This window comes from Aotus nancymaae, unplaced genomic scaffold (genome assembly GCF_030222135.1).
Source record: "Aotus nancymaae isolate 86718 unplaced genomic scaffold, 86718_ANA_hifiasm-v0.15.2.pri h1tg000014l, whole genome shotgun sequence".
In the NCBI taxonomy this organism is placed as follows: Eukaryota; Metazoa; Chordata; class Mammalia; order Primates; family Aotidae; genus Aotus; species Aotus nancymaae.
The window spans coordinates 112338022-112914737 of NW_026988425.1; the positions used below are offsets into that span (position 1 = coordinate 112338022).

Here is a 576716-nt window from a genome sequence, read left to right on the forward strand (position 1 = left end):
TAAAACAAACATATTTCCATCAAAAACAGCACCATTCTTCCACTTCCTTCTTATTGATGTTAAGAGTGTGCATGTGTGTATGTGTGTGTGTGCGGGCGCGTGATTCTAGGAACACATGGAGGAGGAGGAGGAGAGGGTCTTTCGGGCCAGAGATCCTTCCTCGCTCAGCCAAAGGAGTTTTTTTAGGACAGGACCACGTGAGTTTCGACCCTGTATGGCCATGACACAGCCTAATCCAACGTTGCTCCTATAGGTCAATGTTGCTCAATGATCCTATAGATCATTGTTGATAAAAATAACCAAACAAAACAAAAATACTAAAATAATTAGAAAGGAATATAATAAATTCAAATGATGGACTAGACAACAGTAAATAAATCAATCCATATAAGTGAAGTATATGTGTCCTTTAAGAGCATTTATCCGAAACCATTTGCTGTTAAAATGTGCTCTAAGTCTCTTATTATTAAGATGCCATTCACGTTTTCATCTTTAGAGCTTCCACAACATCCGCATACAGTGTCTCTATGTATTTTTTAACCCCTAACTTTCAAAAGGGCACACAAAGCCCTTTCTTATATTTTCAGAAGAATTGTTTGAATGCAAGCCCTTTAGTTCTCTCTAGACTTTGCACTTTGACCTGATGTCTTAATATCAGAAAAGTTGCAAATCTGACAAAGAGTGGTCACATTCTTGGAAAATCAGCTTGGGCTGTCATGGAGAGCTCTCGGGACATGGGGACAGAAGTCTTTGGCGTGAGTTTCTGCTTTGTCCAGTTTTCCCAGACCTCAGAGTCCTCACATATAAAATGGGGTAATAGGTCCGGCGCGGTGGCTCACGCCTCGAGTCGCAGCACTTTGGCCAACATGGCAAAATCCTGTCTCTACTAAAAATGCAAAAAAAAATTAGCCGAGTGCAGTGCCGCACTGATAATCCCAGCTACTCAGGAAGCTGAGACACGAGAATCTCTTGAACCCAGGAGGCAGAGGTTACAGTGAGCCGAGATGACGCCGCTGCAGCTGCACGCCAGCCTGGGCGAGAGAGCAAGATCCTGTCTTAAAAAATAATAAATAAATAAATAAATAAATAAATAGGGGTAATAATCATGACAGTTTCACATTACACATTAGTTCTAAGACTCAAAAAAAGTTTTAACTAGATAACATACATAAATGTTAAGGCGCTGTACAAACACGTTATTCTTTCACAATACCTGAAGACTACATTTCTTATATTTGAAAATCTAAGCGCTCTTCAAGAATTGCGCACTCAGTATAAAAGGTACTGTGCTCCAGGCAGTGGGGATGTCTGTCCATCTCACCCTGGCTCCCTGTCCCCACTCCCAAGCCTGGCTCACCTACTCATATGAGGTACAAAATTTCAGTCTGGTGCATCAGCCGCGGTCCTCGCCCCCTCCCCCATTCACTCCCAGCTTGCCTCCTCCCAGGTCCCAGCAACCTCACCCCTGCCTCCCGCTTGTTTCAAAGGATTCGGTGCCTTTGGCAATCCCCAGGCTCTCCTCAAAACCTATTTTAGAAGGAGCTCACCACTTCTGCCCATTTGTGGGTTGAATTTGCACCTATGATGTTTCTTCTCCCCCATAGCCCCAAACTGCTGACCTCTGGCCCACAGCATTTAATTAGATGGATGTGGAGGATTGAATGGGTTTGTACTTGAGGAAGTGCAAAAGTATTTCATGGCAAAGAGAATGACAGTAGCCAAAACTAGGAGGTGGGAAAGAGCTGCGCATGCTTCTGCATGAGACTTGGGGAAGGCTTGGATGGCTAAGGATGGCAAATGTAACTCCCTGGGCAAGGTAAACCCTAAGGGCATCTCGGTACAGATAATAGTGTTAGAGAATGGCTCATAATTCGAATGGGACAAATTGCTATTGATTTCTTCCATTCACTTTTAATCTATGAAAGTTCATCTTTTCTCCTTTCTATACCAATATTATCATTGGTTCAATGTCATATTTCTATGGAATTTATTCTGATTAATTTCAGAGACTTTTATAAGATGTAATACTCAGTGTTAATGAGGATGCAACAAAATCTCATATTTGGCTGCTGAAATGTAAATAACAAAACTTCCTGTAGTGCAAATTAATAGTATATATTAAGGGATTTTTTAAAAACATATACATTAAGGGATTTTTAAAAATTCATATTCTTTGATTCAGCAATTTTACTTTAATTTGTCCTAAGGAAATTATCGAATGCTCATAAAATGTTTTTACAAGGATGGTCACTACAAAATTATTTAAAATTGAGAAAAAATGGAAAACATTTTACATATCCAACAATAGTTGATAGGTTTAAATAAATTAAGGCTCATGGATAAGATTGAATTCTACTGATCGATTGTTACAACATACAGAGAAAAGCAGGCTCGGCATAATGCTGTGTGTGTGTGTGTGTGTCTGCATATATCTATACTATTGGTCAGAAGAGCAAATTATACAACACATTAATCACATGTTATCACTACTTGGTGGAAGAACAGGTGGCTTTAATTTCATTTTACTTTTTAAAGTTTTCCTAGCTTTCTTCAAGGAGTATTTGTTACTTTATTGGAGGAGGAGTTTGAAGAAACCTCGTTTAAAATTGTTTATTGTAGCAAAAGACACATAGTATAAATTTTGCCGTTGAAGCTATTTTTAAGTGTACAATTTGGTGGTATTAATTATATTCGTAATGTTGTTCAACCATCACCACTATTTATTTCTAAACTTTTTCATTTTCCCCAAACAGAAACTGTGGACCCATGAAACAATAACTCCTGACTTCCCCCAGCCCCTCTACGGTCCTTGATTACCTCTAACCTACCTTCTGTCTCTATGAGTTTGCTTATTCTAGATATTTTATATAAGGGTAATCATGCCACATTTTTTCTTTTGTGTCTGGTTTATTACACCTATAATGTTTTCTAGGTTCGTCCATGTTATAGCATGTGTCAAAATTTTATTTTTAAAGGATGAATCATATTCCATGGTATGAATATATCATATTTTATTTATCTGTTCACCTGTGGATGGGCATGTGGGTTTTTCCGCCTTTCAGCTATTGAATAATGCTATAATGAGCACTGATGTATAGGTATCTGCGTCCCTACTTTTAATTCTTTTAGGTATATACCTAGGAGTGGAGTTTTTGCATCATATGATAATTCTACAATTAACTTTTTGAGAAACTTCTGCTTTTTATGAGAAAAAAATCCATTTTTAAAATTTCATTGTGATTCAACTTTCAAGAATATAGTGTAGACAGGGGCAGGTTGATGTCAGCATCTATCAGTTGTAAAAATGAATGCCTCAAAATGTTCTCTGTTTTACACATACCCACACAAGCTAGAAACTTAGGCCAACTTTTAGAAAATGTCAATATAAATTTAATTTATCCAAATATCCGTAAGAGCTTTATGTATGCCAAGCATTTCAGGGCTAGAAGCTAAAAGAAACTTTGTGATCAGTAACTCTTTTTGGAATGTTTCAAGTTGCAAAATCACCCCTGAGAAAACCACATCATTTACTTTATTGCAATCTTTTGCCAACACTTAGATCTTTTTCTCACATTTCCACAAGCTAAATTCTCAGCAGGCAAACTCCAAGTATTTTCATTTAGGAATTCCTTTTTTCTTTATAATCAGAATGTCACTTTAAAAATTTAGTCTGACATTCAATACTGTTCAGTTTAAAGAAAAATTTCTTAGGTAACTTGTCAGAAAAGGATGATTGGTTGCGTATGGGTTGAATATTTTAAAAATGAGAATCATCGAACTTCATAAAGCATATTGTTTTCTCTTGGGCTTAAGACATCTACAAAGGATCCAATTCAAATATGAAGTTTAACTTTCCCTAATTTTTTCCAAAACAATCTTTTTCTTATTAATCTGACAAAAGACGTCTGGCCAACAGTTGTCAGGACAGGGGATATTCCTTTTTGTCTGCTTTAAAAAATCTTGTGTACAAAGAGAAGTCTCTATAAATAGAAGAATGGGTCAAGTATGGGTAGAGAAACAAGAATCTCTATAAACATCTGAGTTTCAAACTTTTCTAGTTATACTGCCTATTTACATAATCTAAAACCGCAAGTACCTAGAATATATTCAAAAAAAAAAAAAAAAAACCCACTGTGTTTTATAGCAGAGTAGATGTATTTTTCTAAAGGGCTTATATGGCAAGTGGGACATTGTGAGGAGAACATAAAAGTAGAAATTTAATATGCAAAGGATTCATATCTAGAGTGCATAAATAATTCCAAATCAATAAGAAAAAGACAAACAATTCAGCTTAAAAAATGACAAAGGGTTGAACTAATAATACCCAGAAGAGAAAACTGGAATGGCCAATAAGCATATAAAAATACACTCAGCTTCACTAGCAACTGGGGGAATGCAGATTAAAACCACCGTGAGAAGGCATTTTATATCCAAGACATCAGTCAAAATAAAAAGATCTGATGACATCAGGTATTAATGTGAAAGCAGGGAAATAAAGGCTCTCATTTCTTGGTGTGAGCGTAAATGGTAAAACCGCTTAGAAGAATAATTTGAAAAAAAAGAACAAACCTAGAACAGTTGAAAACATGCATCCCCTGTGACCTGGCAATTCCACTGCTTGGCATACACTAGAGAAACTTACACCTGTGCTTAAGGAAGCAAGTCCAATATCCTTTGCTAAAATTTGCAAGTGTATGGGAGAAATACAGTTGGGGCACGCTGCTCAAAACCTATAGAACTTTGTCACCCAAGCACTAACAAAAACTACAATGTTTTAAAAATTATGACACAAACAGAGTTTGTCCCATGCTGGCACTCTCCCCAGCATCCCAGGTGCCTGTGCTTTGCAGGCTTGAACCCAAGGTGCCTCCTTCCAGAGCAGGTAGGTAGAGAATGTTTTCATCAAAATTAAAAATATGGCCCCAGGACTGTATTGTTTAAGGTCCGTTGTTTTAATACAAGGAGATACAAGGAGAAATGCTTCCAATTTCTGTTTTTTGTTTGTTTTTGAGACAGGGTCTTGCTCTGTTGCCCAGGCTGGAGTGCAGTGGTGCGATCTCAACTCCCTGCAACCTCCATCTCCCAGGTTCAAGCAATTCTCCAGCCTCAGCCTCCTGAGTAGCTGGGATTACAGGTGCCCACCGCCACAGGCAGCTAATTTTTGTATTTTTAGTAGAGACGGGGTTTCACCATGTTGGCCAGGCTGGTCTTGAATGCCTAACCTGAAGCGATTCACCCACCTCAGTCTCCCAACGTGCTGGGATTATGGGTGTGAGCCACCACACCTGGCTGAAATGCTCCCAATTTCTTAATGTTTTTCTTCTACACCCACAGCATCACCATATAGCTTAATAGCGCTGCGGAAAACAGTGCTCCTCGAAGCCACTAATGCTGTAACTATTTGCTCTGAAGGAAGACATTTTAGTAGATTTTCAGCTCCAGGTCTTCATTCCTTGCTAAAACTTTCTCTTTTAATTGCTTTAAAACAGTAACATGTTGTGGAAAATCATGTGTAAGCGACCATGACTTCCATGTTCTAATATACTTTCCCTATTTACCAATTGTGTGTTAGATAATTTATACAAAAAGTAACCTGAGTGATAATAAGGATATACATTTCAACATTGTTTGTTATAGCAAAGAGCTGGGTAGGGAAACTCTGAAAGTCCCTCACTTGGCAGTGGGTAAGGAAAATCTGATATATTCACATCACGGGATAGTATATAATAACTAAGGCAGATAAACTAGATCTTTGTCGACATGGATAGATCTTGAAAACATAATATTAAGTTTAAATAGCAAGGTTCAGAACGTGCAAAGTAAAAAAAAAATCATATGAAACAATACTAAGGATTATATGCCGCAAAAATATAAAATGCAAATCAGAAAAATACATAGCAAAAAAATGATCATAGTTTTCTCTGTAGTGGGCAGGAGGAGGAAAAAACCATGGGAAAGGAACTTCTATTTTATCTCTAAATTTTATTTCTTTTTTCAGATGGAGTCTTACAGTGTTGCCAGGCTGGAGTGCAGTGATCTCAGCTTACTGCAACCTCTGGCTCTCGGGTTCAAGAGATTTTCCTGCCTCAGCCTCCTGACTAGCTGGAATTACAGGCATGTGCCACCATGCCCGGCTAATTTTTGTATTTTTAGTACAGATGGGGTTTCACCATGTTGACCAGGCTGGTCTCGAACTCCTGATTTCAGATGATCTGCCCATCTCAACCTCCCAGAGTGCTGGGATTACAGGTGTGAGCCACCGTGTGCAGCCTCTAAATTTTATTTCTTTTAAACCAACAATATGTAAAGCAAAAATGAGAAAAATGTATTCATTTGCTAAATCTGGCTCATGGGTAAGGTGTCTCTTCAATACTTTTCTCCTTAATTTTCTGTGTCAAAATTTTTTCTCAATTAAAAAGTAGGAATTTAACTCAGTTTAATAGACATTTACTGAAAGCCTAGTGTGTGCAATCACACCCCTGAGTAACACTGGTGAAAGAAATGACACAAACTCTGCCTACATGTCATTTGCAAGGAGTGGAGATGATAAGAAGGGGTGTGAGGATAGGGAGAAGGAAAAGCTCACTCCACCTCTGGGGAACCAGAACTGCTCCTCCCTGAAAGACGCGAGGCTTTGTAGAGTGAATGAGTGAACCGCGTTCAGGAGGGTGTTTTTTTCTTTGAGGGATGGCATGGAAAAATAGAAAGTTTTCTGTTTCTTTCTAATGAAAACCCCAAGAAAACGAGACAAGTGAACCCAATGATTTCATCATAAATGGCACAAGAAACCTGAATTCCATTGATTTTTTTTCTTTTTTTTTTTTTTTTAGAGATGGAGCTTTGCTCTTGTCACCCAGGATGGAGTGCAGGGGCGAGATCTCAGCTCACTGCAACTTCCACCTCCTAGGCTCAAGTGATTCTCCCACTTCAGCCTCCCGAGTAGCTGCAACCACAGGCAGGCACCACCATGCCCAATTTTTGTATTTTTTGTAGAAATGGGGTTTCATCATGTTGCCCAGGCTGGTCTTGAACTCCTGAGCTCAGGAGATCCACCCACCTCAGCCTCTCAAAGTGCTGGGATGACAGCTGTAAGCCACCACACCTGGCCTTACATGTCATTTAAATAAGACAGAATTTGAATTCACCACCCATGGGAAGAAGTTAACCCCACTTTGCTCAATCCATTTTGTAAAATGTATTTTTAAAATGGTCACTATGTCTGTGTCTAAGGCAGACTTTTAACACTGTAATACTGTAAGGTGCATAGCCTTGGGAACTTACGCTCTCTTTGGAGTTCAGTTTCCCCATCTATAAAAATGGGCATGAGCCGGGCATGGTTGCTCACACCTGTAATCCCAGCACTTGGGAGGCTGAGGCAGGTGGATCACAAGGTCAGGAGCTTGAGACCAGCCTGGCCAACATGGTGAAACCCCATCTCTACTAAAAATACAAAATTAGCCAGGGGTGGTGGTGGGTGCCTGTAATCCCAGCTACTCAGGAGGCTGAGGCAGGAGAATCACTTGGATCCAGGAGGCAGAGGTTGCAGTGAGCCGAGATTGCACCACTGCACTCCAGCCTGGGTGATAGAGTGAGACTCCATGTCAAAAAAAAAAAAAAAAAGACATGAAAATAACGACTACTTTTGGTTAAAGAAATGGAGGTGGTGCATTGCATGCAATGTCTGTTCAAGAGCTTGTACTCAACAAAGTACTTTCCTCTTCTATAAGAACCTGTTTATATGAGCAATGTCTACACTGCACCAGTTACAAATATTTCTTACCCATTCATTAATGTAAATTTTCTTTTATCACAATTTTTAATAATTATTATTTTATAATCTTGAAAATAATAAAAGCTATAATCTGTTTAAAGGATTCTGCAGTATAAATGCTTCCCTATTTCTCAGAGTTTTCTTGTAACACAGGCAGTAAACTTGGTGTTCAAAGCACATCTGTGAAACGCCTTAGAGGTCTCTGAACCCTAGAAAGTGTTTGCAAAATTGCATGTATGAATAGAGATAGATTTTTCCAGGGAGCGGACCTGTAACTTTTATTAGATCATCCCTGCCTTACTCCAACTGCTGCTATAACCCTATGTTGTGTGTCTTTTACAATAACCCAGCTTTGCATCTATACAGGAAATTGAAAACTACTTGGCCACCTTTATGTTAATAAAAAAATTCAGGAGGGGAATGATAAGCAAGGCTGAGAGAACCAGGCTTAAAAAAAAACAGGAAAGGACCATGGGGGCCTAGATCAGCTGAGCTCCTTCTGAGAAGGGAGGGTACATATAGCCGTGCAGTTTATGTACTGTGCAGTTCCAGAGCATCAGCCACTATACTTGTGCAGTGCACAACCTGCACAGCCACCCATGGAAGTCGTGAGCAGGGCTCTTGGGATCCCCTTCAGAGGGAAGTGGTGTTCGGATGCTGGGCAGCCCAGAAAAACAGTGTCCTTCCTGCTCCTTTGTGCCAGCTGCTTTATTTATTTCAGCTTCTTTCATCCTCTCCAGAGCCCATCCTAAAATCACCGGGGGACCTTGTTAAAATGCGTTTCTAGGCTCTCTCCCACACTACCACCCACCTCCCCGCCCCCGGGATCCTGTCTGATAAAGAAGTTCTGGGTGGCAGCCTGGGAAGTTCCATTTAACGAGCACCTCAGCTGATTCTGATGTGGGTGGCACAGGAAACACATCGAGAGGCACTGCCCTGCATGCTAAGTTGTATGATTGCTATTTTATAAACGGGTAAAGTTTCACTCACCCAGGATCACATAGCTGGCAATTAGCAAAGAGGGAATTTGAATTCAGACCCTTCTGACTCCAAAGCCTATGCGCTTTTCACCATAGTCAAGACATCTCTCTTCATACCAGTTTCTGAAACATCAGTTTTTTTCCTGTTCCAAATGTCACTTCATATGTTTTTTGTTTGTTTTGAGACGGAGTGCAGTGGCGTGATCTCAACTCACTGCAACCTCCACCTCCCGGGTTCAAGCAATTCTCCTGCCTCAGCCTCCCAAGTAGCTGAGACTACAGGAGCCTGCCACCATACCTGGCTAATTTTTTTGTATTTTTAATAGAGATGGGGTTTCACCGTGTTATCAGTGAATGGTGTTGGTCTCCCGACCTCACGATCTGCCTCCCAAAGTGCTGAGATTACAGGCATGAGCCACCGCGCCTGGCCCATATGTTTCTTTAAATTGGTTTTATTAAAAATAAAACTGGCCAGGCATGGTGGTTCATGCCTGTAATCTCAGCATCTTGTGAGGCTGAGGTGGGTGGATCACTTGAGCCCAGGAGTTCAAGACCAACCTGGGCAACATAGCAAGGCCCTGTCTCTTAAAAAAAAAAAAAAAATCAGCTGGGCATCATGATGCATGCCTGTGATCCTAGCTACTCAAGAGGCTGAAGTAGGAGGATCGCCTGAGGCTGGAGTTTGAGGCTGCAGTGGGCTATGATTCTGCCACTGCACTCCAGCTTGAGCAACAGAGCAAGACACCATCTCACATAAAAAGTAAATAAAAATAAAACCTAGATTTGTTTTAAAGGAAAAAACAGTTTATTATTTTCATGCATAGAAAACTATTATTCCTTGCTATTTGCTATAAAAAGGAGGTAACCACAAAAGTAAACTGACAAAGTGGGTACAGTGGGCAGCGACCTTGTTTCCAAACAAACAAACAAACAGACAGAACTGTGAGTGACAGATCCTGACCATTCTGAAAATAACAGGCTGAAGTAGTGCAGCCTCCACACTTGGTTACTCTCCTAGTCCTTCTCCAAACGAACAAACAAACGAACAAACAAACACTCTGGACATTCATGCAGTATACATGAAGTTTTCTTAACCCGAGGCCCAAATATGCACTCAGAGGAGGGAACACTTTGTCTGCTGCTTGATCTATCAGAATGTTTTCCTGAGCTGAGTGTCCATTGCCCACATTCGAGTCTCGAAGGGACTCACTATTGAAAAATGGTGAAAAATTGCTGTTTGAAGTGAATGTTTCCAAAGAGAGAAAAATAGAGAGTAACTTTACAGTAGAAAACTTGACGAACACCACCTCAGGCAGGTGATCAGTGTTGACATCATGTTGATAGCATGTACCCTTATGAGAATAGCACAGTACCTCTGGAGTCTTTCTCCTAGAAACACATTATCCAAGTCTAATCATGAGAAAAGCACCTGAAAAATTCCAACTGAGGGATATTCTACAAAATACATGGCCAGGGCTCCTCAAAATTGTCAAGGTCATCAAAAATCAAGAAAGGTCTGAGGAACTGTCAGTCAAGAGGAGTCCAAGGGATGTGGCATCCAATGTGACGTGTGATCCTGGCTGAGATCCCAGAACAGAAAAGGGGCATTAGGAAAAAATGGAGAAAATCTCAATAAAGTAGTGATTGAGTTAATAACAACAATTGGCCAGGTGTGGTGGCTCATGCCTCTAATCCCAGCACTTTGGGAGGCCAAGGTGGACTTGAGACCAGGAGTTCGAGACCAGCCTGGCCAACATAGTAAACCCCTAGGCATGGTGGTGCACACCTGTAGTCCCAGCTACTTGGGAGGCTGAGGGAGGGAATCGCTTGAACCAGGGAGGCAGAGTGAGCTGAGATTGCACCACTGCACTCCAGCCTGGGCAACAGAGTGAGACTCTGTCTCCAAAAACAAACAAAAATCATCATAATAATAATGATGCCTTAATATTGGTTCATTAGTTGTGACAAATGTAGCATAGCCATATAAGATGTTAATATGAGGAACTGAGTGTGGTTATTTGAGACTCTCTGTACTATGTTTACAACAGTTCTGTAAATCCAAAACTATCCTATACTAAAAAGTTTATTTAAAAAAAAGACAAAGAAAAAATCTATAAAACAGTTCAAGCCTACAAGAAAAACACAAAATAACTTACAGACATGCATGTACCCACCATGTAGGTTTAACAGATACTAACATTTTGGATCATTTGCTTCAGATATCTTTGTCTTTTACATGAATAAAAGGTTGTCAATATAGTTAAAACTATTCTCTACTTTTTTCTCTCCTCCTTCATCCTGAGAGATAATATCTGACATTGTTATCACCTCCATGAATGTTTTATACTTTTGATACATATGTATGTATCCACAAACAATGCTGCTCTTGTTTTTGTATTGATATTTACATAAACAGTAGCATATCATTATTTAACCTTTGCAAATTGCTCTTTCACACAATATTGGCTGTTAAATCTATCTATGTTGATTCACGTAGATCTCGTTCATTCATTTTAACCTCCGTATAGTATTCTACCCTACAAGTAAAGCACTATTATTCATCTTTCCACTGAGGGACCCTTAGATTGTTTCTAGTATTTTACTATTGAAAACCGTGTTCCAATTAACATTCTTGTTTGTGTCTCCTGGTGTATATATCAAGAGCTTTTGGGGTAACCTCCTTCCTAATGGAGTTGCTGGGTTGTGGAGTAGGTGTGTCTTTAACCTTAAGGAGATTGCCAAGTTGCTCTCCAAAGTGTGTGTACTAATTTATCTTCCCTGGAGCAGTGAATGAGAATACGATTCTCCCCATTCATCCTTGTGAACAGTCAGTACTGTCCAATTCTTAATTTTGCCAACCAGGTTGCTGAGTATATTTTCATGCTTATTGGACGTTTTGCCTTCTTCTGTGAATTGCCTGTTTATAGCTATTGCTATTTTTGCACTGGTTTGCTTATAATGTTCTTATGAATACATATTTAATTTGTTACAAAAACAACACAATGTTTTCAGCTATCTTAGCCCAGTGACATATTGGAGCAGGCTCACACTGTCTTTCAAGAGACAACTGTGCACATCTCTTCAGACTTCCGTATCCAGTGACCTTACATTGGTAGCTGAAATTGGCCATGGTGGGAATATTTCTACAAGGGAAATTGGGAAATGCTACAGATCTTCGCTTTCCTCACCCCATAGTCCATACTAAACATTTACCAGCATGCCACTATCTTAACCTCCACCTTGGCCCAAGCCTCTCCCACAATATGACTGATTTGAAAATAAACCTTGATCTCCTAACTTGGCTTTTGAGTCTGCTGGAACTTGGCCTTGGACCTCTTTCAGAAGCAATTTCATCAGGGTTTCTGTAATAGATGATAAATTCAATATCCCTTTGAACTAATGCATCTTCTACTTTAAAGTGGATCACTACTTATTTAAAGCAAAGCAAGGCTCCTTCAGCAGCTCATCAGTCACAGTAATCCAAGCACAGAAGTAGAATCCAAGTATCCAGTGACCCTGGAATTGGAAAGGATGGCAAACGTTAGCCACGATCCCCGTTGCCACGCCCCCATCCCCGTTGCCACGCCCCATCCCCGTTGCCACGCCCCCATCCCAGTTGCCACGCCCCCACCATCTTCTCAATCTTGTTTCTTTGGACAATTTCCCCAGCAGGTATCAGTTCAGTCTCTGTATGGACATTCTGATGACAGAGGAATTTCTCCCACACAACGCAATTCTCCAGAGACTGCAGAATAATACTTTTTCTTTCAATTGGAAAAGAAGAAAAATTCTTTAAAAGAAATGAAATCTGTTTTCCTTTCCATTAGTCTAGTTCTGCCTATCGGTGTTACCTGGATCAAGTCTAATGACAACAGGCAGAGCTAGAATAATGGGAAGAAAAACAGATTTGAAAAGTCTAATGACTTTTTCAGGTATTTGAAACCAGAAATGATATACAACCTCTCTTCATGTCTATATGTCTTAATAATTCCTCATGGATGTAGGAACCAGCCTTTTCCTCGTTCAGCTTCCTGTATGTAAACAAATTGATTCTGCAGCTGATTCTCCACATTGCAGGGCTACAGATATCTGCATGACTTTAAGATCGCTTTATTTTGTAGCCTGTCCATGAGACCAGAAATAGAGTTTGCTGCTAGTAAGGAGCCTGACACAATGACGCTGTGTTTAAAAATTTACTGAAGAAATGTGCAGAATATGTTTTACAGAATAAGGTTCCACCAGAACATAATATCCCAAAAGAGAATGTTTTGCAGGAACATTCTCAATAATCAATTGAAGGATCCCTTTTGTGGGTTACCAGTGACCACTTCCCCCTTCCTTAGTGAGGTTTCTGCTTGTCTTTTCATACTCATATTCTTAGGAGAAAATATATTGAAATTCAAAACTGCTAAAAAATATTTTATGCTATTTAAGAAACCCTGGCAGCACATGGTGGCTCATATCTGTAATCTCAGCACTTTGGGATGCCAAGGTGGGAGGACTGCCTGAGTCCAGGAATTTCAGACCCACCTGGACTACATAGTGAGATCTCGTCTCTATTATAAAAAAATTAGCTGAGTGTGATGGCACACTCCTGTAGTTCCAGCTACTCAGGAGGCTGAGGTGGGAGCCAAGATTGTGTGACGGCACTCCAGCACTCTAGCCTAAGTGACAGAGTGATGGTCTGTCTCAAAAAAAAAAAAAAAGGACTTTAATGTGTGAAAAATCTGTATTAATAAATTAGGAAGTGTTTATTCCCTGAGCCTGGCTGTTGTTGCCTGTGTGTTAATTTAGAGATTTATTAATTACTTGACAGTGAAGGTGAAAGTACAAAATGTACAACTAAAGTATGAGATGTCAAGGTACCACTGTCAATTAAAAATCAAACGAAGAGGTCGTGACATTTTAGAGCGGAAAGGTCCACTTCAACATGATCATTTCACAGAGGAGAAAACAGAGAGGTGAAGCCACTTGCACAGAGTCACACAGCTTTGCAGAGTAGGGCGGGGCAGGACAGAGGAGTAGCTTGTCTCCTTTTCCTGGCTTGCTGCTGATACAACATCTCAGAGCTGGTGGCATTAATCAGAGGGAACAGAAATTTTGATTTAACCCCACTTTTCATGTACATCCAGGATGCATTTCAACAACGAAGAAGCATCTTTTGTACTGTCTGCCAGACAGGGATCCTTACTATTGATATGTTTGAAAGTTAATTACATGGAGGAGTGAAGACGGCACACCCATCTCAGAGACTAACCACCGCAAATGACAAGTGAAAAAGACAGAGCTGTTACAGCGATCCTGGTCGGGTTTATTTTCCCAGACTACCGTGTGGGGAGTCGAACATACCCACCCTCAGGTTGGAGACAGGCTCATGACGATGCTTAGGCTAGTGGTGCAGCTACAGAAGCCTCTGCTTTCCACTTTGGACCCATGGAGATGTCCAGGGTGCCTGGCACTCTTGGCCCAGGCCTGGGTTTTCCAGGAACTTCCCTGATTGATGTTTTACTGAACACGGTGCCGAAAGTAGTCACAGGAAGACATTATCTCAGCTGTCTCTGTACAAATGCTCTCTGAAACCTCCACATTGCTTTTAAAGTATCATGGAGAAATGTAGCATTTATGCCTTGGGAGCTAGCAATCCATGCAGAGCTAAAATAGAAAATCTTCTCAAGTTGAGTGTAAACAGATCCTCATCAAGACTGGGACTCTTGTTGCTTGTGGCTGTGTGGGGATTGGAATCAGCTACAGTATCACTTGTATTTTTCCTGCCCCTGGGTTGCTCTGTGGAGACCATTTGATGTCCTCCACAGCTAATGCCCCTTGCAAAGACCTTAGGCAGATATACACTGAAAGTATACTCAACTGTAGACAGCTCTGGGCAGGGATGATGGAGTTTAGCATCTCTACTAACTCGCATAGTAGTAAAAATGGGAAGCATTGTGCTCATCTTTTTTATTTTTTTAGAACAGCTGCAACTATCTAAATTATAATACAATCTTAAACATTTAAAATTCAGATACAATTACCCAGAATGAAGTGCACGTCTTAAGTGTACACTTTGATGTGTTTTTAGTAAATGCATATACTAGCATAGCCAACACCCCATCAAGATATAGAGCATCACCATCACCCAAGAAAGTTCTTCATGCCTCTCCCTAGTCATTTGAAACTTTCCCTTCTCTACCTACACAGGGCAACCCTGCTTGTTATTTCTAGCTCTAGATCAATCTTGCCTGTTTTTGAGCTTTACATAAATGACCTAATATAGTATGTACTCTTTTGGCTTATACATTCTGCTTTGGAGACTCATTCATGTTTTTGCATGGATTAGTAGTTCATTCCTTTTTTCTGCTAAGCAGTATTGCATTGCATGAATACATCATGATTTGTTTATCTAGTCTCCCTTTGATTTACATTTGGGTTGTTTCAGTTTTTGCTATTATGAACAAAGCAGTTATCCACATTCCCATAGAGGTATTTTTGTGAACATATTTTTAATTCTTTTGGGTAAATAGCTAGGGGTAGAATTGCTGGATTGTAAGTTAGTTGTATGTTTAACCTAAGAAACTGTCAGTTTAAATCATACACTCTTAATGAACTTTATTGCCTATTAAGTGAGGTCTTCTAAATTTTTTGTCTTTGGATTTTTGTCTTAAATTCCATCGATATTATATGGGTGGAATTCCTCTGAAATATCTTAAGGATCAGACCTTGATTAACTGTGTCATTTTAGTAGATCTTTAATGCTTCTGAGTTGTTTACACAAACAGCGCGAAATCTGAATGACTCCCACCGGAAAACCAGAATGATTTATTTCATGGATCTCTCTCATATTTTTATTTATTTCCTTTAGTGTTTTATACATACAAAAATATGTAGAACATATGTGTTAGTTATAATGCATAATTATAAAATGGAAATTTGCAAATCCATCACTCAATCCAAGAGTGAACACATTCCAAATTACAATGGAAACCCATGTGCCCATGGGCTTTCCATCCTCTCCAAAGGAATTCACATCCTTCATTAATCCTTTTGCCAAAACAAAAGGAAAACAAACCAAAAATATTTTATTATGTATTTAAGGCAAGGGATTGCTATAAAAAATTTGTTGTAACTTTTAAAGTTTTTCTTGCCTTTAAGAGCTTTATCAAAATGGTATCATGCTGTGTGTGTCTTTGATACCTGTGTATTTTTACTCAGTGTGTTTCAAAGATCTGCCCATGTTGTGTGGGGTTGTAGATTGTTCACTTTTGCTGCTGAGTAACATTCCTTTCTGCGACTATATCACAACATAATGTATCACTTGTAACACTTGTCAATTGTTAGTTGTGCTGTTTCTCATATTTGCATTTGATGTATATAATATACACTACATTTTTGGGGAGTCTGGTACATTTAGCAGAAGAATTTGAGATAAAACTGTTATGAAGTAAACAGCGTTTTTAAGAAATGAAAACAAGCAACCAGTTTCTGCTCCAGAAGAGGGAGAATCTATAAGATACCTGGGTAAAATGGTGTAAAACAAAAAGTGTGGTGCATCGTCAGTGTGGGTGTAAAGGAAAGACTCCAATTAATGTTTGTCTACATGATTTTATTTCAAGGTTGAAAAAATAAGTTTGACTTGTGTATGTAGAATACAATCATTGAATAAAATACAAATCTCCTTCTTTGTCCATGTGGTCAAGTTAGAGCCTAAAGACAACCTAAATTTTTATTTTTTCCTAAATATTAAGCTATATAATGATACACATCTCACTTCACTGTTTAAAATAACTTAATATTATTAATTTCCTACTTCAGGAAAACATAAACATTAAAAAAATTCAGAAATGAAAATCATTTTAGTAAAAAAAAAACACACACAAAAATAAATAAATCCCACAACCCCTACAAAAACCTGTATGCATTTAAAAATTCTATATACCTCTTTATGTTGCTGGGGACAAATAAACAGGCATATTTATTACTAATACTAAAAATATATTGGGTAGTATTTGAAGATTTTATATAAGCACTAGCCTTTTAAAAATCAGTTCTAAATGTGTCTTACAAGTATGTATTAAAAATTCTGAAATCAAGTATAATGAAATTATACATCAATATTCCTTTGCATTTAACTCCAGAGTGGATCTGCAGGAATCAAGACCAACCTCATGCAGATAACTTTCTGTAGAAATATTTACAAATTAGTAGACTGGACTTAATTCTTCATGGGTAGCGCCTAATTTTTAAACAGTACATTCTAAGTTTAAGATTCTAATAAATTTCTTCCTCTGTTAAATCCAGGAACATCTAAAACTAAAACACTTTATTTAAAAATCAAGCTGAATTTCAGTTAAACAAAACCATCCCACCATATCAATAAACTTCTTAGGTAAAACAAGGTTTATTTTCCTTCTATACAACTGACTCACTGAATCCAGCCAGAACTTTCCGAGGAGGAAAATGATCTAGGAAACAACTTTAGAAAAAAAAAAAATGGCTAAGTTTCCGTTATGATAGCTTTTGTTTTCAGCTCTTAATTTAAAAAATTATTTACGAACGATGGATACACGTTCTAATGCAGAAATCTTTTAGAATTAGAGAGTAGTAAAAGAAACCTACTACCTTCCTTTACGTCAGGTCACCTCTTACCATCCTGCCCGATGGTTTAGGAGACAACCACTTCTTATCTAGACAAGTCACAACTCTTTTATTAGCCATCTTAAAAAAATTTATTATTGACATCAACTAGCCTGAGTCATGAAACCCGACCACATTAAGGACACGTGGTCCAATCACTATTTGTAAAAGTCCACGTATCCCAAACTCCTCTCTCCTGCCACTGCTGGGCTGTCTCCCCCTTTGAGAACCTGGTTTCCGCAGCATGTATTCATTAGATGACAGTCCTAGGGAAGTCTCGCTTTGGGGAAACCTCTCCTCCTGCACATTCAAGAAAACCACCGCGGAGACTTAGGGTCGGTGTTGGTTTCTAGTCACTCACGTAGCAAAAGAAGCGAGAGGAACGTGCCCGGGAGGACCCGAGACAGGTGTGGGTGGGTTCCGCAGTGGCCGCCGATCTCGAGTGCAGGAGGGGTGTTCCCTCGTCCGGCCCCAGCCTCCACCCCCACTCGGGTCCCCGAGACCGGGACATGCTCCCTCGAGCTTCGGGGCCCAGCGGCCCCGCAGCGTGCACGCGCCGCGGCCTTTCCCCGCCGCCGCCCACGTGGTGGAGCCCTGAGCAGCGCGAGGCCGTGGGGAGGCTCGGGGAGGGCCGCGGGTCCGGGAGGCACACCCGGCGCGACCCAGCCGAGTCGGCCCCCAGCCCGGGCCCCCATATTTCCTCCCCCGGAGGGAGGGAGGTGACTCTCCGCGGGCTGCCCTCCCCGGCGGCCGCCGCGCCCTCTGGCGGCCGCCGCGGGAACACGCCCTGGGCACGCGGGCGCCAGTCTGGGCCCCCCTTCCGGGGCGCGGGGCCCGCGAGGGGCGACGGGGTCCTCTCTCCTCGCGCCGCCACTCCGGGCCAAGCCACACGGGCCGCGCCCTTTCTTCTCCGCTCCCCGCGAGCCCCGAAACTCCAAGCTCCTCGGTCGCGACGCCGCGGGCGTCCCAGCCTGGCGTGAAAGTGCCCGGCGTAGTAGCCTGGGGGTCCCCTTTCTCCCAGGTGCGCCCCTCCCGCCACGTTCGGGCTTTCCAGCACGCAGCCAAAAAAAAAAAGCCGCAAGCTGGCACTTATTTATTTATTTTGCAACAGCTGCAAGAAACAATGAAGCTTTTCAAGAACCAGGGAATCGCGCTTTCCAACCGCGCTGTTGTTGTTTTCAATGAACCTCTCCCAGCCCCGCACTCCCCGCCCACGTCCCCTCCCCTGCCCAGCCCCAGCCCCAGCCCCAGCCCCAGCCCAGCCTTCCCCCGCCCATCCGCCCCTGCCCCGCCAAGCCCGGGCCGGCGCCTGGGGCTTTGTTTTTGGAGTCGGGCGGGAGGGGAGGGCGCGTGCGGGGTGGCCGGCGCAGTGCGGTGGGGGCGGGAGCGGGTGGGCGCGCGCGCGTGTCTGTGTGTGCGCGCGGGAGCCGGCTGGGCGGGAGGTGGGGGCGGCGCCTCGCAGTCTCGCGCCCCACGCCCGGGCTCCGCTCCGCACGTCTCGGGGATCCCGGGTTCCGGCTCTTGGCGCGCGCCGGCCTGGGCCGGGCTCTCGGCGCGCCGCGGCTGCGGCGGTGGCCGCTCGAGTGTGCGAGCGGGCGCGTGTGCGCGACCCCGGGCGCGCGCGCGAGCCCCCAGTGTGTGGCAGCAGCGGCGGCGGCGGCGCGGCGAGGCTGGGGCTCTTGTTTACCAGCCTTAACTCCGCTGAGCGGAAAAAAACGGGGAAAAAACCCGACGAGGAGCGAGCGCACCGGGCGAACTCGAGACAGGCGGGCGAGCGAGAGGGACGCCGCCAGCGAGCCTGCCCGCGGCCGGCGCTCGCAGACCCCCAGCCCCGCTCCCCGGACGCCCCCGCGCCCTCCACGCCCCTCCCGCGCGGGGGCAGCTCCACGGCGCGCCTCGCCTCGGCCGTGACCTTCAGCGAGCCGGAGCCCCCGCGCAGAGCGGGCGGCGGCGGGCGGCGGCGGGCGGGGGCCGGGCGGGGGCCCGCGCGGGGCGGACGGCGGCGCGGAGCGGGGCGGCGCGGCGGGAGTGCTGAGCGCGGCGCGGCCGGCCCGCCGCTTTGTGTGTGTCCTGGATTTGGGAAGGAGCTCGCGGCGGCGGCGCTGAGGGAGGAGGCGGCGGCGAGCGGAGCCCGAAGGAGGAGCAGGAGGAGGAGGGGGAGCCGCTCATTCATTTTGACTCCGCGTTTCTGCCCCTCCGTGGCCTCGCCTGCGACCCGGACTTCGGGGCGATCCAGCGAACTGCGTCGCGCCCTCCCGCCGCGGAGGCTCGGGGTCCAGCCGCCTCCCGCGCGGCCAGGGCAGGGCTTGTTTTCCTCAGCGAGGCGGATTTGGGCTTTTCCCCCTTTCTTTGCATTTTCCCCGCTTCCTGCCTCTCCGGGTTTGAAAATGAACGCCGACGACGCCAGCTGCCCGCCCCGGCGCGCCTCGAATTCTCGGCTTCGCCAAGCCCTGGGCCGCTGCTGCCGGCGCTGAGGGGCCGCGCCGCACCGCACCGCACCGCACCTCCCGCCCCGTCCGCGCACCCGGAGGGCCCCGGCGCCGCCGCCTTCGGACTATTGTTTCCTTCGCCCTTGTTTTTGGAGGGGGGGCGAAGACTGACTTTGAGACTTGTTTCCTTCTCGTTCTTTTCCTATTTCCCCTTTCCTTTTTTTTTTTTTTTTTTTGAGAAAGGGGAATTTCGTTCCAAATAAAAGGAATGAAGTCTAGTTCCGGAGGAGGGTCCCCGACCTCGCTGTGGGGACTGCTGTTTCTCTCCACCGTGCTCGTGCTCTGGCCGACGAGTGGAGAAAGTGAGTATGTGCCCGCCGCCCTCGGCCACTGCGGGAACTTTTCCTCCGAGGGGCTGCGCCTTGTTTGCGAAACCCGAGTTGCCGCTGTCGCAGCTGTCGGGCCCCCGGACTCTGGAGCGGCGGGGCGGGGCGCGGAGCAGCTCTGCCGGGAGGGAGGCTGCGGCGGACCCGGGACCCGGGCTCCTTCGTCTGGAGCCCCGCGGGCCCTGGCTCCGCGCATCCCCGCGCAGGAAGGGCCGCGGGGGCTTTCTCTCTTCAACGTCCCGGCAGCCCTGTCCTCCCGCCAGGCGCCAGGAGTCGGTAGGGAAGTTGGTGTCGGGGCGGGCTGCCCGAGTCCCCGGGCCCCGCCATCCGCACCTCGCCTTTCCCGGGCGCGCGAGCCGCTCTGCACACAGCGCTGACCGGGTGCGGCGCGCAGGCAGCGGGGACAGCACCCTGGGCCGAACCGCGTCCTCGTTGCTGGGGCTGACCCGGGGGTGGGGCCCGGGGAGCCGCTCGGCCCGCGGGGTGCGAGTTGCCCTCGGAGGGGGAGGTGCCCTGTGGAGAGGCCCCGAAGCACCAGGACACTTTTCCAAGCACCCTGCGCTGCGTCTCATCGCGTAACGTGCTTTGCTTCTCGGGCTCCTCGGGTTCCTGGCCTTGCCGGTTACTTTGCCTCGCTCCTCGGCGAGTTACCTGCTCCTGGCGTCCCGGGGCTGGGCGGTGGGGTGAGGGGAAGCGCTCTCTGGGCAGCCGCCTGGGAAATGCGAGGCCACTGGGCCCCCAGTTTAGAGAGCTCTGGTACGGTCTCTCAGTTTCTCCCGGGCCGGGGGATGGAGGGGTGTTGGGGCCGCATCCGAGTGTGCGTTGGTGGGTGTGTAGTCGGAGCCGACGTGCATTCCGACACACGTGCTCGCAACGCGGGGTGTTGCGGCCGCCGCACGGGGACACCTAGATGCCCGGACCTGGCGAGAGGTGTGCGCTGTGGTTTCAGGAGCGCCAGGGTCTGCTGCGGCGGGGGGAGGGTGTTTTGTTTTGCGAGCGCGAAGCCTTGGCCTTGGTTTGTTGTGGCCGGCGTCGTGTCGCCCACCTTCCTGCCCCCGCACTTCCTTTGTACGTAGTTAATAAGCAATGTCGCCCCACACTCGCTGTCTTTTGCAATCTGGTTGCTTTTGTTTTGGTGGTGTCGGGTGGGGGTAGGTAGGAAAGCGCGGGGATTCAGGGAGTGAGAACTCCCCGCAGGATGTGCAGCGGGAGGAGGTGGGGGTTTTATTCTTCTCAAAAAAACGGAAAATGTGGCTTCCTGGTACATTCAAGATGGTAGGGTAATTGAACACGATTAAAAGTTTAAATGTCGCAGAACGGGGACTGGGAACGGTGAGGGCGTGTTGGTGAGTAACGGTTGCAGAAGGTATGCAGGTGGTGCCAATTAACTTTGAAAAAATCACGACTGAGCCTTCAAGAGTGAGGGGGAGAAGTAGGAGGCAGCGGGGGTTGTCTGGCCCCATCACTGGGGCAATTCAGAAAGGCTGTTTCTATAAACAAATCCTTAAACGTCTCGAAAGAAATGAATCCGCGATGGAACCAGAGCAGATCATGGTTCGCGTGTTTACTGTAGAGTGGGACGCGGACCGGGGCCGGACCTTACACAGATCTGGGCTCTCCTGGTCTTTGTTTTCTAAACTTTCAGCAGACTCCATTGGGCGAAAGCCTTCCGGCTCCCTTAACTAAGGCGTTTAGTTTTGGTGGTGTTTGGAGGGACAAAGGAGGGCTTTTATCTTTAAAAGATAAGTATGGGTTAGAAGACACTGGAGAAATAATCCATTTTATTATGGTATGCAGTTGAACTGTATAGTTTCTCTGGTTTTGTGTTTTTAATGTTTTGAAATTCAAAATAGCAGGGGTGGCCTTCTCCGACGCAGGAGTCGGGCATTTTAAAATAGGCTGTCTTTGTTTTGGAGCGTTCTTGAAGGATATTCTTTGTAAAAGGCGGCGAATTTTGAGAACACAGGAGGGGAGGGGGTGTTTTAACGTATATTTTTTACTCCATGATGCCAAAGCTTCCCCCAGGGATCCCTTTACAGTGGTTCGTTTCTTGAAACCTGATGGGTGGGCAGAAGGCACCCCAAATCTCAATGATGGTTTGCTGAAGTCTTGACTCAGTATCTGCCTCTCCCTCCATCTCTGAGATGTGGAGGATTAAAAGCTATGCCTGTGAACGTGCGTTCAGGTTTTAGCTGGGAAGGTGCTAGACCACTTAATTCTGATAGAAACAAGCTGCCTAACCCTATCAGGAGGGCATTCTTTCAGCTGTTGTCGGGTATTGAAATAAAGACGTGGTGGTGGTTGTTCAGTTTGCAGGTATTTTGCTGGCGTATTGAGAGACTAGAGATTGCAGTAGAAAGAGTGTGTTGTTTAGCTTAGAAAACTTAGTTTCTGCAGCAGAGGCAGTCGTATGGATGGATGTGTTTGTTTTGTGTCACCATAATGCGAACAGAGCATCTAAATAAAGGAGGTTTGGACGTTCTGGGTGCTAGCCAGATAATATGATGACTATTTTCTTTTTAAAAAGTCAGCATGCACTTTATGTTTATTGTCGGCCATCTCCTTAAAAGGATTCAGTCATCTTTCTACCCCAGGCATCGTATTGTCAGAGAAATGTAGGTATGTGACATGTTGGTGTTTAAAGAAGTTAGTGTTTTAGTACCAGAAGGAGAACCCAGAAAAATAACTTCTGAAAGAACCCAAAAAATAAATTATAGTTTAGATTCTCTAGAGAGACGTGACAAGTAAATGGTATTTTGTGGAAGGGTGGGTGGGGTTTGGGTCAGGATTTGAAATTTAAAAGGTGATATGTTTGATTTGTCGAAAAGATTAGAAAACTCCAACTCTAAGAAATATGCCAAGGTTGAGTAGATGAACCTTAAAAATATCACAAAGAGCGAAAGAAGTCAGTCGCGAAAGACCACATATGGTATGATCCCGTTTATGTGAGATGTCCAGAATAAGCAAATCCATAGAGGCAGAAAGTAGAGGAGCGGTTGCCAGGGGCTGGGGGGCGATGGAATGGGTAGTGAGTGGTACTGGGCATAGGATTTCTTTTTGGGGTGATGGAAATTTGTTCTAAAATTAGTTTGTGGTGATGGTTGCACAGCTCTGAAGATACTTAAAACCATTGAATTATATACTTTAAATCGGGGACTTTAATGGTATGTGAATTATATCTCAAACTTTTTTTTTTTTTTTAAAAGAAATGTGCTAAGGTTGAAAATAACTTGTTATGCTACCTTAAATGACATTACAATTGTGTAGTATATTTGGCAGGCTGGTCTTTCTCTTTTCATTTATAAGTTTTTCAGATCCGTGAGTTGCAGCAATACAAGAAACTGATAATTGAAGCTTAGCAGCAGGGATTCAATGCTGTGGTAGAAATGGGCAATCAGGAAAAAAGGAATCTTGGTTCTGTGTAGCTTCAGTTAGGGATTGAGGAGCTGGATTTAAAAAACACATGCTAGTGGAAGGCAGATTTTTGACAATAGAAACCTCAACTGAATTTGAAATAATGGTTTTTTTCAAGACAGAGTTTAGGAGCTGGGAGTCTGAATGGCTGTATTTCCAGTTTTATTATGTATGTTTTCCAACAAAGAAATAAATGGCTGTTTCAAGATGTTTTAAACACTCTTTTTTGATATGCCACATTGACCACGAGTGGTAGTAAGGACTGAGGATGAACAGTTCATTTTAATGCCCTGTTGCTGTTTCTTTTCTTTGTTGTTTATTTGTTACATAGTTCCAGGGTCTGAGCAGGAGAAAGTCTTTTTAGGATACACTGTTTCAACTATAGAGTGATTTTTATATAATTAAAATTCCTTACAGAACAAAAGATTTTAAAATATGGCAAAGATGTTTTTGTTTTGAAAGTGTGTGCATTTATTGAAATTTACCCTGGCCTTTCAATAGGAAAAGACCTAGAGAATAATTGTTTACATTTGCTTTTGGTTTTTGTCTAAGGTCTAGTTTACTAATAAAAATATTTCCTGCCCTTCCTATTGTTGTAAGATCAGGGCAGTAATGAAAATCAACTGTATCATTTTCACTTGTTGCCTTAGAGTTTTCGCCAAGAGGAGCCCTCAGGGGATGGTGGTTTCCTTTTAAACCTGGTTTCATTTGTTTTGTAAGAATGTGCTGTAAGAAGCAACTGAATTCAGCCAGCACTTAATTATGCACCTACTGTATGAAAGCTGACCTTGAGCTAGTCAGTGCATGAGCCTGCAAAGTCTTGCGTGAAATCAAGTTTCTTGAAAATCTAGGTTTTTTTTTCCTCCAGACTCAGTATGGGATGTTTTCAAGTAAACGGTGGGCAGCATTTTAAAGGTTCTTCAAAAAATATTTCTATAGATTTAAGACTTAAAGTAAACGAGTGTTGTTCATCCAGAAGCCTTTGGCGTACCATTTTTTGCCTCGTTGGTGCTTTCCCTTACATTGGCGTGTGGTGGTAGACCTCGACACATAGGTGATGTTAACCCATCTTGACTGGCAGCACTGCCTTCTTTATAACATTGGATTTGGCAGCTGATATTTTAGAAGCACAGTGTTGTGGTTCCCTTTTTCCAAAAATGAGGAGTCACAGGTGTACACATGAACGTTGCATGGCATGTTTCAAGTTGTAAGAAAGATGGGTCTTATTTCAGAAGTTTTCTGGATTACATACTGCTTTAGTTAGCTTTCTAGAAATCAGGAAGCTAATCATAATTTCAGGGCATTTTATAATTTATAAATAACTTGGTGTTTTTAAAAGCGTGAGGGAGTAAGAATGAGGAGACAAATCCTGAAAGTTTTTGTTTTTTTAATTGTAAAGCATACAAGATGTATTTCTTTCTAGGTTGTGATTTTCTCCAATTTGTTTCTAAAACTCGTTTAAAAATCAAACCTGGTTCATGGAAGAGATATTTGTGCCTGTGGGCGAACTTGCTTTGAACTGCTTTTCTTAGCCAACTTATGAAAGGTGCTATCTGAGTCCAGGAGATGAGCTTTTCTCAATTGTGCTAAATATATAATAGTTGCATACATGCTACGGATATAGTTTCTTGATTTCACTGTCTGAGAGGTTCGGAAGGAAAATTCTGAACACTTTAAAGACAGCAAAGTGCCTCATAAGTGATGCACTCGGAGTCCTCCTAGAAAATGGTGTTTGGCATCCCTTAGCAAGAGGAAGTTTTCCATTTATTTGTAAAGATGTGATGTGGCTTTAACGGGGCGGTGGGGTGGGGGTGGGGGTGGGGGTGGGGGCGGGTGGGAGAGGGCAACAGTCCCAGTGTTTGTGGACATTGTGACCTGTTGACATTTGGGAAGTGTAACCGACTTACACTGTTTGAAAAGATTAAAACTCTGAAATATGTACACATCCCCTCATGCCTGCACCTCCACCCCCAGGGATCTGGAAAATATTGATTTGTTCTGAGGAGGGAACATAGATTTGGTGTATAAAATGGTTAATAAACAAAAACAAAGGATCTTTTAAACAAGTTAGATTGTTATCTCAAGAGACTCATACTTCCTTGGCATGATGTTTTCTTTTGTTAAATTGCTTTGGTTTTATTTAAGTGTCAATACCTTTGATTTTGAGACTTTTGGACTTTCGAAAACCTAAGTTTTTTGAAAGTCCCAGATAACGTTTTTAAAGGTTTCTCTCCCTTTTTTCTCTGATTCGGCTTTACTTACGTTTTATTAAATTAATTTTGAAATCTTAAGGAAAAATTGATATTTCCTTACTTGAACTGAGAAATAGTTGTTTTCCCTCCCTCTTTTCTTCCTCAGTAAATACATGTTGAGTACTTACTGGATTCAGTTCTTTAGGTTTAGAAATTATTTGATACTATAAAATACCTTACCATAAGTTTTTAATGATACCAGTCAAACCGTAGATGTTACTGCCATGTTTTTTTAAAAAAGGAACTAGTGAGCAAGTTTAAATTTTTTCTTTCTCCTTCCCTGGACTACAAGATTTTCTTTTCTTTTTTGAGACAGGATCTTACTCTGTTCACCCAGGCTGGAATGCAGTGGTGTGATCACTGTTGGCTGCAGCCTTGACCTCCCAGACACAAGTGATCCTCCCAAGTAGCTGGGACTACAGGCACGCACCACCATACCTGGCTAAGTTTTTGTATTTTTAGTAGAGATGAGGTTTTGTTATGTTGCTCAGGCTGGACTCAAGCGACCCACCCACCGCAGCCTCCCAGAGGGCTGGAATCACCCGTGTGAGCCACTGCGCCCAGCCTACGAGAATTTTTAAACTTATAGGTTGCTCTTCTGATTTCGCTGGAACACAACAGAAAGTAGTTTCTTTTATGGTGAGAGATGAACACCTACAATTGAAGTAGCCTTTTATAGTGTGTTTTTGCTATCGTTTAGGACTGGGAAAAGTAAGTAGGAATGCAGGGATTGCCTTTTTCTCCTGTTTACATTCAACTTGGTTAATGCTGCTGAAGGCTTAGTTCTTAAGTTGTTGGGCCATGCATCTGTGGAGCTCGTTGACTTTGTGCTGCCCTGATGGCTGATGGTCTTGAAGCCCTCACATTCTTTGGAGTAGTGGGGTGGCTGGCTAGCTACATGGGGAAGATGGGTACACCTGTGGATGGGACCATCACACACTACAGGGATAGCTGGACCTACCTTACTGCTCACTTGGCTGGGTGCAGCAGCTCACACCCGTAACCCCAGCACTTTGGGAGTCTGAGGTGGGCAGATCACTTGAGGTCAGGAGTTCAAGACCAGCCTGATCCACATGGTGAAAGCCTGTCTGTACTAAAAATAAAAAAATTAGCTGGGCATGGTGGCCTGTGACTGTAATCCCAGCCACTTGGGAGGCTGAGGCAGGAGAATTGCTGAAACCCAGGAGGTAGAGGTTGCGGTGAGCCGAGATCGTGCGCCACTGCACTCCAGCCCGGGTGACAGAGTGAGACTCCATCACACACACACAGAAATATATATAAAAGGAAATAAATTGCTCACCTGGTAATAGTTTGGAAAACATCTTTTTTTTTTTTTTAAGCATATTTTAAAGACTTTAGAAAGTACTTACTAATCCAGAAAGTTCTTGGTGGGAAGAGTTTGAAACTTTGTTTTGTCTCCTCACTGTTAGGCCTCTTAATACCACAGGTCTCTACTTAAGTAAGAGTTACATAATAAATGCCATTTGTTCAAGATTGTGTATCTCTATCCATTCATCTATTGTCTATTTCTGAGAGTTCAAAGGACAGTGTTGTTGTTTTGTATACTTTTGTTCAGCCATTTTCTTTTGAACATGGCACTAGCTTTCTTTAAACTGGCTTTGGAATTCTCAGTTTAAAAATCAATACCACTTTAAAAATTACTCTTGACATGGGAGAATAAATATGTTTTGATAGTTTTAGAGCATAAATATTTTATAGAGCCGAACTTTAAAAATAAAAATTTCCTGATATATTTTGAATGTTTACTTTCAGCTTGTCCTCTGCTGTAAAAAATAGTCGTGGTTAGTCTCTATAAAGTTGGTTATTGGGAATATATGCTTGATTATGTAAATGAGACATCACCAATTTCAGTCAGCCAAAGTTAGTCAATAGAACCTTAAAGAGCAGCAGTCTAATGGTAATTAGGGAGAGATGAATTTATGTATAACAGTGTTTCAGTTTTTCCCCAATTCAAAGTATCTTAGTGACCTTTGATAACTTCCTGGAAAAAGTAGGAAGCATGGAGAGAAACTCCAGGTAGGAGCCCATGATCCAGTTGACCACATCAGCTTACAAAGTGTTTTCTAAGTCATTAGATATTAATTCTGTCAAGATTGTAAAATCCCCCTCAGTTGTGTCCACATTTGTCTGTATGGTCTTGTATTCTCTCTACCTAATTTCCCTGAGTCTCATTGTTGTGGGATAATACACAAGCTTACAGACTTTAAAGAGAAGCACAGATTGCAACGAAAACAAATGAACACAGAGACCAGCAGCAGCAGAGGGAGATCTGCTGTTAGGCTTTCCTGAGTTCTGTCGTCTGATTTCTGTGGATAATGAGTTCACTGCATATGTTAGGTCACATCATGATATGTAGTCATAGGAACTTTTGTTATGGTAGCTTTCTTGGTCAGGTGATACAGTTGGGATTTTCTGTCTCACATGCGCCTCTGTAAAGTTTTCAGCAACAGAGATTGGCTCAGGATGGAATTTGTGGTTCAATTTCGGTTCTGCAGCCTGTCCTTTTCTGGGGAGACTGGTTAATTGAATGTTTCCTTTTTATCTCACTGAGTCACTTGAAATTGCTCAGATTCACCCCATTCCTGGCTCCAGCCTGGCCCATTCCAGACCTGCACTGATTCTGACTACATGCTGAGTTGGCCTCTGAACCAGTTCCTGTACCATCCACTTGGTTTGATGGACTTGCCAGCTCCAAATTCTCAGAATGTGCCTCTTTTGGTCCTAGAATCAAGTCCAAGGTCCTTAGAATCAAGTAATGAAACAGGTCCTTAGTAATCCTTTGCTGTAGGGATCCAGTGTTAGTTCCTGATACTCCCCAGCATCTGGGCTTTAGCTTGTCGGAAAGTAAGCCATGCTATTCCTGTCTCCAAGTTTTTGCTTCTGCTATTTCCATTCCATAGCTGGGAATGTTTTCCCTATTCACTACTCTGGTCCTTCTCCTTCCACCCTCAATAGTGAATAGCAGAAAGTGCCACTTAAGAGCAAAGAAAGGTCAACATAGCTTTAGTTTCTTTAACTTTTGTGAGTCTCAATAGAATTGTGGAGACTTAAAAATTTTGGGGGAGACGTTTTTCCTTTTCTCACCAAAATGGAAACATTTTCTAATATGTTTAGGAAACCAAAGTCAGAAAAATTGTGAGGAAATAGGTTTTTGAAAAATTAATCTCCAAGTTTCAGGTGGATCTGTAAAATAGAGACAAGATTATAGCTTTCTAAAGGCAGCACACTAAGGTGATTCCCCATATACCTTTTCTGTGGTTTTAATAGGTCTGAGATGCCATCCTTACGTTTCTAACTCAGATTCCTTCTCCTTCCTGAAGGTTTTTGGGATTTTCCTAACTTGTGTAGATCTACTTACCCATGGCTCCTTTTGAGTTCATAACCATGGCTTTGCTGGTTGACAGTGATTTGTTTTGTCTTATTCCTTACCTGTAATTTTATGAGGACTGTGGAGCCAAAGTGGCTGGTTTGAATCTCAGCTCTTTGGTAGCTAAGCTCTACGGCAAATTATTTAATCCTCTTTTGCCTCAGTTTCCTCATCTGTGAAATCATAATTTTAGTAGAACCTACTTTAAATATTCACAAAAATCAAACGAATTCATATACATGTCAAGTGCTTAGAACAGATACCCGGCACCTGTTATTAAGCCCTCAGACTTCAACTGCTACTGCTCTTATGGATGTGACATCCTTAAACAGAGATGTTCTTTGGATAGAAATATAAGGCTGACTTGATGTTTGATTGCCTTTGTCATGTAAATATGGTATAGAGCCTGGCACATAGGTGCTCAATAAATGTATAATAAAACCTTATTTTGCTAAGGTGCTTATTTACAAGATGGCATGTTGCTTATTAAACAGTTGTGATTTTTTTTCAGTAAACAGTAGCTCCTGCAGTTTGCCTTCCATTTCAGAGATCTGTTTATTACACTTTCTCCCTTAATCTTGTCATTTGTCAATTTCTGCTTGCACCTGAGAGGTGCCCACTGTGCACTTTGCCCATCTCACCAATGCATAGGCTCCATCTAGTGGCCAGAAAGGAAATTCAGCCCATTTGGTGACTGAATTAACAGTGCCCCGAGGAGGTAACAGTGCCCGGAGGAGGAAGATTGCGATCCCAACCCACTCTCTGGCTTGGTTCCTAGGGACTGATTGCAAGAAAATGTGGATACTGCAAGCTTATGTAGAAGACACTGGGCTAGAGTTTTGGGTTAAGGTTACTCTACTGTGTTAGTGCAAGCTGTCCTGAGAGAATTAGAGTCTCCCTAAACGATGCAGATAGGCGTACTGCAACTCCATGGCAGAGCTGTTACACCTGGTGTGTCTTTTCCAGTTAGAGTTTTAAGATAATTTTACAGGACTTTCATAAATTAAAACCTCTAAAATATTTCTTTTGAGATTAGAGATAAAAAAACACGACTGATTCATTTGGAAAAATACAAGATTTACCTTCCATCGCTCTATTTAAATAGGTAGTAACACTTTAATTATCATGCTCATACCTGTTCCCTTGGGCTATTCTATGTGGTTAAGATGCACTCACCAGCCAGAAATACTTATAGAGAATAAGAATAAATACATCCATAATTGGTGTTAGGTTCCACACTGTATTTTGTTAGATAATTTTATGTATTACGTTTCATGTTTTATTGATATTTTCAGAATCAATCTTGCTGAGATTACACAAAATATATAGCTGGTTATTCAGTTTTACATGTCAGTTTCCCTATGATTGCCTTTTACTGTTTTTAATTTGGAAATCATTTGTTTGGCTGTCTGAGAGAGAACTTCAGCCTCCCTTCCTCCCAGACGTTCTGAACAACTTCTCAGACTATACTCATTTTTGTCTCTTTGTCTTGGCAGGTGGAAGCCCCTCTGCTTGGAATAGCAAACAATACTACCAGCTTGCCCTCTGGCAAGCTCCTTTAAGAGTTAGCTGCAATTTCACCCTCTCTCTGGCCTTGATTCTGCATGCAGGTTGGTTGCGCTGACTTGAGCGCCTGTGGTCTCTTGCTATACCTGTATATGGGCATCTCCCCAATATTGTTTTCCCCTGACGTTGGGGAGGGGAATTGTACCTTGGTCATCTTTGAATTCCCAGGACGTGGTCCAGTGCCTGGCATATAGGAGGAGCCGAAGAAATGGAAGACGTCTTAAAGGGATACCATGCATTCACTTTGAAACACTTTTTTTGTACAACAAATTTATTTTCATCTAATCATTGCACCTCTGCCAGCCAAAACATTTTACCACACAAATTACTGCTGCATGGAACTTGAAAACAATAAAATTATCTTTAAACTCATTGTTAGACTTTTTGCACATTGAGGTAAATAAAAAAAAATTCAGCTCCTGGAAGGGTCATTTGTGAGTCTGGCCTTGTGTCAAGATCACTTCATCCCTGTGGATGGAGACTTTGTTCAGTAAGTTCCTTATAGATATGATGTAATGATTAATTCATTGGCACCGATTTATGTCTGTAGTGTGCTTTTTTTTTTTTTTTTTTCTGAGACGGAGTTTCGCTGTTGTTACCCAGGCTGGAGTGCAATGGCGCGATCTCCGCTCACCGCAACCTCCGCCTTCTGAGTAGCTGGGATTACAGGCATGCGCCACCATGCCCAGATAATTTTTTGTATTACTAGAGACGGGGTTTCACCATGTTGACCAGGATGGTCTCGATCTCTTGACCTCGTGATCCACCCGCCTCGGCCTCCCAAAGTGTTGGGATTACAGGCTTGAGCCACCACGCCCGGCCCTGTAGTGTGCTTTTAAACCTTTGTGGAGCTGGGCACCTAAGGAGGAGGCATCTGTAGGCTGGACTCAGCTGCCTGGTGGTCTTGGGAGTGGCCTGATGCAGAGGGCCAGGGTGGCACCTCAGAAAGCTGGGTGGGTGCTTGCACACCTGCTGTGAGTAACAGGGTGGTCCTAGGTTATTTCACAGGCCCTTCCAGCCTTCAGATCTCAAGACACTAGACAGAGAGAGAGAGAGAGAGATGGAGTTTTTAGGAAGCCGTGATTGGAACCAGCAGAATCACCACATATGGAAGTTGGCTTCTATTTCTTGCATTGTTTTCTTGGTGAGGGCTGTAAACTTCTGCCTTACCTCTTGTCAGGGACAGTCGCAAGGTCTTAAAGGTCTCATACCACTTAAGCACCCTCCCCAACCCTGCTGGCTTTGGTTGCTGGTGAAGGCCTTTTACAGTCTCCTGGTGGGGCCCTTGGAGATGGTGAGGCCAGCTCCCTACCTCTGGACAGAAGACAGTTTACTTGTCTAGGTTAGTGTAAAGGGGACTCCTGAACTTACTGTAACACCTTAGAAATTATTGTTAAAGTCTCCTCTCCTGAGGAGTGGGGTGGGATATTTCTTGAAGAAAATGTAAACATCACCATTTGAAGCTGGAATGTTAATTTCAAGAGCAGCTTGTAAAAAAGCATCTTGTGAAATTCCCATGTGAATGCTGAACCAGGTGGATGTGAACCTACCTGGACAGTGTGGCCTGCCTTTGTTCTGCTTTTCTCCGTGGGGTTTGCACATGTGCAGGGCATCCTTTGAAGCCTCGTCCCCTCAAACAGTTCACCGTGTCCCTCTCCCATGCATGGAGGCATGTTGGAAAGGGAACTCCAGGTCTCGGTGTGTCTGCCTGTGATTGGAATAACCCTGCTCTAGCAGGGATGCTGTCAGAATTAGCAATTGATAATGCATCCAAGCTGCCCAGTAGAACTGGCAAATAGAAAGCACCCAATAAATGGATGCTTTTCTCATTTTTCCTCCTCCCCATGGTGGGTAGCCCTAGTGGGCACTCTTTGGGGCCTCCAGTCCTTCCTCCCCACAACACTGAGGCATTGCTGCCTGTTGAAGAGGGTGTTTTGTTTTTTTTTTTCTTTTTTTGAGACAGAGTCTCACTCTGTTGCCAGGCTGGAGTGCAGTGGCGCAATCTTGGCTCACTGCAACCTCTGCCTCCCGGGTTCAAGCTATTCAAGGCTCCTGCCTCAGCCTCCTGAGTAGCTGGGACTACAGGCGTGCACCACCACACCTGTGTAGTTTTTGTAGTTTTAGTAGAGACGGGGTTTCACCATGTTGGCCAGGATGATCTTGATCTCTTGACCTCATGATCCACTCACCTCAGCCTCCCAAAGTGCTGGGATTACAGGCGTGAGCCACTGCGCCCGGCCTTTGTCTTTATTTTTTTGAGACAGAGTCTTGCTCTGTTGCCCAGGCTGGAGTACAGTCATGCAATATCAGCTCACTGTAACCTCTGCCTCCCAGGTTCAAACAATTCTTGGGCATATAATATATAAACAATAGCTTCTTCTTAAGAAACTGGGATCATGGGTGTGTGTCACCACACCTGGCTAATTTTATTTTTTAGTAGAGATGCGATTTTGGCATGTTGGCCAGGCTGGTCTGAAACTCCTGGCCTCAAGCAATCCGCCTACCTCAGCCTCTCATAGTGCTGGGATTACAGGTGTGAGCCACTGTGCGTGGTTGAGGAAGTTTTTTTTTTTTTTTTTGCGCACATCTACAGTGAAAGTTTGAACCCAGAAGTCTGAGTCTCAGGTCAGCTGTTGAAACCACGAAGTAACCACCTACCTTCTCTGTGAAGAGAGGTGTTTTTTAGATTAACTAGGCTGACTGGTTCAAGGTCTTGTCCATATCTGCAGAGGGCAAGTTGGACGGGGAGGTGACAAAAGAGTGTGGAACCCTGTTTCTGACATCTAGCTCTGAGGGCCTCCAATGGTGTCTGCTTCATGGAGACCATAAGAATATGATTATTATTATTTTTTCTCCTCAAGGAGCTTACTGTCTGGTTGGGAAAAGTCAACTACTGGTGGAGAGTAACAGCCGCTATGTGTTCAGTGCTAAGTTATGGGATGCTGACCAGAGAAGTGTGTGGGCTGTAGGCAGTCGGGTCACGGAGCTGCAGAATGGCTTGAGAAGGTTTAAGGAGGATGTCTGATTTAGGGTGCCCTGAATATTTGACTCTCAAGATCCAAAGGGGCAGCTCCCCGGGAGAGGAAGGGACCATGTGTGGTGTGGGTGGCAGTGGGCCCTGATGGAGTGGAGAGGGCATCAGAATCTGTGGGAAGGAACTGACTGCTGCCTAGAGAATGGGGAGCTCTGAAACCTTCGCTGCATTGCAGTGGACCTGCTGAGAAGGATGTTCTGGGGAGGCTTCTCTGGGCTCTCGATGGAGTCAGGATTGAGGGACAGAGATAGATGCTCAGGGAGGGATGTGTTGTCTCTAGGCCTGAGACCAGGGGAGCTGGAATGGACTGGACGTGTTGGCCCAGCCGAGGGAGGTGACTGGTGAGACGGGTCCTCAGTGTGAGGGGCTGGGTTGCCAGAGGAGCTGTGGGCCCGGGGTGGTTTGTCAAGAGGGCGGACCTAGTGGATGGAGAGGCAGGACTCGGGGCAGTAGCACAGAGGAGATACCCGGCACACTGAAGGCATGGAATGGAGCGAGCTAGGGGAGCAAACCTGCAGTGAGGCAACTCACATAGCAAAGTTCTCTGGAAACTGCAGTGTTCAGCTTTTTTTTTTTTCTTTTCTTTTTAAATAGCTGGATGTTAGAAAAGTGGAGGAAGCCTCACCTTTATTAGGGGCATCATGGGTGTCTGGTAGCGCTGAAACCCATGGAGTAATACGCCCTCCGATTGTGTTCCTCTCCTCTGAAAGGTGAAACCTTTTCAGGTGAGCGCTCTTGCTGTTCACTTTTGGGGCACTGCTTTCTGACTTTTAGAGGCGTCCAGGCTGGAGACTGACCCCTGCTTTTTTCTGAGTTGGGCCGACTGAGCCCGAGGCTGGTTCTGGGTGGGCCAGGCTGGTGCCGTGGCCTTGGGCTTCCTGAGGCTGGGAGAGGGAGGAGGCCCCTGCTATCCTGCAGAGCTGGCCATCCTGGCAGGGCTCTTTCTAGTCCTTAACCGTGCAAGTGGAGAGGAATGATTTGTTTAAAAAGAGATGCCAACTTTGCATCCAAGTCTGGGCTTTGCTACTGGTGCTTTTGAGCTTGTATTGATTTATGTTTGTAAATTGACTGGACACATTGTGGTTCTTGATGAGAAGCAATTGCCTGTCCTTAGCCCACGATGAGTGCCACTCATTGGGTGCTGCCTGTTCTGCCACTGTAACTGTTTGTTTTCACTGGACAGATAACGTTAAAAAACACAGTAATGGAAGAGACTTCCTGGGAGGGGGATATCATTTAGCCTGTGGGCTTTTGTAATACTTTACTGCTATTAGGAGAGTGAATTCTGAATTTTCAGTTATGTTCACCTGTTGGAGCACGCAAGCAGGGTTCAAGGGTTTTAGACAGTCTTCTGTTTTTTCCAACTAGAAAGCAGACCTTCTGCGTTTTCCCCCAATCTTGTCTGATGGCTCCATTCCCTTCTGAGATTACTAGGGTTAGAGCCTAGAGAATTAGAAGTCTATTGTTGGGTTGTACCAGAGGCATATTATTTACCTTCTCTGCCCTCCTTTCCTCATCTGTAAGATGGAAGATAACGCCACCCATCTCAGAGGATCGTTAACCAGTGTTCGTGAGCAAGTATGTACACATTTCTTAGAACCTAGCACTTATCATGAGCACTAGGAGTTCGCTGATAACTGTTGTTGATAAAGATAGAGGAAATACACGTTAGAAGTTACTTTCTTTAAAAAAAAAAAGGGGGACCCTTTGGATGTGCATTGATTCAGATGTTTTGCTCCTAGCTACATTTGCCAGTTTTTGACTGCAGAGTTAGGAACCAGCTTCGTTTTATGTAGAGAGAGTTTCATAAGCACTCCGTTGGGGATAGCAACACAGCTCCCTCCTGACTCTGCATCTGCCTGGATTCCAAAGCCCTTTTGAGAAGGCCTTGGTCATGGATCATTCACATATCAGTGTGAACTGTGTGTGTCCCTTGGTCCTTCAGTCTCTTCCTTCTCCAAGGAGAGGTAGGTAATTGGGAGTCACCTGGCCTTCTGGGAAAGTCTGGTCACGAGCATGAGGAGTGTGAGTGGGACTATGCTTCCAGCCAAAATGTAGGGCACAGGATCTGAAAAACAGGAATCTAAGTGTCCACAAAACAAATTAGGGTATTTTAAATTGAGGGTGGGGAAACCTAAGAACCTGTGCCCTTTGTAGGTTGATGGCTGCTTGCAGGGATGAGCGTCCCCAGCTGGGGCAGGCCCTCCGGCTGCCAGAGCAGGAGAAGACTTTGGTCAGGTCAGAAGCCAGCTGCAGTATGTCGCTTGATGCAGGATGGCAAGAAGGAGCTACTCTCTTGCTCTGCTCCCTGGATTGCACAGGGCCTTCCTAAGATGAGAATTCAAGGTTAGACCTGTTTAGGCAACTTGGTAGATGGGCTTCAGTGGTCTTGCTAAGGGAATACTGCCTATGGTGGTATTTGAAAAAAAAAAAAAAAGTGTTTTGAGCCCAGACTAACCAATTTAACAATGCTACTGTGATGAGAGGTCTCTTAGGAGGAGGAGTTAATTCTTTTGAATGTAAAACTTACTCTTTGAGGCAAATAAGCACATGAACAGATGCTGAAAGTCACTAATCATTGGTGAAATGGAAGTCAAACCCACAATTGGTACTTCATAGTCATTGGTATGGCTGTTACCAAAAACACCAGATGATAACTAGTATAGGAAAGGATGTGGGGACATTGGAACCCTTGTGCCTCACTAGCGAGACTCAAAAATGGCACAGCCATTGTGGAAGATGGTACGGCGCTTCCTCAGTAAACTCATCATAGAATTGCCATATGATCCAGCGATTCCACTTTGGGGTGTATGCCCAGAAGAAGTGAAAGCGGGGACTTGAACAGATATTTGTACACTTTATCATGGCAGCAAATAATTCAAAATAGCCAAAAAGTGAAAGCAACTCAAGGGCCCATCCATAGATGGGTAGATAAACAAAATATGGTCTATCTGTACAATGGAATATGATTCAGCCTTAAAAAGGAAGGAAATTCTATCATCTGCTACAGTGTCTATGAACCTTGAAGACATGCGAAGTGAAAGGACCAGTCACAAAAGGACAAATATTACATGATTCCTTTTACATGAGGTATGTAGATTAGTCACAGCCATAGAGACAGAAAGTAGAATGGTGAGGGGGGTGAATAGAGGGTGGGGGAGGGAGCAATGAGGAATTGATGTTAACGGGTACAGAGTTTCAGTTTGGGAACATGTACTAGAGATGGATGGTGATGATGGCTGAGCAACATTGTGAATTGTCCAAGAATGGTACACTTAACAAGGATTAAAATGTTAAATTCTTTGTTTTGCATATTTTACCACAATTTTAAAAAGCTTATTTCTGGATTGTTTCAACTATGCGAGTATGCATGTAGAATAGTGGGGGAGACAAATTCTAGAAGTCCAGTCCTTGCCGAGGGCGGTCCTAGGTACCTTGGGATCACTGCGGGAGAAGTGTGAGGTCAGGAGAGGTTTGAGCTGAGTCACATGGAATAGGTCGGTTTTCCATAACGAGAGACAATGTTGCACATAATGTTCTTCTTTCAAGGAAAGCAAGGCAGGAGTCAAACTCTCATGCCACTGTAGTTACAAATGAAATTTATTGCTAATCAGCCATGTGACGTGTAATTGCTTTTTCATTTTCTTATTTTTCCAGAAGACAGATTTGTTTAGATGTTTCGTTCCCTCACTGATTATGATTATACTGGAAGTTTTTCATTTGTTTTGACAGCTCAATTTTTTATTGCAAATGGACTCTTTCATTACAGAGCGGGGAACCCTTGAAAGAAAGGGATTGACCTCTGCAGGCAAGTGTCTGAGCTTCCTAAAAGTAGAAAAGGGCTAGAAGCTTTGCCTTACAGGTGAGGAAGCTTGGAGGGATGCGCTGCTTGAGATCAAGGCTGCATGCCACATGTCAAAGGCCAGGCCCAGCCGCCTGCCTTTCCAGCACATACTCTCTGGGGCAGGTTTCCTTTGCTTAGTTGTCATCCTCTGGTTTAACTAGGTGCCAGGGCTCAGGCCTGGACCTGCTGCTGGATTCCAAACAAGACTTTGAGGTGGCCGAGCCTGTCTGGCTTCTAGAGGCACTTTCTCTGTCCCGCCCAGAGAGTAGCTCACCTTGGTTTGGGTCCTGTGGGAAGGAGCCTTCTGCTGGCAGCTGGTCTGTGCCTGGAAGTTGGACTTGCATTTTCTCTGTACCTCCAAAGCAAACACGAATGATCACTCTCATCCTCCCCTTTTGCCTTTTTTGTGTGTGTGCTTGTTTTGCCTGGTTGTCAGGCAGGAGGTGGTGTCACATGATGAGAGGTGTGGCTCTTCCCTGTGTTGGTGCGCTTATAGGGCTGTATGGATGTCTTAGCTCAGACTGCTGTGACAAATTACTGTAGACTGAGGGCCAAAACAACAGACTTATGTTTCCCACAGTTTTCTGGAGGCTGGAAGTCTGAGATCAAGGTGCTGACCAAATTTGGTTTCTGGTGAGGGTTCATTTCTTGGCTTGCAGATAGCAAATGTGTCGTCGTGTGTCCTCACAGGATGGAGAGAGCAAGGGGCTCTGGTCTCTTCCTCTTTATGTAAGGGCACTGATGCCAACATGGGGGCTCTACCCTCAGGACCTCATCGCAACCTAATTACCTCCCCAAGGCCCTACCTTCAGATACCACTGAAGGTATTTGGGGTTTGAGGCTTCAGTATATGAATTTGGGGGACACAGTCATGCAGTCATAACAGTGGAGCAGCATGCCATAGTGAAGGGATCTCAAGACCAGCACTCTCTATGGAAGTTCTTGGCTAGGTCTGAGAGTTGGTTACAGATTAATTATTAAAACTTACTTGGAATCCAGTACTTAAAAGTACATGTCTTCAGGATGGCACTGAGCACATTCGCCTCTTTAACCAAATGCCTGAAATGTGCAGTGCGCCTTCTGAGCACCCTATTGCTTTCCTTGAAGTGAATGCAGTTTGAGAGGAACTCAGTTATTGAGAAATTTTATATGACCCCATTTCTCCCATTTTAGGACAAATAAGTTGCTTATTTTAAACTCTGCAGGAGCTACATAGAGGGAAGTTACACTCCAGGAGATCTTAAATTTCACTCTTTGAAAACTCTGTTCTGTGGAAGTACATTCCTCCTCTCTCCCCTCCTCAGTGAGCATGTACTCATCAGATGTGTGCAATTCAGTTAAAAGCAGCTCCTCTTGACCCTCCCCAGGGTCTGTTTTGTAAAGCTGACACCAGCATCAGTGAGTTGGAAGGGGTTGCCACGGAAGACAGACTTACTGCTGCAGCCCCCTTCAGAGCCCTTAGTGGTACTTTTTCGTCTCCCAGCAAATCCAGAAGGCTGGGAAGGTGATTGTTAATTGTTTATAAGCATTAACTGTTTACCAGTCATACTTGCTATTTTAAATCTGACCCTGCTATTATGTTGTTTTGTTTCTGTTCACAGCTGAGCTTTAAGCTGGGTAGAATTTCGTGATGAGTCACTCCCATGACTGTAAAATCGGTATCGATCAAGCTTTCCTGTTAATCCTGTGAGCAGTTTGGAGACAGATGAGGCAGGCTTAAGGTTTCCACCGGCTTGGCTCCCTGCGTGTGTGAGCTGGGCTTCCTGAGGGCCTGGTTAGCCCCTTTTATCTGCTGCTCTGAAACCTGCGCAGGGGTGTTTAACATGCACCTTGGAACCTGTGCTGCCTGAAGACAGTGTGCTTAAATGAAGAGGATACAAACCCGTGTGAGGCTTTCCCTTTCCTTTTGTTCCGTGAACTCCACCCCAATTACCTGTTTGAATTTTGCATGCCAATTATTTTCAGGGAACTAGTGACCCTTTTCTTGCCACCCTGGGCTTTGAATTGAAGGCCATGTGCCACCTTTTCTTTGGCTTTGTTAGATGGTTGCCCTGAGGGGCATAATGTGCTGGCTGTTATGAATTCTTAGTGCTTGATGGACAGAGAAAGGAGAGGGTTAGATATCTGGACAGAGCGTGACAGGGCAGGACACTGAGTGGGAACATTGGAATCTTTTGCTTCTAGGCTTTGGGCAGTGGGTGAAACACTAACTTCCCATTAGGGCAGTGGGTGAAACACTCACTTCCCTCAGTCTTCTGGGCAGCCTTCTCAGGTGGGTGTGGAAACTGAGGTGTGTCTGCCCCAGGCTGTGCAGTCAGCTCTGTGTTCCAGCTTCCTGTGCTGAGCCTGGCCCCGGAGGCCATCTGCCTGGCAAGGAGGCTGCACAAAGCTCGGAGGGGCATTCTGGTTATTGGTAGATGCCAGGCCTGCCCCCAGTGCACTGATAAGAGCATGGGCTGAGAGTGCCATTTGGATTTGGCCACAGTGGGCAGCAGAGTGGGGGTGATTGGTGTTTCTTTTACTGCAGAACAGAGGAGGCAGATGAGGGAGATCGGAGCCCAGGGATGCTGAGCTGAGCTGGGTAGAGAGAATTTAGCTTTGTAGGATTTGGAGACAGAGACAAATTGGAGTGTTTGGATGTCCGGGGACCTGCAGGAGGTATTAAGGTGTGTAAAATGCAGCCCCTGATTTAAACACAGCTTACATTGTCTTTGAGAAGATAAGGCGTGCACAGCTGTGGAATGGGACCAGATGCTTTTATGAGTGAGGATAGAGTGAGCACCCTGGGAAAGAGCCCTGGAATTGGAGGAAGAGATCATTTTGCTAGAAGGATCTTGGAGGTCTCCTGGAGGAGGTGCTTAGATGATCAGAAGGATTATATCTGCTGCTGGATGAGGGGGTGGTCTTGGCGGCAGAACTTTAAAAATGTATGTTGGGGCTAGAGGCAATGCTGGAGAGGAAGGTTTGTTTAGGTAGTAGTGGGGATGAGGCTGACGGCAAACAGGGGATGGTTTTCCTGTCCGTAGAGGCCGGGCTAAGAGGTATGGTTAGTTCTTAAGAGCAAAAAAAAGTTGGTTACATATTGGTTCTCTTATTTGTGCTAAGTTAAAGAAACACACAGGAGGTTATTGGTGTTTATGAAATAACCCTGAGCCTTTTTGGGGAGGTGGTAGTGGATGTCTGGTGGAAGAGATAGAAGGTCCCAGGGGTTCCGGGTGGCATCTCCCTTGCAGGTCATCCCTATGCTTTTGCACATTGCAATTATATTTGACTACATTTGATTATGGCAGATTCACTTAGAAGGACACTGGAAAAAAGGCCTCCCAAATTACAACAGCTGACACAAGAAATGACTTTATTTTCTTCTATTTTTTCTTTACTTTCCTCCCCCAATCAACATAACTTTTTTTTTTTTTTTTTTCTGGGACGAAGTCTTGCTCTGTCACCCAGGCTGGAGTGCAGTGGTGTGATCTTGGCTCACCACAGCCTCTGCCTCCTGGGTTCAAGGGATTCTCCTGTCTCAGCCTCCTGAGTAGCTGGGACTACAGGTGTGTGCCACCACCCCTGGCTAATGTTTTATATTTTTAGTAGAGACAGGGTTTTACTGTGTTGACCAGGATGGTCTTGATCTCCTGACCTCGTGATCCACCCACCTTGGCCTCCCAAAGTGCTGGGATTACAGGCTTGAGCCACCTCGCTTGGCCAAGATGCATTTTGAAACCTGTTATCTCACATGACCTGCAGATAGAATTGGTATTTTTAATTTCTGTAGAAAATAATTGGAAATATTTCACACGTTCCAGTAGCATCCTGTCGTAGGGACCCTTGGGAGTTTGGAATGAGAGGTTTTCGATTGAGTTGTTCTATTTGGAAGGATAAAGGTGCCATCTTTTCCCTCGATCTGCATAGTAGACTCCTGTGTGCAGGCATTTGTTTGGTGTCTCACGTTGATGCAAATGCAGCCTTTGCAGAGTGAACTCTGCTCTGTTACTAAATCTCCATTTACTCAAAAGAGAGCAGTGTCCCCCTCCAAATCTGCATGCCTGAAAGCATTCCTGTAGGTTCGTTGTGTGGGTCTTCGCATTTTACTTAGACTTGGCAAAAATCAGGTGTAGTCTTTCCTGAAAACAAAAGTGACCATTGTTTTTAATCAACTGTAGGGTGTTTGGAGATGTGAAATATTTAGGGTCTCGAGTCCATTCCAGATTCAACATTGGGAAAGAATGAGAAAGCTGAAGCCTGGGGCAGGCTCTGTCTGCAGAAACCTTGGGCTCTCACCCCCCTCTCCATAGCAGCATTGTAAACAAAACCCCATTTGTAAGGAGCACATCCCAGCTGAGCTTGTAGTTATGGGGGCAAGGTTTGTGTGGTGGTGGGGCATGGAGCTAGAGATTGGGGGCTTCCTTATTGGTTCATGTATCCTGGCCCTTCTCTTTTCTCTCAAGTCTCAGCTCTTTTAAGATTCAGAAAATAATGCAAAATGCCTGAGATTTCTGAAATTCCTGGCCTCGGAGACTTGACTACATAAAAGAGCCAGGATTTTCAGGCTGGCCATTTCAGGATCAGCCACTTCCCACTTCCTGATTCATAGCTTCCAAGATTTGTAATGCCTGTAGACTTTTTTCTCTCTTGCTTAAAAGCGGCCATTGAAAAAAAAAAATAAATAGCAAAATCCCTATCCCAGAAGTTCTACTTCCTGTTGTTGCACTATTGAGATCTAAAAAATAGCTTTGCAAGTTTAGTCTCTTGTTTGGGTTATTTCAATGGAATTATTGAGATCCTTTTGTTTGGACAGGCGGTTTGAAGGCGATAAGTGGAAAGACCTGCAGTTTAATCAGCACAGAAATGCAGAGGCTAAAATTTAAGTTCTTTCTTAGCTTTATGGTGTGTATATTAATGTAATCCAAGCAATAGTGAGTAGCCAGCGTGCACAGACATTTTCCACAATGCCAATTGTTGCCCTCATAATGCTTAATGTTTATTTTTAAAGGACATATTTGGGCACAAATTTCATTTTTGCCTGTAAAAGAAATGGGAATATGTATGATTCTTGCAACAAAGGGGAAAGATCCAAAGTAACCAAGAGAACGGTGGACTGGCAGTCTTCATGTTTTCCTGCAACTCTTTTCATAAATAAAAGTGTAGGTCAGGCTGGGTGCCGTGGCTCACGCCTGTTATTCCAATACTTTGGGAGACCGAGGAAGGCGAATCACCTGTGGTCAGGAGTGATTTGCCTGTCTCGAATCAGCCTGGCCAACATGGTGAAACACCGCCTCTACTAAAAATACAAAAATTAGCCAGCGTGGTGGTGTGTGCCTATAGTCCCAACTACTCAGGAGGCTGAGGCAGGAGAATCACTTGAACCTGGGAGGTGGAGGTTGCATTGAGACGGCACTGCGCTCTAGTCTGAGCGATAGAGCAAGACTCCATCTCAAAAAAAAAAAAAAAATGTGGGCCATCGCAGTGGCTTATGCCTGTAATCCCAGCACTTTGGGAGGCTGAGGCAGGCGGATCACCTGAGGTCAGGAGTTCGAGACCAGCCTGGCCAACATGGTGAAACCACGTCTCTACTAAAAATACAAAAATCAGCCAGATGCAGTGGTGTAAGCCTGTAATCTCAGCTACTTGGGAGGCTGAGGCAGGAGATTCACTTGAACCTGGGAGGCAGAAGTTGCCGTGAGCCGAGATTGCGCTGTTGCATTCCAGCCTGGGCAACAAGAGTGAAACTCTGTTTCCAAAAAAGAAAAAAAGATGTAGGTTAGCAAAAGTGCCTAAAGTTCAAATACTTCCATGCTAAACATCGTATTTCTTCTCTTCGAAAATTCTGGTCTCATTTGCGATGAGAGTCACAAAATTTTCACACAAAAACCCTTCCAGCTTTATAGGATGATCATGTCTTGGCCACTCAAATAGTTCTGACTTGGGTTAATTCATTTTGGTCCAAGAATCATTTTATTTGTGGTGAATGGATTTTTTTTTTCCTCCTAAATACTGGTTCCCAGAAAGTTGAAGTAGCATATCTGGTGATACTTGATCAGTGATTTCGTAAGGATTAACAGAAATGTTTCTGGGTGAGATTTCTAATGTCCAGCCTTTGCTGCCTAGCTCAGTAAGTTTTCTATGGAGACAGTAGCCTGGACTGTCACATGGGAACATCTTTTTATTTTATTTTACTTTTTTAAAGAAATGAGGTATATTGCCTTGTTACCCTGGCTGGAGTGCAGTGGTATGATCATGGCTCACTGCAGCCTTGAACTCCTGGGCTCAAGTGATCCTTTTTGCTCAGCCTTCCAAGCAGCTGGACTGATAGAGATAAGATGCTACGCCACCTAGCATTCTCGGAGATTATTTTAGAACTCTTTTGGAGCACACATGGTTTTATACTCTATAGCTGATGGATATACTGGCATGTCAGTGACACTGTGTGTATCATTACACTATTTGGTTAATTGATGTACTGGTGCCATAGTCATCTTCTGGAGGCTCTTGTTTGCATACTTCTCCTCTTAATGGCGGACTAGCGGTTGTACAGTAAATAGATGATCATTCTCTGTTTTACCTTTCCTCAGCTGCTCTTCTAGTAGGAAAATAACAGCTCTCTTAGCTGTAGTCTTCTAGAGGCACTCTCAGTAATAGAAATGGAAAGAAAAGGATCAAATCCCTGGGCAGTGGCTTTTTAGTTGTTTTGTTTGTTTTTAAAAGCACAGAGACTTAACTCTTAGCAGCATTACAGATCATCTTTGAAAACACCTGCACTTGCATTGAATGGGGCGGTGACCGATGGATTCCCCTATGCTGGGTACGTATTCTACAGTCACAGACACTCCTAGCTTCACCTTTGGCAGTGAAGGAATCTTCCCAATTTCTGCTGATGGTGTAGGGCTCTTGGGAGCTGAGTGCTCTGAATGAGCAGATGGGCAACTGCTTTTTTAAGCCTGCTGTTCATTCTGCGAAATAGTTATCGTGCAAATACCTGATAAGCACCAGGTCTGCGCCAGGCTCTGTATTTTGCATGTCTGAAGCCAGCATCTTTTTCCCTCTGGAAATCTAGCAAGTTCCTTTTTCTCCTCCGCCAGCAAACTTTCCACAAAAAGATTGGAAAAAAATGTACAGCCATGTTTCTCTTGTCTAGTGAAATTGTCTTAAGGATTTAGACAAGATTCATTGGCAGAGTGAATGAGAGGTAGCCTCTGAATAGTTGAAATGTTAATGCTATCTATAAGTTCTGGAAAATTTGTGTCTTTAAAAATCATAGCGATAAAGTCTCAGCTTTTTGGGAGAGTGGGACATATTTTAAAATAATTACCAGAAATCTGATTGTTGCACTGAAACAGGATTTCTTATCAAATCGTGATTAGACCTACTCAAAAGGCAAAACTACGGTGGTCATGATTGCTTTACATAAGATTTTGGAGGAGAAACAAGCCTTGAGGACTCTGTGCTGAGTGAAAGGAGCCAGTCACCAAAGGACAAATTCTGTAAGAATCCCCTCCTGTGTGGTCCCTAGAATAGGCAAATCCATGGAGACAGTGGTAGAATGAGGCTGCCAGGGGCTGGGTGGGGAAGGGCAGGTGGAGTCGGTGTTTCATGGGCACAGAGCTTCGGTGTGGGAAGATGAGAAAGTTCTGGAGATAGATGATGGTGAAGGTTACCCAACAACATGAAAGAACTTAATGCCACCACAGAAGTGAACACCGCATTGTGACCCAAATGATAACTTTGATGTTCTGTGTTTATTTGATTTTATTAGTACCCTGGAACTTAATACAATAAAATATCAACTAATCACCTAAGGAAAAAAAAGTTTGTTAGCTCCGTGAAAGCAAGAGAACTGTGTTCACTCTTGAATGCCTGATACCTGCATATGGTGGGTGTTCTACAAATGTACATTAAAGAAATGGAGGCCTCTAGAGTTCCAAGATCAGTATCAACCCTAGGCTTCCTCGTCCTTCCAGTTACTTCCCTTCCAGAGAGCCCATTGCTTCCTGTATGTGAGGTCTATAGAATGCATTCAGATGGCTCTTATTGATTCAACAATCACGTGGACACACAGCACTAGAATGACTTCACATATTTGACCTTTTTAAAAATAATGTGCAGCTATGACAAACACTGAACCTTTGCTGAGGAACACATTTGCCTGCTGCCTGACACTACAAGTATCTTATTGTGTGTATTGCTTTTTCAAATTATAATGGTAACGATTATTGGGGAAAATTAGAAAATAGTTTTCTGTCTCTGTCTATAAAAGAAAAAGAAAAATTGTCCTTAATCTCAAAGTAACCATTAGTATTTTGTTGTTTTTGTGAGATTTTTTCCACCTAAACTTGTATGTGTATCTATATATTTTTTAAAAATAAAATAATTAGTAAATTACATCCACAAGTTTTTAAACCTCATTTTCCCATTTAGCATCATATTGTGAATTTCTACCCAGACATTATATCTTTATCACTTGGAATATGATCTTTAATGAAATTATTAAAATTATTCTAAAAATACTCAGTTTAGGAATTTCACAATTTTTTTTTTTTTTTTTTTTGGAGACATAGTCTCCCTTTGTCACCCAGGCTGGAGTACAGTGGTGTGATCTCAGCTCACTTCAATCTCTGCCTCCCAGGTTAAAGCAGTTCTCCTACCTCAGCCTCCCAAGTAGTTGGGACTACAGGTGCATGCCACCATGCCTGACAAATTTTTGTATTTTTAGTAGAGAGGGGGTTTTGCCATGTTGGCCAGACTGATCTCAAACTCCTGACTCCCAGTGATCTGCCAACCTCAGCCTCCAAAAGTGCTAGGATTACAAGTGTGAGCCACTGTGCCCAGCCCATTTTACAATTTTGACCATTAAAAATAGTGTGATAAAATCGTTGTATATTGTTGTTAATATGCTACTCTGATTAATTCTTTGGGCTAGATTCCTAAAAGTGGAAAGTAAGGAGTAAGAATTGTGTAAGTGTGCATGATCCTAGATAAATATTGCAAAAATATTTTGCAGTAAACTCTTAGTTTCAGCTTCCAGAAGCAGTGCCTGTCACCCATTCTCCACCAGAATTGAACACAAATTGAGCCTTGCAATTTTAGCATTAAAAAGTTACCGTTTTAATATAGAATAACAGTCACTTCATTATGATCTTTAATTCTCTTAGTAAGTTTATACACAAGTCAAAATCAGTTAATCATGCATATTGATTTCTTGTTTTTCTTTTAATTGTTTAATACTTCTAAAATTTATTTGTACTTAAGTAAGATACCTTCTCCTGTTGACCATACAGTTTCCCCACATTGTGCTATTGTTTTCTTGACTGGATTATCTTACAATATCTTTTATATTAGCGGCTTTTTTTTGTTTTTTTTGTTTTTTTTTTTTTTTTGAGACAGAGTCTCACTCTGTTGCCCAGGTTGGAGTACAGTGACATGATCTCTGCTCATTGCAGCCTCTGCCTCCCCTGTTCAAGCGATTCTACTGCCTCAGCCTCCCAAGTAACTGGGATTACAGGCATGCACCACCATACCCAGCTAGTTTTTTTTTTTTTTTTTTTTTTTTTTTAATATTTTTAGTAGAGACGGGTTTTCCCCATGTTGGCCAGGCTGGTCTTGAACTCCTGGCCTCAGGTGATCCGCCCACTTCGGCCTCCCCATGTGTTGGGATTACAGACGTGAGCCACCGTGCCCAGCGTAGAGGCTCTATTTTAAAGCTGCCTTTTTTCACTGATCTTCCTTCTGTTTGTGGTAAATTCATTTTGTCTTAAACATTGTAGCTTCATTATACATGTTAATATCTTCTAGGAAGAATCTCCACTCAGGTTAAAAAAAAAATTGAAGCAGCGTCACTTCAGGTGAACTTTGTGTGTTCGTGTGTTGTTTTGTTTTTGCAATTCTCCGATACCCTTTCAAAAAAGAAAACAAAAATCCATTAGATTTTGATTGTGATTGTTTAATCGGTTTGAGGGAAAACGTTTCCAAATATTTGAATTACTCATTCAAGGTCATTTTGTGTTTCTCCATGTACTCAACTTTTATCTGTCTATGAAGAAGTCACAGAAGTCGTGGAGGTTGTATGCTTTTCCTTTTGGGTTATTCCTGGTTAATGAACACTTTTTGTTGCTAACGTAGAAGGAGTTTTTATTTCCTATTGTTTCTTTTATATTTTTAATTTATTTTTTAAATTAAAAAAATTTTTTTTAAATTTCTGAGACGGGATTTTGCCCTGTTACCCAGGCTGGAGAGCAGTGGTGCAATCGTAACTCACTTCAGCCTTGACCTCCCAGGCTCAAGTGATCCTCCACGTCAGCCTCCCGAGTAGCTGGGATGAATGGTATGTGCCACCATGCCTGGCTAAATTTGTTCTTTTTCTTTTTTTTTCTGACAGTGCCTCGCTTTGTTGCCAGGCTGGAGTGCAGTGGTGCCATCTCGGCTCACTGCAACCTCTGCCTCCCTGGTTCAAGCAATTCTCCTGCCTCAGCCTCCCGAGTAGCTGGGACTACAGGTGTGCGCCACCACACCTGGCTACTTTTTGTATTTTTAGTAGAGATGGGGTTTCACCATGTTGACCAGGATGGTCTTGATCTCTTGACCCCATGATCTGCCCACCTTGGCCTCCAAAAGTGCTGAGATTACAGGCATGAGCAACAAGAGCAAAACTCCCTCTCAAAATAATAATAATAGTTTTTCAGTTGATTCTCCTGACTTTTCTGTGCTGAGAATCATGACAAATAACGATAATTTGGTCTCCATTTTTCTGGTACAAAATATGTCTTTATTCACCATCAGGTGCGTGTGATTTAGGAATATAAATGGCTGAAAATAACGGAAAGCCTGCCTAATAAGGGCATAAGCCAACAGGGGCTGACTTTTCTAAAGTTCAGGTGGTCTTGAGGGAAGGAGTCTGTGACTGCTGTGAGGTGCTCAAAGGGTGTGAAGACCAGGCTCCTGGCTTCTGTTTCTTCATCCTTAGCCTTTGGCTTTTGTCCTCATGATAACAAGACGACTTCCAGGAATTACATCTGTGTTTCAGGCAGAAGAAGTGGGAAGGGATGTAGACAAAAGGCAAAAAGGCAGAATAACAGGTCAGCAAGTGCTGCTTAGCCAGCAGCCCCTACTTTTTCTTGGCCAGAACTGAGTTGCAGGCAGCTGGCTAGAAGGTGGGAGGTGGAAGTGGGTGTGGCTAGTGGGTTGGGCATGAGGGTTGGGCTAACGAAGCAGGGTTGGTCATAGGGTCTTGCTGCCTTGGCCTGTGCATCCAGATTGTCACATGTTGATTACGGGCATATTTGCCCTTCTTTGTATTAATGATAATGCCTCTATATTTCTCAATACGTAAAACATCTTTTGGTTTAAGAGAGGTTTTCATCATGTTGAAGAATTATTGGTCTTGTTTTCACGGATGATTTATTAGGGATGGGTGTTGAATGTTAACAGTTGTCATTTTGGCATTCACTTAGATTCAGATGTTGTTATACCTATTAATGTGGTGTAGGAATAGATTACCTAGTAGTAATCCCTCCTCAAATTCCTGGGTTAAACTATTTTTGGTTTCGGTGGGTGGCTGTTTAAATTCCTAATTAAACTTGGTTTTCTAACATATTCAGATTTTTTAATCTCTGATTTTAAATGAGATAGCTTTACAGTTCTCTTTATATGCATTCTTTTCCAGATTTCGTTGTCAGGCCTAGGCTAGTTTTGTAAAATGAATTAATGACTTTCCTTTTTACCTTCTTCTCTGTGACAGTTTTTATAGTGTGGCAATAAACTGTCCTTTGAAGGTTTGGAACAACTCACTTGTTAAATGCTTGGAGGCTGACACTTTAAAGAAAAATGAATAGTTTTCTGGCTGGGTGTGGTGGCTCATGACTGTAATCCCAGCACTCTGGGAGGCTGAGGTGGGTGGGTCATCTGAGGTCAGGAGTTGGAGACCAGCCTGGCCAATGTGGTGAAACCCTGTCTCTACTAAAAATACAAAAATTAGCCAGGCATGGTGGCACACACATGTAACCCCAGCTACTTGGGAGACTGAGGCAGGAGAATTGCTCCAACCCAGGAGGCAGAGGTTGCAGTGAGCCAAGATCACACCACCACTGCACTCCAGCCTGGGCGACAGAGTGCGACTCCTAAAAAAAAAAACAACAACAAAAAAAAACAAACAACTTTTTTTTTTTTGGCTTCAGTGCAGTGGCACAATCTTGGCCCACATCAGCCTTGACTTTCCAGGCTCAAGCAGTCCTTCTACTTCAGCCTCCCTAGTAGCTAGGACCACAGGCACTTGCCACCACACCTGACTTTTTTTTAAATTATTATTATTTTGTAGAGATGGGGTTTTGCCATCTTGTCCAGGCTGGTGTAGAACTACTGGGCTCAAGTGATCCACCTGCCTTGGCCTCCCAAAGAGCTGGGGTTATAGGCGTGAGCCACCACGCCTGGCCTATAAAAATGGATAGATTTTGAATAGCTTTAAAAAAGTCTTCCGTGGATATTGGTCTGTTCTAGGCTTCCGGTTCTTCCTCTGATGCTTGTCTGATTGCTTGTTTTTTGTTTTTTGTTTTTTTGGATACAGTATCTTGCTGTGTGGCCCAGGCTGGAGTACAGTGGCATTATCATGACTTACTGTAGCCCCAACCCACTGGGCTCAAGTGATCCTCCAACCTCAGCCTCTGGGGGAGTCTAGGACCCATACCTTGCTGATTTTTAAATTTTTTGTAGAGATGGAGTCTCACTATGTTGCCCATGCTGGTTTTGAACTCCTGGGATCAGGCGGTCCTCCTGCTTTGGCCTCCCAAAGTGTTGGGATTACAGTCATGAGCCACCTATGCTGGCCTTCTGGTTCTTTTAAAAATCAATTTTAGTAATTTAATAATTTCCAGCAAGTCAATTAAAAATTATAGCTCAATTGTGTGTTGTATTTTCTGTGTGTGTTATTCCCTCTGTATCTGTTTTCTCAGATTTTTTTAGTTGCTTTTCTCTTTTCATGTTTATTAGACCTGCCAGAGCTGTGCTTATTCTGTGTCCCCATCCAAATCCAGAATTAATTGTAGTCATGCTCCGCATAATGTTTTGGTCAACGGTGGACCCCATCTATAACAGTAGTCCCGTAAGATCAGAATGGAGCTGAAGCATTGCTGTCCCCTATGGATATCATAGTGGTTGTGGTGCAAGGCATTACTTACATGTTTGTGGTGATGCTGGTGTAAACCTACTGTGCTTCCAGTCAGATAAAAATGTAGCACATACAATCGTGTACGGTACCTAATACGTGATAATAAACAACCATGTTACTAGTATATGTATTTACTATACTGTATTTGTGTTATTTCAGGGTGTACTCCTTATACTTACTAAATACAGAATTAATTGTAAAATAGCCTCAGGCAGGTCCTTCAGGAGGTATCCAGAAGAAGGCATTGTTATCATAGGAGATGATGGCTCCATGTGGGTTACTGCCCCTGAAGACCTTCCACTGGGACCGGATGTGGAGGTGGAAGACAGTGACGTGGATGATCCCGACCCTGCGTAGGTCTAGGCTAACGTGTGTGTTTGTGTCTTAGTTTTTAACAAAAAAGTTTAAAAAGTATAAACAAAAATAGAAAAAAGATTATAGCATAAGAATATACAGAAAATTTTGTACAAGAACCAAAATTTTAGAAAAACACTCCAGCCTGGGTAACAAGAGCGAAACTCCGTCTCAAAAAAAATAAATAAATAAATAAAAAAATAAAGTTTGAAAAATAAAAGTTATAATTAAGCTAAGGTTAATTTACTATTGAAGAAAAGTTTTTTTTTTTTTTTTTGAGACGGAGTCTTGCTCTGTTACCAGGCTGGAGTGCAGTGGCGCGATCTCGGCTCACTGCAACCTCCGCCTCCCGGGTTCAAGCAATTCTTCTGCCTCAGCCTCCCAAGTAGCTGGGACTACAGGCGCACGCCACCATGCCCAGCTTATTTTTGTATTTTTAGTAGAGACAGGGTTTCACCATGTTGACCAGGATGGGCTCGATCTCTTAACCTCGTGATCTGCCCACCTCGGCCTCCCAAAGTGCTGGGATTACAGGCATGAGCCACAGCGCCCAGCCAGAAATTTTAAAATAAATTAGTGAGGCTGAGGTATACAGTATTTATAAGGTCTACAGTAGTGTACAGTAACATCCTCAGCCTTCACGTTCACTCTCCACTCACTGACACCCAGAGGAACAACTTCCAGTCCTGCAAGCTTTATTCATAGTAGTACTCCCATACACAAATACTTTTTTTTTTTTTCTTTTAAAGACAGGGTCTAGCTCTGACACTCAAGCTGGAGTACAGTGGCACGATGATAGCTCATTGCAGCCTCTAGCTCCTGGGCTCAAGCAGTTCTGCCTCAGCCTCCTCAAATAGCTGGAACTACAGACTTGTGCCACCACTCCCGGCTAATTTTTGTTTTTCAATTTTTTTAGAGATGGGATCTGACTGTATTGCCCAGGCTGGTCTTGGACTCTTGGCCTCAAGTAGTTCTCCCTCCTTGGCCTCTAAAGTGCTGGGATTACAGGTGTGAGTCTGGCCATATGCACTAGTTGTTTTTTTTTTTTAACCCTTCATACTATCTATTTATTGTACCTTTTCTATGTTTAGGTATGTTTAAATACACACATACTTACTTACATTGTGTCACAACTGCCTGCAGTATTCAGTGCAGTAACACACTGCAGGTCTGCAGGTTGGTAGCCTAGGAGCGTAGGAGGCTATGCCATGTAAGTGTAAGTAGACTCTGTGATCACACAATGATGAAATCACCTCTCTGTGCATTTCTTAGAATGCATCCCCATCATTAAGTGATATATAACTGTGCTTCTTTAAGCCTCCATGGCACTTCGGTTATGTTAGGATTCTGTCTCTTTATGATTCTGCTTTGCTGATTAATTGTGACATCTTGAGGGTAGCTGCTGTATCTTCTTTCTGCTTGTACCTTGTTTCACATGTCTACCTGGCACATGACACACACCTCGTTGTTCTTGCTTCTCTGCTGAGTCTTTGCATTCACCACCAACTACTCCGATAGTTATCAGGAGGTTTTCATTGATTGCAGTCTTGTGCAGTGGATGTTAGTAATGGGCAGCCTTATGGAGAGGAAAATGCTTGCCTATTTGGGTTCATTCCAATGGTTAGTTCAAGGATAAACCTCTAAATTGAGGGAGTACTTTAATTTGCTGGATATGTGAGCCATAGAAGATGCCTTGGATGGCATCTGATGTTTCCTGGCTGCAGGGATGGAGGCAGCAGACACTCCTGCCTGGGGTGATTGGATGCCATCCCTGTCGGGGGCTTATGCTCCAATCTTAGGACTGTTCTTGGGGGAGCTATGATATGGCTTTCATAAAAACTCTGTGGACTTTTACCGTGTGTATTCATAAGTTAGTGGGTTTGATTCAAAAATTCTGTTCCTATCTAAACTTGAATTTAGGGTCTGTCTCTGGTGTCGTCTGAATTATGGTTTGCTATGTGTGGTTGAGGAGATGGTCACTCTTCAGGATGGGTGGGTGGAGGGGAGAAATGCTTTGATTTCTATTGGGTCATGTGAAATCAATGTGGCATGTGGATGGGGTCCTTGTATTTTTTCTTTTGAGCTTAGTGATTTTCTATGTAAGGTGGAGAGTGATTAGGAAGGAATTCACCACCCTTAGGCCCCCAGGCGTAGGGTCTTCCTAGGGGCAGGACTCATGAATGAACAGCAGGGTGGGTGGAGCAGAACCGTTGAAACCTCCAGGGTCTGCCACCATTATTTGGTCACAGGAAGCGTTCAGTGGTGAACTTGTTTGAGATGATTTTGAGTAATTTCCATCTCATAAATCATATCGGGACTTTTTGGTCTCCTAGGTTATCTGAGTTGTTTTCCAGGAGGAGCTAGGAAGGTACCAGGAGAAAGATGACTGCCCCTCTCATGTTGGCTGAGTGTGTTCCTGTAAAGTGAGTTAGTGTCCCTTTTAGGGCCCATGGAGACCAACCTTTACACTGAAGAAGCATATCCATGCTCTGAGATGTTTTCATGGGGAAAAGTGTCAGACGTAATTATAAAAGGAGTCTTTCTCTTTAAATAATGTAGCTGATTTAAAAATATTGGAGGTTTAATTGAAGAGCTTGTCTACGTTTTTACATTTTCCCTACGCACACAAAAACTAATATGTTTCTCTGTCACCTAGGCTGGAGTGCAATGGCTTGATCTCAGCTCATTGCAGCCTCTGCCTCCCGGGTTCCAGCAATTCTCCTGCGTCAGCCTCCTGGGTAGCTGGGATTATAGGCAGGTGCCACCACACCCAGCTAATTCTTGTATTTTTAGTAGAGACTGGGTTTCACCATGTTGGCCAGGATGGTCTTGATCTCTTGACCTTGTGATCCGCCTGCCACAGCCTCCCAGAGTGCTGGGATTACAGGTGTGAGTCACCGCGCCCGACCTTGCTTTTTACTGCCTTATTTGGGTCTCAAGTGTGATAAGCGGTTATACTTTCCTTGCTATGCATTTCAGTTGGAGCAGGCTCCCGGGCACCACTTCTCTCCCCAGAGTTGATTAACCCCTCATATCAGTGACCTCCCTACCTCACAGTGTATCTCGCATGCACTGCTAAATATTCTGATCACACAGTGCTGAGATTATTGGTTTCTCTCCCTTTCTCCTTCTGTTGTTATAGGGATTCTTTAAGGGCAGGAAACATATTTTTTGTTTCCATAGGATCTGGCAAAGTGCATGGCATAAGTAGGTGTTCATCAAAAGAGGTGAAATGGGGTTGATATCAAAGGTTTTAGGACAGATCTGACTAGTTTGGGTGTGTGACTTAGCACATATAGTGCTTTTCCATGGATACACCTCTGGGATTCCTCAAGTGGTCTGGCTGTGTTTATTTTAGGATTCTAAAAGTAAAGTGTTCTGTTCCGAGTCTTTCACAATCTGATGTTCTCCAATTCTGTTAATTCTCCTTTACTTCCATAATTGGGGACTGTTCCTGCTCAGAAGGCCAGGAAGTTGCTGGGAAGTCTCCTGGGCTTTGCAAGGGGACTTTTGCTTGTGTGGGCATTGCCCAGTTGTGTTACAACTTGTTTATAGCCATTGGTTTTTAAGGGATGAGGTAATCTTAGCTCAGCTTATTGTAATACACGACAGTTTTGTTTATTGAGAAAATCATTGTTGAAGTTCTTCAGATGTTAGGGATGTTATGAATTGCAATCAAGTGGGTATCCTTTTATATAAGTGCATCTGAAAAGCCCATTTCGCAACCACATCTCATCAGTCACAGTTGGATGGCAAGGTTTATTGTTTAAAGTTTTCCTTTTTTCTTTTTTAAGTTGGGAAAGGAAGACAGATGGTTTCAGAAGCCAAGAAAGGGCACGAAGACATGGATATTTGGAAATCTGGACATAATTCACCATTCTTCTTAATTTCTTCTGATCTCTGAGACACTGAGGCAGCTGTTAATTGAATCACTTGTTCACAATATTTGAGATGTAATGAAATGTGAGTGTCCTAACTACCTGGCGGCGTAGATTTTGGGATCCTCCTGGAGGCTTAGTAGGGCTACCCTGAGTGATAATTGTCTTCTCCAGCTGGTCCTCTGAGCTGGACCATGTGCCTGTGCTGTCTCAGTCCAACCCTCAGCCAGATGTTAAATCCCCTTGGATGTGTCACAGCCTCAACATGTGACAACTTTAAAAGTTCAAATTTTAAAAAGGTAAGGAAATGATCTCCTCGTGAGACAACTTCTGCCTAAAAGATAAAAGCTTCTAAGACATAAACTCGTGTGTTATGAGCCACTTGCAATTTTCATAGTTTTCAGTTTTAGCTCTGGCAGCCTCTCTGATAGATCTTGAATATGTTTATCACAGCTGGAAAAATGTTGTATTGTCATCTTTGTTTATCATAATATGCCACCTACTCTGGTTGTGTCTTACAGCTGTAGTTCTGTGATTTTTTTTGGTTTGTTTTATGCTTGCTAATGGGAGAGTTGGGGTGTGGGGGCTGATGAATATAAATTGATACCTAGAAATTGAAATAGGAAGAAAAGATGTATTCAACCAGTACTCTTTCCAGGTTATAGCTAAACGTCAGTTGGCAACCTCCACGCTGTGGTTTATTGAATAACACTTAATACTTAGCATAGCCCTCAGTGAAGATCTTTTATGGCCTTTTCTGAATGTTATACAAACATGGCTAAAGCTTACCCAGATGAGGACGGGACCTTTCTTTCCTTCCTTTTTAAATGGAGCAAAATTTGGCCCCTGGGATGCTGCAGATGAGAGAGTAGAAGGAGAAAGGCAGTCAGTGGGAGACCCTGTATGTGCTGAGAGAGCACGTGTGGGATTTGGCTTCAGGAAGTCTGGGCTTGCATTCTATCCAGCAGTGATAACTTAGTGAGTGTGATTTGGGGCTTTGGCTTCAGGAAGTCTGGGCTTGCATTCTATTTAGCACTGATAACTTAGTGAGTGTGATTTGGGGCAAATTAGTCTCACTGAGCTTCAGGATGTTTGTAACTTTGTGAGGAGTCTGACCCCACAGTGTAGACTCCCTCTATATATACATTTCTTCTTCCTTTTCCTTTTTTTTTTTTTTTTTGTTTCTTTTTTGAAACTGTCTTGCTCTGTAACCACAGCAGGAATGCAGTGGCAATGGTCATGGCTTAGTGCAGCCTCAACCTCCCAAACTCAAGGAATCCTCCTGCCTCAGCCTCCCGAGTAGCTTGAATCACAGGTGTGTGCCATCACGCCTGGCTAATTTTTAACATTTTTTGTAGAGATGGGCTCTCACTATGTTGCCCAGGCTGCACTCAAACTCCTGGACACAAGCAGTCCTCTCACCTCAGCCTCCCAAAGTTCTGGGATTACAGGAATGAGCCACCATGCCTAGCTGGAACTGTTGGCTTTTAAGAAGAATGATGCTGTTTGCATTTTTAGTCATATCACCATAATTCCTGGAAAGTGGATGGACACTTTCCATCCACTTTGGATGGTAGATTTTGAGTTCTTTAGATGCCTAGGATTGGCTTCATGTGGGTTCTTACTGGGGCTGTAACTTACTAGAGAACAGACCCCAACTTCTGCTTAGTTACTTAGTCTGGGGAGGTTAATAATGATCCAGGGCACCAGCTTCCCACAGGGTTTTCATCTTCAGTCTCCTCCAGCCCACTCTGCTCCCTGTTACCCAGCTGGACACCTCTTCCTCCGTGTCCCTCTTTGTTCTGCCCTTTGGTATCTTCCCAGTGGCTCTTTCCACAATTAGCTCAGACCATGTGTATATCTGCCCATTGTCCAGGGTCCCTCCAAAGATGCCTCTGTGGGCTGGGTCCCTGGTGGTGTTTCCTCCAGATAACTGTTGAAGATGGAACAAGAGTGTGCAAGAACACTGGCATGCTTCTGGTGTTCAGGTCTAGCAGCAGGCCCCAGGCATCAGCAGCTCACCATTCCTGTACCCCAGGTAGCCTGATGACCCAGGCTTGGAACCGCAGTATCCTTGGATGGTGTGGCAGCTGTCAGTGTCTGAAACAATTTTGAACTTTACCTTAGGGTGGTGTCAGACAGCAGCTATTGAGGTTACTTAAAAGAATTTTCTTAAAAGTACACATTCTGTGGCATTGAGTACATTCACATTGTTGTGCAACTGTCACCACCATCCATCTCTAGGACCCATTCATCTTCCCAAACTGAAACTCCATATCCACTAAACAACTTCCCATTGCCTTTTTCTCTAGCCCCTGGCAACCACCATTCCGCTTCCTGTCTGTAAATTTCACTGTCTAGATACCCATGTAAATGTAATCATACATTATGTGTCCTTTTGTTACTGGCTTATTGTATGAGCATAATGTCCTTGAGGAGAAATGAGTGCAGTCGGGGTCCTGTGGCAGTGAAGGGGTGAGTCTGCATCCAGGCGAGTGTTAAAGGCCTGGCCTAGAAAACATGGGTGTTTTCATGGAAGGTGCTGCTGGGAAGCATGTGTACCCAGTGTCTTGGAGTCTAGGAACCTCACTTGGCTCCATGTCTTGTCCTTGGTGGAGGAATATCTGTAGCTGAGACTGCATGTATTGACACATGTCAAATCACAGAGGTTAGGCCATTTCAAGGAAATTGGATTTTCCCTGGAAGGCACAGGGAGCCTTTGAAGGACTTAAAGCAGAAGAATGGGCACTGTCAGGTTTGTGGTTTGGAAAGTCTGTTTTGGTAGTAGGGTGGAGGGTGCATTGTAGAGGGTTAGACCAGGGTCCAGCCCCCAGCCAGATGCTGTGTGGTAACCAGCGGGGGAGAGAGGTGGTAGTGTTAGAAACCAGGACTTGGCATAGAAGCCATTGCATCCCCAGGTTGTCATTGTGTAATTAATGGTTTAGTTTGGGTAAGAAATAAAGCTCTTAAAAGTTTCCAGCTGTATAGCTCTTGTCTCTTTTTATCTTCAGAGTTTTGTCTTTGCCATCTCTGGCAAAAGTTACTTACCTCTTTACTGGAAGTGGAGCTCTTCATGATTGCCAGCCCCTGTTTGGTAGTGGTCCTGGAGTGCCTGTGGAAATGGGATACCTGGTGCCATTGACCTGGAGGCTTCGCTCTTGAACTGCCATGGTGTCTTGTGCTCTGTGGTTTGTAGCATGGAACAGAGGCTGCTGGGCGGGGAGTTTGAGTCCCAGTGATTGAGGCCCGGTGCCTGTCTGCACATTATTGAAGGAAGGACATGGTGGCTTCTCAGTGTGCTCTCTGGTGATCTGAACCTAGATTCTTGTTTCATGGGTAGGGGGCAGGGTTTTGGATTAAGCCCTGGCTAGCCCTGACCCAAGTTCATAGTGTCAGTAGTATAGTTCTCCCTCTTCTCTTCTCCCATCACCCTCCCGTCTCCCCCTCCCCTTCTGTCCTACTCTTCCACTCTCCCTCCTCTCTCTGCCTCTCTCTTTCACTCCCACCCACAGACTCTCTCTCTCCCCCCCGCCACTGTCTCTCTTCGACTCACCACACAACATACACCTGTGTGTGTGTGTGTTATGGCACTGTTATTACATGTATGTACCTTTGCGCAGCGTTGGCACATATGGGAACGCGCTTAAAATGCTTTCGTTGGGGGTCAGCACTAACCACTGCTGAGTGTGTTGCATGTTTTCTAGAAACATCCTGCTTGGCAGCATGAGATGAGAGCTCTCTACCCTACCATTAGCTGGTGGGAGAATTTTGAGAAAGTCACCCAGTCGCTCTAGTCCTCATTTTTTTTTAAATCTGTAAAATGATATCAGAGATGCTTACAGCTCAGGACCAGTTGATTAGGGTCTGTGACTCAAAAGACCCTGTAGATGGGTTCAAAGGACCATTGGAAATGGCGTACAAACTCTTTGTATTTTTTTGGAGAAAGGGCCCAGCTTTTTATCAGACTTCCTGAGAAATTCAGGACCTAAAAAATAAACTATGATTAATCTTGGAGGTGGAGGCCTCTTTTTACGCAGTATGCTTCGATTCATCAGTATCTGCATGTGGACAGCCTTTCAGATGGCCTGATGTTTCTCCTCCTCCTCCTGTGTGGCGGGTGATGACTTTGGCTGCCCAGATGTTAACATCAAGTAAGCAGAAGCTCAGTGTTAGCAAAATTAAATCACTCTGCAAAAATCAATGTTAGTGAAATTAAGTCACTTGATCTTAAAAGCAGCATGAAGTAGCAGTTTTTCATTTTCATTGTGCTGTTTTCCCTCTCTAGATATCTTGCAGATTTTTTTTTTTTTTTTTGGTTGCTTGCTTGGTTTTTGGCATCCTTTTCAAGGACAAGCAGCTTTGGACAATTGCACTACATTTTTTTTTTTTTTTTTTTTTTTTTTTTTTTTTGAGACAGAGTCTTGCTCTGTCACCCAGGCTGGAGTGCAATGGCATGATCTTGGTTCACTGCAGCCTCCGCCTCCCAGGTTCAAACGATTCTCCTGATTCCCAAGCAGTTGGGATTACAGGTGCCTGCCACCACACTCGACTAATTTTAATATTTTTAGTAGAGACAAAGTTTCCCCATGTTGGTCAGGCTGATCTCAAACTCCTGACCTCAAGTGATCTGCCTCATGGCCTCCCAAAGTGTTGGGGTTACAGGCGTGAGCCACTGCGCCTGGCCAGTTGCACTACATTATTTTTAGATGCCGTAGTTGAGGATACAGCGGTTTGTCATAGATTGATTAATCAGAAAGTATTAATCTAAAGTATTAGAATATATTTATTGCAGGCAGAGACCTTGCATAGTTTAAAGATGACTCTGAAGACACCGTCTTTCAGGATGCCCCAGTGAAGAGCAGTGTTGATGCTGAACAGACATTGACCGATGGAGAGATACCAGCGTTTCAGCCAATGGTGTGAGTGACAGCAGGGGCTACCTCTGAGGGTGCTTGCTCCCTCACACTGTCCTCACGCTGCCCCAAGCTGTGGGTGAAGGAGGGGGACCCTGTGCCATCACAGCCCTAGAAGCAGAGTTCCAAAATGTGAGCTCCTTTGGGTGTCATTTGGCGTCAAGGAGATGCAGCAAGTGAAGAGTGAACTTTGAGGATTTATGATCATTTTCATGATGATAATGATTTTAAAAATACATGTGGCTGGCACAGTGGATCATGCCTGTAATCCCAACACTTTGGGAGGTCGAGGCAGGTGGATCACGAGGTCAGGAGTTCAAGACCAGCCTAACCAATATGGTGAAACCCCGTCTGTACTAAAAATATAAGAAGATTAGCCAGGCATAGTGGCAGCCGCCTATAATCCCAGCTACTTGGGAGGCTGAGGCAGAGAACTGCTTGAACCTGGGAGGCAGAGGTTGCAGTGAGCTGAGATCATGTCACTGCACTTCATCCTGGGCGACGTAGCGAGACTCAAAAAAAAAAAGTTCTTGGCCGGGCTTGGTGGCTCATGCGTGTAAATCCAGCACTTTGGAAGACTAAGGCAGGAGGATTTCTTGAGTCCCGGAGTTCAAGACTAGCCTGGGCAACATAGTGACACCCCATCTCTACAAAAAAAATTTAAAAATTAACCAGGCATGGTGGTGTGCACTTGTAATCCCAGCTACTCAGGAGGCTGAGGCAGGAGGATCACTTGAGCCTAAGAGGTCAAGGCTGCAGTGAGCCATGTCCGTGTCACTGCACTCCAACTTGGGTGACAGAGCAAGACCCTATCTCAAAACAAAAACAAACAAAACAAAAACACATGCTATGGTAGGAAATTTAAACAGAAGGTAAGGAGTAAAAATGCCAGGTCCCTCCGTCCTCTTCTCCTCTGACGCTTCCTCCTTCCACTCTGCTTCCCAAGGGTAAGCTTTGCAGATACACCCTATGCAAGCAAACGTGCTATTCTTAGCTGTTGTTTAAACACAGATTTGCAGTTTATGGTTTTTCAATTTAATAAATCTTGGCTATCTTCCTGTAGCAGAATGATCTTTGTTTTTAAGATGATTTTAAGTATACAAGTGATACGTGAATGTATGTTTTTTATGGAAATTAGAACAAAACACAGTCACAGAGTAGAAGGTGATAGGCGATAGCTCATCCTCTCCTTTTCCTGCTACTCTGAGACTGCTTAACTCTCCAGAAGGAACTACTGGCCCATCAGCATGTCTCCTTCCAGGCATTTTTTTCCATGTGTTTATGTCCACCTGCATAAGAAATGGGGATAGGGGATGGGGAAAGGGAGCAGGAGGGTGGGGCAGTGTTGTCAGGTCGGGCAGAAGCAAGCCACAGAGGAGTAAGGGTACTTTTTTCAAAAAACATTTAGATAGATCCCCATTGTCCTGAGGCTTACATACTCCTGCATACTCACTCTTTCTTTAAATAAACTTTTTCTTTTTGAATAGTTTTAGGTTTACAGAAAAGTTGCCGTGATAGTCCAGAGAGTTCCCATGTACCTCTTAACAGGTACCCCTCGTTAACTTTCTATGTTAACATAGTAGTTTGCCACAACTAAGGAACCAGCATTAGTCTGTGATTGTCGATGAACTAAACTCAAGACTTTCTTTGGATTTTCACCAGTTTTGCCCAGTGTTCCTTTCCTGGTCCAGGATCCTGTGCAGAATAGGACATCATAACACATTACATTTAGTTGTCTGTCTCCTTCACATCTTCTGGTCTGTTACAGTGTCTCAGATTTTCCTTGTCCTTGGTGACCTTGACAGTTTTGAGGGGCACTGGCCAGGTTTTGTGCATACCGTCCCTTAAGTTGGAGTTGTCTCATGGTTTTGTTTTTTTGAGACGGAGTCTTGCTCTTGTCACTCAGGCTGGAGTGCAGTGGCACGATCTCGGCTCACTGCAACCTCTGCCTCCTGGGTTCAAGCAGTTCTCCCAGCCTCCTGAGCAGCTGCGATTAGAGGCGCTCGCCACCATGCCCAGCTAATTTTTCTATTTTTAGTAGAAATGGGGTTTCACCATGTTGGCCAGGCTGGTCTCGAACTCCTGACCTCAGGTGATCCACCCGCCTCTGTCTCCCAAAGTGCTGGGATTATAGGCATGAGCCACCACGCCCAGCCCATAGTTTTCTTATGGTTAGACTGGGACCATGGGTTTTTGGGAACAAGACGGCAGAGCTGAAATGCCTCCCTTCAGTCATTGGTCAGCATTACTTATCATCATTGTTGTTAACCTTGACAACCTGGATGAGCCAGTGTATGTGTTGGGCTTCGCTGTAAAAATCAATTACATATTGATACTCTTTGTTCTTTTTAATTGCAAAGAAACCTTGCAGTTTCTTTGAAAGAGGGACATTTATCCTGGTTTTTAATTTTATAAATCAGATTCATGAGGATACTTTCACATCTATCTGTTTGCCCCACTGACATGAGGATTGGATCCCTAGAAGAGGAGTCACTGGTTAGAGGTTATAGGCATTTGAATTTTTTGGTAGATATCGCCCTCCAAAAGGGCTGTATACATATGCTCCTCCTAAAAGGAGAGTGCCTGTTGCCCCATGTCCTCACTCAAATTTGGTGTTATTGGATTGGTCATTTTATTTTTCAATCTGATAAGTTGAAAATATTTCTTCGGGCCGGGCGCGGTGGCTCATGCCTGTAATCCCAGCACTTTCGGAGGCCGAGGCGGGTGGATCACGAGGTCAAGAGATCGAGACCATCCCGGTCAACATGGTGAAACCCCGTCTCTACTAAAAATACAAAAAATTAGCTGGGCATGGTGGCGCGTGCCTGTAATCCCAGCTACTCAGGAGGCTGAGGCAGGAGAATTGCCTGAACCCAGGAGGCGGAGGTTGCGGTGAGCCGAGATCGCGCCATTGTACTCCAGCCTGGGTAACAGGAGCGAAACTCCGTCTCAAAAAAAAAAAAAAAAAAAAAATTTCTTCGATTACCTGGGCACAGTGGCTCATGCCTGTAATCCCAGCACTTTGGGAAGCCGAAGCAGGCAGATTGCTTGAGCTTAGGAGTTCAAGACCAGCCTGGGCAACCTCGTGTAACCCCATCTCTACCAAAAATACAAAAAATTAACTACCAAAAATACAAAAAATTAACTGGGCATGGTGGCACTTGCCTTTGGACCCAGCTACTTGGGAGGATCACTTGAGCCCAGGAAGTTGAGGCTGCAGTGAGCCGAGATCTTGCCACTGCACTCCAGCCTGGGTGACAGGGTGAGACCCTGCCTCCAAAGAAAAAAAGAAAATTGATTGATTGACATAGGGTCTTACTCTGTTGCTCAGGCTGGAATGCAGCGGTATCATCATCATAGTTTACTGCAGCCTTAAACTCTTGGGCTCCAGCAGTCCTGCTGCTTCGGTCTTCCAAAGCGCTGGGATTATAGGCATGAGCCACTATGCCCAGCCAAGTTAGAAGTATTTTAGTTTGCATTTCTCTGATTTTCAGAAGTGCATTTACCATACCTGGAAACCTTAATGTAAGATGATGGTGAGATTGGACTTTCCAGTAATATTTGGGAACTCCGTTTAGTACCAAGCTCTGGTTAATAATATATACAACATAGGGATCTACCCTCAAGGAATCAAAGCCATTATCTAAAAGTTCTTTCCTGTAACATCTACTTGAGATATTGGCGTTGGTCATATGCCCCAGCATTTAAAAATGGAATTAGTGAGAGTCTGTTGTTTACCACCTAATACACGGTTAAAGCTGCTTGATGGTATGGGGACATCCGTGGGGAGGATACAGACATAGCCACCCCTGCTCTAGATACTAGGGGCCTCAGGGTGGGGTAGGCCTGGGTGGGAGGTATGAATGGTGGAGTAGTGGGAGACCCTTGGGTCCTTAGTCTCCAGGGTGATAGCATTTTGCCAAGGCTTTGTCCCATGTCCCTCTGGCCTGTATTCCCTTTGCCCATGGTGTTGCCTAGCATGGAGGGGCTCGTGGAGCATGCTCTGTGGTTCCCTAACCAGGGCTGTGTGGGAGAGCAGGCAGCAACCCCCTGACCCCACATGAACGTCCTTTACTTGCTGTCTCCTGCCGTGCCATCCAGCAGCTATGGGCTGCTATGCTGTGGCTAGGAGACCCATTAAGCCTCAGAAGCTGGATTCTGGATGAGCGGAATGGAGCGGGCATAGAGGTGGTGTTGGCCACGGGGAGGGGAACACTGACTTTGCCTCAGAGTCATGCCACTTCCATATAGGGGGGCAGGATTTACCACCCTGTTGTGGGGATTTGAGACTGGATTTTTTTTTCACCTTTACACTTCAGCTTTGTTCTCCAGCAAGTCTCTGGGAAGACTGGTCCACAAAGCTGTTGAATGGGGCTGTTGTCCAGCAGCGCTGCCTCCAGCTGCAGAATGCAGAGGATGCTGTAGACTCGCTCGGTGGGTGCCTGGGGCTTGCTGACTCCCTGGTGCACTGGGCACACCGGCTTGCCTGCCTTTTGGGTTGTCTCCACCTCCCAGGGATGTTTTTTGCTCCCTAATAGAAAGACGTACTGTTTTTTTTGTTTGTTTGTTTGTTTGAGATGGAGTCTCGCTCTGTCACCTAGGCTGGAGTGCAATGGCGTGATCTTGGTTCACTGCAACCTGTGCCTCCCGGGTTTGAGCAATTCTCATGCTTCAGCCTTCTAAGTAGCTGGGACTTCAGGTGTGCGCCACCACACCCGGCTCATATTTGTATTTTTAGTGGAGACGGGTTTCCCCATGTTGATCAGGCTGGTCTCGAACTCCTGGTCTCAAGTGATGTGGCTGCCTTGGCCTCCCAAAGTGCTGGGATTATAGGTGTGAACCACCTTGCCCAGCCTGACCTCCTGTCTTCTGTTTTTGCTCACTGTCAAGGGTAGACTTCTCCAAGGCTGCACTTGTGCTCTCCTAAAGAGGAGTAATGTTAGACATTTCTGACTTTGTCAGCATACTGCTTGGCAGCACCTGCCTCATTTCTGGTGACTATTTGGAAATGTGTCCTTTATCTGGTACCAAAGAACATTTACATTGATCCCTTTGCACTTAATTGGCATACTTTTATGCCTCTGGATTTTTTTTTTAGCATAATTGTTCTTGTCTACATGATGTAACATGCTGCTGACTTTTAAGCAAATTAACACAGTTCGTGCTGGAGTGCAGGGGTGCAGGGAAGCAAAATTGTAGGGTTACTAAAGGGGTGAGGTGGCTTCTCAAAGATGCCACCGCACCGTTCATTCATGTGTTCCTGGCCCATGTCAGGCTCATTAATCCTCCACGACAATCCATTAGCATGCCTGTCAGCCCTTCAGTGGGGATGAGCCATGGGGAGGCTTAGGGACCCCCACTTGTACTGCTGTGTGGCTTTGTGAACATCCCCTCCTTCCTGGAGTCATGTGATTGTGGCAGCCTGACCTCCTCTCACCCTTTTTTTTTTTTTTTTTTTTTTTTGAGATAGAGTCTTGCTCTGTCACCTAGGCTGGAGTGCAGTGGCATGATCTCGGCTCACTGCAACCTCCACCTCCCTGGTTCAACAGTTCCCCTGCCTCAGCCTCCCAAGTAGCTGGGATTACAGGCACATACCACCACAGTCAGCTGATTCTTTTTGCATTTTTAGTAGATGGGGTTTCACCATGTTGGTCAGGCTGGTCTTGAACTCCTGATCTCGTGATCCGCCTGCCTTGGCCTCCCAAAGTGCTGGGATTACAGGCGTGAGCCACCGCACCCAGCCAACTTTCCCCACTTGTTTTTGGACCTTAGCCTGCACTGCTCCAGGTCCAGCTCCCCGAGCCTGCTTGACTGGAAGACTCGGGCCAGACTCAGGGTGGCAGGGGGAATGCAGGTGCCAGTGGCTGTCACTTGGCCCCTCACAGTTTGCTGCCTGGTATGCTTTAAAGGCAAGCGTTGCTCATGCTTGTCAGAGCTCTCCATCTGCTTGAGAATTATATTGTTCTCAACTGGAACTTGTAAAAGTGGGAATAAAAAATGTACTTCTCAATTTCCATGGAAGAATGTATAGATTTTCTGGTGGGGTGGAAACTTTCTTAGCATTAAGGGATCTTTGTGTGATCTGAGCATCAGCGCTGAATAAAGAATGGGTGCGCCGAGGTCAGGGAGGCCAACTTCCCCGTGGCTTGCAGGGGAAAGATGGAACTGTGTGTAAGCAGTGCGTGGAAGGAAAGCTCTCTAAGTGTGGAGATAACGAAGGGAATGGGATTTAATAGAAACAGGGTGTGATGAGTGGCAGTTGCCTGATGAAGTGGAAATCTTGTGTTCCAAATTTGTGAGATCCATTTCTGTCCTCTCAGGAAAATGCTGTATGTGCAGGAAGAGTTCATGTAGTTGGGTTAGATTGTGTTTTCTGTCTTTATTTTTTCTCCCTCTATGTGTTGTGAATAAAAACAAGAATTTGACATTCTGCAGTGTAATTAACTTGTGCGAACAGTGTATGCTTTTCAGTGGAATATAAGGTCTGAAATAATAGCCTTTTCCCCATTAAGTCTGTTTTATTCCTTTACATGTGGGTTATGAGCTACAAAGTGAAGCTCTATAAAGCTTTTTACAAGCTCCCTATGTTGCCTCCCTTTGACAGGTTGGAGTTGACAGAGGTGTCTACTCTCATAGGCTTTAAAGAGGTGCCCGCTCTGGTCATTTGGTCGTTGTTAACCCTCAGTTTCCTTAGCTGCAAAACAGAGCAAATAACACCCCAAAAGAGTTATCATAGTAAATCACATCAGGCTTATACAATCTCAGAAGTGTGCAGCTCCACAGAAATCTTCATTATCTCTTTAGGCAGTCCAGTCTGCTTTCAAATGAATCTTACTGTCTGTTCTTATATGAAACCAAAATCCTTCACCCCATGTTGATCCAAGTTCTCTGTTTCTCTCCCCCAGCAGGATCATGAAGGGCCTGACCAGCCCTCTGTGGCCAAACCTGGAGACCCTTGTGTGCTGGGTTTCTGCAGCTATTCTCCATGAGAAGGGAATTCTGGTTCCGGCTCTCACTTGAATGTTCTTCCACTGACTTATCTCTCTTAGTGTGTAGAGGCAGAATCCCAGTTTTCAGGGTCTCTCCCCTGGCCCCTTACTAAGTCTCCCTTAGGTACAGTCTAAGACTGCCTGACTTTTCTTTTTTTTTTTGGCAGCCACAACATCACATCGTCACATACAGAAATTATATCCAATTAAATCTCCTAAGTCTCTTTCACACCTCCTACATTTGTGCATTTCTTTTTTTGCACCCAAGTGTCCAAATAGCATTTATTTCCTCTCTATTGCAATTCCAATCTGTTGATCTTTTTAGCTCTTGACTCTGTCATCCAGTGTATTTGCCATCGCTCCTGGAAACTTGTCATCTTTGAATTAGATAAACATTTTATCTGTGCCATCGTTCAAGTAATTGATAAAAATGTTGAAACATACAGTACTCAGAAAGAGCCCTGTGGCCTTCTAGTAGAGAGCTTCCTTGGTCTATTCATTAATCAGTACTTTGGAGGGTAAATCGAACATTTACTAAGCTATTCAGATGTAGTTCATATTTCTTCACCTTGTCAACAAAGATATGAGATTTTAGCAAGGCATCATAGACAAAGTATGTATTCCTGGAATATACCTATTAAGAAAAAATCCTTAATGCCAAGAAAATGAACACACCCCCAAATCTAAGGTTATTGTGGTTTATGATGGGTTATGGCTTCTGACCCAGGGCTTCACTTTATAGCAGTGTGTTCCTTTTGTTTTTGCCTTTGGTTGATACAACTTCTAGAGTGCAGATGAAGGAATGTTACTACCAGGGGACCTGAGTGTCGGGCTGTGATTGGCTGTCATCTGGAGTAGAACAGGATTGAGCTGCTCAGGAGAAAGGTCTTCAGATGATCCTTTTTAGGAAGCCAGGAGTACTGGTTTTAGACCTCCTCTCCTGGCTGATGAAGGGATTGGCCTCCATGGGGCTGCTCTCTGGCTGGACTGGTGGGCAGAGGTTCCTGTGGGTGTGGATGGAGAAGTCCTAAACACCGAGGGTACCTGGTCTTAGTAGAAATTTGTAACATGCCTCAGTGAAGAAGTCAGGGATGCAGATTGTCCTCTGGATGCTCAGATGAGTACACAGTAGAAAAAGTACTCCTTTGAGGGAAGAGGTGAATCTGAGGTGTTAGAGCAGAAGAGTAAATGCAGAAGTTGTAGCAGATATAAAGGCTTTGGTAAGAGTGGGAGTGATGACTGAAGGGAAGACAGGGACAGGCTGGAGCCGTGATTGACCCTCATAGTAACCCTTGCTTGCATTTTACCAAGCAGGACCTGTGTTGAGGTACGGATGTGCCAAACACTCAAAAAGTTAGAAAATCAATGCAATGAGTTGCAACTTCTGCACTCGAATCATATCAGATAGCAAGAACCTGCCACAGTTCAGTTGGCAGAGATGGTTGGTTGCATACAGTGTTTTAGCTCCGGCCCACTCCATATAGAGGTACAGGCCAGGGGCCACCTGCTCTGCCACCTCTGCCTGCTTGTGGCTGTATGCCCAGAGCCCATTTCCCTGGGGAGTCAGTGCAGCACTTCTGCTGGACCCCTCTACTTGTGTCCTGACGAATCTGACTGTGCTGGATGCAGGCCCACAGCCACACCTGGTATGGGTGGCATCTTTAAATGCCTGGCCCGTGTGTGCTGTGTCTGCAGCAGAGCTGTGGCCAAACCTGCTTTCCTTCCATCTGAATTTCCCTTGGTTCTCGGTGGCGGATGGGCCATGTGGTCTGCCATCAGCTGTCTATTTGCACTTGTGCTAAAATGCAGCAGAACTTTCCCCCTATATTTAAATTGTAGTGAAAGACGTATAATATTTACCATCTTAATTTTTTTTTTTTTGAGACAGGGTCTCACTCTGTCACCCAGGCTGGAGCGCAGTGGTGCAATCTTGGCTCACTGCAACCTCCACCTCCCAGGTTCAGGTGATTCTCATGCCTCAGTCTCCCAGGTAGCTGGGATGACATGTATGTGCCACCACGCCCAGCTAATTTTTGTATTGTTAGTAGAGACAGGGTTTCTCCATGTTGACCAGGCTGGTCTCCAACTCCTGGCCTCCCAAAGTGCCGAGATTACAAGTGTGAGCCACTGTGCCCGGCCTCCCTTTTTTTTTTTTTTTTTGAGACAGAGTCTCTCTCTGTTGCCAGGTGCCAGGCTGGAGTGCAGAGGCGCAATCTCGGCTCACTGCAACTTCCACCTCCCGGCTTCAAGCAATTCTCCTGCCTCAGCCTCCTGAGTAGCTGGGACTACAGGCTCGCGCCACCATGCCCAGCTAATTTTTGTATTTTTTTAGTAAAGACAGGGTTTCATCATGTTGACCAGGATGGTCTCGATCTCTTGACCTCATGATCTGCCCGCCTTGGCCTCCCAAAGTGCTGGGATTACAGGCATGAGCCACCGCGCCCAGCCACTTTTTTTTTAAGAAATGGAGTCTTGCTCTGTCACCCAGGTTGAAATGCCATGGTGCGATCTTCATTCACTGCAACCTCTGCCTCCCAGGTTGAAATGATTCTCCTTCTGCCTTAGCCTCCCGAGTAGCTGGGATTACAGGTGCCCAACACCACGCCTGGCTAATTTTTGTATTTTTTAGTAGAGATGGGGTTTCACCATGTTGGCCAGGCTGGTCTTGAACTCCTGACCTTGTGATTCACCCGCCTGGGCCTCCCAAAGTGCTGGGATTACAGGCATGAGCCACCATGCCCGCTGGCCTCCCATCTTAACATTTTAAAGTGTACAGTTTAAGTACATTTATACTGTTGTTCACTCAATCTCTAGAGCACTTTTCAGCTTGAAAAACGGAAACTTTGTACCCATTAATAACTCCCATTCTCTCCTATCCCAGCCACTGGCAACCACTTTCTACTGTCTCCATAAGTCTGACTACTTTGAGAACCTGTGAGTGGAATCAGCAGGATTTCTCCTTTTGTGACTGTCTTATTTCACTTAACATCATGTCCTCAAGCTTCATCCGAGTTGTTACATGTGATAGGATTTCTTTCCTGCACATGAACTAGAGAGATGCAATGACTGACCTCTGGCCGTGTGGTGGGTAGTAGAGACAGAGAAACTATCTCTACTAACAATACAACCAAGAGGTAGCTGGTGTCTGAACACTAGCCCAGTCCTTTTCCTCTCTAGGAAAGCCCTCAGATCAGATAGAAAGCCTCAGTATTTCAAGAAGCTTCTGTTTTGACACCCCATCCCTGAAGAATCACACCACAGGGTAGGGGAACAGATGAGTGGGATTTCTATACTGTTATCAGCTAGGCTTAGATAACTGGCTAATTGAAAAGAGTACAGGTCACTTAAGGAAACTGGAGCACTGTAGGGCCAAGTAACATGCTTTTGAAATGAGGATGTGAACTGTAACTGGAATGATGTAATGTGTTCTACAAAACAAAGCCAGTGAGAGGACAGGGGACACAGGGCCGACTTTCATTTAGGACGTTTGCCTGGTTCTGAGCAGAAAGTCGAAAGTCCTGAGAAGGGGAAAAGAAGGCAGATGGAGCCTGGTTTTTGCAGGGTGCCTGCTCAGCGTGGGCCTTGCTCCTTCTTGGCTGCACCTCACAGCACCATCCTCTGGCTGTACAGTCTGCCCTTCGGAGGTTTAGGGTGCTGTCTCATGCACCGTGGGTGCTAGGTGGTGGTGAGGACAGAGTGTGGGACTAGGCAGGGGGTGCACCTCAGAAGACCTCATGGTGAGGCAGAGAGCTTTGGCTCCGAGGGACTCTACCTTCTGATGTCCTGCTTCATCGAGAAGCCAACCACCTATGGGAACCGTGGACAATTAGAAAGGGTTAGAAGCTCTTGTAAGGGTGTTTTTTGAAATATAGAGACTTGGAATATTGGGCTTTGGGGTATTTTAAGATCAGAAAGGCATTTGGAGTAACCGTCAGAGCAGATACAGTTGTTTTTATGAAGATCTAGGAAAACAGTTGTTGCAAATACAGCTCTGCACCAAATCTGCGCCAATCTGTTTTGCTACAGATGCTTTAAGTGGAGGGGACACTGGGGCTTGTGTTCCCTTTAGTCTTTGAATTAATTCCCATTAAGGTTTCAGTGTCTTAATTGGTATGGCAGGATAGAAATATCTTACCTATCTCTTTAAGTTCTTTGCTGTATGTAGCATTCTGTTTTAATGTTCTGAGCCTTCAAGACTGCCCTTTTTGTGTGCATTTATTTTGTTTATATGCATGATGTAGGTGGCTCTAGTGACAGTAAAAAACAATGTTTATGTTCAAATTACTCTTAGTTTTTAATTTGTGTTCTCAGAGTTAAATGAAAATCTCTTACATTCTTAACTTTGCTTTCAGTTATTGAATGTGTTAGGTGGCCAGGATTGCTGTCTGTGTGAAATGGAAATGTACGTATACAATGTAAACACGTTCTGATTGACACATGAAGATAAAGAGCTTAACACGAATTGTGTCTGTTTACACTTAACACAGAAAATTGTACTGTAACAAACTGAAGTATCAGTAGTGTTTGTTATCATAACATGGCCTTTTTCCCCCTTTTCTGATCTCTGATTTTTTGATTAGGAATGAAGCCTACAGAAACCCATGCTCTCTCTCTTCCCTGAGCACAAGGAGGGGCTGTGCTTAGACCTTGAAGGGCATGGCATGGGAGGATCATGTGCTAGGGAGTCTGTCTCCACCCTGTTTTTCTTCTGCTTGGCTTTGTTTCATGCATAGTTTCTATGGGCTTCTTGGGGGTTCTCTGAGAGTGAATGTCAACTTGAGAAGTACAGGTAGACAGATAGGCTTTACCTGCACCACACTGCAGATAAGGTGGGTGGGGAGGGTAGTGACAGGTGGTGGGGTGGGTTTACAATTATTTCCTAGGGCAGTGGGTCTCACAGGGTGGTGCTTAGGCCAGCAGCATCAGCATCACCTGGGTGCATATTAGAAACATACATTTTGGGGCCTTACCTCTTGTTTTTTAACAAGTCCTTCAAGTGGTTCTGATGCATGTTGAGGACTTTGAACTCTGTCTCGCTACATGCAAAGTGAAGTTGACCCCCACACACTTGCCTCAGTCTGTTTTCTAGCATCTATCCTATTGCTCTTATTCTCCTTGCCACATGGGCTGCACGGGTGGGGTTCCCCCTAAATGCGACTAGGCATCAGCTCCAGCTGCCTCTGCCTGGAGCATCCTGACCCCCAACCCTTCCTGGCAAGACTTTGCTCATCTTTTCAGGGTCCTCTCTGCTGAGAAGTCTTCCTGACCTCAGAGATAGGGAGTCACTGTGGGGCCTCGTCTTTGTGTTCCTAGGGTTCTATCCATTGCTCCATTAAAACTTTTCTTTCATTTGCCACTTGCTGGAGAGATGGTTGCTCTGTCTTCCTTGTACAAAATTCAGTGACACACGGATCCTCTCCTAACCTCTTAAATAATTTTGGCTTTCACAGAGTGATAGTGTCTAGAGAGGGTTTTTGTTGTACTGAGTTATTGGTTCCAAAGAATTCATTTTAAGAGAAGTAAAGAACTATTACAGCATGCCAGTTACTGAGACAAAATCGGCTTCTCATATAAGCCCAAAGGTTTTGTTGTGTTGCATTTTACCATCAGAATTAAAGATGATGTTTGGTTCACCATTGTGTTTTGCTTTCATAATGTGCCTGTAGACCTGTAGTAAAAGAAGGCTGATGTTCCCTGATGTCTTTTATTTCCTACTATAAGCTAAGCCTATCCCATATTTTTAAAGAGGAGTTGATCAAGTAGTTATCCATTTTAGCTAAATGGATAACTAGAACATTTTTTAATGGAATTATTGACAGAAGGATAATCAGTGATTTTGCAAATTCATGCCACCCTCCTTTGTTGTATGTTAGTAATACTTAATTTGGGGCAACAAATTAGATCAGTATTTCCATTTAATGTTTACTTAATAACAGCCACTAAAATTTGTTTGCAGTATGGCAGAAGCACTTACCTGATTCTTACGCCAGCTTCTATAGGGTAGGTAGGGACAGCACATTTTGCAGGTGAGAAAGATGATGTTTAGAGGTGAGGCATGTCTGCCTGAGGGCAGGATCTGGTAAATGGCACTCCAGGCTCATGAGAGCCACGCTGTTTTTCTAGGACCACAAGGTTGTATCTGAGACGTAAGAAAATGTAGTTAGAATTCTCGTATAGCTCTTCCACATACTTAGATACACAGCTTTAGGGGGTTTTCTCAGCTAAATGCTTTTCATTAGCCCTTCTCATATTAACATTTCGTTCTTAGGGATTTATTTTCCACATACATTTAGCTTATATATGCTATTCACTTGCATTCTTAGAGCGGACGTTCTGCCTCTTGATCTTTAGAAAATACCTAGGAGTAGCCGGGCGCGGTGGCTCACGCCTGTAATCCCAGCACTTTGGGAGGCCGAGGCGGGTGGATCACGAGGTCAAGAGATCGAGACCATCCTGGTCAACATGGTGAAACCCCGTCTCTACTAAACATACAAAAATTAGCTGGGCATGGTGGCGCGTGCCTGTAATCCCAGCTACTCAGGAGGCTGAGGCAGGAGAATTGCCTGAACCCAGGAGGCAGAGGTTGCGGTGAGCCGAGATCGCGCCATTGCACTCCAGCCTGGGTAACAAGAGCGAAACTCCGTCTCAAAAAATACCTAGGAGTATTTTGGTAACAGTGCTCATTTCAACTGAAAAGCTTTATTTTTAAATTTATTAAATTTTGTTATTATTTTTTGAGACAGAACCTTGCCCTGTATCCCCCAGGCTGGAGTGCAATGATGTGACCTTGGCTCGTTGGGTTCAAGTGATTCTCATGCCTCAGCCATCCAAGTAGCTGGGATTACAGGTGTGCACCACCACGCCTGGCTAATTTTTGTATTTTTAGTAGAGATGGGATTTTGCCATGTTGACCAGGCTGGTTTCAAACTATTGGCCTCAAGCAATCTACCTGCCTTGGCCTCCCGAAGTTCTGGGACTACAGGTGTGAGGCACTGTGCATGACTTTAAAGGTGTTCTTTAAAATGGCATCTTTTGGCCAGGTGTGGTGGTAATTCTAGTGCTGCTGGAGGATTGCTTGAGGCCAGGAGTTGGAGACCAGCCTGGGCAACAGAGGGAGACCCTGTTTCTGCCAAAAATTAAAAAAAAAAAAAAAAAAAATAGAGCTAGGTGTTACAGCGTACAACTGTGGTCCCAGCTACTTTCAAAAAAGTTTCAGATTTTGGATTTTGGATTTTTGGATTAGAGATGCTCAACCTGTATAAAGTGTTAGGCATCGATTTAGTTGTTATTTCCAACAGATCACAAAATTCAGTAGCTAGTGAAAGAAGAAAGAACATGAAGACACAGACTGAAGCAAGCTGAACTTCATACTGCAATCTGAATGCGGACAGAAGGAAAGAATCTGCTTCACTTTGCCATCTGGCTCCCTCCACAGCCAGTGTTGACCACTAGTTAACAGAGGCCACGCTCCAGAGCTGGAACTGTCAGTTTCCTCCAAATGAAAGAGTAGATTCCATACTTGACACTCTTCTTCCCATTTATTAAAGAAAAGAGAAAAAAGGTAGGAAGAAGATACCCACTTACTCCGTAAGGAAAGACAAGCCCAAGCCACAGAGCATGAGGCAGGGCCTAGGACCAGCTGTTGTGGATCTCATGACTGACACCATTGGTCTTTAGGATGTTTTGTGATAGAAACAGTAAAAAAGAAAACCAAGCTGGACCATGAATGATAGCAGTGTTCAGGAGGTGCAAGCCACTAACAGGAAAGAGAATAAAACATGCTCCATTGGTGCCATGAAATAATTCATGCACTGAGGGAGTAAATAGTAAACACAGTGCAGGAGGGAGAGACAAACCCTTTGTGGCTACTCAATGATGATTACAAGGGAAAATGCAAAATACCCTTTCTCCTTTCTCAAAGCAGCAGATACTGGCATGATCCAAAACAAACCCAAAAATCTTTTGGAATGTGGGATCCCAGGCAGGCCTGTAAGGAATAAGACAAAGCCGGGAAGCAGAGAGAAAGGGTACAGCTGGAAGATGGAGACAGTGGGCCTCAACAAAGTCCCCGAAGCCAGAGAACTTTTGGAGTTCTGACATGACACCACAAGTGGAAAATTCCACATCTGACCTCATGTGATGGGTCACAGTCAAAACTCAGGTACACAGTACACAGTACACAGTTAATTCAGTGTCCCCAAGGGAAAAAAGACCTTCCCAGCCCCCTTGAGCTGCGATGTGTCTTTTCTACACATACTCAGATTCCCCCAAACACACACCTCCACAAAGGGTAATAAAATGGTTCATTGTACCCAAACTTTGTTTCATGCACAAGATTATTAAAATCCTTTATATTATATGAAATGACTAGAGAAGCGAGAAGAGAAATGAGAGATCGGGGAGGGAGGGAGGAGTTGGGGGAACAGTTGAAGCCAAGGTTTAGGCAAAGCTGTGAGGAGGCGACATCTGAGTGGAGACCCCATGGTGAGAGAATGGGGCAACCTCCCGAAGGAGCAGAAGCACTGCGGGAAGCAAGGTACGAGTAGAGGAGGAGCTTGGTGTGTTGGAGGTCGGGGACTCCTGTGGAGTCTTGTCGGACGGTGTTGGGACAGGGATGGACTATGGGGAGGCTGGGTCATGGGGAAGGTGTTGCTTTAGGCCAAGCTGGAGATGCTAGTGGCTCAGATCAGAGCTAGAGTAGTGGAGACACACAGACACTGAACGAATGATGAAATTCACTCATTCTGCATGTGCGCCACATGATGTGTCTACTGTTTTAGGCACTGGGGATGTAATGGTGAACTAAATAGAAGACAATATAAATAGAGAACAGTTTCTATATCCTGTCCTCCTGGAGCTGCCATTGTGTTGGGAGTGATAAGAGAGACCGTGAAAAGAAAGGCCAGAACCTTCTAGAATTACTATCTCCTTAAAATGATGATGTAGATGGACATATATTGACTTAGTGAAATTATTAAGTGAATGAATTGTGCTTACAAATGTCATATTTTTGTGTGATTTCACTTATCTTCATTTATAGAGAGTGGATAATTGGCATAGATAGTGTTAAGATTATGTTGGGATGATGAGATCATTGATGATTTTTACTATTTTTTTTGCTGTTCCCTCTAAGCTCTATAGAAGCATGCTTTTGATCAATAAAACTTGTAAAGTTGGAATTTATGCTGCTTTTATTCATTGAAAAAAAATCACATTTTGAATCTTTGTTAGGTTAGGCTTTATATCTACATTAATGCAGATATGAGGAAAACACAGTCTCCCTGGCCTATGTCAAACACCGACCAAATGATGAAATTCACTCAGTCTGCGTGTGTGCAGTGTAATATGTCTGCTGTGCACCAAGTACTGTTTTAGGCACTGGGAATGTGATTGTGAACCAAGTAGAAAATAGTAGAAATAAACAGAGAACAATTTCTGTTTCCTGTCCTCCTGGAGCTGCCATTGTGTTGGATGGGCATGATGAGAGAGACCATGAGAAGAAAGGCCAGAGCTGTGTCCTGCAGAGGGTGGTGTGCCTGGGGAGGGACATGTGTGGGGCTGTCCAGGAACAGCGTGCTGTGGAGGGAGGAAGGAGGTGGATGGTGTTGTGGGAAGAGCAGCCAAGATTCTCATAGGCTTGAGATCTGGAACCCTGAGGTCGTCTACTGGACTAGATATGTGAGGTGCGAGAGGAGAGAAGAATGGGGAATGACTCTTTGATTTTTGACATGAGTAACTCAGAGAATGAGAGTGCTATAGTTTAGAAGCTTGGGAGGTGGATTTTGCAGGGGAACGAATGAGGTATTAGGCACCTCAGTGGTTATACTCACATGGATATACTACATTAGAGCTCAGAAGAATCTGGGCCAGTGACATGAATCTGATCATCTAGAGTATGAATCGCACAGGAAGCCACTTGTCTAGATGAGGTGACAGAGGAAAAGGTTGAGGATAGCAGCCAACATTTAGGAGTAATGGTAGAAGGCAGGATAGTATGGAATCAGGGAAGCGAAGAGGAAGAGGCAATGCCAGGTGACTGGAAGGTACAGTGACGTTGTCAAAGTGTCACTGGGGGCTCTGCTAGGAGCTATTCAGTGTCATAATGGGAACAGAAGCTCAGTCAGAGTGAGTAAAGGTAACCAGGAGATGCGGATGCTGAGAGGTAGGACTATGGACAAGACTGTGTCAAGTTTTGCTATGCAGGGGCTGGAATCTTATGTATGTGACTGTGTATGAGTGACTTGACTTCCCCAAATCTGTTTCCTCACCTTCAAAATGGATGTTTGCCAAGTGCTGTTTTTTTGCCTTCTCTTCTCTGTCTTAGGGATGTCATTTTCTCATTGGTAAAACAAAAGAATCAGACCAAATGAAGTTTCACATTCTAAGTTCTCAGGCTTTGCCTGCTCCTCAGCCCTTGGGTCCCTCCACTTCCTCCTCCCTTCACTGTCTCTGCTCAGTTTCCATCTGTGGTTGTCATGTAATGCCCAGTGGGACTTTTCTTCTCTCTCTCTCTCTCGTCTGTACTACTTACTCTGTTCTGCACCAGGCCACCAGATTAATCCTCCACAAAGCCTCTCAGGCTTCTCTCACATGGGCTTCTCTCCCACTCAGGAAACTTGTAGGGGCTTTATTCCTCTGAGGTGAAAGTTCTCATGCTCACATGTGACCCTTTATGACTTGGGTGCTGCCAAATTCATTTCCTCGCCTGCTACCCTCTTCACCGGCTCCCCTCTTCACCCTGACCATCAGATCTGTTGGCACATGAGTGTACCTTGTTCTGCACTGTCTCTGGCCTGTGGGATGTTTACTGAGTTTTAAATCCCAGGCACCCTTTGGGAGCCAGCCTGTGTGCAGAGCTTCCCCCAGCACAGTGGCACGAAGTGTGGACACCACCTCTTGCCTGTCCTGCTTCATTCCATTCACATCTGGAGTGGACTTGCTGTGTGCACACCACTGACTGCCTGCCTTGTGTGACAGTTGTTCATCACGGGTCTTAGCTCCTTGCCTTCACCATGAGTCTCCAAAGAGGGCAGCGCACTGCCTGTCGGCATTTCTCATGGTATCATACACGTTGGGTGCTTTCCAAATTAGTTACATCAATCAGAAAACTTCATTCTATCTGAGAAGGCTTAATAGTGGACTTGGGGATTATTAAATCCTAAAACAAAGTATTTTTTTGGTGTGTGTGTGTGTGTGTGTGCCTAAAATTTAGAATATAAGTCTTGCAGTATTGAAGCCGTTTTATCGAAAGCCTTTAAAATCTGCAAGTGCATCGGCCCAGCAATTCCACTTCTAGGGATTTATCCTAAGACAATAGTCTCGGGTATCTGCTGAGAATGTTCACTGGAGTGTTGCTTTTAATGTGCAAAACCGGAGATAACCTAACTGTCCAACAGTAAGGGATTGGTTAAAAACAAAAAAGCTTCATGGTGTATATTCATACTCTGGAATCACTACCTCCTAAAATGATGATGTAGAAGGACATGTATTGACTTAGTAAAATATTAAATGAAGGAAGTGTGTTTGCAGATGTCATATTTTTGTCTGATTTCACTTACCTTCATTTATAGAAAATGGATAATTGGCATAGATAGTGTTAACATTAACACTATCAACATCTTAGGATGTTGAGATCGTTGATAATTTTTACTGTTTTTTTTTTTTTTTTTTTTCTGTTACCTCTAAGCTCTCTTTAGGAAGCATACCTTCTTAATGAAACTGTTAAAGTTGGAACTTATGCTACTTTTATTCTTAAAAAAATCACGTTTTCTATCTTCTATTAGGTTATCCTTTATATCTACATTAATGCCAATATGGGGAGAACACAGTCTACCTGGCTCATGTCAAATGGTAGTGGGAAGCATGGAAGCATGTGTTTTTAAGTCCCCACTTTCCGGGTCACAGTGACTGTTCTCTAGTGTAGACCGATTGCCCTGTGTCTTTCAGGTAGGGTGCAGTACTAAGTTACTGCTTTTTGGCTACTGAGCTGTTTGTTGTTCAGGCCTTGGCAGCTGACGCTCTGCAGAAGGGACTGGGAGTGTGTAGTGGTGGAATCCGGCTGGCCTGGGTTGCAGGTTTAACTTTCGCATCTGCCTCTGTGTGCCCCTGGGCTGTAAACTTTAGTTTGCACACTTAACGGGGATGACCTCTCCCTTAGTTGGTTGGTGAGGGTGCTGCACAGCGTCTGGCCCAGTGTTGGCACTGCGCAAATGCCGGCTAACTGGTTAGTCACCTAGACTGTCAGTCTGCAACACACACCTCTGCAGTGAGCAACTGAACCTTACTTCTTTAATAATAATACAGGGTTCCTGAAAACCAACTGTATTATTGATTGGAACATAGTTTAAAAAACTATTTCCTTTTAACTGAGATGTATCCCGCCTTTCCCCTCTTGTTTCCCTTCAGTCTGTGGGCCGGGCATCGACATCCGCAATGACTTCCATCAGCTGAAGCGCCTGGAGAACTGCACGGTGATCGAGGGTTACCTGCACATCCTGCTCATCTCCAAGGCCGAGGACTACCGCAGCTACCGCTTCCCCAAGCTCACAGTCATCACCGAGTACTTGCTGCTGTTCCGAGTGGTTGGCCTCGAGAGCCTCGGAGACCTCTTCCCCAACCTCACGGTCATCCGCGGCTGGAAACTCTTCTACAACTACGCCCTGGTCATCTTCGAGATGACCAGTCTCAAGGATATTGGGCTTTACAACCTGAGGAACATTACTCGGGGGGCCATCAGGATTGAGAAAAATGCTGACCTCTGTTACCTCTCCACTGTGGACTGGTCCCTGATCCTGGATGCAGTGTCAAATAACTACATTGTGGGGAATAAGCCCCCAAAGGAATGTGGGGACCTGTGTCCAGGGGCCATGGAGGAGAACCCAATGTGCGAGAAGACCGCCATCAACAACGAGTACAACTTCCGTTGCTGGACCACAAACCGCTGCCAGAAAAGTAAGAATGGTGCTGACTGCTGCTTTCTCTCTGCTGCTTTCTCTTCTCTCCTTCTCCTCCTTGACCTCCCTTCTCTTCCGAATGCACGAGTTCCACTGGGCAGGGTGCAGTCGTGTTGCATGTAGGATGTGGCACACCTGGTCTGCGGAAGTTGTTCCTAGCAGGGGTCTTGGTTGGCTTTCCTTTGCATCTGGGACTCTTGGATTGTGGGACTGTGGCATGGCTGGAGGCCATCATGGCTGCTGTCAAGACTGTTCAAATCACATATTGGAAATAATCCACCACACTCCTGGGCTAGAAACTTGCTGACCTTCAGCTTTGAATTCCTGATGAGAAAGGTGACCTGGTGTGCTTGGAAGTCCCTGAGCCTTGGTAGCTCGGGGCTTCTTATGTGTCAGCTCTTTCATCCTTTGTGCGAAGTGGTATTTTTTGTTCTGCAGGACTTCCTTAGCTTGAATGGACTTGGAATATGGTTAAATAAAGGGAAAGTAAAGCACTCCCTCACATTCTGTGAAAGTGGTCCTTGGGTCCTAGTGATGATATTTTTATGCTCAGGTGTCCTGGTTATGACAGAGCACCTGGCCAAGGTGGGAGACCTCTGGACCCATTTCCACCAGTCCCACATTCAGGCTGTACTTGCAGGTAGCTGTATAGCAGGGTGCATTTTTAAACCTCTGGGATTCTGTTTTCTTTCTTTTATACCTGTTTACTGAACAGTTGTGAAAATCTTAGGAAATCATGAGTGAAGGAACTTTGGAAAGTGCTTACTGCTCTGGGGGTCAGATGGTGGTATTTCGAAGCTTCTTATATATTTGTCTGCAGTATGCTTATTTTCCCTTGAGAATAACTGAGCTCTCGCCTTCATGTGATCAATTCCTTGAGAGCCAGGCTGTTTGGTACTAAAATGTGACTCTGAGCCTTCACCTTATTTCATTCAGCAGTGTTTAGGTATATTGGCTAGGAAGGTTTTCCTCACTGGTTGAAAGTCAGTGTGTTAGCTGTAAAGAGCTATTATTTAAGTGTTGGCCCAGTTAAAGGTGCAAGGATCCCATGTTCTTAGGTCATGAAGAGCCAAGAAACCCCAAATTGTTAGACTTGCCTAAAATAAACAAATAAAAGATGAGACCCGACGGGTGAAGTGTGTAAAAGAAATAAACAAAAGGCCAGACCTCACAGGTAGCTCTTACTTCAGTTCCCCTTCAGCCAGGCCTGAGGCAGGAAAAGGATCTGTGTACCTGATCTGCCACAGACTTTTATACTTTTATCTGCAGAATTTGATCAGTGTGTATGTGAACATTGATTAGTAAGGGCAGGGGTCCCACTGGCTGCAGCCAGCCGGTACCTCGTAGAGCTCTGAGAATGCAGTCAGATCACTTTAAAGTTGGCGAGAGTTGGAGGAAGATCTTAAGCTGAAGTCACTTGTGTGGTTGATTAAAACTGTGCCCTATCATGAGGTTACCCACTGGTTTGAGATAACAACAAAATATATATTTTAAATAACCTTGACATTTAAAAAATTTATCTGAAAAGTAAAAGGTGTCATCAAAGGAGGCAGCGTGTAGTAGAAGAGAGATGTTGAATGTGGTGACAAGGGCCAGGAATGACCTTGGATGGGCCAGCCCCTCTGGGCTGTAGTTGGGCTTTTTTAGGATACTTCTAGGGCAGTCCTGTACATCTTGTAGTGGTGATTAGATATGGGCAGACAATGTTTTGAAAACTCATCATTAAGTGGGGAGTTGTTCAGGAACTTGGTAATAGTTACTTTGGTCTTGCTGTGGGTTTTTTGCTGTTTCTGATCAGCTCCTTCTTGAAGACCCCTAGGGTAGGAGTGAAGCCTGCATTCTGGGTCCAAGTCTGAGAGTGGCGACTAGAAATGAGCAAGTTATTTAAATTGCCTGGGCCTCGGTTTCTTCATACGTGGAATGGGGTAGAGCCTGCCTTCCTGGTAGGGTTGTTGGAAGATGAAAAGGAGAAAGGAGAAGCACCGTGAAAATGTAACTGTGGTTAGGAGTTGGGCTCTGCTGGTGACAGACCTGTTGGTTGGTCACCTGCTTCCCCAAGGCCACGCCCTGCAGCCTTCTCCTTGACCATCTCAGCCCTGCTGATGTTCGTTGTGATTTCACAATGGAGCACTTATGTAAAATTGATAACTGCTTTCAGGGAAATTGTGTTCCCTTCCCCTTGTCCTGAAAACTCAGGCATGGGCATGTTTCTTGGAGATTTTCTAATTGAGTCAGAACTTTCCCTTGGTTTGCATAGATTCCATTTAGACCTGCATTGTCCAGTGTGGTAGCTGCTTGTTGAATAAGCGGACACTTACTGAGTAAGCCACATGGCTTATTGAGTACTTGAACTGTGGCTTGTCCACAGTTGCAAACACTAGGTTTCTAAGACATGCTATAGGAAAAACCCTGTACATCATTTCGTTAATAATTTCTATGTTTATTACATGTTTAAATATACATTTTGGATACGTTAAAATATGTTCCTAAAATTTCATCTGTTTCTTTTTTTGTTTGTTTTTGAGCTGAATTTTCTCTCTTGTTGCTCAGGCTGGAGTGCAGTGGTGCAGTCTCGGCTCACTGCAATCTTTGCCTCCTGGGTTTAAGTGATTCTCCTGCCTCAGCCTCCCGAGTAGCTGGAATTACAGGCACATGCCAACACGCCTGGCTAATTTTTGTATTTTTAGTAGAGATGGGGTTTCACCATGTTGGCCAGGCTGGTTTCCAACTCCTGACCTCAGATGATCCACCTGTCTCGGCCTCCCAAAGTGCTGGATTACAGGTGTGAGCCACCACGGCTGACTCTTTTTAATTCCTAATGTGGCTGCTTGAAAATTTGAAATTACAGATGTGGCTTGCATTCTGTGTTGGTAAGAGAGCTTCTTTAGAGCATTTGTTTTAACACCTGGAGTTCTTCCCCTCATCATCTTTTTGGCTGAGTGGTCACTGCAGTGCTCGTAACCCTGCATGCACCTCTCCAGCCAGAACCCTTAGGAATCATTTGGGGAGCTCGGTGAAGGGCACTGAGTCTAGGCAGAATGGCTATGTGGAGTTTAATGTAAGCATTCAGATGACCATTTGAAAAGATGAAGCACAGAAGAATCCCATTCAGTTAATCTTCCGTTGGCTGGCTGTAGAACTAAGGAGAACATCTGGAGAAACGCGTCAGGCGTGTGTGCGAAATCGTTGAGCCTACTCGATTTTGTAGTGCTGATGCACAGTTTTTACTTGGCGCCGTCCTTGAAACTCCTTCTATGCCATGACTTTGCAGTGCCTGGCGGTGTAGTGGAGTCTAGCCCCACTATGGGCGTGACCCCTCTGTGGGTACTCTGTATAGTTATACATTTCTCAGTTCTTTTAGGATTTGGGAGTGGATTTTATACATTTTTGAGTCATTCCTAAAGAGCGATTGACCCTTAAAGAACTGTGTACAGTGCTTTACTTTCAGTAAGATCATAGCTGTGTGCTGCCCCTCTGTGACGTGTGGCCTGGTTGATTCCTCTTCCCTTGTCTTCTGATGCCACCCTCTTCTGAGTCTCTTCCTGCCCCCACAGCTGCAGCTGCTCCTCTGTCTCCCTCTCCTCAGTCTGGCCTTTAATAGTTGGTGGTCTCCTGACTGACTTAGTCCATTCAGGCTGCTGTAATAAAATCCCATAGCCTGGGTGGCTTACACACAACAGAAATACTGCTCACAGTTCTGGAGGCTGGAAATCCAAGATCAAGGTGCTTACCAAGTGAACTGTCTGGGGAGGGCCCACGCTCTGGTTCACAGACAGCACCTTTTCACTATCTTCACATGTTGGAAGGGGTGAGGCGTTTTTTCCTGGCCTCTTTTTTATAAGGGCACAAATCCCATTTGTGAGGGCTCCACCCTCATGACCCAGTCACCTCCCAAACTCATCACATTGGAGATTAGGTTTCAACATAAGAATTTTGAGGGGACGTAAACATTCAGATAAGAGCATGGCCAGATTTCTATCCTGGGCTCTTTTCACTTTCCTTGTTGTTGTCTCATCTACTGGTAACTTAATTGCCTCCTGTCTCCATCTAAGTTTCCAAATATCTCCAGCCCTGACCCCTTTTGAGCCCAGGACCTGTCATTCATATCAGACCACCATGAGCATTTCACTGCAGCTTCTGATGGTCTTCCCTGTTTCCTCACTTCTGGCCTTCTATTTCCTCTTAAGTGGGCTACACTCTTGTTCCCCTGGTTCTTATGTCAGGAACGTGGGTGCCCTTTGGAGACTTCCGTCTCCAGTTGGACACCAGGCCCTTTCTATCCCAAATGGAATGGGAATGCTGCTTCAGCTGCCCTCCTCTGTACCTTCCACTTCCAGCAGTGACATAGCCTCTCTCCTGCTTTGTGCCCTGTAGCTCCGCTAAGCACTGGTGAACTTTCCAGTATGCACTTTTCGTTTTATTTTTGAGAGAGAACCTCGCTCTGTCGACCAGGCTGGAGTGCAGTGGCGCGATCTTGATTCATTGCGACCTCCATCTCCCGGGTTCAAGCGATTCTGAGTAGCTGGGATTACAGGACCGCACCACTACACCCAGCTGAATTTTGTATTTTTAGCAGAGACGGGGTTTCACTGTGTTGGCCAGGCTGGTCTCGAACTCCTGACCTCAGGTGATCCACCTGCCTCGGCCTCCCAATGTGCTGGTATTATAGGTGTGAGCCACTGCACCCAGCCATCCATTGTGCATTTTGGATGATGTGCTCCCCTATCTGAAATCCTGTATTAGGTCCCTATAGGATAGGCATGTAGCACAGCGTGAAGCTCCTGCATGGTCAACAGCTGCCCCATGACACCATGCCACACTTCATGTGCCACTCCCTCCCACCTGCCTGTTGCGTCCTTGGACCCCGTGGTGCTCTCCCATGCTGACCAGCCGGCACGGCTCACCCAGTGGAACTCCAGCCTTGCCTTTTCCTCTAAAGGATGTAAGGGCTCTGCAGATTTCAGGAGGCCTGTCTCCGAGCACCTGGCGGGACACTTTTTGCCCCACTGTAAATTCTGGGTGTATCTTCCAGTGTGTGCTGTCACCCCAAGGGCAAGCACTACACCTGCTTAGTGAAGGATATATTGTTAGGAAGATACATTTTCCCCTTGAGAAGAGAGTAGGATATTGTGGCGGTCCTCAGTGAGCCAGTCGTGTCAGGATTATGAAATGCAGATGTTGACTGTGTCATTGTCACTGTCATTGCTGCTGAGGAGTACTGACAAAAATCGTCTCCAACTGTTAGTTGGCAGAGAGGATCCACTATGGTGGGTAGCTCTTTTCTTTCCTGCCATTGTCAGAATGATTCCCGGCCAAAGATGATGGAGAAATATGGATATCATCTGAAAGGTTGAAGCTTGGCATGTAAGGCCATTCATGACTTTGTAAGGCAGTTTTGCTGAAGGCCAGCTCTATGCTGGGAGGGACGGGGGTGAATCGTCCCAAATCCCTGTGGTTTTCTTACTTCCTGGTGAATTTGCTTAAGTGCCTGTTGTTTGCATGCCGTGGAGGCTTTCTGGTATTTGATTTAAGGTGCAGATGCCCCCACCTTCCCACAAAAAAACCCCAACAAAACCTAAGACCTTACTGCAACTAAGTCTCCAAGTACTTTTTAACTCATTGGGATGAACAGCCTGTGGTTTACTCAAATCACCCTGAGTGCGTGTGAGAAGGTCTGGGCTTTGCCAGGAAATCCAGAAAGGCAGGGCCGGTACCTGGCTTAGCTGGGGGGGCGGGCAGCCTTATTTCAATTAAAAGGGCATTGACTGGGAGCAGCAGTCCTGGAGTTTGTTGCATTTCCTGCTGCCCACAAAATGAGAAACCAGAAAAATAGTAGATTGGAGCCTTTGAGTGAGAAGGCAGTAAATGTCTGTTTTTATTGACAAAAGAAAAAGTTTTACTGTTACCTCACTGATGGCATCTCACTGACTTAAAATGAAGGTAGGTGGTATTAAGAAAAGTCTACATTTTTTCCCTCTACAGGTTCTTATATTCTTATTTATCAGCCACTCCTTACAAGGGCATTGTTGGCTCATGGAGTAGAGATGTTCTCCTTCCCTCATTTTCCTATGTAGGTTGGTATGGCTGACCTGCTAGGTCAAGGCGAGGACATGTTTGAGAATGTGTAAATTTGGCTGGAGCACTTTGGGAGGCCCAAGTGGGAGGATCACGAGGTCAGGAGATCGAGATCTTCCTGGCTGACATGGTGAAACCCCATCTCTACTAAAATAGCCGGGCGTGGTGGCATGCACCTGTAATCCTGGCTACTCTGGAGGCTGAGGCAGGAGAATCACTTGAACCTGGGAGGCGGAGGTTGCAGTGAGCCAAGATCGCACCACTGCACTCCAGCCTGGGCGACAGAGCCAGACTCTGTCTCAACAAAAAAAGAATGTGTAAATTTAAGGCCAGTCATAGTGGTTCACACCTGTAATCCTAGCACTTTGGGAGGCTGAGGCGGAAGGATTGCTTGAGCCCAGGAGTTCAAGACAGGCCTGGGCAACACAGTGAGACCCTGTTCATATAAAAAAATTTTAAAAATTAGCTGGTTGATGTGCCCGTAGTCCCAGTACCTTGGGAGGCTGAGCTGGGAGGATCGTCTGAGCCTGGGGGAGATGGAGGTTGCAGTGAACTGTGATAGAGCCACTGTACTTCAGCCTGGGTGACCGAATGAAATTTTGTCTGAAAAAAATTAAAAAAAAAAAAAAAAGAATTTATAACTTTAAGTTTTATAGCTGGCTTTTAGAAAGGAAAATAATAAAGAATGTGTAAGTCACCTGCTGGATGGGGAGAAGAGGGGCACATTTTCTTTGTAGTGAGACTCCACTCATGTGAGTTGCCGTATTTCATCTTAACTTTTTTTTTTTTTTTTTTTTTTTAAATACAGACAGTGTTTCTCCATGTTGGTCAGGCTGGTCTTGAACTCCTGACCTCAGGTGATCCACCTGCCTCGGCCTCCCAAAGTGTTGGGGTTACAGGCATGAACCACTGTGTCCGGACTAACTTTTTTTTTCAAACTTAAGCTACCTGTGAAGACCTGAGATGCTTCTGTTAAGTGCTGTGTGGTCTGCTGCCAGGCTCTGCAGGCCATTGCTCCCCAGACTGCTGAGATGATCATGACACAGGCCTGCATTTTCAGGTGGACTCTTGGGAGGGGCCTGTGGACCCTGGAGGAGAAGGCAGCCAGGAGAGGGGATCTGGCTTTGTGCTGTTGGTAGGAACTTGTCTCTGTTGCCCTGGAAGGCCTCTGCTCTGGTCAGCTGCTCCCAGTGTGGGGGTGATCTTTATTTAGAAGGGGGTCACATGCCCCCAGGCCTCGTTGCTATGCCTTTTATAGTCAGGCATGGAGCTCACATTCTGTTGTGCCTGATTGCCGACCCTTGCTGCTGAGATGATGATGCAGTTTGTATGCAGGTTTCCAGGGACCTGGCTTAGCCCACCTCATTTCTTGGGGCATGTGCCTCAAAGACTTTGCTCTTGGCTAATTGTCATGTAATGATGGTGTCACCATCCTGGGCCCCTGTCAGAAGTTTTTAATAGGGGTCTCATCTGAGAGACCAAAAAGCTTTCAGAATGACTCTATGGTGATTTTTGCAACGCCAGGTATTTGGAACATATCTGGAGCCCCTTCAGATCTCACCAGTTAAACCTATTTGTACAATCGTTCTGGCTTCTTCCTGTGCTTGAAAAGCCTCTCTTTGTTACGTTAATACCTCTGTCTTGCTTTCCTCATGTGTATGCCAGTGTGACATTCTCGGCAGAGTGGGGATGACGTGGAGCGTGTGGGCCCGTGGTTAATCTTGTCCTGAATTGCCTTGCTCAACTTGCGTGTATAGGGTGGTTCAAAAGTTAAGTTTGGCTGGTGATAGAGTTGGAAGTATCACTTAGAAACACGCCTCCTTTGGGCATATGGTGTGAATCAGGGACTCTGGCTATGAAAGGTGGGGTCTCTGAGCACCATCCTAGTTGGACTGTTCCCCTGACTTGGAGGTAGCGAGAGACAGCCAAGGTGTTTGTTCCAGGGAGGCTGGTGGGTGGAAGATGGGATTTTTCTGTCAGTGGCAAAGGCAGTATTAAGTAGAGCAGACTGTTTAAATCATATTTTAAGTAAAAAACAAAGTACACAGACAATCGGCAGAACTTCTGGGGGATAAGAACCTGCCTTCCTCAAAGAAGTTCACCTCCAAACCAGCGCCCATGGCTCAGCAGCCAGCGTGACAGCCCCAGGGGTTCCTGGGACTTGGGCATGCAAGGCTGGTGGGGGCAGGGACAGCTGGGTCCAGCAGTGCTTTTCCTAGGGACATTGCTACGTCACCTGTCTGCCCTGGCCTTCCATTTCCTTCCTTTGAACTCGGGGGGCTTGCATCGGACTACCTCTGCTATTTCCTCAAATTCTGAAATTGAGCAAGTTACCGCGAGGGGTTTCCGTGGTCTGCGCTGAGAAGGCTTCTTTCTCCTCTGCCTGTGTGTTCATGTGGCTTGGTCTCTCTGTCTCTCCTCGTTGATCCTAGTATGTACAGGCAAGGTATGCAGCATTTAAAATGTTCGTAACTCATCAAGTGGCACACTGATCTCCGTGTATAACTTGGGAATCAGTGATCTTTTATGTGGAAGAAGGAGCCCCAAGTAGAAACCCAAAATCTAGACCATTCTGGGTTCTAGTCTGTACCAGTCATGGACTAACTTACGGCTTTGAGCTGGATGTTATAATGAGAGCTGGAATTTCGTCTGATTGCACATAGCCTTGCTTTTCTGTCTTTGGAAAAGTAGCTCACTGCAGAGCCCTGGTAAGCATTTGAACTGCATTGCAGGAGTCGGCAGAAGAAAGAAGAGTCCTTGGAGCTTGGTAGGAGGTGTGAGGGCTTATGGGGGACAGTTGTCTTTTCAGGTCAAGGAACAATAAGGACTTCTGGGGCTGGTGGAAAGGGTGAGTCTTAGGCAGGGAAGAGTGACCATCCAGGTTAGATCGTTTCTCCTGCAGGGTCAGCTTGGCCACTGTTAGGTTTTCAGGGTGTCATGGGGCTGGCCAGGCCCTCACCCCTGATATCCCTGAGGATCTGTTCCTCACGACATTATGGAGTTCGTGGGGGCAGAAGCTGCCATCCTGTGCCTGCCTTCACCCTCAGTGTGACTGGTCCTCAGGATGCTTGGGTGGCCCCACACCTGGATGTGCGGCTTTCCCCTATTGGCTTTCCCCGTGGCATATTAACAGTGAGATCTGCAAGAATACATCATTTTGTACAGAATGGGATGCATTTCTTTTAAACCACATTCCTGTGTGGACAAGTGGTATCACATGCAAAGGTTTGAGAACCGTCGATGAATTAAGATAGTGCCATCTGTTTGCCTCAGGTATCCAGTGCTAGGACAGCTGTCATCTTCCTTCAGTGAGACAGAGAGGAATAGGACAGTACTTGGAAAGCATCTAATGGGCTTCCAAGCACATAGTAGGATTTTGGTAAATGGTGGCAGCTGCTGCTATGTTTTTTTTTTTTAATTAAACTAAAGTTGCATTCTGAGACCATCTAAAATTCTGAGGCTTAAGCTCGACTGACTGTGTATGTTCACTACTATATCTTTTTCTTTTTTTTTTGAGACGGAGTTTCGCTCTTGTTACCCAGGCTGGAGTGCAATGGCGCGATCTCGGCTCACCGCAACCTCCTCCTCCTGGGTTCAGGCAATTCTCTTGCCCCAGCCTCCTGAGTAGCTGGGATTACAGGCACGCGCCACCGTGCCCAGCTAATTTTTTGTAATTTTTAGTAGAGACGGGGTTTCACCATGTTGACCAGGATGGTCTCGATCTCTTGACCTCGTGATCCACCCTCCTCGGCCTCCCAAAGTGCTGGGATTACAGGCGTGAGCCACCGCACCTGGCCCCACTACTGTATCTTAAATGGTCCTTCTGTATTGCTTTTCTAAATTGCAGAATTTCAATTATCATAAATAGCAGGCCGTAGTGTAGGTGTGGTTCTTGCCAATTTGATCCGTATTATTCAAATTCTTGTGTCTGTTCAGATAAACCCTATCTTTAAAGAACTTTCAAGTACATATGTGTGTATCTGGGTGCCAGTGGAGTCCCTATAGTTATGTATAAACTCTATTTATTTGGTTCTCAAACAGTTTATTCTGTTTGCAAGTTTGGTATTTGGGCGAATTTAAGAAATATCCACAGATTCTTGTGTGACACAGACATTAAATACTATCTTTTTGAAATGCCTCCGCGTGTGTGCGTGGAGAACATGAAAGTGGTTAGAGTGGGTGCAGTTATTGGTAAACATAACAAAGATGTACATTTTTGTGACAACTGCAGGTCTCACATTGGTAGCCAACCATCTGCTCCAGGACGAAGCACGTGCCTGCTTATTCTTTTCTTTGGTAACTCTGGCAGTATGTGTGTGTGTGCATGCACGTGTGTGTGTTTGTGTATGTGCATACCACTTTATTCTCCCACCCAGCCTCCTCCTGTTTTGTTTCATTTTCCTCCTCCCACCCCCATTACAGGAAACAAACACTGGCTCTCTGTCCTCCCTTAGATCTTCCTTCTGCTCAAGGGGATCAGGTGGGTGGGAAAATGTTGTGCAGGAATGCCAGGCCTCTCCCCGAAGCCGGACTTCTGTTTCATCTCATTATTGAACAGAAGTTGCTTTTTGTTTCTTTGCCTTGGTCACAAACAAGCACCCTGTCCTCTCTTCTTTCTTCCTGCCATTTTTCATAGAATCCACGTGGAATAGGAACAGAGGCAGCGTATTTAGGGACCGTCAGGTGCTTGATACTCATGCCCTTGTTTAGAGAAGCTGTGCCCACTGATCCAACGTGTAACTGTGTCTAATTTGTTTTTCCAAATCCTAATGAAGGCGTCTGGATGATGTTAGTGAGATTGCCATTCCTGGGGCTTATGCAGGGTGGCCTTATGGAACTTAGCCACCTTCATGCAGAAACTGGTGCTGAGGGCAGCCAGTGTGACTGAGGCTGGCCAGCCGGCCCTGAGCTGCTTGTGCCCATGGGACCCCTGGGGAGGAGGGCCCAGCTGCAGTGCACATACATCTGCCCCTTGCCAGCAGATCTGTGAACCCAGGCTGCCATTCTGGATTTCCGGATAGATGCAAAGTGCTTGGATGGGTTTTAGCAGCTGCTGAGACCAGGAATTGGGCTTAGTAGTAAAAAGGGGGAACAAAATTAAAGAAGATCAGGAGGCAGAGCCTACAGTACAAAAAAGGAAAGACGAAGGTTGATATTATTAGAAATACTTCCTGGGCAGACTTAGTGTTTGAATTAGGATTTTTTTTTCTTCCCCCAGAGGTATTAGTTGTAATACAGAGACAAATGGAAACTAGTCAGATCCTTAGGTCCTAGAAAAGACCAGCTTTGTTCCTGGGGGTGGTAACCTAGTACAACGTTTCCGCTCCTGTTTCTTGACCTGTGAATGGCCCCTTCTGCTTTGCTAAGTAGATGATATTATTAAGTGCTTAGACTACTCTTCAGATAGGATGTAGGGATGTGTTTTTGTTCTCTTCCTCAGTGAATTTGAAATGATTGGATTATTTTGTAATACGTTGATACTACTTTTAGAAGCTTTTGAATAACTGTGTCAAAGAAGCTTTAGAACAGGTTTTAAGCAAGGTTGCAGAGAATGTATTGAGTGTCTTCTTCCACTCACAAGGAAAGACAGCAGCTAAATGCAGAAGTGTGCATTTGGTTCTAACTCTCTTCAGGCACTGTCCAGGCAGCACTATCCATTGGTGCTGCCCCTCCCCGTCGACGCTTCCCCCATCCCTAGCCATTCTTTTGTGACTAGCCATTGCTTATGAATGGAATTCTGAGAATGTATAATTTTCTAAGAAGAATACTGCTTTAGCTCAACAAATATTTCTTGTTTGCTGAGGGGGAAAGAAAAATTCCTCCTTGGAAAAGTCACTGGATGCCAGAGGTGGGTGATTAGGAGGGATGAACTTCTGGGTGTGCCTAGCAAAGCCATTTCTATTGATAGGCAATTAATGAAACAGCCAAACTTGACCTAACAGACTGCCATTTTGAGAGACATTTGTTTTGCAGGATGAATTTGCTTTGAGGTTTATTGGTGGCCGTGCAGTGCTGACGGCTGTCCTGCCTCCTGTGTCTTCTGCCCATTGCGATGCAGGGCAAGTTGCTTAGGCCTCAGACACAGGCTCCCTGAAGTTCATGTCCAGTGCTTTGGGGTGGGGGGATTTCAGACCCTTGACTTGACTTGGTCCCACTGGAAGGTTTCTGTTGCTTATTTGGGTAACCCCAACTCTGTCTTGCTGGGCAGGAGAGCTATCCTAATTCTTGGAAGTACTCAGAGTATAGAATAAAAGAGCTGATGAAAATGTGTAAGAAGGGAGTATGTGGTCATTAGAGAGAAATGATAATTGAGATGATGCTCTGACCCCTTCAGCAAAAAATAAAAGGTGAATGGTTTATTATGAGCTAGTTCAGATTCTGTTTTTGGAAGCGCGCTTGGTTATACATAGTGCAGTTGAAAAGCGTGAGGCGTGGACTTTCATATGCCAGCTCTTCAGCCTCCTGTAACTCCAGTTGCAAAATTACTCCAGTGTATCTAAATAAATGCAAACTCATCAGTGCCTTACCATTATGAAGCTGGACTGGAGAGGCAGGTGGCCTGGATAATCAAATGGCAAGAAGTATAGGGAGCAGCCTGGCTTCATGATCGGGGGAGTTTGCATGAAGATTGTATACACTTAAGCACCATTGCTTATTGCAGAAATCACGATCTGGCCTCTTCTACTGAATTTCCTTCCAGCTCTGAGATTCGGTGTTTAAGATGAGGTTGTTGGGGAACCTGGGGTAGATCTGTGTGCCCTGGCTTTCAGTAAATGCTACTAGGGACTGAAGACATGTTCTAGAGTTGAAATGGTATGAAGTAGTCAGCCTCTTCAGGATGGGCCTACCCATAGGGTACAAGACTGGACCTAGAAGAGGAGGCTGTGGACATTAGGAGGTGGCTGCAATTTGCAAGTCCCAGAGAGCTTGCTGAGGGGTAGCAGGTGTAGGACAGCAGGCGGGCGAAGCATCTCAGTGATAGGGCAGAAAGAAAGAAAGTGGCTAGGGAAGGAGTTGAGAGCAGAAAATTCAGGCAGGATTGATGTTAAGTCTTATATCTTTGAAGTGACTTTCTCTGGTCTGGCTTTCGCTTTACCAAAGTGAATTATTCATAAGTGCTTATGAGAAACACTGATGTAACTCGATTATGTGGAATGAATTTAAATTCATTTAAGTCATTCTTTTCAACTAAAGTAAGCTTTCCCTCCAGAATCTGAGCAGACCAGTAGCCCAGCAAGAGTTGCCTCCTGCCATGGCCAGTGATTGATGTCTTCTTCTATGATGCTGATGAAATGCTGGGCACTCTGAAGCGCTGTTGGAATGATCAAAGCAAAATTAAAATACTTTCTCAGTGGTTTGGGAGTTGGGTGCTTTCTGGTGTGTATTTCGGTTTTCAGCATCTGGGTTTGGTGTGCATCCATGGTGAGCTCCAGCTGGAGCAGACGTTACCTGCTGAGGCCATGCTCTTCATTGTTTCTCCTTAACTGGCAGCCACTTGATCTTCCGTGGAGCTTCCCAAATCTCCCTTACTGAGGTCTCTTGCTTCCAAGTTGCTTTTGTGCCCATCCATTGCTGGGTTATTTGGTCAGTGATGATATTTCTCTGTACTTTTTATCAGTAGGTTCAGAGGACCCCGTTTACTCCTCATTCATCTCTCTCCCCAAATAACTGAGAAACCACTTGTGGGTTAGGGCTCATGCTTTGTTTATAATTTTTGATTCTCCAGCCTCACAGCTATAATTTTGATTCTCCAGCCTCATGGAGAAGATAGTCCTAAAAATCCATCTCCCATGTGGGCTTGACCCCAGTTAGCATCTGAGTGGTTTGGTCCTCATAGTTCTCTTGGGGGAAGAGGGGGAAGGAGGAGAAGGTGGTAGTGGTGGTGGCAGTAGCAGTGGCAGCAGTGGTGGCATCTGGGACCAGAGTGAGGGATACAGAGACAAAAGAGGTTTTCTCTCAGGATAGCACCTGTGAGAGGGAGCACCTGTTTATATTTTGTACCCTGGACACCAGTCTTGCCTCACTCTAGTGCTGGCCCTGGGGGGTGCAGGAATTTTATAAAGAGATTTATAAAATAGTTTTGGATGACCAAATTGGTCCCTGGTTCTAGCTGGAATGAATAAACCAACTAAATAACAATAAAGTTTGAGAGTAAGTGTGTGTGTGAGAGAATGTGTGCACATGTGTGAGTGAGTTCTTCACTTTGCTGACTTGTAAATTATTTGGGGTCCTGTGCTCCTCCCTACCATTCTTATTCATGCCAGTCCACCACCATTAAGGAAGTGAAAGCGCATACATTGTGTACGTGCCACTCTCATGAAGAGGGAGACTGGGGAAGAGGTTTGAGTCATAAGTCACACCTAGGTTAGGTCTGGATGTGTCTTTGCAGATTTCCTCGCTCGCTCCTTGGCCAGAGTTTCCATCGTGTCCCTCAGCTACACAATTAAGGTGCCCCTGATTTGTACAAGTCTCACACTAGGCAATATGAGATGACACAAACTAGGATTTTGTTGTGGGATCAGATGAAAGCACTTGACATTAAAAAACGAGAGCGACAGCTTACGCTGTGTGGCGAGACACTCCACGGCTTTTGCCAAAAGATGAAGAGAGGCAACAAGTGCTAGGAGCTCAGAGAAGGGCGTTCCACATTTGGAGCTTTGCATGGAAGGAATATTTGGGTCTGGCGAAATCGATGCTTTTCGTGAGGGATGTCCACACTTGCTCAGTACTGTTTGCCGAGCACTGTATACAAGGCCCTCCACTTGTTAATGAGTTGTACTGCAGAATTTTGCCAGGCATTTGGAATGTGGAGTATATTATTTTGCAAAGACGAGGTCTCAATGGTGGTTTAGGTCCCAGGCCAGTGTCCCTCTGCCCCCTACCCCCATGTGTGCCCTCAAGCCAGTTTGGCTTAGACATTATTTATCTCTGACTACTGTGTACAGCTTTAGTTCCATGGGGGGAAAAGGCTTGATGAACTAACTGTCCTGGAAGGTGGTAGCTCTGTTTTCTGATGGATGAGGTAGGGGTGGTGGGAAGCTGGTAGTTTCTACTTTATACCTGTTTAAAAAGTCCCCTCTGAGACCTTAGCACTTGCCAGATGCTCAGGATTGGGGGAACAAAGGAGCTGCCTTTGCAGGGGTCTGTGGGTGTGCAGTGGGCAAGAGAGCAGGCACTGAGTGCCCTGAGCTTCCTGCCTGTGTGGGCGGGAGGATTCTAAGTGGAATCAGGAGCATCTCCGCCTGGTGCTGGAGGAGGTGTGGAGTTGAAGGTAGGATCTTTCTCTTGAAGGGCTTGAATGAGCTTCTGTGTGGCTGAACAGAAACTAGTTCATCACTCATGTCATGATTTTTGTGAAGCATGGGCTTGGGGTCCAAGTTTATGTTTTAGGTACCCTGTTGTAACCCACAGCCACCGAGAGAGAGTTTTATGATAAAAGGTCAGCAAAGTATCTGACAACATCTCACACTAGAATGGGCTTTGTACATATTTAGTTCCCTCTCTTTCTATTCCCCCTATCACCAACTTTAAATCAGAAATGTGAGGGTACTGATTGAAGCTTTTTGTAACTTTTCTTATTGAGAGTTGTTCTCTGGAGTTGTCTCCCAGAACAAAGGAATTCCAGATGTCCTCCTCCTTCTCTCCTTGTCTCTTCTGTCCTCCAGTCAAAGAAGAACTCTGCCTGTGATCTTTGGCCTGGAGAAATATGAAATCTATGTTAAGTATGCAGACATGAATGGGCAAATGAAGGACATGTGGCAAAGAGGATCTGCCGAAACAAATAAGTAATGTAAATGGGCAGAGGGAAGTATTAAATTCATTGCATCTTTCAGCTCCTGGTACTTAAGGCAAAGATAAAATAGGGAAAAGGTTGTCATTTGAAGTAATGGACAGATGAGGGAGTTTTGAAGCTAGCTGGGATTTTTCTGCCTGTTAATAGAGTGACTTGGATTACAGACTATAAAATAAAGAGTAGGGCAGTTCCATTTAGTATGGATCATGATCCTGATTGCTCTCTGAGCAACCTCTGTAGTAAGGGAGGAGAAGGTAACATCCCTGGGCCTGGAAGATATTGGATAACAGCTCATTAAACTCTTGTCAGAAGCCTTCATTAGCATCATGGGAAGAGCTGCTATATCTATGTTATAAAGCCATTTAGATTTTTTTTTAAAAATGTATGTTCTTAACATTTTTTGTTTATTAAGTGGGCCAGTAGATGAGGACTGAATGGATTTGATTCTGTCATCATGCATAGTATGCCCAGAAGCCAGAAGGTTTCCCTGAATTTGTATTATGGTAGTGAGGGCAAGTTTAATTAGGAAAAGCTTTGGAGCAGTTTAGGCCAATCCACTTAATTGTATCAGCAATTAATATTTTAAGAAAATGGAAAGAATTAAACAAATTTACATTTCTTCTAGAACTTTATTTTGTTATCCTTTAAGGTTATTGTAAATGAGACTTTTGAACTCACAGACTAAAACAAACTGTAGCAAATAATCATTAACTTTTTCTATTGTGTGTCACCCTCCCCAACCAGATTATTCCATTAGTGTCACTTAGGAACCAAGAACCTGTGAGTTTACAAGATGCATTTTTGAGGAGACTCAACTTTTTTGATTTCTGTGTTAAAGAAAGTTTAGGTATGGGTCCCAGAAATGAGTTTCATGGAGAAGAGATGTTGCCTCTCTGGGTGGATACTTCAGGGGCCACTGTGGGCTCACTGTGGCTTTCTGGCACTGACAGTTATGAAGCAGGGTTACTGAAGTGGGAGAAAGCAGCCAGTTCTCCAGCAGCCTCAGCGAGAGCTCTCATACATCTACCCATTTTCACTGGGTAGGAGCCATCACCATCAGCCTTTCTATGGCCCACAGTGCTGTTTTCTGATTAAGCTGAGACCTCTGTAATAGACAGGTTGTCATTTTTTCTTGTATCTAAAAGTAGGCTTGACTGCGGTGGGTCTCCAGCTCAGAGCAGGTCTGGCTAGAGAAAATGGGAGGTGATGACTGAAGCGCTTTGCCCTTATAGAACACGTGCTGGTGTAGAAAGCAAGAGGGTTTTCCTTGTAGTCACTGAAGGTACCTTGTGTACACAGAAAGAAGACAGAGGGAGTCCCAGATGCCTTCTTTCCCCTGACAGCAGGATCCTTCATATCTGTGCAGTATCTGTGGATTTGGTTATTCAAGGATGTGCTGCCATTATAAAACAAAGGCATCGGCGGTGGAACAGAGAAGTTCAGTGAGAACCTCTGTGCTCCATGAGCATTTTCTAGGAAGTAACTTCACCTGCCCTGTGTAATCCTCTGGAAGAATCACAGTGAGTTGGAAGGAAATTGAGACTTGGAAAAGTACAGGAGAGGTTAGCCCAGACCACACCAGGACTCTGAAGGCCAAGCTGGGTTAGAACCTGGGACATCCTTCAGCCCACTGTCTCCTGTTCCCCAAGCATTTACTGCCCCACTCCCCTTTCTACTCTCAGGGGCTCTGGATCTAATGAGGGGATTAGTGCAGTTTGCTGTACTAATACATTGCAAATGGTGCCAACTTAAAGGTATTCTGGTGGTGGAATCAGAACTTCAGCATCTTATTAGGTCAGATTATGTATCTCCTCTTCAAAGATTTTTACATGATTTAGTGTTTTCTGAATTGGATAAAAAATAAATCAACCATGTCTAAATCCTAGGCATTTCATCCTAAGTTGATGAAAGGGTACTTTTTGCTAATCTGTGGTTAGATTTCTTCAGAACCTTTTAGAAGATCCCTCCTATGTTTTGGGGTTTTGTAGATTTGAGCCCCAGTTCCTCCCACAGTGCTTCTCCAGCTCCTGCAATGAGGTAAACTTCCAGGCAGCCTGTTCACCCAACCCATGCATGCCAGTCTTCTTTGGGACTTTTAGGTGTGGACCCTGGGGTGTATAGGGATCAGGTGGGAGATGAGTTCTTTTGATCGAGATCTTTGTTCTGGTGAACTGACTCCAGTCCCCATCTGGATTCCTGTGGTGATTACTCTCCGTATTAGTCTGTTTTCATGCTGCTTATAAAGACATACCTGAGATTGGGAAGAAAAAGAGGTTTTAATTGGACTTGCAGTTCCACATGGCTGGGGTGGCCTCAGAATCATGGCGGGAGGCGAAAGGTACTTTTTACATGGCGGCGGCAAGAGAAAATGTGGAAGCAAAAGTGGAAACCCCTGATAAACCCATCAGATCTCATAAGACTTATTCACTATCACGAGAATAGCACGGGAAAGACTGGCCCCCATGATTCAATTACCTTCCCCTGGGTCCTTCCCATAGCACATGGGAATTCTGGGAGATACAATTGAAGTTGAGATTTGGGTAGGGATGCAGCCAAACCATGTCACCCTCTTAGCAAGGACTGTGTTCATGATCATGACTGGCATTCATTGAACAATGACGAGGTGCCAGGCACCTTGCCAGTATTCTTTAATCTTTGTCACAATCTGTAGGGTGGATATGGATAGTACTGTCCTTTTTTGTGGAAGAGGAAATGGAGGCACAGAGACCTGGTATAACTTGTGCAAGGTGCCATGCAGCTAAGCAGCCAACCAAATCCAGACCTGCTTTCCTGTGATTTTGCTGCCCCTTACTCTCCTGTCATAGCCCGCCTGATACTTCCCAGTGGGCTCCTGCTGAACACACACCCAGGGATGACTTAGTGGCTTGTCTTGCTCTGAGGAAGGCTAGACACCATGTTGGATGAGTTCTTGAAGATGTCTGGCTCTACTCAAGAGACTTTTAGATCTTTGGAGGTTTTGTCACACCTACCTAGTGCTTGGTAAATGTGATGTGGGTTCTGCCAGCATGATGCCCTCCCTTTCTACCACCTTTATATGAGTGGAGAACATCTATGACTCATAATAAAGGAAAGATGAAAATGAAAGAGTGATGTAGCATAGTTAAATTGCAGATGCTTTGTTACAAAACAGCTTGTTTCTGCATTTTAATACCTTGCTTTTCTCTGAATTTTTAAATTCCTCTCCTCCCCTCTTTAGGCAGAATTCATTTGTACATTAATGAATTTTTTTTTTTTTTTTGAGATGGAATCTTGCTCTTGTCCAGGCTGGAGTGCAGTGGCGCGATCTCAGCTCACTGTAACCTCCACATCCTGGGTTCAAGTGATTCTCCAGCTTCAGTCTCCCTAGTAGCTGGGATTACAGGCACCGTCCACCACACTCGGCTAATTTTTTGTATTTTTAGTAGAGACAGGGTTTCACCATGTTGTCCAGGCTGGTCTTGAACCCCTGACCTCAGGTGATCCACCTGCCTCGGCCTCGCAAGGTGTTGAGATTACAGCGTGAGTCACCGCGCCTGGCCTGATGAATTATTTTCATTTGGGGAGCAAAACTTTGATGCTCATCAGTGATTAGCTACCTTTGTTTTGTTCATTTTTAACTAGGGAGATTTCTTTCTTTTTAAAACCATTCTTTAATCTTGTAAAAATATCTTCAAATGGGTGGATGTTTTAGCTCTGATGAATGACAAGTTGTCGTAAAGGAAGAAAGGGATGTGATTTCCAGTAAACTTTTAATTCTTTGCAAAATAAAAATAACAGTCATACAGAGAGTAAAATATATGAAGAGTCAGGAAGTGATTTATCAAAATCAGATCTTGGACTGCTGATTTTACCATGAATTAGGCTCCCGGAAAGTGATTGGGCCAATGTAGCTTTACTTTTTTTTTTCTCGTTTTATTTATTAGCAAAAGCAAACTTATGGTTGCCTGCCCGAAGTTTAATTCAGCCTCTTTTGGGCAAACAACCGACCTTTACTGGGAGTCTTTCTCAAGGAGATAAAGGTGCACCCTGAAACTGTGCTCTCTGATTCCTCAGCAAAGTAAGACTTGAGTATGGAGCCTGGGTGTTTCTGCAGAGGACTTATGAATGAGATGGGCTGTCACCTGAGCTCAGGTGGGGCTGTTCCTGCCTGTGATGGTCTCCCCAACTCCTCCTGCAGTATACCCAGGGGCTAGAGGGCAGAGCACAGGTTTTCTTTGCTGGTTGGGGCAGCCACAGGCCTTCCTCCCTGCCTGCCTGTCCTCCGGGTGGGTCCAGCACCCGCTGGGATTCCTGTGGGCTTAGTCACCATGTGGTGGCGGCAGAAGGACTGGGGAAACCGCTGGCCGGCCCTGATGCTCTGTCACCCTGAAGGAATGTGGGCCAGGCCAGGGCTGCTGGGCCTGGAAAGTTCTCCAGGCCCTGTTTCAGATCCTGCCTGCAGACTCAAAGTAAATCTCCCTCCCCACTTTTTTTCCCCATCAAATAAAAAAGGGACACCAGGTAGCCGCCGCTGTACTCACTGAAGATGCATTTTTTAACTTGCTTTTAAACTATGGTTTTTTGTTCTGAGCGTTCCTGGATCTTTAAACACACCCCCAGCTATTCAAGATGGGCTTTTCAGTGAAAAGTGCTGTGTCCCAGGAGAAATCCCACCTGTTGTTGCCGCTGGCCATCACAGATCCCCACGTCTGTCTGTGAAAGGCTGGCTGGGCTGGGCGGGGATGAGAATGGTCAGGTTGTTTAGACTCAGCCTGGACTGTCTTTGACTGGAGAGGCCTGAGCTTCTCCTCCGCTGCTCAAGACCCCGGTTAAGGGGACAGCAGAGCAGGGATGAGAGGTGGCCCTTTTCATACCACCTCCCAGTGAAAGGGCATGACTTAATGCTCCCACCATTGCCAGCCCCAGTTTCAGGGTCCCACTCAGTTGCATTTGAATGGGTTTCATGACAGGTGCTTGAAGAGCAGCTATCAGCAGCAGACCTTCAGGAGGCTGAGCCCAGGCACGTGAGCATGTTCTGAGCCATTGTAAACTCAGGGAGGTGCCTATGCTGACTCCCGGGGCCACCTGGGGAGAGTCAGGCCCCATCGCTTCCTCTTCCTACCCCCAGGAGCGCATTCTGCACTCTCTCCCAAGGCCAGCTGGTGGCTGTTGGTGACCACTCTCTCTGTAACCTTTTTAAGTGGCTGCCTTTTCTCTGGTGGGGAAGCCAGCACCTTTATCCTATGACAAGAAAACTCTTTGCAGTAGGTGGTGGTAGAATCAGACAGATTGGCTTAAAATCTTGGCAGTGCTACCTCTTGGCTCTGACACGTTGGTCAAGAGAGTTTACCTTCCTAATTCTTCTCAGCTACAGGACTCTGGATGCTCAGCTTCCTTCTAAGGTCATTGTGAGAGGTAAAGAAAAGGGGTTAGCCCAGGGCCAGGCACGGCACAATGCCTGAATGAAATATTAGCTTGATACTATCATAATTTTTAAATTCCTGTAGGACTCATTGTTCAAGGATTACAAGGCACACACAAAAAATACTGCATTTTGAATTTGTGTCTGATTTATACATTTCCAAAGTGGAATTCTCACTACAACAGCTGTTCTTTGAAAGGTTAGATCTTTGTCCTGAGACAAATTAAGTGGAAAAAGGTGCAGAGCATTGTATGTACTGTGATTCTTCAGGGCTTAATGTAAAAAGAGCATGTATGCTGGTGAATGCTGGTTCAGTCATTAAGAAGTTGTCTAGAAGGAATCCCAAGAAGTAATAAGCACTTACTTTTCATGGAAAAGAATTGGAAGTTCTGGGTGACTTCCACCAGTAATCTTGTATTATTTTTGCACTGTTTGGATTTTTTTTTAAACATGTACTTTTATTTCTTTTATTCTTTTCAAAGGTCAGTAGGTGTTATCTGGACAATAAGGTTCTGGTCTGTTTTCTGTTTTCTTCGTTGTACTGTACATTAAGAAAAACAAACTCTAATGTGCTTTTTTTTTTTTTTTTTTAAGTGGCCCTTTCCATATCTGATTGTCCTTCAGTGAGAGCAGGCTGTGTGGTCTTGGTGAACTCTCCCATTCCCTAGAGACAGTATCTGGGGGCCTCTCTGCCCTTCCCAGGAGTAGAAGCCAAGGATTCACCTTCATCCTCTTAAAGAGCCCAAACAATAGGTCCTGGCTGGGGTCTTGTGTAGAATGCCCTTGAGACCACATGTGCGAGCATGTCTTTCCTTGGTAAATGGCCTTGAAAATGGCATGTGTGTCTGGCAGGCCTGGATAAGGCTGGGCCTGCGTAACCCTTGGAAAGCACAGTTCTCACTTGTAACACCCTGTCTGCAGGTCTGTGATATTGTAATTAAAAATTTATGGGATCACATGGGCCTCTTTAAAGGGCATCTGGTCAAAAGGCACAGTTAAAAGCAGAATTTGTGTCAGTGGCTCCTTTAATTTCTCAAATACGATTCTATTTGTAAATTCATCCCACTGGGCTGGGTGCGGTGGCTCACTCCTATAATCCCAGCACTTTGGTAGGCCGAGGCAGGCGGATCAGTTGAAGTTGGGAGTTTGAGACCAGGCTGACCAACATGAAGAAACGTGGTCTCTACTAAATATACAAAATTAGCCAGGCGTGGTGGAGCATGCTGTAATCCCAGCTAATCGGGAGGCTGAGGCAGTAGAATTGCTTGAACTGGGAGGCAGAGGTTGCAGTGAGCTGAGATTATGCCACTGCACTCTAGCCTCAGCAACAAGAGTGAAACTCTGTCTCAAAAAAAAAAAAAAAAAAAAAAATCCCACTGGATGCCTGTGTTGAATTTTCTGTTGATGAAAGCAAAGAATGTTTAAAACTGAGGTGGACCCAAATTCTAACGTCTGAGTGTGCCACTGCTTAATTACTTTGGGCAGGTCAGCTCACCTCTCTTAGAAAGAAAGGTGTTATACTACATCTGTTTTTCAGTTTTTTTTTTTGTTGTTGTTCTTTTAACTAGACCCACAGTAAAACACAGATTTACACCATGATCCAAGGACAAAATAAGTATATAACTAAAGTAAGTGTTTCCAAATCACTTTGTATCTGACACAGCACTCACCCTTTCTACCTATGTAGTACCGCAATATTTTCTTCTATTCTGATGCTGGTAAGAGATGCCTTAGACTGATTTTGAGAACTACCAATGGGTAGCAACTAGCAGCTTAAAAAGCACATGATTAAGGTCCTTTTCGCCTCTGATTTTGAGTCTGTTGCCTCTCAGTTGAGTACCCTTTACTTAGTGCACATGAAGTTGGCCTTTGAGGTCAGCCTCCTGTCTTCCTGTGAAAATGAGGAGGGAAGGGAGTCACTTGTTTCACTTCTGCATGGCTACACCCTGAGGACTGGGAGGAATTTAAAAATTTGAGTATATGTTCCCAATAGTATGATGTAGTTGACTGTTTATCTGTAAGCATTTTTAAATATTTGAGATCTGCTGTATCTTGGGTAATTTTAATCAGTTTTTAATTTGTAAAATAATGTCAAGTCAGTTATTAAAGTAACAAAACTAATGGCAAACTTGATACCTTCCCCTTTTTTAAAAACTATATTTTTCCTTGAATACTTACAAAAATATTAAAGAATATCACATCAGTGTAATCACCGATGAATTATTTTCTGATGGTTTATTGGAAAAGCTTGATTTGGAGCGATGACAGATAACATTGAGTGTTCTTTCTGTTAACTCATGCTTGTAAATAGCCCCATTAGCTAACTTCTAGCAAGGCTTTGTTAGAAATGTGGAATCAATTAGATGAATTTTGAAAATAACTTGGTCTGTTCTAAAAGGCCCTATGAGATCCAAACTGTTGTGGCCTGGTGCCTAGTAACATTGATGGCCATTTTGAAATGTTACCATAGTGATAATTCTTCTGGAATCTCAAGTCATTAAAAGTGATATGGCTAACTCTGGGCCTTGTGCTATAAAAATAGATGTCATGGGATGTGTGAATCCTTTCTTCAATGTTGTAGTTAATACCAGCTGAAGGAACATTTTGGTTGAATCCCAAATACATGTTAGGGGCTCGTCGCTTGGCTGCATTTTTCTCCTCTGCGTACATCATCTATCCATGTAATTAATTATTAACCCCTGAGAAGGAATAGCATTTTTAAAAGGGTTCAGTTTTTCCCTCATTTGACTTTGGTTGATTCTGTTCCTTGTTTCTGTCTCTCGGTGAACTTTTCAAAAGATGGGTTATGACAAAAGATTAATCATCATTGATGCTGCCCTTGCAGATCTGTGTATTGAAACTCCATCCAGCACTCTTCAGCCCTGTGGCTGGATTTAGCACCTCTTCTCAGGAGGGGTGGGTGTTGGCACAAAGCATGTCCAGTTTCCCTAAATGTCGTGTGGACACGTGAGAGGACAGTGCACCCTTTTGCCTTGGCGCTGCCCCCTCTCACTACTGAACTCCAGGGTAATAATTAAAAGCTGTGTTAGCTCTTCTCTGGTTAGAGGCATACAGGTTGGAGGCTTGTAAATAGCCATGAGCCAGTTGGTTTAGGCCAGGATGCAAACCATTGGAAAATGCGGTTAGCAGCGACAGTTGACAGCATGTTTGCTCACGGTGGTGGTGGTTGGTTCTGCTTGTTGACTGCAGTTGCTTGCATTGGGAGAGCCTGACTTTCCTTGGCCAAGTATGTAGCTTGAGACCAGTTGCATTCCTTTCACAGAGACAGTCTTAACCTCCAAGATCTGGGTGTTGCGCGTGCAGCATTCGTATTCAGCAAATGTTTGCTGATTTCTGCCTCCAACTACTGAACTCAGCTTTGGGGATCTGAAGATGAATAGATGCAGCCACACTCCTGGGGAAATCTCCCCGTGGGGAGACTGACATGGAAAGCAACCAAATGGGAGTGTGGTGCATATCTTCTTAGGGCTTTGTGCAAAGTGCCACAGGAGGCAGGAGAATAGTTAGATTGGTGTGGAGGGGTCAGGGTAAGACTCGCCTAGGAGCAGGGTCTCAGAGGATGCAGAGGACTTTGCCAAGTACCAGAGATTGTGGGGCAGGTGAATAAAGGCTGAGTATAAGGATAAGTCAGTTCAGGCAGACGTCCTCTAAGAATGAGGGTGAGAATGCTGACAGAAACCAGTTGTGGCCCTGTCTGCCTGCCCTAGAAGACTGGAGCTGACTTTGCAGGCTGTGGCGGTGAAGCAGGGCAGTGCCATGAGCAGATGTGTTTCCTGTAGGGTCTCTGGCAGTCGTCTGGGGAAGGAGGGAAGCTGGCAGAGCCCATGGGTGGAGGCAGGTGCCATTGCCATGGAGTGAGCATGGGAAAGGGGGTTGGAGGCCTTTTGGAGATAGAGTTAGCAAGACTTGGTGAGGGATAAAGTTGGTGGGGCAGGTGGAGGAAAAGGAATGAGCTGACGGATGACTGGAGATCGAGTGGCGAAAACGACCACCCTTGCCATTAACTAGGATAGGAAGAAACAAAGGGGAGGGAGGGAGAATGTGCCATTGAGATGTTGAGTTTAGGTGCTTGTGGCATGAGCAAGGAGAATGAACTGGTCTAAGAGGTTTTTGGAAACACTGACCTGGCTGCAGAAAGGAAGAGCCTGGGATACCTGTTATGGGAGTCATCCCAGTGGGGATGGATCACTGGGAAGGTGGCCACCCCTTTGGGAGGGGTCACTGGGATGACTTCCAAGGGAAGAGGTTGGTTGTAGGGAGCTCAAAGAAAGGAGCACCCCTCACTCCAGCCCGTCTTCAAGGATACTTGTTTGTCTTTTAGATTCTGTAAGGGGTAGCTGCTGCATAGAAAGATAGCTATGTGTGGGTGAACACCTGGCATATCCCGTGTAGGGAAGCTTCAGCAGACCTTGGTGGTGTTGGAAACACCACAATGATCTGAGGATTGGGTCTGGAAGCTCCTCTGAGCCTCCAAGAAAAGGGGCTGTTTTGAAGAGCTCAGGTTCTTTCTGGGCTTTTTTGAGACAGTCTTGCCTTGTTGCCTAGGCTGGAGTGCAGTAGAGGCAATAATGGCTCACTGCAGAATCAACCTCCTGCCTCTGGGCTCAAGTGATCCTCCTGCCTCAGCCTCCTGCGTAGTTGGGACTGTAGGTGCATACTACCATACCTGGCTAATTTGTAATCAGTTTTTGTAGAGATAGGGTTTTGGGCTCAAGTTATTTTCCCACCTCAGTCTCCCAAAGCACTAGGATTACACACGTGAGCCACTTGCTCCTGGCCAAGAAGGGTTTTTTGTTTTTGTTTTTGTTTTCTTCTTTTTTTTCCCAACCCCTGTGTGGTCCAGAGGAGGCTAGAGGATCTCAGGGGAATTCCCTCTCTGAGGAGCCTCCACTGCTACTGCATGGCCCCCAGCATAGTCATTTGAGCGAAGAGCCCTCCAAAATTATTAAGTTGATTTGTAGAATCAATTTGCAGCCTGACTACCTGATAAGGATGAGAAGTGGTGGACCTCCCCCCACAGTAAGGTCTTAACAAGATCTGGATGGAATGTGGGACTGTTTGAAAGCTACTTCTGTTTCCCAAATCACATGCTTGGGATCCCAAGTAATCTACTGAAAGGTGTCTTTGGGAGACAAAGCCTAGGGATTTGTCTTGTTTGCCCCAAGTCATCTCTTCCATCTCCTTTCTCAAAAGTCTTATGTCTAGATAATTTAGTACATTTGATCTACTAACAGCCAGGGCCATAACAGGAGGTGATACTACATACCCTGGAAGGCCTTTGCAAACACATTGTAGTGGCGACTGATTAGTAGTCTGAGCCATAGGTAACATTAGCCTGCCTTGTGGCACCCTCAGATGCTGACCGTATCCATTGCAATTCTTAGATGTAAAAGAGCATGCATCATATAAATAAAAACTATGCAATTATTTCCATTTGAAGTTTTTGTTGTACTGTAATTTCTCAGGATTTTGTATTTTCCCACAATAGTATCACTTAATGGGAAGCTCAGGCTTTGTGACTGGGCATAATACCAGATATTCTCGTTTTGTCATTCTGCTTGGTAGTATTAACCTGAAGTCATAGGACATGCCAATTTTTTATTCCTTTTTTTTTTTTTTTAATTAAAATGGTCTGCTACAAATGCATTCTTCTTTACTTCAGAGGAGGTCAGCCTTGGTTAAATCTTTATTTCTCATGCCTTTTTTTTTCTTCAAATGAAAACATATGGAGAAAAAGTAGCATGTTTATGCCTTTTGGTTGTACCCAGCACTGCCCAGAATGGTTTACAGAGTTTACACCCATGGAGGCTTCGTAAAGGTGACACTAACTTTGCAGTAAAGTCACTGACCCCAGACCTGTGTTACTTCAGGCTTAGCCAAATGCTAACAGAGCAACTTAAAACTTAAGCAGAGGTATGTGCTTGCTAAATAAGTGTGTGTTTTGGACTAATTGGTGAGGACTATTCTGAACATTAACTGCCCTTTGTGCTTTAATGTTGCCAGGAGGCCGATTGTGTAACCTTTGAAGGCTTCCCTGAGTTTGCAGAACTGAATTTATATGATGACTTCCTATTTTAATGTCTTTGGGGGAGCTATTTCATAGCTTCAAGTTTCTATGCAGCCTGTATGTAAAAATTGGCCCTAAAGAAGGACTGTATCGGGCCAGGCGCAGTGGCTCACAGCTGTAATCCCAGCACTTTGGGAGGCCGAGGTGGGCACATCACAAGGTCAGGAGTTCGACACCAGCCTGGCCAACATAGTGAAACCCTGTCTCTACTAAAACTACAAAAATTAGCCAGGCATGGTGGCATGCGCCTGTAGTCCCAGCTACTTAGGAGGTTGAGGCAGGAGAATCGTTTGAACCTGGGAGGCAGAGGTTGTGATGAGCCAAGATCAGGCCACTGCATTCCAGCCTGGGCAACAGAGTGAGAATCCACCTCAATAAAAAAAAAAAAAAAAAAAAAAAAATGAAGGGGGACTATATCACTTTACTTTCAATTTCTTGCATTAAAACAAGTATGAGTAGTGCTATCCTTTCTTCTTATTTCTGCTTCCTGGTGATGTGTGAGGCCCTGAAGGGTCCTAATGGCAATGCTGATTAAATTGTGGCTGGGGTTCACCCACAAGTTCTGAAGTTGGGGAACGTGGAAGTGCTGTTGACTGACTTATCCTGTGCCGAGGGTTTTGCAGCCTGAGGAGAGGTGACCACCCTGGTAGTTCAGAGAGGTCCAGATAGGGCTTTGTGTCCCTGTCAGAAATGTGTTGTGTTGAGTATCTTGACTTTAATTTTCCAGGGAAGAAAGCCCATTTCTGGCTTATGCAGAAAAGAGCACTGTGGGTCCACTTAATGGAAGAGCCTGAGAGTGGCTTCAGGAAGTCCACTGGGTGCTCTCTGTGACTCTGCCCGCCTGCATATTGGCTTCATTCTTGTTGTTGTTGTTGAGATGCAGTTTTGCTCTTGTTGCCCAACCTGGGGTGTAATAGTGTGATCTCGGCTCAATGCAACCTCTGCCTCCTGGGTTCAAGTGATTTTCCTGTCTCAGCCTCCTGAGTAGCTAGGATTACAGGTACATGCCATCACGTCCAGCTAAGTTTCAGCTAAGTTTTTGTATTTTTAGTAGAAATGGGGTTTCACCATGTTGGCCAGGCTGGTCTTGAACTTCTGACCTCAGGTAATCCACCTGCCTCGGCCTCCCAAAGTGCTGGAATTACAGGCATGAGCCACCACACCTAGTCTATTGGCTTCTTTCTTAGGATCCATATGGTAGCAAAAGGGTTGTTACAACTTCAGCCCTGCATCCCCACCTTCAGGTTCAATACCCAAGAGCGAGCAATCTGTTCCAGTGGCACAGACCTGTTTCAAGAGGTCTCAAGCTGTGATAGGGCTAGGCCACCGCCTTCCACCAGTGCGTTCCAGAGAAAGGTGCTCTGATGCACCAGCCCAGGTCATGTGGTTCCCAGCCTCAGTAAGGAAGGAGGAGGGCAACGTGGTCCCTTATGAGAAAATGTGGATATTCTGATCAGAAGAAAAGAGGGTTGCAAAATAGTAAAACCCCACTATGGCTGGGCAGTGCAGGGTTGCAGAAATACATTTTGATGTGTGAGTGCATTGGAGCTGCTTCCAAGGGCCAACACACCACTTTAGTTTATTTCTCTTAGTGATACGGTATTTAGAGAGGGAGATATTTTTTATCTTCATGGGATACTTACAGTGGTGCTCCAGAAGCCATGTACTGCTTCTGGCTTCTCCTTCCTTCCCTCCGAGGCTTCTCCTGCCTCCTTCCAAAGCTCTGTGCCCTGAAAGAGCCTGTACTATTGCTCTGTTGTCAAAAGTGTATTAAGCAGACACATCAAATTAAAACTTTTGGGATCACTCAGCAATATGGTTTCCTGTACAGTACTGCCCTGAGGGGGGATTACAAGTAGTTACGTATCCATTTCATTGATATATTGTTTTTATTAAAAAGAAAAAATCCAACCAAGAGAGGAAGTGTAGCCAGCTGCAAAAAGAGTGGCGATGATGGGAGATGATATTTTGATTACATTAATCCATATTCTGTTAGTTCACTTTGCTTCTTTTGCTGCTGCTGGTGAAGTTACTAATGTGAACTAATTACATTTGCTCTGAAAAGCCAGAATTTTTAATGCATCTCAGCAAGAAAGGTTAATATTATCAATTTAACAGCATGAATGAAACATTGTGTGTATTGAACTTGAACTGTCCTAAAAGCTTGGATAATAAAAATGCAGTGGCTTTTATAACTCACTAGATAAACAGTTATTGGTGAGACATAGGTAATACTTTCTTCTCCTCTTTCAGTTTCATGGGGGGTGGCAGGCAGTCAGCATTAGATGCTATTTACAGGATGATATCATAACTTTGTGAAATCAGAGGCCACGTTAAAAAAGGTACTCCTTCCTTTAAAAAGCTTTGCAAAGGGGCTGCATATAGTTTCCTAATGAGTGGGAATATTTTCTTTCTTTATTATTATTATTTTTTTGAGACACAGTTTCACTTTGTTGCCCAGGCTGGAGCGGAGTGGCATTATCTCAGCTCACTGCAACCTCCACCACGCCGTTCAAGCAATTCTTGTGCCTCAGCCTCCTGAGTAGCTGGGATTACAGACACCTGCCACCTCACCTGGCTGATTTTTTGTGTTTTAGTTAGAGACAGGGTTTCATCATGTTGCCCAGGCTGGTCTTGAACTCTTGAACTCAGGCAATCCACCCATCTTAGCCCTCCAAAGTGCTAGGATTACAGGCATGAGCCACAGAGCCTGGCTGGTGGGAGTATTTTCAAAGAGAAAAACAATTCACCTCCTCGCAACATGTAACTTCACCAACAGCAGTGACAGAAGCAAGTGAACTAACAGGATATGGATTAATGTAATTAAAATATCATCTCCAATCATTGCCACTCTTTAGGCAGCTGGATACACTTCCTCTCTTGGTTGGATTTTTTTTCTTTTTAATAAAAATGATGTATCAATGAAATGGATGCTTAGCTGTTTGTAATTCCCCCTCAGGGCAGTACTGTACAGGAAAAACATATTGGTGAGTGATCCCAAAAGTTTTAATTGTTACCCCAACTGGTAACAGTCTTCTTGTTTTAGAAGCATCTATGAATTGCCAAGACTTACAGAAGTAAGATGTATTAGAAGTCAGTCAATTTTCTGGAACCGACCCAACCCCTGAAGATAGTCTTTTGGGTAGTGGAGTATTTTGTGAGGCATACCCCCTCTACAGGGACTTAAATTGAATGGTTTTTTGTGTGTGCACATGGTAGCTGCAGTGGTATCTTGTGTTGAATTACTTCCTGCACTCCTCTGACTTACGCAGTGGTAAACAATGAGGATGGGACAGGCGGCAGCTGCTCTGTGCCATCCACCGTCTTGGGAACCCTAGCGTGGCATTCACTCTGGGGCAGCATGTTGAAGTGTTTGGTGACATTTTGGTGACCAGTTGGCTCCTCGGTGTCTTTCAATGTGGAGATTAGGAACCGAGCAAGGATTTGGAACCCTTGTGTTTGTTCTTCCGAGAACATGACTTGCCTCCTGGCTGAGAGCAGTGGAGTAAGCTGATAGGAGCTAGAAATACTCTTTTGGGTAGGACTTACCTAAAAGAGTGGGCTGAGTCACAGAACTCCCAAGTTTGAGACCTGTCAAATAAATTCCGAATTGTTCTCAGGTATGTTTCTCAATTGGAATTTCTTTTTAAAAATGTAATTTATAAAAGACTTTGAAAAGTTATCTTGTTCCCATTTTTCTTCTCCATTTTTGCCCACTCCCCGCAGTATCTTAGGGTGAAGAAAAGCAGGTTTGAGAAAAGCTTTTTTTTTTTAAATCATGTATTTGTAATAACTGGAGCCGTTTGAGATCCATGAGATAGAGTGGAGGGAGGAAGAGACTGGAAGAGACCTTGAGGAGGTGTGGAGGGGAAGGAGTGGAAGGTTCTGTAGCTTTCTGTGCCATTCTCTCTCAATCAGGGTCTCGAGTCAGCCCTCTGGGTTTGTGCCCTTCAGGCTGCACTGACAGGTCAAAGCCGACTCAGGCCTTTGATGTCAGCTGTGGGAGCAAAAGTGATTCCTGGTCCTGCAGCCATTCCTGCAGCCTTGTGTTATGAAGGTCTGCTGCTCTGATGTGGATGGTGGCTCTAGGCAGGCTGTTTCTGCTGGCTGTGGTTGTTTCTGCAGGTTTTTCATGGAGCTTGGTCATACTCCTGTATCTAGATTAAAATCCTATGGCAGTGGCCCTATTTACATCTAAATTTATTATTATCATTTTTTGAGATGGAGTCTTGCTCTGTTGCCCAGGCTAAAGTGCAAGGTGCTATCTCGGCTCACTGCAACCTCTGCCTCCCAGGTTCAAGCAATTCTCTGCCTCAGCCTCCCAAGCAGCTGGGACTACAGGCACATGCCATCCCTGTATTTTTAGTAGAGATAGAGTTTCACCATCTTGGCCAGGCTGGTTTCAAACTCCTGACCTCATGATCTACCCACCTCGGCCTCCCAAAGTGCTGGGGATTACAGGCGTGAGCCATTGCACCCAGCCTATATCTAAATTTATTCAGAGAGCTTATGATAGGCAACAGGTTACCCTTTATTTGGGTAAAACATGGTTTATTCTAGTTTGGTCCTATTGTAAGGCCAGAAGATAGGGTCTCACTAGTTTGCCCAAGCTGAACTCAAACACTTGGGCTTAAGGGATCCTTCCACCTCAGCCTTCCAATTAGCTGGGACTGTAGCTGTCAGGCACACACCACCTAGACTAGCTTGAAGATCTTTCTTCTAAATGAGTGGGCTTTAAAGTGAGCAGTAGGACCTGGGCAGGGTTGGTCATGCCTATAATCCAAGTGCTTTGAGAGACCAAGACAGGAAGATCACCTGAGCCCAGGAGTTTGAGGCTGCAATGAGCTGTGAGCACACCAGTGCACCCCAGCCTGGGCAACAGAGTGAGACTCTGCCCCAAAACAAAATAAAATTATCCCACAGAATTTTAGTCCTGACTTGTGTATTATTAGGCAGTTGTGTCTGAGGCTCAGATTCCCCCCATATTTAGGATTTTTGTGGCTGAATCTCAGATCTCATTTTCAGGTGAATTTCTCTATTAGGTTTATAAAAGACCAAAATAACTGGAAATTCAACTCTGTATTTGAATACTCGGTAATGCCCAGCATTCTCTTGACTATTCCATTTTATGTTTGGAGGTAATTTCCCCAGTGTACTCACTGAATTCTTTCCACAGCCGTGATAGGTAGGTATAATTAACTCCAGTTTACATTCAGAATGACAGAGTGTTCGTCAAATGCCTTTGCAGATGTTTTCTCACCCTGAGTGGCTACACTTGTACTATCACACCCTCCAGACTCTAGGATGTATATACTCTTACATACCGAAACACAAAGAAACAACAGAAAGTCAGAACAAAACTCAGGATGTCTTGGTGACATCTTGCCTTGCTTCGCAACTTTAGAGTTTGCATTGCTTTAAAAACATGGGTTATCACTGTGAGTGTAGGAACTATGTGTTCGCTGTTTTTATGCCATGGCTGTGCTGTGCAGGAGCTGGGCTTTTTGTGCATTTTTAGACAGAATTGACCTTGGTTAATGCTTGACTCAGGAACTATGCAGAAACATCCAGGAAATGGTGGTGGCTGGTCCTGACTGTCTCAGTTTTGTGAAATCACAGCCCACGTGCCTCTTTCTCTGCATGCCCTGTTGACAGTCTCGTCTGAGAGAAAACCTACTGCTGTCCCACGTGTCACAGCCTTCCTAGCAACTTTTAGACCTGGATGCTGTGTTTTCATGATTTCCCCCAAAGCAGCACTTTTGCTGTTTTTCCAGAGTCAAAGTGTCACTGTGGATATTTCTCCCAAACAAAATTGCAAATTGATCAAATGTTATGTCTTTTGATACCAAATCAAAAACAATTCTTGGTGACTGAGCAGGTTGTCTCCTAAAAATTTGCATTTTGAACCTATACTGCCTTCATGAGATTATTATGAGAGTAGAAAATAGCTTGTTAAAAATGGTACCTTTGCTAAAAGAAATTTTTTTTTTTTTTTTGAGACAGAGTCTCACTCTGTCACCCAGGCTTGAGTGCAGTGGCACGATCTTGGCTCACTGCAAACTCTGTCTCCTAGGTTCAAGTGATTCTGCTGCCTCAGCTTCCCGAGTAGCTGGGACTGCAGGTGTGTGGCACCTCACCTGGCTAATTTTTGTATTTTTAGTAGAGACAGGGTTTCACCATGTTGCCCAGGCTGGTCTCGAACTCCTGAGCTCAAGCAATCTGCCCACTTTGGCCTCCCAAAGGGCTGGGATTACAGGCATGAGCCCCCGCCTGGCCTGCAAAAAGAAAATATTAACCGTAGGACAGGAAATGTGATTGGAACAGGATTCCTGTAAATGTGTCCAGCGTAGGTCTTAGTCTTAGTCTCCTCTCCAGTCTATGTTTATGAGGGTCAAGATTTCACCATTCTGTGAAGAACTCGGTGTTGAAGATTGCTCATGCCTAGGGAATAAATGTAATGGCATGTGTAGATAGTGACATTTTCTACTTAAAATATTATGATCCATTATTTGCTTCAGAAAATAAAAGCATTAAGGCTGAAAGTTTTGGGTTACTAATCTTGATGTTTTAAAATGCCTTAGCATTCCTTTATTTGTTTTGCTGTAATTTACACACCTCTGTGCATGATTAATTCACTCTGCCACTCTTGTGGCTTTACTGACTCTTCTCTTCCAGTTTTTCCCTTAAAGAGTATCATGGGCATGATTAATAAGATGACAAATGGGACTGGGCGCAGTGGCTCACACCTGTAATCCCAGCACTTTGGGAGACTGAGGTGGGTGGATCACAAGGTCAGGAGATCGAGACCATCCTGGCCAACATGGTGAAACCCCGTCTCTACTAAAAAATACAAAAATTAGCTGGGCATGGTGGCATGTGCCTGTAGTTCCAGCTACTTGGGAGGCTGGGGCAGGAGAATCACTCGAACTCGAGAGGCGGAGGTTGCAGTGAGCTGAGATAGCGTCACTGCACTCCAGCCTGGCGACAGAGTGAGACTCTTAAAAAAAAAAATGATAATTCGGACTAAAAGTAAATGCAGGCTGAAAAAGCATTTAACAGGTCAAGGATCTGAAGCTTTTAAGAAGGAAAAACAATAAACAAGAAACCCAGAGTCTTGAAGCACACCCATTGAAACCCAAGTTTCAGAACTTGCTGAGTAGCCTTGCTGCCAAATCACAGTAAAAGCTGAAAAGGCTTTTGTGGTTAGTTACATGTGACAAAAATTGAGACGTCTGAGAGAAGTAGGATTTCTCTTTTTGAGAGGGAAAACATACAACAAGGGGAAATGTTTTATTTACAATAAATATGCGGCTTGCCATATCTGTAGGGCCAGATTTGGTTAGTAGTATTTTGAAGGCAGGATAAAGGAAGGTCCTAAAATCTCCCTGCTGCGTAGCTTCCATTCAAGCTCCGCATGTGAAAAATATTCTAGAATTCACACAGTTTAAACAAGGTGGCTGGTTTAGGAAATACTTCTCCCCATTCCTTGGCGTTCCCCACAGCCCTCTTCCCCCACTTTCTGTTATGTATCTGGACTGGCTTTTTAAAGAGATTTAGTGAAATTTAATTATCTAGGGAACTCTGCTTTGTCAAAATGTAGTATTCCTCAAGGACAGCCTTGCTGGTTGGCAAATCTCAGCTGAGTATATTTGTGGTTAAAAAAAATTCTTTCTGAATAGAAATACAAAGAGTGATAATGCTTAACATTTTATTTTTTAAAAGTTTTCTGCTGTGTCATTTGGGTTGACTTCATGTTTCTAACTTCCTATTTTAGAATGACTCTCTTGGGTCAATTATTAGCGATACTCTTGTGTTGACCTGTCCATTTTCCTTTCCATTAAGCTGTCTCCATTGCTGGTCTGTTCTTAGGGCTTTATATAGTTTTCCTGAGCATTTTCTTGGTAACAAGATATCTGTGCAAGCTGGAAAACTCTTGGATTTTCAGTTTATATCAGTTCTGGAAACTTTTAAATGCTGCATATAGAAGTGACTTTCTTCCAGGGTTAGGTAAGATACTTCCTTTTTTGGAGGTAGTTTTGCCTTTTGGTCTCACTGCCTGATTTGTGCTTTTTCTTTTTCAGCAGGTAGTGGGAAGCTGTATATTGTATTGCCTTTTACCAGACAGCCAGAGGGCCATGTTGGAAAATACCATCCTCTTAGCAAAATAAATTGCCAAGTCCTTCTAGCTCATTGATGGGCTCTCAGGTGGTGCATTTCTGCGTGTTGGGGAACAAGGGTGAAGAACAGTGCTAGTCCAGCACTGCTCCCTCATCCCGCGTTTCTGTAGAGTCCTTCTTTGTACACTGGAGAGTCTTGCAGAGTTTTGGGTTTCCCAGGAGATTCAGTGAAGAAAGGTTGTCATGAAGACCTATAAAATCAAGTCTTGGTGTAAAACTATTTTAGTAAATTTAAAAGCATGTCTCTGTTTTTCTCCTCCTACATGCGATTTTCATGTGTTTAGTAATAAAACTGTAGGCATTTGTATGTCCAAATTTCTATGTGATTTGTTCATGTTCATATATGCACACCTATATATGTGTGGATGTGTATTCAAGAAAGACCTCCAGCCTGCTTGAAAGGATTGAGGTACCTAGTTTATGGTAGTATCTGAACGGAGTGGGAGGTCAAAGTTAAGCCAGTGTGAGATGGGGGAACTTGACTTAGCCCTTTAAGAATTGGTCTGTCCCTGCTAAGCCAAGACTATTAGTGCTTTCTTCCCTAGCTGGGTCCTGAAATGGTCCACCTGACATTCAGCTGGGCTGGGGGAGAACCTCTTTAAACATCAGATCTTATTCCGGGGGAGTGTATCCAGCCTTCTCACATACATATCCTGTTAAATATCTGTTCAGGGTTAGTCTAGGCCTGGAGTAGGGGCAGCATGAAACCAGATCTAAAACAGATCTGTTCATGGATAAATGAGGAATTTAATAAAATTCGGAAATAAACCCCACAGAACTAGTGCTGCTATTGATCATTGTTATAGCCAGCAGGAGTGGTGAGGAGCTTGGTCTGCCTGAGGTGTGGAGATGGGGGTGGGGGGGCAAGGTGGACTAGGGCTGGGGCTGCTCCTGGAGCATCTTTACGTGGGCAGAGGAGCTCTGACACAGTGGTATTGTTTATAACACTTTCCGAAGGGATTAAAATAATTGTGTAGGGTTAACTCTAGGCTAGTGTGGCTTGATCTGAAATAGTCCCAGCCAGAAGGTAACAACTCCTGTGTTATGCTGTTAGCATACAACTTGCTAAAGTTCAAATTTTAAATTTTATATTTTAAAACCAAAAAGTAGTACTGATGGTTTTGGATTGTTTCAAAGTAATATTGTTTTTACTTGTTACAAACATCGCCTTGCTTTCATCTAATTGCACTCATAATGGGCGTTTGTGATGGCTTATGCCTGTAATCCTAGCACTGTGGGAGGTCGAGGTGGTGAGATCAGAAGCTTGAGACCAACATGGTGAAACCTTGTTTCTACTAAAGATACAAGAATTAGCTGGGCATGGTGGCGGGTGCCTGTAATCCCAGCTACTTGGGAGGCTGAGACAGAAGAATTGCTTGAACTCAGGAGGTGGAGGTTACAGTGAGCTGAGATTGTGCCATTGCACTCCAGCCTGGGCAACAGAGTGAGACTCCATCTCAAAATAATAATAATAATAATTGCACTCATAATGGATCCCTTAAGGAAACAATGTGCTATGGTAATCATGATTTCATAGTAGATAGGTTATCGTTAGTTTATTTTTCTTTTACTTCCCTTTCTGCCAGTGACTAGCCCTAATGTGTTCTAACTTTTCAAAATAAAGTACAAATTAGATGGATTTAAACATAAGGGAAGATGGAAATGCATTACTTTTAAAAACAGTTTGTTGTGGGTAAGATTTAGAAATGTAAACACAATAAACTATGTTTCCATGACACAGGTATACTACCAAGTTCTTACAATGTACCTTTGTGGTAACTGGAATTTTCATGTCATTTGGAGTAGGGCTGGGCCAGTGATTCATTCATCTCCATGTTCATTCATTATGTGATTACCTAGTAAGTGCCTACTAGGCACCTTGGAGTCATTTTTCTGGAGTGGCATCTCTATACAACTTTTGGACTAGCTGTCGGAGACACCTTAATCACCCCTGCCCCAGATAAATAGAAGATGTATGTGTGCTGAATCCCACAAAGGCCAGACATGATGCTATGAGACCAAGAAGGAAAAGAAATAATGTGGAAAGGGCCTGGAGTGGAAAAGTGGGGAAGCTGGATGGTGGGAGTTGGCCCACATAGGGCCCCAGAGGCCATATTAAGGGTTTTGTCTTCACCAAAGGATCAGTGGGAGATTAGTGTAGAACATTAAGCAGAGGTGGGGTGTGTGTCATATTTGCATTAAAAACTTCACCCTGGCCACAGTTTGAAGAATAGATTAGGGAGGAAGCCAATCAGGAAGCAATTGGAGTAGGCAATGCAAAGGGCAAAGTGAATTTGGACTAGTGGTGGAGATAAGTTGACTGCAGAAAGAGTAGGAGGCAAAATTGGTCAGGCCTGTGTTGGGGATGGGCCTGTGAGCAGGATGTCATAGATAATATCCAGGATTCTGGCTTGGATGACAACTATGGCAATGCCTATCCCTGAGCTAGGGGATGCTGGAGCCAGATTAGGTGGGGACTGTGAGCATGTGTTTGATTTTTGCAGATACTGGGTTTGAGACACTTCTGAGTCACGCAGGCATTTGGGAATGTGGACTGGCGCTGAGAAGGAATTCCGGGTAGGTGACTTAGTTTGGATGGTCCTGGAAAGTAGAAACACCATGAGAAGATCATTCCGGGGATGGAGCTCAAAGGAATGTCAGTATTCCAGGGCCATGTAGAGGATTATGAGCTGTAAAGGGGACCCAGGTGGTTCCAGCACAGCAAGGAGAGCATGGGAGTGTGATGGCCAGGCTTCCAGGGAGAGAGGAGGGTTTTTAGGAGAAAAACATGCCAAAAGCCGCGAAGAAGCCAAGAAGCCAAGTAGAGTAAGAACTCAAGACTTCCACTGGGTCTTGCAAGAGGGAGGCCTTTGAGGACCTCACCTGAGAGCTGATGAGTGAAGTGATGGCTGGAAGCAGCTCTGGAGAGGGAGGAGGACTGTGGGGAGGGGAGGAACTGCAGAAATGGAGAAGCGTGGCTGTACACTGGAGAGGTGGGATGGCAGCCAGGGAGGGGAAGGGGTGGAGTGTGGATCTCATTTTCCTGAATAGGCTGGAACAGGGCTGAAAGTCCACGGAAGGGACTCTGCTGAGAGGGAAGGGTGGATCCATGAGACAGAAGGGGAGAGCTCCAGTAAGGACCCAGAGGCTTGAGGGTGGGCCAAAGCACAGATGGAGGGATTAGCTTTGGGTCATAGGAAGGACAGATGGCCCCTTAAAGATGACGGTAATGCAAACTGCTCTGCTTTTTTTGGCATTTACGATGAACTTTGTCTATGCTTTCCTCGTTTGATCCTTGTCAAACTCTATGAGAAGAAGCTACCATTCTCCTCATTTGATGGGTGAGGAACCTAAGCCCTGAAAAGGCCAGGAAACATGCCCAGAGTCCCTCAGGAAGAGGGTTAGTGCTGGACTCCTTTCCTCCCGTCCTGCTGTCTCAGAGGAGCTGGGATGGGAGTAACTGTCTCATGACTTTTTGAGCCTAGTAAAATTGAATGTGAACTTCACGTTTTAAGAGATGGTTGCATTTGTTTTAATGGTCACTTCTTATTCTAGTAACTAACTAACGGAGAAGGAAGTAAAATGCTCAAGTAAAGCAACATTATCTGTGTATTCATTTACTTGATTGAGCTTTCTACTAAATTACAGGAGTTAAATTATACTTCGTTACACTCTTGGTGTTACAAAATGATGGCCATGCCTTTATTATAAAATGACACCAGTTACTCTTTCCTGGAGCATGTGCCTCGTGTCACTAGCTGCACTAAGTACTTCCCCACTAGTAGCCCCACGTGGTTGTGTGTCATTGCTGACTACCTGTTACAGGTGAGGAAGCTGAGTGGTGCAGAGATAGAGAGCTGGTGGCCCAGTCTGGAGCTCCTAAGTGGCAGAGCCATGTCTCCTGGGTTCCTTGTCCTGTCTTTCTTGCCTCTCACTTGAAATAAGAGAGGACATGAGAACTGGCCTGCATGGGGCTCTGGTAGGGCAGGAACAGGACACCTTTGTGGTTTTGTTATGGTGTCCTGAGGATAAAGGAGTGAAAAAAATTTTTGAGGAATTGCAGATTCTTTATAAAAGATAGCAGAAACTCCTGGCAGCTTTTCAAATTCATCTTTGGAGAAACTTCTTTTCTCTTTCTTGTTCTGAGGCTTAAAGCTGCCCTGGAATCTGCACATTTGTCAACAGTCTCTATTGTCAAGACTCTGGGGAGACAAGAACTCTCATACGTTGCTGTTGAGAGTGTAAAACTGAACAACCTTTATGGAAGGCAAATAGGTATTATGAATGCATGTTACCTTTGACCCAGAAATCCCACTTCTAGGAATTTATCTTACCAATACACCTGCCCACATACAAATTGCAGCGTTGTTTTTGATAGTAATAGATTAGAAATAACCCATGTGTTCTTCAATGGAAATTGGTTAATACACTAAGATATATGCACAAAATGGAACGCTCTGCAGCAGAGAGAAACCACAAGTATGCCCTGTGCCCCGTGTGAATACATCTGCAGTATGTTAGGTGGAAAAGGCAAGCAGGCTTCTTTTTTGTAAAGTTAGGGAGGGGAAATAAGACTGCATGTTTGGATCTGCTTGTATTTGTGCAGATTGATGCTAGAAGGAAAACCAAGTAACTGAAAACATGATGATGCTTGGGGGTAGGTGGGGAAAAATCTAGATGGGGACAGGTATGGGAGTGACACATCTCATTGTCCATCTTGGTATCATTTTTTAAAGTCTGTGCTTGCATTACATATTAAAACTTAGTGCTGTCTCCTCAGGTGCAGGGTTTCTGGAACTCTCTCCAGGTTGGTCTCAGATGCCATTCTTGCAGACTTGCAGGAAAACCAAACAAAAGATGTGAGTACATGCCTCTTGGATAGATGTCCTTTTTGTGTAACTTAGCATGCCTTTTACACTGTCAAGGTGCCTCTCAGATAAATCATCCTGCCAGCCCCTGCTTCATGCGTGTTTCTCCCACAATCCTGAGTGCTTCTAAAATCATCTACACCAGGGGAGGCAAAACTAGATGTATTCTTAGTTTACAGAAAGGAGTATTTCCAGACAACATGAACATAATCTCTTTTGGTCTCCTTTTCCTGGTCATTGTTCGAGTCACAAGGTCTGCTGATTAAATATACCCTGGGGTTTTAAAAGAACTTGCTTTTTTAGTTGTTGTGTTTTGCTTTTTGAGAGTTGAGGCCCCCAGGTGCATGTGGTAAAGAATTCAAAGGGCTAAATGGGTGTGTGTTGTTATTTCTTAGAGCCTCTTGGCACTTGAATGGTGTCAGTAATTTCACTAATTATGGTTGGCGAAGAAACTCTGAAGCATGGGTTTGGAACTGTGTTGTTCTCTTGAACCTATGCTCTCTTGATGGATGAACTTGTAATTCACCAGGTGTGTGGATTGATATGATTAATTTTTTCAAGCTATCAGTTATTTAACTCTCCAGTGCCAAATGTTTAGGAGATAATGTAAGTGCAGTGTAACATAAATTCAAGCTGGCAACTCCAGCAATGTACTCTTCAAACTGTAGCCCTATCAATTCCCATTCATTTGTACCCTTATACTACTCAATTTTTAAAAAATTAGGGTAAGTTATTTTTGGTGCCAAGTTGATTAATCGAATATAGGTTATTTTGCATCTTAGATCCCCTCTGATGATAAAATCTTTTAAGTGGAGGTATGTGAGCATGAGAACCGTGTTGGGTGGTCCTGAAGAGATTCTTGGATTAGGAGATTTGCAGATTTTTTTAAAAAGCCAACCCAAACAAATGAAACAAAAAACGCCCCTGGACAGTGAGTTAAATGATGGGTTGACCCTCTCTGGTTGGGACTTTTGGGGGAGAGTCTATAAAGTTCTGCTACATTTCTCAAGAGCTAGAAAGAGGTGATATGATGACCAAATTTGGATTGGCTGTATTATAATGGACTGAGTATCACTAGTTTGTTGGGAAGTGACTGTAAAAATACTTACTCTTAAAAATATCACCTGTAACAGTTTAAGTAGCCAACTGGTTTACTTATATTTGATGTGTGTGTTGGGGGAGGTGTGTGGATTAGTTAGGCCAAAGATTTCTGAAATATATTTGGAAGAGATAAATGTTTTCCTTTTGAATAATTCCAAAACTAAAAATGCCTCCCTTAATTTTTAATTCTGATTTGTTTATTGCTATCAGGGAAATGTTTCTCATATGACAGAAACAATGCTTTCATGTTTATTTCTGCTTGCACAAGTTTTCTTTTAATTGATTGATTAATTTTTTTAGAGACAAGCTCTCACTATGTCATCCAGGCTGGAGTACAGTGGTGTACTCATAGCTCACTGGATCTCAAACACCTGGGCTCAAGGGAGCCTCCTTTTTTAGCCTCCTCGTTAGCTGGAACTACAGGCATAAGCCACCATGCCCATCTTTTTTTTTCTTTTAGAGATGGGGATCTTGTTGTGTTGCCCAGGTTGATCTCAAAGTCCTGGCCTCAAGTGATCCTCTTGCCTTGGCCTCCCAAAATGCTGGGATTACAGGTGTGAGCCACCACAAGCAGTTCACGTACACTTTCACACCTTTTAATTTCTTTACTCATTACGTGCATTCTTTAGCAATCTTGTGAAAATGAAAATATGTGTGAAAATCATCCTTTTCTATTGACTTGCACCGTAGAATTAGAAAATTGGAAAATGATAGGAAATTGGAAAACTGTAGTATCTAAAACAAATCTTACCTGTGACTTTTAATATTCACTTGTAGAATCACTGGCTTTTGTCAGCTTTCAGAGTGTGTGAATACTTTTTGCCATGTAAGTAGTTAGTCCATTGGCAATCAATAAATATAAGTTGGTATCTTTACTGCAAACATTTAATTAACTGCATTTATTCTTGAGCCATTGTTGCTCTACCCTTAGGACTTGATTTTCAGTAGCTACAGTGGTGATTCCAGAAGTTGTAGAGCCAGAAGGAGGTGCTATATAACCTACATTTAGGCTCCACTGGACACTCACATATTGCATATGGAATATCTAAAGGGGCTATGTGCTGTGGTCAGGGTGGGACTGTATCTCTATTCTTTCTGAGACCCCCGTGCTGCATTTGTTAACTGCCTGCGATTACCCATCATTCAAGTTTTTGTTGTTCCTGGAAAACACTATTGCCTATTTTTTTCCTTGTTAGTTTAAAAAATTTCATTTAGGTAAACTTAGCATTGTTGCAGCAGAATTTAATAAATCTTTTTTTTTTTTTTTTACAGAATCAATCCTTTTATTACATAAATACCCTCCAATTTGCCTATTTTTAAAATTCATGTTTCTGTGCTTACCTTGTTGTTAGATAGCCGAGGGGATATGCTGTTCTATTTAGGGCCAAGGTAAAAGGTAAAGCTGTGTCTTAAATATTTGTACTTCTCTTTGGTCTTGGTGACCCAAAGTGATTTAGGTCATTCTGACATTTAATCAAGTTAAACAACGTGGTTCTTAGAAGTATGGTTACCAGGTGATCTGAGAGCTGGTTACCTGGTAACGCAATTGAGAAATTTCATCAAGACTGATTAATTTATTAAGCATTTCTTGTCCAGTTTGCCATTAATTTTCATTTTTCTAAGTTTCTATTAGCTATCATGGCCTCACTTGTTATTTAATAATGAACCGTTACAAATTGTTTGTGTGTTTTTGTAATTAGAATATAATAGCAATCATCTACCAGATGAGCTGACATTGTAATGACATGAAGTCAGTAACAATTATGCCTAACAGGAAAATTAATTATGTAATCCTATCATCCCATATTTTGCCTAAGAGATTCAATTTGGCTGCTACTTGGTTCCCTAGGCAGGTGACAGCATGGTGTAACACTTCTCATTTTTCTGGTTAGACTACTTAACCATAATGTTCATGGTGTCACCTGAAAAAATCATTTTATCATTTTCAACTTTTAAAATATTTTTAGGCTTTTTTTTTTTTTTTTTTTTTTTGTCTTGAAAAAAAAAAAGAATCTGTTCTACTTGGGTGTTTTGTTCTCCTTATTTCTTAGAAAATAAAGTGCTTGATTTCTATCCCAGAGGGACCATCCTTTCTTCTCCCTTTTACTTACCTCTAAGGGACATGAAGCTGTGGGAGGGAATTGCAATACTATTTTGACTCCAGTAAAAGTTCTTACCTTTCTCTTTTGTCATTCTCAACCTCTTACCTGAAGAGTCCCTTTCCTCAGTATATAGAGCATCTGGAAGTCTAAGGTGCAGCAGGACTGAAAGAGCTGACAAAGGCCTCATCAGCTGATGTTGGGTCACCTGGCCGTGCTTCCTTGGGGGTCCCTTGGCCTGGGCAGCTTTGCTGTCCTCCCTGTTCCCCTGTGCCCTGATACTTTGTGGGTCACAGGCAAGGCACCTGGCCTCCCTGACCAGGTGCCCTTTGCCTAGAAGGGACCCTGGATTTATCTAGTCCAGCTTCCATTCGTCCAGGTGCAAAACCAATGCTCTGAGATGTTTAGGGATTTGTCCAAGGGCAGAGTTGGAGCTACAGTCCAAATCTTCTGAGCCTGGTATGTTACTCTGTCATACCTTGGTTTCGTTTTGTTCTGTTCATAAAAATTGTCTAAAACTGCTGGGCAAAGTGGCTCATGCCTATAACCTCCGCTCCTCAGGAGGCTGTGGAGGGAGGATTGCTTGAAGCCAGGAGTTCAAGACTAGCCTAGGCAACATTGGGAGACCTGTTTCTTAAAGAAAAAAATTGCCTAAAACTATTCAGGTATAAAAATGTGTCTCTAAAGAATTTGGAAAAATCGAAGAAAGTAGTCATCTATAAACTCCAGCATTCTGAGAATAGTTAAGTATATTTTCTTCTAGTTTTTTTTGTTGTTGTTTGTTTTTGAAATGGGGTCTTACTGTCACCCAGGTTAGAGTGCAGTGGCGTGGTGACTACCCACTGCAGCCTTTGCCTACCCAGGCTCAGGTCATCCTCTCACCTCAGCCTCCTTAGTAGCTGGGACTACAGATGTGCACCACCCTGGCCAGCTAATTTTTGTGTTTTTTTTGTAGAGAGACGAATTTCATCATGTTGCCCAGGCTGGTCTCAAACTCCTGGCCTCAAGTGATTCACCCACCTTGGCCTCCCAGAGTGCTGGAATTACAGGTGTGAGCCATTGTGCCCAACCTGCTTCTAGATTTTTAAAACAAACATACTTTAGCATAGTTGAGTCTCTGATAGTTATATGTTTATTTCTTAGCATTTAAAAGCCAGCACTTTGGGAGGCTGAGGCAAGGTCAGGGGTTCAAGACCACCCTGACCAACATGGTGAAACCTTATCTCTATTAAAAAAAAAATTAGCTGGGCATGGTGGCAGGCACCTGTAATCCTAGCTACTCAGGAGACTGAGGTGGGAGAATCGCTTGAACCTGGGAGGTGGAGGTTGCAGTGAGCTGAGATCGTGCCACCGCACTCCAGCCTGGTGACAGAGTGAGACTGTGTCTCACCAAATAAAAAAAAAAGCCTTTCAGTGACATATACACCTTATTAACTTAATTTTTTCTTTTAAGAGCTGTGTTCTTGCTCTGTCACCCAGGAAGGGTGGAGTGACACCATCATAATGGGAGCCCTGAGCTCCTGGGCTTATCTGCTCCTCCCACCTTAACCTTCTGATTAACTATAATTACAGGTGTGTACCACCATGTCAGCTAATTTCTAAAAGAAGTTTTTTGTAGAAGTGATGCCTTACCATGTTGCCCAGGTGTCTTGAATGCCTGGCCTCAAGCAGGCATCCCCTAAACTCCCAAAGGGCTGTAACCCTATTTTCAATGGTGGTATAAAGTTACATGGGATGAAGGAACCATAATGTTCTCTTAGAGTTTCCCCAGTGTTGGGCATTTGCATCGGTCCCAATTTTTCATAATTTTCCATGATTATAAGGAAAGAAAGCTGCAGCAAACACTGTTGTACCTTCATCTTTGTCCTTTATTTCAAGTTATCTTCCTACAGTACATCCCTTGAAGTAGGATTTCTGTGGAAAGTTTAAAGCTCTTGACCCATATGGCCAAGTTGCTTTCCAAACAACTTACCAGGCTTATACTCTGACCCATGCTTCTAAATCTTACATGTGAGATGTTCACAATTGTCTTTGGGAGAAGTTCCCCATGAATAAGAAGACTAAGGGAAGCGCAAATAACATAATTGTTTGGGTATATGATGTGGTTTGTGTGGACATCTCCTACCCTTTCCCTTCCCCAGCCCAAGTCAGTCTTCTGTATAAACAACTTACATAATGCAAACTCTTCACTGTTTGTATTATACATGTATTTTTTAAGTCTGCCAGTATTTGTTTACACGGGAGTTAGAGCATCAGGCTGTCTTCCCAGGATTCCTCTGTACAGACTCGTAGACAGTATTGGTTCTTTGGGTGCTGAGTTGAGGTGGTCCCAAACCTTTTAGACAGTTGCTCAGATACCTGGCCCAGCATTTACCCTTCCAGACCTCCCTCCCTCTATGTTAGCCAATGACGCGCAGATGCTTTCCACAAAACATTTGTGTGTGGACTCTTGACATTTATGACTGTTTTCTGAGCCCACACCAGGTCATTTTTCTATAAAATCAGAACTGTAAGAACTCAGGGCAAGTGGCCATCCTGGGTAATAGGTCCTGCTGTCTGTGGAGTCATTTTCATCAAAATTCACTTTTAAGAAATAGAGTGTTTATTAATGAAAATATGTAAGCCTTGTCCCCCAAATATATCTGACGTGTGAATAATATAGCTCAAACTAATGATGTGTATAATATTAAATTGACTTTAAATTATTGTAAGTGATACAATTCAATTTTAGTTAAAATGCATTATTTCAATCAATATCAAATATTGCAGAAGGAAAACCTAAAATAGTAGCCAAAGTTACTCATTAGAGATAAGGAATATGTTTGGGGCTGTATAATCATACTTTTTTTTTTTTCGAGATGGAATTCGCTCTGTTGCCCAGGCTAGAGTGCAGTGATACAACCTTGGCTCACTGCAACCTCCGCCTCCCGGGTGCAAGTGTTTGTCCTGCCCCAGCCTCCTGAGTAGTTGGGACTACAGGCACGTGCCACCATACCGGGCTAATTTTTTTTTGTATTTTTAGTAGAGATGGGATTTCACCATGTTAGCCAGGATAGTCTTGATCTCCTGACCTAGTGATCTGCCCGCCTCAGTTTCCCAAAGTGTTGTGATTACAGGCGTGAGGCACTGTGCCTGGCCTTTTTTTTTTGAGACAGGGTCTCACTCAGTCGCTCAGGCTGGAGTGCAGTAGCACGATCTTGGCTCACTGCAGCATCGACCTCCTGGGCTCAAGCAGTCCTCCCACCTCATCCCCCCAAGTAGCTGGGACCACAAGTGTGCAACACCACACCTGGCTAATTTTTTTGGTGTGTTTTTTGTAGAGATTGGGTCTTTTTATTTTTTTGAGACTAAGTCTCGCTCTGTCACCCAGGCTGGAGTGCAGTGGCATGATCTCGGCTCACTGCAACCCCTACCTCCTGAGTTCAAGTGATTCTCCTGTCTCAGCCTTTCCAGTAGCTGGGATTACAGGTGCCTGCCATCACACCCAGCTAATTTTTTTTTTATTTTTAGTAGAGATGGGCTTTCACTTTTTATTTTTAGCCAGGATGGTCTCGATCTCCTGACCTCGTGATCCTCCTGCTTTGGCCTCCCAAAGTGCTGGAATTAACAGGCATGAGTCACCTCGCCCGGCTAGATGGAGTCTTTCTGTGTTGCCCAGGCTTGTCTCAAACTCCTGGCCTCAAGTGATCCAGCCCCCTCAGCTTCTCAAAGTGCTAGGATTACAGATGTGAGCCACCATGCCTGGCCGATAATCATACACATTTTGATATAAATTCCTGCTCTTAAAGGAGATGTGGGGTTTTCTTTTTTCCTCTGGAGAGTATATTTATAAAGTTAATTGGATTTTACACAAAAGAAGCTTTTGACCCATTTCATTTAGTTTTTAACTTTATCATCTGGGAGGAGATTGTGAAGAATTCTGTTAGCCAAACCATGGTGAATTAATGTTTCTTACAGATGGCTTTATTACCTTTTTATGTTATTATTCGGATCATGAAACAAGTATCTTGGACAATATGGATACAAAGATGTGAGTTAGGAGGTCTCTCTTGGATGCAAGTCCTTCTGTAATAGAGAAAGGATACTTTCAGTTAAGCTAAGATGCTTTTTCTTTTCACTCTTGAGAAGTCTTTGTTGCAGTAAGTTCTGTGCCCTCCCTCCTCTGGGACAGATCTGCTTCTTGATATTTCAGGGTTCCTGCCATCCATCCAGCCAGCTCATTTCTCAGAGAAGACTTGTTTTCCTTTTTCCCGAAAATTTAAATGTATATTTAATGCACGATTTAACTCTCTTTCCTGAATTTTTTTCTTATTCATATTTTGTTGCGAGTAATAGCTTACAGAATGGGATTGGTATCAGGATTGGGAGGTAACCAGGTCTCCAGATTTTCCCTTTCGGTTTTCTTTTCTGCTTTTAATGACCCTTAATTAATCCAGGCAGTTGAGCTGCAGTAGCTGTGGCTCTCCCTGATGTTTTCTTTCTGCATTTCTGTCTTGGAGGGGAGACCTGAGGATTTGGAAGTAGAGAGCTCTACTAGTGCTTCCTTTGTCCTTTTCTCATTATTCAAAAGAGTCTTCAGCAATCTCCAGGAAATCCCTGGCCCCTGCCAGGAATCTGCCTGTGAGTATTTGAGTGAGTTGCTGCTTTTTAAAGTACCAGTTGAGAAGCTGAAGGTTGGTGTTGTGGTTGTGATAAACTCCCAACGTGAAAACTGAGGACCACCGGCATTTTCAGCTCACCTTTGACTCACACTAGCAGCTGCAGCAACACTGAAAAGGAGTCCCCACTGAAATTTTGCTGCGTTCCGAAGCAGCATAAGCCATGGTTGGGTACTACCAGGCAGCTCTTGGAAACCACAGGGAGGGAAATTTGGTTTTTGCCCTTTTTTTTTTTTAAGACACCTCCCTCTGTCACCCAGGCTGGAGTGCAGTGGCACAGTCTCAGCTCACTGCAATCTCTGCCTCCTGAGTTCAAGCAATTCTCCAGCCTCAGCCTCCCGAGTAGCTGGGGCTACAGGCGCGCACCACCATGCCCGGCTAATTTTTTTTTTGTATTTTTAAAGTAAAAATGGGGTTTTATCATGTTGTCCAGGATGGTCTCGATCTCTTGATCTCGTGATCCACCCGCCTTGGACTCCCGAAGTGCTGGAATTAGAGGCGTGAGCCACCGTGCCTGGCCTCTGTCTTTGTTTTTGAGAGGAATGAGCTTAGAATAAAAGAACGCTAGTCATGACTGATTTGCAGGCTAGTTGTAAACATTTAATCCTCATACCAGGCTAATAAGAGGTGGGGGTGGTTATCCCCATTTTACAGATGAGGAAACAGAGGCTCCTAGAGAGTAAAGAACTTGCTACTAAGTGAAGTCAGGATTCACACCTAGGTTGATCTGAGGACAGCTGCTGTGGTGTGCCCCTTTCCTACCTTCCCAGGAAATAATACACAGAGAATTTCTTTTCTAAATGTTGTGTGCCTGGAATGCACTTTGTGTCATTGAAACAGATATGTCTGTGTGTGTGTGTGTGTGTGTGTGTGTGTGTATGTATGTATATATTCGGTCTCTTTAAAATTCTCTTTAACAAAATAAAAACAAAAAGTGATCCAAGTATAAAATAAAAGATATATAGAGAAAATTTTGTGTCCACGTTAATCTTCATTCTTTCTTTAGGAATATAAAAATATGTGCATACATGTAGTATATAGTTTTAGATTTTTATAAAAATGAGATCGTGCTATTGGTATAATGAATAATCTCTATACAATATTTAGTTACATTTTTGCTTTTTCTTAGTGTACGGATATCAATTTAGGTCAATTGCTGTGGAGTTTGAAATAAAAGTTAAAACTTCATCAGTTCACAGTGTGGATGATCCATAGTTTAGTCGAACCATCTTGTATTGATGGACACTTGTGTTGTTTCTTTTTTATCTTCCTGTTTTGCTAATGAAACAGGATTACAGTAAATTTACTTGTGTATGCGTATACATCCATCTATGCTGGGACTATAGAAAAGGTCACTGCTGGCTGGGCATGGTGGCTCACGCCTGTAATCCCAGCAATTTGGGAGGCTGAAGAAAGGGGATCACCTGAGGTCAGGAGTTTGAGACCAGCCTGGCCAACATGGGAAATCCCCGTCTCTACTGAAAATAGAAAAATTAGCTGGGTGTGGTGGTGTGTGCCTGTAGTCCCAACTATTTGGGAGTCTAAGGCAGGATAAACACTTGAATCTGGGAGGCGGAGGTTACAGTGCAATTGTGCCATTGCCCTGCAGCCTGAGTGACAGAGCAAAACTCCATCTCAAAAAAAAAAAAAAAGGGAAAGAAAGAAAAGGGCATTGCTGCCTTGTTCCTGATTTAAATAAAAATGTGTTTTAACAAGGAATATGTTTAAGTTTTGGTAAATATACTTTATCATATTTAAGTTGTGTGTACTCATTCATGTTTTAATTTTTATTGGAAGATGCTGATGAATTTTATGAAATGCCTTTTTGGCTTGATGTAATTGTAAGCTTTTGCTTTTATTTGGTAGTGTAATAAATTACGTTGATTAGATTTCCCAATATTGAATCATCTTTGTATTCCTGGAATAAGCCCTAATTTGTTATGGTGTGGTATTCCTTGGATATGTTGCTATTTGATTTGCTAATTTTTTTTTTTAATTTTCTTTTTTATTTTTTATTTTTTAAAGAAAAAGGAAGGAAGAAAGAAAAAAAAAAAAGAATGAAGAAGAGGAATAAAAAGGAAGAGAAAGAGGCAGAGAGAATGGGAATATTGCTTTATTGCCCAGGCTAGAATGCAGTCTAAAAATGGGAATTGAAAACCTCTTTTATGCCAATAATTGTGCTTAACAATGGAGACAGGAAGGAATAAGGGAAGAAAATAACAAACAAGCAACCAACCAATATTTCATTTAAACCTATGAAATGCTATGCAATTATTGAGGAGTGATTTACTTCCAATTACATAGTCACTTTTGGAATAGGTGTGATATGGTACTGATAAGAATGTGTTTTCTGTATTTGAAGTGGAGAGTTCTATAAATGTTTATTAAGTTTACTTGTTCCGGGTCTGAGTTCAAGTCCTGGATATCCTTGTTAATTTTCTATCTCGTTGATCAGTCTAATATTGACAATGTGATGTTACAGTCTCCCACTATTATTGTGTGGGAGGCTAAGTTTCTTTATAAGTCATTAAGAACTTGTCTTATGTATCTGGGTGTTCCTGTATTGGGTGCGTGTATATATAGGATCGTTAGCTCTTCTTGTTGCATTGATCCTTTTACCATTACATAATGTCCTTCTTTGCCTCTTTTGATCTTTGTTGCTTTAAGGTCTATTTTATCAGAGGTGAGAATTGCAACTCCTGCTTTTTATTTATTTATTTATGTTTGCTCTCCATTTGGTTGGTAAATCTTCCTCTGTCCCTTTGAGTCTTTGTGTATCGTTGCATGTGAGATGGGTCTGGATACAGCGTACCGATGGGTTTTTGCTTTTTATCCAGTTAATAATATATATGAGTTTAATACTGCCATTTGATGCTAGCTGGATATATTTTTGGAAAGGCTGATACTGGTTGTTAGTTTATATGTGTAGTGCTTCTTTCAGAAGCTTCTGCAAAGCAGGCCTGGTGATGGTAAAATCTCTAAGTGCTTGCTTGTTTGCAAAAGATTTTATTTTTCCTTCACTTTTCAAGCTCAGTTTGGCTGGATATGAAATTCTGGGTTGAAAGTTCTTTTCTTTAAGGATGTTGAATATCGGCCCCCACTCTTTTCTGGCTTGTAGGGTTTCTGCTGAGAGATCTGCTGTAAGTCTGATAGGCTTCCCTTTGTGGGTAACCTGACCTTTCTCTCTAGCTGCTCTTAATTTTCTCCTTCATTTCAACCCTAGTGAATCAGACGATTATGTGCCTTGGGGTTAGTCTTCTTGAGGAATATCTTTGTGGTGTTCTCTGTATTACCTGGAGTTGAATATTGTCCTGTCTTACTAGGTTGGGAAAGTTTTCCTGAATAATCTCCTGAAGAGTATTTTCCAACTTGGATTCATTCTCTTCTTCACATTCAGGTACACCTATCAAACGTAGATTAGGTCTTTTCACATAGTCCCGTATTTCTTGGAGACTTTGCTCATTCTTTTTTATCCTTTTGTCTCTAATCTTGACTTCTCGTTTTATTTCGTTAAGTTGGTCTTTGAACCCTGATATCCTTTTTTCTGCTTGATCAATTCGACTGTTAAAACTTGTGCATTCTTCGCGAAGTTCTCGTGTTGTGTTTTTCAGCTCCATTAATTCACGTATATTCCTTTCCAAATTGTCTATTCTCGTTAGCATTTCGTCAAACCTTTTTTCAAAGTTCTTAGTTTCTTTGCATTGGGTTAGAACAAATTCTTTTAATTCACAGAAGTTTCTTATCATCCACCTTCTGAAGTCTACTTCTGTTAATGGATCACATTCGTTCTCCATCAGGGCTTGTTCCGTTGCTGATGAGGAACTGTGATCACCTGTAGAGGGAGAGGCATTCTGATTTTGGGTATTCTCAGCCTTTTTACACTGGTTTCTTCCCATCATTGTAAATTTATCCACCTGTCGTCTTTGTGATTTCCAACTTTCAAATTCGGTTTCTGAGTGGACGTCGAAGTTGTTGATTCCCAGTGCCGAAATCTGAGCAATCCACTGTGACGGCCAAAACAGCGGTGTTAAGATTGATGGTGCTTTTCTGCCCAGGAATCGGCCAAAACGGGACCCAGTCCCGCTCACTCTGCACCAAGAACTGCTGCGCTGAGGCACCAGCAAAACCGCCACACTGGCCACAAGAGTCGCGCTAGCAACCCATTGGGCTCCTCCGCTGGGAATCTCCTGGTCCATGAGCAACAAAAATTCATCTGAAAGTGTGGCGTCCTCTTATTCTCTGCACTTTGACTAGGAGCTACTATCCCGAGCTGCTAGTGGTCAGCCATCTTGGATCTCTCTCTCTCTGCTAATTTTTTTTAAAAACAACTGTGACTGTAGCCTACAAACCCCTGCAGAGAGGGGTCTGTAGTTTTCTTCCTTGTTTGCTTTCTATCGGGTATTGATATTAGGATTATGTTTTTTAAATAATTTAAGAAGAATTTTACCCTTTCTCAGAGTCTAGAAGCATTTACATAACATAGGAAATAACCTGGTTTTTAAAAATACTAAAGTAAAATTAACTGGAAAACTTTGTAGGCATCCCCCTTAGTCCCATCCCAAAACATTTTTAAAACAAATTTTTTAGTTTTTCAGAATATGTTATAGTTGCTCTGTTTAGCTTTTTAACCTTTTCTCTGGATTTTGGTATTTTCTATTTGCTGGGAAATAATTTATCTAAAATTTGAGTATATTGCACAGGGTTGTTTGTAGTATTGTTATAATTTCTCTGGTAATCATAATAAACCATTTCTCATTACTAACACATATTTTTGCTCTTTTTTTGTTCTTTTTTCCCTTAATCAAGTTTGTGAGAAGTTTATATATTTTATTATCTTCAAAAAACTAGGTATATTAATTTTATATTTATCCAGCTTTTAATTTCATCTCAGTATTTAATTTTTATTTACTTTTTTATTCCTTTATAAGTTTATTCAGTTAAATGCCTGTCTCATTTGCTTTTTAATCTTCTTAAAATAATGGCATTTAAGGCTATAAATTTTCTTTGAAAATAGCTTATCTTTGGTTTTAGAAAATTGATCTTCTTTTTGTTGTTTTCTAGATGGTTTGTAATTAAAATATTTATTTGACCTTTGATTCTAAGTCATTCTAAGATTACTTAGAAGTATGTCTGTCCCTGAATTTTTCTTTTGCTTATCTTTTGATATTGTTTGTGTGATTTATGAATGCAGCTCTGAAATATCTGAGGGGATTTATTAAAGTTTACTTGTGTCCAAGTACATGATTACGTTTTAATTGCTTTTTGAGGACATTAAAAAATTATGCCCTTCGTAAAATGCAAAGGTTTTATTTTCCATATTTAGTAAATCAAACTTATCAATTGCATTATAGTCAGATCTTCAAAATTCATGTATGTTTTCAACTGTCAAATTGAGAGTTAATGAAGTACCTTTTATAATTTTTTTTTTTTTTTTGAGATGGAGTCTTACTCTGTCACCCAGATTGGAGTGCAGCAGTGCGATCTTGGGGGTCACTGCAGCCTCCATCTCCTGGGTTCAGGTGATTCTCCTGCCTCAGCCTCTGGAATAGCTGGGACAGTCACACACCACTACACCTGGCTAGTTTTTGTTTTTAGTAGAGATGGAGTCTCACCATGTTGGCCAGGCTCGTCTCAAACTCCCGACCTTAAATGATCCACCCATCTCAGCCTCCCAAAGTGCTAGGATTACAGGCGTGAGCCACCATGCCCGGCCCCTTTTCATAATTTTTAAACTTTCATATTTCTAAGAGAAATGCTTAGTGTATTTATCTGCCATTTTACTTGATGCATCAATATGTGTAATTTTTTAAATTTTTCATGGATTATATATTTATCACATGTAGTATCCCTCTCTGTCCAGTTCAGTGCTTAATGGCCTTGAGTTCTTTGTTTGATTTTACTATTGCCAGCTTTGCTTTCTTTTTACTTGCCTTTGCTTGGTATACTCTTGTTCAACATTTATTTTTAAATAGAGCTGGACTTTTAAAACCCAGTGAGACATTTTTGTTCTTTAATAGGGACATTCTGCCTTGTCTTTCTTTACTGTGATAATGCATAAATTTTGCTTTATTGCTTTCATCTTATTCAGTGGTTGCCATTTATTTTACTTTTTGTTTTTCTCAATTGCCATGTTAATTGAACAAGTCCCTTGCTAATTTGAAAGGTGTGTTATTTTCAAACCTACTGGTGCCTAACAATTTGAAAATAGATCTTTATTTTTCTCCTGAAATAGGTACCAGCATTAAATCACTAATTCTTTCATCAAGGATGGGACTCCCTCAATTCTTGCCATTCCCATGACTTTCTCTGTCTCCTGGATGTGTTCTCTGTGTTTTCACTCACAGATTCCAGCAGATTCTTATTTCTTGCTCTTGGATGCTCACATTTCTTCTTCTTAATCCTCCAGAATTTGATACTCTAGGGCAATAGATCTTTTCTGTTCAATTTAAAATTTTAAAGTGTTTTTTAAATTCCCAAAAGTTTTTATACTCCAACTGTGTCTCCGAGTATTCTCTTACTCCTTTTCCCTTCTGGTTCTCCTTTCTTGGTTCGATTAGTTCTGTTTCAGCTGGTGCCACCTGTTGCAGCTGAGCTTGGTCAACCTCCATCACGCTCCTGCATCGTCCTCAGTGGATCACGGTTTTTCTTTGCCTGCTGATGGCTACCCTCAGCCGTGACACAAGTCATGGGTTAATGTCACTCAAGGAATGGCAGACTAGCAGATGATAGATGATAAGCCAGGAAACAGACGCTGTGCCGCTAGATTGCTCTGTTCCCAGTCTCTTCTGACCACATAAGGCTTGGGAACTATTCCACTTTCTATGGAAGCCCCTTCTCTCTGGTTTCAGCAGGGTCATCAGGATGAGCATGGTGCATGACCTTCTTCCCTTTGGATGGACTTTCAGGTACACTGACCATGGAGAACTGTACCTGCTCTCCGTCTTGGAGATTTGGGGGATCCTTAGGGCCTCAGAAGGCCCTCACTCTCATCCCACTACCTGTAAGCTCATTAGATTACTCTCCTTGTTACTCCAGAGAGTGGACTGGGAGGGAGGGAGGCAGTATGTTTATTCAGGCCACTGTTTTCCCCATAAAGAGTGTATTTGTGTACATTTTTCTTTGCTGTATTGTGAGATGGAGGTAGAAAAAAGATGTGCATATCTGCATTTGGAAACAGTTCTAGAGTGATGCTCTATCAGTAGGGCTGGATTGCCCTCAACTCTAAGAAAGTAGGGTACTTGCCGGGCGCAGTGGCTCACGCCTGTAATCCCAGCACTTTGGGAGGCCGAGGCGGGTGGATCACGAGGTCAAGAGATCGAGACCATCCTGGTCAACATGGTGAAACCCCGTCTCTACTAAAAATACAAAAACTTAGCTGGGCATGGTGGTGCGCACCTGTAATCCCAGCTACTTAGGAGGCTGAGGCAGGAGAATTGCCTGAACCCAGGAGGCGGAGGTTGCGGTGAGCCAAGATTGTGCCATTGCACTCCAGCCTGGGTAACAAGAGCGAAACTCTGTCTCAAAAAAAAAAAAAGTAGGGTACTTACATAAAGGAAGCACAGTACAGTATGTTTCTCTGCAGAAAGGACTCTGTTTTTTCGAGTCCTCATCCTCTGTCTCCGTCACTCAGTATAGCAAATCATACATTCTGTCAATGGAGTAATCTTTGTTATCGACATCAATTGTAGGTCTGTAAGTATGTATACACACACAGTGGGAGGGGGCATTTCTTCACTCCACAGATGGAAAACTTGCGACAAAATGTCTAACTGGCTTAGCCCAGATTTGAGGGTATTGTCATCTGTGTCTCAGTGCAGGTGTTTCTGTCTTATGTTCACAGTCTGTTTATCTAAAGTGCCCCAGAGAGGACAGCAGTATTAGGTTAAACCTGTGTATGTCTGTTTTTAATTTTAATGAAAGTCCTGTCTTTGGAATTATTTAATGTATTTTCTCATTTCTCAGGATGTCAGGATATAAGAGCCTAAGCAGTTGACTGTCTTGATCTGATGTGGGAAGTACCTTCCCCTGCATTACAGAAGAAGGGCCCTCCAGGGGGTCTGTTTGATGAACACATGTATTACTGCAGTGAGATAACTCTAGAAATAGCTTCATGTCCTTGCAAAATTGCCAGCACAAGTAAGGACCTGGAAATTGTTGCTATGCATGTATGTCAGAAGATTTCTTAACCCCTTCTGTACTGAATAAAAGAAGATTGTTTCAAGTTTTATAGGGATCTGAGGCAATATGTCAGATAGAATTGAATATTTTCAAGGCATTTTTAGTCCATGAGGAACATACTTTAAGTTATCTATGTGTAGCAGGTCTGAAAGGTAAATTGCCTGAACCTGCTAATGAAAGAGGTGTCTGTGCTGGCCATCTGAGGTTCAGCCACAGTCTGTCTTGCAGAATTACTTCATTTTGCTAGTTTTTAATTCTCAAACAGTTCAGCTGCCTGTCCCATGGTACTGTGAGACTTCTAGTTCAAAATGACCAGTGTTTGCAGACAGAGCCACTGCCTTTGCTGCCACATTTTGCTTGTGGCAAAATATTATTTTTATTGTGTGAGAGCACCATCATTTTCTTTTTTAAATGAATCATTTTTCTCTTTTTAAATTAAGCATCCGCTGGGCATGGAGGCTCACGCCTGTAATCGCAGCATTTTTGGAGGCCAAGGTGGGTGGATAACCTGAAGTCAGGAGTTCAAGACCAGCCTGGCCAACGTGGTGAAACCCTGTCTCTACTAAAAAAAAATAATAATAATAATACAAAAGCTAGCCTGGCATCATGATGTACGCCTGTAATTCTGGCTACTTGGGAGGCTGAGGGCAGGAGAACGGCTTGAACCGGGCAGGCGGAGGTTGCAGTGAGCTGAGACCGCACCATTGCACTACAGCCTGGGCAACAGAGTGAGACTCTGCCTCAAAAAAAAAAAAAAGCATCCGTTTACATAGTGATAAATAAAGTAATTACTATAGTGATGGCATTCTGCCTAAGTCATCTTGAAAACTGAATGCAGAATCTTTTTAATAGCTCCATAATGGTCTCTTGAAGTGTTACAGATTTTTATAACGATAGCTGTAATACAAATGCCATTATTTACTGTGAGACTTGAACATTTTGTCCATTTACATGGGTACTTGTATGTCTCCAGCTGAGCCAAGTGCATGTCGCTGTGGCATTGCAGGCATGTGTGCGTGCTGGCTTTTGCAACACGGCGTCTGCTAGGGGCTGTCTCGGGCAGGAGAAGGAAGCCAGACTGGCACCACTTGTAGTGTGTCTAGTCCAGCTCTTCAGTTCCATGTAGGAGGTTTTAGGACAGTGATTCTGTTTTGGGAACTCCAAGTCACTGTCCAGTTTGGAGAGTATTATGTAAGAAGGTTTATTTCTTATGTTTTCTGATTACCCATCCTTTGATACAGACCAAATAACACCACAGTGATAAAAATGGGAAGGGAGCTGTCACTCAGCTCTTCTTGGCCATGTTGTTTGCTTTTCGATGTCTAATTTATGAAAGCATTTCAAAGTGACATATATACTGAACAGCTTCCTCTTGCCAAATGTAAAAGAAACTGGAGATGAGTTTAGCACAGAACTTTGTAGATCATTATCCTCTTGGTAGAGTCAGGGCATAAACACCACCTGGCCTCTGTGCCAGTGGACAGGTGACCTGCCTGCCCTACTGCTGGGTCTCTGCAGCTCTGTGTCTGAGGCAGCCCTGGCTCTGAGCTCCAGAGTGTTCTCCAGTAGGATAATCTGCAGGGGCACTGGGGGGCACTGTGGAGCACTTGGGTGTGTGTACATCTGTTACTGGCTGGCATTGTCTCTGATGGCTTGGGGTGTCACGGAGACATGACAGTGCTGCCTGTCACTGCATACCTCTCAAGCTTTTGCTGGGTCCTACATGAGTTACAGGGGCAGAGATGGAGGGAGAAAACAATGGTGAACCACAGTGGGAGACGGGAAAGTGCCACAGAGTCCTGGGAGGAAGCGAGGATGGACGCAGACAGGGAAGCATTCAGAGCAGGCAGGAAAAGTGACTTCATGGACCAGTCACAGAGGAAAGGGCCAGGGATCAAACCTTTGTGATTTGCCTCCATAGTTTGTCTGAGACTGGCTACCTGGTTGAGTCTGCCAGAGCTCTGGGTGCAGGGACTACTCCTCACTATCACCCAGGCAGGAAAGGCCACCAGGAAAGCATGCATCTTTGCAGGAACTTGCCCCTTCCTGCTGAGGTTTGAGGCAGACTCTCCAACCACATTTCCATCCAGTGGCTTAGTGGTCTTACCCGTGAGCTTGAACTGTTGTCCCTACCAGAACAGTCTTTGCCTCTGAGTATCTCCACATCCCTCCCTTCTTTCAGGTCCCATTCAGTCCCTAACTCCTCCATGACGGAATATTGGCTGATGCACTTATTCCACAAACATTTCTTGGCCACCTTTCAAGTGCTAGGCAACCCTTCTAGGTATGGAGGGGTGCAGTGATAAGCCACTATTCCTGGCTGCAGAGGGCTCACTGTTTAGTGGGAGAAACAGACAAATCACACATCTTAACTACACAGCCCTTGATTGCTCCTTACCTGTTATATCAATCAGTCTTTCCTGCCTAGCATTTATTCCCTGGTTGGCAGCCTGTGTGATATATATATAGCGACCGCAGGATACATTTTCCCATCTTTGTGATGATGCAGCTTACTTGGTCTCAATGATAGTAATCCTGCATGTGTACAGTGACCATTATATTTGCATAAAAAACATTGGAAGAATATATAGGAGATGAATAAAAGTTTTTAAAATATCATTTGATTTTGATTTTTTCTTTCTTTCTTTTTTTTTTTTTTGAGATGGAGTCTGGCTTTGTTGCCCAGGCTGGAGTATACTGGCATGAGCATAGCTCATCATAGCCTCAAACTCCTGGGCTCAAGTGATCTCCTGCCTCAGACTTCATTTTGATTTGTGAACCTTGTGATTCTATTACTTATTCCACAAAAAATTTTAAATGAAAAAAATCTTTCGAACATACATGTTTTCTGGCCAGGCGTGATGGCTCACGCCTCTAATCCCAGCACTTTGGGAGGCTGAGGCAGATAGATCACCTGAGGTCAGGAGTTCGAGACCAGCCTGGCCAACATGGAGAAACCCCATCTCTACTAAAAATACTCAGGAGGCTGAGGCAGGAGTATCACTTGAACCTGGGAGGCAGAGGCTGCAGTGAGCCGAGATCGCATCATTGTGCTCCAGCCTGGATGACAACAGTGAAACTCCCTCACAGGGTTAAAACAAAACAACAACAAAAAGAAAAACAGGCTGGATGCAGTGGCTCATGCCTGTAATCCCAGCACTTTGGGAGGCCGACGTGGGTGGATTATGAGATCAAGAAATTGAGACCATCCTGGCCAACATGGTGAAACCCTATCTCTACTAAAAATATAAAAATTAGCTGGGCATGGTGGCGTGTGCCTGTAGTCTTGAACCCAGGAGGCGGAGGTTGCAGTGGCCTGAGGTTATGCCACTGCCCTCCAGCCTGGTGACAGAGCGAGGCTCAAAATAAATAAATAAACAAACAAATAAATAAGACAGCAACATATATTCCAGTGGTTAGTGTTTTTTGTTACAGAGATCACGTGTACTCTAACTTGTCAACTAAATTTAGACAAAAAAGGAAACTTTGAGATAAAATTAAAACCAATGCAATGTGCGTAAATGCCATTTTGATAAGCGCTTCTTATTTCATATTGACATGTTCTGTGGCGTCCGTCTTACACAGCCTAGTTAGGGAAATGTTTTGTTCCAGTCCGGCTTTTTCTTCATGTGTTTAGGTCCTTCCACTTTCCTTTTGTTAATTTTTGGTGGTGTACTTCAGAATATGAATTGTGGGTTGCAAATGACCTGCAGGGCTTTAGTTTGTTTGCTTGTCTGATTTTAGCCACAGTCAACGTGGTACAACTGACGTGGTTGGGAACTCTTGATTTTTTATTTTTATTTTTTAGACGGAGTTTCTCTCGTTGCCAGGGAGTGCAGTGGCGTGATCTCGACTCACCAAACCCTCCGAGTCCTGGGTTCAAGTGATTCTTCTGTCTCAGCCTCTCAAGTAGCTGTGATCACAGGCATGCACCACCACGCCCAGCTAATTTTGTATTTTTAGTAGAGATGGGGTTTTACCATGTTGGTCAGGCTGGTCTCAAACTCCTGACCTCGTGATCTACCTGCCTCAGCCTCCGAAAGTGCTGGGATTACAGGCGTGAGCAACTGTGCCCGGCCTTTCTTTCTTTCTTTCTTTTTTTTTTTTAGAACAAAGAATGTGTCCTTGTCTTGGCATGGACTGGGTAGCCTTGTCCACCTCCCCACCCATCTCTCTTTGTTGGTTAGGCATTGTAAGCCATGTTAACAGGTAGCATCCGCAGACCCCTGGAAAGGTTGTGAAGTCCCTTCGGAAGCCTAAGGGTTTTGATCTCATCCAGGTTGTAATCTTAAATTCTGGTACAGATTCCTTTGTTGCAACTGGGTTAAATGGTTTTAACTTCTTTTGTGCCTTCATTTTGAGTGCTTGGACTGGAAAGTTGTTTAGCAACTCCTGACCAATTAAAACCTGCTTTCAGGTGAGTGGGTTCTCCAGGTGTGCTTGTAGATGTCACACACTTCTAACAGGGCTCTGCAGCTGCAATGCCACCTTGCCCAGCGTGGCCCCGTTAGCATACATGTGGCTTTCAGTGGCCATGCAATATGTTTTTAGAGCTTTCTTTCCCATCCTGGGTGCTTAGTGTGTGGCCAGGCAGAGGTGCATGTTGCAGGTTTTCAGTTCTCCTGAAGAAAACAAATGTTGATAAGGACACTTGGCATGGCATCTGATTTGTTCTTGCGAGGGCTGTGTTAGCAATAAATAGACATTAGTTTGCATATTTAACACCCCATCTTCTTTGAGCCCACACCTCTTCACTACAGGATTAGCTTTTCATTACTTTGTAGAGTTTTTAATTACCTGAAGCTTTTGTGTCTTTACTGGGGATATAACTTTTCTCCTTGTTAACCAGAAGAAGTCACAGAAAATAAATGTTGTAATTTGTAATGGAATGGAGTAATAGTCACAAACAGGCTTTAGCAAGATTGTTTTGTTTTTGTTTGTTTTTGTGACGCTACTTTTATCACAAGACAAGAAAGAGGGGAACTTTTAGAAGTAGAAATTCTGTGCTAAAACAATTAATCTTCATGAGTAACACACATAGAATGTTGGTATAGTGTTTGCACCAAAGGAATTACACGTGGAAGAATGTTGGGATCTTACCAAGTAAGGGAAAGTAGATTTGATTACAAATAGAGGCTTCTAGCACAGGAAAGAGGACATTTTCTAAATATTGGGAAGCATTTCCAGAGTTTAAATAATAGAAAATATTAAAGCAATTTAAATACTTTGTAGATTTTTTTCTAATAACAGTAAGTTCTTCGAATAATTCTTTATAGTGTTCTGTTTCCAGCTTCACTGAGTGTACATGTGTTTTCAGAGAAAACGGGAGTCTGTTTTAGACTTCCTCTTTGATATATATGGTGGAAGATTTGTTTAAAATTTTTTTTATAGGAGTAAAATTCATATAACATAAAATTGTCCATTTAAAGGTGAACGACCGTGACATTTAGTGTATCCATACTGTTGTGCAACTACTGTCTCTGTCTAGTTCTGAAATATTTTGTCATGCCGTAAGGAAAGCCTGTGCCCCTTAAGTAATTACTCCCCATTCCCCTTTCCACTCAGCTCCTGGCAACCACCAGTCTGCGTTCTGTTTCTGTGGATTCACCTATTTCAGATAGTGCATATAAATGCAGTTATATAATATGTGACCCTTTGTGTCTGACTTTTTTCACTTAGCATAATATTTTCAAAGTTCATCCATGTTGTAATGTGTGAGTACTTCATCCCTTTTCATGGCTGGATAATAGTCCATTTTATCCAGTTGTATCATGATTGTATCCAGTTGTATCCAGAAGATTTGCCTTTCGTTGCATAATTTCAGGGCTTCAGACACTTTGAACTTTGTTCTGTAATGGATGTAAAGTTAATGTATAGATATTATACATTAACTCTCTCTCTCACCCAATGATCATGCCAGCACTACTACTTATCTGTTGTCCAGGCTGGGGTGCAATTGTGATCATGGTTCACTGCAACCTCTGCCTCCTAGGTTCAAGTGATTCTTGTGCCTTAGAGTCCCAACTAGCTGAGACCACAGGTGTGCGCCACTATGCCTGCCTAATTTTTTTTGCCTTTTTTTTTTTTTTTTTTTTTTTTTAAGTAGAGATAGAGTTTCACCATGTTGACCAGGCTGGTCTCAAAATCCTGGCATCAAGTGATCTGCCTGCCTCAGCCTCCCAAAGTACTGGTATTACAGGCATGAGCCACCTTGCCTGGCCGTGCCAACAATAATTATTTCCAGGTATGTTGAGAATACATCCCAACAACAGAAGTGAAATCTCTTTAAGAAGAAAAATACTCTAAACTTACTAGCTGATCTTATATTTCATTTAGAATGGCTGCGTTCTTTGCAATACTCTAGGGTTGTGGAAATTCTCCACCGTGATTGCACAACCCACTCCTTCTCAGCCAGCATGCAGCTGGAGTCAGCTGTGTACTAGGCAAGGCCCTCAAGGATTGGCCTTATGGTGTCCATGGTCCAGCGGGGAGAGGACAGATGGGTCTGTGGTGTTCTGCTAGTGAGGAGTGTCTCATGGTGGGCATGCTGATGGCACGCAAGGGAGAGAACGTCCGGTTCTGTGCAGTGGAAGTGGAGCAGCCCCTTACCGAGGTACAGGTGGGGACCTGTGCCAGGTCAGGAGGAGGAAGGTGTTCTCTGCAGATTGCAGGGCTGGCTGGAGGCAGCAGGGTATGGGGAAGGGCATGGGTGAAGGGTGAGCCAGGATCCCAGGCAGGTACAAAGAAGTTCAAGGCCATCAAGTGTGCTTCATTCTTCAGTCATTAGGATATCCCTGAAAGGTTTTTCATTGAATCAGAATCCCCTTCATTCATTAATTCTAAAGCTTAAGTAAATTCAGTAATAATAAACTGTCGATTATCCAGGTGATGAATTTAAATCTACAAGGCTTTCCAAATTCCCAGAAATCCCTTTCCTCTCCCAGCTGGTGTTGCTGAGCGCCCATCTCTGTTCTGATTCCTACCTCTCACTTTTCCTCCATTTTTCTGCTTAATGGATTTATACTTTAACAAAACAAAGATGGGCTGGGTGTGGTGGCTGACGCCTGTAATCCCAGCACTTTGGGAGGCCAAGGTGGGTGGATCACAAGGTCAGGAATTCGAGACCAGCCTATCCAACATGGTGAAACCCTGTCTCTACTAAAAATACAAAAACTAGCCAGGCATGGCAGCACATGCCTGTAGTCACAGCTACTTGGGAAGCTAAGGCAGGAGAATCACTTGAACCCAGGAGGTGGAGGTTGCGGTGATGCCTCTGCACTCTAGCCACAGAGTGAGAGTCCATCTCAAAAAAAAAAAAATGAAGTAGGTATTCTGAAAATTCCAATTTTATGAATGGTTTAACAAATGCGAACTTTGATCCATTGAAAGATAAATAATCATAATATTTTTTACTTCAAGGGTCATCCTTAATATTTTTAATATAGCTACACAATTTGAATAGTTGAGTTGGGGATTGGATAATGTATTTATTGATTGATAAATGTATTAACTCTCTATGTGTCCATATATATCCCTCTTTATATCTTTGTGGTCCCTTTTTAGTCCTCTTGTAAAAACTCTGTAATGCCAAAAGTTGATGCAGTTATTATGAGTGGTGGGACGCAGACGTGTTGATTTATTCTTGGAGACTTCAGAAACAGTACCACCTTCAACGGTTCTGTCATCATCGTCTCGTACCTATAATTCTGTGCTAAGTCAGATTTAACTTTATTTTGTTAATTCAGGTTATTGTGAAAATCTCCACAGGAGGTTATTTAAGCAAGTACCAAATTTATGATTCTATTTGTAGAAAATCTCCAGCTCATCTAGCCAGCCATATTATTCCAGGGCTGCCTGGTATCAGCATAGGGACCAGGCTCAGAGTAGGGACCAGCTGGGCCTTTGCCCTTTCTTTCCCGTTAGTTGCCCACCCACCCAGTGGTACCTTCTAAACTTTTAGAAATCTAGATAGGATTTTCACATGATTCATTAGAATTCATTTTTTTTTCCATCTGTATTTCTTTTTGTTGTACTCTCTGTATCATTATTTTTAAACAGTTACTTTTTACATACATTGGTTAGGTTTTTCATGTAATCTCTCAGTAAGTAAGGGTACTGGCGATGAGTGACCTCAGTATTTTAATTTTTTATAGGTAGGATGAAATGTCTTTTCTGAGCGTGGATATTTCTGTTCCATTCTTCTTTTCCAGGTAGGCTTTCATTCCGTGCTGCAGGTTAGATTCAGGGAGTACTCCTGTCAGGGTCGCTACTGCTGTGAAGGATGGAAGGGCGTTTTGACACATGAGGCATAACTGTAGTTACCCGGTGGGGCTTGGTTTGTGCTGTTTTCCAACTCTTCATCGTATTTTCGAAAACTGAGGCCAAAAGCGAAGGTCATTTTCCCCTTTAAAAGCTTTTTTTTTTTTTAAAGAGCTTTATCAATGTTTTCAGTAACCCAGATAATCAGCAATTTGCAAGTGCAGCGAATCTTATAGGTAGATTTACCTTGATATGTTTTTTGAAATGGTAGAATTTAGTATATTAAAACATATGTTTTTTTAGTTAAAATAGGATGTTAAAGGAATAGCATGAACAAAAAACTTTCCATTTGAACCCATTTTGTTTCCTCTGGCAGTGGAAATGGTGTCCCTGACTGGATAGGGCTTCCACCTCCTGCTGGTGCCGGTAGGACAGGGAAGAGGTGGGGAACACTGTGTCCCACCTCCCAGGCGTTTTCCCAAGTCAGATCCCTGGCATTGTTTGAATACTTACGTGTTTGTGTGTGGGGTGGTGTTTTCCTGAGAATGTGGTAAAATAATAGAAGGTCCCAGGGTTCCTCAGTCTGCAGACCACAGCTGAGTGGTGTGTGCCTCTAGCTGCAAGGTGAATGAAGCATAAGTGAAATTCAGGTCCATAGGAAGACAGACTTTGCAGTTAGTAAGCTAACTCGCTAGAGGAAGTGGTAGACTTCTTTGCTCGTTGCCAAATGAAAAGCCTTTCCCCATGGTTCTTTTCTTATGCACACCTTCAGGACCTTGGATGAGCTTGGGTGTTCAGGAAATTGGGCACTGAGATTTTTTTCATATCTTTGATTTTAGTTGATATGAAGTCCTTCCAAGGAAAGTATTTGTTGGATGCCCTTTCAACACTGTGGCATTGTGCAAGAGGTATCAAACGTTAAAGTAAAAGTGCACAACCTGGCCAGGCGCGGTGGCTCATGCCTGTAATCCCAGCACTTTGGGAGGCCGAGGTGGGTGGATCAGGAGGTCAGGAGATTGAGACCGTCCTGGGCAACATGGTGAAATCCTATCTCTACTAAAAGTACAAAAATTAGCTGGGCATGGTAGGGTATGCCTGTAATCCCAGCTACTTGGCAGGCTGAGGCAGGAGAACTGCTTGAACCAGGAAGTCAGAGGTTGCATTGAGCTGAGATCGCACCACTACACTCCAGCCTGGGTGACAGAGTGGACTCCATCTCAAAAAAAAGAAAGAAAGAAGTGCACAATCCTGGCCTCTCAGAGCTTACATATTAATACATTTAGACAATGTGAGATGGAATCCACTTAATATTTGTTGCAAAAATAATTTATTCGACCTGTTATTTTAACTCTTTGACATAAAATCTCTAAATCAAAATAATCAGCAACAGTTTTAAGTGTGTAAATAAGTATATCTTTCAGTTCTGTAAACAATTTTAGACAGGAAGACTCTTGAGCTTCTTTGTAAGCAAACAGCATCTAAGAGAAACATTTCTGTGCCTTTGTGGTGTGCATCTTTTGGCTAATTTGTCTGTAAAAGGTTAGACATTGTGTTTTGTTGGTTAAGTCACTTAAGGCCTTTAAAGCATTTCCAAACTCACCTATTTTTGCTCTAGTGGGTATAAGGTGTTAAAAAGTGAATGGACATTAACTCCTTCTCACCTTGTCTGCTGACTTCCTTTTGTCCTTTTTCTGTAAGAACTACTCATAAAGCTGTATGCATCAGCTGCTCCCAGGGGCCTTGAAGTCCTCAGTCCAACAACAGTGCTACAGATGAGGAAGGAAAAGACACTATGTCATCATGTCATTCTTTTAGACTCGTTAAGAAGTATATTCAAGCAGATCAGATGCTCTCAGAATCACAGCATGTTGTACTACTAGTATTTAAAACTGAAGCCCACATTGAATAAGAAATAATTTTTTATTGATTGCTGGCATTTGTGAAAAAAGTTTAATTAGACCAGGATATGGAGGGGACTTATCGACAGTTCCATTAGACATTGTTGACATGGTTATTTTCTGTATCTCATTTTGCCTGGGAATTTGTCATTCTCTTCTACTTTATCATCAGTAGCACTGCTTTCACACTTACTCACCGTAGCTGTTTGTCTTGCTTATTTAAACTTGTACATGGCACATGCTCAAAGGTTTTTCCAGGCAAAATTTCTTTAAAGCAGGATTTGAGATTTTCCATCCCCTTCCATCTAGTGGATTATTCCAGTGGGTGTTAATCTCCTGTCTTTATCTCAGCCTCTCTGTGATCTTTGGTTGTCTCCTTGTTCTCTGGAGATCTCTGAGTTGGCCATTAGCTGTCAACTGTCAGCACTCGCTGCCTCTCAAGTCTCTTCCCCTCCCAGCTGTACCCTGGTTCTGCTCTCTGGCAGGGATCTAAGTTGGAATTCCTTTCCAGTGTGGAATCCTAGATGTCCACCATGTTATTCTGACTTCCAGATGATAATGAGTGTGACCATGGGCTGAATGAATGTGTCTCTGCTGGGATTAAAGGTTAGAGAAAGAGAAAGACAAATACCGCGTGTTCTCACGCATATCGGGGAGCAAAAAAGGTTGATCTCGTTGGAGGTAGAGAGTAGAGTGATGGTTACCAGAGACTGGAAAAGGGGGTGGTAAACGAGTACAAACATTCAGTTAGATAGAGGGAATACATTCTAGTAGGGTGACTATAGTTAACAGTAATTTACTGTGTATTTCCAAATAGCTAAAAGATTAGAAATGTTCCTAACACAAAGAAATGGTAAATGTTTGTAACGATAGATATCCTAATTATTCTGATCATTATACATTATATACATGTATCAAAATATCATGTACCCCATAAATATGTACAAATATTACACATCAATAACAAGTAGAAGTTAGGGGAAGGGATAGGTTTAGGCATAGATTTTTACCCTGAGGACCTTTTGACAGGGAAGGTCAGGGATGGTTTTAGGATGTGGGGAATCGGTGTAAGTTGTCCATTAGCTGTCAACAGGCAGCAATCACTGTCTCTCAAGTCCCTTCCCCTCCTGGCTCTGCCCTGGTTCTGCTTGCTGGCAGGGATCCAAGTTGGAATTCCTTTCTAGCATGGAATCTTGAGTGTCCACCATGTCAAAATTTTGTCAAAATTTGTATGCATTTTTCTTGTCAGGAGGGTCCCCAAAAGTCACCACATTCTCAAAGAGACTTCTGACCCCTAAAACTTTAGAAATCAACAGCCAATAAAAAGGTCCCAGGTGTGTCTTCTTAGTCCCCATGGACTTTTGAACATTTAAAGTTGGAGACTCGCTACTGAGGACTTTGTTCTGTGGCTGAAACTTTGAGGATTGTTGGTGAGAGTTGGATTGTTGCTGTATGAGGAAGTGCACCTTGCAGTCTAATGGAGTCTTCACGGTGGGAGAGTCAGTTGTGGCACTGTTTGTCGGTGTATTCCATTCATCATTCATTGCTCCATCCAAGCACCCAATGTGGAGCTCAGAAAGATGACTGACACATACCCCCTGCTGCTCTTGTTTTTCAAATGTGTGCTGGGACCATTTACATTTAGTTCCTTGGAGAACAGAACTACTTAGGATTTTTGTTGTTGTTTTCCTGCACATTGTCTTCCTATTGCCTTCTTTTGGGTGCCCACCCCGCCCTCTCTCCCTTTCTTCCCTGCTGTTTTGTAGGGGTTGCTAGATTCCTGTGAATAGAACAAACCCATGTGCAGATGTATGTGCTTACACATGCAGAGTATTTGAAGAGTTAAGAGGGACCTGCACAAGGCTTTAGTGAGTAAGCTGAGAAGTTATTTACATGTAGTGAGACCCAGAAAACGGCAACGTTGCAGGTGAGGCAGTTGATCTGGCCAGAATATGCCCCCAGCAAGATCACTGGTAAGGCCTGCATGCGCCTGGATAAGAATGTATCTTAGATCTAGTCTTGTGTGTCCCCTTGCAGCTCACTTATGAATAAGTAACAACTTATGTAAGAGATTTGAACATTTTCAGTAATGAAGACAGAAAAAATATTAAGGTTAGGGTTAAGCTTGGATTGTTTGCTTATTGGTTTGGTTATTGGCAATTGCTGCAAAGCCCAGGGTGTTCTTTGTTTATCAGCAGCATGCTTATCAAATTACTGACGTTCAAGCTGAGTTTCCTTCCCTCCCTCCCTCCCTCCTGCTCCACTGACAATTTTTTCTTAAATAGGTAGGGAGATATTTTATCTTTTAACAGCATGAGAGTAGCTTAAATGTCCTTCCTCTAGCGGTGTGTTTAAAGCAGCGTAGGTAAGGAAAGTCCAGCTTGCTCAGCTCTAAAGTGCATACATTCCTTACGTTCTCATGTGCACAATGGCCAATGAGACCCATAAACTTCAAATAGAGAATTTTAGTTGAAATAAAAGCATGAAGTATTTCTTTATTGAACATGTGGCAACTGTGGAATCATTAGAAAATTTCTGAAAACATCAAACAGGTGTTTCTTTTCTTTTTCTTTTTTTTTTTTTTTTGAGACAGAGTCTTTGCTCTTTCTCCAGGCTAGAGTACAATGGCACGATCTCAGCTCACTGCAACCTCTACCTCCCAGGTTCAAGCAATTCTCCTGCCTCAGCCTCCTGAGTAGCTGGGACTATAGGCATGCGCCACCACTCTCAGCCAATTTTTGTACTTTTAGTAGAGACAGGGTTTCACCGTATTGGCCAGGATAGTCTCAATCTCTTGACCTTGTGATCCGCCTGCCTTGGCCTCCTAAAGTGCTGGGATTACAGGCATGAGTCCCTGTGCCAGGTTGAAACAGGTGTTTCTAAGGAATTTTCTGACTTAAAAAATTTATGAAATACCAACTTTACCAAAAACTACTAAGTCATAATTTTTTTGATTTATTAATAATTTCTAGTCTGGAAAAGAGGAATTTTTTGGAAAATGGTATTTTTGATATACTGTTGTTTTCAAATTGAGTGCTCATAGTGTGGTCAGCTCTGTTCTGTGGAATTAATATTGAACAAGCTGTTCTGAACCTAAGAAAGGTTTGTGAAAAATAAACATGAAGACATCAAGAGGTCACTTAAAAAATTGTTTAATTTTAATTTTTTTTTTTAAAGAATTAGGTTTCTGTTGGCCAGGCTGGAGTACAGTGGCACAGTCATAGTTCACTGAAGCCTCGAACTCCTGGGTGCAAACAGTCCTCCTCCCTCAGCCTCCCTAGTAGCTGGAACTAATGTGTGCACCACCACTCCCAGCTAATTTTGTTGTTTTTTACTTTTAAAGAGATTAGATTTAGGCACTAGCCGCTGTGCCCAGCCAAAAGGTCACTTTTTTTTTCTTGGTGGGGAGGAATGAATAACAGGAACACTAGTTATGATTTGATGTGTTTTTTTCACATGGCAGACAAATAAAGATGATATTGTGATGTTTGTTATCACTGGATGTGTTTGGTTTTCATAGGGGTTGAGTGTGAAGGATAAGTGGTTAGAATCATTCTTTTTCTAAGGGAACAGTCATTAATACTTCTTAATTCAAATCACTACTGTTTAAGTTATAAATACATGGATTTACTATCTAACCTCAAAATTATAGCATCTTACCACAATTTGCATGCCTCTCTTGAGTTAACTACTGGCGATGATTCTTTTAGCTTATCAGTGGCCAAGTATAGATAAGAGAAATAGCAAGTTGTTTTCAGTGTGTGGACTTCTATGATTTTCTTCCTTGGTTACTGTACTCAATTCTTTCTTGTTTTGTTGCCATGCAAGATGAGTAGCTCGTGGCTCCGATGCCCCCCACACTGCATGTACAGTCCCATCCAGAGAATGTTGGGGGCTGCATAAACTTTAAGGCTCATAGTGGCTGTCATTTTCCTAAGAGAGGAGTATGGCTGCTGTTGGCTTCAGCGTTCAGCTTTACAAAAATTCACATAATTAAGGTAGATCAAGGCATCTGCAAACATTAATGTGATGACAAGGGACAAATCAATTCCCTGAGAGGGGAAAAAGTTAAAATGCTAGATTGTTTACTACTCCAATCAAGGCGTTCTCAAGAAGTATATGAAATTTTGGCACAAGGATTAACATGGAGCATTACTTACACCATGGGGTGCCTTGGGGGGACGTGGATCAGCAACCATTTCCTTTTGCTCACAGCACCTAGATTTTGTTCTGGGGAACCACTGTTATCTGCACTGCATAGCAGCAACACATTTGGGGTGAAATTAACCCCAACTGGCATAACCTAGTTAAAGCATCCTCTCCTCCCCAAAAGATGGACTATACCCCACACTATAATCAGCAGAGGGGCATTTCCTGGCCACCATTCAGGGTGATCCCTTAGAACACTGCTCAGAACTGAGGTTTGGTGGTTCTGGGAAGCGGTGCTCTCTCTGAATATGAGTAAGGATCCACATAGCTCCAGTCAGTGTCTGAGGACTTCTTGTGATCCAGAGGGAAGCCAGCCCAGGAGAGTCAGTGCAGGGTGAGAGACAGGACAGGAAGAATCACTGAAAACCACAGTATAGCCCAGAATAGACTGTGCCTGAAACCTACCCTCTTTTTGTATTTTTTTCCAGTTTTAAGCAAATACATCCCCTTTATTGTATAATCAGTTTGAATCAATTTTTTTTTTATCTCTTTGGGACTGGTTTTTAGTTAATCTCAGCAGTTCAGAAATAGCTGAAGAACTGTGCTGTGGGTTTAGGCATCATGCTATGACAAAAAGAAGAGGGTCTTTGAAGGGGGGGACGCTAACTGAAGTTTTATGAGCCTTTCCTGAGTCCCTTCAAATCCGATCAGGTTCTTTCTCTTCTGTGCTTAGAAGTGTTGCCTGTTAAGTCAGGTTGGCTCCAGCGCCCATCTGGGATCCCTTGTGATTCAGATTATAAAGTAGATTCTTCTGGTCTGAATTTGAGGCCAAAATACAAGACAGATCGAAAATGGAAAACGTCTTGCAAATTTCCCCACAAAAGATCGAAGGATGCATTTGCCATTGATTGCACAAGAAATGCCATGTCTGTGCTTTTAGGCATGGAAAATGCAGGGTTTGACTGTAGAGTTTAGATTTTAAAACTGAGAATTGTTTCTTTAAGAAGAAATCTAGAATATTACTCAGTCCTAAAAAGGAAGGAAATTCTGATACATGCTACAGCATGAATGAAGCTTGAGGCCATTATGCTGAGTGAAATCAGCCAGTCACAAAAGGACAAATACTCGATATAATTTCACTTATATGAGGTTCCCTAGAGTAGTCACATTCAGAGACAGAAAACAGAATGGTGGTTGCGGGGGACGGGGGGAGTGTTTCAGAAAGGGAGCAATGGTTTCAGTTTTACAAGATGGAAAAAGTTCTGGAGGTGGCTGGTGGTGTTGCACAGCAGTGTGAACGTACTTAACACAGCTGGACTCTATACTAAAAAACGGTTCAAATGGTAAATTTTGTTGTGGATATTTTCCCACAATTAAATTTAAAAGGAAGATGAGTGGTACTCGGCTCATTATTGGATATTACATCAGGGAACTGGCGGTAGGGTATCACTTACTAGTTTCATAGCTCGGGAACCTAGAACCAGACACCTATTCCAGCTGGGCAGTTCCAGGTTGGAGTCCTGGCTCCATTGGAGGTTGTCTGACTTGGAGGTTAGTAATAACCTGCCTTAGTCCCAGAGTCCTTACAGAGAAAATAGGTTATAATGCTTGAGGCCGTGTGCATCAAGCCCTTGCTGCTGCCAGGCTCCTGGTGCACTTAGAAGGGGATGACCCCCCCCAGTGGCTCAGGCCAAGTCCTCCCGGGTGTGGCAGGTAGAGCCATTGCCTCCCCTCCACCTCCACATGGAAACATGCCTTTTGTGTCCTGCTCATCTCTGTTTTAACAGTCACAAGACTGCAGGCAGATCTAAACTTGTTTGCACATTATTATCACCTGGGAGCTTTTAAAATTCCAAAGCCAGGCTGCCGCCCCCACCTCTAGACCAACTGAATCACCTTTTCTAGGGGTGGGACTGGGCATTGGTGTTTTTAAGGCTTCCGGGTGAGCACCTTGTGCAAACAAGTTCAGAGACTTGTTGCCCTAGACATTGTTCTTCCCCTCAAGTCTCAACCTGGGCCTCCTACCACTGCCACCACCGCAGCTATGCCACCTGGGAAGTGTCCCAAGCCCCCACTTGTGGGGGAAGCAGCTGGGGAGGGGTCTTTGGCCACCTCCACAGCTATGAGGATCAGAGCAACCCCTGGCTTCTGTGCGAGCGAAGCCTGTGGCCCCTGCTGGTGCTGGGCCCCTGGTTGGCACCGAAGGATCCTGGTGAAGTGCAGCGGGTCTCCTAGGTCAGAATCCCATGGGCTGCTTGTTAAAGCTCACAGGGCTGGGCCCCGCCCCAAGGTTTCTGATTCAGCAGGTCTTGGGCTGGTTGGGTGTTTAGAATTTGCATTTCTCTCAAGTTCCCAGGTGATCCTGTTTGGGGTCTGGGATCACACTTTGAGAAACACTGGACTATCAATAAATCTTTGCAAATTAGGTGGTGTGGGAGGAAGAGACTGATAGTTGAATGAATATTTGCTTAAATACAGTGCCGAGTATTTGCCAAATACGCAGTCTTCTTTCTGGCTTTAATGATACAGAGACTTTCTCAATCACATGTAATTGCACATCCTTTAAGCAGCTTTTGACTGACTTTGGTTTTCTCTTTGTAGTGATTTTCCTTAAACTCCTGAAGGGAGGGTGGTTGGAGCAAGAGATTCTAACATTCATCCTCCCTCTCCCTCCCTCCCTCCTTTCTCTTCTCTCTCCTCTCTCTCCGCTCTCCTCTCTCCCTCTTTTCCTGTCTCTCTCTCTCTCTGTCTCTGTCTCTCAGGCTGGAATGCAGTGGTGCGATCTCAGCTCACTGCAACTTCTGCCTCCTGGGTTCAAGTGATTCTCCTGCCTCAGCCTCCCGAGTAGCTGGAACTACAGGCATGCGCCACCATGCTGGGCTAATTTTTTGTGTTTTTAGCAGAGGCAGGGTTTCACCATGTTGACCAGGCTGGTGTTGAACTCCTGATCTCAGATGATCCACCCACCTTGGCCTCCCAAAGTACTGGGATTACAGGCATGAGCCACTGAACCCAGCCAGATTTTATTTCTTTAAAAAAGAGACTTACTAGTTAACAGCACAGTTGCATTCTAGGTACTTGATTTTGTCAGCATTATTTTTCAGAGCCTCTTCCCTCCTTCCCCTTACCTCCCTGTTGAAATAGCATAGGTGCACGTGAAGTCCCCCCACCTGCCAGTACCAGACATTGGTGCTGGGCGGCCCTCACCTATACCTCCTCTCCCCTGAGGCCACAGTGGTGTACAAGGATGTGGTCTGTCTTAAGTGTGTTTTCAAAGCAACTGTTTGGTCTGTGCCTTGGATATTTTTCCACAGATAAGCCCTAAAGAGAGCCACATCTTAAAACGCCCGTGACCTTGAACGGTCTTTCCGGAGGGGCGGCTGGATTTATGCTCTCATCGTCTCAGGTATGTGTCAAGCCACTGTTGTTTCAGAGCTGGACACAGGTGCTTAGGAAAATTCCTCACTGAAGGGTTTTCAGGATTTACAAGTTCTTGCTGTTTTTGTGACCTTGTGTGGTTTCTGGTTTCACAGAAGGCTTTGTTTCTCCGTTCTTGTTGCTGCTTTCAGCCTTGGCCTGTAATCACCGGGCGCCAGGGAGGGCTGCGGTCTGTTTCCTGGGGTGTGCTCAGATACCGTGTCAGTTCGCGTGTGTCGCTGCAGCAGCAGGGGGCCGGGCAGGAGGGGCGGGTGTCCTGAAGCACACTCAGTTGCTCATCAGGGCCTTCACTTGGATTTCGAACTTGCGCCAGTGGAGACATTCCTCAGAGCTACTCACTATGGTTTGTTTTAAGTGGGCCATCCCTTAATTCATGTGACCTGGAACTTGGTAAATGTGCTTTCCAAGGTTAAAGTTTACACGCTGTTAGTTAAACCTTTCAAAGAGAGAAGAAGGTTGCCTTGAATTCAGTTCCAGGGTTTGGGAATCTAAGGGAGGTGGTGAGGGGCCTCAGGGGGCTGGTTAGGGGCTCAGCCTGCTCACCGACCTCAGAAGGCTCTAGACTTCTTTAGAGGCCCAAGCAAGGATTCATGACCAAAGAGGAACCTCAAGGGCGCAGGTGGCTCTGGGATCTCAGGCAGCACATCTCAGTGATGGAACGGGCTGCCGAGGGATGACCCCTGTGGGGGCTGTCCAAAGTCAGAGCAGACACAAACATCACTCTCTAGGCCCAACAGCATGGTAGGCAAGAGAGCGGCAAGTGCATCCTCACAGCTGATGGAGAGGGCAGCATTTCAGCTCAAGGAAAAGAGAACCACACGGATGCAAGATGGAGTCTGCACTCACTCACCTGGACGTGCAGAGACAGAGCTGGGAGCAACTGCACGACTTTTCTGAGAAGTGGTACATGTTAATTGTAAGGGCCCCAGATGTAGACCGCTGCAGTAAGATCTAGATGGAAGGACCAATAGTAGGGAAGTAGAGGAGAAGAAAGTCGAACCTTACAGTTGAAAGACGCAGAGGTGCTCTTTTGTTTTTGATGTGTGTACTAGGGGGAGATACTGTCATTTATTGAGCACCGACTGCATGACAGAGTATTCAGCAATGACAGTGCAGAGCTTAATAAGAACAGGTTCTGGACTAATCTTTTAGGGGGTGGGAACAGAACAGAAATGGGTAATTATGTCACTGTCCTGAGAACATGAGAGTGTTGGTGGACAGAAAAGCGACATGTCCCCAAGGGCAACTGAAGCCTACACAGAAGATGCAAAGCCTGAGCGCGGTCCTCGGAGTCACACTATGTGGTGACTAGTTATCTTAACAGTCATAGGAAAACTGAGAAGCTGTGAGGCATGTCCCATCTGTCCTTGTGGACGTCGTCTTCATTATTTGAACAGTTCAGAGTGTCTCGATGTCTTTTGCTTCATTCTCACAATCCTTGACACTAAGCTGTGGACTTGGGTTATGGTCCTCATTCTGTTATTTATGTCATCTTGTCCTGCCCCTCCATTTCACAGGAGAGAAGACTGAGACCCAGAGAGAACCATGATTTTCAGTTGGCCGTATGGTGTGGAAACTCAGTGGGCACAGTGGCCCTCTGGCTCTTTCTCACCCACAGGCCCCTTGACAAAAGTCAAGGCTTTTTCCAGGGGAGCAGGGTTGGGGAGTGGGGGTCACCCTGGACTGGGTGGCCATATGCTGGTCTTTCCTCCCTTGGCCCTTAGGTCCATATCTTGGGTGAGGTGAGAAAGTAGGGCTGCTTCTTGACTGTGGTCCCTTTTGTGTCTGTCCTGCACTGGGCCACCTTACCAGGGGCCTTGCATCAGCCTGGTTGTGGCCTTGAAGTGAGAGTGAGTGGATCACACATGGCAGATCTCCAGCAGTAACCTTTTCTGTGTGATTTCCAGTGACTGACGATAGCCTCTTTGGAAGTTAGCATAGGCATAGCTCTCTGTCTTTTGAAAACAATGGAAAAACCCACCACCAGCCCCAAAACCAGCCGTCTTTCTTCTTATGAATAGACAGCAATCCGTGAAAAGCAGAAGAGTAGTTTTCTTTTAAGTACTCTGGGAGTGCATAATACATTTTAAATAAGATTAAAAATTAAGTTTTATTCTTACTAGCATCACTGTCAGATAATTGAGCGTGAGAGCATTCGGTGCTGCGTGCTTGGTACGAAGTAGTAACATCAATTCAGGGTTCGGTACATCCACTTTGTTCAAGAACAATGTATTCAAGGTCAGTGTATTTTGGCTGCGCTACAGAGTTCTGGAAATTCCCAAGAGAATAAGTTTTCTCCTGTTATATAATCCAGCACAAGTGACTGTGTGACAGCAACCTCATGTTTAGTGATAACTTTAAAATGCAATTGATTCTAGAATTTAGCTTTAAAAAAGTTTGGCTTAAAAAAATTTTCTCTTAAGGTTTAAAGGAGGCTTCTCCTTGATTTTTTCAAGAAGTGCTTATAGAACACGGCTCTGTGCTACGCACCGTTCTAAGCACTTTACAAATACTAATACATTTACTCCTCAGCCTTGTTAGGTAAGTACTACTATTTCCACTGTACAGATGAGGAAACATTCTCTGAGGAGTTAAAGCAAGTTGCTCAGGTTACACAGTCAGTGGTTTGGACTAAAGTTTCAGATAATCACTGTGAAATTTTACTGTTTTGAGCTACACATTTCAAAATCTTTTCTGATGCTGAACTATCATTAAATCATATAATCCCCTTCTCTGGAGTCAGAGGTTGACAATACATTAGTACTTGACTCAAGCCTCTCCCTGGAGAAGGACATCCCATCTGCCGGCAGCTGAGTTGGAGGCTGGAGCAACTCTGGGACTGCAGCCTTCCAGTAGAGGGAACACGAGAGCAGGCTTTCTGTGGAGATGTCCTGGTGGCTCAGGGGTGAAAATGGACAGAGGGGAACCCAAGCAAGCAGAGAAAGGTGGGGAGACAAGTTAATTCACAGAGTCTGCCCTCCAGGCTCAGTGGGCAAATTAGTCTGGGGATCTGGTTAATTCTTTGTTCTGTTGTGACCACTGAATATATTCACTGGGTTCTCTGGCTCCGGGATGTCAAGCGGTAGTGACTTGCATGGAAGGCTTGTACACTTTAACTCCACCTCTTCAGAGTTTGTGGCCAAGAATGGAGCCAGATGGCTATTTTTTTTAAAGAAATTTATGTAATAACAACAAACATGTACTTATTGAAAACTTATTTCTGTGTCAGGCACTTTTCTTCCTGCTTTGCGATGTATTGTCTTATTTAACAGTTCTTAGTTTAAGAGAGTAAATAAAATTGTAAGGTGAATATGTAATCTACTTGATAGAATTGTTTTTAACTACCTTGAAAAGTTTTATGATTTCCTGTTTACAGATGAAATTAACATACTAATTACAAATCATTCCTCACTATTCACTTAAGCAGTCTGTCTCCTTAAGGATCTCCTTACAGTTTAGATAGATAAGTGAATAGCTTAATGTTTTTGGAAATAATAAAACTACATTTCTTTTTAATTAAACAATCTAGATAACAAGAAGTAATTCTAATAGGAAATTTGCAGGATGTATTTACAGAAAATCTACACAATCTTACTGAGCGATATAGAAAAGAAGATTTACCAGCCTGGGCAACATGGCAAGGCCTTGTCTCTTAAAAAAAAAAAAAAAAAAAAAAAAAAAAGCTGGGAGTGGTGGCACACACTTATCCCAACCTCTCAGGAGGTGGAGGCTGAGGTGGGAGGACTGCTGGAGCCCAGACAGTCAGGACTACAATGAGTCACATTTGTGCCACTGCACTCCAGCCTGGACGATAGAGGAGACCCTGTTTCAAAATAAAGAAAAAGAGATTTAAATGAAGCGAAATGTCATTTTCTCTAGGTGAGAAACTGGAATATTGTCAATGTCACTTCTTCCCAAATCAATTTATAATTTAAAAACAATTCAGACTTCTGTAGCTTGTTTGGAGCTTGACAAAATGATTCTAAAGTTTGTTTTCAAGCTTTAATAGTGAGGCAGGTTTAAAATTGGGGGCAAAAAAGAAATGAGTTAGGGTGTAGAAGGAACTTGCCTGATCACTTTTGCTAGGAATAAATATCTCTCCAAATTGAATTACTAATATTGCACATCAGATCGTATTCAAATCCATTAGAAGGTTTTACTGTTCCTTTAGAACTACCCGTAACTGGTAAAGACTCTGCTTAGGAACCCAATTTCTCAGTTTTCCATTTATATTTACTTACCTGAGCTTTTTGTAAAGTAGTATGTGGCTGAATTTCTCCTATTTATCAAGTGCTTTTGAATAGAAGTAATGAGTTAATAACAGTTAATCTTTTTTAGTAAAGTAATAGTATAAAGGAGATAGTAGGGTAAATATGTAAACTACTTAGAACTTTGTATGCCTTGCATATTTTGTACCTCCTTTTTGCATATGCATGTCACATGCTCCTCATGTACCGTGTGCTGTTACTGTGCGGGTGCTGAGGCTATATTCAGTCTATTCCCTGTCTTCGTGGACTTGATTCCAGAGTTAAGGGAATGCAGTCCAACATTTCTCAAATTCTGATGTCCACTGAGCATCGTTTCATGCAGTAGCCTAAAATGTTTTATAGCCCAGCAAAAGGCTGATTATCTTACTTACTTCCTGTTTTTTTTTGATCGGGGCTTGCTAGGTTGTCCAGTCTGGTCATGGTCTCCTGACTCAGGTGACCCTCTTGCCTTGGTCTCTTGTTTATGTTTTAAATAGCATTTCTCAAACCTGTTTGAGCAAATAATTTTCCTGTTAATATGTAGCGTTCCTTGAAGAAAATTCAATTTGTGAGTCCCTAATCTTGTGAGTCCCTTTCTTCTTTTAAAGAAGAAACAAAACTCAGTAACAAATTTGGATGAAAACCTGAGTATGTGCATTTTGGGATGAAAGTAAGCAGCTTTGTTTACCATGTTGAATTCAGTAGAAAACATCTTATCTTAATCATGATTGATAGAAATCTAAATCTGAAAATTCTGATTTTTTGTTTCTTTACAATGAAAATACATTTTAAATGTTACTTCATGCCCTTTCCCCATGAAGTCTTCATCACAGCTAATTTTGAAAATACTCTTTCATTTATTTATGTTATATATACATATATTCTACTTTTTGTTTTAAATGCTTAAATGGGGTTATCCTTTTCCATTGTTCTGTATCTTTTTTCAGCTTAATGATTTACCTTTGGTATAATTATTGTCAGTGCATGCAGAGCTACCCTATTATTTTTAAACATTGTGTAAAGCTGGAATGACAGACACAATTTCTTTCATCACTCCAAATTAGGCATTTAGGTTGTTTCCAGTTTTTGAGTATTACAAATAACCCTGCAATAAACATGTCCTGGGTATGCAGTCTTTTAGTTTAAAATAGTCTATTACGATGCTCAGTAATCGACTTAGAAATTATTTTGTGCTGATTACTGTAGTCGCTTATTTTAAGTTCTTCCTTTAGTGTATTGTTTTCATGGTATGTAATCCTGAACTGTTACACCCGAAATAGTCCTTGGTCTAAGAAAGCAGTGTAGCTTAAAGATGGGATTCCTAAATACAGACTTAAATTTAACCTTTTTGGAGCTGTGACTTCCTAATGAAGTGACAGTACACAGGCTGAACATGTTCTACATCTGGATGGCCTGACATCACGATGATGTGATTTGCAAGAAGCTGTCTGTCTGCCTAGGCTGCTGGAGGATGGCAAGTTAACTTACTTGTTGGGAGACCTCCCACCGCCTGCATTTAAAAAACTATTTCAAGATACTTGTAGATTCACATGCAGTTTCAAGAAATAATAAACAGTAATTCCATGCCCCATTTTCCTCCAATAGTAACATTTTGTGAAACTGTAGTACAGTATCATAGCCAGGATATTGACATCAATATAGTAAGGATGTATTTCATCACCGCAAAGGTGCACCTACTTCCCTTCTATCTCTTTTCTTTCCTTCATGCCTGGTTACAAACTAATCTGTTCTCTATAAAATTTTATCATTTACGAATGTTCTATAAATGGACTCATATAGTATGCAGCCTTTGGGAATGAGGTATAATTCTTTATAGATTCATCCAGGCTGCTGTGTTTACCAGTAGTTTGTTTCTTTTTACTGATGAATAGTATTCTGTGGTATAAATGTACTGCATTCCATGGGCATGGCATGGCCCTCCACTTACTTAGTTTTTCTTGATTTACTTCATTAGCATTTTGTAGCTTTTGTAGTCCTGTGTGTGTTTGATAGTGTTATACCTTAAGTATTTATTTGCTATTGCCAGTATGTAGAGATATAACTTACTGAACTCACTTTTTAGTTTATGCTAGTTTATTACTAGTTATTAATATATGCTCAATATATGTAAACTCCTTTTATTTTTATTAGGTATCACTTGCTACATTTTGTGGAGAATACTGATGCTATTGCTAGAAAGTGCTGCTGTCACAAAGTGGGTTTATATGTACTATCACCCTCTCTGAAAGAGACTATCCTTCTTCCTAGGCTAGATTGGAAGTTATTTATGTGCTATATGTACATACAGATTTTGATTGGTCTGTTGCAAATACTATGACATCTGAATCCTTTTTCTGAGATGGAATCTCGCTCTGTCGCCCAGGCTGAAGTGCAATGGCGTGGTCTCAGTTCACCACAACCTCCCCCTCCCAGGTTCAAGCGATTCTCCTGCCTCAGCCTCTCATTCCTGGCCTCTGAATCCCATTTTTAAGTATAAAAAGTCTTTCTCTGGCGAGGCCTGGTGGCTCATGCGTGTAATCCCAGCACTCTGGGAGGTCGAGGCAGGTGAATCACCTGAGGTCGGGAGTTTGAGACCAGCCTGACCAACGTGGAGAAACCCTGTCTCTACTAAAAATACAAAAAAGTAGCTGAGTATAGTGGCACATGCCTGTAATCCCAGCTACTTGGGAAGCTGAGGCAGGAGAATTTCTTGAACCCGGGAGGTGGAAGTTGTGGTGAGCCGAGATCACGTCATTGCACTCCAGCCTGGGCAACAGAGCGAGACTCCATTTCAAAACAAAACAAAACAAAAGTCTTTCTCCAACTCTGGATTATGGTGCCAAGAGCTGGCATTCTTCTCATGGCAGTAAACAGAGAAGTCTTAGGGTAATATCTGAGAACCTCCCTTTTCTTTTTACTGCTAGAAAGAATTTCTGCTAGCAGCATTTTTATTTTGGCCAACTCTGACCCCTTAGGTTGATACCAGAATGAGATACCAACCTAAGTGGTCAGAGCTGGCAAAAATAAACATTTTCCTGCTGAGCAATTTAGACTGGGTTGAGTCATACTTGACCATATGCCCTAGTTTAGCATCCAGTTTGTGAACATCCTTTACCTGAGTTACTGTAATTCTAATCTCTAATGTGAAACTGCAGGTAGTCAACCCTTTGTCTCCTTCAGTTCTACATCTGCGGATTCATCCAACTACAGATCAAGAATATTTGGGGGGAAAAAGACAGTAAAAAAATTATAGTACAACAAAAGAAATAACAAATGTAAAAAGCAGTATGACAATGTTCTACATCGCATTTTAATTGGGTGTTATAAGTAATCTAGATGTGGTTTAAAGTATATGAGAGGATGTGCATAGGTTATATGCAAACACTGTGCCATTTTATGTCAGACTTGAGCATCCAAGGATTTTGTATCCGTGGGAGTCCTGGAACCAATCCCCCTTGGATACTGAGGGATGACTGTATTTACAACATGTCTAGATTTCGACAACTTGGATTAAACCAGAAAAAATATGAACACACAGAAGTTCATGTGTATATATATGTGTATGTGTTTAGAAGGCAGCAAGCTGTTAAACATGGGAAATAGTTACCAGTCGTTTGTAATTTTATGATTACAGTTATAAAATTCAATTTTGCAACTGGAATTTGACTTGATCGGTTAGTGCCTTATAGTAATTAACCTCCAAATCATCAGAATGTCATCCTGTTATTTAGGGAATTGAATCTAATTTTCTTGTATACAGAATGCTTTTTAGAAACAGTGCACAGTATATCTAGTTTGTACCAATAATTGATTGCGTGCAGTCAGATGCTGGCAGTTCTTTTGGACTTGAGTTTCTTTATCCTTCTATCAGATGTCACAATTCCCTCTTCCCTTTGTAGCATATAAAAGTAGTCGTGTGTGCACTGAATTTGCGAACATCAAGTAATAGAATCTCTGGAAAATATTCACGATTTCAGTGCCAGGCAATCCAGAGTTAAAAATAATGTCCATATAGAAAGGTAGCAAAATTTAGATTTTAATACTTATTATAGGAGGCAGTGTTAATTGGCTCCGGGGGTACAGGCTTTAGGATCCAGAGGACCATAGCCCCAAGGGGCTTTGTGGAACTTTTCCAGAGTCCTCACCAGTACGTTAGGGATAAATGGAATGCCTCTGGAAGTATTTTGAAGATTGAATTAGATAATGTGAGTAAAGCAGTCTAGCCTGCTCTGATTGTGCTGTTGATACAAATTTTCTGTAACCTGGGAGTGGGAGTCCTGGAACCAACCCCCCTTGGACTGGTAACTTGTATTAGTTTTCTCTGGAGCTCAGAAACTGATCCCCGCCCACCTCAAGCAGTAAAGGAAAGAGAGACAGGAGGGTCTGGCCATGTTAGGTGCCCCAATAAAGGATCTATATTGTAAATCAGGAATTATAAGTATTGGGTTTCCCTAAGGCACACCTACATGACCACTAGCTGGAGCACAGTGTGGGCTTGGTCTGCTGAAAGAGTCAGTTGGTTGCGGCTGTCTAATCCAATTGTGGATGGTCTCAGCACTCAGCCTTGCAGCTGCTGCCCCTCCCCTGCAGACCCTGCCTCTCTCACCCTCCCTTTCAGTGCTTGGTCTATGGCTACCCCAGAAATCACATGCACTCCTGGGCTTCAGCAAGTACAGCCTTGTTAATCCCAGGCATGGAAAGCAAGTTGCCTAGGTCTACAGATGGTATTCAGTTTCCCCACAAGTTGACCTCAGTGCAGGTTTTCTAGGTTCCAGTCGTTTGGAGTCAGCACCTGTTTGAAGCCAGGACCCTTAGAACAAGATGAGGGAAGCCTAAAGGTACACACAGTGTGGTTTCCTTGGCTCATCTAACCAAGAGTCAGAATGATAAGCCACATTGCAAATTGTCTACTCTGTGGTTTGATGGTTAACCGGAGAGTTAAAAATTTTTTTAACAAGGAAGGAAAAACCTTTAGATCTTTCTGGACAGATTGCCCCATTGAAAGAAAGCCACGTGGTGTAATGCATGGCCAGGCCTCAGGTATGACCAAGCGCCTTCCAGCGCAGTGGATGCTTTGTGCTCCTTTGCATATTGAAGACATGCGGATGAATCAAAATCTATAAGCCTATTTCAGTCAAGTATTCTAAGGAAACTGGAAACATAGAGGATTTCTCTGTTGCCTTTAATATAGTGAAAAACCACTGTCTCTTTGATTTGCATTGGAGGAAGAAAGTCCAGGTTTGCACGTATATTTTCATTCATAGGATGTGTTTAGAAGAGTTTGGAGAGGACATTGTGCTCTGGCCAATAACTGGGCCTGTGTCTGGTCACAAGATGATCAAACAGGTGCCTGCACGACTGTAGGACAGAGAGCTGGGCAGCTAGAGAGCCCGTTCTGAAATGTGAAACCTCTCCCCACTTTGCTGCCATCCTAACCTTTTCTTAAGTCATGGAGAACTGATCCTTAGACATTCCTTACCTCTCTCACCCACTTGAGGATTGCTCAGAGCCTGAGTTTAGGATTGAAATAGGACTATTTCTGGTTGGTGATGACATTCTCTAAGCCAGCAATGCAGTTTAAATATCCACAAGAGTGCCCCGGTTCCATCAGCACCCCTTAGTAATTGGTCATGAGACTTGGACCTCCTTCAGGGCTGGGATTCGGGTGGCAAGGGAGTTGAGTAGAGCTGTTCTCTCTGGGCTCTTGGGAAGGATTCATGGCATAGAAGTGGGACCCCAGCATGCTCAGGGTGTACCTGTCTCTGTTTTTATCCTCTCCTGATTCTTTCTGGCCTGCATAACAGAATAAAATCACTCTTTGCCAATGTGACTTTCGTTAATGACTATATTATAGGCTTGGATAGAAAGTACCTCCATAGCACTCTCAGATAAAATACGTTCAAACAAACCCCAAAACCCATGCTCACTAAACCACGCACCTTAAATTATGAAACTTTCAGGCTGACTAAATCCCAGAGAAGGTGTTGGAGCCTGAGTAAATGGAAAATGGTAACAAAGAGCTTTGCCTTCCTAATCCAAATGAAAAGTCTCCCTACCTTTATTATCAATAAATCTTGGACCTTTGGGAAGTAGATGTAGCATATTGATCCTTAAAACAGAGACCCTTCATCCTAGGTAGATTTCTAACTGAAGTGGGTTCCACATTGGAAGTACTTTGCAGAAACTTCTATTACTGCAATTATTTTTGCACCAGGAAATAGTATCCTTAATTCAGAGGGAAAGAATTGGAACACTCAGCTGGAGGTGTCTGGTAGGGATATGTGTCTGCTTTTTTAATCAGCCATATATACTTTTGTTCCTGTCCCTGGAGGCCCTTTGTGGTGTGAGAACATTGAATTTGGAGAGGGAAAGGAATACCAAAGAGAAATGGGGGTGATGCTTAAGGGAAAGGGGGGTTTTCAGTTTGTTCACCATGCTTGATGACAGATTTGCCTCCAGATCCTCAGGCCACGTTCCTGTGGTGGGTAGGGATCTCTCTCTCTCTCTCTCTCTATCTCTCTCTCTCTGTGTGTGTGTATGTGTGTGTGTGTGTGTGTGTGTGTCTATGTGTCTATGTTTTGTAAATAGTGATTTCCGTAAGTCAATAAAGAATGTGGGATGACTTCCTGCACATGCCCATTGAAGGGCTTTGTGTAGGAACAAATGCATGGTATGAATGGATAAACTGTAATCTGAAAGCATCAAGTTATTGCATCTTCCACAGTTAGGAATCTGCTCACCAGCATGGGTGCTGTGGTTTCTGTAATTCTGGGATTCAGAGGAGCATGTTAGAGATATAGAATGCTAGAGGAGGAGGTGCAGGGATCTCCCCTTGGGAAAAGAGTGGAGATAGTCTCTGAGTCATAATCTGTGACCATTGAAAGGTCAAGGGAAGAACTGTCCTGTTGTCTGCAAAGTCACAGGCTTCCTTCCTGTTCTCTGAGCCCTATCACTTACCCAAGGTGCAGAGGCATTAGTATCTATTTACACATAACAGACATCTCTTTCATTAAATAATTTTTAAGGCATTTGGTTGGTAGAAGTTTCCCTCTTTTGGGGAGTCTTTTCCTTAACTGCATGTAAATAACAATTTCACAGATTATGCAGCTTTTCAGGCAGTCTATACTGCTCAGCCTTGATTGGGGTACCCAAGGATGCTCTCGTCCTGCCTCATCCCTGTTCTCCCAGCTGGTGATTCAGCTCCGGTGGAAGCTGTGTAGAAACAGCTCCGGTCATCTTTTTGTGAAATACATTTGTTGTCTCCTTTTTCTTCTGCTGATATCTATGTCTTCATGGTTTTCAGCAAAGCTGTGTGCCTTACATTTTTTCTTTAACATTTCTCCATAGTTCTAGCATTTTTTTTTAGCTGATGAAAGCAAATAAAGAATTTTTATGCTCCATAGTCAGTGAAACATTGATTCCTCTGACTTTTAAGTTGGAAAGACATTTTGCAGTGGCTTTTTTTGTGTGTTTGAAGGTAGACCATGCTTGTACAAAAAAAGCACACGTAGGCTTATGGCTCAGTTTACTTGTTCCAGCTCACTTTCCTGTTCATTTACCTTCTTGTAAAATGGAAAGACAAACAGACCCTTAAACTTAACTCAGATAGTGATTGCCAACTTTTTTCTTTGTGTGTAAGTAGTTGAATTATTTCTAGGTTATGTCGTCTTTATTTATCCTTGAAAGAAAAAAACCCTCACTCTGTTGACAGGAACACATTGTTCTAGGCTTGTACAATTGTGCCGATGATGTTTTTTCCCATTGGAACCACGGGGATGATAAGATTGGTGTCGCCAGCTAGCCTTTTTTTAAAATGTAAAAAACCGCAACCTTAATTTATAGCATCATCATTCTCCTTATATATGTAGTATACTTCTGAAAGAATCAGATGTCAAATTCTTGCTTCTATGATCAGGGTCTTGTTTTTGCCCTTTCTCTGCTCATCATCTCCCTGCCCCTGACTCAGAGTGCTCTCCTTAGAGGAGGTGGTCCGCTTATATTGCAAAATTAAAAATGTTATACCTTACAAAGAAGGTGATATGCCATTTGTTAATGATGTGCAACCGTGACTTCTGAAGTAGACCTTTAAAAATGGGCCACACAGCTTTTTCTTTGGAGGAGGGGCATTTCGAATAGGATTATGCTCTTATACTTTAATAAGGAAACAAGCAAACAAACAGGCTGTACAGGGCACATATTCTTTCTTCTTCTTCTTCTTCTTCTTTTTTGAGACGGAGTTTCGCTGTTGTTACCCAGGCTGGAGTGCAATGGCGTGATCTCGGCTCACTGCAACCTCCGCCTCCTGGGTTCAGGCAATTCTTCTGCCTCAGCATCCCGAGTAGCTGGGATTACAGCCACGCGCCACCATGCCCAGCTAATTTTTTGTATTTTTAGTAGAGACGGGGTTTCACCATGTTGACCAGAATGGTCTCGATCTCTTGACCTCGTGATCCACCCGCCTCGGCCTCCCAAAGTGATATTCTTAAACTCTATGACAGTAGAGGCTAACCCAGGGGGCCTTTCATGGCCTTGGGAGGGTCCTCAGCTTTGGGGTCAGGGTTCTGGGTGGAAAAGCACCCAGAGAAGAAATCAGGGAGACATGGTTGCTGGAACTCAGAAAATAAAGGCAAGTCCTCAAATCAGGCTGAAAACAGCCCTGATTTTCTTCATATGTACTTCATCTGCCAACACTTCTTGTCTGTGACTTAGCCAAAGGAAATGTACATTAACTGTTCAGTTTCTCTGCAGTTCGTACTCTGGGATTTGCCTCTGGAGGGTTTCTGTTAAGGAAGCTGTGGCTCTGTTCCACTTGGGTTTGAAAAGAGGCCAAAACAGGTGATAGGAGAAAGGGTGCATGGGCAGTGGAGGAGATGTGCTTGATCATTACAGGGTGTGAGGTGGCCCAGCTTGCCTGGCATTTTGGGGTACTGTATGTGTGATATGAGGTAGGGATGGGTGTTTGAAGGGAAACGAGGTGGCCTGGGCAATCTGTGTCCTTGCCTAGAAAGATCATTACTCTTTTTGTTTCAAAGAAACACATGAAAGAGCCATCAGGGATAATTTTGTCCCCCATCTTCTTACAGATGATCATTCCTTTGATAGGGCAATACCAGATACTGCTTGTGAGCACAGAAAATACCATAAGTTCCTCAAGAAAACATGTCTGAGGAAGCTTATCTCAAATGCAGTTTGCGTTTGTAAAGGTCCTGTGGTGCAGCGGGGGATCGGGAAATGGAGTCTGGGAACAGTGCGGGTTGGGCCACCAGCTGGCTCTGTAGCCTCTAGGCCTGTTGTTTTTATCCTCAGAGGGCCGCTCCACCTGCTTTGTGGTCTCTTCCCACTGCAGACTCTTTTGTCTTTGTGCCTCAAGGGACTATATAGAAAGCAGAGAAGGACTCATCCAGAGTCTTCCCCTCCTGAAAATCAGAAGGAAAACAAAATTAACAACATTAAAACTAAGTATGAGTAAAACTTCTATTGTCTTATAAAATCTAGTTTTCTTTTATTTTTCTTTCAGTTCATGTTTACTCAGTAGGTAAATGGGCTAAACACACCTTCCTTTAGGGCAGGAAGAACTTCATCTTTTGATTAGCTTTAGTCTGTTTACCTTATAATGCTTAAAAGCAGAAAATGACATTGGTTAATCATAAAAGATCATTTTCTTTTTTGTATTATTTTGTCCTATGGTGAGATGCCTCTTCTCCAGCAAGCTGTAATGGTACACAAAGTAAAACTGTTCCTAAGCCTTCATTAGACTGAAGCTTGTCCCCAGACTTTCTTTTTTTTTTTTTTTTTTTTGAGATGGAGTTTCGCTCTTGTTACCCAGGCTGGAGTGCAATGGCGCGATCTCGGCTCACCGCAACCTCCGCCTCCTGGGTTCAGGCAATTCTCCTGCCTCAGCCTCCTGAGTAGCTGCGATTACAGGCACGTGCCACCATGCCCAGCTAATTTTTTGTATTTTTAGTAGAGACGGGGTTTCACCATGTTTACCAGGATGGTCTCGATCTCTTGACCTCGTGATCCACCCGCCTTGGCCTCCCGAAGTGCTGGGATTACAGGCTTGAGCCACCGCGCCCGGCCTGTCCCCAGACTTTCTTTAGAGACGTTTCCATAGCTTAGTTCACACTCAGGAGATTCAGTGATGATGTTGGGTTCTTAATTAGGAATCACTTAACAATGCCTAATATATTACTGACTGATAAATGTTAAGACATATTCTTTCACTGTGTACATCCTATTCTTGTGGAGCTGCAAAGATCTTGCGGTTGTGGTTGCGCTTGTTTGTTGCACCATCTTTCAAATGCAACAACTGTACTGATACTCTGTATCTTGAAAGACTTATCAAAGCAACAAGTAACTTACTTTGTATCTTTTCCTCTAATATTTGGCTTTTACCTCCTTTTTAACTTACTACATTTATTAAGGAGTTTATTTTGGTATTACATTTTACTCATAAAAGGACAAAGCCAAGATTGGTGATCTGTTCAAATAGATTGAAATCCTGTTTGTGACCACTTAAATGTGTCATGTGTGACTTGTGGACTGTGTCAGAGGAAGGTTTTCCAGCCCAAAGTACCCATTAGTATCACAGATGAACAAGTCCTTATACCATCTGAAAACAAGGAAAAGGTGGGGAGAAGCTTGAAAAGGTAAGGAGGCCATTAGAAAAGGCCATATACTTTCTGATTCCGTTTTAAATCGTAAGTTGGTGAAAATGCTGTGTGACCAAAGGATGAACGTATTTTAGTAACTAGAGTTATAGTGCTACAGTGAGATAAATTTCATGGGTAAATGTGACGTAGCTAATGCATAATCATTATTGTTTGCGTTGCATGGCTATTCTGTACAAATAGAAGGTAGCATGTTTTAAGTTTTCTGTTATTTCACATAAATACAAACTGAGAGTTTCAGTGGTCTGGTTTGAAAGGGAAGAAGTAGAAGATGGAAGGAGAGAGGTTGGCAGAGTAGCAATCTGCTCTGATATCCTCTAGTACGCAATGTATATATAGGTCCCAACCTGGCAGGGTTTGAGGATCAGAAGGGTGGCTCAGGTTTAGACAATTCTCCTTGTTTGTAGAGCCCGGCACCTAGTTAAGAGAAAAATCTTTTTTCCCTCCCTGTTACCCTAAAAAGTCCCCAGATTCACTATATGTAGAATACTTGAGTCAGATTAACCTTAACAGTTAGGTTTCAGGTATGTCAGGTATGGCTGACAGCTGTCTTATCAACCCCCATTTATTTGCTAATCCAAATGAGAGTTTAATGGGTAGAGTATTGTAAATGTAAGAAAGGTGAAGTCTACTAGCTGTTTTTCTCAGCGAGAAGAGCAGATGACTAACACCCAAATACATACCGTTATTACATGACTTAGCATTTATAAGGCATTTCTATGCTTCCTGAGAGACCAGAGCACCCTCAAATGAGGTTTCAGAGTAAGATTCATCTTTGCAAATGAAGACAAATTAGCAAAATCTTTGTATTTTTAAAATATGCCTTTTGATTTGATATCTATTTGTTTGGAAAGAAGTTTTTAAAATCAAAACTATTAATCTGTGGTTTTTATCTTCAAAGGATAAATTACAGTAGGTAGTTGTTACCCAGGTTATCATTTTAAGATGATTGTGGCAGGCCCAAATTAGGGGACCTTTTCATATATGTATTATATATATTTTAACTTCAGTCTTTTTAAAATGAATATTTCTAGGTGGCATGGGAGGATGGGAAGAGCAAAACCCCAAAGCCCAGGCTTTAAATATTATTCCTCTTAATTATGGGCTGCTTCCTTGAATTTACCATTTTTTTGTTTGGAAAAGTGAGCTTTTGTTTTTGAATGTTTTGTACTGATATTCTGTGCCTACACAAATTTTGTTTTGGTTCAGTAAGAGTTGATATTTTGCTAGGGGTTGCCGCCCATGAAGAGTCTAAATGCAGATTTAAATTCGACAGGCTTCTGAAGCGGATGTTTCTATGCACTGAAACTCTGTAAACACGTGTAGCTTGGTCTACCGTTGTATATTGCTATATTGATTTGTTGGGTTGTTTTTTTTTCCTTCCTCCTGAAAAGCTCTGGCCTTTCTGTTTTTTGCTGCTACAAAGACTAGTCCATTCCCCAGGGTCTCTGCAAGAGAATCTCCAAGGCCTGTCCACTGTTAGATACTACTATTTGTGAAGCTGCTCCGAATTCTCTTACCCCGATCATAAAGTTCCATTGAGTTCAATTTTATATCAAGTTTCTTTGTCAAAAGGAACAAACGTTTATTCAACAGATCCAGTTGTTGTCAGCATTGACAGATGTGAAAATTAACAAATAGCAAGAAGTTAGAAAAGGAAAACAAGTACTTAAAAAAAATCTTGTATTGTCAATAAACAAGTCTAGTTTAGAAGCATTTTTGAACATGTGTAATGAAAATGGAGGCCTTAGATGTTTCAGGGTTGATGAAAAGCTGGCTTATGTGTAATCAGTTGCTCCTGTTACTGTTATCACTGTAGTATTATTAGGGCTTAGTTCTGTCCTTTAAGTCACAGACCGAAGTTACTCCTGATTTTACTAGCAGTCAGAATACTGTTTTTCTTTAAAAAGAAAAGAGATGATATCCCAGTGCTTCTCTGTGCTAAAACAGGAGGAGAAGCATCCTTGTTAAAGTGACAGTTTAGATGTTGTTATTTTGACAGAAATATTAGTAAATATGTCATATTATCCCCTGCTAAATATTTATATCATAGAATGTATACTCTGATGCATAATATTTTATGAAAGAAATATCTTTGGTCTCAAATCCCTTTCACTGCTTTGACACGAATCTATAATTTATACCCAGAGGTCTGCAGGAAAAAGACTTTATTAAAGACCCCTTTATTTCAGCAAAGATAAAACTCCATCCTCAGAGGGAACACCCTGGAATCTTTGAGACTCTTAAAGGCAGAGTATTCTGAAATACATGTGTCCGTTTATCTGCTAGAATTTAGATAGCTTCACTTTTGCAAAAAGGCACAAAATGAGAGCAGTTTCTGATGTAAAATTTTAGTTTTTGAGATGAAGTGGGGGCACAGTGGTGAAGTGCCCTATCTCAGCACTTAAGTAGCAGCCATGACGAGGGTCCTGGGCCTTCCTCCCTAGAAAGGACATGTTGGTCACTCATGGCAGTGTCCTCTGCATTCAGTTCAGCTATGTGACTGAAAGACACTGTCCAGCAGCTGTGAGTTTAGAAGATGTCACACATCGAGTATTTTTTTGTAGCTTATTTAGAAATTCCAGTCTAGACTTATGCAATTTTGGATTCGTGGCCATAGTTTTGGCCTTCATTAGATGGCTCTCAAAGGTACTTTTCAGGTGGGTATTGATCTCATGCCAGCTGTCAGAGATGATTTTCCCTAGAAATGTCTGGGTATATGTAGACATTCTGTATTAGAGTGGAAGTGTACACCCATCTCTTCTGTATTAGAGAGCAGCTGTTGCCCCCGTGGTGCTCAGATTGCTTAGTGTGAGAAGGAGAAGACCAGAGATAAGAGGAGGAAAACTGTGCCTTCCGTGTAGCTCAGTTAACGGCATCATGATTCTCCAGGATGGGCCTATTTCTGTTTTTATTTACAAAATGGACTGGAGAATGAATTAGTAAGCAAACTGTCTCCATTAGGTAAGTGGCATTCTGATTTGTCTCCGTAAAGTTCCATTTCCCAAGTAATGTGTTCCAAAGCATTTTTGTGTACAACTACTAGAAACTGCTGTACAAATGTTTACTGTTATTTGGTTGTAACGGAATCAGTAATGAGCTTCAAAATGGAATAATTTCAGAGCCCTTCATTTACAGTAGTTTGGGAAACACTTGAAATACCATGTGATCTTAATTCACTGCAAGCTCTCTAACTGAAAATGTGCCTAGTGTCTTCTTGAAGCAAGAACCCCCTGCCTCTTAACCGTTGCTGTTTTAGACTTGAGTCTTCAACATTGTTCTGTAGACTTTAGCATTTATATTGTGTAATCTTTGACATCCCCCCAACCCCAGCCTCCCAAGCTTTGATTGCGTTCCTTAGCAATGCTCTCAGCTTGGACCAGAAGGCACGGATCTGTCCCTGACCTTAACCTCATTGTGTGTCAGCTGAAGGATTTGCTGATGTTGCAAGCACTAAATTATGTTCATAGCATTTAACCCTCATATTCATAAGCAAACTAAGTGGGAAACTAAAGATTGACTATTGTGGCAGTCAGATTGTTTAGGAAACAGCAAAAAGGCAAATTTTTCTTTAATTAAAGTGAGGTGTAAGAGGGTGGGAAAGGAAAGCTTTATTAAGAAAATTGTATACTACATTAATTTGACTTTGCTGTCTAGACTTAAATTCATGTATTTTTTGGTCTTAAAAATGCTTTCACATGTATCAGTAAGTTAAAAACTTAACGATGATGGAGGAGAGATCCAAGATGGCTGATGATTAGCAGCTCGGGCACGTACCTCCCAGTGAAAGCGCAAAGAACGAGAGGACGCCACACTTTCAGACGAATATTAGTTGCTCACGAACCACGAGATTCCCAGTGGAGGAGCTCCACGGGTCGCCAGGGCGACTCTTGTGGCCGGCGTGGCGGTTTTGCTGGTGCCTTAGCACGCCAGTTCTTGGTGCAGAGTCCGGATATTCCCGGGCAGAAAAGCACCATCAATCTTAACACCGCTGTTTTGGCCGGCTCAGTGGATTGCTCAGATTTCGGCGCAGGGAATCAACAAGTTGGACGTCAGAGACCCAGTTAGAAAGTCGGTAATTATAAAGACGACAGACGGACAAATATATAATGAAGGGAAGAAACCAGCGTAAAAAGGTAGAGAATACTCAAAATCAGAATGCCTCTCCCTCTACAGGGGATTGCAATTCCTCATCAGCAACGGAACAAGGCTTAATAGATTACACGGGTGTTCCAATAACAGAAGCAGGTTTCCAAACGTGGGTGATAAGAAACTTCTGTGAATTAAAAGAACTTATTCTAACCCAATGCAAAGAAACTAAGAACCTTGAAAAAAGGTTTGACGAAATGTTAATGAGAATGGACAATTTAGAGAAGAATATAAGTGAATTGATGGAGCTGAAAAACACAACACGAGAACTTCGCGAAGCATGCACAAGTTTAAACAGTCGAATTGATCAAGCAGAAGGAAGGATATCAGAAGTCGAGGACCAGCTCAGTGAAATGAAACGAGAAGACAAGAATGCAGAAAAAAGGATGAAAAGGAATGAGCAAAGTCTCCAGGAAATATGGGACTATGTGAAAAGACCTAATTTACGTTTGATAGGTGTACCTGAATGTGATGAAGAGAATGAATCCAAGTTGGAAAATACTCTTCAGGATATCGTTCAGGAAAATTTTCCCAACCTGGCAAGGCAGGGTAATATTCAACTCCAGGTAATACAGAGAACACCACAAAGATATTCTTCAAGAAGACCAACCCCAAGGCACATAATTGCCAGATTTATTAGGGTTGAAATGAAGGAGAAAATACTAAGGGCAGCTAGAGAGAAAGGTCAGGTTACCCATAAAGGGAAACCTATCAGACTTACAGCAGATCTCTCAGCAGAAACCCTACAAGCCAGAAAAGAGTGGGGACCAATATTTAACATCCTTAAAGAAAAGAACTTTCAACCCAGAATTTCCTATCCAGCCAAACTAAGCTTTATGTGCGAAGGAAAAATTAAATTTTTTGCGAACAAACAAGTACTTAGAGAGTTCACCACCACCAGGCCTGCTTTACAAGAGCTTCTGAAAGAAGCACTATACATATAAAGGAACAACCAATATCAGCCTTTCCAAAAATATATCAAAAAGCAAAGAACTTTAACACAATAAAAAATTCACATCAACTAATGGGCAAAACAGTCAGCTAGCATCAAATGCTGGTATTAAACTTATATATATTTTAATTGGATAAAAAGCCAAAACCCATCGGTATGCTGCATCCGGGCCCATCTTACATGAAACAATACACAAAGACTCAGAGAGAAGGAGGAAGACTTACCAATTGAACAGAGAGTAAAAATAAACTAATAAACAAAAAGCAGGAGATGCAATTCTCACCTCTGATAAAGTAGACTTTAAAGCAACAAAGATCAAAAGAGGCGAGGAATGACATTACATAATGGCAAAAGGATCAATGCAACAAGAAGAGCTAACGATTCTATAGATCAACGAGATAGAAAATTAACAAGGATATTCAGAACTTGAACTCAGACCCGGAACAAGTAAACTTAATAAATATTTATAGTACTCTCCACTTCAAATACACAAAACATACATTACCACCTCACACCTATTCCGAAGGTGACTATATAATTGGAAGTAAATCACTCCTCAGTAATCGCATAGCATTTCATAGGTTTAAATTAAATATTGGTTGGCTGTTTGTTTGTTATCTTCTTCCCTTATTCCTTCCTGACTACATCATTAAGTATAATTATCAGTATAAAAGAGGTTTTCAATACCCATTACTAAATTGCATTCTAGCCTGGGCAAGAAAGCAATACTCCCATTCTCTCTCCCTCTTTCTTTTCCTTCTCCCTCCTCCCCATTCTCTCTCTCTCTCTTTCTCTTCCTTTTTTCTCCTTCCTATTCTCTCTCTCTCTTTCTCAAAAAAACAAACAAACAAACAAACAAAAAAAACTTAACAATATACAAGTGATTATATTAGCATCATTGTGTGTTTCTTACAGAAAATCTCTAACTTTTTAATAAGCATGTTTTACAAATGCTGCTTCCTGAGAACTGTCTCTCCTAGATGGAACATGCCAAATATTTGTGGGTGGTCCCTTCGTATCACCCATACCTTCTTCCTAGTAATTTGAAACACCCATGTAAATTACCTTTGGCAAACAGGATAGCTAAATCACCACTAAGATTTGTAATTCACTTTTCGGATATCTGAAACATCAACAATATCGCCATCCAGGGCCTGCTCCTCTGGAGCATGGTTCGTGCTGTCTCTGCCTACTCCATCTGGCTGATCCCAGGTGGGCAGCTCAGTGCTCAGTAGACACAGATCCCCGGCACATGTGAACGTGAAAGAGGCTTCTCCGTGGGAGTGAAGTGGCCAGGAGGTGTCACAAGCTGTGTAGGCCTGGCATCGTGTGGGCACTGTGCTGGGGGAATCCCATCACAGCATGTGCTGGCATTAGTTGTAGACTTTGTATGTCTCAGGGGGTCTGGAAGATAATACAGTAAAGGCATCTGGGGGTGTGTGGGGGTGGTTAGTTGGGGTTTGCTTGTTAGTTTGTTGTAAAAGCCCAGCTTTTTATCCTTGGAAGGATTTCAGCCAAATCGAGAGGGTTACCTGCCAGGAATGCTGCAGAAGCAAGAACTCAGTGGGTGAGCACTTCCATTTCTTCAACAAATGCTTCTGAGCCCCTGACCTGTGCCAGGTGCTCTTCTTGAGCTGAGAATCCTGCAGGGAAAGAAGAGATAAAGATCCCATGGTCCTGTGGTTCACCTTCTAATGAGCACACTTTTGTTCATCAAACAGGGTGGCTTCTCTGGTGTCTCTGCACACTACCCACATGGCCTTTCCTTAGCAGACGGGGTCTTGTGACTAGTGATTGGTGATGTTAATCTGGATTTTGCCACAGCACTTACTTTCTAGCATATGACTTAATTTACTTAATAATTGTGTCTATGTTATATATAGTCTTTTTTTTTTTTTTTTTTTTGAGACGGAGTTTCGCTCTTGTTACCCAGGCTGGAGTGCAATGGCACGATCTCGGCTGACTGCAACCTCCACCTCCTGGGTTCAGGCAATTCTCCTGCCTCAGCCTCCTGCGTAGCTGGATTACAGGCACGCGCCACCATGTCCAGCTAACTTTTTGTATTTTTAGTAGAGACGAGGTTTCACCATGTTGACCAGGATGATCTCGATCTCTTGACCTCGTGATCCACCTGCCTCAGCCTCACAAAGTGCTGGGATTATAGGCGTGAGCCACCGCACCCGGCCCTGTTATATATATTCTTATACACACAGGCATGCACACATGGATACAAATACAAGCTTTACAAGGACATAAACCTTATCTTTTATTTCTTTCTTGCTTGTGTATTCTGAAAACAGCCTGACACAAAGCAGAGCCCAGGAAATGTTTGCAGAATGCATGTTCAACGTTAACACTGGATGTGTTTGAATGTTCTCACTCACCAACCCTGTTGGCATTTGGAGAGTGCATCTAGCTGTAACAGCCATGGTGCTTGGGTGTCTTGGGGTGCTGAGCTTGTTTCCACGTCGTTTGTGGGTGTGGTGCTGGTGTTTGGGTTAGTTCCTGTGTTTCTGATGGCTCTCCCCTCTGCCTTATGTGGGGTGGCAGAGTTCTGTGTACAGAGTTAAATTTCATGGTTCCTGGCTTCCCTGTGGATGACAGCAGCGCTGAATGCTGCACCTGCCTTCTCAGCAGTCTCACAGGGTGATTTTTCCTCTTTAAGGAAGTCACCTGATGTCTATGTTGAGTAGGAAGTGCATCCAAAGCTTTGGGAGCTCAGCGTTGTCCCCTGGGCTGCAGTCAGAGCCCCACTTTAGAGCTGCGTCTCCCAGGCAGCTGTGATGACTACTTGAAAGCCCACTCAGGGAGAAGGTAAACCTGAGGCCCAGGTATTTGGACAGTGAGCATGGCGAGTGGACCATTAGCTGTGCATAGAGTTGTTCATATGTGGTGACAGATGTTGGGCTGTTATTTAGTAACTTGGAGTTGTTTTTCTTTGCGTTGGAGCCATGTCTGGATTCTGAGCGCTTCCCCCAGGCCGGATGGAGAGCTCCTTGGTAGGGGTGGCATTTTCAGGTGTCCAAGGCGTTCCATGCACATGCACCTGCAGGGTGTGTGTCACCTGGGGTAAGACAGAGCCCTCCCAGTTCCTCTTCTAGATCTGTGCTTTTAGTTTTTAAAGAATGTCAGTATATACATTGCCATTTTTTCAACAAATATGGAAAGAGCATTCTGTTGTACTGACATAGCTACTCGGGGTTACAGAGACAAAGCCAACTCCTTGCTCGGATGTAAACATTCTAGTGGTAGAACAGACATCAAACAAGTAGACAGACAATAATGTCAGACAGCGGTAACGAAAAAAAATACAGACTCACTGATTGTGATGGAGACTTTAAGTTGGATTCTCATGGAAGGCCTTTCTGAAGAGAGGACATTTGCCCTGACACCATGAATCAGCCACGAGTAGACATGGAGAGGAGCGTGAGGTGATAGGCCCCAGCGAGGGAAAGATCCCACGATGGCATCGATTATTCACTCTACAAATATTATGGAGCACCTGCTGTGTTCCAGACACTGTTTCTAATGTCAGGTTATAGCAAAGGACAAAACAAGGCCTCTGCCTTTGTGGAGCTTTTATTCAAGTAGGGCAGCGGATGAGAGGGCTGTGTCACGCATTGGGTGTGGGGTATAGGGTACGGAGTGCTGAGCAGGTGGACGGGTGCCTTTTTATGTAGGGTATTCAGAGAAGGTCTAGTGAGGTGACATTTGGGTGAAGACCTAAAGCAAAGGGAGGAGAAAGGCGAGGAGCTTGGAGGGCTTGGTGCAGCTTGGTAGGGCATAGGGTAGACTGAGGTCAGTTATGTAGGGCCCTGGAGGCCACGGTCGGGACTTCGGCTTTGACTCTGAAAGGAGATGGCAAAGTTTGGAGCTGCCATGTATGTGAACAGGACCACACTGGCAGCCACATTAGGAGAGACTGTAAGAGCAAGGATGGAAGTAGAGAGACCAGTAGAAGGAGGCTGTTGCCCCAGTGTAGGGCAGAGAAGATGAACGTTAGACCAGGGTGGTGGAGACGGTCAGTGGAGAGAAGTAGTCAGTCTGGAAGCACCGGGAGGACTCTTTGGCGCACACAGGACACAGTGGGATGGCACTGAGGAGGAAGAGATGAGGTTGGGTGACTGGAGCCTGGTGAGCGACAGGTGGAGAGGGCTGTTAGATCACATGGGCCCTGGAGCCATGGTGAAGAATTTGGATTTTGTTCTCTGTGTTGGAAAGTCAGCAGAGAGCTTCAACAGGGGGTGATATGACATAGGGACAATGTTAATAACAGCAACGAATATTTATTGAGCACTTACTGTGTACCAGCTGTTGTGACAGCCTCTCAGGGGTTGGTTCTGCTGTTAGACCCATTTTATAAATGAAGAAACTGAGGCACAGAGAGGTTAGCTAACTTGTCCAAGATCACACAATTAGGGATAAACTTGACTTAATTATGTATGCCCTGGTGGGTATTTCAGTTTTCTTTAGGGAAGGTACCTTTGGGTAACTATGACCCTACCCCAGCATTGAAGAAACGTTTGATGGTTGAAAGGAGATGTTTAAGAGTGGGAACAGAGAATATGTAGCTATTAAAATCTCACAGAATCTCTGTTCATTAGATAATTTATGTACCTCCTTCTTTCGTGAGCCCCTCAAACATCATGGGTGTGTTTTCTCCACCTGTAAAGTATGTTCATATTCATAGAAAACCCACAGAGAACTGCAGAGCTGAAGGTTTCTTCTTAAGAGCTTTCACAGGATATCTAGAAGGTCTGCAGTACATTTAAAAAAACATAACAAAAACCCAAACCACCCTTGATTCCAGGCTGCACAGCCTCCAGGAGGTGTGGGTAATCTCTTTATAAACCTTGGCATAATTTCTGTAAGACTTGCTTATTTTGCTCTCAGCTTGCTATCTTGATATGTTTGCCTTTGAAGAGGTTAGAATTAATGTGATTTACTCACAGACCCTGTATTTCTCAAGATTCATTTGGTATCTCCAACTTGTTTTCTTGTTTCTTTGGCATCAGTCCACAGGCGGAGGTGGGAGGAGGCCAGCATGGGGGACAGAGTGTGGTAAAAAGGAGCGTTTACTTAGCAGAGGAGAGTGCTGAGGGCTGCTGTTATCTTCCCAGAATGCCTGATCCCCAGCAGTGATGAGCAAGCTGGGATTGTGCTGTTAAATTTGGTATTTTCTAGAAATATATAGCAGGCTTTCCCCTCCACCTGCCCTTCTTCAAAGTTTTGAAGCCCTATTTGTGTTTTACAAGAGTTGGAAGGGGAACAGTTAATAGCTCGCATCATCTTGTCTCTGGAGGGAATTTATGTATCAATTCACCGGAAGACTGCTCTGTTATTAGGGCAACAAGGATGGTTTTATTTCTCCCTTCCCTTCCTACACTCTGATCTTATGTAATTCTTGTATTAAAACCATTTCTGCTAAATGAGAACATGCTCTTGTGTTGGGGCCCTGCTTTGAAGAAGGGTGCTGAGTCTGAAAAGTTTGGTAGCCTCTCATTTGTCGTGGTGATTTCTGAGCTTTCTAAGGACTTTGTGTTTTATAGAGCTTGGTGTGTTGCACAAACCAGCCTCCTTGGCCCTTCTAGGTGATAAAAGATACTGGGCCAGGAGGGCAGCCGTGGAAAGGGAGTGGGCGAGGGAGACAGTGCTTTATCCTGCCAGGATGAAGCATATTGATTGTTGGCTTATTCACAAATTAGAAAAATATATAGAGAATTGAAGTTGTTCCTTATCTCATAAGATTTCTAGCAGGCTGTATAAAGTCTGTAGATGGTAATATCAATTTAAACGTGGACAATGAAAAAAATTGTCTCTTTGGGAGTTGTGTTGCTATCTCTACCCCAATTTGACAATATTTAATTAACTTGGCAACCCCCATTTTACCAACAAAGAACAACCTTTGATTTAAAAAAAATAAAATGACGGAGTGAAAGATATGGAGTGTGACTCAGCAGATGGGAATTTCTTTAATAACACACGGGATGTTAGCATTAGAACCGCCAGCAAACAGCTCTTCGAGATGCCCTCCCAGCCCTCTGCTATTTGGATAACAGACTAGAAGACCAAGAGACTCTGCAGCAAACTTCCCAAGGGGAGGCGAGCTTGGTGCTGGTATCTGCCGATTCTCTTTGTTTCCATTGTTTTCCCTCTGTCTTGGAAAACACGGACACGAATCCAGTCCCGGTTCCTGCAGCTACTGGGGCAAAGCAGGCTTTTTATGAATGAGGCCCAGAAGGGGGAGGAGAGGGCTTGTGTTACAGCAGCGGTTGGGTAATACATTTCATTCACTCGCAGCCATCTAGCCCAGGCTTCATTTTAGAGGATATTGTTCATTTTTGGCAATTTAGATTAGACTTTTTTCCTTCCTTGTGCAACTATTGGTAAGTTAGAACACTAAGCGTGTGTGTGCATTGTTTTGCTTGCTTTTTTGAGTGATTGCTCCTTTAGTTGGGATAAATTATAGGAGAGGTGGGAAGGCTTTGTCATCCCTGGGGGCCTGAGTTGCTTCTCCCTCCCAGCACCACCTAAGAAAAGAAGAGGTGGCCTTCCTCTCCACAACTTCAGAGCCCACAGACCCCTTGACAGTCTCAGCACTTGTTGGGGGTGACTCCACCTGGGGTCCCTTCCAGTCCACATGTGCCAGTCTCCCTGCCCTGTTCCTTGCCCTGCTCCCCGTGGGTGGCTCTTTATTTGTGGCACTTGAGCCCCCATTGTTGTGGCCACCAAAACCTGAATTGGAAGCTGTGTGACAATGCCGGTCCCCCTCCCTGCACTGCTTCCTGCTGGGAGCCGAACAAAGAGAGCAGGCTTTGTCTCCAGCATAAATGAACCTCTATCAAAACAAACATCCAGAGAGAGTGTCGGCCTGGTTACAGCTGCCTGTGTGAGCCTCTGCAGCGGGCCTCATTGCTCACAAAGGCAGCTTTGAGACCTGGAAGAGGCCTTTCCTTGATGATTGAGCTGTGCACAGGGAGCAAACCCCAAACTGACTGCTTGTCCATGCCACCCTCCAAAAATGAGTTCCCCAAATTGGACAGGCTGGGCTTGTATCCTTGAGCACGTTTTTTGGGAAGAGCATTCCCCATGAGGCATTGCAGCTCTGTGTATGGAGGATAGTTCTGTTTTCAGGTTGCTCTGCCACAGAAGTTAAGAACTCCATCCTCCAAGGTAGACATTGAGAACAGAGATTACGACACTGGGTTTTCGCTCCAGCGTTTAAATAGGATGACTCCCAGCCCCCACCCCCATGGCTAGCAGCAAACGGGGACTTTAAGACACTTAAAGCCAAGGACTGAACCTTTTGCTTTTGCTGTCCATGTTTTGGCATTTTACAGACGCACCTGGTAGTGACCCTGATGGGGCAAGGGCATAGGTACCTGCCATTGTGCACCAAAGTCCCTTTCCCTGTGGCCCCAGCTTTTCTCCTACATGGGGTCATGTGTGTTCTGTTACCAAGTCCAGCATCCTGAGAATATAAATTAAAGGCACATGTCGTGCATCAACTCTGAGGTGTAGAAATGACTGGGAGCTTGGAGGCTGATTAGAGAAAAGTTGTGGTGAGCTGAAGCAGGGTGTGGCTGGCAGATTCTAAAGTTGCTAGCTCTAGTTTTACAGCTGACCTGGGAAGGTCATTGAACCCCACAGTCTGGGCCGTGAGAGTCCCTTGGAGGACTTAAGGATGGAGAAAGGTGGGAAAAGAGATGCAATTAGAAATAAGGAACATGAGAGAATTGCCATAGAAGGAGAGGGAAAACTTGTAAAAGGGGAAGGGAAGTGTGGAGAGGCTGAGGTGTTATGTTAGGTGTGCAGGGCACTGACAACAAAACCCTTTCAGTGAAAGGAGCACAAGCTGAATCGCCCTGTGACTAAGTGTCAGCTGAGGCAGGAGCTATAGGTTCTCCTTTCTGAAAGGTGGATAGAAATTGGAAGAGGGGAACAGATGAAGCAGGACTGAGGTCTTCAGGACATGACAGATTTCTTTGGTTTTGATTTAAAGTTGGGGGTTTGCCACAGTGAGATCAAGAAAGTCAGAATTGTTGATGTCAAGAAGAGTTTCAGAGATGTTTTGACCAACAGCAATTTTGTGGAGCAACGTGTATACAGGATTTGAACTTAACTCTGCGGAAGACAAGGGTTGCTTGTATGCATGAATTCACATCTACAGAATGCATCCGATTGTGGCTGTAATTTCTTTGGATGTGTACACATCTACATGTGCATTTTATTTGTCTGGCATCATTGAAAGAGTTTTTTTTGCTTGAGTTGGTTTCCCAGGTAATTGAAGCTTACTTCTCAAAGTGCAAGATATTTAAATTTTTCCTCTTAATTGTTATTAATTGACAGCATTTTGCTATCTTCAGGGCACTGTTATTAAACCTGGTGCCTCAGAATGTGTTGACATGTAGCACTCTGATTTTCCTAAAATTAAATAGTTTCAGGCATCTGTGTGTGTTTATGTTTAATGCCTGGTGTCCTGGCATCATACATTCTGATCTTAGGCTAACACTCTCTCAGTAAAATTCGTCTCTGTGTCTTTTTGTCAGTGGTTTTCCATGATGCTCCAAAGACTTTTGCGATTACTTTTAAGTTGGTAATCAGGTTCTAATTGTTTCATGATTGAGATACTAGAATTCTGTCCATCAGATACACAGAGCTATAAACACATACTTCAGATATGAACTGCAAATGAGAAAGACATTTAATGGTTTTAGATTTTGAACCACTTGTAGTTTACATCATTTTATATATTTTTTCTCATATGTTAATGGTATTAAGTGAGTGAGACTCCTAAGAATTCTTAATTCACTTTTTCTGCAGGAAACTTATGATGTTTTCCTAGATAGGAATTGTGCTACCAAAAATGAAAAGTAAATGTAATATGTAATGTTCTATTGGTAATTGTTTCCATTTTAGGTTGACACTGAACTAATGATTTTTTAATTGTAGCTGACTTGAAACACAATGAAAAAGTGGTTTCCTGCTGTTTTTTGAAAGCTGGATTCGGTAACATGAAGGTAATTAAAAATGTACAGATCTCAGTAATCTACAGTCATATGTTGCTTAATGACAGGGATATGTTCAGAGAAATACATTGTTAGGTGATTGGATTTTGTCATGATGCCAGCATCACAGAGTGTACTTTCAAAGACTTAGATGATACAGCCTACTACACACCTTGGGTCCATGGTACAGCCTTTTGCTCATAGGCTGCAAACTTGTGCAGCATGTTGCAGTACTGAACAGTGTAGGCAACTGTAACACAATGGTAAGTATTTCCATATCCAAATATAAATAAGGTACAGTAAAAATATGGTGTAAAAGATAAAAAATGGTACACCTGTATCGGGCACTTACTATGAGTGGTGCTTTAGGACTAGAAGTTGCTCTGGGCAAGTCAGTGAGTAAATGGTGAGTGAATGTCAAGGTCTGGACATTAAATACTGTACACTTAGGCTGCACTTAGTGAATATTTTATTTATTCATTCATTCATTCATTTCTGAGACAGGGTCTTGTTCTGTCCCCCAGGCTAGAGTGCAGTGGTGCAATCACAGCTCACTATGGCCTTAACCGCCCAGGCTCAAGCGATCCTCTGACTTCAGCCTCCTGAGTAGCTGGGACTAGAGGCACACACCACCATGCCTAGCTAATTTTTGTATTTTTTGTAGAGTTGGGGTTTCACCATGTTTCCCAGGCTGGTCTCAAACTCCGGACCTCAAGTGATCCACCCTCCTCGGCCTCCCAAAGTGCTGGGATTATAGGCATGAGCCACCACACCTGGCCACAGTTAACTTTTTTAATAAGTAGAAGGCGTACATTCTAAAATAATAAAAAGTATAGTAAATACATCAACCAATAATATAATCGTTTATTATCATTATCACATATTAGGTACTGTGCATGGTCGTACGTGCTGTACTTTTTGTTTTGTTTTTTTGAGACAGTGTTTTGCTCTTGTTGCCCAGGCTGGAGTGCAAATGGCACAATCTTGGCTCACCGCAACCTTCACCTCCTGGGTTCAAGCGATTCTCTTGCCTCAGCCTCCCAAGTAGCTGGGATTACAGGTGTGAGCCACTGCTCCCTGCTGTGCTATACTTTTATACAACTGACAGCTTGGGTTTGTTTGCACCAGCATCCCCACAAACACATAAGCTGTGCTACATCTTATGATGGCTGTGATGTCACTAAGCAATAGGAATTTTCTAGCTCTCTTGTATTCTTAGGGGACCACTGTGGTGTATGCACTTCATCTTGGAAACGTGTTAGCTGCCTCATGATTGCATTTCTATTCCACAGTCATGGGCTCACCACGCAGCGCTCATGTGTGGTCACTGGATGGAATGGAAGAACACTGAGGAAATGCATAGCCTATTTCATCTGTTGATGACACTATTATTTATTTAGAGGAATGTTAAAAAAAATCTTGCTTTTCTGTAGTTTTAGAATGCCATGAAATGTCTACTTGGGGCATTATCATGCCATTTTGCAAGGTAACCTTCCATTTCTGAGTAATGTTACAAGTAGCCCATACTTGGAGACTGATTTGGGACTAAGGCAAGAAATTTAGGGGGCACAAGTAGAGGGGAAGAAATAAACACGTGACTTTTTTTTTTTGAAAGGAGGACAGTGGTGTGTCTGTTGATTCTGCTTTGAGAGGATGGGGATACACTGCAGAGAAAGTCAAGTGGGGCTATGGGAGGAAGAGACCAGTGCACACACAACACCTGCATTTGATTGTGAATATGACTGTGACTCCTTAGGCAGGAAGAGGAGTGCTAAGACCATCATCATAGACACTCAGAAAATACCTGCTAATCCATTTATTGGAGGATACAGGGAGCTGTAGAGAATTTTTTTTTAAGATGGAGTTTCTCTGGAGTGCAGTTGTGTGATCTCGGCTCACTGCAACCTCCACCTCCCTGGTTCAGGCAATTCTCCTGCCTCAGCCTCCTGAGTAGCTGGAACTACAGGCATGCACCACCATGCCCAGCCAATCTTTTTTATTTTTGTAGAGATGGGATTTCACCATGTTGGCCAGGCTGGTCTTGAACTACTGACTTCAGGTGATCTGCCTGCCTCGGCCTCCCATAGTGCTGGGATTACAGACGTGAGCTACCACTCCCTGCTGCTGCAGAGAATATTTAAAAGGAATGGTAGATTCTCACAGATAAGAAGTACAGGGTAACTATTTGCCAAAGTTTGAAATTATCATTATATTCAAAGGCATTCTCTTTTGGGAGTTGTTTTATATTTAAAGTTTGAATTTAGATGACCTCAATCTTGAGATGTTATTGGAGCCATTACAAAGGGAATCTCATAGACATGCAGGTGCAATTTAATTTGAAGATCCTTCCATTTAAACTTTATGCTGCCAGAGTTGGCCAGCCAAGCAAAACGTTAAACAGAATTTCTGATAGGTCTTATATTCCCCTCCCGTCTCCACAAGCTGATTTGATTTTTTTTTTTTTTACATTTGGTTGAAATATTTCACATTTCTTATTTTTCACAGAGCTAGTGTTTCTCTAGGATTGTTTTCCCTGAAGTGTTTGGGCAGAGCATCAAGACCAGACTTCCAAATGGCATGCCTTATTTTAATGTGCTTTCATAATTGTCTGTTCTAAAAGGGTGCTTGTGTGTTCATGAAGTTTGTGTGTGTGTGTGTGTGTGTGTGTAATTCAGGGCACCTGAGAGCACATTGCCCGTCGTCTCCTCCAGCCCCTCTGAAATGCAGGCCACCCTTTCTGTTTCAGTTGCCTGTTGGGTAGCAGTCTATAATAAGGAAGGTCAGGAGGAAGTATTTGTTTTGGTTGTCTCCTTTAACTAATTAAATCTTTAATCTTGCTCCTCAAACTAAAATAAAATTGTAAAGTAATTCTGATAAGTCATTGCCATAAATCATTGCTTTTGTAAATGCACACAAAGGACTCTGAACTGTTGCTACTCATAACATTTCTGACGCCAGATGTGTGGGGCTTTTCCATACCAAGAACCAGTTGTCCAACGCTCCAGACACCAACTGGGTGCCTTACAATTCAGTGCAGTTGTGACACTCACCACCTGGAGTTTGCACAGACTCTACAGGGTGGAGGGCTCAGTCCCATGCGTCTGCCCTCACTGCAGATGCCAGTAGCAGGTGTGGGCGCCCACACTTCTGTCTGACTTGCCTGCAAGGTTGAGGGTTTGCAGCCAGGCCCCCTGCTTTCACGTTTGATAATTTGCTAGAATGGCTCAATGGCTCATAAAACTCCAGAAAATAGTTGACCTCCTATTAATGATTTAATATGAAGTCTGTATGTCCAGGGTGGACAAGTGGAAGACTTGCACAGGGAAAGGTGTGGGGGGTGGTGTGGAGCTCCTTTGCAGGAGTCTCTAAGAAGGTGGGACTCCAGCGGCAGTACCTTTTCCATGTGCTAAGCCAGCTGAGACTATGCTAAGTGCTGTGTGTTGTCCAAGCTGACTTGGGAGGGGCCAGCTCCCAGACTCACTATGTCATGTCCCGCGTCTGCTGGCATCTGTGGGCTTAAAGTGCCTCCACTCCCATCCTTTTCAACTATTTTCTGATAAGATCTTAAAAAAAAAAAAACTGGTTGAATGGTAAGAGCCTCTCTCTATAATTGGTATTTGTGGGAATAGATATTAAACACTTTGTAATAGGTGTTACCAGGATGCCTATGGAAATTCTCTCACAGAATTTTCAACACCGTAAAGAGAGAAGTTGACTGCCAGGGAGATCTTTTTCTTAGTCCTTGTGAACATGTGCTGGACAGCCAGGAGTGGCACCGTGGCGAGAAACATCCACTCTCTGGTGTTAGTAAGAGGGATATAGCCAAGGGTATGTATATACCAATGTTAGGCCCATGCATCCACAAAATATTGATATGAGAGCTTTAGGGCACAGCTGACCCTAAGCCTAACATGATAGTTAATATCATGAAAATTGGAGAATTAGCCAGGCGTGGTGGCTTTTGCCTGTAATCCCAGAACTTTGGGAGACCGAGGTGGATGGATCACTTGAGGTCATAGCCAACATGGTAAAACCCCATCTCTACTAAAAATACAAAAATTAGCTGGGTAGTAGTGGTGGGCACCTGCAGTCCCAGCCACTTGGGAGGCTGAGGCAGGAGAATTGCTTGAGCCTGGGAGGTGGAGGTTGCAGTGAGCCGAGATCGCACCACTGCACTCCAGCCTGGCAACAGAGTGAGACCCTGTCTCAAAAGAAAAGAGAAACTTGGAGAATTTATAATATCTGATGTGACCTATTCTTTAGGTGTTGAAATTAGAATGACCTCATTTACTTGGGACATTCCTCAGCTCATGCCTTGTGCCTGGCTTACAGTTGTTCAGTAAAATGCTTTGTTAATTGTAGCATGCTGAGATTTTTGTAAATCCAAATGACTTAGAGGTAGGTGTCATGATTTCAGCAGCTAAAATCATACTAATCATAAAGCTCAGATTTCTCTAAGTAGGGCGCGGAGCTCAGGCTGCATCCTGGATATATTAATAGATGAACCAGATCGTGTATACATGGGACACAGTCTTTGTCCTTTGGGACTTTCTTGTGCTTGGATGTTGGTAGGAACCATGTAAGTTCGGGCAGCTTTCTAGAAACTTTCCTTGTTGTGCAACATTATGCAATAAATGCACTGCTTTGTGATATCTGAGACATGTTGATTTTCTTCAGTGTGTTTGAGTTAAGTTGAGACTCCTGGCATAGGTTTAGGTTTGAATGCATTCTCTGAGATAGGATAAAGATCAGAACATGCACTCGGCAGCCAGATGGGGTTTTATCCTAGTGCTGCCAATTTTGAGACCCATGCCTCTGTTTCCCTCTCTGTAAGATGGCATTAATAGTGGCTCAGGGATCGTTGTGCTGTGAGGTTTAAATGAACTAATTCCTGTGAGGAGTTTACAGCAGGGTCTGGGCCATGGTGAAACACTATTTGTATATGTGGAAGGCATCTTCGCTTTAGTCATATCTTTGTTGTCATTAATGCATAACCTGTCTCCTTGCCCTTTTTTTCCCCTTCTTTCAAGCAGTTGGATTTTCTCTGTCTGACACAGTATAAGTTCAGAGGAAACAAGAGCAGCTGTAAGATAATAGTAATCTTCCTTTTGAAGTCATATTGAGGATTTTAGTCAGAATATCTGATCCATAAACTCATGTTATAAAACATTGCCTTATGATTGGAATTTTTTCTAAGAACAATTCCAATTAACATTATTTTTTTATGGTGAGGTACTATTTCTATGCAGTAATGAAGTTATGATGACACACAGATACCAAGTACATGTTGTTTGGGAAAGGTACTTGAGACAGCCTGGCATGGGGAAGAATGATATTAGGATATTCTCCTTGAGGAGCTTGGAATAACCAAAGGTAAAGCATTTGATAGTATAAGATATGTTAATCTTAAAAATAAATTTAAAATAATAAGATACTGGGTTATGTTAGCCACCAAAGTAAATAACTATGATGAAATAGCTCTTAATTAATTGTGAAACCTAAAGTTGAAATATTTCCCTATTATTTGTCAGTATTTTTATCTTCTTCAAAAATGTTTCCAGCTTTGGGATAAATTGTGAATAATTATTTCACTTTGTTTTTTAATATTGGCTATGATTTTGCATTGAACTATAATATGAGAATGTTTGTCAGCCCCTTGGGATTACTCTGTGTACCTGTGTCACCAATGGCATATAGGGGCTTAAAAGCAAGTAAGTTTAATACATACATTCATTGAGAACACGCTGCAGACTTTGAGGATTTTCGGTGCTGGGGCCATAATAATGAGTATGACAGGGTCCTCATCCTTGAGGTGCCTATAGTCATGTGGAACCTAGGTCCATGCAGGGACTCTAGGGCAAGTATGTTTTTGAAAGCTTTTTTTTTTAAGAGGCAGGGTCTTGCCATGTTGCCCACGCTGGAGTGCAGTGGCACAGTCATAGCCCACTGCAGCCTCACACTCCTGGGTTCAAGAAATCCTCCTGTCTCAGCATCCCAAGTAGCTCGGACTTAGAGGTGTGCACCACCATGCCTGACTAATTTTTATTTTTATTTTTATTTTATTTTTATGGAGACAAGGTCTTACTCTATTGCTCAAGCTGGTCTTGAACTCCTGTCTCAAGTGATCCTCCTGCCTCAGCCTCCCAAAGTGCTGGGATTACAGGCATGAGCCACTGTGCTCTATCTAAAAGATTGTTATCAACGGTTAAAATAAGAGGCTGCTCAAGACATTTACGTATCTTGAATTTTCCAGGTCCTCAAGGTGCCAGGGAGGTGCAATATTGTTCTAGTGTAGATAAGAAAACCCTGACAAGGTCTGCATATTCCAGGGCTCTGTCTCAGGCTCTTTGATACTCTGGGGACACCCTGCCCTGACCCTGACTCATTCCTGCATGTGCTGAGGACAGAGGCAGCCTAAGGCGGGGCACAGAGATTTACTGCTTGGCTAGCAGTACTTCAGAGTACTGGGTGCCTTGGGGACCTCTTGTTAGATGCTTGGATTCACTTTTCCCAAGGCAACCAAGATTGGATTCTATTAGTTCAGGGTCTTGGGAGCCTGCAAGGGCTTGCTTCTGCGAAGGTGAGCCTGGGAGAGAAGCCATGGAGTCAGTGTGAGTTCTGCTGCCTCCCAAGTTCTGCTGGCGTGAGAGGCTTGCCTGGTGCCAGGGCTCTGGGCATTGGGAACATTGCCTGGTCTACCGGGCAAGAAATGTGAACCACCACAGTGAACTGGCAGCACATTGGCAGGCTTTTTAACTGCCATTTTTCCCTCCATGTTTTTATAAAACCGCTGAGTAGACACCAGATTATAAATCCTGTGTAAATACTCAGAGTTTCTGGGTTCATCCCCAGAGAAGACTGGTTTGGGTTTTGAGGAATACTTCAAGAAAACGTTGACTGCTTCTGTTTTTCAAGGTGAAGTGCTGCTCAAGGACTGTGCTGTGAGATCAGGAGTGTCTTTACAGCGTGCAGTGAGTGCCTGCAGGGGACATAGCTGCTTTGGAAGAACGTGGTTCTGGAGGGTTTCCCACTCTCCATCCTAGTTGCTGAAACCGTGGTCCACGTGTTGTGTTCTGATGATATGATGAGAGCCCACCACCTGCACCCTGGGGTCTAGGTGGGGAAAGGAGAGGTGTATATGGGATAGCCACAGGATTTGGCAAGGGCTCAGTAGAGACAGCAAACTGACCCAGACAGACCCTCACTTTGGGAAATTTGGGATGAACTCAGTGAAGGTGGATCATGGGAGCAGTGCTGAACCACTTTGGTGATTACAGTGAAGGCTTTGGGAGGTGAGGCCCAGGATATCCAGCTCTGTAGACAGGCATGATGTGGGGGTGGCTGGGGGAAGTTTTTCTGTTGCATCCCTGAGAAACTTGACTGGTGCACTGCTCTCTGCTTTCCTAAGGGGCCTGTAGCTGTGCTGGTGGTTTGGTATCTGCATTATATTCACTCTGTGCTTGAGCCTGCTTGTCCAGTTACTGTGCCTAGTGAAGCTAGCATTCATATATTTTAGGTTAAATTCCACACCCCACCCCCAAATTAAAACACTGCTATTTAAAGTGAAAAAAAAAGTTTTATTTTGGTCTCTTTGGATAAATTAATCTTGAGGAAAGCAATACTTCTTCAATGTTTATGTATGTCTGTCTGTCTTTTATACCCTATTTACAGGCAAGCAACTCTTTTGTAAAATCAGATTCTAAATGATTTTCTCTTAAGTGTAATTCAAGAGTCAGCAAACTACAGCCCATGCTACCACATCTGCCCTGCCACACCTGTTGTTGCAAATAAAGTTTTATTGAGCCACAGTCATACTCACGTGCTTTCATATTGTCTATGGCTCCTTTTGTGCTATAATGGCAGAGTTGAGTAGTTGCAACACAGACAGCAAAGACTTTTCACAGAAAGTTTGCTAAACATCTGTATATTTCATGGAGGGCTGACTAGTTTCTACCTGAATGCCTTCATGTCCAAGAAAGCTATCATCTTATGAGGCAACTTATTCCATTTTTAGACAACTTAGAATGTTAGAAAATTCTTTCTCTATGTAAACAAAGAAAACTCTCCTTCCCTATAACTTGTATGTGTTGGGTCTGTTTGTATCCTATGAATTGTAAGAAAGAAGTCTCAACTATCTCAAGATAATTACCCTATTGAAGACTGAGGACATCTTTTCTATACCCTCTGAATATTTCCTTCTCCAGATAAAACATTTCTAGTTCTTTATTTCAGAGTTTTAAGTCTCCATTTGAAAAAGTATAGTTTAATAGCCTTTGAAACCACATCGCTGAGATTTAAAAAGCCCTGCTTGAGGGATGTGACCAACAGAAATCCGACCAGCACTGTTGAGCACCCTTACTCCAGGAGCCATGGCTCCTGGGATGCAGCTGAAGATTGTGTTATCAGCCTGGAAGCCCTCTTGGACAGCTGACTCATTGACTGGAGGCAGAAAAGCTCCTGGAACTCTTGTGCCTTTCCACTCGTTAGCTGTGTCACCATTGTATTATTTTTACATAGTTGTCGTTCTTGAAAAAGCTTTTTTTTTTTTTTTTTTTTTTTTTTTTTTGAGGCAGAGTCTTACTCTGTCGCCCAGGCTAGAGTGCAGTGGTGTGATCTCGGCTCACTGCTATCTTGGCCTCCTGGGCCGAGATTGATTCTCCTGTCTCAGCCTCTCAAGTAGCTGGGATTAGAGATGCCCGCCACCATGCCCAACAAATTTTTGTATTTTTAGTAGGGACGGGATTTTGCCATGTTGGCCAGGCTGGTCTAGAACTCCTGACCTCCGGTTATCCACCTTGGCTACCCAGAGTGCTTGGATTATAGGTGTGAGCCACTGAGTCTGGCCGAAAAAGCTTTTAAAACTTTGTTGTATAAGGTTATGACCATCCTTCCAAACTTGACCTTTTTATGTCATATTTTATCTAACTGATTTGCCCTTGCCCCCAACTTTTATCTTGGAATTTCTTACGTATTAATATACTGTCAAGGTCCCTGCTTGGGGCATTGTCCTTGGGTTGCCATTAGATAACTCCAAGTTGGCTTGACTCCAAAGGAGCTGCCTTCCCAAGTGCTGTGAAATACACTGTTGTTGACCAGAAACCATCAATATCATTACCTTAAGTCCACAAACCCACTTCCTATTAGGCTGTTCCAGTCTTCTGTCAAAAAAACACTGGTTTAAGTGGCTTCTCTGGTAGTGCTGGTGAATTGGAAGCTTCTCATCATCCCCCTTGACTGAGGCGGGGCTTACTACCTGGGGCCTTGGCAGTTTTGATCTAATTGACTTGTGCTACCTTTCTGTATTAATCAAGTCATTTTATTTTCCATAATTCTGATGCTTTGACATCTTGGGGCCTTGCTGATCCTGAAGAGACTAATCCCCCTAGGGCTAGCCAGTTCCTAGATAGTGAATAAGTATGGTGCTCATATGCAAAACAACCAATCCAGAGGCCATACCCATTGGGATTTCATACTCAAGGCCAATATCCCCCTGCCTTAGTCACCCCCAGGCCAGATACCAGACAAGAGACAGCCCCTACACCCCAGAGCCTACCAGAATTATTCCAGCCAGCTATCCTAAGCCTGCTTACCCTGTGTGATTTATTCCTTCCCAAGGAAACCACAAGAAAGGCTCTTCTCCATGTTTTCCTACCATTCCCTCTGCCTCAGGACCAACCCTGGTTCTTCTCCACGTGGCCCCTCGTGGCATGGAGAAAAGTTTGTGAGTAACAGACTTTTTCAGTGGCAATTGTCCCCTAACTGTTGGCCTCACCATGCCTGAATAGCAGTAAACCCTATGTCTTAAAATGTTTTGAGATTGTCACATACAGTGCTCAGAATAGATGAGGATGAGGGCAATTTACTGGATGCAGAACGGCCCCAGTCTGTTCCTTATGTCAGAACACTAAGACTTGAGAAAGGTGAGAGGAGCCTATCAAGAGTTCCCTTCTCAGATGAAGTAGGCTGAAGATGCACGAACCCCTTCCATTAATACATCTACGTATTTTCTACCATTGTAATTGTATTAATAATCGGAGAAAGTAACAATGACTCTCAAGAACAATAGCTTAATCCAGCAGAGGTGAGGTCTAGAATAGGTTCTAGCCTGCCATAGTTCATGTTTTTTTACTTTTAATGCTGAAGCCCAAGCAAATGCAAAAGCTTCACTTGAATGTTGTATGAATCGTGGGATAATTGAGGTCTGTGAGATGGTTAATAACCCAGTGTCTCCTCATTGAGCTTCATAACAAATGAAGCACGTCATTGTGGGTTGCCCTCCTCGCTAGATCCTGTCTCAAAACCAAGATGCAACTTTAAAATACATTTTAATTTCAGTTACTCTTATTGCATGAATGATGCATCACCCACCAGGCAGTGAAAGTTTTTTTTTTTTAAATGCCCTGTGGAGCACTGCTTTCTGTACCCTTATATGGTTTGGCTAGATGGATGTTGCCACAGGGTCTTGCTCTGTTGCCCAGGCTGTAGTGCAGTGGCACCAGCATAGCTCACTGCAACCTTAAACTCCTGAGCTCAAGTGATCCTCGGTCTCCCGAGTAGCTGGGACTATTACAGGTATGTGCCACTATGCCCAGCTAATTTTTAAATTTTTTGTAGAGTTGGGGGTCTCAGACTCCTGGCCTCAAGTGATCCTCCCACTTTGGCCTTCCAAAGTGTTGGGATTACAGGTGCAAGCCACTGTGCCCAGCCTGTTTATATGGTTTTAAAAATAAAAATGTATATGCTCTCAAGATGCCTTTCAGAGAGCTTATTAGTGTCTTGGCCATTTGGAATTCCATTTCACTTTAGTTAGAAGAGTGAAAGAGAAATGAATGGGAGGAAGACCAAAAATGGGGAGAAGAAACCTCTTTGTGTCTGATATAAGTATGGCTCTGCCTGGGAGAATGGCCATTCTGAATTACTGGAAACAGGAAGAAGACTTGCTGGGATGCTTCCTTATGTCTGTGGGGGAAAAATCAAATGTACATTCTGAAAGGAAACTTAATACTTCATATTTTTAAACACAAAAGGATATGTTTTTCGGAGCAGCAGCTATAAAGTGATGAATTTAATCCTTTAGTTCAGCTCTTTTTTCTTAACAGAAAAATAATTAGTAGTACAAAAATATATGTGCTGTTTTAGCTGTGTTCTGATACTGTTATGAAGAGATAGGACATAAAAACAAGAACATTTTCAGAGTCAGTGATTATAATTTAAAATCATATTTGAAATTTAATAAAAAGCTTAAAAGAAATCACCAGCATAAGATGATGTCATCTGAATCTTGGGGCAAACCAGCCCTCTTCTTGTGAAAGAACTTTCTGGATGAGGTCAAAAGGCAACAGAAAACCTGGGGAACAGTGGCTGTCTTTTTAATGGGTGTTGCTCCTGTTCCTGGTGGTAACAACCCCTTCCTGTTGCTCCTTTCCGAATGGAATTGCCTCAGTGAAGTTGTTGAAATGAGGAGGGGAACTATGCCCATTCTTCTACAGTGGGGAGAGGCCTGGCACATGAAAGCAGGCCTTTGTGTATGCTGGGCTGGGCCCATGCAGACAGGGCACAATCAGGCTATTGTTTGTTTGGGAAAAGCTATGGCATCGTATTGCAATTATTTATGGAAGAAAATATTTGATGTTCTTGGAAGAGGTTGGGTGTGCGGGGTGACGAGGGAGGGAGGAAGGAGACTGGGCTTACCTCTTGTCCCATTCACTCCGAATCTCTCATTGCGTAGGATGGGGCCCATCTGGTCCAAAGGAGAGTTTTGTGTGACTCTGTGTGTTGGAGTATTTTCTGCAGAGAAATTCAGAGCTTCTCTAGCTTTGGCTAGAGAAGGAACAATGGAAGTGATTCTTGTCCTACCTAAGATTGATGTGGGGCAGCCTGTTCTGTGCTTGCCTTCCAAGCGCTTCTTCTTTCTGATGCTTTCTTGGTACCATTGTCCACACTCTGCCTCCATCCTGGATTAGGGCTGGACCTGTTACATTGATTCTCAACTAATTGTAAGCCAATATGGTAAAATATTTGCAGCATTCTCTCTCCCTCTCTGCATTCATTTCTGAAGTTGAATCGTCTTCTATACTTAAGCTGTGGGGAGATCCCTTTCTCCTTTCACACCAGACATTTCATGGTCTGCCCTTTCTGACCACCCAGCCCTACTTTCCTGATCTTGCCTCTGCCTACCTCACCTCTTCTCTCCAACCTTAGAACCTTCCGGAGGCTTCGCAGTGGCCCTAATCATGGGTCTCATCCTTGTTTTCCTGTCTCTTTGAGATTCCAGCAGCCAGCTCTCCCTCATCAGGCCTTTTTCTGAAATTCCCATCAATAACTCCAAGAGCTGCCCAGCACCTTGTGCATAGCAGGTCTCAGGAAATGGGGAGTTTCTTGTTTCATTAAACATTTTTCACTCCAGGAATCATCATTCATCACATTGCCACATAGGTCCAGAACCCCCTTTTCAGAGAGTCGGTAATTCGAAAGCACCTGCCTGTGTTGAATATGGTGGAAAAAACAAATAGCAATCCTGGCCAACCATCACTCCCCGTTGGCCTACCCCATCCTCTTTTGCCAGTAGGACTTACCTGTGTTTTCTTTGGGCAGTTCAAAGTTGGACTCTTGAGAAGTTGCCTGAAAATCCAATTGAAGTGACCAGATCACATCCTTACCTACTCTGTGGCTGCAGATAATAAATACTGGGGACTTCCCTTGTGCCTGTGTTTTGATGTAACCTTAAGACTTGATGGTTCCTGGAGTGTAGGAATATGAGTATCTACTCACTATGGATATTGCAGTTAATTACTCCTTCCTGACCCATGTGGTCCCAGAGGAATATGAGATTGCCACTAACGTGGCAGCTTTCTTTGGGGAGGTGGAAGGGGAGATGAGTCATGGGGAAAGACACATTCTCATGGCCATGTGACTCCAGAAAGCTGTCTGGCTTAGAGAATGGCTATAAATGCCCAGTTGCATAGATCTGAGACCCTCAAAGGCAGGTTCATTTACTTATTTATTAATTTAACAGACATTAAGCACCTGTGGTGCTCTGTCCAATCCAGCAGTGATCAAGACAGAAAAGGTTTCTGCATTCTACACTGAGATGGGGATGGTAGGATGGACAGTAAAGAAAGAATAATAAGCTAGTGATGAGTACCTAAGAGGAAAACACAAAACAGTACTGTCTTCACAATGCAGGAGTGCTGGGTGGGAGGGCAGGTATGGTTGAGGGGTGCTGTATTAAGCTGGGTAGTCATTGAGGCCTCTGTGAAAAGGTGGCATTTAGACTAAGGGAGATTGCAGGGTCCATCCATGGGCAGTTCAGGAGAAAGAATAAGAACAAAAAGCTGTCACATAGGCACAGACTGATTACCAGCAAGGCTGGAACTTGGCAGATTAGGGAAACTGAGAGTGTTAGCTCAGGCTGCTATGACAAATTACCATAGCCTGGGTGGCTTAAACAATAGACATTTATATTCTCATGGCTCTGGAGGCTGAAAGTCCAAGGTCAGGGTGTCAGCAATGTCTGATTCTGGTGAGGGCTGTCTTCCTGGTTTGCAGACAGCCTCCTTCTCACTGTATCCTCACATGGTGGCAGGAGAGAGCAAGCTCTGGTGTTTCTTCACTGATTAAGGGCACTAATCCAGTTGTATCAGGGCCTCACCCTTATGACCTCATTTGAGCTTAATTTTCTTCTTAACGGCCCTACCTTCAACATAGTCATATGAGGGGTTAGCATTCCAACATACAAATTGGCAGGGCAGCTGTCGGGGGTGGCCAGGAGTGGGACACAATTCATTTCCTATCACTGAGTGATAAGATGGGTCACAGTAGTAGATGGGAACAGAGCAGAGAGGGCCTGTGGGCCATGGCAAGAGTGAGAGTTGACTCAATACACAGTGGAAGCTGGGGACAAGTGAGAAACACAGGAGTGGCACATTGATTTCTACAACAGTCATTCTAGCCACTGGATGGAGAAGGGGAGAGGGAGGAAGAGTGGAAAAAGCAGAGAGACCACTTAGGAAGCTGCTGGGGTGATGCATCTGAAAGGTGATGGTGTCTTGAACCAGTGCTGGGTTTCTCAGCATTTGCACTGTTGACATTTTGGGTGAGATAATTAGTGGGGGAGGGGCACAGTCCTGAACCAGTACCAGGTTTCTCAGCATTGGCACTGTTGGCATTTTGGGTGAGATAATTAGTGGGGCGAGGGCAGTCATGTGCATTGCAGGATGTTCAGCAGCATCCCTAGTCTCTACCTGCCAGATGCAGTAGCGTGCACCCCCTGCACCCCCCCAGTCATGACAATCGAAAATGTGTCTAGACATTGACCGATGTTAACATAGGGTTGGGGGGTGGGGGGTCAAAATTGTACCCTGTTGAGAACCACTGGACCAGAGTGATAGCAATTTGTGATGGATAGATTTAGGAATATTAGGGGACTTGTAAAATATAGCACGAAGGGAATGGAGAGGGGGAGAGTGAAAGATACCTCTGAGACATTTCAGCTTGGACAGAACAGCGGGTGGAGGCTCCCATTCCTGAGCTGCAAGGAGTTGGAAGGGAGGAGCAGCGTAGTTTGGGAAGTGTGTGGTGGAGAAGGCAGATGGGGCAGGAGCTCTGTCTTGCATCTGTCAGGTCGGAAATGCCTCTTAGACATCCAGTGGGGCGAGCTCAGATGGAGTTGCACATAGCAGCATCGGAGGGCTCGGGGAACAGGCCAGGGATGGAGAGAAACATTCGGCACTCATCTGCTTGTAGCTGCCCTGTTCAGAAGATTTAGATCATCCAGGGGTTTTCAAGTGCATTGGTCTCTGCACTGCTTCATACTGTTAAAGATGGAAAACTCTGCCACAGTCTGCATGCCCGTGTCTCCCCTGTAATCCATACATTGAAACTTAATCACCATGTAATGATATTAGGAGCTGGGGCCTTTAGGAGGGGATTAAATCGTGAGGGTGGGACTTTTATGAATGGGACTGTGCCTTTATAAAAAAGAGTTGCCTTGCCCCTTCTGCTAGAAGGTACCGTCTTTGAACCAGAAAGTGGGGTCCTCACAAGACACTGACTCTGCCAGCACCTTGATCTTGGACTTCCCAGACTCTAGAACTGTAAGAAATAAATTGCTGTTTTTTAAAAACCACCCAGTTTATGGTGTTTTGTTATAGCTGCCCAGATAGACTAGGACAAACCCCAATGAGCTTTCGTTTATATGGGTTGTATCCATTGATACTTGCTGTATGAAAAATTAAAATTAACTTAAAAAAGATATATTGATTTGAAAACAGTAACAAACTTAATATGTGTTTTTTTTGTTTGTTTGTTTTTTGAGACGGAGTTTCGCTCTTATTACCCAGGCTGGAGTGCAATGGCGCGATCTCGGCTCACCGCAACCTCCGCCTCCTGGGTTCAAGCAGTTCTCCTGCCTCAGCCTCCCAAGTAGCTGGGACTACAGGTGTGCACCACCATGCCTAGCTAATTTTTGTATTTTTAGTAGAGACGAGGTTTCACCATGTTGACCAGGATGGTCTCGATCTCTTGACCTCATGATCCACCCACTTCGGCCTCCTAAAGTGCTGAGATTATAGGCGTGAGCCACCGTGCCCGGCCAGTATGTGTTAACATAGTTTTTTGTTGGAAAAAAAACTATACCCCACCCCAGTGTATGAATAGAGTGGCATTGTTTTATGTATTTCAAAATTTCTTTAATCTCTGGCTTAATAGAAGGGAATTGGATGATCATGTCTGCTTCTGTGTTCATTCTGCTGTCAGTATCACACAGCTTCTGGAAACCTCCATTGCACACATTTATGAGACAATAAGAGTCAAAAAGGTAAATAATGTCATAGTCGTGTATGAAAGTACTTTAATCTCATAGATCCCCTGAAAAGGCTGCAGAATCCTTAGGAGTCCACCAACCACACTTTGAGCACTAGTGGTCAAGGGGTACACTTCTGTCATTTTCATGCCGTTTAGAGTATGGTTAAGCTTCAGCCATCACTAGTCCTTCATGGATAGCTCGATACCCCAAGTTGATGGCCTTGTGGAATTGCTGGCACAACTTTCATATATGCATAATTCTAGCCCTTTTCTCTAGTCCGATAAGAGTCACATATATAGGTAATTTCATATCAGAGAAATGTGTTCTAAACAGCAGAACATTCCAAGAAAGAATACAGAGAAAAACCTTAAGTGATAACGGAGTCGAAAGAGTCATATTTTTTAAGCAACACAATTTAAGTAACCATTTTTAAAGGAAACATTTCTAAAGGACATTTCACATTGCTTGCATTAAAAAGAACAGAATGAACATAATCCAACTTTTTCTCAATACTCAGGGTCACACTGTGAAAGTAACTTCATTCTATGATAAGATAATGATGCTCCCAGGTGGGCAAGGCAGTTTTTCATCTAAGGTAATTGAGACCCCTTTTAAAAGCAAAAGAGATATTCAGTAGACCCTCAGTGTCATCATAAATTACTTGATATAAAGATACTTAAATACCTACAACCTTATAAAACCTAGGTGTCAATTTCTTATGCTTGCAGATCTTGTACAACTATAAGTTAAATAATTTTACACATGAAGTGCATACAAAACAAAAAGATTCAAACCCAAATATTAATTTAATGACATGGGTAATAGTTCGGTAAAACGAAACCACTGCTCAGCTGGGCACAGTAGCTCACGCCTGTAATCCCAGCACTTTGGGAGGCAGAGGCAGGCAGATCATGAGGTGGTCAGAAGTTCAAGACCAGCCTGGCCAACATAGTGAAACCCCGTCTCTACTAAAAATACAAAAAAATTAGCTGGGCATGGTGGCGGGTGCCTGTCGTCCCAGCCACTTGGGAGGCTGAGGCAGGAGAATCGCTTGAACCCAGAGGCAGAGGTTGCAGTGAGCCAAGATCACGCCCTTGTACTCTAGCCTGAATTCTCCATCTAAAAAAAAACATCAACAAAACTAAACCACTGCTCAAAATGTGAGTAAGCTGACCTTGAAGGCATGAGTACCTTTGTATTATGGAACACCTCTCTTTGACATATTACAATTGAATTTTTTCTTTAAGTAGTGCAAGGCCCCAGTTCACAGAAGTACCACAACATAAATTGGTCTTCACTTGGTATGTAAACATATGCTTATATGTTAAATGCGCTTTTTCTTTTTGGTGCACAACAGCTGGAGTATGGCTCCTAACTTAGAATTTGAAATACATTTTGACCCATTGTATTGAGAGCTGGTGTAATTTAATATAGTGAGCTCCTGGGCTTCTCATTGGTTGGGTTATAAAGCCTTGTTATTCATTCGCTCATCCTTTCATGCATTCTCCTATGAGGAAGCTTTTTCCTTTGAACTGAACATACAAAATTAATCATGCTTGAACTGTCTACATTTTGTGACTTCCGTGGTAACTCCCTTTATGGAAGATGGAAATAAAAATCAGAATAAACTTTTATTTTCTGAGTCAGAAAGCAGTTGCTCCAGCTTCTGGTGGTCACATTGCTTAGATGTGAAAATAGGAGATAGGTAAAATAAATTAAGAATAGTTATTTTGGAAAGAGAAAGGGTAGTGTTTGACTAAATTAGAAACATTCTCCAAGTTTCAGAAACGTGAATGATTTAAATGAAATTCCAGCGTAGTATTGCATGTGGTTTCTATTTTACAGTTTTCCCACGTGAAAACAAAATTTGAGGATTTTTATTGAAGTCCATCAGTTTTAATTTACTCCAAGCTTAGCAGCCACCTTTTCTCCTCTTCCCGTTCCCCTCCTCGTGCTGTGAAGAAAGTCATACACCACTGTGGTATTGATTGAAACCTTTAGTTCTTCAGGTCTCCTCCCATAAACTGGGCTAAGGAACACAAAGGACGTTTGACACTTCATGACTACGTAAGACATGTTCTTCCTTTCTCTTTCTCTTTGAAAGTGACTTGGCAGGGTGAGGTCGAGAAGCCCCTGAAAAGGAGGAAGCCAAAATGCAAACAAAGTTGAATAATGAAGTGATGTCACTCTGAACCAATTGGAACAGTCATTGTCATGTGCCTGGCAGCTACTTCAAATGCCCATGAAACAACAGTACTGGTTTAAGCTGTTTCCCTCTTCCCCTCCCACCATCAGTCAGCAGCAGACTGCTAGAGAACAGATGCAAAACAGTTATTAGACCAAGCTTAGTTGTACATGGAGGATGTGTCTTAACAAGTTAGTACATTTTTGCAAAGCATTAAGACTAATTCAAAGCTTATTTTCTGGTTTTGCCGTACCAGTATGGCCAAACCATTTCTTTTCCAGTGAGAAGTGGGGATATGGTCAGGTTTGATTCCAGTTGAGGTTTTGAGTTGCGCTGGCCTGGTCTGTGAGCCCAGTGGCATCTTTCCAGGTGTCAGAGCCATGATTTGAAGCTACTGTTACATTCACAGAGCTTAATAACCATAACTGCTTGGTTTCATGATCACAGGGGTTTTGCGTAGCTGCCACCCCCATTTTCTGTTTGTGATCCAGTAGTTAAAACTCTCCCAGAAAATATTTCTCACCCTGGTTTAAATAAACAAAACAACCACCACAAAAACAAACAAACAAAAAACTTGGCTAACCACTATTTTCAGGCATACTGTGAGAGAGAAAGAGGAAAAAAAAAAGACTAGACATCCTAAAATTAAGCAACATTATTTTTAGAATTGTGTTGTTTCTTATACTCAGTCATTTGTGAATAATGTGGTTCAAACAAAACTGAAGCGAAAATAGTTTTTCTCATTAAAAATATGTGTGCTGCATAGCCAGCACTCTGAGCTAGGGAGGGTAACGTGGCAGTATTGTGATCCTCGGGGCTGACTGGTTGACTGCAGCCTATATGGGAGTAGAGAGTGTTAACAGGGCTGCCTGTTCTCCCCAGGTGGAATTCAGCAACTGCACATAGCTGTGTGCATGCCCACCTGGTTCCTCTCCTCACTTGCTGGTAAGTATTGAACAGCTCACATAATTAGGCAGGATTCAGGAAATTTCCCTACTATTTCTTTCACTCTTCTGCACTGCCCCTCTGTTTTCCTTTGCTCTTTCAGTCCCAATGCCTTTTCCCTGGTGCAGCCCCGTGGTTTGGTCTCACCTTCAGCTTTTCCTTCCCTCCAGTACATCCTGTAAATTACTGCCAGACAGTTTTATCTAAACTACTGGTTTAGGTAAGGTACTCATATGTTCAAAATGCCGTGGTGGCTCCCTGTTCTCTGTGGTGTGAAGTCCTAACCATTAGATTCAGCGTTCCCCCTGGACACCTTGGCTTATCTTTTTACTGCTTTCCAGAGGCATGGGCCATTAGATTGTTTTTCTGAAGGTTCTGCCGAAAGGCTGGGTCCTTGTCTCCCACCCCCCTGCTGTTACTCATGCGTTCTCCCACTTGCTTGGCATTCTTTCCCATGCTTTTTTCTTGATCATCACTCCCTAGCTAACATCTGCTTTTTCCTAAACACACTGTTGCGGTTGTAGTCGGCAGTCACTCTAAGACTTGATCATGTATTATGCTGTTTTGTTCTTTATTTTTTAACTGTTTTAAATTTTTAAATTTTTAATTTTTTTTTTTTTTTGAGATGGAGTCTTGCTCTGTCACCCAGGCAGAAGTACAGTGGCGCGATCTCGGCTCACTGCAACCTCTGCCTCCTGGGTTCAAGCAATTCTCCTGCCTCAGCCTCCTGAGTAGCTGGGATTACTGGCATGCACCATCACACTTGATTAATTTTTGTATTTTTAGTAGAGATGGAGTTTCATCTTGTTGGCCAGGCTGGTATTGAACGCCTGACCTAAAGAGATTCGCCCACCTTGGCCTCCCAAAGTCCTGGGATTACAGGCGTGAGCAACCGTGCCCGGCTGTTTTGTTCTTTAATTTCACAAATTTGGCATAGCCTAGAAGACATCACAGTGGCACCCTATACAGTTTTCCTTTGAGTGTCCATGGGGAAGTCGTTCTGGGACCCCCCAGCAATTACCAAAATCCACAGATGCTCAAGTCTCTTTTCTGAAATGGTGTGGTATTTGTGTATAACCCATGCCTATCCTCTCATATACTTTAAACCAGGGATCCCCAACCTGTGGGCCACAGACCCCTACTGGTCGATGGCCTGTTAGGAACCAGGCTGCACAGCAGGAGGTGAGTGGCAGGCCAACTAGCATTAACTCCCTGAGCTCTGCCTCCTGTCTTCTATGAAACCAGTCCCTGGTGTCAAAAAGGTTGGGGACTACTACATTAGACCATCTGTAGATTACTTATAACACCTAGTACAGTGTAAATAGTTGTTATGATGTATTATGTAGGGAATAATGGCAAAGAAAAAGTCCATACATGTTTAGTACAGACACAGGCATCCCATTTTTTTCCTGAATATTTTTGATCTGTAGTTGGTTGAATCTGTGGACATGGAACCCTCAGATATGGAGGGCGCACTATACTGATCAGCTCTATGGGTGTGAATGTTGGGCAGGTCCTCCAGTGTCACCAGCCAAGTGGCCTTGGTGACCTTCAGCATTGCTTTCCATACTGAAATGATAGATTCTGTGTGTGTAGAGTACTTATGGTAGGGCCTGCCATGATAGATGCCCATAAAGCAGGTAATTATGGTAGTAGTGGTTGGTATCTTGAAATCATGGGGATCTCCAAATTTCAACCCCAAATCTGGATAACTGCATATTGCAGGAGTTCAGTAAATATTTATTGCACTAATACTTATGTGCATATGCTGAAATTATCTAAATATTTAAAAACAAAACTAACCATAGCACTTTCTGCAGGGATTTAACATGTTCAGTGTAGAAGACTGAAGGATAGAATGTGTAAGCTGTATTTTTCTTGTGATTCTACACACTGCCCATGTTGCAACTTAAATGTTTTTGGAATGCAATGTAAAAATGATTTACTGTTCTATAATTGGTTTCATGAAAGCAAAATGATATCTCTGTGAGCTGCAATGAAAAATGCAACAACTGTAATTTATCGTTGAAGAGCGTTTTCATAGTGTATAGAATGACTAAAGCTTAAGTCTATTAAATATTCTAGAGGAAGACATTTAGGCTATAAATCTAGACTTCCTTTGGAATGTGTTTCCTTCTTCTCTGTGAGGTGTATGAAGATTTTTAAGTTCTTAAGCCTCAGTGGGAAGAAGATTTAAGGTTCCAAGAGTACATTTGTATCTCTTTTAAATGTTCTATTGTTTATCAATGACATATGTAAATGTTTTAGGGAGATGTTTACTGTAACATTACCCACTTTAGCTCTGTGCAGTTGTCTGGCAACCAATGTGATAAAGACAGAAGGAAGTGCTGTATTTTGTTGCTGACAAGTATATCTTAAATGTGCGGGAGCACCTGAATAGGCAATAAAGTATTAAGAGCTACTCCTGGAGGAGTTTGCTCTCTGTGACGTGTGAAAGTCTACGGGGTTTATAATTGGTCTGGCCATACGGCTGCCTAGGATTAGACTCTTTTCATATCCCACCAAACACTCTCCTTAAAAGCAAGCACAAGGAGATAGTTTATTTTAAAATGTAATTGCTGTGTTACTAAGATTTGAATTTGAGTACCGAGAATAAACCGTATTTCTGTTTAGAGGCTGGTTGGCTAAAAATTGTGTCTGATCCTCCCCCTGTTCCCCACCCCCAAATCGGAGAATGAGTAACAAATAAATATGACAATGAAGTCTTATGCTGCTGTTTTCATATTTTCGTTTAGGAGTTTCAGAGCAAATGACTTGTAAAACAGGCAAATCCACTGACATGGGCATTTTTAGCCACCTTAGAATCTGTGAAGGGATTCTGCACTGTGCCCTGTAACCTCATTCACATGTGTATTGAGTGTGTATCATGAAGACCCCCTTAGTCTAGGGAGCTTTGCTTTATTTAAGTGATGTTTACATTCTTAATGAACCAAAGAGGAAGTGGTTATGGGAAAAGAGCCAGGACTAGATTTCATTCTAATGCTTATAAGGAGAGTTCTAGGAAACCCTCAGACTTGGTAAACCAAGGCATTTGGAGATACCATGAATTGGTTTAAAAGGCCATTTACTGCTTCTTTTGTAAATGGCCTTTTAAACCAACTCTCACTTAGCTGATTAAATGTGGTCATTTAAACTGCTAGTTAACAATAGCAAGGAAAGATTTCTTATTGTGGTATTCTGCAGTGGAGAACGGGGGGTTGGCAAGAAATGTTTTCTCCCACACCTGTCACACTCCTGTCTACTGAAAGCTCATTCATCAGTCAGATACTGAGTCCTTGTTGGTAGTAAGCCTCCAAAATTTGGAAGAGGGGAGGTGGTGTGATGTGAAAAAGTAAGGCGTTAGGGAGAGATATCTTAAGGGGGCCATTCACCCTCCGGGTCCAGTGTGCCTGTTAGAGTGATCACTCCATAGTGGTTTTGCATGAACAAGACTGCCCAATTTCCTTAGGAAGGAAACAAAGGACATTAGTTAGTTCTAATGTCTTCTCAGCACCGTAAATACTTGGGCTAAACTTTCACAGTCAGACCCTCAGCTTCAGGAAGGGCTGCTGTTGGGATTTTTTTGGTTTGCAGTTCAGCTCCAGACAAAAATCTACAAAAGGCTCCTGCAAGCCCTCTGCCTGCTCGTGTGAGACACTTTATTTGGTTGGACCCTGGTGACTGTCCATCTATAGGATGGTTGGCCATTGGTCACACAGAGAGGCAGGGCAAGGTAAAATGACTCATTTGTGGATCTGACTTGTACTTCTGTTTGGATTCAAACAGAGGAAGATAGAGTAGTGGCCTTGGGAAACCATGGAGAGAGAAAAGACAGAGGCAAAATGTTTTCAAAGGAGCACGTACTTTTTGAAACTTCTCTAATCACATTCCCACTGATCTTCAATTCCAGTGCTCTGGCCACGTGGCCTCAGCACCCTAACTTCTTTGTCAAGAAATTAATGATCTGTGAAGACACACAGCCGTGAATAGGGCTTACTATTTAAAGGAATCCTGAAATGAATATTTTTCTAATACATATTTATCCTAATGTATTTGCTTAGCATGGTTTTTTTTTTTTTTCTATTTTGGAGTTTTGGAGTTTTTTAAGCCTAGGGAATGCCTAATATGTACTGAGGAGTGCATTTGTTCATTTATATCCCAGTGCGTTGTAAGGTCAACCAATTCAGTTCAGTGCCTTAGAATCCTTTATGTGAACTTGATGCTCCTTGAACTGCTTGAGAACAACGACTTTCAAACCCTCAGAAGCACTGAGTTATGACTGTTGGTCTAATTGCACGTTATTCTAATTCTTAAAAAAAAGTCCCTGAGGGCTTCTTAGGATACTGCTCTTTGTTAATAGAAGTCTTTCCAAATAGAAAAACTTCATTTAAAAATAACTACCAATTCAGACTTTCATTCAAACAAGACATTTTACCAAGTCCGGCTGAAAGAGCTTCTTACCACATCTGGCGTGTAGAATGACAGAAGACTCTTTTTGCTAGATTCCTTGTTGCCATAGCCATTTCTGATGTCCTTTTCCCCTTCACACCTTTTGTGTTACGCGTCTGAGGTGATACGATGCTAAGTAACCAAAGTACTGATGTGATAGAATTGCTTTGATTTTTTTTTCCAGAGTGAAAGCTGCTATTACTTAAAAAAAACTTGAGGTTTGGTTTTTTTTCCTCCTTTATCCGGGTGTTATACAAATATGTAATTAAGATGTTTGGGGGTTCAGATGACAAACAAGGAGTCTACTTCTAAGAATGCATTTGCAAGCCAAAACTGAGTGGTGAACCACTTCAGAGTGTGGGTCTATGGGGGATGATGTCTGCTTTGCTTCGTTTTGTGGAATAATTTTTAACATTTCTGTTTAGCATTCATGATACTCTAAATAGAAGCGGGAGAACACTGTGGCTCTCGGATCCAGGAGAGGCAGGCCACGAGGGCTCCTGCTGTTTGGGGACAGTCTGTAACTCAATCTTTTTATACGCAGCAATTATGACCTTGAAAAATGAGTGGCTCCAATACTGGCATTCATTGACTCAAAAAAATGTTAACGTGCAAATGCCAGAGGCCAGGTCATCTCAGAGATGGACTAGAATTGACCATTGCTATGTTTTGGTGAAATCTGATACCCTTGCTTTTCTCCATGTACCTTGTTTGTTATTGGAAAACTGTTTAATTATGAAAATAAGCATGTGAAAAGCAAAGTATAACTGAATTTAGGGGGCAGTTCCATATAGTTGTAGTGAACTGATGATCAGATGTCCACCATGAGTATGTTAAATGTGGTTTTCTAATACTGAGACAACAGGGATGGAGCAGCCTGTCTATCCACTGAAGTCTTGTTGTTTGTCCCTGCTGTGTCCTGACCTGGAATACTCATTCTTCTTCCTTCAGCAGACTCTTGAAACTCAGCTCAAGCTCCACTGCCTTAGAGAATCTTTCCTGTCTGCTTGGACACTTGTCCAGATTTCTAGAGCAGTATTCCTGCCCTTTTCCTTTCTGAATGGGGTGGGAGTTCTCAGAGAACTCATCTCCTTTGTGGCTTTATTCATCACAGCCACAGAGATAGGTTCTGTCTGGACCACCTTTTTGCCTGAACGTTTTTTCTTTTTGCCATATGTTTTCATTTCTGTCAGACACATGCACTGGGGAAGCCTCCCATTGTCTCAGACTCGGGGTGTGAAAAACAAAACATACTTTGAAAAACAAACCTGCTTTCTGCACTCTACAGTTCATGTACTGGCCTAAGCTGAAAACCTTGAAATCTGTCATCAGTGACTATTGTAGTCCATTTTGCATTGGTGTAAAGAAGTACCCAAGGTTGGGTAATTTATAAAGAAAAGAGGGTTTCCTTTTTTTTCAGCTCATGGTTCTTCAAGCTGTTCAAGCATGGTTCCAGCATCTGATCTTTATTATTATTATTATTATTATTATTATTATTTATTTTTAGTAGAGACAGGGTTTCACCATGTTGGCCAGGCTGGTCTTGAACTCCTGACCCCAGGTGATCTACCCTCCTCAACCTCCCAAAGTGCTGGGATTACAGGCGTGATCTGCCATGCCCAGCCAACATCTTATCTTCTAGGAGGCCTCAGGAAGCTTTCACTCATGGCGGAAGGTGAAGGGGGGAGCTGGTGTGTCATGTCAAGAAAAGAGAGAGAGCCATTCCAGCCTCTTTTAAACACTAAGATCTCCTGGTAGGTAGGTAACAGAGTCAGAACTCCCTCTTTACTGTGGGAAGGGCACCAAGCCATTCACGAGAGATCCACCCCATGACCCAAACACCTCCCACCAGGCCCCACCTCCAACAATGGGAATCACATTCAACATGAGATTTGGAAGGAGCAAACATTCAAACTGTATCTATGACCAAATTTTCCTAATTCCTTTCTACTTCAATGCTTTCTTTTCCATTTATTTTGCCCTCATCTGATCCAGGATTTCAACATCTTCTAAAATGAATTTCTTGCACCCATTTTCACTTTCTTTTCACCCATATCCATCTCAACCCCTTCCTGCCAGTTGCATGCTCTCTGCATTGACCCTGCTCTAGCATGAATATAGCCCACTGTTACCTGTTGTAGAACCCCACGCCCACCTTCCCACCCTGTGTGAAATCTTCACCCTCTTGCCCTGGCTTGTGCCATCCACATTTCAGTCTTGATGACTCTGATTCTCTTCTCTTTGACAGTGTAGGGATTGATCCCTTCCTTCCCCATGAGCATAAAGGGTCATGCTAACACTCTTAAAACAAAAGATAGATTAACAAGAGAAAAGGCTAACGAATTTATTGTATGTGTGCATGGGAGTCATACAAAATATGAAAACTCAAGAAAATGGCCAGATGGTTGATCATTAAATACTTTCTTTACTGGGGAGAAGGTGTTGGGGGTGTAGGAGTAAACGATTTTCAGGGAAGACAGAAGTTTACTTGTAAATGATGCTCTTTGCAATTTGAATGAGTGCCAGAGGCAGAAATTATCTTGTGAAAAAGTTTGGGTATGGTTGCATTCCTCAGTCTTGAGCTGGGGGATTGGTGGGGGCGGTGCAATGGCAGACCATTATGTTTCTCTTTGGTGGAGGGGTCTGGTTTCTAGGTGGATAAGGGAACTTCAGAGAACAACCTTACCCTGTGCTTTGGGAGAGACAGAGGATGAGGAAGTACGATCAGACACCCTGAGGCTGCTTCAGCATGTCAAAGTGCCATGTTTGGGGAGCCCCAACACTGGAAATAGGCTTCATTCCTTTGCTTCTTGTGTGTAGATCTTTTTCTTTGGACTCCGAAAAATTCTTCCTTTCAACTCCTCAAACTCATATTGTTTTTGTCTTCTTGCCCTCTATTTCTATTTAATTCTGTTATTATGCACAGATTCTGTGTGCTCAAGGAGACCATAAACTCCAGGAGGACAGGGATTACATCTTAAAACACTAGAGATTAAACAGATGTCTTAAAACATTTCTGCAGCCTCAGCTACAATCTTGGGTACAGGAGTCACAAGTGCCTTATTCCCCACAGGGTCCTCAGCATATTCCAGGAGGAGCTCATTATGATTTTAAATGAATGACTGAATGAAGGCAAGAGACTAGGAAGGAAAGTTTGTAAAACTTTACATTATTAGATTATCTCTGAGATGTTGAACCTCCTCATAAGTTAGATTTCTTGAGCCACTGCCTGGGTATTTTATTCCTGCTCCAGGAGCTTGAAAGATTAATGAGAATCCTTTTACAGATATGTTACAAGTTTCTGTGAATGTGAATTAAGTATGTAGATCTCGATTGCCTTTCTTGAGTGCATGGTTTTTTCTAGAAAAACAAATTTAAGTTAGGTGGGGTGCCTAATGAAGCTCTAGGCTCCTTTCCGTTCCTCTTTTAAGACACAGTTAATTACCTTATGCTAAATTGGAATATAGGAATTATCTTCCAAAACTGTGTTTACCTGCTGTGTCTACATAAAAATTGATACAAGGTATGCCATGGTTTATAGAATTTCCGGCACATTTAACCTGGTCTCTGTTACAGGTTTGTGAAACTGATTTTTTATTGTTAATAGTGCTGTTACCAGCTTAATTGCTTTAGAACCTAGACAGTCTTATGTCTATGATAGTAATTACATTCTTTCATGACTTTGTTAGGGAACCTGAATATTGAACTAGCTCTACAGATTTAGGCCATGTCTGATGCCAGCCATTACTAGGAATGAGTGGCGAGGTCTTCATTACGGGCCTTTCCCTCTAGACTTAAAACTGTGAAGAAGTCATTTTGAGTTGAGGTATCCCCTGGTACCTTCTCCTGAACTTCAGTAGAATAACGTGATGTGGTAGGAACCATGTTAGAAAAACCAGCCAACCAATGGAGATTCTTACATTGACTCATTTGATCTCCCTCTTTCTCTGCTTTCCTCATCTGACAAACAAAGGGTTTCAACAGTTAAATTCTAAAGTGGTGTAAACGATGGTTCTTAGTGTTCTGTAGACTCTCCTGGTTGATTCAGTACTTGTGACCGGGTTGGTCCAGCCTTAGAACAGGTTTACAGGTAGACAGTTTCCTAGTGTTTGTTCCATGTAAGCCCCCGGAGTACAGTATTTCCATCAGCTATTTTGTGGAAGTGAGCGATTCTGTTTTGGTGGTAAACCTTCCGTATTTCACGTGGTTGACTTGACAATGGCTTCATTTTTGAATGGCCCATTGATAGTTGTAAAAATTTCCAGAGATTACACAAGGATTTATTGAAAGGGAATGAGAGTAGAAAGAAGGTATAACCTTTCCAAAACAATCTTTAAGGCAATTATAAGCTGTTAGGAAATGTCATGTAATAACACAGATACCCAAGATTATCATATAAATCATTAATCATGCATGCTTTTGACAGGGAGATCTATTTTCCAGGTTAAAAAAAAAAAAAAAAGAAAAAATCTTAAAAGCTTAAGCTTTTTTGTTTGCTTTTTTTATTAAAAAGTAATTTGGAGCCAGTAACTTAACCTGTTTTTCATAAACATGCTAGCTAGAGGCAGCCAAAAAAAATATTCAAGCTTGCATAGTCGGGGTCCTCAAATGAACTTATGTGTTGGATCATGATAACTCTGGTAATTACTCGAATTACCCTTGTTGAGTAATAGTATGGACCCTGAATACAAGGGTTTGATTTATGTGGCCGGCTCTGTGCTGCTGGATTTATGAGGACTTGCCAGATGTCATCTCCTAATTAGAACCCTTCTTTACCCTTAATATCCTCTCCTCTGTCCCCAAGAAATGAATCTGTTCTCTTGCTGGAGCATGTGATAGTTTATGTTGTTGAAGTTACAAATTTACAGCTTGAGCTTTGTCTAGATTGTACCTTTTTGGGAAAGAGTTTGCAAAGCTTTTAAGCCTGCCTCTTGCCTTCAGATCACCGGCATCACTGTGGTGACTGGCATCAGTGTAGCCTCAGCAAGTGTTTATGGTGGAAACATCAGGAGCCGTCACTTCCTCTGGCTGAAACAGTTGTCATCTTTGTTTACGGGGAAAATGCTCTTGAGAAAATGGAGGCCATTAAACACTCCAGCTTCAGCAATATCTTCAGAGCTTTCTGTCGTGTGAGTTATCTCACAAAAGGGTCAGATTCTGGTGAAAACTCTTGCCCTCATACTTACTTCTGTTTTATTTTACCTTATTTAACACTTCACTCCACCAGGATTGATCCATAGGGTCAATAAGGCTCCAGTCCTGTTGGGACAAATCAAGCTAGAAAGACACTGAACTCTGAGGGTTACCAGAAATAACTGAAAGCCAGGCAGTGACTGTGAGGTGGGAATCTCCCTAAGAATCCTTACCTTAGCAGATCCACGTAACAGCTCTGCATCGCTAGATGAGCCAAGCGAAGTGGTCCTGGATGGTTCAGTCGGCTCAAGCATTGGGGATCTAGAGCATCCTTTGCCCCTGGACATGGAAGGGTTTTAACTGGGAGATGACATTTAGGGTATCCTTACAAACTGTCAGGCATAAAGTAGCAATAAAAACCAAACCTTTGCCTTCAGAGGGTGTATACCTTTACTTATGCTTAAACGATTGTCACAGTTATCCACAGTTTTGGTTAGGGATTTTTGTGGGGCCAGGGCACACCTAGACACCCAGATACTTGCCTATGTTTGTAACACGGTGAGTGTTGTGTTGTCTTATGGGCTTATACTGAGTGAAAAAAAAAAATAGGATCCTTTGTCAGTAGTAACAGGCTTTTTAGGTGGCCAGGGCAAGCAAACACCGCCCCGCACCCCGCCCTGCCAACACACCCAAACCCACCCACACTTTCCCATGCAGTCATACCAGGATTTGAAGGCTCTGCTAAGAGGCTACAACTGTAGGATACAGCTAGCACTGTTGTTGCTCTTATGTGTAGGTGACTGGATGGAAGGAGTACAGGTCGGACTACCCACCATTCATTCCTATCAGCTAAGTGGAAGCACTTATCTTTTTCCCCTTCTTACCCTTTCAAAGCAAGTTGTTGGGGGAGGAAGAGGGGAATGACTTTAATCGTGGCTTTAGGTAGAGATTTTCTCTAGGAATAGTTGTTTCTCTCAACAGAGTGAGGAGGCTTCCCTTCCATAGTTATCTTAATACCTTCAGTATACCCCAAGGATTGACCCACGCAAGCAGGGTGAGCCTTCTTCAGTATGGGAAAGTTAAATTTTCAGGCACAGCAGGTTAAAGAGTAGGGAAAAGCTGCAGTTCTTGGAACCAAGTGATGTTGATCTAGTCTGGAAAGGAATCACAGAGGAATCAAAAGCCAGACCCTCCTGGCAGCTTTAGATGCAGTTGGGGTCTGGGAAGAATGCTGGTCCCAAAATCACCTCTGGAGCTAACCCTTGTAAAATGAAGCCTCTGGATCCTTCAGCAACTTACTTAAAATTTTGTTAGGGCTGTATTCTCTTCAAAGCCAAGTTCTGAATCAGAAATAATTGTTTTGGACTCTAGTCAAATCACTGAAGTATTGTTGAGGGAGATTTGCCTGTGGAAGGAGTAGGGGGTACAGGAATTGTGAAGATAGTGCAAAATATTTAACATTTTAAAATTTTTCAGTAAGTTATCTTTCTCCAATGTCAGCATGACTTCTTCATTCATGTTCTTCCATCACTCTCCATTCAGTTAGAATCTCAATTGTGTAATATCAATGGTAACAAAAATTAGGAAATTCATCCAGTGAGGAAAATCTGCAGAGCTGGAGCCCAAACCAGCAACTTTGTAGTGAGGATGACCCCACTGACCAGGAGAAACTGAACTAATACCTGTCTCTTGCTTTCTTTCTTCTTCTTCTTCCTCCTCCTCTTCTTCCTCTTCCTCTTCTTTCTTCTTCCTTATTTTGAAATAATTTTAGACTTACAAAAAAGTTGAAAAAGCAGCCAGGCATGGTGGCTCATACCTATAATCTCAGTGCCCTGGGAAACCAAGAGAGATCACTTAAAGCCAGGAGTTCAAGAGCAAGCCGTGAGACTCTATCTTGGAAAAAAAAAAAAAAAAAAAAAGGTAGCCAGCGGTGGTGGTATGTGCCTGTAGTCTCAGCTTTTTGAGAGGTGGGAGGATCACATGAGCCAGGAGTTCCAGGCTGCAGCAGTGAGCTGTGATCATGCCACTGCACAACAGTCTTGGAGATGGACAGATTGAGACTCTTTCTTTCTTTAAAAAATAAATAAATAAAGCAGAGTTGGCAAAATATCACCCAGTTTTCCCTTAATGTTAACATTTTACATAACCATAATCCATAAACCAATTCCCATAGCCCAGAAATTAACAACACAAAACTGTTAACTGTGGACTTTATTTGAATTTCACCAGTTTTCCCACTAATATCCTTTTTCAGTTCCAACATCCTTCATTGCATTTACTTACTATATCTAGTCTTCTCCAATCTGTAAAAATTGATCTGTCTTTCCTTGTTTTTCATGACCTTGATACTTTTGAAGAGTATGGATAGGTTGTTTTATAGAATGCTCCTCATTAAACTCATTTTTATACATTTTGGGGAAGACTACTACAGGATTGACACTGCATCTCTCTCAGTGCATCACATCTGTGTGATGTCAGCACCTTATCACTGATGATCTCTTAGCCTTGAACACCTGATTAAGGTGGTTCCTGCCAGGTTTCTCTGGTGTAAGTTTTCTGCTTTCCCCATTGTTACTAATATCTTAGGGGCTGATACTCACAGTTTGCAGAACAGAGTCTTGCTCTGTTGCCCAGGCAGGAGTGCAGCCTCAACCTTCTGGGTTTAAGCAATCCTCCCATCTCAGTTTCCCAAGTAGCTAGGACTACAAGTGTGTACCACCACTAATTAGCACTCCACCATTTTTTTTTCTTTTTTTGAGATGGAGTCTCGCTCTGTCGCCAGGCTGGAGTGCAGTGGCGCGATCTCACCACTGATTTGGATCTTGTGGCTTGCAAAACCCATTGGAGAATTTTCAAAATCATTTTCATGGCCTGAGAGTCTTTCTACTGATTTTTTTCATCGCTTCTTTACAAACAGACTTTATTTAGTAGAATATTATTGGACAGTTGGGGGTTCACCTTTATGGGAAAAAACTTAGATTTTCTATTTCAGCCTTTTTATTTTCTTTCACCAGTGGGACGAAGTTGACATCATTGGCTCAAAGGAATTTCTGTGATTATCTGTAGATTTCAATTAACCATGCTTTTTGGACTCACTATGGTCTTTAGTAGGGAGGGTGACCAAACCAACTATGTTTAGAAAGATAAAAATTATGATGACATCTGCATCCTGCGTGTAAACCAATGGAAAATAACACGTGACCCTGAAAACCCTCTCTGCCTCTCACGCCAGATTTTACAATTGAAAATGCTAGCTGGGATGTTAACTAAAACTATTCTAGGACTTACTGGAATATGGATAGTTAGGGAATGCTGTTTGCTTTTGTGAATTTTAAACCTGTTATTTAGAAGGTAGATGGCTGCCTCTTGGCCCCTGGGAAGGCTCCTGCTTGAAGACTGTGCCCCTGCAGCACATGGCCTTCTCATCCTCTTCCCTGTCAAGACTTTTCCAGTATTCTTAAGGTCAAAGGGTAGGGCCAGGCACGGTGGCTTACACCTGTAATCCCAGCACTTTGGGAGGCCGAGGCAGGTGGATCACGAGGTCAAGAGATCGAGACCATCCTGGCCAACATAGTGAAACCCCGTCTCTACTAAAATATAAAAATTAGCTAGGCGTGGTGGTGTGTGCCAGGAGGCAGAGGTTGCAGTGAGCCGAGATCATGCCACTGCACTCCAGCCTGGTGCCTGGCAACAGAGCGAGACTCTGTCTCCAAAAAAGAAAAAAAAAAAGGCAGTGGGCCAGGCTGATCTAATCATGATCTTAACTTTGCCTCTCTCATCTTGATTTATTCAAAGATCCCAGTGCCCAGAGCATCCCTTTAGGGCCTCAGAAAGGGGACAAAAGATAGCTGAAATAAGCCCGTGGCCAGAAAGCAGTCCAAGCATGGGGAAAGCGTGTAGGCTACCCTGTCATTTCTGAGCTCTGTCCTTCTGCCCCAGCTGTCCTCTTGTGATCACTCAACAGACCGGGGAAAAATTCAAGAATTTGTTTTTTAGCGTCTGTGGGAAACATGGGGATCCTGCTTTTGCTGGGAGAGCTTCAGTTGTCTGAGTCCCCACTCAACCCCAGGCTCCTGCCAAGGCTACCAAGGGCAGGAGCACTGGAAGGCCGACTGGGGTGAAGAGGCCACAGGGTTTCACAAACAGTGCTATCGGCCAAAGCTGTAGCTTGTTAGCCATCCAAAAGAATCTTGCACCCTGCTGCCAGTGAGCTTACACTTATTTGACAGCTGGAGCTGACCCTCATTTAGCCCTTATGCGATGCCAGGTACTATTCTAAACACTTGCCATATACCCAGTTTTCACATAGACACAACTATTTATCCCCACTTTAGAGAGACAAAATTGAGGCACAGAAAGGTTTAAGTAATTTGGCCAAGGACATGCAGCTAGGAAATGGCAGACCTGGGGTTTGAACTGAATCAATCTGACTCTAGAGTATCTACTCTTAGACCCTACTCTCTGCTGCCTCTCATTAGAAGTCTCTTCTACCTTCCTACCACCACCATCACCACCCACCCTCCCAGCCACATACACACTCACGCTAGCTGGTTCAGATGGCTAGAAGTGGCAGCTTAACCTTGTGTGCCTCGGGCACAAAAATATTAGGTTCAACCACCACTCAGACTTCAGATTTTCATTAGTTTTGGGTAGAGGAATGAGAATAAATGCTCAGCGAGACAGCCTTTTCTAATTGTTAAGATTGCGTTCCTCTTCTTTCCAGATAAAGTGGCAAGAAGAGGACCCTGGATGCTGGAGCTGGTAGTGGGAGATGAGATATAGCAGTGCCCTGATTCTGCTTTGCCCCCTTTCATGACAGGTCTGCACACATCCAGAAGGAATCTTCATGAGCCCAGCCTCCACAGTGGCCGCTTCCTCTGCACGGTGGAGTGGAACTCCCCCTGCTCCTCCATAGATGCCAAGTCATCCATGCTATAGATGTGGATGTCTACGTTCAAATGGTCCTTAAGTCTTTGCTCAGATGACCCTTAGTTCTTCATTGCATCTGGGAAAGAAAATAATTTGCCTGTTGTCATTTCATCTGTAATCTTAAGAAAACTTAATGGCAGAATCTATGCTTTTTACCATGTTATTTATCATATGATTACTTTTTTCAAGTCCCTTGTGAACATTCAGTTGTCTCACCAAACTTTGACACTGCCCTTGTGATTAATTTTTGCCTACATTAATCACTCTCCCTTGTTTTAATTGCATGTTCCATTCTTTTCTGTCCTTCCCAGACATTTTAGCATGGTGAGTGCAGGCAGGGCTAACTGTCCCGGACTCTCTCCCCACTTGAATGGGGGCATTCCAGCAGAGTGTGTTACATGAGCCCAGAGCACATGATGTGAAAGCCTTGTGATGAAAGATACTGCAAAAACAGTGTGCACTGTTATCAAACCTGACTGCCTTCATATCTTGCTTTCTGTGGTAGAAAAATAAGGTTTTTATAGTGTCCCATTTCTTCCTTTATCATCTAAACCAATGGGGAATGGTGAGTGAATAGTAATTTTTAGAAAACAAGAAAAGGCAGGGAGGAGAAAGTGTACTGGAGGCCTGCTTTACCACTAAGTTGTTGAGATAGCGCCTCACTCTGTCACCCAGGCTGGAGTGCAGTAGTGCAGCTGTAGCTCACTGCAGCCTCCCAACTCCTGGGTTCAAGCAATCCTCCTGCCTCAGCCTCCTCAGTGGCTGGGGACTACAGGTGCATGCCACCATGACTGGCTAATTATTTATTTGTAGAGATAGGGTCTCATTTTGTTGCCCAGGCTGGTCTTGAACTCCTGACCTCCAGCTCCCCTCCTGCTTTAGCCTCCCAAAGTGCTGGGATTACAGGCATGAGCCACTGCATCTGGCCATTAAATTGTTTTTGAAAGTGTGTGTGTATATGTTGAAAAACGATCTTACTGTCACCATAATGAAGTTTCCTAGTACATTTCTTTTTTATGCTACAAAAAGAAAAAAAAAGTATGTCCTGTGGTTGATAGAAATCAATAAAGTGGAGCCCTGTATGAGGAAGTGCTGGTGAGACTCCAACTCCATTGAGATGAGCTACCAAAAAAAATATTGATTGGGTTCAAATCCTAGGCCTGCATTTACTGGCTGCGCTTCCTTGATCAAATTATTGAATCTCCCTGTGCCTCAGTATTCTCATCTCTAAAGTGTGGCTAATGATTGTATCTGTGTGAAAACTGAGTTATTATATGTAAATTTTTTGAATAGTACCTGACATAGCAAGTGCTGAGTATCAGCTAGAGAGAGAGAGTTTCCAGCAGCCTGTTTCTCTTTAGGATCGCATGTGATCTCTGTCCACCTGGCTTTGCAAGCCTCTCTTACCTGTTCCCTGTTTATCCTTGCCTGCACCAGGAAGGAGTTTGAGTTGGTACAACCTGACTGGGTATTCTGCCTGTGGTTAGCAAATACTCTGCATGTTGAGTGCTGTCAAAATACCGAAAGAAACAACTTGCAGAGGCATTTGGAAAGTATATTTGAGAAACAAGCAGCATGCCTTCACGTGAATGGGAGTTTGCTTCCCTTTCTTGTCTTTCTGGTCATCTGCTGCACGGGCAGGAGGACCTGTGGATTGCTTTTCTTCCTTGGAACATGGAGCACTGCTCTTCCCTGTGCTCATATGGCCTCTCGAGGAGAGCGGTTGTTGTTTCTGTCTTTCTGGAAAAGAGGTGACTCCTGGTATCGTCTTGCTAGATAAACTCCTTGCCATGACGCCATTAGAAGCAATGTTCTGTGTTTCGCTTTTGTTTTTCCCTGTAGACAGGAATAAGATTTTGACTTGAAACTTCCCTGATGTAATAACTAAGATAGTATCCTTAGAACACTCCAGAACAGACCCCTTCCCCTCTGTCCCTAGAGAGAAGCAGAAGCAGGTGATGCACTTTGCTGGCAATTTCTGTACAATCAAAGCTTAGAAACCTGTGCTTATACATGTTCATTTTTTTGTTTTTACTCCTTTACTTCCTTTGATAAGAAAGAAACTTTCATGTTAAAACTGATTTTATTCTGAGGGGCTAAGTGAACAACAGTCTGTTGTCCTGTAGAGGTCAAGGCAGTGCTCACAACAGGACCATTGTGCTTCTCTAGCTCAGTTTAGGGGATGGGGGAATGTTTATAAAAACAAAGTTTTGAAATGAGGACAGTGAAAGTCTTTGTTTACCTGGGGCTCCAGACTTAAGGTACTCATTTTGCCTGCAGAATAATGAAATGTAGAGTTGTAATTAGAAAAGGTTGATGTAATTGATGTGTTAACAATTTTTGAGGTTTTTCTCTTTCCACTTTAGGACAGTCATGCAATTATTTTTCTGAACCAAAATCAGAACCATCAGTTGAAGGCTAACACAGGCCTCAGGAAACACTGTTTTGGCAAAGAAAGACAAAGATCCTTGTTCTCTAGGCTAGTGTATATATGTGTATAATGCTTTAAAGAACAATTTTGACAGAACTCTTAGGATGCAGCTTACAGAGTGATTTTTAAGGCAGTGCAGTAGGATTTGTGCAGGTACTCTACTGTAAGCCTCAGATTTTCAACATGGAAATTGAGCCATCCAGTGACTTGTTCGCTTTGGCAGTGTCTGTCTTAGTCTGGGGGTGAGCATTTGTAGAAAATATTTAGAGACTCAAATACACTCATTTGAATTTTTGCCATTAGCAAACAAACGGCAATATGTGTAATGTGGTGAATGGGATGTGAAGCTTTCTTTTTATTATCAGGGTTAGAATTTAATTTGGCAAGTTGCAAGTTAAACTACTTCTTCTCACATCGGTAAGGTGTGTCTCATTTGCTCACTGGCATGTGTGTTCTTGACTCATTTTGGTTGCTGAAATTGCTGTTACCGTTCTTTCATCCTTCAGTCTGCTGTGTTACAATTCTAACATGCTGTTTCTTTTTGTTGAAAATTCATTCACTTTTTGTTTTTGGCATCATTTTTCCCCCAGAAAGTTAGAATATTGGGAATTCATTAGCATTAGTGAAATTCCCACTGAATGCAACAGTTTTTTCTCTTATCTCCATAATAGAAGCAGAACAAATTCACTCTAAATGGATTGGAGCTGTCAAGTGACAGATACTGTGCCAGATAGGAAGCCTCAGAGATGATACAAATAAATAGGACAGGGCCTTTTTCGTGTTTCTACTTCCCTCTCATTGGTCTGTCTTGCCAATTTTGAATTGCACTGAAAAGGAAATTTCATAATTTTGTGAAAGACTCTTTCAGCCCATACATTTCTGTATGAGATAGGAGACCTAGCTTTTCTTCCTTTTTACCTTGATCCATAGAGAAAGCAACCCTGAAAGAAGAAAAACTTACCCATTTGAGCTTTCTTTTGTTCCCACTGAGCAATACAGAAGCAATTTACTGCTGGTTACAGGTCTTCAGTGCTTTTTTCAGAGTGGGATTGTTTTTTCTTTCACCATAAGTAATAGTCTATTAAATTAACAGTTGGTAGAGAAGAAGCTACATCTATACATGGAATTATCTTCTTGTCAGCAGTACATTTTCACAATAGCCATGAAAAAATTTTATCCTCACCAGCAGCCGAAACATACTAATACTGCAGAAATTCCTGTGAACTGTGTGTTTGCTGCTTCCTTTTGTTTGTTTGTTTTCAGAGCAGATGGGCTTGTTTGCTTTTTGCTTAAACATTAATCAAAAATCAATTTATGGCTATGTAAGTGGTATTAGATAATTCTCATTCTGACTACAGTAAATAATATCTATTTGTTCATGTTAGATAAGTCTGGGCGGCAGTGAAATGTAAAATAGAATTACATGAGATATGACATATGGCTATGTGTTTTATAAATTAATGCCTTTATGCATGTGGGAGGAGAAGTAGTTTAGCTTACTGACAAAAAGAAAAGCAAAGGAAATTCCAGAGAAACAACAGGATACCAACCAAGTCTAAGTAAATTTGGAAGATGAAGAGAATATCATAATTTAGTTCAATCTTTTAAATAAATTGTCACAATTTATATGTTGGGATAAGAACCATGAGAAAAGGAATATTCTAAGTCCTGAACATTTTTCTGTACCCCAAAGATGCTTTTATAGCTCTTCTGCTGACCCTGCCAAAAAAGTATTTAGGGCCTGGGCAAGGGGGCATATCGTGCCACACAGCTAAAAACACTCTTTTCCTAATGTAGCAGGCATGTCTACTTACAAATAAATTGCTTGAACTACTTATGCTGTGTAAATGTAACTGACATTTCCTTGAGATTAGAAAAAGTTTTGCTGATTAACTATATGTATGTGTGTGTATTTAGAGAGAAGGAGGGATTTTGTAATTACTGGAATTTGAAATACCTAGAGAAAGTGAGAGATTATTGAAATTACCATAAATGCTCTCTTTTTCATAGGCGTAGATCTGTTAATTGCAAGAAATCTGTTTTTAAGTCAATCAATGGGAACTTTTTATTTCTTCCCTAAGATTAATTTAGCCTTGAAAAGGCCAAAAGTTTAATGAAGTTTCTAAATGCCAATCTTACCCTCCTTCTGTTAGAGAGTATGCTTCAACTATAATTACATTTGCATTGTTTGAAATATTAGTAATTCTATGGCCAGACCTCTGAGATAGCTGAAAAACCAAAAAGCGAAGCTCAAAGACATCATCAGGCACCCTCTCTACACACAGCACACTGGGCCCACCAGGGAGCTCACATGAGTGTTTCCGCCTTGTTAGCCATGAAGAACCTGGGCCCTACCCAAAACTTGGCAGACTCTTCTTGTACCCTGTTTTCAGTAGATAGTAGCACCGAGAGTAGGGAGAAGAATAAATATGTTTCTAATACTTAATTCAGTGTATGTTATTAACAGTGTAGACACTCTGACTTTCCCTGTGAATTGTGCCTCAGAATTTATTTTTCATTTACCCTGGATCAGATAGGGCATGATAACCTCTGAGGGGCCTTGTGCATATGTAATTTGGAATCTGAGTCAGTCAGGCTCTGTCTCTCCCTACTTCACTTCTCATGTTCATATCCTCTCTCTCCTCCCCCCATCCCTTCCCCCCTCCCTTCCCCCCACCTCTCTCTACCATTGCTGTCAGTTGAGATGAGCCTGTGCAGCACTCTGTTTGCAGTTGATTGGCAACCTTCTGTTCTACTACTGCATCTGAATCATCACTTGCTTCCATCAATTTTCTGAATGTCTTACCTAGTGATCTTGGTGGGGAAATTACAGTGATTAGTGCTGCAATTCTTGTTTGCCCATAAGTGTTTCAAAGTAGTATTTCAAAAAACTCTTCTAAGACATTCTCTCTTCTCATAGTAGATGCAGTGAATCTTAAAGGTGCCCTAACTAAAATTTTTGTACTATAAAATTGGCAGCTTTATAAAATAAAAGGTTAGAGGTATGAGCCTGATTAAGGCTCCACATTTGTAACCATATCCTTAGCTTGCCTGGCCCTGTTGTATTTTGCTGTTGTCATATGACTCCTGCCAGTGCTATTTTCATTTAACCTTTGTTTTTCTAAAAGACAGTAATAATTTTTCATTTCTAGGGAATCTCTGACATCAGCCAAAGGAAATACACTTTTCTTTGACTATATAGACATTTCTCCCCACCATTTCATTAATATCAAAGTTGCTCTTTCAAATGGCTTATAAAATTTTTAAATTACACCAGTTGCATAAGCCTGCATAAAAAGCAGACTCCTACATATGCTGACAATGCATTTGTACTGTGATGTTGAGCAGTTTTAAAAATCCTGCATTGCTCTGTTACATTTGCATTGTTTAAAATATTAGTAATTCTACAGCCAGACCTCTGAGATAGCTGAGAAACCAAAAAGTGAAGTTCAGAGACATCATCAGGCACCCCCTCTACACACAGCACACTGGACCCACCAAGTTACTGGGCCCAGTAACTTTATCTGCTGCTCTGATAAAGTTACGAAGGTATCATTGGTTGCATGACCACAGTGAAGACACAACAGATATGGCCTTATTAAATTTGGATATAATAAATAGATGAGTAGAGAACTTAGGAGCAAATAGGCAAGCATAACAGATCTTTCCTTTGGGTCCTGTTACTGTAACTACAGACGGAAGAATTTAGGTTCAGGAAAAGTTAAGCTCTATTCTCAGTAGTTCTGCTGACAGGTTGGGGTGACTTTGGGTTGGTTACTCCTTCCTTTCACAATACCACAGGTGATGGTAACAGAGGCACTGTCCAGTCTCTCATTCATGCAAAGTGGTCTTCTCAGTGATCCCTCTATAGATGACACAGTAGAGAAGAGGGCAGTACTACTGGACTTGGAGACCCAGTTCATTGAGAGGGGCGCTGTTTCTCGTATGCTGCCTTAAAGACATTGGATGCCTTTTGGAAAGCCAGTGGACAACTCCTGCATCCACCCAAGATTCATGTTAACAGCCTAAAGAATCATAGCAATCCGGGGCAATTATGCAACACTTTGTTGAGATATTTTTAAACAAATGTGTGAACACCTTGTTTTAGGCTTGCTGAAAATGACCCAAGAATTCCGTGACCTGGGAATATAGTATATGGCTGCCAATTATTATATCCCCTGATAAGACAAAGGCAGAAGAGTCTATTCTTTTTTTGTGACACAAACTCACTCCGTCACCCAGGCTGGAGTGCAGTAGCATGATCTCGGTTCACTACAACCTCCACCTCCTGAGTTCAAGTGATTCTCATGCCTCAGTTTCCTGAGTATCTGTGATTTCAGGTGCACATCACCATGCCTGGCCAGGCTGGTCTTGAACTCCTGACCTCAAGTGATCCTCCTGCCTTGGCCTCCCAAAGTACTGGGGTTAAGGTGTGAGCCACCTTGCCTCACTGCTGGACAGTCCACTCTTTACAGGGAGGTGTCATGGTGTAAGTATGGAAACCCCCACAGATGCCATGTCAGTCCATACCCTCACCAGCTTCTTGACCCTGTGCTGATAAACTAAGAGACGGGGGCAGTGTACCATCAGGAAAGGAAAAGGCTTTGGAGCCAGAGGCCCGCCTGCATTTGAATCTGGTTTCTACCACTTACTTACATCAGGTTTTCCTTGTCTGTAAAGTGGAAGTGATCATACCCACCCCTAGAGTGGAAGTGAAGATTAATCCAGATCAACTATGAACAGTCCAGCATGCAGGAAATGGTCATTTATAACATGGAAGGTTTGAAGCCTTCTGAAATTTGATGACACTAATCGTTGACGTCCATTTCAGTTGACTTGTGTGATGAGGCCTTTCTACTTCTGGTTCCAGAATTGTCTGGTTCTACGTTATGTGGGAATTTTTATTCCCTCCTTTCCTCTCCCAAAATTGGCCTAAACATCTTCATTGCAGTTTGACTTTTAGGAGACAGATTGAGATGAAGTTAGGGATGTGAAAGGGTTTACTGAGGATAACACCGATGAAAGGAAGAGAGAGGAGAAAGATGATGGGTGTGGGGAGCAGTTTGACCAGAACTCTGATAGGAGAGATGCTCTGCCAGCCCTCGGGGAGCTCAGAGCAAAGGGAGCTCATTTGCAGAGCCCCCTGTTGGATGGATATAACCGGGCCCTGGGACCATTGCTGTGCTCAGTTATTGGCCAGGAACTGCCTAGGAAGAGTGTGACCTAGGCCAAAAGTTGAAGTGGACCCTAGAAGAGCTAGCAGCTGGAGGCCCTCTGCTAGTGACACTCTGCAGCTGGACAGCAAGTCCTTTCTGAAAGACGATCTGAGCTGGGTATCTCCATGCTCTGATGTTTCAAGTTGGAGCCTCTAGGTTTGAAAAATACATGTTTTGGGTGAGAGTTTGATTATTCTTAAAGGGACATATCTTTCAACCATATGGCTGTGGAAGAAGAAACTTGTTTTTGACTTGTAAAATACCAGCAGAGCCTTGCAGTGATCACAACTTATGTAAAATATAGCCCATCACCCACAGTTTACATGTTCACACTAAAGTGCGAGTCTCTCTATGGGTTTTAGAGCTGATTTAGATATATGCATTGCTAATACAGTCAGCCTAGCCAAGATAGTGCCATCCTCTGCAAGCATCCACTAAGGCATGGAGTCAGCTTCCCATAATTGTTAGATCAGCCCTTGTTTCTTTCCCTTGCTTATTTTCCTCAACCTCTCTGAACCTGCTGTGTTGGAAGCTTAAGGAACATCATCCTCTGTTTGCCAGAATCCATCCTGGGTCACCCCAGCATTATGCCCCACACCATTTGACTTCTTGTTTTGAATGCCAACTCAGAATGTATTGTTTTGATTCTTGATTAGGATCTCAGTCTCTATTTATTGTTAAGACTATCACTCTTTGATTCCCCCCGCATCCCATTGTGTCCTTCTAAAGGCACAGAACAGGATGTCTTCTGCCAGAAATAACATAAACAAATTTGTCATAATACAAGTCTATGCAAATAACTTGTTAGATGATATTACTGAAGATTCTACATCCAATGAAAACAAAAAGAGAAAACTCCTTAAGACTTAACCATGCTATTAAAAGATACAGAAGAGGCCAGGTGTGGTGGCTCAGGCCTGTAATCCCAGCACTATGGGAGGCTGAGACGGGTGGATCACAAGGTCAGGATATCAAGACCATCCTGGCCAACGTGGTGAAACCCCATCTCTACTAAACATACAAAAATTAGTTGGGCGTGGTGGCATGTGCCTGTAATCCTAGCTACTAGGGAGGCTGAAGTAGGAGAATTGCTTGAACCAGAGAGTTGGAGGTTGCTGTGAGCTGAGATCGCGCCACTGCACTCCAGCCTGGTGACAGAGCAAGACTCCGTCTCCAAATAAATAAATAAATAAATAAAAGATACAGAAGACAACTGGGATAAATGGAAAGCCATACCATATTTATTATACAGGAATAATCATCATTAGCAAGATGTCAAGATGTCAGTTCTCCCTAAGTTTATAAATTTAATATAAATCCAAATACAACACATTTTTTTTCTTTTTAGTTAGATTCTGAGGTTATCATTAAAACAATAACAAGAAAAAAAAAACTGAACAAGAGCAAGGAGTCCCTACCAGGTATTAAAAACTTCCATAGTGGCTGGGCACGGTGGCTCACGCCTGTAATCCCAGCACGTTGGGAGGCCGAGGCGGGTGGATCACGAGGTCAAGAGATCAAGACCATCCTGGTCAACAAGGTGAAACCCCATCTCTACTAAAAATACAAAATTAGCTGGGCGTGGTGGCGCACGCCTGTAATCCCAGCTACTTGGGAGGCTGAGGCAGGAGAATGGGTAACAAGAGCGAAACTCCGTCTCAAAAAAAACAAAAACAAAAACAAAAAACTTCCATAGTGCCTAAATAATTAAAATAGTGAGGTACCAACAGATGAAGAGAGTCCAAATATAGATGCAAGTAGCTGTGGGAATTTCGTTATTTGATAAAGGCAGCTTCACAAATCAGTGGAACTATGACGAACTCTTAACTTACTGGATTGGGGCATATAAATTATTCCTCAACCATGCCATGCTTCTCTTCTCTGGAAAAGAAAGAAAGGTAGGTTCATACATTATACCATGTACCAGGCTAAAATCCAAATGAATCCAAGGTAAAAAATGTAAACAAAACTATGAAAGTCCTGGAAGAACACAGAGGGAGCTCCTTTTTATAACCTTGGAACAGAGAAAGCCTTTCTAGTTTCAACTCAAAATCCAGAAGCCAGAAAAGAAAACATTCATAAAAATTGAATTTAAATTACAAAAAAACTTTGTGCATGGCCAAAAACCATAAGCAAAGACAAATGCCAAACTGAGAAAAATAATTCAAAACTTCTATCACAAAGAGCTAATCTCCCTTGTTTAAAAAACAAAGTAAAACAGAGCTCCTAGAAGTTGATAAGGAAGAGGCTAACAGTTCAGTAGGATTTGGGATGAAGTATTGAACAGATAGCTCACAGAAAAAGAAACACAAATAGCTAATTAAACAGAGGAAAAAATGTTTGATCTCATACAAGAAATACAAATTAAAACTACACCAAGATACCATTTTTTCACTTCTCATACTGGAAAAAATCCAAAATATTTGAAAACACAGTTAGGAAAACAGCCCCACATGGCTGGGAGGACTGCAGAATGGCAGCACATCTGTAGAGGAGAATTTGGCAATCTCTCTCAGAATGAACACATATTCTTTGACTCACCAATTTTGGAGAAGACATTCACCCCGTAGATAACTTGCACACGTGAAATGACAGTTGTGCAAAGTCATTCATTGTAGTATTGTTTCAAACGGCAAAAGAGGAAAATGTACCCAAAATTCCATCACTAAGGGAGTAAATAACTTAGGATAATAACTCCCAAACTTATTTTCTCATTAGAATAACCTATGCTTCCCCGCAACCCCTCAAGCTCAGGTCAAGCTCCAGACCAATTAAATCAGTCTCTGGAACATGGGACACAGATTTCATGTTTTTTTATTCCAATGTACAGACAAGTTTGGGAACCAAATTAGGGTTTATCCATGCAGTGGAATATTATTTAGCATGAAACAGATTTGCCTATATAGACAGATTTCCAAGATATATTAAGTAAAAATAAGTAATAATATGCACTGAAAGCCAAGTAGGGGAAGAAAGAGTCTGTGCTCTGTCATATATATACATATTTTTTTCAAGTTTTGAACCATGTAAAGTTATTATCTATACCCCTCAAAATTTCCCATTAAAAAACAAGTATTTATAGTAAGAGGCTTAACGTGGGGCTGGTGTTTATTATTGAAATTACGAATTTTGACAGCAGTAATTTGCCATTTCCCACCATTAATCTGCATCCATTTGGCAGTATCTATGGCTAATACATATAACATGTAACACTGGGATGCAGGTGGAGACTGTGGGTTTCAGCTGTGGGACCCTGGGATTCTCAGGTCCACTGGAACTTCTCCGATCAAGTGAGGCAGACAGAGCTTAGCCAGTCTTACTGAGGACTAGTATGTCTTTGTTTCTGTTTTTGTTTTTTGTGTGTGTGAGACGGAGTCTCGCTCTGTTGCCCAAGCTGGAGTGCAGTGGCATGATCTTGGCTTACTGCAACCTCTGCCTCCTGGGTTCAAGCAATTCACTTGTCTCAGCCTCCCGAGTAGCTGGGACTACAGGTGTGTGCCACCACGCCTGGCTAATATATATATACATGTATTTTTAGTAGAGACGGGGGTTCACTCTGTTTGCCAGGATGGTCTCTATCTTCTGACCTCATGATTCACCCGCCTTGGCCTCCCAAAGTTCTGGGATTACAGGCGTGAGCCACTGTGTGAAGCCCTGAGGACTAGTATTTTTCAGTGTGTGTCACACTGAGGGGACATAGTGAAGTAAGCCTTTCTAAACCATGTCTTCCCTTTGTCTGAATATGTTCCTGAGTGACCTATTCTCTGTTGTCCTTAATTGTACCTAAAGTTAATGTGGAACTTTTGGTATGGACTAGGCATTCTTCCAGTAGACTAGAGATGTGGTGGCAAACACAACAGCTGAAAAGTTCCTGTCCTTATTGGAGCTGTTATGCGGACGGGGGAGAAGACAGACTGTAGGCATAAATGAGTCACTGGGAAAGGAGGATGGTATTGAAATTTCCTGGAGAAAATTAAGTAGATCTGTGTGATAGTGGCTGGCAGGTGGGCGTGGTGGTGGGGATGATGTTGAAGCAGAGACCTGAAGGTTGAGAAAGAGCCAGCCACTCACGGACATAGAGGCGGTCTTCAGGCTGAGAGAGCAGAGAAAGGACCCAGTGGCAGAGACAAGCTGGAAACAGCACTGCTTCCATGGTCTGGAGACTAGAATATGTGGGTTCTGCAGACACCTGGGGGGCACCACCTAGTAAACCTGCCTTTCGGCTCTTAGTTCTTCCAGCAAACCATGCCAGCTGTGGCTCTGTAGCCAAGTCCTGGCAAGAGGGCAGAGGTTGCAAGGGGGCCTCTCCGAGGTGCTCTGGGAGCACAGAGGAGTCGGGTGGCACTTTAGCAGGTTGCCAAGGAAGGAAGTGATTTTTAGACAGAATAGGAATTTGCCAAGTAGAGAAGGCAGAAAAAGGCATAACTGGCAGAGGAGGCAGCATACATTCTGAGTAACTGCATGTGTACAGGGAACCACTGAGCGATGGGCAAGGGCTGGGCACTTGGAGGGGGGACCATGTTAACTTGTCAGCAAGGAACTGGGTAGGAGTACTTGGCTTGGGGACAGCAGAAGCGGGTGCGAGTGTTGAAGAAGATGAGAACTGAGTGCTGCAAAAGTTTGGCAAGACTTGAGTGAGTGCTTATTGTGGACCTGTATCTCCAATAGAGACACAAATCAGAATATAACACCTTGCCCTTGTATGCTCAGGCTCTAGTGAGGTGGAGAGACTGGCAAGCAGAGACGAAATACGGTGTTGAAAGCTCCATCCGCAACGATTTCAGAGCACTTCTGCAGGAAGTGGGATGGCCGGGGCAAGGGAAACCATGGAGAACAGTGGCCTCTCCCGGGCAGGCAGGGTAAGGCCTAGAAAGCAGCAGCTGAGTGAAGGTTTGTATGTAGCCCATCCAGGGACCTGCGACGGACACAGCGGCTGGAAGGAGGGGGTGCTTAGAGACGAGGGGTCATTCACATGCCAGGCGGCCTGGGCTGGGGACAGATGCTGGAGGAGAGTGCTGGCCAGAGGGTGGCAGAGAGGCCCCCCAGGTGGCAAGTTTGCATTCTGTTGCTTCCTGCTTCTAGAAGCCTTTGTTTACGTTTTAAGCTTGGACAGTCTGGCTGTCTGGCCCCGAGTGACAACGTGACTTATCATCAGAGCGCAGCACCAAGGAGCACATAAGTGAAGTGATATCCCTCCTGGGTCCAGCCTCCCGCTCCCCGTTGCCTTCTCCTACCTTCCCAGTCCTCGCTTAGTACCCGGGGCCTTGCCAGAATCTCAGAAAGAATCTCTGGAACCCCACTCAGGACCTCTGAGGTGATTGTGCACCTAGAGGCAGCCCCAGGTGCTGCCGAATTTGAGGAAGCAGCACCCCCCGCTGGAAGCTGGGAAGTTTCCCCTGGCTGAGGGCCTGTGAGGATGGGGAGGCCAGAATGAGGAATGGGTTGTGAGTCGAGACCAAGCAGAACGGGACTTAGCATGGAAGATGATAGCCTGGGTGAACTACGCCCTGTATGGAAAAAGCAAGGTAACTGCTTATTTCTTGTAAAGTGAGCCTAATAACATCATGTTTCTTTTTATACAAGCTCCCAAACTCAGCCCCTCCGAGTGAGATCACAGCTCCAGGAGTTTGCAAGGAAAGGGTCTAACGGGGCATCTGATTCACCCATGTGCCCTTAATGGCGTATTATTGTGTGAGTAAAGCAACAATTTTTAGTACAGGGATTTAAAACAACTTCTGCAAAGACAGAACTAAAAATTAATATTAAAAGGCGGAGGGTAGGGGTGGAGGGCAGGAAGGAGGAGAAACTAAATTGCCATTCTCTTTGGAGACTTTCTAAAACCCAAGATGAAGAAGAGGAGTCAAATTATGGAAACAAAACCTTTGCGGTTTTCCACAGAACAAAAACGATGTGAAGCGGCAAGTCAGCAGTTCTGATGCAGGGGCTCCGGGGGACGCCCCCTTGTAGGCTATAGTGTGCGCCCTTCCTGCTGTCCCCTCAGAGGGGCTGAGGCTCCTTTTGTCTGGCGCGCGCCCCACCCCGCCCCGGGCGGAAAAGAGGGAGCGGGCACCCCGCGCCCGCGCCGCCGCCGTGGACCAAGGTTGTTTACTACTTTCTACTCCGAATAACACGCCAATCACCAGGGCCCACCCTTCCCGCCAGCCAATCGGCGCGTTGGGAAATTCCACCTTTCTGCGGGGCCCGGGCAGCGACTGGCTGGAGCGCCTGTCAGTCAAGCGGGCATCCCGCAAGGATGCAGCAGGAGTATTAGGGACACGATCACCAGAGCAGAGGAGGAGTAACCTTCCCCATAAACAAGATGTGCACCCCCGCCCCCCAACTAAGAAAGCGGAGCGGGGTGGAGGGGGCGGTGGTGGAGCAGCCGAAGCACAACCCAACACCGGGGCCCCACCGGAGAGAAGCAGGCCGAGCGCAGAGTCGGGGAATCCCTCCCTCCGCCTCCCGCCGCAGCTGCAGTTGTAAACACGTTTCCCTCCATGTCTGTTTTCCCTTCTCTCTCACCGTGGCCATTACGGGCTGCTGTTTACAAAAATCGTGCAGGGCTGTGATACCCCCGTCCTCCCTTCCCCCGGAGTCCCTGCCTTTATTCTGGCTTTTTTCTCTTTCTCCTCCTGGTGAGCACAGCATACTGTATTCAGGCATGTTTTCCTTTCATTGCTGTCCATGTGGGACAAGTCATGCTTTATCAACGTGCACCATTTTCTTCTACAAATGCCGCCCTTCCTCTTTAAATTGCTGGAATGGACAGATCGATTTTGATGAGCAACGCTGCAGCAAAAACAAGGTGCATCTCTGGAAGGACTGGGTGGTTTTATCGTTATTGTTGCTGGCTTGGGTCACATCGGATGCTATTTTAAATTCTGTGTTTTATTCCACTATGAGTCTTGAATCCTTTCCCCATTTCTAGGTTTGAAGTATGTTTCCCCTCTTAAAAAAAAAAAAAAAAAAAGGCAGTATTGTGTTGAACCAAATGTTTTTCTACCTTCTCCTGTGATCTGAATCAGGTTTCCCATTTCCAGCAGTACAATGTGGTTGTATTCAGTGTGATAGGGGCGTAGTGGACACGAATTATTTGTGACAGGGCTGCCTGGAAGATACGGAACGGAGTTTGCGTGGCCCGGAGCAGCTCCAGTGTCTGAGGCTTCTCTGTGACAGAGGCTCCAAGCAGGAAGCGCAGGGAAAATGGCAAAATACAGCATGTGGCATTCAGTTGCAAAATGCCCTTTTGTAGACGTTGGTATTCCAGATGACATCCAGTCTTGTTTAGTTTTTTTAAAGAAAGGAAAGATAATCTATGAAGATGGTTTGTTTGGAATATTTTGTGAAAAGCCTTTTCAGCATGAAAAGCCTTTCAGCATGAGTGGACAATAAGTCTCCCTCTTGCGATTCTGAGTTGCTTTTTGGTTGGTAGGAATTTCAGGGACGGGTTGCAAAGCTGTGGCCGCGGGAAAGGGTTGGTGCCATGTGCCCGTCTCAGCCCCTGCGGCCTCTGCACTTTTTCAGTGATGGGGCACTACGGGAGAAATGTAGGGAGTGGAAGAAGAGGGGAAGGCCCATTGCGAATAGAAACATAAGGCGTGGCCTGGGTGATCAGGATGTGCCAGAGTAGCCACCAGACTTACTTAAACCCCAGGAAAAGTCCTACCTCAAGTTAGGCACAACATCTGACTCGAATTTCGCTCTGTTTTTTCTCTTTGAGTTGTCGGGGTTTGTGCACCCTCCCCTACGAGGAATATTTTTCCTAAAGGATGGAATGAATGTATATCATGGTATGATTGGTGGCATATGTTTAACCTTTGTTTCATGATTTGAGAGGAATGGTTCTCATGTATCATGTGGTGACAGCAGGCTAAGGAGTGCACCAGAGCTGAGGCAGAGTTCTACCTCGGCCTGGGGCCACAGAGTTCTGGGCATTGTGACACCCTCTTTCGAAGTTACAAAACTGAGCAAGTGATTGAAGGCAGAAAAACACTATAATGAAGCGTGCTCCAGTGATGCGTGCTCTGGCTTCTCTCCCTTATTCATCTGAGCCAGGTGCTTTCGCCACAGTGAGCCTGGGTGTCCCCTGCCTGAAATGAGAACAGTGATGTCTATGCAAGGATGTAGGACTCAAGTGCCTTAGGGCTCGTGAGGTACCCAGGGCTGCAACTTTCCCTTCTCTGTCTGGTAAATCATCTCCCCCATTCGTTCTTTGGAGGCCCTTCATGTTTGCCTCCTAATTACTCAGAGTGGCACAGTGAACTCATCTTTTGCTGGGTTTCTGCATCACCTGCTCCTTTCTGGCCAGGTCAGCCTGTTCATTTTTCCAAGCCAGCAGCCTCTAAGTGCCAGTAAGTCACATCTGAACAACCAAAGCATGTTTCCCTGCGGGAGAATGCCAGGGCAGGCAGGTCTGGGAGCCAAGTGGATTTCTCCTGTTCAGATAAGTTGGGGGAACAGAAGAGCCCTGGCTGCCCTGCTCTTAGTGACTTGAGACAAGCTTTGAGTCACACCCAGTGAATCTCCCAAAAGCATACTTTAATCCCCACCCCAGTGTTCTGGTTCCCCCTTTCCTGCTTGAGGCAGTACAAGTACCTGGCCTTGAGTTCTACTCAGTCTGACTTCAGTTGCCTTGGTCTTCCTTCCCCTCGAACTCCCTCCCTCTTCCCCTCAACATGTGTGGAGTACCTTACCCGGCCTTCCTAGTTCTGGATTGGCTGTCCCTCTGCCAGGCCACCCCACTTTCTAGAACCAGCGTCAGACAGCCCCTACGCATCCTACTGGACTATTTCCTTCTCTGTTTTTCCTGTCAATCTTGCCTTCCCCTTTAATGGGACACGGATGCTGTCTTGTGATGTGTTCTTCCATGGTCATCTTTTCCACCCGTGGTTAGGGTAGGGAGTATTCTCTGTGTCCCCCCATGAGAGTGAGGGCAGTCTCATTTAGTGACACCATGGGCTGCAGAGCCAGGCCTGTGCATCTGACTGCACTTCAGCACTGTCAGCACAGCACAGGCACCTCAGACCCAGACGGACTCCCGAGCCTGTCTTTCTGGAGAAGGAAGTAGTAAAACATTTTCCTTGGGGAAGTTGTGAGGATTAACTGTGCCTGGCCCTGGATTTGTGCCTTGCAGGTAGTCAGGAAGTGAGTTATCGTAAGCAACACTTTTTATCATCCATAGGTGGAGATGTTACCTACTCTATAGGACTGCACAGAGAATTTTGCAAAATCACTTATGAGGGACTTGATTAATACTTGTTTACCTCTCAACCACATGGATAGATGGCCTTTATTATACTTTTGTACCCCCACTTGGCAAGCCCTCGACAAATGCTGATTCAACAAAACATTAGCTCTTTATATGTATACATTTAGAACCTGTTGCTTTGTCAGTAGTGGTTTTTATGAAAATGAATGCTTCTGGGTCAGACTTCTGGAAACCCTAATCTGAGGGAATTGGGCCCAACAGGAAAGTTAGCCCCTTAAAGGCAGTTGTCTGACCAGTATTTGGGGCACAACGAGTTCTTGCTAAATCGTGTTTTTAAAATAGTGGAGTTATTAGGTTGAAATTCTGACTAGCAAGAAAAATAATCATTGAAGTGTTGCCAGCTCCTTGTCGCTGGTGCAACTGGACAGTTTGCAGAAGCAGGCCAGTCCCTGGAGCAGAGTGGCCACAAAGGCTGTAACATGGCGTCCAAAGCTTGAAGCTGCTGTGTAGTGGCAAGGTCGCAGCGATTTTCCCATGGCCACTGTTTAGAGGGAGGTAGGGTGTGCTGAGCTCTGTCTGCTTCTGTAGAAGGGGCCTTCTCCAAGTCTGGGTAGTCTTAAGCCATTAGGACTGCTGAGTCCTTCTCCACAACAATTATGTGGGAGGCCTGCAGGGCAGGTGCTCAACTAAGCTCTGGGGCTACAAAGATGCAGAGCCATGCCCCTCCTTGGAGGCAGGCCATTGTAGATAGACTAGGACCATTGTAGCCCTTCGTGTTAAAGCAGGAGTTGTCCAACCAGGCCATATGACAGGCATGGTCCATAGTTTTCACCAGGGAGCTTTTCTGACTATACATCTCCAGCCTTGTGACTTGAACCAGTCACTTATTTCCCCTAAGCCTTGGTTTCCTCCTCCTGGTGGTAGCAGAGAGACTATCAGAGTGAGGGGCAGATGCAATAGCATATGTAAAAGGCTTAGCGTTGGGCCTGGCGTTTAATAAATGTTAGCTCATATTTTACTATGACGTAGATGCTATGTGCCTTTTGCTGAGTATTAAAGATATTGAACTGTAGCATGCATACTTGCATGAATCAGTCTGCTGAGTTATTTTAAGTTTGCATTTGAAAATAAAGAGTGGATTGCTATCCAAATATAAAGAATTGGAACCAGACTCTAAAAGGATGTTTGCTGTTCTTTAGCAAAATACCATTCTTCTTAAGTTTCATTCAATCATTCCACAAAAATCTAAGCATCTGTTTTGTCCCAGGCAGGCACTGTGCTTGTAGTGGGTGTGCAATAGCAAACGGAACACTTGCTTTCTGCTCACAGAGCTGACTGTTGGGCACAGAATTTCAACAATAAAGAAATATAAGTGTGGTGAAGGAGGAAGCTTTTGGTACTACCTGCTATATGTTTTAATATTTAAATGTTGGCTTGGGGAGGTCTTTCCATCTAAAAATAATGATTTTCTCATTTTCCTGCAAATAACCCCTTTTTCTGTAGGCAACAGGAATCGTCTTTAAGTTTTGGGTGAGAGGTTCTGTTGTTAAGGAAGAAAGATATTTTACAATCGAATGTTCAACCGGAGATAATGCCGAGGAAAGAGAAAGTATATTGGGTTTGTGCCTTGGAAGTTGCTGAGGGGAAACAGTTGTGTGCAATTGGAAAGGTGTTGCTTTAAAGAAGCTTCTGTAAAGTGACCCCATAATTAAACTGTTTCGTATGCATCTTTATTTTATTTATTTATTTATTTATTTATGTATGTTGTTTGTTTTTTGAGACAGAGTCTCACTCTGTCGCCCAGGCTGGAGTGCATTGGCGTAATCTCTGCTCATTGCAACCTCCGCCACCCAGGTTCAAGTGATTCATCTGCCTTAGCCTCCCGAATAGCTGGGACTACAGGGGTTCACAACCACACCTGGCTAATTTTTGTATTTTTAGTAGAGATGGGGTTTTGCCATATTGACTAAGTTGGTCTTGATCTCCTGATCTCATGTGATCCAACTGCCTTGGCCTCCAAAGTGCTGGGATTACAGGCGTGAGCCACCGCACCCAGGCTATATTTTTAAAATTATATGTAAATACCCAATGCTCACATTTTCATTCTTCCATCTAGTCCAGCACCATCCAATGGAAGTTTCCACCATGATGAGTGTTCTCTGGCTGCTCTGTCCAGTACAGGAGCCACTAGCCACATCTGGCTATGGAGCACTTGAAATGTGGCTAGTGCAACTGAGGAAATGGAGTTTGAATTTTTTTAAGTTTTAATTTGAATAGCTACATGTGGCTAGTGGCTACTGGACATTACAGATTTAACACAGGATTAACTGACAAAATTCTTTCCTCTTAAAAATATGTGTTTATTTTGATAAGGATTACTAAAACCTGTACATTTCATTTTTCCTGTCATATGTAGGGCTCATAAAGCGGGCATGCACATTTTTAAAAATGCAGTACAACCAATTAAACCACCTGTCTGATTGCATACATTTTCTGGAGCTGATGTTGTTGATTATTGGCAAATACTAAGTACTTATAATGTCCTAAGAACTGTAAGACAAGCAAGTCATCTTCTGTAACTGAGAGAAAACAACCAAGAAAGTCTTAATGGTTCTGTCAATCAAGTGGCTATTGATTCATGGCTATTCAAAAGCTTTTGTGGCTATGAAAATTAGATTTTAAAAATTTTAAAATAAAATTTTAGCTGAGTTGGTTTTTTATTTCTTCTTTTGATTCATTTGTAGTTTTCCCCCCTGCTTCATTGTTTCCTCAGATTTGGAAAATAAAGCTTGGCTGGTCAGTTTTGATTTTATTTAAATTCATTTTGTCTTCATTCCTTCTAATCTAGCACAGTTCTGTGATGTATTGGGATCACAGTGCTTCAGGGAAACATTGAAACATGAAAACATTTCCAGTTATATTTAATTTTCCTTCTTGAATAGAAAAATATTTTCAACTTAATCCTCCCTCTCCCCTCTTGAAATGAATTGCATGCTTTAGAAATAACATCAATCCACCCAAGTACACAAGGACAATCTCAGCCATTTAATGGAAATAGAAAGGCTCAGAGAACTCTAGGCTTGGGAGGCACAGACTCAGCCTTTCAGGATGCCAATCAGCATGGACAGGGTCTCGCCTGGGCTCTTCCTCCTGCACTGTGCAGCACAGCAAACCAGCATAGCAGGCCATGGCCAGGGGGTGCTGGGAGAAGTCTCTCTGTTTTAACAACAGCATCATCCTTATCTGCACCCCACTTTTATTTTTAACAGCTTATAAGTGGCTGCCACAGCTAGTTGATGTTGAAACTTCCTCTTTCCAAACCATCTGATATCTGGGACCAGCTACGCTTGAAGGTGTCTGAACATGCCACAGGGTGGCTCACACTTATTAAGGGAGGAAGGCCAGTAAGTAAGCCTTCCTCAGTGACAGAATTCTATCTTCAGTCTACCCTTTGATTCTGTTGTGGTTGTTCCTTAGAGCTTTTTTTTGCTCATTAGGAAGCCCAGCCTTGGGGGAAGGTTTAGCCTCTCTTCTAAGCAAGAAGTAAAATGTCATAATGAAAAAGAAAAGTCCAATGTAGAAACACATCCACTTTGAGCTCCACTGGGCTATCGTTCCAGTTACAAAGCCTATGCATATTGAGATCGGTGTAAAAATTCAGCACGTCCACCTGCATAATAATGAGCAGTGTATTGAAAGCACATTTTATTTAGTTTTGCAACAAGCCAGTGAGGTAGATTCTACCAACACTGTTTTACTGGGAAACAAATGGAAGCCTGGAAAAATAAATTGTCCACATCACACTCTTTGTAGGTGGTAAACATGGGATTTAAACGAAGATATACTTGATTTTAAAATGTTTGCTTTTCATTTGCATTACTGCAGCTATGATCTTTGCACTCAGACATTCTAGAATATTTGGTGTTGCGTGTTTTTGCCCCAAGAAAGAGCTCATGAAAATGAAACTTTCCAGTTTGTAAGCTTTGCCCTCAAGAAGGGAAAGAAACTCTTGCAAGGTTTCTAAAACCAAAAGAAAATGAAAAGTAACTTTATTGTATCTGGGTGTTCTGATTAAATTATGGCTTTTGGGAGCTTGTGGATTTCTCAGGGTCCAGAGAGCCAGGATTTTTCCTTTTAATAAATATCACTTTTTAAAACAAACACCACATTCTTAAATGCATGGTTAAGTGTATAGATTTAGTTTTAAGATGTCCTAGCCTAAACAAACATCACGTTCTTAAATGCATGATTAAGTGTATAGGTTGATTTAGTTATAAGATGTCTTAGCCTATATAAGAAGGTATATGTGTTAGAATTAATTTCCTCAATAAAAAGAAAGAAATTCAAGAATTGTGGTTCTGTTGGTCTTCTGTATTGTGTATTTTTGTGCTGGCAAAGCAGCATACCTTGGTTCTTGGGTTTCATGACCACATGGGTAGTTTCTAGAAGTTTGGTTTTTTTTTTTTGCGATGGAGTCTTGCTCTTTCACCCAGGCTAGGGTGCAGTGGTGTGATCTCGGCTCACTGCAACCTCTACTTGCCAGGATCAGTGATTCTTCTGCCTCAGCCTCCCGGGTAGCTGGAATTACAGGTGTGTGCCACTACACCCAGCTTATTTTTGTATTTTTAGTAGAGATGGGGTTTCAGCATGTTGGCCAGGCTGGAGTTTCTTGAGGTCTTGACTAATCCTTGACTCTGAACTGTATGATTAAAGACTTTTGAAATGGCACACCGTTTCTGAACACTTAGGCCAATTTCAGTTGCTTTTATCCAAAAATAAGACATAATTTTCAGACTCAGGGCACAGCACTGAGTACAAAAGTCCAAACCCTTGTAACAAACCATCCTAGTAGAAATCTGGATCTTGAGTATCTCAGATTCTTAGTAGATTTTGAACTCCATGAGCCAGGCCTCTCACAGCAAGCCTCTCCAATATGCTCAATAAATATTTGTCAAATCGAGCAATGACCAGATGACGAAATACATTAAAGCCTTAGGGAGAACTGAGATGACTGCACCAGTTTTTGTGCACTATCAGGCTGGTAATCTTTCCAACATATATTCTGTACTTCTTTGCTTCTTACTCCAGTGAATATAATTTAATCATTTCTGGCCAACTTGAGGACATCAGTGAGCATAAATGGTTGTATTATGCATAATACAGTGATACCCTCAAGGCCAACAGAGAGGCAGTTTGCCCTCTACTGAAGGTTTCTTGTGCTTATTGTGTTCTTATGGTTTGGTTTTATCATTTTTATGTCTCCATTCTGTTTAATAGACTTATTTCAGTAAGAAGAGAAAGCTGTCTCCATCAGCGCCTCTGTAGGTGATTATTTGCTGCTTCCTTTTTGCTGTGAGTGCTTTGAAAACAGATTTCTAAGCTTGTTAGAATTATGTGTTAAGAGTAAATAGGCAGTAAGTGAAACCAGGCTTCTTCCTGGTGCCTGACTATCCCAGAAATGTATACTTGCTGAATAGTTGAGTTCCGGAAAGGTGAGGTATCCATGTGTGAGAAGTTTATTCCTTTGCATGATTTTTTTTTTCTTTTACTTCCCTCCCTCCCTTACCCACGTCTCTGCTTTTCTCTGTACATCTTTCTATCTCAGTCTGTCTCTCTTATGATAGTTGCTGGAATAATTTAAATGAATGTAACTCATTTACCCACATGGAAACCCAACTTAGTAGTGAATAAAAACAAATCTTCCAAATGAATGCACTTTCCACTTGATGTACTGTAAACAAGCCCTTGGCACACCTAGTTCAATGACATAGTATTTTAGAAGGGCCTCCTTATACCTTGCTTTCAAATAAACATACATGTAGGGACATTCTGAAGCAGTTTGTTATGGGTCTTCTCCCCTCCTGCTATTAGCTCCACCCTCCTAGTCTTTCTCTTTAGCTATACTGACCCTGGTAGGGAGGACCCTTATCATACCCTCAGCGTGCAGCGCTTGTGCTCCTTAGTGCGCATACCCCCACCCTCCATGGTCTCTCTCGCTGTTCTCAGGTTAGGCCCTGCTTCTAGGGGACATCAGCTTTCCACCCTTCACTATATACTTCTTAATTGTTGCAGCCTTTGCAAGCAAAACTTGTTTTGATTTGGAAGACAGCATGGTCTGATAGAGCCGTAGATCGTGGGTTGAGGAAAATCTGAGTTTGCCCCCCATCTTCACCACCTCTGAGCCTCTGATACAAGTCAGCAAGTCTTTGCACCTGAGTCTCCTTTCTGTAAAAAGGAGCTTATGGGGATGTAATCAGAGAAGCCTAGCACTGCTCCTGGTACAAGGCACTGACTGAATCCATGGCACACTGACTCCTTTCCTTTCAGTAATAATGTCCAGAAAAGGGCACATGTACCTAAAATTCGTCGACAGCAGAATTCTCATCTTCTATTGCAGATCCCATCATGCTTGGAACACCAAAATAAAAATGGTAGCTTTTCACATTCACTTGTGGCTTCAAGTTTTCGTTATTCCCCAATGAGGATCATTTCATTTGGGGCTGGTCTCTGGAAAAAAGTAGATCAAGCTTTTCAGATGAGATTTCGGTGAAACTCTGACAAACTCTTTTTATTGCCTTCACTACCACATAGTGGTGGATCAGGAAACTGTAGGGCTTGTGATGCTGGAAAATTGTGGCTAATGCAGTAAAGATTTTTTTGCTGTTGAAAGAATTTGGTCTGTTTTATGTATCACATGCATAGAGCAGAAGCATATATTATCTGTAGCAGATGATAGAACAGGGTATATGGGTAAGTTAGAAAAACACAGTTCTCACCACATTTAAAGAAAAAGGACAAGGAGTTGTCACAAGGATCCAGGAGAGTGGCACATAATTTTCTGTTGTGCATTTTGTTGACTATTCCTCTTTGCATGCTTCGGCCACCTTACTTCCCACTGTCACCCCACTGGAAGACAAATCGAAGGTAAAGTAAATGCTAGGCAATATGTCAGAATGGAAACGGCCCTCAACCCAGATGCCCAGTTCTCTGCCAGCCTGAAAAAAGTCCAGCAACAGTATTTCTCTAGGAATCATCTGTAAAAAGCAGAGGTTTGCCATATCTCTAAACTAGGGATTCACTTATTTATTAAACTGTCAGTGACATCATCTTGAGATGCACGACTTTTAGCAACTCTGCTTCAAGTGGAAGGAATGCAAAGTGAAATGTATCACTGGAGGTGAGATTTTTAAAGTTTGTCAATCATTTATTGATTTGCATGTATCCTTGTAGTTCAAAGGTATTTTCCTCAATTTAGTTGATGATCATGCTGTAAGTTGTTTTCTTTTCCTTTATCAACTTTCAAAAATGTTTATGTTTTAGCTTTTAAATTTGAAATAATTTCAGACTTGTATAAAAGGTTACAAAGTTCTGGAACACCCTCCACCCAGCTTCCACAGATGTTAACATCTTACATAACCATAATACAGTCATCAGAACCCTGGGGTTAACACTTACACAGTGCTGTTAATCTCCAGACTGAATTCAAATTTCACCATTTTCCCACATATCTTTTTTTTTTTTTTTGGTTCCAGATTCAAGAGATGATCCCACCTGGCATTTATTGTGTTCAGTTTTTCTAATTTTGGGACATTTTCCTCAGTTTTCTTTAGTCATTCACCACCTTCGTACTTCTGGAGAACATGAGGCTATTTTGTAGAATATATCTTTTTGTTTGAGTTTGTGGACGTTTCTTCTTGTTTAAATTTGGGGGTTACATTTTTAGCCTGGAGATCACAGAGGTGCTGCTGTTTGTGTCTTTGTGCATCCTGTCAGGAGATACATGATGTTTACTTTCTGGTGCTGTTAGCTTTGGTCCGTTAGTTAAGGTGGTCTCTGTGGGTTCCTCCAGTATCATTACTATTTTTCCCTTTGTAATTAGGAAGAATCTTTTGGAGGTAGATACTTGAGACTATCTAAACATTCTGTTGCTCATTATTCTTTCACCCACTAATTTTAACATCCATTACTGTGATGTTTGCCAAATGGTGATTTTCTATTTCTGTTTTCTACACTTAGCAATTGGAATTCTACTCTCAGGATTTTATGTATTTTTTAACAGTGAGGGACATAAACTTTTTAACTAACAGTGGCAGGTCCACTTTTATTTAGAAGACAATTACTAGTCACATAAAGAAGAAAATATGCAGAAGCTTAAGAAATCCCAAATGTGAATGTTATTTGAAGTGTTCTTGCTATTTTTTTCCTACAAAGGAGGTGAAGAAGATGACAGGAGATCTTAATTCCCAAAATTGTCTCATGTGTTTTGGTCCTGGCTGCAAATCTCACTGGCTTTTGAGTACTCAAGAGATTGCTATTGGGGAACTGACTCTGAAGCACAGCCCAAATGCTTTAGATGGGTTGGAAAGGTTTACACCAACACCATGCATTTAATTTATCTTATGACATTTTATTTCTGAGGTTTTAAAGCTGTAATTAAAAGAAGTATTTAAAGTGTTGCTTTCCTCTTTTAGAATAAACATGGCTAGGTGTGGTGGCTCATGCCTGTTATCTCAGCAGTTTGGGAGGTCAAGGCAAGGGGACTGCTTGAGCCAAGAGTCTGAGACCAGCTTGGGCAACATAGGGAAACAACATCTCTATCAAAAAAAAAAAAATTAGCCTGGCATGGTACCATGCACCTGTGGTCCCACTTGCTTGGGAGGCTGAGGTGGGAGAATCACTTGAGCTTAGGAGGTCAAGGCTGCAGTGGATCGTGCCCCTCCACTCCAGCCTGGGGAACAGAGCAAGACCCTGTCTGAAATAAATAGGCAAACATTACCAACACGGCGAACAAGTTGGAGGAGGCTCCCTATTTAATTAAATTTCAGCAGTCCCAAATCTAACTGGTATGAAGAAATCATTATTAAGAATTCTCCATCACTGAAATACTAAAATCACTACTTTGTTTGAGACATCTTGCTCTGTCACCCAGGCTGGAGTGCAGTGTTGCTCTCATAGCTCAGTGTAGCCTAGACCTCCCAGGCTTAAGTTACGCTCCCACCTCAGCCTCCTGAGCAACTGAGACTACAGGCGTGTGCCACCATGCCCAGCTAATTTTTTTATTTTTCATAGAGGTGGGGTATTACTATGTTACCCAGGTTCCTCTTGAACTCCTGGCCTCAAGCCATCTTCTCCAATCGGCCTCCCAAAGTGCTGTGATTACAGGCGGGAGCCACAGCACTCAGCCTAAAAATAACCCTTTATCCAAAAGAAAGTTTTAAAAAATTGTCTGTTCTCTGATTTTAATCTATCTATGTGGTCTTTTCTATTGTTTTTAAAATTAAAAAGATATACACTCCTCAAGTGTAACATTTTATCAAATCTCTTACCTCTATTTGATGAAACTGTGAATGGCTAAATTTTTTAAATATCCTTCAATCCATCCCAGTTTGTAATTTTATTATGGCCCGCAGACAAGAGCATGCAAGCCATACTAAGTTTCCTGTGGCCCTCGTTTTTCCTCACTGCTATTTGTAACTTACCCTAAATTAAATTTTAGGAGTCTGAAATGTAGCTGTTATATTTGGGAGATGTGGAGAAAAGAATCTTAGGCATCGCAAAACCCCTAAGTGCTCAGTAAGATAGGCTGTCAGATCACACATGCTTGCTAGATCAAAGAGGACTCCTGACAGTAGTAGAAATGATTCTGAGTTAGTTTGTATACTAAGTATATACTATATATAGCTTTTGAAGGTGAGACTGGCACAGGATTCACAATATTGTGTACTAAGAGTTATTTTGTGTTTGCAATTTCCAAATCAGTGTTTTAAAGTTGGCTGCAGAATAGAGGAAGATAGGTAAAATCTATTTGAGTATTACTTCTAGACCCCAAAGGATATGTTGGACTAATTCCCAGCATGTCCTGTAAAGTGATTGCTGGTACAGGAGTGGATCTGTGTTTGGAAACTCCGCCTGGATCCCTGGCTGGGCGCCTGCAGCAGCGAAGGAGGGGCTGGTTGGAGGCGGGGCCAGGGGGGTGCTTGGTGGTCACGTGACTGTGCTCTGCCCCGCCCACCGCCCCTCACGTGGTCTCAGGCCTGGGCTTCCGGATGTGCTAAAGTGGATGGAAAAGGGAGTGGGGCGTGGGCGTGGCTTTGTGGTTAGGGAAGACTTGAACTCCTTGGGTTTTTCTTTCCTTTAAATTCTTTAATTTTGATATCTGGAAATGCATAAAGGGTTTTTCGTTTCTCCTTGACCACATGGTCCAAACCTCAGTTTTGGCAGAACGCAGTTTCGGTCTCTGGATTCCCGTGGTCCACGATCCATTTTACGTTGTAAGGAAATCATTTTGAACCATCTCAGTACACACCCTAGTGTATCCTTAAACACAATTGAGTGTTGATGGAAAATCAGCGGTCCGAGAACGGTAGGAAAAGGGCTCTCCCGCTTCCAGCTCTGGGGTTGCTACTTGCCCCACAGGCAGGAGGAGGCTCGCAGAGTTGATAAAACTTGCCCGTCACCCAGATGAGTTGGTAATGCACATATGCACGCAATTTAAAAATGAAAGTAAAAGATGCAAATATGTTGGCAAAGAAAAATTAACACGGAATACGGCATTTCTCAGTTAAACTCGTCTTAATTGTTCCCCGGGACCACCCTGTGACTCAGAGCCCAAATCTTCAGTGGAACAGCCCAGGACGTTCCTGCTGTCCACAGGAAGACGCCCCTGCCTCTGTCCCCCCACCGCCACCACACAGAAGCGCGTACTCTCTTGACTTCCATGTACCCAGTAAATGCAGATCCTGATTTAAATCTGCAGCACGCTGCTTTCTTCCCATTTCGCGTGGGAAGCTTCAGGTTCTCTTCAGTTTATTTTCTCATCACCTTCATTAAAATGCAGTAAAGCAAGCAGTATAATAACGCGGATCCCCGCAAATAGAGGGAATTTATTGAAAACAAGAATGGCTTGAAAGATTCAACTTCATCTTAAAAATCAGAAACAGACTATTGTTATTAATAACTTTAGAAACGAAGATCTAACTTCTGATAAATTATTTCAGAGGAGTGGTTCAAAAGTAGTAGATAGTTCTGCGTGGTCATCAATTATAGTGATTTCCTTGCATCAGCTCCAGAAAATCAGAATATTCATGAGCTTTCCAGTCTGACTCAGACCTTCAGGAGCCATGAAATTTTCCTGTTGGGATGAGAGGAAGCGCTGGCGGTCGTTTCAGCAGCTTAATTAAACCAGAAATAGATAAGCACCGGCGAGGGGTTATGTCCACTTGTTTGCTCCCATCGTGTTGTTTTTAACGTGTGAAAGTTAAAGTTTTTAAAATCATTCTAAATGTGTGATCCTTTGTAGAATTAACTGGGTACGGGTATATGGGGGAAGTGTTTTTGTTTTTGTGAATTTGTTTAAACAAATGACTGAGGTTTTTGTTTTCCACTCTGTCTGGCCAAGCACCATTGCTACACTTTTTTAAATTCATGACATCCTGAGCAGTGAGGCTGTTCTTCAGCCTGCCTCTCCTTTTGTGATGGGAAGACAAGGAGGCAGACACCAATGGCGCCTTTCACAATGGAGGTTTGTTTGTTTATTTTTTTTTTAATTTAATGGAGGGATTGTAGATGGTGTAAAACTTCCTTGTGCCAGGAGAGAAAGAGAAAGAGAGAAAGAAAGAGAGAAATAACTAAGCCATTCTAAACAACTTTAGGAATAGATGATTCACAGGCGTCAACTTTGCACAGCAACAAAAGCCACTTTCTGGACCTGGTTCTGTGAGGTTTTAAAACAAATTGGGTTTGTTTAATTAAAATATTTTTTTTTGAGATGGAGTTTCACCCTTGTTGCCCAAGCAGGAGTGCAATGGCTCGATCTCGGTTCACTGCAACTTCCACCTCTGGGGTTCAGGCGATTTTCCTGTCTCAGCCTCCCAAGTAGTTGGGATTACAGGTACCTGCCACCACGCCCGGCTAATTTTTTGTATCTTTAGTAGAAACAGGGTTTCACCATGTTAGCCACGCTAGTCTCCTGACCTCAGGTGATCTGTCACCTTGGCTTCGCAGAGTGCTGCGATTACAGGCGTGAGCCACTGCGCCCGGACTAATTAAAATATTTCTCAAAGGCAAAAAGCACTGAGCTAAATTCTAAGAACTTGAAGTTATCTATTAATATAAGTAGTGATTTATAATTTTCTATTGAAATATATAAATCCGAGAAGCCCCACCCCTACCACCTCCCAGTCCTGAATCCCCAAGGCTCCTTTGCCTATTTTTAAAGTCGCTACTTGCACACTCCTGCCTTGCACATGCCTTGACACTGTGTGGGCCTCTTGGCTGGGAGTGTTCTTGTCCTCCTGATAGGTATCTTTTATGACATAAATCCTTGCCTTGAATTATCTGTGCCTACATCTCATCTCCTGCATCTGACTGTGCGCCTTGTATATATGTCTCTTAGCCCTCATGGTGCCTGGCATGCCTTACAAACAGATAGACCGGGTGTTTGATGAGCAAATATTTAAGTAATAAGAACTTACAGAAAGAAAAGCTTTTTGACTTTATAATTATTTTTAAAGCCATAGTGATTAAACACTATGTTAATGTAGTACTAATTCTGTGCTTCATCAACTTGTGTGAATTGTGGCATTTTTAAAGTAGGACTAATTAAGAAATATTTTGAAGTTAGGTTAAGCGTAGCAGTAATGTTTCCACTTTTTAAAATAGCCAAATCCAGGCCTGGTGCAGTGGCTCACATCTGTAATGTCAGCACTTTGGGAGGCCAAGGTGGGCAGATCGCTTGAGGTCGGGAGTTCAAGAGTAGCCTGACCAACATGGTGAAACCCCATCTCCACTAAAAACACAAAAATTAGCCGCTTGTGGTGGTGCAAGCCTGTAATCCCAGCTACTTGAAGAACTGTTTGAACCCAGGAGGTGGGGGTTCCAGTGAGTCCAGATTGCACCACTGCACTCCACTCTGGGCAAAAGAGTGAGTGAAACTGTCTCAACAAAATTTTTAAAAGGTGGGGCATGACAGTGCACACCCAGCTACTTGAGAGGCTGAGATGAAGGTTAAGGCTTCCATGAGCCATTACTTCACTCAAGCCTGGGCAACAGAATAAGACAGACCCTGTCTCAAAAAAAAAAAAGCCAAATTTATTTTTTTGTTGTTCTTTAGAATAGCCCAAAAATGGCCCTGACACATCTTTAAGGCATGGAAATGAGCCTCATGCAATCTCCTGGCAATCATTACATGAGTTCTGTCTTCTTGGCAAGATAAAGCCTCTTAGACACTCAGTCCAGGAAAATAATGCTGATTCCTTCCTACCAGTTACGAGAATTACGCTAAAAATCTCTGTGATGTGTACCGGTACACTGTAGCCTGTTGGTTGGAAGCACTGACCCTGGAGTCAGGTTGCCCATGTTGGAATTCCAGCTCTGCCTTCTTCAAGCTGTGTGACTCTGGGCAAGACACACACATATTCTCTCTCTGTGCCTCAGGCCCTGGTTCTGAAGATGAGAAAACAGCAGGCCCTCCCTCTTTGGCTTGTTGCACAGATTAAATCTGACAGTGTACACCAAGCACTTAGCACATGTCGCAGTGAGTGCCCCATCAGTGTTAGGTACCTTCCTGCTACTACTAAACATTCATTGTTCCCTTCCCTGCTCGTACCTTCAGCTTTTACTCACATCACACTCTTGAGAGAGAATTATTTTCATTAAAAAGATTTTAGTCTGCTCAGAAGCAAGTGTTACCTTTAAGAGAGTTGGGCTTATTGATAGGTTAAATTATTTCTTTGGGTTATTCTTGGGGAAAACCTGCAAAGAAATGCAGCCAGAGGACTCTGGTTCATTTGACTCCTCATCTCCTAAACATGGTTTCTTAGATTTTTATCCTTTTTTTTTTAATTTTTCAAGGAAGGGGCAAGAAGATAATTTTTCATATTATTCTTGCCATCATCTATTTATTTAATAACAATTGACTCTTGAAACATAGGAAAGTACTTATCCACCAGAAAACCCCCTTCTATTATTGGACTTTCCATTTATATGTTGCTTAATTGCAAAGAGATTTTAAGGCAGCTTTCAGTTAAGTAACCCACATGCCACATGGGTGACACAGGACCTGTATGGTCAAATTGGCAAGACAGCCACACCACAGAAGAAGGAAGATTATTCTTCCTGGAATCTGGCTCCCTCAAGATTCTTACAAGCCAAGGCAAAAGAAGAGAGACCTTAAAGTCTGTATATGCACACTTGGCTCCCCTATTTTACATATAATGCAAAGGCTTTGCTTTTGGAACGTTTGCATGAGTAGTCATCCAGTGCTAAATTAACACCTGTCTCTATCTGTGTGTGAGACTCTCTGGGAGGAGCTATGAGGCAAATAAAAATAAGGAATGGTGTCCCTCCAGGAGCTTACAATATGTGCATCACAAGTATATATGAGCATGGCCCTGGGAACACAGTGAAAAAAGGATTCCAGCCCTAGTGCACTGTACACTCGTGGAAGAGAGGTAGTAAGCCTAAAAATAAGTCTTTAAAAAACTGTGGTAAAATGAACATACCATAAAATTTACCGTCTAACCATTTTATGTGTACAGCTCGGTGGCAGTAAGACCGTTCACGTTGTTTTGCAGCATTACCACCATTTATCTTCAGAACTCTTTTTATCTCACGCAACTGAAGCTGTACCTATTAAGCAGTAACTCTTCATTCTCCCTTCCATCTAGCCCCTGGCCGAAAACAAAAGCAAATATGTCTTTGATTGTAAACATGATCAGTGCTTTGAAGGTGAGGGGAAGGATACTATCGTAAAATGACAGGGCTGCAGGAATGGCACCTACCTGCAGAGGGCGGTCAGGAGAGAGCTCCTGGGATTGATGACATCCAGCAGGCAGGTCATTAAGGCATCTCTAGGCAGGTCGAGAGTGCGAGGAGGCATTAAGCCAGGCAGAGGGAGCAGCATGTGTGAAGGCCCAGAGTCAGGAAATGGTCTGCTTCCTTCAAGGAAAAAGAAACCAGCCAGTGTGGTTGGAGCAGGGGTTAGGAGAGCAAAAGATGTGCATGTGTATGTGTGTTTGGGTACCCCTATTATGATTTAGTAAGATCACCGCCACTGTGCACTGAACCTGGAGTACAGACAGACACAGCTGAACCCCAGAAGTTCAAGAGTGCCCGCACCAGGAAATTACAGAAATCTTTGCTGAATGGATGAACAGATGCATCTTCCTTGATATAGGGTCAGAGGGGAAATCTGAGAAAAGCAGGTGGGCAGTGTACTCCCGACTTACTTCTTTCCATTGCAATGGCCTTGAGTGATGATGGGCAAGGGTGAAGGAATGTTCCCATGGCAGTGGCACCAGGATGATTTTTTTGTGAAGCAAGAGCAGTGGGTCGATAGCGGAGGTGCAGGAGGCGTGAGAACTGGGCAGTCTGACGGCTGCACCAGCCAGCTGGCTGTCCTTGCCACCTCCACGCCTAGTAGCTGACCCAGAGTGCCTGTGCACAAAGCCAGTGCTTTTTTCAAACAACCTGCATATGTTCTTGCTTGCAACTCGTCTGTCCAGACCACTGATCCAGGAAGAGATTCCTTTGACCTGGGAAGTGATAATGGCAGCTGTTTAGACGCAGCTCTCAAGCAAGCCTCCAAGTGGTTCCAATGAACCCCTAACTTTGAGTAACCTCTGGTTGAGCCAGAGAGCAGGAACTATTTGCTGCAAAACCTTGTTGAATAGTTATTTAGCATTGTCCATTTATTTGAGCATTTCAGGATGCCTATCCCAAAATCTGGTATCGCCATGTTATTTATTCCTCACCCACCTCCATCTCAGCCCAGTAATTAATAACAAGGGACTTGCTTCTTCACCTTACCACAGAGGAAGGAGCATCTGGATCGCTTTGCTATGTCCAGAGAGTTTTCATCTAATCTGTGTGTATTAGTCCATTTTCACACTGCTGTAAAGACATACCCGAGACGGGGCAATTTACAAAAGAAAGACGGTTATTGGACTCACAGTGCTGTGTGTCTGGAGAGGCCTCACAATCATGGCAGAAAGTGAAAGGTACATCTCACATGGCAGCGGCCAAGAGAAGAAGAGCTTGTGCAGGGAAACTTCCATTTTTAAAACCATCAGATTTTGTGAGACTTATTCACTGTCATGTGAACAGCAAAGGAAAAACCCACCCCCATGATTCGTTACCTCCCACTGGTCCCTCCCACAACAGGTGGAAATTACAGGAGCTACAAGGTGAGATTTGGGTGGGTACTCAGAGCCAAACCATATCACTGTGGAAAAGTTGAATAAAATTATTTAGGAGGACATTGTATTGGGGGTTTTTTGTTTGTTTGGTTTTTGAAGAGCTAAGTAAAGCCATTTGACACATAGGAAACTTTTTTCCCTATCTAAAAGGAACTCCTTCCTAGTGGAAATTGAAAGCTTTTTTGGCAGCCTCAGTCCCCACCCAACCCCCGCAGTGGATACCTGCATCCTGAAGACCCTTCAAAATAGCATCTGAACTACACTGGGTCTTCAAATGATGTCTTGTGTAAGCCCATGTCCAACCTGCGCGAAATGAAGATTATTTTTGAGCAAGTGGATTTAAGAACAGTGCTGAAAAACTAGAATTTGTAATTTTTTTTTTTTGAGCAGAGGTGGAATTTGAAATATTTTAGAATCCTGTCTTATGATTATTTTTCTTTCTTTGCCATGTAGCCCTCCTCTAGAAATTAAATCTGTGGATCCCTATTATATGAACTGATCAGAGACATGGCTTAGGATCTCTCTCCCTTACCTGCTTCCCAGCACATTATAATCCACTGGGCACCACCAAGGATGAGAGACCAGCGGGTCACAGTGCGAAACTGGACATGTCTCCTACCCCATGTACACTTTAGCTGAGCAGGCAGAATTAGCAGAGCCATGACTAGAAGTTCAGTCTAGGGATCAAGTAATAATAGTAGCTAACGTTTAAAGAGTACCTAAGATCATCCAGGAGACATACTCAGTAGAGTTCCATGGTTTGCCACATTTCATCTTATACGGGTAGCACAGGTGATATTTGTCTTATGTGTATACTGAGGAAAACGAGTCCCTCTGATACACAGCAGCCAGTAAATGACGATGCTGGGATATAAACTTACTTCAGTCTAACCTGAGAGTCCATGTTCTTGCATGGCACAGCCTGCCCTTCCATGCTCTGCCTGCTAAAACAGAGGATGAACTTAAGCATCTTAAAATTTTAAACATTGACCCTCCTTAAAACCAATTAAAAAAAAAAAACAAAGACAGACAGACAGACATGACTTGGGCCCTTAAAAATGCAGCCAGGCTGGCATATAAATGGGCGTAGGCTGTTTCTAAATTGTTGCTTTAAATTTTGCCAGCATAGCTTCTAGACTGGTAGTTTTGTTTGATTTTTAATATATTTTTGACACTGTTTATGTGCAGAGGAATGATACCTCCAGTCATCATGTCCTCCTCCCTGAAGGCAAGCCGAGGTGTCAAGGGGCCACTTCAAGGGATGTGCACCCTGAAGGTAAAGATGCCCCAGTGGGAGGGGTTGAGTAGATGACAATGTTAGCAGCTGGTAAATTTTTTTTTTACATGGCTTATCTCACAAGACTTACTGATGTGTGTTATATGTAACCTGAGACACATCAACATTTTCCACTTTTTCCTATTCTTTCCGTTTCTGTATTTTCACTACTTCTTTCAAAAAAAATCTCCAATCAGTTTTAGGACCAGGTTAAAGATTTCTCTTTAGGTAAATAGATTTATATTCTTGATGGCCATCCTAGTCCAGTGTAAAGATATAGACGAGAAACCCCACGTAAAGGAAGAAGATCGCTGGCTGCTTTCTCTTGGTAGCTTGAGTTGTATACTAATTTGTAGATGATTTCTCTTCATCAAAAAAAGCAAAACATTCTACAGAGGGCAGTCATGTGTCTGCTGTGCCTCTGCTCCTGTGTGCACCATAAAACTTGAAAGTGAGCCAGAATTTGAAAATACTGGATTGAGATGTTATTTCTTTAAGCCCCTGGCTAATTTAATATAAAGTGTTTACACTTCATTTTTCTGGCAGTGGATTTTCTATGTAGGTGGTGGAAGACTTCCTGTAAGTTTTGCAAGTTCCAGGGCAAGGAGACTTGCAAGATGTACCCTCTGTGGTCACAGCAACGGAAAGGGTGATTTCTTAACCTGCTGTTACCGAGTGTGTAGGTGGACGCTGGATGTTACAGGAGGTATCCTTTCAACCCTCAAAATTGTTGCAAGTTGACAGGTACGTTAATGAAAACAAATACGTGGCATTTTTAGGAATTCCAAATATTGAGTCTTGGAAGTAGATAATCTTTTCCCTAAATGTATGCTCCGGTCAGAACTGCTGCCTACCATACCTCGTGGGTGAAACAGATATTTCAAGCATGACTGAGCTTTTTGAGAGCCCTGCGGCGCTTCCTCTACTGGGGGTTTAGAAATTTCAAAGGATGGGGGTTGAGGGAGGGAGGAGTTAGGGGCATGTGCTGTGGACAGGGCGGGCAGGAGGATGGAAGTAACAGGTTCAAAATGTATCACTGGTGGCCCTGCAGAGCTCTTGCGTGGGGTGAGAATGTTAATTTAGGAAGAACAAGTCTTCCTATCTGTGAAGCAGAAGAAAAGAGTAAACTTAAGGAGAAGTTTGGGTGCTATTTATTTAGATAGGAGTAAGGAGAGTGCAGTTGTGGGAATAAGCATTTCACAGGCTTTACTGAAACTAGCAGAAGTCTGTTTGTGGGGTGGGAAATAAGTGCAATTGGAGAGAAAAATGCTTTCCTTTCTTTTTTTCTTTTTTTCTCTTTTTTTTTGAGACAGAGTCTCATTCTGTCACCCAGGCTGGAGTGCAGTGGAGTCTCACTCTTTTACCCAGGCTGGAGTACAGTGGAACGATCTTGGCTCACTGCAACCTCCGCCTCCCAGGTTCAGGGAATTCTCCTGCCTCAGCCACCTAAGTAGCTGGGATTACAGGCGTGCGCCACCATGCCCAACTAATATTTGTATTTTTAGTAGAGACAGGGTTTCACCGTATTGGTCAGACTGGTCTGGAACTCCTGACCTCGTGATCTGCCCGCCTTGGCCTCCCAAAGTGCTGGGATTACAGGCGTGAGCCACCGCACCTGGCCAAAAAATGTTTTCAATAGGCAGTTTCAGAATTGGAAATTGGAGGAGGGCGGTCCATTTCAACATTTCCAACAGTATTAAAGAAAATTTGTGGGTTGTTTATCAAAAAGGGTCATGTGCTTTAAAGATTGAGAGAGCTCTTCTTTTTGGGGAAGTAGGAGGCCCGGGGACATCGTGATGTGACAGAAGCCCTGGGCTCAGAGGCTGGGAACCTGGGTATCTAACCCAACTCTTGTGAGCGGTGTGGCTTTCATCGCTTTGGTTCTCTGGCCTTCCCTTTATCTGCCAAATGGAGACATTTGCCTGGATGTCATGTTCTTGGGTTACTTTCAGCTACAGAATTCGATTACTCCTTCCATTGGGCATTCACCTAATTTCAAAGATGCTCCCTGGCTGGGCCCTGCAGTGAAGGTGAAGCAGAACAGAGTGATACAGCCCAGTCTGGGAGTGGGGGGTGGGCCCTTCTTTTCCCCTCCCTCTCAGGCCTTAGGGGAGAGCTCCTCTGGGTGAATGGGGAAACTGAGAAACTGTTCCCTTTTTCCTAGCGTTCCATTTAACAAGCATTGCAGAGCCTGGCTCCCGCTGCAGTGAACAAATGCTGACTTCAGCCTTTACCCTGGGTTTCAGGTCACACTGATTGTTTGCAAAACATGTTCTTTTTTTGTCACTTGCCAGTACTTGTTCTCTCTGTAAGTAAAACACAAACACATCCTCGGGGATGCTGCAGGAGGGCTTGCAGCTCTGGGGCTTCTGCACGCTGGCCTCCCCAGGCCCTAGGCTCCAGGGTGAGGATGCTCTGGGATCCCAGGAGACAGCAGTTGTTTTGATTCCTTGAATCTTAAGGAAGTTCCTACAAAGCTTATTTCTTTGAAGAAGATTAAAAAAAAAAACTCATTAACATTTTCAGATCCTTGTTTTCAGATTGTTCAAGTCCAGGATGTTGGATAAGATTTTTGAAGAAGAGATTTATGCTTGAGATTCCTTTTGGTTTCTTTCTTTTTTTTCTAAGTGACTTGGCCAGTTTGGGTTTTTACAGTGTTCAGGGAAAGGGTTAACAAGTTAATTTGGGAAGCACAGTCATGTGTTGTACGAGTTGCTGTCTACTGATCCCTTTATTTAGCAAGTAAACGGTACACATTCCCGTGGTCTGCAAAGCATGTGGATGCATGGGCAGTTACTGGAGCTTGCATGCAATTTGACTCCTTTATGTGTATGAACTTTTTTTTGCAAATGGCTTCAGTATTCAGACCAAGGATGGAATGAAAGATCATGTATGTTCTACACTGTAGAGCTGCCTTACTTGTTTTGATTTTAAAAAGTTATTCTAGGTGTAGATTCCTGCATCTTTCAAAGCAAATTCCTTCAATCCCTGAAAATCAGCTAATGTTTGGGAGGCAATTAAAAGATGAGGACGTGGGGTGGCGTGAAGGCTTGCCCAACAAAAAGAGATGAGAAGCCCGCTGTATTTTGCAGCACTGTGCCAGAACTCTGTGAGCGTGATCTCCTTCAGTTCGGCCCGGAGTGGTCAGATAGTTTGCCAGTGGCATAGGATGATGACCGGCCTCATAACCATGGCGTCTGAAGGAAGAGCCCTTGAATTTTCCACCCTACTTTTTAGTAATAGTAGGCTTTGTCATAATCAGCTTCATGTTTCAGCTTTCCTAGAACCATAAGTGATGTTGGGTGGGCTGGCAGCAAAATAATTTACTTTATAGTTTGAATGATAGTCTGGAATGAACTGTATACCTAAAACCAGGAAATAATAGTAGATATTTAATAGTTCAGGAATCAAATAAGAATTTGCTCTCAGATGTTTCCTAATTAATTGGAAAAAGCAGAAGGTTTCTGGAAGGCTATCTCCATTGGGCATTTACAGTTGAAATTCACTCTTTCAACTAGCATTTTACTCATGGGATGCCTGTGTTCTTCATTTGAACCCAATTTTACCTATCTACAAAAAAAAAAAAAACTATTAAGAGTTAAAAAAAGAGAAAGTCTTGAACTTTGAAATTTTTCATCCATGTTTTATAAAGTATGGGGTCAGAATTTTTCCCTAGTTGAAATTGAGGAAATGAGAGTTGCCATCATTATTGGATTTGTACTGTCAACATGGGATTTTAACACTTTTTTTTTTTTTTTTTGTGATGGAGTCTCGAACTGTGACCCAGGCTGTAGTGCAGTGGCGCAATCTCGGCTCACTGCAATCTCCGCCTCCTGGATTCAAACAATTCTCCTGCCTCAGCCTCCTGAGTAGCTGGGACTACAGGTGTGTGCCACCACACCCAGCTAATTTTTGTATTTTTAGTAGAGACTGGGTTTCACCATGTTGGCCCGGATGGTCTCTATCTCCTGACCTCATGATCCACCCGCCTCGGCCTCCCAAATTGCTGAGATTACAGGCGTGAGCCACTGCACCCAGCCGATTTTAGCACTTTTAATGCATCCTGGCAAGGTTGGTATATTTTTATCAAGTGCACAGCCCGACTACCACCACCTCTACCACCCACAAAAATAAAAACTGAGCAAAATAAAATATGAGCCAACAGAATTCTGTGGGGATGGCAAGTGTTTTGTTTTTGTTTTTAGTGGTAATCTTTGCGAGAACATTCCAAAGATGATAGTTTTGCATTTGTATGTTTTTTTCCCCGAGGCACTTTTGAATCATCAGATAGATTAAATATAAATTCCATATCTTTTTGAAGGTGGGAGTGTTCTGTGGTACAGTTCTCCAAAAAGCTGGTTCTCATAAGGCTTATGTGCTAATTCTGTTAGCCAGCATGTATGATTATCTGGGATACCCTGTTCCCCTCTCCATCCTGCATTACTGAGTTTACTTTGAAAGTCTAGTTGGTCTTTGGTGATTTCTACACAGTATAAAAGGTACTTTATCTTCAGGAGACAAGACCAGCAATCAGATTTGATGGTGGAAAAGAGTAGCATAGCATTTTAGCATTATGCATACTCTATCATAAATGTTTACAGGTCCAAAAGTATGCCATCAGGAAGTAACTAGATCAAAGGAGAGGTGACCAGAGAAGCTGGAAAGGTAAGAAATAGACAAGTTTCAAGGTTACTGATCTGTAGCTATTACTGTCCATGCTTCTTGGCAGGTCTAATTACGAGGGGCAAAGGAACCGAGAGGGAGAATGAGAGACTGACTTACACATAAAGACATTTTATCACCAAGCCACCTGAAACAAAAATTTTAAAGGCACAATGCTGTGTTTAAAAAGCATATCCTTCTTTAAGAGCTAAATTTAAATATATAATACAAACTTAAGATCCAAGGAAGAAAATGGACCCCAGGACACGAAGAGAAGTTAACTTAAGAGGTAATGCAGATGGTCAAGAGATACGTGAAAAAGATAATCCAGCCTCACCAACAGCCACAGAATTGAAATGAGATACCTGTTTCTGTGTCTGACGTTAGGAAAGAAAGAATAGGAGTAGGAGCCATTTCTTCAAAGATTTGCTACTCTTGAGGTTCTGTCAAAGAATATCCTGGGCCCTCTAGAAGCTTTTTTTAAAAGAGACTTTCACAAGTGATTGTGCACCAAATAGGTGTGCATCCTACTAAGAAGGCAGCATTGGAGGAGCTGTTCTTGTTCATTTATTCAGCGCCTGTGAAGAGGCTTCTCTCGTGCATATACACGTGTTTTTATATTATTTTATATATTATACACGCACAGGAACTTAGATTTTTACCTGCACATGTGCATATACATGTGTGCAGGTAGAAACCTAAGTTCCGCAGGTACTGCAAAAAAAATCTACCTCCCCAGGTACCTCATACATTTAGCACAGTTTCCTGGTAAACAGTTCTGCTGTTGTTGACAAAATTTTATCCAAAACATTGCATATTCTTCTGTAATTAGTAGTTTCCCTACAAGTGACTGTCTTCAGATTAGTCATTTAAATTATGCTGACACAAATGATTATGTGTGTGGCAGGGGCTTTTGCATAGGTTGTTGAAACATTGCACCTTTTGGACTAACAGTTTCTACCAAAACAGGCATTTGCAGATAGTCACATTTGCAGCTACAGCGGTGTAGCATTGAGCTTCTAAGGGTATGTGTAATACACGGTGTATCAGTGGTATTGATACTTTGGTCAACACCAGTCAGCCATGTAATTGCCCAGAAGTGGGCCCTAACCCTGGTTTTAGGAGATGCAGCCAAAACCACAAAGCTGGAGGCCTCTCCCTCTGAGCTTGGCCTCCACTTGGTCCAAACAATCCCCAATTTGTCCCTACAGGACACAGGCCTGCCTTGTTAGGAAATCAGCAACATTTAGGAGCCCACAATACCTCACATAACTCTGTGTACAGTAACAGAGAATGGAAATAGGGCTGTAAGCACCAGCAACCAGTCAAGTTATAAATATAGAATACTCTCTCAATTCCACTTCAGTTAGTCATGGAGGGACAGTGTGAGTTTTATAAACTTATAAGGAATATACAAACAGTTCCAAATTTAAAATAGCTTGAAGTAATTTTTAAGTGTGTGAAAAGAATATTTTTCCACCCTGTCCATTTAAGCATCTGTGACAGGCAGTATTAAGTGATGGGTGTCTTTATGTACACATGCCTGTTGCCCACAGCACTGGGGAAGAGTTGCAAAATAGTCGCCCATTCTGCAGTGATGTCTCTCTTCTTCTTTGTGAAAGATCCCCCACAAAAAAAGCCCCGGTGTGGTGACTCACATCTGTAATCCCAGCACTTTGGGAGGTCAAGGCAGGTGGATCACGAGGTCAGGAGATTGAGTCCATCCTGGCTAACACGGTGAAACCCCGCCTCTACTAAAAATACAAAAAATTAGCTGGATGTAGTGGCACACGCCTATAGTCCCAGCTACTTGAGAGGCTGAGGCAGGAGAATCGCTTGAACCCAGGAGGAGGAGGTTGCGGTAAGCGGAGATCACACCACTGCACTCCAGCCTGGGTGACAGAGTGAGACTCCATCTCAAAAGAAAAAAAGAGATGGGGTGGGGGATGTGGGTTGTGAAAGAGACGCTGCATGTTCATGCGTGAAAAAACCCAGCCCATAATGACCTCGCCCCACCATGCCGGAGCAGGGCCCATCCAGCCTGGACTCCACAGTGTGGTTCTTCACTGCCCTTGTCCTTGATTTTTTTTTTTTTTTGTTACCATAGCTTATCTCTCTTTCCCAAATTTGTAAATAGGCTTTGAATATGGGCTTAAAAGAAAGAATTTGGGGATGGTTTCAAAGTACACTAGAATATTTTGAAAAAGAATATTGTTTTATAAAAATACAGTGATAGTAAAAGAAGTGGAAGGTCAGATTCTGCTCCCAGCCCCTTCTTAATACTGGACTTCATTCCTTTGCTTTTCCCTTGCTGTCATCTAAGGAGGTTTTCTGTGATACAGCATCCAGTTCCTCTGCCAGGGATTTCTGTAAAGATGAAGCTCATTCCTTTATTTTATTCTCCATTATCAGAGCAGGTGTCCTGCTGACTCGGAGCAGAGGGGAGGCACATGGGGGTGAACATTCCCTGACAGGTTGGACGTCTCTAACTCTTTTTCCCTGGTATCAAAGAATGGCACAATTTAGTCAGTTTTATAGAGTTATCAAATCCTTTTTCCTTTAGAATGATTCTAGAATGCAAATAGATTCTGAGGTCCAAATGAGCCTCTCTCCACCAACCTGTGACCAGTGTACCTGTGGTTTTATCACTACGCATTAATAGAAAGGTTTGCAGGCCTCGTCTTCCCATGATGTGAATGGTAAAAGTCAAAATTTATGAATGAAAATAAAAAGGAATGAAGTACTGATGTATGCTACACCAGAGATCAATCTTGAAAACATTGCCTCTGCTAAGTAAAAGCAGCCAGTGACAGAAGACACTACCTGTTGTCTGATTCCATTCATGTGAAATGTTCAGAATAGGCAAATCTATAGAGACAGAAAGTTCCATAGTGATTGACTAGCGAAAGTGGGGTGGGAAGCATGGCTTATGGGTGTCGGGTTCTTCTTTGGGGTGATGAAAATATTCTAAGATTAATTGTGGTGGTATTTTACAACTCTGTGAATATACTAAAAGCTACCAAATTGTACACTCTAAATGGGTGAATTATAGGGTATGTGAATTATATCTCAGTAAAGCTGTTGTAAAAAATGTGTGAAGGAAGGGGAGAAGTCATGTGACCTATATCATCCCAACAGCCCTGCTGGAGGACGGTTCCTGAGCCTCCTGCTGCTTCTCAGCCTTTCTGTTAATTCTGTGCATTGACGACTTCTTTTTCTTTACCCTTACTAATTAGCTCTCAAAGCCTCTATTTAATAATGATGCTATTTATAACTTTCCTCCTTCTGGTTTCTTGCTTGCCCCTTTTGTGGTGTGTGTTTGTTTTTCTTTATTCTCAATACTCTGCCCAGTGGCACATGTTGGTTCCGGCGACTTTAATGATCCAGTGGGCGCTGTCAGGCGATTATTTCTTTTGCTCATTAATTAAATGTTCACAGATACATTCAGCAGCCAACCCTTGTGGCATGCCTTCTGTCCCAGACGTAAGAATCTGCTTGGAACTTGGATATTTCTGTGAGCCTTGATTATATGTACCACCAAGGGGATGGCGTAGAACTAAGTTTTTTCTTCTTCTCCACAGCAGACTTTTGTACTTTAATTTCACAAACTTGGCACAGCCTGTAAGACATTGTAGTGGTACCATAGACAGTTTTCCCTTGGTGCCCATGGGGGATTCGTTCTGGGACTTCCCACAGATACCAAAATCCACAGGTTTATCAGCAAGTGTCACCGCTCCATTGCAACAACGGAAGCGGAAGCTCCTCTCATCAGAGGCAGTTACTGCAGCATGTTCTATAGGGCCAATATAACTCTATATAAACGACTGCTTTCAGGAGACAGAACAAGACCCACAAAGACTCGATGACCCACAGAGCCAGTTCCACCCAAACAAGTCTTACTAATGAGATTAGATAATGAGAGTTAATTTTCTTCATCAATTCATGTAGCTCAGCAAGACTGAAAACTCTGCTTGCAGATTTTTGCAGGGAAAAAAAAAGTCCTTGAGGGTTCCATTTGCTGGAACTCAATAAATAAAGAAGGCTTAGTGGTTACATGTTATCTCCCGAGCTTCACCTGGATGCCTGACCCTTTTCCAGAGTGTCATGTTTCCTGGGTTTTGTCCTTCGGACTAAGTGGTACACCTCTTAGTGTGGCGGAGAAAAGGGTGATGTCTTTCTTCCTGATGGATGCATGCTCAAAAGGAGAAGTAGCATGAGATGAACTCCCACAGCCCCTTCCATTTATTTGTTTATTTAGAGATGGAGTCTCACTCTGTTGCCCTGGCTGGAGTGCAACGGCGCGATCTCGGCTCACTGCCACCTCTGCCTCCCAGGTTCAAGCATTTCTCCTCCTTCAGCCTCCTGAGTAGCTTGGACTGCAGGTGCGCACCACCACACCCAACTAATTTTTGTATTTTTAGTAGAAACGAAGTGTCACCATGTTGACTAGGCTAGTCTCAAACTCCTGACCTCAGGTGATCCACCTCCCTCAGTCTCCCAAAGTGCTGGGATTACAAGCGTGAGCCACTGTGCCCGGCCACCCCTTTGTTTTAGACAATAGAAACATGCTGTGACCACATACCACCATAAACATTGTAGGGGAAGAGGCTGCAGTCAGCAGTCAGGAGGATCTGGGTTTGAAGGCCCAGTTTGCAATTTAACAGCTGAGTGCCCTTCGTGCCACTGTTTGGTCATCTGCAAATAAGGATAATGATACTGCCCCCTTGTGATCATTAGGGGGATTAAATTAAATACAGAAATACATGTAAGATGCTTAATGTATTGCAAGGCATATGGAATGTACTTAGTGAGTATTAACTGTATGTTAATACAAAGCCCTGTATTCAGAATCTCCAGTGTAAATTACATTTATATAATAAATGTAAAATTTATTATACATTTTTTTAAAAATTTCAATTAAATTTTTAAAAAATTTACTAATTTTACTAAAAAATTAGTAAAAAAAAAAATTAAAATTAAATTTAAATAGTTTCTGTGACTAAGAGTACCTCGGAATTTCAGGTCACTAGAAGCTCAGAGTGAGCCAGCTATGTTTGATGATAAGTTACTCTTTTTTTTTCTTTTGAGACTGAGTTTCGCTCTTGTTGCCCAGGCTGGAGAGCAATGGCGCGATCTCAGCTCACTGCAACCTCCTCTCCCGGGTTCAAGTGATTCTCCTGCCTCAGCCTTCCCAGTAGCTGGGATTACAGGTGCGTGCCACCACACCTGGCTAGTTTTATATTTTTAGTAGAGACAGGGTTTCTCCATGGGCCACCGGCTCCCTGGAAAAGCAGCAGGGCACACAGGCTTCCTAAGCAGCTCCCTGAGGGAGGGGGTCTTTTTATTGTCACTCTGGTTTGTTCAACCCTTGGCTGAAAACGCTTTGCCTTAAGGCTCTGGGTACCATGTTCATGAGACTCTGGATAATTCCACAAATACATTATTATCATTATCTAGACTTGGGAACAGAGAAGGGTGAAACATGAGTCTGGGAATTCACAGATGAATATACTGTAATCCGCTTGAGCACATTTCTTTTAAAGGAATGGGGTATTCTAAAGGTGTGAAGACTCCGGTGGGGGCTGCCAGGCCCCTGTGAACGGTGGTAGCCTTGGCTACGGTGTACGCTGGGATCTGTCCTGGTCCCCCGGGCATCCTCAGACCTCCCCCACACCCCACCCACAGCCCCCTCTCCATCCATCTTCTGACCACAGCCCAGGACATGTGCTGCTCAGGTCGCGCCTGATTGCATCCATACAAACCTCACACCAGGCATTTCCGTTTGGATGTATATGCAGAAACAGCACAACCCAGTTAATCTTTCTGTACCCCTCAAAAGAAAAGTTCTGTACCCTTCTACATGCTCCTGGATGTATCTTGAATCTGCCCTGCTTTTTTTCATTTGTGCTGCTGTCCTCTTGATCTGGGCCACTGTGGCTAAAATGCACATCTCATGATGTGCGTCCCACTTCAAATAGTCCTTTTCCTCTTAAGAGTCCTCCAAACTCCTATTGCTGGATTAAAAGGCTGTTTCGGGCTCTCCCTGCCTCAGGGTGCACCATTTCCTCCCAGTCTCCCCACCCCTCTGTCCCCAGTGTTTCCATCCTTCAGTCGTGCCAAGGTTTTGTTACCTTTGCTTCTCTTGGCCCACACTCTCTGTCAGCTTTGCCAACATCCCCATGCACCTGCTAGCTCCTACTCACTTTTCCAGCTTTGGCCTGGAAGTCCCTTCCCCTGTCAAGCAGCGCTGATATGCCCTTTGCTTGCTCCTGGCTCATATTCTCACTGCTTGTCCTCAGGCTGTGAGCCCTGGGAAGGCTGGGCTCAGTCCCTGAACCTGCTGCGTCTGCAGGGCGTGACCTACCTGAGGCCTGACTGGCAAAATCAGAAGAAGCGTCTCTCATTCCTTCAGCTGAGCTAAGTCCTCTTTGGAGAAGAATGCCCACAGCCTGGGTGGACTTCTGCTCAGGCTGGGGGAGGACCCTGCGTGTCAGTTGACTTAGAGCCCCTCACTTGCCCTTCCTACCTCTCCCTTTCCTTCTCCTCCCTATGTTGTCTGATGGTCAGTTCCTCTTGTGGCAAGGCGAGAGAATCATAAAATCTCTCTGGACCATGTGTCTCTCTGATGCACTTTGGAGGTTGAAGCTATCTTTCATGAAGTTAGGAGCAGTTGATCCTCCTGCGTAAGGATGCGTGGCTGCTTAGTATGGAACAGTGGTGTGTCACCTAGGGCAACCCAGAAATAGCTGAGATGGCCGTAAATTCTTCTGTATTTTGATTGAGAAGCTTTTTGTTATTTGAACATCCACAGAATAAGTTCTTTCCTTTAGAAATTCTCGAGGATAAATGGTTTGCGTTGTAAAATATTGTGTGGCCAAGTGGCCCCTCTTTCACGTTTTGTTCCTTGCGAAGAGGTTGAGTCTTCTGTCTTTTCTTCTAGTGGGGCACTTTATTATCGTGTGCTTTTTTTTTTGAGAGAGTTTCAATCTTGCTGCCCAGGCTGGAGTACAATGGTGCGATCTTGGCTCACTGCAACCTCTGCCTCCCAGGTTCAAATGACTCTCCTGCCTCAGCCTTCCAGATAGCTGGGATTACAGGCATGCACCACCATGCCTGGCTAATTTTTGTATTTTTATTAGAGATGGGGTTTCACCATGTTGGCCAGGCTGGTCTTGAACTCCTGATCTCAGGTGATCCACCTGCCTTGGTCTCCCAAAGTGCTGGAATTACAGGCGTCAGCCACTGTGCCTGGCCTATGGTATGCTTTCAAAAATGGTTTCTCAGAGCTAATGATGATTTTAAAAACCTTGGCAAGAACAAAAGCAAATGGTTTTTCAAAAAACTCTAGAAATAATACATACAAGGACTCTGGAGGAGAGTGTTAAAGGCTGGTATGTGTGACTCTTATTCTCTTATTCTCTACCCCCAAGGAAAAAAAAAATGAAGAGAAGGAGCTTTTAAATGCAGTGCCTGATTTTTATGTGATTGCAACCCTGAACCAATCCTTTCAGTGGTGGATGTGGGACATGTTGTTAGCTTTGCCAACAATTTAGATGGGTCTTTGTTTTTATTGCTGGTCATTGTAAGAATTCCAAGGAATAGAAAGATCTCACTGGCAAGATCAATTTGCTCTTTCCTCTGTATATTTGCTAGTTTATGGCAGCTTCTGTTTTCCTCCTATTTTTAAAAGTTGAGATGCCTTTAATTGCCCTCAGTGTGTTTATTCATGGAGCCAGAGAAGACGGTCCTTTCCTTTCGCCCACAGCACTGTATTGGAAATTTGGTACTAGATGAAATTCCCAGTCTTGGCGCTCACGTGGAACAGCCATCCATCTGCTGGCGAGACACTCTGCCCGGGGCTTTTCAAGAGATCCCTTAATGGTCCTGAACACTAATAATATTTATATACATTGAGATGAGACAAAATTTACAGCAGGCTTCTGGCGCTGGCTCCAGGACTCTCTAATTCCATACTTGCTCGTGTTTTCTCCCACTTACCTCCTAGAATCCTCTCAGGTTCTACTTCAGTGAGGGGAGCACGGTGTCCGTCTCTGGAGTAGCGCCTTTTTTTTTTTTTTTTTGAGACAGTCACTCTTTCGCCAGGTGCTAGGCTGCAGTGGCGGGATCTCAGCTCACTGCAACCTCCACCTCCCAGCTTCAAGCAATTCTCCTACCTCAGTCTCCCGAGTTGCTGGGACAACAAACACACACCACCACGCCCAAATTTTTGTCTTTTAGTAAAGAAGCGGTTTCACTATGTTGGCCAGGGTGGTCTCCATCTCTTGACCTCATGATCCGCCCACCTTGGCCTCCCAAAGTTCTGGGATTACAGATGTGAGCCACCATGCCTGGACTGTTCTTTTCAACGTTCTTGAGTTGTTACTACTGCATTAATAGCTACTTGATCTTAATGTCTATTACACATAATTTTATGTAATATTTTATTTAAATTGTCAGGAAAAGGGATTCTGCAAGTAGATGTTGGTCCCCCCAGTTAGTCTCTGACGATGATGGTAAGATTCTCAATCACTGTTGCCTTCCTCTAATGACAAAGTGTGGTGATGGTGATGTTTGCAGAGCAGCCTCCGGGGACTCCAGTGCTCTGAAATGGGTGTATGCTTAGTACTGCTGGCACATGCCTGATGAGCAGAAATGTGAGCATTGTTTCTGTAGCCAGCTTTATTGAACCTTGCAGATCTATTATACAACGTGAATTTTGTGGGGAAAATAGGCTGTAAGCCTGCTCTCTTCCAGCCTGGTCCCTCTCTCCTTTCATCCCTGCCCTCTCTGATCATCACGCACCCTGCACTGCTGCCAGGTAACCTTTCTGATATGAAAATCTGACCATGTTACTCCCTTGCTTAAAACCTTTCATGGTTCCCTGTTATCCACAGTTGGTTAAACCCTTTCGGACAGGCCTTCGGTGTTCCATGAGCAGTGGTCCCTGGCCATCTTCATTAATACCCAGCCCCCGCACCCATAGTGATGCCATTGCTTTTACAAGCATTGACATGTGATTCCACCTGCGGTATTTTTATTCCTCCCTTGATCATCTTTCCACTTCCAGCTTCACAAAACCTTCCCGGCACCCAGAGGCCCGGGAAACACCAGGCTGCTCCACTCCCTCCTGGAGTTACTTGCTGTGTCGTCCATTCCTTGGGGACAGGATTGTTACTGATCCAGCATGCATCTCTCTGGCACACAGGTGCAGCACACCTTAAATAGTTGCTCAATGGATAAAGGAAGAATAGATGGAATTGTATTCTGTTGTTACCAGTTTAAAAACATGAAATTGGGATGCCAATTTCAGTGTTGCTTCAGATCTTGGACCTTGAAGTGACGTCTGTAATGGATAGATTTGCTTCAAGTGAGGGTTTGATGATTGTGTGTGTGTGTGTGTGTGTGTGTGTGTGTGTGTGTTTACAGCAGATATGCTAGGTTTGTAAATTCAAATTTTATCCTCTTCAAGAAAGTCACCTTGGTAGACAGCATATATATCCCAACATTTTAGGAACTCATAAAATGCATACTTTTTTTGGTGTGATCAGAGATGGGTAACTCCTTGTTACTTGTGGGTTAGAATAGTTTTTGGAAATAGCCTGGAGTCATTGAGAGCCAATCCTTATCAACAAAATGGCATAAACTGACAGGAAGGGTTTTCTTCTTTACTTTATAGCTAGCTCTGAAGATGTATCTCAGTTAGGGAGTAGTTCGGTTGCATATATGAATAGCAGTAATTGAAACGAGATGAAAGTGTATTTCTCTCACATCTGAAGAAGTCTGGAGTAAGCAGTCCAGGGTTAGCCTAGCGGCCCCACCCTTGCAAGACACTAAGCTCCTTTTACCTTGCTTCACCATTCTTGATGTTTCACCTCATGGTCCAAGGTTGGTACTTGAGCTGTAAACATTAACTAGGGCATTCCAGCCAACAAGGAGGAGATGGCCACGCCCTCTGGGTTCTCAGGAGTCTTCCAGGAAGTTCTAGTCATAAATTTTGTTTATATTTCACTGGCCAGAATTGAAGTCATAAGACTACTTCTAGCTACAAGGAAGGCAGGGAGATGTAGTCTGTAGCTGGATGGTGATATTCCCAACTAAAAATTACTGAAAAGGACAAGAAGAATAAATAATGGAAGGCAACCTGTTGTTTCTGTCAGAGGATGACTTCAAAAGAGAAAGTTGCAAAATTATTTTAAACTTGACAGTATCATGACAGTTTTCTTCAGAGGTGACACTATTCATTGGCATGTCCAAGTTCTGATATCTATTTTCAAGTTCACCTATTTGCAGTGAAATGGGAATTCTTGGAGGCAACTAGTAGGTATGTAAACTGGTACAAACTTTCCGGAGGGCAGTTTATCTCAATAAGATTAATTCTGGAGATTGATCCTAAGAGATATTAAGGGTACTCACGAAGATTGCTTTGCTGATTGCAATAATAAAAAGTTGGGGTAAAGAAAATACGTTTTAGTTGGGGACAGGTGTAACTTATGATATATTCTACAATGGGATGTAGTACTGCTGTTAAATGTTTGTGGAACTCACAATCTTTTATGCCAAAAAAAAAGCTTTCAGAATGGCTTAACCTTTTTATAGATACTTGTATTTATATGTCCATGCACATACATAGGAAAGGACTGGGGGGTCCGCATGAAGATATTAATAAAGGGGTCCCTTGTGGGTAGGTGGACTTAACATGTTCTTTATATTCTCTTTACTTGTTTGTGATCTCTGATTTTTTTCATCATGTATTTTTGTTACAAGAAAAAAACAAGTTCTAGAATCTCTACTCAGTCTTGCATGTCAGAGTCAAAAACATACACATTTAAATAATTTTATATTGTTTTCCAATTCAGGAATATAGTAGGAAATGTATAATGCAAACCAGATTTCATATTTTGTTGATTTTTATTTAATTTACAAGTAAGACTAACAGCCCACAGAGTGTGGTCATGGCAGCACTGTTAATGGAGATTGATGCCAGCTCATCCATTTGGGATGTGCACTGTGGATCTGTGCTTATTAGACACCGATTTAACTTTAGCACACGGACAGGCTTAGCGGAGATGGCTTCTAATATCCTGTCGTGCCACAGGCTCAGAGATACTGCTCACCCACCTGTCAGAGGCATTGAAACTGGAGCAACTCCGTCTTGAATAGGAGCTAGGTAAAATGAGGCTGAATTTCCAGACGATTAAGGTATTCTAAGTCACAAGATGAGATTAAAGGTCAGCACAAAATACAGGTCATAAAGCCCTTGCTGATCAAACAGTTGCAGTAAAGAAGCCAGCTCAAACCCACCAAAACCAAGATGGCGACGAGACTGACCTGCGGTCGTCCTCACTGCTACATTCCTCCCAGCACCATGACAGTTTACACATGCCATAGCAATGTCAGGCAGTCATCCTTTATGGTCTAAAAAGGTGAGGCCTGAATAATCCACCCCTTATTTAGCATATCATCAAGAAATAACCATAAAAACGGAAAGCCAGCAGCCCTCGGGCTGCTCTGTCTATGCAGTAGCCATTCTTTTATCCTTTACTTTCCTAATAAACTTGCTTTCACTTTACGGACTCACCCTGAATTATTCTTGCGTGAGATCCAAGAACCCTCTCTTGGGGTCTGGATCAGGACCCCTTTCCTGTAACACACCCATGTTCTTGGACTTGAGAATGCCCCTCAGACATGGTGACTTCTTGGTCATCTAACAGGTTAGGATATCATGGCTTATTTGGAGTAAAACCTTTGATATCATCTAAGCTGACAGAAATTTTCCTAAAGTTATTTTGAATGGTACCATCTTTAGTGTAGTTTAATCATTTTCAAAGTAAGCATTTCTGCACTCTGAGGCTTTCAAAGAGTTTTCAGTAAGGAACCTACTTGAAATGCCAAGTGAGCAGAGCACAACACCTTTTAAATTACTGATAAACCATAGGGTTCCTGTAGGGCTCCCTTCCACTGGTCACCCATGCCTGGGCCATCCTTCAGATGTGGGTATCATCTCCCCCATTTTACAAATGAGAAGAGAGAGGATCAAGATCACGGAAGCTAGTGGTTTATCCCCGGCCAAACATGGAGTTCCTAGGAGAGACTGGACTTTGAATGTGTCTACACTCTGCAGGTCTCTGTGGTATGACAGGGCAGCGGTGGGAGAGAGGATTTCGTAGAGTGCTGGCAGTAGCAGTGAATGACCCAGAAGGATGCCGGTCGGGCCCAGAGAAAGACGGTGCCGCCCCTGCCCGGTCTCACCTCCATCTCCCCTCTGTCTCCACAGTGTGTCCGAGTGCGTGTGGGAAGCGGGCGTGCACGGACAACAACGAGTGCTGTCACCCCGAGTGCCTGGGCAGCTGCAGCGCGCCTGACAACGACACGGCCTGTGTGGCTTGCCTCCACTACTACCATGCCGGTATCTGCGTGCCCACCTGCCCGCCCAACACCTACAGGTTTGAGGGCTGGCGCTGTGTGGACCGTCAATTCTGTGCCAGCATCGTCAGCTCCGAGAACTCGGAGAACAACAAGTTCGTGATCCACGATGGCGAGTGCATGCAGGATTGCCCCTCAGGCTTCATCCGCGACACCACCCATAGGTCAGTGGCGGCCACAGGGTCACTACCCGTCCTCCCTCTCCCTGCCCGCCACCCTAGCACAGAAAGGGAGGCTCACGTCTGCAATCCCAGCACTTTGGGAGGCCAAGGGCGGTGGATCACAAGGTCAGGAATTCAAGACCAGCCTGGCCAGCATGGTGAAACCCTGTCTCTACTAAAAATACAGAAAATTAGCCAGGCGTGGCCGTGCACACCTGTAATCCCAGCTACTCTGGAGGCTGAGGCAGAAGAATTGCTTGAACCCAGCAGGTGGAGGTTGCAGTGAGCGGAGGTCTCACCACTGCACGCCAGCCTGGGCAACAGAGTGAGACTCTGTCTCAAAAATAAAAAATAAAAAATAAAGAAAGGTAGACTCTGTCGGTTGTTTCATCTGGGTGCAGCCATCAGGAAGTTAACTGAGATGGGTCAGTTTGAGAGGGCTGGCTTACCTTAAATGTTTGGTGAGATTCTAGGAACAATTGGCATGGCTTACCACCCTCTGCACCAGTTTGTTTTATATTCTGTTTTAAGTGCATACTGCCTGGTCATTTGAAATTAAGTATTTGCTTGCTGGTTTCCATACCCGGAGTTCATGGTCTCTCTGGGTACTTGCCAAGCTGCTATCTAAGAGACAGGGGACTGTAGTTTTAGATTTTCCTAGTCTGGGTGCTGCTAACTGGGTGAGACTTCAGAAATGCAAGAGAAAAGACAGGCCAAGCCCCCATCGCCATCCTTGAGACCAGCAAGCAGACCTAAAACATCTTAGTGCAAGAGCTAGCAGCAGCTCAGAGGAAGCAGTAGCTTAAAATAAGCGGCATTTTCCATCGGCACTTCCTTCCTCTCGCCCCCTCTACTGTGACCCTCCCTCATTACTCATCATGTCCTTCATTTTCCTTCCCAAACTTTGAGACTTCACTTGGGAAGCAAAGAAGTTCCTTATGGCTAGGCGTGGTAGTTCACACCTGTAATCCCAGCACTTTGGGAGGCTGAGGTGGGTGGATCACCTGAGGTCAGAGTTTGAGACCACCCTGGCCAACATAATGAAACCCCATCTCTACTCAAAATACAAAATTTAGTTGAGCGAGGTGGTGGGCGCCCATAATCCCAACTACTCGGGAGGCTGAGGCAGGAGAATTGCTTGAACCCCGGAGGCGGAAGTTGCAGGAGCCAAGATCACACCATTTCACTTCAACCTGGGTCACAGAGCAAGACTCCGTCTGAAAAAAACAAACAAAAAAAAGTTTCTTAAACAAATGGCACCCTTTTGTACATGTCAACTGGACTTCTACAAATTTGTCATTGGTTTATGCTTTTGAAAATAAGATGTCAGCATTGTTTAAAAATGTAGGGACTATAACTCTGAAAATAGAAGAAGATTGGAGATTTGGGGTTGCTGTTCCCTCTCCTGGAGCACAGTAAAGAACTTTTAGGAGCTCATGCCTGTAATCCCAGCACTGTGGGAGGCCGAGGTGGGAAGCCCATGGGTTCAAGACCAGCTTGGGGAACATGCAAACCCCACCTGCACAAAAGATTAAAAAAATTAGCTGGGTGTGACCTATAGTCTCAGCTACTCAGGAGTTGGAAGTGGGAGGATCACCTGAGCCCTTGAAGTCGAGGCCAAATTGAGCCAAAACTGCACCACTGCACTGCAGCACAGGCAACAGAGACCCTGTCTCAAAAAAAAAAAAATGTGAGTTCTGTTGTGGTGGACTAAATGCCTCCTTCTTAATTAGCACCAGGGGGCCTGTCTTTCTGAGTCTTCCAAAATCTATCTACAAATACAAAAATATTATTAGAAAAGTAAATGTTAATTTTAAATATAATTTTTGCTGCAGTTTATAACTACCTTTAGCAAGTATTTATAAAGGGGATTCTTTTTCTAGTGTATTAGTTGGAGATTCAGCTGCTACTGTAGGCTTGCCTTCAAATCAAAGATAATACATTCTTTTATAGTATTAGATGTAGAGCAGCTTTCTGCCTCTTATAATTTATATAGCCATTAGAATAGTAACAAGAAGAAAAATATTACTCTGAATACTTTGAAATGATAAATGGTCCAAGGACATCAGTAAGCTGTAGAGGATCCATATTGGGTCCAAATCAGTCGACAACATTGTCCTCACATTTTGCTGGCAGCTTTCGAGTGTAAAAGGGCTTTTACCGGTGCACATCTCGGGCCCAGGGGCAGTGCCTGCAACCAAGTTGAGGCTCAGCCACTATTCAGACGTCACTTTCCTCCTTGGGGTGGGGTTAGGGGAGTGGTAGCTTGTCCGTGAACTCAGTGTGTTATCATCTTTGTTTTGTGAATACATTTTCTTATGACATTTGGTGGCCTTCAGTCATTCTGCAGCTACCAGAGCCGTGGCAAAGTGGGAATGCCATCCACGTGACAATGTTTCTTCCGCTGTGGTGCACCCTCAGAGAACTGAGCCATTATTTTCCCTCTCCATTCTTCCAGTCTGTCCAAAACTGTACATCTACCTTTTTTTGTTTAAAACACCGTAAAGCATAATAAATTCCCTTCTCTCAGCCTTTGAGGCTTATTTAACAGTTATTTTAAAATATTTTTTTTCATCTTGTTTATACCTTCTCTATACTACAATGGATTTGAGGAAGCTTAATCTGTAAGCATGTTATCGGAACACGTCCTTAGAAAAACATTCTTTAATGCTTTATGACTCCTAGATTACCAAAGACGATTGGTTCAGTTTGCTTTTTCTTTTCTTTTTTAGAGACAGGGTCTGGCCGTGTCACCCAGGCTAGAGTGCAGTGGCATGATCATAGCTCACTGCAGCCTCAAACTTCTGTGCTTAAATGATCCTCCCATCTCAGCCTCTCAAAATGCTGGGGTTACAATGTGAGCCACCCTACTCAGCTTCAGATTTTTCTGTTTGAGTGAAAGACGGAGAGAAATTAAACATACTTATGTTACAACCCAGCAGTTGTAACCCTGGATATTTATTCCAGAGAAATGAAATTTATGTTCACACAAAAACATGTACACCATTGTCTACAGCAACTCTATTTGTAATAACACCAAACTGGAAACCACTCAGATGTCCTGTGATAGGTAATTGGTTAAACAAACTGTAGGACATCCACACCGTGGAATATTATTACTCAGCAATAAAAAGGAACAAACCATTGAAGTACACTACTTGGATGGATCTCAAGGACATGCTCTGTGAACAAACCAACCTCAAAAGAATCCATACTGTATAATTCCATTTATGCAACACCCTCAAAATGACAGATTATAGCCAGGTGTGGTGTCTCACGCCTATAATCCCAGCACTCTGGGAGGCTGACATGAGTGGATCACCTGAAGTCAGGAGTTTGAGACCAGCCTGGCCAACACGATGAAACCCATCTCTACTAAAAATACAAATTTTGGCCAGGCATGGTGGCTCACACCTATAATCCCAGCACTTTGGGAGACTGAGGTGGGCAGATTGCTTGAGGTCGGGAGGCCAACATGATGAAACCCCATCTCTACTAAAAATACAAAAATTAGGGTGTGCTGATGGGTGCCTATAGTCCCAGCTACTCAGGAAGCTGAAGCAGGAGAATCACTTGAACACTGGAGGGTGAGGATGCAGTGAGCCAAGATGGTGCCACTGCACTCCAGCCTGGGTGACAGAGCAAGACTCTTGTTTCAAAAAAATATATACAAAAATTAGTCAGGCATGGTGGCAGGAACCTGTAGTTCCCACTACTCCAGAGGCTGAGGCAGGAGAATCACTTGAACCCAGGAGGTGGAGTGAGACCCTGTCTCAAAAAAAAGAAAGAGGCCGGGCGCAGTGGCTCAAGCCTGTAATCCCAGCACTTTGGGAGGCCGAGGCGGGTGGATCACGAGGTCAAGAGATCGAGACCATCCTGGTCAACATGGTGAAACCCCGTCTCTACTAATACAAAAAATTAGCTGGGCATGGTGGCGCGTGCCTGCAATCCCTGCTACTCAGGAGGCTGAGGCAGGAGAATTGCCTGAACCCAGGAGGCGGAGGTTGTGGTGAGCCGAGATCACGCCATTGCACTCCAGCCTGGGTAACGAGCGAAACTCCGTCTCAAAAAAAAAAGAAAGAAAAAGAAAGAAAGAAAATGACAGATTACAGAGCTGGAGAACAGATTAGTGGTTGCCAGGTGTTAGGGACACTGGGGACTGGATTGGTGGGGGCAGTGAGTGTGAACAGGTAGTGTCAGGGAGAGCTTTGTGGTGATGGAATAGTTCTATATCTTGATTGTAGTTGTGATTACACAAATCTACACAAGTGATCAGTGACACAGTGCAACACACACACACACACACATACACATGCACACAGTATTAATTTCCAGGTTTGATACTGCATTATCATTGTGTAAGATGTAGTAACCATTGGAGGAAATTGGGTGAAGGCTATGTGCGGCCTTTCTGTAACTTTGTAAATCTTTGCAGCTTTTTGTGACTCTGTAGTTATTTAAAAATACAATGTATTTTAAAAGGAGAGTGGGGGTTTATAGGGTATGTAGGTAAATTAGAAACAACAGAAGACCAAGTAAAAAATTGCTGAAGGAAGCCCCGACCCAGCCTAGAGATGAGAATGTTGAGTGTGACGGTAGAGAAAGGAGGGCTGTCCCCGTCTGTGGGTGGGTCCAGTCCCTGCGGGTCCTTTGCAGGCAATGACCCCTACTCTCCTCAACACACAATAGGAAAATATCAGAGAAGTTTTGTTTACCTATTAGCTTTTAAACAAAACAGAACCCTACATCTTCGTCTTAGATACAAAATAACATTCACGGGTAGAGGGAAGGGAAATTAATAAAAAGAGCTATACCTCACACTGTTTTTCTTGAATGTTTTTACTCCTCTTCATGAAACTGAAGAGATGATTTAAGAACAATAATGTACATATAATGGCTCCACAACTTACCATCCTATTACGTACGCATCGCGTAGGGTCATGTCATTTGTCTTGTTTGGAAATCAATCCAACTTTCTGACCCTTGTTCTATATATAACTATAGATGCCAAAGGTTCAGCTGCTGGGTTAGCATTTTGTCTGCTATTTCCTAAATACTGGTCGATAAGCAGGGAAAGTGCCAGTCTTACTTGTCCCTGACTCTTGGTGGTTTATGGCATGTTCAGGATAGCATTTGAAACAAGAGCTCGTTACAAAGTAATGGAAATCCCTTGCTTCTATTGTGTATGCAGCACAAACAACATTTGGAGCAATTTACAAGTTTCTGCAAAACACTGTCAAGAAATAATTTCAGTTGTGCTTTAGCAAGAAAATAATGGATCTGTGCTATATCACATGCCTTTTGGCATCCCGCATTGGGCTTTGCCTAAACACTGACTTCAGGAGCTAGACTCCCCTTAGGCAAACACACGACAGTCCCTTTGCTGTCCCTATCATCTCTCCTAGCTACTCCCCCAAGTGCACAGGCCAGCGTCACAATATCAGAAAGCAGCTCTGTTTTCCTCCAGAACCCCTAGAGCTTCCTTTCTGCAGCATTCTCTCTCCCACATGGAGCCAGCTGGCTCACCAGTCGACAGCCTATGATACACAAATGCCTTGAGGATGCATCATGTATTTTGTCTGGAAGCAAGCAACACGCTCTTCCTTTGTAGGCTCTTTCTCCTTTTGGTTGCAATTTGAGTGGCTTATCTTGGGTGGGCTTGAGGATGAGATACCATGTGACCACATGAACACTTCAAAACAGTTCCTTTTTCTAATGCATGTTGTGATAAAAACTAAAAAAGCATATCCTTAGGATTTTTGTAATGCAAGAAGACAGACTCAATTATGTGTGTTTTTGATTGTGGTGTTTTTTTTCTTCAACAGCATGCAGTGCATTCCTTGTAAAGGTCCTTGCCCCAAGGTCTGTGATGAACAGATGGCAAAGTCCATTGATTCTGTGACTTCTGCTCAGATGCTTCAAGGATGCACCATCTTCAAGGGCAATTTGCTCATTAACATCCGACGAGGGAGTAAGTATTCCATCCCACTGGAAAAATGGCTAGATCTTATGGCTTTCTTTTGTTGATGCTTTTCATGCTCCCGAACCTGAGTCACCACTGAAATATGGGCTTAGATAAACAACATGGTGTGTAGCCTCATGCATGACGTCTCTTCTTTGAGTTGCTCCTCAAAGATAAACACAGATTGAAAGGCAGTGTTTTTTAGCCATTGGCACATCCTTTCTTCCTGTAAAGAGGGTCATCACTCATCTTTCTGTTAGTCACATCATGCATAGGAGAGGCAAGCCCTGACATACCTACCCCAGAAGAGACCATTGGATCAGAGGTGTGACTCAGCAGAGACCAGCTGTATCCAAATCCACACATCTTTCAAGCCTAAAGAGTTTTGATTACTTGAATTTAGTGAGAAGACTGAGGGAAGTTTAGTGATGTCACGTTAAAATTTTATGAAGTCCGAAAGAGTGCTAGATTTCCAATTTCCTTGTGAGAGACAAAGGATACAAGTCTGTGTCATTGTGTACATAAAGCTTCAGTCTCACCTGTGTACAATCATCTTTATTTGCAGTAGATGGCATTCCTGGTAATTTGCTTCTAAGCTGGATTGTGCAAAGGGTTTCCCACTGACTTAGCCTGTGATCTCTTCACTTCTTTGCTTTTTTTGTGTGTGTTTTTGAGACACAGTCTCACTGTGTTAGCCAGGCTAGAGTCCAATGGCACAGCCATAGCTCACTGTAACCTGGAACTCCTGGTCTCAAACAATCTTTCTGCCTTAGCTTCCCATGTTGCTGGGACCACAGGCACTCACCACCATGCCTGGCTAATTTTTTTTTTTTTTTTTTTAAACAAAATCTTGCTCTGTTGCCCAGGCTGGAGTGCAGTGGCATGATCTCGGTTCATTGCAACCTCGGCCTCCCGGATTCAAGTGATTCTCTTGCCTCAGCCTCCCAAGTAGCTGGGACTACAGTGTGCGCCACCATACCAGCTAATTTTTGTAGAGACAGGGTTTCACTATGTCAACCAGGAAGATCTCGATCTCTTGATCTTGTTATCCACCCGCCTTGGCCTCCCAAAGTGCTGGGATTACAGGCGTGCGCCACAATGCCCAGCCATGGCTAATTTTAAAAATCTTTTCACTTCTGATTTTTAATTGCCAAGGCCTTCTAGTAACAGTGCCTTAAATTCTCTGCCACTGGGATCACTTGGTCAAGGTAACTGATAGTTTTATAAGCTAGAATAAATAGAGTAAAAAGGCTTTGAGGTTGACAGGAATTTTTTGGGGAAATCTTTTCATGAAGAATTTTTTTACAGTTTGAGGGGAAAAATGACTAATTTATTCTGATAATTTGCTTTTCCTTCGTATTTGTTAATGTAAATTGTATTCTTAAGGTTTAGAAAGAACAGAAACAAGTTTTTGCTTAGGTCTTCCGAATTCTTTGATATCTCATATTGTTTTTCACAACACCACCCACTCCCATCTCTCCACGATGCAGATAATTCTGTTCCTTCCTCTCTAGGGCTTCCTTACTCTCATGGTACTTCCGAAGTTTAATTCTTTTTGCTGTGTCTGCATTTCCTCTTCTACTTTTAATTTGCTTATCCCTAGAGCATACCTTTTGAGTGCCTAAACTCTTTTATCTTCCTGTCCTGAAGATAAAATTTTCATCTGTGAATTAAATCCATGGAGAAGTATCATTTATGAAAGAATTGGTACATATTCATACATGATGATGAAGTGTGTCTTCCGGTTTATGTCCAATGCAGGAAATAGATTGGATTTAGGAAGATGAGAGATCTCATTAGAGGGGAGATTTCCTGATCTTGACTAAGAGGCATGCTTCCTGCCCCACATTTAAAATTCTGGATCTCTTCCTTAAAACATCATCTGCACACAACCTCTCATCTTTCTAACTTGAATTTCCCTTTAATTTTTATTGGAAAGCCATTAAATTAAATTAGATATAGGGCTTTATCCTTTAGTACCCTTATTATTTTTATCAGTTCAAAGCAAAATAGAGCCTTTTATTAAACACATCTTTAGAAATCATATACAGTAAAATCTCATTAATTGAACCAAGCCCAGTTATTATAGTCTTCATTATAATTTTGGCATTAGTTGAACTGAAGTTTTTTTTATTTACTATGAGAAAAAGGTAGCCTAAACAAGATGAAAGGAAACCTGTTGCTTACATATTATGTTTATACATCTGTATTAGCAACTATTTTTCCAACTACTTTCTAGTTATAAAAGCAATACATATTACAGAGAACTTAGCAATGCAGAAAAGAATAATCACCCACAGATAGCTATTGTTAACATTTTGGTATATTTTCTTCTAGTTGTAGTAAAAAGGAACCTTTAAATATAGGCCCCTGTATCTTAGGAATTAGAAAGGCAGCAAAGGCAGTTCCTTATGAGACGGAGAAAATGTTGATTTAGTCATGCCCTTGCATTGTGGAGGCCATACTGTCTGTTGACAGAGCATATTAAAAGACGTTTCCTACATTTGTCAGCCTTAGCTAACTGGCAATCTTGTATTTATGATTTTACTTTTTTTTTTTTTTTTTTGAGATGGAGTCTGGTTGTGTCACCCAGGCTAGAGTGCAGTGGCATAATTCCACTTACTGCAACCTCCCAGGTTCAGACGATTCTCCTGCCTCAGCCTCCTGAGTAGCTGGAACCAAAGGTGTGTGCCTCCACGCCTGGCTAATTTTTGTATTTTTTAGTAGAAACGGGGTTTCACCATATTGGGCAGGCTGATCTTGAACTCCTGACCTTGCAATTTGCTGGCCTTTACCTCCCAAAGTGCTGGGATTACAAGTGGTGAGCCACCGCACCTGGCCCAATTTTACATTTTGTTAATCAGCTTGGGAGCTACAGTATCCCCCAGCCTCCTAGAAACTTGCTTCTCCTACCTGGGAGGCCTTGTTCCCAGAGTGGTTGTTGAGAGTCAAGCCAGGGAAGCTGTTTTTGTCCAGGAATGGCCAGTCCTGTGCCGGGAGCCTGAGTATCTCAGGGGGCACCTGCCATTGAATTGTTCTCACATGTGTTTCTAAGAATCCAAGTATGTCACCCTCACACCAAGTGAGCACGCAGTGACACGACCCCCTTTCAATGTAGATAACATTGCTTCAGAACTGGAGAACTTCATGGGGCTCATCGAGGTGGTGACGGGCTACGTGAAGATCCGCCATTCCCATGCCTTGGTCTCCTTGTCCTTCCTAAAAAACCTTCGCCTCATCTTAGGAGAGGACCAGCTAGAAGGGTAAGTGCCCCACATTTCACGAGCGGACGTTCTCCTATTACAAAGTGAGCAGCGTGCTTGTAAAATTGTATTGCTGAGGTAAGAGCCCTCCCTGCCTTGTTAAAGAGAAGAAGCAGCTGCGGTGTTGCCCGTGCTGCTCCAGTGGGTCTTGGGTGGAGTCATGATTCTCTGTTCTTAGAAGGCTGCTGTTTTGGAAAACAGAGAGGTTCTCACCCTTACTGGATTGTGCCTCATTAGGCAACGGTTGTGTGTCTGACTGTGACCAGTGAGACGGCAGCGGGGGTACTCGTGGGGCTTTTCTGCCAAGGGTGACAGCAGTCGGTCTGGAGTGCTCATCTCCCTGTGAAATCATCGTTTGCCTGACCCTCGTCTGCCTCAGGATACTGTACTCCACTACGCACGGCTACTCCATCTTTTAAAGTATTTGAACTGAGAGCATTGGAGGCGCATGGACGGTTCGTTTTGTTCTAAAGGAATCTGGATTCACAAGATTGTTTGTATTGATTAGTTTATAGGATTTGTGCCATTGATAGAATTTTTGCCTTGGCACAGGCCCGCTTTGTGATGGGGGTTTAAAATAACCGTGGGCTTTTCACTGGAGGACAGAAGCTGGTGCTCATTGCACGCACGATTGCTTTCCAGCCGCCATTGCTTTACATATGGACTTTTCTCTTGAAACTCTCCCTTTTAAATATGGCTCTTGCTAGGCTTTAAGCGAATGCTTTGAAATAAAAGGAGTTATCAATTAAGGAGTGAATTCGTTCTAAAGAGAATTTGGGGAAATAATTTGAGGCGAGAAGGTCATGGGAAAGGTTGTCCTCGCTGATTTATCTGCCCCAACTGGATCAAGTTATTGCATAAGGATTTCTTTATAGCCTCCCTGTTTTTCTCAGACTAACTCTTGGTCAGTCTTAAATTCTTAAAATTCCATCATCTGATACAGCTAACGAGAGGTGGCAGCTCTTCATTCTATGCTTGAAAAGCACAGTGTCCTCCCCACTGGGAACACCAATCCTTGAAAAACTTCTTTCTCATTGCAAACTGAAGGAGGTTGCCACTGCACCCAGCCCCAGCCTCTCAATCACTTACCTGGCAAGCTGAGGCGCTGCCACTTTAAGGTGATGATGTTTGTTGTATTAAATTTTTAAATGAATTTTTTTCTCTGCTTTTTTTTTTTTTTCTACTAAGTAGGTTTGTGTTTCTGGAATCCTGGGTGTCTGTGATTAGTAGCTGTCAGATATTCCTGTTGCTTGAAAATATACCTTTTTCTTCCATACTAAGCAAATGATAGACATAGAGGTGAATGCTGAGAGGAGAGTTTAATTAATTTCTATTAGGAATTGTTATGTGATTACCTTTTCATGGAGTGTCAACTAAGTATTATGCACTTAAATGTAGCTAGAAATTAAAACCTGATTTGTATTTGCAAAAAATATTTATGAAGTCTTTCTCATTATCTGAAACTTGCATAAAACCTGAAGAATCAGCAAAGTCTTTTTAAGGATGCGTGCTTTCCACTCAGGTGTTTGAGGGGCTTCCCAGGTAAGCTTGGGCCTCTGGCCTGCTGTTAGCATTTTAGATGCAGGGGAAGGGCAAGTGAGCCTTGGTTTTTCCCTGCTGCTGCTCCCTAGTAGCCCAGCAGCCCCAAGGATGTTGGCTCCAGCCTTCCATTCCTGCATGCTGCTTCTCGGAGGCTCTCTCTTGAGTTAGGGCTCTTAAGAATCTTTTACCTCTTGATGGGAGCTGTTTTCTCTCACCCTGCCTTCCTGGCCCATAACCAAAAAGGTATAGCCCGTCTTCATGACGATAGCTCCCCAAGAGCCCTGTTTGCTTCAGGTGTGACCAGTAGCAGCAGCTCAGCTCTTCATTTCTCCTTAGACTCAGGGACAGAGTTAGGTCTGGCTCCTTCACTGGCTGCCCTCACTTCTGCAAGGAGGGAAGATTCAGAGGGAGAAAGAGAAGGATGGGATATGCTAGACAGATAAACATCAGCAGCGCAAAGCAGAACTGGCACAGTGATACAAGAGAAAGAAAGAAGTGTGCCCTAGGCATGGAGAAGAGCCTGATACCTGACTGAGAAGATCAGACAGGCTTCCGACAAGACGTGGCATTTGAGATGGGCCTTGAAGGCTTTTAGGAAAAGCTTGGGGAAAGCAGAGGGTTGAAGTGAAGAAAGGCAATTCCAGGTAGGGTGGCAGGTGCAAAGGCAACGAGTTGGGGCATCCTGGGGCCTGTTGAGCAACTAATGCTGGAGAGGTGGGTGGCACTAGAGTTACCTAAGATGTTTTGCACCCAGGTGTAGAGGGTTATAATTTAGGTAGACCATGGAATGTATTCAAGGCTTTTGAATAGAGGAGAGTTAGCAGAGCTGTCTGCAGTTTTTATTTCAGTATGCTTTAGTTTAAGCCAAGATAGCTTTTATCCCAGTGTTTCTCGAACTTTGCTACACATTATGGGATCACTGGGGGTGTGGGCGAGGGTGGGACTGAGAAATCCTAATGTCCAAGGAGGCACCCCGACCCCAATTCAATAGGAGTGTTTGGGGCTAGGATCTGGGCATCAGTGCTCATCTAAAGATCCCTAGGCCCTTCGGCAGGCAGCAATGATTGGAAACCACTGCTTTATCCCTTGATTTCTTCATGTGCAAACCTCAAAGCACTTTGATGGTTTTTTTCCTAAATATTTTCTCCTCACACTGCTGCCTAATGTTTTAGAGGTTCACTCATGTTGTTACATATGTCATACTATTTTCTTGAACCTTTTTTTTTGAGACAGAGGAATCTTTTTTTTTTTTTTTTGAGACAGAGTTTAGCTCTTGTTGCCCAGGCTGGAGTGCAGTGACGTGATCTCGGCTCACTGCAACCTGTGCCTCCTGCAGTTCAAGTGATTCTCCTGCCTCAGCATCCCCAAGTAGCTGGGATTACAGATGCGTGCCACCACGCCCAGCTAATTTTTGTATTTTTAGTAGAGACAGGGTTTCACCATGTTGGTCAGGCTGGTCTTGCACTCCTAACCTCGTGATCCGCCCATTTCAGCCTCCCAAAGTGCTGGCATTACAGGCATGAGCCGCCGTGCCTGGCCTTCTTAAACCTCTTTTATAGTCAATGATAACATAAATAAATGTCTCCGTTTGCTTCAATAGGGTGAAAGTTCTGTAGCCTTTTGTTTTTGATGGAGAACAAAACAGTTCAAGGTACAAAGATCCTTCAACTCTGGCAACCGTGGTTTTCCAAAATGTCACTGAGATCCCTCTCAAAAAGTCTCTTGAGCCATCCAGAACAGAAAATTCAAGCTTTTTACCTAGAGTAGAGCTCTTACTCCTCACTCAGAGCCTGTTTGCTTTTATATCACACTCAGTGTGAGCTGATTTTGTAACCCACTTGCAAAAGCAACAGCTGTGGTTTCCTCAAGGACACCACTGGGGTGTATTTCTAGAGTAATGACCCTAGACATTAAGACAGTCAAGGCCTCTCTGCTGTTTACAAAGGAAACAGGTTTTGTAATCCACATGTACATGATTTTTATAAAATAGCTAATTTTTAAGCTCTTGAATAAGAGACTATTTCCACTATCTGGAAAATCCCCTTGTTTGGACAACCTTGTTTCCTGATGGCATCCGATAACTGAGTTAACCTTTCACATTCTTTGTGTAAGGCCGGTGCCTCCTTGGGAGCCGAATGGACATGCCCTTCTCTCTCCGTGCCTAAAAACTACATCATCATACTGAGCACATTGCTCAGCATTTACCCTCTCCACGCAGGCTCCCCTTGCCCATGTCCGCATTCCAATCTCAGCCCTGCACCTGCCATAAATTTTGAAAAGGCCTGCCAAGAGCCTGCCCTATGGTAGCTCCCCCGTACATCCTCGGCCAGCCCCTCGTCCGTGCTCAATCCCTTCATACCCAATGGAAATGCCCCCGCTTTGTTCACCTCGCCCGTCCCCAGTCTTTTAACACCCAATAGAACTACCTTGTCTTTGTTTCCCCCGCAGTCAATCAGCCACTTCTACTCCCTATAAAACCCCACGCCCCAAGAAGAGAAGCGCGACTTCTCTGGCCCCTTCTCGGACCATAGAACCTCGCCCGGGAGCCGAATAAATTGGCTTTTAATTTCCTCACTCCGGTCTCTGTTTCCTCATTGAACTCGGCGGAAAGTCTAACACTTTGGTACTACCAAGGATTGTTGCCTTGAAAAGAAGAAGGAAAAAGTAGACGGAGGGTAGTGAGTTAAAAGAATTGAAATTCGCAGGTCGACTTAGGCGTTGCTCTGCTTTGGTCCCTACCACTTGACTTCACAGCACACACAGTGCTTTGTAATTCCTTCTTGGAGCTCGAAGGTGAGGCTGAAACATGGCCACTCTTAACATTTCACTGGGACTTTTTGAAAATATACACTTAACCCTGTGACCCAGCAATTCCAGGATCTACCCAAGAGAAATGAAGACATGTCCACACAAGACTTGTGTATGAATGTTCGTAGCAATATTACTCATAATAGCCTGCCCTCCCCCAACCCCCAGGCCAAAAACAAGGCCCACTGGAAACCATTCAAATGTTAATCAACAGATAAATGGATAAACAGATAAATGGATAAACAAAATTTGGCCCAAAGGACAACTGACTACTCAACAATAAAAAGGCGTGAAGTATGACACGTGTAACAATAAAAAGGTGTGAAGTATGACACATGGGTGAACCTCTAAAACATTAGGCAAAGTGAAAATAAAAAATCCAGACACAAAAGCCTATGTATTGTATGACTCATTAACATGTAATTTGCAGAAAAGGCAAAACTATGGAGACAGAAAGCAGACCAGGGATAAGAAGTGAACATTGACTATCATTGGGAATGAGGGAACTCTTGGGTGATGGAAATGTTCTGAAACTGAATAGTGTTGATGGTTGCACAGTTGTGTGAATTTACTGAAGCTCATGGAATGATGGGTGAATTTTTGATAGGTAGATTATACTTCAGAAGCAAAGCTATTTTTAAGAAACACCTAACAAAGAGGAAACGTTTTCTGGCTATCTGTATGGTGCCTGGTTCCACCTGGATAGACATTCCTACCCTTGGTGAATCCCTAAGGTTGATATAAATGTTGGATTCGGGGGAGAAGGGATGTGATATAAACCAGCCTGTTTGCGAATGGGTTGGTGGGAGCATCTGCAGAAAGGCAACAAAGGCCACTCTATCAGTTGCAGATGGCTCTGTTGCTGACGACAGCCTGTGTGCTGGGTTCTGATGCCCCCTAGAGACAGCCGTGAAGAGGCAATTTTCTCTTCTGAGAAAGGAACTAGAATGAGTGGTTGTATAATTGCAGAATTGTTTTCAATATGTCAGCAAGCACTCAAAATAGGGAAACTGTCTCTTCCTACCTCTGTAGGCTGGAGACCTCGGGTTCAGCTCCATTTATCAAGGCACAGGACCTTTCTGTTCTGAGACTTTGTTCCAGGGAACTTTTCTCACTTCAGAGAGTAGCACAGGTCATCCTGCACTTTTGTGGGGTGATTAAAAACTCATGGTATCCTTTTATGTTTAGCCCATCCAATTCTTCTGTGTGGCCTCAGGGCCAGAAAAACAGGGAAGACATCCCCAGTTTGCAGCTGAGAGACTCCAGCCTGGGAGAGATGAATAAATCTTTTGCCCAGAGTTGTTCCTCAGTAAGTGCTGGAGATGAGGCTGAGACCTGACTTTGGGTTCCCGGATGGAATGCTCTGAACCCTGTACCTGGGGCTATCTTCAAATATCTGTAGAGATAACACAGGGATGCCCTCAGGAAGATAACCAACTGCTCCCACCCTGTGTAGGCTACAGATTGGGAAATAGGGCCTACCCAAGTGTAAAAACAAACTTTTTTGTTTTTTTGTTTTTTTACAACATAGTGAAGGCTGAGAACCAGGATACCAATATGAATAAAATCTGGATATCATAGAGCATATGGAAGCTAAAGAAAAATAAGTAACTGGTCAGGCATAGTGGCTCACAACTGTAATCCCAGCACCTTGGAAAACTGAGGCAAAGGATTGCTTGAGTCCAGTAGTTCAAGACCAACCAGGGCAACATAGTGAAATCCCATCTCTTAAAAACAAACAAACTAAAAAACAAAAAACAAAAGCATTAACTGAGCATGGTGGGAACATACCCGTGGTCCCAGCTACTTGGGGGGCTGAGGTAGGAGGGTAGCTTGAGCCTGGGAGGTCGAGGCTTCAGTGATCTGTCATTGTGCTGCTGAACTCCAGCCTGGATGACAGAGTAAGACCATGTCTCAAAAAACAAAGAAAAAAAAACTTTATTTTAAAAGTATTCCTTGAATGTAAAGGCAGTAAGCTTAGAAACAATTAGGAAATCACATTTACTAAGTAATTTACCTAAGTAGTCATTTCCTTTAGGAAACAATGATAACTTTAGTGTATACATATTTTGAAGATGTGCAGACAGGTCTCTGCCTTTTACCATCTCTTAATTCTCACCTAATCATGGAAGGAATTTAGCGGGGAGCCTGGCCCCAAGCTGCGGCTGGAAAAACAAGCGTGGTATTGACAGGCGGCTCATGAATGGCTTGATGATTATTTTGACAAGGGTTTTATTTTTCTTTTTCTTTAGTTTCCACAGGCTCCATGATGCCTGGGTTTTATTGATATTGGTATCCTGGCTCCCAGCCTCTTCAATGATTGTAAAAAATGTTTGTGTTTACTGTAAAAAGATAATCTTGCTTTTCAAAGTGATTAATCAAATACACAGAATTTCAGTGTGCTTGCCATTCATTTGTCAAATTCCTGATTTATAATTCATGCTTCCTCCCATGGGGAGAAGAATGTTTTGTTCAGAAGGTATTTTCAGTGTGGTTCTGTTCCCTGCTAGTGAAGTTAGTTTACTGAAAGAGGCCTCGTTCTGGATATAGATGGAAGTTGGCCTGATTAATTGGTCCTTACCGGCAGCCCAGAGGTTTCCTCACCAACGAGATTTTGTCCCCTAACGCTAACTCAGGTACCTGGAAGTGGCCTGACACTTGGGGTGCATCACTGCAAAGTGTCTTTTGGAGTTGGAGAAACTCCATGAGCAAGAATGGGTTTATGATAGGACACGTCCATTTCTGCCCCATCCCTCCTTCAGTTATATGACTGCACGGAGCCCTTCTGACCTCCAGCAGAGTCACCTGCAGCCTGGCACTGGGAAAGAGCAGGCATGGAGGGGCCTACTTCCAGCAACAGTAGAGCTAACTGGGCCATATCTCAGCACTGCCCCCCACTGCCACCAACCCCCGGAAACAAGCCTTGCGTTGCATTGAGCAGATCTGGGGTCATTTGGACAATGTCTTACGCTGCTTTTCCAGGGTATCTGTGTGTTCGGGAGTGAGCCCTTACTGAAAAGAAAGGATTGTTGACTCGCAAGTTTTTGCTACTGGTTTGGTGGCCGCTAATGTGTCCAGAGACCTAAAGATGGGCTTGTGAGGAGCCTGACTTAGCTTCAGAGGCGCTGTCTTTCAACTCATTTGTGTGTTCACTGCACCCCTGTGCTGCCAGGACCCCCACCTCCACCCCCAGCACTTGTGTGGACAGAGAGCCCAGTGCTCAGGGAAGACTGGGCTTCAGGCTTGCGGGATGGATTCCATGGCAACTCTGCGACGCCTTCTGGGCATTCTGAAAGTAGACAGGGAGCTTAGATGTCAACTGTGCATTCCCCTGGTTGTCCTACGAGGGAGTAAACAGGGCTACAAATAGCACTAAGGGGACTGCACATGGCTGCGCAGCTCATTGATGGCATTTTTGGTTCTGGATCCCAGTCTCTGAACTCCCTCCTGGGCTGACCTCCCTTTGTGAATGTTCAGGAAAATGTCACAGGGCTGCTTGGCAGCATTGCAGCCATGACGTGCTTCACTCTAAATGAGGGTCAGGCTGAGGATTGACTAGCTGGTTAGAGGTCCTGATTTGGGTGTAAATGAAGACCCTTACCAGGTACAGAGAGATCCCTGATGGACACAGCCTCCGGGACAGAGGAAGGCTTAGGGGTTCTGGTTTGTCCTGGCTCTGCAGGGAGGGCTGAGGTCTGTTTTCCTTTGTGTGTTTATGCATTAGATCTGCTAGTGAATCTTAGCAATCACTCAAAGTACTGCACTGATGCCTAAACTTAGTAAGAAGCGGAGCAGGAAGAGGAAAGGGAGGATTCACGGTCCATGGAGATCAGGCCCATCAGCAGAGAGGACTCAGACTGCCCACCCTGGCATTGTCTGCTGGCTTCCTAGGGAAGCCCGAGAGAAAGGCCCACAGCAGGGATCTTTCTCCAGACCCAAGCTGTAGCTGTCTGCTTCCTTGCCTCCCCAGGGATGGGCTTCTGCCACCTGGGGAGCCACATAGAACTGCTTCCCATGCTGGTTGGATCTGCTGCTTGTGTGCACACCCTCTGGGGCAGAAGCCACGTCTGGTTTGGTGGGCTTTGGTCCTCCAGCACCTCACTGGAACTCAGCCTCTCCTAGATCAGTGGTTCTTCACGTGTGGTCCGGAGACCACAGCAGGGGTCAGCACCACCTAGCATTTGTGATAAATGCAGATTCTCAGCCCACCCCAGCTGAATCAGAAGCTCTGGGGATGGGGCCCAGCACTTTGCAAACAAGCTTTATGCACACTGAACTTGGAGAACCACTGTGTTGGACACCGAGTCCTCTTGCCTGCATGGCCCGAGGGCACTGCCCATTGGCGGCTGTTCCTCCTCCCCTGCACCTTCTCCAGGGACTGGAGCTGGGGCTCCTCAGAGTGAAAGATGAATTGGGAGGAGGGAGAAGGCCCAGGGTTGACCCCCTACAAGCCTGTCTCCCTGTCACATGCTGTCTCCTATCCCATCATGCTGCTGATTGGGCCTGCGCAGGATTTGCTTCCATGGATAATGGGAGACTTTACAGCAAACGTGTAAGCTGTTCCAGTTGGGTAGCAGAGCATATCTGTCCTCCCATGCACTGCTGTCAAGCACGTTGTGCATACTTGGCTGAGAAAAATAACCAAAGGCATTTCTCGGGAGTGATTCTAGTAACATCTTCTGGTACAAGAAGCATTATTTGATGGTAATAGAGGTCATAAAATTAATTAGTGTCTTATCGATTTCGATATGTTGTCCTTGAATCATGCTGTTGCCATTGTTAACAGCGATTATCTGTTCTCCTATAGTGTTAATAACCAAATCTCTTATTGGCAAAGGAAATGCATTGTGGAGCAGGTGGCAAAGAGGACCTGTGTTATGTGGCCAGCAGTCTCTAGAGGGGACTGTGGCCAAGGGCAGGTGCACTAACATCGATTTCTGTACTTCTAGGAATTACTCCTTCTATGTCCTCGACAACCAGAATTTGCAGCAACTATGGGACTGGGACCACCACAACCTGACCATCCGTTCGGGGAAGATGTACTTTGCTTTCAATCCCAAATTATGTGTTTCCGAAATTTACCGCATGGAAGAAGTGACGGGGACTAAAGGGCGCCAAAACAAAGGGGACATAAACACCAGGAACAATGGAGAGAGAGCCTCCTGTGAGTTACTGCATCCAGAACAGCGTGGGCCCCACCATCGTGATCACAGCAGGCCCTCCTCCCTGTGTGGCCCCCCCGTGTTTCACTTGGGGGACCACTGGATCACCTTAGCTAGCACTTTGTTCCTACTTACATGTCTTCAAAATCAGTAGTGGGCAGATACATGATGTATGCATGTTTATAAATTCTGTGCATCTGTGTGAGTGTGTTCAACTCTGAAGGCTGCTTACAGAATGCACAGTTAAATGTCCTTTTATACACAGGTACACAGTTAGATTATTTCTCTTTTATTTTTTTGAAATGGAGTCTCACTGTGTCATCCAGGCTGGGGAGCAATGGCATGATCTTGGCTCACTGTAACCTCCAACTCCTGGGTTCAAGCGATTCTCATGCCTCAGCCTCCTGAGTAGCTGGGATTACAGACACCTGCCACCATGCCCAGCTAATTTTTGTATTTTTAGTAGAGACACAGTTTCACCATGTTGGCCAGGCTGGTCTCAATCTCCTGACCTCAAGTGATCCACCTGCCTCAGCCTCCCAAAGTGCTGGGATTACAGGCATCAGCCACCGTGCCTGGTCCAATTATTTTTCAGGGAAGAGCCAGTGTACTCCAGCCCTGTGAGCTCTATCTTCCCCTTTCCACAGCAGGAAAGTCCAGGCCTGTGGGGTGGAGGGGACTCTGAGCCCCTGTGGGCCACGGGTATCCTGTCCCTTACACTCAGCCGCCTCTTTTCTCCCACCTCAATGTGAAAAAGACAGAGCAAGCCTGCATCCCTGAGTCAATAATGCTTTTTAAATTTAGAACAATATAAGTACAGCCTTGTACTGGTTATAAAACTTTAAGGTCTCATACCAGAGATACGGCAGTGCATGCGTTTCTCATCTAACCCTGTGTAGAATACCACCGCTGAGAATGGTGCGGCTCTTTGGTTGGATAGGGTTATACAAGTAAATCGTCTCTTCACCTTTGGCTTTTAATAAGGGAAAGGTATTAGAAAAAATGTAATTTGTATGATGAAGAGGGATTGGTGCGTGTGTGCGCACAGACACACATGCAGAAGGCAAATTGGAACTGATGTGTGTTTGGCTTTGGCTTGTTTTGCTGGTGTCTGGATTTACCTGGTGACATTCGTTGCTCTGGGGGATCTGAGGGAAGCGTGCTGGCGTAGGGCTGGACAGCAGGCTTACGGCCAGCGCCGCCTCCCTCCCCCTGCCCACTCTGTCCCTGCAAAGCCCCTGCCTTGCCCCCTGTTCAGACCATAGTAAAAGCGGACGTGTCAGAGCATTTTAGAGGGCTTTTCTCCTTCAAGTTAGCCAGTCTGACCTGTCAGGTCATAAATACAGTAGCCATTTATTTTCTTTTGAAAGCAAAATCATGGTTTCCTTTGGAAATAATGCTTCGACAGGAACTGTGACATTTTCCAATCTCAGTTATGCACATTTTGCCCTAAAGACTTCTTGGCTCTTTTCCTGTCTTCAGTCTCTCTGCTTCACCTCTTGAGTGTGTAGTGAGATTCAGGCAGATATGGTGGTGAAAGGACAGCTCGTCAGAGAGCTTTGGGTCTCCACGAGGATAGGCAGTCATCAGTCTTTTCCTGGTCCTTATCAAAGTTTGAATTTGGTCGGAGGAAAAAGAGAGGGACTTGGCACAGCTTCCCTGCCACACTTGCCAGCCAGGTCTATTTCCCATAGAGCACATTAGGCTTGTCCAAGTGAAATCTTTTTGTCATTGCTTAATCCAGCCCCCACTCGTGCCCCCCGCCCTGTTGTTTGTCAGCCTTCACCGGAGGCCTCACAGGAGTTCCTGTGTCTTTCCGGTTTGATACCAAGTTTAGACCAAGAAAACTTCCTTTCTGTGGCACACCTGTGGTCTCTTCCCTGTCTTTACTGGTTGTACAGGAGCAGGCAGATACCCTTAACTGCAGAAAGGTGCCATCATCTCTCTGAGAAGATTCAGGGCAGCCTAAAGGTTCACCCTTACTCTACCAGGCCCCCTTTCATAGCCAGGATCTTAGGGATGGAAAAGAAAGATAAGTTCACCTCGTTCACTGTAAGTCACTCTCTGTTTTCAGGTTAGAAAACCTAGGTTCATGTCCAGGACCTTGGGCAAGTAGCCAGTGCAACTGATTGACCCGAAACAAGGAACGGAACCCTTGGACCTCTGCGTAGTGAAATGTATGGGTTCTTAGTGGAAAACGAGAAAGCCACCTACGAAGTCCAGAAGGGAACTTAGCACATATAACCAGCTTTGGGGAAGGGGGAAGTAGTGCTGAGCAAGACAGGTGCTTTTCAGAGACACATAAATCTCTGTCACTCATGGATGTCCTCTGTGCTCCAGGTGAAAGTGATGTCCTGCATTTTACCTCCACCACCACGTGGAAGAATCGCGTCATCATAACCTGGCACCGGTACCGGCCCCCCGACTACAGGGATCTCATCAGTTTCACCGTCTTCTACAAGGAAGCGTGAGTTTCTGCTTTGGGTGATGCCGTTCTGTTGATAGGGCTGCGAGTGGGAGAGGCCGGTCTTTTGGTCCTTGCATGGGTTGGCTGAATGCGGGGAGTCAGCAGGGTCCCCAGGGAGAGCCATGCCAAGCATCCCATCTCATGTGCCCTCCTGGGCTGTCCCTGTGATCTGAGTCACAGCCAGTGACAGCCACAAATGGGAAAGTGTTAGCTTTGAGGCCTGTCATTCTTTAGTAAGTGATTAGAGATGTTTGAATAAAATAAACCCAAAGCGGGGAAAGCTTGTTTTTTTCCAGAATTAGGTCAGACCAAACTCATAATCGATGATGGGGGACTTCACTGAAATATTGTTTCAGCCTCCTTACCCACTAGCCCTACTCCAGGAACACCCTGCAGCCACATGGCTCTCCTGAGGTGACCCATGGCTCATCTTATTCCTGTCTCTCTCTCTTGCTCTCTCTCTGTGTGCCTCTCCCAAGCTGAGGCCCTCTGCTCCAGGTCACGAGCCTTCCAAACAAATGAAGGAAAGTGGAGAGAGAACAACCTTCATGTCTTGAGCCTTTTGTGACTTCTCCCAGACTCTGTTGGGAGCTTTTCTTGTGCGACCACATGACATTCACCCACCTAGGCAGCCAAGGCTTATTCCTTCCGACTGCAGCTCTCTGTTCTTCCTCTTCCTTCCTTTGCCTCCTGTATCCAGGTGGCTACCCTGGTCTACTTAGCCATCCCCCTTACCCGGGTCCCATCTTAATCCCATAGTTCTGCTCTTGGGAAACCAGGTACATAGCTTCCCAAGAGCAGAAAGCAGAGGCACCTTATGACGGCATCTTGTACTCTTTCTTCTGCCAGAGCTGGGGTCCTATGGATGAGAAATGGGATATTAGGATTACTAGGCTTTCAGGATTTGTACATAGGGGAGCCCCTCGTGACCTCCCATCATGGTAGCAGGTAGGGTTTTGTTAATGTTTGTTTCAGAAGCCAGTGGCCGGCAGCTGGCCAGCCCTTTTATCTGATAAATGTAAAGCATCTACCCAACCATGCAGCTGTGTAAAATACTATATTCCCTTTGATAGTCGCACCAATGCTTTGGCAGCGTCAGCTGGTAATTTCACTAAGGACTTGATGCTAGTTTCTAAGGCAATCTGGAAACTAAATATTTGAGTATTATAAGATGCTTAAGCATCAGAATTGTGTATAAGCAATTTGAATTTTAGAGGCTACTTCTGTTTGTAGGAAAGTCATTCTTTCTCCAACAGTTACCTTTTATCAGTATCTGATATTTGCATTAACTGACTATGCTTGTTTTTTCTTAATGATGAAAAAATGCTGCAGTCATAAGAGAGAAAAATAGTATTTGCATATGTTCTTAAGGAGCAGTCACTAGTGAAACCCAGTAACTGCTGAACTGGCTCTTCCTGAGGCAGAGCATTCAAGTCTGTAGTGCACGACTGGGGAAGCCCAGAGTTTAATCGCTTCCTTTTCTTCTTCTATCAAAGTCTAATTGAGTGTTTGTTTCTTTAAACTTCCTATTATAGAGAGTGTGACATGCTGGGCCTCTGGGGAAGGTTTTTGAGCGTTTGAATGTCAGAGTCCCAAACCTTCTCTGAACTTGATTGTCTTTCAGACCCTTTAAGAATGTCACAGAGTATGATGGGCAGGACGCCTGTGGCTCCAACAGCTGGAACATGGTGGATGTGGACCTCCCCCAGAACAAGGACGTAGAGCCCGGCGTCTTACTGCATGGGCTGAAGCCCTGGACTCAGTACGCTGTTTATGTCAAGGCTGTAACCCTCACCATGGTGGAGAACGACCATATCCGTGGGGCCAAGAGTGAGATCTTGTACATTCGCACCAATGCTTCAGGTATCCATGCCCAGACAAGCCCTCGGCATCTACGCTTCTTCACCAGCTCACTGGGCTTGCTTATACAGGGTGCCTTTGTAGGGTTAGCAGTGAGCCGTGCCTGTTGTCTTTCTTGTCAATACGTATACTGTGTTATATTCATTCTTTTTTTTTTTTTTTGAGACGGAGTCTCTGTCTCCTAGGCTGGAGTGCAGTGGTGCGATCCTGGCTTACTGCAACCTCTGCCTCCCAAGTTCAAGCGATTGTCCTGCCTCAGCCTCCAGAGTAACTGGGACTACAGGCACCTGCCACCACACTCGACTCATTTTTGAATTTTTAGTAGAGATGGGGTTTCACCATGTTGGACAGGCTGATCTCGAACTCCTGACCTCAGGTGATCTGTTCACCTCGACCTCCCAAAGTGCTGGGATTACAGGCATGAGCCACCGTGCCTTGCCCCTTTCCCCACTTCTAACATGTTAGGCTCTTCGTGCCATTTTCTGGCCTTGGTACCATCTTCCATCATCTCTCTCCTGCTCTGTGCCTATGAGCCCAGGTCCTCCAGGGTGCTGGGCTGGTTTCATTGGAAGGCCCAGCCAGGAAACAGTCATCTCCGGCTGCCCTTCTTTCTTGTTTATTTTGATGTTCCAATCTCCAGGAACTGAAACCATGCTGATCTGTATTCCACTTACTTCATGTAGCTCACTGGTGTTCCATCGTCATTCTGGAGCCTGTAGAGTTCCAAGGAGGTCAACAAAAGTTGAAAGATGGCAGATGTAGTATGTTGTGGATATTCAAAGTTTTCACTGATGAAGATGTTCCTCCTTCCTTCCTCTGTCTTCAGGTTCTGAACCACCTCATTTCTCAACTCCAGATCTGGAAACAATAAAAGCAAACATAAATGTTTTCCAAGTATATAAAAACTAGTTCAGAAGTAGGAAAATGCACTTCAGGTTTAAAGACACGGATTGTTTTAGTCCATTGGAGCTTCTGTCACAAAAAACAGCATAGCCCGGGTGGCTTATAAACAATAGAAATGTATTTCTCACAGTTCCGGAAGTCCCAGAGTGCAAGATGAAAGCGCTGGTGGATTTGGTGTCTGGTGAGGGCCCACTCCCTGGCTCATAGATGGCGGCCTTTTCATTGTGTCATTGCATGGTGGCAGCGATGCCAGAGCACTGTTCAGGGCCTCTCATAGAAGGGCCCAGATTCCATTCATGAGGGCTTCACCCCCATGACCCAGTCACCTCCCAAAGGCCACACCTCCGAATCCCATCATCTTAGGGGTTAGGATTTCAACATGTGAATTTTGGGGTGGGACACAGACATTCAGTCCATAGCACTGAAACATTTTTTGATAATAGCCATTATTTTAGTGGGTAAGGTGTTTTTTAAATACTCACAAGCTAGCACAAAATGAGTTTAAATGGCAGAGAGGAGGTGAGGAGAAAATGCTGGCGGGGAGAACCTTTTGCTGTGCACACCTGCTGCTTCCTCCCCTCCTACCCCATTTCCATGATCCTGCGCGTGGCCACAGTCATGTCACTGGGTAACGTGCTTATAAAAATAAATTTGGCACAGGCTTCTGATCCTGGGAATGGGTTGGTGTAGCAGAGGCTCAATGCAACAGAGTAAGTTTTTCATCTTAAAATGTGGAAGTAACCCTGCCCAGCAGTTCACTGTAGCATTTGGGAAACAAGAATCTCTGCTTATTATGACAGATTCTCAAGAAACCTGTTTCCTTTCCGCAAAGATGGAAACCAGGCACTGTACAGATGAGTCCATTTACTATGTTTTTTCCCCTGTCCTTACACGCAGAGAAGAACTTGGTCCTCTGCGTCTGCTTTTTCTGTGATACCTATCATAAGAATGCATCTAGGAATGAGCTGTTTGTTTTTGAAGTCCTTATTTTTGGAAACCCTAAAGTGGTTGAGCATAAAGTGGTTATGTTTCCTTTGACAACACTAGTGTTAGTCATAACCTTTTTCCAAAGTATCATCCCTTAAAGATGTTCAGAACCTTGTGTGTATTGTATAGCCTGGAGCACCCTCAAGCTGTCCACCTTTTTCAAGTTTTAAAAATGGCTTAGGTGAACATGTTGCTTAAGTGATATCCAGTGAAGGTATGTCCTGCGCTTTGGAAAAGCCATCAACATTGATACTTTTTTTGTGAACCCAATAAAGATATGATTTCCGTGGTCCTAGGATGCATTTGACCCCTATGCACACATTCGCTCTGGGTTTGGGTTCAGGGGTCAGCATAACTAAAGCTTGATCAGATAACTGTGCTCTGCCTATAATCAGCATTCATTCTGCTGGTGACAGAGTACTTTGCTTGAAATGAGGCTTCCATGGGTTTGTAGTTTTAGACTGCTTTTCAGAGTCATGCCTCAGTCAGCGTACTGAAGGATGTGTGTGGAAATGGTGGACTCCGTGTTCTTTGCATTGCCTCATCCCCCATCCCTCTTACACACAGCTGGGACATGGGCACACATACTCCTTCACATGCACAGGCTCTCCAGCCCCCTTTCCACTCCCCTTTTTCCTTTCGGCTTCGTGATATTTTTATCAGAGATTCGAAATCTCAGATGAAATCCAAGTCAGTCTGTTTTCAGTTGTCGAAACTGCTGGAGTTCAGCACTGTGGAGAACGGCAGGGATAATAAATGAGAAATACCAGGTGTTTGAATTAGCTGTTGATTTTCACTTTGTCTCTTCTAACCCTGCTTGTGCCCCCACAGCCTTTTTCCATTTGCAACTTAGTAATGTTTGTTTTTGCAGAGATTACCTGAGGAAATAGATCACAAAGGGAAATTCTGGCATTTAAAGTAGTACTATTTCAAAATAAGGTTCACTTTTCACTTTGTATTCCATTGTTCATTGTTATTTTTTATCCAGGTCAAACTTGCCGTTTCCTGGTGGTGGCTTGCACAGAGTACCTGATAGCCTGAATCTTCAGTTCATTTCATTTTCTGGAATGTTCTTTGTTCCCCTTTGCAGTTCCTTCCATTCCCTTGGACGTGCTTTCAGCATCGAACTCCTCTTCTCAGTTAATCGTGAAGTGGAACCCTCCCTCTCTGCCCAACGGCAACCTGAGTTACTACATCGTGCGATGGCAGCAGCAGCCTCAGGACAGCTACCTTTACCGGCACAATTACTGCTCCAAAGGTAGGTGCAGCAGCGGCCTGGACCGAGGGCATGACCATTCCTTCCCGGGGTTTGAATGTACCTGAGCCCTAATATTACATACATCAGGTAACAGTGTAGTCCTCCGTTGGAGACTAGCTATCTTTTTTTTTTTTTTTTTTTTTGAGACAGAGTCTGTTTCCCAGGCCGGAGTGCAGTGGCATGATCTCAGCTCACTGAAACCTCCACCTCCTGGGTTCAAGCAATTCTCATTCCTTGGCCTTTTGAGTAGCTGGGATTACAGATGTACTACCATGCCCGGCTAATTTTTGTATTTTTAGTAGAGACGGGGTTTTCACCATGTTGTCCAGGCTGGTCTCGAACTCCTGACCTAAAGTGATCCACCCGCCTTGGCCTCCTAAAGTGCTGGGATTACAGGCATGAGCCACTGTGCCCAGCCAAGACCAGCTGTCTACTTGATGAAAGGTGCTGAGCGCTATGATTTTTCCTCACAAGCATGTGTAATGGCTTTCATCCCACTCTTGTTTTGGCTTTTCTTTTCCGAGAAGACAAAATCCCCATCAGGAAGTACGCTGGCGGCTCCATAGACGTTGAGGAGGTCACAGAGAACCCCAAGACTGAGGTGTGTGGCACAGAGAAAGGGCCTTGCTGTGCCTGCCCCAAAACCGAAGCTGAGAAGCAGGCGGAGAAGGAGGAGGCCGAGTACCGCAAGGTCTTTGAGAATTTCCTGCACAACTCCATCTTTGTGCCCAGGTACCGAGCTCACGTGAAATTTCAGTTGGCAGAAGCTGCTGCTCAGGCGGGCTCTGTCGCCTTTCTCCCCACCAGGTAGTGTGTAAGTCAGCAGCTGGGGGCACGGCACAATAGCCATTGAGAGGGAGCCACAAAAAATGACAGGTTCAGGGAAGTGAGTCCCTGCGGAAGTTGGTCAGCCCTGAAGGGAACGGGGACCAGGGCTCCGTTGCTGGGGCCACCCGTGTGACAGGTGCGCCTGCCTCAGCCCCAACCCCCACTGGGCACCCTGTGGCAGAGGCAGAGAGGGGAAACTCAGAGTACTGAAATCTGCTGCCTGGTGAGAGGAAAAGCCGGGATTTGGGCCCATCTCTTCCCTTCCCAGTTCTCTCTGCCGCCTCTCTCAGCCTGACAGAGGAGGAGTGAAGCAAGAGGGAAAATAATCAGAGTCTGTGTTGGAAGGGGCCTGACTTCAAAACATAGCCAGGCGCCACAGGCATCCTTTCCAAGTACGTTTGGGAAGCAGTGTAGGGAGACAGCCTGCGGTGGCTGTTTATTCCGTGGCTACTCTGCCTTTCAGAGCAACGCGGCCTCTGCCCCAAGGGCTCTGTTCCTCTGCTGTGGTCTTGGTTTCTGCAGAGTGGGGACAGAAGCAGAGGAAGGCAAGTGTTCATAGCAGGGCTGTTCATAGGAGCCAGATCTGGAAACGACCCAGCGCACGTCAGCAGATGAGCGGCTCAGCAAAATGGGCTCTAAGCATACAGTGGAATATTATTCAGCCACAAAAAGGGAGGAAATTTGGATCCATGTTACAGCATGGATGAACCTTGAAGACACCATGCCAAGTGAAACAAGGCCCAGACACAAAAGGACAAATAGTGTCCGATTTTATGTTGTGTGAAACATATGGAAGGGACAAATGTATGGTGACAGAAAGTAGATTCGAGTTTACCAGGGAATGGGGATAGAGTGGGGAGGGGAATGGGGATTATTCCATAATGGATAGATCTTCTATTTGAGGTGATGAAAATTTTTTTGGAAATAGATAATGATGATAGTTGTACCATACTGTGAATGGAATTAATGCCACTGAATTACTCTTAAAATGATTAAAATGGCAAAATTTTATCTTACATATATAGGTATTTTTTTGAGATGGAGTCTCACTCTGTCACCCAGGCTAGAGTGCAGTGGCTTGATCTTGGCTCACTGCAACCTCCACCTCCCGGGTTCAAGCAGTTCTCTGCCTCAGCCTTCCGATTATCTGGTATGACAAGCATGCACCACCACTCTCAGCTAATTTTTGTATTTTTAGTAGAGACTGGGTTTCACTATCTTAGCTAGGCTGGTCTTGAACTCCTGACCTCGTGATGCACTGCACCTGGCCATCTTATGTATATTTTATTTTGTGTTAAAATTTTATTTTAACACAATAGAAAATATTGAACAATTTTTTTTTCCTTTCAAAAAAGGATTAGCCCAGTAGTGCCTGGGGAAGGAGATGGAAGCACAGTGGGGTCCCACAGCTCCTCTTCCTGAAAGATAATAGTGCAGATTTCGGAACCGACCTCCTGCCTGAAAACTAGGCTGAGGAGTTGGATTTAGATCAGCATGGTACCCATGAGCCACCCACCACGGTGTCCACGACGCCCCGCTGCCAGCATGGCACCCAGCACGTTCCCTTCCCCTCACTGCCCCGGACCCTGAGAGGAGCCTGTAGTGGCTGTTTATTCCACAGTGACTCTGCTCTTAAAGGCTTCCTTAGGCTATAACAACAAATGGTTTTTAAAGTGATTTTTTTTTCTGCCAAGTGACCTTTTTGATATTTGCAAAATGATTGAAATAGCTATCTCACTTCGAGAAATCAGTAAAGTGAGAAATACAGACCAGTTAGAACTGGAGGCACTATTTCCTTTTGAGAGTGAGCCTCTTCATTGCCTGGTGGCTTTCTTCCCCTCCCCTTCTCTCGCAGTTAAAACCATGAGAGGGGCCTGCGAGCCCCTCATGGCCCCCGCCCCCACCTGCCCCACTGGGGGCGTCTTCTGCCCACTGCTAGGTGGCAGGGCTTTGAATGAGCCTTGAGGTTCAGTGCCCAAGGTTGTATTCTTACCCAGATTCGTGTATCACTGGTGGTTCCTAGAAAGCAAAAAGTGTGAGGACCAGATTGCAAAGAGGTTTGGAAACTGGAACTCGATGAGGTTTGATGACCTCTTCAACATCCTAATTAATTAAGAATCAGTTTGGGACCTGGTCCACATTCCCACACACCGACTCTCTTTCCCTCCTCTTCTCCTCCATTGCATTGCTTCCCTCCATGGTCCTTTCCACCCAGCCGGCAGAGGCTCAGCTCGTGGCAGCTCCTGCTGCCTGCCACACGGGAGAATGGATTTAGAGTGTTCTAAGCAGACTGGGCAGGAAGTTTGCTTTTCTCTGTCAAAGGCCATTGGTTACATCGCTGTCTTGTTCCACCAACCAGCGGGAGGTTCGGGTTGTGAGTTGAGGATTTGGAAAGATTTTGCTGAAAGGCCCCTTGCTTTCAGTTATAGTTACAAGGCAAGACCTGTTTTTTTCCTCATCGGATGTGGAGCACAAGATGAAGAGTTGTGAAGGCAGAGCTGTGATTGACACTGATGGTATTAGTGCACAGCGTTCGTGTTGTTGGGTTCAAAACAAGTTTCCGCTATTCCACCTGATAAGTGTGTTTATCTGTCCCCCCACTCCTTACTTTCTCCTAAGACAAGTCCAACTTGTGATTCTCTCTTTTCATGGATGTATATTAAGACAGTATTTTGTCCATGTGGAGAGTCCATAATTTATAAGAAGCTCATGTTTGTTTTTTGCCTCCTACTGAGTTCAGGTAAAGGAGTGTCCAGCTGACAGAATGACTGAATCATAAAGGCCGTCTTTCTGTGTTACAACTGAATTGTCCGAAAGCGGGTTTGATTTTTTTCAGTTCATTGTAAGAACAATTTGTTTGTGGGACAAAACCAGTTAAGTCAGATTTAGTTCCTTATACATTGTCCAGCATATCCTGTATGTTTTGAGGTAGAGTGAAAGCTAGAGTTTGTAAAATTAGTTTCTGACGTCAATATTTGGTGGTAAATGCCTTCCTTTGACTGCTGTCTTTATTTTGTTAATCACATAGTTTGGTTTAACTAGCTAAAATGTTGACAGCTGTTGGAAAGTAAAAGGTTTTCCAGTAGGGCTAGCTTGTATCATGGGGTGGAGTAGGCAACGTGGGCAGTAATGTTTGATGTTGAGCACACGATCTGGAAATGTTTACCAAAAAGCGATGTATGGACCATTGTGCTTTCCCCATTCCTGCCTTCCAGATAATGTTCTGTGTCACCTCCCTCAGCTTTGAGAGCTATGCAATCCCTAAAAGTGTGATGTTGATAAACAAGTAAACTACTGAGTAGACTTAATGATGTCATCCCAGATAAATGGGGGTGGGCTGGGCTGGGAGGGGGGTTTTGACACAGAATTATTTTGCAGTGCATCAAACCTGAGAAACTTCTGACAGACACAGGTGTATATTGTGCTGGTTCTAAAGGGAGGGCAGGAAATGATGATGTGTTGACAAAGATGTCCCTGGCAGTAAATGTGGTTTCTTGTGTTTTTCCCTTCCAGGAATGCTTGGTTAGCTGGTTGGTTGGTTTGCAGCGTGTGAGGATTGTGGATTATCAGCCTCATGTCCTTACCCTTCCTCCCCCAGTATTGTGAAAGCAAATGTACATGCCCTGACCTTGTGGTTTTCTGCCTGTTGGAATGAGCACATCTATGCTGGGCAGTGTATGCCTTTGGTGGACCCCCATGTGCCACTACACAAAGAAGGACCATGTTTTCCTCAGGGGAATCCGTGGGCTGAAAAGAATGGGGAGGCAGGAGCCCTTTCCCCAAGCCCCCTGCTCTCCCCTTCCAGGTTCTGGCCTAAGGACCAGCCAGAAGCCTGCCAAGCGTTAGCTAACCTGCAGTGGCTTCTGGAGCTTTCCCTCTCTGCTGCTGCTGCTCTCTCCCCTCCGTGGCACTGATGAGCATCTCATGTTCTGGGCCTTCTCCCTTATTTCCCTGGACAAATAGAATTCATCCCATTTGCTCCCTACCTTTTGTCTATTCCTAAGACCAGTGACCCCAGCCGAAGGCCTCAGCCCCGTTTTCCCGCTGTGGGTCCGTGGCTGACCTGAGGGTTGCCCTTTCTCCATCTGGGTGCCCCTCTCATATTTTGTTTGTTTTTGGTGGTTCCTGTAAACGTTAGGATTATGTTTGAAGGTTTCTAGGGGGAGGCACAAAGCCCATTTTTTCATATTTGGCCAAAGCAGCAATTGGAGGGTCGCATCCTCGTGCCTCATCTGCCCTTTTGGGTGCGAACGTTTTTTTTTTTGGTGATGATTTTACACACTCCCTTTTGCTGCTCGGTTGTTCCCGGCTCCGCTCAAGTACATGACCAAGACTCTGCCTTCTTATGGGCAGGACCTTGGTGAGGCCACAGGAGCTCACTGCTGAGTGGGAGGAGGCCTGGCTGGGCTCCAGGGACCCGCGGAGTGTAGCAAGTGCAGCTCGGGGTTGGGATAGGCCCACAGCAGGAACCCCAGAGAAGAGCCCTGGGGTCCGTGGAGCTGCTTGCTGCTGGGCTTCAGGCATCTTTATTTCCACAGTCAGGCCAATGCAAGGAGCCACCACCACAGGCTTTCACATCCGTCTGCGCCAGGTCTCTGGGCCCTCTGCCACACCACCTCACCTCTTCCCTCCTGCCCTAACACATCTTAGTGCACCTGGTAGGTTTGTCACCTTTAATGCTTAACCAAAAGATCTGTGACCAGATGGCCTGAGTGTTCTGTTGACACAGCCAGGATTGCCCGGCCAAGCGTGGTGGTGACACTGTTTGCCTCTACGTAGAATCGAAGATCCACTCTGAGAGCCAGGGGTTGGGGGCGAGAGTTTGTGTGTCCATTCTGTCGCTTGTAGAGTAGAGAAAGCAAGATAATGAGGAAGGACATCTCTGTGTTATTCACGAGTTCTTATCCAAGGGGGCTGAAGAGCTCCCTTTATTCCATGGTTAAGATGCTGCTGTTACCCTTACTCAAGTCGTAGAAAAGACGAAAGAGGTGAAAGCACTTAAAAGCCACATTTCTCTCTTCCTTGCAGACCTGACAGGAAGCGGAGAGATGTCATCCAGGTAGCCAACAGCAGCACGTCCAGCCGAAGCAGGAACACCACGGCCGTGGACACCTACAACATCACAGACCTGGACGAGCTGGAGACAGAGTACCCTTTCTTTGAGAGCAGAGTGGATAACAGGGAGAGAACTGTCATTTCTAACCTTCGGCCTTTCACACTGTACCGCATCGATATCCACAGCTGCAACCACGAGGCTGAGAGGCTGGGTTGCAGCGCCTCTAACTTTGTCTTTGCAAGGACTATGCCTGCAGGTATGGTATGATCCAGCTGGCCCCATTGCCGCCTCCCTCACAACCCAGTGAAAATGTTTTTTATGGACACAGGATCTGACACCCAGGGCCACGACCCTTAGTCTCAGGCCTGGCTGCTAAATGGTGTGCAATCATTGGCAGGTGGCGTGGTAGACCAGCTGCCCCAGGAACAGAGCCCTCGCTCTCCTAGCGACACCACTCCCAGCCTGGTTTCTCCGTAGAACATGCTGGGAGCAGGGAGCTCTCTGCAGGGCCCACCCTCCGCCTGCTAATTGGTTCACAGCGTGCACTTCCACTGCCCTTTGCCCCTCTTGTACACAAATAAATTGAGCTGCCTCCTCCTGAGTTCTCACATATTCGGAGATGTTCCCAGTTAGTGGCCGTGGTCTAGAGTAACCACTGCCCCTCAAGGTCAACTCCTGGAGTAGCCTCCAGTCTTGCTCACTTAGTCTTTGGCTTTCCTTTGTCCGTAGACATTGCCTGCCGCTCGGGCATTGAAGGTGGTTGCCTTCAAAGACAGAACAAGAACTGCCTTGTGCTTGTTTCTTTAGGAGGCCTCAGGCAGTAGAAAGAGCATGGAGGTGATGGGTATCTGGGGCGTGGGGTCCTCCTGGCGCAGTTCTAACACTGAAGTGCATGGCAGCATGCCTTGAGGCAGTCATAAGGCTCCCTGCCTCAGTTTCCCTAGCCCTCCTAGGAGAGACATAGCCAACTGACCTCTCCAGTGCCTTTTCCAGCTGTAACTTTCCGTGACCTTTGCTTATCACCTCATTATTTACTGGTTCAAGAAGCAAAATCAAGAGAGGAACCACTGCAAGGTCAACCAGCAGCTGGAGGAATTGATGCCGGCAGGGAGGCTTGCCCTGCTCTCGGCACCAGCCTCCCAGCAGCTTCCTCCCAGGCCAGGCTTGGGCCATCCTTCGTGCCTGCATAAAAACTGCAGTCTCCGTGTGTGGCCGCGGGCCACCAAGGGTCCCTGTCATAGCCGGCAGGGCCCCGTGCCCTGCTTCTGCTTATTCAGCATCTCTTCAGAGCTGCTTGTGTTTGGTGGCTTCACAAAGCTTTCTTTTTTCAAGTGGTAGGCGCAGAATAGAAGAAAGTTACTTAGGTTGCCAAGATTTTCCTGCTGTGCTTGGCAACAGATTTTTTTTGTTGAGGGACTGGGGAGAAAGGAGGATCCTGTGGCACCTTGAGACGTGCAAGTCGTGGGGTTGGTGTGATTCTGAACCCTCCTCTGTGCTGTGTGTGAGCAGCCCACTCAAGGGCAGGGTACGTGACTGCTCTCCATAGTTCTGCCCGAGTGGATGGGGGAGTTATTCTCAGGTCAGCCCAGTGTTGGCCCCCCTCCCTGGGAACCCAAATCCAACTCTGTCACTTGTTTAAATTGTACAGACGGAGCAGATGATATTCCTGGGCCAGTGACCTGGGAGCCAAGGCCTGAAAACTCCATCTTTTTAAAGTGGCCAGAACCTGAGAATCCCAATGGATTGATCCTAATGTATGAAATAAAGTACGGAGCACAAGTCGAGGTAGGACTGGGGCAGTGGCCCATGCCTGCATGTATTTCCATCTGTTGACAGCATACGCTACCTTACTGCACAGGTTACTTCCTGGTTAGCGTAGGATTTAATAAAATATGCACCAAGTTGGTGAGGATTTGGGTATTTCTACCCACTCCATACTCCATAAGGAGTACTCCACAGTGTGCAAAGAACTAGGCTGCTCTTTGCCCTCAAGAAACAATTTCATTGTATAAGATAACCTTGTGGCATAGGCCAGATCAGCTCTAATAACTTTTAATCCTTCTGGAGTTCTTGGTTACAAAAATGTTTGGTTAAAGCTTTTGGGTGTGCTTAAAGCTACTTGAAGACGATCTTTTTTTTTTTTTTTTTTTTTTTTTGAGACGGAGTTTCGCTCTTGATACCCAGGCTGGAGTGCAATGGCGCGATCTCGGCTCACCGCAATCTCCGCCTCCTGGGTTCAGGCAATTCTCCTGCCTCAGCCTCCTGAGTAGCTGGGATTACAGGCACGCGCCACCGTGCCCAGCTAATTTTTTGTATTAGTAGAGACGGGGTTTCACCATGTTGACCAGGATGGTCTCGATCTCTTGACCTCGTGATCCGCCCGCCTCGGCCTCCCAAAGTGCTGGGATTACAGGCTTGAGCCACCGCGCCCGGCCCTGAAGACGATCTTTTAAGACTTGATTTCTTCCTCTTTGCTGACAGTCGGGATCATTGTTAGGTGGGAGGTCAGATCAGGCAGCTGGAGTCTCCAGTGCAGTGAGTTCAGTTGGCAGGCCCCGGATTTCTCCTGCGTTTATGGGAAATTGACATGTATGTTTTATTTCCCCAGGATCAGCGAGAATGTGTGTCCAGACAGGACTACAGGAAGTATGGAGGGGCCAAGCTAAACCGGCTAAACCCAGGGAACTACACAGCCCGGATTCAGGCCACATCTCTCTCTGGGAATGGGTCGTGGACAGAGCCTGTGTTCTTCTATGTCCAGGCCAAAAGTAAGGCTTGTGGAGGGAGAAGAAACGTGGTAAAACTGAAAGCGAGCTGGTCCAGGATGAGGACAGCCTGAGTGTTTGTGGCTCTCGCACTTTCTGTTACAGTCGAGTTGCCGGCTTTCAGAAGGGTCATGCTAAGGTGCCGACATACACCGGCACCATGTGTGACAGCTTGGGCAGGGCACATGCTGAGCTTTGGGTCCCTACCTCATGTGGCAGGCAGGGAGAGGATCTGAGCCTCTCTTCTGAGGTGGTGCAGTCACTGGAGAGCCAGAGGAGACCATTGCTTTCAACCTGGCTTACATGCAAAGACCTTTGTTTTATTAAATGAAAGACATTTTACAAAACATTGAATTGACCATTCCACCTCCTACTTGGTCAGTAAAGCTAGATAGGGCTCAGATTCAGGGCTTGAAATCCTAAGGGGTAAAAGGAACTTCAGAGGCCATCTGGTTCAGCCTGCTACAGGGCAGGAATATCCATGAGAGCATCCCAGACCCTCCATTGCCCTTTTAAAGCTCCCATATGCATTGGAGATGCACGATGCTCACCCTTTGGTGCAGACTGAGGAATGGGAGTTTATGCTCAAGTCATTAACAAGACAGAATTCTTAGGCTGTTCCATTTCCTAGAAACAGAGCCTCATTTGGGGGTCTGTGATCTGTGAAACAGCAACCTTTGGCTTCTGGGGTTGAGTGAACTTGGCTTGTTTTAGAGACATGACATGCTCCTGTCTGCCTCTGCTGCTCCATTTTTAACTCTGTAAGTGCCAGGATGCCTGTGGGAAATCAGGAGTCCTTCCGATGGAATTTTTCCAGCAGAAGTTACCACATACTACAGGGAAATTGGATCTGTGTGCCGGCTTTTCTGTTGAGAAATTTTTCCTTATGTCAGACAAGACTCGGTCCTGATCCAGTTTAGTCTCATTTCCTCTTATTTAATCCTCAGAGGAGTTGGAAGGTTTGGAAGCTTTCAGGCAACTGCCTTCCTTTTAGGAATTCTTTGTGTGCCTGAATACCGTTAAATTACTCCTCAGACTTCTCTTTTCCAGGTGAAATAATCTCAGGTCGTTTGGCCTTTTCTTGTAGCCCAATATCATATGCCAGTTTTCTAGCCATTTAATCATTTTGTTCTTCTTCTGGATGTGTTCCAGTTTCTCCATGTCCCTGTTGAAATGTGAAACTCGAAAAGAACACAGTACAACCTGACCAGGAGTGTAAGTGATACAAGCAGAAGGAATAGGCCTCAGGAGGGAGGAAAGAAAAATCTGCTAGCTTCCCCTTGGCAATAATCACCTGTGAGTGTTTTTAGGAAGTACAAAATGCTGGAGCCTGCATCCATTTTGAAAGAGAGAATATCAATAAAAATATCTTTCATCTTTGATTAAAATACTTTTAATTTTAAAAATTACAACAGCTTTAGTGGCCTTTAAAGAGTAACCATGATAATTTTTTTTTTTTTTTTGAGACGGAGTTTCGCTCTTGTTACCCAGGCTGGAGTGCAGTGGCGCGATCTTGGCTCAACGCAACCTCCGCCTCCTGGGTTCAGGCAATTCTCCTCCTGAGTAGCTGGGATTACAGGCACGCGCCACTATGCCCAGCTAATTTTTGTATTTTTAGTAGAGACAGAGTTTCACCATGTTGACCAGGATGGTCTCGATCTCTTGACCTCATGATCCACCCGCCTCGGCCTCCCAAAGTGCGATAATGTTTTTTAATGGCAAAATCATCATTGATAGGGGACTTACGATTAGTGTTAACTAGATCTCCAGTGATTCCAAGCCCATTTCCACATAGACATTTGTACTTGGATGTCTCATAGAGGTCTCAGGTTCCTTGTGCCAAAACCAGAATCACAGTTGTTGCCCTCAAAAGGCCTCTTCTCTTCTTTGTTCCTTAGCTCGGTCCATGGCCTCGTAATGCATTTGTTACCCAAGCCAGGAACCTCACAGCGTCCCTCACTCTTCTTTCTCTCCAGCCACCCATTCTTCATTCCAACCCAAGCCTCATGGATTCTGCCTCTTAAATGGCTCTGGAATCCAGCCCTCTATCACCACCAGCACCGCCAAAGTTCAGACTCCAGGTCACTTGCCCTGGGGGACGGAGATGATCTGGCTTGGTAAGTCATGGCCCCAGGATGAGGCTCATACACTATGATAGCTCATAGTGTATTTTTTTCTTTTTTCTTTCTTTTTTTTTTTTTTCTGATGATAGCTCATAGCGTATGAGCCTCAGCCTGGGGCCATGACTTACCAAGCCAGATCATCTCCGTCAGTCTGCCTGGTGTATAGACAAGGATCAGTGACGTCTTTCTAAGTCTGAACTGGCTAACGCAGAGCATGCCCAGGAGACAGGGCATGTCCCCACAATTCTCCAAGACATGAAAGTGCCTCCTCTTACTGCCAGGTCCCACAGTCTGTCCTCAGCACAGCCATTTCCCTGGACCTTGAATCTGATTAGTTCACTGCTGGGTCTGAAACCTTTCACTTACTCCTTTTAATCTGCAGAATAAGGTTGAAACTGCTTAGCTTGGACAGGATCCCTTGTGAGCTGCCCTGACTTCTTTCTAGTATCATCTCTAAGCTGTTCATTTTCTAGGAAAGCCATTTCCACACCACCCCGAAGGAAAGAAAGCATATCATAAAGAAGTTTTTTATTGGGGAGCTTCCCCGGACTCCCTGTCTCCTCTCCCGTCTTCTCTGAATCCTTGCCGTATGTGAAGTCCACTTTTCTAGTTGTCATGCTACCTGTGGACACTGATTTCCCATGTCCCACAGAATGTTCCAGGTCCATGTTTCTAGTGCCTAGCCTAGCATCTGCCATACAAGTGCTGGTTCTGATGATCAGTGGTCTTTGTGTTCTTAGACTTATAAAAGGACTCAGATGTTTGCAGCAGCATTGGAAAGGGGTGCTATCCAGCGTGTGCGTGTATGTGCGTGTTTATTTTAAATTGTCTGTGACTATCTCAAAGATAAGAGCCTGAAGAACTTGAGCATTATACCTAGATGTAAGAATTTCTACTCATTTTATGAAAAGGAATAGAAATTTTCATTCTACACATGAAAATGAATAGAAATTTTCATTCTGTTCATTCTATGAAAACAAATAGAAATTTTCACTCTATTCATTAGAAATGTTGCTGCTGCAAGCATTTGAGTCCTTTTACAGGTGTGAGACCACAGAGACCACTTACCATCAGAACCAGCGCTTGTATGGCAGATGCTAGGCTGGATACCAGGGACACGGACCCAAACCCTGGAACATACTATGGGATGTGGGAAATTAGTGTCAAATATACACATTTTCACTAACAGTCATTAAACCGCATGCAAAGATTTTCCTTCAGTCTGTCATTGGAACTATTACCCCAGAATATACTGCACTTTAAAAAATGAGTATATGCTTCAGTCTGTACATATTTACTCTATTTTCAAATAATTGTTTGTTTGCCATGTTCTATTCCTGACACCATTTACCTTTAGGAATTCCTCCTCTGTGATGGGGAATAAAGGAATATACAGATTTTTTTTCATACTTCGGACTGAATGTGAAAACATGAAATGGGCAGATTGTTCACGTGGTGATATTTTATCATTTCCTCTTTGCTGCAGCGGGATATGAAAACTTCATCCATCTGATCATCGCTCTGCCCGTCGCCGTCCTGTTGATCGTGGGAGGGTTGGTGATTATGCTGTACGTCTTCCATAGAAAGAGGTCAGTGATGTGCAAAGTTATGACACTTTCTGTGGCTAAGTGGTTTGATGATTTGAGTATGAGTGAAGGTAATCTTTATGAAGATTTCAAGGAAATATTTTATGTATGGGAAAACCTGATTTTCCCATCATATGTTCTTCACAGGAAAAGAGAAACTTTTCTAATGATTTTTCTTTTTGAGACAGAGTTTTGCTCTTGTTGCCCAGGCTGGAGTGCAGTGGTGCAATCTCGGCTCACTGCCACCTCTGCCTCCTGGGATCAAGTGATTCTCCTGCCTCAGCCTCCTTACAGCTGGGATAACAGGCATGCACCACCATGCCCAGCTAATTTTTTGTATTTTCAGTAGAGACGGGATTTCTCCATGTTGGTCAGGCTGGTCTTGAACTCCCAACCTCAGGTGATCTGCCCTCTTCAGCCTCTCAAAGTGCTGCGATTACAGGCATGAGCCACCACACCTGGCCTTTGCAAATGATTTTAACAACAGCCAAAATAATTTTTCAATAGTACAGACCTTCCCCTGGCTGGCTTTTCTAGGACATAGATCCTGCTGCTGGTGCATGCTTTTCCAAATGTGATGCACTAGCCGTCCCAATCAAATAAGCCTTTTTATTTACAATGAAGTAAAGAAATATGTTTCTTAAAAAGCTTTAATCTGAGGCCGCTGAGGAAGCCAGAAGATGTGTTAGCAAGTGTCTACTGGCCTCCCAGGCCTGAATTGGGAGTGTAGACCAGAGCTGCTGTAAACAGTAAGCTCTTCCCATTCTCTTCTGATACTGCATGAGACAGAACAAATGAAACTGTTGTAACCAAGATGAAAGCATATTGGATGGAGGTGCGGTTTCGTTAACCTACATTTAATCTTTTTTGACAGAAGTAACAGCAGGCTGGGGAATGGAGTCCTGTATGCCTCTGTGAACCCAGAGTACTTCAGCGCTGCGGATGGTAAGAATGCGGGCCACCGTCACTGCCAGTGTGTAGGGGAGGTCGATTGGGAGCTTTCAGCAGGGTTGCTAACTCAGGAAAGGAAGGAGGTTTGCATTATTTTGACCTACCTTTGGCCTTGGATCTGTCTTCATTAATTTTTTTTTTTTTTTTATAATCAACGTTTTTAGCAGTTGAGTGAATGTGTCAAAACTTCTGGGACTCTGTGGGGCACAAGGAAACACAGGCTTTAGAGATGAATGTGGCCAGCACAGTAATCAATTTATTTAATTGCTTGAGATGTTATGCTAGAATGAAAACAGCTTTTTAATTGTTAACATCTAGTCAGAGGATATGGTGCAGCTGACAAAATGTCCTTTTAAACTAGTTTCAGCCTGAGTATCATCTCGTTATAATTGTCTTTGAAGAATTACAGCTCTGCTTTTTTTTTTCAATCGTGGAATTTTTCTGTCATTCCCTTCTGACTAGGGTCATATGCTCGTGGCTCATTCACATTCCCTTTGGTAATAACTAATGAGGAATTCAGTTAAGGAGGTGGGAAGGTTTGACCTGGAAGTAGGGCGATCCTCAATGGTTATTTCCTTTTGTGCGCTTTTCTTTCTAGTATTTTTATAGCTAGACCTTTTGAGTGAGTTGGATTAGGGTGAGTGGGTTGGTCACTGAGTCCAGTGATACTAGGACGCTTAACTGGCACTTTGCTAGGGGCTTTTACAAACACCATCCCATCTGTTCCTTACACCCCTGCAAGGTGGGTTTTCTTTTTTGAAGTGGAGTCTCACTCTGTCGCCAGGCTGGAATGCAGTGGCGCAATCTCTGCTCACTGCAACCTCTGCCTCCTGGGTTCAAGCGATTCCCCTGCCTCAGCCGCCCGAGTAGCTGGGACTACAGGCGCATGCCACCATGCCTGGTTAATTTTTTGTATTTTAGTAGAGACGGGGTTTCACCATGCTGGCCAGGATGGTCTGGATCTCCTGACCTTGTGATCCACCACCTCGGCCTCCCAAAGTGCTGGGATTACAGGCGTGAGCCACCGCACCCAGCTGCAAGGTGGGTTTTCTTAATGCCCATCTGCAGGTGCGGAAATGAGCAATGAGAAGAAACTTGTGCAGGCTCACGTAGCTAGACAGTTGAGAAGTCAGGAGGAGAATGGAATCACTGTGGAAAGGGCTGTGAGGTCCCCCGGGCAGGCAAGGAAGCTGGCTCGCAGGAGGGGCTGGACCAGGTTCATCAAATGAATAAATTAGTACATGATATTGAGTGGGTATGTTTAGAAAAAGTATTTGCTGTCTTTTTGCTTCAGAAGTGAAAGTAGAGGCAGGAGATATGAAATAAAGAGACATGATTATTCTAATTGATTATCGTGATCAAATGAGAAAACATAAAGTACTTTGATAATGTGAAAATACTGTTACACTATGTAGGGTTTTACTATGGGTTCTTTAATCATTTCTAATTCAGTTTACAGTAAAGTCAATCAAAAGCAGCCTCCTCTGAATGGGAATCAGGTGCAGAATAATAAGGACGTTATTTCTGTCTACATAAAGGTCTCACAAATTTGTTTTTTAATAGTAATATATGCATGCATACATCTGTATGCATGTGTATATAAGGCAGAGAGAACGTTCTGAACGGATGCACACCACAGTTATAAGAGTTGTTACTTGTGGAGAGGAACTTTCGCTTTAAAAAAAAGCCAGATGTGGTTGCATGCACCTGTAGTCCTAGCTACTCAGGAGACTGAGATGAGAGGATTACCTGAGCCCAAGAGTTCAAGGCTGCAGTGAGCTAGAACCCCACCACAGCACTACTGCCTAGACTACAGAACAAGATTGTCTCTTAAAAAATCAAAGTCCAGCAAGAAGATAGATACACATTGTTTCTATTAATAATAGCTTTTAAAAAGAAAACCAGTAAGGAAGGGAGATCAATTCAGATAATGGAATTGATAGGAACAAGGCAAGACCACTTCCCCCTTCTGTGAGGGTGGACTGTGCTCTACCAGAGAAGCTACTCTTCTTTGAAATACAGCATCAGAGGTTGGCCTGCGTAGCTTTTGACTATGAAGTGTCCAGGAAGAGAAAGCATCAGTACAATAAAATCAGATTCTCATGGTGACTTAAATTCACATTTTGTATTTTTCCAGAATGCTTTCATAATATGTCTTTGTATTCATTAAAACAAAAACAAACGTACTGGCACCCAGGCCGACAGGTGGAACAGTGTCACCTTATTTGAACTTAATTTATTCGGCCTTTGACAAGCACCTTATAGCCAGTTTCCTCAAGGGGTGACAAAATGACATTGCAGTTCAAAGGTGCTTTAAAAACTTCTTTTTCCCAGAGCTAATCTGCATGTCACCATTCTCCAGAGTACATTGAAAATCCCCTACAGGAAAGTGCTGATAACATTGTGCACACAAACCACTCCTGGCTGGTGGCGCTGGGGACTGCTGCTTAAAGTCAGAGCTGTTGGGTTGAATTTCGAGAAAAGGATTGAGGGTATTGACTTCAGGGACCTCCCAGGGAATGAATGTGATTGGTTTTAACTCCGTGTTTTATGGCAGGCTACATATTAATACTGATTAAAAGCAAGCCTGGATTCTCAGAGATAAATGGCTGGACACAGTGACTCTTTATACTTTTTGAGGGGCATTGTGAAGAGCCTTATCTCCTGATTTGTCTTGCATACTTACTCTCCTTACGAGCACCCACCTCTTCTTCAGGGGTGCAAACCACTTATGCCAGCTGGAGGGCTGAGTTCCATCCGTGAAACCCTTGAAACATACGTACTATGAAATATAAAAATGTATAGAAAACTCAAGATGATTAATAAAGTTCATATTGGACACTCCTTGGAGGTCTAAATTGGTGGTGCCCCTCCTGGGCCTAATTTATAAGAAGCATCTCTCCTTTGAGACATCACTTAAGGGTCAATAGTTGGGATATGGAGATGTTGGGGTACAGGTGTCAGCCTCTCACATCCAGCCATAGGCCCAGGGTCAGCATCTGAAAGCACGAAAGCAAAAACAGTCACAGGCCTAGGGTCAGCATCTGAAAACTGTCTCCACTTCCCTTCTGAGCCAGGACCACCACCTCCCAACAGTCGGTGTATGGTAGAGCCTGATGGCAGGTCCCGTCGGGCAAGGACAGTAGCATCAGAGGAATTAGTGACATTTCATATGGATCTTTTATAGAACAGGTTGATTTTATTTTCATTTTTACCCTACCCATTTTGAGGTGTAGAATCGAGCCTCTGTTTGGTTTTCTTTTGTCTTTCCGACCTTTCTTTTTGTTTTGCCTTCCTTCCTGCCTAGAAATATTCATTTGTTCACTCGTTTGTTCATTCATTCATTCATTCATTCATTTTTTTGAGACAGGTTCTCGCTCACTTGCCCAGGCTGGAGTGCAGTAGCACAGTCTCAGCTCACTGCAGCCTTGACCTCCTGGGCTTAGGTGATTCTCCTGTCTCCGCCTCCCAAGTAGCTGGCATTCCAGGTGTGTGCCTCCACACCTGGCTAATTTTTTAATAGGGATAGTGTTTTGCCATGTTGCCCAGGCTGGTCTCAAATTCCTGGGCTCAAGCAATCCTCCCATTTTGGTCTAGGATTACAGGCATGAGCCACCACACACAGCCCACTTATTTATTTCTTAAACCAGATAGAATCTAAACAGAAACAGAACCTGGAGAAGAAATCCTATTCAGGCTCAGTATTTCCATGCATTCCTCCCAAATATTGACCCAGTGGCAGAGGTCCCTGAGTTCACAGAGCCCAGGCCAAGAGCCCTGGAAACGCCTCTGCACATCAGCTGCCTGATTGCCTCTCCATGCTGGGCACCACCAGGTCTCTTCCTCAGTCTCAGAGCTGAGTTGCTTCTGCACTTCATCAGATACCCAGCCATCAAAGCCAAGGCTGGGAGACACTGTGACTAGAGTAATCCTACCAATAATGCAGTTTGCCTGTGTCACCTCAAATTTTCTAGTAGCCATGTTTTTCAAAAATAAAAAGTAACAGATCAAATGCATTTTAATAACATGTGCTATATATCCAAAATATATCCATTCTAACATGCAATCAGTATTAAAGTGACCTAAATAGTTCACTTTTTTTTTTTTTTGGCTAGTCTTTGAAATCCTGTGTGTATTTTATTTACACTTACAGCACATCTCAAATTGGACTGGCCACATGGAGTGCTCTGTAGCCCCATGTGGGGACCAGCTACCATGTTAGATAGCCCAGGCCTAGCATCTGTGTTGAAAGCCCTGACACCTCTTTGGGATCCATCCATCACATGCATCATCATCACCTCTCACACGCAACTCTGACCTTCCCAACCCAGAATAAGAATTCTTCTCTCTCTCCCTGCTACTCTCCTCCTTTTCACATTTGCATTTTAATCTGCTGATGAAGATGAGTAAAATCCTGCTTGGCCATTTCATTCAGTTTCTCTATCCCCTATGGTTAATTTGCTTTTCTCAAAAACGTATTTTTACTTGATGAAAAGAAATTAAACAACTGCTTGCTTTCCTGTGCTAGGCTTCTTTGCTTTGTTCTGGTCCTTACATGGTGTTAGTATCCTCATATTATCTTGAAATCCTCAAATATTTGAACTACTAGAACTTGACTGTACAGTTTTCTTACTCAGATCTACAGCATGTGGAAAGTTGAGAGCCAGCCATGCCATGGCCTCCTGGTATTCCTTTGTGGGTTTAAGGAGGCGGCATCTTACATCCTTTGGCTTAGAGTTCCCCCAGAGCACGTTCTAAGGCCTTGTTTCTGTACCTGCTTTAATTACGGTTTCTTCTCCAGTGTACATTCCTGATGAGTGGGAGGTGGCTCGGGAGAAGATCACCATGAGCCGGGAGCTTGGGCAGGGGTCGTTTGGGATGGTCTATGAAGGAGTTGCCAAGGGTGTGGTGAAAGATGAACCCGAAACCAGAGTGGCCATTAAAACGGTGAACGAGGCCGCAAGCATGCGTGAGAGGATCGAGTTTCTCAACGAGGCTTCTGTGATGAAGGAGTTCAATTGTCACCATGTGGTAAGAGAATGTTCCTGAAAGGCCAAAATGCAGCACAGGGAGAGAGTCTCACATAAGCCCCCCCAGTGTGTTCTTTCTTGGCTCCACCCGTGGGTTTGGCATCTTGCCTTTGCCTTCTGGATAGGTACCCCATTGCCTCACTGTTACCTTTAGATCCCTCTGCTCAGACCAGGCCGTGGCACCACAGAGACAGTTCCAGACAACACAGGCACCAGCAAGGGCCACCCTGACCCTCTGAGTCTTTCCCTTTTTGATTCCTCCCAGGTGCGGTTGCTGGGTGTGGTGTCCCAGGGCCAGCCAACACTGGTCATCATGGAACTGATGACACGGGGCGATCTCAAGAGTTATCTCCGGTCTCTGAGGCCGGAAACGGAGGTCAGTTTCCATTTCCACTGATATTGCATGTTGCCTTCTGCTCTCTTTCCTTTCGAATCTCCCTGCAAGAAGATGCTGTGTCTTTAAATCAGTTTGCTTTTCAGCATCCAGTGTTTCTTGCTGCATGCTTGGTTATAGGTCATTTATGCAAAGGATTTCCCCAACTAGAGTCCGACTCTGATCTTTGTGAGGGGAATTTCCTGTTCCTTGGATCCCCTCCACTCTGCCCCTCTGTGCCTTTGTTCCTGCATTCCCTCTGCCCCCAGTCCCCTCCCCACATCAGTGTCCACCTGCCAGGCCAGGCCAGTGCCACTCCCTCCCCGAAGCGTTCCTGCCCCACTCCGGTAACCATCTCCTCTGCCGACTCCTCAATGCCCTTAACTCAGGTCCTTTCGTGCGTTCTCTCTCGGTGTGTTGTGTTGTGTTGTTGTTGGAGTGTGACCCCCCTCCACCTTGTTGTGTTGAGCTTTTCATCTCAGTCCAAGCATGTGGCTCAGGGCTGCATTTGTGGCAGACACTCTGTCAGTAAATACGTGTTAAACTTCAAGGTTAGGTTGCCTGGATTCTTGCCCTTGTATCTGGGAAGTTCCTGGGTGATTTCCCACTGAGCTCTGTGCACAACAAGATGGTCACTCATTCATAACCCCCACCCCCACCACACACACACACACACACCCCTTCCTTCCCTGGCACTTTTGGCAGCCCATGCGTTTGCGACTGGGAATCTGGCTTCCTCAGACTCCACGTCCACGTTTCAGGATTGATCTAGAGTTAGTGTCTTGCTTGTGAATGAATGATCCCACCTCAGCTGCAGGATTTCTGCTTAGTTTCCTAAAAATTTCACTTCAGGTTATGAGCTTCAAATTCTAAACCTGCTAAAGTCCTGTGCAGTTTTTCATGAGTCACCGTGGTGTCTCCCTGCTCTGTAGTATTAAGTCACAGGCCAGCTTTTTAACATGTGGGCGTGACTTATGAGTAATTAATTCTACAAATAAACTGGTAGGTAAGTGCTGAGACATAAAGCCAGCAACAACTGCGTTTTCATTTGGTTGCCTCCGTGGATCTGATGTCCTCCTTTGACCCTGACTTTGCTACTTGTGGGGTAAGCGGTGTGTCTGCTTATTCCTTAGAAGCAGTAACTTCCCCTTCTCGGCCCCTTTGGAAATTCTTTTGCCGTTCTTCATTTGGGCTTAATTTTTTTTTTTTTAATGTTCTTTTAATCGGCAACTTAATCATCTCCCAAGTGACAGTTTCTTAATTTTAGTTCCAAGCACCTGTTGACATATGACTTCATTTATTTACAACACATGGTGTTTGGGGTTCTGTGAGAGCCACAAGGCCAAGTGTGGACTGGGCTCCAAGCAGGGCGGCTTACAACACTTCCACCCTCTGCTCTGCCAAGTATTGGTCCCCAGCACCCCTGGGTGTTAGTGCCTCATCCTGGTTCACTTTATTTATTTATTTATGTTGAGATGGACTTTTGCTCTGTTGCCCAGGCTGGGGTGCAACAGTGTGATCTCAGCTCACTGCAACCTCTGCTACCCTGGTTCAAGCGCTCCTGCCTCAGTCTCCTGAGTAGCTGGGATTACAGACGTGCACCACCATCCCCACCTAATTTTTGGATTTTTAGTAGAAACAGGGTTTCACCATGTTGGCCAGGCTGGTCTCAAACTCCTGACCTCAGGTGATCCACCCACCTCCACCTCCCAAAGTGCTGGAATTACAGGTGTGCGTCACCACTCCCAGCTATTAGCTGACTTTAATATAGAAGCCAGCATGAAGGAGAAAAGCTTGATCAAACAGGTGACTGGAGACTTGGCAGAGTATCTCTCGCCAGCAGCATTTGCGGCACCTCTGAAAAGTCCGAAACTCACTCCCTTCCTTCCCAGTTTCACACACAGAAAAAATATTCAGAACACATGGCCTTGGTCCTGGCTGCCTGTGGTCCTCAGACAGTGCTACAGGTTCCTGGGCCTCAGTGTCCTCAATATAAAATAAGACGATGGGACAAGATTATTACTGAAGTCCTTAAATCCCTTTCAGAACTAAAATTCACCTTTAGATGGGTCAGATTTAAATTTTCTCTATCTCATGTCAAGTATAAAATGTGTGTGCTTACCCTGCAGTTTCGTTATATTCTTTTTTTTTTTTGAGATGGAGTCTTGCTCTGTTGCCCAGGCTAGAGTGGAGTGGCTGAATCTTGGCTCACTGTAACCTCCACCTCTCGGGTTCAAGCGATTCTCCTACCTCAGCCTCCCAGATAGCTGGGATTACAGGTGTGTACCACCACACCCAGCTAATTTTTATATTTTTAGTAGAGACAGGGCTTCCCCATGTTGGCCAGGCTGGTCTCAAACTCCCGACCTCAGGTGATCTCCCGGACCTGGACTCCCAAAGTATTGGGATTACAGGCGTGAGCCACCGCGCCCGGCCTTTAAATAATCTTTGCCATACCCAAAGTAGAAAATGCTGGTCCTAGAGAGTGCGAATTGGTGTTCCCCTCAGCAGCTCTCTGATGTGGTCAGGAAGAGGGCGCAGATAAGCTTGCAGGCAGCAAGCAGGTGCCGTGCTCTCCATGATGGTTTGTGCCTTCCCAGCAAGACCTGGTTTCTTAGCATAAACAACCCTCGGTGCCCAGATTGAACAAAGATGATCTGCAAACCTTGAAAGAAATTGGCATGGAAAAAAAATCCAAAATTCTCATGTGAATTTTTTTAAAATCTCCAACAGAATAATCCAGTCCTAGCACCTCCAAGCCTAAGCAAGATGATTCAGATGTCTGGGGAGATTGCAGACGGCATGGCATACCTCAATGCCAACAAGTTCGTCCACAGAGACCTTGCCGCCCGGAATTGCATGGTTGCCGAAGATTTCACTGTCAAAATCGGAGGTGTGTCCTTAGCTTTCCAGATCTGAGCAAGAACTAAACTTACTGGACCTTGTTGTTTTGAGGACCTTGTTGGCATTCGTCTGCCCCTGGAGAGGTTTTCTAATGTGTGCCTTGAGTGCGGGCACTCTTTTCTTGGGAATGATGTCATTGTCTCCAGTTGATGGTCACAAACCTGGCACAGTTGGTACCAGTGCTGATAGCTCATGGACACGGTGGTTCAGGTACTGGGCATGGTCCCTGAGGCTGCCTCTCCTGACAGTTGAGGCATTTCTCGGTAGAACACTTCTTTGCATTGGTTACAGAAATAATCAAGACAGTGTCTTCAGATTTGGCCTTGGGAATAAAACTCACTGTCCAACCTTGCATTCATCCCTCCGATTTTCCTAGCTTCTAAGGAGCAATGGTCTCTCCTTCCAAGGGTCCACATTGTTTTCTAAGAGGCAAGCGGCCCTAATGATGAAGCCCCTGCATGGAGCAGGAGCAGTGGCAGGAGCTGGCATGGCAGTCCCTTAGGTGAGGGGCAATCACTGCTCACTGCATTTCACAGCCTCCAAGCTCTGGACCGCTCTCCCCCAACACTTACTATCCTGCTCTTAGCTCAGCAGCCTACTGCTTAGACACCCTTGCTGCCACCACCCACTCTCACACCAGAAAAAGGGGTTGGATTGAATTTCTGGCAATGGTTAAAATCCACTTCAGCCTTTAGGCTTGTGTTTTTCTTTGGTCTTTTAATCTGCCTAATGAAAACACACATAACATCAGGGTGCTCAGGAAACCACCTGGTTTTACCAGGATTCTCATCTTCCCACTATGATATGATGATAGTTTAGAAAAATACCAAATATTTACCCTGAGAAACTGCAGGGGAGATTTCATATCCAAAGGAAGCTATTTCAAATGACCTCTGCGTCTAGTTCTTGAACTGTCTATTCTGGAAGTGTTTACCTTCCTTTGGTGACATATTTTTTTCCTTTAGTAGCGATTTTTGAATGAAATGTTTTGGCCCTTGAGTGAATAATGAGAATCTTTTAGAGAATGTTTTTTTCTGTTTTTTTGAGACAAGAGTTTTGCTCTTTTTGCCCAAGCTGGGGTACAGTGGCATGGTCCCGGCTCACTGCAACCTCTGTCTCCTGGTTTCAAGCGATTCTCCTGCCTCAGCCTCCTGAGTAGCTGGGATTACAGGCACATGCCACCATGCCCAGCTAATTTTTTGTATTTTTAGTAGAAATGGGGTGTCATGTTAGCCAAGTTGGTCTCAAACTCCTGACCTCAGGTGACCGGCCCGCCTCAGGCTCCCAAAGTACTGGGATTACAGGCGTGAGCCACCACACCTGGCTGAGAATGCTTTCTAAAGTAGGGGTGCATGTCTTTTTTCTCCTCTGTAGGCGCTAAAGGTATTGAAACAGAGCCATATCCCAGAGCCCACATCCCTCTGTCATCAGAGTTCCTTGTTCAGGATCCACCAGTGTGTCCCTAGGTTTGGCACATTGAGGCATCCTCACATTTGGTGCCCTGTGAAGCTGGGCAGCCCTCAGAGAAGGAATAGAGTCCCATCCTACCCCAGGGCTCCTGGGGAAGAGCTGCCCGCATCTTGGCTGGGCTTCCTTTGTGCATCCAGCTGGCTCCTCCTTCCCTCTCTGTAGAACTCAGATTGTCCCCATGGAAATGCCAGCCAGCTCCCCTTTCCCAGCGCAGGGGAGAACACAGGGACTGGGGAGCCAGGTGGGCCAGTTCTGCCACTAATGGATGGGAGACTTGGGGCAGGTGCCTTACATCCGGGAGCCTCAATTCTTCACCTCGGAAATAGGGGTGATAATGTCGCAGACCCCTTGGGATTGTGAGAAGAACTTGGTGCAGGAAAGCAGTAGCCTGTGCCTGGCACAGGGCAGGGCCTCTACAGATGGTAGTTCCTGCCTGCGTCTTCCTTCCCACCCTCCTGGCACACGGGAGGAACTCAGTTTCTCCCACTTTGCATCACACGGGGAGAGGTGTCTTTTGTGCCAATTGCCATTTTAAATTCAAATCAGTAGTGATCATGTTTGCTGTTGAACCACGTGGCATATTTATAGTGATTTTTCTTTTTTAATCATGGTTTTTCTTCCTAGAATTTAGAGTTTTCATTTGTGCTGAGGAAGATCATTTGTGTTTTTTAGTAGGATTCCTTCTTTTCCACCTTGTGCAAGTAAAGGCAAATTCCCCACTTGCATGTCATTGGATTAATTCACAGATAACACTTTGGCACTTCATTCTTCACAAGGGTTCAAGATGTTTTTCCGACACCCAGTGTCTCATGGATGACAACTATGACCAGTAATTTTACCAGAGCCAGCTTGAGGGCCCTTAGCATAGCACAAGTAAATTATGTTGGTTCAAGTCCAAGGAACTGTTCTCTGGGTTTGCTTTTGTAGCCTTACCTCCTTGTGGCACGAGTTAGAGGCATAAATGAGCATTTTAAAGTAGAGCAGCCCTTTCTCCTGGGAAGGAAAATGGAAGAGTTCACATAAGAAAAGGTTGTGTGATTGAGTGCAGAATCAAAATCTGACAAAGCAGCAATAATTTAGGATTATAAAGCTAGCCTGCCATCAAACATGACTATGTGACATCTTCTGGAGACATGGAAAATGGAAGAAATTTTCAAAAATGAGTGGGAGTATTATGTTGAAAAACAGTATTGAGTAATAGCTTCAGGGGCCTCGTGAATAGCGTCTGTTCGGCACCTTACCAGGTACTTTTGTCATCATGAACTCTTACTCTGAATATTTTCCCCCTTATTAAGCAGTGAAATTATTTACTTTTCTCTAATGATGGGGCCGTGCTACCAAGTAAATAAGCATCTGTACTCTCCTGTTTATTTGGTCAGGTTTTTAAAGCATGTATAAATGACTGTGGATCTCTGCAGTACTACGTATTTTCATAAATCATGAGACTCTAATTTTTACACTGCCTCTGTTTTTATTTTTATTTTCAAGACAAGGTCTCACTGTCACCCAAGCTGGAGTGCAGTGGTGTGATCATGGCTCACTGCAGCCTTGACCTCCAGAACTCCAGTGATTCTTCCACCTTAGCCTCCCAAGTAGCTAGGACTACGGGCGCACACCACCACTCACGCCTGGCTAGTTTTTTATGTTATACAGACAGGGTGTTGCTGTGTTGCCCAGGCCGATCTTGAATTCCTGGGCTCAAGTGATCCTCCTGCCATGGCCTCTCAAAGTGCTGGGATTACAGGCGTTGAGTTGCTGCACTCAGCCTGCCTCTCATTTTAAATGGAATAAGGGAATTAACTTCTTAAGGGAATCAGATTATAAATGTATTAAAGGTGGTGATCACGTGGTATTTGCTCGTCATGTGACTGATCATCCCTTACTGTCTCTGCCTTATAAAACTGCAAACCCTGCTGTTTGGCCACCTTAAAGTGGGGCGTGTCTGTGTCTCGCCTTGTGTCTGTCCACACGTAATGAGCGTAGGGTCCTGTGCGGCGGCAGTAGCGGTGCCTGCTCCAGCGTGTGACTCTGCACCCTCTCTTTCCCTCACAGATTTTGGTATGACACGAGATATCTATGAGACAGACTATTACCGGAAAGGAGGGAAGGGGCTGCTGCCCGTGCGCTGGATGTCTCCCGAGTCCCTCAAGGATGGAGTCTTCACCACTCACTCGGACGTCTGGTATGAGAGCCTTTGCTGCAGTGCCCCCCTGGAGCCCCCTGGCCTCCGCACATCCCACCAGCTCAGTCTCCAGGGCTTTGGCTTTCTCTGTTCATTGTCACCCATTTCCAGTGTTAGCTCAGTGTTGTGTGAGCCACACTCCTTCATCATTGAGGTGTTCCTGTTATCAGTGGGCAAGCTAAGGGCAGAAGGGCATTTGTGGAACTCTAAAGAAATTGTGGGACCGACATTTCTTCCTGTCTTCAGCGTATCAATATGTTTCCAGGGGCTGGGATGTGCCAGAAGCCATCACCTCTCTTAGTTTCTCTCCTGCCTGCCTTCTTTCTCTTTTCCTCTTTCTCAATAAACAGACCTCTCTCTGTCTGCCTCACCTAATCTCACCTTCAGATTGTAGACAGTGCTTTATTGAGACCCAAAGCTTATGAGTTCTGATGATGTTTTCCTGTCGGTTCCATCTGCTGCCTGTCTTTCAGTGGGCATCCACCGTTGTTGACCCAGGGATGGTTATGGGAAGCAAGACGTCTCACTTAATCGTAAACAGCATCTTCCGGTGGGAGCTCATCGGCCTCGGGATTGGAGGCTTCTCGGTGGTATTTATTGTGGTTCCTCGGCAACATTGTGGAGAAGAGGTCAGGTTCTTAAATACAACTGAGGTCTTGGCAGGCTGAGGCCCTGGCACAGGCACCTTCTAGAATGTCAACTAGTGTCTTGGCTTTCCTCATGGGGGGATCCCGTTGCTGTTGTGTTACAGAAATGGTAGTTGTTTACTCCAACTGTCTGGATGACTGCATAGAGGAACTATTTCAATAGTGACTGACATCATTTTTTTTTAACCTCATAAACCTTTCACAGTTCAAGGGCCTTGGATCTTATTTTCAAGACAGGTGCAAATTGGAAATAGCATTTGAATATGACCTGGCAAAGCGTGATTGCTTCTCGAGCTCAAGTTTGAGATCTGTTTTGCAGTCAGCTTGTCCAAGATGGTTATCTCTTTACTGTCATATCAAAGTGTTCTGCACAGCTTTTAGAGATTGGGATCGTGGGGAGAGGGCAAGCCTGGGTACGTGCATGCATCTGTTTATTCTAGGTTTCCTGCCTCCAAGACCTTGGAGCTCAGCTTGTAGTATAATAAAATAGAAAACTATAAAGCTAGGGAGAACAGAGGCAGGACAGGATGATAACGTGTGTGAATATCTCACAGGCGAATTTTACTCAAATTCTGGCTAGCAGATATTGCTACAAGCAGCAACAAAGGGACATAGAGGGTGTTCAATATCAGTTTCTTTCCATTTGACTACATAACTACTATGAACCAATATGAAAATATCTGTATAAACATGAATGGGCATTTGATATTCATTCCATGACATGCTCAGGCATTGACAGTGCTTCAGGTTTATTTTGTTTAACTCAGGCTTTAAGGATCGCACAGGTCAGGAGGGCTAGGACACTGGAGTAGGTTTCTCAGCTGTCCAGGCTCTAAACTAAAGCTGTCCCTCTCAAAAGAATGGAAGTGATTTTAGATTGTGTTCAGCAGCACAGAGCAGTGATTCCTAGATAGTTGAAATCTAGAAAGAAACACAGAGAATTTTGACTTTGTAGAAGAGACCCCAGAATTTTAGGATTTGGGAAGTATCCCTGTGGTCAGGCCCAGTCCCCAAATGGCACCCACAGCATCTTTGGCAGCTGGTGGTTGAGCTTCTGCTAAGATGTTTCCAGGGACTCCATGTTCACTTCCCCACAAAGGCAGGCCAGCCTCATGCTTTAGACGTCCTTGTTCTTAGCAAGTCGCTCGTGTTCTGCTTCCATCAGCCTCTCTGTGACACCCATTGGACCTTCTGTCTGGAACACAATTGCATACCTTGCTCTGTTCTTGATAGACAGGTCTTGGAGTCATCTAAGGAAGTGTGTCTGTTTTCTAGCCAGAACATCTCCAGGTTCCTGCTGTCTTCCAAGACTTCATTCCAAGGCCGTTGGGCACTGTGGCTGCTCTCCCTGCAGCTCCCTGTAGCACCACGTCCCTCTAAAATGACAAAGGTGCCCTCTAGGCATGGAGGAAACCAGGCAAAGGACTGGGGAGCTGCACCCCACAGCCTAGAGAGCTGTGCCTTTTTCCTGAGCATTTGGATCACCCTACACATAATCTTTATTTCTTATTAAGAAGCTTTCTAAATAGTCACAAATAGCCAAGGTCATTTGCTTCTTTCATGGCTAATTACCATCTGTGGGGAATGTGGATTTCTCTGTAGGTTTTAATTTGCTGGTGAATGGGCCATTGCCACTATCCCCTCCTGGTGTGGGGAAGTGTCATTACTGAATGCTGCCTCCAGCCAGCACGGACATGGCGGGGGACTCACAGCAGCGGGTCTGCTCCCTAGGGAAACAACCTCAGTGTTCCTAATTAGAAAGGGCTTTACACAGACATTTACCTAATGTTTGAAGATTAAACCTGTCTGTGAAATAGGAGACTTGATTTTATATGAAGGCATGAATAGCCAGCACCACATAGTAAAGTACCCGCTTTGAAAAACACAGAGGTGTTGCCTATTCTCAGTGCCTCTGACTGGCTGTGTGGCCTTGGTCGAATCTCAAAGCTCTTCTGGGCTTTGGTTGCTCCATCTGTAAGGTGAGGTCTGTCTAGGGATGTCTGTGGTACCTGAATAGATGTTTAAATGGCTCCTGTAGCAACTGGTATTGGGTAGAGATGGTTCTGTATCCACACCTTGCTGTTGTCACATTAAGCTGTGAGGGATGACAGACTCCAGCACTCGGTGACCCTCAGTGACAGGTGATGCTGACCTCAGACAAGAGTTGCTCAGGGGATAGCCTTTGCAGTTCAACTCGACAAGCATTTGTGGAGAGCTGGGTCTTCTACCTCCTGCACTGTTGCCTGTGTGAGATAAGGCTCTCGGGGTGTGGAAGCTGCAGGGACGATCATGTTGATGATGATGTCATTGTCATCGTCCTGGTCCTCAAAGGTAAAAGTCTTGTGGAGAAGAGGAAGTGATCCTGACAGTTTGGGGTTGCAGAAGCCTTCACAGAAGAGATGAGGTCATGTGAGCAGCACCCTAAGTATGGACTGTCACAAAAGGAGCACGAGGAAGTGGGGGATTCCTGGCTGTGGGGATGCTGGGCGGGCATGGCAGAGGGGAGCGCCTGCTACAGGTGGGGTTGGTGGGGTTTCGTTGGGGGACGTAGGCTGCAGAGAGATCAAGTCGACCTCAGCCATTGTGTTAGGGATTCTGGACTAATTGTGCAAGCCCTGTTACGGTTTCTGAACTGGAGGGTGATCAGAGCTGTGCTTGAAGAAGTTTTTGTTCTCCAGAATATACGGCTGCATTGAGCAAGACGCTGGAGCCAAAGAGGAGAGGGGTGTGGCGGGCCAAGGAAGGAGGGTCCTCACACTGAGGGAGTGCTGGGGGACGGAAGGAGGGTGCCAGACCTTGGACAGGTTGCAGTGGGACATGGAGGAGGCTGAGGGCATGGGTGACAGCAGGTGGACTGCTTGGTTGGAATGGGCATCAGCTGCAGGGAAGCCGGAGGAAGAACAGGGCACAAATCAGAGTTGAGTGTGAGACTCACCGAGAGCTTACAATGGAGCAGTTGGGCCTCGAGGGTCAGGGTGGGAGCTGTCGTGAGAACTGGCTGCCTGCAAGCTGGTGACACCACCAGGAGAGGCGCCAGGGGCAAGAGAAGTGGGCCTGGGAGGAGCCACATCCTCAGGCCATTTCCCAGGCCAGCCCGCAGTCAGCAAAAGCAGAGAGCTAGTGATTGCACCTTTTTTATCTGTAATTTTTTGTGGGAGAGCTAGTCATTTCCTGTACCAAGCTGCATTTCAGACGTGAAGGTCCTACTGGTCCTGACATGCTGCCCGTGTGGCTGGGCTGGTTATGGAAGGCAGAGCGTCCAGCACAAAGCTGGCTGAGAGCCCCTGCTCCCTGGGCCCAGGCCCCTAAGCTGCGCTTTGGCCTCTGGATCTCTTACAAAACATGAAGATGACAGCATTTCTTGGTCACTTGCAGTTAAAAAGGACCTTGGGTTGGTCTGTCCTCTGATTGCTAAGATTCTATTTCTGTCTAACATCTACTTTTAGTATCAATTTGTACAAAAATCTTTGATTCACCAAAAGCAGCTGAAGCAGCAAATAAAATGTTCTCATACAGTCGGGCCCTGTGGGCTTGGGCACAAGGTCAAGGTCCCAAGAGCTCTGGGTGGGAAATCCCCTGCCCCAGGTTTTTCCATGAGGCTTGGCCAGCACCTGTAGCCCAGGGCGGGTCCAGCTGGAAGCCGCACTCGCCCCTGCCCCTGGCCGCTTGCTGGTGAGTAGCCTGCTTTACTCCACTGAAGTGAACCACGTGGAAAGGCACACAGGCCACGGAGAAGTTGTGAATGATGGAGATTTGTCCTGCACGGGCGCATTTGTTTTGCAAATTACAGCATTGTCTAACATTCTGTCTGAAATTTGTGTACGGGTACTGTTTTGTTTTCCAGTAGTTTAAATTGACAGACAAAGCTGCATGCATGGCAGAATTGCTCACTACAAAGTTATTCCCCAGCCAACCTCTCTGCTTAAGGATTCTTTGTCCATGATACCCCTACCAGCCAGGGCAGCCCACCCTGGTCCCCCCACCTGTGACACAGAGGCCCTCCAGGCTGGCAGCCCTCCAGCTCTGTTGGGGGTGGGGAGCAGCAGGAGTTCTCTTCTCCCTTGGCCCGACTGGACCTCAAGGTCCCCATAGATCTTTTAAACGTTCAGGACTCAGGCCCTCACCCCAGACCAATCAAATCAGAGCTTCTATTGGGTGTCCAGGCTTCTGTCTGTTTAGAAACCTCCCCAGGAGATTCTCCTGTGTGGCCAGCAGTGAGAACTACTTGGGTAGAGGTTTCCAAAACTGTCTGATTGTAAAAATCACCTGAGGAGCTTGGTAAAGCTTGACTGTCCCAGGCCTCATTTGAGAGTACTAAGTCAGTGTCCAAGCTGGGGCTGGGACAAGAATGTTATTCTTCTTGGGCTAAAGCCAGTTTAGGAGATACTGCCCTGCCATGTAAATGGCTGGGATTAGGTGGATGCTGAACTCAGTATGCCCTGCATTCAAAGCACAGATCAGGGGCTTCCTGACCGTGCAAGGGATGCAGCGCCCTCACCGTCACCTTCCTCAGCTCCGCCACCAGGGCTGAATTTAGTCTACATAGACCATTAGCAGCCACTAAGGGAGGATAACGTCCCACACTTAGCCCAGGGCCTGGCCTGCTGTCTCACAAACGCTGTCCCCACAGTAAGGACAGTTTCTCTGCTCGGGGTGGAAGAAGTGCTGGAAAGGAAAGGGCAGCATGGTCCAGTCCATCCCTTTCCAAGCTCCTCACAGTTCTTTTCTCACCGTAGGTCCTTCGGGGTTGTGCTCTGGGAGATTGCCACGCTGGCCGAGCAGCCATACCAGGGCTTGTCCAATGAGCAAGTCCTTCGCTTCGTCATGGAGGGCGGCCTTCTGGACAAACCAGACAACTGCCCCGACATGCTGTACGTACTTCTGGGGCCTCTCAGTGCTCTTCTGATTTCTTGTCTCAAATACCTGTGTTCCTGGGTCACAGGAGATGAAAGCCGTTCTCTGGTCCTGAGTGTACTGTGGCGGCCAGGTGCTGTTGGGAAGAGGTTTGTCCTCATGGAAGGAGCTAAGTATGGTCAGTAGACCTGTGCCTTAATTCTACCCCACATGCCTTAATGCTTTAGTTCTGATCTGCAGTTTGCACGTAGTTTCTCAAGCCAAATATCTGAAATATTTGGCCAGAGCAATCCTTACTCATCCTCTCCATGTGAGGTTTTGTTTTGTTTTGTTTTAAAAAGGCAAGAATACAACACTTACTACTCTGAAGTCAAACTCAAGAGCTGCCTGTCCACATCTGGCAGGCCGAGGGAACTGCTGCAGTGAGTGTACGCAGAGTTGCGTGGTCAGGACTCCTGTGTGCTCCACGTAGGGTCAGCTTGACTCAGATGGTTACAACCCCGCCCCATGTTTCTTCTCTGTTAAGTGTTTACAAAAGTCATAAACCATCTAAGGAACATGCTCTCCAGAGCTTCATCCCCTGACCAGTATGGACCTGGAGCGTGTGTGAGCTGATGTCCCTGCAGACAGAAGGATGCTGGTCTGTCCTCTGATTGCTAAGACTGTATTTCTTAGCAATAGGAAATGAATCTTGTGCTAGTGAATTTGTCTTCTCACTACACTTTTTTTTGTTTTGAGACGGAGTCTTGCTCTGTCACCCTGGCTGGAGTGCAGTGGCGTGATCTCAGCTCACTGCAACTTCCGCCCCCCAGGTTCGGGCACTTCTCCTGCCTCAGTCTCCCAAATACCTGGAATTACAGGCACCCCCCACCATGCCCAGCTAATTTTTAGTAGAGATGGGCTTTCACCATGATATCCAGGCTGGTCTCGAACGTCTTGTGGTTGCAGCCCAGCTGTCCGTTTGGGCTGCGGTCATCTGAAGGCTTGCCTGGGGTGGGCAGACCTATTTCCAGGTGCTGCTGCATAGGTCGCTATACCCTGCGTGAGCCACCCTGTTCCTACGTGGGCCTCTCCATAGCACTGCCCACGTGTCTCAGGATGTGTAGCTGGCTTCTCTTAGAGCAGAGTTTGGCACTCTTTCTCTAAAAGGCTGGCTAGAAAATATTTTTGGCTCTGTGGGCCCATACAACCTTGACTGCGACTCCTTGACTCTGCCCTTGTAGAGCAAAGGCAGGTGTCACCTAAGCTCGTGTGGCTATGTTCCAATACAGCTTTATTTTTGCATACCGAAATTTAGATTACACATCATCTGTGTGTTGTCACAAAATACTCTTATTTTGAATTTCTTTCAGCCATTTACATGAAAACCATTCTTGGCTCATAGGCCTTAGAAAACTAGGCAGCAGGCCAGATCTGGCCCACAGGTACATGGTTTGCCTGCTGTGCCCTAGAGGAAAAGATCTGGGACCTGAGCAGAAGCCAGGGCATCCTTTCTGACCATACCTCCAAAGTCACACTTGGAGGCTCCCACCCTCTCCTTCAGGTTACAGCCTGTGTAACGGGGATGTGAGCCAGAGGACCACTGGGGATCCGGGAGCCTGGCTACTCCCCCCTGCCCCTGCAACACACACCCAGTGCCCCTCAAAGGTGACCATCTGCTCCACACTTTGAGCAGTGCAGCCACTGTTTTCTTGCCAGCCATGATAAGAAAAATCATGTTTCGAGTCTGAATATAAGCCATGGAGTATGAGGGCTGATGCCTACTGAATGTGCATACAGGTCCAGTGCCAGAATCTAGGCTAGTACTAGAACTGGGGGTATTTTAGCAAACTTAGAAACAGCCCACAGAAGCAGGTGTGCATTTTGCTCCTGTGGTTGGGGTGGGTGAGGGAAAGCGGTATTGTTTTTTGTGCTTTCTCTTTGACTTGGGTAAACATTTATCTCTGAGAGACTTGTGGGATTCTTACTTGGTCCACCTCCAGGTGACTGGGGTTTTAACATTAATGGAAGCTGCCTGGGATGCAGCCTACTTGCCATGGGAAACTCAGGGCACTTCCTGTTCCCAGCATAGAATAACAAGGAAATTTACTCAGAGCAGTTACTCTGACATTAAATGTTTGTTTGGTTCAGGAGGCATGTCTGCTTTGCCATCGAGAACCGCCTTGGCAAATTTTTCTCCCTTCTAAGAAAAGAGCAGAATGAAAGGAGGCAAGTTGGTTTCATAGGGAGTGTGCGTTTTGTCCTTCTGAGTTTACTGATGAGCTTACATGAGAAAGAATTTTGAGATGGGAGTTCTGTTGTCACAAGAAATGAAAGAATGGCCTCTGTTTATCCCAGAGAGCAGAGTCCCTGAGCCCTTGGGAGTTACCTGGAAGCTCTGCCAGGTCCCAGGTGAGAGAGGAAGTGCATGAGTTGTGTGGTTCTGAGGTCTGAACAGGCACTACCTGGGGATGTTGGGGGCTGGAGTTCAGTGGCTGCAGATGGACTTTTGCTCAGCATCAGGAAGTAGACAGATTCTCACCCCTCAGAGTCACTGAGTACTCCAGCTTTAGAGGAAGGACTCTGTGGTCTCCAAGCCACGAGGTGCTGAGGTGTGAGTCTCAACGTCATGACTCCTGTGAATTAACTTAGCAGGTGTCCCGACATCAGATTTGAGTTGTGGTTCTCTGCTGGGTCTGGACTAGATGGACGACGAAGCCCATCCTCAGCCTCATTTCGGCCCAGAGCTTGGTACTTATGCCATGGATGTTGAGCCTCTCTGGGTGCATGCTGATGACCCCTGAGGTCACACAGATGAGCCAGGAACGGCCCTGGCTTTTGTGAAATGTGGTAATGTAAAAGGTCCTAGCTCTAATGCTGCAGGATGAGGGCCAGGGCAGAGGTGTGAACTCAGCCATGAACACATGAGCTAGGAGGCCATTTGTTCTGCTAACGCTTCCTCAGCTCCACTCTCCAGACCGTTGCCAGAGAAGTCTTCGGTCTGCAGGATTCAGAAAGGAATCTGAACTTTTAGCCTGGAGCTCAGAGATGAGCTTTTTCAGACTCAGAGATGAGTCTGAAACAAGTGGAATCTGATGGTTTTCCAGTACAGTTTCTCCCATCGCTGGAATCCTGGTTTGGTTTTACGGGAATTGAGTGTTTGAGTGGGATGCAGGCAGGCAGGAAGGGCGCTCTGGCTCAGCCCCGGTGAGCTCACGGAGGCCCCACGTCCACGTCCACTCCTGGCTGAGGTGTGGTTCCTGAGATGGTCCTCACTGTTAAGGGCTGCCAGGAGAGGGGCACACTCAGCCCTGCAGGTCCCCCGGGAATCCGGTGAGCATCGGCACCGGGCTGATTCCTGGCAGCATGCAGGAATGTGCAGGTGCCTCCTGGCCTCTGACATCCCACACAGGTCACAGCCTATCCAGTTCAGGACATTGGGGCCAAGAGTGGGGTTGGAATACAGAGGCACCTCCGTGTGCTCCCCCACTGACCATCACCCAGCCTCCGCAGGGCACAGCTGGCCCCCAGGAAGCTGCTTCCCAGCAGGGCAGGGGTTCCATTTGAGTCTTGTCCCTGTTCCAGGAGAAGGGCCAAGTATGCATCCCCCAAAGGAGAGAGCATTCCAGAAGTATGGCTCCAGATGCACCAGAGCTGACCCGTAGTAAAAAACAAAACAAACGTGCTTTTTAAAAGACGAGTTTTATCAGCTCACACATCCTTCTAGAGTCTAATGGGGATTTTGTGTGTGTGTGGAAATAGTAAACAAGGTCTTGAATCCCACAGAGCGAAAAAGACTTCCTTTCGTGGGCAGCACTGGAAGGGCTGTTACTCTGGAATGGTTTAAAAGAGGCATCACATGGCTTGTGTGTGCTGAAGTCATTGCCCCTCCAGTGGCACTTCCTCAGTCCCTGGCCACAGGACACAGAGCCAGGCACATCTCATGCCTGGCTGCATCTCTGCCTAGGGGCAAGTCAGCCAGAGAGGGAGTCATGGCCTGGCCATGGAGATGCATTTCGTATCTTTATGGCCTATTGTAATTTTTTTACCCCAATCCTTTTTCTTTTTTTTTCTTTGAGATGGAGTTTCGCTCTTGTTACCCAGGCTGGAGTGCAATGGCGCGATCTCGGCTCACCGCAACCTCCGCCTCCTGGGTTCAGGCAATTCTCCTGCCTCAGCCTCCTGAGTAGCTGGGATTACAGGCACGTGCCACCGTGCCCAGCTAATTTTTTGTATTTTTAGTAGAGACAGGGTTTCACCATGTTGACCGGGATGGTCTCGATCTCTTGACCTCATGATCCACCCGCCTCAGCCTCCCAACGTGCTGGGATTACAGGCGTGAGCCACCGCGCCCGGCCCAATCCTTTTTCTTAGGAAGTGACAGGCAGTGTGGAAAGGCAGGCTTATTTGTCATCAAGCTGCCAGTTTTTATCAATGCAGACCACATCCCTGTGACATCTGTGACTATCCCTTGGACAGTTAGGCGGGGGAGGTCTCCTGGTGGACCCAGAGTTACTCTTTCTTAGGTTAAAAGAAAATTCCTTTTTCCAGGATTATGGCAATCAAAGAGTAGTCATCCTGTTGCACAGACAACTCCATCCCAGCTCCACCCTCACAAGTTTTGTAACCTTGGACAAAGTATTATTTAATATTTTAGCGCTTCTGTTCCCCATCTGTAAAATGGGGAGAGATTATAGTCAGTAGCACCTGCTCCACAGGCCTGCGAGGACCTCAGCAGTTCACACACATAACTTCCTCACTGGCTGGCACCTAGTGGGCACACTGCACTCTCCCTTGGGGTAGAATTTTAAAATTCTGGCTAAAGAGATGCTTTTCCATAAAAGTGGCCACATGGAACTCTCCGTATCTAAGAAGTGTACTGTGGGGCCTTCAGATTTGGTCTAATTAATTCCTTTCCCCTCAGAGCAGGAACCTGCAACCTTCCTTCTGCAAAGGGCCACGACTTGCAGGCCACAGTGTCTGTCCTGACCCTCTGCTGGCCGTTGTAGCTGGAAAGCACCTGCAGCCCGCATGGAAGCGAGGCAGCGTGGCCCCATGCCAGGGCAGCCTGGGGGAAGCCCTGTGGAGACGCAGACCCCCAGGCTCCAGAATGCTGACTTCTGGTGAATTCTGGATGGCTCTCCCTCATGCCCAGGCCCACCCTCCCCTCAACGTTGCAGTCTCCACCTGAAGGAAGCTGCCGAGTGACCAGAGGAGACCTTCTCTTGGAAGGCTAGCGTCCATGCCCAGTGGCCTTTCTTCTATCAGGGCCCCCATTCGTCAGGCTGGCTCTCGTTGAAGCTGGCATGGAGGACCCACACTCCAGGGCCAGGCCGTTTTCCTTCCCTTGGAATTTTACCCAAGACCAGACGTGGGCAGGTGTTCGGCCTGACGGGAGGCTAGATGCCAATTTGGGATGTTTTGAGCTTCCTAGATGTGGAGAGTTCTATGTGGCCACTTTGATGGAAAAGCATGTCTTTAGCCAGAATTTAAAGAGTAGAAGTGCTTGGTGAGAACAGAGGTGGAAAGGCCTGCACTTTAGTTCCACGCTCACAGAAGAGAGGGGCTGCTGGCGGTCACTCCTCAGAGCGAGAGCCAGCCCTGCATGGTGGCCAGCTGCCCTTTTTTACCCCAAAAGTCTGTTCAGCTGAGGGGTCTCTGCATTCTGGAAGCTTGTCAAAGCTTAGGCCTTTCCTGGGTCAGGGCGGCCAGCTTTCCTTGTCCATGTGCAGCCTGCTGCTTTCCTGGGGGGGGCCCAGCCACAGTGGGGAAGACTCCCTTTGTCCTATGTGACTCTGAGGGCCCCACAGATATTTGCAGCCCAGGTGCTGTCAGAGCCCAGCTGATGCGACCGAGACCCAGCACAAGCGTCATCCTGTTGTGCCTGTCCCTAGCTGTGGAGTGGACTTGTGCCCAGGGCTCTCCTTGCTGGCTCTTTAGAATCTGGCTTCAGGTCTGGCTTCACTGGGCCTCGTTTGATCCAGAATAGCCTGAGGCCAGGGCTTGCCTGTGCAGGGCTGGAGTGAGCAGGTGCTAGCGCAAGCCTGCCCTCATGGTGCCTTCTTTCTTCCATCCTCTGCAGGGGTACTCCTGCACTAGGAGGAAGCTTAGAAATAGCACAGGTGGGAGTCGGCAAGAGAGCACCTTTGGGGAAGCCGCAGTCACTCATCAGCCTTATTAGTGAGAAACGGTGTTTCAGCAGTGGCTGCCTGAGCTGCCTCAGATAGAAAACTGGTATTTTTGTTTCTTGGCACTGGAACCATAACTAATACCTGTAATGATGGACTGTGTGGACCTAGGTTAGGCCCTCTTGGGAAAGGAGAGTTTGGGTTTTGTACCGTGGTGGTCTCGGGTTCTGGGTGAAGTGAATGGAACCATGCAAGGTAACACAGGAGATGCTGAAGGCCACGTGGGCCATCCATGCAGAAAGCCAGGGATGGGGAGGGGCAGCAGGCTGTGCTCAGCACTCCTGCCGTACGCTTGTAGGAGGAAAACCACTAGCAGGTACCCACAAGGCCTCGTGGCCACGCACGGCCTCTCAGCTTGGATCCCCTCCCATGTGTCTTGGCTGCAGGTTTGAACTGATGGGCATGTGCTGGCAGTACAACCCCAAGATGAGGCCTTCCTTCCTGGAGATCATCAGCAGCATCAAAGATGAAATGGAGCCTGGCTTTCGGGAGGTCTCCTTCTACTACAGCGAGGAGAATAAGCCGCCTGAGCCAGAAGAGCTAGACCTGGAGCCGGAGAACATGGAGAGTGTCCCTCTGGACCCCTCAGCCTCCTCAGCCTCCCTGCCACTGCCCGACAGACGCTCAGGGCACAAGGCTGAGAACAGCCCCGGTCCTGGAGTGCTTGTCCTCCGTGCCAGCTTTGACGACAGGCAGCCTTTCGCACACATGAATGGGGGCCGCAAGAACGAGCGGGCCTTGCCGCTGCCCCAGTCTTCGACCTGCTGAGGATCCCAAGTCCGTGCAAACAGTAATGTGTGTGCACACTCAGCAGGGTGTGGGGAGAGACAGCAAGTTTTAACAATCTATTCATAAGGCTCCTGTACCTCAGTGGATCTTCAGAACTGCCATTGCTGCCCACAGGAGACAGCTTCTCTGCAGTAAACACATTTGGGATGTTCCTTTTTTCAATATGCAAGCAGCTTTTTATTCCCTACCCAAACCCTTAACTGACATGGGCCTTTAAGAACCTTAACGACAACACTTAATAGCAACAGAGCACTTGAGAACCAGTCTCCTCACTCTGTCCCTGTCCTTCCTCTTCTCTCTCTCTCTCTCCCTTTTGCTCTCTCACTTTTCTCTCTCTGCTTCATAATGGAAAAATGATTGCCGCAAGTCCAGCCAGGAAGCCCTTTTTATCAGTTTGAGTAAGTGGCTGTCCCTGTGACCCCCATGCAGCCCCTGTGCACACCGCCCGACACCGTAGGTCATTACAAAAAAACACGTTGCGACGGAAATTTTTACCTTAATCTTTCCCTTTTTTAGGGACTTGAAATTTACAGAGGGCCATTGTTCATGCAAGGCTGTTACCATTTTAATGCTGCCAAATTTTGCCAAAATCCTGCACTCTCCCCTCACCGTCCCTGCACTGATTCCTTGTGTCCTGAGGCATGGGCGAGCGTGGCATCTGATTGCTCCATGTGAGAGACATGCTGGCGACACGCTCTGACTGCCCTGCTATGCTGCTCAACGCCACATGCACACAGGTCTCATTGCTTCTGACTAGGTTATTATTTGGGGGAACTGGACACTGGGACTTTTGCTCAGTGAAGATGGGGAGAAGCTGAACCAGCTTCCCTGTCCCAACCCCCAAAAATCTGGAAGCAATGGGCCCTGGGCAGCCTCAAAGATGGACTTTGAGTCAAGGTGGCCCCAGGCCTGCTCCTCTCCCAGCCCCAGCTCCCCCACCCGCCCCCAAGTACACAAATGGGAAGGGGTTTCCAGGGACTCAGCCCAGCTGTTCATGCAGGCTTGCAAGGAAGGAAATTCAAACACCGCAACAGCAGTAAGAAGAAAAGCAGTCAATGGATTCAAGCATTCTAAGCTTTGTTGACATTTTCTCTGTTCCTAGGACTTCTTCATGGGTCTTACAGTTCTATGTTAGACCATGAAACATTTGCATACACATCGTCTTTAATGTCACTTTTATAACTTTTTTACGGTTCAGATATTCATCTATACGTCTGTACAGAAAACAAAACAAGCTGCTATTTTTTTTGTTCCTGATCTTTGTGGATTTAATCTATGAAAACCTTCAGGTCCGCCCTCTCCCCTTTCTGCTCACTCCAAGAAACTTCTTATGCTTTGTACTAGAGTGCGTGACTCTCTTCCTCTTTTCCCGGTAATTGATAATTCTACGACATAATTTGCCATGAACTGTTTGATGCCTTTTTATAAATACATCCCCCCTCCTCCCTCCCACCTGCCCCTTTAGTTCTAACCCATAGGCTCTGTGGGCACGAGGCTGGTGAGGGCACAAGGCGGAAAGAGGGCCGGGCACCCGCCCTGAGAGGGCCACACTCCTCCCCCAGCCCGCCCTCACAGCACTGGAGTCTGTTACAGTGCAAGACATAATACAAACTCAGGTCAGAAAAACAAAGGTTAAATCCTTCACACGTCTTTGTTCAGTGTTTTCCACTCGCCACAGTCGAGAAGCCTCACCCTCTCTTTCCCTTGCCTCTGTTTAGGTCGTGACACACATATCTCTATTTTTTTAATTCTTGGGTACAACAGCAGTGTTAACTGCAGACACTAGGCATTTGGATTCCTTTTTTTTTTTTTTTAATGGCTATCGCATCCTTTCATCCCACGAAAAACAGCTGCTGAGTCCAAGGCAGCAGCCGAGTGTGGTCCAGCAGGCCCTGCTCTGGCCCCTGCCACCACCCTCACCAGGCCGACCGACCTGTCTTTGGAACCAGAACACCCCAAGAGACCTCCTTCATGCTGGCGGCAAGCGGGACCCTGGGATCCAGGCTGGCCCAGGGCGGCATCCTCAGGGCTATGCCAGCCGGAGGAGCGCCAGGTTGGGGCAGCACAGATGCCACAGCGGCCCAAGAGCCCCTTGGCTCCCTGCCGGGGGACCAGGGCTGTGGTGCTGGCCCACTTTCCCTCAGCCAGGAATCCAAGTCCTTGGGGCCCAGGGGTCTTGCTTTGTTTCATTTATAGCACTTCTCACCAGAGAGATGACAGCACAAGAGTTGCTTCTGGGATGGGAACGTTTAAATTAGGAGTAAGAACAAAGCTGAGCTACAGCGATTGCTAGTTGCGACTGAAGATAAAACACAAAAAAGAGTGTGTAGTGCTTTTCTGCTTGTCAGCAGCTTGTCTCACTGCTTTCTCTAGCCTCTACCCCATAGCATGTTCCCTTTAAGAAGAAAAAGAATTAGGGAGCTACTATATGTAGGAGTTTTAATTTATCTTGTGATAGCAGTTTCAGTGACTGTAGAGAAGCCCCATTATGAATTTAAATCCCAAGGAAAGGATGTGTGTGTGCACGCGTGTGTGTGTGATGGGACAGTTTTTGATTTTTTGGGTTTTTTCCCCCCAAACATGTATCTACTCTACCTCACTCTTGTTTTTTATATGTGTATATAGACAAAAGAATACATCTCACGTTTCTCAGTACCTGACAACAGGCCGTTGATACTGGTAACCTCATCCACGCCACAGGCTCCACACCAGGTGATGCAGGGAGAAGCCAGGCCGAATTCCGGGGTCAAAGCAACACTAACTCACCTCTGCTCATTTCAGACAGCTTGTCTTTTTCTGAGATGTCTTGTTTTGTGTTGCTTTTTTTCTTTTTCTATCTTGGTTTTCACCAAGGTGTTAGGATTCTCCTCCTCCTAGCTGGGTGGCCCCATGAGGCCAAGGAGGGCCCCAGAGCACACCTGGGGGGCCACCAGGCTGTCCCTGGCTGACTGTCTTTGGAACAAACTGCTTCCGTGCAGATCAAATGACCAACACATTTAGTCCTTAAGAGAGCAATTGTTGCGCAGGGTCTGAGGTCAGGAAGGCGTCCAGGCGGCGCAGTCTGTGAGACTCCTGTGGGGAAAAGCGTGGTGCATTGGGTTTGCCCCCTCGCTGCTGCTGCTGCTGTTGCAGCCGTGGAGGCGGCCTGCACCGAGGCAGGGAAGTGCTGCCATAATTGCTGTATTCCTTCAGTACAAAGGTGCAGCCGCAGCAGCAGCTGAAGAGCGAGGTCCACTCGGCCTGCACTCCAGAATGCAGAGGTTCCTGACCTCACAGCCTGTCCCTGATCGAACGCACGCAGTAGCAGAGTGCCCTCCCCCTGCAGGCTGCCCTCTCAGCTTCTCCTTCACCTCCTCCTACCCTAGGGGTAGAAAGAGATGTACCAAACCTTCAGGCTGGAAAGGCCAGTGGTCGGCGCTGAGCCTCCGTGAGCGTCGCACCTCCTGCCTGGGCTGTACCTCTGTCCCTGGTCCTGCTGCTCACAGGACAGACAGCTCACTCCCCACTTCCAGCAGCTGCTCTTACAGGCACTGATGATTTAGCTGGGAAACGTGGCGGGCAGCTTCCCGCAAGTGCAGATGGCTCCTCTGCAATCCCAGTACTGACTTAATTAGCTCAGGAGCCGTTTCCCTCCTGCCGGAATGCGGCCCGTCTCTCCCAAGACCCCAGGGATCTTAAGGTCTTTGAGAAATACTGTTTGATCAGGGTTTTCTTCTTCCACACTGTAGGTGACCCCTCGGAATTACGGCCTCTCCTCTCTTTTGCACATACCTACCGGTTTCCACAACTGGATTTCTACAGATCATTCAGCTGGTTAAAAGGGTTTTGTTTAAACTGTCCAAGCTATGTCATTTTGTTTTTATGTAGGTGGCTTTTAAGTAGAAAGAAAACAGTGTAGTGCCCATCATAACAAATGCTTCAGAAACACTTCAATAAAAGAGAAAACTTGGCTTGTGTGATGGTGCAGTCATTTTACTGGACCAACCCACTCAACTTGACCTATATGAAGGCGGCATCTGTCCTCAGTTCTAGCCTAATTTCACGCTGATTTTTCCACCTCTTCTTGATTTTTCTCTCTCGTATGTTCCAAATAATCTTACCAAGCTGAGTTGTGGCATTTTCCATGCAACCTCCTCCTGCCAGCAGCTCACACTGCTTGAAGTCACGTGAACCACTGAGGCACATCATAGAATTGATGTGAGCATTAAGACATTCTCCACACAGCCCTTCCCTGAGGCAGCAGGAGCTGCTGTGGACTGGAGATGTTGTTGAACTTGAACTGTGTGAGACCCAGACCACCCCAGGTCTCCTTCGTGGGATGTCATGATGTTTGGCATACCATTGGAACGAGCCTCCTTCTTGAAAGATGGAAGACCGTGTTCGTGGCTGATCTGGCCTCCTTCCGGCCTGTTTCTTAAGATGCGGAACCACATTTCAACAGTAGGAAAAGTGGCTTCATAAAATAGAAGAGCGGTCACTGTGGAACTGCCAAATGGCACGAGGCTCAGTGCAAGTGGGTGTGCTTTGGGATAAAAGTTTTATGAGCCGACTATTCTGTGGCATCAGATTCTAGGCCAGTTTGTTCCACTGAAGCCTCTCCCATAGTAGCCCTCCTCTGCAGGCTGATGGCCAGACAGCTTGCAAGTGGCTCTGTGGCAAGAGCACACTGAGATCAGATGGGTGAGAAGGCTGGGATGCTTGTCCAGTGTTCTCAGCTATCACCGTTGGTTCCTCCCAGAGTGGCCAGATGGCATTGGTCGCCACTCCCTCCCAGTGACAGTGACCCGCTGTGGCATACCTTGGCCCATTCCAGCAGTCCCAGTTATGCATTTATCATTTGGGGTTTGTTCTTTTTGTTAATGTTACTCTGTGTTGTCAGCTGTCTTTTCATTTCCTGGGCTAAGCAGCATTGGGAGATGTGGACCAGAGATCCACTCCTTACGAACCTGTGATGAAAGTCACTCTTTCGTACTCCACTCTGAAGTAGTTGGTGGTACAAATGACAACTTCGAGAGGATGTTGTTTAGACTGAACCTCTGTTGCCAGAGATGCTGAAGATACAGACCTCGGACAGGTCAGAGGGTTTCGTTTTTGGCCTTCATCTTGGATGACTGGTTGGTCATTTGGAGAAGTGAGTGCCCCTTGATGATGGAATGACCAGGTGGTAGGTAGCAAACCATTGTCAGAGGGATCCTGGCACAGAGAGAAGAATCACGAGCAGCAGGGTGCGGGGCTTGGAAGAAATGTGGGCAATGTTTGGAACTTGATGGTTTCTGAAGCTATCAGACCACATCAAGGCTCAGCTCATCCATGGGCATTTGGTTTCAACAAAGAAACCTAACATCCTCCTCTGGAAACTGATCTCGAAGTTAGGTCGAATTGTTCAAGAACACGAACTACATCGCACTCGTCAGTTGTAGTTCCGGGGCATGACTTTAGGGTTTTATTTTTTTTCTGCAAGAGCATAAATGATCACTCATTTGTATGTCCACGTTTGTGTGTCTGCATCTTTCTGGTCAACATTGTTTTAACTAGTCACTCATTAGCCTTTTCAATAGGGCTCTTAAGTCCAGTAGATTACGGGTAGTCAGTTGACGAAGATCTGGTTTACAAGAACTAATTACATGTTTCATTGCATTTTTGTAAGAACACAGAATAATTTTATAAAATATTTGTAGTTTATAATTGCTGAAAATAATTTAAAGACACTTTTTTTCTCTGTGTGTGCAAATGTATGTTTGTGATCCATTTTTTTTTTTAGGACACCTGTTTACTAGGTAGCTTTACAATATGCCAAAAAAAGGATTTTTCCCTTACCCGGGCCGTGGTTCACCCTCTTTTCCCCCCAGCGCTTTGTACCCTAGTTTATAACAAAGGAATGATGATCTTTAAAAAGTAGTTCTGTATCTTCAGTATCTTGGTCTTCCAGAACCCTCTGGTTGGGAAGGGGATCATTTTTTACTGGTCATTTCCCTTTGGACTGTAGCGACTTTAACAGACAGAAAGAACCTCATTGGCCATGGAAGCAGCAGGGTGTTACAGCCCAGCGGTGCATGGCACCGTTCAGCATCTGGTTGGGTTGGTCTGGCTGCTGTCATTGTCATGCAGTGCCATGGAGATGGGAAGATGTGACTGCACAGATGATGGTGTTGACGATAATCACAGCATGCAGGGTGATCGCATGAAAGATGACAGCTCCGAGGCATGCAGGCCATTTGCTTACATGCCTTGTATCGTGATTAATGCTTTGTTTGAACACGGAAGAGACCCTATTTAAGGCAGAACACCGAAGACACATATTTCTAATACAGATTTTAAAAAATGCTTTCTAATAAGAACTACAGCATAGACAAAAATTGGTTTGAAGGTTTGACTCCACGTCCTCTCACCCCCAGGGGATTGTTGGCCACGTCTACCCAACTCCACAGTACCTCCATTGTGGGAATCACCTAGGGTTTCTGCACTACACAGAAGAAAGATCCAGAAACTCTTTGGGTTTTGTCTTCAACTTTTCATTTGGATGTTTGGCGTTGCACACGCACACCCACAGGTGGAAGAGGTGCCTGGGAAAACACCTGTCTGCTTTCTAAGCCAGTGAGGTTGAGGTGAGAGGTTTGCCAGAGTTTGTCTACCTCTGGGTATCCCTTTGGGAGAAAAAAAATCAAACCAGAAGGCGGGATGGAATGGATGCACCACAAACAATGCATTTTCTGAATTTTCTTGTTTAAAAACAGTTTTTTTTAAAAAGTTAAAGGTAATAACATGGCCAATTTGTTACATAAAATGACTTTCTGTGTATAAATTATTCCTTTAAAAATCCTGTTTATATAAAAAAATCAGTAGATCAAAAAAATTTCAAAATGTTTTTGTATGTTCTGTTGTAAGACTTTATTCCTGTTATTGCGATATACTCTGGATTCTTTACATTATGAAAAAAAAGAAACTTTGTCTATTTTGAATGGCTGAAGCTAAGGCAACGTTAGTTTCTCTTACTCCGCTTTTTTCTAGTAAAGTACTACATGGTTTAAGTTAAATAAAAGAATTCTGTATGCATTTCTGTCTCTGGTTTTGTTCTCCCCCCTCCTGGAAGCATCACTACACTGGTGGCAGGAAATCTGAGCTACGTGGGGCACATGTGTTCACACATGTCGCCTGGAAGCATTCTCCACGAAAGCATTGCCTCTTATCTGACAGCTGAACTTTCTGAGCATGCAAATTGCTGGTGAGGATGACAGGGAAGCTTTTCTGTTTCTCACTCCATTCAATTATCTGGACAGAAATTTGAATATATAAATTACGGAAGTCTGTACTGCACTTCTGATTTGTGGATTTTTTTTCCCTATATTTTCCACTGACAACAGTCAGGCCAAGGCGAGTTTGATCCGCATGACTCCAGGGTGGAGGACTTCATTTCTTCTCATTTCCCATGTGCTTTTTGGTCTTTCACAGCTGACATGCTTGCCTCCAGCGGGTGCTGGCGAGAACCCAGTGGGCTGTGGCTCACGAGAGGAGCTCCAAGTCTTAAGTTACTTTCTAGCTGCTGCTTAGTGATCTCTGCCTGCCCCCAGGGACCCTACAATGTAAACATCATTATTTTTGTCAGGGGATATGGCTATGGCAAGGTGTAAATGTTCCAGAATCAGACCAAGGCTTCATAGACACATCAGGAGGAGAAGCTTGTCATTTCTCTCAACTTTGTCACTGGAAATTATGCTCCAATAGCAAAATCTGGCCAGAAGAAGAAGAGCCACATAGCAATGTGTAGGCAGGAGAAGTAAACCAAAGGCCACGGTTAACGCAAACCTATCGAGCCTCAGAAGTGTTGGCACCTAAAAGCAAAAGGCCTTTATGGAAGGGGATTCTCGGCTGGGAGCAGTGGCTCATGCCTATGATCCCAGCACTCTGGGAGGCCGAGGCGGGTGGATCACTCGGGTTCAGAGACCAGCCCGGCCAACGTGGTAAAACCATCTACTAAAAATACAAAAAATTAGCTGGGCATGGTGGCGGGTGCCTGTAATCCCAGCTACTCAGGAGGCTGAGGCAGGAGAATCACTTGAACCCAGGTGGTGGAGGTTGCAGTGAGTCGAGATCACACCACTGTACTCCAGCCTGGGCAGCGGAGTGAGACTCTGTCTCAAAAAAGAGGGGACTCTCAAGCTGGGCATTGCTTTTAGGTTATTGCTCACTGTTGTCACCAAGTGCCTGGGACTGAGGGGATCTTCATTAGATGACTGATGACAAGGAGGTCTCAATGCTGAGGCTGGAAAGCCCAACATGGCCTCCCGCTTTCCTGAGCAGGTTGATGCTGCACTTCCGGGTTGCCACAGTGCCGTCTGCACTTGACCTGCCCAGCCAGGAGGAGCAGCAATGTCTTAGGATGAAGGTGCTGGGTCTTTAGAAGTGTTAGAACCTTTCCCCCTCCATGCTATTTCTTAAGACTGCAAGCCCTCAAGAGCTATTTCCATACTCAGATGTGTGACTTAAAGTCACTGAAGGACTTTTCACATCCACTCTCTCACAAGATGTCCACAATCACCCTTCAAAGGAAGGATTTTAATTAATTACTCTCATAGATGAACATACAGGCATGCCCAAGACACCCCCGATCCCCAGCCAGCTATTATATGACCAACCCAGGCTGGTCATGGTGGCTCATGCCCTTAATCCCAGCACTTTGGGAGGCCAAGGCAGGTGGATCACAAAGTCAGGAGACCGAGACCATCCTGGCCAACATGGTGAAACCCCATCTCTACTAAAATACAAAAAATTAGCCAGGTGTGGTAGTGTGTGCCTGTAGTCCCAGCTACTCAGGAGGCTGAGGCAAGAGAATCACTTGAACCTGGGAGGCAGAGGTTGCAGTGAGCCGAGATCGCACCACTGCACTCTAGGCTGGTGACAGAGCAAGACTACGTCTAAAAAAAAAAAAAAACCAATCCAGGGCTCAGCCTTTTCTGCTGTGGTTCTCAAACTGCCTTCAGCACTGCCAGAACTAAGCAGGCTCTGTGCACACTGACAAGAGATGCTGGGCAACGTACACAGCCCAGGATGTGAAGGAGCCTTCCAGGGTTCTCCGCGGAGAACTTCAGAGGCCAGAGAGGGAAATTATGGGGATGTTCTTGAAGGGGGAGCTCTGGGCCTCCCAACTGGATAATATCTAAAAATTTTAAAAATGTTATGGCATGCTGCCAAGCAGTCTGAAACATAACACTGGAGCCCAGTCCTGGAGGCCTCTTGCTTGCCAGTGTCTTGGGACAGAATTGTCCACAGCACAGGCAGATCAAATTCCCAACACGCAGCCAGATCTGTGCACACCACCCAGCACCACCTCCCCCTCCCCGCCAACCTTTGGGCTTTGATTGGTTTTCTAGCAAATGATCCAGGTGTACTTGCAAAGAGAGTCCTCTAAAGGCTACTCCAAATGTAAAAAGTGTGCTGGCAACCTTGACTGGTTCCTTTGGTTTTTTGGTTTGTTTTGAGACAGGGTTTTGCTCTTGTTGCCCAGGCTGGAGTGCAATGCTGCAGTCTCGGCTCACTGCAACCTTCACCTCCTGGGTTCAAGTGATTCCCCTGCCTCGGCCTCCTAAGTAGCTGGGATTATAGGTGCCTGCCACCACACCCAGCTGATTTTTTGGTAATTTTAGTAGAGACAGGTTTTCACCATGTTGGCCAGGCTGGTCTCGAACTCCTGGCCTCAGGTGATCAGCCCACCTTGGCCCCCATAAAGTGCCGGGATTACAGGCGTGAGCCACCGCACCTGGCGTGGTTCCTTTGTTATGAAGTTGCAAATGCTTTTCTTAACAGTGAATGAATCTGAACGCTAAGTGAATTTTTTTAATGTAGTCGAGTGAAAAATGGTAGTTGTAAGCACACCAACATAACAAGAAATTTCCCAGAGCTTAGCTGTCTTCACTCACTTCCTAAGAAAAAAAAAAAAAAAAAAAAAAAGGGCAATGTTACCAATGGAGCTCCCAATGGAAATCTGCCCTAGGAAACACTGAACATAGGCTCCTGCAGGGAGAAGCTCGGCTTGGGACCCAGTGCCATGTCATAAAAGCAAAACAAAAGACGAAACAGAAAGGAGATTCTGTTTTGTCTTTTGTTTTTTCTTTCTTGAGACAAGAGTCTTGCTCTGTCACCCAGGCTGCAGTGCAGTGGCACAATCTTAGCTCACTGCAACCTCCACCTACTGGGTTGAAGCATTTCTTCTGCCTCAGCCTCCCGAGTAGCTGGGACTACAGGCACACATCACCACATCCGGTTAATTTTTGTATTTTTTTTTTTTTAGTAGAAACAGGGTTTCACCATATTGGCCAAGCTGGTCTCGAACTCCTGACCTCGTGATCTGCCCGCCTTGGCCTCCCAAAGTGCCGGGATTATAGGCATGAGCCACCGCACCTGGCTGAGATTCCATGGAGCGACTAAGCCCAGCTATTAACCTGTGCTTTACGACCACATACTGCCAGTGTGGATATAAAATGGTGCAGCTGCTTTGCAAAACAAAATGGCAGTTCCTTAAAAAATTGAGAATTAGCGTTGAATCCAGGAATTCACCTCTGGGTATTTACCTGAAAGCAAGGACTTGAACTCGTGTTTGCACACCAGTGTTTGTAGCAGCATGATTTGCAACAACCAAAAGAGGCAAGCAACCTGAGCGTTCATCCACAGATGAATGAATAAACAAAATGTGCTAGATACATATGCTGGAATGTTATTCAGCCTTAAACAGAACGCAGTCCTGCCCCATGCTACAACGCAGATGAACCTGGAGGACGTGACGCTGAGTAAAATACGCCAGATGCAAAAGGACCAGTGCTGCCTGATTCCCTCATAAGAGGTACCAAGAGTCAGATTCACAGGGGTGCAGGTGGGATGGTGGGTGCCAGGGGCTGGGAGGAAGAAGGAATAGGGAGTTCACAGGTACAGAGTTTCAGTTTGAGATGAGGAGAAAGTTCTGGAGACGGACGGTGGTGATGATTATACGACAAGTACATGTACTGAATACTACTGAACTGTACACTCAAACATTATTAAAATGAGTAAGTGGTAGAAGGGGGAAACACGGAGACAGAGAAACCAAACAGTAGAGCCTCAGTGGCTCTGAGGGAACCAGGACCAGGTTACACAAGCTGGGAGGCCAGGAATGCGGCCCCTGGAGCAGTGGCTGTGTCTGTGCTTCCATAGGCTCTGCAAAACAGATCTGTGGCCCCAGAGTCTGCGCAGGATCAGACAGACCCATTGTGTAGATTTTTGGAAGAAAACAGATGACTCTTTTTTTTTTTTTTTTTTTTTTTTGTTGAGGTGGAGTCTCACTCTGTCTCCAGGCTGGGGTACAGTGGCACGATCTGGGCTCACTGCAACCTCCACCTCCCAGGTTCAAGTGATTCTCCTGCCTCAGCCTCCCAAGTAGCTGGGACTACAGGTGTGCACCACCATGCTCAATTAATTTTTGTATTTTTAGTACAAACGGGGTTTCACCATGTTGGCCAGGATAGTCTCGACCTCTTGACCTCGTGATCTGCCCACCTCAGCCTCCCAGATTACAGGCGTGAGCCACCACACCCTGCCTCGTATTTCATTTTATTGTCATGAAAACCATAACTGAAGCTAGTTTATCCCTTGTGAAACGTCCACCTTCCAGAGTGTTCTTTCTCCCGACAATAAAATAACCCTTCATGATTTTGTTGGGCTGATTCGGAGTTTTTACCCCTTTGTCTGACAAACAATTTTTGAAAAAAGTTTCTCAATGCACAGTTGAACAGTAGACACAGGATTGAAACATTTAATGTTCTATAAAGGAGCAATCCTCCGGTCAGTTCCCTTTAGCTGGAACGACCATGGTTGAGTTTTCTTTGAACCAGGCTTTGCGCCTGGGTTTTCCTACACTCCTCCAGCATTTCCTGGATGATGACTTGCAAGGCTCTTCCCAGCAGACTGGCTGGGAGCCTGCGTGACAGTGCAGCGACGTTAATGAGTGCCGCGCAGTCCTTTCCATGATGCAGAGAGGTAATAGGTATAATCACAGACGAATCTGCAACCACAGGAAATGCCGCATCAATTCCTGGACCAGCCTCTAACCTCAGTGAAACATAAGCAGAAGGGGCAATGCAACACCCACAAAGCAGAGAAGGGAGGACGCCATCCAAGGGAGACTTAGGTTGTGTTGTTTCACCTCAGAAAGAACATGGTGCCGGGGATGAGCTGGGGAGAGCCTGGCTCTTGGCCTCATGACCAGCAAGTGGCCAAGACAGAAAGGGGTCATATATTCCACCAACCAGCCCACAACAGCTGAATTCCAGTGAATCCCTATCTTTTTTTTTTTTTTTTCTGAGATGGAGTCTTGCTCTGTCGCCAGGCTGGAGTGCAGTGGTGCAATCTCAGCTCACTGCTACCTCTGCCTCCTGGGTTCAAGTGATTTCCCTGCCTCAGCCTCCCAAGTAGCTGGGACTACAGACGCGCACCACCATGCCCAGCAATTTTTTTTCGTATTTTAGTAGAGACGGGGTTTCACCATGTTGGCCAGGATGGCCTCGATCCCCTGACCTCATGACCCACCCGCCTTGGCCTCCCGAAGTGCTGGGATAACAGGTGTGAGCCACCGCACCCGGCCATGAATCCCTCTCCTTCATGTCTTCATTGAGTGACTTATTCATTCCTTAGGGGATGCGGAAACCACCCACTGGGAATCAGAGTCTGGAGAAGCAAAGGTAAATCCATCTTTATCTGGGGCTGCATCAGCATAGTTCACTCACAACTTCGGTCACCCCAGAAATCAAAATGAGAAAACATTCAGGAAATGTTAGTGGCTCTGGAAGTCTGCCTGCCTATGTCTACTCCTAGATCAACACACGAAAGACCACGTGTCCACAGGGAGGTCTCACAAATGAGACCACAGGCAAGGTGCAAGCAACTGTGCTGACCTGCACACAGCAAAGACAGGGAATCTAGGGATGGCACCGGACGGCCAAGTGGCCAGCTGGACGGCCCAGGATGGCTTCTTGGAGGTCGGGAGACGCTGAAGGCCACTGCTTCTCTCCTACCTGCTCAGAGTCCTACCACCCACAGAGCGTACATCTGGGGAAAAGATGACCTCAACATCCTCCACAGCTCCGCGTTTGCAGACCGCCTTCATGCAGACCCCTGACTCCAGAACATCTGGGCCGCCAGCTAGGCACACGCTGCCCTCGGGCCAGAAGCCCCAGATGTCAGTGTCCCAGTAGCCTCGGTTCTTGCTAGACAGTTCCAGAATGATCTCCTTGGCAGAGGTGTCCGTGCCCATGTGCACGGCGAGCTGTGTGAACAGGCAACAGCAGAGAGACCCCAGGAGAATGAGGCCCACCCTGCTCACCAGATGTGCAGAAGGACTACTCCTGGAGAGCGCGCGGCTCCATGCGAAACATCTCAAACCCCAAATCCACCGGAAACCCCACGGTCCCCCACCAGCGTCTCCTAATTAATATGGCTAAAATGAAAAACAGCTGGATTCTTTTAGCTGAATAAAAACTCATGCTGCATCTACATTAAATTACTTTTTATTTCAAACCATTCTTACAGAGTAATGTATTCTCTTTTTGTGCGGGGAGGGCTGGAGGGAGGACAGGCAAGCTGGTGAGCGGTGAGGCTACCACAGGAGGCGCTTTGTGTTTTGGTGGAATCCTGCATCTTCTTATTGTATTTAATTTTGTTTATTTATTTTTATTTTTGTGAGACAGAGTCTAGCTCTGTCACCCAGGCTGGAGTACAATCGGGAGAACTTGGCTCACTGCAACCTTAACTTCCCGAGTTCAAGCAATTCTCCTGCCTCAGCCTCCCAAGTAGCTGGGATTATAGGCATGCACCACCACACCCAGCTAATTTTTGTATTTTTAGTAGGGACAGTGTTTCACCATATTGGCCAGGCTGGTCTCCAACTCCTGACCTCAAGTGATCTGCCTGCCTCAGCCTCCCAAAGTGCTGGGATTACAGGCGTGAGCCACCATGCCTGCCTCCTGCATAATTTTTAAATGAAACTTTAATAAAGGAAGTTAGTAGGAGTCCAGTGAAATCTTGTTAGAATTTATTCAAAATGATTATTTTTCCTTTTTGAAAAATAGCTGCCCAAGTATTTTATCAAGACATCTGGAGCACTGTCTGAATGGCTTGATGTTGTATGTTTTATTAACCACATCATCTGGTCCTTGTTTGGGGAGTTTTTTTTGGTGTGTGTGTGGGGGGGGTTGTACTGGTGTTTTTTTTTGTTGTTTTGTTTTGTTTTTGAGACGGAGTCTTACTCTGTTGCCCAGGCTGGAGTGCAGTGGTATGATCTCAGCTCACTGCAACCTCCACCTGCCGGGTTCAAGTGATTCTCCTGCCTCAGCCTCCTAAATAGCTGGAATTACAGGTGCCCGCCACCATGCCCGGCTAATGTTTTTGTATTTTTAGTAGAGACGGGGTTTTACCATAATGGTCATGCTGGTCTCAAACTCCTGACCTCAGGTGATCCACCTGCCTCGGCCTCCCAAAATGCTGGGATTACAAGCATGAATGACTGCACCCGGCCCAGTTTTTTTGTACAGTAATTATATCTAGATAAAATGGGCTGGGTACTATGAGGATGGGCCTCCCCCAGGTTGGCCACCCTCCTGATTGTTCCCTGAGCACAGAGGTCCTTGCCTCATGTTCACCTTCACAACCTACCTGCCGCTCATGGGCATGGGTGGGGCCCAACCCAAGGGCTTCTTCCTTAGGTGGAAACTATTTTTGGGTCCTGGCTGGGCATAATACTTCCATTTCATTTCCTCCTACTTTCTCTCCAGATTTTTTTTTTTTTTTGAGACAGAGTCTCGCTCTGTCACCAAGGCTGGAGTGCAGTGGCACAATCTCGGCTCACTGCTCTCACTGCAACCTCTGCCTCCTGGATGAAGGGATTCTCCTGCCTCAGCCTCCTGAGTAGCTAGGATTACAGGCATACACCACCACGCTGGCTCATTTTTATATTTTTAGTAGCGATGGGGTTTCACCATGTTGGTCAGGCTGGTCTTGAACTCCTGACCTGGTGATCCACCCGCCTTGGCCTCCCAAAGTGCTAGGATTACAGGCGTGAGCCTCCACACCTGGCCTCTCCAGGTTTCCTACTAAGACCTACTCCATATTTTGGCTTTAACTTTTACAAACAGTCCCAGATTGATTTTTACACAATCAGCTGTGACCTCGCATGACTGGTGGGGCCTGGGGATGGGGTGCAGGTCAGCCATCAACCCTAGAACTGGGCCCATGAGGCCAGGCTCCAGCTCTACCACTTCGCCATCCCTGGCCCTGCTGCCTCCAGCCATCATTGACTTGTGGTTGATCATCTTCCCAGATCCCGGTGACACTCCACTTAGCCTCCCTGTAATCTACAGGCAGCTCCAGAGTCTGCAGCTGCACCTCCGTGTCATTCCCCAGGCCCAGCTTGGAGAGCTCCTGCAGAAAGCGGCAGGTGGACTTGCCTCAGTTGATGGGGGGCACCAGGAGTCCCTGAAAACTCAACCCTTGGGGTCCACTTCCAGGGGTCTTCCTTGGCCTGGACTTTGCCCTCAAGGAGCTCACAAAGTGGCAAGGGGCCAAGAAGAGAGCCACGGTTCCCACCCGAGATGCAAATGCACAGAGGCACCTGTCCAGGAGGGGGCGCAAGAGAGGCGCATCTGACAGCTGTGTTGGCTGAGGGGGATGCAGGTGAGGTCTCTGGACAGGTGGGAGTGAGCCAGATGGAGACGCTGGGGAAGGGCATGGCAGGCAGAAGAAACTGCAAGGGCAGAAGAGACCATCAAAACCTGAGGCCTTTGGGGAACGTGGCGTGACCTGGTGCTCCTTGCAAGGCTGAAGGCTTCCTCCCTGTGTCTTGCCTGCCTCAGGACAGGACATTTTGCACCCCTGGACTCTAACAGCATCCCCAGGTATTTTGACAAGGAAGCCACCACCTCCACCATGGTATGCCAGGGAGCACTATGCACCAGGGATGGCTGGGAACAGGAACTGCAGTGGTCTGTGGAAGCCAGACTGAGTGCCTGACTCGGTGTGAACTTTATTCATAGGAAAATAGGTGGCCATAGAAAGGTTATACTTGGCCAGGGCGGAGGCTTACGCCTGTAATCCCAGCACTTTGGGAGGTCCAGGCAGGCAGATCAAGAGGTCAGGAGATCGAGACCATCCTAGCTAGCATGGTGAAACCCCATCTCTACTAAAAATACAAAAAATTAGCCAGGCGTGGTGGTGGGCACCTGTAGTCCCAGCTACTTGGGAGTCTGAGGCAGGAGAATCGCTTGAACCCGGGAGGCGGAGGTTGCAGTAAGCCAAGATCACCCCACTGTACCCCAGCCTGGGCGAGAGCGAGACTCCATCTCCAAAAAAAAAAAAAATTACTCAAGGAGCTAATGAGCCAGAGCTGTCTCCTAAAGGGATATAGGAGGAGGTAGAGCTGGGCTGGTGATATCATGGCAGTGATTTGGGTCCTGCTGAGTTTGAAGTGCCCAAGGGGGCTGGACACTTGGCTACTGTATGTCTAGAGCACATAGGCTTCTGGGAAGACACTGCCGTGTCTGGGGCAGGAAAACCTATAGGTTTAGGTGAGATACACACACACACACACACACACACACACACACATGGACTGAGAGAGAGAGATTCAGAGACAGAGAGAGAGAGAACAGGGAGGTGAAGGGCTGTGAAGCCCCAGAGTCAGGCAGCACCCTCCTGCCCAAACAGCCAACAGTTTGCAAGGAAGAAAACAAGCAGCGTTACAGCTCAGAGCTGTGCATTTCACTGTTGGTAAAAGTCAAGTCAGGAACGTAACACCATCTCCAAAAGGCTCAGCCCTTTCCTGCCACCAGGAGCTGTGCTTTTCATCAAGGTGCTTTTCAATTTGTGCCTCAGTTTTTCCTGATCACTTTCCTGGCATTTCAGGGCACTCAGGAGAACGCTTCCTCAGACAGATGATGGCCAAGCCAGGCTATCTGGCTTGTCCAAAGATTGCAGATAGGAGGTTCGAGGCCCCTGCCTGGGCCCCAGAGGAGTCCTGGAATGCTGGTTAAAGATCACTCTCTTCCTTAGCAATGCCAAGTTCCATCCTCCAGATACGATACTTGTCCCAGACCACTCCTGGTACCCTTCAGGTCATTCTTCTAAATTGCAGGTCATCTTCCCTGAAAAATCCAGGAAGGAGAAACAGCAATGCCATAATTCCCAATCCTCTTTCTGGAGTGGTTGTCTCCAGATATTTTTGATCACATGCCCTATTAATCAAAAAAAATTGGCCAGGTGCAGTGGCTCATGCCCGTAATACCAACACTTTGGGAGGCCAAGGCAGGCAGATCGCAACATCAAGGGATGGAGACCATTCTGGCCAAGATGGTGATACCCCGTCTCTACTAAAAATACAAAAACTAGCTGGGTGTGTTGGCATGCGCCTGTAGTGCCAGCTTCTTGGGAAGTTGAGGCAGGAGAATTGCTTGAACTCGGGGGGCAGAGTTTGCAGTGAGCCGAGATTGTGCCACTGCACTCCAGCCTGGTGACAGAGCAAGACTTCATCTCAAAAAAATAAATAAATTTTTAAAAAGAAAATATAAAATAAATTCTAGCATGCGTAAGTGTGTGTGCATACATGCACACTGCCATTAGCTCATGTCTTGATGTCTCAAGGCACAATACGCACTTCAAGTCAGCTTCTTGTTAATAAATGGATGTAAATATATATTTTTAGTGGTTTTCTTAGTCCTTCCTTTTTGGCCAACTTCTCAGCTTGCCATTGTTTTTATATTGAAATGGGCTGATAAAGAGCTCCTATGAGGGGTAGGAGAAGTGCCACTCAGCTGTTTTCTCATGGTTTGCTCAGATTTGCATTCTTAATGTTTTCTTCTATCTGGGTTTTTTTTTTTTTTTTTTTTTTTTGCGTATCATTTTTGTGAAGATTCCTTGGTCATAATCTGAGGATTAGTTTAATTAAAACAGGATAATATAACCCTGAAACCCATTAGCTGGGCTGAAACACTTTGCAATACATTAGAAGTGAATCAAAGAGGGAGGACCTGTCTATCACCACAGCATCCCTTTCCCCAAGGGTGCAAAGCTCCTCTTCCCTCAGGAAGCCATGCCCTTCTGGGGACCTAAGGACAAACAACGCAAGGTATAGTGTCAGTGTCAGTCCAGCTATGACATGCTGGCGAAGGGTAACTTCTTATTTTTTATAGACTAACACTACAGAAATTCACACCCATTAGGATGCCCACTATCAAAAGCCAGAAAAGAACAAGTGTTGGTGAGGATGTGGAGAAATCAGAGTCCTTGTGCACTGTTCGTAGAAATGTCATGGAGCCGCCATTGTGGAAAACAGTATGGCGGCTCCTCAAAAAATTAAACCCAGAAGTTCTGATCCAGCAACTCCACTTCTGGGTATATACTCAAAAGAACTGAAATCAGGATCTCAGAGAGATATTGGCACACCTTGTTCACTTCAACATTATTCACAATAGCCAAGAGGTGGAAAGAACCCAAGTGTCTATCAACAGATAAATTGATACAGACAATGTGGTGAATACATGCAATAAAACATTATTCAGTTTTTAAAAAGAAGGAACCGGCAGAGCGCAGTGGCTCACACCTGTAATCCCAGCACTTAGGGAGGTCAAGGGAGGTGGATCACTTGAGGTCAGGAGTTTGAGACCAGCCTGGCCAACGTGGCGAAAGCCCATCTCTACTAAAATTACAAAAATTAGCTGGGCATGGTGTCATGTGCCTGTAATCCCAGCTACTTGGGAGGCTGAGGCAGGAGAATTGCTTGAACCCCGAAAGGGGAGGTTACAGTGAGCCAAGATCACACCACTGCACTCCAGCTTGGGCAACAGAGCGACACTCCATCTCGAAAAAATAAATAATAAGAAAAAGAAGGAAATCCTGTCACATGCCACAATGTGGATGAACCTTGAGGATATGATACTAAATGAAATAAGCCAGTCACAAAAATATATACACTGTATGGCTCCACTTACATGAGGTATCTAAAATAGTCAAATTCGTAGAAACAGAAAGTACAATAGTAGTTACCAGGGGCTGGAAAGAGGAGGAAATGGGGCGGCATTATCCAATGGGTACAGTCTTGGTTTTGCAAGATAAAAGGTTCTAGAGATCTGTTGCCTAACAATGTGAACACACTTAACACTACTGAACTATATACTTTAAAATGGTTGTTGTAAATTTTATGTTATGTGTTTTTTAATCACGATTTTAAAAGCACAGAAATGAAAATCCTAATACTATATTTTTTCCTATACCCCAGTGGATTACCTTGAAAGCCCCACTTTGGAAATGACTGAGGATCCTCAAAGAGGCAGTGATGTAGGAAATATTGTAAAAGGCCTGAAGGATGAAGGTTAGAAGGGTCTGCAGGAAAGGGCTGTGTAAGAAAGGGCTGGCTGATGACTCACTTTAGCCAACAGAATTCAGCCAGTTTGGGGCCTAAGTGTAAGAAGGCCTGGCAGCTTCTGCATTTGGCTACCCTGCTGTGGAGGCCTCAAGGAGAGATCACAGGGCAAGGGACAAAGGCCCTGCTGTCCTCACACCTGAGTCAAGCTCCTATGACTCCACCTCTGCCTCGATCTCACTGCAACCACATTAAAGCCTCAAGAAAGATAAGCAGAAGAACTACCCTGCTGAGCCCAGCAAGAAAGATAAGCAGAAGAACTGCACTGCTGAGCCCAGTGAACCTGCAGAGCCAGGAGAAAGAATGGTGGTTTTTTGATACTGCTAAGTTTCAGATTGGCTTAATTTGCAGCCACAGATAACTGACACAGAGCATTATAATAAAGATTGTGAGGAAGTGCACCATATTCAGAGTTCTTTTTAGGTGGTGAATTACAATCTGATTTTTTTAATGTTTCTTTTTGGTGTTTAGAGGGTTTTTGTACTTGGAATAAAGAACAACACATATTGTTAAAAGTAAGATGCATGTTTTCGCTTCCTCAGAAATATCAACTTTTTTTTTTCTTAGGTGAAGTCTCACTGTTGCCCAACCTGGAGTGCAGTAGCACGATCTTGGCTCACTGCAACCTCCGCCTCCTGGATTCAAGCAATTCCCTGCCTCAGCCTCCTGAGTAGCTGGGATTACAGGCATGCACCACCATGCCCGGCTAATTTTTGTATTTTTTTTTTTTTTTTTTTTTTTTTTGAGGCGGAGTTTCACTCTTGTTACCCAGCCTGGAGTGCAATGGCGCGATCTCGGCTCACCGCAACCTCCGCCTCCTGGGTTCAGGCAATTCTCCTGCCTCAGCCTCCTGAGTAGCTGGGACTACAGGCACGCACCACCGTGCCCAGCTAATTTTTTGTATTAGTAGAGACGGGGTTTCACCATGTTGACCAGGATGGTCTCGATCTCTTGACCTCGTGATCCACCCGCCTCGGCCTCCCAAAGTGCTGGGATTACAGGCTTGAGCCACCGCGCCCGGTCAATTTTTGTATTTTTAGTAGAGACGGGGTTTCACTATGTTGGCCAGGATGGTCTCAAACTCCTGACCTCATGATCCACTCGACTAAGCCTCCCAAAGTGCTGGGATTACAGGTGTGAGCTGCCGCACCTGGCCTAAACTTTTTTAAACAATGATATTCCTTCAACAAATATTAATTTTGCCTCTACCATGTGCTAGGCCCATGCTAGGTACTGAAGACAAACTGGTGACCAGGACAGAGGAGAGAGAGGAAGGGACAGATACAGAGAACATTGCCATGGAGTAGGGAAGTTACCCAAGTTCAGTGGAAAATGTGGGAAAAATAAATATTTATAGAGCGTGACATCAACGAGATGACAAAAGAGAAGATCTGCTGGCACCACTTCTCCCACAAAAATACCTCTAGAAACTTTTTAAAGACAAGAATGCCACCCTACATAAACCAGAACAAAAAGTAGAAGCAGAGAAACCCTCTGGTCCTGCAGAGTCAAGAGAAGCTGCAACCAGTAAGAGGCAGTCATTTCAGACTGTAGTATCCCTCCCCAACCCAGGATAGTATCACTCACAGAGCATTTCCCTAGACCTATGGTTGCTGAGGTGAGAGGAGGGAATTGGTGGTGAACATTCAATCTTCCCACCAGTCTGAGAATCTTCATGATTCTACTCCAGTGTGGGAACCACTGGGAGTGCCAGGAAGGCTGAACCACTTGGGGTGCATTGGGGACAAAGAGTGGGCACTGACCACAGCAACTAGAATGTCAATCTTGGTGGCTATGCAGGACTCAAATCATCAAGGACACCACATTAAAGAGCCTGGTTGGCAACACAGCATCACAAAGAACAAAATTGGTGGGAAGGTCTGAATCTCTAGCTAGATTTTTCCACAAAGCCTGGGTGTTCACGGGGATGCTTCCCCTGGCCTTGAAACAACCTAAACCTGGGATGCAGTTCCTATGCCTGCTTGTCTTCCCCAGAGCAACAAGTTCTAGTGCAGTATTTTAGTTCTGGCACTTACTATAAGTCCTCACCAGAAGAGGAAGAAACAACAGTCCAGTGTTTAAGTTCTGATATTAACAAGAATAGGTCTAACATCAAAGAACACATGCAAAAATTATAAGAAGTGACTGTCTTCTCAAGTTCACAGGCATTAATGTAAAGATACAAGGATTGTAAAAACTCAGGGAAATATGACACCACCAAAAGAAACCAACAAAGCCCTAGCAATTGACCTCCCCAAAACTGAGTATTTGTGAAGTGTCTGACAGAGAGTTCAGAATAATTCTCTTAAAGAAGTTCAAGGAATCACAAAAACCTATGAATAAAACACTAAATAAAATTTGGAAAACAATCCAGGAACAAAGTGAGAAATTTGACAAATAAATAATGTTTTAATCCTAGAAATAAAGAATGTAGTAAGTGAACTAAAAAACTTATTAGAAAGTTTCAACAGTACACTTGGTCAAGCAGAAAAAAGATTCAGAGTGCTTGAAAATAGAACATATGAAGTTACCCAATCAGAGAAGAAGAAAAAAACAAGAATAAAAAAGAGCAAAGAAGGCCAACGACAATTACGAGACACCATCAAGAGAACTAACCTCCACATAATTGGAATTCCTAAAGGAGATAAGAGAGAAAAGGCCTGGAAAGAATACTTAAAAAAAAAAAAAAAAACATGGCTGAAGATTTCCCAAATCTGGAGAAAAACAACAGCATCCAGGTACAGGAAGCTAGAGATCACCAATCAAATTCAACTAAAAGAATAATTTCCCAAGGCACATCATAATACAACCAGCAAATATCAAATACAAAGAAAGAATACTCAAGGCAGCAAGAGAAAAGAAAGGTATCATGTTCAATAGGGCCATGATATGGCTTTCAGAAGATTTCTCAGCAAAAACTCTGTAGTTCAGAATGGAGTGGTATTTTATACTCAAAGTGTGAAGGTGCCAGGCATGGTGGCTCATGCTTGTAATCCCAGCATTTTGGGAGGCTGAGGCTGAGGCCTCCTCACTTGAGGCCAGGAGTTTGAGACCAGCCTGGCCAACATGGTGAAACCCCATTTCTACCAAAAATATAAAACTTAGCCAGGTATAGTGGCACATGCCTGTAATCCCAGCTACTTGGGAGGCTGAGGCAGGAGAATCACTTGAACCTAGGAGACAGAAGTTTCAGTGAGCCGAGATAGCACCACTGCATTTCAGCCTGGGTGACAGAGCTAGACTCTGTCTCAAACAAAATAAAACACCCCAAAGTGTGAAGGAAAAAACCCATCACCAACAATACTGTACCCAGCAAAGATATCCTTCAAACATGAAGGAGAAATACTTTCCCAGACAAAAGCTGAGGAAATCAATGCCAGACCTGTCTTAAAATTCTAAGGAGAGTTCTTCAACTTGAAAGAAACAGATGCTAACATGTAACAAGAAAACTTCTGAAGGTATTAAACTCACTGGCACAAATAAGAAAACAAATTCAAAATACTCTAATATTGTAATTGTCTTAAGTAAATCATGTATATCTTAAGTATGAAGACTAAAAGACAAAATTATAAAAAACAATAATTACTACAGTTGGTTAAGAGATAGGCAACATAAAAAGATGTAAACTGAAAAACTAAAAAGTCAAAATGTGGGTGGAGGGTGGTATTAAATTGTGGAGTTTGTTTTTAATACTTTTCTTTGCAATCAATTTTCATTTATCATTTAAAAATAACCATTATAGCCAGGCGCAATGGTGCACACCTGTAATCCCAGCACTTTGGGAGGCCAAGGCGGTGGATCATGAGGTCAAGAGATTGAGACCATCCTGGCCAAGATGGTGAAACCCTGTCTCTACTAAAAATACAAAAAATTAGCCAGGTGTGGTGACAGGCACCTATAATCCCAGCTACTTGGGAGGCTGAGACAGGAGAATCACTTGAACCCAGGAGATGGAGGTTGCAGTGAGCCGAGATCGCACCACTGTACTCCAGAGCGAGACTCCATTTCAAAAAAAAAACCATTATAACTATCAAATTTTTTGTAAGCCTTATGGTAACCACAAAACAAAAACCTATTAGAGATACATGAAAAATAAATAGCATGGGACATGAATGGTGGCTCACGCCTGTAATCCCAGCACTTTGGGAGGCTGAGGCAGGTAGATCACTTGAGGTCAGGAGTTAGACAACAGCCTGACCAACATGGCGAAACCCTGTCTCTTCTAAAAACACAAAACTTAACCAGTAATCCCAGTTACTTGGGACGCCTCATTTGAACCTGCAAGGTGGAGGTTGCAGTGAACTGAGATAATGCCATTGCACTCCAGCCAGAGCAACAAGAGCAACATTCAAAAAATAAATTGAATAAATAAATAGCATGGAATAAAAACATTCTACTAAAGAAAATCACTTAACCACAAATAAAGACAGTAAGAGGAAGAAAGGATTCACAAAGCAACCAAAAAGTAAGTGTCAAAATGGCAGTAGTAAACACTTGCCTATCAATAATAACCTTGAATGTAATGGATTAAATTATCCAATTAAAAGGTGCAGTGCCGCTGAATGGATTTTGAAAAAAAATAAAAACGAGATCCAACTACATGTTATCTACAAAGCCCTAGCAATAGACCTCCCCAAAACTGAATATTTTTCAAGTGTCTGGCAAGATTCAACTATATGTTGTCCACAAAGCTTGTCTACAAGAGACTCACTTTACCTAAAAAGATATGCACAGACTAAAAATGAAGGGATGACAAAAGAAATTCCATGCAAACAGAAACCAAGAAAGAGGAGTAACTGTACTTACATCAGCCAAAATAGACTTTAAGTCAAGAATGGTGAAGAAAAGGACACAGAAGAACATCATATAATGATAAAAGGATCAAAAAAGCAAGAGGATATAGCTATTATAAATGTATATGCACCCGACACCAGAGCACCTGAATATATAAAACAAATATTAATAGACCTAAAGGGAGAGATTTACTGCAAACAGTAATAGCAGGAAACTTTGATTTTAATCAAATGAATGAAAAAAGAACTCCAAAAGAATGAAAAAGAACTCCACTTTCAGCAACGGACAAATCATCCAGACAGAAAATCAATAAAGAAACATTAGAGTTAAACTGCACTCCAGACCAAATGGAAAGAACAGACGTTTACAAAACACTTCATCCAACAGCTGCAGAATACACACTATTCCTCAACAGCACATGGATCATTCTTCAGAATAGTCCATATGTTAGGTTGCAAAACAAGTAACAAATTTTGAAAAATTAAAATTATACCAAGTATCTTTTCTGACCACAATGGACTAAAACTAGAAATCAATAACAGAAGGAATGCTGGAAACTGCACATATTCATGGAAATTAAACAGCATGCTTCTGGACAATGAATGAGCCAATGAAGAAATTAAAAAGAAAGTTTAAAAAACTTCTTGAGACAAATGGCAATGGAAACACAATATATCAAAACTTATGGGAGTCAGCAAAAATAATTCTAAGAAAGAAGTTTATAGCAATAAATGCTTTCATCAAAAAGAGAGAAAGACTTCTAATAACCTGCCTAATGATGTACCTAAAGGAACTGCCACTAACGAACCAAACCACATGTTAGTAGAAGGAAAGAAATAATAAAGATCAGAGCAGAAATAAAAATTGAAACTAAGAAAGCAATACAAAAGATTGCTGAAATGAATAGGTGGTTTTTTTGAACAGATAAATAGAATCAACAAACCTTTAGCTAGACTAAGAAAAAAAAGAGAAGACCCAAACACATAAAATTTGAGATGAAAAAAGAGACATTACAATCGATACCACAGAAATACAAAGGATCATCAGACATATAATGAACAACTATAAATCAACAAGTTGGAAAGCATAGAAGAAATGGGCTGGGCAAAGTGGCTCATGCCTATAATCCTAGCATAATCCTAGCACTTTGGGATGCCAAGGTGGGCAGATATCTTGAACCTAAGAGTTCAAGACCAGGACAACATGGCAAAACCCTGTCTGTACTAAAAAAAAATAATAATAATAATAATAATACAAAAATTAGCTTGGCATGTGGTGCATGCCTGTAATCCTAACTACTCAGGAGGCTGAGGTAGGAGGAGTGCTTGACATCATGCCACTGCACTCCAGCCTGGGTGACAGAGCAAGACCGTGTCTCAAAAAAAAAAAAAAAAAAAAAAAGAAGAAGAACAAATAAATTTCTGGACACATACAACCTACCAAGATTGAACCATGAAGAAATAAAAAACCTAAACAGACCGGTAATGAGTAACAGCTTGAATCAGTAATAAAAAGTCTCCCATCAAAGAAAAGCCCAGAACCTGATGGCTTCACTGCTGAATTCTACCAAACATTTAATGAACTGATAGCAATTCTACTCAACTATTCTAAAAAATTAATAAGGGGTTTGGCATGGTGGCTCAAGCCTGTAATCCCAGTACTTTGGGAGGCCGAGGCAGGTGGATTATGAGGTCAGGCATTCGAGTCCAGCCTGGCCAACACAGTGAAACCCCATCTCTACTAAAAATACAAAAAATTAGCCGGGGATGGTGGCATGTGCCTGTAATTCCAGCTACTCAGGAGGTGGAGGCAGGAGAATCGCTTGAACCTGGGAGGTGGAGGTTGCAGTGAGCCAAGATCACACCACTGGACTCCAGTCTGGGTGACAGAGCGAAGACTCCGTCTCAAATAAATAAATATGTACAATTATTATGTGTTAAGAAAAATTGAAAAGAAAAGATACACGGTGAGATAAGTCAGACTGAAAAAAAAAGACAAATGTTGTGTGATTCCACTTATATGAAATACCTAGAATAGTCAAATTCTTAGAGAAAGAAAATATAATAATGATTACCAGATGTTGGGGCAAGGAAGGCATGGAGGGTTATTGTTAATGAATACAGAGTATTAGTGTGGGACGATGAAAAGTTCTAGATGTGAGAGTAATGATAGTTGTACAACAATGTAAATGTACTTAATGCCACTTATACACTTAAAAGGGTTCAAATGGCAAATTTAATGTTATCTATCAATGTTATATATATTTTATCACAATTTTAAAAAAAAGTTACAGCTTTCACCATCACCCTCCCCCACCAACATTTTTTAACCTGACTAAAAGTTTGCTCTGAAGGAAGACTAAATTCAAGTCCTTTAACCCAGGCTAACATTCCCCAGGGATAATAATTAAGTTGGGATTTTAACTAAGCCTACTCTTTTCCATATCTGAAAGCCTTCTAGAGTTCTATGGATTCACAGGCTAAGTCATTTTCTCAGATCACGGCAATACGATCTGAAGCATAACAGTATTTGAGCTGCTGGTTTGCTGCAAATGTCTCAGGATTTGAGGTGTCCTGAAGAGAAGTCATTTTGGATGACAATTATTCCCATATAAATGCTATATTGCAACCCAGAACAGTCAACACATAGATGTGTTTCTAGGAAGAAAAGAGGCAAGGAGGGGCAGTGGCAACTCCAGAATTTTCTGGTGGCTGAGGCCTGAGCATGGCCAGTTGGTTGGAAGAGGGAATGGTCTTGGTAAGGGAAACTCATGAGTAGATTATGTTGATTTGCTGCATCTTGGACACATTAGTAAATATATGAAAATTTTTGTAAAAATAATAAATTTTTGGCCAGGTGTGGTGGTTCATGCCTGTAATCCCAGCACCTAGGGAGGCTGCAGTGGGCGGATCATGAGGTGAGGAGTTCAAGACCAGCCTGGCAAGCATGGTGAAATCCTGTCTCTACTAAAAATACAAAAATTAGCTGGGCATGGTGGGCGTGTGCCTGTAATCCCAGCTACTCAGACGGCTGAGGCAGGAGAATTGCTTGAATCGGGACCTGGGAGTCAGAGGTTTGAGTGAGCCGAGATCGCGCTACTGCATTCCAGCCTGGGCTACAGAGTGAGGCTCCATCTCCAAACAAACAACAACAACAAAAGTTTTTACAGCCCTCCCAAGGCTGGGTTGGCAGCCGAGCACAGGCGGCAGGAGGGCAATAAGAAATAAAAATAAAAATAAATTTTTGCCGGGCGCGGTGGCTCACGCCTATAATCCCAGCACTTTGGGAGGCCAAGGCGGGTGGATCACGAGGTCAAGAGATCGAGACCATCCTGGTCAACATGGTGAAACCCCGTCTCTACTAAAAATACAAAAATTAGCTGGGCATGGTGGCGCACACCTGTAATCCCAGCTGCTCAGGAGGCTGAGGCAGGAGAATTGCTTGAACCCAGGAGGTGGAGGTTGCGGTGAGCCGAGATCACGCCACTGCGCTCCAGTCTGGGTAACAACAGCGAAACTCTGTCTCCAAAAAAAAAAAAAAAAAAAAAAAAGATAAATAAAATAAAATAAATTTTTACAGATTATTATATTTCACTGAATGATCACAGCAACCTTTCAAGTTAAGAAGAAAAGAAAGAAGGAGGACCTGGTCAACTTGGGCCTCATGCTCCTCACCTGTATAATGGGCACAACAATACTGTATCCACCATAAGGATTATTAGGACCCCAGAATGGTCAAGTAAAATGGCAAAAAAAAAAAAAAAAAAAAAAGAGGTCTGGTCTGTAGTGACTTTGGTAAGAGTAGTTTGAGTATAGAACCAGGCCTGGAGGCCAGGCCATGGTAAATAAATTTAAAAATTAATAGGAATGGTTTCTTTCTCTCCTTTTATTTTTTTTTCTTGATCAATCAAAGTTTATCAATTTTATTAATTTTCTCAAAATACGAACTTTTGGTTTTTGGTTTAATTTTTATTATATTTCTGCTACTTCATTGATTTCTGCTTTAATCTTTACTATTAACTTTCTTCTCCTTAGTTTGAGTTTAATTTGTTCTTCTTTAATTTCTTAAAATAGAAATCAAGGTCACTGATTTGATAACTTTTGTCTTTTATAATATTGTTTACTGCTATAAATTTCCCTCTAAGTTCTGCTTTAGCAGCATGCCACAATATGTCATATGTTGTTTTAACTTTCATGCATTTCAAATGCTAATTTCCATTTTATGTCTCCTTCAAACCATGGCTTATTTAGAAGTATCATGTTTGGTTTTCAAATATTTAGGAAATTTCCAGATGTCTGTTATTGATTTCTAATTAAAATCCATTGTGACCAGAAAACATACTTTGTGTGACTTGAATCCTTTTGCATTTATTCAGACCTGTTTTATGGCCCAGGGTATAGTCTAACTTGGCAAATGCTCCATATGCACTTAGGAGTTTGTGTTCTGTGTTGGGTGGAGGGTTCCGTGAATGTCAGTGATGTCTGGTAGGTTGGTAGTGTCATTCAAGTCTACCGTATCCTTTTCCGTCTTTTTATTCTGTCCATTATTGAGAGGGGTATTGAAATGATTGAGTATAACTGTGAATTTATCTATTCTCCTTGCAGTTCTATTCGTTTTTGTTGCATGTATTTTAGAAGCACTGTTATTAGGAGCATGAAGGTTTGGATGTATTATGTCTTCTTTATTTATTGACCATGGTTCACTGAATGCTTAATATCTAATTGCTATGTGACTTTCTGACTCCACATTGTGAGCTCTGAAACACAGCTACCCAGGGAGGTAAAGGTCAGGAATAATCTTACAATTGGGCAAAAGATAGGGTGAGCCCAGCTGGCTGTTGGCTGAGGGCTGCTGCCCAAAATGCATCTTGTAGCTCTCCAACCATTTCCCCATCTCTAGGGGATCCAGTGCCTGAAATTTCACCTCCAGAGATCTTTTTGGTTCATTAGCCCCTGTCTAGATAGTTTTGCAAATGTCTGCAAGAGAGGAAACACAGGAGCACACATGCTTCCCTGCTGAGTGAAGGTGCAGCGTAGAAGCACTGGGGCCCAGAGTGGAACCCGAAACTGGGAGAGGCAGTTTCCAAGGCTGGCCCCAAGGCTGTTCTGAGGTGTGGGGTAATCATCTGTGATTACAGATGTCAGTGTAGCGTCCAGGGACCTGATCAATGGCATCTCAAACTAGCTCACAGCCTGCAGGCCTAGGCAGGCGTGCTGGATTTTGGAATCCTAGGTGTGGCATTCCTAATGTAATGCTGACGTTTTCAAGAGTTGTACCACAGGAGTGGATATGACGGTGGAGATGAAAAGGTTTGACCAGTAGCCTTCCCTTTTTTATGTTTCTTCCCCAAAAAAACTGTTTAGAATGAAAAAGAACTAAGATTTGTCTTTTGAATCCCAGTCCAAATTAGACATTCTGCTGCCCTAAGTAACCTGCCTGATTTCCAGGGCCCCACTTATTTGTCCCCTTTTCTCTGGCATTAGGCTGTGTGTGTTGCAAGATATATAATCGTGATCTGCCTGCCTTGGCATCCCAACGTGCTGGGATTACAGGCGTGAGCCACCACACCCGGCCACAGGATTTATTTTTTATCACATTTATAGCAGCACAAATATAGCCCTAATGCCCTCAAGAGTCTGGTCTGGATTCTGTGAAACAAGATAAACAGGTCAGAGTGTTTTCCATGCTGAAAGAGTGGGTAACCCAGGACAGACGTGATGGATTTCATCAAGTCTAAGTCCCAGAGATGAAATATCAAGCATTTTTGTAGGAACCAGCAAGACAGTAAAAGCTCAACTATGACAAAGCCTAAGATGTAGCTGACTGTGAGATTCATCTGATTTCAGGATGCCAAAATTAAAACAAAAACAAAAAACACCTGGCTCTTTGCATCAATAAAATACGGTAGGCGATGGGAACAAGAATAGAAGGACATGCACACAGAAACACAGCACAGACTTCTATATAAAAGTAGTGTGGTTATTTAATAAGTGCCCAACAATTTGCAATGCAGAAACGTGGAACCAGCCCAAATTCCCATCAGTTCCCATCAATCAATGAGTGGATAAAGAAACTAACCACTCATTGATTCATCTCATATATATATATATATATATATATATTCCATCATATATATTCCATATATATATATTAATTCATTTCTTTTTATGGCTGAGCAGTATTCTATCTCATATATATATTCCATATATATGTTATATATGTAATATATGTTCATTTCTTTTATACATATATATTATATATGTATATGTATTTATACATATATATTATATATACGTAATATATATATGTAATATATATTCATTTCTTTTTATGGCTGAGCAGTATTCCATCATATATATATATATATGTAATATATATTCATTTCTTTTATACATATATATGTATATGTATTTATATATATGTATATGTATTTATATATATGTATATGTATTTATACATATATATGTAATATATATTCATTTCTTTTTATGGCTAAGCAGTATTCCATCATATATATATATATAACATATATATTGAATTAATGGCATTTGCAGCAACCTGGATGGGATTGGAGACATGAATTAATGGCATTTGCAGCAACCTAGATGGGATTGGAGACCATTATTCTAAGAGAAGTAACTCGGGAGAGGATAACCAAACACTGTTCATAAGTGGAGGCTAAGCAATGAGGTCACAAAGGCATAAGAATGATACAATGGACTCTGGGGACTCGAGGGGAACGGGTGAGAAGCGGGTGAAGGATGAAAGACTACAAATCGGGTTCAGTGCATACTGCCTGGGTGACAGTGCACCAAAATCTCACATATCACCACTAAAGAAGTTATGTAACCAAATGCCACCTGTTCCCCCAAAACTTAAGGAAATAAAGATAAATAAATAAATGAAAACTGCCCAACTTAGTCTAACTTTCTTTTTCTTTTTTTTTCAGATGGAGTCTTGCTCTCTTGCCAGGCTGGAGTGCAGTGGTGCTATCTCAGTTCACTGCAACCTCTGTCTCCCAGGTTCAAGTGACTCTCTTGCCTCAGCCTCCAGAGCGGCTGGGACTACAGGTGTGCATCAGCACGCCCAGCTAATTTTTGTATTTTTAGTAGAGACGGGGTTCCACCATGTTGGCCAGGATGGTCTCAATCTCTTGACCTTGTGATCTGCCTGCCTTGGCCTCTCAAAGTGCTAGGATTACAGGTGTGAGCCACCGCGCCTGGCCTAGTCTAACTTTCAATACAGCTAAACACACAGCTATAAAAAACAAAGTGTGGACTCATGCCATTTCCCTTGGAGCAGAGGAACCTGAATGACCAGGGTGGCATTGTCCCAAGATAGTAAAGGGAGGAAGGAAGAGGGCAAGGTTCCCGGAGGAGACAGACAAAAGGAAACAAGCCATAGCCCAAAATCTGAGAAACATCCTTGAGTCCATCCTGATCTAAAGAAACGACTACATAAATAAGCAAACAAGTAAGTGGGTCGGGGAGGAAGAGTCAGCTCTCTCACACACTTGCACTCCCAGTAACTGATACAGGTCCTCTGCCCTGAAGTGGAGCGGAACTCCCCACTCGAGTGTGGGCTGTGTAGTTACTTCCTTCCAAAGAGTACGGGATAAAAGTAGGGACAAAGAGTAACTGTAAGGCAGCCAGGCACGGTGGCGCACGCCTATAACCCCAGCACTTAAAGAGTAACTGTACGGCAGCCAGGCATGGTGGCGCACGCCTGTAACCCCAGCACTTAAAGAGTAACTGTACGGCAGCCAGGCATGGTGGCGCACGCCTGTAACCCCAGCACTTAAAGAGTAACTGTACGGCAGCCAGGCATGGTGGCGCACGCCTGTAACCCCAGCACTTTGGGAGGCTGAGGTGGATGGATCTCTTGAGGTCAGTTTGAGACCAGCCTGGCCAACATAGTGAAACCCCATCGCTACCAAAAATACAAAAATTAGCCAGGCATGGTGGCACGTGCCTGTAGTCTCAGCTACTCAGGAGACTGAGACAGGGGAATTGCTTGACCCTGGCGGGCAGAGCTTGCAGTAAGCGGAGATCACTCCACTGCACTCCAGCCTGGGCGATAGAGAGAGACTCTGAAAGGAAAAAAAAAAAAAAAGTAACTGTATGGTAGAGAGGCCTGACAAACACTCCCTCCGCCCAGTGAGATCAAGGTCATCATGGACAGTGCTAAGTCATGATGATACTGTGTGCCCTGGATCCGGGGATGAGAATGACACTTTACCTGTCTTCCTACCCCAACCTCAGTCTGATCATGAGAAAAGCAGAAGAATCCCAATTGAGGAACCAACTATAAATCCCTGGCTAGACTCTTCGAAACTGTCAAGGTCATCAAAAACTAGGAAAGTCTGAGAAATGGCCACAGCCAAGACAAGGCTAAGGAGACTTCAGGACTTACGAATGTGGGGTTCTGGGTGAGATTCTGGGACAGAAAAGAGGCATTAGAGGAAACCCGAATAAACTATGGACTTTATTTAATAATAATATATTCATACAGGTTCTGTCACTGTGACAAATATACCATACTAACGTACGAGGTTAGTAATGGGAAAAATTGAGTACTATATACTCTGTGCTCTCTTCACTATTTTTCTGTACATCTAAATGTCTTTTTAAATAAAAAGCTTATTTAAAAAAATAGCTGGGCACGGTGGCTCAAGCCTGTAATCCCAGCACTTTGGGAGGCCGAGGCGGGTGGATCACGAGGTCAAGAGATCGAGACCATCCTGGTCAGCACGGTGAAACCCTGTCTCTACTAATACAAAAAAAATTAGCTGGGCATGGTGATGCGTGCCTGTAATCCCAGCTACTCAAGAGGCTGAGGCAGGAGAATTGCCTGAACCCAGGAGGCGGAGGTTGCGGTGAGCCGAGATCGTGCCATTGCACTCCAGCCTGGGTAACAAGAGCGAAACTCCGTCTCAAAAAAATAAAAAATAAACAGGAAACAAGCTGGAGAGGCTGCTCTGTTGAGCGCCCTGGAAGGGGCTGAGGACTCTAGACTTGCTAGAGGGCCTTGTAGGAGGTAGGGGGACCCAGAATAACACCTGGGAAAGACGCAGGGGTCATTCTGAAAGATCTATCATCTTGGTCTGGATTTTCTGGCTTGTTATCCCATCAATGTGGGAATGGATTTGAGGTTTAGCTAGAACTAAACATATGACTCACTTATCTGTGAAGAGCAATCTCTTCTCCAAATAAGCAGAATAAATACGTGTCCTTGAGTGTTTACTAAGAGGATGGTGTGTGTGTGAAGAGGTCTGTGAAGCCACAGAAGACACTCTCCATGCTCGCGGACCGTGGAGTCTCCTCCACCGAAGTGTGGGTTCCATCTGTGCTCACCTCGATCCTCGGGAGCTCCCTGCAGTCCTCTTGTGCAGGCGGCTGGGGCTATAAGAGCAAGCCTTCTGCTTAGGGCATAGGCTCTTTGTAATTGGCTCACACAGTCTCCAGATTCTTGTGTCATTTCAACGTGCGAATGCAAGGACAGTCCTATATCATGCTGTTCCGAGGCCAGCATGAACTGTCTATCACCACTTGGTTAATTCTCTTCCCACTGACACGGTGGGCTCATTACAGTCACCAGACTGAAGAAAGGAGTGTAAGACATCAAGGGAAAGTGCGTTTGGGTTATCCAACCGCAGAGGCCAATGTTCAGACAACCCATTGAAGTGGCTGCCCAGGACATAGTTGGTGCTGAACTAGTTACTATCACAGGTGGGGTCTCTGTAAACTAGAGACATCTGAGGTCTCCCTTCCTCCTTACTTTGGTTATTTTTTAATTTTTTGAGACACAGTTTTGCTCTTGTTGCCCAGGCTGGAGTGCAGTAGTGCGATCTTGGTTCACTGCAACTCCGCCTCCTGGGTTCAAGTGATTCTCCTGCCTCAGCCTCCTGAGTAGCTAGGATCACAGTCATGTGTCACCACATCCAGCTAATTCTGTACTTTTAGTAGAGATGGGGTTTTTCCATGTTGGTCAAGCTGGTCTCGAACTCCTGACCTCAGGTGATCTGCCCGCCTCGGCCTCCCAAATTGCTGGGATTACAGTTGTGAGCCACTGCGCCTGATCCACTTTCGTTATTTTTATCTGAAGCTTTTTTTTTTTTTTGAGACAAAGTCTTGCTCTGTCACCCAAGCCGGAGTACAGTGGCATGATCTTGACTCACTGCAACCTCCACCTCCCCGGGTCCAAGCAATTCTCGTGCCTCAGCCTCCTGAGTAGCTAGGATTATAGGCACCCACCACCATGCCCAGCTGATTTTTGTGTTTTTAGTAGAGACGGGGTTTCATTGTGTTGGCCAGGCTGGTCTGGAACTCCTGGCCTCAAGTGATCTACCCGCCTCAGCCTCCCAAAGTGCTGGGATTACAGGCGTGAGCCACCATGCCCAGCCTGAGGCTTTCTCATTTTAATCAAGAAAACAAAACAAACCCACTCTGGACTAGTTGGAAAAATGTCTGTCATATATGTTTATATTCACCAAGGTTGGAAAAAGGTTTTGTCCTGGGATTTGGTGGGAAGAATAAAGGTCCTCTTGGGAAAGAAAATAAAGAAGAATCAAAAGAAACAATATTCTTTTAATCGGAAAGGTTTGCAGTTATTTGCCTACCCCTGAACAGGACTCAGCTTTCATCCTAAAGCACTGTTCAGCTTGGAAATTCTACAGACATGCGGAGTCTACAGACATGTTAGTGGAGGACCTGGAGTGACCCAGGATAGCTCACACCTATAATCCACTTTGGGAGGCCAAGGTGGGCAAATCACCAAAGTCCAATCTGTCTTTATTCAGATATAATTCACCTCCCATACAATTATCCCATTATAGTCTGCAATTCAGGCCAGGCGCGGTGGCTCACACCTGTAATCCCAGCACTTTGGGAGGCTGAGGTGGGTGGATCACCTGAGGTCAGGAGTTTGAGACTAGCCAACATGGTGAAACGCCATCTCTACTAAAAACATAAAAATTAGCCAGGCATGGTGGTGCATGCCTGTAATCCCAGCTACCTGGGAGGCTGAGGCAGGAGAATCTCTTGAACCTGGGAGGCACAAGTTGCAGTGAGCCAAGACTGTGCCACTGCACTCCAGCCTGGGCAAGAGCTAAACTGTGTCTTAATAAATAAATAAAATAAATAAATAAATAAATGTCTACAACTCAGTGGTTTTTAGCGGATGCACAGAGTTATGTAACCATCACGACAATCAATTTTAGAATCTATCACTCCAAAAGGAACCCAATATTCATTAACTGTCATTCCCCATTTCCCCACCACCATCCTCCTCTTTACCTACCCTAGAAAACCATTAATCCTCTTTTTGTCTCAATAGATTTGCTTAATCTGGACAATCATATAAGTGAAATCTTACAATATGCAGTCTTCTGTGACTGGTGCATTTCATTTACCATAATTCTAACTTGCCTTTTAAATCATGTGTGTAATTTTTCACCTCAACAACTATGTTTTAAATTTCTATAAGTTTCATTACTCTCCTTTTCAATTTACCTGATCTTTCGATAGTCTCTTTTTGCTTACTTTTGTGATGCTATTTTTAAATATTTCACATGTAGTTATGCTATTTTCTGATCATTCTTGTAGCTGAAGTCCTCGAGCTTCTAAATCTGCTTCTACTGATTCTTACTTATGGTAGTTTGCTTCTCTGTATACTTGGTGATCTTTAATTGGAATTTGTGAAAAATCGGAGGTTTTAATTCAAGAGAAATTGCATAAGCTTCTGCAGGAGTCAGGGTGCTTGAGACCACAAGGTCCCTTATCAAGGGCCTGACTTAAAGAAAGAGCCCCCTTGCTGCTCACAATGCTGATCATGGAATTCACCCTCACTTGTGTATGTGTGCTAACCACTTGCTCACCTCAGCCTGAAGCTCTTGGTATGCGTGTATGTGTGTATGTACGTCTAGGTGTATAGCCACACGTGTATATCTGGGTGTATGTGTGTGCATATGTATATGTATGTGTGTGCACGTATGTAAATGTGTGTGTGCATGTTGTATATGTATATATGTATGCACATGTGTATGCCTCTGTGTGTGCATGTTGTATATGTATTTATGTGTGTGTATGCATGTGTGGATATGTGTTTGGTCCTCAGAGGTAACCCTTACCTTTTGCTTGCCCAGCCATGCACAGAAGCTCTTTCTTACCTAGTAATATCTACCTTATCTGTGAACACCAAATTCTGATCCTGTTTGCCTGCAACTGAGAACCTTGACTCATGGAATAGCCTTTTGGTAAGAGAAGAATTATATCTGTCAGCATTGGCAGTATGCCCCACCTGGTTCTAAGGGGTTTACATGTGTTAACTCCCTTAATCATCACACCTTCCCATTTCACAGATGAGAAAACTGAGCCATGGAAAAGCTGGGTGACTTGTCTTGGGTCTCACAGCTTGCAACTGTTGGAGCTGGGAGGTAAAACCAGGAAACCTGTCTCTTTTCCAGTCTCATGACTGCAAAAAGAAATGGAAGGGTTCAGGATCATCCAGGATTTGGCAGAAAAGGTCCTATTTTTTGAAGAACTGGCTGCAGACACACAGGAGCCCATGAAAGCCCCAAGCTGGCCTTTCTAGTATGTTGTGTGCAGCAGTGAGGCTTGGCAGTGGCTCTAGAATTCCCTCAGCTTTTTCCTGGTTGAAAGAAATCTAAATTCTAACTCAAGAGTTGAGAGTTTCCCTGACTGGGTGTATGCTGACAGCCTAGAAAACCGATGCTACGGCTGCTGCAAATGCATGGTGCAGTGGTTTTGCTGTAGTTTCAGCTTGACCAAGAAACTCAGCATAGACTCAAGACCCCACCTTAATCCAACGGAGGCATGAAATTGACCAAGTGTGAATGAGCAGCTGGCGGTGTGTCACCTGAGTGACAGCTGTGCGGGGACAGACAGCAGACAAGTGTCCCAAGGAGGAGAGGCGGTTCCCTCCTCATGACCTGCCTGAGGCTGTGCTTTCTCCTAATTGCCTACTTTCTTACAAATAAATGTGTTGTTTATGACAATAAACATTTATTAAGTGCTTACTCTGTGGCCAGGTGCTAAAATAGCTGCTTGTACAAAGTGGCTTTGCATTACCTACTTATCTCTTTGGATCCTCAGAACCCTGCAAGCTCTGCTGTACGATTCCCTCATTTCATGAATGAGGAAACTGAGGCTGGGGGAAATGACTTTCCCCGACCCCACAGCCAGAAGGGGCATAGACAACAGAATCCTAGCTGTAGGCCAGCGAACCTACTCTGGAGACACTCCCCATCCCTCCCAGGAGTGTCCCTTTAGGCTCCTTTTTTTTTTGAGATGGCATTTTACTCTTGTTGCCCAGGCTGGAGTGCAATGGCACAATCTCGGCTCATGGCAATCTCTGCCTCCCAGGATCAAGTGATTCTCCTGCCTCGGCCTCCCGAGTAGCTGGGATTACATGCATGCACCACCACACTCAGCTAATTTTGTATTTTTCGTAGGGATGGGGTTTCTCCATGTTGGTCAGGCTGGTCTTGAACTCCGACCTCAGGTGATCCAACCACCTCAGCTTCCCAAAGTGCTGGGGTCACAGGTGTGAGCCACCATGCCTGACCTAGGCTTTCTTTACTTCAGAGGCAGGAGGGGCTCCTGGAGGCAGACAAGTCACAACCCAAGGGCCAAAGACCAGCTATTCTCCCAGGCTCCATACACTTGTTTTTCCTTCTGCCCTGTGGATCTGGTTACCGAGGGCCTGCACGCTGGGGGTTTCTCAGCAGCCACAGAAGAACCTTGCTGGGCACTGAGCTCCTGGATCTTGAGCTGCAGGGTTTTTACCTTCACTGCTTCCCAGCTGGAATTCACCAAGTGCTGCTGGAAGGGCCCAAAACGTGAAACCAAACATGCCCAGGTTTGCCCAAGCCAGAACTTGGGACTAGGGCCTCTACTCCTGGGCTCTCGAGCACCAGGCTCCATCTCATGAGACTCTCTTCCTGCTCCTCAGATGATCTTGGGCCCTAGAGATCTTTGCACATCCCTCTTCCCATGGAGGCTGCAACAGTGCCAGTCTGGGAGCATTCTCAGCATCCTCACATGTGAGGCATTGTGGAGGAGCAAAGAAAGAACAAGGAGCTGACCCACTGCCAAGCTTTGATGGCTTAAGAACATGTGTGCACACGTGTCTTGAATAAAAGGCATGGTTTGTAGAGAACCCTGGAAGAGACCACATGAATATGCCCAATTGTTGGTTGACCTAGGTGCAAAAGCAGTTTCAATGGAAGAGGGATAGGTCCATCAACAAATGGTGTTAGAACAGTTAGACACCAATAGACAAAACAACGAACCCTTCAACCTAAGCCTCACCCCTTATACAAAACTTAACCCACATGAATAATGGACTTAAATCTGAAATGCAAAAGTAGCTGGGCATGGTGGCTCACACCTGTAATCCTAGCACTGTGGGCCAAGGTGGGTGCATCACCTGAGGTCAGTAGTTTGAGACCAGCCTGGACAATATGGCAAAACCCCATCTCTACTAAATATACAAAAATTAGATGAGTGTAGTGGCAGGCACCTATAATCCCAGCTACTAGGGAGGCTGAGGCAGGAGAATCACTTGAACCTGGGGGGCGGAGGTTGCAGTGAGCCAAGATCACACCACTTCATTCCAGCTGGGTGAAAGAGCAAAACTGTTTCCAAAAAAAAAAAAGCAAAACTATAAAACCTTTTGTTTTTTGAGATGTAGTCTCACTCTGTCTCCCATGCTGTAGTGCAGTGGCGCAATCTTGGCTCACTGCAACCTCTGCCTCCTGAGTTTAAGCAATTCTCTGTCTCAGCCTCCCAAGTAGCTGGGATTACAGGTGCATGCCACCACGCCCGACTAATTTTTTGTATTTTTAGTAGAGATGGGGTTTCACCATCTTGGCCAGGCTGGTCTTGAACTCCTGACCTTGTGATCCACTTGCCTTGGCCTCCCAAAGTGTTCAGATTACAGGTGTGAGCCACTATGCCTGGCCAAAACTATAAAACTTCTTTTGGTGGGGAAGGAGAAAACCTTAGGATCTAAGGCTAGGCAAAGAGTTCTTAGACTTGACACCAAAAGCAGGGTGCATAATAGGAATAATTTACAAACTGGATTCCATCAAAATTAAAAACTTTTGCTCTGTGAAAGACCCTGTTAAGAAGAGGAAGAGATAAGTCACAGATGGAGAAAACAGTTGCAAATCATGTATGTCACTGAGGCATTGTACATAAAATATGTAAAGAACTCTTGAAACTCAAACAGTCCAATTAGCAGATGGGCAAACCATATGAAGAGACATATCATCGATGAGGATATACAGATGGCAAATTAGCACATGAAAAGATGTTCAACATCATTAGCTATCACAGAAATACAAATTAAAATCTGGATGAGATGTCACTACACACTTATTAAAATGGCTAAAACAAAAATACTGATAACACCAAATGTTGACAAGGATGAAGAGAAACTAGGTCACTCACACATTGCCAGTGGGAATATAAAATGGTACTGTCAGCTGGGTATGGTGGCTCACACCTGTAATCCCTGCAATTTGGGAGGCTGAGGTGGGTGGATCACGAGGTCAGGAGATCCAGACCATCCTGGCTAACATGGTGAAACCCTGTCTCTACTAAAAATACAACAAATTAGCCAGGCGTGGTGGTAGGTGCCTGTAATCCCATCTACTTGGGAGGCTGAGGCAGGAGAATCACTTGAACTCAGGAGGCAGAGGTTGCAGTGAGCAGGGATCACGCCACTGCACTCTAGCCTAGGGAATAAAAGCAAAATTCTGTCTCCAAGGGATCACAACTCCTCAACAACACGGGAACACAACAACTGAAAAAGACTGTGATGAACTGACAGAAACAGGCTTCAGAAGGTGGATAACAACAAACCTTTCTGAGCTAAAGGAACATGTTCTAACTCAATGCAAAGAACCCAAAAACTTGAAAAAAGTTTAGACGAAATGCTAACTAGAATAACTAGCTGAGAGAAGAACATAAACGACTTGATGGAGTTGAAAAACACAGCACAAGAACTACTTGAAGCAAACACAAGTTTTAATAGCTGAATCAATCAAGCAGAGAAGAAAGGACATCAGAGATTGAAGATCAACTCAATGAAATAAAAAGAGAAGGCAAGACAAGAGAAAAAAGTGAAATCAACAAAGTCTCCAAGAAATATGGGATTATGTGAAAAGACCTAATCTACGCTTGATTGGTGTACCTGAATATGATGGGGAGAATGAATCCAAGCTGAAAAACACACTCCAGGATATTATCCAGGATAACTTCCCAAGCCTAGCAAGGCAGTTCAACATTCAAATCCAAGAAATACAGAGAACTCCACAAAGATATTCCTCAAGAAGAGCAACCCCAAGGCACATAATTGTCAGATTCACCAGAGTTGAAATGAAGGAAAAAATGCTAAGGGCAGCCAGAGAGAAAGGTCAGGTCACCCACAGAGGGAAGCCAATCAGGCTCACAGCAGATCTCTCGGCAGAAACCCTACAAGCCAGAAGAGAGTGGGGGCCAATATTCAACATCCTTAAAGAAAAGAACTTTCAACCCAGAATCTCATATCCAGCCAAACTAAGCTTCATAAGTGAAGGAGAAATAAAATCCTTTATGGACAAGCAATTACTGAGAGATTTCGTCACCACCAGACCTGCCCTACAGAGCTCCTGAAAGAAACACTAAGCATGGAAAGGAACAAGTATCAGCCACTGCAAAAGCACGCAAAATGGCAAAGACCAAAAACGCAATGAAGAAAATGAGTCAACTAACAGGCAAGAAAACCAGTCAGTAACAAAATGGCAGGATCAAATTCACACATAACAATATTAGCATTGAATGTAAACAGCCTTAACACCCTAATCAAAAGACACAGACTGGTAAACTGGATTAAAAAGTCAAGACCCATCGGTGTGCTGTATTCAGGAAACCCATCTCACATACAAAGACACACACAGACTCAAAATAAAGGGATGGAAGATTTACCAAGCAAATGGAGAACAAAAAAAAGCAAGGGTTGCAATCCTAGTCTCTGATAAAACGGACTTCAAACCAACAAAGATCAAAAAAGACAAAGGAGGGCATTACATAATGGTAAAAGGATCAATCCAACAAGAAGAGCTAACTATCCTAAATATATATGTACCCAACACAGGAGCACCCAGATACATAAAGCAAGTTCTTAACGACTTAAAACAAGATTTAGACTCCCACATAATAACAGTGGGAGACTTCAACACTCCACTGTCAATATTAGATCAACGAGACAGAAAATTAACAAGGACATCCAGAACTTGAATACAGAGCTGGACCAAGTGGACCTAATAGACATGTACAGAACGCTCCACCCTAAATCCACAGAATACACATTTTTCTCAACACCACATCACACTTACTGTAAAATTGACCACATAATTCGAAGTAAATCCCTCCTCAACAAATGCAAAAGAATGGAAATCCTAACAGTCTATGAGACCACAGTGCAATCAGATTAGAACTCAGGATTAAGAAACACACTCAAATCCGCACAACCACTTGGAAACTGAACAACTTGCTTCTGAGTGTCGACTGGATAAACAATGAAATGAAGGCAGAAATAAAGATGTTCTTTGAAACCAATCAGAATGAAGACACAAATTACCAAAATCTCTGGGACACCTTTAAAGCAGTGTCGAGAGGGAAATTTATAGCAATAAATGCCCACATGAGAAACAAGGAAAGATCTAAAATTGACACCCTAACATCAAAATTGAAAGAGCTAGAGGAGGAAGATTAAAAAAAAAAAAATCTCAAAAGCTAGCAGAAGATAAGAAATAACTAAGATTAGAGATGAACTGAAGGAGATAGAGACACAAAAAACCCTTCAAAAAAATCTGTAAATCCAGGAGCTGGTTTTTTGAAAAGATCAACAAAATAGACTGCTAGCCAGAGTAATAAAAAAGAAAAGAAGAATCAAATAGATGAAATTTTAAAAAGATAAACGGAATATCACCACTAATCCCACAGAAATAAAAACTACCATCAGAGATTACTACAAACAGCTTTATGCACATAAACCAGTAAACCAGGAAGAAATGGATAAATTCCTGGACACTTGTACTCTACCAAGACTAAACCAGGAGGAAGTTGAAACCCTGAATAGACCAATAACAAGGGCTGAGGTTGAGGCAGCAATCAATAGCCTACCAACGAAAAAAGTTCAGGTCCAGACAGGTTCACAGCCAAATTCTACCAGACATACAAAGAGGAGCTGATTCCATTCCTTCTGAAACTATCAAACAATACAAAAAGAGGGAATCCTCCCTAACTCATTTTATGAGACCACATCATCCTGATACCAAAACCAGGCAGAGACTCAAGTAAAAAAGAAAACTTCAGGCCAATATCCATGATGAACAGAGATGCAGAAATCTTCAATAAAATTACTGGCAAACTGAATGCAACAGCACATCAAAAAGCTTATTCATCACGATCAAGTATGCTTCATCCCGGGGATGCAAAGCAGGTTCAGCATACACAAGTCCATAAATGTAATCCATCACATAAATGGAACCATAGACAAAAACTACATGATTATCTCAATAGATACAGAGAAGGCTTTCGACAAAATTCAACAGCGCTTCATGCTAAAAACTCTCAATAAACTAGGTACTGACGGGATGTATCATAAAATGATAAAAGCTATTTATGACAAACTTACAGTCAATGTCATACTGAGCGGAAATAGCTGGAAGAATTCCCTTTGAAATCAGGCACTAGACAAGGATGCCCTCTCTCACCACTCGTATTCAATATAGTATTGGAAGTTCTAGCCAGAGCAGTCAGGCAAGAAAAATAAAGGGTATTCAATTAGGAAAGGAGGAAGTCAAACTGTCTCTATTTGCAGACGACATGATTGTATATTTAGAAGACCCCATCGTTTCAGCCCAAAATCTTCTCAAACTGATAAGCAATTTCAGCAAAGTCTCAGGATACAAAATTAATGTGCAGAAATCACAAGCATTCCTATATACCAATAACAGACAAACAGAAAGCCAAATCAAGAGCAAATTCCCATTCACAACTGCTACAAAGAGAATAAAATACCTAGGAATACAACTAACAAAGGATGTAAAGGATCTCTTCAAGGAGAACTACAAACCACTGCTCAACGAAATAAGAGAGGACACAAACAGATGGAAAAACATTCCATGCTTATGGTTAGGAAGAATCAATATCATGAAAATGGCTATACAGCCCAAAGTAATTTATAGATTTAATGCTATCCTCATCAAGCTACCAATGACCTTCTTCACAGAACTGGAAAAAACCACTTTAAACTTCATATGGAAACACAAGAGAGCCCACATAGCCAAGACAATTCTAAGCAAAAAGAACAAAGCCAGAGGCATTATACTGCCAGACTTCAAACTATACTACAATGCTACAGTAATCAAAACAGCATGGTACTGGTACCAAAACAGAGACATAGACTAATGGAACAGAACAGAGGCCTCAGAAGCAACACCACACATCTACAACCATCTGATCTTTGACAGACCTGACAAAAACAAGCAATGGGGAAAGGACTCCATGTTTAACAAATGGTGTTGGGAAAACTGGCTAGCCATGTGCAGAAAGCAGAAACTGGACCCCTTCCTGTCACTTTACACTAAAATTAACTCCAGATGGATTAAAGATTTAAACATAAAACCTAATACCATAAAAACACTAGAAGAAAACCTAGGCAAAACCATCCAGGACATAGGCATAGGCAAGGCATTCATGACTGAAACACCATAAGCAATGGCAACAAAAGACAAAACAGACAAATGGGACCTAATTCAACTCCAGAGCTTCTGTACAGCAAAAGAAACCATCATTAGAGTGAACCGGCAACCAGCAGAATGGGAAAAAATTTTTGCAGTCTACCCATCTGACAAAGGGCTAATATCCAGAATCTACAAAGAACTAAAAGAGATATACAAGAAAAAAACAAACAACCTCATTCAAAAGTGGGTAAAGGATATGAACAGACACTTTTCAAAAGAAGACATATATGAGGCCAACAAACACATGAAAAAATGCTTATCATCACTGGTCATTAGAGAAATGCAAATCAAAACTACATTGAGATACCATCTCATGCCAGTTAGAATAGCGAACATTAAAAAATCTGGAGACAACAGATGCTGGAGAGGATGTGGAGAAATAGGAACACTCTTACACAGTTGCTGGGAGTGTAAATTAGTTCAACCATCATGGAAGACAGTGTGGCAATTTCTCAAGGATCTAGAAATAGAAATTCCATTTGACTCAGCAATCCCATTACTGGGTATATACCCAAAGAACTATAAATCGTTCTACTATAAAGACCCATGAACATGTATGTTCACTGCAGCCCTGTGTACAATAGCAAAGACCTGGAACCAACCCAACTGCCCATCAATGACAGACTGGACAAAGAAAACATGGCATATATACACCACGGAATACTACACAGCCATTAAAAACAATGAATTCGTGTCCTTTGTAGGGACTTGGATGAATCTGGAAACCATCATTCTCAGCAAACTGGCACAAGAACAGAAAACCAAACACCACATGTTCTCACTCATAGGCAGGTGTTGAACAATGAGAACACGTGGACTCAGTGAAGGGAGCATCACACACTGGGGACAGTTTGTAGAGGGGGGGTTGGGGAGGGACAGCGGGGGGGTGGGGAGGGATAACATGGGGAGAAATGCCGGATATGGTCAAAAGGGGAACAGAGGCAGCAAACCACCTGGTTATGTATGCACCTATGCAACAACCCTGCATGACCTGCACATGTACCCCAGAACCTAAAGTAAAATAAATAAATAAAAAGAAAAAGAAGAAAACATTTCTAGACTATTTTAAAAATAAATGGTACTGTTGCTCTGGGAAATAGTTTGACAGTTTTTTTTTTAATTGAAAGTGGATTTATCAGCATTTGCATTCCTGGACATTTATCTCAAAGAAATGAAAACTTATTTTCATACAGAAGTACATACAAAAATGTTCGTAGAAGCTTTATTTGTAATACATCAAAGCTGGAAACTACCAAAATGTTCTCCAGTGGGTTAACAAACAAGTCATGGTTCGCCCATCTCATGGAATACTATTCAGCAGTGAAAAAAAATAGAAACATCATAATGTCCATCAACTGATGAATGGCAAACAAAATGTAGTATAATCCATACAATGAAATAGTATGTCAATAAAAAGGAATGAATTACTGATACATGCTACCACATGGATCAACCTTGAAAACACACTGAGTGAAAGGAGCCAGATGCAAAGGACCACATGTAAAATGATTGCATTTACATGAAATGTCAGACTAGACAAATCTATAGGGACAGAAAGTACATTAGTGGTTGCCAAGGGCTGGGTTATGTGTTGTGGGGGGACATGAGTGGTGACAGCTAAGGGGTATGGGGTTTCTTTTTGGGGTATTGAAAATGTTCTAAAATTGATGGTAGTGATGAACCTGTAACTCTGATTATACGAAGAGCCACTGAATTGTACACTTTAAATGAGTAAATTGTATAGCACATGGATTACATCTCAATGAAGTAGTTTAAACAATTTTTTTAATGAAGGGACTACTGATACACACAACTTGGATGAACCTTAAAGAAATTATGCCAAGCAAAAAAGAACCAGTCTCAAAGGACATATGCTGTATGATTTCATTTATATAATATTTGTGTTTTTTCTTTCTTTTTGCTTGTTTGCTTTTTGAGACAGAGTCTCACCCTGTCGCCCAGGCTGGAGTGCAGTGGTGTGACCTCAGCTCACTGCAACCTCCGCCTTCAAGGTCCAAGCAATCCTCCTGCCTCAGCCTTCTGAGTAGCTGAGATTACAGGTGCCCACCAGGCCCAGCTAATTTTTGTACTTTTAGTAGAGAATTAGCCAACATGGTTTCACCATGTTGGCCAGGCTGGTCTTGAAATCCTTATCTCAAGTGATCCACTCACCTTGGCCTCCCAAAGTGCTGGGATTACAGGCATAAACCACTGCACCTGGCCCTATTTTTATTTATTTTGAGACAGGATCTAACTCTGTCACTCAGGCCAGAGTGCAATGGCATGATTACAGCTCAATGCAGTTTCCACCTCCTGAGCTCAAGTGATCCTTCCACTTTAGCCTCCCAAGTGGCTGGGACCACAGTTGCATGCCACTGTGTCTAGTTAATTTTTTGTATTTTTGCCACATTGCCCAGGCTGGCCTCGAACTCCTGGTCTCTCAGCCATCTCAACCTCCCAAGGTGCTGGGATTGCAGGTGTGAGTCACTGTGCCTGGCCTATACAAAATATTTGTAAAATAAAATAATTATACAGATGGAGAACAGATTAATGGTTGCCAGGTATCTGAGATGGGAGGAAGGGGGTGTATGCAGCTATAAAGAGCTAGGACCAGTGAGCTCTGTGGTGATGGTACGGCTAGGTATGTTGATTGCTGTGGTGGTTATATGAAGCTACACATGGGCTGAAACTACACACACACACACACACACACACACACACACACACACTGCATGCACATACAAATTTTGAATTATACCAATGTCAATATCCTGGCTTTTATATTGAAAATGTTAATATGCCAATATCAGGAGAGGCTGAGAAAGGGGTACAGGTGACCTCTCTGTACACTTCTTTGCAAATTCCTATGAATATTTATTTCAATATAAAAAGTTAAAAAAACCTGTGTAGCCTCCTGTGTGGGAGACCAGCCAGTGCCAGATATGCCTGTGATAGAGCTGGGTGCTCAATTAAGTGGGCAGCAGATACAAGATGAATTCTCCAACTCAGCTTTCTCCTGGAGCACAGCTGAGGTTAGTTCCATCTCTCTGAATCCTGTGACATAGTTGTCAACTCATTCAAATTCTTAGATGAGGAAAGGGCTGTGATTAAATATCAGTCTCTGAAAACCCAGCTCCCTGGACCTCGGGCCTTTAGAATAGGAACAAGTTCTGGAGAGAAACTTGAATTATGCCTTTGCAATTCCTGAATATCTGGGTCTGGAACCATAAACAGGGTTGGCTCACAAGGGGTAAAATCTTTCTCAGGGAATAAAAAAGTTTTGGACAGTATGTCCCAAAAAGCTCATGGTGTCCTTTAATTTAACCAAATCCTTTAGAATAAGTAAGACTTTAGCTGCCCCAGGAACAGCCGGCAAAGAAAAAGAAAAAAAAAAAAAAAAAAGGGCAGTTAGGCTGGGCGTGGTGGCACACGCCTGTAATCCCAGCATTTTGGGAGGCTCAGGCGGGCAGACCACGAGGTCAGAAGACTGAGACTATCCTGGCTAACATGGTGAAACCCCATCTCTACTAAAAATACAAAAAATTCACCAGGCGTGGTGGCATGCACCTGTAGTCCCAGCTACTCAGGAGGCTGAGGTAAGAGAACTGCTTGAACCCAGAAGGTGGAAGTTGCAGTGAGCCAAGACTGTGCCACTCCACTCCAGCCTGGGCAACAGATCGAGACTCCGTCTCAGAAAAAAAAAAAAAAAAAAAAAGGCAATTATAGAAGTAATGAGATTAAGAAAAAAAAGCAAGACAGTTATAGAAAGGAATGATATTAAGAAAAAAAAAGCACTGAGCAGCCAGGTATCTCCTGGGATGATAAAAATGCAGCAACACACACAGAAATCACATTCTGCTTTAGAATCATGTTTATATCCACAAATATGACATCTCTTATCTGTTTTAAATTAGAAAAATGACTCTGCAAGTGAAGGTTTGAAGTTCTTGTGTTGCAGGGTTGAACCTCACTTTAAACTTGGTCGGCCCCCCAGTGGAACTTGCAAAAGGAGCTGGAGAAATCTCTTGGAAGGGAGAGAGGCCCGTGGGAGGGATGCATGTTTTCTCACGCTTATTGATATTGTTGGTGTCAGTCTGAACACCTTAATCTTGAAGCAATTTGTCAAAAGCCTGGTTCTCCCACCATCTGTCTACGTGCCAATTGTCTTGGCAAATTTACACACGAAGCAAATCCAATTAAATGAAGAGACTGCCCTTGGCAGCTCAAAGCATTTGTAACAGAGGAAGGCCACACTCTGGAATCCAGCAGGCATTCCCAATTCGAGGCTGATTATCAGGTACTTCATCAAACAATCTCCACCTTGCCAGCAAACCACAGGCTGACAAGGCAAAGGCAGGGGTCAGTGTGATTCTAAGATGGTGCCTCAATATTCATATTTCATTCATGACAAGCATTGCATGTATTAGGAGTACAGTTTCCTTAGGAATTCAAGAGTAATTTGAACCATTCAATCTCCAGAACCAAAATAAAACACAGAAGAGAAAGGAAGACAAAAAGTTTCCCAAAGAACTTTGTTTCTCAGGTCGATGTGAGTTTGAATTATAGTCTGAAAAGATTAAGCGACGCAACTTTCAATTTTCCATTCATCCAGGAAACCCTGTCTCTTCCTCCAACACAATTCAGAAAACTTAAAACTGGCCAAATGTGCCAGGCGTGGTGGCTCACACCTATAATCCCAGCACTCTGGGAGGCTGAGGTGGGTGGATCACAAGGTCAAGAGATCGAGACCAGGTCAACATGGTGAAACCCCGTCTCTACTAAAAATACAAAAATTAGCTGGGCATGGTGGCGCGTGCCTGTAGTCCCAGCTACTTGGAAGGCTAAGGCAGGAGAATTGCTTGAACCCAGGAGGCGGAGGCTGCGGTGAGCTGAGATCGCGCCTTTGCACTCCAGCCTGGGTAACAAGAGCGAAACTCCGTCTCAAAAACAAAACAAAACAAAAAAAAAACTGGCCAAATGTGTCTAACTAAAAATGAAGGCTGGGCACGATGGCTCATGCCTGTAATCCCAGCATTTGGGGAGGCCAAGGCAGGAGGATCACTTCAGCCTGGGAGTTAGAGACCAGTCTGGGGAATATAGGACAACCCTGTTTCTACTAAAAAATAAAATAGTGGGGTTTGGTGATGAGTACCCGTTGTCTCAGCTATTCGAGAGGCTGAAGAGGGAGGATTACTTAAGCCCAGGAGCTTGAGGCTGCAGTGAGCTATGACTGAGCCACTGCACTCCAGCCTGGACAACAGAGGGAGACTGTCTCAGAAAAATGAAAAATATAAAAATAAAAATAAAGAGCTTTGTGAAGACCAGGGCCCCAGGGACCGCCTGGGATGCTGTCTTGGTGAGGTACATGTGGCCAGGGGTGATTTTAGATATTCTGGTGTTTGCAGGAGCGAGCAGCCATTATTCCTTCCAAGTTGACCTTCTGGGGTTCAGGGTCTCCAGCTAGTGGCTCTCAGGGGGTGTCAGAGCTCCTTGAGAAATGAAAGCGCTCATTCTGGGAGTGGGGACTGTGTGTTCCTTTGCGGGTGGCCGTTATAGATGGGCTTTCCAAGCCTTGTGAGGGCCCTGTGGTTTCTCTGCCCACAGATTCCTCTTCCTTGCTGTGAGCCTGCACTCCCCAAGGGATACCTCACGTGCCCTGGGCCCCACTCAGGGAAAGCAGGTATCAGCCTCAGTTTCCTCCCTGCTGTGTTCAAGAACCTGGTCTGAGCCTAAGTCACCAGTGGCACCTTTGTGTATGCCACTCAAGAGTTATTTGAAGCCAATGAGCCATAGGCACAGAAATGCCTATGTTCTGTGACTGTTTATTAATAGGGCATGGCAGGAAGTTCGTCTCCATCTGGGATTACTAGCACTACCGGTTGCCACTCAGTTTTCCCCTCAGGGAACTGTTTAAGACCCAGGATCAGGCCAGTGTGCATCCCAGGGGCAAGCTAAAAGCAGCAACAAATGTCAGATCTCCATATGCAAGCCTGGAGCCTGAAAGTCTGAAGTCCTGCTTGCCTTGGGCTGATGTCTCCCACCCCCTGCCTGAGTTCGCCATTGTCCCTGATCGCCCATCGGAGGAGCTTCCCCGACAAGCCCCTCACCCAACGCTGCCATCTTAACTGTTTTATAATAATGTAAATACCTCTCACCCAACCCTGCCATTGTAACTGAACTTGTGGTCATGTATACTCCTTGCCCCTACCCCCCACCACTGTAACTGAACTTACTCTGCAACATCCCCGCCCCCCAAAAAACCACCCAAACCTATAAAATCAACTCCTATCCCACTGCCCTTTGCTAATGCCCTTTTCAGCCTTAGCCCACCTGCACCCAGGTGAATAAACAGACGTGTTGCTCACACAAAACCTGTTTGGAAGGTCTCTTCATTCAAAGCGCGAATTTTTCAACATTTGGTGCCGGAAACCTGGGACGAGGCAACTCCTACTGGAAACCAAACTCCTGTCCCTGTTCTTGTGCTCCCTCCATGAAGAGATGTACCCACCGACCTGGGGTCATGAGACCAGCCCACAGACGCACACCACTGGCTGTTTTGGTAAGCAGTTTCTTTTCTGCTTTCCCATCCTTTTGTCTTTTCCTTTCCATTTCCTTCCTTTTGGTTTCCTCCTTTTTCCACCGCAAAGACAAGGAAAATCAGGTAGACCAAGTTCATCCATGAGGTTCATGATCGGAAAAATCCTACGTAGGTTACGGATCCGGGAACCCAGGTTTCCCCAGGGGTTGGACTGTCATGGAGACGTTCACCCTAGTCACTCACCCACCAGGCTCACGGCGGATATTGGTGGCAGGTCAACGTAGAGGATGCTCTTTGACCGCTCACCAATGATGAGGTTCAACCCAGGCTCAACTAGGGACGCCTGTTGAGCGGCTGGGTTGTGTGCCTGTTCTCCTTGTCTCTGCTGCCTTTCCAGAACCTTGGGCAATCGTCCGTCCTCTGTCCCTCCCTTCTCTCTGCCGGCCTGTGTTCTAAAGAACCTCAAGCCTCTTCAACTGTCTCCTGACCTAAAACCCAAACGTCTCATCTTCTTCTGTAACATTGCATGGCCACAATACAAGTTAAACAATGCCTCCAATTGGCCAAAAAATGGCACTTTCAACCTCTGTTTTACAAAATTTAGACAATTTTTGTCGCAACGCAGGTAAATGGTCTGAAATTCCCTAAGTCCAGGCATTTTTTACACACCAATCCCTCCCTAATCTCTACTCCTTCTCTTCCCTTCCGTCTGCCCCTCCTTCCTCTGCCTGTAAGTCAAAATCCTCCTTGTCCATCAACCCTTCTGACCTTTCTCCCCACCTGTCCAAACCAGGCCCTAATCCAGGACCTAACCCCACCCCCTAGAGCCTTCCTCCTCCTTCCTCTGCCCACAACCCACCTCCTTATGCCCCTCCTGTCACCTCCCCACCTCATACGTGGCCCAGCTTACAGTTTAGTCCTGCGGCTACCTCCTTTGCCCCTCAACAATTCCCCCTTCCAGAGGTGACTGGAGCCAAAGGCACAGTTAGGGCGTACAGACCTTTTCCTTTATCCAATCTTTCCAAATTGGCCACCGGTTAGGTTGATAATATGCATTTTATCAACCCCAACATTACGAAAAGGTACAGAAATTAAAATCCGGTCCTCAAACCCCACAACAGGAATGAAGCAACCTCACCTTCAAGGTGTTCATTAATAGGGAAAGCATCTCAGAACTACAGAGGCTTGCCTCTTCCATAAGACAAACCCCAGCCACACCACCGGCTCACAAAGACTTCAAAGCGCCCAGACTGCAGCGTGTCAAGCCGCTCCGCCAGGACCTTGCTTCAAGTGTCAGAAACCTGGCCACTGGGCCAAGAAATGCCCGCAGCTCGGGATTTCTCCTAAGCACTGTCCCATCTGTGCGGGGTCCCCATAGAACATCAACTCACGTTGCTGCTCCCAGAGCTCCTGAAGCTCCAATCCTCGACTTGGCGGGTAAAGACGAACGCTGCCCGAGCATCTCGGAAGCCCCCCGAACCATCACGGACGCCAAACTTCGGGTAACTCTTACAGTGGAGGGTAAGTCCATCCCCTTCTTAATCAGCACGGAGGCACCCATTCCATGCTGCCTTCTTTTCAAGGACCTGTCTCCTTGGCTTCCATAACTGTGGTGGGAATTGACGGCAAGGCCTCCAGGCCTCTCAAAACTCCCCGCGTCTGGTGTCAAATTAGGCCAGCACTCCTCTCCACATTCTTTCCTAATCATCCCCACGTGTCCAGTCCCCTGTTAGGCCGGGATATCCTAGCGAAATTGTCTGCCTCCGTGACTATTCCTGGGCTACAGCCACGCCTCATTGCTGCCCTCCTCCCCAAACCTGTACCTCCCTCAATAGCTCCCCTTATGTCCCCAACCTTAACCCTGGGGTGTAAAACACCGCATTCCCATCCATTGCTACAAGTCACTCATCCCTCATCATCCCCTAAAAACCTTACCAGTCTTACCCTCCCAGCCCCAGTATCCCATCCCACAACAGGCTTTAAAAGTAAAGCCTGTTATCACCCTCTATTGCAACATGGCCTTTTAATTCACCCTCCTGCTTCTGCATCATCTATACTCAAAGGGGTATTGTGTATCCCCTTCCGAAGCCCAAATTTCGTCCCCATCTGTTATAATCTTTCGCCAGCATACATGTGCTCTCCCTGCCAACTGTATCCAGTTAACTTCCCAAACCCCAACCCGATCCACCAAACAACAGCTTCTCTCCTTCCTGGGTGTGGTTGCTACCTTCACCTCGGGATAGCAGGTGTTGCTATTCTAACTAAGCCGTTGTATAAACTCACTAAAGAAAACTTATCCAACCCTATTCATCCTAAATCCTTTCCTCACTCTTCCTTTCACTTCTTAAAAAACAGCTCTGGCCGGGCACTGTAGCTCACACCTGTAATCCTAGCACTTTGGGAGGAAGAGGTGGGTGGATCACCTGAGGTCAGGAGTTCAAGACCAGCCTGGCCATCATGGTGAAACCCCATCTTAAAAAAAAAAAAAAAAACTGAACTTCTAAAAACTGCTCCCTCCCTAGCTCTCCCTAACCTGTCTCAACACTTTTTCATTATATACTGCTAAAATCCAGGGCTCTGCGATCAGGATTCTCACACAGGAGCCAGGCCCATGGCCTGTAGCCTTTTCATCCAAACAACTTAACCTAACAGTCCTGGGCTGGCCCTCATGACAACACGAAGCAGCAGCTGCTGCCCTAATACTCTTAAAATCCCTCAAAATCACAGGCTACGCCCCATTTACCGTCTACTCTCACAGCCTCCAAAGTCTTCTCTTTACATCTCACACTTACTTTCAGTCCCTCGCCTTCTCCACCTTTATGCCATCACCCCACTACTTAAAGCGCACCTCAAAAAGTCTGTTTCTATTATTTCCTAACTGTGCTCAAATTCACTGTACTCATTTACTTTTACATGCCCTGCTTTTAAGTTGCTGGTTTACACTTTTCCTCCAGGCGATTAGAGCTAATATTGCACTCTTAATCTGGCTCCCGTTCTCTGCTCATACCCAATTTTGTTAATAAAAGTGAGTGGTTGCTTATAAATACCACACGCTTCCTCATACACCATGAAAACAAAAGCTCTCCCTCCACACAGTTATCCCACCAACCCCGATACAACCTTCAACAGCAGCAGCCCTTGCTGGTTCCCTTGGCATTCGGGTCCAAAGCTCCAAAAAATGTTGTTTTACGTAAACCAGCCTGGCCTCATATATAAAGCCATCAATAAATTAAGAGATAGAGCCCAAAAGCTCACTAATCGAACAAATGGTTATTCTGGACCTGGCTGGACACTGTCTAACCGGGAGTCATGGCTCTTCCAGTCCTCAGTCCTCTAATACTATCTTTCTCCTTCTCTTATTTAAACCCTGTGTTTTTCCAATTAATCTCTCAATTCCTACGAAATCGTATACAAGCAATAACCAGTTAATATACGACAAATGCTCCTAACAACCCCACAATATCACCCCTTTTCCCAAAATCTCCCAGCAGTCTAAATTCTTTCCCATTTTTAGGTTTCCACCCTGCCCCCAATCCTGCTCAAAGAAGCCTTGAGAAACTTAGCCCCCCACCCCCTAAAACCTGTTATCACCCCCTCTTCTCTAATTCTTTCTCTCTCTATATAAAAAGACAGGTAGGTATGTCCGGTCTCCATATGCAAGCCTGGAGCCTGAAAGTCTGAAGTCCTGCTTGCCTTGGCTGATGTCTCCCACCCCATCCTGCTTCGCCATTGTCCCTGGTGACCCAGTGGAGCTTCCCCGGACAAGCCCCTCACCCAACGCTGCCATCTTAACTGTTTTATAATAATGTAAATACCTCTCACCCAACCCTGCCATTGTAACTGAACTTGTGGTCATGTATACTCCTTGCCCCTACCCCCCACCACTGTAACTGAACTTACTCTGCAACACCCCCGCCCCCCAAAAAAACTACCCAAACCTATAAAACCAACTCCTATCCCACTGCCCTTTGCTAATGCCCTTTTTGGGCTCAGTCCACCTGCACCCAGGTGAATAAACAGCCATGTGGCTCACACAAAGCCTGTTTGGAAGGTCTCCTCATTCAAAGCGAGCGTTTTTCAACAACAAATAGAAGAGAAAAATATATATATAAGTCTTACCAGTCACCACCACTTAGCTGGACTGGGAATCCATGCAGGCGAAGTGGGAGCGCGCGCTGCGCCTCCTAGGTCAGGCGGCTGCGGAGTGGCCCGGGATCTGCGTGCTGGGAGCTCGGGGCGTCTCCTCCACGGGCCGCGTGCTGGCCTCGGGGCACTATGGGGCGGGAGCACAACCCCTCCTGGCCGCCGGGCTTCCGTAGCGTTCTGGGCCCTGAAAGGCCCAGGATCTGGGGGAGGAGGGTGGTAAGGCAATGCCCCTTGAAAGCAGAACGAGCAGGCTCAGGACAGCGGGTCGGAGCGCCAGCAGGGCCTTTCTGGACATTTGGGTCTGGATCATTTTGTTGTTTGGGATGGTTCAAAGGTGAGGTTTCGCTACCAGCTGTCCCGGTTTGCCTGGGATGGAGGGGTGTCTGGGACGGGACCCTAGAATGTGCTCAAAGGGGTACCGTCCTGGGCACTGCGGGCCACCCTACAAATTGTTTTAGAGCTTATTCCTTCCTCTTTAGTAATCACCCCTCCCTGCCAGAGCCCCTTATTGTGTTTGGCCTTTGTGATTTGGTAAAATTTGATTGCTCTGGAAATGAATTCCACCAAATATGTGAGCAGAAAAAAAAAAAGAAGAAAGGAAAAGATAACAAAACCATAGATGAAGCTATGGCGTCTACCTTTAAAATATTGATTGCAAGCACGGCTGCCTGGAAGCTGTGGGTCCTGAGTGATATCAACCTCTGTACTCAGGTTTCCTGTTTTGAGAAATGAGGATCACAGCACCAGATCATGTATGGATTCTTTCTGTGCCCCAGGCACGGCCCCCAGCTCCATTGGCCCTGAGGGACAGAGGCTTGCCACCTAGCTAGTGTCTGTGGAGGCTTGCTAGCTCTAAGCTCATCACCCTGTGTTCTGTCTGATCAAAGTGCTTGCTTGACACTGTGGTGGGCTCCTTAAATGTACCCTGACAGTGAGCCACAGCCGCGGCATGCCACCTGGCTCTGCAGACATTCCTCCTCTTTTTTTCTTTTTTTAGGGGGAGTCTCGGTTTGTCCCCCAAGCTGGAGTGTAATGGTGTGATCTTGGTTCTCTGCAACCTCTGACTCCCTGGTTCAAGCGATTCTCCTGCCTCAGCCTCCTGAGTAGCTGGGATTACAGGCATACGCCACCATGCCTAGCTAATTTTTGTATTTTTAGTAGAGACGGAGTTTCACCTTGTTGACCAGGATGGTCTCGATCCCTGACCTCATGATCCCCCTCGGCCTCCCAAAGTGCTGGGATTACAGGCCTGAGCCACCACACCTGGCCTCCTCCTCTTTTTAATTGTGTCGGAATAACTGAAAAAGCTAACATTTGGTGTTATTTCCTCTATTGAAGAAGCTGTGTTATATATCTTGATCTTTCAGAGAATACTTTAGTTCGAGATAGTTCAAGACCAGGCTGGCCAACATGGTGACACCCCGTTTCTACCAAAAATACAAAAATTAGCCCGGCATGGTGACACGTACCTGTAATCACAGCTACTGGGGAGGCTGAGGCAGGAGAATTGCTTGAGCCCAGGAGGCAGATGTTGCAGTGAGCCGAGATCATGCCACTGTACTCCAGCCTGGGCAACGAGTGAGACTTCATTTCAAAAAAAATAAAAAAAACCTGTTGGCCAGGTGCACTGGCTCAAGCCTGAGAGGCCAAGGCAGGAGGATAGCTTGAGGGCAGGTGTTCAGTATCAACCTGGGCAAAATGGCAAGACTGAGTCCATTAAATTAAAAGAGAAAAATGTGTGCCCATAGTCCCAGTTACTCGGAGGGCTGAGGCAGGAAGATCCCTTGAGCCCAGGAGTTCGAGGCTGCAGTCAGCCATGACTGCACCTCTCTATTCCAGCCTGGATGACAGAGTGAGACCCCGTCTCTAGAAATATTTTAAAAAACTTTTTAACTAAAAATACTATTTTTCAAAAGCTGTCTAGTAGGAAGAAGAGCCATAATTCTCTCTCCCTATCTAGGCCTGGGTAGGAGAAGCTCCCTTCAGGGAAGCAGGCAGAGCCTCTCAAGCACCCAGCCGCCTCTAGAAAGCTCAGTGTTACAGCGGGATCACGGGGCTCCATCTGCTTAATTGTCCTTCTGATATAAAGTGCTCTCTTAATTGGGATCACCGCCAGGGATTTGACTCCACTTGATGCCTTTCTGGGACTCTGAAGCAAGTGCAATTCCCTTTAATTGGCCCCTGGTGTGGGCTGCAGGCTTCTTTACAGTCAAGAACAGGTGGGAAATGGCATTTGCTCCCATTGGCCTCCCACTCCCTGCCCTGGGAAGCTGGGGCCCACCTGTGTTGAGTGAGATGTTGAGGACTTTGTACTTTGTCTCATTTCATGGAAGTTACCCAGTTTCTCATACTCTCTGGGGCACTTGTGAACTTGGTCTCAACCTCCTCTGGTGAGCAGCTAGCTCTCCTGGCTCCTGTCACTTACCTAGTTCCATCATGAGGGCTTGGCTTCTCCTGCACAGTTAAAGGAGGAGATCCCCACATTTGTAAAGTTGGTTGCTGCTAGGGTCCAACTCTGTTAACATTCAGCCATGAGGTCTGGGAGTAGAAACTTGTATTTAAGCAGACTCCTAAAGTGCTAAGACTGCCTGTCTTTAACCATACTACTTTTCTGATAATGAAGGTGAAATTTCCATCATTACTATTTTTTTGATTTGATATGATGTTAGAAATCGATGTTGGAAATAGATGCTCGGTGCCACAAAGAAAAATCAGCACTGAGACAAAGGGTTTTTCTGCAACACAATTTTTACTTCTTGGACTGCAGGATGGGTACCCTTGCTAGCTATCATGCCACGAGAGTATAATGAACAAAGGAAAACACACAAATTTATTCCTTACGCATCTGGGGTCATCCCTACTGCTGTGTCTGATCTCTGTTGGCTGGAGCCAGAGCTCACAATTAAACCCAATTGGCTCATAACTTAAAACTTTTCTAAACAGGTAAAAGCAATGGAGAGCTGGGACATGCTTGTGAGCACATCCAGCACAGATTTCTTGGTTAAAGTACAAGGACGTAGAATGTACCATGTGCCTGTAAGCATGGCACATCTAACAGCTACATAGGATAGGGCTTAACAAAGTTATTAGCACACTTATTCTTTAACAAGAAAGGAAACTTTAAAAAGGAACTTTTCTACTTCCCACACATGAGCTCTTCTTTTTTTTGTTTTGAGACGGAGTTTTGCTCGTTACCCAGGCTGGAGTGCAATGGCGCAATCTCGGCTCACCGCAACCTCCGCCTCCTGGGTTGAGGCAATTTTCCTGCCTCAGCCTCCTGAGTAGCTGGGATTACAGGCACGCACCACCATGCCCAGCTAATTTTTTGTATTAGTAGAGACGGGGTTTCACCATGTTGACCAGGATGGTCTCGATCTCTTGACCTCGTGATCCACCCGCCTCGGCCTCCCAAAGTGCTGAGATTACAGGCTTGAGCCACCGCGCCCGGCCGAGCTATTCTTCTTTTAACTCCAGGATGTGTCCTGGAGTTTTCACTTTCCCATAATTCACTTAATATTTTCTGTTCTCAAGTTTTCTCTAATTTTGAAATAGAAAAATAAAACATATAAAATATTTGACTTAGTCACAGTGATATATCTATGTTTGTATTCTTTCACCTCTCCCCTCTCCACACACAAAAAACCCCAGCACATTCCTACTTTTGAGAATGAAAATAGCTCCGAAAAGTATGGATTTCGAGGTCTGACATCTGCCCTTTTATTTCTTTTTTTATTGTAAAAACAAATGGTCTCTAACAATTGCTGATGTCAAACACAGTCTTTAGGCCGATGAAATACAGTAAGTCTGAGAACAAAGAAGGCAACTAAATGGAGCTGTTTTATTTAGGAGAAAGCACAGTGAACTCCTTACAAGCTAGTTGCCCGAGAGGAAAATGTTTGTAATCAGATTTGACTCTAGGATTAAGAGGGCAAGGTGCGACCCTCTTAGTGAACCGGAAAGTAAGCAACGATAGTACACAAGTGTTCTCACCAGGGACAGCAAACGGGAGTTGCCAAGATTACAAACTCCTAAGACCTACACTATTTCATGTATTGGACTAACTCAAAACTTTGTGGGATTTGTTTTAAATTTCTCATTGGCAAGTGGTGATTTCCTGCTCAAGCAAGAGAAGTGACTAAAAGGGTTTGTTTACTGTCTCTGACACAAACAGCTCTTACAACATATTTTGTACACTTCACATAAATGAAATGTAATCAAACTGGTCAAATTTCTTTGGGAAGTGGGGAGAAAATAAATCAATCAGCAAGAAGCACTTGTGATTTCTGAAATAATGATAACATAAGTCTTTCTCTATATCAGACATCACTGTTTCCAGATAAGAAACTTAGCTCTACTGTAAAACACAACCCACAGCCAAATTGCTTCTTGTCAAAGCACTAAGGAATCCTCTAAAAATGCCACTCTACCAAGGCAGCATTGAGAACTCACCCTCCTCTACACCTCTGCCTCTGTGGCTTTGTACCCCATCCGGGGTCAGCCAGCCCATGATTTCTGGAAAGGGCCAGGAAATAAATGAATAAATGTTGTAGGCCTTTTTTTTTTTTGAAACAGGGTCTTACTCTGTGGCCCAGGCTGGAGTGCTGTGGTGCAATCTTGGTTCACTGCAACCTCCGCCTCCTGGTTCGAGGGATTCTTGAGCCTCAGCCTCCTGAGTAGCTGGGGTTACAGGTTCGCACCACCATGCCCAGCTAATTTTCGTAAAGGCAGGGTTCCACTATGTTGGCCAGGCTGGTCTCAAACTCCTGACCTCAAGTGATCTGCTTGCCTCAGCCTCCTAAAGTGCTGGGATTACAGGCGTGAGCCACTGCCCATGTTGGAGACTTTGTGGGCCAGTCGCAACTGTTGCAATGTGAAAGCAGCAATAGATAATATGTAAGTGACTGGGTGTGACTGTGTTCCAATAATTATTTATGGATGCTGAATTCTGAATTTCATGTAATGCCGATGTGTCATGAAATAGTCGTCTTTGGATTTTTTCAGCTATTTACAAGTGTAGAAACTATTCGTAGCTCGCAGGCTGTAGAAAAACAGGCAATGGGCTAAATTGGGGCTGTGAGGTGTCATTTGCAAAATCTTGCACTTGAATTTTTTTTTTTTTTTTTTTTTTTTTGAGACAGAGTTTCGCTCTTGTTACCCAGGCTGGAGTGCAATGGCACGACCTCGGCTCACCACAGCCTCTGCCTCCTGGGTTCCGGCAATTCTCCTGTCTCAGCCTCCTGAGTAGCTGGGACTACAGGCATGCGCCACCATGCCCAGCTAATTTTTTGTGTTTTTAGTAGAGACGGGGTTTCACCATGTTGACCAGGATGGTCTCGATCTCTTGACCTCGTGATTCACCTGCCTCGGCCTCCCAAAGTGCTGGGATTACAGGCATGAGCCACCGCGCCCGGCTTGAATTTTTTTTTAAGAGACAGGGTCTTGCTGCGTTGCCCAGGCTGGAGTGCAGTGGCTATTCACAGGGGCAATCCCACTACTGATCAGGACAGGAGTTTTGACCTGCTCCGTTTCTGACCTGGACCGGTTCACCCTGCCTTAGGCAACCTGGTGATTCCCTGCTCCCGGGAGGTCACCATATTGATGCCGAACTTAATGTGGACACCCGATCGGCATAGCACACTACAGCTCAGGACTCCTGGGCTCAAGCGATCCTCCAGCCTCAGCCTGAGCAGCTGGGACTACAGGCACGTGCCACCATGCCTGGCTGAATATTTTTTTTATGGGGACAAGATATGGCTGCTGATATGGTGATCTTATGGTATACAACTAACAAATATTCAGCTAACTTAGTAAATAGATTATAATTAAAATGGAAAAAAGAGCTAAAAGTGATTCTGAATATTTCATCAAAAAACCCATTGCTTTCCTTTTTTGTTAGGTTCATCCAGCATTAAGTTAGAAGGGCATTCTGAATAGACATGGCCAACATTTTTGTTTTCAAAATTACTATTTATGATGTGTACTAGGAATTAACAGAAGCAGTTAGGATAATTAATTTTTTTACAGATAATTATTTTACAAATAATTTTTTCCTAGTACAATTAATTTGTTAAAAATTTGGTAAGCACATTCTCCCACCCCCTACTATCAAACCTGGATGTGCAATTGCTGGTTGTTCAAGGTGGGATCCAGCTGCTGTGCCCAGGTAGGTTAGGAACCTGAAGCTCTAATTCATCTTCTTGGAGTTATTAGACAGTGTACATTCATGTTTTTAAACTTTCTCCTAAAGCATGCTTCTCAAATGCTTACACCATTTACTTCTTTTAAGATTGAAAACTTGAAGCTGGGCAAGGTGGCTCATGCCTGTAATCCTAGCTCTTTGGGAGACTGAGGCAGTTGGATTCACTTGAAGTCATGAGTTCAAGACCAGCCTGGCCAACGTGGTAAAACCCCATCTCAACAAAAATTACAAAAAATAGCCAGGTGTAGTGGCAGGCACCTGTAGGCCCGGCAACTCAGGAGGCTGAGGCAGGAGAATCGCTTGAGCCCAGGAGGCAGACATTGCAGTGAGCCAAGATCATGCCATTGCACTCCAGCCTGGGTGACAGAGTGAGAGCCCACCTCAATCAATCAGTCAATCAATAAAATTAAAAACTTGAGCCATGGATGGTGGCATGCTCCTGTAGTCCCAGCTACATAGGAGGCTGATGGGAGAAGATTGCTTGAGTCTGAGAGGTCAAGGCTACAGTGAGCTATGGTCTCTCCACTCCAGTCTGGGTGGCAGGGCAAGATCCTGTCTCTAAAAATGAAAAAAATGAAAAATGAAAAATACGAGACTTTTGTAATTTTCTGAAACAAACATTTAAAACGGTTTTAAGACCATCAAGAAATTGACATGCTGGGATCATCTTCAACATCCTGTGAAAAACTGATTTAGAAGATACTGGAATGTATGACTTCACCTATGGATTCTGAATTAACAGTTTTGAAAATGGATGTTTTAAAAGTCCTGGCAGGGCCAGATGCGGTGGCTCGCACCTGTAATCCCAGTGCTTTGGGAGGCTGAGGCAGGTGGATCACTTGAGGCCAGGAGTTCGAGACCAGCCTGGCCAACATCATGAAACCCCGTCATTATTAAAAATACAAAAATTAGCAGGGTATAGTGGCACACACCTATAGTCCCAGATACCTGGGAGGCTGAGGCAGGAGAATCACTTGAACCAGAGAGGGAGAGGTTATAGTGAGCTGAGATTGCACCACTGCACTCCAGCCTGGGTGACAGAGCCAGACTCCGCCTCAAAAAAAAAATCAATTACTTAAAAAATAAAATTCCTGGCAGTTTTCTACAATATGTCACAAGGTAGTATTTCTCCTGCATTTTATAGGAGAAGAATTTGTCTTTATTTTTCTTCTGTCTTACATTTTTCCCAAGCCTTGATCTTGATACCCAGGGCAGTATCAGCAGGTGAAAATGGCAGGTTTTTGTTTGCAAGGTGGGGGGAGATGCCACAAGGTGACTCCCCACCTCCCTTGCCTCACAGATTGGCTTGTTTTCCCTGATAAAACTCCTCCCAGCGGCTCTCGAAGAAGCGGCGCATGATGTGCCCAGTCTTGCTTACTTCAGAGTCCTCCTCGTTGAAGGTCTGGCAGTTGTCAAATACCAGGAGGGCATCAGCTGCAAACTCCTCCGAGCTGGTGTACCCTCCCCTGAGCAGCCGCTCCCGCATGGTGGAAAAATCCATAGGATTTTTGATGATGCGTCTGTACCCACTCACCAAACGTGGGTTCACAGGCTCTAGGAAAGGCCAGAGGCTTTTTTTTTTAGGGACTACAGCTTCTTGGCTGCAAAGTAACAACTGTGGCAACAGGAAGTTTTTTTAGTTATTAAAATCCAGTAGCTTGTTAGCCCTGCTGTTTAAATACTGGATTTTTCTTTCAAATTTCACAAATATCTTGGGAATGACTGCAGCATTTATGTTCTTAACACCGAGGAAATTCCTGTGTAGATAAATGAGGCCAGATGGAGGGCGCAGCAGAGAGCTTAATATCCTCACGGAATGGAAGGCGGGGGGCATACTGAAACATGCTCCAGGCCCTTGAGGGGCCCCTATTTTCCGGTATGCATATATAAAAGGCATTTTTCTTTTTTTCTTGATTGAGGCCGGGGTAATTTTTGTGTCAGAAGTGAGTGCTAAGTGGCTGAGTGGGTTTGAGGAAAGCTGAGAGATTCAACTTATAGACAATCTGATTATCTATAATATTTATGATCATTGATTTTTAAAATCTATTAGACCTCTTAAAAATGGTTGGATATGAGACTGTTATATATTCCAGCTAATGGCTTTCTCTTTTTAAAGAGATAGTGTCACTCTCTGGTGACACACAGACTGGAGTGTAGTGGCACTATCAGAGCTCACTGCATCCTCAAACTCCTGGGCTCAAGTGATCCTCCCACCTCAGCCTTCTGTGTAGCTGGAACTACAGGTGTGTGCCACCACAGTTGGCTAATTTTTTAATTTTTTCTTTTTTTGTAGAGATGGAGTCTTGCTATGTTGCCTAGACTGGTCTTGAACTCTTAGCCTCAAGCCATCCTCCTGCCTTAGCCTCCCAAAGTGTTGGGATTACGGGCAGGACTTCTTGGGGCCTAAGAGTTTTCTTATATATTAGCCATAACCAATTCGAATGCAATTGGAGAAAAGAAAGAGCCTATCCACAATACCCTTCAAATATCAGAAATCTCTATGGATTAAACCTGGCAAGAAATGTATGAGATCCCTTTATAGAAAACTGTGGAACTGATGGGGTGTGGTGGCTCACGCCTGTAATCCCAGCACTTTGGGAGGCATATGTAGGTGGATCACCTGAGGTCAGGAGTTTGAGACCAGCCTGACTAACATGGTGAACCGCCCCCCCAGCCATGTCTCTACTAAAAACACAAATGTTAGCTGGGTGTGCTAGTGCATGCCTGTAATCCCAGCTATTTGGGAGGCTGAGGCAAGAGAATCGCTTGAACCTGGGAGGTGGAGGTTGCAGTGAGCTGAGATCACACCATTGCATTCCAGCCTGGGCAAAAAGAGTGAAACTCTGTCTCAAAAAACAAACAAACAAACAAAAAACAACCTTGGAACTTGGAATTTTAGCAAAAAAACAGAAAAGACCCAGATAAACCAAAGGGTGCTATATTTTGTAATGCTGTAATGGGAAGATTTGAAACGTTGAAAATGTTAATGCAAACTGATGTTAAAGACTAGATGCAAGACTAGATGCAATCTCATCAAACTCCAGTATCCTTAACTAACTGGTTCCAATATTCAACAAGAAAGGGCTTGCCTTCCCAGACATCTAAATATATGCTAAATACTACAGTAATTAAAATAGTGCAGTATTGTTGTAGAAATAGTAAAACTGTCAATAAAACAGCTAGAATGTATATGATAATTTTATATATGGTTAAAGAGATAATTCAAATTATTAGTAGAAAAAATATACTATTTAATGGTGTGGGAACCATGAGATAGAGTTAAATCCATTCCTATGCCATATAGGTCAGCAAATTCAGATTGGATTAAAAATTCACGTCTAAAAATCAAAACAGCAAAAATACTGGAAGTAAACTTAGAAGAATTATTTTCTAGTTTTGGAGTAGGTTCAAGTTACTCATGCAAGATGCTAAAACTCAGGATCTAAAAGGAAAAGAAGAGGTATTTGACTAATACTGACTTTGGAAATAGGAGTTAAATGAGAAGCAGGGACCTTTTCAGTTCATTGTTCTTTATATATACTATATATATGCGCACACACACACGTATTTTAAAGGAACTGTTCAGGCATTATACATGTACTTTTTTAAAAACAAGAGAACTTTTAAAAATGGAACAAAAACATACACCAAAAAATGTATACTTCTTCATACCTTGAATAAATCTATTTTACTTTTTTTAAAAATGTTTTTATTGAGATACAAATAATTCTTGTCCAAAGAAATAGAAATAATAGAAGTGTGAAGGGGCGTGGGAGGGGGTTGGGATGTGCTCAGTTCAGGACGGGGCAGTGGCGAGGGCGTGCCTGTGAGTGGGGGGTGGGGGCGCTAACGGTTTCTTCTCCCCACAAATGAAAGAGAAATAAATTCTCCTGGGGGTTGCGAATCAGGTGGGGAGGTGGAGTCAACGCTCTTTGCAAACTGGGGAGCCAGGGGTTGGTAGCAGGGTAGACTGCTCGGTGGTGACCCTAGGGGAGGGGAAGGGGGCGGGTGGGAGGTATAGCCCGGGGGGAGGAAAGAGAGAGGAGGAAGCGAAGGTCACGGGGACAGCCTCCGGGGCGGGGTGCGGTGCTGCCTGAGCCTGGGATGAAGCCTGAGGCCGCCTGCGGAGCCGCAGGTAAGGGGAGCCGCTCTGGCCGGGCCCAGAGCTGCCCATTTCCCTCCCCGCGCACCCCGACGGCTCCTCCGTGTCTCGGGTTTCAATGGCTCCGCCTGCCCGAAAGCTCCGCGTCCCCGCACTGCACCAGGAGGCGGTAAACAGCGCGCGGGGGCCAGGGAAACTTTCTCCGGAGCCGGCGCCAGGGTGCCGCGCACCGCGCACCTGTTGTTGCCCCGGGACGGAACGGAGGGGAGGGCTGGGGGCCTGGGCGTCGAGTGCGGGGCTGGCGGGGCTCCCCCTCTTAGCCCCGGGAGCGTCTAAGGCCCTCCCGGGAAAAGTGGGGAGGAAATGATCGGGGGAGCCAGAGGAGGCACTGCCAGCATCAGCTCGACGCCTGTCAGAGTTGCCCCGGGGACACCGGGCGCCAGGACTGACCTGGACTTGCTTCCCAGGCGCGGGAGCATGGGCGAGCCCCTACCTTCCCAGGGCCCCCGCGGTCTTGTCTGTGAAATGGGAACGTGCGCCCGGAAGCTCCTCCCTGCCCTTCGGCCTGGGATTGATTTCATGAGTCAGAGGGTTCCTCCCAAGGATTGCTTTAGTGAAATCTGCCTTACTCTACCCAGTCTCCTTGTCTTTTAATGGGAAAAGTAATGGTCATTTCATCTTCTGGAAAAGTATAGTTGGCTTAAAACATAAGGATTTTCCTGTATTCATTTCAACTTTTGCTGTGGCTTTGTGGTCCCTGATGGCCAAGATGACACACAGCAGTTACACGTTAATCATTTCCACATGTGCTAGATCCTAATGGATTGGAGTTTTGCATAGCTGAACCATTGCCTGAACTGTGGTAGCCCCTTTTGAAAAAGGGCTTGAGCAAATCATGTCTACTTGGGAATCCAATTTCCTGTAGCAAGGAAGCATGAAACCAAGAATTAGGCTTTCAGGTAAGGCTGTAGCTCAGGCCCCACTGAGCTCCTGTGCTGAAACACAGCGAGAAGGCACATGACATCCCCCTGGGAGCTGTGCTCTGTCTGTACAAGGCTCCTCAGTGTTGGTGTGTCTGGTATTCAGGAGGCAGGTGTACTGTCTGAAGAGACTTCGGAGGTGGTACACCAGATAATTCAGGTCTTGACCTGCACCCCCCTGCCAGGAGCACATATATGCATATGATCTCTCTCTCTTTCTGTCTCTCTCTGTGTCTCTCTCTCTCAGGATTTCTGAGAGTGTGTATGTGTTTTTAATTTCCCCGACACTGCAGACCTTCTTAGGTTCCACCAGACCATCTGTTGCTGTCATTTCAGCTTGGAGTGCAGTGGAAAGAAAAAAGAAAGTCAGACACAGCCCGAATCTGTTACCGCACTCATCCTTTACCTTGACCTTCCATTATCTATAAAATAGGAACTTAACCTGCCTCGTAAGGATTAGATGAGACTGTGTGCATAAGAACTGACCGGTGAAACTGAGAGTAGATTGTGGAGAAGGCGTTTGTTCTGACCTCCTCCCTTCTGTTTATCCACAAAACCAAAGCCTTTGTGAGAATTGTGTATGTGATGATCTTCATTTAGGAAGTCAGTTAAGTGTTTGAATTTGAAAACGTTGGGCATTCTGACAATTTGCACTGGTAATAAAGTAGAGAGGGGCTGGGCACGGTGGCTTATGTCTGTAATCCTAGCACTTTGGGAGGCCAGGGCGTGTAGATACCTGAGGTCAGGAGTTGGAGACCAGCCTGGCCAACATGGTGAAACCCTGGCTCTACTAAAAATACAAAACTTAGCTGGGCGTGGTGGCAGGCGCCCGTAATCCCAGCTATTTGGGAAGCTGAGGCAGGATTCTGCTTGAACCTGGGAGGCAGAGGTTGTAGTGAGCTGACATCGTGCCACTGCTCTCCAACCTGGGTGACAAGAGCGAAACTCCATCTTAAAAAAAAAAAAAAAAAAGCAGAGAGGGCTGGTAAACTAGAAAGCTAGCAGGTGTTGAGGAAAAATTGAGGGCGACTCAGAAGCTTGGGTTTGGGGGCGAGGAACAGGGACAGTGGTGACACCCATAGAGGAACTGACTCTCAGTGGGGAAAATGGTGTGATCGAGACATAGTGATTTCAGGTTACAGCTCCCTTTGGAGATACGAAGAGTTGGGCAGAAACATTAAGTCCAGAGCTTAGGGGGAATTAAAGTGCATAATTCTAGAAAAGCCACTGCTTGCACCTGGGCTCTGAGGGACCCTCTGTTACTTAGTAGAGAGAGAGCAGATGGAGCCCGGGAAAGGCTGTCTCATACCTTGGGGCATGGGAGGAGGAGAGGAGCTGAGGACAGGGGCAGAAAGCTCAGAGAGTGAGAAGCGCTGAGGACCTGGTTTTGAGACTGTTAAAACGCACCCCCTGAACGAAGAGACCCCGCCAAACAGGCTTTGCGTGAGCAACATGGCTGTTTATTCACCCGGTTTCAGGCGGGCTAAGTCCGAAAAGAGAGTTAGTGGAGGGCGGTGGGATCAGAGTTGGTTTTATAGGTTTGGATGGTTTTTGCAAGCTGGGAGGGGGTCGTAGGGTCTGGAGTCCCAAGGTCAGTTACAAAGTCCAATTGATAAGGCAATTGGGCTGGAATAAGGAACAATAGAGAATGTCTTAATTAGGTGCCGCAGGGGTTGATCATTTCTTCCCCTTTTCATGGTCTTCCAGTTACTTCAGATTTTCCAGGAGCTCATCTGGAGTGTCCGTGCAAGTCACAGAGGTTATCATGGTGTTCATGGTGCCATCAGTCAGCCAGAGGCAAGGCCTTAAAGGAGGAGAGACCAGAAAGGAAAGAAGCCAGGGACAGGCCTGATGCTAAGGGAGACAGAGACACCTGCAGGTTTGGAGAGGCCCAGAAAAAGGATCAGAGGGGAGAGTTGGTATATCTCAGGACCATCAACAGGATTGGGCACAGCTGCCATTTCCAGAGGGTTTGCAGGGATAAGAAAAGGGAGGAGGCTGAGCTTGAAGTGATGTTAAGTGTTAGGGAAGGTGGCTTTTCTTTTGTGCTGTTGGGTGGGGGAGGCTTTAATATATTTTTAGTAAACCTTTAGAAACAGTCTATTGTATGCCATGTATGGTGCTAAGCTCTTTCCCACATTACATTAAATGACTTTAGCAATAAATAGTAAATGTGGATGCAAAAGTTCCCCCTTATCTGGGGGGAAACATTCCAAGACCCCCGGTAGATGCCTGAAACCGAGGACAGGACTGAACCCTACATATACTATGCACGATTTTCTCTTTCCGTCTTCACAGACAGCTTCATGGATAGAAGTTCATTCTTACTGTAGACCTTGGCAAGCTCAGTATATGATTTTTTTCTTTTCTTACTAAATTGAGAACTTTCACCTGTTCACTTAAAGAAAGCACTTTACCAGCGGGGTGTGGTGGCTCATGCCTGTAATCCCAGCACTTTGGGAGCCCGAGGTGGGCAGATCATTTGAGCCCAGGAGTTTGAGAGCAGCCTGGGCAACATGGCGAAACCCTGTCTCTACAAAAATTGCAAAAATTGGCCGGGTGTGGTGGTGTACACCTGTAGTGCAAGCTACTTGGGAGGCTGAGGTGGGAGCATCACCTGAGGCTACGGTGAGCTGTGATGGTGCCATGGCACTCCAGCCTGGATGACAGAGAGTTTGTCTCAAAAAAAAAAAAGGAAGGAAGGAAAGCAAGTAAGCACTGCACTTCACAGCATCTCTTTGGCATAGAAGGAAGGAAGGAAGGACGCATGCACGCACCCACACACACGCTTTACAGCATCTCTTTGGCATAGAAGGAAGGAAGGAAGGAAAGAAGGAAGGAAGGACGCATGCACGCATGCACACACACGCTTTATAGCATCTCTTTGGCATAGAAGGAAGGAAGGACGGACAGACAGACGCGTGGACGCATGCACACACGCACTTTACAGCGTCTCTTTGACGTTTCTGAATTGCCAGCATCCCTTCTCTTAGGCTTTGGGGCGGTGATTAAGTAAAATAAAAATTACTTGAACATAAGCACTGCGACGCCAGGGCAATTAATGTGATCATTGAGATGGCTCCTAACTGACTAATGGGCAAGGAGTGTTGACAGCATGGATCCGCTGGTCAAAGGGATGATTCATGCCTCCAGTGGGACAGATCTGGATGCCTCTAGATTTCATCATGCTACTCAGAACGGTATGCAATTAAAAACTTTCGGATCGTTCATTTCTAGAATTTTCCATTTAATATTTTCAGGCCATGGTGGACTAGAAAGAATTGAAGCCTTGTAAAGCGAAACTGAGGGTAAGAGGGGACTACTGTATTGTTATAATCCTCATTTCACTGGTGAGGAAGCTGAGGCACAGAGATGAAGTAACTCACCTAAGGTCACCTGGGTAGTAAGTGGCATTGTGGCCATTGGGTTGGTGGTGGTTTGACTCCCAGAGAAAGGAAACTGTCATGAGGGTGAGGTTCAAAGTAGACGTTCCCTCCCCCGCCTAAAAGTGGAGGTCCCCTCTAAAAAAGTGGAGACCCAGCAAGTAAATAATTCATGATTCAGTTTCTAAGGGGACTCCTTCAGAGATGACCTCGTGTAGACATAACATTTAAAAAACCAGGCCAGGCATAGTGGCTCATGCCTGTAATCCAATTACTTTGGGAGGCTGAGGCGGGTGGATCACTTGAGGCCAGGAGTTCAAGACCAACCTGGCCAGCGTGGTGAAACCCTGTCTTTACCAAAAAAAAAAAAAAAAAAAAAAAAATAGCTAGGCATGGTGGCTCATACCTGTAATCTCACCTACTTGGGAGGCTGAGGCATGAGAATCGCTTGAACCAGGGAGTGGAGGTTGTAGTGAGCTGAGGTTGTACCACTGCACTCCAGAGCTGGGCAACAGAGTGAGACCCCATCTCAAAAAATAACAAATTCCCCAGAACCAAATAGTCGTCAGCCATTTGGATCTTCTCTAGTCCGTAGTGTGTAACTGTTTCTGTAGAGGAACTTGGACCCAGCACGTGTGGGATCTCAGTTCTTGGGGAGCAGGGCCTCCCTGGGGACTGTGGACAGGGGCTGGGCTGGATATTTGGACTCATAACACTGGCACAGACTATCCTCATTTCTTCATCAGTATGAAGGGAAAGGATGAGGTGGCTTCTGGTAGAGTAGGAGGTAACTGACAACCTCCATGAGTAGGTAGACTTGAGTAGGAGGTAACTGCAACCTCCGCCTCCTTGGTTCCAGTGATTTTTCTTCCTCAGTCTCCAGAGTAGCTGGGATTACAGGCATGTACCACCACTCCTGGCTAATTTTTGTATTTTTAGTAGATATGGGGTTTCACCACGTTGGCCAGGCTGGTCTTGAATTCCTGACCTCAAGCGATCCTCCTGGTCATGGAAGTTGTCACTTACCTCCTACTCAAGCAGACAGTACTGTCTGAGGGCAATGCCTGAGCTGATCCTCCAGCCCTAGAGCCCTGTGTGTACCTGGCACATAGCAGGTGCTCTGTGAGTGTGGCATGGAGGAAGCATTTCCTGTTAGGTGCTGCAAAGACCCTGGTAAGTTCTGTGGTTGTAGGAAAGTTTGCTGGGAGGGATGTTTTTGTGATTGGGTGTATTGGCGAGCTGGTTTGCCACCCCCTGGCGAGAGCTCTGGGCAGCCCATTCCCTGGAATGTCTTTCCAGGTTTTTCCTGGGAGGTCCAGGTCCACAGCAAGTTCCCCTGATGGCCCAGAGAATGGAACAGGAAAAAAAACAGGGAGAAGAGCAGTCATGGGTGAATGAACATGCCTGGATTTCAACAGTGGCCTTTGAATTCACGCAGCCTGAGTAGTGAGCTGAGTTTGCACTGTATCTGTAGTATCCCCATCTTCTGTTGTGATTCCTTGCCGTGTAGTGGCATCTACACTAGAGATGGTTCTTGTCACCCCGTTTCTACACAGCAGGGATCGTAGGATATCTGTATTCAGGGATCTGCACAGTGTGCACTGGCTGCTGTCTTGATCCCCTCTGCATGGGTCCTGCCATGGCCTGATGCGACAGAGTGAGTGACCGGGCTGCTGGGACTTGGATGGGGTGGTGGCAGGGCAGTGGATGCTGAGTGTTATCGTTTTGACCTTTGAAGCCCTAGTCTGGTGGCCAGCTGACCGGCCTTTGCTGGACTCCTGACGTCGGCTAGCTGCTGGCTTCTTTGATACTCCAATTTAGAGCTTAGCCCTGGGAAATTCAGAGGATTGTAGAAAATGACTATTTTGTGGTATAGAAAGAAACTTTAGGGCAAAATATAAATTATTGGTCAGATGCCCCAGGGGGTCACGTGACTTAAAGTCAGGGTTGCTGGAGGGCTGGAGGAGCAGTGGCAGGTCAGTGACACCTGAAGGTCTGGAACCTTTGCACGCAACAGCAGTGGTTTAGAAATGCCATGCCTTCTAGTGCACCCACCTGTGGTTGTGGGTTTGCTTTTCCAAGGCCAGAGGCCAGCAGGCTTGGGCAAAGGTGGGGCACACAGACTACGTGAATCCAAAGGCCACTGTTGAAATCCAGGCATGTCCCTCCACATCCCCACCCCCCCAACCCCCCGCCCGCTGCTGCTCTTCTCCCTGTTATTCTTTCCTGTTCCATTCTCTAGTTCACTCTGCGCCTTCTCACTTCAAACCCTTTGCATGCTGTATCCCCAGGCAATGGCTTCCTTTCCCTCCTAAAAGGAACCTGCTCCAACCAATGCCTATTAACTCTCAAGGCACAGAAAACGTTTCATGCTTCTTTGCTCTTCCAAATCAGGGCAGCCACAGAAGCACCAGGAACAGCCCTGAGGCTGAAGCCTGGGAGTGCCTAGGGAGGGCAGAAGGGGAACTCCTTGTGGGGTGTGTGCGTGCACGTGTGTGTGTGTGTGTGTGTGTGTGTATGTGTGTGTGTGTGTGTAGGCAGGCTCCCATGGCCCAAGCCCTCCTAGACCACTTGGTTTCCTTTACTTGCAGAAATTAAGATAAATGTGTTTTTTTTGGAAACCGAGTCTGTAACCACGATTGACAAATTGCATCAACATAGAGAAAACTGGGTTCATTTCTTCATTGCATTTTGCAATGAAGTTGATTTTGCAGAGTCTTCATTGCATAAAGCTCCTCCCAGTACTGCCCCCTCTTCCCGCCCAGCTGTATTCTATTAGATGTTTACTTAGCAGATGATTTTGGTGTGTGCATGTATGTGGCAGAGTTGTATAATTTTCAAACAGCGGATTATAGCTGGTTATTCATTTTGACTTTTATGTTTCCCAACAAGCGATTTGTGTAATACACGCATACTGCCCACATTTGACCTGCTGGAATATCTTGAAAAAAAACTTTTTTTTTTTTTTTTTGAGACGGAGTTTTGCTCTTGTTACCCAGGCTGGAGTGCAATGGCGCGATCTTGGCTCACCGCAACCTCCGCCTCCTAGGTTCAGGCAATTCTCCTGCCTCAGCCTCCTGAGTAGCTGGGATTACAGGCACGTGCCACTATGCTCAGCTAATTTTTTGTATTTTTAGTAGAGACGGGATTTCACCATTTGACCAGGATGGTCTCGATCTCTTGACCTCGTGATCCACCCGCCTCGGCCTCCCAAAGTGCTGGGATTACAGGCGTGAGCCACCGCGCCCAGCCAAAAAAACCAAACTTTTTTTAAGCTATGCAGGAGAAAAGGTATTGCTTTATATTTTTTTCATAATATATGAATACTAAATTAAAATATTAAAAAATACTTGGGGTAAAAAAACACAAAAGCTGTCCTCCAAAAGAAAAGTCTAGTTATTTGCTGATGAATACCTGCTACCTGCTTTTAAGAATAACTCTTAAACATGGTTATTGGCAGATCATCGTCTCTTCATTTCTTGCCTTTATTTATTTATTTACAGAGTCTTGCTCTGTCACCCAGGCTGGAGTGCAGTGGTGTAATCTTGGCTCACTGCAAAATCTTCCTCCCGGGTTTAACTGATTCTCATGCCTCAGCCTTCCAGGTAGCTAGGATTACAGGCGCCCACCATGACGCCCAGATAATTTTTGTATTTTTTGTAGAGATGGGGTTTTACCATGTTGCCCAGGCTGGTCTCAAACTCCTAAGCTCAAGCAATCCACCAGCTTCAGCCTCCTAAAGTGCTGGGATTACAGGTGTGAGCCACCATGCCCTACTTGGTTATTTCTTAAAATGGCGATTTCATCTTTCAGTTCTTGTACTGTTTTATATTAGAGTTCTTGGATTTGGTTTCAACTTTTTGCTGAATCTTGATGTTCTTCATTCCTTTCCGGATTCAAATTCTGTGTCTGTCACTTTAGCCTGGATGAGAACCATTTAGAGTCAACTAGTGTGGTCATTTGGAGGTGAGAAGACACTGGCTTTTTGAGTTGACGGAGTTCCTTTTTTTTTTGAGATGGAGTCTCATTCTGTTACCCAGGGTCGAGTGCAGTGACATGATCTTGGCTCGCCACAGGCTCCCAGGTTCAAGTGATTCTCTTGCCTCAGCCTCCCAAGTAGCTGGGACTACAGGCGCACACCACCATGCCCAGATGATTTTTGTATTTTTAGTAGAGATGGTGTTTCACTATGTTGGCTGGGCTGGTCTTGAACTCCTGACCTTGTGATCTGCCCGCCACGGTCTCCCAAAGTGCTGGGATTACAGGCGTGAGTCACTGTGCCCAGCCTTGAGTTGACAGAGTTCTTGTGCTGGTTTTTTCTCATCTGTGTGGGTTGATTTTTCTTTAATCTTCGAAGTTGCTGTACTTTGGATTGGTTTTTTGCTTATATCTACTTTGATGCCCTTAAGGGTTTGACTTTGGTATAAGGTGGGTTGAGTCAACTGGCTTGGTTTCTGGAAGATTTCAGGGGCCAAAGGCATAGCTCAGCCCTCCTGGACTGTGGGCTCTCACCCTGAGCGGGTGCTGGGACCAGGCCTATGGCTTTGTTCTCTGGCCCCTCAAGGTTTAGCACCTGCTGTGCTTCAGGGGCCAGTGTGTTCCCAGTCCACTGGCCACAGCACTCCAGTGGGGAGCGCCTGCCAAATTGCCCTCATGCAGACATGCCGACCATCACCTCTTCTTCCTGGGGTCGTTTTTCTTTTTCCTGATGTGCATCCTTTAGAAATAACTTTAGGGGGATGTGCTGGTAGCAAATTCCCTTGGGTCTCATTTTTCTAAATATTGCTTTATTTTGCCTCATACTGGGAAGTTACTTTTGCTAGATGGAGGATGAAAGTTATTTTTCTTCTAGCACTTCAAAAAATAATACTCCATTGTCTCCTGGCTTCCATAGTTACTCTCAAGAAGGCAGCTGTCGGTCTAATTGCCATTCAGCGTTTTTTTTTTTTTTTTTTGAGGCAGTGTGTTGCTTTGTTAGCCAAGATGGAGGCAGTGGTGTGATCTCGGCTTACTGCACCCTCTGTCTCCTGGGTTCAAGTGATTCTCTTACCTCAGTCTCCCAGGCAGCTGGGACTACAGGTGTGTGCCACCATACCAAGCTAATTTTTGTATTTTTAGTAGAGACTGGGTTTCACCATGTTGGCCAGGCTGGTCTCAAACTCCTGACCTCAGGTGACCTGCCCACCTTGGCCTCCCAGAGTGCTGGGATTATAGGAGTGAGCCACTGCACCTGGCTCTAATTGCCATTCTCTTGAAAGGATCTGTCTTTTCCCTCTGGACCTTTTTTTTTTTTTTTTTTTTTTGACAGTCTCGCTCTGTCGCTGGAGTGCAGTGGCACGATCTCTGCTCACTGCAACCTCCGCCTCCCGAATTCAAATGGTTCTCCTGCCTCAGCCTCCCGAGTAGCTAATTTTTGTAATTTTAGTAGAGGTGGGGTTTTACCATGTTGGTCAAGCTGGTCTCAAACTCCTGACCTCAGGTGATCCACCTGCCTCGACCTCCCAAAATGCTGGAATTACAGGTGTGGGCCACCACACCTGGCCCTTCTGGCTCCTTTTATAGTCATCTTTTTGTGTTTATTGTTTTTCAGTTTGACTAGTGTGTCCAAGTGGGAATTTTTCTCTTATTTTCCTTCTTTGGGAATTGGTTGGAATTCCAGAATGTGAGGGTAGATGTTTTTCATTAATTCTGGAAAAATGTCAAGCATTCTTTTTTCAAATCTTGACTCTTCCTCATTCTAATTTCTCTATATGGAACGTCAATTAGATCGTTACCAGGCTTCATCATTCTATTCTTCCTTTCTCTTAACCTGCCTTTCAAGTTTCCCATATGTGTGTCTGTGCTGCATTCTGGGTAATTTGTTTAGATGCATTTTCCAGTTCATTGGCTATTAAAAACATTCCTTTCTAGAAGTTCTTTCCCCCTGGAATCTTATTGGGCAATGTGAAAAATCTTGGCCCTTTAAATTCTTTATTTAAATTTATTGAAACATATTTAATATCATTATCTTCTATATGGAATGGTTTTAATATCTGTGCTCTTTGTCAGTCCAATTCTGTAGTTTGTGCTGACTCTTTCATGGAAATTTCTTTAATCACGTGCTCAGGGATTTTTGAAATCAAGTCAGAATGACCTCAGAGCTGGTGCCCTTGCCCTCATGTCCAAACATCTGTGTGGCGTAATGTTGAGGAGAGTCATGGTATCACTCTTTGAGTTTCTCCAGGTTTCAGTCTAATCTATGAAAGCCGTCCTTTTGTGGGCATTTCATCAGCCTTTTCATACTTGCTCAGTTTATAACACCTTACAAATATTTAAGGTTTTAGGGTAATGTACATCTCATTCTTCTGTTGGAGTGTTCATCTGCTTAACCGTTTGGGAAGGCTAGGATCTTAATAGGTTTATAAAGGAACATTGGAAACAGTCTAAGTTTGTCACAATTTGGAAGCTGCCAGTTGAATTTTGTTGAGGGGAAGAGTTAAAGTGGAAGGTCGGCTTGGCCCCTCACCCTGCATCTGCAGCTTAGCAGCAAGTTCTGCCATGTCCCATTGCCAAGACCTGGCTCCAGTCTCCCATCTGTCTCTCTCCATCTTCAATGACATCAGTCATCTAACTTGTCATCATATCTTGCCTGAACTCTTGGCACTCTGATTCTCTGATTTGGTTTCCTATTGCGGTGTGTTCTAGAGGAAGCAGCAATACACACACACCCCTCCACCCTTACCTCTTATCACCTACTGAATGAATGTCTATCTTTCTGCCTCTTGCAAATTTTTCAAAGTTGATGCTAAAACTTGTGAATGCATAGGCAAAGGATTTGAATAGACATTTCTTTTCTTTTTTTTTGAGATGGGGTCTTCCTCTGTTGCCCAGGCTGGAGTGCAGTGGCATGATCTTCTCAGCTCACTGCAACCTCCACCTCCTAGGTTTTCACCATCTTGGCCAGGCTGGTCTTGAACTCCTGACCTCAAGTGATTCCCCCCTGCCTCAGCTTCCCAAAGTGCTGGGATTACAGGCATGAGCCACTGTGCCCAGCCTTGAATAGACACATCTTCAAAGAAGATGTATGCATGGCCAATAAGCTTATGAAAAGATGCTCAACGTGACTAATCATTAGAGAAATGCAAATCACAACCACATGAGAACTGGCTGGGCACGGTGGCTCACGCCTGTAATCTGAGCACTTTGGGAGGCTGAGGTGGCTGGATCACCTGAGGTCAGGAGTTCAAAACCAGCCTGCCAACATGGTAAAACCCTGTCTCTACTAAAAATACAAAAAATTAGCTGGGCGTTGTGGTGGGCATCTGTAATCCCAGCTGCTTGGGAGGCTGAGGCAGGAGAATTGCTTGAACCCAGGAGGTGGAGGTTGCAGTGAGCCAAGATCATGCCATGGTACTCCAGCCTGGGCGACAGACCAAGACTTCGTCTCAAATGAACAAAATAACCAGATTAACCAAACAAAAACATAAAAAATGACAGGTGTCGCTGAGGATGTGGAGAAATTTGAATTCTTGTGCGTTGCTGATAGAAATATAAAATGGTATCACTGCTGCAGAAAACACTGTGACAGTTCCCCAAAAAATTAAACATAAAATTACTGTATGATCCAGCAATCCTGCTTCTGGATATATACCCAAAATACTTGAAAGCAGGGACGTGAACAGATATTTGTACACCTGTGTTCACAGCAGCCTTCTTCACAATAGCCAGGAGGTGGAAACACCCCAGTGTCCATTGCTGGGCGAATGGATAAACAAAGTGTGGTCGAATCACATAATAAAAAGAGGATAGTTTCAATAAACCTAATAATCTGAAAAAAATATTATTCAGCTTTACAAATGAAGAACATTCTTACATGTACTTCAACTGGATGAACCTTGAAGACATTATGGTATATGAAATTAACCAGTTGCAAAAAGACAAATATTGTAAGATTCCACTTATATGAAGTACCTAGAGTAGTGATATTGATAGAGTCAGAAAGTGGGATGGCTGTTGCCAGGGAGGGTTAGTCACTGGAACAGGGAGTACAGAAGTTTACTGGGTAAACTGAGAAGGTTCTGGAGATAGGCGGTGGTGATGATTGCACAACAGTGTGAATGTACATAATGCCACAAAACTGTATACTTAAAACTGTTTAAGTGATAAACTTTATGTTATATATATTTTAACTCTGTGAAACATTCTAAAATAATAATGTGTCATATTTTTCCACATAAAACGAAACTTTTGAAGGAAGGGGCTAGATATGCAGTTTTTTTTAACATTTTATTTTTTATTTTCTTTTGAGACGGAGTTTCTCCCTTGTTGCCCAGGCTGGGGTACAGTGGTGTGATCTCAGCTCACTGTAGCCTCTGCCTCCTGTGTTCAAGTGATTCTCCTGCCTCAGCCTCCTGAGTAGCTGGGATTACAGGCACACGCCACCACGCCCAGCTAATTATTTGTATTTTCAGTAGACACAGGGTTTCACCATGTTGGCCAGGCTGGTCTCAAACTCCTGACCTCAGGTGATCCACCCACCTCAGCCTCCCAAAGTGCTGGGATTACGGAGCCACTATGCCCAGCCAACATTTTATTTATTGTGTTAAAAGATACATAACATAAAATTTACCATCTTAGCCATTTTTAACTGGCATTAAGTAAATTCACATTGTTGTCCAAGCTTCAGCACCATCCATCTCCAGGGCTTTTTAAATCATCCCAAACAGAAACTCTGCAAACATTAAACAAAATTCCCTATTCTTCCTTTCCGGAAACCCCTGATAATTTCTATTCTATTTTCTGTCTCTGTGAATTTGCCTATTTTAGGTACCTCTGTTGCCCAGGCTGGAGTGCAGTGGCACGATATAAGTGGAATCATTCAGAACCTGCCCTTTTGTGACTGGCTTATTTCACTTAGCATAATGTCCTGAAAGTTCATCCATGTAGTAACATGCGTCAGAATTCCCTTCCTTTTTAGGTCTGAATAATATTCCATTGTATATGTGTACCATATTCTGTTTATCCACTCGCCCATCAATGACACTTGAGTTGCTTCTATCTTTGGGCTATTGTGAATAACACTGCTATGGACGTGGGTGTGCAAGTTAGTTCAGTGGTATTTTCAACAGTGCTCTGCCGAGCGCTGGCTGCCATTTGCACAGCGTGTAGGTAGGACAATAGAAATGAGTTAAGTAGGTGAATCAGTGAAGGCTGTGCTAGAAATCTCAAGAGCTGGGTTTGAACCCCAGCCTCATTACTCATAACTTCTTGTTTTTGAACTTCCGTTTCCACACCTGAAAAATGGGGTTAGGGTTTCCTGCTTCATTGCCTTCATAGGGTTGATGTAAGTTTCAAACAAGAGAGGAAATGTGAAAGCCCTTGGTAAACTGGAAAATGCTATGCAAATACAAGGTTGAAAAGAGTACATTTTATTAGAGGAACATGTCACCATGTTTTATAGTACCTTCCATTTTCTCCCAGTAAGTACTTCGGAAATATTGTTTATCTGTAGAAGGTGGAATGTTACATTCCTTTACTGTTTCTTCAATTTAAAACTGAGTTGGTATCAATATTGCAAACTTGATGCAAATATTAGTATTCTGCATGTACTTCCTCATTTACTTTCCGGTTTTACACAAATGAGTTCAGTGCCCTTGTAAAAATGTAGTCATCTTAATACATTTCCAATTATTTGGAAGCGACTGCATTTTCCCTGAGTAAATCATTGTCTGAGTTTAAGATAAACACATTCAACACCATTCGTTTTTGAAGTGCTGCATATCTGGAGTCCAAGTGCTTAGACAGTGTGCACCAACTTAATCCAGAACTGGGCTGTACGGACGAGGACCAGTGTGCTTTCAAGTCTCTTCATTGCTTGCACAGAGCTAGGCATGCCAAAGAGAAAAACATTTTTTTCCTTTTTAAAGGTTTTATTGTTTCAAATGTAATAGATGAACATGTAAGGATGTGATTTTTGGATGACAGTTCATAAAGTGCATTGATAGACACAATTTTGGGGTAAGTTCTGAGAAATGTTGTTTTTCTGTGACTAATGGGTAAGCGGATTATGGTGACGAGGAGTTGTTTTTCTTTTCATGTGTGCTGTGTGGTTTAGGGCTCCGGATCCACGCCGGACACTTGTTCCACCACAGCATTTTCCCACCAGCTTTGGGGCCACCATATGGTGTTGTGGTGTTACTGACACTGGGACTTGGTATTTTTATAAGTTCCTGGTCAATTAAATTCGGGATATGAAGAGTCAGGCTTTCCGTGTTGTCCTGTGCCTGTGCCAAAGCCCTCTTCCTTCCTGGTAAAGGTTAGACAAATAGGGTACCATCATGATGACCGCAGGATGGGCTGGCTCATGGTCAGCGGTGAGGGATGCCTGAGCTTCCTGCACAGTGTAAGGTGAGGACCGGTCTTTGGTTATCATTCAAAAGGAAGCAGGTATTTGAGGTGTTATATCCTCCTGTCTGCCCCAAATGGAGACCTGTTGGTCCCCAGACATGACACCTCTTTGAATGCAAAAGGAACTGTATGTTTTAGTCCCACCTCATCTCCTTCTGAGTGATTCAAAGAGAAAAAATAGTTTTATTCTTGTAAAAGTGCCTAAAAGTAAGAGGTATCGATGCTCAGATTACGAGACCTTCTTATTAAAAGCAATTGGGATTATATAAACCTTTGCATGGGTGGCTCAGAAAGTCATCTGCATATTTTACCTTCTTAGATTTGGGACAAGTGATTTATTCTCAGCCAAGGCAATGACAAGTTGCAAGTTGGCCAATACTAAATATGTGATAACAGAGCAACGGGCTGCCTGTCAATTACCGGCTAATAAGAACTTCACCGCCACCACCTGCAGACCTCCAGCAGCGCCTCCTCATTCCCTGACAATTTTGCTCATCTGCTCAAGAAATTCTAACATATTCTACATTCTGTCTTCCAACTTAAAAAAAAAATATTCTTTGCTAAGAATATTTTGGCAATCAGATGCTCTTCAAAAAACAACAAAAATATCCAAGTGTTTATTTGCCTTACCTTCTGTTCTCTCCTCTTGTATATAGAGGGATGTACCGCTGTCACTATGGCTCTTTCAAATGGCCATGAGTGCTTACGCTCTGACCTTGAACTCCGGGCGCTTGCCTGCTTGCCCTCTGTCTGATAGCGATGGGTCCTTCCACTGTGACATCATTCCAAAGCACTCTTCTCCAAGGTGGCTTTGTAACCTGTCAATGTTCTGGGACAAAGGGTCTCTAGTTAAATGCGTTTGGGAAATAAATGATGAGTTAAGCAAACTCTGTTGTTGCAGGATTTCCAAAAGTCCTCGATTTCTTTTTTCTTTCTTTTTTTCTTTTTTTTGAGATGGAGTCTCGCTCTGTTGCCCAGGCTGGAGTGCAATGGCGCTATCTTGGCTCACTGCAACCTCCGCCTCCCAGGCAGGTTCAAGCAATTCTCCTGCCTCAGCCTCCCGAGTAGCTGGGACTACAGGCTCACGTGACCACGCCTAGCTAATTTTTGCATTTTTAGTAGAGATGGAGTTGCATCATGTTGGCCAGGATGGTCTCCATCTCTTGACCTTGTGATCTGCCCACCTTGGCCTCCCAAAGTTATGGGATTACAGGTGTGAGCCACTGTAACTGGCTAGTCCTCGATTTCTCATAGGTGCGGAATGCCACCCTTTTCTAATCTTGCTGACTTCAGAAATCCCCTTTCAGGAGCATATCTCAAACATAGCTTGTGGAGCTAGAGTTCCACAGATACACTTGAGAAAAGGCCAGCGTTATACCAGGAAGGTTGTAGTGATGACTGTACCAAAACCTCACTTTCTTTGATATTAAACAAATGCCAGGCACTGCCATGCACAACTGTGGGCATTCCTTACTGAATCTCACAGCCCCCCTTTAAAAAAAGAAAATTAAGCATAAGCATACTTTAAGTTAAAAGTAACTCTGAGTTTCTTTCTTTCTTTTCTTTTGTTTTTTGGGGCAGAGTTTGACTCTTGTTGCCCAGGCTGGAGTGCAATGATGCGATCTCAGCTCACTGCTGCATCCTTCGCCTCCTGGGTTCAAGTGATTCTCCTGCCTCAGCCTCCCGAATAGCTGGGATTACAGGCACCCGCCACCACGCCTGGCTAATTTTGTATTTTTAGTAGAGATGAGGTTTCTCCATGTTGGTCGGACTGGTCTCAAACTCCCGACCTCAGGTGATCCACCCACCTCGGCCTCCCAAAGTGCTGAGATTACAGGCGTGAGCCGCTGTGCCCAGCAGCTCTGAGCTTTAAAGCATCCTGTGGTGAGGTTTGTAGGCTTAGAATGAAGTGTGTATTTGTGAGTATTGAGTTTTCTTAAAGTATGCAGCTTAAGGACACGTAGCTCTGGGGACCTGACTGTGCTGTGAAGTGCACACCTCACTAGAAATCGGGGTATTTCTGGTTCTGGATTCTGAGCTGCTGAGGTGGCATTTAGAATGCTTCTCCTTTTATATGCTACTCCGCCACTATGGGTGTGAAGAACACCTGGGTCCAGACCCCTGCAGAGTGCTTGCCACAAGCTTCCTGTATTTTCTGGTGTTGTCTTCTTTCTGATAAGAAATTAATTTTCATGCTCTCTGCTAAGCCCAAAATTAGTTATTTAACCCCCACAGGGCAGGTTTCTTATTTAATAAGGATTTCTTCTATGATAAATTCCTTTTACAAGAAAATTGATTTGTGAAGAAAGAAACAGACCACCTATGTGAAAAAATAAAAACCAAAATAAAAAAGATATTATTGTATAAGCAATATCTATTCGTAACTATTGTTTAAAAATATGACTTGAGGCCGGGCGCGGTGGCTCACGCCTGTAATCCTAGCACTTTGGGAGGCCAAGGTGGGTGGATCAGCTGAGTTCAGGAGCTTGAGACCAGCCTGTCCAACATGGTGAAACCCCGTCTCTACTCAAAATGCAATGTGGTGGTGGGTGCCTGTAATCCTAGCTACTTGGGAGGCTGAGACAGGAGAATCACTTAAATCCGGGAGGAGGAGGTTGCAGTGAGCCGAGATAGCACTATTGTACTGTAACCTGGGCGGTAAGAGTGAAACTCCATCAAAATATATATATATGTATATATGACTTGATGGCCAGGTGCAGTGGCTCACACCTGTAAGCCCAGCGAGCACTTTGGTAGGCTGAGATGGGAGGATCTCTTGAGCACAGGAGTTTGAGACCAGCCTGTAGTGAGACTTTGTCTCCACACACAAAAAAGTAAAAAAATGAGGCAGGAGGATTGTTTGAGTCTATGGGGTGGAGGCTGCAATGAGCTGTGATTGTGCCACTGCACCTGGCCTGGGCAACAGAGCGAGACCCTGCCTCAAAAAATAAAAAAAAAAAAGACTTGAATACTACTTCATAATTTTGTATTCTTAAAAATGTGTTCACATTGTCCTGATCAAGAATTGTTCTTACAAAAAAAAAGAATTGTTCTTACTGTAGTTGAAGAATGATAGCCCACATTATTAAAAAAATCAAGTGATTTCAGCCAGTCTTTCCCATGACATATTGCTTCATAGTTACTGCCAGGTAGTGGCTTTAAGCAAAGTCCAAGTTTCTAAGAGTGGGGCTAGTAAAATTTAAAATATCTTTGGTAATGTTTCTTAAAATAATGGGCCCGTATGAGAAAAATAACATTTGCTAAAATGAAAAGATTTTCCTAACCTTTGTGGGTAAGGCAGTCTTTGGAGAGACTATTTTGCAAGTGATACTAAATCAATGATTAATTGCAGAACATTGATCCCTTTCAAGGTCTTCATTAGTTGACATTGCAGTTTACATAGGAAGGACCAAAAGGGGCTAGGGAGGGCCTGGGACATTAGGCCTCGCTGGACCGATCAGCAGTGGCTGACACAGCCATGGTGGTGGCTGATGGGACAGGCAGTGGCTGGGGGAGTGAATCATGCTATTGATGCAACCCTGAGAACCCAAGCTTTGATACAAAGATTCTGAATGATTTTAAATATTTTCCCTAAAAACACTTTAAGAAATACCATTATTTTTGTTTTTAAGGTAACTATGCCAACCTATGCTTAAAGGGAATTCTTAAATTTGGGGTTTGCTGGAGGGTTTCAATTTCTTTACAGTCTGCAGTGAATTATCATCTTGACTGTGTGCCTTTTTCATAAAAGCATTTTACGTTGTACTGAAAAGATTACATTCTTTTGGCTTTGGAAAAATATTTCCTGTTCAGTTGAAGCCATTAAAGCCTCTTAGCATTTCACATCTGGAAGCCTGTGCCTGCCGTCACCAGCAGAGTGAGTGTGGCGGCCTGGCTGGGCCCCCAGCCCCTGGACTTGTTTACTTCCTAAGCCTCAGCCTTGCGGGTTTTTGGGGAGTGAGGGGGTTCTGAGCGGGGGAGAGGAGTTTCCTTCCTCCTGGGGCAGGGCAGGGTGGGGTGTGTGTGTGTGTGTGTTTGTGTGTACGTGTTTATTCTTCCTGGGTTGGTGATCAAGGGGGCCTCCTCTTGGGTAATGAGGGGGGGTTTCTTTCTCCTGGGCTGGGGAGGAGAATCTTTCTTCCTAGTGAGTGTTGCATCCCCCCTCCCCTCTGTCTCATGCCTTAAGCAGCTCCTATTTTCATTCCCACCCAGTTTTCCAGAAAGCCAACCCAAACATCCGTGGAAGCGAGAAGTATCCCTCAGGGAAGAAAATGAATTTGAGCAAAAATACTGGGCAGCCTGGGGCCTTTGTGTGGGTTAGAGCTGCAGGCCTCAGTCTGGTGCCCCTTGTCCCCGTCTCCCAGGCTGGGTTGAGGGAAGGCCTGGGAGAGGTGGCCCTGGCACCTGCTCTGTGGCTCTCCTTCCTGGGGACACAGGGGACTGCATCCTGCTTTCAATCTTTAAAAGGGAAACAAGCCTCTGGGTGCCACATGACTTTGTGAGCATTAAGCGCTCCCCCAGTTTGCTGTGGTCTGGGAGGGTTAATTTATGTGGCCTTGGGGACCCTGCTCTCCAGAGATGGACCTGATACTGCACCCACTCTCAGGATCATGGAGCTGGGCTGTGTCTGCTGATCCTGGTAGCTTCAGTGCTGAGAACACTCCCTGTCCCTGTGGCCTTTTGGGTGGCCAGCCACTAGAGCTCTGGGGCAGAGGGTGTCCTGGGGTACAGCCCACTGAGTTCTTTGAGGGAGTCCAACAGGCCCCGCAGCATAACCTACTGGGGAAACGATTTCATGGTGTGGAAGAAGTAAAACATTCATTGCATTTCTCCTGATCACACGTGACCAGAAACGATGCCAGGCAATCCTGGGCTGCCTGCAAGAACAAGGCAGGAGCTTCTCTGGGTCCCTGAGCAGCCAGGCCTCAGGCCTGATGGCCTGGGGTGAGGTGCCCCCTCCCTGCAAACCCAAATGACCACAGTGTCTTCGCACCCCCCTGGCAGGTGAATTCACAAGGGGCCAAGGTCAGCATCTTCATGGGGCTGGTTAATCATGCTCTTCTGTTAAACTTGCTGCAGGAGACGGGCGGTCCAGATCTGACAAACATCTTTCCCAGAACACAGGGCCAGCAACAGAGTGACAATCAAGGCCAGATCTCCAGTTGCCCCTTAACGCTGGAGTTCCTGGGTGTGTTTTGAGAGTTAACTATTGAAGTTGGTTTTGTGGGAGGAGCATGCGGTACGCGTGTGGGCCCCAAGGTGGAAGCAACCCTCTCTCCAGCTTGTTTCTCTTTTTCTTTGTTTTTTGAGACAGAATCTCACTCTGTTGCTGAGGCTGGAATGCAGTGGCATGATCTCGGCTCACTGCAACCTCCACCTCCCAGGTTCAAGTGGGACCTGCCTCAGCCTCCTGAGTAGCTGGTATTACAGGTATGCAGCACCACACCCAGCTAATTTTAGTATTTTTAGTAGAGACGGAGTTTCACCATGTTGGTCAGGCTGGTCTCGAACTCCTGACCTCGTGATCTGCCTGCCTCGGTTTCCCGAAGTGCTGGGATTACTGGTGTGAGCCACTGTAACCGGCCTGTTTTTCTGAATTTCTTTGAACATTCAGTGAATCTTATTTTAGTCTGTGGGAAGCCACTTGCCCAACTAGTTGAAACAAATAGTAGTTTGAACAGAGAGCTCAGTTGAACAACCACCCAAATGGACTAAGTGCTTCGGATGGGAAAAGCATGGGAAGGGGTCTTCATAGTGGGCTGGGGAGGGCAGGGAGCTGTGCGGTACTCCGCATGCCCCAGCTCCTCTCATTGTTGTGAGTTGTGGGGGGTGACCGCTCTGAGACAGAGTTGAGGTGTGAGTTAGGGGGTCCTTCAAGACAGAGGATGTGGCCCACATATGCTTATCCTATCTTAGGCAGAACACAGGACTCAGTGTCCCCCAGAGTCCTTGCCCTTGTGTTTTGGGGCTCCAGAAAGGCTTCAGGAGTGCTGGGTGCATTTGAGACGGGTCTTGAGGATGGACAGGCAGAGAGAGCCGCCCTGCAGCGGGGCCATGGGGCACCCTGAGTGCTGAAGGGGAGGGACCTTGGATTTATTTATTTTATTTTTTTGAGACAGCTTCACTCTTGTAACCCAGGCTAGAGTGCAGTGGTGCAATCTCAACTCACTGTACCCTCTGCCTCCCAGGCTCAAGCGATTCTCCTGCCTCAGCCTCCTGAGTAGCTGGGACTACAGGCGCATACCACCACGCCTGGCTAATTTTTGTATTTTTAGTAGAGACGGGGTTTCACGAAGTTGGCCAGGCTGGTCTCGAACTTCTGACCTCAGGTGATCCTCCTTCACAAAGTTATGGGATTACAGGCTTGAGCCACTGTGCCTGGCCTGACCTAGGACTTTTAAATGGCATTTGAGCTTGGTAAAGCGAACTGTTTTAATTGGGTCAGTAGCACAATCTGATTGTTTTACGCTGATTTTGAAATCAGACCTGGGCTCATGACCCAGTGCTGCCCTTGCTGGCCAGGCATTATCCTCTAGATGCCTCAGTTTCCTCTTCTGTAAATGAGGTAAGCAGGATTCAGTGAGATCATGGATGTGGAGCTGTTGGCATCTTGTTGGCAACTGGAGCCCAAAAAACATCAGCTGCTGTTGTTATTTTAATTGGTGATGGGGGAGGGCAGATGGATGGATGGATGGATGGATGGATGGAGCAGGTAGTTGTTAGGAGATGCTGAGGGCCTGGCTACACTCATAACCCCGGCACTTTGGGAGCCTGAAGTTGGTGGATCACTTGAGTTCAGGAGTTTGAGACCAGCCTGGCCTGGCCAACATGGCAAAACCCTCTCTCTACAAAAAACAAAAACAAAAAACCACCACCAACAACAACAGATATTGTGCGGGCATGGTGGCTTGTGCCTGTAGCCCCAGCTGCTCAGGGGGCTGAGGTGGGAGGAGCCCTGGAGCCTGGGAAGTTGAGGCTGTGGTGAGCTGAAATCGTACCACTGCACTCCAGCCTGGGTGACACAGTAAGACCATGTCTCAAAAAAAAAAAAAAAGAAAAAGGAAAAGGAAAAGAAAAAAAAGATGCTGAGGCTCTGAGCTAAGGGATGAATGTCAGGGCGGTAGGAGAGAGGCAATGCAGGCCCAATTTGGTCTTTATGGCAGATCTGAGTGGTCCCTGAGTGGCACCCACGAACTGGGGTGCCATCGTGGATCCATCTGGCTCCCAAGCGGTGCACCGGGGACCAGTCAGAAGTAGGGAAGGCCTGTAGGTTCAGTTCAGGCCAGGGAGCTGGAAGAATGTGAAAATGTGTTTACTCAGCTATTTATTTACCACTCTGCATGCCCATGACATTTTCACCCTGGAAAGTGAGGGACAAGGAGGCTGGGCTTCTGCAGAGGCTGTGTCCTGGTCCACAGAAGCTCTTAACATCCTCCAAAGTTAGGAGCCTTCCCCTCCAGGAACTACTCCCAGCAGTGAGATTCTTCCTAGGCAAACTTGGTGGACTGAAGACATGCCACTTTTTGCAGTCTTTGATTCCAGAAAAGTGATTGGCAGGGGGAACAGTGCTTCAGAAATAAGCGGGGGAAGCTGCTTTTCCACAAGGGGCTCCATGTGGGCGTTTACGTCCAGGCTTATCTTAGAGGAGGAGGAGGAGGAGGAGGAGGAGGAGGAGGAAGAGGAGGTAGTTGCTGCGGCAACCTCCTTCCCCTGTGGGATGCTCAAGAGGTGAATCGGAGGCTGAGGTGGGGTCCACAGATTGGGGATACAGCCCCATCCCCACTTGGGGACATGCCAGCCACAATCGTTGGTCGCTGCAGAGTGGGAAACTGACTGCTGCTTCTCAGCTGAAGTTGGATGCTATCAATTTTGTTTGATCTGGCTAGGTGCGGTGGCTTGTGCCTGTAATCCCGGCACTTTGGGAGGCTGAGGCAGGTGGATCACTTGAGGTTAGGAGTTCAAGACCAGCCTGGCCAACATGGTGAAACCCCGGATCTACTAAAAATACAAAATCTAGCCAGGCGTGATGGTGCACACCTGTATTCTCAGCTACTTGGGAGGCTGGGGCACAAGAATCACTTGAACCCTGGAGGCCAAGGTTGGAGTGAACCGAGATCACACCACTGCACTCCAGCCTGGGAGACCAATCGAGATTCTGTCTCAAAAAAAAAATTGTCTGAGTATTCAAGGATATAAGTTTTCCCCAAAAGTAAGGTGAGAGGAAAGAGACACAGAGCAAGAGTTGAAGAATAACCAGCACATTAATATGTACGCTCGCCCATCTGTGTATGGATGTGTAGTTTTAGAATTCATACTGGCACTGTTCTTACAGAGTCTTACAAAGAGTAGCTCAATTAAAGCAGAAGAATCGGCACAATCTCATGAAGCTTCATGGCCAATGTAAACTAGCAAAATAATAACGCAAGCTGGATTTTGACAAAGTTATCAAGTTCTATCCCGCTAGTCTCATGCTTAGGGTTCCAGCGTGTCTACATGGGCTCTCGGCTGACTCTACAGCCATCTAAGGGGGCTCGCTTCATCTCCTTGGGGTTGAGGCCAACCCTGCCATCAGGAATGTCCACTATGTTCTTTGGTACCTTCTGCTGTGCTGCTGTTTTTTTTTTTTAAGTTTTTAAAAAGATAGGTGAGCCAGGCATGGTGTAATGTGCCTATAGTCCCAGCTACTTCAGAGGCTGGGGTGAGACGATCACTTGAGCCCAGGAGTTCAAGTCCAGCCTGGGCAACATAGCGAGACCCTATCTCTAAAAAAATTAAAATTTAAAAAAAAATAGGTGAACATGGCTGGGTGTGGTGGTTCATGCCTGTAATCCCAGCACTTGGGAGGCCGAGGTGGGTGGATCACTTGAGGTCAGGAGTTCGAGACCAACCTGACCAACATGCTGAAACCCTGTCTCCACTGAAAATAGAAAAATTAGCCAGGCATGGTGGTGCACGCTTGTTGTCCGAGCTACTCGGGAGGCTGAGGCAGGAGAATTGCATGAACCCAGGAGGTGGGGATTGCAGTGAGCCGAGATCATGCCACTGCACTCCAGCCTGGGTGACAGAGTGAGACTGCGACTTCAAAAAAAAAAAAAATAGGTGAACATAATTTTTAAAGCAAGTGTTCACTTTTTAAACAAGTTCTCAAGAAATAAGTTACTTTCATTTCACAAAAGAGTCAAACTAATGTCCCTTCTTGCCTCTTTGACCGCAGCAGGCGTGTACCCAGTAGATGTTTTGGACGATGACCCTGACACGCATCGGAAAGCGGCCCTGGCTTGCTACACCGCACTTGGGGAAGGAGCTGGGGCCTCGTCTGAGGTTTTCTGTCTTCCCACTGGGGAGCAGGTAAGTGTGATCTTCCTTGGCAAAGAGCTCTGTAAAATCTAATTTACAGAGTAGAATGTTATTGAAAGAATATGATAGATTAAAAGAAAACCCTTCTGGGGTGAATATTAGAATAAGCACACCCTGAGAAGAAGAATGAATCATGCATGGGGATTCTCCAGAGCTGCCAGTCAGTGAGCCAGACAGCCTGTGTGAATGTCTACCACTCACTTACCAGCTGTGTGACTTCAAGCAAGTGTCTTAATCTCTCTGGCCTTGGTAGTGTCATATCTAGACCTGGGACAATAACAATACATACCCTATAGTGTTGTTATGAGATACTGTGTGTGATGCCTAGCTCCCTCAGTTTCCCCATTTGTAAATGAGAGGATTAGTTGGTCTTCAGTCTCCAAGGTTCGATTCAGTCCCAAAACTTTGTGATTTGGAATGAAGTGATACCAATTTTGATTTTTAGCACTGATTAAATTCTATGCATTGTGAGTAGGGACTGGAAAGAAACAGAAATGAAAACCATTTGTTAGAACAGTAAAATTGTGGGTGAAATATTAAAATTGTGTTACTTTTTTTTTTTTTTTTTGAGACAGAGTCTCACTCTGTTGTCCAGGCTGGAGTGCAGTGACGTGATCTTGGCTCACTGCAACCTCCGCCTCCCGGGTTCAAGTGATTCTCTTGCCTCAGCCTTCTGAGTAGCTGGGATTACAGGTGTGCGCCGCCACACCCAGCTAATTTTTGTATTTTGAGTAGAGACGGGATTTCATCATGTTGGGTAGGCTGGTCTTGAACTGCTGACCTTGTGATCTACCTGCCTTGGTTTCCCAAGGTGCTGGAATTATAGGCGTGAGCCACTGCGCCCGGCCAGAATTGTGTTACTTTTGAGATCATTATTTCCCTCCCTGCAGTAAGTAAAGGGTATATGTAAATCTTGGGTAACACCTATGTCAGCACCCTCCTTTTTTTTTTTTTTCTTCAGATTTGAGGCTAATCTGTTGAAGGAGACAGTCTTCTTGTTTTATATGGATACAGTTTCACTCCTACCAGATACTGTTATCTGGCCGGCAAAGCTGCTTGAGAAAGACAGGGTTTTATTTCATTGCACTGAAGTTATTCCTGAGTCAATGAAAACAATGGCTTGTACAGTTTATTGTGTGGCTTCCTTGAGATTTTGGAGATGCTAGCTCGCAGTCACTCCCAGAAGAATCCAGCGCTCATTGGTGATCAAAAGCCTCCACGTTTTTGATCTGCAGAGGGAGGTCCTGGTCCTCACACGCTTCCAGCGCCCTCTAGTGGCCATTAAGCCAAAAAGGCAAACGCTAGGTCAAGGCTAGGGGCTTAATGAGCCAGGATGGTGAGGGGCAGGGTGGCATGGAGTGTGGGGGTGCTAGGTCATCTCAGAAGTGGGTAGAATTACAAGAGTTAGCCGTGAAGTGCATTAGGAGGCAATTTCTATCATCTGCTTTTATTTCACATGTATTTATGGATTACATTACTTTCACCCCACCCCAATATGTAGTATGCTGTGAGTGAAGAATTTTAGTGTTATTAGCGAAAACATAAGACAGCTACTAAAATTAAGTTGTTTTAATGTGATAGAAATGTGAAATGACTTTATACCTATCTGCCTTTTCACTTTCTAAAAGAAGAAAGTTTCAGCTGGGCATGGTGGCTTACACCTGTAATCCCAGCACTTTGGGAGGCCAAGGTGGGCAGATCACCTGAGGCCAGGAGTTCAAGACCAGCCTGGCCAATATGGTGAAACCCCGTCTCTACTAAAAATACAAACAAATTAGCAAGATGTGATGGTGGGTGCCTGTAATCCCAGCTACTCGGGAGGCTGAGGCAGGAGAATCTCTTGAACCTGGGAGGCAGAGATTGCAGTGAGCTGAGAGCATGCCACTGCACTCCAGCCTGGATGACAGAACAAGGCTCTGTCTCAAAAAAGAAAAAAAAAAAGAAATGGGAGCTGTCTTCTGCCTTTTAGGATGTTGAAGTAGTCTAATTTGGAATGATATTAGACCTCCTTATTACTTTTCTAGGGTTTAACTTTTCTTTTTGAATGCAAAGAAGTTTTCAAAACAAAAAGATAAAGAAGTGGTTTGAGGATATGTCATGTAATTTCACTTTGGTCCTAAAAATATTTCCTTTTGACAATTAATTCCTTTTTCAGTCTTGAAATTGTCGTGTCACATTGAAAATACAATAATGTTAATACTTGTCAATTTTTCTGATTATAAAACAGTACATGCTCATCATTTAATATTTAGCAACTGTTACAGAGGATGGAGAAAATAAAATCACCCATAGTTAACTGCTGTGAACATTTTAATGTGTTTGCTTTTGGCTTTTGTATTTTTGCAATTCCTAAAAAATAGAGATGATTTTCTGAATACAATGTGGTTTGTAATAAGCATCTTTTTCTTTTTCTTTTCTTTTTTTTTTTTTTTGAGACAGGGTCTCTCTCTGTTGTCCAGCCTGGAGTACAGTGGTGTGATCACGGCTCACTACAGCCTCTACCTCTCAGGCTCCAAGTGATCGTCCCACCTCAGCCTCCCAAGTAGTTGGTACTCCAGGCATGTGCCACCACATCAGCTAATATTTTATTTCTTGTAGAGATAGGGTCTCACTATGTTGCCCAAGCTGTTTTCAAAGTCTTGGGCTCAAGTGATCACTGAGGCCTCCCAAAGTGTTGGGATTATAGGCATGAGCCATTGCACTCAGCCATCTTTCCATGTTGATCCAATGCTTGGTAAATGTTGGGTTTAATGGCCTGTAACAGCTAGCTTGTGGATGAACCACGTTGCACACAAACTCTTTGGGAGGGCCAGCTTGGGAACTCTTCCTTAAAGTGACGCCAAAGACTGAGAAGCCCCAAGACATTTATAGGTTGCAGGATTTGTTAAGAAATTGTTCTCTGAAACTGTGGAGGCCTGCTATCAACTTTTAACAAGCAGCCTGCCTGCCTAGCTTAGCCAACATGTTATTTTGTAATTTTCTTTTTTTTTTTTTTGAGACAGAGTTTCGCTCTTGTTACCCAGGCTGGAGTACAATGGCGCGATCTCGGCTCACCGCAACCTCCGCCTCCTGGGTTCAAGCAATTCTCCTGCCTCAGCCCTCCGAGTAGCTGGGATTACAGGCACGCACCACCATGCCCAGCTAATTTTTGTATTTTTAGTAGAGACGGTGTTTCACCTTGTTGACCAGGATGGTCTCGATCTCTTGACCTCGTGATCCACCCGCCTCGGCCTCCCAAAGTGCTGGAATTACAGGCGTGAGCCACTGCGCCCGGCTGTAATTTTCTTATACCGTCCTTGGTTTTCTTTTCTTTTCTTTTTTTTTTTCTGAGACGGAGTCTCGCTCTGTCACCAGGCTGGAGTGCAGTGGTGTGATCTTGGCTCACTGCAGCCTCCTCCTCCCAGGATCATGCAATTCTCCTGCCACAGCCTCCCGAGTAGCTGGGACTACAGGTGAGCATTACCATGCCCAGCTAGTTTTTGTATTTTTAGTAGAGACGGGGTTTCACCATGTTGGCTGGGATGGTCTCCATCTCTTGACCTCATGATCCACCTGCCTCAGCCTCCCAAAGTGTTGGGATTACAGGCGTGAGCCACTGCACCTGGCCTGTCCTTGGTTTTCAAAACGGACTTGGTACCAGAGCACATTGACCTTTTTGTCTGATGACCACAAAGAGGGCTTTGGATCTAGGTACTTGAGAGAAGGCTCTCGGACAATCTCAGTATTAGAGATACTGGTTCCTCTCTCATATAACAAACAGGTGCCCAGAGTTGAGCTTCTCTGTCCCAGGGCTGACGGGGAGCCTGGACTGGGCCTGTAGGGACCAAAGAACATGTGCATTTCTCTTTCTTTTCTTTTCTTTCGAGACAGGGTCTCACTCTGTTGCCCAGTGCAGTGGTGCAATCTTGGCTCACTGCAACCTCTGCCTCCCAGGCTCAAGCGATTCTCCTGCCTCAGCCTCCCGAGTAGCTGGGATTATAGGCACATGCCACTACCACCTGGCTAATTTTTGTATTTGTAGTAGAGATGGGGTTTCACTCTGTTGGCCAAGCTGGTCTTGAACTCCTGACCTCAAATGATCCAACCGCCTTGCCTCCTAAAGTGCTGGGATTACAGGCATGAGCCACTGCGCCCAGCCAAAGGTGTGCATTTCTTGAGACTGCTACTGGACTGAGCCAGGGCATCCCGAGTGGCATCCCGGTGGAGGCGGGCATGTCCCAGGCTGTGTCCATATAGTGGCCTCCGGGGCCCTAGGAGAAGAGCTGGACCCAAGGTGGGCGGATTGGGATGCAGAAGGCGGTTGCAGTAGGAAGTGTTTGGAAGGGAGAGCTGAAGGGTGATTGGCTGACAAGTAGGAGTCTAGGTCGATACGTGTGGCTAGATGGACATGTGGATGTAGGGAAGAAAAGGTGTGCTGGGCGGGAGATGAGAGAAGAACTTTTTGAAATTCCCTGGTGTTTAGCTCAGCATGGGTAAGGTTTCCATTTTTGTGGTGCCTGTGTTCTGTCAAATTAAGCCCATGTTCTGTGCAACAGAGTTCTTTCAATGCACACTGTGCTAATTAATGTCAAATAACTTCCCATGCCCATATTATGATGAAATAACAAAATGGTCATTTTGTGATTTTTTTTCAGGTGAAACTTGAAGCTTCATCTGTTTGCTTTTGCACTGTGCACCGTGATGAACCTCAACACAAGATCCTGGTTTTGGTTAATCCCCAGGACACAAAGACAGGTTGGTGATTATTAACGGATTTTAAAAACAGACATCTTGTCTTTAGCATATGCAATGGATGGAATCAAATCCCCAGGAGGTGATGGTTGTGCTCATAGGCCGAACTTGGAAGAACATGAAAGCAGAACTAATTTATTTTCAGCTTTTAGGGATCCAGCAGTGCATTCGTATTTCTGTTTATTGACATATATATATATTGTTTTTTTTAGACAGTCTTGCTCTGTTGCCCAGCTTGGAGTGCAATGGTGTGATCTTGGCTCACTGCAACCTCTGCCTTCTGGGTTCAAGCAATTCTCCTACCTCAGCTTCCTGAGTAGCTGGGATTACAGGCACATGCCACTACCACCTGCCTAATTTTTGTGTTTGTAGTAAAGATGGGGTTTCACTATGTTGGTCAGGCTGGTCTCGAACTCCTGACCTGAAATGATCCTCCTTGCCTTGGCCTCTCAAAGTGCTGGGATTACAAGTGTGAGCCACCTCATCTGGCCTATATATTGATTTTGTATTAAAGACACAAGAATGGCTTCTTGCCCACAGCGGCCATCCTTGGAGCTGCTTTCGAGGGTGATGCTTGCTGTTCTTATTAGCAACAGTGCACAGAATTGGAAGCACTGGGTGGGGTCCTTTTGTTGGAGTGTCACCATGGCCCTGTGCAGCCAGGGGACCCTTCTCATCCCCCACATTCAGACAAGGACATGAGGCCTCTGAATGGTCGAGTGACTGGCCTAAGACCACACAGCTAGGGCCTGGTAGGGTTTTTTTGCAAGGTGATGATTGGGTGGGGTTTTGTCTCTGGTGGTGAAGTTCAGGCATCTGTAACTCATTCATTCTTCCTCTGTGTTATGGAGAGGCCATTCATGGCTGACTTTCAGATCCTCAGAGTGAGTCCTCTGGAGAAGAGGCACCATCAGCCTCCATGGCATCTGGGGCAGGGGCCTGGGGGCCATTGGCAGTGGGCAGTGTGAGGCGGAGTGCATCCCGTCCATTCTCCCTAAGAAGAGGTGAAGCAACCCATTTCAGTGAGGGATCTCAGTTTAATTTTAATCCTATGCATACATTTTCTCCTCTATTCTACCTGTGTTTTTTCTTGCATTTTGCAGATCTCTTACAATGACTGTGTATTGCTTTCCTAATAAGAAATAATAATAATAATACATCTTAATTGGTGACATGGCTTGGCTGTGTCCCTACCCAAATCTCATCTTGAATAATTCCCAGGTGTTGTGGGGAGGACCTGGTAGGAGATAATTGAATCATGAGGGGAGTTTCCCCCATACTGTTCTCGTGGTAGTGAATAGGTCTTACAGATCTGATGGTTTTATTTTTTTATTTTTTGGGGGGCATGGAGTTTCACTCTGTCACCCAGGCGGGAGTGCAGTGGCACTATCTTGGCTCCCTGCAGCCTCCACTTCCCGGATTCAAGCGATTATCCTGTCTCAGCCTCCCAAGTAGCTGGCATTACAGGTGTGTGCCACCATGCTCAGCTAATTTTTGTGTTTTTAGTAGATACGGGGTTTCACCATGTTGGCTAGGCTGGTCTTGATTTCCTGACCTTAGGTTATCCACCTGCCTCGGCCTCCCAAAGTGCTGGGATGACAGGCGTGAGCCACCACGCCTGGCTGATCTGATGGTTTTATAAGGGGTTTTCCCTTTTGGTTGGCTCTCATTCTTTCTTGCCTGCTGCCATAAAAGACGTGCCTTTTGCCTTTTACTGTGATTATGAGGCCTCCCAAGCCATGTGGAACTGCGAATTCATTAAACTTCTTTTTCTGTGCAAATTACCCAGTCTCGGGTATGTCTTTATCAGCAGCGTGAAAACAGAGTAATACTATTGGTCAGCCCTCCTTTGATGATGTGGTGTCTGGTGAAGTTTGTGGTTATGGGCCTTTTACTATATCTACAAAGGGGAGACAGGGGGCTCCTTCAGCTTCCATCTTCCTTAGAAATAGACTTTTCCTGTCACCTGCATGTCTGTCTGGGTCCTGTACTCAGAGGATGCCCCGCTTGGTGCGTGTGACAAAGCTCAAGGTGAGGTTTCTGGGGCAGGCTATTTTGCAACGTCCTCAAGGCCTCTGTCTCTCTGAACGTGAAACTCGAGTGTGCTTAGCTAGCTGTGTGGGAGTTTTCAGCGTGCTAGCAAAGCCTCCTCGTTGCTTCAGGGCTGGAGGCAGCTGAGATGTGAGCTGAGATGTGTGTGAGCGCTTTCTGTCAAGGTTCAAGGTGTCTCCTACCTCTGTCTGGTGGAGTCTTGGCTGTTGTGAGCGAAGGGGCTGTGAGAACCTCAGGCCTTTGATCTTACCTTGGACCTGTGACTCCACCACCAAGTCGCTGAAAGTTAACAAGATGTACCCACATGAACCCTTCAGTGCACAGATTGTCAAAAACTCTAAGAATATTGTTTGCCCATTTTAAGAAAATGCTCACAAATCAGCTGCCCCACCATCCCCTTTTAGGCATTTAACAATATTCTGGTTATAGGTCTTTAACTACAATTTGCATAATGTAAACATATGACTGATTCTTATAAATCTGTTTCTCATTTGTATTGGACTTAATTTTTTTTTTGTTTTCAAGAATGTACTATAATAAATATTCATAAGCTCTAAGACATCTCACTATGGACCCTTCGTTATATATAATAGCACTTTAAATAACATTTCGAAATGTTTTCCTACTGCTGCGGGCTCAATTGTGTTGGCTGTGATTTTGCATGGTTTTGAAAACAGCACTCAGGTGTTCCTGGATCCCCATGCTCTTTAATCTGGGATTTGGAAGCACACGTGAGTTCTTTCCCAAACACATCACATGCTTCCAGAGCATGTCTTGTGGCTTGAAGCATGTGGACTGTACAGCAGCCGATGGTATCAGGGACCCTCTTCGCAGCTTTGACAAATGTGTCACCTCCCCTCTTTGCTTAGCTGTGATCGTGGAGAATGCTATCGCTCCTTCCTTTGTCACTTTCTTGGGGAAGTTCTATTTGTGAAGGCCGTGCATGTTTGTTTGTTTCAATGGAAGATGAAGGAATCAGAAGCTGTTTGATAACCTGGGTATGAGTTAATTATTGATAAGGTGGTTGAATCCATCACAGTAACTTCTGATAACTCCGCAAGCAAATGAAAAACATCCTGGAATTGTGAATTCCCCGGTGGCAAGTGGTCATCGTTCGTGGCCGTCTGCTGTTGCGATGTAAGTAGTGAGGCATTCCTCGTTTCCCCTTTAAGAAACTGTGACAGCACTTTCCATAGATCGGGGCTGAGAAGCAGGTGCCCTTGTCCCCGTGGCTCTTGACGGGCTCTTTCTGGATGCTTCTCTGGACAGAGGCTGGTTTATGTCCTGTGAGGGGACATGGCTGAGGCTGCCAGGAACCTCCTTTCCTAGGTTGCTTCTGTGCCTCCCAAGGACTTCAGCTTTCACTTATGTCTCCTTAGTTGTTACTTCATTTCCCCTTGTTTTGTTATTCTCATTTGCTAATTATTAATGATCTCAAATGTTTACAAAGATGAAAAAACTTTTCTCATCAGAAAAGTTGCGGCCTTTTTCTGATCTTCTGTGTAAAATCAAAACCACTCCTCCTAGCCTTCCAGATTGACATCAGATGATGACCTTCAGCTTCTCCGTTTCTTCCTGTGTCCGGTGCAGCATAATAGGATGAACGTGGACTTTGGCGCCAGATGGAACTGACTTGGAATCCTGGCTCTGCCAACTGATTGGCAGAGGGATATGTTATTTAACCTCTTTGAGCATCAGTTTCATTGTTGGCAAAATGGGAACAGCTTCCCTACTTCACAAGACAGGTGTGAGAATGAAATGATTTATGGCGGGAAATCTGATGCATTGGACCATCCCAGGGCAGAGCCCAGGCATGAAATCCGCAAGACTCCCAGTCTCCTCCAGGAAGTGACCCTGGCTCGTTCCTCCTCTGTCTTTGCGTGTTGTGTTAGAGAAGCATGGATTTCAGAGTTGCGGGGCCTGTTCGGTGGAGCCTCTGGTGGAGGTTTGGCAGTTGGAGTCACCACCCTGGCAGATTCTGCCTGGGGACTTCCTCAGGGACAAGCTTAGTCTGTTTTTGAACTACTCTTCTTGGATTCTCTCTTTTTTTTTTTTTTTTTTTGAGACAGAGTTTCACTCTTGTCACCCAGGCTGGAGTGCAGTGGCGCGATCTCAGCTCACTGCAACCTCCGCCTCCCGGGTTCAAGTGATTCTCCTGCCTCAGCCTCCCGAGTACCTGAAATTACAAGCATGCGCCATCACACCCAGCTAATTTTTGTGTTTTTAGTAGAGATGGGGTTTTACAATGTTGGGCAGGCTGGTCTTGAACTTCTGACCTCAAGTTATCCACCCCTCGGCTTCCCAAAGTGCTAGGATTACAGGTGTGAGCTCCTGCGCCTGGCCTCTTCTTGGATTCTTACTAATCATCAGAAAGTTGTTCCTAATACTGATCCAGACTATCTCCTTTTATAAATGTCATGCCATCCATCCAAAAGCCCCAACTGATCAGGGATGGGCTGGAGGGGATGTGTCTCAAAGCCCTCTGGGTAAAGAGACAGTGGCTCTCATTAGTTCAGCCTTAAGGCAGGCACGATATGGCGCTAATGGGAGGATAGGTCCAGCTCAATTATAGCTGAGTTTTCTTTGGTGCTGCTCAGGCTGCGACTGAAGCAAACAGCACTTATCCCTGGAGAGCGGCGGGGATGATGGATGAGAGGACTCGAAACCTTTTGAGCAATGCTCAAGGAAACTAGGGCTATTTCACTTTAGGGAAGGAACGCAGGGGTCTAGAGACTCATGGTTTGAAAGGGTGTTGAAGTCGTTAGGTCCAGTGTTTTCCAAGATGATTTTAAGGAGGTGCGGCTGAATTTCAGAAGGAGAAAAACGATGATCTTTTGGGTTTTAATTTTTAGTATTTTGAGGAAAATGTTTTTGCTTCCTGCCAATATACCTTTAGAGCTTGACTAACACTTTTTTTTTTTTTTGAGACAGAGTCTCCTGCTGCTGCCCGGGCTGGAGTGCAGTGGTGCCATCTGCCCTCACTGCAACCTCTGCCTCCCGGGTTCAGGCAATTCTCCTGCCTCAGCGTCCCGAGTAGCTGGGATCACAGGTGCGTGCCACCATGCCCGGCTACTTTTTTTGTATTTTTAGTAGAGACAGAGTTTCACCATGTTGGCCAGGCTGGTCTCAAACTCCTGACCTCTCGTGGTCTGCCTTGGCCTCCCAAAGTGCTGGGATTACAGGTGTGAGCCAACATACCTGGCCACGTCCTCATTTCTCTTGGGAACCCAGGAGTGGGATTGATGGTTGAATCATATGGTAGTTGTGTTTAACCTTTTGAGGACCTGCTGTACTGTTTTCCAAAGCCGCTGCAGCATTTTGTATTTCCTTCAACAATGTTTGAGGATTCCGATTTTTCTACCTTCTTTGAGACTGTCTCAAAAAAAACAAAAAACTGTCTATTTCTAATTTTTGCTATTTTAAAATCGGGTTATTTGTCTTTTTAGTATTGAGTTGTGATGAGATTTAAAATTTAGTCTTTATTTATATATTCTGGATACAAATTCTTTTTCAGATATATGATTTACAAAATTTTTCTCCCATTCTTTGGGTTGTCTTTTCACTTTCTTGGTGGTATCATTTGAAGCACAAATATTTTTAATTTTTATGGTGTCCACTTTATTTTTTCTTGTTGCTTTTGCTTTTGTTGTCATATCTAAAAAACCATTACTTAATCCAAGGTCGTGAAGATTTATGCCTGTGTTTTCTGATTATATTTCACTTGGGTCTATTATTTCATTGTGTTCAGAGTGGGTTTTTTTATACAGTTATATAGGCTCTTTCTTCTGGCTGTATAGTTTGTGTCATTTGAAGGCATGCATTCTCTCTCTCTTTTTTTTTTTTTTTTTTGAGACAGAGTTTTGCTGTTGCTCAGGCTGGAATGCAGTGACATGATCTTGACTCACTGCAACCTCTGCCTCCCGAGTTCAAGTGATTCTCCTGCCTCAGCCTCATTTCTGGGACTACAGGCATGTGTAGAGTAGCTGGGACTACAGGCATGTGCCACCACACCTGGCTAATTTTTGTATTTTTAGTAGAGATGGGGTTTCACCATGTTGGCAAAATGCCCTGCCCTTGATTGGAAGGAAGGACATGCCAGTGAATCTTGGGGAGGCTGCTGGCAACCTGGGCAGGGAGGCTGCTGGCAACCTGGGCAGAGATGCTGGGGGCTTGTCTGGCAGGGGGAACATGTCGGAGAAAGCAATGGTGAGGAAGGTTTAAGCATGGCTTGGTGGTGGTGCCAACCATGCTCGGTTATATGGGAGAAAAAGCATAGGGTAAGGTCAACCTAAGCTCCCATCTGAAGGGTCTGTGGAACAGCAAAAGCAGGAGGAAGTAAGACTCGCCAGCTAGAGGAGGGGTCCTGACCTGGATCCTCCACCTGGGTGGGGACCTGTGCTGTAGGTGTGTCTGCATTGTGGGGCATACATAGCACCTTGCAGTTATCACCAGTCGTGATTCCTTGCCTGGTCATTGCCTGTGGTTGACCTTCTTCAGTAGAGTATAACCTCTCTAAAGGGAGAGGTCCTGCTACTTAGATCTTCTGGGTAGCCAGCATCCCTAGAGGGTGTTTGCTAAATATTAGTTAGGTCTCTGCATGGGGGAGATGTGGGATGGGGAGGCGGCTGGGCTGAGAAGCAGAAATCAAGACACTGAGGGAGAAGAAAGGCTGAAGCAATAGTGTTTGCAGTTGTTGACTTCCCTGATTAGAACATCTATCCCTCCAGCCAACTCTCAGGACGTTTTGTGACCAAGCATAGCACTCACCCTTCAAATGGCTGCTAATTGATTTACAGTTTTTGGTGATTGCACATCATGTGCACCCAGAGAAAAACAAGCAGGGAATCAAAAAATGATGATTTTTTCCTGGAAATGCGTGCCCGTTATAGCCTGCAGGGATAGCAGGGGCCAAGGCAAATATTCAGCTGAAACCAGAGCCTCTGTAGCCGCTGGCTGGGAGGTTGCGACATGGTGGGGCTGTGGCCAGACCCTCTCTGGGCTGTGCGGGGGTGAGGGGCAGGTGGTGGTCTGGAGGGTGGGAGGGAAAGAGAGCTGTGCTTTAGGTGCTTCGGGGAACTTCCTCGGGGCCAGGAGGCCCTGTCTGGGCTGCTCCTGTCTGCTGTGCGGGCTACCCAGATTTTGGAGATGGGTCAAGGATGGAGGTCTGGAAGCAGGTAGGGGTTGTGAATTTCAGACTCCCAGAAGGGGGCCTAGCTAGAGCAGCACCGGGTCCCTGCTGGTGGGCCTTGAAGGGAGAGGCTGGGCCCTCTGGTGAGATAGATGGGTTCAGTGCAGCGCTGAGTAGCAGGATGAGGGCAGTTTGTGTATATCTAGTGAAAAAACAAACAAACAAACAAAAACCACAAAACAACTGGGGTGGTGGGAGTGGGTGAGAGGCTCGCTGACCTAGTGAAGTCTGTGTTTTGGCATGTGGAGCAGTGATTGCGTTTTTTCTGGCTTTGAAGTGTGATGGCCCCGCATACTCATGAATACAAAGGCTGCAGAGTGGAGATTTCCCGGAGCCTGCTTCAGGGACCACCTGGTTAGCAGGCACCCTGTAAACATGCCTGCCGTGAGCATGTGGACATAGCATCTTTATGTTTTAGTCTGTGCTTTCCTTCTGGATCAGGCAAAGGGAAACGTCAGTCCAAGGTAGGTCAAATCCCACCCTCCACATTGGCAGAGCCCTGCTTAAGTAGGTTTGACAGTTTTGGGGGAAAGAGCTATGGCCAGATACTCAGGCTCCATTGAAATACCTGCATCTCTGTGCAGCTAAGGTGCCCATGTGGCCATGGATGTTTGGCCAGTGTTACGTGGCCCCCAGGTTGAGTAGTGACCCAAGCCACTTCTCACACAACCTAAAGGAGCCCCATGCTAGGAACAGAGAGATGTGTTTTCCTTGGAACTTAAAAGGGTGTCGATGGAAGGGCTGGCTATTCACAAGAACAGCAAAATGTTTTGGAAGTCCATGTTGGCTAGAGTTTGGGATTTCCCCCTTTATGGCACTTACTCTGAGTTGGATTTAAACATAGGGGAAAACAGCATCCCACATTCTTACCAAGGGACTAATGGTATTTGGAAAACAGGGAAGCTCCATGGAAAATATTTTGAGTGTCAAGGACGGAGCCTTGGGCTTGGTGTGGTGGGGGTGGGTTGCCTCTGGCAGGCACACTGGAGGTTTTACCACCACAGTTGGGGGGCTGTCTGCATCTCTCTTTGCTTCCCCCAAACCTAAGAAATGTGCCAAGCCTGCCTTGGTCTGGTGGGTGATTTTAAGACTCCCTTCCTAGATGTACTAGCTTTACCTTGGGTTTTTTTGTTCCCAGAACTTTGCAGTTCAGCTGTACCTTCAGATCCAGGCACCCCACCTCGATCCATCTTCCTCTAGTTAAAATCTAGACTCATGAAAACAAAATTGCTTAAGGCAAGAAAGGCCTGAGAAACACAGGGAGGCTGATGCAAATCTACTGCAAACCAGATGTTTCCTTCTCTGTGGCAAAGAGGCGCCCAAGTTCATGGGGCATCTGGGGAAGTGTTTGTCTTTAAGGAAGACATCTGTATGGAAGGGGTAGCCTGAGTAATGCAATGTGACAGTTGCTATGTCGACTCGCGTATTTTCCCCTCCCTTTTTATTATTGGCCAGTTGGGTCAATGTTGCATAAAAGTCGTGCAATGCCTTGGAATGTGTTTGTGTGCTGTCCTCTGCCAGAGCTTTTCAGCATTTTTTTTCCTATGTGTGTTTTGCTTTTGGGGAGATGGCCTGTCACTTTGGTTTAAGCGTGTTCTTTTTTGGTGGAACTACATATTTCTTGGATTTGTAACGGGGCAGTGGTGACTTAGACTCCAGGAGAGCGATGGGTGGGGGAGCAAAAGGGGACAGGAAGGGGCACTGGAAGCCCCTTCCAGATCAGGGGCCAGACATGAACAATTTACAGGTAGTTCGAGGGGTTAAAATGTGTGTGAGTGGAATGGGTCCCTCCTTTGCGTCTGTGATGGCATGGGACATGGACCCTTCCTCTCTTTCTCTTCTCAGCTCCTGGCTATGTATCCAGCTGCTTGCTGGCCAGGCTCACTTTGCCATCTCTATCAGGCATTTGGAAACTGCAGCCGCACTCTCCTCCTCTTCCTCCTCCTCTTTGCTGGGTAAGGCACCTGCATCCTTCTGCCGAAGCTTGAGGGCTGGCTGCCCTCGCTGCTACCCTCTTCTTTCTGCTGTGAACAAGTCCAACTCCCAGCCTGTCTCTCTTCCCCAGTACCTCTGTCCCGGTCAGCATGATTGCTGCAGCCCACCTCACTTTCTGGCTGCGTCCCATGGCCTCCCATTGTCTTCTCTCCATCCAGCCTTGCTCCCATCCTAATCCAAGCTCCACCCTCAGTCAGTGTGGACTTTCTTTTTTTTTTTTCCTTTTAAGGCTATCTTTTTAGAGCAGTTTTAGGTTTCACAGTTTCAGACTCAGGAAGGTACTGAGATGTCCTATATGCCCCCTTTCCCCACACGTGCAGAGCCTCCCCAGTGGTCAGCATCTCCCACCAGACTGGGACATTTGTTGCAATTGATGAACCTACATTGCCACATCATTATCACCCAGAGCCCATCGTTTACATTAGGGTTCATTCTGGTGTTGTGTGGGTTTGGACAAATGAATAATGACATGTATCCACCATTATAGTATTATACAGAGTATGACCCTTTGGTTTAAATATATATATTTTTAATTTTGAAAGGACTAATTCCTCCCATCTCAATATAACAAATTGTTCTCTTTTTAAATTTTTTTTATATTTATGAGATGGAGTTTTGCTCTGTCACCCAGGCTGGAGTGCAATGGTGTGATCTTGCTTCACTGCAACCTCCACCTCCCAGGCTCAAGCGATTCTCTTGCCTCAGCCTCCCGAGTAGCTGGGATTACAGGTGTGCATCACCATGCCTGGCTCATTTTGTGTCTTTTTTTTTTTTTTGAGATGGAGTTTCGCTCTTGTTACCCAGGCTGGAGTGTAATGGCATGATCTTGGCTCACCGCAACCTCCGTCTCCTGGGTTCAAGCAATTCTCCTGCCTCAGCCTCCCGAGTAGCTGGGACTACAGGCGTGTGCCACCATGCCCAGCTAATTTTTTGTATTTTTAGTAGAGATGGGGTTTCACCAAATTGACCAGGATGGTCTCAATCTCTTGACCTCATGATCCACCCGTCTTGGCCTCCCAAAGTGCTAGGATCATAGGCGTGAGCCACCGCACCCGGCCCATTTTGTGTCTTTAGTAGAGACGAGATTTCCTTCTCTGGGGCTATGTCGGCCAGGCTGGTCTCGAACTCCTGACCTCAGGTGATCCACCTGCTTTGGCCTCCCAAAGTGCCCAGTTGTTCTCTTTTTAAAATACTCTGATCATGCCTCTTACTTGCTTGGACCCATCTACTGACTTTTTATGAAGCCTGATATGTCTGCCTGGCCTCCAGAGCCTCCACTGTCAGGAACTGGTCCCCTAGTTGACCACCATCTTTCTGGCCCAGGCTTGATCTTGGTACTCTGCAAGGCTTGATCTTGGTACTCTGACTCCAGCTCTCTCAGACAACCCCTGTGTGCATTTCTGGTTGCTTCTTACATCTTAGTGTGCTTGTCACGGTGTGTGGTCATGGCCAGGTGGCCTGTCAATGTCCCCACATCTCTGTCCTGGATCCCTTGTGCTAACGACAGTGCCTGGCACATAGTCAAGGTTTGCGGAGTAAATGGCAAGTCCCTTCCTTGTTCCTGGGTGTCAAACAAGGTACAGAGGCATGAGGCTTTCCTTCTGTTAAGATCTTCCCTGGCTGGCCTCTCCTTTGTCAGCACAGTGCCTTGGTTTATCCTCTCCTCATCTATCCCTTTCCTTTCTCTTTCTGCTAGCCTCTGCCTGGGTCTGGCCCAACTCTGCCGTCTTATCTTTTGTCTGTTCTTCATCTGGGGCATACTGCTTAGAACAGGGGCATTAGAGCCAGTGAGACCCACCCAGGTTCATGGTGCCTGGGCCACCCAGAAGAGTCACACTCCCCAGACCTAAGCTGAAGTGGTACATTGTCCCATGGGGAATTAGAGCTTTGGCTGAGCTGAGCAGCTATACAATCCAGGGCTGAGCTAATGTAGTATCCCATGTCCCAGAGAAACAGAGCAGTGACTGAGCTCAGACACCCTTTTCTCCTGGCCAAATAACTCTTGTAGCTGGCTTTCCCGAAGCTGAAGGGGATCCCTAGAGTCTGAACTGCTGAGACATCCATCTCCTTGGGGAGTAGAGTTACAGCTTTGCTGCCCCATAGATTCCCCCATCTCCCAGAGCCCAGAGGATAGCTGTGTTCCACCATTCTGGGGTACTTGTTGCTCCTGTGCTTGGTCTGGAATACTGGTGAGCCCTACTATCCCGGTGTCTAGAGTCACTATTGCATGGTGCGTTATCCTGAGGGACCCAAGTTGCTACTGAACCCTATTGGCTCAGGTTCCCAAGTTGCAGTTGTACCTTGCTCCCCAGGCCCAAACCTTAGAGCACCTTTTCTTCCTTGGAGTTGGGACAGTTCTGTGCCCTGCCTCCTGTGGGTAGAATCACAGCTACAATACAACCTTGTGGGCCTGAGCTGCTAGAAGATGCCTCAGACTCACAGATCCTGGCTTTGTGGGCAACCTTCAACCTCCCCTGCTGCAGAACGTGAACCTACACTCCAAGACCTGGGTGACAAAATAGGTTCATGGGACCCTGAGCCTAGGATGTTGGCCCCACAGCTACTCTGAGCACCTGAATCTGGAACCTAGCACCAGTGCAGCTACTTGTAGGCCTTGTCAGACCTGACACCAGAGGGATCCCCTTGGCTGAGTCTCCCTACCGTAGGGAAGATGAGCATAGGAGGACCCCAGAAGCCCTTGACACTGAGGACATTAGCAATCTACACCACTGCTGCTGCTGACACAAACTTCTACAGCCTAGCCCACTGTGGCACCCACAGTTATTCCTGATGTTGAGCACAAATAAATAAGCTACATGGAGACTAGAACACTGTGCCTATCTGGAAAGAGTCACCACACTCTTCCCAACTGGCACGTTAAAATGCAACTGCAGGTGGAAGTCTTTCTCTACAAAATCTACTCCAGAAAGTTTGAAAGAAGTGATTCTTCCATCAGATACACAGACATTGACATAGGAATATAAGACATGTGAAAAAGGAAGGAAATTTAATATCACCAAAGGAACACAATAACTCTATAGTAACAGACACCAATGAAAGGGAAAATTAATGAATTACCAGAAAGGGAATTCAAAATAATGATCTTAAGGAAACTAAAAAAGATAAAAATAAAATACAATGTAATTCAACAAAATCAGGAAAACAATTCGCAATATGAATGAGAAATTCAACAGAGATATAAATCATTAAAAAGGACCAAACATAAATATTGCCACTGAAGAATGTAGTGAATGAAATAAAAAATATGATAGAGAGCTTCAGTAGCAGACTTGATCAAGCAGAAGAAGAAATCTCTGAACTTGAAGATAAGTCATTTGAAATTACCCAGTCAGAGGAAAAAGAAATAAGAATGAAAAAGAGTGATGAAAACCTACAAGACTTATGACACATAAGTAAGAGAACAAATATTCATGTTAGGAGAGTTCTGGGAGAAGAGAAGGGAAAAGGGATAGGACACCTAAAGTCTTCCAAGTCTGGGGAGTGATATGGACATCCAGATTCAGAAAGCACAATGATCCTCAAATAGATTCAGCCACAAAAGTTCCTCTCTGCGGCATGTTATAACCAGATTATCAAAAGTCAAAGACAAAGAGATAATTCCAAAAACAGCAAGAGAAAAACATCAAGTCATATGTGATGGAATCCTCATTAGGCTAACAGAGAGTTCTCCACAGAAACCGTATAGGTCAGGAGAGAATGGAATAGTATATTCAGAATGCTGAAAGACAAAGAAAATTGCCAGCAAGAATACTTCAGAAATAAGGGAGAAATAAAGTCTTTTCCAGACAAGCAAAACTTTGTAATGTCACACTAGACTGACATCACGAAAAAGGCTCAAGGAGTCCCACATCTGGAGGCAAAAAGATGATAATCACTATCATGAGACCACACAAAAATATAAAACTCACTGGGAGAGCAGATTCACAAAAGAGAAAGACAAAAGATTTAAATCTTATCACTATGGAAAACCATCAAACTACAATTATAAAGAGTAAGAGAGGAAGAAATGAACAAATTATATACAAAACAACCAGGAAACGACAAAATGACAGGAATAAGTCCTTACCTATCAGTAATAACCTTGAATGTAAACAGATTAAATTCTCTATGTGAAATATATAGGCTGGCTTAATGGGTAAAAAACATGGCCCCACTATATGGTACCCACAAGAAACTCACTCTACCTGTAAAGACACATATAGACTGAAAGTGTAGAGTTGAAATTTCAAGATATTTTATGGAAACAGAAAACAAAAGCAAGCAGGAATAGTTATGCTAAGATAAAATAGACTTTAATTAAAAAATGGTAAAAAGAGCTTAAGAAAGTTATTATATAACGATAAAGAGGTTAACTCAGCAGTTGGATGTAACAATAATAAATATATATTCATCCAACACCAGAACACCCAGATATATAAAGCAAATATTATTAGATATAAAGGGAGATATATACTCTAATACAGTAATAGGTGGAGGCTTCAACACCAAACTCTCAGCACTGGACAGATCATTTAGACAGAAAATCAACAAAGAAACATTAGATTTAAATTACACTTTAGACCAAATGGATCTAACAGATATTTACAGAACATTTTATCCAACAGCTGCAGAATACACATTCTTTTCATCAGCAGTGGAACATTCTCCAGCATAGACCACATGTTAGACCACAAAAAAGTCTAAACAAATTTAAAAGAATTGAAATCATATTAAGTATGTTTTCTGACCACAGTGGAATAATTCTGGAAATCAATAAGAGGAACGTTGGAGATAGTGTAAATACATGGAAATGAAGCATCATGCTCCTCAATGACCAAGGAGTCAATGAAGAAACTATGAAGGAAATTTAAAAGTTTATTGAAACAAATGAAAATAGAAATGCAACATACCAAAACCTGTGGGAGACAGCAAAAGCAGTTCTAAGAGGGAAGTTTATATCAATAAACACTTACATCAAAAAAGTGGAAAGATTTCAAATAAGCTAGCAATGCATCTCAAGGAACTAGAAAAGCAAGAACAAAACAAACCCAAAATAAGTAGAGGGAAAAAAATAATAAAGAGTAGAGCAGAAATAAAATAAATTGAGACTATGTAAAATACAAAAGATCAACAAATACAAGTTAGTTTTTTGAACAGATAAACCAAATTGACAAACAATTAGCTAGACTAACCAAGAAAAAAAGAAAAAATACCCAAATAAATCAGAAATGGAAAGGGACAATTACAACTGATACTACAGAAATACATAGGTTCTTTAGTGAATATTACCAACAACTTTCAACAAATTTGAAAAGCTAGCAGAAATAGACTTATTTCTGGACACATAGAACCTACCAAGTTTGAAACCAAAGAAAAACGGGAAAACTTGAAGAGACTGATTGTGAGTAACAAGATTGAATTAGTAATAAAAAGTCATTAAAGAAGAGCCCAGGACTTGATGGCTTCACTCCTGAATTCTACCAAACATTTAAAGAATAACGAACACCAATTCTTCTCAAACTCTTTCAGGAAATTAAAGAGGAGGAAAATTTTCCAAACTCATTCCGTGAGCCCAGATTTACCCTGATACCATAACTAGGCAAGGACACAACAACAACAAAAAAGGGAAACTATAGGCCAGTATCCCTGATGAACATAGTTGCACATGTTCTCAGCAAAATACCAGCAAACCAATTCAACACTGCATGACAAAGATTGTTCACCATGATCATGTGGGAGTCATCTCCTAGATGCAAAGATGGTTCAACATACCGTCAATAAATGTGATACATTAGTGGAATCAAAGACAAAAACTATATCAGCATTTCAATAGACACAGAAAAAACATTTGAAAAAATTCAACATCGTCTCATGATAAAACCCTCCAGTTAGGTATAATAGGAACCTACCTCTACACAATAAAGGTCATATATGACAAACTCTTAGTCAACATTATACTGAACGTGGAAAATTTGAAAGCTTTACCTCTAAGATCTGGAGTAAGATAATGATGCCCACTTTGAACACTTTTCTTCAAAGGTACTAGAAGACCTAGCTATAGCAACTAGTCAAGAGAAAGGAATGAAGGTCATCTAAATGGGAAAGGAGGAAGTCAAATTGTAAATGCTTCAGGACATTGAGCAGATGTTTTATGGAGAAGATCTCAAAAGCACAGGCAACAAAATCAAAATAGGACAAGTGAGATAATAATGAACTAAAAATCTTCTGCACAGCAAAATAAACAATCAACAGAGTAAAGAGACAACTTGCAAAATCAAAGAAAATATTTGCAAACTATTCATCAGACAAGGGATTAACATCCAGAATATACAAGGGACTCAATTCAACAGTGAAAAAACAAATAATCCGATTAGAAAATGGGCAAATGAACTGAATACAAATCTCTTAAGAGAAGACATACAAATGGCCAATTGGTATGTGAAAAAATGCCCAACGTGGCAAATTATCAGTGAAATACAAATCGAAGCCATGGTGAGCTATCACCTCACCTCAGTTAGAACAGCTATTGTGAAAAAGAGAAAAAGTAACATATGCTGTGAGTTTGTGGAGAAAGGGGAATGTTTGTATGTTATTGGTGAGAATGTAAAGTAGCACAGCCGTTACGGAGAACAGTATGGGGGCTCCTCGAAAATCTAAAAATAAAACTACTGTATGGTCCAGCAATCTCACTTCTGGGTATATATCCAAAGGAAATAAAATCAGTATGTTGAAGAAATATTTGCACTCCCGTGTTTACTGTAGCACTATTCTCAATAGCCAAGATATGGAATCAACTTAAGTATCTATCAGCAGATGAATGGATAAAGAAAATGTATGTACAAGGGAATACTATTTAGACATAAAGAACAAAATTCTGTAATTTGCAGCAACATGGAGGAGCTTGGAGGACATTATGTCAAAATATGAAAAAAGGGAAAACAGAAAGACAAGTACCACGTGTTCTCACTCATCTGTAGAAGCTAAAATAGTTGAGCTCGTACAAGTAGAGCGTGGAATAGTGGTTACCAGATGCAGGGAAGCATGTTGGGGGATGAGAGGGAGGGGGCTAGCTAATGGACGCAAAGTGTAGGTCGATAGGAAAAATACATTCTAGGTTTCTATAGCACTGCAGGGTGACTCCAGTTAACAACAATTGATTATGTTTCTCAAATAGCTAGAAGAGTGGATTTTGAATGTCTCCAACACTTTCAATGTCCTGAATAAATATTTGAAGTGATGAGTATGCTAATTACCCTGATTTGATCATTACATATCGTGTACATGTATCAAAATATCACATGTACCCCATAAATATGTGAAATTATAATATGTCAATTAAAAATAATAAAGGCAAAAAAATGAGATACTGCATGTGCTTGGCATTGTGCCAGGTGCTTGATGAGTGCTTAGTTGTGCTGTGGTGGTCAACACTATTTTTTTTTCTTTTTTTTTTTTTTTTTAATACGGAGTTTTGCTCTTGTTACCCAGGCTGGAGTGCAATGGCGCGATCTCGGCTCACCGCAACCTCCGCCTCCTGGGTTCAAGCAATTCTCCTGCCTCAGCCTCCCGAGTAGCTGGGACTACAGGCACGCGCTACCATGCCCAGCTAATTTTTGTATTTTTAGTAGAGACGGGGTTTCACCATGTTGACCAGGATGGTCTCGATCTCTTGACCTCGTGATCCACCCGCCTCGGCCTCCCAAAGTGCTGGGATTATAGGTGTGAGCCACTGCGCCTGGCCCAACACTATTATTTTAAAACAGTAACTGGTTCATGTTGCTATCTTTTTCTGAAGCCTAGTGGCTGTCCAGAGTTTAGCCCTCACTGCCTCCCTGACTGGCCTCCTCCTGCCTCCTCATCACTCTGAATGCCTGTGACTCTGGTAGACTGCATCTCTGTTCTTGCCTGTCACATCTCTACAGCCCTGTGACCTCTCTCACCTGGCAGGGCCTTCTCCCCTTACTTCAACCTGACTCATTCTTCCCACCTGGTTAGGTCAGTTGCCATTGGAGACTCTCTTGTCCCTCAGTCCAAATGACCTTCTTCTCCTTCCAGCCCTCCCACAGCACATAGCCTGGGTCTGATTTGACTCTGTTCTGTGTCTTCCCCTAAACTGTAAGTTTCTTAAGCCAGGGTCTAGTTTAATTCCTTGATTGGATGTAATATGTCTTTTGCACATGATAGCTGCTCTACATGTGGGTTGGATGAGCAACACGTGCTATAGACTTATGACCTCCGGTGGGTCTGTGCACTGCTTTAATACCTCCTGCTGATCTCTATGCTGAAGCAGGTGGAGAGGGACGGCAAGCCCAACCTCGTGCTCCACCGTCCCCTGCTGGACGTGGCTACTACATCACAGCACACAGCCTGGGTCTGATGTGACTTGATTCTGTGTCTTCCTTTATATTGTAAGTTTCTTTTTCTTTTTCTTTCTTTTTTTTTTTTTAGACATAGTGTCGCTCTGTCACCAGGCTGGAGTGCAGTGGCGCGATCTAGGCTCACTGCAACCTCCTCTTCCTGCGTTCAAATGATCCTCCTGCCTCAGCCTCCTGAGTAGCTGGGACTATAGGCACATGCCACCACGCCCAGCTAATTTTTGTATTTTTAGTAGAAATGGGGTTTTACCATGTTAGCCAGGACGGTCTTGATCTCTTGACCTCGAGATCCACCTGCCTCGGCCTCTCAAAATGCTTCGACTACAGGCATGAGCCACCTCGCCAGGCCCAGGTGTAAGTTTCTTAAGCCAGGGTGTAGTTTAATTCCTTGAGTAGACTCCTCCTTGCTGAATTTGCCTAAGGCCTCAAAATCCTTCTTATGGCATCACTTTTAGCTGCCACAGCCCATCCATCCAAGGTGACAGGTGACAGACAACCAGGTCTCTCTGACCTGTACAGTGAAAAAGTCACTCTAACTTTTTCAAAAGGATTGCTTTGATTACTTATAGACTTAAGAAATCATATAAAAAGGGTTTGGCTTCTTTAAGAAGTCTTAGGCAAGACTCAAAGTTTGAAAAATCTTGCCGGAGGTCCTCTGTGTGTCTGAATCTGTAGCTGATGCGTGCCCATGACGTTGGGAGGGTGGAGCGAGGAACGCTGTGGTCAGCTTAACTCCCTGATAGACGAGGGTATGGTTGAGGAAATGTGGTGTGAAATACCTACTGGACGGGCAGATCTCAAGCTGTGAAAGACAGACATTTCTGTGCAAACCGGAGCAGAAATATAGTTTAGACAGGGATCTCCCAGGGAGAAACGGAGTGTTACAGAACACTTTCTGTTGTCTCATTGACAAAGAAAATATTACACAGCTTTTTTATACTTCATTGTAATCCCAGAGCAATGTTTGAAGCAGGTGGAGGAACTTTCTAGAAATTACTGGAATACTTCAGACACCAAAGGAAGAGCAGTTTGGTGAGATGAACTCTCTCACCTACCTTGCATTATAACAATAGAAGAGGATTTTGTGGTCTCCATTTGACAAGTGGGTAAATCAAAGCTGGGGAGGGGCTGGGTTTAGGTCATACAACTAGTAACTGGAGATGCCAGAATTTGAGCCCTCTCTGGCTCTGAGGTCCCAATTCTTTTTCCTATACCATGGACAGTATGTGGAGCCATTTCTAAAATGCCTCAAGTCATCTTACTCCCCACTGGTGCTGACATTGGCTAGAGACTTTTGAGTGGATGAAGCTGATGTTTTGCTGAGATGGTGTTTGCAGCCCAGTCTCTCCCATATTTAGACCTCACCCATGTTTAATGCCCTGAAACATGACCCAGGTCTTACTGAGCATTGTGCCTCTGCTCACAGGTTGCCTGCATCAGCCCTCCCCACCGCCTCTGTCTGTCGAAACCTCACCCAGTGATACAGAGTCGGCGGAGCTTCTGGGGATGATTTCCCAATTCCCCTCTGCAGAGTCAACCTCCTCCACTTGTTCCTTGTGAAACTCGATTCCAGTACTGATCACTCACTGCCCTGTACTGGAGTAGCTTTTTTAGTGCTCTCCTTCTCTGTGGGCTCCCAACTCCAAGGGACAAAGAAGTCAGCTTAATCATCAGCTCCTGGGGCCCAGGACAGCACCCGTCACACAGTGGGGAACTCAGCCATGGAGAGTTGAATTCACTGGATCAGATGGAGCACGGGGTGAATCCAGGCCTCTTGGAATTAGCCTTAGGGACCTCACTGTCTTAACTTGTTTGGGAGACCTTGGAGTGTCATAGAATAAAATCCACTACTGACATCTTCCTGTGGTCCATGTCACCTGTCACTTGGGGACAGGGAAATTAAATTGACATGGTGAGGCTGGTTCTTCACAATGCTCTCCTGATGGCTCTCAGCACAGTGCATCCGTCTGCAGGTGTCCAGGCTCTTCTCAATCCTTAGTGGAGATGACTGATCAGGACCCTTTTTAAAAACAAGGATGTTGTGACTTCCAGTTGTAACCCTTGGAGGTTGCTGGCTGCAGGGTCTCAGCAGTGATGCCCTGAGGCTGGCTCTGTGGCACCTGTCAGCATCCCAGAAGCCATCATTTGTCCTTGCTGAGCTGGGGACAGCCTCTCTCCAAGGGCTGTCCCACCATGTCTCTCTCCTGTGTTCTCTGGACGAGGTATTATACTTCATTGATCAAAAGCTGCTTCTCTTCAGAAGGCTGATCCTATTTTCCAAGAGTTGGTTTTGAGGGCAGTTTTTAACTGTTATATGTGATTGGACTTCAGTTTCATTGTTATGTATACTTAGCAGTTTAACATGAGTTTTGAAAAGAACAACAACAGTTCTATCTTATTTGTGACAACTTGTGTGACTAATTAATGCTCCGCAGTGCACCGTGAAACTTGCAAGGTACCACATAAGCACCAAGTCATAACACATTTCTTGTTTGAAACTGTATTAGCAAATTGAACATCTGTATTACAGGAATACAGCCTATTAGTAAATTCAACAGCTTTTGTTGCTTCACCTTGTTAAGCAGGAAAATAATCCTTATGGCTTGTGAAGCTCCTGGAAGTTCTAGTAGGTGCCATTTTGGAAGTGAATTGAGTTGAATAAATGAAGGCAGATGTCAAGCATTTAATTGGCTCTTTGCTCCCAGCTGGCTCTATCAATTCTGGAACCACTGTCAGAGATGATATAATTCACCCATGTGAAACGGACAAGGTGGGTTAGATGCTGTTGGTCTCTGGGGAGGAGGAGCTGGCTATGCAGAGTTAATGTTTAATACCTGGCTAATGCCACTTATATTAGTCAGGGTTCTCTTAGATATATATATATATATAAATATATATATCACCTATTAGTTCTGTTCTATATATATGTGAGTTTATTATTTATATATATACATATATGTATGTAAATACATATATAAAGGGGACTTAATTAAGTATTAACTTACATGATCACAACATCCCACAATAGGCTGTCTGCAGGCTGAGGAGCAAGGAGAATCAGTCCGAGTCCCAAAACTGAAGAACTTGGAGTCCCATGTTTGAAGGCAGGAAGCATCCAGCATGGAAGAAAGATGTAGGCTGGAATGATAGGCCCCTCTCTCCTTTTCACGTTTTTCTGCCTGCTTTATATTTGCTGGAGGCTGACTAGATTGTGCCCACCAGAGTAAGGGTGGGTCTGCCTTCCCCAGCCCCTGACTCAAATGTTAATCTCTTTTGTTGGTGACATCCTCACAGACGCACCCAGGATTGATGCTCTGTATCCCTCAATCCAGTCAAGTCGACACTCGCTATTAACCATCACACCACCATAGCTTGGTCTTCGCAGAGTTTTCTACTAAAGTTCCTCCAGTAGCAGAGAGGAATAGAGAGAAAGGCTGTGGCAGCTGCCCCCGAGTGGTCCACATTTGTTTTAAAATCTCGAGGCTTATGTGAAATGTTCAATTGCTTTTGTTTTCTGCTCCATCACATTTTCCTCCAAATCTCCATCTAAAAAGGTCTGACTGGGAAGAGGCCTCTTTTGTAATTCTGTGGCTTCTGGAACCCTCAGGCTCAGATACTGGGCTTGAGAAGCAGATATAAAAATGATGATCAAAGGGGTATAAAAAAGACACCAGAAAAATACCAAAGTAACTTTGGTGTTTAAAATGTGATTCTTGTACATTTAAAAATAACAGAAAGAATAGAATCAGATTGTTTGTGACACAAAGGATGTAATGCTTGAGGGGACAGATACACCATTTTTTTGTCTTTTCTTTTTTTTTTGAGACAGAATCTCACTCTGTTGCCCAGGCTGGAGTGCAATGGTGCAATCTCGGCTTACCGCAACCTCCGTCTCCTGGGTTCAAGCAATTCTCCTGCCTCAGCCTCCCGAGTAGCTGGGACTACGGGCGTGCGCCACCATGCCCAGCTAATTTTTGTATTTTTAGTAGAGACGGGGTTTCACCATGTTGACCAGGATGGTCTTGATCTCTTGACCTCGTGATCCACCCGTCTTGGCCTCCCAAAGTGCTGGGATTATAGGCGTGAGCCACTGCACCTGGCCTTTCTCTTTTTTTTTGAGACAGAATCTCACTCTGTTGCCCAGGCTGGAGTGGAGTGGTGCAACCGTGACTCACTGCAGCCTTAACCTCTAGGGCTCAAGTGATCCTCCAAGCTCAGCCTCTCAAGTATTTGGGATGACAGGCATGCGCTACCACACCCAGCTAATTCTTTGATATTTTTCACAGAGATGGGGTTTTGCCATGTTGCCCAGGCTGGTCTTGAACTCCTGGGCTCAAGCGATCCGCCCACCTCTTCCTTTCAAAGTGCTGGGATTACAGACGTAAGTGCCCAGCCGATACTCCATTATTATGCATTGCATGACTGTATCAAAACATCTCAGGTATCCCATAAGTATATACATTTACTATGTACCCACAAAAATTAAAAATGGAAAAATATTACAAAAGAAAAAAAAATGTAGTTTTTAAGCAAGGGAAGGAAGGTCGCCACGTGGAGACAAGGGGCAGAGACCATGATGGGATTTAGAGCGACCACGCAGTAGGGATGGATTGTCAGGGTAGAATGAAATGGGGACCGGGTGATGGGCTGTCTCAGCCATCAGTGGAGATGGTGGTGGCCTCACCCAGCTGGGATCCGGGGCTGGAACCAGGAGGATAGATTTTGGTATGAGGCAACGGGAGGAACTGATGGAACATGGTGATGGCAGCATGAGGGGAGGAGGAGAGATCAACTCATTGATGAATAGACTCAGCACTTCCCATGTGCCAGGCCCCATGCTGGGCATTTCAGTATGGATCCTCATGGGAACTTCCCAGCCACCTGGGGTGATGGGTTTGGGCAACTCCAATAAGGAGTGTGGGGCTTAGTGAACTTGAAGTCGTGTCCAGGTCTCCCCTGCTGAGCAGCAGGGTCCATGTCTACCCTTGGAATGGTGCCAGGGCTGCTTCTGAGGCAAAGTCAGCAGGCCTTGGGGATGCTTGGAGTAGGGGACGGGGGAGGAGGGGAGATGTCCCTGCCCTTCTCCTGTAAATCTTAGCCCCAGGACTTTCTCATCCAAAGACACCTCCTCCACCCCATGTGATTCACCCCATTCTTAACACCGGACCCATCTCCAGCCTCTTAGAAGGAGCACTGACTTAGGAGTCCAGTGGCCCAGGGCTGAACCCCACCTCAGCCCCTTCTAGGTGGCTGCCTGCAAGTCATTTCGCCTCACAGAGCTTCAGTCATCCTCCTTAGAAAAATGCTGGTAACAGTTTCATGGTGAGAATGAAAGAAACTCATGTAAAAGAGGTCAGCACCTAGCCCAGCGCCACGGTGATGGCTCAGTACACAGGTATTAAGGCAGTTTGTTTAACGACCTTAGCCCATGTTGAATTTTGCTTAATTGGGGAAATTCTGGGCTGTGGCACGTGGTTGGACTTTGATAAGTGTTTTTAACATGAAAAGAATTGGCCGGGCATGGTGGCTCACGCCTGGAATCCCAGCACTTTGGGAGGCCGAGGTAGGTGGATTACTTGAGGTCAGGAGTTCAAGACCAGCCTGACAAACATGGTGAAACCCCATCTCTACTAAAAATACAAGAATTAGGCTGGGCGCGGTGGCTCAAGCCTGTAATCCCAGCACTTTGGGAGGCCGAAGCGGGTGGATCATGAGGTCAAGAGATCGAGACCATCCTGGTCAACATGGTGAAACTCCATCTCTACTAAAGATACAAAAAATTAGCTGGGCATGGTGGTGCGTGCCTGTAATCCCAGCTACTCAGGAGGCTGAGGCAGGAGAATTGCCTGAACCCGGGAGGCGGAGGTTGCGGTGAGCCGAGATCGCACCATTGCACTCCAGCATGGGTAACAAGAGCGAAACTCCATCTCAAAAAAAAAAATATATATATATAAATTAGCTGGGCATAGTGGTGCACGTCTGTAATCCCAGCTATGTAGGAGGCTGCGGCAGATGAATTGCTTGACCCTGGGAGGCAGAGTTTGCAGTGAGCCGAGACCGAACCACTGCACTCCAGCCCGGGTGACAGAGTGAGACTCCATCTCAAAAAACAAAAAACAAACTAATATAAAACAACAATTAGCAGGGCGTGGTGGCTCACACCTTTAGTCCCAGCTACCCAGGAGGCTGAGGCAGGAGAGTTGCTTGAACCTGGGAGGCAGAGCTTGCAGTGAGCCAAGATTGTGCCACTGCACTCCAGCCTGGGCAACAGAGCGAGACTGACTCAAAAAAAAAAAAAGTAATTCTTACTCATTGAATTTGTCAGTATTGGTGTGTATCCTGCTGTGCCCCCAAATATTGCGATGTGTCCTGTTTTGGCATCACCAACAGCCCACCTCTGAAACATCTATGAAGTCCTCTTCATGTGAGAGTGATCACTCTTTGTTGGTCAGTAAATTCAGCTCTAAAAATATCACCTGCTTTCCCCACAAATCATCTTCCCTTTGCACCTTGTCAGTGGCTCTGTGCTGTGAAGCTGCCCATCTGTTGGCCAGTTTGCTGTGTGCACATTATCGTCTCTTGGCTTCCTCTCTAGTTGTGGCTGTTTACTTAAAGGAATCCTGGTGGTCCACGGAAGATGCAATAAGAACCTCTGATCCGGCAAGAGAAGGGCTGATGAAGGTGAGTCAATGCAATTTTAAATGAACTTTGCAAAAGAGATTTTAAAAGTCACAGCGCTTACTATCGTGTTGATAATTTAAAGCAGTTTAGCCCATGTCTTTGTCTAATACCACAGAGTACCACAAAACAGAAATGCATTGTCTCACAGTTCTGGAGACTGGGAAGTCTGAAATCAAGCAATCCACAGAGTTTTCTTTTCAGAGCTGTAAAGGAGAATCTGTTCCTGGCTTCTCTGCTAGCTTCTAGTAGCCTCAGGGGTTTCTTGGCTTGTAGCTGACCTTCTCCTTGTATTTCCACGTTGTTCTCTCTATGTCTGTCTCTGTCAAAATCTTCCTTTTTTTTTTTAGAGACAGGGTTTCATCACGTTGGTCAGGCTGGTCTCAAACTCCTGACCTCAGGGGATCCGCCCACCTCAGCCTCCCAAAGTGTTGGGATTACAGGCGTGAGCCACTGCGCCCAGCCTAAAATCCTCCCTTTTTATAAGGACATCAGTCATATTGGATTAGAGACCAACTTAATCCCCTCATCTTGCCTCATCAGTGGACTCTGTTTCCAAATAAGGTCACGTTCACACAACCGGGGGTTAGGAGGTCAACAGCTTTTTGAGGGTGACAGTTCAATCCATAACACCCTACCACCAAGGAAAACAGCACTGATATCTGGCTATTGATAAGTCTATTTTACTTTACTGAGTGGCCCCTCATGTCTACATTTTAAAACTTTAATATACACCATCTCTCTGTTGTATGGGAAACTTCTGCTTAGTGCATTCGGGTAGCGTTTATTGGCACTTAGCATGAGTTATAATTGTAGATATTTTCCTGTATGTTACCTGAGACTCTATAGGGATTATCTAATTTCAGAACCTTCAAGGTATTTGTTTTGTAAGATGAACCCATTGAAGCTGAGTCACACAGCCAGTAAGTGATTTAGCTGGGTGCAAACATCTGTCTCCTTGACATCAGGCCTGGTGATCTTTGAAGAGCTCTGCCTCTGTTGAGCAGTTGTAAAGCAGGGAACTGGGATGGCAGGCGTGAAGGCAGGAGCCAGAGCAGCTTCTCGGAGGTCCAGGCAGAGTCCTCTTGGCTGAATTTTGGCTGGTGAAGAGGCTAAGGAAGGAGCTAGTACCCAGCTGAGAGTTTGGACTGTGTGCCTCACATCTGCCCATTTTCATTTGATTGGTATATTTATCTTAATTCCATATGTAGGAAGAAGGATGTTGCTTCCCTGCTGCCCTGAAATGTGTGATCTTGTTCACAGTTGTCTGGAATCCCATTCGGTCCCCTTCATAGAGCCCTGTAAATACTGAATGAAATAGAAGTGTTCTTTCGGGTTCAGTATGGAGAATGGCTAAGAAACAAAATACAATTAAAAGATAAAAAAATTCAGGACCTAAAGTTCTACAAAAAGAGAGGGGAAATAGTCCCAGGCACAACACTTCAAAGATCCCCAGCCTGATGTCAAAGAGATGGAAGTTTGTACCCAGCTGCATCCCTTACTGGCTGTGTGACTCAGCCTTGCTGTCTTCATCTATACAACAAATACCTCGAAGGTTCTGAAATTAGGTAATCCCTATAAGGGGTCTGGTCTCAGGTAATGTTCCCAAGTTGGTAACCCAGGTTTTTTTTTTTTTTTTTGAGACGGAGTTTCGCTCTTGTTACCCAGGCTGGAGTGCAATGGCGCGATCTTGGCTCACCGCAACCTCCGCCTCCTGGGTTCAGGCAATTCTCCTGCCTCAGCCTCCTGAGTAGCTGGGATTACAGGCACGCGCCACCATGCCCAGCTAATTTTTTGTATTAGTAGAGACGGGGTTTCACCATGTTGACCAGGATGGTCTCGATCTCTTGACCTCGTGATCCACCCGCCTCGGCCTCCCAAAGTGCTGGGATTACAGGCTTGAGCCACCGCGCCCGGCCGTTTTTTTTTCTTTCTTTCTTTTCTCTTTTGCTGAGCATATAAAAAAAATTAGTTCTTGATTTTTTTTTTCTAAACAAGAGCTTCATCAGGATAAAATTCACACATCATAAGCTCCATTCTTTTAAATTATACAATGCAGTGACTTTTAATATATTCACAAAGTTCCATTGCAGTCACCACTAATGCCAGAACATTTTCATCATTTTAAAAAGAGGTCGGGCGCGGTGGTTCACGCCTGTAATCCCAGCACTTTGGGATGCCGAGATGGTGGATCACAAGGTCAGGAGATCCAGACCATCCTGGTCAACATGGTGAAACCCCGTCTCTACTAAAAATACAAAAAAATCAGCTGGGCATGGTGGCATGTGCCTGTAATCCCAGCTACTCAGGAGGCTGAGGCAGGAGAATTGCCTGAACCCAGGAGGCGGAGGTTGCGGTGAGCCGAGATCGCGCCATTGCACTCCAGCCTGGATAACAAGAGCGAAACTCCGTCTCAAAAAAAAAAAAAGAAGCTCTCTACCCATTAGCATCACTCCCCATTCCTGTCTTTCCCCAGTCCCTGGAAACCACTAATCTGCTTTCTGTCTCTATGGATTTGCCTATTCCAGCTATTTCCTATAAATGGAATCATACAACAGGTAGTCTTTTGTAAACAGCCTCTTTAACTTAGCATAATCTTTTCAGAGTTCATCCGTTGTAGCGTGCCTCAGTACTTCATTCCTTTTTTGGGCTGATTAATAGTCCATTGTATGGATATATCACATATCATTTATCCATTTTTCAGTTGATAGACATTTGTGTTGTATCTACTTTTTGACTCTGTTTAATACTACTTCTATGAGCGTTGGTATGTAAGTTTTTGTGAGGATACATCTTTTCAGTTCTCTTGGGTATATGTCTAGAAGTGGCATTCCTGGTCATGTGGTAACTCTATGTTTCATATATTGCGGAACTGTTCAGCTGCCTTCCCAGCAGCTGCACCATTTTGCATTCTCAACAGCAGTGTCTGAGGGTTTCAGTCACTCCATATCCTCGCCAACACTTGTTATTGTTGTTTTAATGTTCTCCATCCTAGTAACTGTGAAGTGGAATCTCACTGTGGTTTAATTTGCATTTCAGTGATGGCTAAGCATGGTGAGCATCTTTTCATATGCATATTTGCCATCTATACCTCCTCTTTGGGAAAATGTCTATGAAGATTCTCGCCCCACTTTTAATTGGGTTATTTGACTTTTTACTCTTGAGTTGTGAGAGTTTTTCATATGCAGTATTCTAGACACAAGTTCTTTATCACGTATTTGATTTGCAATTATCTTTTTCCCATTCTGTGAGTTTTCTTTTTTAGGTCTTGTTTTAATCAATTCAGTAGATATTATTTTGAAAGGGTTTTCTTTCAGCGCATTAGAAATGGCCTGAGATTCAGCAAATGAGAATGATGTGCCCAGTGTAGTGCCTGGCATCTTGGTTTGCGTTGCTGTCCCAGCTCTGGTGCTGCAGGTGGACGAGGTGGCTACTTAATGATTGACTGTTTTGAATACTACAAAAGAATGTGAATGGCTCTTTAAATAATTTTTTTGGAACAAGAGTTGTTACTCCCTTCATTTGTCATCTCTTCTTCTAATTCTAAATGAGAAAAACCCCACATTTTCTGACAATGTGGCCTATATTACGAACAGAAAGAAACTTGGGTGCTATTTCCACTTAGCAAACCATGTTGTAAAGATCTATCCTTTCCCAGCTGCACATGGGAATATTTCCCCTCTCTGTAGAACTTTAGGTCTTGACTTTTTTCTTCTTCTTTTAATTACATTTTGTTTCCTAGCCAGCTCTCTTCTTCACAAATTACTAAAAAAAAGCCACAAGATTTCTTCATGTTTTTCCTGTTAACATAATTAGTGGTCCTAACGAGGGATGTGAACTGGATTTTAGTTTTGTGTTTTCAGAAACATTTCTGAGTCAAAATCACATGTCACACATTTTCCTCCCCCATAATGAAATTGGACAAATTAAGTACATTTTCTTTTTCTCCTTTTTCTCCTGCCAGTTTTTGATTGGATATTTCCCTTCTGCCAGATGCAATCTGCTTTTGTCTTCTGGCTTTCTTCTGAACTTTTTGGTTTTATAAGTTGAAAAATATAACCTCCCCCGTGACACCGATCTGGTTTTGCGACTAGCTAGATTTCTTAACGTCTGAACTTGATTTGGCTGCCGCTGTCTGAGATACAAAATGTGATGGCTTCTCAGAGCCAAGCTAGTGTGGTTTTCACAAATCTTTTTCTCATTTAAGATTTAGCTCCAGATGAAGGTGAAATATTTTACATTCTGGCCAATTCGTAAGTTTACTGGCACTGAACACTTTGTGCCGTTTGCTAGATGCTGCAAGCTGCCTTATTTTTTATTATCAGATCATTTGAAAAACATGAAAGCATTTTAGATACCACATGAGTGACCTTCTCCCTTGACCAGAGAGAGGAACTGAGACTCAAAGAGGTTGTGAGTTGCTGAAGATCTCTCAGCAGATCCAGCGTAATAGCCCACAAACCACGAGTGATGATGATGATGATCATCATCATCTAAGGGTCAAGTATTAAATATAAAATGAAGTATTAATATTTGTATTAAACTTCCCCTTTCCCCAAATCTCATTTCTAATGGGTGAATATGAAGAAGGAAACCACAGGCTGGACTGGAAAGCTGCAGCCTGTTGTTTTGTGTCTGCCTCTGAGAGACCCCTTGCCCAGCTGTCTCACGTCCTCTTTGAAATAAGGCAGGGAAATCAATAAAGGTCATCACCCTCTTTGAGCTTCAATTTCTCCACCTATGAACCAGGATCTCCCCAGCAGGTGGCGACACTCAAATGGTAGCTTGTGGGTGGATGTCATGGGCCAGTTAGTGGCATTGTTGATATGGAGGAAATGCATAGGATGGAGTGACAAACACACAGACACGCAGAGGCTGTCACCTACTCACACAGAGGTTGTCACCTAGCAGTGTTACAGAGTAAGCTGCAATACAGCAGCATTGTCACTTTGTAAATAGCTGATTGGTTTCATCTCATGCCACATTTTAGCAGTTGCTCGTGGCTGTCTGGAGGGCAGTGTTAAGGAGGCTTCTGAGACCATGTCCGTGCTTACCTGGACAGATAGGTCTGCTCTGAATCCAGGAGTGGGAGATGTTGGTTTCTGCCACCTATTTGCCATCTGTGGGCTATACAAATGCAGAGCATTTTAACAGGCAGGAGCATGAAGTCATTTTGACTTGTGAAGGGGAAAGCTTCTAACTGTGTGGGCCTGACTTTGACCACAATACGATTTCCTCACTTGTGATGACTTTGCTACAGGCAAGAGACCGTTCTATCTTACAGCCTTAGAACGAGATGTGCTCCGAGTCCCAGTAATTCTCTGGGATTGGGACACCAGTGTGTGCTCCGAATCTGTCACAAGCCATTGAAAATCGCTTGCTTTTGGTGTAGCAATTGATCTCCCACATTATTTACCCTCCTTCTGAGGGCCAAAATTCTGGGGCCTGCCATCATGAAAATGGCAGATTGGGTTTATTTTAGGACACATCTAGCCAGTCAGTTGAAATGGGTTGCTCTGGCTCCCCTATTTTAATTTCCTGTTTCCTGTTTTGTTGCTGTGTGATGGATTGTGCTTTGTGGTCTCACATTCCTGGTCTGTGGCCCTAGGGACCCAGGGGCTGCCTCTGGCATCGTTCCCTGCTCCTGGAGGCTGCATGCTGTAAAAGGCCAGTGATGTGTGTAAGGCAGGTTGCCTTGCCGGGAGCATGGACGCACACCCCCCCCTTTGCCGGGAGCTCGGACGCTCCCCACTTCCCTCGCAGGGAGCTCGGACACACCCCCCTCCCCTTGCCGGGAGCTCGGGCACACCCCCCTCCCTCACCGGGAGCTCACACACACATCTCCTTCCCTAGCCGGGAGCTCGGACACACCCCCCCCACCACTGGGAGCCCGGAAAAAAGCCCGGCCAGGACCTGCCCGATACCATTTTGTCCCATCCGGGCCCCACTCCCTGCCTACCATTTTGTCCCATCCGGGCCCCACTCCCTGCCTGCCATTTTGTCCCATCCGGGCCCCACTCCCTGCCTGCCATTTTGTTCCATCTGGGCCCCACTCCCCACCATTTTGTCCCACTCACCTTGGGCACAACCAATCAAACGCCTCCACTCTCTATAAAACCCCACGTCTGAGAGGAGTCTGCGTGACTTCTCCAGCCCCTCCTGTCAGGCCGCAGAACCTCGTCCGGGAGCCTGAATAAATTCCTTCACATCAGATCTTCTTGTGCTGGCCTCAGTTTCTTTCCTTTTAAACTTGGCGAGAACAAACCTTACAATGTGGAAGCCTCTGTGAGTGGCCGTGATTCATGTGTTGGCTCTTTCAGCATGAAAGGAATCTGTGATGGAGCAGCTCACACATGGCCCCGACATGTGGGTCACATCCAATCACAGAATTTATTGCATCTGATTTTCCTCTCTGGTCTTACTTGATTGTTGTTGTACTTTTTCTTTCTTTTTTTTCTACAAAGGTTCAGTCATTTGGGGAAAGGATTGTGCTTTTCATTCTAAACGTCATTATTTTTGGAAGATTGGAGAGAAATTTGGATGACGATGACATGTTTTTTCTACCTCACTCCGTGAAGGAGCAAGCTAAAATCCTGTGGAGACACGGAGCGGCTGTTGGGTTTTACACAACCAAGATGAAAGGTGAGGGGTGCGCAGCCACTACTTCAGGCTGGGCTGAGTGGGGCTCTCCAGGGGTCTGCCTGCCCCAGAGGGCTCCCTCAGCACCGGCTATGTGGAGAGAATCTTCTAGCACAGGAAGTATCTTGGATTAAGTTGGTGTAAATAAACCCCATGTATGGATTCCATTTCCACCAGATTTCTTGTCTTAGGGGCAAACACGTGAAAAGCATGTCCCTTTGATTTCCAGGTAGTGCCACGTCCTTCCAGAAAAGAACTCACTGCAGTTAATAGTATAAAATTTCATCTCTTTCCTTTGGTGTTACTCGCTAGGTGTCAGGAAAAATACCATTGCTAGTAGCTGACACATGGAGCAAAAGCACCTTGGATGCCAAGATTTATAGACATGACCTCAGAAGAAAGGGAGTCAGGCCATGTTAACAAGGTTAGGATGAAGTCTGACTTGAAGGGCAGTGATCAACGCTAAGTGTGAGACTAGTACCATTTTGCTAAAGGGATGTGCCTCTTCTTCTTCTTCTTTTTTTTTCTTGATTGATGTCACCCAGGCTGGAATACAGTGGCATGATCATGGCTCACTGCAGCCTCAACTTCACTGGGTTCAGGTGATCCTGCCACTTCAGCCTCCTGAATAGCTGTGTCTGGCTAATTTTTGTATTATTTTGTAGAGACAGGGTTTTGCCATGTTGCCCAGGCTGATCTCGAACTTCTGAGCTTAAGTCATCTGCCTGCTTCAACCTCCCAAAGTGCTGGGGTTGCAGGTGTGTGCTACTATGCGTGGCCACTGGTCTTCTTCTTTAAATTTGCTTGCTTTCATTCATTGTTTTCTTTTTTTCTGAGATAGGATCTCACTTTGTCACCCAGGCTGGAGTGCAGTGGTGTGATCATAGCTCACTGCTGCCTCAAATTCTTGGGCTCAAGTGATCCTCCTGCCTCAGCCTCCCAAAGTGCTGGGATTACAAGCATGAACCACCACACCTGGCCTCTTTCTTTAATTTTTGCAGGCTGTCAACATCTCTCACCTAACTAATTCCAGCACTATCATTTGGTTGTCAAAAAGTTCTCAATTTTAGCAAAAATTAATCTCAGTAAACTGCCATGGATGTACTATGAGTTAAGTGTTTTTCTCAGGTGCTAAAGAGGCTGAGTTTTGTTCTGAGCCATGTAAACACTGTGTGTGTGCTTGACCTCTCCAGGATGAGATAAATGTGTGTTTCCCACTTTTTCGTTTTTCCTCAGTGAGATACAGCAGTTTCTTATCCAAACTATTTCTTCATTTCCTGGTTATTTGCAAAGTCAGTCGTAACTTTTTAGCTCCTGTGTCTTTCAGCTCTGTTCCTTGTGAATGCCTTTGCCCTTAGATTTTGATGCCCTTTCACTTTTTTGAATGGTCACATTCTTTCACCAGTTAAGATAGACCAAGGGGCCTAGAGAAAAATTAAAATGCAAAGGAGGCCGTTTGAATTCCTCTTTCCTGGGAGACTCCTTAGTGGTCATTTTCTACTAAATGGCTGTTTTTGAATCTGTAACCAAATCATTTGTGGTGCAGACATCCTACTAATAGTAACAAAAACTGTTAACAAATTCCAGCTCAATGTGTGAAACCACAGGTAGGCGGCAGAGGGAGCTTGACCTTGGTCTTGCCTGGTCCTGCTGCTACTCTTGGAGGCAGCGATACCAAGGTTTCTGATTCTGAGGAGGGGCGCAGGGATTGTCTGCAACTGCCATGCTCTTCCTCAGGCAGATTCAGAGCCTTGGAGCAGATAAAGTAGTTAAAGATGCTGAGCTAAGGCAGTTCAGACCAGGTGCTTGAATTCTGCCTCTTCCTTTTTGATGAATCCCACAAATTAAGTGAAAAGTTCCCTGAAGCTGTTTGTGAGATCACATTATTTTCATCAATGAACTGGTTTTTGAAGTGGCAATGGGCTGTTAGTTACTCAGTAATTTAGTTGTTTTAAAAAGTGTCAAACAGCAGAGTATGGTGGCTCACGCCTGTAATCCCAGCACTTTGGGAGGCCAAGGTGGGCAGATTACTTGAGCTCAGGAGTTCGAGACCAGCCTGGGCAACAGGGTGAAACCCTGTCTTTACTAAAAATACAAAAATCAGCTGGGCATGGTGGCACACACCTGTGGTCCCAGCTGCTTGGGAGGCAGAGGTGGGAGGATCCCTTGAGCCGAGATCACGCCACTGCACTCCAGCCTGGGTGACAGAGTGAGACTCTGTCTCAAAAAAAAAAGTATCAAGCCTCAGGTATTATTTTATAGCAACACAAAATGGACTAAGAGGTTCCCTTAGTATTTCTTGTAGTCCTGTTCTGCTGGGAACAAATTCTATTAATTTTTGTTTACTGAAAATACTTGTGCAATGTTTTAGTGGTTGTTGATCTGATGGCTATGAAATGATATCTTATTTTAAAGGCTTTCTCCAATTGTTGCTAATGTATAGATTTTTAAGTATTGATTTTGGGTTTGTCAGCCTTGTTAAAATCTCCTATTAATTCTGTAATTTGTTAGTAGTTTCTTTTGCTTTTTATTTCTGATTTTTTTGTTGTAGTAAAATACACATAAAATAAAATGTGTCTTACTCATTTTAAGTGTACAGTTCAGTGGTATTAAATATATTGATGATGATGTGTGACCATCACCACCATCCATCTCCAGAACTCGTTCCATATTATTGAATGGAAACTGTTCCCACTAAAAATAACTCTCCATTTCACTCTCTCTCCAAATTCTTGAAACTGCTATTTTAGTTTGTGTGAATCTGACGATGTTAGGTGCCTCATGTAAGTGGAATCACTCAGTATTTTTCCTTCTGTGACTGGCTTATTTCACTTAGCATAATGTCCACCAGTTTCATCTGTGTTATAGCATGTATCAGAATTTCCTTCCTTTTTTAAGGCTGAATGATATTCCATTGTATGTATATGCTACGTTTTGCTTGTTGATTCATTTGTCAGTGGAAACTCTGCTTTAGGTATATGCTCAGAAGTGGAATTACAGGATCATGTGGTAATTCTAGGTTTCATTTTTTGAGGAACTGCCACACTGTTTCCCATGGTGGCTGTACCATCTTACATTCTTACCAACAGTGCACAAGGGTTTTAATTTCTCCCCATTTTTGCTAACACTTTTTTTTTTTATAGTATCATCCTAATGGATGTGAAGTGGTATCTCGTAGTCTTGATTTGCATTTCCCTAATGATTACTGAGCATGTTTATATGTACTTACCGGCCATTTGTATATCTTCTTTGGAGGAGTGTTTATTCAAGTTCTTTGCCCATTTATATATTGGTTGTGTGTGTGTATGTAATTTAAATGTTAAAAAAATACAAATAAATATATAAAAATATTTTTTATATTAACTATTCCATAATCTAAACATATTTCAAGACATCACGTTGTATACCAAAGATGAATACAATATTTACCTGTTAATTTAAAAGATATGAATTTTAAAAATACTCATATTTGAATTGTGAATTGGTTGTGTATATGTATGTAATTTAAACATTTAAAAATACATACAAATAAATATATAAAATATATACAATATATTTATTTGTATTAGCTATTCCATAATCTATACATATTTCAAGACATCATGTTGTATTCCAAAGATATATACAATATTTACCTGTCAGTTTAAAAGATATAAATTTAAAAAATACTCATATTTGAATTGTGAATTTGTCTCAAATTCATACAAAGCAAAATGGTGGTTTCAAGAACTAGAGGGAGAGGGAAACAGGTAGTTATTGTTTAATGGGTACAGAGTTTCCATTTATAATATGGAAAGAGGTCTGGACATGGTGGTGATGATGGTTACATAGCATAATTCATATTTAAAGATTTTTAAATTGACAGATTAAATAGTGTATATATTTTTTGGTGTACGACATGGATTTCCTTACAATGGGCTTCATCTTTCTCTGGTGCCTCCCTGATAAGCTTAATAACTAACCTCCTAAATTCTTTTTCAGGTAAATCAGGGATTTCTTCTTTGTTTGGGTCCATTGCTGGTGAGCTAGTGTAATTTTTTTGGAGGTGTTAAAGAACCTTGTTTTGTCATATTACCAGAGTTGGTTTTCTGTCTCCTTCTCCTTTGGGTAGGTTCTGTCAGAGGAAGGGCTAGGGCTGAAGGCTTCTTTTGTTCCACGGGGTGTTCCCTTGATGTAGCACTCTCCCCCTATTCCTATGATGTGACTTCCTGAAAGCTGAGCTGTAGTGATCATTATCTCTCTTCTGGATCTAGCCACTCAGCAATTCTACCAGGCCCTGGCTGGTACTAGACGTTGTCTGCACAGAGTTCTGTGATGTGAACCATCTGTGGGTCTCTCAGTCGTGGATACCAACACAGTATTAGGAGTGTCTCCTGGGTCCTGCAGGAGCAATCCACTTCCTTCAGGGAGTCTATGGGTCCTCTCAGGTTTCCTGATTTATTTCTGCAGTTGTTCTGTAGCAAAAATTCACAGTGCGAGCCTCCACACGCTGCTCTGTCTGTCCCAGTCAGAGCTGCGATCTAGTCCTGCCTCTCATCTGCCATGATTCCCAGTGGTGTCTTTTGAAACAAACAGTTTAAAACATTGATGAAGTTAGGTTTGTCAATTGATTGTGTTTTTGGTGTTGAATCTAAGAACTCTGCCTAACCCAAGGTTGGGAAGATTTTTACTTTTTCTTTTTCTAAAAGCTTTATAGTTTTAGCTCTTACATTTATGTCCATGATCCATTTTGAATTATTTTATTTTGCATATGATGTAAGGTAAGGGTCCAACCTCATTTTATAAAATCCTAATACATTTAAAAATATGAATAGACTTTAAGAATAGTTTTTAGATTTATATAAAAATTGAGGGGCAAGTACAGAGTTCCTGTGTTTCCCCTCCCCCAACAATTTTCTCCATTAACATATTGCATTAATGTGGTATGTTTGTTGCAATTGATGAACCAATATTGATATATACGTTAGTTTTCTAGGGCCTCCATAACAAAATGCCACAGACTGGGTGGCTTAAACTAGGGGTCCCCAGGCCCCAGGCCATGGACCGGTATCAGTCTGTGGCCTGTTAGGAACTGGGCTGCACAGCAGGAGGTGAGTGCTGGGTAAGTGAGCGAAGCTCCCTCTATATTTACAGTTGCTCCCATTGCTCATGTTACCACCTGAGCTCTGCCTCCTGTCAGATCAGTAGCAGTATTACATTCTCATAAGAGCACGGACCCTATTATGAACTGTGCATGTGAGGGATCTACGTTGCTCCCTCTTTATGAGAGTCTAAAGCCTGATGATCTGTCATGATCTCCCATCATCCCCAGATGGGACCATCTAGTTGCAAGAAAACAAGCTCAGGGCTCCCACTGATTCTACATTATGGTGAATGTATACTTATTTCATTATATATTACAATGTAATAATAGAAATAAAGTACACAATAAATGTAATGCACTTGAATCATCCCGAAACCATCTTCTCCCCTTCCTGGTCCGTGGAAAAATTGTCTTTCATGAAACTGGTTCCTGGTGCCAAAAAGGTTGGGGACTGCTGACTTAAACAACGGAAACTAATTTTCTCACAGTTAGGGAGAGACTGTGAGAAAGGTCAAGGTGTCAGAAGCTTGTTTTCCTCAGAGGCCTCTCTCCTTGGCTTGCAGATGGCTGCCTTCTCATTATGTCCATACTTGGTCTTTTCTCTACTTGAGTATTGCTGGTGTCTTCCTGGGTGTCCAAATTTCTTCTTACAGGGACACTAGTCAGGTTGGACTAGTGCACACCCTAATGGCCTTGTTTTAGCTTTGTGACTTCTTTTAGAGGTCTTATCTCCAAAGATAGCCACCTTCTGAGGTCCTGGGGATTTGTGAATGTTGGAAACACACAGTTCAGTCTGTAAGAATAGATAGTTATTAACTGAAGGCCATAGTTTACATCAGGGCTCACCCCGTATTGTACCATCTGTGGGATGTGACAAATGTTTAATGGCGTGTGTCCACTGTTCTAATATCACACAGAGTAGTTTCACTGCCTAAAAATCCTCTGTGCTCTGCCTATTCATCCTTCCTACTCCCGGCCCTGGTAACCACACATATCAGATTTTTTTTTTTTTTTTTTTTTTTTTTTTTGGTGAGATGGAGTCTTACTCTGTCACCCAGGCTGGAGTGCAGTAGCACGATGTTGGCTCACTGCAACCCCCCCCTCCCCAGATCAAGCAGTTCTCATGTCTCAGCCACCCAAGTAGCCGGGACTACAGGCAAGAGCCACCACACCTGGCTCATTTTTTGTATTTTTGAGGAATGCATTGTTAAGCAGTTGCATCATTGTGTGAACATGATACGATGTTCCTATAAGACTCAAAGGCAGAGCCTGCTGCACACCTAGGCTGTAGAGTATGGCCTGTCATCTCTAGGCTACAAACCTGTACAGCTTGTTACTGTGCTGGTTACTGGAGGTGATTGTAACATAATGGCAAGTATTTGTCTATCTAAACCTGTGCTTAGTTGTAGAATTACAAAGAAGATTTTGATAGAGCTAGCATTGAGTTTACAGATCATTTTGGGAAGAATTATCTTATTAATTGAGTCATCCAATCTGTGAACATAGAATTTCTCTTCATTTATTTAGATCTTCCTTAATTTCTCTCAACAATGTCTAATAGTTTTCAGTATTCAAGACAATTCTTTTCTTAAACATACTCTTAATTATTTACTTCTTTTAAAATACCATTGTAAATGAAATTGCATCTTTATTTAATATTAAGCCTTTTTAGTTTTGGAAGACTTCACAATTACAAGAACATTGCTCTCATCTTCTATATATTGAAATAATATAATTGCAAGCAAGTTGGTACTCTCATCTCAAGTGCATCGAGGTTGAAATCCTAAATATTTTATAGTTACTGTCTCAAGAGAAATGAGTCTCTTTATTGACCACAGATAATTTATTTTTAAATTCATTTTTGGTATGAAATAGTAAGCTTATTTAGCTAATTCTTTTGGTTGGCATTTTAGGCTGAGCTCAGCTGGGTGGTTTTCTAGTCTAGGTGGGCTTTTCGTGTATTCACGGTGACCTGCTTGTTAGGTGCCTCTGCTGCTTGGGGCTGGCTAGACATTGGCTGGGACCGCAGCAGTGCCTGGGCCATATTCCTTTCATGGTAGCGGGCTACCCTGGGCTTGCTTTTGTGGTGTGTTGCAGAGATCCGAGAGGGAACACAGGTGCACTGTACCCCAGGAGGCCTAGGATTAGGGTGGTGGTGCTGTCACTCTGCCTCATTTTGTTGACCAAAGTGAATCACAAGGCCAACTGGAATTGAAGGTGAGGGGAAATTGGTCCCATCTCTTCATGGGAGGAGCTTCAAAATCAGATGCAAAGGGGCATGAACATAGGAAGGAAGTAATCGTGGCCATTTTTGCAAACAGTTCACCATGGTGAGTGTATCTTTGCAGTTCGATCTGGCTGATTAGAATCTGAGTCATTTTTGTTTGTTTGTTTGGGAAATTACCCACTTCTGAATCTCGGGAGGGACAAATACCACTGCTTCCAACAGGAGCTGAAAATGCTCCGTATTTGTTTTCTTATTCCATTGCATCTAGGGCATGGGCACCTGTGCAGTTTAGAGGTGAGGAAGGTGAGCTGGTAAGCTCAGTGTGGAATTGGCATTCTGGTTACACTGTTGACAGCGGTGCCTGGCTGAAAGGCCATGTTCTCATTGGAGAAATGGCAACTGTGCTGGTGTTGACCTTGGTTGTAATACGGTTAAGCTGTGGGTGAAAAGTTGGGAGGGTGCCTGTTGTCACCTCTCTTGTTCTGCTGCAGCAGGGCCATCAATATTTCATGAGAAGTAGGGCCTGGTGCTGCATCTGTTTGGAGTAAGTGCATTTTGCTATAATTGGACATGGTGAGTCCTTGCTAGAGTTACTGAAACAAGTCTGTACCCTAGAGATGGGTCGAATTGGTCTCTTCAGGTTTCACTTCTGCAGGGAGACGGTTGATGTTGCCAGGTTTGCTCCAAGAGTCTCATTGAACCGTGTGCAGTGAAGGGAGGAATCTGAGGAGGGTGCTGCATGAGTATCCTCATTCTGCATCATCTCCCAGGTTCACCTTTCATTTCAGCCCAGTGGTCTAATATTATGTGAGTTTTTCAAGAAAACTGATCAGTCAACTGGAGAATGATCTGCTATTTTAGCCTCACTTGTTTAGCTTGTAAAACTGATCATGTTTCCATGAGGTACCCATGACTCTGGCTGTGCAGGGACCCTGCAGGGTCCTGGTAGGTCAGCCACGAGCCCAGGGGACAGTGTGTGTCTCTTTCTTTCCCTGCAGGCAGCCTGTGTGGCAGTGGCACAGGTGTGTGCTACCTGCTACCTGTCTTTGACACCGTGTTTGTCAGGAGGAAACACCGGCGCCAAGGCCTGGGAATGGCCATGCTGCGGGATTTCTGTGAGACATTCCCAGATGACGAGGCCCTGGGGGTCAGCTACCCAATGTCTTCTGCCATGTACCAAGGTAAACTCCCCTTGAATTGTACTGAAGCGTACGGCGATGGATAACACACATGCATTCCAGGGGATTCTGGAGGCGGAGGCCCTGGGGAGCCCTCGTGGGCAGATGCAGGCCTCGGTGCGGCAGCACGCACATGGGGGTTTCCTTCCCTCTGAGAAATCTCCAATTGCTGCAGCACAAGCTGAGACTTCATGTTTGATCACAAGGAGTGAACTTCTCCCAAGCTGGAAAATAATTGGATTCAGAAACAATCACAAACAAATCAATGAGCTCAGAGAGGAGGGAATCCGGGTAGCTGCCGCCATGCCGCGGGCTTCAGGGTTTTGGAATGCCTTTGCTCTACCACTTGACACCTGTAGTTCCTCACTTTGTCCTTTGAACTTGAAGCCACGGGAGAGCCCAAGAGCTGAAGGGAAGGCAGGGATGGGGTGGAAGGGCAAGCTCTGAATGGGCTCAGCTTTCCAGCGCCTCTGTAGCTCTCTACGCATAAGACGCCTCCCTCCCATATCCTTTATCCACGTTTGCCAGAAGAGGATGAAGCAGCTCTGATGTGAAACATCACACCCTAAGGTGACGAGGGTGGGAGGCTCTGGAGAGCCTGTCTCTGAGCCCCCCTCTCCCCCGTGAAGCACACACACCCTACTTTGTGCCCTGCCTCTGTTCTGGGTGTGCGGCTGTTTTTGAACGCTTAGTATCCAGTTTCTGGTGTCTTTCTGGCTCAAGGGATAGAGAACAGTTAAGAAAAGCCAGGAAGCTTCTGTTGCTGTGAAGTCATAAAGAAAAGCAGGTAAAAACGTCGTTTTCCTCAAGTGGGTCTGGTTGTTTCTTTGTATTTTCAAACTCTTAGTCTGTTGTTAAACTCTGAAGAGCCTTGGATTTCTGCAAAGAGCACTTGAGGCTTCTTGCACCGCGTAGCTCACTTTCAGGTGCCGGAGCATTCCGGGACCTAGGCAGCTGGTCCTCTGTCCAAACCCATGTCCTTCCAGTCCCTCTCCTCCTCCTCTTTTTTTTGAGACGGAGTCTCACTCTGTTGCCAGGCTGGAGTGCAGTGGTGCAATCTCTGTTCACTGCAACCTCTGCCTCCTGGGTTCAAGCAATTCTTGTGCCTCAACCTCCCAAGTAGCTGGGACTACAGGCACGTGCCACCACACTCAGCTAATTTTCATATTTTTAGTAGAGACGGGGGTTTCACCATGTTGGCCAGGATGCTCTTGATCTCCTGACCTCGTGATCCGCCTGCCTCAGCCTCCCAAAGTACTGGGATTATAGGTGTGAGCCACCATGCCCGGCCCCTCTCCTCTTTCTTGCTTCAGGTGCAGACCACCTCCTGGTTTTAGGAGGCTTTGCCAAAGGAGTGGGAGAGAGTGCTTTACTCAAAGGAACAGTGGGCTCCAAGGTTAAGGGCTGGACTGCTGAGCCTGGGTCAGCCTTGCTGAGACCCTGTAGGGCCCTGCTTTCCCTGCTGTCCCTCCACTGTCTTCGCCTGCAAAGAAAGTTCTGAACGAGCTGATTCTGACTCATGCTACTGCTCTCTGGGCTTCAGCCACCCAGGTTTCTATTGAGTTCTGTGATGCCTTCCGACTGGACAGGACAGACTCCTGCCCTGGGCTCCACGCTTTCAGCCCTCTTTCAGCTGCATCTCCCTCTGCAAGGGCAAAGACTCCATGAGCCCAAGAGGAGGTGCCCTCCTGGCCCTTGCTGCTCCTCCTAAACTGGCTCAGGGTACCAGGACCCCAGGATTCCTGCCAGTGGCCACTGTGGGGCCGAGTGGACCTCATCCCTGGATCTGTGCTCATGAGGGTGACCATGCCGCCAGTTTGTACATCCTTAGAGCCCAGGGAGGATCTTGGGGGACTGTGGACAGTGTGTGGGGAGGCGGCCACATTTGTACTCACAGGCCCCTTAGGTATCTATCGGGGGCTGGGGTGGGTGGAGAAGGGGGTGGACTGCCGGCTGGGGGCCAGCTCGCTTGGTATTGCCACATTCTGGTGCAATGCTCCAAGGAGTCCAAGAATTCTAAATTTGAAACGAGCTTCTCCTGTTGTTAGGAAGTTATATTTGTCAAGATAGGAGGGCAGAGCGTGTCATATATAGCGCTTTGCTAACTTGGTTTGTACCTTTTGGAAGACAGGCATTCCTCATTTCACTGCTCTTCCCTTGATTGCACTTTGCAGATGCTGCGTGTTTTACATTGAAGCCTATGGCAGCCCTGCTTCTAGCAAGTCTTCTATCAGGGACACTTTTCCAACAGCATGGGCTCGCTTCATGTCTCTGTGTCACATTTTGGTAATTTTCACAATATTTCAAACTTCTTTATTATTATTGTACCTGTCATGGTGATCTGTGATCAGTGATGTTCGACATTACTGTTATAATTGTTTTGGGGCACCCCAAACCATGCCCATGAAAATCAGTGAACTTAATCAATGCATGAGACTGTTCTGACTCTGCTAGCGACCAGCTGTTCCTTCCTTCTCTTCCTGTTCCTTGAGACACAATAATATTGAAATTAGGTATATTAATAACCCTACAATGACCTCTGAATGTTCAAGTGAACAGAAGAGTCACATGTCTTTCACTTTAAATCAAAAGCTAGAAATGACTAAGCAAGGAAGGCATGTCAAAGGCTGAGGTAGGCTGAACGCTAGGCCTCTGGCACCAGTTAGCCAAGATGTGAATACAAAGGAAGAATTCTTGAAGGGAATGAAAAGTTCTGCTCCGCTGAACACACAAATGATAAGGAAGTAAAGCAGCCTTATTGCTGACAGGGAGAAAGTTTTAGTGGTCTGGATAAAAGATCAAGCCAGCCACAACATTGCCTTAAGTCAAAGCCTACCCCAGAGCAAGGCCCTGACTCGCTCCCATTCTACGAAGGCTGAGAGATTTGAGGAAGCTGCAGAAGAGAAGTTTGAAGCTATCAGAGGTTGGCTTATGACGTTTGAGGGAAGACGCCATCTCCATAACATAAAAGTGTAAAGTGAAGAAGCAATTGCTGATGTAGAAGCTGCAACAAGTTATCCAGAAGATCTAGCTAAGAATGTTGATAAAGGTGGCTGCACTACACAACAGATTTTCAATGTAGGTGAAACAGCCTTCTACTGGAAGAAGATGCCATCTAGGACTTTCATAGCTAGAGAGGAGAAGTCAGTGCCTGGCCTCAAAGCTTCAAAGAACAGGTTGAATCTCTTGTTAGGGGCTGATGTAGCTGGTAGCCTTCAGTTGAAGTCCACACTCATTTACTGGTCTGAAAATCCTAAGGTCCTTAAGAATAATGCCAAATTGGCCAGGTGTGGTGGCTCACATCTGTAATTCCAGCACTTTGGGAGACCGAGGCTGGTGGATCTTGAGGTCAGAAGTTCGAGACTAGCCTGACCAACATGGTGAAACCACCTCTCTACTAAAAATGCAAAAATTAGCTGGGCGTAGTGGCATGTACCTGTAGTCCCAGCTATTCAGGAAGCCGAGTTAGGAGAATCGCTTGAACCTGGGAGGCAGAGGTTGCAGTGAGCTGAGATCATGCCATGGCACTCCAGCCTGGGTGACAGCAAGACTCCATCTCAAAAGAAAAAAAAAGAATTATGCCAAATCTATTCTGTCTGTGCTCTAGAAATGGAACAACAGTGCCTGGATGACAGCACATCTGTTTACAGCATGGTTTAGTGAATAATTTTAAGCCCACAGTTGAGACCTCCTGCTCAACTGCGGGCTTAAATTATTCACTAAACCATGCTTTCAAAATATTACTGCTCATTGACAATGCATCTGGTTATCCAAGAGTTTTGATGGACATATACAAAGAGATTAATGTTGTTTCCATGCCTGCTAACATAATATCCATTCTGCAGCCTGTGGATCAAGGAATAAATTCAGCTTTCAAGTCTTATTCAAGAAATACACTTTCTAAGCCTATAGCTTCCACAGGTAGTGATTCCTCTGATGGATCTGGGTAAAGTACATTGAAAACCTTTTGGAAAGGATTCACCATTCTAGATGCCATTAAGAACATTTGTGATTCCTGGAAGGTCAAAATATCCACATACATGGGAGTATGGAAGAAGTTGACTCCAACCCTCATGGATGACTTTGAGGGAGGAGTCCAAGACTTCAGCAAAGGAAGTCACTGCAGATGTGGTGGAAATAAAAAGAGAACTAGAATTAGAAGTGGAGCCTGAAGATGGGACTCAATTACTGCTATCTCATGATCAAACTTGAACAGTTGAGGAATTGCTTCTTATGGATGAGCAAAGAAAGTGGGTTCTCGAGTTGGAATCTCCTCCTGTTGCAGATGCTGTGGACATTGCTGAAATGACAACAAAGGATTTGGAATATTCCATAAATTAGTTGATAAAGCAGCAGCAGGGTTTGAGAGGATGGACTCCAATTTTGAAAGAAGTTCTGTTGTGGGTAAAATGCTATCAAACAGTATCACATGCTGCAGAGAAATCTGTTGTGAAAGGAAGAATCAAATTGGTGGAAGAAACTTTATTGCTGTGTTATTTTAAGAAACTGCCACAGCAACCCCAGCCTTCAGCAACTGCCACCCTGAGAGGCCATCAACTTTGAGAAAAGACCCTCCACCATCCTAAAGATTATGACTCACAGAAGACTCAGATGGTCACTACTGTTGTTTAGCATTAAAGTGTATTTTAATTAAGGTATGTACATTGTAGTTTTTAGACAAAATGCTATTGCAGGCTTACTAGACTGCAGCATAGTATAAACATAACTTTTATATGTATGCACTAGGAAACCAAAAAATTCATGTGACTTGCTTTACTGTGATACTTGCTTTATTGTGGTAGTCTGGGACAGAACACACAGTATCTCTGAGGTCTGCCTGCACTTAGCATTGCACTCTTTAGGTTTCCATCTGTGCTCTTTCCCAGAGCCCCCAAAATGTTAGGAAGCGGGTCTAATGGAGTCCTCATGGGCATCTGCAGAACCAGGAGCAGTTTCTCATTCACCTGAATTCGGGACATTGCCATGTGAAAATGTTCACCCATGAATGTGGGCGTAAAAGTCTGGGAACTGTGAGTGGACTCTGGAATCCAGGAGGGTGCAAAGGATAAGCCTGAAGGTTCTTTGGGAGGGAGGAAGGATGGTGCATGAAGAGTGGCCAGCGTGGATGGTGCTGTGGACTAAGTCATGCCCCCCACCCAAATTCATATGTTGAAGCCCTTGATATGACCACATTTGGAGATAGGTTCTTTAAAAAGCTAATTAAAAGACTGGGTGTGGTGGCTCACGCCTGTAATCCCAGCCTGACTAACATGGAGAAACTACATCTGTACTAAAAATACCAAAATTCGCTGGGTGTGGTGACACATGCCTCTAATCCCAGCTACTTGGGAGGCTGAGGCAGGAGAATCGCTCGAACCCGGGAGGTGGAGGTTGCGGTGAGCCAAGATTGCGCCATTGCATTTCAGCCTGGACAAGAAGAGCGAAACTCTGTCTCAAAAAAAAAAAGCTAATTAAGGTTGAATGAGGTCCTAAGGGTGAGCCCCTAGTCCAGTATGACTGGTGTCCTTGTAAGAAGAGAGAGACCAGGATGGACCCAAACAGAAACAGCCGTGTGAGGACACAGGGAGAAAATGGCCATTCATAAGCCAAGGAGAGAGACCTCAGGAGAAACAAGCCTGGGCCACCTTGATCTTGGATGTCCAGCCTCCAGGACTGTGAGAAATAAATTTCTGTTGTTTAAACCAGTGGTCCCCAACCTTTTTGGCTCTAGGGAAGATAGTTTTTCCGCGGATGGGGCAGGGACAAGGGGTCGGTTTCAGGGTGATTTAAGCACATTACACGTATTTCTTGTGCACTTTGTTTCTATTGTTATTACATTGTAATATGTAATGAAATGGTTATACAGCTCACCATCATGGAGAATCGGTGGGATCCCCAAGCTTGTTTTCCAGGTCCTGTCTAGGGTTGATGGGAGATAGTGACAGATCATCAGGCATTAGATTCTCATAAGGAGCACGCAACCTGGATCCTGCACATGCCCAGTTCACAATAGGGTTCATGCTCCTATGAGAATCTAATGCAGCTGCTGGTCTGACAGGAGGCCTTTTTCAGGTGGTAATGTGAGCACTGGGAGCAGCCGTACATACAGATGAAGCTTTGCTCGCTTGCTTGCTGCTCAGCTCCTGCTGTGTGTCTTGGCACTGATCAGTGTCCCAGGGGTTCGGGACCCCTGGTTTAAACCACGCAGTCTGCAGTGTTTTGTTATAAAAACCCTAGTAAATGAATGCAGATGGGAGGGGTTGTGGGAAGTAGAAAAGTTCCTTTTTAAAGTTTCCTTTCTTGTTAAAGAATAAGTGTGCTAATAACTTTGTTAAGCCCTATCCTATGTAGCTGTTAGACATGCCATGCTTACAGGCACATAGTAAACTCTATGTCCTTGTACTTTAATCAAGATATCTGTGCTGGACGTGCTCACAGGCATGTCCCAGCTCTCCACTGGTTTAACCTGTTCGGAAAGTTTTAAGTTGTTAGCCAATCGGGTTTTAGTTTAGATTATGAGATCTGGCTCCAGCCATTGGAGATCAGACACAGCAGTAAGGATGACCCCAAATGCGTAAGGGATAAATTTGTGTGTTTTCCTTTGTTTGTTGTACTCTCGTGGCGAGATGGCTAGTGAGAGTACCCATCCTGCAGTCCAGGAAGTAAAAATCGTGTTGCTGAAATTGTGTTTCAGTCTAACTTACAGTCTGCAAGTCTGTAAGATCCTTTGCCTCAGTGCTGATTTTTCTTTGTGGCACCAAGCACCTATTTCCAACATCTCTCTCCAACAGGGGCAGAGATGAGAGCTCCTCACCAGGAGGAGCCAGGAGATGGATGTGTCCATGGTAGGCAGATGGAAAAGTGGTTTGAGTGCAGCAGGGATTCCAGCAGAGAGCGGAGTTGGTGGGGGTAGTGGAGGGCTACTTAAGAAGGACTGGAGTGGGCCATGTCTGAGACCCAGATAGTTAGTACAGAGTGAACCAGAGTTAGGTGGGGGACTTCCTGACTCACGCTGCTTTCCTTCCTCCCAGTCTGTAGGCAGTTCCTGCTGGTCTGTCCAGAGGAGCGAGGGCGTCTGTGGGAGGTGAAGCCCCCAGGGGCCTGGGGCCAGCGCATCAACATCTGGCTCAAGGTTCAGCTTCAGCCAAGACTTCCAGACTGTAAGTCAGACTGAAACACTGCCCTGCATCTGTTTAGTTATTTCTAGTGTCAACACTAGTAAGGATTAATTTACGGTGATCTTTTTTTTTTTTTTTTTTTTGAGATGGAGTCTCACTCTATTGCCCAGGCGGGAGTGCCGTGGCGTGATCTTGGCTCACTGAAACCTCTGCCGCCTGGGTTCAAGCAATTGTCCTGCCTCAGCCTCCTGAGTATCTGGGATTACAGGCGCCTGCCACTGTGCCCGGCTAATTTTTGTATTTTTAGTAGAGACAGGGTTTCACCCTCTTGGCCAGGCTGGTCTTGAACTTCTGACCTTGTGATCCACCTGCCTTGGACTCCCAAAGTGCTGGGATTACAGGGTGAGCCACCTCACCTGACCCCCAAGTGGCTTTTTTGACAGTGCACTTTCCACTTCTTGCAAGTGGGGAAGGGCTGCCCACGGCAAGCGCTTCTCAGCTCAGCGCTAAGGTGAGGCCAGGCCAGGGCCGGGGCAGCGGACGTCTCCAGGCTGCAGGTGCTGCTATGGGTGGGAGATGAAGGGGACAGTTAATTTAAATTAACTGTCCAAAATGAAAGCCCCAGCTGTCCTTCCCTCCTGGGGTGGGTGCTCCCGTCAGCATTGAATCACATTTCTGCAGCTGCAGGTGGCTCATTAGGGGTTGATGGAAGCCAAGGTGCCAGGCTTTCTCTCCACATGCTGACCGATCCACCTTAGCTGTTGACAGGTGAGATTGCCTTGGAGTTTATTGATGATAATAGTGATCGGTTTTGCATTTATGCTGGAAGGCTTAATGGATCTTTACAGATAGTAATGGGGTGACCAAGCACCAGGGAAGGAGGCCTGGCAGGGCGGAGCTGAGCTGTGATGCTAATGAGGCGGTTAAGTGACTTGCCCTGTGGCACTGAGTTAGGAATGAAGGGAAGCGGGTCGGGTCCCTGGGCACTGAGCTGTCCCTCCATGAGGGTTTATGGACACGCTGCACAAATGAGGCTGTGGGGCCTCACGCAGCCTCTGTGCTTGGATGTTTCAGTCCCTTGCCTGGGAATGGAGAAGAAAAATGCATTGCATATTGGAATGTGGAAATCTCACAGGCCAGAGGGGTGAGCAGGGGCGAGGACTTCTTCTCCTAATTGGGGAGATGCCTCCTCCCAGCTAATCCCATTGGGGCTGTTTCAAGAGCTGGGAGTCAGTGTGGTCTGGGCAGAGGAAACTGAGCTGGAAGTCAGATGCCAAACCTGTCATTTTAATTCACTTTGAGATTCACCAACTCTCGTTTTAAAACAGCAAATGAGGGGACTTGCACAGAGAATGTTCCAGAAGCATGCTTGAGTCCCTTGAAGGAAGAAGGGCCATCTTTATAATTAGGATATAAATAGATTACTAAAACTCTTTTTTTTTTTTTTTTTTTTTGCTGTAAATGTATATACAGAATTAAATAGCCCATTTATTAATTTATAAACCATAAAACCAGACAATCATTTCCTCTCACCAGAAGATCTTGCATTGGAAAAGGAAAATAATACACAAATTTCAGCAACATCAGAGATTTCATTAAGCCTGAATGGAGGTGGAATTCATTTTGAGTTCAATGATACATTCACAGATTCAGGTGCTGTGATCGTATAGACAACTCCTGTAATATCACCGCAGTGCAAAATCATCCCCTTTTCTTGTCATTCACCAGTGAGAAAAATCCAGCTGCAGACTTGTCTGCCTTCGGTGAAGGCACACGGCAAGTTCTTCTGACAACACCCTTCAGGACTGACTCTTCCTGTTTTATGCAGCAACTGTCTCAGCCTGAGATCAAAGTATTTACAAAGCGAGCGAACAACGGACGCAGGAACAGGGACACTTCTGAGCCCAGTGGTGCAGAAACCCACCACCCAGCAGGGTCGGGGGGCCAGTCACTTCTCCAGGAGTGTCCCATGTGGCAGCTGACACAACATCTTAAATACAGAATTCCAATAGAAAGAAAAAACAAGAACAACAAAAAAACTGGAGTCATATATAAGCGATGTTACTTCCTCTTTGAACAGGGAAATAGCTTGCTCATGGGGAGATAAAGGGTGAATGAACCTCTCATTTGCTGCTCTCTCCCCCCAAGTGCCAGCAAAAAGCTGGGTGTGGTGATGAAGGAAAAAGGCAGCCATCACCTAGGACCCCATAAGCCAAGCCGTGGTCCCCTCCGTGAGGGCACAGTCCTTTCATGAAGCCATAAAAGACTGAGACCACAGCTCGGACCTGACCACTCAGGATTACCTACTGGGTTCTTATAATATTTCTGCCGAAACCCAAACTGATTTTTTTTTTTTTTTTTTTTTGAGACAGAATTAGCAGGCGGGTGGTGCTTGGCTATGCCAAGGCTGGAGAGCAGTGCCGTGATCTCGGCCTACTGAAACCTCCACCTCCTGGGCTCAAGTGATTCTCCTACCTCAGCCTCCCAAGTAGGTGGGATTACAGGTGTGCACCACCACACCTCGCTAATTTTTGCATCTTTTTAGTAGAGATAGGACTTCTCCACGTTGGCCAGGTTGGTCTCAAACTCTAGTGATCGCCCGTCTCAGCCTTCCAAAGTGCTGAGATGATAGGCATGAGCCACCGCACCTGGCCCCAGACTGACTCTCGACCAAAGAATCTGATTTGGCAAACCAAATCTTAGCACGGTGTTCGCTCCTTCTCCCCTTACCCAGAACATGATTCAGATCCTAACATAAACACAAAAACAGGTCAAAACGCTGTGGTCTTGCCTGTTATGCAAAATATTGAGATAATGTTCATGATTTACTGTTTTCAGCAATTGTGTCAATTTTGAAGCTTCTCTCGAAGCTTTTAAACACTTCATTATTTCCTACTAAGTACCAAAATGTGTCGCCCAGGCATCACCAGTGGAAACTTTGTTTTGAAACCTTTAGAAACAAAACGATTTTCAATCCATAAGCCAGTCCTAACGTATCCTGTAATGGGGACCAAAGCAAAAAAACACACACACAACTACAAAAGCTTCCCTAAAAAAATGCAAGATCCTCAGAAAACCAAGATCTCCCTCCCAAACAACCTACCAAGTCATCAGAGAAGAGGTGAGGACTCCTCTGAAAAGACAAGTGCCACAGAAACAGAGCTTGAAACACTGAACATAATTTCCTGAAGATCCTTCTCAGTACCCTAAGAGAAGTGCCCTGCTCTGGCGAGGGAGGAAGAGGCAGAGAGAGAAGTTTCCTTTCCCTCTGGATCTGGGTGGACGCCAACTCTGATGTGCAGGGCAGAGCACCAGGCCGCAGGAATTGGATGCTAATTGCAATTGCTTTTTGCTTTGGAACGTTGCCAGGAACTTGCGAACCGTTAAGAGGATGACCAGGAAACCGGATCCATCTCTGTGGCTGCGGATGTTCTGAATGATTCTCGCAGGCTCCTTGTCTGCTCAGTGACCCTGTTGGTCCTGGGCCTATCTGAGCCAGGGAATGAAAGTGGACAGTCTGACGTTCTCAAGCACCGTCCTGGATACTCCCACTGCCAGCTCATGGTCTGCAGCCACAGCGATCCTAGCTTTCCAGACAGGGTCCTGGGTGTTATCTGGAATAATTCCACATGGAAAGGTACAACGTGGCCAAGATCTCCGCAGGGATACGGCCCTCAGATGACAGACTCGAGGAAGAAGGAGCATGAGACACCAGTCTCTGTTTAGGTTTGCCCGGAGCCCACGGCCGCCTGCACTGCAGGCAACGCATCCTCCTGCAGCTCATGGCAGGGCCGGGAACCCGAGAGCTTCTGATGCAGATTTATGCACCATCCCCTCGGCTGGGTTGTACATTCACATTTTTTTTTTTTTTGCAATCTGTGTTAAAATACAGTTTTGTTTATTTACATTGCTGGAACTGAACAATATGAAGAAAGTGGCATAATTGTGGATAGTTTTCATACATGAAAATATCAGATTTCAAAGGTTAATCAAAATGCCGCAACATATAGACATTATGGCGACATACACATATACAACCCAATGGCTCAGACTATCTTTTCTTTGAAACAATGCTATAAAATCGAAGTGTTTTTTAAATGTAGGCCACTAAAATCTAAGTTGATATAAGCATTGCCTGGAAGGATAATGAAGGCTACTTTCAGTGCATGTGAGCAGAGGTGTCAGTTCCTTGGATGTATTCAGTGAACACAGATGCAGTTTGTAGAAGAAACACAGTAGGATTTAGGAGGTTTATTCTGGGGAAAGACTGCAGCAGAGCAATGTGACCTTCAGCAAGTCACATACTCTGTTTTAGTTACCTGTAATGGCAGTGCTTTGGGAGAGAGGTGGGAGAATTACTTGAGGGCAGGGTTCCAGACCAGCCTGGGTTGTACATTGTCAGAAGTTTCTGATACTGCTGTGGGGGGCAGGGGAAGGAGTCACAGAACAGTCTGGTCCTGCCCTCAGGACTCTACACATCATAGCGGTTGATACTGTATGAGTTTGGGTAGCTCTGCCGGCTGTACTGGAAGTGAGGATGCTGCTGCAGCCGTACTGATAGCCCCCGTGCTGGGGGAAGAGGAGGCCGTTGTGAGGCTTCTCCACTGGGCTCCGGTGGCGCTCCTTGCTGCTCAGGTCGGATGTGGTGACGGGGAGGAGGTGCTTCCTGGCTTGCTGGTTTGCATCGTACTTGGTCTTGTAGAGGAAGACCCCCAGAATGGCGGTCATCATGCCCAGGACGTTGGTGCTGGTGACTGGGTTGCGCAGCATGATCAGGGACACTGTGATGACCATGATACTCTTGGTGGCATTGGCGACCGAGTAGCTCAGGGGGCTGAGGAGGTTGAGGATGCTGAAGTCAATGGCATTCTGGGCAAAGTTACAGAAGCAACTGACAGCGAGGAGCAGGAGCGTTCAGGGCCACTGGGAGACATAGGTCAAGTCGCTGTTGACCAGGAAAGCTGAGAGGTCCACCAGAACCCAGGTGGGGATCATAAAGAAGACGGTGTGGCAGCCCAGGATGTTGAGCAGCCGGAGATGGTGGATCCGGGAATCTCTCAAGACCTTTTTGGAGAAAACGTTCTGAAGCGAGAAGCACAGTGTGGTAGCGAGGGCGCTGACGAGCCCCCACATGTCAAAAGACAACTGGGTGACGGTGGCCAGCAGGACGCCACTGATGATGGAGATGAGTGACAGGTACACCTTGGTGCTCTGCTTCTCCTTCATAATGATCCGGGACAGGAGGACCACCCAGATGGGCATAGTGGCCTTGACGGTGTGTGCATAGGATACGGGTACCTTCCAGATACTGACTGTGCTGATACAGATCCGAAGTACTTGCCAAAAGCAAGCAGCAGCACATAGTGTGGGAAGAAGCGTGGTGGCAGGAGCGGGCCGGGAGACGGATGCAGACTGGGCCAGGGGCCCGAGACGGGCGGCGCGGGGGGCACGTGCCAGGTGTGCAGCAGCAGTGAGAACCCCACGCACAGCGCTAGGATGTGGCACAGCGATACAGTCACCGGGAACGGGAAGGCACTCAGAATCACCTTGTTGAGCACGTCGCCTGCTCTCAGCGCATACCACAGCAGGCACAGCACTGCCACCCGTGTGCCCCACCACTGCTGCTCGCTGCAGCCGGGACCCCCGTGCCGGGCCCCGCAGCCACCACCATCCTGTCCAAGCAGCCGCCTTTTCCCCTACTAAAACTTTTTTTTTTTTAATTATTTTTATTTACAGAAAACTCAGCAGTGTACATTTGAACCCAGCTTTGTGGCAAGTTCTTCAGCCTTTGCCTTTTCGAGCTTGGCGATGCAAGCTACAGACTTGGGACCCAGGACATTGCCTCCCCAGTGACAGCGGATCTCATCATATCTGTCATTGTAATTGGTGCGGATAGCTTCCACCGGCTTAGCCAAAGCACCTTTGTCTTCCGAGTTAACGTGTGTGAAGGCGACAGTGGTGCAGGTCTTCCTGTGGACTAGACGTCCCAGTCTTGCTATCCCCTTGATAATGCAGTAAGGTGCTCCCATTTTACGACATAGGGCAGGCAAGAAGACAGCCAGCTCAATGGGATCCACGTCGTGTGCAGTCACCACCAGCTGAGCTTTCTGGTTTTCCACTAAGGTGGTGACGGTGTTAACTCCTGCTCGAAGGACAGGTGGTCTCTTAGTGGGGACTTCCCCTTTGCCAGCCGCTTTCTTCTCAGCCCGGGCCAACAGCCTCTGCTTCTTTTCTTGTTTTGTCTCTGGTCTATACTTGTGGGCCAGCTTAAGCAGCTGAGTAGCTGTTTGGCAGTCCAGGGCCTGGGTGAACTGGTTCATTGCAGGGGGCACTTTCAGCTGCTTATAGAGGATGGCTCTCTGCCGCTGCAACCTGAGATAGCGGGGCCATTTCACAAAGCAGGTGAGGTCTCTTTTGGGCTGGATGTCCTGTCCAATGCCAAAATTTTTAGGCCTTTTCTCAAATAGTGGATTCACCACTTTCTTGGCCTCCTGCTTCTTCACGACAGCAGGGGCTGGAGCCACCTTCTTCCCCTTGGCCTTCTTTCCTTTCGGCATCTTGGGCTGCGGGAAGCACTAAAACTCTTTAATTAAAAAAAAAAAAATCTAAGTTACGGTCTTTTTACTGCCTGTATACATCATGGCTAGTTCTCAGTTTCAGCCGCATCTTCTTTTTCCCCAAGTGCCCGCAGTCAGGATTTTAATTCACTCAGGAAGGTTTTCAGCCAGCCGGCTTCAGCTCGCAACCATTATGACAGTTAGTGCTGACATCTCAGGTTTTTTTCAAGTTGGTGAGCTGGGGCTGCAAATGTGATCACAGATAGCTCGGTGCTCTGCAGTTTCTCATCTGTTTCTCTCTTCATAGAAATCAGCAAGTGCTAGTGGATTAGAACTTCTTACAGGCCACCGAACAATGCAGATTCTGGAAGCTTCTCTTCCCTGGGAATCTCACTAGGCCATTAATTGGATGTTAGTGTTAAATTAGTCAGTGATTCTGAGAGTTGCTTTCTTGACTTGTTCTCTTTTTTCAAGTTTTATCTGTTCTCCCTTCTTTTGCCTGACAGTTATTTTGGAGGTATCCTATAATTTTATGTGCCATAGAAATAGAACTGTAAGCAAGAAGCCCAGTGGAATCAATTGCTTCTTGCTCTAAATAAGGCATGAACATTTCACAACATTTCAAAGGGAAATTAACTTGTGCTCCTTGCAAATGTTTTAAAGACTATTTCTGAAGCAGCCAAACCCAGGAGGAGTTGTAAGACCCCTCCTGGGGGAAACTGACTCCTCCACACAAAGCCGGACCGGGAAGCTGCCGTTTCACCACAAGATAAGACTTCTGTTACCCACTACCCCACCTGCTGCTTTTGGGGAGTCCCTGTCCGAAAACCGCTGCGCAGAGTCAGGGATTCCCACTGGGAGTCTGGGACTCCGACTGCTGTGGGTCCACGACCCCCGGCTTCCTGCCATAGGTCCGTGACTCCGGCGACTCAGCTTAGAGCCTGAGTGTAAGAGGAGACGTCCCCTACACTCTTGTTCTCTCCCCATGAGGGGTTTTTAGGGTCAGGAATTTGAGGGAGATGTCCCCATTTTCCTGAACCCTCACCAGCAACCGAGGTGTGTGGGTACTCAGAAGCCCCATTTAAGCAGCCCTGCCTCACGGCAGAGCCAAACCCCCGTCTTATACCAAATTCTTTTATTTTAAACTAGCCCATTGGCATAAAAGGCTCCCGTTAAGTAAGAAACTGTATTTTTGGTTTCTTTCTCTTTCTGTCTCTCTTTCTCTTTATCTATCCCTCTCAAAATGGCGACCGTACCTCGCCCTTAAAATGGCGGCCACTTCCCGCTCTTAGCTTTCTCTCTCTCTCAAAATGGCGGCGGTGCCTCGCCCTTAAGATGGCGGCCATGTCCCGCTTCTAAAATGGCGGCCGCTTTATACTTTTAATTCTATCTTTCTCTCTCTTCCTAATTCCGATGCAAGTGAGTGAGGGAGGGAGTTCATGTGTAGTCCCACGGCCTAACAGCTACGGACGGGGCTTGTGTGGGCCTCAACCCACAGTTCCACGGGGACGTGGCCGGGAAGGCATCAGACTGGTCTCCCATCTGGGGGTCACCCACCCTTTGTCCGTCAGTCTTGTATGTGGTGCTGTCTTTATTGTAACCTCTAATTTTGCCATGTGGCAGACAGTCCTAGCCCTGTCTCTTTTTGTTTTCCTCCTTATTATCATCATTGCATTCCGCTTTCTACTTTTAACTCTGTCCTTCTCTCTCTCTTCCTAATTCCGATGCGACTAATTTACCCATGTGGCAGATAGCCCTAGCCCTGTCTCTTTTTATTTTCTTCCTTATCATAATCATTGTAGCCTGAGGTTTTCTCAGCCACCCACTCTGGGAAAGGAACACTTCTGCCCGTGTTGGGTGTAATACCTGTTCCCATCCCTTCCTTGCCTCTAACTGCCCCATAAAAGCCAATTATAGGGAACCAGAAGTCCCGCATAGACCCCAAGTCACCATTAGGATGCCTAGCCCAAAACCTACCCAAACTAGGGCTTTCCATAAAGAAAAGAAAAAGATGCCTTCTTTACCATTCCTCTACATTCTAAGTCTTACTTTCTCTTTAAAAATCCTTCAGTCAGCTTTCATCTCACCTCTCTACTCAACTCAGCTACTTTGTTTCCTCTTCCATCCCATTCCCCCTCCCCAGCCCATTCCTGTCCTAAACTAATGGATACATTTGTTACACATCGGGAGGGCCTGTCTAACCTTCCTCTCTCTAGCCCAGACCTTGCCTTTTTGTAAATGGGAGTTCAATAGTGACAGCTGAGGGGCGACAAAAAGCGGCCTATGCAGTAGTTGATTCAGCCACCCTTGAGGCACGTCGCCTCCCCAATGGACCTACAGAATAAGGCCACCTTAACTAACCAACTCAGGCCCTCGAGATGAAGGTGACTGTTAACAATGGTGGTAGTAATGAAAGTAGTAATGACGATGAAGGTATAATGAAGGTAATGATGAAGGTACGTTGTAGGTGATGACTGAGGCGATGGTGATGATGGTAAAAGTGGTAATAATCATAATGAAAGTTATGGCGATGGTGATAATGGTGAAAGTGGTGATCATAATGAAGGTTATGGTAATGGTGATGATGGTAATGGTAGTGATGGTAAAGGTGATGATGCTGAAGGTGGTAATGATAAAGGTTGTAGTAATGACAGTGGTGATGATAAGGGTGATAATGAAGGTGCAACAGTCCCCAGCCTTTCTCTTGGCTAATGCTAGTCAAAGCCATAAACTTCACTATTTGCTTTTATGTGCCTCCCTTAACAAAACCCCCTTAGCCGCAGTTCCCTTCCAGACCGGGTTCAACCTGTCACATCATCTACGGGACATGACACCACCCTAACAGGGATCCCGCTGTTTAAGGCACACTCCCAAGATCTTTTCTTCTGCTACGGAACGACTGACAGCTCCACCTGCAACACGACTGTAAAAGATCCACCCACTATGCACCTCTGGGAGAATACTTTTGGTGTAATGGGACCCTAACCAAGGTTATAAATGCTTCCCTTCCCTCCCCCTGTGTACCTGTTACTCTGGTCCCACAGTTAAAGGGATTAAGGACAAACCGAGTTTCTATCCCTTCTTACACCTACGCCTCCCCTGTTCGCTGAAAGAAACGAGCAGTCTTCCTCCCAATAGTCGTTGGTCTCTCTCTAGCATACTCTCTAGCAGCAGCTGGACTCGGGAGCGGTGCCCTAAGGTACAGTGTCACATCAGCCACCCAACTGGAAGACAAGCTCCGTGTGGCCATTGAAGCGTCAGCTGCCTCTCTGACCTCCCTCCAGCGACAAATCACATTGCTAGCCCAGGTAACTCTCCAAAACCAACGGGCCCTTGACCTACTAACAGTGGAAAAAGGAGGTACTTGTATGTTTCTCCAGGAAAAATGCTGCTGTTACATCAACAAATTAGGCCTAGTAGAGAAGAACATCAACACTCTCCACCGTCTCCAGGAAGACCTCCGTAAAAAGCAAAATGCAGGGGTCTTGTCCCTAAACTGGTGGCATCCCATGCTTACCCGGCTAACACCCCATCATCACTCCTATCATTGTAATCTGTTTGCTATTACTAATGGCCCCTTTTCTTCTCAGGTTCTTACAAGCTCGTATGCGAGAAATTGGACGAGTGGCTGTTAACCAAATGCTGCTTCAACCCTTTGTCTGCTTCACAGCCAAGGCACCAGCCAACTGACCTGTCCCCCTTACTTTGCCCCTATTCAGCAGGAAGTAGCCAGAAAGAGCGGCACCTTTTATCTATCATCAAAAGGTCGGAATGTAAGGCCGGTTGCCTCGCCGGGAGCTCAGACGCACACACCCCCTCCCCTCGCTGGGAGCTCACACACACACCCCTCCCCTCGCTGGGAGCTCGGGCACCCCCCCCCACCCTGCGGGGAGCTTGCACACACACCCGGGAGCCTAAATAAATTCCTTCACATTGGATCTTCTTGTGCTGGCCTCAGTTTCTTCGCTTTAAACTAGGCAAGAACAAACCTTACACCAGGTCTTTAAAAGTTTGTGCCATCTTGGCTGTTGATAACATCTGTGGCTTATAATGGCCCTGAAAATATTTACAGATTATTCAGACCTTTTGAGAGAAGGAGTTTGTGGGAAATTTCTTTCTTCCTACACTCAGTCACAGACAAAACCTTTGAAACTTGACCAATAGGATCATAATTTCATCTGATGTGATTTCCTGGTCAGTCTGAACATGCCTTAAGTTTCTTTACCAGAGAGCATGAAACTGAATATGTCAACAGTGAAGTTTTCTTTTACAAAATTGTTACTGGGGGCAGGAAATAATTGACCACTGCTTTAAAAATTAAATTTTTTTTCAATCTATAGGTCATAGTTTTGCTTTCTTTCTCAGATGAATTTTTAATGGATTCAGTTGTCATCCACAGGGAAAATACTTTTATCTGCATTTAATTTTTAAACCAGAAGGATCTTTGCATCAAGAGATGTGAAAATATGAGATAAGAAGTGGGGGCCACTTTTCTGAAAGTTTGATGCCCAGCAAACTGCAGTTCTGACCCTTTTTTTCAGTTTTGCTGACTCATACGTTAGCGAGTACAATAGCAACAGCAGTTTCGTGGTGGTGCAGTGTGCTGGGGGCAAAGCCACCATACTGGGTGTGTTTTTTTCTGTCGAATTCTGCTCTTTGACAGGTTATATGGCTCCTCTTAGTGGCCATTGTTGTCTACTGCAGCCTTGGATGATACCTGTGTGATTAGTGCTCAGATACCTCCATGTATGCTTCCAAATTAGAGCATTCATATTTAAAGATTTACTGAACCTCAGCCGGGCACGGTGCCTCACGCCTGTAATCCCAGCACTTGGGGAGGCCGAGATGGACGGATCATGAGGTCATGACATCAAGACCATGCTGGCTAACATGATGAAACCGTGTCTCTGCTAAAAATACAAAACATTAGCCGGGCATGGTGGTACACGCCTAGAGTCCCAGTTACTTGGGAGTCGAGGCAGGAGAATCGCTTGAACCCAGGAGGCAGAGGTTGCAGTGAGCCTAGATCACGCCACCGCACTCCAGTCTGGATGACAGAGCGAGATTCTCCATCTCAAAAAAAAAAAAAAAAAAGATTTACTGAACCTCAGTTAGGAATGAAATACAAGTAAACATTTGATAGCTTCCAACACATAAAAACATTAGGAAAGGTGGAAAATTGATAATGGGCTATCCACTTCATTTTCTCATTCATTTGTTCATGTATTTCTTTATTCGTTCATTTGATAACCGTTGATGAGGCATCTACACACGTGCCAGGCACTGTCCTGGGTGTTAGAGATGTAGTGAATACGGCTGACGTGGCTTCTGAACTCATTTACCAGCTAACTACACGGGCACCTACTACTGTGCGTTATAAAAGCTCTGTACAGCCAAGAGAACTAAAAAGTGTGCTGGTATTTTTAAGCGCCTTCAATTAAATTTTGCCAAACCAAACTTTGCTAATTTATACAGTTCTGTAAATAAATTAAAAATTTTACTTATATAGATAACAACTAAATAATTCATTTGTTCTTTAGTAAACAAAATGTGTTACATAGGTATTTTCAGCTGAAATGCAAAACTGCATTTTTTTTTTAGGGATCTGAACACCACACACACATGGATTTGGGGGTGTGGGGTGGGGAGTTGCACAGGAGGACAAGAAAGTCATCACTTTCTTTCTTTTTTTTTTTTTTTTGAGATGGAGTCTTGCTCAGTCGCCCAGGCTGGAGTGCAGCGGCACAATCTTGGCTCACTGCAACCTCTGCCTCCTGGGTTTAAGCGATTCTCCTGCCTCAGCCTCCCAAGTAGCTGAGACTACAGGTGCCAGCCCCCAGGCCCAGCTAATTTTTTGTGTTTTTAGTAGATATGGGGTTTTACCATGTTAGCCAGGATGGTCTTGATCTCCTGACCTTGTGATCTGCCTGCCTCGGCCTCCCAAAGTGCTAGGATTACAGACATGAGCCACCTTGCCCAGCCATGAAAGTCATCTCTTTCCAAATTGGTACTGATTTGGTAGGAGAGGAGGGAAACTCACTGAACATGGGTGATCATGACCTCTATTCTGAGCAGAACCACCAGTGAGCAAAGAGAAGGATTCAGGACTAGAACTGGAAATGTGAGTCCGTTAAATGCCAGAATCGACGGAAGAATAGGTCACAATTCCAGCTCAGAAATGCTTGAGTGGAACCATCCCTTTGCATTCCCTGACACCTGGCAGGCATTCCTGTCCTCTGGAGAGCATTGCAGCAAATGCCAAAATGAAGGTCAAAAAGATGGAATGGACCTAGCACTTTGGGAGGCTGACGTGGGCAGATCACTTGAGGTCAGGATTCGAGACCAGCCTGGCCAATATGGTGAAACCCTGTCTGTACTAAAAATACAAAATTAGCTGGGCGTGGTGGCAGGCGCCTGTAATCCCAGCTATTCGGGAGGCTGTCAGGAGAATCGCTTGAAACTGGGAGGCAGAGGATACAGTGAGCCCAGATGGCACCATTGCACTCTAGCCTAGACCACAGAGGGAGACTCCATCTCAAGAAAAAAAAAAAAAAAAAAGGAGATAGAATTAGGTCATGGCCATCAACATGTTTGCAAGGTCCCCAGTGTACTATTTACTCTTTTGACTGTCCAGCCCCTTGGGAGCCAACCCCATTTGCTCATCCTCTTTCTCTTGCTTGGGGAGGGCAGCACACCCAGGAAATTCTGAGGAGGAGGACGTCAGCCATTATGCAAGGACTTCTTGGAATGACAGACCCAGACAGTCTGCCCCTGGAGACAGCAGCAAGGTATGGTGATGCTGTATCACCCCACAAACGTCTCGCTTTCTTAGTAACCCTGTTGTTCTTGTTTAGGGAAGCTGTGGTCTGAACCTGCAAGGCAGCTTTCTAGATGACTTCTCGTGGCAGTGGGCCTTGATCTGTGCTCAGAATCTCTGGGCTGTGCTGGGAGCGGGTGTTGCGAGGAGAGCCTTTGTAATTAGACTTTTTATGGTTCTCTCCTGTAAACGAGACAAGCTCTAACGAAACCAAAATGGAACAGAGAACACATGGGAATTGGCCGTAACCTTGCATCGTTAAGGAAATATTGAAAAATCTGAATTTCAAATTCTGCCATGGACCAGTGTCTGTCAAGCAGAACAAAAAGCAAGACAAATTTGTCTTTCTTTCCTCCTCCACTGCGAAAGCTCAGATTGTTGGGATGGAGTTGGAATTAGGTATCAGGTTTTTGTATAATCCGGAGTTACTGTAGAATAGAATCTTGAGGGAGGATGCTTACTGAATATTTTTTCATTGCTTGTTGTCAATCAGTATTTTGTAAGATTTTAGGTTTTCCTGTCGCCAAACCAGACTCTTGCCCATACAGGATATTGTGAAAATATTCACTCTCTGGTGCCAAGGGGTCTTTGCTCTCAAATTCCTAAAGAGTCCAAAATTACTTTAAACTCCAAACATATACTTGTACATCATGGACAGATACTGCTTATTTTGGAAAATACATTGCTCTGAAATAGAAGATTCAGCAATGAAATGATAAAATATCCCAGTAAGTGCTGGATTGTTTTAGAAAGCTGCTTCCCGTCTGACATGAGCTCTAGCCGTCTGGCAGATGAGGGCTTTTGTTTTCTTTTGTTCACCATGGAAAGATGGGCTAACCTAAGACCCAACAGGCACCAAACAGAGAGCGTTGTACTTGGCCTTTTCCGTGGATCCTTGACTCTCCTTTTAAATCTCTGTTAGAGGGAGCAGAGGTGTCCAGGGCACTGTAACGCCCATGGATGTGGGCCTGGAAAAGCCTGCACATTTGAGCGTGGGGTGCCAGCTTTGAAAGCCGTGCTTCCTTCCCTGCTCTTTCTCTGGTCTCCCCGGGCTGGGCTGGGCTTCAGTTCCTTTCAGTAAATCTGTGCTCTTATGCACAAAACATGATTTCCCTGTGGTTGGCTGGGGCGTTTGAACCTGGTCTATTCTGATTCTCAGCAGGAAGTGCAGGCAGAAGCCAGGCCGGGACACCTGCACGTCCTGAACGTCCAGCCCCAGACTGTGTGGGATGACCCCATTACTGTGTTTAATTGGAATGCCTGTGGATTCTTTTCTGACTTCAGGAGAGGACGCGTGGAGAAGAGCTGGAAGACACAAAGAATGATCCAGACCGTGGAGCGGAGGAGGAGGACGTGGGGCTGGTGGGGCAGCCGCAGGGCAAGCTTGCAAGGCCCAGTCCCTGATGCCTCCGGATGCCCAGGACGCCCATCTGGGCCAGGTCCAGCAGCCTGCCTGGGCTCCCAGGATTCGGGTCTGAGACTTGTGTGACTGGAACACACCTTTCTTGGGGATCTTTGATGGGCAGATGACCCCATGGACCCCAGTTACCTCTGAGGTAGGCTCAGGCTCTAGAACGCCTGAGAAACGTGCTGTGCTCAGCATGCGACACTATGTAACAGCAGGGAGATAGTTCCCCAAGTTAATGGTTGACAGTTCTTATAAATTTCAGCAGCTTACTTGTTAAACCTAATATGGTTTCTGTTTCTCAGGATAAATTGGTGGAACTTCACTGAAACCACAGGGATGTTTTACTCAAAGTACCTCTTTCCTTCTAGAAGTTTCAAGACGCTCCAGAAGGGGCCACACCCGTTTCTTCTAGGCTGCAGAAACCTATTGCAGTTTGTGCATGCCAGCCCTGCCGTTGCTGTGAGATCACGGACACCAAAGAGGTTTTCAGGGAGACACTTGTCCTTTCCAGGGAGGCTTCAGCCACATCACAAGTGCTTTGAGGGCAGGGACAGGGGCTGGATGGTGTCTACGGCAGGCCTGGAGCTTCCTTCTGGGCTGGTATACAAGAGGTGCTCAGAGAGGGCTCTGCACAGGCTTCAGCCATCAGCTTAGTTGGGAAGCAGCGGTAGGAATTTGGGCAGATGGTGCTTCTAGCAGATTGGTAGCCTTAAGCAGAAAGGCTTATGGTAGTAAAAGTAACTAAAAATGACAACTGGCTCAAATGTGACATCAGCTTCCCTCTTCTGAAATGCTGATGGAGCCCCGTTTGGTGGCTTGCGCCCGGCCACTCTGGGGATGCAGAGACAAGGACCTGCTCTCAGGCCTCAGCGCCGACAGGCTAGGCAGAGCTGTCCCAGGGCCGCCAGCCCTCCACAAGGGTGGGGCGCAAGTCCAGGTTCCTTTAGGGAACCCAGAGCCTGCTCCCCTAGAGCTAGGGCAGTGCTTTCTCTGCAACTGGCCCAGCCTCGCTGATTTCAGTAGTATTTTTTTCCCAGAAAAAGCTGGTCAGGACCTTTTGAGGCAGGTGACCCAAGTTCTTGCCCCTGCTTTTGGGCAAAGGCAAATCTGATCCCACTGCCGAGGACATTCTCAAACCCCTCTCTGCTCATGACTGACTTTGTAGAAGCCAGGGGCCTGCTACCAGGGGCCCTGCCACCTCTGCTCCTTGCTGTTGGAGTTCAGCCGCACTGTCAGCCCTGGGCTGCCTGGTTACCTCTCACATCCCCAGTGCTACCACAGAGCTGGCCCTCAGAAACTGTGTGGGGAATGAAGGGTGACAGGTCACCTTGAGAGTGAAGGCCACACCTTCCCTCTCTTTTGCTGCTGGATTTTGGAGACATTGACAGAGGAACAGGGTTTTACCTTTTTAGGGATGTAATAAAGGCCCTCCTGGAGCCTGATGAGGAGACCACCAGCAGTCCCAAGTTCTGGGAATACATCAGCTGTTCCCCTGAGCAGTCAAAGGACACACACGATGGGACCTTTTATTCATCCATGCACCCAGCTGTCTGTCCATCCGTCCGTCCATCCATCCATCCATTTTGTTGTACATCAGACATTCAGCATGCTTTCTCAGGGACATGCTGTGTGTGGGGCACAGGGTGATATAAGTGAGGTGTGGTTACTGGCCTCAGGAAACTCACTTTTTTTTGGAGGAGTCTCTTCTGGAGTGTTTCACTGGAGTTTTCATCTCTCTTGCACCCATTACAAAGATGGAGGGTCCAGTTGACCAGAAATAGAGTTTAGAGCTTCATCCGAAGACATCATGAAGCCTGGCCCCCGCCCTGCCCCTTACACATGGGCTCTCTGTGCAGGTGGCACAGACCATAAAAGTGGAGTTAAGTCTGCAGCCTAGAGGATGCCCTGTGCGTGGTGTCAGACGTAATCTTTCACTTGGGATGTGTGTGCTGTGAGCATTGTGCTATTTGAGATGAATGGTTAGTATTTTGTATTTACATGAAAATAAATGTTTAAAGATGTCTCAGGGGGTTGATGAAGTTACTGTTCAATAAAAGAAACCTCTCAGGGAAGAGCAGCTGATGTGCTGATGGCCTTATTTAAGGGCATATGAACCGACCATATGAGTTAGAAGGAAATGCCCGGAGCTGAGAGCAGCCTCCTGCCCAGTCCATGTCAGTTCTGAGGCTGTGTGCAGGGGTCCCCATAATGCACGTGTTTGTGTTGTGTTGTTTTTATTAAATCAATTTTATGTTTTGGTTTTCCATGTTCCTGCCTTTTATTTTTTAACAGCTCTATTGAGATACTATTGACAAACCTTAAAGTTCACTCATTTAAAATAATAATTCAGGCCCAGTATGGTGGCTTACGCCTGTAATCTCAGCACTTTGGGAGGACGAGGCATGCGGATCACTTGAGCTCAGGAGTTCGAGACCAGCCTGGCCAACATGGTGAATCCCTGTCTCTACAAAAATAAAAAAATTAGCCAGGCAAGGTGGCATGCGCCTGTAGTCCCAGCTACTCAGGAGGCTGAGGTGGGAGGATTGCTTGAGCCCAGGATATTGAGTCTGCATCGAGTGGAGATCACGCCACTGCACTCCAGCCTGGGTGATAGAGTGAGACCTTGTCTCAAAAAAAAAAGTTGTAATTCAAGGATTTTTAGTATATTTACAGAGCTGTGCAGTCATGCCCACCATTAGTACCCCCAAAATAAACCTTGTGCCCATTAGTCTCTCTCTCCCCACTCACCTCCTCCTGCCCTCAGCAGCTACTTATAATTTTTTTTTTTTTTTTTGAGATGGAGTCTTGCTCTGTCACCCAGGCTGGAGTGCAGTTGTGTGTTCTCGGCTCACTGCAAGCTCCACCTCCTGAGTTCAAGCAATTCTCCAGCCTCAGCCTCCCGAGTAGCTGGGATTACAGACACATACCACTATGCCCAGCTAATTTTTGTATTTTTATTAGAGTTGGGTTTTACCATCTTGGCCAGGCTGGTCTTGAACTCCTGACCTCATGATCTACCGCCTCGACCTCCCAAAGTGCTGGGATTACAGACATGAGCTACCATGATCTTGGCTCACTGCAACTTCTGCCTCTTGGGCTCAAGCCATTCCCCCACTACAGCCTCCCTAGTAGCTGGGACTACAGGGATGCACCACCATGCCCGGCTAATTTTTGTATTTTTGTAGAGATGGAGGTTTTGTCATGTTAGCCAGACTGGTCTTGAACTCCTGAGCTCACGTGATCCTTTCTCCTCAGCCTCCCAAAATGCTGGGATTACAAGTGTGAGCCACCATGCTGGCCCAGTTTTAATTTTGACAATACCCGATTATTTTCTCTTGTTGCTGGAACAAAGCAACAAAGTTGCAGTAGTAAATACTGTGTGTGTGTGTGTTTAAATGCATGCTCTTTCATTCCCATCTAAAAGGAGTTATTGGGGAAAAAGTAATTTGACTCCAAAATGAAAGTTGGAAATCCACAAAGAAGTCATTACTTAGAACAAGGCTGTCCCTGGATCCCACATTCTTCAAAGGCAATGGCCAGACATGCATGCCCTGTAAGAGTCACACTGTCCTGAGGTCTGCCCTGCCCCACACTCACCAGTGGGCTCAGCAGGGCGTCTGCAGTCACTTGGAAGCTTGCATTCCTGACCAGGATCTGGCAGTGGTGACGGACACTCACTGCTATGCACGGAGCCTTCAAACAGGTTATATTTCAGGAAGCAGGGTTTTGAGACTCTCCCCGCATTGGGTATTTTGTTCCAGGAAGTCTTTGAGAACAAGCCGTTCAGGACAAGGAAGGAATAAATTCAACTGGTCGGCTACTTCCAGAAACCTCAAAGGGCCAATGGATTATGAGATAATTTTTTAAATCCCCGTTTTCTGCAAGAAGCAATCAAAGTTCTTTGCATTCGATTTAGTCCTCTTTCTAGGGAAAGCATGCTCAGCAGCTCAAAGTTTTAAAGTTAGGTATCTGAGTTTCCATCTTGAGAAGCCATGAAATTCCCTGGCCATTTCCTCTTTCCCCTGGTGCCTCCATTTCACACAGGGCACAAAACCTCACCATGGCAAAGCAAGAGGGGTTGGACTGGGTACCCCACCACACTCAAAGCACAGCAGTGCAGTCACGGGAGGTCTGCAGGCCCGTTATCCATGCAGCTGTGATTTCTGGCTCTAGGAAGGTCCTGTGTTATTTTCAGCATCAGATAAGACACAATTGGGAAGAATAATTTCTTTCCTGGCAGGAAAATCCTAACGTGACTACAGCCACTGAGGTGCTTCCGGGAGGGTGCTTTAGTGCCTACTAACTCCATTTAATGGAGTTGCCTCATCTTCTTGAACTTTCCTTCCCACCAAAACAAAAGTCACCTTCAGATTTTCTAGGCAGCAAACCCTTCTAACAGGCATTCTTGACAATGTGCAGACAGGCGGGCTGCAGGACCTGTGAACCTGGGTAATCTTGACTGCCCGAGACTCGCACCCATTCTTAGTGGGTGACTGATGGATGCTGTACAGGATGGGCTCCCAGCAAATGGCCTTGGGTCCTTGAGCACCCAGGTTCTGTTCCAGTTCTATGGGATTGGGAGGGCATGTCCTTGGGGCAGATTGTGGTCTAATCTTCCCAGGTAATGCCAGTCACAGGACTAGGTAGGCTCTGTTTATGACCATTCCCTTATGGCCCTCACCATGCATTAGGGGTGCTTTGATTTAGGAAATGTTTGCTGGGTCTCCGTGTGTATTAGTCTGTTTTCACATTGCTGATAAAGACATGCCTGAGGTTGGATAGTTTATGAAGAAGGCACATCTTACGTGGTGGCAGACGAGAGAGAATGAGGGTCAAGTGAAAGGAGAAACCCGTTATAAAACCATCAGCTCTCATGAGACTTATTTACTACCACGAGAACAGTGTCGGGGAACCACCCCCATGATTCAGTTACCTTCCACTGGGTCCCTCTCACAACAGGTGGGAATTATGGGAGCTAGAATTCAAGATGGGATTTGAGTGGAGACACAGCCACACTGTATCACCATATGAACAGAAGCAGGTAAAATGTATCCCATCGAATGTAGATATTACGACCAACCATATGTATTGTATTTGTAAAGTAGCTTCATGAAAATCAGTCTAAATTAAATTCACATAAGCTACGTGAAGAAATACCACAAGGGGACAGGTGTGGTGACTCACACCTGTAATCCCAGTACTTTGGGAAGCTGAGGCAGGCGGATTATTTGAGGTCAGGAGTTCGAGACCAGCCTGGTCAGTATGGCAAAACCTTGTCTCTACTAAAAATAATTACAAAGATTAGTTGGGTGTGGTGGCATGTGTCTGTAATCCCTGCTACTTGGGAGGCTGAGGTGTGAGAATCACTTGAACCCAGAAGGTAGAGGTTGCTCTGAGTTGAGATCATGCCAGTGCACTCTAGCCTAGGTGACAGAGACTCAATCTCAAAAGAGAGAGAGAGAGTGAGAGAGAGAAGGAAAAAGGAAAAGGAAAGAAAGATACAAGGGAGGGAGGAAGGAAGAGGAGAAAGAGTGGAAGGAAGGATAGAAAGGAGGGAAGGAGGGAGGGAGGGAAGGCAGGCAGGCAGGCGGTCTACACTGCTGGCAGCAGGCGTGTGCCTTTCTGGTTGAGCTGTGGCATCAGCATGGCTCCCCACCGGCTCCTTTGCCTTTCTAGTGGCTACTCCTACCCCAAACCCCTGCCACACAAGTGGAGTTTGAGGACGTTTTGGGATGCGGGGTCGGGGGAGGTAGATATAAATTAGAAAAAGACGTCTAATACTACAGTGCTTTATTTTTGAAAATGAAAAAAAGTTACAATTTCTGTATTAGAAAATAAAGTTCCATAAAATCTCAGTCGTTGGTTTGAAAACTTTAAGAACCATTTCCTCATACTTTCCGGAATCTTGTACTTCTTCCCTGAGATGCCTCCGGGAGCAGAAAGGAGTTGCCAGAGGAGGCCTCCTGGGAAGGTGCCTGGAGTCCCTGTTAGCCCCTCTCTGCCCAGAGCCTTCTGGGCTGCAGGTGACTGATGGCTCTATCTCAAAGGGAGGGAGGGAGGGAAGGAAGGAAGGAAGGCAGGCTGGCTACAAGGAACACATGGGAATGGCCCGCTGCTGGTTGCAGGCGTGTGCCTTTCATCAAGTGTTGGTGACTGGGTTTTGATGTCAGACACTGAACTCAGGAGTTCTGCTTTCCTCTCTTGATCTCTCCTCATCAGAGATTTTTGGTCATTTCCTAAAAAGGCCCTTCCCTGCTTCCTTCCTGAATGCTGTAGACAAGTTGAGCAGAAGAATCAGATTTCACAATATTCGCGTTGACTTTTTTCCCACCCACTTTTGCTGTGGACCGGAGAGAGCCTGGGCTGCAGAGGTGATTTCTGGAGTCCTGGCAGCTTTGGCGTTGGTGCCTGTGCTGTGGGAAGGCCAAGCTGACTGGGGGCCTTTGTTCCCTCCCCTGCAAAGCATGGATTCTGTGTGTGCCGAGCCTGCTGGCTTCCCAGTCCTGTGCTTCAGAGGGTCCTGGGCAAGTGGGTACCCTCGGAGACGGATGCGAAAGTTGGCACTGGGTGAGGGCTCCATTCCACTGTCTCTCTGATGAAGCCGGCTTGGGAGGGGACACACAGTGTTTTGAAGATGTGGCCCAGCCGATTTGGACCGGTCTTGTTGAGCCGTCACTGCACAGCTCTGAGCTCCAGAGGTCCTGGCTATCCATGGGCATGAAACACCAGCGCCAGCACGCCCCTGTGAGGGCACCATGGATGTTGCCTAGGATAGCACTCTTCCACCTGTAAAAGGCTCCATTATGACATGCATCTGTTATTGTCATACTTAATTTTAACTTTACACAGTTCACACTCGGGTGTGCAAAATTAGGATTTGACTTTCCTAGAACTGAGTTTTGTCTGTATCTGAAGCACCCATTCTGAGTGATGGCAGAAAAAGTAATCCAATGGATTCAGAAAACTTCCAACTAACCTCACTCCAAGCAGGATTTTCTTTGGCACCTCTTTCTCCCTGGGGTCAGCTCCAAGGGCAGGAGCCTTGGTGAGGAGAGGACATCTGCTCTTGGCCCACGCTGGCGCCAGCGAGCACGCGCGGTGGTCCTGTCATGGTCTCCGGTCTGAGGCTCCCTGGACTCCTGCTGTGAGGTCCCCGTGGCGCCTGCTGACGCTTCTACCCCAACCCCCTGTCCTAACTCGGAAGTGATGTTGTGGCCAGCAGGTTCTCGCTCGCAACCTACACCTCCTCTGTCCCTGGCCACATGGGAACGCGTCATTTGTCGGTCCCCTCTGGGGACTCCTGGCTTTGCTCTGGGGCTGACCCTGCACCCTCATGCAGTCCTCTCCCGAGCCCTGGGGTTGGGGTTGCTCATTCTCTGAGAACTCCAAGCTGGAATTGGAACGCACCTCTCTTCTACTCTGGGACCCCCAAATCTATTTGAGAGCTTCTACGATTCCTCTCCCACCACTGCCCAAGTGAGCCTGGTGTTTCAGACTTCAAAGCCAATAACTGGGCATTTCCTTTCTCTTTTCCTCCCTGGCACTCCATATCCTCACACTCGATGCAGAGCCAAACACGGGTCTCATCCCCCAAGTGAGGGACAGAGCCCTGAGCTCACCCTGTCGTCCTCGAGAGTCATGGCGTCCAAGTTGCCCTCACATCCAGCCTTTCAGGTTCTCAGGTGGGTTCCTTTGGCTCCTAACCCCGGACATTTGGCCATGAGATATTTTTGGCTGTCACAGTTGGGTGAGGGGTGGTACTGGCATCTAGTGGGTGGAGGCCAGGCATGTCCCTAAATATCCCACGATGCCAGGACAGCCCCCATAACAAGAGTTATTCAGCCTGAAATGCTGTGCTAAGATTGAGGCCAGGCCTGAGCTCCCGGACGCGTCACATTTTGGACCCTGGACTGCCCTGACAGGTAAGTTCTTCTTTCTTTAGAAGAGAAACCACCACTGCTGCAGTCAAGGCTCGCGGCACCGCCCAGGAGGTGCCCTGGAGAAGACTCAGGCTGGGACTGCAGCACTGGAGCCCCATTCTGGCTGGCGGGAGAGTGTGGATTCCTGTACAACGAAGCCGCTCCTGCGCCCGTTCCCTGCCCGGCCGCTTTCTGAGGGAAATACCCGCGGCGGCCACACGATGGCAGCCTTGCCCAAACCAAAGCCCGCCGGGCGCGCTCCGAGGTCCGCAGCCCCAAGACGGTGTCCCCAGGCGGTGGACACGGGGCCGCCCTCCCACAAAATCCAAGGGAACTTCTTTAGGTGCAGCTAGAAACTCTGCGCTTACCAGATGAAAGAAGCAGAGAGCCGCACGGGCTGCACACTCCTACCTGCTCGTCCGCCTCGATGCCCGCAGAGCTCATCTGTGCCAATGTGGACCCATGTTCTCCTCCCCATCCCACATTTCAGTGATGTGACAAGACAGAGAACACAGATGAGATTTATTTTTAAAAGGGGCTCGCGTGTCTTTCTTCTTTCCTCCTTCCTTCCTTCTTCTCCCATCCTCCCCCTCCCCTCCCTCTCCCCTCCCCTCCCCCTCCCCTCCCCTCCTCCTCCTTCTCCCTTTCTTCTTTCTTTCTTCTTCTTCTTCCCTTTTGGACTGCATCTCACTCACTCACCCAGGCTAGAGTACAGTGGCCCGATCTCAGCTCACTGATCTCTGCCTCCCGGGTTCAACTGATTCTCTTGCCTCAGCCTCCCGAGTAGCTGGGATTACAGGTGCTAGGCCCAGCTAATTTTTGTATTTTTAGTAGACACGGGGTTTCACCACGTTGGCCAAGCTGGTCTTGAACTCCCGACCTCATGTGATCCACCCACCTCGGCCTCCCAAAGCGCTGAGATTGCGAAAAAAATGTTTAGCTTTCATTGTGAGTCCAGGAGTGCAGACTTCAGATTTCCCTGATTACTTCATTAATCCTATAGACTTGAAATAAATACACAAAGAATTCAGCTAACCCACTACAATGGACCCTAGTTTCCTTCACCACCGGTTGAAGTGGTGGCGGGCGGGGGGGGGGGGGGCTTGAGACTCATCTATTCCTTGGAATTCGTCACTCTGGCATGAATGCTGGGGGGTGGAGTGGAGGCCACCCCCTTTCTCCCTCTTAGCCTCTCTGGCTCTTGGGCATCCTACAGAAAACACCGGGGCCCTGGACCTAGAGGCATCTGCCCATCTAGCTATGATCTGGACTCACTTCTGTTATGTGTCATTAATTTGGCCCCATTTCCGTCTGTAGTTTTTTGATGTGTTATTTGGCTGCTTCTTTTCAGCAGCAGCCGCCGCTGCCAAAATACTCTGGGGCCAGTGTGCTTCATTTATAAAATGGGCACAGGATCTCCACGGCTGGATTCACTGGAAAGATAAAAGTAAATTTGCAGCGTCCCAGGGATGCCAAGTTCACGGTGGTCCTGGCTTGCAATGATGAGGAGAATGGAACTGGGGTGGGAAGAGGGAAGGGGGGGAACCAGGAGGCAGAACAGCCAACAGAGCATGTTGGCACTGGGCACCCCCACCTGCCCCCAGGGAGGTTGAACTGAGAGGGTGAGGAGCTGGGGGAGCCAGACCTGGTGCTTGAAATGGGGTGGGAGGGATGGAAGAGGCCCAAGGAGCCCTCCCCCTAGTTAAACCAACCTGGGACTGGTAACAGAGGTGCCCAAGACCCTCCCAGTAACAGGGTGCCCCGTGCTTCAGGGGACTACCCCACTTAAGGATGGCATTCTCTCAGTGTGTAGAAGTTCTAATTACTGCTTTAAAACTGCATTATGCACTTTAGGAGGCTGAGGTGGGAGGAGTGCTTGAGCTCAGGTGTTCAATACTAGCCTGGGCAACATAGTGGGATACCACCTCTACGAAAAAATGAAAACACTAGCTTACCATGGTGGCACATGCCTGTAGCCCCAGGTACTTGGGAGGCTAAGGTGGGAGGATTGCTTGAGGCCACGAGTTTGAGGCTGCAGTGAGCTGTGATCCTGCCATAGTACCCCAGCCTGGGCAACAGAGCGAGTTCCTGTCTCAACAAATAATCAAATAAACAAGCAACAACTGGTTCATGCAGCCATCCTTCTCACCTACACTGGTGGCTTCCATGGGCCAGGTGCTGTGCTGAGGCCTGGGAAAGACTCGTGGGCATGACAGAAAATGGTCACACAGCCCTCGGCTCCCAAGGACCAGATGCAGGTGCAGCCAGTGTGATGAATAGAGGAAGGGACTTCTGAGAAGGGGGAGGTGGAGTCCACTTGCACAAATTTATGCTGGATTGTAAGCTCCCTGAGGTCAGAGTTAAGGCTCACAGTCCCCTCAGCATTGATGCAATCACCACCATGTGAATGTCAGCTGAAAGTCTGAATAGAGAGAATCCTCAGAAGAATGTGGACTCTGACACATCTGGTGGCATTCCTGTTGCTATGGCATCCTGCATGAAGAAACCCTGAGGTGTATGGGCTTGGCACACACCTGGGTTAGCATCCACCCTGAGGTCCAGGTGACAGCTGTGGAGGGCATGCAGTGGCAGAGCTGGGTGTCCCAGGCAACTGGGAGGCCCTGAGTGGGAACACGGACTCTTGCTGTATTTCCACACACTGCCTCAGTAGTATACGAGTAACAATGCTATTGTTGCTGTATATACCGCTGGACTTTTTGCTTTAAAAGTGCAGCATTGTACTCTGTACTAGAAATCACACCACACAGGTGGTTTAATTCCTGCATTTTAAAAAATGTGAGCACTGCCTGAGTTATTTCACCCCAATGTTTTAAACTTTCTTTCTTCCTTCTTCTTTCTCTCTCCCTTTCTTTTCTTTCTCTCTCCCTCCCTCCCTCCCCCTTCTTTCTTTCTCTTTCTTTCTTTCTCCCTCTCTCTTTCCCCCTCCCTGCCTCTCTCTCTTTTCTTCCTTCCTTCCTTCCCTTCTTCCTTCTTTCCTTCCTTCCTTCTTTCTTTCTAGATGGTCTTGAACTCTTGGGTTCAAGTTATCTTCCCACCTTGGCCTCCCTAAGTGCTGGGATTAGAGGTGTGAGTCACCCCACCTGGCCCATCATACTTTAAGTCTGCATGAGTTCTTATGACATAGCTGCACCAGGGTGAACACCACGGCTTTCCTCCACTTGAATGTTTAGGGTCCTTCCTGTTTTATGCTGTTATGAAGAACAATCTAGGCCAGGTACGGTGGCTCACGCCTGTAATCCTAGCACTTTGGGAGGCAGGACAGGCGGATTGCCTGAGCTGAGGAGTTTGAGACCGCCCTGGGCAACATAGTGAAATCCTGTCTCTACTAAAATACAAAGAAAAATTAGCCAGGCATGGTGGCCGGCACCTGTAGTTCCAGCTACTCGGGAGGGTGAGGCACCAGAATCGCTTGAACCCTGCAGGCAGAGGTTGCAGTGAGCCAAGATTGCGCCGCTGCACTCTAGCATAGGTGACAGAGTGAGAAGTCTGTCTCAAAAAAAACAAACAAAAACAAAAACAACACAAAAAAACAATCTCCAAAATGGAGAGCTCTTAACTAAAGGAATAAAACCAAAGAGGGTAGGGAAAATATTTTTGGCTAGGGGAGGATTTCTGTTACCCTATTTGATAGAGGAACTATTTTGATAGTGGAAGAATTAGTGGCACTGTGGTGGTGGGGGTACCTGCACCGGGCCATAAACCAGAAGCACGCTGGCTGCATTTGGGGTGGGTCGCGCATGCCTCCTGCTCCAGGGACGTCTGCCTTCCCTCCTCTGCGTATCAGAGCATACCCGAGTATGCAGGATGCCTGGCAGAATCCATGTGGCAGAATAAATGGCACAGTAATTGCTGATGTTCTGGTGTGACCAGGTAGCTCTGACTCCTCAGAGTGAGTCTGAGGACCTTGCTTTGCACGTGGGATCACAGGCGTGAGCCATCACGCCCGGCCGGGAATCGTTTTAACAAGCCCTCCGGGACGCTGATGCCTGCTCAGGGCGGGCACCTGCGCTCTGCAGGGTACCTTCCCCGAGAACACAGGCTTTCCCTTCCTTTGGAGGGAGATTTTCTGTGACAGCTTTGCTGACCTGCACTCGCAGCAAACAGGCTCCCTGGCCGGCTCAAGCCCAGGCAGACAGGCCCTAAGACCCCATCGGCGGCGCACGGGGGTCCCGCTAGCCCAGGAGAGCCGGGAATCCCGCGACGGCGTTCCCTTTTAGGGCTCCCACGACATCCAAGCCGAATAGGTCAAAATCCTGTAAGCGTTTTGGCCTTGACTTCTCTTACTGAGGTGGCAGCGATAGCTAACCTGTTATTTAAAAAGCTCAGAAGGCCGCGCTGCTGCGCTGTGACCACTCCGTGGAGGGACCACGTTTTCCCGCGGACGGTGGATCCCTGGTCTCGGCGCGCGCTCTCCGCCGCCTCCCCGCGCGGCCACTAGATGGCGCTGTTGCACTTCCCTGTCGGCTCCGCGGGGCGCGCAGACTCCTGGCTCCCGGGTCCCACCAGGGTCCCCGAAGTGTAATAACAACGTGCCGCTGTGAGCTGAGGCCGGTCTCACTGAGGTGTCCGGGAAATGACATGCAGCCAGGAGGCTTGGCCGAGAGGGGACGAACGCTGACGGTGGGATTGCGCCTGGAGAGCCTTTAGGACCTCACGGGTCTCCCTCTCCACGCCCCGCGCGCTGCCCCACTCCAAGCCCAAGCCACTTGGGGTGGCGGAGTTCCCGTCACGGACCCTCAGATCGAGGCCCTCCCTTGCTGATCGCTCATAAAAGTGGCGCAGGCGGTTTTCTTCTCACGGAAGGCCTGTAATCTGATTCCATCCCGCATGCTTGTGTATGTCTGAACATCAGTTCAACCATGACAGGGAGGAAAAGGAGAAACGCCTCAGGTGGGCCAGGGGCCCGCAGAGGCCCCAAGAGAGAAGGAGCGATCTGCTGGGCTTGGGGACTGCGGGGCTGGGCATGTGAGTGAGGGGCCGTGGGCGCTGCAGGGGCAGAGGAGGGAAGCAGCGCCGGGCAGGGCCTGAGGTTCAGAGGCCAGGACAGCGTCAGAGCCTGAGGGTGCCTGGAGCCGCTCGCTGCGGGGGGCTTCGGGGCCACGCGCGGCAACCGTGACAGTAATAAACGCAGGGGGCTGGTCAGGGCACGGTGGCTCACACCCGTAATCCCAGCAATTTGGGAGGCCGAGGTGGGCAGATCACGAAGTCAGGAGTTCGAGAGCAGTCTGGCCAACATGGTGAAACCCCGTCTCTACTAAAAATATAAAAATTAGCCAGGTGTGGTGGTGCACGCTTGTAATCCCAGCTACTCAGGAGGCTGAGACCGGAGAATCGCTTGAACCTGGGAGGCGGAGGTTGCAGTGAGCCAAGATCGTGCCACTGCACTCCATCCTGGGCGACTGAGCAAGACTCCGTCTCAAAAAAACCAAAATAATAATAATAATAATAACAAAGAAAGAAAATAAACGCAGGGGGGCAATGTGAACAAATGCACTGACCTCTCACCGCACCCCTACGAGGGAGGGACTGTGGCGTCCCAGTACACAGGTGGGTTAGTGGAGGTACAGGGAGGCGGAGGCAGGATTCTAAACCAGGCCTCCGATTCCAGGGCCTCCTTGCTTCCAAGCCAGAGGCCCCGACGTCTGCAGGAGAGGTCCTAGGAGCTGTGGTGTCCAGATAGAGGGGGCTGCCCCAGCCTGGGGCCTACTTGGGGTGGTCTCTCCTCATTGGCTCCAGGGGCAGGGAGGAGCCACTCCGCCGCCTCCCCGCCCAGCCGCTAGATGGCGCCAGGGGCAGGGAGGAGCCACTCTGCCGCCTCCCCGCCCAGCCGCTAGAAGGCGCCAGGGGCAGGGAGGCGCGGGGTTCTGGACTGTTCCATCCGAGGCCCCACCTCCTCCCTCAGCGCAGGTTTGCCGGCCCTGGGGCTCCCAAAGGCCAGAGCTTTGAAGCCACCCGGGAGGTTTAAGAGGAAGGGCTCAGTTCCCCATGCCCTACTCGTGAGACTGCTGACAGGCATCGCTGAGGGCTGCAGCTTTGGAATCGGACATCTTCTGAGAAAGAGAAACGGACCACAGGGACGGCGCAGAGGACGAGGTGAGAGCCGTGGAAACCCCTGGACCGAGGCAAGCGGGCAGCCAGAGCCCGGCCTGTCCATAGGGACCAGCTGGAGAGAGGGCGGAGGCTGAGCAGGGCCCGGGCAGCGTCTCCTCCCGGTGGCTGGCACTCCGCTCACTGAAGCGCCGCAGCCGCGAGGCCCGGGAGCTGCCCTTGCCTCCCTCTCGCGGGGCGGCGTCTTCCCGGGCAGACGCCTCGGGGAGCCCCTCAAGACCGCCCTTCAGATGCCTGGCTCCCCGAGCCTGCCTCAGCTCTGGCTTTAGAAACACGCTCTAGCTCGGGTTTCTAGCTTTGCTTCCTCACAGGGCCCTGTGTTAGGCCGGTCTTGTGTTGTTATAAAGAAACACCTGCAGCTGGGTCATTTACGAACAACATGAGTTTAATTGGCTCACAGTTCTGCCGGCTGTAGCGCGTGGCACCAGCACCTGGCGGGGCTTCAGGAAGCTTCCAGTCATGGCGGAAAGCAGGCGGTAGCCAGCATCACAGGTGCAGGAGCAAGAGAGACGGGGAGTGCCACACGCTGTTAGACAACCGGGTCTCAGAGACTCACCCGCTGTGGTGAGGACAGCACCCCATGGCCCAGACACCCCCACAGGCCACACCTGCCACACTGGGGTTTACACTTCAACATGAGATTCGGAGGGACAAACAGCCAATCATGTCAGCCCCCCAGTTTAGTGGCTTAGCTCTGTTATCTATTTATTTATTTTTATTTAAGAGATGGGGTCTCGCTCTGTTGTTGCCCAGGCTGGAGTACAGTGGTGTAATCAAAGCCCATTGTAACTGTGAATTCCTGGGCTCAAGTGATCCTCCTGCCTCAGCCTCTCTAATAGCTGGGACCCCAGCTGCATGACAGCACATGCAGCTAATTAATTATTATTATTTTTTTAGAGATGGGATATCACCATGTTGCTAAAGCTAGTGTTTTATTAGATATTTTTGAACTTCTCCCTTATAGCTTTTAACAGTCTGTTATGACCCATCTACTGGTGTGATTTTTGGCCTGTTTCTCTGTCTCCCCCTTCCCCTCCTCTTCCTTTCCCCCCTCCTCCTCCCCCCTCCTCCTTCTCCTCTTCTGTCTACTCCTCCTTCTTCTCCTTCAGGCTATAAGCCTCCTGAGACTGTCAGTTTTGCTCCCCATCGTGACAGGTCCTGGGGCAGCTCCTGGAATCCGGTGGGACTTGAGAAAATTGGAATCGGCTTCCTCTTGGTCTCCAAGCTGGTCCCTGCTCCTGCCAGATCACACTTTGCTGCCAGTTTATGCTCTAGTGGTGGAACATTCTCTCCCTTTGCCTGCAGTTACTGAAAGATGAGATTTAAAAGCAGACTACTTGGCTGGCCATGGTGGCTTGTGCCTGTAATCCCAGTACTTTGGGAGGCTGAGGTGGGCAGATCGATCATTTGAGGCCAGGAGTTAGAGACCAGCCTGGGCAACATGGAGAAACCCCATCTCTACTAAAAATACAAAAAGTAGCTAAGCGTGGTGGCACATGCCTATAGTTCCCCCCTACTCAGGAGGCTGAGGCAGGAGAATCACTTGAACCCAGGAGGCAGAGGTTGCAGTTAGCCAAGACCCGAGATCACACCACTGCACTGCAGCCTATTTGAAATTGACAAGAGATGGAAAAATGCAGATAGTACAAGGAGCTCCTGTGTACTTTTTATTTTAACTCACTCCTGTGTCATTGTTTTTTTTGGCGCCACTGGAGGGTAAATTATATGGAACATGGCCCTTTGCCCCTCAGCACACCAGTGGGTATTTCCTAAGAATGGAGACAACCTCTTATGTCATCACAGTACAGTTACTGACACCAGTTTGTATTGATACAATACTTTCATTTACCATCCGTATTCTAATTTTGCCACTTGGTTTAATAACGTCCTTTATAGCATCCCCTTCCTCCATAGTACAGGATCCAGTTTAGGGGCAGATACTGCATTTAGCTCTCATGTCTCTCTAGATACCTTGATCTGGACCATTTCCACAGCATTTCTTTGTCTTTTCTGACGTTGGCATTTTTGAATCATATAGTACTTCTGCCTTTAAAAAAAGAACATTCTTTATTTTGTGCGTTTCCGATGAGTCTCTGTAATTATGCAGGAACACCGAGTAGAGGATTTTATTTCTTCTCAAGGTATCCCATATGAAAGCAGATTTAAAAATCAGAATCTTCTTCAAGTGCCTTCTCATAGCACAAGCTATTAATGTGTTCATTTCTCTTTGCTATGGTGGGATCTGTGCAATGCAGTAACGTCAGGAGATGGCTCTCCTTCAATGTAGTCTCTGAAAAAAACTTACTTATTCTCAGCTGTGGTTGAAAGACCTTAATAAGCCTCCTGGCTTCGAGCAGGAAGGCCGGCTTTAGGCATGAGTGATGCTGGCAGTTCCCACGCTTCCCAAATGCCATTTTCTGTGTCGGTATGACCAGGGCTGTGCTATAAAGTCATCCCCATGGAGCAGCTGTGGCTGAGAACAGTCAGCCTTTTACCTCCGGTGGTTTCGCTGCATCATTTCGAAAACACTCAGTATGTGCCGTACCACAGCGGGGGTTCCAGGGGAATGGTTGGCAGGCTCCCTTGTCCTCTGGGCCACCTCTCTGCACTTGGAGTGCTGCTAAAATGCTGATGTCCCAGGAAGAGGGGGCACTGGAAGCTATTACTGACCACTGGCTACTGAAGATGACCTAGCAACTGGGTGTTCCTGGGGAGGATGGTGGAGAACTGGACCACAGGGGTGCATGGGTGCTGGGATTGATAGCAATGGTGACATCCTTGTAGACATTTTTCTCTGCATGGCCTTCACTGGTCCCAAAAAGAAAAAACACACATCTTTTTTGATGCTTTGAAGTGTCCATTGGGAAAGCAGCCAGAGGAGGTGGAAGGAGAACCACCATTTACTGTCTGAGTCTTGGGTTAGAATCTTGACTCTGCCTCTGATGAACAAGGGGTTTTAATGTCTCCTGTGCCTCTTTGGTGTTCAAAGTAAGTGGTGATGATGGAAGGGGTGATGTAGGGAACGGGCATTGTGTCTGCTTAGAGCTTCCACACTGCAGTGCGCTGCCTCCTCCTGCCCCCTGACTGCCTCTGTGCTTCCCCAGCATTGAAATGGGGAGGCTGTGTCACCATGCCCCGGGCAATGTGGGCACACATATCTATGAATGCCAGCGGCTATGGCCTGGACTCCACGTTTGCAGGTTTGGCATTGTTCTAAAGGTATTCTGGATTTGTTTTAATGATGTATGCTGATACCCAGATATGGAAATAATTGTCACCAAGAAACACCTTATCCTAATTACAGTTTCCCACAAATAGGAGGCACATTCTCAAGAGGAAGCACTGGGTGGGTCAGAGTGACTGGGCTGGGGAACATGGGCCAGAGGCCATTATCGTCTCTTCCCTGGGATGGAGCAGAAAGGCGGGGCTAGTCAGCTCAGGTTTGGCAAATTTGAAGAATTTCCAGGCTCCAGGGCATCCCAGCTGTCCCTAGTTCCCTGGCACCTGGGCTTGGGGTGATTAGGATGGATAGATGGTGGCCCAGGAGGATGGGAACCCAATAAAGCAGGATGCTGGAGAGGGTGTATGTGAGATCAAGACTCGTTGGTTTTCATCTGAAAAACATACTTGGGGGTGGAGGGGGGGTTGCAATTTATTGACTCACTTAGGAATTAGCCATCCCTGGAGGGGCAGTCCCTTCAGGGTCAGCAAAGCCACAGATGTCATAGCATCAGAATACAGAAATAAAAGAAATTAGAAGATGTGGTTGATGTGGGAACTTCACCCACTGCAAGGAATGCGCTCTAACTTTGGACATCCCTGTGGCAGGCTGCTCTCTGGGTCCCCAAGTCTATGGCTGTGTTTATGGTTATCTAGAATGCATGCTTCACTGACACAAATACAAACTTCCTGGCTGAGCACAGAATGGCTGGATTCTTCATTCCAATGGGGATGCTTCCAGCATTCCATGAAGCTTGGCAGGCAGAGCAGTGCCTGCAGAGACCTTGTCAAAAGCCTCTCTTCAGTCTGTTTCTCGCTCAACAGATCACCAGGGTGGTCACCAGGAGATGCCTGCCCAAGGTGGGCTGGGGAGGCCCAAGAAAAGGACAAACCCCTTGGGAAGAGTGGGGCAAGCTGGCTTTGCATGACAGCCTGTCTCAGTGGAGTTTGCATTCTCTCCAATGGCAAGTCCAAAGGGGAAGCAAAACATGGTACAGACCACTCTGGAATGTAAGGGTGCTGAGCTCACCAGGTTTTGTTTGCAACTGAGAATGAGACCATCTCGGGTGACCAGCAGAGTCAAGTGGCCCTTCATATTTCTTCCTGTGTGTGCTTGTGTGTGCATGCACTTGTGTAGGCTGTGGGGCGGCCAAAGCTGTTGTGAGCTCCAGGGGTGATGGTGAAGGTCAGCATAGTGCAAGGCTACTCGTGGGCCACAGTGGGTGCACACTTGGGATGGAGGAGGGAGGAAGACCACCTTTTTCATGGCTCCATGAAACTGAAGAGTTGGGGGTTTCTGATGGGGAATGATGTCTGAGTTCTGGGAGGGGCATCTGACTTGATATCAGTAACTGGGCTTGAACTGGAAAAATCTGGAAGGATGGTGAAACACTTTAACAGAGAGACTACAATGCATTGGTCAAGCTAAAATTGCACTGCCCCTTCATCTAGCCTTTAAGTTTCTCCGAGAACATGCTATGTGACTTTCTCCCTCCTCCTCTTATTTCCTTCTTTCCTTTTCCTTCCATTCCATACCTAATGTGTCTTAGGCACTGGGAACAAAAGGCCCAATGCTGGCCTGTGTGGAGTTCATAATCTAGACCAAGGTTCCTCAGCCTCAGTGTTATTTAGTGCCCTGGGCTGGGGAGCTTTACTGCCAGCAGCTGTCATGGGCATTATGTGGTGTGCAGTTGCATCTCTGGATGCCGCCTGCTGGATGAGCACCTCCCTCTGCTCCAGTATTTGGTATCAAAAAATATCTCCAGATATTGCCCAATGTCCCATGGGTGTCACAGTCTCCCTAGTTGAGAGCCACAGGTTCAGCAGGGAAAACAGCCAACCCATCAGCCTGGGCAACACAGCTTGCATAGCATGACCAGCGTGCCCAGATGGGACTATTCAAAAATCTTCTCCTGATCAGAGTCTGGGGCAGTGGAATTTGTAGTAGGTATTTAGTATATACCTGGTGAAAAGGTAATTAACCACAGGCCTTCAACTAAAACCCCAGCCGGGAGAATTATCTTGTCTGCCTGCCTGCCTGCCTGCCTGCCTGCCTGCCTGCCTCCCTCCCTCCCTCCCTCCCTCCCCTGTTCCTCTTTTCTTTTCTTTTCTTTCTTTCTTTCTTTCTTTCTTTCTTTCTTTCTTTCTCTCTTTCTCTCTCCTCTCTCTTTTTCTTTTTTCTCCCTCTCTCCCTCCCTCCTTCTTTCTTTCTCTCTTTCTTTCCCTCCCTCCTCTCCTTTCCTTTCCTTTTTCTTTTCCTTTCCTTTCCTTTTCCTTTTGCTTTCCTTTCCCTCCCTTCCTCCCTCCCTCCCTTCCTCCCTCCCTCCCTTCCTTTTCCTTCCTTCCTTTCTCTCTCTCCTTCCTTCCTCTCCCTCCCTCCCTCCCTCCTTCTCTCTCTCTCTCTCTTTCTTTCTTCTCACTCTGCCATCCAGGCTGGACTAGCAGTGGCGCAGTCATAGCTCACTGCAGCCTCCAACTCCTGGGCTCAACTGACCTTTCTGCTTCAGCCTCTGAGAATATGGGACTACAGGCACGTTCCACTGCACTTGGCTTGTTTTTTAGTTAATAATTTTTGTAAGGATGGGTTCTTGCTGTGTTACCCAGGCTGGTCTCAGACTGCTGGCCTAAAGAGATCCTTCTGCCTTGGCCTCCCAAAGTGCTAGGATTACAGGTGTAAGCCACCACACCCAACTGCCTTAATATCATGGGGGGCTTGTCCTGGATTCTCTGCACTGGCTCCATCAATCAAAGTAGGTGGAAGTACCTTTAAACAAGATAAAGAATAAAATGACCTTCCTTGCTAATCTCTTTCAGCCTTTCCTTTACCCTGAAAAAAGTGCAGTGTAGGAGAATGAGTTCATTTGCTGGCAAGCCTGCAACAGGAGGCTTTCTACTTTTGAATAAACCTCAAGTTCCCTCAATGTTTCTGTGGCCTTTTAAAGAGGAGGCAAAGAAGAGGGTCCTAATGGTTTTCTTTGTGCCTGATGGGGGGCAGGGGGCAGCTTCAGCTTTTGCCAAATATTTGGTTGCATCTGACGCTTGGTGAAGGCACATGCATCTGCTGCCCTGACATCCAGCAGAAGGGACCATCTGGCTCAAGAATCCATTACAGAAGAGGCTGTCAGCACCCCCCACTTGTGCCTCCCCATGTCCAGCTGAGTTTCTTTCTCTCTGCTCAACTCCAACGTGTTGATGGGTCAATCGATGCGGCCCTTGCCAATGCATCTCACTGGGAATTCCGGTGAGGTGGCTGTCCCCCTTCGCGCATCCCAGCTAGCTCCTTGGTCAACACACGCTTGTTTAAAGTGCTGCAAGATGCTGTTGGAAAGGATTTTCTCTGGCTCATTTAACTGTTGAGAAAGGCCACGCCTGCTTCAGGTTCCTCAAATACTCAGGGGGTAATTACAAGCATTTTTAGAAAACAAAACAGCCAAATGGAAAATTTTTGTGTTACAAAACATGCTTTGGTCGCTTCAGTCATTGAAATGATAAGATATTGGAAATCCCCTTAAGTGAGATCATGCTATTTTTGAGAACATATTCTTTAAGAGAAAAACTTCTAAATACTAACAATGGTGACAATGATGGTGTTTATGATAACAATGACAGATCCATGTAATTTCCATTCCCAAAGGTCCCTTTCAGTCACTCAGGCTCCAAATCATGGAATAATCTTTCTTTCCTCATATCATCTCGTGGTCAGCCAGTTGCAAAGACCCCTAGAGTTTCCATCTTTCATCAGACATAGGTATTTCTCTCCTTTCCATCCCCATCACTTTTGTTCTGCTCCTTGTGTGTCTTTCTTAAACTTTGGCAAGAGCTGTCTAATCTGTATCCTTCTTCCCTTCCATTTATCATTCAATTTCAACCATTTCCCAGGAATTCCATTTTATTGGTTACCTATTGCTGAGTAACAAATTAGCTCAACATGTGTTGGCTAAAAACCACCAACATTTACCATGTCACGTAGTTGCCGAGGGTCAGGAATTTGGAAATATCTTAGCCAGGTGGTTCTGGCTCATGGGGTCTCATGAGGTTTTAGTCAAGATGTCAGCTGGGGCTGCAGTCATCGAAGGCTTGACTGGGGCTTAAGGACCCACTTCCAAGATGGCGTACTCATATGGCTGTTGGTAGGAGGGCTCAGTTCCTCCCTAGTTTTTGACAGGAGGTGTCAGTCTCCCATCACATGAGTTTCTCCACAGTGCTGCTTGAGTGTCCTTATGACATGGCAGCTGGCTTCCCCCACAGCAGATGATCCATGAGAGGGAGGAAGGAGGACAATGCAATGCCTTTTAAAACCTAGTCTTGGATGCCAGACACCATGTCTTCCTCATATTCTCTTAGAAGCTGGCCCACATTTTCCTTTGGAAGAGGGGAATTAGGTTCCACCTTTAGAAGAGAATGGTGTTGAAGAATTTGTGGACATATTTAAAATGATCTCATCCATTATGTAAACACTGCTGTGTTTTCAGGGAATTTAGTCCACAGGCTCTTCCATGGTTGGTTTACCCGGTCTAGACAGACAAGCTGCCAGAAAAGTCACCCAGTCCTGCTGTGACTTTCCTTAAAAATCCTCATGGACTGTCCCTTGATTAAAGAACTCAACACAAAGTGCCCCTCCCACCCTCTGCCATCCCTTGCTTTCTTGCTTGCTTGCCCCTCCCCTCCCCTCCCCTCCCCTCCCCTCCCATACCCTCCCTCCCTCCCTCCCTCCCTTCCTTCCTTTAATGGAGTTTCACTCTGCTGCCTGGGCTGGAGTGCAGTGGCATGATCTCAGCTCCTAGCAACCTCCACCTCCCAGGTTCAAGCGATTCTCCTGCCTTACCCTCCCGAATAGGTACAACTACAGGAGCCCACCACCATGCCTGGCTAATTTTTTGTGTTTTTAATAGAGGTGGGTTTTCACCATGTTAACTAGGCTGATCTCGAACTCCTGATCTCAGGCGATCTGCCTGCCTCAGCTTCCCAAAGTACTGGGATTACCGGCGTGAGCCACTGTGCCTGGCCGCCACTCCTAACTTTCAAGGTGACTGACATTTCTATCCATATCCTCTCCTACTCCCCAAAGGGCAGCCTGCCTTCTAGTTTACCTGGCAACTCACTTTCTTCTGGACACATCCTGTGCTCCCACATCCTTGTGGCTCCACCAATTTCCACTGCCCTCTGAACTCCTACCTCTCTCTTACACCCATTTTTAATCACCAAGCCCTGCTGGCTTTACTTTCTTAATTAGTTCACAAATAGATCCCCCCCCCCCCTTCTCAATGCAGGGTGAGACCCCTGGCTTCTCACTAGGAGTCCTGCAAAAGCTTCCCTTCTGGGTTCTCTTTCCACCTTTGCCTGCTTCCTCTCCAGTTTCTGGAGTTGCCCTGTGACCCATCTAAAGTGTGAATGTGACCACATCCACTCTTTGCTTAAAATCCTTCCCTGGCCTTGCACCAATGACTGGATAAAGTCCAGTTTCCTCCTGTGGAACCCAAGACCGTCTGACAGGCCTCCCCAGCCTCTCAAAATTCCCACATCTTGTTCTTGCAGCACAACGGCCCAGGCTGTTACAGACACACCTGGTGGTACCCACCTCTTCCCTCTGCTCATTTCCCTTTGGCAGGTGAGATGAAGAGCCAGTGGGAAAAAAAGCTGCCCAAGAGGAGCCCACGTGAATGTGAATGTAAGCCTCAAAAGCCTGAAGACATCTAGGGGAGCACTCAGCCTTCCACCTGGCAAAGAATGGGGCTCCCCAGTTAATTCTATGGAGACCTCAGGGGACGGGGTACATATGGATTCTGCAACCAAGGTGCTAATTAAACTCCCTAATGATCTTGACCTGGAAAATGAGGCTGTATGCTGAGTCCCCTGGAAGCCTGGCAGAGCTGCTGCTAATAACTCACAGCATATCTGGCAGAGTAATATGCCCAGAGGAATTTCTGCTTCTTTGTGCCTTTTTAAACTCACTTCCAAATTAGGAAAAGAAGCACTTTCTCACTCCTGTGCAGGAATCCACATTTGTGAATGGTTCTGCCCTGTTCTTGCCTAACACAGGCAGTATTGTGATATGATGTGGATGCACAATTAATATGAATACAGTTGACTTTTAAAGAGGGCAGGAAGGGAATTCTGACCTCTCTCACACTTCGCTAAATGCCAGACAAAGCTATCTTCTGCGATGACCTTCCCCTTCTAGAGGCCGTTAGGTCTAGGGAAGGGTTTGATTCTTTTGTCTGGCAGTCGTTCTTGTGGGCATCACTGTCCAGCGTTGGTGTGGATGGAGCTTTCTGGATGTTTCCTTTGCTTGTGGTGTGTGGTGCCCTCTAGTGTTATTTGCCAAATATTTTCCTTTCTTCCCACTCTGGCCACGTGCTGGGGTTACCCATCCTGGCCCTCTCAGGATTGCATGGTGACAAGTGATTGGCTCACACCGATGATTGTGCATAGATCATGTCGTCCACAGGCTGGGCATTTGATGGTCATGATGAGACCCTCCAGATCTCTGTTTCCTCCTGGCACTGCTGATCAGCACCATTTGAGATGGTAATTTTGTTCAGTAAGCCTGGATCTCTGAGCAGAGTCCCCTTGCTGTCCTGTATTGTGATTTTTAACCTACTGAGATTTTGGAGTTGTTTGTTACTACAGCACAGCCTGTCACAGCCCGATTGATGTATAGTGTTTGGCATTTTGGAAAGTTAATATTTATCGTAACTTCACTTGCACAAGGCAGTGTGCCTTTCTTGTTTTGTCAATTCACAATCCTTGAGGAATTTTCACGAATGGCCCATTAGAATTTATTATTCTTTTCATGGTTGGGAAGAGGAAGTTGTGGACTAGTATCTTTGGCAACTTAGCCCAGTACTGAGTGATCTGATATCTGAGAATGACCTTGGTATACTTTGGGAGGTTAACTGTTGCTGGCTTAAAAATAGATGCCCCAGCTTTGGCCAGACCACTCCATTGTAGGGCCTGGTTAATATTGATAATGACAACTGATTGGGTGCCAACTACATGCCAGGCACTGAATATCTCTAATTATTACTGTAACTCTCTAAGTGAGACTGTGTCTTATTCCTATGTCTCAGATGATAGCACTGAGGGACAAAGAGGGCAAACCTATTTAAATAGATTGCCTAAACTCTCTTTGCTAGTGGAGCCCAGGTTTGGTCCCAACTCTGGATGTAAAAGTCTATGTTCTTTTTTATTGCAGCTAGCCAATTCACCTTTGTAAATTTATTGGAAAGGGATGAAAGGTGCCTCTGTCCTTAGGGATGTTAGGGATATTATCCCTGATGGTCCTAGCCCCTTGATATTCTGTGTTTGGTAAGTCACCACATTTTCATTCATTCATTTGTAAATTCATTCATTTATTCATCCACAGACTAATTCATGCATTCACTCTTTCATAAGTCCATTCACTCATTTTCTCATTCATTAACTCATTCACTTATTCATTAGACTTTGATGACAGTCTATCAGGTGCTGCGTTTTGTTTGGGACTGGGATTTAGACATGGACTGGTTAGGATTTCTGCCTTCAACTTCAGTGGACCCACAGGCTTGGAGGAATAGCTCTGTGTACAGTTTACATATATGTACAGTTTACATATATGTACATGTGTACACACAGAGCTGTTCCTCCAAAGCTGTAAGTACATGCATGTATTCATATATATATATATGTACAAAGTATACATATGTGTACACACACAATGTTACAGATATGTCCAGGGAAGTATGAGCCCACCGAAGAGGTGGCTTCTGGTCTAGATAGGATATAGAGCTGTGTCAGGGCTGGCTTCCTGCAGATGATAGTTTTAGAGTCTTTTATCTTCTATTTTTCTTTGAGAGTTTTTCACGCTCCCCTCAACCCTTATTCTACTAAATTCACAGCCTGAGGGTCAATGTCATTATCACCAGCCATGATCCTTCTGTTTCTGAGAGTCACCGTGTCCATGGCTTCTATGTCCTACTCCCCCTTCCTCTTCTCCTGCCCCCACTGTAGCGTCATTATTTCCCACTTCTAGAAGGTTAATGGCCCCTTCCAAGGAATGGTGATATGGAATCCTAGCTCTTTGGGGGCATAAATAGATTTTTTTTTTCCCCAAAATTTGGCCTGTCACTTGCTCTTAATGGCTTGAGGTTGGTTGTAGAACTATCTGGCAGGAAAAAATGAAAAGAACCCTCTGATTATGTGCTCCTAAGATGGCTGGGGTAATTTGAGCAGAAACGACTTTGCAGCTCTGGGGAAAAAAAATGTAATTCTCGTGTATGAAAAGCGTGAACCAGAGTTGCCATGTTCACTTCTTGTTTTTAAAGCCCCCACAGGCCAAGTCACATATCTGGGTCAGAGGGTCTATTGATTACCTGTCAGGCCCTGAGGTGTGGGTGATCAATAATACTAACCTACAGGAAAGGTGGCCTTGAATGCAGAAATCCCATCGTGTTGACCATCTGTTTTTTTCTGGTCTGTAAGTGCTTTGCAGGGAAGCAAAACTCTCCAACCTAGGACCACAAATGACCCAAATCCTGAAACTGTTCCTACAAACCAAGGCTTTGGAAATGCCCCATTCAAAGGAAGCAGAGGCAGGTTGTTGGCGCCGTCTCTCAGCGTTTGGATAATGGGACAAACAGGGAGGAAGGAAGTGAGGAGGCAAGGGCGTTGCAGCAGGAGCATTCTTGAGGAATAGAGGCAAGAGTCCCTGCACCACAGCCTTGACCTTTTATTAATGTTTAATCAGGTGCTTGGAGCAAAGCACTTTCCAAATATCTTGAAGCATTCTGTGACAGGAAGACTGGCTTTGCCTGGATTTGATTATGAAGCTCCCCATGAACCCCTTTCTTTCTGAAGGGGTGCCCTGTGCTGGGCATGCACCAGCTTTTTTTCTTTTTCTTTTCTTTTTTCTTTTTTTTTTTTTTTTTTGAGATAGAGTCTTGCTCTGTCATCCAGGCTGGAGTGCTGTGGCACTATCTCAGCTCACTGCAACCTCCACCTCCCGAGTTCAAGTGATTCTCCTGCCTTGGCCTCCCAAGTAGCTGGGATTACAGGCATGTGCTACCAAATCCAGCTAAATTTTGTATTTTCAGTAGAGACAGGGTTTTACCATGTTGGTCAAGCTGTTCTCGAACTCCTGACCTTAGATGATCCATCTGCCTCAGCCTCCCAAAGTGCTGGGATTACAGGCGTGAGCCCCAGTACCCAGCCCATGTACCAGCTTCTTATTGTGCCAAGGGGGCTGGGTCTGAGGCCTGTGTTGATGAATCCATGTTATATGGGATGCCGTGGCTTTGGCAGCCACCTACCCAGCATCCAGTTTCCCTTCCTTCTTTCTAAGGGACCCAGATTTTGTTAATTCCCCTGCTTCTCCATGGTGCAGCCATAGGAGGTAGGAAGTGTGGTAGACACCAGGTGACAGAGCTGAGTTGAGGGGTGAATTGGACCTTCTTTGGCTCAATCAGGCTCCAAGTGCTGGAGGCCACTCAGGTGGGAGGGATTCTCACTCCCACAGGATGTGAGTGATCTACCTTCCAGCCCACCTGGATGACATGGTCCACCTGCTTGATGGAAGGCTGCCGATGGAGCCATGGGTGGACCTCTAGGGGACCAGGGTGAAGACATTAAGGTCACGGATGGCAAAGTACAATCCCTGAAAGCTCTCTTGAGTTGGCAGGTCAACATCCTACCTGGCCGTCCTGTTTATAACAGGAAATAATCAGTGTCCATATTTTAAAACCAGTTTGAATCCAGGTCGTCTGTTCTTTGTAGTTGAAAACATCCCATCTAGGCAGTGGTAGATACCATGGGCATAAGCTGCCATCTTGAAGTGTGGCCAGGCCGTGCTGGTGGACATTATAAAATCCACAAGTTGGGCCGTCGGGTGTGGGAAGGGAGTTAGATACAGAATGTCTGAAAAGAAATGGCTTGTGTTGACCACAGTAAAGCCAGTAGGGTTCATCACATATCTTGCTGGGGGGTCTGGGTGGGCAGTGTCTGGAAGGAAAAGAGTGTGGATGTTGGATGCCACAAACCTGGGTGGGCAGATTGCTAGATAGTCAAAATTGATCCACAATCCCCATTCCACTTGGGTCACATGCTTTAATGATTTGTCATGAACACACGACTGATGAATATTACCCTCACTGGTGCTTTAAAATGGTTTATTCTCTGAAATCCAGCAAAACGTAGGTAATGAGAGAGCAGCCTCTGGACTGTCAGGTGTCTGGAATAGCTCCACACCTGGAAGTACAGGGCAAGAAGAAACTGCACCTGGGGTGGGAGGAGAAGGAAGGAATGACCCAATTCCACCTACCCACCCACCTCAAGGCCATCAGTTAAAATCTTAGACTTCAAGCCCCAGGCTCACCAAAAGTAGAATCTCTTGGGATAGGGCCAGTGTTCTCAGCATTATTATTTTTTCAAGCTAAAGTCTTCAGACTATTGCATTGAGGACTCAGCATTGGTGGGAGCAGCAGGAAGACGACAGGCTTCTGTCCAGTTGACTGAGGAGTTAATGGTGTGAGTGTGCGTGTGTAGCTGTGTGTACGTGCACATACTTGTGGGCATGTTTGTGCACACATGTACAGCGTTCTTGTGTGCATGCATGCTGTACATGTGTGCACATGTGTCTGGTGACTGGAGACAAGGAGGGCTGAAGGGGAAGCAACAGAAGCCTGGAGATTTGCAGAAGCAACAAGGGCAGCTCCATCTGCTGTGAAATGAAGAGCACAGGTAGCTGGGGGCTATTGCGGGTGGGAGATGGTGGCAGAAGGTCCCCTTGCAGGGAAGGAGCCTCATGACCCCACACACAGCTTCTTGGATTCCTAGCAATTCCCCTTGCAGGAGAGAGATTATCGGTCTCCCTCTACGGATGAAGTCATGGAACGCAGGACTCTAGTGAACATGTCCCTCAGTTCACAAGCAAGACTCAGGATGGGAGGGGAGAGTCTGGCAGCAGAGACAGTGTTTCCTACTGGCCTTTCTCCCCACCAGCTGTTACTGCATCCTGGGCTACTCCTTTCTCCATGTCTACCTGAATTTCCTTGTCTTTCGAGATCCAGGCAGTGGCTACCTTAGGAAACTTCCTGCCCCTTCTCAAGGCCCAGGTTAGAGCCCCTCTCTGTGCTCAATAGGACTGGAGGCTTCCCCCATCCTTGCCCCATGGCTTTGGATTACCACCTCCACTTTCATGCTGGGCTTTTCCAGAGACATTGAGATCCTTGAGGACAGAGCTGTGTCTTATCCATTGTTATGCTGGGTCCCTTTCTAAACAGGGACTGGGTGCTCTCATCGCAGTCTGGAGTTGGGGGAGGCCAACAGATATCCCTCGGTCTCAATGCTGTAGGTGTGGGCTCTTGGGAACGGTGTAGTATTTTTTTGTGAGTGTGAGTGTGTGTGTGTGTCTGTGTGTGTGTGTGTGTGTGTGTATGAGAGAGGAAGAGAGAGCCTGCATCATTCTTCACCATGTTCTACGTATGTGTAGTCACAGAACCATTTGCAACACCTAGAATGTGGCTTGAGCATGTCCCAGTTTTCATCAGACTTGGGGGTGCCTGGGAGAAGAAGGGAGAAAGTTAGGGAGCAGCAGCAACAGCAGCCTGGGGCAGGGGAGGCAGTGCCTGGCCAGAAGCAGCAGAGGCACCAGTAGCCGATGGTGAACTGACCTTGTACAGGATAAGCTGTCCCAGTAAAGCCTGAGTCAAGGACTCAGTCTCCATTCAACACAAACTACTACCTTTTTTTTTTTTTTTTTTTTTTTTGAGATAGAATCGCCCTGTCACCCAGGCTGGAGTGCAATGGTGCAATCTCAGCTCACTGTAACCTCTGCCTTCTGGGTTCAAGCGATTCTCTTGTTGGTGAGTTTACTCTGCCCAATGTCTTCAAGGTTCATCTATGTTGAATCATGCATTAGAATCTCCTTTATTTATTTATTTTTATTTTGCTTTAAGTTCTGGGATACATGTGCAGAACGTGCAGGTTTGTTACGTAGGCATAGACGTGCCGTGTGGTTTGCTGCAGCTATCAACCCATCATCTAGGTTTTAAGCCCTACATGCATTATTTCTCCTAATGCTCTCCCTCCCCTTTCCCCCAACCTCTGACAGGCCCCGGTGTGTGCTGTTCCCCTCCCTGTGTCTGTATGTTCTCATTGTTCAACTCACACTTATGAGTGAGAACATCAGGTGTTTGGTTTTCTGTTCCTGTGTTAGTTTGCTGAGAATGATGGTTTCTAGCTTCATCCATGTCCCTGCAAATGACATGATCTAATTCATTTTTATGGCTGCATAGTAGAATCTCCTTTATTTTTAAGGCTGAATAACAATTCCCTTGCATGTATACACCACATGTGATCCACCCAGTCATCCGTTGACAGGCATTTGGGTTGCATGGTGCATCTTTATTATTTCCATCATTAAATAATAAGAGGTTGGAGTCTATACTCAGCATTTCCTTCCTTCCTTCCTCTCCCCTCCCTCCCTCCCTCTCCCCCTCCTTTTTTTCTCTCCTTCCTCCCTCCTTCCCTCCCTCTCTCCCTCCCTCTCTCCCCTCTCTCTCTCCCTCTCTCCCTCTCCCCCCTCCTCTCTTTCTCTATCTCCCCTCTCCTCCCCTCCCTTCCCTTCTTCTCCCTTCCCCTCCTTGGAGTCATGCTCTGTTGCCCAGGCTGAAGTGCATGGAGTGCAGTGCCGTGATCTAGGCTCACTTCAACCTCCGCCTCCCAGGTTCAGGCAATTCTCCCGCCTCAGTCTCGCCGGTAGCTGGGACTACGGGTGCGTGCCACCATATCCAGCTAATTTTTTTTCATATTTTAGTAGAGACGGGGTTTCACCATGTAAGCCAGGATGGTCTTGATCACCTGACCTTGTGATCCGCCCACGTCGGCCTCTCAAAGTGCTGGGATTACAGGCGTGAGCCATTGTGCCCAGCCTACACTCAGCATTTTCTACACCTTTATCTCATTGATTCATTTTCCTGGAATTATATTCATGTGGTTAACTTGACCCTTCTGTGAGGAAGGGGCTTGGGAGACAAAGAAAAGCATTAGTGTGTCTCTAATGTGACTCTTAGCCTTCCCTGGGGGGACAGTGGGTGGACATCTCAGATTGATGGTGTTGCAGGTGTCTGTGCAGTGATGGGGTGTTTCTGCTGAAACCTGTCCAGCTTTCCCACTGTGCCTTCTTTTTCTGTGCTGGCCAGCATGGAACGGTGCACTGCTACTGATGCTGGAGTCAGATGGCCTGGAACTGAGTGTGTGGCCTCAGGCAGGTGACTTCGCCTCTGTGACCTTCTCTTTGTGGTCCCCAAAGGTGGCTGTGGGAAAGAAATGAGAGAGCACAGTGTCGGAACAGTAGTCGTTTTTTGGTAAATTGTAGTTTTCTTTCTACTGCTCTCCCACTTTGTGATTATGAATTTAAGAGAAAACACCTGATTTTTGGGGAATCACACACATGGCGATGCATTGGATGTTGTCACCCTGGTCAGTCTGTCTCCCTCCATTCTGGTGTGGGAAGTAGAAAAGCTCGTTTTAAAAGTTTCCTTGCCTGTTAAAGAATAAGTGTGCTAATAACTTTGTTAAGCCCTATCCTATGTAGCTGTTAGACGTGCCATGCTTACAGACATTTAGTACACTCTATGTCCTTGTACTTTAACCAGGATATCTGTGCTGGACGTGCTCTCAGGCATGTCCCAGCTCTCAACTGCTTTTACCTGTTTAGAAAAGTCTTAAATTGTGAGCCAATTGGATTTTAGTTTAAATTGTGATGTCTGGCTCCAGCCAGTGGAGATCAGACACAGCAGTAAGGAGGACCCCAAATGCATAAGGGATACATTTGTGTGTTTTCCTTTGTTCATTGTACTCTCGTGGCATGACGGCTAACGAGGGTACCCTTCCTGCAGTCCAGGAAGTAAAAATTGTGTTGTTAAAGGATCCTTTGTATTAGTGCCAATTTTTCTTTGTGGCACCGAGCATTTGTTTCTAACACTAGACAGTTGGGCTTTTTGTGGGAAGCCCATCTCACAACGCATTTGCAGGACTTCCTGTGAGTGATCCCCAATTCCATTATTCAAGGATGCAATGAGGCCCCAAGGAGTAAATGTTATGGCATTGGAAGCAAAACCTACAGCCCAGAGTCAGCTTGGGTGAGAGGCCCATGGGGACCTCAGGGCACCCACCTAAAAGACCTACAGGGATTGAAGCTTGGCCAACAGAAATTCCTCATAATTGTCCAGGAGTTCAAAACTACCGGTCCATTAAATTAACAGCCCTTCAGATCGCGCAGCTGGATCTGAAGCAGCGTTCGTGGTGTTAACAATGAGACTGGTCACCTTGGACATTTTCTTGTGCCACCCCCTTGCAACAAGCCTCTATCTCAACACAGAAGAGACATACCCTCTAGTAAGGAGTTCGAAAAAGCAGGAAGCACCACCAGGTGGAGTGCGAGCTCGGGGTCCCAGCTCATGCTGGTGCGGTTTGGGGCCCGACACACTTGTGCATTTCTGTGGGTTCATCCGCACACCTCGTCCTCCACTGTGGCCCTACCTGTTTCTCACCACTGCTGCCTGGGCCCCTTCCCTGCTCGATTCAACCCTTTCCTTAGAGCTCAGGTCCACCCTCCTAGAAAGAAGAAAACTATGACTAATTATAAAATCATTATATGATTAAACTCAATTAACTTCAAATAACCCTTGAAATTTGCTTAATGTCAGCCCTTGGCCTTGCTTGAACTGCTAAATATTGCTCTCCTTTGAAATTCCAGTGAGACCAGCTGATTACAGTGCGCTACCTGGCGTGATACCTGGGCTCTGTGGGGCCATGTGTCTTGGAGTGTAGGGCAGGAAATGAAGGCCCAGTGCTGAGGGTCTGGGGTGCAGGTGAGGGAAGAGGTTGGGGGAGGTAGTGGTGATGGAATTTGGGAACCTTTGGCTCTGCTGGCTGTTAGTTGACTAATGGCTGGGAGGAGCTCTGAGGTCACCTTTCACTTGGGCTCTGACAAGTTTGTTCAAGGCTTTGAGTTTGAACTTGGTGCCTTTTGGGGGGCGCTGAATGATGTGCCCCTAAAATTTGTATGTTGAAATTCTAATCTTCAGTATCTCAGAATGTGACGGTATTTGGAGACAGAGCCCTTAAAAATGTGATGATTAAGTGAAGTCATCTGATGTGACTGGTATGCTAATAAGAAGAGGAAATTTGGGCAGGGTGCGGTGGCTAACGCCTGTAATCCCAGCACTTTGGGAGGCCAAGGCGGGCAGATCATGAGGTCAAGAGGTTGAGACCATCCTGGCCAACATGGTGAAACCCGTCTCTATTAAAATACAAAAAATTAGCTGGGCATGGTGGCACGTGCCTGTAGTCCCAGCTACTCAGGAGGCTGAGGCACGGGAATCGCTTGACCCCAGGAGGCAGAGGTTACAGTCAGCCGAGATTGCACCACTGCACTCAAGCCTCGGAGACAGAGCAAGACTCCATCTCAAAAACAAACAAACAAACAAACAAAAAAATCAAAGGAAATTTGGACACACCCACACGTGCAGAGGGAGATCATATGTAGATACCGGGGGGCAGTGCCTGTCTACAAGATAAAGAGAGGGGTCCCTGGGGGAACCAACCCTGCTGATGCCTTGGTTTTGGACTTCCACTGTTCTAAAACCAACTAAAAAACAACTTCTGTTGTTTAAGCCACCCAGTCTGTGGTACTTTGTTGAGGCTGCCTGTGATTGTTAATAGAATGTCAACCTGATTGGATTGAAGGATGCAAAGTATAGTTCTTGGGTGAGTCTGTGAGGGTGTTGCCCAAGGAGATCCTCAATCTGGGTGGAGACCATCTAATCAGCTGCCAGCATGGCTAGCATAAAATAGGCAGAAGGAAGTTGAATGAGAGTAGACTTGAGTCTTCTGGCCTTCGTCTTTCTCCAGTGCTGGATGCTTCATGCCTTTGGGACATGGGACTCCAAGTTCTTCAGGTGTCGAACTCTTGGACTTACACCAGTGGTCTGGCAGGGGCTCTCAGGCCTTTGGCCACAGACTGAAGGCTGCACTGTCAGCTTCCTTACCTGGAGGTTTTAGGACTTGGACTGGCTTCCTTGTTTCTTGGCTTATAGTTGGCCTCTTGTGGGACTTCACCTTGTGATTGTGTGAGTCAATACTCCTTAATAAACTCCCCTTCATATATGCATCTATCCTATTAGTTCTGTCCTTCTAGAGAACCCTGACTAATATACCACACTAGCAAACTAATATAACACCCTTCATTCTCTGCCTCTCTTCTGTCCTTCTAGAGAACCCTGACTAATATACCACACTAGCAAACTAATATAACACCCTTCATTCTCTGCCTCTCTGTTAGTCTGAAGGTTGGCCTGGAGTGCTGTTGGCAGAGGCAGGAGGTAGGCACCCCTCAGACTAGTTACAGTTACAAAGATGAAGGTTGGGAAAGCAAACCAGGGCCCAGCAGGGAGGCCAGCAAGCTCCCAGAATTTCAGCACTGACTAAAGGTTAGAAGAAGTATTAATATGTAAGAACTGGCTTAGCCTCCTGTGCTCTGGTTTCCTCATTGGTAAAATTGGGATGATTGTGCACCTCATAGGGTTGTGAGGATTAATTCAATTAACTAAACTTATAGTTGCCTTACAAAGAGGGAACACTGAGTAAGTGTTTGCAATTGTGCTCATTTTCTATTGCTGTGCAAGAAATAACCACATATGGCTGGGCATGGTGGCTCACGCCTGTAATTCCAGCACTTTGGGAGGCTGAGACAGGTGGATCACAAGGTCTCTTGCCTCAACCTCCCAAGTAGCTAGGACTACAGGCACATACCATCACACCTGGCTAACTTTTTATTTTCAGAAGATAAGGGGTTTTGTCATGTTGGCCAGGCTGGTCTTGAACTGCTGACCTCAGGTTATCCACCTGCCTTGGCCTCCCAAAGTATTGGGATTACAGGCATGAACCACCACACCCGGCCTGGTCTTTCTTCTTATAGGGGCATTAGTCCTATCATGAGGGATCCACCCTCAGGACATCATCTAAACCTAATTAAATACCAAAGGCCCCATCTCCAAATACCATTACATTGAGAGTTAAGGTCTCAACATATGAATCCTGGAGGGCACAATGCAGTCCCCAGCCTTGACTCACACCACCATGAGGTGCTGTTAGCTCCCTGCATCTGACCAATTTCCAGAGCTGCCTCTTCATCACATGAATGTGCCTGCGGGTCCTTCAGAGGTGAAGGCCCTCAGGAAGAGGGCGATGCTCACCTCACACAGACCTCTTGGTGGCATGACCTCTTTTAGAATATCCCCAAGACAAGCTCTAGCCTGTGGATTCCTCTCTGGGTCTCTGATCTTCTGCTTCAGCTCCAGGAGATGCTTTCTTTAGATCCTCAGGCATGGGCCAGACATTCCACTGCACCCCAACTCAAGGTCCCTTGCTGGGTTCTTCCAAATGTCACTTCAGAGCCCTACTTTGAGGGAGAACTGGGCAAATTGAAACCTCAGAGAAAGGACTTGAGATCTTCCCTAGTTCTCAGGACCCCTGAGGTCATCCGCAACCCTGGCCACACAGGGTGCATAGGATCTTACTTATCTCTGCTTCCATTTCCCCCTGTTGTCTGGCCTCTTTTGCAAGCTGAGTGCATGTGGTGTTAGAGCTGCTGTGTTGACCACATCTACCTGCTTTGTGTCTTGCGGCCCAGCTTTTCAAGAAAGACCACCATTGGTTTCTGCCCGACCTCAGAAGGGTTAATGGGATACCTGGGATGTATGTTTTGCAGTACTGAGTCCAGCTGTGGCCAAGGCCAGAAGACCACCCAGACCAAACCCTGGCCACCAAAGCCACAGGCTGGACGGGAGTGCAACAGGCACTCCAGAACATGCCACCTGTAGCCTACGATAAGACTTTATTTTTCTTTATGTTTCTGGCGTCCAGCTCATTAGTTTGTATGAAATAGGTACTGGGCTCACCAGTGAGAAGAATACCGATCATTTTTAGGAAAGGCATTGTGTTTTCTTTTTTCTCTATATGCCGGCAGCACCATACAGCGTGTTTTATATGATGGAGGTGCTTAATAAATATTGTTGACTGATTCACTGGGAAAAAGCCAGTCTAGACATGCCTTCTGGAAGCATCCAGTAAGCCCCATTATTCCTTTTTGCAGTCAGTTGTCGTGGAATGGGCCTTTTGGCATTAATCCCGAAAGGGCAGTAAACAAAGATGGCTGTATAATTTTATTGTCTCTGATCTTCCATCAAAGCCGGCTTCCTCGCCTCCATCCATATCTCTGCCTCATTGCTTCTGGGTTCACCCCCGGTACAGCTGTTGGATCACGCTAATAGCCCTTGGATCTTCATTGTGAACAATAATGTTTGTTTCCAGAATAATTGAATCCAGCGGGGAAACAAAGGGTGTAGAACACTTTATAATACTTACTGTGAAAAAGGGAAAATAAAGAATTTCCTTGATGGCATTTAGTTCAGGGAACACAATTCATCGGAGTTGTCTTTATCTACTTATATTTTAGTGATTAAATGCTGGGAGAAAATAGCCTCAGACATAAAATACGAAGAGCACTTCTGGCAAAGCCTGTCGGTTTAATTCAGATGTTAAATATTTTCAGCAGGGTCAAGTGCTGAAGGCCTGCATGCTTTGTCCTTCGAGTGAAACGAGCTCAAATAAAAAGGAGATAATCAGTAGCCCCAACCTGGGATAAGCGGCAACGGGGAAGGGGTTAGAGGTCCCCATTTTACAGGAAACGAATGTTCCAGCTCTGGGGCTCTGAGAAAAGAATTTGAAATGTGGGTAATTTCATTATGTAAAAGGCAGCTTAGAAAAATCCTTGTTCCAGGAAAATAGATGGCTTATTTAAGGTTGATTAAATTGGAACTCTCTCACAACAATTTTGTCTGCCTGCCATTTCCCCAGCTTGGACAAGGGGACATTCCAGTGGAGGGACAGGGCAGAGCAACTGCTTGGAGGAGGCCCTGCCCCGTTTTCATGTGTCCTGAGCTAATTGCCAGGAATGGGTGGGCATTGGTTGGCTTCCTCTCCTCAGGAAGCGAACCCAGGTCCCTGGAGATAATTCTAGTCTTTGGGGCCTCCAACTGTTTGCATTATGAGGTTCACACCCAAAAGGTTCCTTATTGTCTCCCCGGTACCTCAAAGCAAGAGATGAGCACTGTGACCCCTTGTCCAGCGGTCCCATGGGGTGGTCCTGCAGGAGCTGACAGCAAGGCTTCCCACAAAACTATACCCTGAAACATGGAGAGAAATCTTCATTACACTGATGAGTCAACATGGCTTAATTATTACCCAAATACTACATTTAAATAGGTAAGATTTAGGGAATTACTATTATGTTCACGTTTATGTTTAACTTTCCTTATCAACTAGCTATAGTATATAGAGGTAACTGGAAACCACTCTATAAAATGGAATTTTTTATTAACTCAATTAAATATACACATGAACCAATTTTAGTGTAAACATAGTTAAAATGAACTATGCAATTAGGATAAGATTTAAATAATTATCTCTTTTATTTAGTAGCTGTACTGATGGAGTGAATTGGAAGGAAATAGGTAAACTGAAATCAGAACATAACTTAAAAATGAAATGAAACAGAATGATACAAGCAAACTCTTATTTTAAAATAGGAAATGACAAGGATTTAAAACAGAGTTTTAGAATGATTCTTCTCTTCCCAGGACCCCTGGATTTGTAGGAGTGGTCTTGCATACTACATGCTGAATATTTGAAATAATAGAGAAACACTCCAATTTATAATTCAGGGGAGGCTTAAGGACTTGGCACCCAGGAATTACAATCCTGCATGATCTGCACATGTACCCCAGAACCTAAAGTACAATTAAAAAAAAAATCTGCCAAGAGTTTTTTTGAGAAGAAACAGCAGTCAATTTTCACAAGGGTTGTTTCTGGGAGTTCCTTTTTTAAAACTCAGCTTAATGTCTATATATTCTTGTAAAAGTTTTAAGCCTAGGATTACCGTGTAGTTTATGGTCCTGGACTGGCTGCATCTGAGAGTAAAAGGCAAAGCTAGAATGTTAATAATTAACTCGGGACAACAGGATTAGCTGGGAATCGGGAGCGGTCTTCCTGGAAATGAGATACCAACATAATCATAGCCTTTTGTTTGATTCTACCTTCATTGTCCTGATGATTGCTTCAAGTGCTCTCTGAAACATTCCAGTGGGTTTAAAATATGTCAAGTTGCAGTATCTGGGAGGGATTGTTCCAGAGGCGCCCTTGGAAGGGAGGAGAGCTCAGTCGTTAACGGGGTGTGAAGTGAGGAGACGAAGTGCTTAATTGGAATCTTAGCTTCACCCCTTATTGTAATAGTTCTGTATCTCACAGCAAGTTATTTCATCTCATGTACCTTGATTTTTCTCATCTACAAAACAAGGATTGTTATGAGGGTTAAAGAACATAATAAAGCATTCAATGCTTTGCAGCATTATAGTGAGCACTCCATAACTGTAGCTATTATTATTATTGTGTATTTTAAAATGATGAATTTGATCGGTTTAAAAACAACACAATGGAGTCTAACTTCTCCAAAGACTGAGCTTTGCAGGAACCTGGTTGGGTTGGAAGGGGGTACTAAAGTCGGAAGGGTCTTGTTATATATTTATTTTTTATTTTTTTATTTTTGAGACAGTCTCACTCTGTCACCAGGTTGGAGTGCAGTGGTGTGATACTGGCTCACTGCAACCTCCGCCTCCCGGGTTGAAGTGATTCTCCTGCCTCAGCCTCCCAAGTAGCTGGGACTACAGGCGCACACCACCACGCCTGGCTAATTTTTGTATATTTAGTAGAGACAGGTTTTAGCCATGTTGGCCAGGATGGTCTCCATCTCTTGACCTTGTGATCTGCCCACCTCAGCCGCCCAAAGAGCTGGGATTACAGGTGTCAATGACTGCACCTGGCTGTCACATTTTATTAAAGGTGAGACTGCCTTTGCTTCAGAAGAAGCACTTAGAAGGGGGAGTCTAAGAAATATATAGAGACATATTTGCCTTCCTGTGTGTCTTAGTTCATTTTCTATTACTTATAAAAGGAGAAGGAATTTATTTTTTACATTTGTGGAGGCTGAGACATCCAAGGTGGAGGGGCCCCATTTGGTGAAAGCCTTCTTGCTGGTGGGGGCCCTCTGCAGGGTCCTGAGGTGGCACAGGGCATCATGTGGTAAGGAGGCTGGTGTGCTAGCTCAGGCCTCTCTTCCTCTCCTGGTATCTCCCACTCCCATGATAACTCATTAATCTATTAATTTATTAGCCCACGATTAGATTAATTCATTCCCGAGGGCAGAGCCCTCATAACCCAGTCACCTCTTAAAGGCTCCACCACTCAATCCTGCCACATTGGGGATTAAGTTTCAACATGACTTTTGGAGGGGACAAGCATTCAAACCATATCATGGAGCTTTCTGAAGTCTGGCCAGCCCCTGGTCTACCTTATTCTTGGTGACAGCCATATACTCTGTAACAGCTGCTATAAGGATAGGTACCTTGGTTTGCACAACCCTACATGGTTGATGAAGCTCACTCACCTACACTCCCCAAATCCTTACTGGAGACACTTAAGGATATGGGATACAGGATATAGAAACTACTGAGCAGATAGTGAGGCTAAAAGAGCTCTCAGCAAGGTTTCCCTTTTAACAAAAAGCAGCCCCCAAATAATTTCTTTTCTAATAAAGAGCAACCTAAAAAATGTAGCTGCAAACATAGATAAGCTGGAAGCTTGCACGGGTGAATGCAGGCAGCTGTGCCAATAGAAAAGGGCTACCTGTGGGCCAGGTATGTTCAACATGGAGACTCTATTTTTCCTTTTCTTTGTTAGTACATGTACGGTAAAGAAGCAGGCAACATGATGCCAGCCAGGTAGAGAATCCATCTGCATAATAAAAGATGAGGGTGTCACTATGCAAATGACACACCTAGTCCTAACCAGTTTTTCACACTTTATGCAAATGAAACACCTGATTCGACCAATCTTTAGTGCCCTATGTAAATCAGATACTGCCTCCTTAAGCTCATCTATAAAACTCATTCATCACATTTCACCTTGGAACTGGCAGCCCGCTTCTCCAGGACCCCTCTTTGCCTCAGAGAGCTTGTCTCTTTCTTTTACCTATTAAACTTTCACTCTTAACCTTACTCTGGTGTGTCCTAGTTTTCCAGGACCATGAGACAACGAATCTTGGCTATTTACCCCAGACAACGATGCTGCTTCAGTGGCATAGACCCATTTTCCAGATGAAGATGTTGAGGCTCACTCAGGACACAGAGGGAGCAAGGGGCAGAGCTAGAACTGGTGTTGGATTTTAAAACAGAAAATCAGCTTTCTTTCTGCTGGATTACGCACCTGCCTTCTTTGAGGTTTAGCATGTGGCAAAATCAGAACAGCCACAAGGACAGGCCTCATCGAAAAGACTAAACTTGGAAGCATGGAGTGAGTGTTGGGGCAGGGACACAAGTGTCCCCACTAGAGCTGCTCCAGGCCGCCAACAAGGCACAGATCCTGCAGAAGGTCAGCTAATACTTTTGATTGAAACAATTCTTCTTTGTTTAACAAATCAAGATGTTACAAAATTGTAGTGATTTCTAAGGCGTACTGGGCTATTTCCTTTTAAATAAGAAAGAAGAGCAACTTTGTTTCATTGGGTATTTCCACAGCATTCTCTGCCTGATGCAGATGTTTAAGACACATATGGATGGAACCACACATGAATGCAGAAGGCACACAGCACTTCAGTTGGCTTGTCTAGTAACTGATGCAATGTGTGTGTGTGTGCATGGTTGTGCATGTGTGTGCATTTATGAACGTGTGTGTGCTCCTGTACGAGCATACCCACTAGGGGGTGGGGGCTCAGAATCACAGAGGGCTGTCCAGCTGTCTATTTGGATGTGAACAGTTGCACTTGCCCATACGTATGTCAATTTCACAACATGATGCTGTGCACATGTGCTTCTTCCCACCCAACATCTTTATTTCTCAGCCACTTGGTTTCAAACTTGGAAAAGCTGCATTTGATGCTGAAAGCTAAGTTCACACCAGGCAGGGTATTTTAAAACTGAGCATCTGATGCCTGAAGTGTGAGAAAAAAAACAAAAAACCATCTTTCTTATCCTTTTTGTGGGTACTGAATGCCGGCAAAGTTTTTCTTAACTAACTTGGAACATACGGCTTTGACAGGATGCCAGTGTCTCTCAGTCATTGCAGGAAGCACTTTGAAATGATCCTGGACATTTCAGCCGAAAGACAGCTTCATTAAGATGTTGGTTGGGAAGAAAAGTGGTCTAAGTGTCCAGTGACAAGGGCAATCTTCTGAGAAAGGTTTACTCAAATTCAATTAATAAAAACAGGGTTATTTGAATTAAAAAACAAGTATTTATACAAATAGGGTTTGAGGCTTATAAAGCAAAAGAATAGAAGGGACAGTTGATGGAATCAGGACTAAAGGAAGAAAGGGCCACACAGTGGTGAAGACAGGCAGCTCCCCTCACTGAAATGATACCAACACACTCAAATTTGTTTGAACCTCCCCTGGGTCAGGGTTGACTTTCTCAGAGCTGAACCCCAATGTTAGGCTCTTCCTTTCCAATTCTCCTTCCTTCCCCTCTCTTTCCTGCATCTTAGATCTGCATCCTGTGCTGAAGCCCCCCTTCCTTCTCCTGTTCCCTCTCCCCTTTATAAATCTTTTGCCCTTCTGGCTCCAACTGTTCACCTGCCCCCAGAGGAAGCACCTGATATATCTGCTCATCCATCCCCTCGTCTTCTTGTTAAAACAAAAATTCCCATTTAGCAGGTCTGTGTGAACCTGTGATTGTCCACTTCTAACCAGCGCCCAGGTTCCCTTGATGCTGCTGGTCCCTGGACCCCACATTGAGTAGTGAGACTCATTTGACGCCCATGTGGTATTTTGTCCCACAAGTTTATTATATTTCCAACTAGAGTGTAGGCATCAAGGAGAAAAGGACTCATGTCTGTTTCCCCCTAAGCGTTCTAATAGCATAGCACCTTTCCCATGGAAGAAGCTAAAGGGTAGCAGTTTATAGAGGGGAGTTGGCGAAAGGCCCCAAACCTCAAAATATCTTACAGAAGATAAATTCTGTACTTGCAGAAGTCAAATCTAGTCCTACAATGGGCTTCCACTTGGAAGATCTTTTTTTTTTTTTTTTTTTTGAGTGGAGTCTTGCTCTGTTGCCCAGGCTGGAGTGGAATGGCACCATCTCAGGCCACTGCACCCTCCGCCTCCTGAGTTCAAGTGATTTCCCTGCCTCAGCCTTCTGAGTAGCTGGGATTACAGGCATATGCTGCCACGCTCGGCTAATTTTTTGTATTTTTAGTAGAGACAGCATTTCACCATGTTGGTTAAGATGGTCTTGATCTCCTGGCCTCGTGATCCACCCACCTCAGCCTCCCAAGGTGCTGGGATTACAGGTGTGAACCACCATGCCTGGCCAGAAGATAATTTTTAAGAGTTAGGATAGCTCGGAAAATAAATTATTGAAACAAAGAATTGTATATGTTAGTGTCCCCAGTTGAGTGGGAGGCATTATCCACAGTATAAGCTGAAGCCCTATTTTGAGGCTGAGGTACAGCAGAGATGGCAGAGACTCACAGGCATCTTCCCTAGTCCTCAGATCTTCTAGGATTCAGCCACCACCAAAGCTAGACCACAAGGGTAAAGGAGGGGTACCGTGGTACGAAGGCCCATGGCTTCCCTATTCCCCTTCATTCCTCTAGAACAGAAGTGGGCAAATTTTGCCTATATAGGGCTGGATTTTAAATATTTTACATTTTTTAGGGCCATAATGTCTCTGTTACAACTTCTTAACTTTGCCATTGTAGTCTGAGAGCAGCCGTAAACAATAAATGAATGATCATTGCTGTGTTCCAATAAAACTTTATTTTTGAAACTAGGCAGTGGGCCCATTTGGCCTGTGGGCCATTGTTTGCTGGCTGCTACTTTAGAACTGTGTGTGACAATAGGAGAGGCAAACAGGGAACAGCTTCCTGAAAATCTCTTCTGAGAAGAGCACTTTTCTGCTGATCTCTTATTTAATATTCCACGGAGGGAGGTGGCCTTGCCTCATTTGGCAGATGAGGGCACTGAGACTCCATGTATCAGCCAAGTTGCCCACGTTAGCACAGCTGACAAAAGATACAGGTGGGGTTTCAATCCAGACTACTGAGTCAGAATCTCATGTTCTTTCTACATGTTCATTTCCTTGCTCTTGCCTTGGAATAGAGGCTACTAGCTCACAACACCCACTGTGCCAATATAGGACCACCCCACCCAGTTCTCCTGGAATTGTAACCCATCCCATGCTAGCATCATAGGAAACTAAAACTGTCTCTCACCCAAGTCTTCTGCTAATGAATAGGCAAAGTATAAAGGACAATGTATTACTCTGAAACCTGGAGACACTGGGCTGGATTTCCTACAATAGCCCTTTGTGCACAAGGCAGTGAAGCACCAATAGAAAAAAAATAACCTTATCACAAATTAAAAGAACAATCTTTAGAAAATAGCTGAAATGTAAGGTTAATTGGAGCCAGAAATGTCAAATTAATGCAGCAATGCACCGGGGAGCCTGCCCTGGCCTTTGTGCACAGAATCAGAGCCCACGACGAAGGGAAGCAGGGAACGGTATAATAGGATTTTAGGGAATCCCCTGTCATATTAAACAGGCTGTGCAATTAATTTCTTGCTGCAATGTTATTTTCATTGGCCTATATTTTCTTTGACCTCTCACATTTTTAAAGCTACCAATGCAGGGCAAGTGGGACTTAGGATTGAAACCAAAAAGCCCCACAAAACTGTTTTGACTTAAAATCAGTAGAAATAGGATAAAACTGCAGTGGTGTGGGTGAATAGTTGGAGCACCCTTGGAGTAAGTTGGGGTTCAGTTCACAGGTCATTCAGTGGGAAGAGGTTGACCTGGAAACCTTATCTCAATCCCTTTTAGAACTACTCCCGCTCCCTCCAACAGGTGCAATCTCGAAAGGAAGTCTCAGGATACCCAGGAAGAGGGCAGTGGCCTTTACAACCAAGGTCTTTCATTCACTGAGTGGAAAACACAAGCCAGGCACCTTTTAAAAGCATTACCTTATTTAATCTTCATAAAAGCCCTAGGAGGTATGTTCTATAATTATTGCCATTTTCAGAGGGGGAAATGGAGGCACAGAATGGTTAAGTGCCTGGTTGAAGCCACACAGGTAGTAAACATTCCAGGTTGGGATTTGAACCCATGTCTTCCTGATGCCAGGGGCTGTGTGTTTAACCACATGCCATACTTTCTCATTACGGCACCAAAGTTCACCGGGAGAGCCTGCAGGCCATATAATCACAATCAAATTATTTTTTATTTTTAGTTGCAGTAAAATAACCCAAGAGTTACTATTTCAATCATTTGTAAATACACAGTTGAGTGGTATTAAGTATGTTCACATTGTTGTGCAACCATCACCACGAACAGCCATCTCCAAAAGTTTTTCGTGTTGCAAAATTGAAACTCTGTATTGACTCCTCATTTTCTCCTCCCCCCAGCCCCTGGCAACTACCATTCTACTTTCTGTTTCTATGAATGTAACTACTCTAGGTACCTCCATGTTATAGCATGTGTTAGAATTTCCTTCCTTTTTTAGGCTTAATGTTTCACTGTATGTATACACCACATTTTGCTTATCCATTCATCCACCAATGAACATTTGGTTTGCTTTTGCTTTTGTCTATTGTGAATACTGCTGCTATGAGCCACAATCAATTTTAAAACTTGATATTGGGGTGTGGCTATCAAGAGGTTGCATTAAGGAATTCCTATGTAGTAATGGAATGTCCTGTGTCCTAATGGTGGTGATGGTTATGGGAATTTATTCATGGGGTCAAATTGCTTAGACATGCAGATACACACACACACGCAAACACAAACACTGAAAGCATGCAAAAACTGGTGAAAATTGAATAAGGTGTGTCATCTAGTTATTAGTATTGTACCAAAGTCAGTTCCCTGGTTTTGATATTGTGCCACTTGTTTTTTTTTTTTTTTTTTTTGGAGACAGAGTGTTACTCTGTTGCCAGGCTGGAGTGCAGTGGCCCAATCTTGGCTCACTGTATAACCTCTGCATCCTGAGTTCAAGCGATTCTCCTGCCTCAGCCTCCTCAGTAGCTGGGACTACAGGCACACACCACCACGCCCAGCTAATTTTTGTATTTTTAGTGGAGACAGGGTCTCACCATGTTGGCCAGGATTGTCTTGATCTCTTTACCTCATGATCTGCCTGCCTTAGCCTCCCAAAGTGCTGGGATTGCAGGCGTGAGCCACCTCACCCGACTTACTTTTCTTTCTTCTCTTTTTTTTTTCAGATGGAGTCTCATTTTATTGCCCAGCCTGCAGTGCAGTGGCAATCTTGGCTCACTGCCACCTCCGCTTCCTGAGTTCCAGTGATTCTCCCTCCTCAGCCTTTCAGGTAGCTGGGATTACAGGCATGCACCACCATGTCCAGCTAATTTTTGTATTTTTAATAGAGATGGGGTTTCACCATATTGGCCAGGTTGGTCTTGAACTTCTGACCTCAAGAGATCCACCTGCCTCAGCCTCCCAAAGCGCTGGGATCACAGGTGTGAGCCACTGTGCCCAGCCACTACTTTTCTATGTGAGGCCACTGTTAATAATAGTTCTCCTCTATAGATGACTGCACAGACTCAGTATTTTTTGCAGTTTTCCGTGAGCACATAATTCTTTCACAATAAAAAGTTAAAGAATTGTGCATATGAAAGAGAAGTTAGTAATCGGTTTGCTACATCAGCTTAGTTACCAAATGTGTTGTCATTTTATGAGGTAGCAGGTAAGGATATCGCCAGAAGGTCTTTCATGGTTTCCTGAATTATTAAGGACCACTCATTACTACATTAGGAGAAAATTCCAAAGAAAATTTTTGTTCACCAGAAAAATGATCCAGTGTCTGTAATGGCAGCAAGGGAGGAGGTTGGAACATTGTGTTTGGCATTGTATTCGTGCAGAGGAAAGGGCTTAGCCCTTTGTTCTTCTGAAGCACTGGACATCCTGGGAACCCAGCCCATAGCGGAGCACTATGACCCTGAGTCATAGGAATTATGACTGCATTTTATGTATGAGGAGATGGAGGCCCTGAAGGGGTCAGTGATTGTCCAGAGTCATGTAGTCAGTAGCCAGCCAGAGTGGGCTCATTTAATGGCAGAGTTTCACCCACACCATTCTGCTTTCCAAGGGAAACTGAGCTACAAAGAATAGAGGGTGTGAACATGGGCTGTGTTTGCCTAGTCTATTTTTGGGGATAAAAATGATGTGCAATCCTGTGTTCTCAGTGTGAATATACTAACAGGTGTCTATGTTGAAATTTTTGAGGATCAAATTGTCATTTATGAAATGTCTGAGCAACCAATAAAAGCATCAGGTACATTCTGGTATTGGGATTGATTTTTTGCAAGGCATACGGAATATTTTTATTATTATTTATTGACCTATTTATTTATTTTGGGACAGGGTCTCACTCTGTTGCCTAGGCTGGAGTGCAATGGCATAATCTCAGCTCACTGCAACCTCTGCCTCCCAGGCTCTAGCAATTGTCCCACCTCAGCCTCCAGAGTAGCTGGGACTACAGGCACACACTACCATGCCTGGCTAATTTTTTGTATAGAGACAGGATTTTGCTGTGTTGCTCAGGCTGGTCTTGAACTCCTGAACTCCAAGTGATCTGCCCGCCTTGGACTCCCAGGGTGCTGGGATTATAACCATGAGCCACCACAACCGGCCCAGCATTTAAATAAAAGACAAAATGCAGAAGTTTGCTATGTTGGGCTTCATGAGAAAAATATATGTATCTGAAAATTCTTTGGATGGACTTGGTATAGGGAATTTGGAGGGATGGATATATTTAAAAGTAAGAAGTATAAAATCCAGGTATCATTGCTAAAATATGTTCTACCTTTCTTGAAAAATGTTTGTTCTTGTAATTGCTGGAATGTCTACAACTCAACACTACAGTAGTTCATGTTACTGGGTCCAGTCTCCCTGTATATCATGCTGGGTCAAGGTATTCATCCATTGTTAGTCTAATTTGGAATAAAATGTTATATTAATTCAGAAATGTCTTAGGAGACATGAGTGCTTTCAAAGACCACTCTAGCAGTATGCCCTAGGAAAATAGGAGAAAGCTCCCTGTGCTGTAAACAGTGCCTCTCAGCAAACCAGAAGCCCTGCTAAGGGCAGATTGGAGAGCTGGCTTTCTCTCTTTTGCAAACAAAGAAAGTGGGCATTTGGCTTCTTCTACTTCAATTCTCACTACAGCCTTGTAAGGCAGATACTGTTTTCTCTACTTTGCCACTGAGGAAACTGAAGCTCAGGGGAGTTAACTTGCTGAGGGTGATAAACTAGTAAACTATTAGTCAGGCTTGATCCTGCTTTTGGATATCAAGTCCAGTTCTCACCCCTATGCTATGATGAATTTCCTGTCATTTGATTCTTCCAGACAAATGGCAAAGTCAGAGATGAGAAAATTCTGGCTTCTTTACAGATTTCCACAGATAAATCTTCAGTGTATGCATCTACTTGTGTGTGTATTGATACATACATTAGCACTTACCACTTAGTATATACGATGAAATTTGATCTTTGGTATGATAATTATTTTTTTTGAAAATGTTCATGTCTTACATGAAATGTGCAATTGTTAAAAATCCACCCAAACTGAAAAATGAGTTTGAGTGTGTTTAGCCAACTCAGCAATTCATAATCTCTTAGAAGACATCAAATGTGATATATAGATAAGTGTATACAGCTGGCATATTTCCAGTACTTTGGGCTCCATTGAGAATTTAGAATTCACAAGTATCTTTCATCCCTTCTTGCCCTCCCCCTATAAATTCCCCTTGTTTATATTTCGAAAGTGCTGAAAGGTGAGAGGATTTAGTTATAATATGGGCAAATCCTTAATTGGCTCTGCCAACTGGGTGGCTAGTAGATGAACCTCTGCATTTCAGTGGTATAGGCATTAACTTATAGTTAAATATTTGCACGTGTATCTAATTGTCTATGCGAAATTGTTCCTGCCAAATAGAAATCTGGTTGAGCCTTCAAAATAACTTGGCATCCAACACGCATTAATATTTTAAACCATCGCTAACACTTGGTGCAGTAGATCCAATTTTACTAATGTGCTTTTTTAAAACACCTCCCACTGCAGTGCGTAATTTTTGAATATTTGTGGCACGCTTAGAATGCTACGGTAAGGTTCCAAGAAACAAGAATTCTGATGATGTACTCACAGTGCTCAGATAATCAGTAGAAAAAAATCCCCAAATCGAGTTTCGTCAATTAGTTTGTTTCTTTTTTCTTCCCCAAATGATGTCCAAAAAACTGTTTTCACAAGTATAGCTCCTGAGTTAACTTTGCGTTACTGCCCGAGTATAGAGGGAGTTGACCACTTACCACAACATGGGACGATAAAGGCACAGTGATGATTTCGGCATTGACCCATGAATGAAATCTTTCATCAAGCACACGTGGAGTGCCTGTCAGGTTCCTGGCTCAGTGTCAGGGCAGAGCAACATCCTCCCTCCTGGCATTTGCAGGGATGGGGCAGATGGGGTTTGAGGGAGAGAATTATTCACTGCTTGAGGAGGGTGGTGAGCTCTGAGCCCAGAATGCAACACTCAGATAACATCCTGCAGGGAGGGAAGGAAGGGGCCAACACTGTCTAGCCATAAGCCAGAGGAGGTGAGGACAGAGGAGGAAGGATACAGCAGGCTTAGGGAATGCTGTGATTTTGGACTTGAGATCTTAAAAAACTTGCAAGTTGAGCTAGGCACTGTGGACTAAGCTGAGGGATTTCCAGCAGGGTTGTTTGGCGCTTTGGTGACTACTGAACCCATTTGTGGTAAGCAACTCGTAGCCAGCCACAGCATTGACACTGGAGAAATTTCACAAACTCTGCCCATGAGCCTGTTTTTTTTTTGTTGTTGGTTTTTTTGAGACAGAGTTTTGCTCTGTCACCAGGTACCAGTGCCCGAGTGCAAAAGCAGGATCAACCTGGTGACAGTGTATACTTGGCCACTGGAGTGCAGTGGCGTGATCTCCGCTCACTGCAACGTCCGCCTCCTGGGATCAAGCAATTCTCCTGCCTCAGCCTCCCGAGTAGCTGGGACTACAGGTGTGTGCCACTATGCCCAGCTAATTTTTGTATTTTTAGTAGAGATGGGGTTTCACCATGTTAGCAGGATGGTCTCGATCTCTTGACCTCGTGATCTGCCTGCCTTGGCCTCCCAAAGTGCTGGGATTACAGGCGTGAGCCATAGAGCCTGGCCATGAGCCTGTTCAATACACTGTGATCCTGCCCAGAAGATGTAGATTACCCTTCCCACTATTGTATCCCTCCCTCATCTTGAGGTCTCAGTTCTACAAAGATTGTAAGGTTAAACAGGTCTGAGAAATAATACTAGAAGTTAGAATTCAAAAGCAACATCAGTGCAGCTAAACGCTTGGACGGGACTGTGGCCATCTATGTATTTCATTTAACAAACATTCATTTTGTTCAGTAGTTTTCCAACAGGAGGCAATATTGGGAGACAGTTTTGGTTGCCACAGCGAGATTGGAGGTGTTTCTGGCATCTGTTGGGTGGAGGCCAGGGATGCTTCTAAATGTTCTACAGTGTCCTGGACAGCCCCTGCTGCACAGAATTTTCTGATGTCAACAGTGTGAGGTTTAGAAACCCCGATTTAGTACCTACTAGCTTCTGGGAGTCACTACAAATATCAAGGTCCCTGAGACCTGATTCATGCCCTTCAGATGCTTGTGATCTATACCCAGCAACGAGCGTGGCGATGCACAGCTAGGAGTCACTGAAGGTCTCAAAGCTGTGGGTTTCTAGAAGCAGGAGCGCCCCCACTCCATGTCTGTGCATAGACTGATTGGGTGCAGGGTTGCCCTGCCTGGGACTAGAATGTTTGCTTTGCCTTTTCTTATGTGAGAAACAAGCCATGTCCATCCTTCACTGCTGAGGCTGGCTCTTCTTTTAGCCCACATAAAAAAGTGAGACTGGAGAGGGGAAGTTGAAATGAGAAAATGATGAGGGGAAAAGGGCCAAGAAAAGAGGCTGAGTTTAGAATGTTATGGTGTCCTTTTAATTTCTAGATCATATTTTATTTGCAGAGACATTTCAGAGGGATTGGAAAAGGCAAGAACCTTAGCTTAGTTTTTTTTCTTTTTCTTTTCGAGACAGGGTCTCACTTTGTCGCCCAGGCTGGAGTGCAGTTGTGTGATCGTGGCTCATTGCAACCTCTGCCTCCTGGGTTCAAGCGATTCTCCTGCCTCAGCCTTCCGAGTAACTGGGATTACAGGCGCGCACCATCGTGCCTGGCTAATTTTTGTATTTTTAGTAAAGATGGGGTTTCGCTATGTTGGCCAAGCTGGTCTTAAACTCCTGACCTCAGGTGATCCAGCTTGGCTTCCCAAAGTGTGAGCCACCTTGCCTGGCCCTTGGCTTAGTTTTTTGTAGCCCATGAGTTCTGGGTCAGAGCTGACACATAAGAGGTGGTTTCTTTTTCTTTCTCCCTTTCTTTCTCTCTTTCCTTCATCTCTTTCTCTCTCTACTCCTTCCCTCCCTCCCTCCATCCCTCCCTCCCTCCTTTCTTTCTTCTCTCTTTCTTGAGACAGACTCTCCCTCTGTCACCTAGGCTGGAGTGCAGTTCACTGCAGCCTGGATCTCCCGGGCTCAAGCTGTTCTCTCACTTCAGTGTCCAAGTATCTGGGACTGTAGGAGTGTGCCAACACACCTGGACTATTACTATTATTTTTTATAAAAATGGGATCTCACAATGTTGTCCAGGTTGGTCTTAAATTCCTAGGTTCAAGCAATCCACCTATCTCTGCCTCCCAAAATGCTGGGATTACAGGCATGAGCCACCACATCCAGCTAAGTAAAGTTGTTGATTTTCCTCTTTCTCTCCCTTCCTTCTTTCCCTTCCCTTTTTCTTCCTTCCTTCCTCCCTCCCTCCCTCCCTCCTCTCTTCCTTCTTTACTTTAAAAAAATAAATTGTATTGTATAATTAAATTTTTACAACATGATGTTTTTATATATATTTATTTATTTATTTATGGTTGCTATAGTGAAACACAATAACATATCCACCACCTCACGTGAGAGGTGCCTAATAAACATCTGTTGAGTTGCTTTGACCTTTGACCTTGCATGAAGTCTCTTACACTCTGGTGCCCTTCCAAGGGGAATATTTTTACGGTGTCAAGGTTTCCAAATGATGATGTAGCTTGTCCTAGAGGGAGCAGCCCCATCAAGAAGCAAACTCTGCCGCTGCCTCTCAGCAGGCTCGTTATCTGAGGCTTGGCCGTACTTTCTCTGCCTGCTTTTGCAATCAGGCTAGTTACCAAAGTCCCTGCTTCCTGCTGACCTTCTTGCCCTGTGGAGGGCAAGCTCCAGCTGCACTACCAGATAGAACACTGACAGCTTCCCAGATGTTTGTCTCTACTTGGCCCGAATGCCCCACTGCAATTCTGCAAACCCAAGCCTGGAGTAATGAGGCCATGTTGGTTTCACAAAGTCATTTACTGGAACCCTGGGCCACAAGAGTCACTTGAGTCTTAGTGGCAAGAAATTGACAGGATAGGAGCTGCAGATGGACCCCATGCCCACACTGAAGCAGAAGAGTGACATGAATGAAGAAAACATAAAAATTCCTGCATGCTGGAGAAAGATTATTCTGGCTTACCCACTGGGCTCCTGCTGAGCCCAGTTGTAATTGGAATGTACTCTTTGCAAAGTTTATTGGGTCCTGGAGCGACTTGTTACTGAACTGGTCAATTAATCTATTATTATTATTTTTTAATGAGTTAGGGGATTTCCTTGAGCAGAAAATCACCAGGAAGCATGACCAAATGCCCAGAGCTCAGGGAGAGGCTGGCCTTTCCTTCTAGAAAAACGTATTCAACAATTAAAGGAGGAAATGGACGCCTTCTGCTACAGGTGGCAAATTGGGCTGATCTGGGAACCAAAGAGGAAGGATTTATTCTGCTTGGAGGTGAGCACAGGGAGATCACCATAAAACCCGATTACTCAAGTGCAGCAGTTTGAATGTTCGGAAATAAAGCCGTTGAGTCTCCCTGCTGAGAGACAAATGATTTCTATTTAAAAACCTGCTTGTTCTGTGCAGCAACTCCCAGTGTAGCAATAATTAATGATATCAGAAGGTTAAGAAAGACCTTCTGCTGGAATCCCTCTGCTCCAGGCATGAAATTGGATTAAAGTGAAGATAAACTTAGACATTGAATCTGTTGAGGAAATCAGTAATTATGTGGAAATGCACACATTTTGAGCTATTTCAGTGAGTCAGGTTGAAGCTCTGTCACTGGTCTTGTTCCAGGCATTTGGGGGCGTGGTAGAAATGAACTTTCAAAAGGGGTCACTTAAACAGGGTGTTGTAGCCACTTCAGTCCCAACTCTAGGTTTAACTTTTCCCCACAAGCAAAACTCTGTTGGCTTTTTGGATACACTGTATGGCTAATACTGCTGGCTGACTATGTAATGGCTATTCCCCACTTTTCTTTATTGACAAACACTTTTTTTTTTTTTCAGTGGGACAATGTAGAGATCAAAGAAACTATTTCCCAGGCTGTCTGGCTAGTGAGCATGGTTGTGTGACATGGTTTCAGTCAAAGACATTTAAGTGAAAGTCTGCTGGGTGGATCTTCATGGAAAGTTACTGATTTTTTTTTCTGAAAGGGACAGGTCAGCCAGCACGTGCCTTTTTTCCTTTTCCTTTTGCCCTCCCCTCTCCTTCTTTTCTCTGCCTGGAACAGCAATGCACAGCCTGGGGTTGGGCTGCCATTTTGTAACAATGGGAATAAAGTTTCTGCCTTAAGGAGGGTACATTCAGCAGCTGGAAGGAAGCTGGCTCTTTCATGATTTCCTTGGGCAGATGTGAAGAAGGGTTGGCCGTCAAGTATCTTAACTGATTAAGCTTCAAACCATAAAGTTTAGACGTAGAATAAAATCCTTTTCCTGATTTCAGGCAGACAGCCAAGAGAGGTCGCATGCTACATGGGAGGGCTTCCTGTGAAGCTTCCCCAGTCTCCCAGGAGGAAGAAGCCAGGTATCTTTCTCCTGGCCCCTGAGAGAATGGGCTGGGCCATCTGTAGCACATGCCCTGGGTATGGGAAGGATGGAGAGGTTAACACCTTCCGAGATGTGTGGTTAAGGGATGTGGTTTTTGGTCCCTCTGAGACTCCTCAGTCACCCTCAGCTTATCACATGTCTGCCTCCAGGGCCCCAGTCCATTCTGTGTGCTTTGGATGAATTCTGAGTTGAACGTGAGGTATCCCGGTATCAATGCCTTTAGAATTAATAGGAAAAAAAAAGTGCAGTTCCTCTTCCTGCAAATATCCAAAGGTCTAGATATCGAGGACTGTAGTTCCTACTGTATCTGTCAACAGGGGATACGATGTTTATTAACTGCACGGACTTGTGTTCAGGATTTCAGCAGAGGGTGGGCAAATCCAGTTTTAGCTGCTTGATAGTGTTTTGATAAATATGTGTGCTGTGAGAAAACACATAATCTGAAAGGAAATGCAGCCAACGATTTGCAAGAAAATCTGTCTTTTAAATAAGTTAATACAATTTTTTTAGAGAAGTTTTAGATTCAAAGCAACATTAAGTGGTAGGTACAGAGATTTTCCACATTACCCCTGCCTCACCCTCCCCAACCACTCCCACTACTAACATCTCACACCAGAGTGGTACATTTGTTATACCTAATGAACCTACATTGACACATCATTACTCCTCAGGGTTCATCATTTACATTAGGGTTCACTGTTGGTGTTGTATAATCTATGCTTTTGGACAAATGTATAATGATGTGCATTCACCATTATAGTACCTTACAGAATAATCTCAGTGCCTAAAATTGTCTGCACTCTGCATATTCATCCATGCCTTCCTGCTACCCAACCCCTATTTTTCTCCTATGTTATCTTCTAGGGGTTTTATAGTTTAAATTTGAGTTAATTTTTGTGAAAGTGGAAAATCTGTGTAAATTTTTTGTGTGTGTGCCTATGGGAGTCTAGTTGTTCCAGCACCATTTGTTAAAAACACAATCTTTGCTCCATTTAATTGCTTTTGCTCAATTTTCAGACAAACATGAGTTGACTATTCTATGTGGTCTATTTCTGGGCTTTATATTCTAGTCCATTGGTGTATTTTTTTCAACAGTACCAAATGGTCTTAATTACTGTTGCTTTAAAGTAAGTCTTGAAGTCATATAATAACAGTCCTCTGACTTTGTTTTTCTTCAGTGTTGAGTTGACTCTTCTGTTTCCTCCACATACAGACCTTAAAATCAGTTTGTCAATATGCACAAAATAAATTGCTGGGACTTTTATTGGGCTTGTATTCAGTTTATAAAGCTGGGAAAAACTGACATATTGACAATATCGGATCTTCTTATTCATGAATATGGAATATCTATTTGATCTTTGATGACTTTCTTTCTTTTTTTTTTTTGAGACGGAGTTTCACTCTTGTTACCCAGGCTGGAGTGCAATGGTGCAATCTCGGCTTACCGCAACCTCTGCCTCTTGTGTTCAGGCAATTCTCCTGCCTCAGCCTCCTGAGTAGCTGGGATTACAGGCACGCACCACCATGCCCAGCTAATTTTTTTTGTATTTTTTAGTAGAGACGGGGTTTCACCATGTTGACCAGGATGGTCTTGATCTCTTGACCTCATGATCCACCCGCCTCGGCCTCCCAAAGTGCTGGGATTACAGGCGTGAGCCACTGCACCCTTTGATGACTTTCATCAGAGACTTGTGTGATCTTTGATGACTTTCATCAGAGATTTGTAAGTTTTGTAATTTTCCTCATGTAGATCTTGTACATATTTTGCTATATTTATACCTAAGTATTTCATTTTTGTATGCTAATGTAAATGGTAATGTGTTTTTAATTTCACATTTCACTTGGTCATTATTGGTATGTAAGCAATAATTTTTATGCCTTGTATCCTGCAACCTTGCTAAAATTGCTTATTAGTTCCAGAAGACTTTTTTGGTCAGTTCTTTCAGATATCCTACATAGGTGATCATGTTATCTGCAAACAAAGACAGTTTTATTTCTTTTTTCCCAGTCTGTATAGCTTCCCTCCAGCCCCTTTTCTTGTCTTATTGCATCGTCTAGGACTTCTAGTATATTGTTAAAAAGCAGTGGTGAAGGAGCACATCCCTACCTCATTCATAACCTCAGCAGGAAAACTTCAAGTTTCTCACCTTAAGAATTATGTTAGCTGTAGTTTGTTTCTTCTTTTTTTGGTAAATGTTCTTTATTGAGTTAAAGAAGCTCACATTTATTTCTAGTTTGCTGAGAGATTTTTTAAAAATCATAGGTGGGTGTTGGATTTTGTCAAATGCTTTTTTTTCACCTGTTTACATGATTATGTGATCTTCCTTCTTTATTTTTTTGATTTAATTGTATTACATTAATTGATGTTTGAATGTTAACCCAGCCTAGCATATTCGGGATAAATCCCACTTGATTGTGGTGCATAGTTCTTTATATACTTTGTTGGATTCAATTTGAAAATATTTTGTTTTGTTGAGAATTCTTGTATCTATGGTCATGAGAGATATTGGTCTATAGTTTTCTTTTCTTGTAATGTTTTTGGTTGGTATTAGGGTAATCGTAGCCTGAGAATGTTTTAGGAAGTATTCTCTTTCTTCCTATCTTCTGGAAGACATTGTAGAGAATTGGTATGATTTCTTTCTTAAATGTTTGGTAGAATTCAACAGTGAACCCATCTGGGCCTGGAGCTTTCTATTTTGGAAAGTTATTAATCACTGATTCAGTGACAGTAATAGATATGGGCCTATCCAGATTGTTTCTTCTTATGTGAGTGTTGGCAGATTGTGTCTTTCTGCTTTTTATAGTTTAATTGAGCATTTTATATGATTTTCTCCTTTCTTAGGTATCAGTTATACTTTCTTCCCCTCTTTTAGTGGTTTTCATAGAATTTTCAATATATTTTACAACTAATTCAAGTCTACTTTTAAACAACACTGCACTACTTCACAAGCAATGCAAGTATCTTGTAATAAAAAAAAGTCTGAATTCCTCTCTTCCATCTCTTGTATCATTACTATCGTTCATTTGAATTATACATAAGCATATATACATATATACACATATATAATTGAATACATGATTGTTATTATTTTGAACAAAGTGTTATCTGATCAATTAAGGATAAGAAAAATAAAACACTTTAATTTTACTTTCACTTATTTATTCTCTGATGCTCTTCCTTTCTTCATGTAGATCTGGATTTCTGACCTATATAATTTTCCTTCTCTCTGAAGAACTTCTTTTAGTATTTCTTGCAAGGTAGATCTACTGGTAACAAGTTCCCTCAAGTTTTGTTTGCCTGAGAAAATCTTTATTTCTCTTTCACTTTTGAAGGATAACTTCACAGGTTACAGAATTTTTGGTTGGTGGGTTTTTTTTTTTTTTTAAATCTCCCAGTGCTAAATATTACACTCCAGTCTCTTTTTGCTTGCATGGTTTCTGAAGAGAAGTCAGATGTAATTCTTACCTTTGCTTTGCTTTTTCTTAAAGGTTTTTTTTTCTTCTTCAGAATCTTTTAACATTTTTTCTTTATCTTTGATTTCCTGCAATTTGAATATAATATGCCTGCATGTAGTTTTTTTCTTTTTTTGAATTTATTAAGCTTAGTAGTGTCTGAGGTTCTTAGGTCTGTGGTTCAGTTTCTCACTTTAATTTGGGAAATCTCAGTTATCATTACTTCAAATATGATTTCTATTCCTTTCTTTCTTTCTTCTCCTCCTGTTATTCCCATGTATGTTATGCCTTTCATAGCTGTCCCACAGCTCTTGGTTACTTTGCTCTGATTTTTTTCCCAGTATGTTTGTTTTCTCTTTGGCTTTTCTGTTTTGGAAGTTTCTATCATTATATACTTAGCTCAGATACTCTTTTTTTCAGCTGTGTAAAGTATGGTATTGAGTCTGTCAAAAGCATTTGTTATTCATGTTAAAGTGATTTTAGATCTCTAGCATTTCTTTTTGATTCTCTCTTAGAATATCAACTTCTTTTCTTACATTATCCATCTGTTCCTGTATGTTGTCTACTTTTTCCATTAAGGCCCTTAGTATATTAATCAGAGTTTTAAGAAAGTTCCTGGTCTGATAATTACAACATCCCTGCCATAGCTGAGTCTACTTTTGGTGCTTGTTTAGTCTCTTCAAACTGTGTTGTTTGCCTCTTAGTGTATCTTGTAAATTTTTTGTTGAAATCTGGAAAGGATGTACTGGTAGAAAGGAACTCTGATAAATAGACGTTTCGCTGCGTGATGGTAAGGTGTGGGGCAGGAGAAGCATTCCATTGTCCTGTGATTCGGTCTCAGTGTTTTGGTGAGCCTGTGCCCTGGACTGTGAACTTCACACAGTGCATTTCAGTTTTTTTTTATTTCCCACTTAGGTGGAACAGGATAGGTAGAGGAACCTGGGGTTGGGTAACTTTGTTCCTCCAGGTAAATTAGGCTTTGGTAATATGCCAGCAGGTTAGGCTCTGGTAAAACTGTTTCTCCTCAGGGCAGGCCTTTAAAAAGACCAGAATGCTCTGGCATATTTCAAAATGGTTATTTCTCTCCCTTTCCCTTTTGGAAGCACAAGGGGATTTTCTTTGATATTTACTGTAAGTACCTGGTAGAGCTCTTGGAGGTAAAACTCGCAAAAGCATGGATATTCCCCTATGACTGGATCTCTTCTGAAGTTTTTGACTCTCAGTCTTGTTCACACTGAGCCCCTATCAATCATAGTTGAGGCTTTCCTACCTCAGTACTTGTTCCCATGGAGTTTCCTGCTCCTGAGTTTCTCTTCCAGAAAGTTGTGATTTTCTACCTCTGCCTGTTTCTCTCTCTCAGTTTTGGTGCATCAGTTTGCCCTGTGACCCCAGTTCTCCAACAGATCTAGGAAGAACTGTTGATTTTTCAGTTTGTTCAGTTTTTCACTTGTTAACTCCTTACATGCCAGGCCCAAAACTAGAAGCCAATCAGTTTATTTTTAATAAGAGTTTTCTTAAGTTTATTAAAAACTTAATATTTTATGAGGATTCTAGGATTTCATTCCATTTTACTTCACCTTTTATTCTCTATTTCAGATAAAATTTACTTTCTAACATCTCTCCCAAGAAAAGTTAGTATGCACTATCTGGATTGTTTAAATTGAACAGTCCCATGCATTTGAATGCCTATTTATTATCTATGGTAGTAGAAGACAGCTTCCCTTCTCCTGCTGTCAGTGGTAGCTTGCTGACACTTGAGATCGGAATATGAATTTAGAATAAGTGTTCCTTTCCATGAATGCAGCAAATTAACTGCATGTTCCTTTTGCAATGGCCTGCATTTGGAGTGTGCTTTATGGTTCCTTGGCTCTTCTGTTTCATTACATTTTAACTTTGCTTTTTCTAACTTCATTGGAAGTGGCCAGAGTTGGCAGCTCTTGCATCGTGTATCCATGTATCCAAGGAAATATTTTGGGGGCCTATTAATTCTCAACAACTTCAATTGGCAAATGCAAAGTCTGGAAACAAATGAGTTTGGCGGGCAGCCCAGGCTGTCAAACCAGGCTCCTGTTCATTAGTGAGGACCCACCTTTTGTGTTCTGATGCGGTTCTACTTTGCAGATGGTTTCTCTATCTGAGTTAGTGGACAGCTTTGGGAGCTGAAGGATTATTACTCTACTCACTCAAGCAAGAATGTAGGGAGGCACAGAGAATTGCATAAAGAGGAGTCACAGTCACAGTCTCAGTGGAAGGGTCTTAAGGTGTGCTAATTGCACATTATTTTTCTCTCCTAGACTCTCGAGATTTGCATTTCAGTCCCATGGATGAAGAAATACGAACTGAGAAAAATACCTTTCTTTTCCTTTTGTAGCAGGAAGTCATGTTCTGATGCTTGTCACGTGTGTGTCTTGCCCAGGAGCGGAGCTCTGTGTCTTGGCTGCTCCATCATTCTTTTCTTATCCAGCTTTTCCCTCCCCACTCACCATCTTGGTCTCTGGGGTTCCCCTTGTTAAGTCAAGGATCCCCAAGTTTCCTTGCTATTGGAAATGGCAAGATCCTCCCATTTCCAATGACATATCTATGTGAAGCTGGATTTTCTTTGCATAATTCAACCCATTGGATGTAGACGCAGACACAATAGTATAGCTGTCTTCTATGATTCCAGATGTTAAAAGATATTTGAAAATGTAAAACAATTGCCCCTCTTCTCATGAAAATTTTCTTTCTTTGGAAAGTATAGTTGTTTTAATAAAATATTTATATTTTACTTTGAAGTGTGACGTTTGAAGGCAAAGTGCACACACTTTGCTTTCAAACGTCATATGCAGGAATGTCCTCTTGAAAAGTGCTCAGAAGTGTTAGGGCCCGAGGGTTGTGTAAGAACACCAGATCTCATGGGCTAGAAGAGGCAGTAGGGCTCTTGACCATCATTTACTTCAGGGGACTTTGGGTTGTGCTCTGTGGAACTCCACAGACAGTGGAGGATTTTAACTGTATTAGTTTTCTAGAACTTCTGTAACAAAGTACTACAAACTGAGTAGCTGAGGACCACAGACATTTTTTTTGTGTGTGTGATGGAGTGTTGCTCAGTCGCCCAGACTGGAGTGCAGTGATGTGATCTCAGCTAACTGCAACTTTTACCTCCCAGGTTCAAGTGATTCTCCTGCCTCAGCCTCCCAAGTAGCTGGGACTACAGGAGGGCACCACCACACCCAGCTAATTTTTTTGTATTTTTAGTAGAGATGGGGTTTCACTATGTTGGCCAGGATGGTCTCAATCTCCTGACCTTGTGATCTGCCCACCTTGGCCTCCCAAAGTGTTGAGATTACAGGCATGAGCCACTGCACCTGGCCAGAAATTTATCATCTCACGATTCTGGATGCCGGAAGTCTGAAATCAAGGTGTTGGTTGAGCCATGCTCCTTCTAAAGGCACTGGGAGATCAGGGTGTGTTTTTTATTGTGTGTAGGATTAAGAGCTGTTCCAGTACTTCCTCTGGGATTCTGGTAGCCTCAGGCTTGTAGATGGCCAACCTCTCTCTGTGTCTCTTCACATCCTCCTCCCTTAGTGCATGTCTCTGTGTCCATATTTCCTCCTTTTAATAGGATGCTGGTCATATTGGATTAGGGCCCACCCTAATGACCTCATTTTACTTGGTGACTCTTATAAAGACTTAGTTTCTAGATAAGGTCACATTTTGAGATGCTGGGAGTTAGGACACTAACATGTCTTTATTGGACAGATGTAATTCAGCCCGTAACAGATGCTTTTATTAGGTAGGAGCTTTACCCTCTTTTTTTGGTTGTTTTTTTTTTTTTTTTTTCTGAGACAGAGTCTCGCTCTGTTGCCCAGGCTGGAGTACAGTGGCAAGATCTCGACTCATTGCAACCTTTGCCTCCCAGGTTCAAGCAATTCTCCTGCCTCAGCCTCCTGAGGTGCACTATAGGCGTACACTACCACGCCCGGCTAATTTTCATATTTTTAGTAGAGATGGGATTTCATCATGTTGGCCAAGCTGGTCTGAAACTCCTGACCTCAAGTGATCCTCCTGCTTCGGTTTCCCAAAGTGCTCGGATTACAGGTGTGAGCCATTGCACCTGGCTTCTACCCTCTTTTAATAGAGTGAGATTTGTTGGAAAAGAAGTTCGCTGCAAAATATTTTGAAAATCCATCATCTGAAACATGAGGAAACTGAAGCCCAGTGGGGTAGATGATTTGCCAAGTAGTACAATTTATGGGGCAGATTTGGGACTTTAACCCAAGCCTCCAGACTCCATGTGTTTTTTACTATGCAGCAGTAGCTGTTGTGCTAGCCCATAGGAAGTTCTGATAGCCGGCATGGTTGTTAAACCAACTTTATTCTTTCAAGATTTCATCAGTCTTTTTTAAAAAAAGTCCCTTTTTTAATTGGAGGATTTGACATCGACATTGAGTTGGCTGGAAAGAGCCTAAGGCAACATAAAGTAATTGTCTTTCATTAGAAGAGTTCAGAAGTACATTTGATGATCTTGATCACCTGCTGAAAAAATATTCATTTCTTCCTGGAGTAATTTTGAAGTGAAAAAGTGGAAAGCAATCCAACAGTGAATGACATACAATCGATACTGAGTAGAAAGAACATGATTCTATTGTTGGGCTACTGCTTCTTTGGTTTTTTAAATTCCCTCTTAACTTTTTTCTCCCACATTACCTGACAAGACTTAATGACAGAAACTGACTTGAAGGATTCAGAACTTCTGGGAGAATGGAAACCAGTCTGAAAATTCTGTGTAGTTTTGATTCTCTTGTGATAGTTGAGTGGTGTGTGTACACCCACAAAATGAGAGTAATGAGTCAGTGAGATTCATCTCGTTAAGCCAACACCTATGCTGTACTGTTCAGATGAATTCAGGGCAACCAGAGATCTGTCCAGGAGGCAATGCTGGGATGGGAGTGCGTCACATCTGTGCTAGGTGACCCCTACCATTCTCTATCCTTATTGGCCTGTACCTGGACACCCCTCCACCCCTTGCTGTCTTCCTGTATCACTACTAGGGAATTCTGGGAATATGGCAGCTTGCATGCACCTCTCCAAGGCCCTCTTCCTCTTTGGAGTAACTCAACAACCAAGGCCAGCGAGGCAGCAAGTTTTCCCAAGCTCTTGACTGAAGAGGTGGAGGCTAGCATTTTTTAGGACACAAGGTAAACACAAGGGACTCAGGCACAGAGGCCCTGCCTCTCCCAGCAGCCCAGAGGAAGATGCCAATTGTGCCTCTTGAGAACTTCCAGGCCTCTGCATTGTCTGCTCTGAGGGAGGCTACCCATATTGCTGACCCCAGAGAGCTGGATCATCCCCATGAGGAGGCAGAGGAATATTTGTGGACTGCATGGTAGGAGCTGACCTATTGGTTGAGTGAAATAAACCTAAGAGCTGCGAGGCTCCTGGCATTCCTTGGCTGAAAAATGAGTCAATTTGGGTCCTTTGGGAAGCGGCGAGTGAGACACAGAAGTGCAAACCATTCTGGAGGTAAATGCATGTGAAAGATAAAGAGGAGAAGGAGCAGGACGAGGCAGAGAAACCTGCAGACCATGAAGTGGGTCTGCTGTCTGTGCAAGAGAAGGCATAAAGAAGGCTTGCCGTGCAGCTCTGGGAAGTGAGCGTTCCCCAATGGAGCTTCAGCACAAAGGTTGTCCACAGCATCCCTAAGGGACAGAAGTGGCCAGGCCTGCTACTGCATTGGACTCTGTCACTGTCTGGTGGCTGCTGAGGAGACTATGGCCTTGGCTCAAACACTCAGCAAGTCCTAAAGGCACTGTAGCCAAAGGATGTCAGCTGATTGCACTCCTTACCCAAGATTGTCTCAGGAAGGAAGCTCTGAGCAGGGCACCCCATGGCTGCTACAGGGGTAGGCCCAATCACGTCACTGGCCCAGCAAATACTGGAAGGACCCCAACAACCCGATCTGTGTATGCTCTACACACTACCAGTAAGAGGCCAGAACACTACGACCATGGAGGGGACCCGGTAACTTGAGAGAGGAGAGCCAGGTTAACAAACTGGAGTAGGGAGCTCCCATCAAATGGAAGTAAATGAATGCATGGAGCCAGGAGACCAAGAGAATGAGACAGAGATGAAGTTGGAGAGATATGTGTATTGATTTCCTTTCTCTCTGTTGGTCTCTGTGTGTATATCTATCTATCTTTCTCTCTCTCTCTCCAGAGAGAATTTCAATAGCAAACAGAAGAACAAAATCCAAATTTTCAATTTCAAAAATCTCTCTCTCCTTCCTTCCTCTCTCTCTCTCTATTTTCTTTTCTTTCCCTTTCTTTTTCTCTTTCTCTCTCTGCCTTCCTCCCTCCCTTTCTTCCTTCCCTCCTTCTTTCTTTTGAGAGAGGGTCTCACTTTGTTGCCTGGGCCAACCTCGAGCTCCTGGGTTGAAATGATCCTCCTGCCTTACCTTCCTTGGTAGCTGGGATTACAGGCGTGTGCGACTTCTCTGGGCCACTTTGTTTATGGAATAGCCCTGCCCTGCCTGTCCAACAGCCCAAACACACACAAAAAAACCCACAAGAATTTTCTATATTAATACACATATATGTATATATTATATATGATACTTATTATTTGCATATACTTATATATTTGTATTGTATATACACACATATGTACACAGATACATCTATGTGACAGATAATGACTTGTGTTCACATATGCATTTATATTTGTATAGACAGAGAAATGCATGTAAAGGTGTCGGAATGATAATGTGGTTATCCTAGGGGTGAGAACAAATGGAAGGCTGAGTGCATGCCAATTAGTAATAGTTTCTTTTACAATTTTACCATTTTTGTACACTTTCTATAACCAATTATCTGTGCACTGCAATTTTATCAAAGTAAAACAAGTGCATTGTTAAAACTCTGACAGTACAAAAAAGATTTGTATTGAGAACAGAGGCCCAGCCCCGATATCCACCACTGGCTTGGCCATCATTCCACAGGCAATCACTTTTTAAGTCTTTCAGTTGTCTCTTTCCTTTGTTTTTTCCATACTTCTAAATAATATGTTCAAATTGCACTTTCCTGATTGTTTCATCTTAGACATTGCCCATGTCTTCCTGAGGTGATGGGAGATCATTGATCTCCTCGGCACTGCCTCATCTGACCCTCTCCTCCCCTGTCTCCCCCATAAGGTGACCCTGTCTTACAACTGTTAGTTAAATCAATAAAAAGCGTTCATATCATTACGACTCTATGAATATGGTTTCCTAGACAGCCATATATTTTCTATGATTGCTTTTGTTTTATAATATAGGTAATTTTGTGCATTTCCGGTGAAAAATACATTTTTCTACAATTGTTCTCTCCTAGCAGACAGATTGCCCTACAGAGCAACCCACATTTCTAGGCATCCTTCTAGAGAAACTTTATGCACATGCAAGCACATACGTACATATTTTCCTTTTCCCCTTGTAATAGTGGCATATGATACATATTATCCATTCATTGCTTTTTTTAAAAAAAAATACATTATAGATAGTATTCTACATTAACACATATAAGCATGTCTTATTCTTCATGATGGCTGCATAGTATTCTGTTGCATAAATGGACTAAAATTTATTTAACTACTAGTCTATAGATGGAAATTCAGGTTATTATCAGGTCTGGAATGCATACTCTATACACATCTCATTTCATATGCATGTTTATTATCTATTTAAAAGAGAAATTACTATATGTGGAATGTAAACAACGTAATTTGTATCTTGAGTGTTTTGCAAGCACAAAATGCTTTCTTGTTAAGTGACTTGACTTACTCTTTGCCAATCTGATAAAGTAATGCAATGAGATATGATTATAGTTTTGTTTTGTAGTTCTCTTACTATGAATGAGTTTAAGTACATTGTTTGTATATTTAAGAGTCGATATAAATCCTTTTATCTGAACTACTTATTAGTCATATTTTGACAATTTTTCTATGAATTGTACATCTTATTTATTGTAGAAACTATGTATGAGGCAAATTGGCTATTTGTTGGGATATGTCTTTCAGATTTTATTGAGATTGGGGTTTATCTTTTGACTTTGTTTATAGTGTTTCATGTAGAAAATTTCATTTTTTATCTAATCAAATTTTGCAATTGTATAGCTTTAGTCTAATTATGAGACAACATCAGATAAATTCAAATGGAGGAACCTTTGACAAAAGAACTTGACAATACTTTCAAAAGTGCCAAGGTCATGAAAGATTGAGGGTTTGTTACAGACTACAGATGCTGAAGGAGAAATAGCTACATGCAACATGGTTTCCTGGATAGGATCCTGGAACTGAAAAAAGGACATTGGCAGAATAGTTGGTTAGATCTGAATAAGGTCTTTAGTATTATGCCAGTACAAATTTCCTGGTTCTGATAATTGTACTCTGATCATGTAAGATGTCAGCATTAATGGAAGCTCAGGATGGGGGGAGGGGCATGTAAAAACTCTCCGCTCTTCCGTTGCACTTTCTCTGTAAGCCCAGAATTAGTTTTTTTAAAAATAGTTTAAAAATGTTGCAATTTTCACAGAGGCTTCCAATTGTCTACCCAATATTTATTTTACTCTCTTTTCTTATTAAGAACCCTGGTTAATGTTCGAACTTCTTTGTAGTTTAAGGCTGACCAAAGAGAAGAAAGGAGAATTTGCCAAGTGGCAACTGACATTTCTGGGGCGATCTTTCTTGCTCTTCTCATGTCTGCCTAACCACCTACTCTAACAATATAACATAGAAAACATGTATTAAACAACTGTTGATATTTATTTATTTATTTATTTTGAGACAGACTCTTACTCTGTTGTCCAGGCTAGAGTGCAGTGGCCTGATCTCGGCTCACTGCAACCTCCACCTTCCTGATTCAAGTGATTCTCATGCTTCAGCTTCCCAAGTAGCTGAGACTACAGGTGTATGCTACCATGCCCGGCTAATTTTTTTTTTTTTTAGTAGAGATAGGGTTTTGCTATGTTGGCCAGGCTGGTCCAGAACACCTGGCCTCAAGTGATCTACCTGCCTCGGCCTCTCAAAGTGCTGGGATTACAGGCTCGAGCCATCGTGCCTGGCCTGTTTATGTTATTTATAAGACTTCCAGTCAACAGTAGGCTATTAGTAGTTAAATTATCAGGGAGTTGAAAGTTATATGGGGATTTTTGACTGCATGGGGAGTTTGTGTCAATCTCTATGTTGTTTAAGAGTCAACTGCACACCTTTGTATGTGTTAGTCCATTTGTACTGCAATAACAAAATGTTTTACACTGGGTAATTTATAAACAAGAGAAATTTATTGCTCACAGTATTGGAGGTTGGGAAGTCCAAGATCAAGGTGCAGACAGATTTGATATCTGGGAAGAGCTTTGTAGATGTTGACTTGTTGCTGTGTTCTCACATTACAAAAGAAGCACAGGAATTCCCTCAAGCCTCTTCTGTAAGAGAACTAATCCCGTTAATGAGAGTAGAACCCTCATGACTTAGTCACTTCCCAAGGGCCTCACCTCTGAAAATTATCATTTAGGGTATTAGGTTCCAACCTATGAATTTTTGGGGTGACACCAACATTCAGCCCACAGCAACATGAGATCACATTTCAGAAGTAACCATCAAATTTTTAATTAAAAAATTCTAAAATTGATGTTGAATATTATATCAGAATCTTTGCAGCATTTAAGGAGATGATCATAATTTTTTAAAAATATCAATAATAAATATTTTAATGCATATTCAATTATTGTGTTATCTTTTCAGTACTGATATGAAAATGTCTTGTATTTTTTTGATATGATGCTGGATTTTACTTGCTCATATTTTACTTAGAATTTTTGTATTTTCTTAAACTGTTGGTTGAATTTATCTTGGAGTCTGGTTGTGTGTATATGTGTATGTCTCTTTTTTTTTTTGAGATGGAGTCTTGATCTTGTCACGCAGACTGGAGTTCAATGGCGTGATCTCAGCTTACTGCAACCTCTGCCTTCTGGGTTCAAATGATCCTCCTGCCTCACCCTCCCGAATAGCTGGAATTACAGGTGCCTGCCACCATGCCTGGCTAATTTTTGTATTTTTAGTAGAGACAGGGTTTCACCATGTTGGCCAGGCTGGTCTCAAACTTCTGACCTCAGGTGATCCACCTGCCTTGGCCTCCCAAAGTGCTGGGATTACAGGTGTGAGCCACTGTGCCCCGCCATATATGTTTCTTTTTGACAACTTTCCCCATCTTTTAAATAGATATTTGTCTTACTTGATTTTTTCCTTTGATGTTAATGAGTTTATGTAACATGTTTTCCTAGAAAATTATTTATTTATCCAAATTACAAACTTACCTATATACAGTTGACCAAACTCGTCTCATGGTTCTTTTTTTTTTTCTTTTTTTTTTGAGACAGGGTCTCTCTCTGTCGCCAGGTGCCACGCTGGAGTGCAGTGGCGCGATCTCAGCTCACTGCAACCTCCGCCTCCTGGGTTCAAGCAATTCTCCTGCCTCAGCCTCCCAAGTAGCTGGGACTACAGGCATGCACCACCACACCCAGCTAATTTTTTGTATTTTTAGTAGAGATGGGGTTTCACCATGTTGGCCAGGATGGTCTCGATCTCCTGACCTTGTGATCCACCCGCCTCAGCCTCCCAAAGTGCTAGGATTATAGGCATAAGCCACCACGCCCAGCCGTCTCATGATTCTTTAAATTTCCCCTGTATCTGTTATTTTCCCATTAAATTTTTTTTTGGTCTATATGTGTACTTTTCCTTCTTTTCTTGGATAGTAAGCTACAATTTTTAAAAATTACTTTTTTTTCTAAAAAAACAGCTCTCAAATTTAATTCTAATACTTTCTGTTTCCCAAATCATTTATTTCTGCTCTTAACTTTAATTCCTTCCTCTGGTTTATTTTTATTTTTTCTCTTTCTAGCTTTTTGAGTTGAATTCTTTAATCATTATTTTCAATCTTTGTTATTTATTCATATTGGTATAAAAGGCTATGATTTTTCTGATGGTACTGCTTTACCTGTAGCTTATGGGTCCTGTAATGTAGTTGTATTGTTATTTTTTCAGTTTCAATTCAGTGTTTTCCTCCTTTGACTTGAGACTTGTTGAATGGAAGGTTTTTTACTTTTCAGACAAGCTATCAAGTCATTAAAAGACTTTCACACGCTTTTTTTTTTTTTTTTTTGGAGACAGAGTCTCACTCTGTCACCCAGGGTGGAGTGCAGTGGCTTGATCTTGGCTCACTGCAGCCTCCACCCCCCGGGTTCAAGTGATTCTCCTGCCTCAGCCTCCTGAGCAGCTGGAATTACAGGTGCATACCACCATGCTTAGCTAATTTTTTGTATTTTAGTGGTGACAGGTTTTCACCGTGTTGCCGAGGCTGGTCTTGAACTCCTGAGCTCAGGAAATCCACCTGTCTCGGCCTCCCAAAGTGTTAGGATTACAGGCCTGAACCACTGCACCTGGCCTTTTTTTTTTTTTTTTTTTTTGACTCTTTTAGAGCAGTTTTAGGTTCACAGTAAATTTGAGCAGAAGGCGCAGAGATTTGCAATATGTCCCCATCTCCACACAGGCACGGCCTCCTTCATTACCAACATCTCCCACCAGAGTGACACCTTTGTTACAGTCAGTGAACCCACCCTGACACATCACTGTCACCCCAGAATCCGTCGTTCACATGAAGGTTCATTGAACAAATGTATAATGGATACTATTACAGTATTATATAGTATTGTTTCATGGTCCTATAACATCCTCTGTGCTTTGCCTATTCATCCCTTCTGCCCACTCATTCCTGGCAACCACTATCTTTTTACTGTTTTCATAGTTTTGCCTTTTCCGGAATGGTCATATAGTTGAAATTATACAGTTTGTAGCCTTTTCAGATTGGCTTCTTTCACTTAGCAGTATGCATTTAAGTTGACTTTATGTCTTTTAATGACTTGATAGCTTATTTCTTTTAAGAGCTGAATAATATCCTATTACCCAAATGTACCAGTTTGTCCATTTATCTACTGAAGGACATCTTGGTTACTTCCAAATTTTGGCAGTTATTAATAATGTTGGTATAAATGTTTGTGTGCAGGTTTTTATATGGACATAAATTTTCAATTATTTTGGATAAATACCAAGGAGTGCTATTGCTGGTAAGAGTCTGTTTAATTTTTTAAAAACTGCCAAACTCTTTCCCAAAATAGTTGTACCATTTTGCATTCCCACCAGCAGTGAAAGATGATAGTTTCTGTTGCTCCATATCCTCACCAGCATTTGGTGTTACTGGTGTTTTAGATTTTGGCCTTCTAATAGGTGTGTAGTGGTATCTCATTGTTTTAATTTGCAATTCCTTAATGACACAAGATGTTGAGAATTGTTCCCTATCCTTATGTGTCATCTGTATATCTTATTTGGTGAAGTATCTGTTTTAGGTCTTTTGCCTATTTTAAAACTGAGTTGCTAGTTGTCTTATCATTGAGTTTTAAGAGTTTAAAAAATATATTTTGGATAACAGTTTTTATAAGATATGTCCTTTGCAAATATTTTCTCCCAGTCTTGGAAGGCTTGTCTTCTTATTTTCTTGACAGTGCCTTTTACAGGGTGCAAGTTTTTAATTTTAATTAAGTCCAGCTTATCAATTATTTCTTTCATGGATAGTGTCTTTGATGTTTTATCTAAAGAGTCGTAATTATACCCAAGGCCATCTAGAATTTCTCCTATGTTTTCTTCCTGGTTAGTTTTTGTTTTACTCAAATAATTTACTATCTCTTCTTATTTTTTTTCTAAATATTCCATTAAATAATTTATGATATAGAGTTCTCATTTTTTCCATAGACTCCCCCATCCTGAGTTATCACTCTTCCTGTTTTAACATGAATGGTTGCTCTCTAATGCTGCTGGTCACTCAAATTCCTCCCTCCTTCCCTCTCTCCATCCCTTCCTCCTCTCTCCCACCTCCCTCCTTTTCTCCCTTCTTTACACATATCAGGCATTATTATGGGTATGATACAGCAGTAAACAAAGCAAAAATGCCTGCCTTCATGGTTTTTACATTCCAGGGGCTGATGCCATAAAATAAACTAACTGATTAAATAATAACATATCAATTGGTGATGAGAGCTAGGGAGAAAGGTAGGTCAAAGATGATAAGGAGTGATGGAAGTAGGGAAGGGGTCACTCTGTTTTGTAGGATGATCAGTGGAGTCCTCCTTGATAAAGTGCATTGGAACAGAGATTAAAGGCAGTGAAGAAAACAATCACATGGATATCTGGGGAAAAAGGTTTCCAGGCAGAACGAAGAGGAAAACCTTTTTAGTTTAGAATTCTATACCCAGTCAAACTACCACTGAAATGTAAGGATAAAATAAAGACCTTTTGGGATGTGCAAGAACACGGAATATTCAAGTACAATGACTGTTTCTTAGGAAATTACCAAGAGCTGTGGTCCAGGAAAATTAAAGAGTGCAAAAGCATTAAAGTAAGTTTGCATTTGGAAGGTTCAAAGATAAAAGGAAGCAGTATGGCTGGAGCTGAGCAAGTGCAAGAGAGAGAAGTAGGAGATGAGTCAGAAGTGCAAAGAGACCATGCATGCAAGACTGTAGATCTAGACCACTGGAGGGACATTGGTCTATATTCTTTGTGAGATGAGGCAGGAAAGGAGGGTTTTGCAGAAAGGACATATGGTTTCAAAGGATCCTTCTGGCCTTTATGTGGAGAACAGATATAGGTGGAAGCTGGGAGGCTAAGCCTCTTGTGTTAGATTTTGTTTTCTGTGTCATATCTACCTCATTTTTTGGTTTACTCTTTAATTCTTCCTGGCATGTCTTGTAGTAGTATCCTAAGAAAGAATGCTTTGTAAGTAAATGCTCTATGTCTCCATATGTCTAAAAAGGCCTTCATTCTTTCCTTACATGGGAAGAATATTCCAACTGGGTATACACTTCTCACTTCAAAATTACTTTCCTTCAGAATTTTATAAACCCTATTGTCTTCTAAGACCCTGTACTGAGAAATTTTACGTATTTCTGATCTATTGCTTGTGACTATCCTTTTTGTGTCTGGAAGTTTTTAGGATATTCTCTTTAATTTTCAAGTTGTATAATTTCATGATTACGTAGTCTATGTGTGTGCATTTGTGTCTTCCCATCTTAGTAGGCACTTTGTGGAGAGCCATTGTGAGATATGGCAAGGTTTCTCTTCAAACAGGCTGCTCAACCTTTTATTCTTTACTTCCCAGTACCCCCAACTTCTCTTTTTCTTCTTTCTGACTTTACTACACGCCCAGGCATGCCACAGCACCAGTAGCATCATAAGTACCAGCCCACATTCCTTTCCTTATTTGGGAAAAGACTTTCTCTCTCATTAACTGCAGACAACCCTGCCCTCCTCTCCCCTCTTTCCCATCATGTGTTCACTTTATCTAAGAAAGTTTAAATATTTAGCCAATTGGGTCTAGTTTAGATTGTGTGGTCTGATCCCCACCAATGGGGAAAGCACACAGGGGCAGGAGTCATGTTAGAAATAAAAACTTCTATCCCAGCACTTTGGGAGGCTGAGGCAGGTGGATCACGAGGTCAAGAGATCGAGACTGTCCTGGTCAACAAGGTGAAACCCCATCTCTACTAAAAATACAAAAATTAGCTGGGCGTGGTGGCGCACGCCTGTAGTCCCAGCTACTCGGGAGGCTGAGGCAGGAGAATTGCTTGAACCCAGGAGGCAGAGGTTGTGGTGAGCCAAGATTGTGCCGTTGCACTCCAGCCTGGGTAACAAGAGCGAAACTCCATCTCAAAAAAAACAAACAAACAAAAAAACAAAAACTTCTCTCCTTTGTTCTGTGTGCTCTCATGGGAATTAGCCATGTGGGAGGCACCCTTTTGCCCAAGAGTAAATTTGCTTTGCTGAGAATTCCTTTGAGTGCTCGTTTTTCCTTACCAGCTCTGAGCTTTATTTCTAACAGCTGTATTCTTCAGTTGTGAGGAAATTTTCTTGTATTGTTTTTAAGATTTACTCTCCTTAATTCTTATTCTATTTGTTAGATTTTGAACTCTCTAGAATGACCTTTGTTATTCTTTATTCTTTTTGTTACACTTTTGAACTTTATGCCATTTTGACCTATCTATTTCTTGGGACATTTTCTCAATATTATCTACAAGCTATCTACAAATTTTTTCTTTTATCTTGGCAATTACATTTTTAAATTTCTATGAGCACTCTTCTATAAAATAGCATTATGTAATTGTTTTGTGAAACCCAGCATGTCTAGAAGAATAGTAAAAGTAGAGTTCTTTTATTTGTTCCTTGTTCCCTGCATGATCTCTTTCTTTTGGGTTCATTTCCCCTCTCATTTGTTTATTTTCTTTCTTTTTTTTTTTTTTTGAGAAAGAGTCTCACTCTGTCACCCAGACTGGAGTGCAGTGGTTGATCTCGGCTCACTGTAACCTCTGCCTCCCAGGTTCAAGCAATTCTTCTGCCTCAGCCTCCCAAGTATCTGGGATTACAGGCACACGCCACCATGTCCAGCTAATTTTTGTATTTTTAGTAGAGATGGGGTTTCACCATGTTGGCCAGGATGGTCTCGATCTCCATTTAGATCTCAATTTAGAAATTTAGAGACAGAACCTGAATCCAGGGATGCTTTGGTCTCTGCTTTGAGCAAAACATGAGGTGGATTTAGGTCAGTGGTCTCATCAACAACCCTGGGCCGCACTTGAGTGCAGATGTGTTTTGCTTGGCCCATAAACTAGAGGCTCACACAATGTTCTAAAGATATTTAGAATTAGTAGGCAATGCTGAGAAATAGGGAGAGTTTATGTAATCACCTGGAATTCCAGCTTTTCTTGAAGAGTCAGCAGACCTCACAGCATTGGGTGTGATGTAGCTTGGCTGTGTCCCCATGCAAATCTCATCTTGAATTGTAGCTCCCATGATACCCATGTGTTGTGTGAGGTATCTGGTGGGAGATAATTAAATCAGGGGGTAGGTTTTCCCATGCTGTTCTCACAATAGTGAATAAGCCTAACGAGATCTGATGGTTTTATAAAGGGCAGTTTCTCTGCACATGCTCTCTTGCCTGCCACCTTGTAAGATGTGCCTTTGTTCCTCCTTCACCTTCTGCCATGATTGTGAGACCTTCCCAGCCATGTGGAATTGTGAGTCCCTTAAATTCCTTTTGCTTATAAATTACCCAGTCTTAGGTTTTTCTTCGTAGCAGTATGAAAATGGACTAATATGGATCCATAATGCTGATGTGGCAACATATCTCGGAACTAGGTGAAAGTCACAACCTCTAGAAGGTTAGGGATATGTTCTGTGACTCTTCCATATAGACCCAAATAATCCACATAAGCATCTGTCCCCCGGTAGGGATGTGTTCTGTGACTCTTCCATGTAGTCCCTAAATAATCCACGTAAGTATCTGTCCCCCAGACAGTATGACATTATTCTATGTAGATGCAGCCACACTCCACAGATAACACAGATATCTGGTTGCCAGTTTGTCACTGTCCCCACCACTCCCTATGGCTCTTCATCATGGGCCTTGATGTTGGTGCTTGTTACTAAGCTTGTGTTGTGCTTTTTTTTTTTAAATAGCATTCTGTATTGAACTGAATGAGTAATATTAAATATCTAAATTATTGAATGAACTGGATTTAGAAGGGGCAACTCATAGAGCAGCTTTATGTATTATCACTATTCCCAAATCATCTCCCTTTCTGGGTTCATTTTGTCCTTTTTGTTCCTGGATGAATCTTGAGCTGGTACATCTTAGATAATATGAAGTTTGCTGCAGTCTAATAATAATGCCACTTCAACCTTCTTCCTCCTCCCTCCTCCATCTCTGCCACCAACCTACAGCTGGGTGATATGGCTGGTTGTTTGGCTTATCTCCTTGCTGTATCTGCCCCCAGTGCTTGGCTGCTGCCTTCAATACCTTCAGGTCAAAGGTGTAACAAAGCATAGTTTAATGAAGCTAGAAAGTTTGGAACTGGCTCATGTTGGTGTCCTCTGGGTTGAGCTAACCCTTTGTGGTTCCCATCTGGGATCTCTCCCTGCAATCCTGCTGCTTTTGACTCCCTTCAAACTCTGGGCTTCCCTGAGGCCTCAGGACCCTCCAAAGGGTACTCTTGGGTAGTATTCATTTTTGGATGACTCTAGACTACCTTGCTGTTGTGGGTTCCTCATCTTGTCTTCTGAGAAACCCTCATGTTTATTCTGTGTACTTTCTGCTTAACCAATTCCCTATATCAATTTCTCTCTGTTAGAAATAACTGGTGTGGTTTCTGATTCCCTGGCTGGACTTCAGACTGGCAGCTCCAGCATCTAACCATTTTCTCTGTGCTCCAGATGAGATGCTAATTACCTTTAAGAGGCACCAGTTAACTTCTAGCTGTGCTTAAAAAATTAATTCTTCACTTGAATTCTCTGTCTCACCCCATGTCAATCCCTTTCCATCTCTTGTTTTTTTCTCCCTTTATTATGCTGAGAATGCAGTACATTTGCCACTGGCTAGCTCACAGTACCTACAGCAGTGATTCTTTTAGTCAAAGTTGTTGGTGGAAAGAGGGAAATGGTTTTATATATGTATATATATATATGAATTCTGAATCATGGTTCACTTATAAATATTATTTCTACTTAGCAATATTTGTTATTCAAGCAAAATAACCAAAGGAGGAAGGATTCATTTGGAAACCTGATTTATAGTAGACAGAGGACATGTTAAATGATTGAACGTTTTCCTTACTTTGGATCTCTCCACTCACAGAGTCTATTCTGTGAGTATTTATTCTACAGACCTTTGGTCTAGGTCCAGTATTACCGTTCTTATGAGATGTGCTGAAAAAAAATGTGTGAGTACTTGAGAAAATGGTTTTATAATTCATAGGACTAGAATTCTGAGGCTGACAAGACTTTGAAGCATTTGGTTTATCTCCTTGCCTTCAGGCAAGTAAACTCCAAAATCAATTTAGATTAAAAAATATTCAGAGATTTCACCCATTGCTTTTATTAGTTTAATTTGTATGTTAAAAAGAATTTCATCCAGAATACCTTTCTTTGATCTTATTTGGAATTGATTTAGTGCTTCCTTCACCCACTCATTAATTCAACATCTTTTTGAGTCTTTACTACACACCAGAGACTGTTTGCAAAGGAGACACAGTCTTGACGTTCTATATATATATATATATATATATATGAATTCTGAATCATGGTAGCCCCAAATGTTTGCACCAGGACAGATGAGTGGAATGGTTGTTACAGGAAGACAGAGCTCAGCTCAATGAAGAAAGAACTTTCCACGTGTGATACATGCCCATGTTGTATTGGGCTCAAACACAGCCTTGGGTTACTTTGCCAGAAGTAGAAAGGATGGGAGCAGCTGCTGGAGAGATAGAATAGATGATCTTAAAGAGCCACTTCAACTTTAGGATCCTGTCTCTCATCTGAGTTCTTTATTACAATGCTGGCTCTTTCTTCTCTTTGACTTTTCAGGGAATTTGTTTTTCTATTTTCTTGGACTGATAGGAAGCCTATCTTGTGGCAATTGACTAGTTATTAATTGACAATTGCCTAGTCATTAATACCAGAGAAATGACTCATTCTCCTGATTTTACTTAGAAGGATCACTGATCCTACTCTCTCCTCCCTACCCCAACCCTCAGGTGATGCCCTGGTTGTATTCTCTGTCACATCAAATCCTTTCTTCATTGCACTTATCACAAATACAACTTTACTTTTATTTGTGTAATATGCACATGTTTTAGCACTCTGTTCCACCTTCTCCTAACACACTGCCTGGCACATAGTAGGTGCTTAATATTGTATATTTTTTTGTCTATAATGTGCATATATAATATGTATAATATGTGTGATATCTACATAGGTATCTCATATATAATGTGTACATAATACACATATCTATTCTGAAATGGAAGAATGAATATCTTCAGTCATTGACTGGATTTTCATAAAGTAGTATCAGCAGTGACAAGAAAACAATGATTTTTTTTTTTTAAGGAATTGACTCCTGATTTTGGGGTCCCACAAGTATAAAATCTATAGCATGCTGTAAATTCAGATAAATACTGATCTTACAACAGTCTTGAGTCTGAATTCTTCAGGGCAGCAGGTTGGAAACTCAGGCAAGCTTTCCATGTTGCAGTCTTGAGAATTCGCTCTTCCTCTGGAAGCCTTTTGAGGCCTTCAGTTTGATCTGGGGAGACTCAGCCATACTATGGATGGCATTCTGCTTTACCTAAAGTCTACTGATTATAGATACTAATCATGTCTAAGAAATACCTTAATAGCAACTGTTGTTTAATCAAGTGACTGGGCACTATAGCTCGACCAAGTTGACATACAAAATTAACCATCACATATATAACGATAAAACTTACTCTTGGCCACATACTAGGTTCCAGGCACCATGTTAGGCACTGTGGCAGAAAGGCACTAAGGTGGCCTCAATAACTCTTTCCTCCTGGTATCTGTACGTTTGTGTAATCCTCTACCCGTGAGTGTCGGCAGGGCCTCAGATTTGCTTCTAACCAATTGATATGGTTTGGCTGTGTCCCCACCCAATTCTCATCTTGAATTTTAGATCCCATAATTCCCATGTGTTGTGAGAGGGACCTGATGGGAGGTAATTGAAACATGGGGGCAGGTCTATTTCATGCTCTTCTCATGATAGTGAGTAAGTCTCAAGAGATCTGCATATGATTTCTCTGTCTGCCACCATGTAAGACAGGGCTTTGCTCCTCATTTGCCTGCTACCATGATTATGAGGTCTCCCCAGCCACATGGAACTGAGTCAGTTAAACCTCTTTCCTTTATAAATTATCCAGTCTTCAGTATGTCTTTGTTAGCAGCATGAGAATAGGCTAATACACCAACAGACTGCAGTGAAGTAATGGGGTTCATGACTGTAGGTCCTGTGTATATAAGAGTGTGTTACAGACTGAAGCGAGGGCCTCTCTAGATGGCCTGGAAAAAGTAAGCTGCTGTCATGTGGGCTGCCTATGGAGAGGGCCATATGACAGGGAGAGAGGGCCTCAGTACTACACCTGCAATGAACTAACTTCTGCCATCAGCCATGTGAGCTTAGAAGCAAGCCATGAGCTTCAGATAAGACCCCAGCCCCACCTGCCACCTCAGTCGCAGCCCAGAGAGACCCAGTGCAGAGGACCAGCAAGGTGGTGCCCAGACTCCTGGCACAGGGAAGCTGTGAGGTAATAAGAGTGCACTGTTTTAACCTCCTATGTTTGTGGTACTTGGTTATGCAGCCAGAAAAGCTGACTCTTACACTATTACCAAAGTTGGGTGTTATTGCCCCATTTTGCCCATTTCCTAGATGAGGTGCTGGGGCTCAGAGAAGCCAGCTATCTTGCCCAGATCAGAGTTACTTCAGGACAGAGCTGGGACTCCAAGTCCCAGGGTGTCTGAGCCCATGCCCACGGTTTCCCCACAGTGAAGTGTGGGAGAACAGACTAAGAATGGGCTCTGTGAAATGGTGAGGTTGGAAAGAAGAAACCAATCTGCTGTGCACTTGTCCATAGAGTGTCCAGCAGGTAAGATTTAAATTTCCTTTTTCACCTAAGAAAGATGCCAGGAAGCTGAATCCCTCTTTTTTAGGACCAAGAGATTCTCCAGGCCTCCCTCTGAGGATAACCTTAAAATATCCAAGGGATTCTTAATTAGCAACAAAGAGCTTTAAACACTGAACTAATCTTCCTTTAAGCTTGCACCTGTCCTTTGATAGACTTTGATGCAGCCTCAGTAGGTAAGAAGGGAGCACAGTGCCATGGGGTGGGGGTGGAGGAGGAGCATGGGACTCATGGCTGCTCTTGTCAGGGGCTAAGCTGAGCCAGCCTGAAGGTGCACAGTGCCTGCTTGACAACTGTCCTCCACTCTCATCACTGTAAATTAGCTCCCTGTGGAATAATGCTGCTTCCCATTATCTACAGATGCCAGGGCATTTAATTATTCCTACCTTCTGGGTCTGTCTGTCTTCACTAAGTGTAAGAGACAGGACTAGGATGGCCTTTGGGGGCCCTGACTTTGTTTTTGTACACTAGCCTACATTGTGAGATGCACACATTTAATTTGTTCACAAGTTGAAGAGAACCAGGGCCAGAGTAACAGGGCAGGGTGTTAGGTCCATGCCCCACTTTCTGCAGTGGGCCCTCAAGAGATGAGGAGGGCCTTCCCTGGGTCTTGTGTGGTCCCATAGGTGATAAATTGATTCCCTTTTGAAGGAGATCCTTGATTACGTTTTTTCCTTTTCTCTAAAATGAGCAGTTGATTGTTCTTTCTGAGTCTCATCGTACCTTCTAAGAAGCTTCTCCAGGTTAATCCTGTGGGAATCTACCTCTTCCTACCTCATAACTTCAGAGCTCAGCTTGCTGTTCCTTCTCAGTCTGTGCCTTAGCTTTGTGCTCTGTGTTCCATGATGTATGATGTGTTCCATGAGATGGCCCATGCCCGTAGCTCCCTGACTTTTCCTCGTGCCACTGCCCCCACTCTACCTGAAGCTCCAGCTCTTAGGAATCTCCTGCATTGCTGAAACATTGCCTGACCTCTCATCCTTACTTCTGTCCTTTGCAGAGGCTGTTCCCTCCACGTGGAGTCCCCCCATCCCCTGCCTCCTGGACACACCTGTCTCCAAAGCACAACTTCAGTGTTGCTTTCTCTGCAAAGTACTGCCAGGTCCTCAATATTATCTCGCAGTGCATTCCAGCTCTTGATTACCAGCTGTGAAGCTCTAGGTAAGTGATTTGCTGCTCTGTAGCTTGGTTTTCTAGTGTACAAAATAAGTCTGACATTAGTGCCTACGTCATGTGGTTGTTGTGAGTTGTAAATGAGAAAACACATGAAAAGGGCTTAGCACAATGTCTGATGCATACTAACTGCTCAAAAAATAGAAATAGATATTATTTCATATTGGCTATATCAGTTGAGCTATCTATCTCTCTCCAAATCCATGAGCACCATGAGAACTTGGTGGTTATTATTGCCGACTAATAAACTACCCCCAAATTTAGTAGCTTACAACCACAATAATTACTAATTTTGCTCACAAATCTGCCATTTGGGAAGAATTCAGCTAAGTTGTTTCATCTCTGCTCCATGAAGCAATAATTGAGTCTATTGCTCGGGTGTCCTTTTTGATCTCTGGGCTCACTGTGGCTGGTTGTATTCTCCAAAAATGGCTGTAACCTGCTTTTCTTGCAGTGTAACTTTGACACTCTTCCCAGTAAGAGATGGGGTCTATATTTCTTCATCTTGTATGTTAGTGGGCTCATAACTATGATGGGAGAGATGTTGTGTGATCTCTGTGGCTAGGACGTCAGTGGTGACACAGCTTACAATGTCGTCCTTTTGAGGTGCTTGCTCTTAGAATCCAGTCAGCATGCCATGCTGTGAGGAAGCCCAAGTAGCTCATGGGTAGGCTCATGTATTGAGGAAATAAGGCCCCTGGCCAACATCACTGGCTGAGCTCCCAGCTGGTATGCAGCATTACCACAGCACCTGTGTGAGTGAGCTGTCCTGAAAGTACATCTTTTCCAAAGCTGGCTTAGCTCTTGCTTCCTGGAGCAGAGATGAGAAGAACTAAGTCAGCTAAGTCCTTCCCAAATTGCAGATTTGCAAACAAAACAAATAATTATCATGGTTTTAAGCTACTAAATTTTTGGGGTAGTGTGTTACTCAGCAATAATAAAAAGCACGTCCTCTTTAGATCCTGACTTGGAAGATTTCCAGTTTCTATGGTCTGCATGTGTCTGTGCCAGTGCCTCCCACCATCCCATTTCAGATGTTAAAATCGTCACCCTCAAGTGATGGTATTTGGAGTTGGGGCCTTTAGGAGGCAGTTAGGTCATGAGGTGGAACCTTCATGATGGGATTGGTGTTGTTACAAGAAGAGACACCAGAGAGCTCCCTCTCCTTTCACCATGTGAGCACAGTGAGAAGGCAGCTGTCTGCAACCCAAGGAAAGAGACTTCACCAAAACCCAGCCATAATGATGTCTTGATCTTGGACTTTCCAGCCTCCAGAACTGTGAGAAATAGACGTTCATAGTTTATAAGCCATTCAGTCTATGGTATTTTGTTATAGCAGCCCAGATGGACTAAGACACCAACCATAGTGCATTAAGTGAATGTACCAAGGAATTCAAACGCCAAAGTCAATGTCAGGAGGGGTCAGAAAGGGGCACATAACAAGAAGGAAGTTGGAGTAGAGGTGAGCTGGAAGGGTTGGGGGTGTCTGATGGACTCAGGGGAGGGAGGAGGGTCTTCTGGTAGTGAGGAGAGAAGGAGTCTGGGGGCAGCAGAGGTGGCAGAGGCAGATGAGGCTAGGTGTCTGGGAGGAAGCTGAGCATGCAGGAGGCATCCTTCAGCATCAGGATAAAGACTGAATTAGATTCATTTTAGATCCCAGGATCCATTCTAGATTCCAGAACAAGAGAGTGACTTGATATGCATGTGTTCTGGAATGATTTGTGGGGCACAGTCTCAGGGTGGATTGGAGTGGTCAAGAGGTGGGGGAGGGTATGGGAGGTTCAGCAGAATCCATGAAGTGGGATTGTCGTTGGTCAGGAGACCTCTCCCCTGTGAGGTCGCTCACATCAGTGCTCCATGGGCACTGCCCAGGACTCCCTGATGTCCCTTGTTTTACCCGGTAGGCTGCCTATGTATCTTCTAGTGGCACTGCCTCTTTGTTAGTGAGATGATGTGTAGACCCTGATGACAGCTTAGGTTTGAATCTTTGCTCCAGCTCTTACTTGCCTGTGTATTCTTGGGGAAGTTAACTAACTTCTTTACCTCAGTTTCCTCATTTGTGAAATGGGAATAATAATGATACAGGATTTTGTGAGATAATTAGTTCACCATACAAGGAGGAAATAATCAGTGATGTTCACTTTTTTTTTTTTTTTTTTTTGAGACGGAGTCTCGTTCTGTTGCCAGGCTGGAGTGCAGTAGTGTAATCACGGCTCACTGCAACCTGTGCCTCTTGGGTTCAAGTGATTCTGCTGCCTCAGCCTCTTGAGTAATTGCATCACCAAGTCCGGCTAATTTTTGTAGAGATGGGGTTTCACCTTGTTGGCTAGGATGGTCTTGATCTCTTGACTTCGTGATCCTCCCGTGTCATCCTCCCAAAGTGCTGGGATCACAGGTGTGAGCCACTGCGCCTGGCCATGTTCATGTTATTTTATGGCATGCCTTCTACAGGTTTCCATAGCTGTACTTTGGCAATAGGTATGTACTCATCTTTTGTTTAGTACTCTGAGGACTTCACAAATACCCACCCATCACCAACTTATAGTGTATCCCTTAGATGGGTTGCTTATCCAGTATACACGAATTTAATCAAATTCTAGGGTATCTCACTATTTCCACATTATGTTGTTCTTCACTTCCAAATAGTTGGCAAAGTTCATGCACTCTGCATTTACAAAATTGAACAAAATCGTTTTAGGAGAGTTCAAGCCAAGCAGATAATTACAAAACATCCTAAGTGGCTTTTGACCATGGAGAGAAGTAAGGCCAGAAAGATGACATCCCCAGAATTGGAGCTCAGTTGGGGCTCACATGAGTCCTACTGAAGATAGCTAAAATCTGGAGCCTTTTTTTAGGAAGGGTTTTGAAACATATCATATCAGCAAGAATTCCTCTCTCTCCTCTCTCTCTGTTGCTCTCAATTCCTATATTCTTCTACCCACCTCCCACCCATCTGCCCATCTACCCATCCATCCATCCATCCATCCATCCATCCACCCACCCACCCACCATTCATCCATCCATCTTTCATGCATGTGGCCAGATCATTTCCATCTAAAAAACAAACTAGAATTCATATATTTGTTAACTTGATTGGTTACTCAGTTGAATTGACCAAACTGATTACCTGTTTTAGTTATATAGACCCAGCTAAAATATTAACACATTGTTCTGATTTTAAAAAATCAGCAGTCTTCATTTGTATTTATGTTTATTTTTTTTTTTGAGATAGGGTCTCGGTCTGTCACCCTGGCTGGAGTGCAGTGGCATGATCCTGGCTCACTGCAACCTCCACCTCCTGGGTTCACTCCTGCCTCAGTCTCCCGAGTAGCTGGGATTACAGGTACGTGGTACCTGCCACCATGCCCGGTTAATTTTTTGTATTTTTAAAGTAGAGACAGTGTTTCACCATGCTGGCCAGGCTAGTTTTGAACTACTGACCTCAGGTGATCCATGTGCCTTGGCCTACCAAAGTGTGAGATTACAGGCATGAGCCACCATACCCAGTCTGTATGCAGCTGTGTTTTTGATATGTGATTCATTCTTAATATTTATTAGTGTGAATAGGTACTTGTTATAAATGAAGGTGGAGTTTATAAATATATTTGAAGCTCCAGTGGGTTGATGATAACTCCCTTATAGTCTTGTGTTCCTGTAGGCATTCCCGATGGATGCTTTTTCTCAAGGCCAGAAGGACAAAAAGCTTCCTTGGTGTTGATTGGAGCCATAAAATGAAACACATGGGAAAAGCACATTGCTTCCAATTACGATCTTTCCTATATTAGATATAGAATCCTCTTATTTCATAAGGCCTTCAAGCACTGATTTAAAAAAAAAAATCTTTTCTCTTTCATTTATAGATGGTGCCTCAGGCATCAGTATATGGTGGGTGCTTAATAAATAATAATAACAGTTATTATTATGGAGCAGAAATCTGCTGATCCTTTCACATGAATGGAACCTTGAGACCTCTTTTCTATTATGTAGGAGGGTTTATTTGTTTTAACACCACATTATTGTAGCTTTTTGTTTCAATGCATCAGCATTCCATTTATCCACATGCTTCGGAATTTATGGTTATTAGTGTGTCTGTTTTTCTGTCTCCTCCAAATGGAAAAGCTTCAAATTCTTTTCTTTCTAAATTTCAAGAGTTAAGATAACAGCACAAAATGCATAATATATTTATGCCTCAGTAAATAATGTAGGAAGTGAATGAACCTCTGCATGTGATTAGACTCATTTTTGCCTGTATTTTTTTCACATGAAGAATTTCTGATCAGTTTCTTCTTTATCACTTTGGGAAATAGTAGAAAATGTGATTAAAGGCCTACGTAATACGAGCTGTGCTCCCAGAAATGTTTTTATTTAGTATTGCTGTATTTAGATGTTGAGGTGTTTATGCCACAGTAATGAACTTTTCAAGTCACCCTTTATTCAGTAAATATATTGCATTTAAACATCTTATAGATCTCCATTTGGGGAGGACTGGGGACAGAGTTTCTTTTTGTGTTAAATATTTTACAAAGTGTTTTTAATGAAAAGATTTCAATAAGGGTGATACCTTTCCAACCACTTCATGAAATGAGTATGATGTCATATTTTCTTCATGACTCAAAGTTGTTGTGAACCTGAGTTGTAGAGCATTGCAGTTTCTTTGGGCATTATCCAGATGTTCTCACATGAAACGTCTCCAGGCTGCTTTCCTGAACTTCTTTGTCAGTTCTGTCAGCCTCTGAATTATCATTTTTTTCTGTCTGCTGTCATTTCTGCCTCCAGTGTTCCCTTCCCTCTTACTCTATGCTTTTTCTTTTTTCTGAGATGGAGTCTCGCTCTGTCACCCAGGCTGGAGTGCAGTGGCACGATCTTGGCTCACTGCAACCTCTGCCTCTCAGGTTCAAGTGATTCTTCTGCTTCAGCCTCCCGAGTAGCTGGGATTACAGGTGTGCATCACCACACCCAGCTAATTACTGTATTTTTAGTAGAGCTAATGTTTCACAGTGTTGGGCAGGCTGGTCTTGAACTCCTGACCTCAAATAATTCACCCACTTTGGCCTCCCAAAGTCCTGGGATTACAAGGGTGAGCCATCGCGTCCATTCCCTCTCACTTTAAACTTAAAATGTGAACTCTGAAATGGAGAAATACATATTCCACACTTTGTTATCATATGTTAAATGAGCACCTGTAAGCTAGGAATAAGGTATGTTGTATTGTGTGACTCCTCTGGGCACCCAAATGGGATTTATAAGATTGTTTCAGTATGAAGAATGCCTTTTCATGGCAAGAAAACTTTTAAAGAATGTATTTGGAATAAACTTTTTCAACAAAATCATTGTAAAGGGAGGAGAATGGCTTTTGCACTGTATTTTTGTCTCCTGGAGTCCAGGGACCCCCTGCTTTTCTGAGGACCTTGTGTTGAGCAAGACAGAAACTTTATAAGGAAAAAGCTAACCAACTACAACATCTGTCTGCAAGGAGAGGCTCAATTTGGTTAAAAAAAAAAAAAAAAAGGAGGTTAATAAACATACACCTGGCACCTAACTTCTGCTAGGAGAAGTGGCACAGGAAAATAGCTAATAATAAAAACTTGTGATTTATGTTGCACTTTCTCCTTTGTAAGCCTTTTCATGAAAAATATTTCATGGAATCTTCACAAAAATCTTGTGAAGTAGCTTTTCCTATCCCAATTTTACAGAAGGATAAACTTCACATGCCTCTTGTGAAGAGATGTGTGTTACCAGTCGCAAGCCCAGTTCTCAGCCATTTGATCGGCTACAGAGAGCAAAGAGGTCCCCGTAGGCCCCTCCTGATTTGTTAACACAAGTCTCATTGTGTGGATCATTTCAATCCAAGCATGTTTATTAAGGACATCTTGAGCAAAAGTCCAGCCCTTTGCCATTGCCTGGGATTTTCCTGAGCCTTCAATAAAAATCTATCAATAGGAGTGTCTGAGGCCTCTAGTGCTGAATACTTACTCTATTCAGAGAATAATTTATGGTAGAACATCCCAACTTCTCTGCTGTCCCAATCAGCCAAAGGAAAAAAAAATTGTATGAACCTATAAACTGCAGATAAAGTCACATCTATTGTGGTTATGTATGTGGAGTGATGGTGCCTTTTTCCTCTACATTAGTCAATTATATTTTCTTTTTCTTTTCTTTTTTTTTTTTTTGAGACAGTCTTGCTCTGTTGCCCAGGCCGGAGTGCAGTGGTACAATCTCCACTCACTGCAATCTCTGCCTCCCAGGTTCAAGCGATTCTCCTGTCTCAGCCTCCTGAGTAGCTAGGATTACAGGCATGCACCACCCATACCTAGCTAATTTCTGTATTTTTAGAAGAGACGGGGTTTCACCATGTTGGTCAGGCTGGTCTCAAACTCCTGACCTCGTGATCTGCCCGCCTTGGCCTCCCAAAGTGCTGGGATTACAGGTGTGAGCCACCATGTCCAGCCAGTCAATTACAGTTTTTCTAAGTTACTTTTCTATCCAGCCAGAATCTACTTAAAATTGTGTAGGACTTTGAATTGGAAAACAGGTTGGCTGTATCCAGTAAAGCTAATCACATGCTAACCTTATAATGCACCAATTCTCATTCCTATGTCTACATCCAAGAGAAATGACTGACAGACAGGTACAAGAATGCTTGCAGCTGCTTTTCTGTTATTTCTCCACAACTGGACATATCCCAAAGGTCTATCCTCAGGAGAATGGATAAATATAATATTACATACAACAAGAGCAAGAATTATTGATGTACACCAGCGCATGGATGAATGAGTAAAACAAGCAAGATCCAAAATAATCCGTTGATGTGAGGTTCAAGAACTGCACAGCTGATGTATGATGGTAGCAGTGATATCAGTGTTTATCTCTGTGAGGACAGTTGTGGACCCGGGTGGAGCACAAGGAGCCTGTTAGGTGCTAAAAGTACTCTATATGTGGACTCAGTGGTGACTACCTAGATGCAGATGTGAGCTAGTATTCATTGAGCACATATTGGGTGCTGTGCATGCTACTCAGTCTACCCTTGGAGAACCCAGACACTCATGTCTCCACTGCTGGGAATGTTGACATCATAGGGCCCTTGGCCTAGGAATTGCCCTTGGTTATGTTCCTCCCTGAGAACAGACAGCATGCAGGGACTGGTCTTTGGAGGTAAAGACCTGAGCCCGTGCCAATTAAGGCACCTCTGCAGGGCCATCCCAGGTCTGGAGCTCCTGTTGTAATGGGGCAGGAGGCTCTCACTGTTTCCTGAACGGATGTGTTTTTTTCCCAGGTCCTTGGGTTCTCACTTACCCAAGAATGAGTTGGAGACCCTGGTGGTGCGGTGATATTGTTCAAGTAAATATTGGACCCCAAGAGCTTTGCAGAAAAGTGATTTATTAGGCAGAGAGAGAGAGAGAAAGAGAAGTTGCTGGGGGGAGAGAGAGAGAGCAAGAGAGAGTAAGAGAGCACTCGTGAGAACGCTCCCAGGCTGTTGTAGGAGGGGATCCAGAGATGGAGTCTGCACAGGTGAGGAGACTTTTAATCTAGGAGTTACTCCCACCCCATTCAAGTTCTTGTCCCATGAGAGGAGTTTCTTTAAACGTCCACTGGAGTGATTGATTTTTGACTTTGTCATTGGATTGGTTGTCCCACCCATAACAGAGCTCCTCCTTCCAGGGCTTTTCGTGGGCTTTTGTAAACAAAGGAAGCTCGCCTGGGCAGTCTACCTTTCATGTATGCGTGAAAGTTAGACAAAGAACCCTAGGCTCCCGGATGGAAACATGAAAGAAGGCAGGTCAAGCATGTCACTAGGAAGTTCTTGCCTTTGAAACCATGCCCCTTGTGGACGCAGGAAGATAAGTTAATGCATTCCCTCACTATGGGATCTGTCAAGGCCTTTCTCATGACTGCATTGCAGCCCAGCTCTTCTCTCTGTTCTTTGCTGCCACTTTATTGCCTGTAGGTAAGTTTGGCTACCTGCTTTGCAGGGCTCAGTGCAAAATAAAAATGGGGGCCTCCATTCATACATTATGAAGAATTCCAAAATGGTAACAACAGAGGTTTAGACGAAATGAGGGCCCTTCTAAGTGCATGAGCTGGTACTATGGCACCCTTGTGTTGTATCCTTGTGAAGTCAGCCAGGTGTCAATCTGGGAGCATGCCCCCATCAACCACCAGAATGCAAATTTCTGTTTCAGAGACTCCTCCCCACAGGAAAACCAGGACAGTGATGGAGCTGCACAGTAAGGATTGAGGCACTTGACTGTACCTGCTGTATTGAAGAAAAAATTAACAAAATAATAGAAAAGAAATTGTAAGAGCATCTGGTAGGATGAGTAACACCTCCAAAAGATGTCCACATCCTAATTCCCAGAACCTGTGAATATATTTACCTTACATAGTAAAAGGGACCTTGCAGATGTAGTTAAGGATCTTGAGATGGGGAGATTTTCTTGGATTATATGGGTGGGTCCAATGCAATCACAAAGATTCTTATAGAAGGGAGGCAGGAAGCTGGCTTTGAAGAGGCTGAAAAGAGCCACAAGCCAAGGGAGGCAGAAGGCCTCTCTGGACATTGGAAAAGTCGAAGGCACAGATTCTCCCCTAGAACCTCCAAACAGGGACATTACTCTCTTATATGTTGATTTTAGTCCCACAAGACTCCTTCCGAATAACTGACTTCCAGAACTGAAAGAGAATAAATATGTTGTTTTAAGCCACCCAACTTGGGGTACTTAAGAAGCGTCCACAAGAAGTGAATACAGAGCTGCTGCTATTCTTTACTTACGTGGGGACTGGTCCTCTGTAAAAGCAAGCTGTCTAAAGGGCTCTAGAAATGACATGGGGAACATTTTCCCAGACTTGTCGCCCAAAGCTGTCCTGGTAGGATGTGGGTCCGGTTCCCTGGCTTCTTTGTCCTGGAGGTGGGGAGTGTAGACTCCCCTTCTGGCCCTGGATCCTGAGACAGGGGCAGAGACCCTGACCAGGGAGCAGTGGGAGTCGGCATGGAGAGCTTCTCTTCCTCTGTGGCTGCCTGGGAGAGCCAATGTTTCCATCTCCGTCCCCAGTCTATTTGTTTTTGCCTACACTTCCAGGTCACAGGCCATCCTACGGTGGTTTTCTGAGGCCTACCTCCTGTTGCCCCTGCCTATATTCTTCCTGGTTCCTCTGCCCAGTCCGGATTCATCTTGGCTGCTGCAGGCATTTTGGCCCTTGCTGCCCCAAGTCGCACATCGTGCCTGGTATCCTAGGCACTCATCTCTGCAACCAGGCCTCTGATGGCACCTGCTCCAACCTGAGGGTTGCCCTGGCCCAGGGCCAGTCAGAACTCTCCAGCCTGAGACCCTTTAATCTCAGTCTGTGCACTTTGCCTCATTCTGTGTTCACTCTGGAAGGGCAAAGAGAGAAGCAACAATCAAAAGATAAGTCTCACAACAAGACAAACCACAGGATGGCCATTTTCCTTGGTTCATATCAGCATATTTTTCTTCCATTTTCCCCTATGATGTACTTTATGTTACAAACGCTCCAATACATCTTTGTACCTCCAAAGAGTAGTGTTTGGGCGACTGGGGGCCCAGTTAGGATCAATAATAAACTCTGCTTGCCACCTGGAGGGCATTCCCATTTCAGACCACTGAAAATGCCCATTCATGTTCCTCTTTCTTATGGTGAGCTTTCCAGTGTCCCCTGGATTATCTTGATGTGTTGTTAATTACAGGCCTCTGTAAATTGTGCTTCTGTGCACTGCACAGGGAGGAAAGCATGACACAAATAACTCTATGAATTCTCCTCCTTCCAGCACATTATCTGGGGAGCTCAGCCCTGCTGGGTGCCCCCAGCCCCTTGGCACAGCAGTGGAGACAGACGTTCAGGGCATAGGCAGTGACTGCCTGTGCTGATCTGAGATGTTTGCCCAGGACATGTTGTATTTAAATTGGTTTTCTGCCAGATTGGTTCAAATGCAATCGGGCTTGATTCATTTATTAGTTGTTTGGTTATTGGGAACCCAAAGGGAAGAGGAGATGATCCCATGAAAAGGCAGCTTCACCTGGTGGCAAGAGCACATGGGTCAGACACAAACAGACCCAGGCTCAAATATCAAGTGCTACCACTTTCTAAATGGTAAGATTTTGGGTGAGCTCCCAGTCCCCTCATTCATAAAATGGGTAATAATAGTATCTACCTTTTAGAGTGGTTGGTGAGTTAAATGAAATGATATAAATAACCTCATTTAGTACCTGGCATATGGCAAGGCCTCAAAAAAAGTTCTCACCTTGCATTATAGTCTAATTATGCTAGACTCCTAAAGATCCAAGCTGCAGGCATTATCAAACATGCCATTGTCGAATGTGGAACAGTTTTCTTATTCTATATTTTGTAATTTCTTATTCTGTAACACTGTTCTTCCTACATGCTGAGCAATGGCTCTCAGGTGTGCAGGGGAAGCGTGGATACCTAATAGAATAAGTCACTGCTCAGCTTAGCACTTCAAATTAGATTTGGGTTTGCTGTTCTTGGCATTGTTGAAGGAAAAAGGCTTTTCCAAATTCTTAAGTGGAATTAGCACCAGATTTGGAGACCTCAGATCGCATAGTTTTTCTATACTGTGAGCAAGGCCCTCCTTTGCTTATGAAGGCTGGGGCATGAGGTTCACTGCCATAGAGATGGGAAAGCCCAAGCCTGGCTCTTTTGGCTTAGTGAAGCATGTGGTAAAGAAGGGATAGAGTCACAGAACGACCCCTGGGGAGTGGCGGCAGTGCTTTAGAAACATCCAGATAGGTACAGGGGAGGTCTCGAATATTTGCCTGCCTTGTCTTCTAAGAAGATACCTGTCCTCTGTCACTTCCAACATGATGTATGTTGATAGTACAGCAGTGTTTGCAGCAGGGGGCTAGATAACTGAGATTGGCTTGAACATGGTGGAGTGTGGGATGCAACTCCTGTCCCCCAGTGATGGAAGGTGCAGGCCTGTGGCTGGGCCTTTGAACCTGATGGTGATTGGCTCTAAACCATGGACTCTTGAGGGGAGGTTCCTCATGTTGAGGATAAAAAGCTGCACTCTGGAGACCACTGATATGTTGATGATCAGCTGTCTAGCCACTCAGTAGCAAAGGCCAAGGAAGATCCAGAGGACACTATAGCTCCAAGGACCTTCTCTCCTCCTTCCATCCCCATGCTTGGGAAGACACAGTGAGCTCCCCTCACGCCTTCAGTCACCGTTTTAGGGAAGAGGATGAGCATTTGCCTAGGGAGACAACAAAAAAAGCTCCTTGCCTGAGGATTGAACTTTGCATAGACTGGCTATTTAATCCAAGAGAAGATTGTTCAAACATAAACAGACAGAAGAATGCTTAATTGGCACACGTATGTTTTTCTGCCACCCAGGAGGAAAATATATTAAGTGCATTTTCTCTGCACATCTGAGTGTAGTGTGGGTATATTTGCAACCCTATTAGGTATTAAAACTTTGCATGCAAGTTATTTGCATTCTGGTGGTGGATGATATGTACGTCAGGGAGGAAATCAATTCTCAGGGTGGTAAGGCTGTGGACTGGGAGGCAGGAATTTAGGGTAATATTCCTTGGTAAAGTTCTTTCCATGATGGGGAAAAGTCTCTCAAGCACCTCATCTGTGCTGCAGTCTTCAGATCTGGTACATATTGTGGCTCTGATTTAATGTTCTTTAAGCCCCTTTCAGATTGGAATTTGATTTACTATTCTCTCCTAAGTGGAGAAAATTGCTGGCTGTGGCCAAAAAATAGTCCAGTCAAAGCAAGGCCATTAGTTCATAGGCATTGGCTTAGGTATTAGCCTCTAT

At 44.5% G+C, this 576716-nt stretch overlaps 4 protein-coding genes and 1 pseudogene across 15 annotated transcripts; 2 read left to right on the top strand and 3 right to left on the bottom strand.

Annotated features, from left to right (window-relative positions):
• Positions 1–19012: 19012 nt before the first annotated feature.
• IGF1R (insulin like growth factor 1 receptor) lies at positions 19013–339146 on the top strand. Of its 4 annotated transcripts, XM_012438639.3 has the most exons (22): positions 19981–20170; positions 30745–30858; positions 79382–79927; positions 267847–268159; positions 273982–274127; positions 277237–277381; positions 286681–286895; positions 289234–289360; positions 290985–291223; positions 294201–294368; positions 294896–295100; positions 300225–300508; positions 301901–302037; positions 302861–303020; positions 306627–306729; positions 307601–307671; positions 312479–312708; positions 312973–313083; positions 315814–315973; positions 319507–319636; positions 325020–325154; positions 331691–339146. In XM_012438639.3, exons 1-22 carry the CDS (start codon positions 20077–20079, stop codon positions 332070–332072), a joined length of 4215 nt encoding a protein of 1404 aa, XP_012294062.1. In that variant the 5' UTR covers positions 19981–20076; the 3' UTR covers positions 332073–339146. The 4 variants fall into 4 exon arrangements, with proteins under 4 accessions (XP_012294063.1, XP_012294062.1, XP_064232325.1 ...); XM_012438640.3 differs by lacking the exon at positions 30745–30858 and having other exon boundaries at positions 19013–20170; XM_064376255.1 differs by lacking the exons at positions 19981–20170; positions 30745–30858; positions 79382–79927 and adding an exon at positions 115169–115293.
• A 4756-nt stretch (positions 339147–343902) lies between these two features.
• PGPEP1L (pyroglutamyl-peptidase I like) lies at positions 343903–384231 on the bottom strand. The gene is given in 8 exon segments (XM_064375816.1): positions 343903–343974; positions 343976–344096; positions 344098–344121; positions 344642–344649; positions 345163–345381; positions 347409–347531; positions 383900–383954; positions 384062–384231. Coding segments are annotated over 8 exon segments (792 nt in total).
• A 12835-nt stretch (positions 384232–397066) lies between these two features.
• FAM169B (Protein) lies at positions 397067–489535 on the top strand. Of its 9 annotated transcripts, XM_064376258.1 has the most exons (10): positions 397067–397150; positions 421081–421214; positions 425858–425957; positions 450160–450245; positions 456707–456884; positions 465190–465372; positions 472161–472214; positions 472401–472529; positions 485735–485832; positions 487146–489535. In XM_064376258.1, the coding sequence occupies exons 1-10, from the start codon at positions 397120–397122 to the stop codon at positions 487263–487265; spliced, it is 1113 nt and encodes a 370-aa protein (XP_064232328.1). In that variant the 5' UTR covers positions 397067–397119; the 3' UTR covers positions 487266–489535. The 9 variants fall into 9 exon arrangements, with proteins under 9 accessions (XP_064232328.1, XP_064232327.1, XP_012294126.2 ...); XM_064376257.1 differs by lacking the exons at positions 485735–485832; positions 487146–489535 and adding an exon at positions 482635–482982; XM_012438703.3 differs by lacking the exons at positions 485735–485832; positions 487146–489535 and adding an exon at positions 482213–482777.
• Positions 476959–477794, bottom strand: LOC105707660 (solute carrier family 35 member E1-like; annotated as a pseudogene).
• Positions 478250–479168, bottom strand: LOC105707661 (large ribosomal subunit protein eL8-like; the record flags this gene model as incomplete). Its single annotated transcript, XM_064375744.1, has 1 exon — positions 478250–479168. A coding segment is annotated over exon 1 (795 nt), but the record flags the coding sequence as incomplete, so codon positions are not given.
• Positions 489536–576716: the final 87181 nt, after the last annotated feature.

Excerpts from the sequence above, each read along its gene's own strand:
- IGF1R (XM_012438639.3), top strand. The coding sequence starts at position 20,077 with ATGAAGTCTAGTTCCGGAGGAGGGTCCCCGACCTCGCTGTGGGGACTG. Across the intron at positions 79,928-267,846 it reads CACAAACCGCTGCCAGAAAA|TGTGTCCGAGTGCGTGTGGG; the intron begins GTAAGAATGGTG and ends CTGTCTCCACAG. Across the intron at positions 277,382-286,680 it reads GGAGAGGACCAGCTAGAAGG|GAATTACTCCTTCTATGTCC; the intron begins GTAAGTGCCCCA and ends CTGTACTTCTAG.
- FAM169B (XM_012438703.3), top strand. The coding sequence starts at position 397,120 with ATGAAGCCTGAGGCCGCCTGCGGAGCCGCAG. Across the intron at positions 397,151-421,080 it reads GGCCGCCTGCGGAGCCGCAG|CAGGCGTGTACCCAGTAGAT; the intron begins GTAAGGGGAGCC and ends CTTTGACCGCAG. Across the intron at positions 472,530-482,212 it reads TCAGCCAAGACTTCCAGACT|CAGCAGCTGGACTCGGGAGC; the intron begins GTAAGTCAGACT and ends CATACTCTCTAG.